Source organism: Trachypithecus francoisi, unplaced genomic scaffold, assembly GCF_009764315.1.
Source record: "Trachypithecus francoisi isolate TF-2019V2 unplaced genomic scaffold, Tfra_2.0 Lachesis_group0, whole genome shotgun sequence".
In the NCBI taxonomy this organism is placed as follows: Eukaryota; Metazoa; Chordata; class Mammalia; order Primates; family Cercopithecidae; genus Trachypithecus; species Trachypithecus francoisi.
Window position 1 is genome coordinate 6,028,156 of NW_022681453.1, and position 523,095 is coordinate 6,551,250.

The following is a 523,095-nucleotide window of genomic DNA, read 5'->3' on the forward strand; positions in this document are numbered from 1 at the left end:
TGCTTAAACTGTGACTCAGAGAGTTTGAGTCTTTCCCAAGCAGTCAAGAAGGGATCATAGTCTCTCAAGCAGTCATTCGTATCTCAATTCTAGAGCTGAAGCTCTCAATAGCGTTTAGGAAGAAGAGTCTTCAAAATTTTGGTAATCTCTCTGAGAAACTCCATGAAATATATGATATGTAATTTTATCACATGAGTGAGGAGTATAAAAATCACAAGCTAAGGCCGGGTGCATTGGCTCACGCCTGTAATCCCAGTACTTTGGGATGCTGAGGTGGGCGAATCACTTGAGGTCAGGAGTTCGAGACCAGCCTGGCCAACATGGTGAAACCCCATCTCTACTAAAAATACAAAAATTAGCCAGGTGTGGTGGCATGTGCCTGTAATCCTAGCTACTCAGGAGACTCAGGCAGGAAAATTGCTTGAACGTGGAAGGCGGAGTTTGCAGTGAGCTGAGATCACACCACTGCACTCCAGCCTGGACAACAGAGCAAGACTCCTTCTCAAAAAAAAAAAAAAAATCTCAAGCTGGAACATGAAAAAATCTGTGAGTTATACCTCACAGCTCCTTCTGAATCTTGCCAATAATAGTCATCTGCTCCTTGGTCACTCATTTTGCCCTCTGTTCATACTCACAGGCCAGTAAGTTGTAAGAAGCATCAAAGCATTAGGAAATGTGTGTGAGGAAAACTTAAAAATAAGACAGCTTTGTTAACTTAATTTTAACGCCTGTAATTTGGAAGACAACCATGCCTGTCCCATTTTGGCAGTCAGATAACGCTAGGTGTAGCTCTTAGTATTTTGAAGGAGGGGCGTTTGAGAGCTATTGGCCTGGAAACTCTACTTGAGCACTTTACGATGCAGAAAATCAGCCATGCAGCACTTTTGGTGCTGGAAACCTTCCCACCTAAACAGACCAACACAAAATCACATACTTTCTGTACATCTCCATCCCCTGAAAGTACCCACCACTGCCATCATATGCCATTAATGGCAACCAGGTGAGATGTCTCCTCTCTCAGCACCTATAGATGTTAAGCACCTACAAGCCAGCAATGAAATCTAAACCATGACACCTCTCCCTTGTCCATCTCCCACCTTTTTTCTTATTTCCATGCATTAAGTAAACCTCTATTCAATGAGGACTTATTTAATAAGATGACAATGTAATTTAATAATACGATTAGGCCAGGTGCAGTGGCTCACGCCTGTAATGCCAGCACTTTGGGAGGCCAAAGTGGGTGGATCAGTTGAGGCCAGGAGTTCGAGACCAGCCTGGCCAACATGGTGGAACTGTCTCTACTAAAATTAAAAAATTAGCCAGATGTGGTGGTGTACGCCTATAATCCCAGCTACTTGGGAGGCTGAGGCAGGCGAATGGCTGGTCACGGAAGGTGGAGGTTGCAGTGAGCCGAGATTGTGCCACTGAACTCCAGCCTGGGTGACAGAGTGAGACTCTGTCTCAAAATAATAATAATAATAATAAGATTAGCATTTATTGAGTGCCTGCAATGTGCACTGTGTACGATATTTTCAGATTTGTCTTCAGTTCTCACAGAGATAGGGGAAAAGCCAGGCTTGGATGGGGTTAAGTGACTTGCCCAAGACCATAGGGCCACAGAGGGGAGGGACTAGCAGTGGTATGCTCATATGAGGGCACACAACATTGCACGGGCTCTTTGGGCAAAATAGCCTTTCTTCCCACCTCACCAAGCACTATACAAAGGAGAAAGAGCTCCAGGAGTCCTACTGGCCTCAAGATAGTCTCATGTTTCTACGGCAGGGTTCTCAAAGTTTGGTCCACTTGGGCCGGCATTCTTACCCCGAGAAGCTGAATTTTCCACCACCCCATCTCTGCCCAGATCCCGCGCCGGTACTTTCAGACGCTCATGAGTGAGATTCAGAGTGGACTGGGGGTCATTCTGCACAAAGGTGGTCTTAGGTTCCCCATCAGAAAGAATATCGAGATTACCCATGCAAAATCCAGTGAGGCCCAGGGGCAGTTTACCAACCTCAAGGAAATGTACCGCCGTGTTCGGGCCCAACCTCAGGCAATGAGAGGAAACTGAAGGAGAAACCCACAGCACGCACTCAGGAGGCTGCCCTGCGTTGGCTAGCGGCAGGCGCCTCCGAGAGATCAGGGAAGAGAACTTGTTCAGCCTGAGCACGCGGGGCGGGGACGGGGACCCTCAGCCTTCCCTCCGCGACTGCCAGGGAAGGCACGCCCCACCCAGTCAGCTGCCAGGTTTGCGAGCACCACCTCCCAGGAAGCAGCCACTCCTGTGACATCCCCTTTCCAGGTTACGTTTAGATTGTCATCTCCCGGACGTCCCGGCTCCACTTCCAGACCCCTGGGACACGCCTGCCCCCGCCCCACCTCCCTCTTTTTTTTCCCCAGCCGACCGGGACGGGGGTGGAGAGACTTTGGCCAACAGCTGCCTCCGCCTGGAGCAGGATTTAAGGTCCTGTCCAGCCTTGTCCCTTCTTTGCAAAAACCCCAATTCACGCAGAAAACCCAACAAGCGCTCCACAGCCCCACATGCTGCACCCATCTGCGGGCCGCGCCCAAGGCCACAGCCCTCAAGTTCGTCGCTGGGCCACGCAGCCGCCGACTTCTTCGCCCTTACCGCGCGGCCCACGGATGCGGGGAAGAGGGCAAGCCAGGGCAGGGAATGGTGCGACAAAGGGACCGAACAGTGACCCCTGCAGGCGGCTGGACGATAACTTGGCCTAGGACCGGTTCCCTGCCACTGCAAGCTGTGTTCCATCTGTGATCACACCCTGCAGCAGTCAAAGCACTCCCACTCACACACGGGCTGCACAGACACAGTTGCAGTACACCGAACTCACACACACTACACGCAATAGTTGTATGCACAAGCTCACACAATCACATGCGCGCGTGCGCACATGCACACACGCATATACACACATGCACACACTTTGTATTGCATACAATAGAAAACTAGGCTTTCTGTTGTAGGCTGAATAATGCCCTGGCCCTCTATCCCCCATCCCAAGATAATCAGGTACTCTGACTGGAACCTGTGAAAAGTTACCTTATTTTCTAGGGAAGGAAAAAAGAAAAAGACTTTGCAGATGTGATTAAAGATTTGGGGATGGGAGACTCCTGTGTTAGCAGTAGGACCCAATGCAATCACAAGCATCCTTAGAAAGAAAGGCAGAGGGCCCTTCCATGCTTCCGCATATAAGAGGAGAAGGCAATGTGAGCAAGAAGCAGAGACTGAAGTGATGTGGCCACAAGCCAAGGGATGCCAGCAGCCACAAGAAGCTGGAAGAGGCTAGGAGGTAACAGCCCCGTCGGGAGGAGTGTGGCACTTCAATATCTTAATTTCAGTTCAGTAAAACTCGTTGGAGTCTTCCGGCCTGCAGGACTGTGGGAGAATGTTTTAAGCCACCAAGTAGTAATTTCTTTCAGCAGTCATAGGAAACTAATACTTTCCTATTCACACTTTCCACCCACAGCTCAGCATGCTGCAGTCTTTGGGATTGAAATTAGGATCATGCCATTTAACTTGAGCCAAGTTACTGAAACTTTAGCAGTCTCAGTTTCATCATCCTTATTAACCTAGATAGAAATGCCTACCAAATAGGCAGATTATTGTGAGAACTCACTCGTGCATGCCTTCATGCTTTCATTTCCAATTAATAAATCACCTCCCACCAAGTGCCAGACACAACACCAGAGGCGGGGTTAAATGAGACACCCTTTTTTAAGTACAGAACATAACAAAAGCTCTTGGAACCACACCTGTCTGGCACACAGTAAGCACTCCACAGATGTTGCAATGATCATCGATAGAGTCTTGACACTGAGCCTTATTTCAGTCACACTAGCACTTTATGGAGAGAGAACCCAAAAAAGAACAGGAATGAAAAAAACTGGAAGAGACTTCCTATTCTCAGAACACAATAGTGTTCTGTCCATCCTTCTTAAGCCCCAGTTGCCTTCTTTCTTTCCCTCCAGCAGTGCTACATGTGCTTCCATTCAAGACTGGAAACATCCAGGGGACAGGGTCTGAGCTTCAGTCTCTATGCCTCTCTCTGCTTAATGAGGCTCACTCTGATTCCTTACCATAACCCTGGCCTGTATCTACACAGAACTAAATCTTTTCCAAGTAGGCTTTCTCTTCCCTCTGAAGCTCCCTCATCTGCTTCAGTCATTCCATCTCTCAGTTGAACAGTTTTCATAATCTAACTTCCCCTAATCTAGCTTATAATTTTCAGGGTACAACCCCAGAGTCTACACTCCAACTAAATCACTCTATTAGTTTGTTCCCAGCAAACTTTTCTCCACACTGACATTTAGGGACATTTCAGAAAGGACAGCCTTAGTCTAGTGTCACAAGGGATATCACTGGCTTTTTGGATGGGACAATGCTTCACAGAATCACACTGTCTTAGGCATTATAGGGCATTTAGCAACCCTGACTTTGATCACTAAATTAGAGTAGTACCCCAGTGTGTGTGACAATTAAAACTAACCACACATTTCCAGGCAAAGATTGGGGAGGAGAGGCCACATGGATGGGACAGTCCTTATGAACTTCTGTTTTTCAGTTTATTTTGATCTCCACATTATCTTCCTGTTACATCTAGTAGTGCCTGATTTAGCAATAGGTATCCATAATTATCAACAAAGTAAACACCGAAGAAAATGCAGTGATTTTAAAGGCAGATAATGTTTCCAAGGAATACAACATCCTCCACCACTCTGCTTTTAGGCAAGTTGCTTGAATTCTCTATGCATCAATGTCTTCAACCTTGAAATGGAAGTGATATAAATACTCAAGGACAAATGATTTTTGTTCCCCATCCACAGTGTAGAACTATTCTGTGAAGTGGTTGCCCAACAAGGAACTACATTTCCTGCCTCCCTTGGCATGTATGTGGGGCTATGTGATTATTTCAATGAAATGTAAGCAGCAGTGATGTGTGTTGCTTTCTGTTAATGTGGTATGGAAGTCGGCACACCTCCTCCACCTGTTCTACCCTCATTTGCTAGCTTGATATCAGTGCCCAGAACATGCCAGGAAGCTACACATTAGAAATGAGGGCACAAAAAGATGTAGAAGGATCCTGGGCCCTCTGGATCTCCATTTGGGGAAAACCTGCCTGCCTGCAGGAATACTCATACTGAACATGGAGCAACAGAAAATAAATTGATTAATTTAAAACCTCCCATTGTGTTGAAGCCACTGGACATTGGACATTTTGTAATTTGTTAGAGCAGGAAGCATTGCCTTACCTCATTCAAATATTTACCTCTTGTGATGTATTAAAGAATGTAAACCACTAAGAAAAGCCCCTGGTATATAAAACACACTCATTAAATGCTAGCTATAGTAATTATTATTGCCTCTCTAAATTATTTAGTTTCTATAGCTCTTATGGTCAATATCACATTTTGATAGTTATTACATATGATATTATCATTTATGTTTTTAATTGTTTAATGTCTACGGCTCTATTCACTCAAAAATTATAACTGAGCACCCACTACATATTGGGTACTGGGGAAACAAAGATGAGAAAAGCACGGTCCTTGCTCCCAAGTTCTTTACAGCAGTAAAAAGTTTCATACCTTGGATGCCTCCTGTGTCTCCCATGTTGATCTACCTGGAGCCAAGCATAAGATGGATGCTCAAAAATGTACCTGCAATAGTATACCTGCAGATATATTTGGAAAACAGAGTCACCACCACACAAACCAAATTTTTATGTGTTTACCCAAGGTACCTCAATCCTCGCTCTTAAGTGCTGACATAATCCCAGGTAAAAAATCTCATCACTACAGTTGCACCAAGAATTTCAAATTGGTGGCTCCCCAGCAGGTAGAGGAACCTCCAGTCATTCTGGACATCAGGTGTAATCATGTGTTTTCTTCCTCAGAAGAATATGCCACCATTTGTCTCTTTTCTGCAAAGATACAGGGCATTAAATCATAAAGGAAAGAAAAGAAAAGAAGAAGAATGGATTTAAGAATCACTTAGTAGTTTCCTTAGGACTTAGCACATAGAAAACACAAGATTAAAGAAAGTGAAGACATAATCACTTTTAATAGTCCCTTGGAAAACCTCCATCCCCAAATGTCCTTCATCCTTGCTGCTATTTGTCGAAGGTCTGCAAAGCTGAGTAGGAGTGTTTTATGCTAATTGGCTTTATCTGACATCCCTTTATCATTTGAAATTAATAGACAGCCTCATAGATACAAGGTTAATGGAATGTCTTCTCCACCTCAGATTTGCAACTTGGCATTTTCCCCCAAACACCACTTTCATCTTTATATAAGTGATTGTGTCTATAAAGTCTTCTAAGAAAGGCATGCTGTCTAATCCCATCAGCCCATTTGTGAAACATTCCAGAGGGGAAATTGTTTACTGTCATTGTAGAAGCTATTCTGTTCTTGGCATGCTCTTCAACACCAACCATGTTTGACATCTTCTTAGCATGGTGGGGAGATGGCAGCCCGATGTGCCAAGCACCAAGCACCAGCTAGCCACATAACAAAACTCCGGCTTTGTCAGCCCTTTGGAATACTGCCTTATGAACAAAGGAAAGCTTAATGTGAAGTAGAACCACACTCCACCTCTAGGCACAGAGATGATAGAGGCCCTCTGCCTTCTCCTTCTACTACTTCCTTTCTAGAAACATGGACTGAGGTGACATTTGGAAAAGAAGTATGAATGTGTTATAAAACTGGAAAGACTTTTGGCTGAAGAAAGCCTTCTCTGCAACTTCTGAATATCTTTGAGGGGCAAGGGTAGGCTAGAGGAGAGGAAGTAAACAGAGTGACTGTTTTGTCTTTCAAGGAAGAGTCAAGTCTGGGCATAGTGGCTCACCCCTGTTATCCCAGCACTTTGGGGGGCTGAGGCAGGCAGATCACTTGAGACTAGTTCAAGACCAGCCTGGCCGACATGGCGAAACTCCCTCTCTACCAAAAATACAAATATTAGCTGGGTGCCTGTAATCCCAGCTACTCAGGTGGCTGAGGCACAAGAATCACTTGAACCCGGGATGTGGAGGTTGCAGTCAGCCGAGATTGCACCACTGAACCCAAGCCTGAGTGACACAGTGAGACTCTGTCTAAAACAGAAAAGAAAATTTAAAAAGCCAAGAGAATCAGCAGTTTATTCAGCTCAGATCACCAGAGGCCAAGGAATTTTGAGAAGGGCAGATAGAACGCAGAGTTCATAATGATAATTCCATATGCTTTATACTCCAAGAACTCCAGAGGCCTTTTCTGTTTAAACATCTTAAACAATATTGTACCAGTACTTAAGATACACAAAAAGGCATAAAGAATAAAACAAAACAAAATGCAGTAGAGGTTGTATATACATCTCCCATCTTCTCCCTCTGTATTCTAGCCCACAAGTAACCACCGTCCTAAATTTGTAGTTTGCCGTTGTGTGCTTTCCCATGCCTTTGCCGCATCCTGATTGCTTTACATGTTTTTAGATGTTATTTACATCTGTATTTTATGCACATCTGTATCAGATGTAAATAGAAACAAACAGATATAACAGAAAACAACAAAAGGACAGTAATCTAAGCAAAATTCAAGTTTATTCCTCTATCACATTAAAGAAATCTGGAGGTAGGCCAACCAGAGCTTTTATGGTGCCATTTAGGAATCCAGGTACCTATTTTCTATATCATCCTAGCTTATAGTTTCCATTTTTAAAGTAACCTTTTAGTGTAAAGTAGGCTGCTAGAATTTCCGTCATTATATCCATATTGTGAGCTAGAAGAAGGGAAAAATGTAGACGGGCAAAAGAAAGGGTCATTAGGAGCTGAGCAAAATCCCTTTATGAAGTTCATGAAAAATCATAATCGTCACTTCCACTTGCAGTGCATTTTCTAGAACAAACTCACATAACCACACCAAGCTGCAAGATCCCTTTCATTATGGGAAGCAATTTTCCAAGTAATATTGATATTTTATTACAAAGTGGAAAGTTGAGAATGTCTGTGAACAGCTATGGTCTGCAAATATTTGCACTCTTTATATGCTTGCTTTTGCTTAATCGCATTTGTGAGATTCATCCACATTGAAAGTTATAGCCCTGGTTCATTAACTTTCCCTGCTGTATACTATTCTATTGTGTGAATGTCTACGATTTGTTTACCTAGTCTCCTGTTTATGTTTTTTATTTTTGTTTTCTTTCTGGGATGGTTGAGAGGAAGTGTTTAAAGAAATGATGCTATGAACATTCTTATGCATTTTCTGGTTCATATATACATGTGTGTTTCTTCAGGGATCTTAATACAAAGTAGAAATACTGGGCCATGGGTATATATCACTTCAATTTTACTAATTTTTGCAAAGGTGATAAATTTTTTCTATCAAATTTTTCTAAAGGTGATAGCGCCATTGCACTCTACCAGCAGTCAGTGGTGTCCTTTGTACTCAAACTCCTAAACAATATTTGGTATTTGGATACTTTTTGGGTGTCCAAATGACAGAGCCTACTCAAATGAGAAGGAACCAGAAAACCAACTCTCGTAACATGACAAAACAAAGTTCTTTAACACCTCCAAAAAATCATTCTAGCTCACCAGTAAGGGATGCAAACCAAGAAGAAATCCCTGATTTACCTGAAAAAGAATTCAGGAGATTAGTTATTAAGCTAATCACGGAGGCACCAGAGAAAGGTAAAGTCCAAAGCAAGGAAATCCAAAAAATGATACAAGGAGTGAAGGGAGAAATAGTCAAGGAAATAGATAGCATAAATAAAAAACAATCAAAACAGGAAACAATGGACACACTTACACAAATGCAAAATGCTCTGGAAAGTCTCAGCAATAGAATTTAACAAGTAGAAGAAAGAAATTGACAGCTCGAAGACAAGGTCTTGGAATTAACCCAATCCAACAATGACAAAGAAAAAAGAATAAGAAAATATGAACAAAACTTCCAAGAAGTCTGGGATTATGTTAAACGACCAAACCTAACAATAATTCGTGTTCCTGAGGAAGAAGAGAAATCTAAAAGTTTGGAAAACCTTTTTGGGAGAATAATCAAGGAAAACTTCCCTGACCTTGCTAGAGACCTAGATATCCAATACAAGAAGCACAGAGAAAACCTGGGAAATTCACCGCAGAAAGATCATCGCCTAGACACATTGTCATCGGGTTATCTAAAGTTAAGACAAAGGAAACAATCTTAAGAGCTGGAGACAAAAGCACCAGGTAACCTGTAAAGGAAAATCAGATTAACAGCAGATTTCTCAGCAGAAGCCATACAAGCTAGAAGGGATTGGGGCCCCATCTTCAGTCGCCTCAAGCAAAATAACTATCAGCCAAGAATTTTGTAGCCAGCAAAACTAAGCTTCATATACGAAGGAAAGATACAGTCTTTTTCAGACAAACAAATGCTCAGAGAATTCGCCACTGACAAGCCACCACTGCAAGAACTGCTAACAGGAGCTCAAAATCTTGACCCAAATCCTGGAAACACATCAAACAGAACCTCTTTAAAGCATAAATCTCACAGGACGTATAAAACAAAAATACATTTTAAAAACCAAAAACAAAAAGCAAAAAAAACAAGATATACAGGCAACAAATAGCACAATGAATGGAATGGTACCTCACATCTCAAAACCAACACTGAATTTAAGTGGCCTAAATGCTCCACTTAAAAGATACAGAATTTCAGAATGGATAAGAATTCACCAATCAACTATCTGCTGCCTTCAAGAGACTCACCTAACATATGAGGACTTGCATAAACTTATAAAACGATTCAATGGAAGAATCCTTGAAAGTATTCTGCTCATAGAGAAGGCAGTATAATAAACTCATTTCTACAAAGGTTATAAACAATCGTATTCTTATATTTTGTTGTAAGGAGTTCAAAGAACTCAGCAACATGGCTATCATCATCTATGAAGAATCAACCATAATTGTGTGTCTATTGTGAAGGCTCAAAATGGAATAATTAAGTGAACTGTAGAGGATCAAGCACTCAGCAGGAGGGTAAAGAATAGAACTTGTCCCTCCTAATTTGTAATCTGGACTGTCTACCTAACTGCAGTTTTCTGACAATGCTGAACATGTTTTCATTCATTTATTATCATTAATTTTTAATTTACAAATATCTATTATACACCAACAATGTACCAGGCACAATACTAGTGTAAGGGAGAGATATTTTGAACCTTTAACTTATCATATATATATATATATATATATTCCCATCTCCTTTTTAAGTTCTTTCCCCCAATTCAACTAATTATGTTTTTTGGGTTCATAGATTTGGGGAAATGATGTGAAAACAGCAAGCAGAGGAAAAACCTTCTCTTTGCTTTTGTGTTTCAAAAAATTAGGCCCTTGGAGGAACACACAGACTTAACATAGAATAAACTGTTTTAGTAAGGAACCTTAAAGATAAGAGCAAGGCTCCTATCTGTCCCCTCCACTCTTCCTTCTAGGAAACGATTCACTAAACTGAACTGAAAAGATAGGAGAGTTGGAGGAGGGGTAAAGGAGTGCAAATGTTGATGGGTCTTGAAAAAGGGGCCTTTGTGCCTGTTCCAGGTAGGAAAGACTGCAGAGTCAGATTGAGACAGACCACACCTCTTCCAACAACACAGTCTATCCAGACCCCAGCATAGTGCAGGAGCTGCAAAATGATGTGGATTGCACCTGATAGAAACAGTGGTGAGATTCATTGGATGGAGGAGGCCTGTGACTGGGAAGAGAATGTCCCTCTGGTGGACTTTGTGAACACTTGATAGAGACCTAGAAGGACAATAGTTGTCATTGCAGGTGCTAGTGTGGGCAGAGAACATGGAGATCTTAATGGGGTGCCCATGTAATCCTCTTACAAATTGTGTACAACCCCATGGAAATGGATAGGGGGCCACTTCAATTTAGATTACATTTTTTACCTTGGCAGAACAAGGATTTATAAATAAAATTGGACTATTTAATTAGTCTGATTGCCATTTAATTTAATTGGACTATTTATATTTTTGTACATCTCTGTTATGAATAGTGATTTTATTGACTGAACCAGCTTTGGAATTACATAGTTTGGGTGGGAGATAATAAATGAATAAGCAACTAAATTAATAAAATAATTATTGGCTGTGAAAAGTGTCAGAAAGGAAAAAATTTGGATACTAGGAAATAACCAGGACTGACCTAGCTAGGGTGGTCAAGGAAGGCCTGAAGGAACAGCCAGCACAGAGGCTCTGAGGTACGAGGGAGCATGGCCTGCTCTGGGTCCCACAGAAGGCAGCTGAGCCAAGTGAGCAGTGGAATAAGGCTGGACAGGTGGTGGGGACCAGAGGGTACAGGACCTTGTGGGCCATAATAAGGAGATGAGGTTTTATTTCATGTGTCAAGAGAAGCTGTTTAAGGGTTTCAAGCGGGATAAATAACAGTCAAATCTGTATTTTAAGAAGACTAATCTGGCTTCTGTGTGGAGACTGGATTGTGGAAGAAAGAACATGAATGGAAACAGCGCTCCAGGGAGAGGCTTCTGCTGTGGTCCAGACCAGAGACTGTAGAAACTTGAACACAAAATGGGAAAAAAAAAGTGGAAAAATACAAGATCTATTTTAGATATAGAATCAAGAGGACTGGCTGATGCATTTGAGTTTGGGAAGAGGCACAGGTGGATGTCACAGTGTCTCCCAGGGGTCTGCTCTTAGTAACCAGGTAGACATCAGGGCCGTTTTCTGAAATTGGGAAAGGGGGATGTTGGGAGGATGGTGATGCTTTTTCAGGGACATGGCAGGAAATCAATTGCTTCAATTGGGACTTACTCAGTTTACTACGATGAGGAGTCCTCTACACGGAGTTTTCAGACAGGTAGTTGCTATGACTCAGGGGAAGTATGTCAGAGGAGAGGTCTGGGGAGATATTCAAAGTCCTGGAAGCAGATGCAATTGTTTAGGGGAAGAGTGAAGGAGAAAAGAAGAGAGCCTGAAACTAAGCTGGGAGGAATCCAGCATTTAGAAGTTTGGCAGGCAAAGAGGACAAGGTGAGCTTGTCTTTAATGTGAGAATTGTCTTCATATTTCTTTCATTCTTCATTTTCCTCCTGTGGTAGTTCTGCTTGGTGACCAGTGCAGTCTCAGGGAGCTGACAAGAACTGGCCCTATTCCCCATATATGACTCTTATAAGGCCTGAGTGAGTCTCCTCATGTCTTAGTTTCCTCAGCTACACAAAAAGGCCACTGTGGTAGCAGCCACTCCTTCCTTACAAGGGTTGGTGAGAAGTGTCAAGATGGAGTTAGGCTCCAGCACTAAGATTTACATTCAAATGCCAGCCATTTTCTCAGTCTTTATGAATAATCCAGACTTTGTATTTTGAACCCTTAGACATAATAATAATGCAATCGGACTCAAAATCATCATTCATATTATTAACAAACATTTCTGAGTAATGTTTTGAGTAAATGCCTAATAAAGTTTGAGAAATAAAAGTAACTCATGTTTATTAAAGAGGAATTACTAGGTTTCCATTCATAAGCTTCAATATCCTGCTTAATGGATTCCATACCTAACATAGAAATCCAGTGAATGAATTATTGTCAAACAGTCCACAAAAATTATATGGTTTCCTTTTTTACTGTTGTTTCCCCTATATGAAATAACAATGAGGAATGTCGCTTGAATAAAGGCATTTCTTGTAACAGAATGAAAGCATTAGGGTGATGCTGGTTGTATTTTAGCTGACTGGAGAGCCTCAAAGCTTTATGGTCAGAATGTGCCCCCTTGTGGAAGATGTGAGTAAAAAACCGTAGAGAGGAAACAGTATTGTGGCCGAGATCTTGGGAAAGAATTGAAGGTCGGTGAGAGGACTAAAGAGGCAGGAAACAATGAATTAAAAGCCTGTTGACTACATTTGGTAAAGAACCATATGAGGAAGAAGGCATTGTATCAAATAAGGAAATGAGTGTAGCCAGGTGGAAAGGAGAACCTGGGTTAGGTAAACTCGCAGTCTTAAGTTCCAGAAAATGTGAATCGTTAATAATGAATACAAATGAAATCGCCACTGAAATGAGGCATTTCAGAGTGCTGTTTCTGGGCTCAGCCTGGCTGGGTGCAAATCGTGGCTGTGTTAGTAGCTGTGTGACTTTAGGGCGTCGTTTTGCTGTTCTCTAAGTTTCAGTCATCCCATCTGAAAAACAGAATAGTAACAGTGCCTTTTTAGATGCTGCTGTTGTTGTAGGTAAAGGTTGCTCTGAGGAGTAAATGAGGTAAAGGATAGAAAGTGTTTTTAATGTGGTGTCTGCGGTACTGAAATAGCTATCACTATTACCTGCCAGTGTGTGCATTTAAAACAGTGAAAGACATTTCCTTTTCTATTTTTAAAAATGGCTTCCAGATACAGACGTTCACCAACTAAAGAGCAAAGCTCTGTGGCTCTGTAAAAGTTGTGAGGCTGAAGATTTTTAAACCTTTCTGTAAGTCTGCTCCAGAGACGGAAACCAGGTTCCCCTCGACTCATATTCTCTGTGTGTAGGGGGCAATCTGTCCAGACACATTTGGATCAATGTGACTAATTTGTTTTTACACAGGTGAGGTGAGGTCAGTGAGGGGCTGAGTACTTGACTAAACAAGGCTATTTGGGTGGGTGGTGTGGGGCAGGTGTCAACTTGCTGTGATAGGCAAGGCAGAAATGGGAAAGGAAACCACAGAAAGACCCCAGGTTTACTGGAACCCAGAAGAGCTCTACTCTAAGAGGACACCAGAGAACTTTATCGGGCCAGTAACCATTTCCACTCAAGCAGCTACATGGTGCCAATGGGCAAACAAAAAAATAACAGGATAATTATAGAAAGTTTTCTGAAACTTGCTTATATATTTTTTTAAAAAAGTGTTTGCCTTTTAATTTTCTCAAATATACTGCCAAAAATGCAGGTATTTGAAAATGTCAGGAAGCACTGGTATGACTAAGTGAAAGAGTGGCTATCAGGGAAGGAGGTCAGCAGTGTGCCTTGGGTGTGAGGGCCGCACACCCAGCCTGAAGCGCTCTCCTTTAAGAAGGAAGCTTCAAGAAGATGTGCTGACAGAGGGTTCTGCCCCTATTTCTCATTCAAAGGAGAGCTCCACAATCTGGGTTTGAAATGCTACTTTTGTGAAATAGTTATCAGTAAGGGAATTCCATTTCAATTAACTGACACTTGGAAGTTACCTCCCCTCTCTTTAGTCACTATAATGAGTAAGTTTCTTTTGCTTTCTCAAATCACAAAATGACAGCCCAATAAGCTTTGGAAATTAATTCATTCTAGTGAATGTTACGAAATGAAACAAAACCAGTTTAATGACTGTAATAACTGAGGCTGGGCATCTGTGACATTCCCTGTAGCCACCCTGTGCTTCTTGCCTCCCTTGGCAGACTCCTCGGCCTGGGTCGTTCTTTTATGGTCTCCACGGCCCTGTCTCCAGCACTCTACCACCCTTTCCTCAGAAGCTTTCTGCAACTCCCACCTAGCCAGTTCACACTTCGGGGTCACTCACATTTTCTGTTTTGTCTTTTCTGGATCTGGACTGAGAAGCGAGAGCATTGCTTGCAGGGAGAAATCCCCAAATGGTGCTGTGAGAGTTTACCATGTATTTATGCTCTCAAACTCTGACTTGAGACCTCAAGGCTTCATTCAAATCTTGCATTCATTTTTTTTTCTTATTATCTCATGACATTCTGCATTGTGTCTGACTCAGACCTATTCCTCCCCCTCCAGGTTTTTCAGCCCAATGATACCACTTCCCACTCTTAGGAAATCATATTCCATCCCTTACTTTAGAAGATCTAAGGTAGTTTTCTTGGCTCTCGTTTGTCCACAACAGACTGATTTTTGTTGTTACTCTAAGACATTTTCTTGCATGTCGCAGTGGGGTAGGCTTTCCTTTCTGCCAAGGCTGGCCCAAAACTCTACTCTGGATCCTGTTCCTTGGAGCCTTCTTGAGTGACCATCTCCATCAACCACCCCGCTTCTCTCTCCTTGTGAGTTGCTTCTTTTATGCTTCCTTCTCCTCTATTTGGTTCCAGTTTTACTTACCTATGACTCAACTTCTACTTTTCTTTCAAATTTTCTTGAAATTAATCCCTGTGTTTATTTCCAGTGACCACTGTCCTTACAGTCTATGCTGGGCCTTATCACTGTTTTACAAGCATTTTCTATGAGGCCACTGATGACCTCTCTTTAGGCCTTATTTTTCTTAACCCTTCTGAAAAGTTTCAAATGGCTGACGATCCTCCCATCTTCTTGATACTCTCTCCACCTCCTATCCATATGATTCTGCCCCCTCTGAGTGTTTTCTTGTTGTCACCCCCTCCCCCGCCACTTTTTTTAGCACTGTTTTTTTCTTGCCCCTTCCAATTCATTCTCCATGTGTGGCCAGAGCATTCTATCTAAAATAAAAATCTGATCATGTCACCCCTCTGCTTAAACCATTCAAGCTTCCAGTTTAGGATCCACCCCAAATCTATAACACGGCACATGAGGCTTTGTCCATCTCTTTAGCCTCCCTCCTCATCACTTCCCATTCACTCAACTCTTCTCGGTCTGTTTCCTCTGATTAAACACTCTTCCTCTACCTTCCAGCTATGCCCTCATCCCTCTTTGCCCCCTTTGACAGGCAAAGTCCTGCTGGTTTTGCATGTTCAGTTTAGCTATCCCTTCCTCCTGGAAACATCATCTCTTCGATTCATGGATTGGCTGTCTCTATTATGTGCATGTGCTCCTGAACCATCATTTCTCTTTCCTTCTATAGATATAATCTTATCATTTATGATATATATATATATATTTTCTCTCAATAGCTAGCTAGCTAGATAGATAGATATCTCTTTATTCATCTCCGACTCCCACCCCATTCTATGCGCTCCGTGACAAAAAGGCTTTGATTGGTTAGGTCAACACAGAACCCAGAAATGACACATGGTAGAGACTTAATTATCAGGACAATGAATTAATTTGGTTATACAATCCAAATAATAACTAATAGTAACAAAAATTAACTAACATTTCCATAGTGCTTGCTATGTGTGAGTCATTGTTCTAAGTACTTGAGTACTAAATATTGTAATAATTCATTTAATTGTTCTAACATTCTCAAATAGTAGATCCTATCAGGTTTTTATTTATTTATTTTTTTATTTTTATTATACTTTAAGTTCTAGGGTACATGTGCATAACGTGCAGGTTTGTTACATATGTATACTTGTGCCATGTTGGTGTGCTGCATCCATCAACTCGTCAGCACCCATCAATTCGTCATTTATATCAGGTATAACTCCCAATGCAATCCCTCCCCCTTCTCCCCTCCCCATGATAGGCCCCGATGTGTGATGTTCCCCTTCCCGAGTCCAAGTGATCTCATTGTTCAGTTCCCATCTATGAGTGAGAACATGCGGTGTTTGGTTTTCTGTTCTTGTGATAGTTTGCTAAGAATGATGGTTTCCAGCTGCATCCATGTCCCTACAAAGGATGCAAACTCATCCTTTTTTATGGCTGCATAATATTCCATGGTGTATATGTGCCACATTTTCTTAATCCAGTCTGTCACAGATGGACATTTGGGTTGATTCCAAGTCTTTGCTATTGTGAATAGTGCTGCAATAAACATACGTGTGCATGTGTCTTTCTAGCAGCATGATTTATAATCCTTTGGGTATATACCCAGTAGTGGGATGGCTGGGTCATATGGTACATCTAGTTCTAGATCCTTGAGGAATCGCTATACTGTTTTCCATAATGGTTGAACTAGTTTACAATCCCACCAACAGTGTAAAAGTGTTCCTATTTTTCCACATCCTCTCCAGCACCTGTTGTTTCCTGACTTTTTAATGATTGCCATTCTAACTGGTGTGAGATGGTATCTCATTGTGGTTTTGATTTGCATTTCTCTGATGGCCAGTGATGATGAGCATTTTTTCATGTGTCTGTTGGCTGTATGAATGACTTGAGAAATGTCTGTTCATATCCTTTGCCCACTTTTTGATGGGGTTGTTTGTTTTTTTCTCGTAAATTTGTTTGAGTTCTTTGTAGATTCTGGATATTAGCCCTTTGTCAGATGAGTAGATTGCAAAAATGTTCTCCCATTCTGTAGGTTGCCTGTTCACTCTGATGGTAGTTTCTTTTGCTGTGCAGAAGCTCTTTAGTTTAGTTAGATCCCATTTGTCAATTTTGGCTTTTGCTGCCGTTGCTTTTGGTGTTTTAGACATGAAGTCCTTGCCCATGCCTATGTTCTGAATGGTACTACCTAGGTTTTCTTCTAGGTTTTTATGGTATTAGGTCTAACATTTAAGTCTCTAATCCATCTTGAATTAATTTTCGTATAAGGAGTAAGGAAAGGATCCAGTTTCAGCTTTCTACTTATGGCTAGCCAATTTTCCCAGCACCATTTATTAAATAGGGAGTCCTTTCCCCATTTCTTGTTTCTCTCAGGTTTGTCAAAGATCAGATGGCTGTATATGTGTGGTATCATTTCTGAGGACTCTGTTCTGTTCCATTGGTCTAGATCTCTGTTTTGGTACCAGTACCATGCTGTTTTGGTTACTGTAGCCTTGTAGTATAGTTTGAAGTCAGGTAGCGTGATGCCTCCAGCTTTGTTCTTTTGACTTAGGATTGTCTTGGCAATGTGGGCTCTTTTTTGGTTCCATATGAACTTTAAAGCCGTTTTTTCCAGTTCTGTGAAGAAACTCATTGGTAGCTTGGTGGGGATGGCATTGAATCTATAAATAACCTTGGGCAGTATGGCCATTTTCATGATATTGATTCTTCCTATCCATGAGCATGGTATGTTCTTCCATTTGTTAGTGTCCTCTTTTATTTCACTGAGCAATGGTTTGTAGTTCTCCTTGAAGAGGTCCTTTAAATCCCTTGTAAGTTGGATTCCTAGGTATTTTATTCTCTTTGAAGCAATTGTGAATGGAAGTTCATTCATGATTTGGATCTCTGTTTGACTGTTACTGGTGTATAAGAATGCTTGTGATTTTTGCACATTGATTTTGTATCCTGAGACTTTGCTGAAGTTGCTTATCAGCTTAAGGAGATTTTGGGCTGAGACCATGGGGTTTTCTAAATATACAATCATGTCATCTGCAAACAGGGACCATTTGACTTCTTCTTTTCCTAACTGGATACCCTTGATTTCTTTCTCTTGCCTGATTGCCCTAGCCACAACTTCCAAGACTATGTTGAATAGGAGTGGTGAGAGAGGGCATCCCTGTCTTGTGCCAGTTTTCAAAGGGAATTTTTCCAGTTTTTGCACATTCAGTATGATATTGGCTGTGGGTTTGTCATAAATAGCTCTTATTATTTTGAGGTACGTTCCATCAATACCGAATTTATTGAGCGTTTTTAGCATGAAGGGCTGTTGAATTTTGTCAAAAGCCTTTTCTGCATCTATTGAGATAATCATGTGGTTCTTGTCTTTGGTTCTGTTTAGATGCTGGATTACGTTTATTGATTTGCGAATGTTGAACCAGCCTTGCATCCCAGGGATGAAGCCCACTTGATCATGGTGGATAAGCTTTTTGATGTGCTGCTGAATCTGGTTTGCCAGTATTTTATTGAGGATTTTTGCATCGATGTTCATCAGGGATATTGGTCTAAAATTTTCTTTTTGTTGTGTCTCTGCCAGGCTTTGGTATCAGGATGATGTTGGCCTCATAAAATGAGTTAGGGAGGATTCCCTCTTTTTCAGTTGATTGGAATAGTTTCAGAAGGAATGGTACCAGCTCCTCCCTGTACCTCTCATAGAATTCAGCTGTGAATCCATCTGGTCCTGGACTTTTTTTGGTTGGTAGGCTATTAATTGTTGCCTCGATTTCAGAGCCTGCTATTGGTCTATTCAGGGATTCAACTTCTTCCTGGTTTAGTCTTGGAAGAGTGTAAGTGTCCAGGAAATTATCCATTTCTTCTAGATTTTCTAGTTTATTTGCGTAGAGTGTTTATAGTATTCTCTGATGGTAGTTTGTATTTCTGTGGGGCGGTGGTGATATCCCCTTTATCATTTTTTATTGCGTCTATTTGATTCCTCTCTCTTTTCTTCTTTATTAGTCTTGCTAGCGGTCTGTCAATTTTGTTGATCTTTTCAAAAAACCAACTCTTGGATTCATTGATTTTTTGGAGGGTTTTTTGTGTCTCAATCTCCTTCAGTTCTGCTCTAATCTTAGTTATTTCTTGCCTTCTGCTAGCTTTTGAATGTGTTTGCTCTTGCTTCTCCAGTTCTTTTAATTGTGATGTTAGGGTGTCAATTTTAGATCTTTCCAGCTTTCTCTTGTGGGCATTTAGTGCTATAAATTTCCCTCTACACACTGCTTTAAATGTGTCCCAGAGATTCTCGTATGTTGTATCGTTGTTCTCATTGGTTTCAAAGAACATCTTTATTTCTGCCTTCATTTCATTATGTACCCAGTAGTCATTCAGGAGCAGGTTGTTCAGTTTCCATGTAGTTGAGCCGTTTTGATTGAGTTTCTTAGTCCTGAGTTCTAGTTTGATTGCACTGTGGTCTGAGAGACAGTTTGTTATAATTTCTGTTCTTTTACATTTGCTGAGGAGTGCTTTACTTCCAATTATGTGGTCAATTTTCGAATAGGTGCAATGTGGTGCTGAGAAGAATGTATATTCTGTTGATTTGAGGTGGAGAGTTCTGTAGATGTCTATGAGGTCCACTTGGTGCAGAGTTGAGTTCAATTCCTGGATATCCTTGTTAATTTTCTTGTCTCGTTGATCTGTCTAATGTTGACAGTGGAGTGTTGAGGTCTCCCATTATTATTGTATGGGGGTCTAAGTCTCTTTGTAAGTCTCTAAGGACTTGCTTTATGAATCTGGGTGCTCCTGTATTGGGTGCATATATATTAGGAGAGTTAGCTCTTCCTGTTGAATTGATCCCTTTACCATTATGTAATGGCCTTCTTTGTCTCTTTTGATCTTTGATGGTTAAAGTCTATTTTATCAGAGACTAGGATTGCAACCCCTGCTTTTTTTTTGTTCTCCATTTGCTTGGTAGATCTTCCTCCATCCCTTATTTTGAGCCTATGTATGTCTCTGCATGTGAGACGGGTCTCCTGAATACAGCAGACTGATGGGTCTTGACTCTTTATCCAGTTTGCCAGCCTGTGTCTTTTAATTGGAGCATTTAGTCCATAACATTTAAGGTTAATATTGTTATGTGTGAACTTGATCCTGCCATTATGATATTAACTGGTTATTTTGCTCGTTAGTTGATGCAGTTTCTTCCTAGCCTCGATGGTCTTTACATTTTGGCATGTTTTTGCAATGGCTGGTACCGGTGTTCCTTTCCTTGTTTAGTGCTTCCTTCAGGGTCTCTTGTAAGGCAGGCCTGGTGGTGACAAAATCTCTAAGCATTGCTTATCTGTAAAGGATTTTATTTCTCCTTCACTTATGAAACTTAGTTTGGCTGGATATGAATTCTGGGTTGAAAATTCTTTTCTTTAAGAATGTTGAATATTGGCCCCCACTCTCTTCTGGCTTATAGAGTTTCTGCCGAGATCTGCTGTTAGTCTGATGGGCTTCCCTTGTGGGTAACCCGACCTTTCTCTCTGGCTGCCCTTAACATTTTTTCCTTCATTTCAACTTTGGTGAATCTGGCAATTATGTGTCTTGGAGTTGCTCTTCTCAAGGAGTGTCTTTGTGGTGTTCTCTGTATTTCCTGAATTTGAATGTTGGCCTGCCCTACTAGGTTGGGGAAGTTCTCCTGGATGATATCCTGAAGAGTGTTTTCCAACTTGGTTCCATTTTCCCCCTCACTTTCAGGCACCCCAATCAGACGAAGATTTAGTCTTTTTACATAATCCCATACTTCTTGCAGGCTTTGTTCATTTCTTTTTCTTCTTTTTTCTTTTGGTTTCTCTTCTCGCTTCATTTCATTCATTTGATCCTCAATCGCTGATACTCTTTCTTCCAGTTGATCGAGTCGGTTACTGAAGCTTGTGCATTTGTCACGTATTTCTCGTGTCATGGTTTTCATCTCTGTCATTTCGTGTATGACCTTCTCTGCATTAATTGTTCTAGCTGTCAATTCTTCCACTCTTTTTTCAAGATTTTTAGTTTCTTTGCACTGGGTACGTAATTCCTCCTTTAGCTCTGAGAAGTTTGATGGACTGAAGCCTTCTTCTCTCATCTCGTCAAAGTCATTCTCTGACCAGCTTTGATCTGTTGCTGGCGATGAGCTGTGCTCCTTTGCAGGGGGAGATGCGCTCTTATTTTTTGAATTTCCAGCTTTTCTGCCCTGCTTTTTCCCCATCTTTGTGTTTTATCTGCCTCTGGTCTTTGATGATGGTGACGTACTGATGGGTTTTGGTATAGGTGTTCTTCCTGTTTGATAGTTTCCTCTAATAGTCAGGACCCTCAGCTGTAGGTCTGTTGGAGATTGCTTGAGGTCCACTCCAGACCCTGTTTGCCTGGGTATCAGCAGCAGAGGTTGCAGAAGATAGAATATTGCTGAACAGCAAGTGTACCTGTCTGATTCTTACTTTGGAAGCTTCCTTTCAGGGGTGTACTCCACCCTGTGAGGTGTGGGATGTCAGACTGCCCCTAGTGGGGGATGTCTCCGAGTTAGGCTACTCAGGGGTCAGGGACCCACTTGAGCAGGCAGTCTGTGCCTTCTCAGATCTCAACCTCCATGTTGGGAGATCCACTGCTCTCTTCAAAGCTGTCAGACAGAGTCGTTCGGGTCTGCACAGGCCTCTGCTGCTTCCCCTGTTGTTTTTTAGCTGTGCCCTGTCCCCAGAGGTGGAATCTACAGAGACAGGCAGGTTTCCTTGAGCTGCCGTGAGCTCCACCCAGTTTGAGCTTCCCAGAGGCTTTGTTTACCTACTTAAGCCTCAGCAATGGTGGGCGCCCCTCCCCCAGCCTCTCTGCTGCCTTGCGTTAGATCGCCGACTGCTGTGCTAGCAATGAGGGAGGCTCCGTGGCCGTGGGACCCTCCCGGCCAGGTGTGGGTATAATCTCCTGTTGTGCTCGTTTGCTTAAAGCGCGGTATTGGGGTGGGAATTACCCGATTTTCCAGGTGTTGTGTGTCTCAGTTCGCCTGGCTAGGAAAAGGGATTCCCTTCCCCCTTGCGCTTCCCAGGTGAGGCAATGCCTCGCCCTGCTTCAGCTTTCACTGGTCGGGCTGCAGCAGCTGAACAGCACCGATTGTCCGGCACTCCCCAGTGAGATGACCCCAGTACCTCAGTTGAAAATGCAGAAATCACCGGTCTTCTGTGTCGCTTGCGCCAGGAGTTGGAGACTGAAGCTGTTCCTATTCGGCCATCTTGCTCCGCCCTCAGGTTTTTATTTTTATAGAAGAGTAAACTGAAAAATAATAGGAGAATGTTGTAGACCAAGGGTAAACAAATCACTGCTCTTGGGCCAAATTCAGCCAGCTGCCTGATTTTATAAATAAAGTTTTATTGATACATAGCCATGCTCATTCGTTTATGGCATCTTCTGTGGCTGCTTTCCCACTATAATGGAAAAGTTGAATAGGCATGACAGAGACTATATGATTCACACAGACTAAAATATTTACTATCTGGCCCTTTATAGGTTCATACAGACTATCTGCCTCAAAAGTCTTCATTTGAAGCATGCTGAAAAATCATGTTTATTTATGTCATCTTTTTGTTTTTATTCTGAGAAGACAATCCCACTACTCCCAAACCCCCTTTTAATTTTGATTTTCCATTTTATTACTATTGTGTTTTGGTAGTATATTAAAGCAAAATCCATCTGTCTATAATGTAAAATAATTTTCCTTGGTAGAGATTTTTTTAAAAAAAACATGACCCGACTACTTATACCTTATAGAATTTAGAAGTTGAAGGTACCCATGGCCTTGCTCATCTTTTTAAAAAACAAACTTGGCAAATGAGATCTGGAGATCCTGATTTATTTGCTAGGAGTCATGCGATCAGTTATGTAGGGTCTGGACAACAGCCCAATTTCAATTCCCCTGACCTTCTGAAGGAGACCCGGGTGGCCCAGTCCCTCTGCCTCCTCATTGGCAGGGGTCCCTTAGCACCCTCTCTGGCTAAGGCAGATATTTTGGAATTAATGGCTTGTGGTTACAGACAGCAAGGTCAGATGATTTATTTTTCAAATACGTATAACCAATTCCTAAGCTCTCAACAACAGGACCCAGATAGTCTAGCTAAGTTATTGCTATTATCTTTCTGTTTGACCTTGTCTAGACTTCCACCCTGGCTTCTTTGTTTATCTCATGTATGCACAGTGTTTGTGTGTGTGTGTGTGTGTGTGTGTGCGCACGCGCGTGTGTGTGGAGTCCCCAGTTTTCATGACCAAACCTTAAGCAAATGAGAAAAATGCCTTAGGGTCTAACTAGAACGAATGCTACTCTAATAAATATTAGTTTTGATATCATCTGAGCCCTAGGACATGGAATATGAAATTTCCAAATGGTTATTATTCAAATCAATCAATAAAGAGTACATCAGCGCCTCAGCGGAGCTGCACAGCTCAATTAGCACAAATGGCATCTACTCAGCGTTTCCTGGATGCAGCTCACATCACCCAGGACCCTGTGTGAGCAACACTGTGGTTAAGGATATGTCACAGCGAATCAACAAAATATGCAGTTTGATCAGCACATTCTGAGAGCAGATCATTAAAATATGCAACCAGATTCCCCAAGTGCATGAAAAATTAACTAACAAGTTTTGTATCTTGATTAGTTTAATGAGTGAGAAGTCGCTGAACAAGAGTGTCAAATTGTACAGTCTGGCAAGGGGGCAGACAATTGTCAGAGAGCAGCTGGGAGGGCCAGAGCCAATACTTTTGATTTTCAAAATACCAAGCCTTAGAATTCAATGTCAGAAAAAGCTGATTAGTATTAAGATATTGTCCAGCCTGTGTCCAGCAGGATGTGATGTGATGTAGAGCCTTCTGATGTAAATGAAACATTGATTCTCTCTTTCAGGCTTCACTAAGTCTTAACAGACTCAGCTATGCGCCTGGAAGGCCCTGCCAATGGCATCATATACACATGTGTGGAACTAAGAGGCAGTGGCAGCCTTCTGGAAATATCTAAACCATCCGACCTTAAAGAGCAACTAAAAGGAAGAGAAAAAATTTCTTTAATCCAACTGTGTCAGAGATGCCTCATGCTATTAAGCAGGGCTTCATAAATTGAGAATGCCCAAGCTACAAAGTTGGTGGAGAATTTGAGTGAGTTAAGCCCAAGTGGTTGATGATCACTTGAGGAGATGTGTGAATTGGATTGTCACAGAAGACTATGGGGCCTGCTGTCACCCTGCTACTGGCAGGATGCTGATGGGGAGGTTGACAACCTACTCTTAACACAGTCACACATGCCCCTACTGACTTGGCCCATGTATAAACGGACTTGAGCACCAGTCTGTTAATTCTGCTCTGCTACTTTATCTTGGCCAACCGGCTGGCATTGCAGCTGCGGGAATGTTGGTTTCCCAGGGCATAAATTTGCCCCCTTTTATAGTGAGCTGGGCAACAGAAAGATGGCAAGCCCAAATAAAAGGCAGAAAGCAAATCCAAACGGGAAACATTCTGCAGATAAAGGGGAAGATTGACAACCTCACAAATGCTGAGACTGAAGCTGGCTGCTGGTTGCCCTTCCAGTGAGCATGTACTGTTGGAGCAGAGGAGATGGGAAGAGAGGCAGACGGTGTGTGTGTGTGTTTCTACTTTTAATTGGACTTTCCTGAAGTGTGGCACATGGACATAGAATGACCTTTGATAGATGTGGTATGTGGAAAACTTTAAAATATGTTAATAGTTATGATTCTATTTTCATGAATGTCAGATAAAATAGGAGTAGCACATCAAGCTCATGATTTCACTAATATTTCTTAAGGTGAGGTAAGTATAGCAAAAGTGAGCCAAATTAAGATAAACTTAATGAAAAATATTACATTTTGAAATAAAATATGAAATGAAAAATAAAGAAAAATACAATATATGTAACAGCACATGTGATAATGGATATCTCAAAAATTATAAAGAGATTTTCAAATGGCTTAAAGTTTAGGAAAATTTGAACTAGATTACTTTCTTTAAATAAGAGTTTCGTGCAATTCAGTCAATGTAACAGGGCATATGAAAAGATACAGCTTGGAGTGGATAATTTTAAACAGGAATGGAGTATTGGAAATAAAAAAAGGATCTCAAAGTTTGTCATTTATTCCACTTTCAATTGTCCAGGGGCCTAAGGAAAACTCTCCAGCCATAAGCCACTCTTGAGGCTGACATATTAATGAGCCATCATGAAACCATAAAAGTAATTTGGATTAACAAAAAAGTTCAATTATCAAAAGCTTTAATTAAATTGTATGAAGAATTTATTATAGATGATATCATACATCAAAAGTACATATACTATATATGTATGTCATACATATACACACACATTTGTATATTTTAAAAGAATAAAACAAACACATATGTTCCCTCTAGCCTACTTAAGAAATAGAAAATGCCTAATATTTCAAAGCTGACAATGTGCCCCTCCAATAACAACTCTGTTCCCTTCCATTTCCAGGTAACTCCTGTATTGAGTTCAATGTTAATCATTTACTTGCCTTTTTAATAATCTTACCACATATGCCTGTGCTGCTAACATTTTGCCTAATATACTTAAATATATTTTCTGTCCTTGCATTTTATATTAAAAGGATCTCTATATGGATTCTTCTGTGACTTGCTTTTTTCACTCAACATTATGATTTTAATGTTTATAGAAGTTAATATGCATAGATTTTGCTAATTTTATTCCTATGTGCTATTTCAGTGAATCTATCACAGTAATTTATCCACTATACTGCTTATGGACTTGTGGATTGTTTTTTGTTTTTGAATGTGAATAAAGCTGTTTTTATGGATCTCCTGATGTTCATGGGCAAGAGCTTCCCTTGGTAGACACCTGGGACTGGCATTGCCAGGGATAGGCACGCTCTTCTTCCACGTCATAAAGTACTGTTATATAGTTTTCCAGAACAGTCTTATCAATTTGCATTCCCACCATTGACAATAGTAACAAAAATAAAGTACCTAGCAAAGAAATGTTCAAAGACAAATATGAAATAAAATAATTTATTGAAAAACATCAAAAAGATCTAAATAATTTTGGAACTATGGCAACCTCATAAATGTGAAAATTTAATGTAACAATGTTAATTCTTCCCAGATTATCTGTAAATTTCATACTGTCTCTCTTCTTCTTTCTCTTTCTTTCTTTCTTTCCTTTCTTTTCTTTCTCTCTCTTTCCTTTTCTTTCTTCTTTCTTTCTCTTTCTTTCTTCCTTTCCTTCCTTCCTTCCTTTCTTCCTTCCTTGCTTTCTTTCTCTTTCTCCCTTTTCTTTCTTTCTTTCTTCCTTTCTTCCTTTGCTCCTTTCTTCCTTTCTTCCTCCCTTCCTCCCTTCCTCCCTTCCCTTCCTTTCCCTTCCTTTCCTTTCCTATCTCACTCTGTCACCTACGCTGGAGTGCAGTGACACGATCACAGCTTGCTGCAGCCCTGTCTCAACCCAGGGTCAGTCAGTCCTCCCACCTCAGCCTCTTGAGTGGCTGCCACTTACAGGTGCATACTCCCACATCTGGCTAATTTTTCTATTTTTCTGTAGAGAGGAAGTTTCACAATAATTCCCAGGCTGGTCTTGAAGTCCTGGGCTCAAGCCATCTGCTCACCTCAGCCTCCCAAAGTGCTGGGATTACAGGTGTGGTTGCCACACTTGACCCATACTATTTAATTTAAATTTAGATAGAGTTTTACATGGAAGTTGCAATCTGATTCTGAAGTTTACATGGAAATGCTAAGGGTCAAGAACCACTAGAATAATTTTGAGAAAGGAAAAAGAAGGCAATGTGCTCTACCAAATATGGTAATTGAAACAATGTGGTATTGGAAGAGGGACAGACAATATTCTAAAATAACAAAACATATTGTAGATTCCAGAAGCAGACTCTTCCCTAGAAGAAAATGGTATATGTGAAGATGGCAGTACAGATCACTGGAAAAGGGATTCACTCCTAAAACAAATGGAACGCTATTGATTGATTATACAAAAATAAAATTTAAAAAAGATCAGATCCTTATATCCCACCACAAACAACTGTCAATTCTTTGTGGATTAAGGACTCAAATGTGAAATGCAAAGCTTTAAAAACTTTTAGGAGACAGCAAAGGAGAATATATTTATAATCATGTAGAGAAGGATTTTTAAAATAAGACACAAAAAGCACAAAGCATAAAGAAAAATATTTATAATGCTGACTACATTAAAATAAATATAATAAAGGAGATTTTTAAATATCATAAGGAGATCAAACTTTAAGTCACAGACTGGGAGGACATACTTGAGATACATATATAGGAAAAAGAACACATAAAATACATACAAAGAGCACTTACGAATCAAGAAGAAAAAGATCAAGAACAAAATGGAAAAACAGGCAAAAGACACGAAAAAACACTTCACAGAAGAAAATATGAATGGCAAATAAATATTGAAAGATGTCCAAACTCATTGATGAGAAAAAAATTAAAAATCAAGCACTATTAACTGTTAATAATGATGTAAAGAACTCTCACCCACTGCAGATGAGAATGTAAATCTGGACAGCTATTTGGAAAATAAATAAGCATTTTCGATAAAATATCCTATGACCTAACAATGTCATTGCCAAGAGAAACACTTGCACGTTTGCGTTAGGAGACACCTATAAGGATGTCCAAAGCTGACTCTTGCAGTTGCCACAGCTGGGAACAAGTCATATGTCCATCAAAAAAGAAAGGATAAAATGAGAAAAAGATATACAGTGGAATACTATGCGCTGTAAAAAGTAAATCATCCACAGCATTATAGGATGAATCACAAGAATGGAATGTTGAATGAACAACATTAAGTCATAGAAGAATGTGTACTATATTACCACATTAATATTAATATCTCAAAACATGTAAAATATTTAGAGAAACAAATAGGTTATAAAACTATGAAGCAAAAAGTAAGGGAATGATGATATAAAATTCAAGCAGTGCATTATTTCTAAATGAGAAGAAGGAGGAAAAATTGGTGAGTGTACACATTCTAATTGCAGTTAGTGTCTATTCCTTAGCCTGAGTCGTGAGTATATGAGTGCTAATGTCATCATTCTTTAAATTATATATTACACATAATATAGATTATGTGTAATATGTAATGTCATCATTCTTTATATATAAATATACATTACATATACTCATTTGTATATGTTATAGAACTCACAATTTAAAAAAAGAAATTATACAAGTAACAAATATGGCAAAATTTGTGAAAGTGTCACTTGATTAACCAAAGAAAGTGTCATCGTTTTCCAGAACGAAAAGGAGCTGTGACAGCAGGATATGCGCTGCCAGAAGTTCCAGCAATTATTTGGGGACACCAGTGCATACATAAACATTTGGTAACTGGCACAAAATAGATATTTAATAAAGTTGGAAAAGGGCCGGGCATGGTGGCTCACACCTGTAATCCCAGCACCTTGGAAGGCCAAGGTGAGTGGATCACTTGAGGTCAGTTTGAGACCAGCCAGGCCAACATGGTGAAACTACAAATACAAAAGAACTAGCTGGGCATGGTGTCTCATGCCTGTCATCCCAGCTACTTGGGAGGCTGAGGCAAGAGAATTGCTTGAACCTCAGAGACAGATGTTGCAGTGAGCCAAGATCGCATCTCTGCCCTCCAGCCTGAGTGACAGAGTGAGGCTCTAAAAAAATTAAAAAAGAAGAAAGAAAGAAAGAAAGGAGGGAGGGAGGGAGGAAGAGAATAATAGTAATAACAACAATAAAGTTGGAAAAGGAAGGAAGGAAGTGAGGAACAGAGGGGAGAAAGGCAGAGAAAGGGGAAGAAAGAAGCTAACTGCCCTCAGTTTGTAAATAATTGATTCTACACAATAAATAGATTCCTTGTTTGGAAAGAGTTCAGTACTTGTTTTCACAGAGGGAGAGCTCTATTCTCTTGTAGAATTTAGCCCATTGTGTCTTCATGTTACTAATGGTTATACTGACAGCTATACTACACCACTGAGACTTGCTTGTCAAACATTAACTACTATGCCATGTTATTATAGATTTTTTTTTCTGATAGAGTAATCACTACTACTTATATGGAATGACAGAAGCTGCCTGATAGTATTTAATCTAATTCAAAAATACAAGGAATAGCCCAGCTATGTAAGACATAGAAAGACCCAAAGGGATTTTTTTTTTTTTTTTAAGTCAGGACAGGAAAGGAAGCATTAAACATACACCTAAACTCTGACAGACTGCAGAGTTTTGCTTTGGTTTCATGGGAATTGGGGTTGTAGGTAAATAATACAGTATGTTGATTACATGCTTGAATCTGCATTTTAAATTAAGTTTTAAAAGTTGAATAGATACAAAATAATATTCACTACATATTTCTGAAGTACAAAGAGGATAAAAAAAGAAAACTTACGTACATACCATGCAGCTTTTAGAAAATAGAACATTAATGCAATCTTAAAGCTCTTCATGTGTTCTAGCTCCTTGACATTCCATTACCCTATGAGAAATAATGACTCTCTTGAATTTTATTTATATCATTCCATGTTTTTATTTCTAGTGTTATATATTTATACATATTCTTAAATGTTAAAGTCTTTTCTTACACATTTTTGAATTTCATATAAATATAATCATAGTGCATTTTTCTACTATAACTTGTTTTTATTCATTCAGCACCCTGTTTTTGAGATTCATCTATGTTAATGTGTTTATAATCGTGTATGTGTCTATAATTCATTCATTTTCATTGCTCTGTATAATCTCACTATATGAATATCACAACTTATTTACCCATTTTCTTATTGATGGATATTTAAGTTGTTTTCAGTTTTTTGTTATGACACTGTGAAGCTTTTTGTATATGTGTCCTGGTTTACATGTACAGGTTTCTCTAGGACTATACCTAGGAGTGAAATTATTAGGTTATACATGTGCATCTGCAACTTCATTAGATAATCTAAATTGTTTTCTAAAGCAATTTACTAATTTGTACTCCAACTAGTATTGATTGAAAGTTCCTATAGTCCATATAGTCACTGGTCACTTTTTTTTTTTGAGACGGAGAATGCCCTGTCTCCCAGGCTGGAGTGCAGTGGCGCGAACTCGGTCCACTGCAACCGCTACCTCCCAGGTTCAAGCAATTCTCTGCCTCAGCCTCTCAAGTAGCTGGGATTACAGGCGCCTGCCGCCACACTGGCTATTTTTTCTTTTCTTTTTTTTTTTTTTTGTATTTTTAGTAGAGATGGGGTTTCATCATCTTGGCCAGGCTTGTCTTGAGCTCCTGACCTCGTGATCCACCCACCTCAGCCTCCCAAAGTGCTGGGGTTACAGAAGTGAGCCACCGCGCCCGGCCTGGTCACTTTTGACACTAATATGGGTTAGTATTCAAGTCCTCTGATTTGTCTGCTTAAATCAGCGTAGCTGTGATTTAGTCATTATACAGATCACACACTTACATCTACACCCATTACCTGAAGTCAGTGGTTCATATTGAATTTGGCTATGGTCTCCTCTGGATATTGATCAAAAAGCAGGACTTTAAAATGTGGATAATTCTGTTTTTCCAATAAAGTGCTGATTGACAAATATGAGAAAAAATCATGATGTTAGTAGTACACATAAAATGTTGTATTTGGCACTGCTGGAAAAATCACCCAAGTTCTGTGGGTTTCTGACTTTGTAACTACAAGATATTTGGATCAAAGTATACTTATTTTAGGTGACATAGGAATTCATAATCCAGGGGGAAAAGCCTCATAAAAATAACAACATTAAATATATCTTACAAAAGAACCATTTAACTTGGCAAAATATTAATGAAATAAAACACATGGGTTAGATTTCCCTTAAAATACACATAGGAATAAAATGTGCTCAACAAAATATGCTCTGGCTCTTGCCAAACTAGAAACATCTGAAAATAACCTAAGAGACTTTCTTAAACCACAGCATGTTTCTGGCTTTGTCCGCCACTTAATTAAGTGTTGCTTTAATAATGAAGCATATTAGGGATGGGGGTTACATCTAGCTCACAAACCATTCTTTATGGGGTAGTAAAGATAAAGACAATAGTACCCACATTTTAAAAAAATTAATTTCATGCTCTTGCCTTCTTAGCATATGTTTCATATCAGCCTTAGTAGTTGTTTTCTGAAATCTCCTTTAGTTAAGAAAGTTAGTCATTATTTGGTCCTTGAAATGTTGGTGAAAATCTTTTATGATGGCTCAAGGATGAAGGAACTAGTTAAGGTGTTTCCCTGGCAACTCTAATACCATTGCTTATAAAGAACCAGAGTTATGTATGCTGGTGAAGTATATTTGGAGTTTAGACATTTTTCAAGGCAATTTATTGCTTTATTTAGTGCCTTTACAATGTGAACTCTTGAGCTATTAAAAGTAAGGTTGTGGAAATGACACAAAAGCATTCATAAATGCCATTTCAAAGCAATCCCAGTGCATGTGTAGACAAATTTTCTAATCTTATGAAAAAATTCATTTTTAAAATAAAATATTAACTGCTTCAGAATTCTACTTTCAATAAAGATAGGCTATGTAAATCTGACTAATTGTTCTACTAAGGACAACAAAATCTGGAAAAGATAATTTTTAAATGTTTGAAAGAACAGTTTGTTCCAAGGTTCTGAAAATGCAAAAAGATATTAAAGTATCAGTGAGTCACGATATGGAGAGGGATCAAAGCCCAGAGAGGTAAACCTGTCTTTGGGGGCCATTTTTCTTTGGTTCCCTTTGCTGACCCAAAGGAAACCTGAAAGTCTAAGAGGCTGAGAAGTTGAGTATTACTTTTCACAGCTTCACAAAGGAAAGTAAATGGCCATTAGAGTTTAGGACCAAGAAGGAAAGGGGACTTGTAGAAACCCCTGTAGAAACTCTGAAGGCATCTATCCCAGAGACAGGATAAACTGGAAATAGAAGTGAATTCAGCTTAAACTTATCCCAGTACCTAAACTGAATTGAGTTGATACCATGCTAATGCCTCTAGGTAGCTGGCATAAGCAAATACAAATTCTCTTCCTAAGAACATATCATCCTTAGCATTAAATTATTTCTACAATGGACACTGCAAATACAATGTCCATTCACACACACACACACAACTTAGCATACAAGGAAAGAATACAATATAAATAAAAACTATAAAAAAATAGCCAACAGAAATGGACTCTCTGAATCCCCACGTACTGAAATTAAATTATTAGGCATAGAGTTTAATATAATTATGCTGGTTGGGTGCAGCGGCTCACTCCTGTAATCCCAACACTTTGGGAGGCCAAGGGGGGAGGATCACAAAGTCAGGAGTTTGAGACCAGCCTGACCAACATGGTGAAACCCCATCTCTACTAAACATACAAAAATTAGACAGGCATGGTGACTCGTGCCTGTAATCCCAGCTACTCAGGAGGCTGAGGCAGGAAAATTGCTTGAACCCAGGAGGTGGAGGCTGCAGTGAGCCAAGATTATACCACTGCACTCCAGCTTGGGTGACAGAACATGACTCTATCTCAAAATAATAATAATTATTATTATTATTATTATGCTTACCATGGTCAAAGAGGGGGAAAAGACATAATTAAAAGTTCAGCAGAGAATTGGAATTTATATATAAAAAAGAAGCAAGTGAAAATTCTATAAACAAAAATTACAATGGCTAAAATTAAAATTTTAGTGGATGGAAGTCTGTTAGTCATGGCTGAAGAGGGAATTTAAAAAGTGGAAGACAAATCAGAAAAAAATACCCAGACTGAGGCACAGAAAGTCAAAGGATGGAAACTACAAGTGGAATTAAGAGACATAAATAGTGCAATAAAGTAGTTTCTTACACATGTAACTGAAGACTTATAAGGAAAAGAAAGGGAATGGGGCAATAATAATAATTTGAAGAGGCAACAGCTATAAATACTCCAAAAATGACCTCAAACTACAGATTCAAGAAGCCCTATGAATCTTAAGCAGGATAAATTAAAAGAAATCCACACTTAGGGACATCATAATATCATTGCTGAAAAAATGTGTTGTGGTGATTCCTCCGTATGTACATATGTATATATACACACACATAAATACACACATGTTATATATGACATATAAAATTATATACATGTTTACTTGTTATATTCTTTAAGGAAGTACTAAAAGAATAGTAAATGAGTATATATTAATAATTTCTAAACTTATTGCGGAGAAAAGAGGAATAAAAATGCTCAGTGTAAACAAAAGCAAGACATCAGAGAAAAAGGAATCGTAAAACAAATAGAACAAGTGGAAAACAAATACCAAGATGGTAAACTTAAACCCAAATATATAAATAATGAAATTAAATGCAAATTGTCTAAATGTTCTATTTAAAAGACAAAGATGAACAGATTTAAAGAAAGATAAAAACCATATAATGTAAAAAAGAGACATCTAAAACATAAGGATAAAGAGAGGTTAAAAGTAAAAAGATGAAAAGAAACATAGCATGCAAATATTAACCAAAAGAATTATGTAGTTACATTATTATCAGAGAAGCTAACTTTGAATGAAAAAGCACTATTAGAGAATACGTCATAATAATAAAATTAATTTTTCTGGGTGTAGTGTCTCCTGACTGTAATCCCAGCACTTTCGGAGGTCAAGGTGGGTGGATCTCTTGAGGCCAAGAGTTCAAGACCAGCCTGGGCAACACAGCAAGACTGCATCTCCAAAATAATTTTTAAAAATTAGCAGAGCATGGTGGTGCACCTGTAATCCAAGCTACTCAGGAGGCTGAGGTGGGAAGATTGCTTGAACTCAGGAGTTCAAGGCTGCAGTGAGCTATGATCATGCCACTGCATTCCAGCCTGGGTGACAGAGTAAGACTCTGTCTCAAAAAAAAATAATAAAATAATAAAAGTTTTTATCTACAAGGAAGATTATAACAATTCAAATTTTCTCTCTAGGTATAACAGAGACTCAAAATAGAATTGCAAAACAGACATAAGGAAAAATGGACAATTCCAAAACACACCAAGAATTGTAACACACTTCTAAATATCTAATAGAACAAGGCATAAAAAATTAAGATTATAATAATAGAAAAAATAATTTTAAAACTTGATCTAATGTACATGAATAGAATACTGGATTCAGCATGCAAAACATTTTTTAAATGATCATATGCTGAGACATGAAGCAAGTTTCAAAATATTTTAAAGGATTGAACAGAGTAGGCTCTCTGCCCACTGTTGGAGAATAAGAAAGTAACTAGAAAAATCTCCAAATGTTTGGAAATCAAACAGTGGATTTGTAAATAACTGCTTGGGTCAAAAAGCCACAATAAAAATAGAAAATATTTTGAACTCAATAATAAAAATACAACATATCAATAGTTACAAATGGCAACTACAGTCATGAAACTTATGGTTTTAAAGGGAAATGTGAGGGAAAAAGAAAAGCTAAAAAATCAATGACCTCAACTTCAAGCTCAGGAAAGTGAAAACAAACAAACAAAAAATACAGCAAAATAAACCTAGAGAAAGTAGAAGGAAGTAATGAAGATAAGAATATAAAATCCATAAATACAACTTACAGCAAAGACTTCAGCAAACCAAAATGAAAGATGAAGAGCTAAATAGTAATTCCAAGAGGCCAGGGGAAAATGTAAACCCAATAAAAGTGTAGAAAAGAAACAAGGAGAAAAAAGTAGAAGGTAATGAAATAGAAACTATAAAAATAAAAATGAAAAAGGTGGGAGTGAGGCTGACCAACAAAACTGACGCTGGTTCTTTGAAATGACTAATGGCAAGATGGTTCAAAAAAAAATCAGAAGTGGGTACAAATGAATTTTAAAAGGAAGTAAGAGATAAATAAATTAGAAAAAAGTTTATATTTGCAGATGATAAGATTGCCAACAATACAAGAGAATCTACACATAAATATTTAAAACTAATAATGTGGTTCAGCAAGAGTGTGGATAAAAACCAATATACAAACCTTAAAGTTCCCTATACTAGGTATAATAAAATATAAATGTAATAGGAAAAAAAGAATCACATAAAAAAGAAGCAACAGCGATTGAACTATAAAGTATCTAGGAATAAACCCTACAAATATGTGCATGAACTTAATGAAAACAATATGTAATAGTTTATTGAGGAAAATAAAAGAGTACTTGAATAAGTGGAAATTTTACTTTGCGTGTAAATTAAATAACTCAACATGTGAAAGATATTGATATTCCCTAAATTCTATATTCATTATAATTCTCATCAAGTTTTCAAATTGATTTCTATGGACTCTGTTTGCAGGTAAAATGTATGTAGTCACAGAATTGCTAAGACATTTCAAGAAGAAAGAACAATGAAGGGGTACTTTTTCTACTCTGTATTAAGACATTAAAAAATGAACATAATAACATAATAATAAATGGTATAGAGGAAAACAAATGGACAAATGAACATAATAGAGACTCCTGAAATAGACCTGAACACATATGTAAACTTGGAGTATAACAGAGTTGGTATCATAAATTAATATATAGAGTATAACTACGTTTAAAAAGTTGTATTAGAAAAACATGCTCTCTATATACAGAAAATAAAAACAGACTTCTACCTCACATTAAAAACAACAAATGAATTTTGCATTAAAACATAAACAGGAAAAAACCTCCACATATTTTAGAAGAAAATAAAGGAGAATCTTTATGAACTTGGGGTAAGCAAAGATTTCTTAACTAGACAGAAAAAAATATAAACGATCAAAGAAAATGATTTTTTTAAATGAAAAGCATTCAATCTAATTTATTGCTCCATTTTTAGGAATACAAAATATTAAAATTACCCAAGTGCCAGTCATTAAACAAATGGTGGCACATCTGCACAGTGGACTAATAGCTTTCAAAAGGGTCAGTAAGCCCTCCACATGCTGAGTTGGAAAGAACACCAAGATATATTGTTAAGTAATTAAAGCAAATTGCAGAACTGAGTGTACAGAGAAAACAACTTTGTATGTAAAATCATGACAATAGATCAGGCTTGGTGGCTCATTCCTGTAATCCCAGAACTTTGGTCAGCTGAGGTGGGTGGATTGCTTGAGCCCAGAAGTTCAAGACCACCCTGGGTAACATGGCAAAACCCATCTACAAAAAACAAATAAACTAACATAAAACACACACACACAAAAACAAACAAACAAACAAACAAACAAAACACATACACAAAAATTAGCCTGGTGTAGTGGCGCAAACCTATGGTCTCAGCGACGAGTGAGGCTGAGGTGGGAGGATCTCTTGAGCTGGGAGGTTGAGACTGTAGCGAGCCGTGATCATACCACTGCAATCTAGCCTGGGTATCAGAAACCTTGCTGGAAAAAAAAAATAATTGTGGAAATAAAATACATACTGTGATTTGTTTGTATCTGAATTAAGAAACTTGGGAGGGATACATCTTGTTTCTTGTGGCAGAGGGTCAGGCAAGAACTAAGTAAATGGGAAACAAGGCTATGCGAATGGGTATCTTTTCACTCTATATCTTTTAATACATATATCTTAAATTTTTAACTATGCTAATGTATTACATTTTTAATTTTAAATTTTGAAAAACAAAACTTGCATATAGCAAAGATTTCCTGTCAACAAAGCTGAAAAACAAATTAAGTATAATTACAACAAATTAAGTATAATTACAACAAATGTAGCAAACAAAGCCTTAGTATCTGCAATATATAAAATATTCCTTCAAATCAGTAAGAAAAAGCTACTCCATATGAATCCATGAAAAGAATATTAATTTGAACAGGTATTTAACAGAAGAGGAATTATGAATATGTTCAGAGTGTAAATATATTTACTCTCATCACCTATCAGGACAAGGTAAATTAATACAAAAAAGATACCATTTTCATCCATCATGTCAAATTAAGGAGGCTTTGTTGAACAATGTCAGATAGGTGACAAAAAGTCACCCTTGCGGGAACATTAATTAGTACTGACATGTTGAAGTGTAACTTGGCAGCATTTAATAAAATTAAAAATCTACATACCCTACAACCCAGAAATTTCACTTCTGGATATGAATCCTAGACAAATTCCTGCAACTGTGCACAAGGAAGCACTTACAAGAATGTTCCTTTTGGCATGTATTTAACAAACACTCATGTAGTACTTACTACATTCCAGTCTTGATTCCAAGCACTTTACAAATATTGCCCCATACAATCCTCATAACAACTCTAGCGGGTAAGTACCATTAAGATATCCTAAAAAATTATAGATTTTTTTTTAAACTAACATAACAAAAATGTTGAGGACATTACCTAAGGTCATGTGGCTTGTCAATGGCAGGAATGGATTTGAACTTAGGCAGCCAGCCCAGCCCAAGTGTGCTCTTTCAACCCTAAATTCACATTATCGCTCAGTAAAATTCTGCAAGTCAGATAGAGCTTCATCAATAGAGAAATGGGTATAAAGGAATAGAGGAATGGATATAAAAAATGTGCTATATTCATAACATGAAATGCTATCAGCAACTAAAAGGATAGCGATCTATCTGTCTGTCTGTTTATCTATCATCTATCATCTATGCATCCATCCATAGGTAGCTATATTATTTATGTACATATGAATAGCTTTCAAAGCATAGTTGAAAATTTTTTCAATGTAAAAGATATATATGAATATAAATTACTTATGAATGAATGCCTCTCAAAACATGAAGATTTCATTTCTTTATGAAGCTCAAAAATTCTGATGCAATGATTTTGCTTTCTGAAATATCTCTTTAGATAAATCTGTTTCAATTTTAAAGCATTGATAGAAATCTAATTTTACGACATTTTCAAATCAGTTGATCTTTTTATCATGACTGCATTGAAAAAACAAAAATTCAAATCAGAATGTTTTTTTCTGTAGCTGAGTGAATCATAGTTATATATGGCTATATAATTTCATTTTAAATTTATTAATGTTAACATATTTTTTCCTATTCAAAAATAGCATGATCAGTGCAGAAAAATCAGTATGAGAAGTAAAATAAGAAAAAAAGGTATTCCTGTGGCCTCATCAGAGTAGATATCCACCTTTAACACCCTGGTGATTGGTTTCCTTTTCCTTCCTTCCTTCCTTCCTTCCTTCCTTCCTTCCTTCCTTCGTTCCCTCCCTCCCTCCTTCTGCCCGCCTGCCTGCCTGCCTCCTTCCTTCCTTCCTTCTTCCTTCCTTCCTTCCTCCTTCCTTCTTCTTTCCTTCTTTCCTCCCCTCTCTCTTTTTGTTTCTCATTTATTCACCTTTCTATCTGGATATTTATCCATGAAGAAATGGCCCATGTTTCTCTTGTATGAATAAAGCTAGTCATCTTACAGCAGATCTGCTTTTTTCAGGTAAGAGTCGATTGATTCTTGCTTTTAGTTATGTAATGAAGAATGAAGAGGTTCTCACTGTCTTTGGAAAATGTATTGTGGAAACTTTTCTGGTCTTACAAAAGCCACTGTTCACAATATTCCTTGAAATGCAGACTTCATCCTGATAAGAGATGGATCAATTTCTATTTAAAAAAAAAAAGAAACAAACAAAATATCCAAATGTTGGAGCATGGTTAAAATGAAAAAAATAACACAGTACGTTTATAGAATATAAGTGGAATATTATTTTATATTTAAATGATATAGATGAATATTATTGATCTGAAAAGATGTTTGCAACATATGTGAAAAAAGAGATTATATTATTCAATATAATCTCTATTTTTTTTAGTGGTATAAATATGTAACCCATAGGACCCACTTCACCGTGTTAGGGAACAAATGTGGCCACATTTAATGTTTTTATAAAAAGTCTCATTTTTATAATTAATGTTCACATTCTCACTTCTCTTAATTATCAGAAAATACAATGGTTTTCTTTTATGCCAAGCATGTCTCCATTGTCTCCAATTGGAGTTTTCTCATTTAGGCTAGTCTTGCTTCCAAATGCCAGCTGGAGAGAGAGATCAAGTCTGACAAGCTTACCATTATCAGTGTTGTAGATGCCATCCTGTGGGTCACTGAGGACCAGTCCATTGCCCAGGTTCTTATCCAAGACTGCTGTAGGGCTGCTGCTTTCAAAGTTTGGGTCCCTGCCTCAGTGGTCCCCAAGCTTGACCCCAAGGTCTCAGATCCTCAGATCTCTGTCACATGTTCAGCCTCAGGGGAGGGGCTTTCACTATTAGCCACAGCTGGGCCCAAATCCTCAGGACTTTGAGTCTGAGTCATCATGCGAGACTCCTCCACTGCTCTTGTGACTCCCACCTGAAGCCATTTCTGTGAGCGGAACATGAAGTTGTTATTTTCTGTATGAACTGTCACGTTCCTCTGACTTCAAGTCTTGGCGAGAATTTTGCCTTTCCATTTTTTGCTATTATAAGACATTCACAGCACCATGATGAATGTCTTTATAACCAAGTCCTAGAAGTTGAATATCGGGATCCAAAGGTACACGTTTATAGATTTTGACAAGCCAACTTGACCTTCAGAAAAGTCATAGTGATTTACATTTACACCAACAGTATAAGAATGTGTGTTTTATTCATCTTTGCCAGTACTGGGGATAATTTTTTAACAGCTTTGTTGAGGTATAATAGACATAATTGTACATATATAAAGTGTACTCTTTTATAGGTTTTGACATATGTATACTTGTGAAATTATCCCAATCAAGACAATGAACACACCCTCCCCTCCAAGAGTTTCATGACTCTTTATAACTTCTCCCTCACAGCTCTTGCTCCCCTCCCCAGCATATCCAAGCAACTACTGATCTTCTTTCTGTAACTATAGATTACTTTATATTTTTCACAAATTTATTTAAATAGGATCATACTGTAGTAGCCTTTTTTTTACTATTTCACACTGTGTAATGATTTTGAGATTCATCCATGTTGTTAGATCTAAATATTTCAGTCCTTTGTATTACTGAGTAGTATTCCATTGTATAGATATACCCTAATTTATTTATTCATTCATCTTCTCATAGACATTTGGTTTTTGTCTAGTTTTGGACATTACAAATAAAAGCTGCTATATGTATTCACATGCATTTTCATAGACATATGTTTTCATTTCTCTTGGATAAATACACTGATGTAGAAAGGCTGAATCCATATACAGGTTGAGAATCTCTTATCAGAAATGCTTGGGACCAGAAATGTTTTGGGGTTCAGATTTTTTAAAAAATTTTTGAATATTTGCATGAACTTACTGGTTGAGCATCCCTTATCCAAAAATCTAAAATCCAAAATGCTCCAGTGAGCATTTCCTTTGTGTGTTATGTCGGTGCTCAAAAAGTTTTGGATTTTGGATATTTCCAATGTCAGGTTTTGGATTAGGGATGCTCAACCTGTGTGCAACTTTTTAAGAAACTGCCAAACGTTTTTTCCAAAGTGGTTTACCACTTTACATTCCTATCATCAGTGTATAAGAAGTTCCAGTTGCCCCTCATCTTCATAAAGACTTGGTATGGTCAGGTTTTTATTATTATTATTATACTTTAAGTTCTGGGATACATGTGCAGAATGAGTAAGTTTGTTACATAGGTACACATGTGCCATGGTGGTTTGCTGCACCCATCAACCCATCATCTAGGTTTTAAGCCCCACATATATTAGGTATTTGCCCTAATGCTCTCCCTCCCCTCTCCCCACACCCCCCAACAGGCCCCAGTGTATGATGTTCCCCTCCCTGTGTCCATGTGTTCTCACTGTTCAACTTATGAGTGAGAACATGTGGTGTTTGCTTTTCTGTTCCTGTGTTAATTTGCTGAGAATGATGGTTTCCAGCTTCATCCATGTCCCTGCAAAGGACATGAACTCATTCTTTTTTATGACTGCACAGTGTTCAGTGGTGTATATGGCCACATTTTCTTTATCCAGTCTATCATTGATGGGCATTTGGGTTGGTTCCAAGTCTTTGCTATTGTAAATAGTGCTGCAGTAAACATACACGTGCATGTGTCTTCATAGTAGAATGATTTATAATCCTTTGGATATATACCCAGTAATGGGGTTGCTGGTATTTCTAGTTCTAGATCCTTGAGGAATCCTTGAGGATCCTTGAGGAATCGCTACACTGTCTTCCACGATGGTTGAACTCGTTTACACTCCCACCAACAGTGTAAAGGCATTCCTATTTCCCTACATCCTCTCCAACATCTGTTGTTTTCTTATTTTTTTAATGATTGCCATTCTAACTGGCATGAGATGGTCTCTCATTATGCTTTTGATTTGCATTTCTCTAATGACCAGTGATGATGAACTGTTTTTCATATGTTTGTGACCACATAAATGTCTTCTTTTGAGAAGTGTCTGTTCATATCCTTTGCCTATTTTTTGATGGGGTTGTTTTTTCTTGTAAATTTGTTTAAGCTCCTTGTAGATTCTGGATATTAGTCCTTTGTCAGAGGGTAGATTGCAAAAATTTTCTCCCACTCTATAGGTTGCCTGTTCACTCTGATGATAATTTCTTTGGCTGTGCAGAAGTTCTTTAGTTTAATTAGATCTCATATGTAAGTTTTGGCTTTTGTTGCAATTGCTTTTGGTGTTTTAGTCATGGAGTCTTTGCTCATGGCTATGTCCTGAATGATATTGCCTAAGTTTTCTTCTAGGATTTATGGTTTTAGGTTTTACATTTAAGTCTTTAATCCATCTTGAGTTAATTTTTGTTGTGTGTGCGTGTTTTTTTTAATTTTAGACATTCTAATAGGTTTATGTAGTAGTCGTTCATTGTGGTTTTGATTTTTCATTGTCCTAATGGCTAGTTATGTTGAGTATCTTTTCACAAGTTTATTTCTCATCCATAGATCTTTGGCGAAATGCCTACGCAAATCTCGTGACCATTTTTATTAGGTTTTTTTGTTTTATTATAAATGACTTTCTAGAGACCATCTATTCTGAATACAAGTCTTCTATCAGCAATATGTTTTTCAAATATATTTTCCAAGTGTATGTCTTATCTTTTCATTCTCTTAACAGTATTTTTTGAAGAACAAAAAATTTTAATTTTATAAAGTAATTTATCAACATTTTAAAAATAAATCATGGTTTTGGTGTCACATATAAGAAAGCTTTACTTAACTCAGGTTCATAAAAATTTTGTTTTATGTTTTAGTTTAGAAGATTTATAGTTTTAACTTTTATGTTTATGATCTATTTGAAGTTAATTTTTATATGTGGAATGAACTATGGAGCAGAGTGTTTTCTTAACATATAGATATACAATTGTTCCAGTACGGTTTTTTGAAAAAAAACTATTGTTTCCCCACTGAAATGGCTTTACACAAACATCAGTTGTTTATACATGTGTGGCTCTATTTCTGAGTTCTGTTTCGATTCATCTGTCTATCTTGATTTGATACCACACTGTCTGGTTTTGATATAAGAGTAAGGGTAGCTTCATGAAATGAGTTGTGAAATAAAGTTTCTGAAAGAATTTCTATATAATGGTTATTATTTCTTTCTTAATTGTTTTGTAGAATACCAGTGAAGCCATCTGTGTCTCAAGTTTTCTTTATGTGAATGTTTTTAAGTATACTTCCAATTTTTAAGTAAATAAATATAGGGCTATTCTGATTATCTAGTTTTCTAGAGTGAGCTTTGACAGTTTTTTTTCCTTCAAGGAATTGTCCACTTCATCTAAGTTGTCGAATTTATTGACATAAATTTCCATAAAATTGTCTTACTTTCCTTTTAATATCTACAGAATCTGTAGTGATGTTAATTCATTTATTCCTAATACTGGTAATTTGTGTCTTTTCTCTGTTTTTCCTATCAGGTTGGCTAGCATTTTTTTCAGTAAAAGGATAGGTCCCCTTTCTTTCTCTTTGCTAATACTGGAAAAATTAGAATTATTTTTTTACCAGTTTAGCAAGAAAAATTTGCTTATCAGTCAATAGGTTTCTTTGCTATCCCTCTCTTTCTGCATCAGAATTATTTTCAATTATAGAATTGTTATTTCATCGATGTTTTTATAAAGAAAGCCTCATTCATGGATTTTTTTATTGAATTATTTCCTTGTGCAAATAGTAGTAGAGCTGAGGTTCCTCAGATGAATTAAAACCTCATGCCTGTCCTTGAGAGCTTGTCAGCTAGTGGGAGAGAATGAGAATGATATGGTAGAGGTCTTTACGAGTTACCCTGTGGAGACAAAGGAAGATGTGATCAGCTGTACTAGGCATGCATATCTTTCCAGAGAGGAAGAGGTAAGAGTTATGGTTGGAAGATGAGTTGGCATTTTATAGACAGATCATGGTGTTTAAAATTGAGGGACTGGCAGGAGCAAGGCACAGAAGTAGAAGGGAGAGTGATGAGTATATATCATCAGTCAGGGTTTTTTAGTTGCAAGTGACAGAAGCAGTTCTTGGCTGACTAAACAGATATGGATTTTATTATGATAATGGAAGTTCACAAAATTGCTGGGAGAACTGGATAATCAAAACCACACTGGAGAACAGGCATTATGAGGAAGCCCCTGCTGCTCCTGTAGTAGGTTCTATGGGAAACCACCACTGCCCCCACAGGTGCCAATGCTGAGTCAGGAACTTGTCCTTGCTACCATGTCTGCCCATGAAGTACAGAACTTGCTGCTACCAAACTCAGTGGCACAGTGGTTTCTACAGTCATCCTTCACCAGATTGTTTACTTCCAAATCACAGGTTTGCATGGAGACTTTCACTGAGCTTAAATTACCTTCACCTATTTATTCAAAGTTTATTCAACAACTCGGGTTCATATTAAGTGCCAGATACCATGTCAAACTCTAGGGATCAGCCTAACAAATAAAGTATCTGCCCTCATAAAGTTTATATTCTAGAGACAGTGGCAAGAGAAGGATAATTTTTTAAAAGAAACAAATAAGTAAATTTATAGTATGTCAGTTAATACTAAGTGCTATGGACAAAAATTTGAAAATAAAGCAGGAAATGAAACATGCCCGGAAGGGAGGGTTGTTGCTCTTTCACAGAGAGTGATCAAGGGAAACATGTATGGGTGATGTATAGTAAAGATATGAAGGAAGTGAAGGAGCAAGCCATGTGGACTTCTGGAGTAAGAGCCTACTGGGCAGAGGGAATAGCAAATGCAGAGGTTCTCTGGTGGGACTTATCTACTGTGACCAAGGATTAGCAAGGAAACTCTGTGTAGCTCCAGTGTAACTGGAGCAGAGAGATCAAAACCAAGAGTGGTAAGACATAAAGCTGAAGATGTGGGGGAGATAGAGAAGCCGTATCATATAGCGCTTTGTTAATCATTGAAAGGGCTCTGGCTTTGACTCAGGATGAGATGTGGAGCCATTCCATTGCAGCGTATTGAACAGACGAGAGTCAGTTCTGACTTGTATTTCAGTAGGATCACCTGGATGCTCTGTTTAGACTATGTTTTAACATACCAAAGACAGAATCCAGGGAGCCATTGCAATAATCCAAGTTAGAGTTGAGATGATGGTGTTCTGATCACAGACAACAGTGGTAGTAAAGATGGTGAAAAGTGATAGGCTCTTGGATGTATTCTGAATGTAGTGACCCCACTACACAGGGTTGTGTGTGCATAAGCAGGGAAAGCAAAGATGAAGAGTCAGGTGCAGACTAGATTACAAAATCCCTTGTGTGCCAAGCAAAGGAATTTGATTTCATCCTCAGGTAATGGGTGCCACTTGCAAATTTTAAGTAGAGATTCATATCATATCATATTTTATTTTAGAAAGCTGATTTAGTGGCAGAAGTGAGAATGGAGTTAAAGAGGCCATGTTAGAGGCAGTGAGACCTTTGAGGAGACTAATGTCAATAGCCAGACAAGAAAGGATGGATGAAGAATTTACAGAGACAATAGCTATTTATCTGTGATAGTAGATAGGGGAAAATGGTTGTATATTCATTTTCTGTTACTCTGTAACAATTACCATGAACTTAGTTACTTAAACAACACACATTTATTATTTCATACTTTCTGTGGGCTAAGAGTTCAGTCTTGGCTTAGATGGTTCCCCTACCTAGAATCTCACAGGGCTGCAGTCAGAGCGTTGGCTGAGCTGTGTTCTTATGTGGAAGCTTGTCTGGGCATCTTCCAAGTTCACTAAGGTTGCTGGAAGAATTCATGTATTTGTATCTGAAGGACTGAGGACCCTGGTTTCTTGCTGGTTGTTGGCTGGAGGCCACCTTCAACTCCTAGACTCTACTCATAGTTCCTTGTCATGTGGACTTTCTCAACATGGCCCATTACTCCATCAAGCCAGCAAGGAGACTCTCTAGAGGAAGTTTGCCAGCAATATGGAGCCTTAGCAATGTAAGGTAATCACAGGAATAGCATTTTATCATCTTACTTCTTTCTATTCATTAGAAGCAAGTCCCAAGTCTCACCTACACTCAAGTGGGAAAAATTACACAAGGGGGAAATAAACACCAGAAAATGGATCATCAAGGGCTACCTTGGGATCTATCCAGAATGTTAAGGACACAGAATAGAGAAGACCCAGAGAGTCACTGGATGTGGGTGAGAAAAGGAGGGGGAGAAATACAGGATGACACTCAGCTTTCCTGTTTGTATACTTGGTAGATGATGAGGGCCCTCACCAAGATAAGCACAGAAGGAGGAGCTAGTTTGGGAGAATAATGAGTCTTCTCTAATTTGGGAGTATGTTTTATCAAAATATTCTTTATTATAATGAAACAAAATGAATAAAGCTTAGCCATAGGGCCCTATTTCTGTTCTTAAACTTGACTTTTGGCCGGATGTGGTGGCTCATGCCTGTAATCCCAGCACTTTGGGAGGCTGAGGCTGGTGGATCACTTGAGGTCATGAGTTCGAGATCAGCCTGGCCAACATCTCTACTAAACATCTCTACTAAAATACAAACTAAAAAAAAAAAATTAGCCAGGTGTGGTGGTGCGCACCTATAATTGCAGCTACTAGAGAGGCTGAGGTGGGAGAATTGCTTGAACCCAGGAGGTATAGGTTGCAGTGAGCCAAGATTGAGCCACTGTACTCCTGCCTGGGCAATAGGGCGAGACTCCTTCTCAAAAAGAAAGAAACTTGACTGTCATAGTTTATGCCACATGCTATTTTGCTGAGCTAAAAGGGAGTTCCTGACTGTGTCTGACTTTTTGTGCCTACAATGAACTCTTCAAAGCTGGAAGGCTGACCATAGAAATGGTGCGCTTGCAGGAGCTTTCGGGATTACAAGTAAGAAAAACTGTTTATAGAAAATAAGATCATTCAGAAGTTCTCAGTGTTTATATGTAACTCACTTATGTAAGTTGCCTTAGAATTTACCTCTTTTCTGTAAAGAAAACATCTTTGTCTGCTTTTATGGTTACAGACAACGTTTTACTTCAAGTTTCCCAAAAGAGGGGAAGGAGTGAGAGTCAGACAGGAACAGAGGGGAAAAATAAAGACAAAACAATACTCTGTAAAACTAATTACTCAAGCACATTTTTTGACAAACAGTTGTAAGATCTGGTTGCTGTTGCCATTCTGCCACCAAGAAACCTAATGACTTCATTTGGGCCTCCTAAACCAGCTGCCCCTAAAGCTAGCAAGATCTACCCTTCAGTGTCCACTGGTAAATTCCTTAATAGCTTAAGTGATTTTTAGGAAATTTTTGGAAATTGTGTATGAATGGATGGATTCCATGGCGAGATTATTGACATCAAATTGTGTGTGGCTAGGCATTGCCAGGCAAGTCTAAAAGATTAAATTCAATTATTTTGGGGGACTCAAGTATTGAGGAAATGATTATGTAGCTGGTTAGGAAAAAATAATTTAGAAAGTCCTGTTTTCAGGTACGCTGAATGACTGCATTCCTTTCCAGGCCTTTCTTGCATCTACTAGTTGTCAGAGGAAGCCTGTGGTTGTCACTGAAGGAGCCCATTTGTCCTAGATAGTTCCTGTTGAGTCTCTTAGTCCACTTACTTTTCAATGAGCTGCACCCAGGAGAGCCCTCTCACAAAACCAGGTTAGGCTGATTCTGTCAAGTGGACATTATTTAATGGTAAATGGCAGAAAACCCAATCTAAAATCACTTACGCTACTAAGCAATTTACTAGTGTACACTGAAGAGTAGATCTTGCTAGCATTAGGGGCAGGTGGTTTAAGGGGCCCAAATGAAGTCAACAGTTTTCTTGGTGGCAAGAGGGCAATAGCAGCCAGACCTTACACCTTCTTATCATCAAGCCCAACAGCTTAGACTTTTTTCTCCCAAAGCTGAGCATTCATCATTGTCCTCTCATTGGCCTAGAAGGAGTCACACACCTCCTCTGCATTAGTCACTGTGATCACAGGAATGCAATTACTCTAATTTGGGTAAGACCAATTAAGGCTCATCCTGTTTATGGGCATCAACTCTACCCAAAGGACATGGTTTCCCAAAGGAAATATGGGTGCAGTTTTGACTAGAAGTAGAGTAAGTGAATGTTGAGTGGCAAACACAAGAGAAAGTAATCTTCACCCCATGAAGAGTCCTTTTAATCGGGCCAGTAATTTTTTTACATGCAGCATGATTGCCACTGAATGGAAATCTTTGTATGTCCACTTGTACAGCTTACACCTGACTTTCCCCACTGCAACCCCCGCCCCCACCTTCCTTGTTACCCTCACATCGTTTAACTGAAAGCTCTGGTGGGGAGAGGCTCAGAAATATTTTATCACTTTGTGTGTAGGCAAAACCTCAGATCAATAAGGGAAGAAAGCCCATGCCATACACTTAAAGGGAGAGAAGAGCCTCCAGATATAATAATCCACTGGGCACCATCAATTAATTTATGCATTAGAGGTTTTAAAGTGCGTTCTCCTTACGAGAGAGAGATGAGGCGATATGGGAGTGCTTGTGAGGGATCCCCAGTGAATTAGGTCTGAAAAGAGGAGTTCTATATTTGGATGGTAAAAGAAAGGGAATTAGAAATTTGGGTGGATGCAAGAAGGAACCATGAGGGTTCAGAAAAACCTCTAGTGCTACCAGGGAAGTTTCATTCAGTTGTGTGTTTCATAAGCAATACCAATAGTATAAATAGACTTTTGCTCCTTCACACTAGCCCTTTTGCTTCTTTTGTGGTATTTTTCTTCTATCATATTTGGCTTAAATACCACCTCATTCCAGTGCTTCCCTTCCTCCATTCCCTCCCCAAGCCTTTTTCCTGATGTCTACTAAAAGGCCCCACATCTGATATTAACCTAAAACTTCCTTGATTTCTTAAAGTTAGTTATTCATTAACAGAACCTAAATTACTGGTTGTTAGGCAAATCCAATTCTTTCAAACTACAGATCTGCTCAGAGAAATCTGTAAATCTAATGTAGAAATAAGTGAAGTTTGTGCCAATTGTTAGGTCTAAGCAGAAGTTTGGGAGAGAGAAGAGAAGTTACTCATTTGCCCGATTCTGCACGGTGAGTCCATGGGGAGGGAATGAAGTGTACCACTGGCTTGACAAGCAGCTCAGGGAGACGCGGCTGCAGCCCACGGGACTGGGCAGCAGCTGCAAGACTGCCTCTGAGCATGGTCATGGGTCCCAGCTGCAGTGCTCTAAAGATCAAGGATTTTGCCTTCTGTTTTCTATGACCAGAGATTCCTGTGCAAAGAGGTATGGCTATCTTCTTTCATGTCCTTTTGTTCAGCAAAAACAAAAGCTAATTAAAGTAAATGTCAGAGCCTGCAGAGAGGCAAAGAGTGGGGGATAGGAGGAAGGAGCTGAGAAACTTCCAGGGGCTGGCTGATTATGCAGATAAAGCACATTTGGGAGCTGTGTGTCTAGCCATGTATGCAGGCATTTCAGTTATTAGGGTAAAAATGCCACTTCTCTGTGGGTTATTAAAACATGTCTCTAGGCCTCAGGAGCAGAAAGCTGTGCTTCTAGATTCATATTATGTGCATTTTTGTTTTACTCTGTAATAATCTAGTCTCATTTCTATTTTATACTTTTGTTTACCTCAATCAACATTTTGCAACCAGCAAAGAAACTGGCTCTGCCTGTGGATTTTCAAAGAAAATTAAATACTGTAGCATCATTACAGTCAGTGGGTTGAACAGGGTCACCATTACTGTTTGTTTTTGCTGCCGTTTTTTCCTTTGGTGTTTCAGATGTCTTACGAATCATAATTAAATCTAACCACTTTTTAATTCTTTCAGATACACACTTAAATTGCTGTAGTAATCAACGATTGGATTAAACGACATTTATATATTTTCGATTTAGAAAGCAGAAAAATACTTAGAGAAATATTTAAAATGGTCATATAGATATTTAGTGTATGAAACTTAAATGTAAATGAAGATACATTTAACATTGAGTTTTCCATGCAGTTTGAGAGTTTGGGTACATTATCTGGAAGAACAAACCCACAGAATTTGAATTAGGATTTTTCAGCAAGATTTGTATTATTCCAGGGCAAAAATGACCTGCAAAGTCAAAATTTACAGGTGAGAATGAATACACTATAAAACTATGACAAGTCACAAAAGCCTTGATTTTAGAAAGCTTATTAGACTTGAAGTATTTCTCATTCTTTTTGAAGGAAATGTTTCCTATTTGTGTTTTAATAAGTTGAAATATGTAATCAAAATTAAGTCGTTTTTTGGGCTCTTGACTAAGTAGGTCACCAAACCTATTTTTTTCATGTACTTATGAAATAAGCCTGCTACAAACTTTGATTGTATGCACTCTAGCAAAAAGACAGGGCTGAGTCCTTTAACATCGCTTGGAATAAGCCAGCCTCAGAGGCTTTCAGTAGAAGTGAAGTGTAGCAGCTTGCCACAGCCATGGAAGCCCAGAGACATCCAGGGAACAATAGACATCTTGTGGGAAGGGCTGAAATGTATGCAGCCAATTCCCATGGGAACTCCTGTAGTCCTTTCACGCTGTGTGAAAAAGATGCTCCTTCAAAAGAAACTTTAATCCTTTCTTTCAAGGGAAAAATCTGAGAACTTTATTGAAAGTTTCTAGAGCCCAACTAGGTCTCAGATTGTTAATAAGCATTTTTAATGCAGGTGAATAAAATGAAAATGTTTTGATGCAGAGTAATGTAGTCTAAAGCATAATGTAAACAAATATTGCTGTTCTAGAGTTTTCTGAAGTGAGGAAACCAGGGTATAGCCTAACCTAAGTTGCAAGCTAGAGACTGAATTCTTCAGAATAAGTTGGTTTCTTGAGTTAATTATGGTGATTGAAATCTCCCCCAAGAGTTTCAATTATTCTACAGGCAGTGTCCCAATAGTGTGGTGATTAAGTCCTCCGGTTCATGTATATTTTCATTTAGCAGAATCTACAGATGCATAATAGAGTAAGCCACTAATGTTTTATTAGTGGACATTGAGTGTAGGTCACCTTGAAAAGTAGTAAAGAAAGTAGCTGGAGCCCTGGACGGGCACTCCTTTCTCACTAACAAACATGAGAAGGAGTTCTACACTTCCATGGAAAACTCAGGTGTTTGGATTACCCAGCCACAAAAAGTTTGAGATACATTGTATCCTGGCCCATTTCTGCTCTGTAAAAACATTCACTGTTATTGTTCAACCTTGGTGGGGGTAGGATCACGGTAAAACTATCTCTCTAGGAAACAAGATAAGGTTACCAAAATCAACAGGGACACATTCAAGAGAGTGAAGTTTACAGATGAAAAGTGAACAACCCAGAGGTAAGGACAGGATGACTAAGATAGGGAAAGGACAACAAAGCTATAAATATGGCACAAATGGAAACAACCTAAACATGTTTAGCTCTGTGAACTCAATTTGGTGAACAGTACAGTTGCGTATTAATTTTTAAAAGGTATGGCATGGGGATGTGTTAACTGGTGGACTATCTATAGGAATAATAGTACTCTTAAGGACATGAATGCTGACACTTCTATGGTTGTCGTATGCCAGGCTCTGTGTTAAATGTTTTACATCATCTCCTTAAACCTCCCAACAACCCATATCACAATCGTCAGGATCAAAGGAGGAACTGCAGGCTCAGGGAGTCTACTTAACCTGCCCACATTTACACTGCAGATAATGGCATAGCTGAGCTTGGAACCCAGTTGAGTCTAGGTTCCCATACTCTTATCACTCTGCTCTTCTTACTGGAGTCCCATAGAGTGTCTAATTCAGGACTCTACACCCTTTAAAAAAAATAAAACAGTATAAAAATCTAGGGATTAAAAATCAGTAATAAGGAATAAAGGATTAAAAGGGAAAGCTAAAGCATTATCATCTATTCCATTAAAAGAGGAGCCTTCATTAGTATCTTTTAAATTAGAAAACTGCTAATGAAAAAATACAGCTACTCATGAATGACTGGATTCTTGATTTCTATAAAGGGACTCTTCAAGGGGATAATTCTCCAAATGTGGATGTCATAAAAATGTGATTGATCACCAACTGTCTAGGCAGATTTATGAGGTCGTTCTCCTGGAACACACGACCTGTTTTAACTGTGGCCACCCTGACCACACCCTTTGAGTAGACACATCACACCCTTTCAGTGAGCACAAAGATGAGATTATCTGCAGGATAGCTGCCTGTACGCATTGCCAGAAGAGAGATGATTTGATAGCTATAGATCTACCACAGGAACAGATGATTTAGGGGTCGAGAAGAATGCAGTTTTAAAAACCTTGCTTTTTAAAGTGCACTGTTAACTGTTTAAAGAATAAAGGAAAGTTCCAGTGCCTTTTTCTCCATCAGAGTGTCAGTAGATTAAGCAGGATAAACCTTTTTCCTGAGTGTTGCTACAATATTTAAAAGTATAAATCCAGTATATCTGGTCCACGTGGATTTTTATGAAAAGCTTTCCAGAAATAACGAAAAAAAGAGAGTATGTATGTTGTGAAGTTTTTTCTGTTTCTTAGCAACTTCCCGCATACTTAAACTTTCAGTAATATTACTCTAGAAGCAGAGCAAAGGGATACTTTCTTTAGGAGGTGACCCTTACTGGAGGAACACTCAGTTTCCAAAACGTGTGTGAAATCTCAGGGAGAGGGAAGTGTTAATGAAGCTGCAGTTCTCTTCTCCTCCCCTGGGGCTCGGAGAGGTGGCTCCCTACAGCCATTACGTTCACCTGCTTGAGTTCCTGTTGAAAATGGTTTCCTGCGTGGCTCGCCGCCGCCCCCCATTCTTCCCTAGGAAAGTATAGATTTTCACGAACACAGGGAGTTCTGTTTTCTCTGTTAAAAACAACTCTCCTTTACTGGAGCAGGCTTTGTGTTTCACCCCAGGAAACAGAGCATTGCACTGGGAGGTAACTCCGCTGGGTGAGGTGCAGCCTGTCACCTGACCGGTCTCTGGGGCTGCCGGTGGCATCAGGCTGCATTCCTTGAATTCTTCCACCCGGCACCAGCTCCGCAATGAACAACTTCAGGTTCACTGAGCTGAGTGGATTCCACTCGCTGTGCCCTCGGAGCCTGCCTGAATCTCCCGCCCAGTCTCAAACCTTGCAGCTGAGTAACTGCAAGGGCGCCTTTGAGGAGTAGCAGCACGCAGGTAAAGTCTACTTTGCGCGGGACAGCTGTGACTCCCTGAAATGTGCCGTGTTTGGCGCCGTCATTTCTGTTTTTGTCGTTTCTGTTTCTCCTTACAGAAAGCTGATTCGCCAGCAAATACCTGTTTAAAAACAACAACAACAACAACAACAACAACTATATAAGGAGAAGGTGGGCCTCAGATTAGAACCCCTTAAAGATTAGGGAAAGAAATTATGAAGGAAGCAAATTAAAGGCAGTAAGAATTGTATAAACCAGTTTTTAAAATCATATACAAAGTATGAAATTCTGGAGTCTGAATGTGAATATTGGCTCTGTGTGTAAACTTGGGCATAATACTTAACCTCACTGGTCCTGTTTCCTCTTAGGTGGTAATATCTACCTGCAGAGTTGATGGGAGAACTAAGAGAAGTGTCTAGTGTCTAGCAAAAAGTTGATGTGTAGAAAGTATTTGCGTATGTGCACATATGTGCATGTGTGTATATGGTGTGCTTGTGTGTATATGGTGCATGTATATGTGCACATGCACACAGGCCACAGGACTATAATATTCATAAGGGTAGGGAGTTTCTCAGAACATAAGGTAGAATTTGATCTGGCTCTGACCTTCCCTGCTATTGCAAAAAGACCAGCAGGAGAAGCCAGACACCTGAGCAAAATATTAATGAGAGCTGCTGAAAAATAAATAATGTGCCTTGCCAGTCCTTATCTAGGAAGGGATGTGCAGCATGTGGAAGTACTCACTGAATGAGAGCTGATGGGAAGAGGGCAGCTCAATAATAATTATCTCACACAGTCATGAATACAACTATCCTGGGAGACCAGCTGCCTTCAAGCTTAACTTGGCAACTTACTCTTCAAGTGCCTCTTGAAGGCTGGTGGTTACTTTCCTCTCTAAACATCAGTTTTTGATTGCATGGAATTGTCATAAGAATTAAGTGGCTCAGCATGTGGGAAGCACTGAGATAAGTACCTGACACATGGCGAACACCCATCAAATGTCAGTTGTGCCATTATTTTATAAAGGACTCCTTTACGCATTATCACCTGTGACCCTCAAAACACCCTGATGAAACAGACGAGGTGTGTATTAGCCCCATTTTGCAAATAAGAAAACCAAGGCTCAAGAAAGGAAAAAAACATGAACTAAAGGTCCCATAATCACTGAGTAGCTGAGCTGGGACTTGACCCTTGGTTCCTAGATGAGCAGATGACTTAGTATGGACTTAGCACAAGTGCATTGAATGAAATCTGTAAAAATCTTAGTTATCCTAAAGGTGCTTCTCAAATGCCATTTCCTCCATGAAGCTATTCATTATCATCTTCCCCTGGAAGTGACTTCTCTCTCCCTTGTACTTCCCCAAACTTCTTTTTGTGTTATCCAGGAGATTTTTCTCTTGGTCACTCCCATATTGTACAAGGTGTTTTGAAGATCACTGTTGAAAATGTGCAAAGGAGCCCTTTGTAAAATAATGTGCAAGTCCCACCTCTCCCCACTCCACCCCTAGGTTTGTGAAAACTTTCCTGTATGGCTGTGTGTTAAACAACTTGATGTTTCTGTTTAGGGCCCAAAGCAATGTTTTGCATGCGATGGGCCCTCCAGAGTAACAGCTGAAGTTGGAAGCACGAATGTGGGACTCCACACCAGGTGTCATGTAAATGTGAAGTGTGCAGAAAGAACCCAGGAAAAGCCTGGGGGTGCTCCTCTGTACCAGCACGTATTTCTGCTCTTTCTTGGAGCTCTTGAGCATCTATGACTGGGGCAGCTGAATGTACTTCATGGAGTGCCACATGTCCAACAAACTGACAGGTCAGGTGAAGTCATTTCCATCCAGTTTTCCTGAATATTATTTTATTGAGACTCTTGTCACTGTAAATATCTGAGCCTGGGAGGAAAATGTGTTAAGAGAAAAATGTAGGAAAACACTGTGCTGATTTTTCTTAGAGATATTGTGATTCACTCTTCCACATTTCCCAGGGTGCAAACTATTTTGCAGTACCTCACTCTGTGCTCCACCTGCCTCTGAAAGCTTACCACTCTCCTTTGCTCTTCCTCCAAGCATCTTCTCCTTGTGACTCTCTTGCTCTCTGGTTGCTCTAAATCCCAGGGCATAGAATGGGCAAGGATCCAGGAGCAGTGTGGAAGGGGACAGGAATTCATTTCGTTGCTTAATAACCCTGCTCACACCTTCATCACTAAATATTAATAATGCTCTTAGGACCTTTACTCCTTACAGTAGCCTCACATCTTACCTGGAGTCAATATTTCATAACGGTTATGAACTTGGAGTCTAGCACTACTGGGGTCTCTGGATTCAAATTCCCGTTCTCCAGCTTGGTAGCTGCATGACTTTAGTAGTTATTTAACTACCTCAGGTTGCTCACCTACAAAGTGGGGATGATATATCTTCATATAGTTTTGAGGATTAGATGAGTTAGTATTTACAAAGTGTTTATGCCTGGTACATAGATAAAGGCATGTAAGTATCAGGCTTCATTTTTCAAAAGCTGGTAGATAGTACAAAAATTGCATATAGGCAGTATTTTCCTTAAAATCCCTATGACTCATGAATTGTACCACTTAGAATACTACAGGTAGCTTATTTAGTTGAGTGTCTAATTAAAGATTTGGCTTGTATTTAGAGGCCATGTTGTGTGAAGAGTATGTGTCTTTAAACTTGCATTCAACACAAAGAGGTGCTCTCACAACAATAGCTCAGAGGAGAGGGCTGAGACTACCCAAGGGAACAACAGATTCTCCTCTCCCTTTTCACACTCTTTCTGACAAACACATTCAGAGTAAAATGCTAGGCAGAATTGCCTATTGCTTATATTAAATAACTCACTCTTGGCTCTCACTAAGCATGTGGCTGCATTTGTAAGTTACCCACATGTATGAGGTGATTCCCCTCTACTGTAAACTGTGAGGGAAGCGCACTGGACTGAAATCAGGAGACTATCCTTGCCACAGCTATTATGGGGCCTTGGGGAAGTCATTAAACCTCACTGGCCATTAAATGATTACTAAGGTCTCTACCAGTGCAAATGGTCTGTGATTTTATTAGGCCCAGAAGGGAGCTGATGAGAATAATCAGATGTCTAATTTGTGCCTTTGGTCTCCTCTCTGTAGACTGTTAATTGGGTGAAAAATATAGTGGAACTTTATTATTTCAACTGGAATAGAGGGAGGGTTGCCTGATCTCAAAGCCCTTTTTTTAGCCTTCATGGCAAGGCTATCATGTTCATTTAAGTGTTCAAGTTCATCTTCATGTTCAGTAGAGATTTAGCTATGCCATTCTCCTAAGCAGCATCCTTCATTTTATTACTACTTGATTATAGAGTACGTAGGAGTAGGGTAAGTACTGAGGACACCTTTTTGACTGACAGAGGGGGGAACTTCTACTGCTAGCATAGCAAGGCAGCCCAATCAAGAGGGTAAGCACTGGTTTCTGTGTCCAGGTTCTGGAAGAAAGGGTTCTAGGAAGTCGGTCTAGGAGATGTTTCCTATGCTCCCTCTTTTCCTTTTGTTCTCCCTTTCTGTTTGATTCCCATGAGAATCTGTTTGAGGAAAATCTGGCAAGTGTTAGGCATGATTATTGTTTGTCCTTGTGACATGGAGAGAAGAGAAGGATATAGAAAGGAGAAAAGTGTGGGGCTCATGTTGACTTTTAAAGTTCAAATTAAATTCTGGAGAAACCTAGAAATTTTTGACAAGACTTTTTGAGACAAAAACAAGGAAACAGCTCATTTAAAGATCATTAAGCCGGGATCTATTACTCCAGGCACATGTTTCCAAGTTTCTTTTTTCTCTCTCTCTCTGCTGGACACCAAGTTCACATTCTGAGCTTATGCCATTCTGCCAGGGGCTATATTGTGTCATTTGTTTCCCTTGCAGAGAGTGTCAATGAAGACCTCAAAGTCTGGAGAAAAATGACCTTTCATGGAATAAGAAGTGTACCTCCTGCTACATGTTTTTGTCTTACTGACCTCTGATAACTGAAACACATGGATCTGGGTCTGTAGAAAGTCAACTGATCAAACTCCTCCTCACCATGCATCAACTGTTCAGACTGGTTTTGGGACAAAAAGATCTTTCACGAGCTGGGGACCTCTTCTCCTTAGATGACTCTGAGATTGAAGACAGCCTGACAGAAGCTTTGGAGCAAATTACGATAATTAGCTCATCTTCAGTAAGTAAACTGGTTTACAGACTACATCTCTGAAATGGCCTATCCTAGAGCTAGAGATTTGTATATATCCTGGCAGAAGGATCTTTGCAGGGGAAAGAGGAAATACCACTAATACTGGTCTTTCTTAACTCTGCTCTGTGGTTTTGTTGGCATCTAAGAAATAACAGTAGGGAAGTCATGGCTTAGCGGGGGCAGTTAGATTGTTTTTTGCCCACTCACAAAGACCAGAATTCTGAAAATTGCAGACCAGGGTGGAATTCTCACAAAAATATTATTTAGGGGCTATTTTTATTTCCTTGAAATGACACTGACAGGAGAGGGAGCAAATCCAGGGAAAAGCAGACCTGCAGAGCAGCACAATAGCATCCGTAAACAAGAGCAGGGTGTGTGGGGGAGGCTGAATAATGAAAGAAGGCAGGATGACACCTCCTGCCACGCAGGTAATATGAGACCAGGACAACAATCACTCTGCTGCCAGAAGTGACAGTTGCCCAGGGCTTGATAACGCTGATTCTGTTTACTTCTGTATTGTCTCTATTTTTTATCTTTCCCTTGCTTCTTTTTCTACCCACCCACACCCCTGCTCCCTGGACCCGCCATTTAATTCCACCCACCCATTATTAGTCCCCAGTGTGATCAGACAGATGTAAAACCTCCCATCAATCCTTGCATTCCTTTGCTTCTCTTCAATGTCAAGATTATGTATTCTGAAAGCACTTCCCAAAGGGGATGGATGTGGAGTGCCCAGTGTGCTTTCATGTTGACTGTCTTGATTGTACTTGGACCCTCCATGAGACTGGTCCCACTTCAAAGGCCTAGGGCCACCAGGCATCCACCCACATCCTCCCAGCTCAGCAGTGTTTGCCAACACTTGGCACAGACACCCACTGGGAAGAGGAAAGTGGTGGGACTCAAGCCATACAATACTGAACTGGCAAATGTGTGCATATTTCAGAAACAACAGTGCTCTTCCATGTTACAAAGAAGATATATTTAAAAGGTATACTGGCAACCTATGCAGCCTCCTCTTCAAGCCTATTTTCTCTTGCTGGCTGCCATTAACATCCCAAACTCCCCCCAGTGACCAATGAAGTCACTGCTCAAAAAACTCTTCTTTTTCTCAGGTAATGTCTTTGATGGCAATTACTCATCCACATCTTTTCCAGAACATTAATCAACTTAGTTTGACTCAAAGCACAACATGTTGCTGGTACATTTTCATTTTCTGGGTAAGATTTTTGTCCTGTTTTCAGAAGCCCCTTCTTTCACAGTCCTCTGCAAATAAACTGGCTGAAAATTACACTGAGTTTTCATCTTCTTAATAGGAAAACTAAACAAAACAGAAATCAAAGATCACATAGGTTCCCTAAAGCCTACTTCCACTAGAGGTCACTAGTGGCCAGTTATTTCTTTTGTTGCCATCATTATTTCTTTTGTTTCCATAATTGCTTGTTTCACAGACATCAAATTCAGAATTTTAGGACTGGTGACTCAGTTCTATTATATAGCTCCACTGGTTAACTATTAAGGCTGGCAAGTCCCTTGTCATTAGGATCATCGTCCATTCCTTAAGCTGTCCAAATAGCATCTCACTCTACCAGGAGTTCTGGAGAGCCAGGAGTTGATGTGTCTTCATCTACTAACTTTTACCACATCTGACTTCTTCCATTTCTCTATCTGTAACCCCTTCATGGAGCAGAAGAAAAATGGTAGCTTCTAATTTATATATACCAAGTTTGAGGTTACCAATGCCAGCAGCTCCTTATCTTCCTTTTCTGATTAGCACATGGAACCACCATGCCTGCTCTATGGCTTGCTTCCCTGTTAGCTGTGTCCCATCCTTCTCTCAGATCCAGCCCCAGCTATTCCTCTCTAGGCCTTTCCTAATGACCTTGGATCTCAGTAATCAATTCCACTTCTCATTTCTCTTCAGAAATGTAGAACAGGAAGGGATCTTCTAAATCGCCTTTTCCAACTTCCAGCACAGAAGATTGCTGAAAAATAGGTGGCTTCTGCACTTGCAGTGATGAGAATATGCTGGGTTTCTAATATTGTTACCTGCTCCTCAATTTCCTTTGGTAAATTATCCCTTTCCGTTGCATGAAGCCTTGATGGCGTCTCCATCAAGGTTCCCTACCATGAGTGCCCACTACCCTTCCCTATCAGGGGTGGGGGAGAGAAGAGGTGAGACACACGGCCCAAGCTTGAAAATCAGAAGTTTTTCCCCAGTAATTTTAAGAAAGATATCAGCAGAGGGTGATTTATCATGAGGACGGTGCCCCAAAGAAACAATACTTTACTTCCTCCCCCTCCATCATTGTAGCTGCCTTGATCACTGCTCCTTTTAAGGCCTGGTCCTTCACTTTCTCCTTCAAACATGTGGGCCACCTCTTATCTTCTTATTATTGCTATTATTATTATTTTTTGCTGTACTTATTCAGAATTTTTCTGTTGCTTATGATCAAAGAACCCTGACAAAGAGATAGCTGTTTCATTGTTGGGAGTTCAAATGGTTAACATGTTCCTCTGCTTAGCCAGATGAACTCTTACTTTGTACTTTCTAACTGTTGTCTCTGTTCTGTTCTCTGCCCCCAACAATCAAAAGAGTCTACCTTCCATTTCTACAAGAACAACTTTAAACCTTTTGAAGATAAGCACCAGGCTTCACCTCTGGCTTGTCTCCTCCCAGCTAAACATCTTAGTGTCCTTGGGTTTTCCATGAAAAAGAAGGAGGCTGTGTCAGGGAAAGGTTACACCACCTCATGTTGTAGCCCTCAATTGTCAGATCTGGAAAACTCAATTTTGTTGGTACCTGAGAAATGCTATCCAAAACATGCTATCCAAACACAAGACTTGGAAATATAAATTAGAACACGATGTATTGATTTACAATGAAAATTATAACTCATACAGATCAGAATTCTTGTGTGTTTCATGCTGTTCTCCTCAAGTCTGTTTACTCAGTCTTTCTTTGGATAAGAAATACTTTTATTGATTAGGTTTCTTCCTCCTCCATTGCAATCACATTCCAGCCCTTCCTCCCTGAGATTACATCTAACTCACTTGCAAAGTCACCCATGAAAAGATAATGTCTTGGTTTAGGCCTGTACTGGCTAATCCCAGTCATACGAGTGGACTTTATTGGTTTAATCCTCAAAGGACAATCTTGTTTCTACCTTGTTAGAGAAGGCTTCATTGAAGCTCCCAAGTATTGCCTACACTCTTAACATTCTGGTTACCCTCCTTTGGAATAGTCCTAATTTATTATTGTAATTTATCGTTGCTCAGTGCTCAGACCAATTGCTTAGAACAACTATTAATACTAGTCAAATATTCCGTGTTTTTAAAAAATCAGTTGTCTACATTTATCTTGTGATGTGCTAAGGCATTCCGGTTGAATCAAGACTTATAATTAGGTAAGTTTAAATTTTTTAAAGTGTATTCTGCCACATTTTAAACATTGCAAAAAAATTTATTGTCTTTAAGCCCTCATTCCAGAATATGCCTTTTAAACATCATGATTCTGTCAAATATATTACTTATCACTTTCAGCTCTGTGGAATCCAAAAATGTGGCAAACAAGCCTCCAATCCTTCCCCCAGAGCCACTCACAAAATAATTAAACCTTAGTAGATTTCACTCTCCAGTCCATGTCCTCTTTTTCTACCAGTTACTACAAAATACTGCTATGAAATATTTTGCCCTTACGTTTCACTTTGAAAATGTGACTCCTCAACTCAATATCCTCTCCAAGTTCCCAAACATACCTTTAAGTTTTGTCTTTTCATTTCGAGTCCTTTCTAGACCACTTTTACCTAATAATCACTTGTACTAACTTGGCTTTCCTCCCAGGCTACTCCAAATGAGATTGTCTCATCCACTCATCCACTTCTCCCACCTTTCCCTTGGTGTTCACCTCGTGCCCAACTGATCCATCCACCTTCCAGTACTCTTTATTTTTCTTTTAATAATGAAACACACCAGGCACACAGAATCACCTACTTTAACATGTTAGGTACAATTGAAAATCCCTGCATGTCTGTTTTTAATCCAATTCTCCTCTGTCATGCTTCCCAAGGTAACCAATATCCTGCTTGTGGTATTTAGCTATGCATGGTTGCTTTTTGTTTTTGTTTTTGCTACATATCCATGGTTCCAAAGTGAATTACAGCATAATATTTCATATTTTTAAACTTTATATAAATGTTGTCATAGGGCTTAAATTACGTTTTTGAGATTTGTCTATATTGGTGCATGTAGTTTCAACTCATTTATTTTTGCTGAGGCAGAGTATTCCCTTATAAGAATGTGCTACAATGTATCCATTCTTTTTTAAGTCTACATTTATTATTTAAACAGTGCTACAGTAAACATCCTTGTAATTGGAAATTTTGGCCAATTATTTCTAAAGTTCTAAATACTTGTAATTGCCAAGTATTTCTGAAGTACACAATTCAAAGTGAAACAACAGGTTTTAGGGTTTTGTGTCTTTGCAACTTTATGATTATACCAACAAATTGCTTTCCAATGTGGACGTGCCAGTTTACACACCTAACATCAGTGTCTGAAAGTTCCAGTTGTTTTATATCCTCACCAGTGCTTGCTTTTTATCAGATTTTAAAAGTTTTTTTTTTATCTAAGTGAAGCAGCACGTAATTGTTTAAACATACACTCCCCTCATTATTGCCGAGGTTGACCACTTTTTCATATGCTTATTTGCTATTTGCCATTTGTTTTCCTCTGAAGGAAGTGCCTACCACTTTACTTCCAGTGAAGTATCTGTTTATGTTTTTTTTTTTCTTTTTTCTTTTGTAGTTTCAAAATCTTATTTTATTAACTTGGAGTATTTTGTATATTCTTGTATTAGTCCTTAGTCACCTACGCAGGTTGCATATCTCACTCTGATACACAACTTATCTCTTACCTTGTAATAAGTCTTGGTATCTGGTAGGACAGTATTCCCAAACTTCTTTAACATTGCTTTGTTGGTTTCTGTTCTTTAATAATTTTATATTAAGCTTCTCCTGTTTTCTGAATAATTCTATCAGTATCTTAATTGGGTGTAATTTTATCTATAGATTAATTTGAAGAAAATTAACATCATTATGTACTGTGTTTATATCTATAGACACTGCATTTCTATCCCTTTATTTATATGTTTTTAAATGTTGTTCAGAAAGGTTTTATGATATTTTTCCTACGAATGTTAAGAATATTATACACCTTTTGTTAAATGTACAAGTGTTTTATATTTTTTTCTGAGAATATGAATATTCTTTTTTAAAATTATATTTTCCAATTATATTTTCAGTTGATTATAACATAAGTGATTCTTGTATAGTGATCTTACGTTCACCAAACTCACTCAACTCTCCTATTAATCCTAATAATTTGTCTATATACATTTTCCAGTTTATTCAACAAATATTTATTAGTTGTCTACTACGTTTCAGACACTGTACTGGATGTTAGGATATAAGAGTCATCCAAAAAGACAAAAAAAGGCCCTCTGACATCATCCATTTAATCGGGTAAGACAGAAAATAAACAAATAAGGAAGATATGTAGTGTATTAGAAGATAAGTAAGTGCTATGTAGAAAATTAAAGCAGAGGGCAGTGATAGGGTATCGGAGGCTTGAAATTTTAAATAGGGTGGACAAGGTAGTCCATACTGAGACAAAAGCTGACATTGAAGCAAAACTTGAAGGAGATGAGAGAGCAATACTTGTGGGTATCTGGAGAAAATCATTTCAGGCAGAGGAACCATTAAGTACAAAAGTCCTAAGGTTGTAGACTGGAGTTTCTGAGGTCAGTGTGGCTGTAGTGAAGGGAACAATGGGGAAAGGGAGATGAGATTAGGAGAGAAGTGGAGGCTGGATTGTTGGAGTCTTGAGCAACCACTGGGGAGTTCTGAGCAGAAGTAACATGGTCTGATTTTTCTATTCCTGTTTTGGGAACAGTCTGTGGAAAGACAAGAGTGAAATCAGAAAGGCCAGTTAACTGGCTACTGAAATAATTCAGATAAGAAGCAGCAGAGATTCTGACCATCATGGAGCAGTGGTGGTGGTGAGAAGTGTTCAGATGATCCTAGATGTATTTTGAAGATAGGACCAACAGGATTTGCTGAAGTATGTGTGTGTGATGAAGAGAGAGAGGGGCGGGGGGAGAGAGAGAGAGAGAGAGAACAAACTGAAGATTTTTGGCTTGAAAAACTAGCATAATAAAATTATCAATAAGTAAGATGAAGACGACCAAGGAAGGAAGGAATTTGGAGAGGGAGGGTGAGGGGAAGGGAGTGTAGGAAGAATCACGAGTTTCACTTTACTTGCGTAAAGTCTGAGCTGTCAGAATTCTGAGTGGAGATGTGCAAGTATTGTATGTATGAGTCTGGAGCAGGAGAGAAGTCTGGGCTGGCAATTGTAATTTTGGAACTTGTCAGCCTTGAGACTGAGCGAGGTCACCAAGGGAGTGAGTGCAGACAAAGTAAAAAGTCCAGAGACTGAGTCCAGTACTCAGAAGTTAAGGAGATGATGAAGGACTAGGAAAATAAACTGAGAAGAAATATCCAGTAAAAAAAAAAAAAAAGAAAGTCAGAAGATAATGGTGTCCTGAATGCCAGGTGAATAAACTGTTCCAAGGACAGAGTGATGTCAAATGCCACTGATTGGTCAAGTGAGATTTGTCACTGATTGGTCAAGACTGAGAATTGCCTGAGGTTCAGACACATGAAGGTCATTATGACTCGACAAGAGCAGTTGTCACTGGATGGGTCAGACTGAAAGCCAGATTGGAGTTAGTTCAAGATGGTGGGAAGAGAAGAAATGAAGAAAATGAGCAGTGACAACCCTGGGCATTTTCCCATAAAGATCAGAGAAATGGGCTGGTATTTAGAAAGAATGGGATAGGGAGAGAGGAGAGAATCAAGAAAAAATATGTTTTAAATGGGAGAAGCACATTCCTTGATTTTTTTATGCATAAGTCATCACTTTAAAATAATTATGGTTTTGTTTCTTCCTTTCCAATCCTTATTCTGTTATTTGATTTCTTTGTCTCACATTCTGACTAGCTCTTCAGAACTAGATTGACTAGAATGAGTTATCCTTCTCTTTTTTATTTAAAGAGAGTTTTCTGACTTTTCAGTGTAAGCATAATGTTTGCTCCAGGCTTTTGGTTAATGCTCTTTATCAGATTAAGGAGGTTCTCATTTATTCCTGTTTTTCTAAGAATTGTTTAATTTTATCAACTGATTTTTCTATCCTCTTGAGATAATCCTATTTTCCCCTTTAATCTGTTAATGTGGTGAATTACAGTAATAGATTTTTGAAATATAGAACCATTATTGCATTCCTGGAGCAAAATAAAATCTGTTGTTTATTTTAATGCATTTTAAAATGTGGTTTGCTGTTTTTAAAGTAGTTTTAGAACTATGCTTATATATGAGATTGGACTTTAATTGCCCTTTTTCCACTGTCTTTACCTGGCTTTGATATCAAGTTATACACAGTAGTTTCATAAAATGAGTTGAGAAATGTTTCCACATTTTCTGTTATCTGCAAGAGTTTGTAATATTGTGACCTAACCCTCAAAGATTTCATAGAACACTGTAAACTCTCTGGTACTATAAATTTGTGTATTTTAATAGATTTTTAAGCTACTGATTCAACCTCTTTGAGGAAAATTAGGAATGTTGCTTCAGTCACTTTTGGTAAAGTATATTTTCTAAGCAATTTTATATTTTATCTGAGTTTTCAAATTTATTATCATCAAATTGTTTGAATTATTATTTTTTGGCAGCATCTGTATTCATTGATATCTTATCAATACTTTCAGAGCTTTGTCTTCTACTTTTCAAAGTTTTGATTTATTGATCATCTGTATAGGATCATTTCAAAATCTCATTAATTTCTTTTCAAGTCTTTACTACTTTACTTTTTGTACTTTCTATGGCTTTCTTCTTTTTTTTTAGTCTCCTCAATCGTATAATTAGGTTATTGATTATTTTAACTTTCTTATTTTCCAATATAAGCATGTAAGACCATAAATTTCTTGCTAAGTAACATTTAGCATCGTTCTACGAGTTTTGAGATACGTTTTTATTGTAAATTCTAAATATTTTCTTAGTTTTATTGTGACTTCCTCTGACTCACAAGTAATTTAGAAGTTAGTTTTAATTTCCCAAGAATTCTTATGATCTTTTTGTTGTTAAGTTAAATCTTAACTGCATGTAGTCAGAGAATGTGAACTGCATGATACTAGTTATTTCGAAGTAGTTGAGACTTGCTTTGTTACAGAGTTTATGGCTAATCTGCGTAAATAATAACAGCTAATACTTATGTGGCACTTACAGTGTGCCAGAAACTGTTCTAAGAGCTTTTCACATGTTAATATATTTATTTCTTTCAGTAGATTTTTGAGATAAGTATACCAATATTCCCATTTTATAGATGAGGAAACAGGCATAAAAATGTTAATAATGTAACTTGACCAAGGTTGTATAGCTAGTAACTAGTAGAAACAAAAATCAAGCCCAGAATGTGAGTTCAGAAACTATTCTTAGCCACCAAACTATGCTGCCTCTTTTTTTTTTTTTTTCTTGAGTCAGAGTCTTGCTCTGTCGGGTGCAGTGGTGCACTCAACCTCCGCCTCCTGGGTTCAAGCAATTCTCCTGCCTCAGCCTCCTTGGTAGCTGGGATTACAGGTGCCCACCACCACACCTGGCTAATTTTTGTATTTGCAGTAGAGATGGGGTTTCACCATGTTGGTCAGGCTTGTCTTGAACTCCTGACCTCACGATCCATCCTCCTTGGTCTCTCAAAGTGCTAGGATTATAGGCATAAGCCACTGCGCCTGGTCTATGCTGCCTCTTTAAATGTTTAATATGTGCTTGAAAGGAATGTGTATTCTCTAATTATTGGATATCTTAATATCTATATTATTATATATTAAATATGTTGATTAAAGAACTCTTGTTAATGATATTGTTCAAATTTTGTATATCCTCAGTAAGTTTGCATTTGTTTGGACTGTCAGTTACTAACAGATATGTTTTACATTTTCCATTATGATTTTGGGTTTGCCAATTTCTCCTTGTAATTTTGTTAAGCTTGCCTTTATTCATGTGGGGGCTTTTTTATTATGATGCAGAGGTTAGAGATTGTTATTTCTTTCTTGGAAAACTTTTCTTTTCATTAGTATATACTGAGCATTTTTATTCCTAATAAGTTTTGCCTGTTTTCTTTGGAGTAGAAGTTATCTATTTTTTTCTCTATCTTTTTACTTTTACCTGTCTATGTCATTATAACTTAAATGTAATTTGTAAATGTTATATAAGTAGATTTTTTCAATAATCCAAATAGAAAATATCTGTCTTTTAATTGGTAAATTTAGTCAACTCAAACTTACTATGATAAGCGATCTATTTGGATGTATTTCATTTTATTTGTGTTATATTTTCTGACTTTACCATGTTTATTTTTATCTTTTTTCTGAAAATTTTTAATTGATTGAGATTTTATCACTTTATTTTCTGCCACTCTTGTGGCTAGTGGATTGAAGATTATGTATTCTATTTCTATTATTTTAATATAGTTGTCTTTAACATTTTAGCAAATATACTGATGCTATTTCATCAATTCTAAGATAGACATTTTCCCATATTAAAATCTCTGAAATAAATGTGTGTTTTATAATTGATGACAATCTTCCAATTGCTGTTGGCCAGGCGGAAGTCATACATAGTTGTCATGGCCTCCATGTGCAGGAACTTGTCATATTGTTCTTCATATTGTTACCATTCTAACTGAATTGGATACCTTATTGTTCCTACCAATGTTGAGTTAAATATCCACTTAAAATGTTTTCAAAACTACTAGACTATAATGTGGCACTGAAACAGAAACTTATTGTATATGCAGAAAGGCGTGCAGAGATAGCATCATGGTATATAAGTTTTATATTAGTTAACCAATCATTGGGGGAATGACAGCAATTCCACATTTTCTTGCAAAATTATAACTGGGCACTATATGGAACCTAAAAAAGATTATAGTTTTTGTTACTGAGATATTGGTAAAAGATCACCTATTACACTATAATAAGTAATGCAATTGAGGGCAGGAGAAATGCACAGTTCTCTTAGAATAGATGAAAGAAATTTCAAGGAAATGAGAGTCTAGTATGCTCAATTAATATCCTGTATAGGACTCTCTTGGAGGCATGATGTCCCTCACAATTTAACTGGCAGTCTCTTCTCTTTCTTTATGACACACGAAATAATCATAGATCTTCTCATTGATGCCATCTTACATTTGATTAATTGCAGTAACTATGTCTAAAGTTATTCAGGAACTCTGTTCTCCTCCTATTCCTTGAAGTACGTTGGAATACTTTAATGCCCATCTTACATGTTATTAACCAGCACTTTTATTTACTTGTGTAACACCCTTGAAACTATTCTTTTTAAATGAGAGGCTTTTAAAAAATATATAGTCAATGCTTGCTTAAAATGCCTAATATTTCCCTGTTTCTTTTTTCACCTCTATTTTTTTATTGACTTTCTTTTTTGTTTGTTTTCCAGAACCCAAGTTCTTGTTTTCTGAAGTATACACTTTAAAAGTATCTTTAGCAAGTGCAGTGGCATGTCCCTGTAGTCCCAGTTACTCAGCATGCTGAAGTAAGAGGACCATTTGAAACAGGACTTTGAGGCTGCAGCATGCTATAATTGCATCTCTGAGTAGCCACTGTACTTCAGCCTGGGCAACATAGCAAGACCCCATCTTTGGGGAAAAGAAAGCCCTTCAGTGAAGGTGTGTTAATGATAAACTCTCTAAATATTTGTTTTTCTTAAAAAGTCCTTATTTTTGCCCTTAATTTTGAATAATTACCAGAATGTGCATTTCTAGATTGGCAGCCATTTCATTTCTCAGTAGTTTCTATTATTGCTGTCATGAAATGTGTTGTCAGTTTAATTGCCATTTCTTTATACTCAATCTACTTTTCTCTCTGTTTAATATTTTCCCTGTGCCTTTGGTGTTCTATGGTTTCACTATTACATGTCTAGATGTGGTTTTATTTGTATATTCCTACTCAATCCTTATTGTGTTTTGTGAGTTTGAGGGTTTTATGTCTTTTTTCAATTTTGTAAAGTTCTTAAACTTTTTCTCAAGTATTAACTTTTACATCTGATCTTTCCTTTTGTAAATCATATTTATTCACTCAGTTGTGCATCCAACAAATATGTATTGAGTGAATGCATACTCTCTTCTAGCAATATTCTAGGCATTGAGAACATAATAGTATTAAAAAAAGACAAAATCATCGCCCTCATATCTGTCATATTCTATCCTATTTTATCTTCCATATTTCTTGATCTATTATATTTTCCAACTTTATGTGATGTATTATTTTCTCAGCTCTGTCTTCCAATCCATTAAGTCTTTTTTTCAGCTCTATCCATCCACTGTTTCATCCATCTACTGAGGTTTTACTTTCTAGAGGGTTCTTTTTAAAAAACAAAATTTCTGGTTTTTAAAAAAGAAAAATAATTATTCTTTATACATTGACTGATTTTGAACATATAATTTAATAATTTGAGGTCAATAATTTCATTACCTGAAATTTTAAAATATCTAATTTGCTCTGTATTTAATCTGCTGACATGTGCTCATATTGGCTTATTTTCTTGGGTGTTTCGTAATATTAAATTTTTAAGTTCAGCATAAATAAGATTTTATTTGTGTAAGTACTGAGTGGTCTGGATTGAGTGTGGTACCTTCAAAGTAGTTTATATTTGCTTCTGCTAGGAATCCCAGCAATATTGTCAGTTCTGAGCTCACTTGTTGTTAGTGGTGGTGACATCTTGCCTTTGGAGATTCTTGAAGTGATAGAATAAATGACATAATATATCATTATATACACATAGTGTGTGTGTGTGTGTGTGTGTGTGTGTGTGTGTATGCTTTTAAAAGTGGAAAGAGGGATAAAAATATACAGGATTATTAGTATGGATGCCAATGTAGAATATGACTATAAGAGGGTAATAACTATGTGGTCCTTGTGCCGTACATTATTAAGTAGTTGTGGAATAAATGTATAAAAATATCAACCACACAAGAAAATATTTGTGAAGAAATTCAATTATCTCTCCTCCCTGACATCATAATTTATACCTATAAAACACTGCAGACACCACTAAAAGGGTCCTAGAACTGATAAACGACTTCAGTAAAGTTTTAGGATACAAAGCTCAATGTACAACAAGCATTAGCATTTCTACACACTAGTAACATTCAAGATGAGAGCCAAAACAAGAACACAATCCCATTTACAATAGCTGCAAGAAACTAAAATACCTAGGAATGCATCTAACAAAGAAGCCAAAAGATTTCTGCAGGGACAACTACAAAACTTTACTGAAAGAAATCACAGGTGACACAAACAAATGGAAAAATATTCCACGCTCATGAATTGAAAGAATCGGTATCATGAAAATAGCCATACTGCCCAAAGCAATCTATAGATTCAACACAATTCCTATCAAACGATCAACATCAGCTGGGCGCAAGTGACTCACACCTGTAATTCCAGCACTTTGGGGGGCCAAGGCAGGTGGATCACTTGAGGCCAGTTTGAGGCCAGCCTGGCCAACATGGTGAAACCCTGTCTCTACTAAAAATACAAAAAATTAACTGGGTGTGGTGGCACACGCCTGTGGTTCCAGCTACTCAGGAGACTGAGGCACAAGAATCACTTGAAACTGGGAGGCAGAGGTTACAGTGAGTTGAGATCACATCACTGCCCTCCAGCCTGGGTGATAGAGCAAGACTCTGTCTTAAAACAAACAAACAAACAAACAAACACAAAAAGCCTACCAACATCATTTTTCACAATATTAGAAAAAACTATTCTAAAATTCATATATAACCAAAAAAGAGTCCAAATACCCAAAGCAATCCTAAGCAAAAAGTATAAAGCTGGAGGCATCACATTACCAGACCTTAAACTATATTATAAGGCTACAGTAACTAAGACAGTATGGTACTGGTATAAAAACAGACACATAGACCAATGGAACAGAATAGAGAACCAAGAAATAAAGCCGCACACCTACAACTATCTGATCTTTGACAGAGTCAATAAAACTGAGCAATGAGGAAAGGACTCCCTATTCAATAAGTGACTAGCCATATGCAGAAGAATGAAACTGAATTCCTACCTATCACCATATACAAAGATTAACTCAAGGTGGATTAAAGATTTAAATGTAAGATCTCAAACTATAAGAATCCTCAAAGATAATCTAGGAAACACCATTCTGGACATTGGTCTTGGGAAAGAATTTATGACTAAGTCCTCAACCGCAATTGCAACAAAAACAAAAATGACAAGTGGGACCTAATTAAGCTAAAGAGCTTCTGTTTCTGTAGCAGTACCATGCTGTTTTAGTTACTATAGCCTTATAACATAGTTTGAAGTCAGGTAATGTGATGCCTCCAACTTTGTTCTTTTTGCTTAGGATTGATTTGGCTATTCGGCCTTTTTTTTGGTTCCATGTGAATTTTAGAATAGTTTTCTCTAATTCTGTGAAAAATGATGTTGATAATTTGATAGGAATTGTGTTGAATCTATAGACTGCTTTGGGCAGTATGGCCATTTTAACAATTCTGATTTTTCCAATCTATGAGCTTCTTTCTGCACAGAAAAAGAAACTATCAACAAAGTAAACAGATAACTAGAGAATGGGAGAAAATATTCGTGAACTATGCATCTGACAAAGTTCTGATATCCAGGATCAGTAAGAACTTAAACAATTTGACATGCAAAAAACAATTAGTCCCATTAAAAAGTGGGCAAAGGACATGAACAGACCCTTTTCAAAAGAAGACATACAAGCAGCCAACAAACATGAAAAAGTGCTCAACTTTACCAATTATCAGAGAAATGCAAATCAAAATCACAATGAAATACTATCCCATACTAGCTAGAATGGCTTTTGTTAAAAAGTCAAAAAATAGCAGATGTTGGTGAGGCTGCAGATGCAGAGAAAAGGGAAAGTTTATACCTAGTTGGTGGGAATGTAAATTAGTTCAGCCACTGTGGAAACCAGTGTGAAGATTTCTCAAAGAACTCAGAACTACCATTTGACCCAGCAATTCCATTACTGGGCATATACTCAAAGGAAAATAAATTATTCTACCAAAAAGACATATGCCCTTTTATGTTCATTGCAGCACTACTCACAATAGCAAAGACATGGAATCAACCTAGGTGGTCATTAACAGTGGATTGGATAAAGAAAATACGGTACATATGCACCATGGAATACTACACAGCCATAAAAAAGAACAAAGTCATGTCCTTTGCAGCAACATGGATGCAGCTAGAGGCCATTTATCATAAGTGAACTAAAGCAGAAACAGAAACTAAATACCACACTTTTTTTTTCACTTATAAGTGGGAGCCAAGCATTTGGTACACATAGACATAAAGATGGGAACAATAGACACTGGGGACTTGAAAAAGAAGAGGGAAGGAGGTAAGGAATGAAAAATTTCCTATTGTATACTATGCTCACTACCTGGGTGATGGGATCATTTATGCCCCCAAACCTCAGTGTCATAAATATACCCTTGTAACAAACCTGCTCATATATACTCTGAATCTAAAATAAAAGTTGAAATTATAAAAAAATTTTTAAAAGAAAGTGAGAGATAACTACGTTTCCAGACAAATAAAAACAAGGAATTCATTGACAACAGACCTACTCAACAAAAAATGAAAGAAATTCTTCAGAGATAAGGAATATAATATATTCAGACACTTTTATCCATCCAAAAAAAATGAAGAACACTGGAAGTGCAATAAAGATATCTATTAGAAAGAAAGAGAAAAAAGAAAAGAAAGAAGAAAGAAAGAAATAAATAAAGAAAGAAAGAAGAAAGAAGAAAGAAAGAAAGAAAGAAAGAAAGAAAGAAAGAAAGAAAGAAAGAAAAGAAAAGAAAAGAAAGAGAATTTGTAACTCACTGTAGGTTATAAACCCAAAGCTGGCTTTTAGGGTTATGGTATCCTTAAGGGAAATGAAAATAATAGCTAACATTTATCTGCACTTACTGTGCACTAGGCACTGTTGTAAATCCTTTCCATGTATTAACTCATTGAATACTTGCAACAATCCTAGGGGCCAGATATTAACAATATTCTAACTTTAAAAATTAGGAAAGAGAGGCACAGAGAGGTAAGTGATTGCCTGAGATTGTGGAGCTAGTAAAAGCAGAGTGGAGTCCTTAGCATGGGCATTCTGAGGCAGTCCATGTTCTTAACCACTATGCCATGCTGCCTCTAAAGGAAGGAAGGGAGAAATGATCATATCCTCTGCCTTAGGACATCTCCATTGTTCTCTTTAAAGTTTCCACTCCTATGCCAAATTCATTCTTCCCACCACCAAATGCTTTATTGACTGCTTTTAGCATAGGTAAGAGTGACTTAAAAGGTTAATGAATGATGAAGTGGAGGTGTAGTGTCTGTGGTTGAGTGAGAGTGAACCATCCTGATAAACAAGGCTGGAGCAGCACAATTTGTAGCTTTTTCATTGTCCTACTTCTCCAATTTGACACCCCACCACTTTAGGATAAATTACTTTAAAATTGACAATGACTAGGTCACTGTAAAAATGACTCTCTAAATCTGACTTGATGGGTTTGACATTAAGTAGATCTGGCCCTTAGAAGTTGCTCATTTTAATATGCACAGGTACTGACCCAATGTCCAGCCCAAACATAAACACATACACACATATATTTCAAAAGAACAGGGTATTTTCTGGAATGCAAGTCAGAAAAACCCTAATTGCACAGCTGATTCTTTGCCAAAAAGCTTTAAATGACTCGATTATACCACTAAAACAGGTTAAAATTTTTTTTTTTGTCTTTTTGAATATTTGTTAAAGGAAGCGGTTAACTGTTTATTCAGGTTTTCCCCTTTTTTGGCGGAAATCTCATTTTGGAGAATTTTTTCTTCATGCCATATACAGAATTTGAATATATAAAATTTTTGAAGTTGAAAAATCTCTTTGTAGTAAAGTGCTGTGTAATAAGAAATTCGTAGCTTTAAGAGGCTCACAGTTATATCAAAGTTCATAAATGATGTATCTATGCCTGATATATTACTATATTTGCTGAAATTATGAGCAATGTGAAGTAATTTATCTTTATGGACAACTGCTTAACTTTTCTAGTTAGAAATTATAGCATATTTGCCTTATGTTCAACAACGTCACTGACACGATCCTATACACAATGGCCTCACTCGAAAGGCCCCTTTCAAAATTCTCTGATAATTCATTACTCTCTTAGCATGGAAACTGAATCTTAGTGTTCATGACCAAGACACAGATGCCTGTCATGTGTTTTTCATTGAGTTGCACCTTCCACTTTTATTGAGGCTTGTTTCATTCAGACAAAAATCTCATTGCCATTTATTAATAAACTATTATTTGGACGTTGTTTGCTATGCTTCTCAGTGTCATCTATATAAACTCTGTTCCCAGGAAAACAGACTCTGAAATGGTGATTACCATTCAGAACATTTATAGGGGAGTGCTCTGAGAAACGATACCTGTTAGGGAGTGGATGAAGCAGGATTGGGCAGAGGAAAACTTTGCACTATAATGCAGCTGTGAATAAATAAAACAGCCTCAACTAATCTCACAGGGACCTCTGGAACTAGGATGACCCTTCAGAGTCATCCTACGACAAGGGACCAGGCCTTCATATTTCCATGAGGACTAGTCATTGGATGCAGGTTGTCCACTGGGAGGAGCAAAATGTGGAATGAGGCCATTCCCTTTGACCACAGAAAATTTCTGTAGGCAGGCTCGGCTCCAAACCAACAGCTGAGAGAATGAGTACCTAGGTCCTGGAGGGGGGATTTGGGCAATGTATCATCATTTCCACTATAGTCTACCCCAGCACTGTTCTAAGTGGTATGCATTGTATAATAAGTTTATCCTATGTGGAAACAGCTTCTCTGATAAGCTGATTGATCTCTTGTTCTGAGGTAATTTATAATAAGAAAGTTAGTAAGAGGATCTAACATGCCTGTGATTAACTGGTTTCCCTGAGGGATGGTTCCATTCTTCGGGCCCAGCATTAGCTTCTCTTGCTATCTTCTAATGATCATGGCAAATTACTCCTGCCAGGTTGGCAACTCCTTTCTTAATCTGCTGGTCCCTTGACACAAAGAACCTGAGGTGACTGGGCTGTTGGGCTCATGCTACCTGCAGGGAATACAGTACCATGCAGTGGTCACTGTTTTAGTGTGTGTACTGCCCCTGGAGGATGGTGTTTCATCCTCAACAGGATATAAGGTTGAGTTGCTTCTTTGCAAGCCTCCTCCATTGATTTATCAGTCTAGCAGTATTGGGGTAGGGGCAGAAGAGGTTATGGTATGTGATAGAACCAGTGAGTCCCACGATCATGTGCCTACTGCTGTACATCCTTTGCTATAAAATGGTTATTGAGTTTGATGCAGTGTTATATAGAATCCTATGTCAGCAGACCAAATACTCTATGATCTCTCAAATAGTGAATCAGGCTTAAGCCCTGTGGGTAGAAAAAAACAAACCCAACCTTGGATTACATGTAAATTTCACTCAATATGATTGATGTCCCTTCCAGGGTGGAAAAGGTCTAATGTAAATAACTTGCCACCAAGTGATTGATTTGTTTCCTTGAGGGATGGTGCCATTCTGAGGACTCAGCAGGGGCCTCTGTTGCTGGCAGATTTACATCAAGGCAGTGCTGGGTGATGCCTGGCCTCTATCCCTCACCATAGCTACTCCATTTATGTGCTGACTGGATCACACTGGAGTGACTGATGACAGAGGCTTGGTTGGTGTCATTTGGCTGAGTCATTCCCTCTGCTTTGTGTTTTAGTGCCTCTTGTGTAGTGAATATTCCCATGAGCATAAAAGATGGTTATACTTTATGTCCAATCCCATGTGTGGATTCGTGCTTCTTACCTAGAGCTCCTTATTTCCAGTTTCTCAATCTTTCTTGTTTCAGGCCCTTGGCCATTCAGCCAAGTCATTTCTCTTGCCGCACAAAATTGATGATCAGGTGCATGGCTGAAACTCTGACTGCTGGGAGAATGTTCCCTCACTTTTGTCTTTCAGGGTCACCCCTGAGTAGGTGTATACATAAGAGAAGTCAAATTTTGAATTGCACCCACGTTCCCAGCCAACCCATCAGTAAACCAAGTTGAGACATTTTCCTCCTCTGTCAGCTGGCCATGAGGGAACCCCTCATGTGGCCATAATTGTCACCTGAGTGTAAGATGTTATTTCTACAGTGGTTGATGACACAGGGGTCCGGGTCACCTGCTCACACAGCTTATTTGTGCACTCTGGCGTTGTTCATGTGTGATCCAAAATGTACCACTTCCTAGTAAAATACTTGAACTTCAAAAGTTAAGAAAAAACTCAAGCATGATATGAGCTAATATGACATATTTAAGGCCAAATGTATCCATCATATCACTTTATATAAATGGGTAAAACTCACCTATTTTTTAAAAAGACTTTTAGATTAGATCACCAGGCAAAATCCAGCAAAGAAGAGACATATATTTAATGACTTAGAAAATGATTTAGAAAATGTAAAAATAGGCTGGACATGGTGGCTCACACTTATAATCCTAGCACTTTGGGAAGCCAAGGTGGGGAGGATCACCTGAGCCTAGGAGTTCAAGACTAGCCAGGGAAAAATAACGAGACTCTATCTCTACAAAAAAAAAAAAAAACTTTTTAAAATTAGCTGGGAATGGTGGCATGCACCTGTAATCCCAGCTACTCAGGAGGCTGGGATAGGAGGAACCCTTGAGCCCAGGAAGGTGAGGCTGTAGTGAGCCATGGCACCACTGCATTCCAGAGAGAATGGTGGCAGAGAGAACCTGTCTGAAAAAAAAAAAAAACAAAAATTAAAAACTAGAAAATCTAAAATAAAAAGGTGCAAAATTAAACAATGATTTACTTGACTATAAAACACATGTGAATAATTCAAATTAAAGCAAATCATTTTGATGTTTACCACAAAACCATATCACATATTCAAACCTAATATATAGGCTATTTCTTTTTTTTTTTTTTAACATACCATGCCAAATTCACAGATAAAGCACAGGAAATGATCCTTTGACATAGAAAATCAATGCTCAGTCAAAACTAATCCTCTTTGCTTAAAATTGTGAGAAACAGTTTGCCCACTCATTTGCTAAGGCAGGGCCCTCTGTTCTCAAGTGAAGACCTATGAGGTTCACATGTAGCTCCACTATGCCTAAATTGTTGATTATGATAGAATCGTTTGGACCCAGACGATGATCAAGGACTTCTGTATACCCTATATACTAGGCATATTTTTTACTATTAAGAATCGTTGAATAATGCTACGAAATTGTTTCCTAGAAAGTTATATAAAGAGAGTTAACGACTCATTTGATACAATATAGGCTGTAAAAGAAATTTTAAAAATAAGAATAAAATAGGCAACTGATATGAGGAAAATGTAAACCAAAAGGAACAGGGATCATGTTCTTTAGTCAGATAAGAAAAAAAAATTCATGCCAGAAGCATTCCGTAAAATAAAGGCACTTTGTTTTTTTAATGGATTCAGTTCACAAGAGTTATAAAGATTAAGAATATCTTTATGTTAAATTACATAGCAATAACATTCACAAAAGAAAAACTCCAGGAGATACCAGTAAAAACAGATAGACACGTTAGTTGCAGGAAATGTTAATTCACTTCTGTTGGGCCACTGTAAGGTCAAATAATAAGTAAGATTATAGAGAGCTTAAATCTTCCAAAATCCTTTTATGGAATTAGCATAAAATTAATATGAAACCTGACCAAATATTGATGTGAAAAATTTTTAAATAAAATATTAAAAACAGGATTTAGTAGTACATTAAAAAATTATTTCCCAAGATCCAGTACAACACGTTCCAGGAATGCAAAGTTAACTAATATTGAGAAATTTGTTTCTGTAATTTATCATATTGATAGATCTAAGGACAAAAATATTTGATATATCTATAGATGCTAAAAAGGCATTTAATGAAATTCACAATTTATTCTTTACTTAAAAATGAACTCAATAAAATAGCAATAGATTGATACCTCTTTAATATTGTAAATTACAATGTTATAAAATCTTTCACCCAAAAAGCCAGCATAATGCTTACTAGGGAAATTAAATCAAATATATAAACTTTGAAAATAGAAAGTGATGCATTCTATATGATTTAAAGCGTTTACTGTTTTTTTTTTTGTTTTGACTATAAAATTTTATGCCAAAAATCAAGAACCAAAACTAGGAACTAAGCTAGCATTCTTGTTCTAATTACTTTTATGTGAACTAGCATAGAAGATTCTAGCCAACATAATAAGCCACGGGATATATAAAATATATAGATCTCAGAAAGGCTGCATAAAACACAAAAATCTTTTTAGAAAACCCAAGATGATGAATTGAAAATTTATCATAATTAAGTATAGTTAAGCTAAACAGCAAGTTACAAAATAAATACAAAAAGCAGGACATGGTGGCTCATGCCTGTAATCCCAGCACTTTGGGAGGCTGAGGTGGGCAGATCACGAGGTCATGGGATCGAGACCATCCTGACTAATGTGGTGAAACCTCGCCTCTACTGAAAATACAAAAAATTAGCCGGGTGCGGTGGCACACTCCTGTAGTCCCAGCTACTTGGTAGGCTGAGGCAGGAGAATTGCTTGAATCCCGGAGGCGGAGGTTGCAGTGAGCCGAGATTGCGCCACTGCACTCCTGCCTGGGTGACAGAGTGAGACTCCATCTAAAAAACGAAACAAAACAAAAAAAACCCAATAGGTTCATTTAATCAGCAAAAACTAATTAAAAGTTCTAATGAGAAAAAAAATATTTTGTTAACAACAACAACAAAAAGACAAAATACACTAGGAAACAGTTAAAAATTTGTGAAGCTCAATAGCAAAGACATGGAGTCAACCTAAATGCCCATCAATGGTACACTGGATAAAGAAAATGTGGTATATATACAGCATGGAATATTACACAACCATAAAAAAGAACAAGATCATGTTCTTTGTAGGAACATGGAGTCGGAGGCTATTATCCTTAGCAAATTAATGCAGGAACAGAAAAACAAATACTGCGTGTTGTCACTTTAAGTGGGAGCTAAATGATAAGAACACATGGACCCACAGAGGGGAGCAACACACACTGGGCCCTATCAGAGGATAGATGGCGGGAGGAAGGAGAGAATCAGAAAAAATAACTAATGGGTACTAGGCATAATACTTGGGTGACAAAATAACTTGTAAAACAAACTCCCATGACGTGAATTTACCGAAATAACAAACTTGCACATGTACCCTTGAACTTAAAATAAAAGTTTAAAAAAATTTCTGAAGCTTACATAGGGAAAGTTGCAAAATTAGTATTGTAAAATAATTGAGAAATGACAGACAGAAAAGACAGCCCTGAAATAGAATCTGATATATTTAAAACAATTACTAGGAAATGAATTATTCATTAAATGGTAGCAGGAAGATTAAGTTACCTATTTAGGAGAAAATGTACATTTCTATTTATTTCCATAAATACCAGATAGATTTAAGAGCTAAGAAATGGTTAAAAGATAAATTTCTAGAGTAATAAATGTTGAGTGTTTTGTGAAGTTCTTTTTAATCTGGAAAAAAGTAGAGATGATTTTTATTCAACTTTTGAATAAGGAAAACTTGAAGTTAAACAAAAATCTGTTACAGGAATCACACAGAAAGAAAGGAGAATGTGTGGATGATATCTGAATGTGCTTAGAATGCCTCTGTGTAAACATAAGGATTTGCTGAGCCTGGCTGCCACTGAGGAAGGGGACTGGGATGGATGAGGAACAGGACTGACAGGGAGATTAACTTTTCACTTTAAACCCTTTCTTTGCATCTTTTGAATTTTTGTACTATGTTTATGTATTACCTTTCAAAAAAAATGTAAACAACTTAAGTTTCCGATGTAGAAAAGGAAAAACAATGAGGCCCCCCAAATTGACAAATTTAATTACCTAAAATCTTAGGATGTCGTTGAATAGCAGCAAAAAAAAAAAAAACAAAAAATAATGAAACATAGAGATATATTTGCAGCCAAATGTCGTTTCACTTATAATCCTTAATAGAAAAATATATTGTACCAAAGAAGGTTAAAAAAAAAAAAAGATGAGGTCACCTAAAGAAAAATATACATAAGATACAGTGGGTAGTTCCCAAAGGAGAAAATACAAACAGCCCATAAACACAGAACCATTCAACCTCACTTTTGGGCAAAGAAGTTCCTAAGCAAAACAGCAATAAGATACTGTTTCTCACTAACAAATTAGAAATATTATAAATACTCTGTTCTTGTAAATGTACAATAAGATCATGCTATTACCCAGCTAGAGGGAGTTCAAATTTGTAAAACCTTTCTGGAACATAGTTCAGCATACCTAATTTGAGCCTTAAAAATGTTCCTGTCCTTTGTCTCAGAAATTTTCACGTCTGGAGGCTCTAGTATATAAATAATTTGCAATGTAGAGAGAGCTTAATGCACAAGATGTTTACTGCCCTATTAGTTATGGCAACAGCAACAGAAAATTGTTAAAACTGGAGTTTGGTGTAGTGCCCAAAAACCCCGTCATTTCCCATCTCTAATCTCACATGATGTTGTCAGGCTCTAAATACTTTCCTGCTCTATTATGTTTTCAGTTTTGTGAGTCCACCATGTGAAGTTCACAGTCAGACCAATTTTCCAAATTAATGCAATGGGCCTGTTTTAACATTTAGATGTTTTGGAGGTCCCATTATTTCTCAGTAAAGATGATCAGGTATTTGAGGGAGAATTAAAACAGGGGAATGGAGGAAAACCTGGTTGGGGAAAGCTAAAATGGGTTTTGTAGTTAAATCTGAGTTGAAAACGGAGAGATGGGCCGGGCGCGGTGGCTCAAGCCTGTAATCCCAGCACTTTGGGAGGTCGAGACGGGCGGATCTCGAGGTCAGGAGATCGAGACCATCCTGGCTAACATGGTGAAACCCCGTCTCTACTAAAAATACAAAAAACTAGCCGGGCGAGGTGGCGGGCGCCTGTAGTCCTAGCTACTCCGGAGGCTGAGGCAGGAGAATGGCGTAAACCCGGGAGGCGGAGCTTGCAGTGAGCTGAGATCCGGCCACTGCACTCCAGCCCTGGCAACAGAGCGAGACTCCGTCTCAAAAAAAAAAAAAAAAAAAAAAAAGAAAACGGAGAGATGAAATGATGTGTTCCATTATGTCCAGAAAGAGGGATAAAACTAATGAGGGGAAATTGAAGGGTAATTTGAAACATTTCACAAAAGTTGCTGAAATGTCAGAGTAAAAAGTAACCCCTGCCCTGTAATGGACTTAGAAACCGAAATAGTCTAAAGATTAAACCCACTTGCAAATGAATAGTTAAGCGCCTGTGGATTCTCAGGGATCCCTGTCTAAGGGTGATAGTAGAACCTGCTCCATTTTAGCATGTTTGACTATCTGCCTCTTCCACAAGATTAGGATCTCCAAGGAAGAAAGCCTTTACTGTATTAGGCTCTACACCCTCACCCCTTGGCACACAGCATGGTGCACCCATTGTCTAAATGACTGAGTTAGTATTTTGTCCTTTGAAGGATAACCTTCTAGAGTATTATTTAATATGAAGATTTTCTTTCCAAACAGGATTACCAAACCAATAACAATGACCAGGCAGTAGTTGAAATCTGTATCACAAGAATCACAACAGCCATCAGAGAGACTGAATCCATTGAAAAGCATGCAAAGGCCCTTGTGGGGCTCTGGGACTCCTGCTTGGAACATAACCTGAGACCCTTCGGGAAAGATGAAGACACTCCTCATGCAAAAATTGCATCTGATATCATGAGTTGCATTTTGCAGGTATGTCAGTGTTCAACATCAGGCTATTTGATACTGAGTTGGCAGCCTAGGTGAACCCGTGATATCTCTGAACCAAGAGCCAATGTTTCTGTAGCATTTAGATACTGTAAAAAGACACCACAAGCCATCAATAGCTCAGCTGGGAGGGCTGGTAATTAATAAACTGAGAAAGTTCTATAGAGCTCCTGCTACATGCAAGACACATTATAGGGAATTCAAGTGATACCACTGCAAGCCTCTAATCTGTTTGGAGAGTATACATATAAAAAATTAAGAATAAAGCAATATGTGCCAAGACCCACAGGAGTAGTACTAAAAAATTTAGAAGAGGAGATCTCTTTCATCCAGGGAGAACACAGTAGAAGCAGAAAATGAACTGAGGGGCAGTGAGCTCGGGATGTAGCAGGGAAAGTGACTAAGTCATTTCAGACATATTTCTATGTGTATTGAGAATTTTTCTTGTTGGTATTTGCCTGTTCTGACCACGGTTAATTCTTTCCTATGGTGTAAATGTGAATTTGGAATTTTGGCTCAGCCACTAATGAGTTGTATAACACTGCAATGTTGGGCAAGTCACTTAAATTCTTAAGCCACAGGGTCCTCCATGTGAAGTGCACGTTAAATGACATTGTCTATGACAAATTTACCAACCAGACATGATGATAGGTGTTTCTCAAGAAAGAATTTTATGATCAAATAAGCTGGGAAACAATTCGTTTTTTCCCTTTTGAGTGATCACAATGTTTCATGGCACATTAAAGTTTCTGTAAAGTACTAAAATAAAGAAAGCTGGTTAACCTTGTTTAGGCCAGCATTTTCCAGTCTGATTTCACCATGGAATCTTCTTTCTCCTCCCCACTCCCAACACAACACTATGAAAATCCCTCAGAACCTGTGTTCTACTGAGCACAGGTCAGGAAATTCTGGTTATGTTAAAATGCTTAGCAGTGCATGTGGCAGCTGATATGAGCGTCCTTTATTCTTCTTCCTTTTTTTCCCACAGTTGTTAATGATTAACTGGATCATATTATACCTCATCTGCTCAGTCTAGGAATTGATCAACTGAACGAAAGACCCACACTGTGTCTCCTTCATCCCCAGGGTTAAGGGTAGGTGGGGAGAAAATGAGGATTGCAGCAAGATTAACAAAAGATGCATAGTCCTTGATAGAACACCAAAGACCCAAATGCGTTTGCTCTTCATTGATTATCTCGGTATATTATTGATATATATCAGAAACATAGTTTATTTCACTCCAGTATGCACCTTAACAGACATCCAGACAATTTAACCACCCTATCCCTTTCCCCCTGCAGGTTCAAAACCATTGGTCTTTAGGGCAGCAGTATCCAATAGAAATCTAATACAAGCCAAACAGAAGCTAAAGATGTAATTTTAATGTTTTTGTCCCAGGGTAAGTGGGGGAACAGTGGTGAAGAGGGAGAAAAAGAATGCAAATATATTTATTACCACTGAACTGTACACGTAAAAATTTTAAAGATGGTAAATTATATATGTATATTTTGTCTCAATTAAAAAATTAAAAAGAAAAAAATTATAGTAGCCACTTAAGTAAAAATAAAGATGAAATTGATTTTGATAATATATTTCCTCAATCCATTGTATCCAAAATAGTGTCATTTCAACATGCGATCAATATAACAATTTTTAAAATTTATTTATTTATTTATTTATTTATTTATTTTATTATTATTATTATTATTTTGAGATGGAGTCTCACTGTGTCGCCCAGGCTGGAGTGCAGTGGCGTGATGATCTCAGCTCACTGCAACCTCCGCCTCCCGGGTTCAAGTGATTCTCCTGCCTCAGCCTCCCCAGTAGCTGGGACTACAGGTGCCTGCTACCATGCCTGGCTAATTTTTGTATATTTTTAGTAGAGAAGGGGTTTCACCATATTGGCCAGGCTGGCCTTGAACTCCTGACCTTGTGATTCATCATTTTTTTACACAATTCTTACATATCTGATGTGCATTTTAGTGCCTCACTAAATGGACTAGTCACACTTCAGATGCTCAAGAGCATCCCATGGTGAGTGGTTCCTGTGTTAACGCAGTTTTAGAATAATCAGAGAAAGTCTTCTGGGTGGAGATCGTGTTAGGAAGGCTTATGAGCAGTTAGCAGGAATTTCATTAAATGGGCTAATTAGAGTGAGAAGACAGTCTACATAGGAAAACAGCTTGTGCAAAAGTACAGATTTGTGAAATAAGACCAAGATCAGAGAATTGTAAGCATGCTACCCTTCCAAAATGCCCATAATTCTAACATTTATGTTAGATGGGATGTTTTATTCTGCGTAAAGTGTTATGTCTCCTACTTAAAGGGGATGGGATATGGTGTAGGGAATTAAAAGCTTTTGAGAAATTGAAATGCTCAACTCACTGATGAACAAGACTTAGTATAAATGAGTTTGTAAGATTGTTGAGAGCAGGGTTCTGAGGTCAAGAGCTGATATTTTGGGAAGCGAAAGAGAAAAGGACTGAAGACTAGTAGGCTCCTTGGTTAAGAGGGACAAGTCAGGCAGAGAAGTGGGTAAGTCTGGTATGTAGGGCCAGTGTAAGGGTGGGGTGTTCATGGTAGGCCCTCAGAAGGAGGCAGAAGCCACTAAAATGGAAAGCATGAAGGCCTAAAGGCAAACTTGCTTTCAGCAAAGTTCAGCATCTTGTCCTGCCCACCCCTAGGGGTCCCAGAAAGGCAGCCCCAGGAACCAAAGGCAAAGCTGTGGTCATAGCATTTATGTTTAGCTCTCATCAGATTTTAAAGGGAAGTTTTTGGCTTGCAGTAAACATTGAAAGGATGATTTTGGTATTACTCGTAATTTAGGTTCCTGTGGGGAATGTGTAGAAATCCAAATGACTCATTTTCTTCTATTTTTTTTCAGTAAAATGAAACAATAGACCAACTTTCAAAAGTTAGACACTCAGCATTTTTAGCTTTACACAAAATGGAAGGAAAACAAACAACAAAAATGAGTGATTCCCTCTTCATCCATCCCATCTCCCCAGATAAGCAACCCAGGGTCTTGGTCTTACTATCTGATCAGGCAGAGGCCCAGTCATTTCTTCTTCCCGAACCCTTGGCCATTTCATTTGATTTCTTTTTTCTGGCCACTTCACTGTCATTTTAAGCTAAATGTGTACACACACACACACACACTTGTCTTTTTGTCCCCCAGATTTCCTTGTCAGTCTACCCTCAAACCTACTTCAGGTGACCATTCTTTTTCCTCTTTTAGTTGGTAATTATACTTCTTTTCTTGGTCCCCAAATTTGTGAACTTGCCACATTTACCTTAAAATAACTTTTAAAATTCCAGAACTCACCTTCTACTCTTTCCTCAATACAAAATCACTACATATATGGGGTGTACCCTTGTGAATTTGTTTTTTGGCTTTGGGCCATATGTTTCTACACATCTTGTGTCCTTAGACAAGTCTCTCAACATATGTATAAAATAGAGAATTGAATCAGATCACCTTCCATGTCATCTCCCAGTCAGAAATTCTGACTCTCTCAGGAGACTCTAAGAATAGAATAGCAAAGAGCTTTAGAGCTTGAGGCTTCCATGTCATTTGGATCTTGGTCTTATTAAGAGGAGAGATTAGCAAAGTATTTTCTCTCTCTCAATTTCTGTTCTGCCATCTCTAAAGTTGGGATAACAATACCTCCTGCTCCGGACGGTTATGAAGGTTAAAAATGATATTGCATATACAGTGTTTACATAGTACAATTGCTACATAGTAAGTACTCAATAGAAATAGTGGTTTGTAGCTAGCAAATTAATCCAGGCTTGCACGGCAATGAAAATGAGCATCCAGCTGGTTCCATTCAAGACATCAAACTATTGGAGTTTAGTACTTCTCATTGGCGGTGGTAGGTACACGTGAAGAGGATCTTTTATTACAAAAGCAATCTCTATCTGTGCTCTAGCCACTATGTGGAAGTACCTAATTCAAAGCACAGCTTACCTAGAGTTAACAGTTTCCTGTAACCCTCTGACCAGATATCTACATGGAATTGGCCATCCCCACCCCCACTTTTTTTTGCTCCTAGAAAAATCCTGAAAAACAATATACCCATACAATGTGTATTACCTTCTAGGATAAAAACAAACTTGACAAACTTGATTAAAATTAAAATGTACCTCAAGGACATTATAATGATTGACATAGCTGCTGTTCTAGAATGAAATTCTAGAGAATTGACAGGTCAACCATCATGAAGCCTGGCAGCCAATGCCTGGCTTTATCCTCACTCTACTGCAGTCACAGCCTCTTCCCCAGCCAAATCACTTAGCAGAGCCATTGCCATGTATTTAATCAGCTCCACATTTCATCTTCCCTGCATCTCTGCTACCACTGTTGATGACTACATGAAGAGGGAAATAACCAAAGCAGGGTAAGAGGGATAATAGAAATAATCTCCAGATCTGCTGCTGGAAAATCAGAAAGTGTCTACTTTTCCCTCTTTATAGAAAGACCTGCTGTTCCTTCTCCTTGATGCCGCACAGTCTTCTCAGTTCTTCTTCCCCAGTCAATGCAATATGAAGGTTTAAACTCTGCCCTTGCTGGTGTTGCATGTGAAGTGCCTCAGACAGTGGAGAGCATTTCCTTCACAACTCTTACAGATGGGACTGGTTATGCCAATCTAGCAGTTTATTCAGGAGGCAATCCCAGCTCCGCTCTGTACCTGTAGTGTGGTCTTGGGAAAATTAATCTTTCTGGGCCTTAATTGCCTCATATGTAAAATGCAGATATTAAGAGAAGCTGCCTCATGAGTTTGCTGTGAAAAGTAAATTAATAGACTTTAAATAATAGACAAAATATTTAGAATATAGGGAGTTGGTATCATCATCATTATCACTATCTAGGAGACTAACACTATCATTATTTGGGTGACTAAAATAACACTCGATGCTTTCTAACAAGCTATTGATTTAATTATGTGTTATAGCCACTTTTAAAATATCCTGTCTCTCCTTTCCCCAAATTATAAGCTCCATTATTCACTAAAGTAATCCCAGCACATAGAATAGTGCCTGGCATATAGTAGGTGCTCAAATAATATTTGCTGAATGGTTGAGTGAAGGAGCTCAGGAGACATGGCTACCCTCTGGCTTTCATATCAGCTACATTTCTCTCCAGAGTAGGCTTCAGTACCTAATGCCCAGATAGTGGCATGAAATGGGAGGAGACTGGGATGTACACTCCCAGGTTCCTGAGATCTGCTCCCTGTTACCTGCCAGAAAATACGCTGGGAAAACTTAGGCTTGTGTGCCAATTAGATTTTACATATAGCTATGCTGGGAAGAAAGAACCATTTTATATGTAAATCCAAAATTGGTTTAGCTTTGATTGATAATGCTTGATGAATAATCAAGGAACCCTATTTTAATAAATGAGGTTTAATATTTCTTGAGCTTAATCGATTGTTATGGTTCTTACTTGAATTCAAGGCCTAAGAGCCAAAGAGCTTTTTAGCTGCTATTGCCTCAGATAGATATCTTTCCTACTTAGCTTTATTCTTCTCAATTTTAAAACACGGGGAAACATTCCCAAAGTGCATTTTCAAAGGGACAATTTCCACCAAAGTTCAAATTGGTGCTAATCTAGTTTAGAAATATAATTCTTGGCATCCACAGAACAAAGCTCTCTTGTTTAACCTCTACAGCTAGATATAATTGTCTCCACAAGAAAGTCTATTTCTATGCTGTACTTCACTGAATTTGTTCCCTCAGCACCAAACTGTAAGATGATATTCATCCAACATGCTCACATCTGCACTGAGAAGCAAGGTCTGTCATAGGCTCTGGCATTATCAGCTGCTGTTAAAGTCATTTGTTTGTAAAACTGTAATCATAGGGCTTTCTCTGCATGCATGCCATTAGCATTTCTGTGACCCAAATAATTCTAGAGATGAAATAATTTCATGGGCTTGTGATCTCCTGCATTACCAACTCCTTTTGCTGCCCTTGAAAGTGAAGCTCAGCCACTGGATCTTGTTTGGTACCTGTTAGGTCCATGGGACCCTTGTTTGTCCAGGCTCATCTTGGCCCCCCAGCCCTTTGCCCAGGGCTTTTTGATACACCAGAAACTGTCTAGACACTGTCTAGTGATTCAGAGCCTTTTGTAGCAGTTTCTTGGTGTTTGTATGAACTATATATTTGCTCTTTGCTTGTTTCACTTTTTTGTCATATGAAAGATTTCCAGGTGCCGTGCTATGAAAAAAAATTGAGTGTGTTAATTAAAAAAAATAAAGACATATTTTGGGGGGGATTTTATATACTTTACTTGGAACCACTTCAGAGACTTGAATGGCTGGCCACTAATTTTCTCTAGAACATCTAGAATTGTAAAAAAGAATATGATCAAATTGGTTGAGATCGCCTGTTTTTCATTATTACTGGTGAGTGCTAACTCATCCCAAGGTTTATATAACATCAGTTACTGGGAATACTGATATCCATTGATCTTTCACTGTTTCTGTCTGTGTTCATAGAAAGTAAGGAACACTTCCCAGTTAATGCACTCAAAAAAAAAAAAATTGACAATTTTGGTGTCTCAGCAAGTTACAAGTACACGTGCTTGAAGACGCATTCCTTTGATGGAAGATGTGTGTCTCTCTATCTACAAGTGTTTCTTGGTGAAAGACCCAGAGTAGATAGGTTGTGGAGTTCTTGGTTGGAAAGTTTTGAGAATAATTGTGTCATTGTGTTCAACCCTCAAAGCTGGGACAAGGATGATAGGGACAAGGATGTGTCATCTAAAAGTTGAACTAGCAAAAACCTACATGCAAGGAAGAGATTGGCTGCCTATAGGAGCAACCCAAGAAATTGCATAGGTGAGACTGAGATGTTTGAGGAATACCCAATGCTCTAATAAGTAACTTTTTTGGATGTAAGTCAAGGGAGCAGGGACAGAATATAATTGAGAAAAAATGACCAAATCAATTAGCTTTTCTAAACACCAGATGTTTGATCAGTATGTTAACAAAAAGAGGATGCTCAATGTTGTGTCATTATTTTGGCATGTTTGTCCAGCACCACTAGGAAAAATACTGAATCTGATGAAAGGAAACTTCCAATGACCAGAGAAAGAGATTCAGTTATGGGGCAGGAGTCTTCTTTTAATCAGGTTTCACCATGGTCTACATGAAATACCCCTCAGGATCTCTCTCTGCTCTGATCTCATTTTGTGCCCATGAGTGAACATTCTAGTTTCTAATCTGTCTCCTAGGAATCCTGCAAATGTGAAAGGGATACCCTAGGTCTGACCTATGAAAGCCTCTCACTGGGGTTGAGTACACTGGCATGCCTGGTTATGTACTAGCCTTTTGGAAATCCTTTGGCGTGAGTTAGCCTTAGTGGATCCAAACAATTTTTTGTGTTCCAACCAAGCACATGCCCTGACTTCTAAAGCTGAGGACTAACCCCTGGGGAAGGGAGCAGCCAGCCTCTCAGAGAGGTCTCAAAGCTCATCGTATCAGTAATGACCCAGTCAAATCAGGCCCAATTAAATTCACTGGGAGGGAAGACAATCTAGACAGAGGCATTCAGGAAAGTCATCAGAGGATACTGGCTATGGGCTATGGTTCTGATAACTTCCGTGATGTTAAGAACTCTAGGATGGGTAGGACAGAGGCCTACTGAGAGGAACTGCTATATAGACACATGATTTATCGCCAAAGAATAGCATCAGAGTTTTCAACACAACTGACTTAATAGTAGGGTATCAGGTTAGGTTATGGAATACCTGTTTTCTCTGCCCAGTGGTCAGATTGACCCCTGAGTCTGGAAAATAGATGGAACTGCAGGAATGGATTAAAGATTTATCAGTTCCATTTTTGTTTCTAGTGACTGGGGAGGCAGGAACGCTTAAGTGCAAGAGATTTAATTGGCTCATTTAGAAAACTTTAGGAATATAACTGGCCTCAGGCACAGCCTAAGGCATTGGGCTCAAATGCCTTATTACCAGGATCTGGTCTCTCAGATAGAACCATGTTTTCTTGAGTCTCATACAGTTTGTCTCCTACTGAGGTCACAAGATGATGGCAACTACTTTTGATCCTCCCTTCTCAATACTTTAAATACAGCGGGAGAGAGAATCTCTTTCACAGAGCCATTTCATGGCTCCTTAATTATAATTTGGTAACTTGTCCATCCTCGAACCAGGGAAATGTGATTCTCTCATTGGTCAGTGTCTGAGTCACTTGATCATCTTTAAGACCAAAGGTAGAGATACCTTCATTAGAAGCACCTGGACAGTTTCACAGAGCGGAATTAGGGTAGAGTCTCCAGAAGAAAGATAAATGTATATTGGGCAGGAGTGTAAAAGGCTGATGATATGGAGATCGGAGAAAAATCATAGAATGATATTTTCTGTGACTTCAGGAAAGATTTATGGACTGGATATCGAGATATGAATGTTATCACTCCCAAAACTCATTAGCTCTTTAAGGAACATACATTTGAGTGCCTCACGAATCCCATAATATTTATTTTACCTGATTCCCATACTCAGTGTGAATAGACAAGTCATCTTCCTGACACTGTCACCACCATTATTATACTCTTGGCTGCATTGACTCCACCACTGTGTGTCATTGTCCTTCGTAGAATCCTAAGACAAGGGTTGTTTATATAATGCATGTGTCCAATATGCAATCCTGTATTCATACTAACTTTTGAATCTATTTAAAAGAATAGCTAAAATCTGAAATTGCATAACTGTGCTTTTGTGATATGAAAATAGGTCATATCATATCTTGATGAATTCTCTCCAAATACAATCCTGTAATCAGAACCCAGACCAAAATTAAAAATTAATGAAATTGAGCATATTTTCATGTTTTGGGGCTTTATTTTGTAAAGTATCTGTTTAAGTCCTGCTTATTTTTCTATTTGATTGCCTGTCTTCTTTTTCTTGTGGATTGGAAGAGTGTGTGTATATATATATATTTTATATATATAAAAATAATACTTTTATATTTATAACATATTATATATAATATTACATATATATATACACACACACACACATTTATCCAAAGGTTTACTAGTACCCAGAACATATTATAGATATCTTCTTTCATTCTTTGGATTATCTTTTTACTTTTTACATTGTATCTGTTAATGACTAGAAGTTCTTGATTTTATCCACTTTATGACTTTTTTATTGTTAATTTTTGAGTTAGTTTGAGGAAGTATTTGTCTACTGTGAGACCAACAAGATGTTCTCCTGGGTTGTCTTCTCTGTCTTGTTTTATTTTTCACCTTTAGATCTGCGATCTATCTGAAATTGATTTTAGTTACGGCAGATATAGGGGTGGAGATATGTTTTTCCCCCATGCAAATATCTCATTGACCCAACTGCCCCATTTCTATTGCTCAGGAGGTGTATGTATCAATGACAATTTTTATCTCATGTCCTTTCTTTTGTCCTTATTGTAGGATTTGAATGTATAAAGGCAGAATTCTACATTTCATTCTAAGAATATAATTTTCTCTTTAAGTCATAGGGAAAGTTAAAGAATGAAAGTGGTACTGGCGTTGCATTGTATTAATCAGGATACAAGCTCAGTTACAAAACAAAGATCTAAATATAACAATGGGTTAAGCAACACAGAACGTTGTCTCTCATCAAATAATACAAGAGTAGGAGTCCAGGACTATTTCTCCCAAACACACTGCACCACACAGTTTTTTTTTTCTACAGTTAGTCTGAGAGGTGGGGTTGATGGCCAGGGGCAGTGAATATGTACCATTCATTTTTAAGAAAACAATTTGTTGACCAAAATGTTATGTGGTAGAAAAAAAAAAAGAAAACAATTTGTATTTTCTAAATATTATTCCTTAATTTGGTAACTAAATGCTAATAGGACTACTTTATATGTAAGGATATTTATATTCAGTCACAAAGTAAATCAAGAAGAGAATTATTTTAGGATCCAGAATACCTTTAGGTTTTAATCGTACATTCATTTATTTTTTTGCCTCTGAATCTAATTAACTGAAACTTTAATTTTTAAGACAGATATAGTCAAAAAGCAACTTGTTCAACATTCCTTAGGTTTTTTCTCAAGTGTAAATTTGACAAGTGATTCCTGTCCTCAGTGGCCCTCGATTACCCTAAAGATCAATTCCAAACTTCTCAGCCTGGTATGCCGGGCCTTTCATAATCATGTCCCTGTTTACCTGCCCCATCTCTCCCCTCACCTCCCACTCCAGTTTCCTCACACATACCACATTCCAGCCATCCTGAGCTATTTACAACTCCCCAGTGCCATCAGGTACTCCCTCACCTCGGTCTCTGCACACCTACTCCTCCTTCTTTCGGTCTACTACCTGCCTTGCCAGCACCCAGCCATCTTTTATTCATCCATGAGGTCCCAACTAAGACATTACCTCCTCCAGGAAGTCTTTCTTGACATTCCCCAAGGCTGAATTGAGTGCTCCTTCTCTGCTGTCTTAGCACCCTGCCTTTTGCCCATCTCGGCTGTCATCAGTTTGTGCTGTTAACTGCCTGTTTGTCTTTAGGTCTCTTAAACAAAACCAAGAGTTCCCAGAATTCCCAAATACAATATAAACAGGGCAAGACCTGTGTTTTCACAGCTGTACTCTGGGAGCTTCATCCAATAAATATTTTTTGAATGAGTGAATGAATGAATAAATGAATAATGAGTCACTTATTATTTGTGGCTTTCTTATATTTCCTCAGAATTACAACCGACCCCCAGTGATGGCATTAGCCATCCCCATTGCAGTGAAATTCCTCCACAGAGGCAACAAGGAACTGTGCAGGAATATGTCTAACTACCTGTCTCTGGCTGCAATTACCAAGGCAGATCTCCTGGCTGATCACACGGAAGTTATAGTAAAGAGCATACTCCAAGGTATGGTGCAAAAGTTGAGCTTGGGGACATGTTTTAGGAGACATTTAAAAGTATTTTCATGAAGCATTTGTGGTTTGTGGGAAGCGAGACCTAGAGTATTAGAAGCAAGTTAATTTCTCTGTTTTGCTGCTAGTTGACTTGTGAACATGCAAAAGGTTACTTAATCTGGCTGTCTGTGTCCCTTCCCAAGGCAGATGAATTACTTAGACTCAGTAAAAGAATTGTAAGCTTTCTTCCAAATCTGTGTTTCTCAGTTTGAAGAACTGCATTTTCCATGCTTCTGGTCACCTGTTCAACTACCAACTGTGAAGATCTTATCTCTGTGTACTGACTGGAACTTGTCACTTAGTGGGATATGAAAAACCTGTCTTCATTTGGTTCCAAAAGCAAGAAATGTCTTTTTTTAGATAAAATACGACAGAAAATGTGTAATGACTTCTTAAATGTGAACGTGATTTGGGAATGATAACAAGCATAAATGCTAGCATAAAAAGCCAAGTAGTCCACCTCTGTTAATTGTTATAACATTTGAATGAATGAGAAGCTCAAATTAGTTCACACAAAATATTCTCCTTGTCTTCTTTTATTTTCTTTGGTGTCAGATCAATCAAAAAACATGTTTTTGAATTTGGAGTCAGAGAACAGTATATGATATTAATTGATGTGCATCCAAATGTCCCCAGTTCTCATTAATAAAGATGCATGAGGTCCATGAGTATCTCAGCCCACAGTTTACCGCCATTAACCCACCACATGATAAGGTTGATCATCAACCCTCTGTAAAGTGCTCACAGTCCAAATAATTCTTAGGGTCCCCAAGGGTGTCCTATGTGTGCTGTCTTCCCAAGGTATCCAGACCAATCCCCAAGCCCATACTGCTATTCTGTCCATGCTTCCTGGCATAGCATGGTGCGGTGCTGTCCTCTTCCACCATGTGAGCCCAGCAGACCCTAAGGCCACTGCCGTGCAGGTCCCAGGAATGGACTCCACTCCTAGGAACTCCATGCTACCCTGCCAGTGATGGCAGCCTTTGTGCTGAACCACCTGAAGCTTCAGGAACTACCAAGTCCTGAGCCCAGTAATTCAATGTGGCAGCCAGTGGCAGGATGAGAAAGAACACTAACCAGCCTTTCTCCTTAGTGTTGCACCTTGGTAGAGAGGCTCCAGAGCAGTGCCAAAGTGAGTTGCCATGTTTGCAGTAAAATAGATGGTTTTTCAGTAGAATAGAATAGAGAACCCAGAAATAAAGCTGCACACCTAGAGCCATCTGATCTTTGACAAATTCAACAAAAATAATCAATGGGGGAAGGACTCCCTATTCAACAAATGGTGCTAGGATAACTGGCTATCTATATGCAGAGGAATAAAACTGGACAACTATCACCATATACAAAAATTAACTCAAAATGGATTAAAGACTTAAATGCAAGACCTCAAACTATAAAAAGACAGCAGAAGAAATTATCAACAGAGTAAACAGACAACCTACAGAATGGGAGAAAATTTTTGCAAACTATGCATCTGAGAAAGGTCTAATATCCAGAATCTATACGGAACTTAAGCAATTCAACAAGCAAGAAACAAGTAACCCCATTAAAAAGCGCAAATCAAAAAGTTAGAAAGATCTCAATTTAACAACCTAGCAGTGTAACTAAGAGAACCAAGAGAACTAAGAGGAAACCAACTCCAAAGCTAGCAGAAGGCAAGAAATAACCACAATCAGAGCTGAACTAGAGGAGATTAAGACACACAAAAAATGTAGAAGATCAATGAATCCAGGAGCTAGCTAGACTGCTAGCTAGACTAATAAAGAAGGTAATAGAGAAGCTCCAAATAAACATAACCAGAAACAACAAGGGGATATTACTATTGACCCCACAGAAATACAAACAACCATCAGAAGATATTATGAACACCTCTATACACATGAACTAGAAAATCTAGAGGAAATTAGTAAATTCCTGGGCACATACACCCTTAAGACATAACCAGTAAGAAATTGAGTCCCTGAACCGACCAATCATGAGCTCTGAAATTGAATCAGTAATAAATAGCCTACCAATCACAATAAGCCCAGGACCAGACAGATTCACAGTTGAATTCTACCAGATGTACAAAGAAGAGCTGGTACCAAAATTGAGGGAGAAAGAATCCTCCCTAACTCATTCTATAAGTCCAGCATCATCCTGATAGCAAAATCTGGTAGAGACACAACATAAAAAGAAAACTTGAAGCCAATATCCTTGAACACTGATGCAAAAATTCTCAGTAAAATACTGGCAAAACAAATCCAGCAGCACATCAAAAAGCTGATCGACCATGATCAAGTAGGCTTTATCCCTGGGATGCAAGGTTGGTTGAACATATGCAAATCAATAAATGTGATTCATCACATAAACAGAACTAAAGACAAAAACCAATAGATGCAGATAAGGCTTTCGATAAAATTCAACACCTCTCTATGTTAAGAACTCCCAGTAATCTAGGTATTGAAGAAGGATACCTCAAAATAGTAAGAGCCATCAATGGCAAACCCACAGGCAACATCATACTGAATGGGCAAAAGCTGGAAACATTACCACTGAAAACTGACACAAGACAAGGACGCCCTCTCTCACCACTCCTATTCACCATAGTAATGGAAAAGAGAAAGAAATATAGCACATCCAAATAGGAAGAGAGGAAGTGAAACTATCCCTATTTGCAGATGACATGATCCTATATCTAGAAAATGCCATAGTTTCAGCCCAAAAGCTCCTTAAGCTGATAAACAACTTCAGCAAAGTCTCAGGATACAAAAATCAATGTACAAAAGTCACTAGCACTCCCACACACCACCAGTAGCCAAGCTGAGAGCCAAATCAGTAATGCAATCCCATTTACAAGTGCCACACACATACACAGATAAAATACCTAGGAATCCAGCTAACCAGGGAGGTGAAAGATCTCTATAAGGAGAACTACAAAACTCTCCTCAAAGAAGTCAGAGATGACAGAAACAAATGGAAAAATATTCTATACTCATGGATAGGAAGAAACAATATCATTAGAATGGCCATGCTGCCCAAAGCAATTTATAGATTCAATACTATTCCTATTAAACTACTAATGACTTTCATCACAGAACTAGAAAAAATATTTAAAATTCATATGGAATCAAAAAAGAGACTGAATAGCCAAGGCAATCCTAAGCAAAAAGAACAAAGCTGGAGGCATCACACTATCTGACTTCAAACTGACTTCAAATAGGGATCCAGTAAGCAAAACAGCATGGTACGGGTACAAACACACACACAGAGACCAATAAAACAGAATAGAGAACCCAGAAGTAAGGCTACACACCTACAACTACCTAATCTCTGAAAAAGCTGACAAAGCAAGCAATGGGGAAAGGACTACCTATTCAATAAATGGTGCTAGGATAACTGCCTAGTCATATGCAGAAGATTAAAACTGGACCCCTTCCTTACACCACATACAAAAATTAACTTAAAATGGATTAAATACTTAAATTTAAAACCCAAAACTACAAAAACGCTGGAAGACAACCTAGGCAACACCATTCTGGACATAGGAATGCACAAAAATCTCATGAAGAAGATACCAAAAGCAATTGCAACAAAAGCAACTACAACAAAAGCAAAAATTGACAAATAGGATCTAATTAAACTAAAGAGCTTCTGCACAGCAAAAGAAACTATCAATAGAGTGAATAAATAATCTAGAGGATGAAAGGAAATATTTGCAAAGTATGCATCTGACAAAGGTCTAATGTCCAACATCTGTAAGAAACTTAAAGAAATTTACAAGAAAAAAAATTACAAAGTGGGCAAAGGACATGAAAGGACACATTTCGAAAGAAGACATACATGCAGTCAACAATCATGAAAAAAACTCAACATTACTGATTATTAGTGAATTGCAAATCAAAACCACAATAAGAGACCATCTCACACCAGAATATTATTTAAAAATAACAGATGTTGGCAAGGTTGTGGAGAAAAAGGAATGCTTATACACTGTTGGTGGTGATTGGTCCTCAAAAACCTAAAAACAGAACTACCATTCAATTCAGCAATCCCATTACTGGGTATATACCCAAAGAAATATAAATTGTTCCATCATAAAGACACATGCACACATATGTTCATTGCAGCACTATTCACGTTAGCAAAGACATAGAATCAACCTAAAATGACCATCAATCGTAGACTAGCTAAAGAAAATGTGATACCTATACACCATGGAAAACTATGCAGTCATAAAAAAGAACAAGATCATGTCCTTTGCAGGAATGTGGATGGAGCCAGAGGCCATTATCCTTAGCAAGCTAACACAGGAACATTAAACCAAATACCACATGTTGTCACTTACCAGTGGGAGCTAAATTATGACAATACCTGGAAACATAGAGAGGAACAAAAGATACTGGGGCCTATTGGAGGGTGAAGGGTGAGAGGGGGGAGAGGATCAAGAAAAGTAACTAATGGGGCCGGGCGCGGTGGCTCAAGCCTGTAATCCCAGCACTTTGGGAGGCCGAGACGGGCGGATCACGAGGTCAGGAGATCGAGACCATCCTGGCTAACACGGTGAAACCCCGTCTCTACTAAAAATACAAAAACTAGCCGGGCGAGGTGGCGGGCGCCTGTAGTCCCAGCTACTCGGGAGGCTGAGGCAGGAGAATGGCGTAAACCCGGGAGGCGGAGCTTGCAGTGAGCTGAGATCTGGCCACTGCACTCCAGTCCGGGCGACAGAGCGAGACTCCGCCTCAAAAAAAAAAAAAAAAAAAAAAAAAAAAAAAAAAAAAAAAAAAGAAAAGTAACTAATGGGTACTGGGCTTAATACCTGGGTAACAAAATAGTCTGTACAACAAACCCGCATAACACAAGTTTACCTATATAAAAACCTGCACACGTACCCCTGAACTTAAAGAAAAAAAAGGGGGCAAAGGACCCGAACAGACACTTCTCAAAAGAAGACATAAAAGCAGCCAACAAATATAGGAAAACATGCTCCACATCACTAATCATCAGAGAAATGCAAATCAAAATCACAGTGAGATACCATCTCATACCAGTCAGAACGGCTATTATTAAAAATTCAAAAAAAAATAGACGTTGGCAAGGCTGCGGAGAAAAGAGAATGCTTATGCACTGTTTGTGGGAGTGCCCATTAGTTCAGCCACTGTGAAAAGCAGTTTGGCGATTTCTCAAAGAAATTAAAATAGAACTATTATTTGACCCAGCAATTCCACTACTGGGTATATATACCCAAAGGAAAATAAATCCTTCTACCAAAAAGACACATGCACTCATATCTTCATTGCAACACTATTTACAATAGCAAAGACATGGAATTAACCTAGGTGCCCATCAACAGTGGATTGGATGAAGAAAATGTGGTACATATACACTAAGGAATACTATGCTACCATAAATAAGAACAAAATCATGTCATTTGCAGCAACATAGATGCAGCTAGAGGCCATTATCCTAAGCGAATCAATGCAGAAACCAGACACCACATGTTCTCACTTATAAGTGGGAACTAATCATTGGGTACACATGGACATAAAGAGAGGAATGATAGACACTGGGGTACTGAAAGTGGACTAGGAAGTGGGGAGCAAGGATAAAAAAACTACTTATTGGGTACTGTGCTCACTACCTGTGTGATGGGTTCAATTGTACCCCAAACCTCAGCATCATGCAATATAGCCTTTAAGAAACCTGCACATGTTTCCTTGACTCAAAAAGTTGAAAAACTAAAATAAAATAGATTATTGTTTTATCTAAAGCTGTCTTTCCTTCCCCTGGGCTCAACTATTCACCCAGGAATTGTGGTTACCAACAAATTAATACTTTAATTCTCAAAATGCCTATTTCCTTCCAAGAACTAAAGTTTTGTTCCTAACTTAAGTTCATCGTACCAGACATTCCTAAGGTGGGTTCTTAGTACCATTCCAAGACTGCTGACCAGCCACTCCAATGGTCTGCTAGGTATGTCTGAACTCCAGCATGACAGTGGAAGTTTATCACTCAACCTGTGCTTCCCTCTTATCATTAATAATACTAGTCAGTATTTTCATTTCCAATTTCTTTTGGCCACAGGATTAAATCACCAATTTCACTTTATATGTAATATTAAATTTGCTTAAAGCCCAGAAAAGCAATTATGTTTTTTTCAACACCTTGGCTACATTTTTGAAACAGATTTTATAGGAATTTAAAACATTTATGCACACCACACATTTTAAAACCATGATAGTCAGACTTGCAAGTAACAGATTTATGAAAAAAAAAATGAATTAGCCCTTTATTGGTGCCAAGAACTTAGCTCATCTACCGGTTTTTAAAAAATTCTTTTTCGATGACAACGAAATCTTTGAAACATGAAGTACACTTTCTAAATTCACTGCAAGCATTTGAAATAAACAATTTGGTTTATTTGATCTGGCACTATGAAAATTATCATAAAATGAATGGTAATTTGACCTATAAAAGGTTGGGGCTATATATTTCAGGGTTTGGAGTTTCAAGACTGATGTGACTGTAAAACTCCATTATCACTCACATAAGCCAGTCAAACTTTAAGTTGCAAAGCAGAAGGGATCTTGCTGTCTCTGATTAGTAAGTTTTCTGCTCTGCAATTCTTTGTCTTACATCTCCTACCAAACAGCCTGAGGAGTCATCATGGGATTTCTTTTTTCATTACTTATAGTTTTTCTCCTCTTTAGGTCTTCTTTGCCTTACAGTACACTAATGCTTATTTTCCCATATTTCTACGTCTATAAAATATATTGAATGGTCATCCATTCAATGATGAAGATAATAATTACAATAACATTAATAATAGCTACAATGGCTAAAATTTGCTGCCTGCATTTCTGATGTCAGATGTTGTATTAAGCCATTTATACCCATTATATCATTCAATACCCACAAGAACCTCATAAAAGAAGTCCTATTATTATGCCATTTTACCAGTTAGTAGTATTTTAGGTAAGAGAAATCTACAGATGTAAATGACTTGATGATGAGGAAGAGGAGAAGGAGAAGGAAGAGGAGGAGAAAGAGGAGCAACAACAACCTCTCCTTGGCACACATCCCTGCAAAGTCCATGAGTATACCAGACTTCTCAGATGGTTGATTGAGGGTTCAATGGTATCCCAAAGGTCAATTCTCAGCCCTGCTTCCTCGGGATGGGTTTTACTTTTGTGATTGGTGTAGGCCTCTGCATCTTCCAGCTCACATCATCATGAACACCGATTAAGAAAAAGAAAGTTCACATCCAGTCTCTTTTTTCTCTTTGATCTGACACAGGCCACATGAACATTTCTGAACCAATCCATCATTATTTCCAGGGGATACTGTACTTCTGCTGGTCAGGCTTAGGTCATGAGCCACCCTCAAAGCAGGGAATGGGAGTCGGCTGCAGCAAAGCCACCATAGATTGGGAGTAGAGGAGGAGTAGATCCCCAAAAGAAACCCAGGACTGTTGCCAACAGTAGGTGAATGAATAGTGGGGAATGAAAGGCTACAAATGTCCACATGCCATTTTGTAAGAGAGCAAGCTGAAGCTTAGAGAAGTTAAAAGCAATATTCAAACCCTGACCATTTCACTGTAAAGGCTACTTTCATGATGTAATCTTAGCACCACCAAATACTGGGTTGTATTTTTATTTTCTTACCCTCTGTTTCCTCGTATGTACATATAGATATTGAGACAATGACGTGAGATAATGTCAAAACATAGTCAGCTTTCAATAAATATCAGCTAAGGTTGTGATGATGATAATCATACTTGCCTTCCTATATTTGAATCCCTTTATTGCCAGGGAACTCACTCACTGTTTCCTGTGACAATCCACTTTATCTCTGGACAAAACTGAGTACTAGATATTTCTTCCTTTTGTTGAATTAGAAGTTCTCCCCTTGTGGCCTCCCACTTTTGACTAAGGCCCTTTTCTTGGGCCTAATAAAGCCTCGTTCCTCTTTCACATGACAAACTTTCAAAAACTAGCTCCAACTTTCATATCTCACCACTCCTTCCCTTTGCACTTCCCTCTTTTCCTTCTCAGGCATAACATTCACAGTTTCCCTCTCAGTTTGCTCACTCAGCAAATGATGATTTGTTTCTGCATCCATTTGCAAGGTGTACCCAGACCCCTGCTCTGCTTGGCTGCCCTCCTCAGCATGTGCTCTGGTTTGCTTGCCTATGAGGACTAAAATGGATTTATCCTCCCTATTGATACTATATTTTCCTTAAGGTGACCTAAAATCAAATTCACTTCTTTGTCAATCACACAATCACATCTTTGACTTCTCTTGACTTACATTTGAAATCTCGTAAATTTTATGAGCAGAGCCACTCTGGTCTTCATTTTAAAACACTGATTAATAAGTTGACCAGATGGGGCCAGGAGACTCTTGTGCTGTGGCAGGGTGTTTGCCTGTTAGACTTGCTTGCTATTATTTCCTTGATCATATTTTTTAACAATTGTGTTATATGTGTCCATTTGCGTCCTGTGCCTGATTTCAAACCAAATGCTCTTTTATGCTTATGAATGAATCATGAGAGACTTTGTCCAATGGGCTATGTGTTTATCCCTGAAGGCAAATATTTCAATAGTTCTAAGTCAATTGTTGCTACCTCTTATTATTAATGGTTATATGTAAGTAAAGTTTACTTTTACATTAAATTTAAGTACACATTTATTTTATTCAAATTGTTCAGAGTTATTTTGTCTGTTTTGTATTCTCTGAATTCTCCCAGTAAGTGGTAATTGTAAAAGGTCTTACTTCTTGGAGGAAGGATTAAAGGTATAATTGGAATGTTATCTTGATTCATACTTAAAAGTTAAGGGCATAGAAAACTTGAATATCTCTATACCAAATAAGACAATTGTGTCAGTATTTTAAAATCGACTCACATGCAAAGTGTTAAAAATAAAAAACATACCAATTTAGTTTTACAGGAAAATTATAACAAATATACAAAGAGCAGATCATTACAATCTCGTTTAAACTTTCCCAGATAACTGAAACAGAAAAACATTCTCCACCTTATTCTACAAGGCTAGTATAGCCACGATGTCAATCCCAATGCATAATGACCTAGTTGAGTTTCTCCCACGAATGCAGGATGGCTTAATATTCCATATAATTCCACATTACAAAAGACTAAAGAGGAAAAACATCATGTGATTAGTAAAAAGTTCATAAAAATTAGTACTTGTTTGTTCATGAAAACAAAATTCAAAAATAGTAATTTTAGAGAAATTTCTTAACATGATTATGAGGAGATATATGGATAGATAATGATAGAGCACTATATATAAATATATATATATGTTTCACTATGTATATAGTGAAACAGTAGAAGCATTCATTTAAAGTCAGGAATGAGATGAGGATACTAATCTATCTACTTCTATTTACTGTGGCACTAGAAGCCCTAGCCTAGACAAGAAAAATAAATGAAAGTTATAACAATCAGAAAGGAAGGGTCAAAACAATAATTATCTCTAGAAAAATGTGACAATTGTCTATAATAGAACATTTAAATATTATGGCTGGGTGTGGTGGCTTACACCTGCAATTCCAGAACTTTAGGAGGCCAAGGTGAGAGGATTGCTTGAGTTCAGGAGTTCAAGACCAGCCTGGGGAACATAGCAAGACCTCGTTCCTACTAAAAATCAAAGAATTTATTTGGGCTTGGTGGTGTGCACCTGTAGTCTCAACTACTCTGGAGGCTGGAGTGGGAAAATAGCTTGAGCCCAGGAGGTTGAGGCTACAGCGAGGTGTAATTGTGCCACTGTGCTCCAGCCTGGGTGACAGAACAAGCCCCTGTCTCAATAAAAAAAAAAAAAAAGTAAGTATTCTCCAATCAGTTTTAGGACAAAATAAGACAAGTTTCAGTAAAGTGCTGGAAGTGAGATCAATTTAGAGAAATTAGTTGTTTTCTTACATATTAGTCATAATAAATTGAAAATATAATATTAAAAATATTAAAGTAGAAAAATATACAATACTTACAGGAAAAAGTAGCTTTTGAGAATAAAATTATAAAAGTGTATTGAAAGCAATTAAATAAGAAAATGGAGAAATATACCATGTTCACAGATGAGAGAGTTTGATGTGGCAAAGATGTAAATTTTCAATACATTTAGTGAAATTTTGATAAAATACCAACAGAGGTTTCCATGAAAGATGGCAAGCAGATTTTTAAATTTACAAGATTAAGTGGAACAGATAGCCAAGACAGTTTCATAGAAGGAGAAGAAGATGAGAATTGTTGGGGGAGAGGAAGAGGCAGTAATTTCCCTACCAGATATCAATATATTATAAAATCGTAATAATCAAGACAGTGTAGCACTAGTATAAGATAGGTAAATAACCCATGGAATAGAACAGAGAGGCAAGAAACAAATCCATGCATATATGGAAACTGTATATGTGCTAGGGGATTATTGACAGTAGAGAAGGACAGACTATTCAATAAATAGTTTTGAGAAAATTGTCCACATCACAACATGCGTAAATTAATAGCAGATGGAATAAAGACCTAAATACATAAAACAAATCTAAGTCTCTTCTTTAGTAAAATTTTAAAAATCTCTCAGCAAACAAGAAATAAAAGGGAGCATCCTTATTCTGATAAAAGGTATCTATTAATACTAAACAACTAACTAAAATTACACTTATTAGGGAAATATTAATGTTTCCCCTTGAATTAAAAAATAAGATAAGGATGTCACTTGGTGTATTAGTCCATTTTCATGCTGCTGATAAAGATGTACCTGAGACTGGGCAATTTCCAAACGAAAGACGTTTGTTGGACTCACAGTTCCATGTGGCTAGGGAGGCCTCACAATCATGGCAGAAGGTGAAAGGCACTTCTTACATGGTGGCAGCAAGATAGTATGAGGAGGTAGTAAAAGCTGAAACCCCTTATAAAACCATCAAATCTCATGAGACTTATTTACTACCATGAGAATAGTATGGGGGGAACCACCCCCATGAGTCAAGTGTCTCCCACTGGGTCCCTCCCACTACATGTGGGAACAATTCAAGATGAGATTTGGGTGGGGACACAGCCAAACCATATCACTTGGGCAATGAATTTGTTTTCTGCTTAAATCGTTCCAGGGGTAAAATGTGATGTTTTGTAACATCAGAACCTTTTTAAAAAAGAAAGTTGTTTTCCAGTGCTCCCGAATAAGTCTCCAAACTTGTTCTTTGCCATATGAAAATGGTCTGTAATGTCTTTTCAGTACTGATAAATAAAAGCACAACCAATGCTTAGTGCAGTGCAAGTTAGCGTATCTTTCACTCAAAAAGCTGAAAATATTATTGAAGACCCTATAACTGCAGTGGATTATCTGAGAGTTTATAGGGAAGCCCTTTTAAAATTTTGATTTGAAACTCCATGATGCAATGAACACCATTGCTATTTAATCTAAAAGTAGTAATGTCACTTTTTCCGCATTTCTGAATCAGTGATCATAATAAAGAAATATGCCTCACCATCAATATGTCTTTTACGTGGTCCTCTGGCACAAGTCACAAAATGACTTCAAATGATTGGAAACTTAAGTAGAAAGTCTTTGGAAAGAAAACGTAACATTATCTCATCAAGAGTCCAAATTCCTTTTTTACTTGCTGGCAATAACCTGGAAAATACTGTCTAGTTAATTATGATAAATTCAGCTCATTTTTTCTCCGTGTGAGACAAATTTCAAACCACTGCTTGGTGAGCAGTCTCAGAAAAATGGAGATAGAAAATTGTCCCCCCATCTAATATGACAGTTATAATATATATGACATAGGATGTATGAGACTTAAATAGATAAAATATCTATGCTTTGTGCAATTCTGGGCCCATCGTTCATCAATGGTTACCTTGATTTCTATCATCATCATTATCATCATCATCATCATCATCGTCATCATTCTGGTTGTTTTTGTCATCACCAATTGAGTATTTGCTATGTACCAGGTCCACATTAAAAGACTGGAGGCAGGCTGGGCACTGTGGCTCATGCCTGTAATCCCAGCACTTTGGGAGGCCGAGGTGGGCAGATCACTTTTTGTCAGGAGTTTGAGCCCAGCCTGGCCAACATGGTGAAACACCATCTCTACTAAAAATGCAGAAATTATCCAGGCGGGGTGGCACATGCCTGTAGTCCCAGCTACTCGGGAGGCTGAGGCAGAAGAATCACTTGAACCTGGGAGGCAGAGGTTGCAGTGAGCCAAGATCATGCCACTCCACTCCAGCCTGGGAGACAGAGCGAGACTCCGTTTCAAAAAAAAAAAAAGACTGGAAGCAGAACCGTATCCCCTCATGGAGTTTTGTAATCTCTAGGGAGATGCTTAACCATTAAAAATTCATGATACAATTATTCTTAAAGGAAGTGGTTTTTAAGTTCACCATAAAACAAGTTGTTGAGAAAGAATTTATTAATCAAATATTCTAGGAAACAAGCTACCAAGCAATCTTATTAAGAATATTCAACCTGAATATTTATACCCATAGAAAACTATTAAATGTAGAGATATAAAAAGACAATGCACATATGGATCAAGGAACAGAGATGTCTTAAAACAGAAAAAGACTTCTAAATTGTTAACCAAATCTTGGATCTGATCTAAGTGAGAGTTTGCACCTTCTTGACTTCACCAGTAGATGCTGCTGTGAAGTAGAACAAGGCCTGCATAGATTTGGACATTTGTGTGCTGAACTCTGAAAATGACTTACCCACAATGGAAAGTAATCCTTACATTCATTTATTTGTTTGTATTTTTGTTTGCTTGCTTATTTATGTTTCAATCCACTGAAAACAACTTGGAAAAACATTTTTTAAGATAACTATCTTATTTTCAATATAACTTTATGGTTTAGAAAGCACTTTTTTGAAATTATCTGCTACTAACCTTTCAACAAGGTAGGCAAATCTTGTTATCCCTAATTTCCTGACTAATTTGAGACCCATTGAGATTACTTGACAGGCCTGATTTCTTATAGTTATTAAGTTAGTAGGTCATAGTGCCAGGATTTGAATACTGGATTTCTGACCCCAAGCCCAGCAAACTTGTCTTCTACACTCCAGATTTATAAAACTTGATGCAAGGATCAACGATACAAGTGTTCATGTTCACTGAATCCAAGAATACATCAATGAACATATACAATTACTTTAACCAAGACTTTAACCTTAGGAGTACATTTCTTAAGTGGCTGAAAGACAATTCTGGAAACATTTGGCCTTAGTAAAACACAGGGAAGAGATTTCTAATCTAAGATTTGATAAGAAATGAAATAAGAATCAATTATAATTTCTCATTTGTTTGCAAATCTAATTCTTCGTTAAAGTGAAGTCAATCAAGTAATTGTAAATAGAAAGCTCTACAATTCTACAATATATACTTGGTAGTAGAATGTTCTGAATATATTTTAAAGGTGTTAATACTTATAAGCCAATTTATATTGTAATAGACAAGGAAAATATATCAACTGTGTTTAGTTCATATATTATCTCTGCCAAAAAATTAGCTCTACCAGACATACTTACATACATACTCGAGTGAAAAACTGTTCCAGTTTGCCTGGGACTGAGGGTTTCCCAGGACATGGAACTTTCAGTGCTAAAGGTGGGACTGTCTTAGGGAAAACAGGACAGTTGCTCACTCTACACACACACATAATGTTATTTTATATATATATATATATATGTGTGTGTGTGTGTGTGTGTGTGTATAATATATATTTATTATACACACATCTTTCCTCCTAATAGTCTGATCATCTTGCACAATTATTTTACTATGCTGTAATATGGTGATGCCTCAGTATTTGGTGAATGAAAATGTGTGACAATGTGCTAACATAAGCCAGCATGCTGATACTTCTCTTTAGATATTTTATCTCAGTTTTACACGTTTCTTATTTCCTCCTTTTGCTAACACCTATATATTCTCAAACTCATTAAATGTTATTGCTTAGTTGTTGTTGTTGTTTTTTAAGTCAGATATCCAACTTCCCGAGAATTTGTAAAATGTATTTTCCAAGTTTAGGTTATGGGTGTTTTAGAGAGAATAAAGCGTGTAGTTGTTTTTTATTCTATTTTATTTTATTCTATTTTATTTTATTTTATTTTTTGAGATGCAGTCTAGCTCTGCTACCAGGCTGGAGTGCACTGGTGTGATCTCGGCTCACTGCAGTCTCCACCTCCCGGGTTCAAGAGTAGCTGGGATTACAGGCATGTGCCACCACACCAAGCTAATTTATTTATTTATTTATTTTGAGACAGAGTCTCATTCTGTTGCCAGGCTGGAGTGCAGTGGCGCAATCTGGCTCACTGCAACCTCCATCTTCCAGGTTCAAGTGATTCTCCTGCCTTGGCCTCCCGAGTAGCTGGGACTACAGGTGCATGCCACCATGCCCGGCTAATTTTTTGTATTTTTAGTAGAGACAGAGTTTCACCATGTGGGCCAGGATGGTCTCAATCTCCCGACCTCGTGATCCACCTGGCTCAGCCTCCCAAAGTGCTGGTATTACAGGTGTGAGCCACCTGCCTGGCTGTAGCTTTTTAAATTAAAATAAAAATTACTGGATCAAAATTAGATTGAATGATCAACCAACTAAAAGATTAAACACGACAAAAGTATATTTTTCTCTCACATAAAAGAAATCTTTCCTCCTAATAGTTTGAGTCACCTTGCACAATTATTTTACTATGCTGTAATACAGTGATGCCTCAGTATTTGGTGAATGAAATTCACCAAATTTCACCTTCAACCTGGAAGGTAGGGGTTGCAGTGAGCCCAGGCAGCCCAGGGCTGGCTAGATGGCTTCACAATGATCAGAAACCCATGCTTCTTCTGTATTGTTGCATGGAGTCTCATGGTCTAAGATGGTTGCTGAAATTCAGCCCATTACCATATTCCAATCAGACAGAAGGAGGAAAAGAATCACATGTCATGTTTCAGCATTGGTCAGAACATAGTTATATGGCTGCATCAAGCTGCAGGCAACGTTGAAAAATATAGAATTTACTCTGAGTGGTCACGTGTGCCACTAAAGCTAGGATTCTGTCATTTACAGAAAGAGAGAAAATGAATATTTGGGAACAATTAGAAGTCCCTAGAACTCCTAGGTAGACTTACTGCTCTAGCAGATGAAATTTCTATTTTTTTAACCCAAGAATTATTTTATTTTCTTCTATTTGTTTGTTCTTTGCCATAAACATGTAAATACTTTAAAAAACTAAAAGTTTTCTTACATTACATTCTGTCAGCATATGAGTTTGTTGTTTATCTTGGCCTGCAACATCTGGCATGACTTAAACATGTATAATTCGTGTTGCAGCGTGTAAAGGAATTTAAATCATGCCCAATTTTCTGCGTAAATTTTGGGTCTAGTTTTTCTTCTTCCAGCTGGGAGTTCAAGTCATATAGACAATGGCTAGATAGGGACTTTGCATGTGCCCAGTGTGCCTAGAGCCTTGACTTATGTGATCTCCAAGAGTCTGAGACTGGCCTATCAGCCCCTAACTACAAGTGATTTTCTTAGAGACTTAGCCTCTTTTGTGGGTTTCACAAATGGGATGAAGCTATACTTATATGACGAACATACTCAAAACTTATTAGATTCATGGAATTTTATTGCTGAAAGGCACTGAATCCAATCATCTCATTTTACTGAGAAGATCCAGAGGAGTTATGTAACTTGTCTGACACCTAGCTAGTTAGTTACAAAATTACTCCTGGTCCTATCTCCAAACCTCATGAAGAGGAAATGTCCTGTGACTGTCCATGCCCTATCTTTAGGAGGACATATCATCACTGTGGGTCCACCACACTTCAGAAGCAGCTTTGTGAGGCCCTTCTATCAGCCCTCACATAGACTCTACAGGAGAATACTAGCATGGTGGGGAAGTTACCTCCCAGTCCACAGTGTGAAAGGGCTTGACCTTTCCCTCCTGAGTAAGTAAGAGAATGGGGTGTGCTTTCAGGGTAGGAGTTCTTTTCAAGATTCTTAGGTCTGCCAAATAACATTCTTAAGCCACGTCTTGCAAGCATCATGTGTATCTGGGGAACTGTGATGATTCATGTTTGGTGTTTGTTTTTATGTTACACAGTATAGAAAGTTGTTGTATAAGCTCCTAGAATTGTCAAATGGGAAGAGTCCTAGAGATTCTTATTTCATCAATTCCTTGATTTCTCAGCTGAGAAAACTAAAACCCACAGAGATGAATTGACTTGGTAGAGATAATATTTCTTGCTTATGATTTATAGGAAGCCAAACTTAAGTCTGTAGTTGTTCATTCCTAACAATATTAACCATGCTGTTTACATAATAGTATCTGAAAACTAATTACCTACTTTAAATGAAAAGAGAAAAGTACAAGTTTGCTCCAAAACATCTCTTAAATTTATAATTAAATGACATGAGCTAGTTTTATAAAATATTTTATTTACAGCAGAGCTTTACAAAAATAGTCTTAATAAAATTAATACAAATCCCTTTTACAATATAACTTATATGACTATCTTCTCAAAAAAGTGACATTCGATTATAACACATAAACTACATTTATAGTTGTTAAGCCACCTTGTAGTATAAATATGTTTTCATCATCTTTTTTTGTAATAAGGTACACACCAATAACAATGAACAGTGGACAACAAATCTTATTTTGTTATTCTTCCAATGTAAAATTCATCTCTGGCCAAAACAAAATTAACCAAAGAAAAGTAAAACAATTGTCCTTCTGTTCAACAATACAGTCCTTTTTAATTATTTGAGAGTTTATCTGACAGAGACACAGCATTAAACTGAAAGCACCATGGCATAAAGTCTAGTAACATTATCCTCAAAAGCTTTTTCCAATGTCTTTCCTTCAACTGTTTATTCACTATTTTGCCAGTACAAATAAAGATTGATCTCAACTCTCTGCTTCATTAGTCTCAAGTGTTCCTATTATGCATTGAGTTTTCAGACCTTCCCAACTGGCATGTATTTTAAGTGTGAGTTTCTTTCTTTGGCTTCACGTGGAGTTTCACAACACTTATGAGACATACTGAGCTCCTCCATGTGGCTGGATCTCTGTGACTCCCCATCCAACAATATTCCCCCGGATGTGACAAGACTCTGCTCCTCCAGTCTCTCTTATCTTTTCATTGCTAAGAACACTATCCCAGATGTTGAAGCCTGTGAGTCTCCCAGAGAAGGCTAATGTTTCATCAAAGCCACCACCCACACAGCAGCCATTCTTTTCTTGGCCAATCTGCAGGATTCCTCCCTCAGGAACAATGTGACCTGTGGCCATCTCAACAGTGGTAGCCACCAGTTCACCATTTACCCACAAGGATGTGAGCCCTTTCTCTGAATTCCAGGTGCCGCACAGGTGGGTCCACCTTCCCAGGGAAACCATGGTTTCAGCAACCAGTTTGTTCTCCTCTCCACCCACCACAAACACTATGGACTGGTAGCTGAGATACAGCTGGATTTCATATGGATTCCTCTTTGTGCCATAGGAAAACAGGATGGTTTTGTTTAATACCTCTGTGGCTTTGACCCAAATGCAGGCACTGAAAGATTCAAGCCTCATTGGTCTCACTGGATGCACACTTCCAAAAATCTTCTTGGAACGCATTGGGAATAAAATAGCTGTTTCACAACCTAGAGTAGCAAGAAAATAAGAATATTAAAGAAAATATAAATTTATTCAGAATTATTCTGGCATTACTTATTTCAACATAAGCATTTTAATGACTACAATTGAAAGCTATATGAAACCCTACATTATGACTTAAGAAGCTTCAACTGTAATCTCTGCAGAGCAAAGAAAATGAGAAAAAGGGAAGCCAATTGTCTTATCCAATGAAGCATCGAAATGAAGAGAAAGCATGCAAATAGAAGAAAGAGCCAACTAGTCCAAACCCACAAAATAACAAAAGCCATAACTAGCTCCCCTTCCAATTTGCATATTTTGTTACTGCTTTTTTTTTAAAAAAAAAAGTTGAATCATTATCAGTTAACTTCAGACAATAATTCGATAATTTCCAGGAATTCAGAACCCAACCTGGTTCTCTCTTTTTGCCACCACCAGCTTCCTAAAATAATAAACCTATGAAATTCAGTAGACCTAGTTCGCTTCATTTAGCCTTTACCAACATGCATTTTTCAGCAAAATTCTAGGATACCGATGTTATTGTAGAATACTTTATTTTATTTATTTTGAAACAGAGTCTCACTCCGTCACCCAGGCTGGATTGCAGTAGTGCGATCTCGGCTCATTGCAACCTTCGCTTCCCAGGTTCAAGCGATTCTCCTGCCTCAGCCTCCCGAGTAGCTGGGACTACAGGTTCACACCACTGTGCCCAGCTAATTTTAGTAATTTTTTTTAGACATGGGGTTTCATCACATTGGCCAGGCTGGTCTTGAACTCCTGACCTTGTGATCCGCCTGCCTCCGCCTTCCAAAGTGCTGGGATTACAGGCATAAGCCACCGCACCCGGCCTGCAGAATACATTTTAATACACCAAATGTTCTCGGATATTTGTAAACTTTGTATAATAATGATGATTAAGCTTATTGGGCATTCACTATGTATCAGATACTGTTCTAATCAATTTTTATGTCATTTTCATCCTCATGTCAACCCTAAGAGATAGTCTTTTATATTCCTATTTTACAGATGAGAAAACTTAGGTAAAAGTAACTTATCTATGTTTACATAGCTGATAAGTAGTAAAACTAGAGTTTGAACTTTTGCAGTCTGGTCACAGAGGCCACTTATTGCCTCTTATTAATAGAACACTACATTGCCTTTTATTAATAGAACCCCTAGATTTCTCTAGGAGGGCTAGAATCCAGATGGTGTTACTACTAATGAGCTGTGCAACTTTGGATGAGCCCCATAATTTCTCTAGGCTTTAGTGTTATCTTAAAAAGGCCCTTCCATTCTGCTCCTAATATTCTGCAAGTCTGTAAGCAGCAAGTATGTAGCACTCAAGAGCTGAATAGACCAAAAATATGTTTAAAAATTCTACTTTGTCCATAGGCTTATAATTACTATTTAAGCAGTAATTGAAAATCTTTAAGAGAAGTACATTCTTTCAAGGGGCCTGGTTGGAGAACATGTTTCTGCTAAAGAGCACTTGGGAGGGGGACTTTCAAATCTGAGGTGGAAAGCTCAGTAAGTTTCCATCACTGTCCATCTCAAGGCAACTTAGCAATTTGGGAAGCTGGAGATGCTGAAACGAAAACGTTTTACGTGTCCCTGGGAAAGAACAGGTGAACTCTGCATCTATATACATATATGTGTGTGTGTATATATACATGTGTGTATATACTTATATAGATATGTATACATATATACATTTATATATACATATATACATATGTATACATACATACATATACGTATATGTATGTACACACGTGTATATGTATATGTATATATACACACATACACATAAATGTATATATACATACATATAGGTATATAAATATGTGTATATATATGTGCGTGTGTGTGTATGTAGGTATTTTTTTTTTAAACACCTAAATTAGGGCAGGTATAACAACCTAAAGAAGATTTGCCATAAGATAGCTTTGAAAAGCAAACTCCCAGAACGGTTCCAGAATAACTGGTGAAGAGAACTTCCAGAACCCAAACATCCATGTAAAAGTGTGGTAAACTACGTCAGGTTCCTACAAGTGGCTCAGGGCTAGGCTCTATCCTGAAAACATTAAACAAATATGGACCTTATCCTTTAGTATTAGGGATAGTCAAATAAAATATTGACATTCAGATAATCATATAAAAGTAACTACAATACTAAAACACAAAACTGGCCCTGTCATGCTTTGATTCTTTTTCACTAAATAATTTGAACTTCTGAAGATTTTTTAAAATTAATTTTTAATGAGGCAGTGATTCTTATTTCAAATGAAATTGCTAGGTACATCTTTTTTTATGTGTTAATTAAAATCAAATAAAAATCATTGAAAAAATCACCATATCCATGGGAATTTGATATAGTCTCTATAAAGTTTCAGTAAAGTAGTGTTCAAGAGGGTGCCTACTGCAATTTAATTAAGTGATTTCCTCTTTAAATAAGCCCAGGCAGTCAGGATTGCATTCCAAAGCAGTCCTGCATTGCATCTCAGAGACTCAGCTTCCCTCTAGGCTACACTGGCTGTATAAGTTCATGGACTGGAACTGCATGTTGGTTATTTTTGGTCATCTTCTTTTGGGGACCAGCAATACCCCAAAACGAGGCTCTTAATACCTCTTTAAAATGTCAGAAACTCTCTTATGAAATAGCTTTTAACTGATAGGTTTTTCTGATTATCAAAGACCAAACAAAATTAAAACCAGGTTCTTAGGAGGCTAACAACAGAATGATTAGGAGCCAAGCTGACTGGAGACCAAGAGAAGATAAATCAAAGCATATGGGTAAAAGTATTATTGGATGTAATAAGGATTAACATTTTAGAATTCAGAAATACATCCCTCTTCTGCTCTAACTAATATGCAAAGATGAAGATAAAAAATAGAGTAATTCTTCAGTTTTTTGGGTGCATTAAATGTACAATGACTTTACGTGGTTTGCAAAACACAAGACATTTCATCCATTAAAATGGCTGCAGAATTCTAATTTCTCTTCTGTCACATTGAGAATCTACTGTACATTTGAATTTATGCTTTTTCTCCTCTGAAGCCCTATTTGATATTTACTGATAAGCACCCCTCAAATATTTAGGAAATATGGTGTGGTTTCTGTAATTTTAAATGAAACATGCTTCTTCCCCCTCCCCATCCAGCAAAAGTTGTTTTCTTGGAAATATAAGGAAGGATTCTCAGGAGAAATGCAAGTTATATTTTCTTACCTAGGACACTGATTTTCTAATATAATCCAAAATGATTGTCACACCATCATTTCTTAGAAGTTTTGGCATACAAAGGAGTATTGCGTGGCTCCGAATCTTCTGTTTCTTTCTTTTAACCATCTTTAGAATGTATTATTTTGGGAACCCATGTCTGTTTGGAGATTCATGGAGTGTCACATGGGATTTTAAGAAGTTGCCTCTGGTTTGAACAGTCTCTCTCCTGTTTGGTCCCAGTTCTCTGAATCCCTGTGTTGGAGCTGGGATCGCCTACAGGGATTGGCTCCTACACCTGACTGTTCCACCCTGAATCCCAAACTGCACACCCTCCGACCTCCCCTGTCGCGCTAACTCCACAAACCCCGGGGACTGGGGGACCCCTGGAGAATTCCGCTGACCCTTCAGGAGATGAGATTCAGTCTCAAGTTTCTTGCTGAGAATGGGTGGAGAGGAAGGGCCCTCTGAGGGGTTGGAAAACATCCCTAAACGTTAGCCTGGGCCCTGAAATAGTGCGGGAAACCGGAGCTCCTCTAAAGACAGAGACAGGATAAAATTAGAAGACGTGGAAATCCCTAACGGAGGGAAGCTGGGCGGCAAGAGGGGTCACGGTTATAACGGGCCAGTGGACTCCTGGAGCGCCTAGTCGGATTGGGTGTCAGGGGTCCTAGACGTCTATTTCAAGACTGTAATGGTTACCTCCACAACTCTTTTTAGGGTTCCTTAGGACTGAGAAATACTTTTTTAAAGCCAATTTTCCCGCCTTGTATGGTGTGCCTGAGCTCTGTGACCGCGCATGCAGAAATAGAGGGGTGTGTGTGTGTGTGTGTGTATGTGTGTGTGTATGTGTGTGTGTGTGTGCTTCCCATGAAAGCTTCCCCTAGAAGGTGGCCTGGCCTGGCTTGGCTTGCCGTTAAGCGCGCTCCCGGAACAAAGCCGCAGTGGTAGGCCCGGGCCCCGCTTGCCTCCTTACCTGCCGGCAGCCAGGTCCGGGCCGCCCAGCCCTGCACCGCGTGCATGTCGGCTCGCGTCTGCCGCAGCTCCTTCAGCATCGCGGCCAGGGCGCGCCCCGCCTCCTCTGGGCGCTGCGTCTCCGCGCCCTCCAGGCGCTCCAGCCTGCGGCCCGCGTCGCGGTTCGCCTGCAGCAGCTCGTCCAGAGCACTAGCCAGCTTGGCCTCCGCGAGAGCCCCCTCCTCGCATGGCCTCGCCAGGCTTTCCGCGAGCCGGCCCAGCTCCTCCCGCAGCCTCTGCAGCTCTCCCCGCAGGACGTCGTCCGTGGCTTGCAGCAGCATGCCCTCTCTCATCTGCGAGTTCTCCAGCATGATGAAGAGCTTGTCCCATTCGGAGTGTTCCTGACGGCAGTCGCATGGCGTGGCTAGAGCACGGGATACACACACGTTACCAGCCCGCCCAGCCTGCCTTGGATGTGCTTTGTAAAAGCTGACCTCCCTCGGTGGTGCCAAGTTGCAGCCCGTCCCTGGCATCCCCCTTCCCTTTAAGGACACCTCCGAAAAACAGCATGTAAATGTCTCAAAAACGACAGAAATCATTCATTCAGATATAGATTAAGTTGTACCCTATGAAATCGCCGGTTATGTGGCTCAAAACAGTCAAATATCGGCGATTTTATATGATTCAACCCATTTTGTACGTTCCAGAAATAACTTTAAAACCTCCATCTTTCTTCAAGTGCTTCTCACTTTTGCAAAACAAACTGTAAATTTTTAACTCGTCTCACTGGCTACAAAGTATACGTGTGTTATTTAGACCAAGAGGTGGATATGTAGTTAGGGCTAGCAGAGAAACGGTTAAAGTGGACTTACGGTCCTCAGTGGGATGGAGTCCATTGTCTATTTCGTTGTCCAAATTCACATACATGAGATCATAATCATCCGAGTTCTCGGCCAACACTGCAGACCAGAGAGCACAAAACAGAATCGCAAGGAGATGCATTGCTGGAGAGACGCAAAGTTCTTTCCACAGCTGGCGGGAGGAGACTCTCAAGTGAGCTGAGTTTGAGCGGAGGAGAATGAGAGTGAGAGGCTGGAGCAGAGAGCCCTTAATAAATGCTGGGGAAAGCCTGAATGGGGATGAATGAGTAATGCTGGTGGCACTGCGGTAACGGGAGTTCCCCTGAATTTGGTGGGGGAGGGGGCTGGGTGGGAGGGCGAGGGAAATGTGGAAGTTGCACAATATTAACCCGCAAAGGTTTACACTGCAGTCAGATTAATTGGAGGAGGGTCAGAGGGCAAAGAGGAGAGAAACTAGGCTTTCACTGTTCTCCTGAGAATTAGCTGTTGTAACTTGAATTGATAGCAATGGGGATGAAGGAGGGATGGTAGGGGAGACTGAAGGTCTCAGAGGATACTGAAGCAAATCATAATTTCAGCATTTTCTGTGAGCTGTTATTATTTCACAACCCTTTATATATAGAAAACTTTCCATATTTTCTTCATACACTGTTTTACAGGTTGAAACTCAAAATGGTCTGATTCCAAGATAAACCAACATATTAAGAATTGTATGCCTCTGCAAGTCAAGTCCAGTCCGAGCTATCTTGTCTTTAATACTTCTGGAGTTGCACCTATACTTTTATAGACTTTTTTGTGTGTTTTTTTTGAGATTGAGTTTCACTCTCGTTGTCCAGGCTAGAGTGCAATGTTGTGATCTCAGCTCACTGCAACCTCCACCTCCTGGGTTCAAGCGATTCTCCTGCCTCAGCTTCATGAGTAGCTGGAATTACAGGCACCTGCCACCACACCCAGTTAATTTTTGTATTTTTAGTAGAGACGAGGTTTCACCATGTTGGCCAGGCTGATCTCGAACTCCTGACCTCAGGTGATCCACCTGCCTCGGCCTCCCAAAGTGTTAGGATTACAAGCGTGAGCCACCGTGCGCAGCCTGTGACAAACAACACAGTACAACTGGGTAAACCTAAAATGGGGGGAAAAACCTGGGGGAAAAATGAGTATACTTATTTAGTTATTTAGGTCTGTTTCTTTTCATAACTTGGTAATATGTGGACATTATATTATTCTACAAGGTTTCAAGGCAAAGATCATGTTTTAAAAATAAACTTAGAGATGTCTGCTTCTAACAATATATACAGGCCTATGTTCACATTATATTAATAAAAACTTAAAAGGTACAGATGAGCTCCCATTAAAGTAAGGGAAAAATCCAGGGGCCAAAGATAGAGGAAAGCAAAAATAGCAATCCCATGAGCTGATGCTAGGGTCGCTCTGGAATAGGAGTGAAGTGAGATGGGGTTAATAGTTCTATAAGCACCAAATGTCGGTGACCATGTGGAAGCAAAGCTTAGGCCAAAGGTAGAGAGTTAGAAGAGAGACCCTCATGAAATCCAGGACCCTCAGAGGGTTACATACTGTATTTCAGTAGGTACAATCCCACGTTGCCCTAGCACAAAAAGGTAGGAAGCAACCATGTCTCTCTTTGGACTCTACAAGATCCTTCTGAGTTTGTGAATTTGGGCCTGCTCTCAGACATGTTTGGAAATCAAATATATACTGTCTGCCACTGTGAAAAAAAAAAAAAAAAAGACAGAATTCACAGTGATATTTGAACATATGAGGAAGCAAACTACTATAAATGAGAATCAGCAGAAACCAAAAAGGATTAGACACCCCTCCCCAAGAACTTCATTTAGTTGAAATATCAGCCAAAAACTAGAAAATAAATATGTTTAAAACTATTGAAGCTCTAAAAGAAGGAACTGAAAATATGAGAAAACAATAAGACATTGTCAAAAAGAAAAAGGCCAGGTGATTTTTTTTAAAAGAACCAAATATAACTTCTAGAATTAAAAGTTAATTGAAATTTTTAACAGCTACAGGCATGGATTAAGTGGCAAATTAGGCAAAGCTGAAAAGAATATTAACGAACTGGAAGACAGATATAAGGAAATAATCTAAAATGTACTGCTTTTATGTTCAGTAATAGGATTCTCCAGTCCTTTAATTGCTCAGGAGGATGATAAAGAAATTAATTAATTTTGCTTTGCTCAAAAATGTTTGTTACAATTTTAAGGACACCTACCAAATGGACATAGGCATCCAAATAGAAGGAACAGGGGGAATTTTTAAAGAAAGACTTGATCTATTAAAAAAAAAATCAATGAAGAAGAAAAAAAAAGCACAAAGAAGGATAAGTTAAAAGTACAATATTATTTGCTAAAACTAAATCAAAATATATCAATAATTACCATAAATGTTAATGAAACACATTTTCCAGTTAAGATACAAATATTTCTGTTTGTCATATAGAAATATTTTAGGCTGGGTTCACTTTCAGGATCCCAGTACTTTGGGAGGCCAAAGTAGGAGGATCACTTGAGGCCAGGAGTTTGAGACCAGCCTGATCAACATAGCAAGACCCTCATCTGCACAAAAAATTTAAAAATTAGCCTGGTGTGGTGGTGTGCACCTGTAGTCTCAGCTACTCAGGAGGCTGAGGCAGGAGGCAGGAGATCACTTGAGCCTGGGAGGTTGAGGCTGCAGTGAGCTATGATCACACCACTGCATTCCAGCCTGGGCGACAGAATGAGACCCTGAAAAAAAGAAAAGGAGAGAGAGAGAGAGAGAGAAGGAAAAAGAAAAGAAATATTTTTAAAATCCAGCTATACATCACTTACAAAAGCTACACAGAAAACATAAAGTAGAAATGTTAAAAGTTAAAAACTTTACATTGGAGGGGAGAAAGAGAACATATCAAGCAAGTACTATTCAAAAAAGCTAGCATAGCAATAGTAACATCATTAAAAAATAGACTTAGGCAAAAGAGGATAGTTAAAATTATGATACAAAGAAATACAGGAACGATACAAAGAATAACAGGAAGATATCTCTGAATTATCTAGTAATATAGTTTCAAAAAATATAAACCAAAGATTGACAGAATTGCAGGGAGAAATGGGCAAATACCTAATCATGGAGGGAGATTTTAACATAACTGAGAAGTTCACCGATATCATAATTCATCATTCAAATGCCGAGAAAAGCCTGCCAAAGGATACAGAAACTTAAACTACATAATTTAAGGTTTGATATAATGAAATATATAGAGTACTGCCCAGATAGTTCGATGGGCAAGTTCTACCAAACATTCAAGGAACACATAATCCCCATCTTACACAAACTGCTTCTGAGAATCGAGTGTTCAGGAATGTGCTAAATTCGTTTTACATGTCTACTAAGTATGATACCAAAAAGAGACAAGGACAATACAAGAAGGGAAAACTGCAACCTGTCTCATTAAGAATGTAGATGCAGCCGGGCGCAGGGGCTCAGGCCTGTAATCCCAGCACTTTGGGAGGCCGAGGCGGGTGGATCACGTGGTCAGGAGATGGAGACCATCCTGGCTAACACTGTGAAACCCCGTCTCTACTAAAAGACACAAAAATTAGCCAGGCGTGGTGGCGGGTGCCTGCAGTCCCAGCTACTGGGGAGGCTGAGGCAAGAGAATGGCGTAAACCCAGGAGGCGGAGCTTGCAGTGAGCTGAGATCCGGCCACTGCACTCCAGCCTGGGCGACAGAGCGAGACTCCGTCTCAAAAAAAAAAAAATATATATATATATAGATAGATGCAATAGCTCTAAATAAAGTATTAGCCAAACAGACACAGCAATATGCATAAAAATACACATTATGCACAGCAGTATGCATAAAAATATATCATTAACAAGTTGAGTTTATTCTAAGACTGCAAGATTGGTTAAATGTTAGAATAGCTATTAATGTATTACATTAACAGTTTATAGGAGAAAAATAATCATATCAACAGATGAGAAAAATGTTTGATAAAATTCAACACTCAAAATAATCAAACTAGAAAGCAGACAGGAACTTACTTAAACTGAAAAAACATAAATACCAAAACCTATAGAAACAGATACATATGTAATTGTAAATCCGTGGTAACATACTTTTGAAAACAGGATTAACACAAGGATACCTGTGGACAGTGACTCTATTCATCGAAGCGTGTATTGGAAGTCCCTGCCCGTAAAGTAGGACATAAGGACATAAGGAGAAGAAACATAAGGATTAGGATGGAAAGAAATAAAGTTGTTATCATTTATCATGTGAGCAACTTTTGTTGGATATAAGATCAACATATAAAAATCTATTGCTTTATTAATACCAGCACATAAATAGAAAACGCCTTTGAAAATACAGTTTTCATTTACAGTAGCAACAACAGCTATGGGATACCTAAGCAACAATTTAACGTAAGACACAGCTAATTATAACACCTTATTTAACTGGTGTGAGATGGTATCTCATTGTGGTTTTGATTTGCATTTCTCTGATGGTGAGAGATGATGAGCATTTTTTCATGTGTCTATTGGCTGTATGAATGTCTTCTTTTGAGAAGTGTCTGTTCATATCCTTTGCCCACTTTTTAATGGGGTTGTTTGTTTGTTTCTTGTAAATTTGTTTGATTTCTTTGTAGGTTCTGGATATTAGCCCTTTGTCAGATGAGTAGATTGCAAAAATTTTATTTCTTTCCGTAGGTTGCATGTTCACTCTGATGGTAGTTTCTTTTGCTGTGCAGAAGCTCTTTAGTTTAATTAGATCCCATTTGTCAATTTTGGTGTTTGTTGCTGTTACTTTTGGTGTTTTAGACATGAAGTCCTTTCCCATGCCTATGTCCTGAATGGTATTCCCTATGTTTTCTTCTAGGGTTTTTATGGTTTTAGGTCTAACATTTAAGTCTCTAATCCATCTTGAATTAATTTTCATATAAGGAGTAAGGAAAGGATCCAGTTTCAGCTTTCTACTTATGGCTAGCCAATTTTCCCAGCACCATTTATTAAATAGGGAATCCTTTCCCCATTTCTTGCTTTTGTCAGGTTTGTCAAGGATCAGATAGCTGTAGATGTGTGGTATTATTTCTGAGGACTCTGTTCTGTTCCATTGGTCTATATCTCTGTTTTGGTACCAGTACCATGCTGTTTTGGTTACTGTAGCCTTGTAGTATAGTTTGAAGTCAGGTAGCGTGATGCCTCCAGCTTTGTTCACACAAGTTAGAATGGCAATCATTAAAAAAATCAGGTAATGACAGGTGCTGGAGAGGATGTGGAGAAATAGGAAAACTTTTACACTGTTGGTGGGACTGTAAACTAGTTCAACCATTGTAGAAGACAGTGTGGCGATTCCTCAAGGATCTAGAACTAGAAATATCATTTGACCCAGCCATCCCATTACTGGGTATATACCCAAAGGATTATAAATCATGCTGCTATAGAGACACATGAACACGTATGTTTATTGCAACACTATTCACAATAGCAAAGACTTGGAATCAACCCAAATGTCCATCAGTGACAGACTGGATTAAGCAAATATGGCACATATACACCATGGAATACTATGCAGCCATAAAAAAGGATGAGTTCGTGTCCTTTGTAGGGCATGACTCACAGTTGACTCACAGTTCCACGTGGCTTAGGAGGCCTCAGGAAACTTATGATCCTGTCGGAAAGCGAAGGGGAAACAAGGCACATCTTACATGACAGCAGGAAAGAGGGAGAGTACAGGGGAAACTGCCACTTTTAAACCATCAGATCTCATGAGAACTCCCTCACTATCAAGAAAACAGCATGGATAAAATCACCCTAATGATACAACCTCCTCCCACCAGGACCCTCCCTCAACATGTGAGGATTACAATTCAAGATGAGATTTAGGTGGGGACACGGAGCCAAAGTATATCACTGGTTAAGCCAAGGAAACAAATTCTCTCCTAGAGCCTCCAGGAAGGAACCCAACCCTGGGCACACATTTGATTTTATGTTAGTGAGACTTATGTCAGACTTCTGAACTACCAAAATATAAGATAATGAATTTGTGTTATTTTAGGCCACTAATTTTGAGATAATTTCTAATGACAACTATAGAAAATGAATACAACTGCTTCACAAAGAAATTTTGGAACATCTACAAAGTCAATTCCTAGGGACATACCCAGTGCTTTGCCACTTAACTATGTGGTCCAGGGACCATTAATGTCACCTGAGAGCTGGTTAGAAATTCAGACTCTCAAACCCTACCTCCAACCTGTTGAATCAACATCTGTATTTTAAAGATATGCCCAGTGACTTCTAAGCACATTAGACTCAGAAACACTACACTATGAAATATCTCTCATTTTTTGCACAGAGACAGTTATTTCAGCATTACTGATTAAAGCAACAAATAATAATAACGTAATGTCTTTCAATCACAGAATGTATATAAATAAGTTGTTGCATATTTATACACTGGAATAACATATGGCTGTGAGAATAAATGAAGGAGAGCTTCTTGGAGGTACAACTTCTACAAAATGTTGAATAGAAAAAAAGTTGCAAAGGGATATGTAGAGTATGATGATATTCATATAAAATTTTAAAACATCCAAAACCACACTATAAAATGTTTATTGATACATACGCATGTAATTAAAGTGTAAAAATACTTATGGAGATCATAAATACTACCTTTAGGATGATGGTTGCCTCTGGGGAGAAAACGAAACAAATGGGATGAAAAGCAATTATGATATAAGGTTAAGTTTTGACAAATCTGGTTGGTAGGCACACCAATGCTCCTTATATTATTGCCTACATTTGTTTGATGACTTGAACTATTTCATAATTTAAAAGAAGGTATTATTTACTAATGGAATTTATAAGATTTCTCCAAAAGTTCTGCATTTATTTTTGTATTATTTGATTGAAATTCAAGTCAGCTGAAAACGACTAATCTGGGGTTTTTCCCTTCAAGGCTGTCAGGGCCTGTAGTGAGTTTTGTAACAAAATGCCACACAACAGTTTCCTGTCTTAGACGGCAACTACAGTCCCTTTTAACGTGACCATTTTTAGCAGTTGATCAGTATGTCCTCATAACTAAGTTCTATGATCTAATGTGGGCTGTACAAATTGGGTATTGCATTAAAAAAATTCCTGATCTTTTAAGGAGACACTCATAGTAAAATAAACAGAAAACAAAGTAAATTGTTGAAAATTAAATTATTGAAAATAAATACTGGTGAACACAACATTTTAAAGAAAATTGTAAATACTTCCAACAACTTGTATTCTGGAGAACATGATAAAACCTGTTTTAGACTTATTCTATGAACTACATGTGGGAAAAAAAATTCTCATTTTTTATTTTCTCCCAAATTCATTCCATTTTATCCAGAATCACGCTTTCATTAAATTTAGATATTGATATTCTGAAAATTCTGTCCTTCTTTCTTTAATAATTGTCTTTTATATATAGGCATGTTCCTACCATTTAATGAAGGTCCATATATGTGTAATTCATGCTTATTTGATGCTTTCTGTGTATGGCTTCTATATACAAAGTCAAATTTAAAGTAAAAGTAAATAGAGTCAAGAAAATTATTGTTCAAGAAATCCCTAGAAACAATTCCCCTGAGACATTTAAGTACTTGTGAGGATTTTGAGGAAAAAAAAATCCATACCATAAAGTGATAAGCAGATGTTGCCCATATGTTGATTGCAGATAAGTTTCTATACCTTATGTAATATATTTCTTGAGGTTTTGCCATTATAAATCTAGTTGTCTATACATATCTTTGAGGAAATTATGTGTGACAAACCAGCTGAGGCTAAACTTCCCTTGAAATAGTGCAGAAATTGTGGATTTAAATTTGCATTGCTACTTCTTAAACTATTCATAAAATAAGCATAGTTTCTGTATATGAGTTGACTAAATTATGATTCTGTATCTTCCAGGAATGTGAATTCATTCCTCTGCACTTTTACTGTTGTTCAGTTTCATTTAGGTCCATGATCACAGCACTGCTTAGCTTTCATTTAAACGTCATCCAAATTTTGTTTATCTTCAGTAATTCTTTACTGGAACTGTTTCCTTCTCAAGGGTGTGGTCTGATTACTGTCAGAGTTCCTCTATCCCCATGGTGCATTACTCAGGAAAATTTTTCATTAGTTAATGGTGCTGATTATATCATAAAATATTTCCTTTTGTGGAATCAGTGTAAATCACATTTTAATCTCAGAATAAGGTACCACGTAATTTTTTTTTTTTTTTTTTTTTTGAGACGGAGTCTCGCTCTGTCGCCCGGGCTGGAGTGCAGTGGCCGGATCTCAGCTCACTGCAAGCTCCGCCTCCCGGGTTTATGCCATTCTCCTGCCTCAGCCTCCCAAGTAGCTGGGACTACAGGCGCCAGCCACCTCGCCCGGCTAGCTTTTTTTGTATTTTTTAATAGAGACAGGGTTTCACCGTGTTAGCCAGGATGGTCTCGAACTCCTGACCTCGTGATCCGCCCGTCTCGGCCTCCCAAAGTGCTGGGATTACAGGCTTGAGCCACCGCGCCCGGCCGGTACCACGTTATTTTTAGCAAAAGAATTGGCCATCAGTCTGTGCTATTTAATGTGTAAGTGCCAATATTATTACATTGGTAATAATTTTTTTTTTTTTTTTTTTTTTTGAGGCAGAGTCTCGCTCTGTCGCCCGGACTGGAGTGCAGTGGCCGGATCTCAGCTCACTGCAAGCTCCGCCTCCCGGGTTTATGCCATTCTCCTGCCTCAGCCTCCCGAGTAGCTGGGACTACAGGCGCCCGCCACCTCGCCCGGCTAGTTTTTGTATTTTTAGTAGAGACGGGGTTTCACCGTGTTAGCCAGGATGGTCTCGAACTCCTGACCTCGTGATCCACCCGTCTCGGCCTCCCAAAGTGCTGGGATTACAGGCTTGAGCCACCGCTACATTGGTAATAATGTTATTTCTGTTGCTCATGGCTTGATAAAGTCATCATTTCCTTTATTGTTCCCTTAACAGGTAACACCATGTTGTTGAGAGTGTTACCTGCTGTGTATGAAAAGCAGCCTCAGCCAATTAATAGACACCTGACAGAACTCCTGGCCTTGATGTCTCAGCTGGAACAGCCAGAACAGTACCATCTACTACGGCTTTTGCATGTAGCAGCAAAGAAAAAACAACTCGAGGTAAAAAGTACATTGTATATGTCATGGTCCACGCAACCAGGCATGTTTCTTTGTGTGTGAACAGCATATGTGCTTAGGATTTCCAGTCTCATACATTTATACATGTCCATTTTTAAGTGAAAGCACTCATCTACTTATTATATTTGTATAATGAGAAATTGGCTCATAAAATTACGGAGGCTAAGAAGTCCCATCTGTCATCTGCAAGCTAGATGCCAAGGAAAACCAGTGGCATAATTTCAATTCAAGTCTGAAAGCCTGAGAACTGGAGAGCCGATGGCATAACTTACAGTCTGAGGACAGGAGAAGACCAATGTTCCAGCTCACAAAATCAGGCAGAGAGAGTAAATTCTCTCTTCCTCCACCTTTTTGTTCTTTTCAGGTCCTCAGATAATTGGATGAGGCCCACCCATATTGCAGGGGCAATCTGCTTTATTCAGTCAACCCATTAAAATGCTAATCTCATCTGAAATCACCCTCACAGACACACCCAGAAATAATGTTTAATAAAATATTTGGGTGCCCCATGACCCAGTCATGTTGACACATAAAATTAACCATCACAGGCCAAGCATGGTGGCTCGTGCCTGTAATCTCAACATTTTGGGAGGCTGAGGTAGGTGAATCACTTGAGGCCAGTCCGGACAACATGGTGAAACTCTGTCTATACAAAAAATACAAAAATTAGCGGGGCATGGAGGAGGCATCTGTAGTCCTAGCTACTCAGGAGGCTGAGGTGGGAGAATCACCTGAGCCAGGGAAATTGAGGCTACAGTGAGCCAAAATCATGCTACTGCACTCCAGCCTGGGTGACAGAGTGAGACCCTGTCTTAAAAATAAAGACATAAATAAATAAAAATTAAAAATTAAAAAATTAACCATACAGATACAGTAATAAAAAGCAACAAATGGGTCAGGCAGAGTAATGGCTCATGCCTGTAATCCCAGCACTTTGGGAGGCAGATCACGAGGTCAGAAGTTCAACCAACATGACCAACATGGTGAAACCCTGTCTCTACTAAAAATACAAAAACTAGCTGGGCATGGTGGTGCGTGCCTGTTATTCCAGCTAGTCAGGAGGCTGAAGCAGGAGAATCACTTGAATTCAGGAGGCAGAAGTTGCACTGAGCCAAGATTGTGCCATTGCACTCCAGCCTGGGCAACAGAGCAAGACTCTGTCTCAAAAAAATAAAAAATATAAAGAAGAATTAGCCGGTCGTGGTGGCAGGAGCCTGTAATCCCAGCTACTCCGGAGGCTGAGGTAGGAGAATCGCTTGAACCCAGGTGGCAGAGGTTGCAGTGAGCTGAGATCGAGCCACTGAACTCCAGCCTGGGTGATACAGTGAGACTCTGTCTCAAAACAAACAAACAAACAAACAAAAAAGGCAAGAGATGTGCGAATCTGTAGCTATTGTAGAATGGCGTTAAAGAAAGTTTAATGTCATCATGCAGTTCTAGGAATCTGTAGTTTCTCAGGTAAGACCAAGAGAAAGACCTACACTCAACTTCATTTGTGAATTAATCAGCCTAGAGTGAGAGCAAAGGTTCATTTCTCAGATAGCAAATCAGTTGTTATTCTTTGGATTCAAGTAGAATATTATAACAATTAGGATGCTTATGATTACCAGTAGTAAAACACCCAAAACACAATAGTTTCATCAATGATAGGAATTTATAGCTAATGTGATGGGAAAAAAAATCCGATGAGGTTTGGTTCAAAAATAATGTGAACAAACAATTTCTCTATTTTGATTTCTCAGATTTGACTTCTAGGCTTCCATTTTCCACAGGCTTTCTCCTTGTCATTTCCAAATAGGTGCCAGGGGCTCTCTTGGCACTATGCTTCTCCTACATCTATCACTGCCACCAACACCTAACAGAAGTCTTGATATTCTGTCTGTTTAGGATACATGCTCTACCTCTAGAGCTTCTCTTGAACTGGAGGATACACAGAGAGAAACTAGAGGCTGCCAGGAAGAGGGAATTCGAAATGGATTCTGGAGGGTACCAATGTGTTATTCCATTTTCATGCTGCTGATAAAGACATACCCAAGACTGGGAAGAAAAGAGATTTAATTCAACTTACAGTTCCACATGGCTGGGGAGGCCTCAGAATCATGGCAGGAGGCAAAAAGCACTCCTTACATGGTGGCAGGAAGAGAAAATGAGAAACCCCATGCAAAAGCAGACACCCCTGATAAAACTTTCAGATTTCATGAGACTTATTCACCACCAGGAGAACAGTATGGGGGAAACCACCCCCATAATTCAAATTATCTTCCACTGCGTCCCTCCCACAACATTTGGGCATTATGGGAGTACAATTCAAGATGAGATTTTGGTGGGGACACTGAGCCAAACCATAACATTACATCCCTGGCCCATCTAAATCTCATTTCCTCACATTTCAAAACCAACCATACCTTCCCAGCAGTCCCCCAAAGTCTTAACTCATTTCAGCATTAACACAGAAGTCCACAGTCCAAAATCTCATCTAAGATAAGGCAAGTGCCTTCTTCCTATGAGCCTGTAAAATCAAAAGCAAGTTACATTGGATAAATACAACTGTTCCAAATGGGAGGAACTGGTCAAAGCCAGGGGCTACAGGTCCCATGCAAGTCTGAAATCCAGCAGGGCACTCAAATATTAAAGCTCCGAAGTGATCTCCATTGACTTCATGTCTCGCATCTGAGTCACACCAATGCAAGGGTTCCCATGGTCTTCAGCAGCTCCACGCCTGTGACTTTTCACAGTACAGCCTTCCTCCTGGCTGCTTTCACAAGCTGGTGCCCCAGTAGGGACACTGTGGGGAGGCTCTGACCCCACATTTCCCTTCTGCACTGCCTTAGGAAAGGTTCTCCATGAGAGCCCTGCCCCTGCAGCAAACTTTTGTCTGGACATCCAGGCATTTCCATACAGCCTCTGAAGTCTAGGCAGAGGTTCCCAAACCTCAATTCTTGACTTTTGTGCACCTGCAGGCTCAACACCTCATGGAAGTTGTCAAGGCTTGGGGTTTGCACCCTCTGAAGTCATGGCCCAAGCTGTACTTTGGCCCCTTTCAGTCACAGTGGGAGTGTCTAGGACACAGGGCACCAAGTCCCTAGACTGCTCACAGCATGGGGGCCCTGGGCCTTGCCCATGAAACCGTTTTTTCCTCCTAGGTCTCTGGGCCTGTGATGGGAGGGGCTGCCATGAAGACCTCTGACATGACTTGGACACGTTTTCCACATTGTCTTGGGGATTAACATTTGGCTCCTTGTTACTTATGCAAATTTCTGCAGCCAGCTTGAATTTCTCCTCAGAAAATGGGTTTTTCTTTTCTATCACATTGCCAGGCTGCAAATTTTCCAAACTTTTATGCTCCACTTCCCTTATAAAACTGAATGTCTTTAACAGCACCCAAGTCTCCTCTTGAATGCTTTGCTGCTTAGAAACTTATTTGCCAGATACCCTAAATCATCTCTCTCAAGTTCAAAGTTCCAGAAATCCCTAGGGCAGGGGCAAAATGCTACCAGTCTTTTTGCTAAAACGTAACAAGCATCACCTTTGCTATAGTTTCCAACAAGTTTCTCATCTCCATCTGAGACCACCTCAGCCTGGACCTTATTGTCTATATTCCTTTCAGTGTTTTGGTCAAAGCTGTTCAACAAGTCTCTAGGAAGTTCCAAATTTTCCCACATTTTTCTGTTTTCTTCTGAACCCTCCAAACTGTTCCAAACGTTGCCTGTTACCCAGTTTCAAAGTCAGGTCCACGTTTTCAGGTGTCTTTTCAGCAACGCCCCACTCCACTGGTACCAATTTACTGTATTAGTCCGTTTTCATGCTGCTGATAAAGACATACCCAAGACTGGGAAGAAAAAGAGGTTTAATTCAACTTACAGTTCCACATGGCTGGAGAGGCCTCAGAATCATGGTGGAAGGCAAAAGGCATTTCTTACATGGTGGCAGTAAGAGAAAATGAGGAATATATAAAAGCGGATACCCCTGATAAAACCATCAGATCTCATGAGACTTATTCTCTACCATGAAAAACGTTTGGGGGAAACCGCCCATTATTCAAATTATCTCCTATTAGGTCCCTCCCACAACATGTGGGAATTATGGGAGTACAATTCAATATGAGATTTGGGTGAGGACACAGAGCTAAACCATATCAACCAACATGTGTGCCCAGTGAATATGAATGGTTAACCCAAGGTTATTCAATTATGGTTGTCCCATTTCTTTATAATTTCACTATCCACCACTTGAAAAAAAATCAATGCTAAAGTGAAGACTGGAACATTTGTATTCAACATCCAAATTATTCAAAGAAAAGCAAGAAAGAATAGTTGTATGCATAATTAGCCACAATAGACTGCAAGCTCCTTTGACAAGAAATGATTTCTTCTTTCCTCTGTGTCTTAGACTTTTCCACAGTATCTGATAGTGCTCAATAAACATTCATAGAACCAAACTGAGAACAAATATAGAACCAAATTAAACAAGGTGATAAATGCTTTGCAAATGGCATAAACAGAGAGGGGGGTAATGAATTCTACTTTAGGGGGAAATAGATGCCATGAAGTCCCACAAAGGGGGTGACATCAGAGCCATACCCTGAAAAATGCATACTTTTATGCGGATGATTCAGAGCTGGGAATCTAGGATACTGGAGAGCAGAATTCATAGGAAGCTTCAGGAGATGAGACCAACAAGGATGACCAATGCCTGAGCCTCACTCCCAGGGATTTTGGTTCAGTAGGTTCAGTAGACACAACTGGGGACCCAACTGTGTCTTTTTTACAAGTACCCATATGGTGCTGCTGCTGTTGCTTCAAGGGACCACACTTTGAGTAGCAAGGCTAGAGCTCAGGCAGAGGACTGGGGAGTTCTATGTCACTGGTATGCACTGTCCCTTTTGCCCCTAGAGCAATATGTCATTATTTTTGCAAGACTGTTTCTTTTGGTGCACAACAAACTCCTTAAGGTACATAGAACTCTTATCTACATATTCATATGCACTCCCTAGTGTAGTGCTGGGTCACATAGTATGATTTGAATAAAAAGTTATTGAATTAAGAAATGAACAAATTAACAAGAGACAAAAAGAGTGAAGACATGAAGAACCAGGAAAACTCATGCTGTGAAAGGGGAAAAAGTGGCTCAACAGGGTCAAGGTCTAGAGAAGTAAAATAGACAAGAGGCAGGCATTGACCTTGGATTTGGCAATTGGGGCTCATCAATTGTATCTTTTTTACAAAAGGCAGCATTTGTGAGGTGGAGTGGGAGAAGTCAGTCATTTATTGTGGATTGCATGTGGAAGGGAAGGTTAGGAAAGGACCATGTGAGTATGGACTGCCAATTCAGGAAGTTTAGAAGAAACAAGGAGGGTTAAAGACACAATAAGAATAAGGGATTGAAGATGCGAGAGGAAATAGGAGACAGAACAAGGTGCTGGAGGAAGATGGGAAATGTATTCCAGAGCACAAGTGAGAAAACCAATTTTGGAAAGGACTCAGGACAGAAAGGATGAGCAAAACTGCCATAGAGTTTGGGTTGAGGAGTGGAGTTGAAGGATTATTGGATCACCTAGAACAGAGGTCCCCAACTGGGGAAATAACTGGGCAGCTTCCACTTCCACTGTAGAGAAGGCTAACAGAGGAGGAGTTTCCTCAGTGCTGGTCCCAGCAGGCAGGGGAGGGTGAACAATAGCACTAATAGTGACTGAGCTCATACCATGTACCAGGCACTATGTAGGTGTATCACAGACATCTCATTTATTTCCCACAACAAGCTTTTTATTTTATAAATAGAGAAGCCAAAGTTTGGAAGGTTATTAAGAACAGTGGTGGTACCAAAGGGTGACTTGGTGGCTGAGGTGGCTTTTCACATCCACTTCATCTTTATCACCCTTTCAACTTTCATGTCCCCCACTGACCATCAGAGTCATACTACCTTCCCTAAAACCATCCTAAAACCATCTGGGCCTCACACTAGCTAGGTCACTTTCCCAAAGCCAGATAGATCAGGCCAAGCTGCAACACAAACCCAGTCTGATTCCAACCAATGAAATCTTTTGACCTCAACACTAAAGAATCAAGGCTGTAAGGCTATGGCTTGTGAAGCAAATGAAAGTTCCAGAAGATACAGGAGAAGGTGAGAAAGAGAGGGCGGTTGGAGGGTGGCTAGACAAGAGAAGGAGAGTAAACAAAATGAGGAAAGGGTGAACTCATGTTCTGCTAGGTATTGTGGGTGCTGCGTGTGGATCCCAGAACAAAGAGGCCAGGGTTTAGGGAGCACCTAGAGTGATGTGGATGGACCCCACCCATGCCAGGATCCTACCTGGGGAGAAGAAGTTGTAATGGGGGGGATTGTGGAGTCCTGTTTCCTGTCAGCCCTACCTTCATGGTAAAGCAGCCTCTCCACTTGCCTCCCTCAGCTCTTCGTGCTCTGTTCCTGCTGCCAGCACCCCTAGAACTAGAGTGCACCCTTGATTTCAAAGGTGCCACAGGTGGTACAATACAGAAACCACCTGGTTCACCTTCTCTCTCATCCCTTCCTTAATTAGACAGTGAGCAAGGGAGATGGAAGGAAATGTGGAGAAGTGGTTTACTGAGAAGGGAAATAAGTGGCGACAACCAGAAATTTAGACTGAAGCTTTCAAGTTAAGCCTAATTCATTTCAGGCAAAAGAGGAAGCTAAATAAGGAGGCTTTGACTTTGTGAAGCTGGAATTCAAGTAAAGCTTCTGTTCCTGCATTAAAGCATCCCTGATGCTGTGTAACTTGGAGGTAAACTGAGTGGGCTCTCTAGGGAAGGCAATGTGCAGGGATGTTTCATGTGTCCCGAATGCCCTTCTCACTACTCACCCTCTGTGACCTGGGATAACATGGTTTTCCAGGGCCGGAGGATCAACAGTTGGCCCTTGAAAAAAAATTTCTCTACATAAAGCTGACTAGTCCCAGAGACTGTGAAGGTAGCCTCGCTTCAGCATCCACGTATCTGTGAGCTCCAGGATATGGCTAACTGAGCAGGTGGGTCCCCTTCCTCTATCATTGCCCTCTCGGCATCCTACTTTTCAGGACACTATCCTTGTCAGATGGGAGGAGGCAGTTCATGGCTAGTAATTTATAACTGGTACCTCCAGAGAATTCTCAGGATCCATTTATGGAAAAAGGCTGGGTGGTCAGTTTTCCGAGTGGCCTTTGTGAGAATCAAGTCTGTAATCTTGGCTGCTGTAAACCATGCTGTAGTCTAGCCAACGAAAGGAACAGAGTTTAGTAACACATATAAGCACATCTGTTGTTATCCCTGGGACATTAGCTTCTAGCCCCAAGCACACAGCAATGAGTGGCAGGAAGTGGCAAGGGTAGTCTTCCGGTGATGAATGTTCAGACACAGAGGAGCTGCTTTTGTGACCTGTTCCCTAGAGGAGAGAATTATTTTCTAGGATTTTCACACAACAATATAGAGCATTCTTATTCACACACCTAATCGAGGCCAACAATACTCAGGGTCCCTTTTGGTATTTATTTAAAATAAGAAGTCATTTACAGAACGTTAAGAAGATGGAATGCTGGAATATATAGACTGTTCTGAAATTTAGAGCAGAACTATAGTTTTTGGAATATATAATATTTTTCAGTATGGTGGGAATTAGTAAATAAAAAGAATGACAATCATTTTGTAAATTTCTAGAGATTAGTAGATTCTTAATGCTAGCCAAAGTAATTACAAGATAAAACTGGGCATGAAGACTAATTGAAGAGGAAGTGTGTGCCGACACATGTGTGTGTGTGTGTGCATAATTGCTTTTTTTTTCTCCTTCAACTTTTAAGTTCTGGGGTACATGGGCAGGATGTGCAGGTCTGTTACATAGGTAAATGTGTGCCATGGCGGTTTGCTGCACAGATCAACCCATCACTGGTTATTAAGCCAAGCATGCATTAGCTATTTTACCTGATTCTCTCCCTCCCCGCAGCCTCCCAGCAGGCCCCAGTGTGTGTTGTTCCACCCCTCCCACATCGTATGCTTGTATTCTCATCGTTCACCTCCCACTTATAAATGAGAACATGAGGTGTTTGGTTTTCTGTTTCTGCATTAGTTTGCTGAGTATAGTGGTTTCCAGCTCCATCCATGTCCCTGCAAAGGACATGATCTTGTTCCTTTTTATGACGGCATGGTAGTCCATGGTATATATGCGCCACATTTTCTTTATCCAGTCTATCATTGATGGGTACTTGGGTTGACCCCATGTCTTTGGTATTGCAAATGGTGCTGCAATGAACATATGCATGCATGTATCTTTATAATAGAATGATTTATATTCCTTTGGGTATATACCCACTAATGAGATTGCTGGGTCAAATGCTATTTCTGGTTCTGGATCTTTGAAGAATCACCACATTATCTTCCAAAATTGTTGAACTAATTTACATTCCCATCAATAGTGTAAAAATGTTCCATTTTCTCCACAACCTCGCCAGCACTTATTTCTTCTTGACTTTTTAGTAATTGCTATCCAGACTGCCGTGGGACAGTATCTCACTGTGGTTTTGATTTGAATTTCTCTAATGATCAGCAATGTTGAGCTTTTTTTCATGTTTGTTGACCACAAGAATGTCTTCTTTTGAGAAATGGCTGTTCACATTCTTTGCCCACTTTTTAATTGGGTTGTTTGTTTTTTTTCTTGCAAATTTGTTAAAGTTCCTTGTAGATTCTGGATATTAGACCTTTGTCAGATGGATAGATTGCAAAAATCTTCTCCCATTCTGTAGATTATCTGTTCACTCTGATGATAGTTTCTTTTGCTGTGCAGAAGCTCTTTAATTAGATCCCATTTGTCAATTTTTGCTTCTGTTGCAATTGCCTTTGATGTTTTCATCATGAATCTTTACCTGTGCCTGTGTCCTGAATAGTATTGCCTCGATTTTCTTCTAGGGTTTTGATCATTTGGGGTTTTACATTTAAGTCTTTAATCCATCTTGAGTTAATTTTTGTATAAGGCGTAAGGAAGGGGTCCTGTTTCAGTTTTCTGCATATGGCTGGCTACTTCTCCCAGCACCGTTTATTGAATAGAAAATCCTTTCCCCCTTGCTTGTTTTTGTCAGGTTTGTTGAAGATCAAATGATTGTAAATGTGCAGTCTTATTTCTGAGATCTCTGTTCTGTTCCATTGGTCTGTGTGTCTGTTTTTGTACCAGTACTCTGCTGTTTTGGTTACTGTAGGCTTGCAGTTTAGTATGAGGTTGGATAGTATAATGCCTCCAGTTTTATTCTTTTTGCTTAGGATTGTCTTGGCTATTTGGGCTCTTCTTTGGTTCCAAATGAATTTTAAAATAGTTTTTTCTAATTCTGTGAAGGTCAGTGGTAGTTTAATAAGAATAGCATTGAATCTGTAAATTGCTTTGGACAGTATGGCCATTTTCACAATATTGATTCTTCCTATCCATGACCATGGAATGTTTTTCCATTTGTTTGTGTCCTCTCTGATTTTCTTGAGCAGTGGTTTGTAGTTCTCCTTGAAGAGGTCCTTCACTTCTCTTGTTAGCTGTATTCCAAGGTATTTTATTCTCTTTGTAGCAATTGTGAATGGGAATTTATTCATGATTTGGCTCTTTGCTTGCCTGCTGTTGGTATATAGGAATGCTAGTGATTTTTGCATATTGATTTTGTATCCTGAGACTTTAATTGCTCAAAAAATTTATTCTTTACATAAGATTTGAAATGTTATTGCTATAAATTAAGTTATGGCACTGTCTTCAGGTGGCCATATCCTCAAGGTGCACATGGTCTGGGAGATGTATCCATAAAACTTCAATGACAAAATGCCAAACTCGTAAATAGACTGCTATGGGAGCACAGAAGAGGAAGTGACTAATTCTACCCAGGAAAAAACAGGGAATTCAGGGCTGAGGCCCTATGCTGGGCTACTTGGTTTAGAGCATTCTGTTTGGGCCCTTCTTTACTTGCACCCCCAGTTCCCATCCACTCTTTGGCCCACTAAACTCAATTCAGGTAACTGAGACCTTGGAATTCCTTTCCCAGGTATCTCAAATCTGCTTCCAGGACTTGTGAATACTTGGTCCTTGGGTCTGTTCTCCTGAGAACAAGCCATGCCAACAGTTGACCCCATATTCTTGAGAGGTAGCCTAGAAGAGCTTGCATGTGTGGACTGGGGTGTTCACATGCAGGGCAAAGCCAGGGTTGGAAATAGAAGAGAAGGTATGGGACAAGGAATGGGGACTGGGAGACATCTCTCCTTATTTTCTCTCCAGAGGTCAAACATTCTAAATTTAAATCAAGCATCACAGATTGTTAGAAAGGCACATTTGTCAGGGAGGAGGATAGAACATTTTATATAGCAGCTGAGTATTTGTGGTGTGAAGGACTCTGCTTGTACCTTACTGTCAGGTCCTGCATGTGTTAGGGTGGGTGGAGAGAAGATTTCCCAGAAGTAGAGATTTGAGATCGAATTTGAAAGTACAAGATTTCTCTCTGTGTTCAAGCCACTGTGGGTGATCAGTGCCATGTAACTGGGTCATGGGGGAAGAGTCTGCAGATAGGCCCATCAAAAAAGACACCGGAGTCTGGAATACTATGGCACTGGAATTTTGGCCATGGGCCATGAGAAATTTTTGCAAGTCTCTAAGAGAAACCTGAGGTCATCAGATCGGAGTTTGAGGGCTATGAGTCTGGTGGCAGTGAGGAGCCTGAACAGAAGGGAGAGATATTTGAGGCAACAAGGCCAGTTTGGTAGCTTTTTCAGCTGTCCATTGTTTACAGCCTGAACAAAGTCCATGTCAGCTTGCTCTCTGCAGCCAGAATCTTATTCTTAGTGGCTACTTGGCTCTCAGTGAAGCCCACCATTCCCTGAGTCAGGAAGGCAGCTCTCAATAAGGAAGCACTGAAGACACCAGCCTAAGGAAATGCCCTATGTTTGGAAAATAAAATTCCTTCTAATCCAAGAATAATCTATCTAAAACCCAAAGCAGACTTGTCTCTCATGTGTGGATAAACTTCAAGAAATATCTATCTTTTCTATCATTATCATAATGAACTTTAGGCTATTCGGAATTCAGAGTAAAAAATATCAACTTTTGTTGAATTTGTAAATTTGTTATTATTTAATATACATTGTTCAGGGCTTCTCTTCCCTTGCTCTTTCTGTGGATTCAACTATGCCCAGGTGTATGTATTTGCCTTGAGCATCTTTCTTTCTCTTTCTGTCTTCTTTCTTTCTTTCTTTCTTTCTTTCCTTCTTTTCTTTCTTTCTTTCTCTTTCTCCTTCCATCCTTCGTTTCCTTTCTTCCTTCCTGTCTTCCTTCTTTTCTTTCTTTCTTTCTTTCTTTCTTTCTTTCTTTCTTTCTTTCTTTCTTTCTTTCCTTTCTCTCTTTCTCTTCCTTCCTTCCTTCACTTCTTCTTTTTCTTTCCTTCTTAATTGTTCTTTATAGGACAACAGCTAAAACCCATGCTGTGTAGCTTGGGACATATTGCTGAAGTTTAAATTTTAGAGTAAAAGTGGCATGAGAGAAGCACATGTCACAAAGACCTTGGTGTTCAGGAAACAGGACCTGAAGAGTAAGGACTGGGAAATGAAACTTTATAGAATGGGGCAGGAAATGTGCAAGCATTTTTCATTGCTAAAAACATGAGGTTAAGTATGTTGCCCTGACCTGGAGCAGCTGGCTGACACTTCTGCCATATATGCCAGGGACCTCGCATGGCTTCTCCTGAAGAAGATACAATCGCTTCCTAATGCACAGGCAGCATTTCTAGAACTGTGCATTTGTATATGCTATTTACCAGAATCTAGCCCTATTCTTTCCTCCAAAAGTACTGGATATGAATCTGAAGTTTAAATCTCTATATAGGATAATTTTAGTTATCTAGAAACTTTCTTCTTTTATGTTCTTGTTAGTTGTTTTGTAGTAATACATGACAGTATATGTTTAAACATTGTGTACAACTCTTTACTATGGAGTGGGGGAGATGTTTTATTCAGATGTCACTCTATACAAATTAGATTTATCTTCCTTTGATTTGTTGCTCAAAAACTTATTAACTCACCTTCTGGATAAGCTCTGTGTAAGGCATTAGGTATCCAATGGTGTACAAGAATGGGATGATGCTTAACCTTGTGGAGCTCTCAATCCAGCCTGAAAGGCATCTAGAGCAGCAGTAAGAAGGAATTATGTGAAGGACCTGCTCAGGGCCATTTAGGGTACAGTGGGAGCTTTCACAAGGGCACTATAGCCTGAGAAGGAAGAGGAGAGGAGCTGAGGGAGGTTTCTTAAGGAAATAACAGTTCATCTGAGGCCTCAAGAATGATCAGGAGCTACTCAAGCAAAATAGGGGCAACATGAATTCCAGGCAGAACAGATCACATGAGTAAAATCCCAGATGCAAAAGAAAATTTCTCAAGTTAAAAATTTTTTTAAAAAATTCATCATAGGTGATGTGTGAGAGGTAGTGGAATCTGGACTGGGGGAAGGTGGACCAAGTGGACAAGGGACTGAATGTGGGAAGATGGATAGGAGTCAGGTATGAAAAAAAGGGCAAGTGACCGTAGGGTTTTAAGGCAGGAAAAAACACCACTGTGGCTAAATCTGAGAAGAGACTGGATGGGCAAGACTGAAGGCAGGGAGACCTGTTAGGAGGCTGTTGGAATAACCCATGTGTGGGATGCCTGGGTCAGGGATCTCAGCTCCATGTCCCCCTGAGAGAGACCTTTCCTGACCCTTTGCCTCAATTAGGGCCCTGGGACTGTCTCTCACAGAGCCCTACATTTTCCCTACATGGGATTTATTAAAATTATAATTGTTCATTTCTGATGTGATTATTTCTTTTACCGAATGTCTCCTTTACTAAACAGTGAATCTTGTCAGGCTTATTGCTATCCCCATCACCTACAGCTTGCAAATAGGAAAGACTCAGTCAGTATTTGTGAATGAGTGAATGAATGGATGAATATAAAGAGAAGGGAGTGGACAAATCTGTGGGATTCTTGGGTATTGGAGTCAACAGGACTTGGTGATTGCTCGGATAACAGCTGCTGGTAAGGGAGAAACAGTTTCTAGTTTGAGTAGCCAGGTGGATAATGGTGTAATTTATGGGAAAAGGAGGCACTTAGAGCCAGAAGAGGTGGTGGGAGAAGCAGGTTTTTGGCAGGGGGTGGATTATGAGTTCAACTTTGGGCAGATGGTGCTGTGTATCAGATCTGGTTTTAATAGTGGAAGCTACATTTAAAGTCTACCCTACTCAAAAAATGACAAATCAATAAAGTAAATCAAACACAAACAAAAGAAACAAATAAAGCAGAAATATGGATGGGCAAATCTGTTTCACTTTCGTTGTTCAGCTTCCCACAGGTTTCCCTTTCTAATTCTTCTATTTTAGCAAACAAAACAATTCCTTAAATTCTCAGTATGTGACATATTAACATAGTGTCTTTATTCCACCAAAGAGTTCCATTTTCTTGGATAAATTTCACCTTTACATTCATATAAGCATTAAGAATCAAGAAAAAAAAATTAAGATATGAGACTATGGTATAAATCATTTTGCTTTAATAGTTTTATCTTATTATTACATTTTTGTGATCACAATGGAAAATTGAAGAAAATGTGGGAGATCTTTTCTGCTTTCATATTTTTATTTATTAAACATTTCTAAACTGGATTTCTCCATTTTGAAGGCTTTGATTAAAGTCAACAAGGATCTCCTACCTACTTAAATTGTCCTTTAAATTGCAGCTTTTATGGTGGTTGGAGGAAATGTACTATTCCCAATCAGGAAATAACACATCGAAACTTGACTTATGAATAGCAACACTGAAGCATTATTTTAAACTTCACTCTTCAACAGTAAGGCACAGATTAAAAGAAAAAGGAACTAAAGGCTCTGAAGATTTTATTGTAAATTTTAAATTCTAAACTTGGGAGATTTGCCTGAGTACCAGTGATGGTAATAATCCCAGAATGTGTTGAGTTCAGGTTTAATACAAAAAAATTTTGCTTTCAAAATTAATTGCAATTTAATTAACTTTTCTTTTTCTTCCTTCTTTCTTCCTCCTCCTCTCCTCTCTCTTTATAGGCAGTTCAGAAGTGTATTCCTTTCCTAATTGGGCATTTGAAGGATTCAACCCATAATGACATCACCCTAAACATCCTAATAGAGATAGCAGGCTATGAGCCAGTGGCTTTGGATGGTTTTCTTCCAATGCTGAAAGAGGTTGGTGAGAGATTCCCCTACCTCATTGGACAGATGGCAAGGATTTATGGAGCTGTTGGGCATGTGGATGAAGTAAGTTTGGTTTTTTTCTCTCCATTCCCCTGAATTGCACTGGCGCTTAATCCAACCTATTTAATCTATTGGAGCTTTATGACATACAAATATTTCCTGGGATTTCTGGGAGTTCCAGTTTATCTTTCAATCCTTTTACATGGGCAATGGCCTCTGAGTCAAGTAGCAGGGTTATATGGAAGGTTTAGGAAGTAAATCTTTTATTACTGCTGTGTCACCTGAAGAAGGAGGGTTAAAATGGAGAGAGCACCAAAAGATTCAAGACCACTTTGCAGTAACAACAACCAATAAAAGAGCTGTATCTCATTTCAGGTTGCAATTTCTCTTAACCCAGGAGACCATCAGTAAGCACAGAATTAGATTTCATAGACTACTCTTTAATAAGAGCCTGTAGCTATCATGTCAATAAGTGCCTGGGTTCAGAATGTTTTCAGTCCTCTGACTGATGTTATTTGGGAGAGTGAGATAAATGTTTGTGGATGTTTAAAAGTACTAGGCTAAATATTTGTGTAATGGCATCTTTCAGTAGGGACAACAGGATGCCATCAGAGTTTATGGGGATTAAGCAATTAAGAAAGTTTTCAGAAATTCAAGTCTCAAAGACATGCATGTCTCTCTGATGATTTTATGTTGGGATTTAGGATTTTTATATTTTAAAATAAAAACAAATCTATAATTGACTGAGAGCTTTTCCTTGAACCTATTTATATATAATATAATTAGCTATTCAATAAATATAAAATTGTCCAATTTTTAAAAGGAATTTCATACATCATTAAGTTCAATCCCTTGATTCTGCATAGGATAAAATTTAAAAACAGAAATGTTATGTGACTTACCCAAACTCAGACTGAGTTAGTAACCCAGTTAGAATTAGATCTCTGGTATCTTTGGCATCCATTTTGGAATTTTGTCTTAAAATGCATCTTTGGTGCTGTTGGATTATATTTCTTCTCAGAGTTATGGTGAACCCCTTGAGTCCTGCCTGGCTTCCTCCTGGTCGAGGCTCTTTCTCCTCTAGCTTTCCAGAGGAGGGCAGGAGAACTGAGTTCCCAAGCCTGCACCTGTCAACGTGAGGATGGATCTTGAAAGGGGATTTCTCTGGTGTAGATGTATTCTTAGTATAATCCCTTTCTGTGCACTGCTGTTGGGAATGCCTCGCCACACTCTGCCTTCTGTTAATGCTTTCCCCTGCCTGTCACCTTTTCTGCCAAGAGAACCCACTGGTATGCCCGAGTGTTATTAGGCCAGCTTCACCTGACAGCTGTTTAACTGAATCTGCTGACCTTGCAGATCTTTGCAAGGACCAAAAAATTCAACCTCTGAGGTGTGAGGCCCTGGAATCTTTAAAAAGTAAAGTCTTTCTGCATTTTCATGGTAATTCTTTTTGTCAGAAATGATTCATTAATGTATAGTAATGCACATTGGTGTTGACTAAACTCCCATGGAAAATGTAATCTGTGAAAAACAAAAAGCAGTAGCCACATGCAGTCTAACCACATGCAATTATGTCACTGTCAGTTTGGATGAACTAAGGCTGTATCCATCTATTCTTGCACTGCTATAAAGAAATAGCTGGGACTGAGTAATTTCTAAAGAAAAGAGGCTTAATTGGCTTGCACTTCCAAAGGCTGCAACAGGAAGCATGATGCTGGCATCTGCTCAGCTTTTGGGGAGGCCTCAGGAAAACCTACAATTGTGGTGGAAGGCAGAGGGGAAGAAGGCACCTCATGGCCAGAGCAGGAGGAAGAGAGAGTGGGGAGGTGCTGCACCAGATCTCATGAGCACTCACTCACTCTCATTAGAGCAGCAGCGAGGGGAAAATCCACCCCTGTGATCCAGTCACCTCCCACCAGGCCTCACCTCCAACATTGAGGATTACAATTTGACATGAGATTTGGGTGCAACACAGATCCAAACCATATCAAAGGCTAACCTGAAAGAGAACAGTTCATTTGGTGACATTTGTGTGACTCTTGGTGGGTACTAGGAGAAGAAGAGGTGGGTCTAAATAACTTGAGGAATAAATTATTTCAGAATTCAAATTTGTTTGCTTTTTTCCCCAAAACAAACAAATCTTTCTGGTGGTTCTGATTCACCCCCCACCCCAGACCCACAGCAGAGAACAGTTGTAGATCAGATAGTTACCAAGTGTATCTGGATATCAGGGTTATGTGAGGAGCTTTAAAACAATGTCAGTCTTGGACCCCATAGAATGCCTACTAAGTCATAATCTCCTGAAAAGAGAACCAGAAGTCTAGATTTACAGGAACCTCTGTCAGGGTAATTCTGATGCAGCTATTTGTGGATCAGTATTTGGGAACTCCAGACAGAGAATATTTAAAGTGCTTTCTCTGTTAGATTTAGAATCAGGCCTTGCCCATCACCCATCATCCTGTCCTCCTCTAGCAAGCTATTGCTAATCAATTTAATAATTTTCTAGACTATTGATATAGCAGCTTAGAGTAAGCTTGGCTAAGAGTAACACAAAAATCCAAAACCACAGTAATTTAAACAAAGATAGATATCTGATTGTCTTACACATAAGGAAATCTAGAAGGCAATCTCTTTAGAGTGCCATGTTTCAGAGACTCAGGCTCCTTCTACCTTATTGCTCTACCATTCCTGAGTGCACCAGAAAGCAATAGCTTCTGTCTCATGGTCCAAAATGACACTGTCTCCACCCATCACATCAGTCTTTCAGCCAGCAGGAAGGGAGAAGGGAAGAAGGAATCTTTCAGGCCGTCAAACACAACCTTACCTTTTGTTTACAATCCATTAGCTAAATAGAATAAAGCTGAATATGACCATATGTAGCTGCAAGGGAGACTGGAGCATGTCGCCTGGATTTGGGTGGCCCCATGCCCAGTTAAACAGGGGAAAAAGGCAGAAAGAATGATGAAGAACAAACAACTGTTGCTGTTGCAGGTGGTCAGTTCATTTCACATCTGTGGATCTGTTTTCTCTCCTCAAAAATTAATGACTTTACACTGGATCATCTCCTTTATGGTCTGATATTATTTGATTCCATTATTCCATTTCATTTGGGACCATTTATAGGTAATTCTAATAAAATTACCTATAAATGTCAGACAGGCTCCTTTGCTCAGAAATAATGCTCTTTCTTGATTATGTGTAATGCCTGAAATATTACTGTAAGAAAGTTCTTTTAGCTGTAAGGAATGCTGAAGTTCAGATGTCCCGAGAATAAGTATAGTAATCTAAGCAGCTAGTAACAGTGTAATTTGAGTAAATTTGTCCAATTTTCTAAATAAAACCTTGTGGAGCAATATTTCTAAAGACCAAAAACAATAGGCAAGATAAGCATGTACGTATATCTCTACCCAGCCTCTTTCCAAAATGAAACAAGAAGTTCCTGAGGTACACTGAGAGGTGGGCATGAAGGCAGATGCCCAGTATGGAGTCTTGGGTACCAAAGTGAAAGGAAATGTCAATAAAGAAAGAAAGACAAAAACTGCCCTGGAAAAGCCCCATCACTTTCTATGTGGAAAGCTTGTTCTATGGGGAGACAATGAAACATGAGACCATATAAGGCATGGGGATTTTTGGGATGCTTATAAGAGAGCCACAGGACCCTTGTGACCTCTAGCCCTAGGGTCGTCTCCCTTATCGTATTCTGTTCTCATCTAAAAATTGATTCCGTTTGAAATTTTTCTCTTTGACACCAAAGTAGTCCTTTCAGTTGGGTTTTGGGGGTTCAAACTGTCAGATAATTTTATTTCCAGGATTTAAAAGATTTTGGAAATATGGAAAAGCCAATCCAACTTTGAGATCCTGCTCCAACTTTTATAATATACAATCTGTGACTGATCAGAGCATACTGACTGATCAGAGCATATAATATACAATCTATGACTGATCAGAGCATACCTTCTTTGTTTCCTGGTTTCCAGCAAACTCCATGGTTTGATCTTTAAGAAGAGCAGAGTCTCCTGAGGGTTTGCAATCCTCAGTCCAGAATTTGGCCATGGGGGCAGAGACAGCCTGGAATCACACAAGTTATTAATTGGCTTCACCTTCTGTGCTTGCATGAAGCCAGGTGTAAGAACTGCAGGGCTGGCTACTGGGAACTGACCGGGTGTGCCTGTCTTTCAAATGAGTGCCGATCTGGGTGAGCAGACTGTTTTCAACAGCTTGATAGCAGCATCACAATTTTTCCATCTGTATTACATTCGGCAGAGAAGAGTTGTATATATAAAACAAAAACCAAAATCTTACAGATTGTTATTTTCTCTGTCTCCCAGGTTAACTCAGGGATCTTTTTTTGCCCAGACTTAAATAAAGCCATGTTTGATAGTCATATAGTGCTTATGTCACTGTGGAGGCCATGAATGACTCACAGAACACTTCCAGGGCAGAGAAATTTGCCTCTGGGAGAACCGATCAATTGTTGCCCTTGAGGTACACCTTTCAGTAAAGATCTATCCAGTTCTTTAGAATGCCAGGATTTACTCCATTTCTCTGGTATGCTTAGTTGAAGTAAATTCATAAATAAGAAATAGTATTTGATTAAATATGTCCAAAACACAGCAAAAATACATGGGTCCTTTTGTCTTTCTCAAATGAGAAAGTTGCAATAGAAACCTTTCAGACAACAGCAGAAATGACTTCTTAGTAGCACCTAAGGGTTCATTCCCCAAACATACATCCAGCAATTTATATAAAACACTTAACACAGTGCCTGGCATATTAATAAATGCTTGATGGATTTCAACCAACAGCAATAAAGTAACAGCAGCAATATAATAAACAAAACCTGCCTAGCTGGAGAGGCCAACGAGAGAGGGAAAAATACAAGTGTGATCGTACTTCCTCACACAAAGTCTTCTGTGGTCTCTTCCACTGCCTGTGGGATATTATGCGAACTCCTTGGCATGGCCCCAGCTTCCTTCTATAGCTTCACCTCTTACCTGTCCAGTCCACTTCATTCCCCTACATTCTGACTATTCAGGATTTTACACCCTTCCCTGAACACCCTTTACTCTGACATACATTAAGATCTTCACAGCTTATTCTGCCTGGATAGTTTTTACTCCCTTCTCCTACTTGTCTTACATGACCCACCTCAAATGTTGCCTCCTCTGTGAGTTCTTCCCAGTCCCCTTAGACAAAGTTAGTCACTCCCAGTCTATACTTCCATAGTAATTTGGTTGTACCTCAAATGTGTCATGGTTGTATCTCAATTGTGTCATGCTGCAATTTGCAGGTTCATGTCTTTTTCTCCTCCCTATGTCTCTCAGCTTCCAGAGGAAATAAATATTATCAAATCCATCTGAATTCACCTGTGGCCATAAGACTGAATGAGTACTTGAGAGTACTGGTAATTAATAATTTGAGGATTTATTTCTCACTTGAACTTTGATTCCATCAAGTATCTGTCTACTTATTCTAGATGACATAATTATAACTTAAGAGAGAGGAGGAGGAAATATTAGTGTGGAGAGGGCTGTTTATTTCTGAGCTTATACAATCTATTTCTGATATCTAGCAGGTGAAAGATGAGAATAAAGTTGACAGGAGAATATGGAGTCATTATACAACAAATATGTGATGAGCCAAGGCCATCCATAATGGCTGCTAGGAGGTGACATAAGTGAAAGATGATTCTGAGTGGATTATAAAGAGATTTTCATATATGAGGCCTCAGGAGGCTGCAAACTGGTTGAAGTACAGCTCCAAGAAGGAGCACTCACCACTGTAGACAGAGCAGTGATCACCACCAAGGAACTGTGTGCAAGAATCCATTACATGAATTAATTTGCTTATGATGAGGGCAAAAGTAACATGGTGTCTAAGAGGGTGGGCTCAGAGTCAGCCTGCCTTGATTTCAGTCCTGACTCAGTCACTCACCAGTTATGGGCAACTTACATCACCTCTCTTGACTCAGCTTCCTCCTCTGTAAAATGGGAATATTATTCACCTCTTAGGTTTGTTGTGAGGATTTAATGAGGTAACGCATGTGGAACAGTATTTCACAAATAGTAAACATTTAATAAATGTCAGCACTTTATTACTTTACTCACCATTGTCCAAGGCTTTCTCATTGCATTTATTTGTATACAGGCTAAAACTTGACCCTAACAGACTGAAATTAGGTAGATGAAAACTAGGGAAATGGCTTACCTTGCCTCTGCTTCTCCAAGGAAAGCCTTGGAGGGACCCGTCAAAATCAGAAGACAGAATTGGAATGAGGCACCGTAGACAACTACATGTATCATTAAAGGGGGAAGGCATAGCTGGCTACACAATTTTTTCTTTTTTAGGAAATAACTGGTGTATGTAGATTTTTATTCCTCAGGGTGGAATGTATATCTGTTTTACATTTGTATCACAGACCACCATTCATGGGAGAAATAAGGATAACAAAAATAATAAAGCCTCATTTTGTAAAACTTCATAATTTAAAATAGGCCTTGTTTTCTCGGGCCACTGGAAGTACATCGCTTTCCATAAAGGGTACATGGTCCCCACCTCCCCAGCTATATAAACAGCTCAAATAAGTTTGCAGCAATTTTTAAAAAACTCTTAAACTAAATATGAAGTGGTTTAAGTTAAACCCAAACTAGGTTGATGTTTCTTGTCCGTGGAGGACTGAAATAGAATGTTTGTTTCCACTTTAGAGGGTTTTACTTTTTCATTATTTTCTTCCCTAATTAGACTCTCTTAGCCATGCAAGTGGTCTCAGCTCACCTGTTAGGTATTATCGTTATTATAACCCTCTTTCCTAACATGGGTCAACTTGGAAAAGAGAACACTTTAGGAATGGCATTGATTTTTTTTTTGAGAGGCCGACTTAAATTCATGTATCTTTTCATATATTTAAGCCTCAAATAAGTGAACTGATACAAATTTTAGTTTAATAGTCATCTTTACTTTACTTTAGGGTCTGGTCTCATTAGAAAGCACATATCAGTATGTAGCATGCACTGCATCACCATGCCCCTCCTCTGTGCCAGATCTACAAGGCAGTAGACCTAGTGGTGGAAACAGAGGCGAGATGCTTTAATTTTTTTTTTACAAATGATCTCATAGCACGTGGAAGGATGCTACGGCCACTTGTTTTTTCTTCACTACAGACCACTAGCCCACATCTGTGAAGAATCAAATGGCATGCCCCCGAGTGCAGCCGCTGCCATTGTGTGTGTTAAATCCTGTGCCCTCTGCCTTGTTTTTCTAACTAGCTGGAATATGCTGGCCAAGCACCAGGGCGTGTTCATTACATCCTCTCTGGGCTCAGAGTCATGGGCACTTTTCAAGTAAAGAAGTGACACACATCTTCCCCAGGTTGCATTTCTGTGACATCCGGCAGGCCTACAAAAACACTTTCAGGAGGAAAAGGAAAAGAATGACAAAGGCAGCTGAGAACCACATTACTGTCCTCATCCTGGCTGTTGAATAACATCCTGAGAAATGGGAGCTGGGTGGATGATTTACACCCTTAAATTATAATTCAAGACTAAAAAAAATCTGGGGACCATTCTACAAAAGCAAGGACCTGTGACTTAAAAGCACAATTTCCCCAGGGATGATAAACTTAGTTAAAACTTTGGTAGGTTCAATGACTTTGGGGATATATTTTCTTAAGCCTTGGTTGGTACCAGTGGCTGCTACCTAATATTACAAACTTGTCATGAATTGGGGAAGGATTTTTTCCAAGGTGAAGACAGTTTTTATTTTTGTTTGTATTGTTAAAAAGGATACATGTTAATTGTAAATAATATTAATAATAAGCCTCTTACAAAGTATAAGGAAAACAAAGGCAAACTTTGAGTACATACAAAATATACTTTCAAATGAGAGTATTGATATTGCATATCCTCTCTCCCTCAGTGATATAGGGTGGAGCTGCTGATTCTTTCCAACTGTAAGACCCAGTACTGGTGATGGGGACACAGAGGAGAGAAAGACACGGTCCCTGACCTAGAGGTCTCACAATTGGGGATGAGGAAGATGTAAAGAGACAATTGGAATTTAATTTGGTACTTGCTGTTACTGAATTTTGAACTGGACCAGGAAGGAAGGAACTAACCCCATGTGGGGGAGTTTTAGGAGAGCATTATAAGTTTGGCTCGTAAGACGATAGGGTTATGTCAGGGGAAGAGGAGGACGGTATCCATGGGGAAGTCATCGCATTCAATGGCAATCAGCCCGGAAAAGGCCTTGAGTCTTCTAGAAACCATGAAGGATTTCAAGTGCTTGGAGCCTAGGATGAGTAATGGAGGGGAGGGAGAGAGATGCGGCTGGACAGTGGGCTGGGGTCAGCTTATGAAAACTCCTCATTGATTAGCAGATAGTTCCTGTTTTCTACCTTCTCTCGGCTGATTCTAAGAACAGTACTTTATTTCCCTTCATAGTGAAGATAAGTAAATGTAATCCTATGTACCTTAGTGTTCCCAAGAAACTAAAGAGTTGGTGAAAGGACAGACAGTTCCCAAAATACTTGCAAATGCAGAGTAGTAAATAATGTTACAAAAGTTACATGTTGCAAAAATTTTCAACAATGTCTTGTAATTATCAACTGTAATTTGGGCCAACTGACCAAATCCACAAAAGACCTGCAGTTCCCTGTGAGCTGGGACAGTTTGGCAAGTCCCATGACATGGCTGCACATAGAAGGGGTGTCTGCGAGACCAGGATCAAACCCCAGAAATGGGCAGCCTGGTCCCTACAGACTTGATCTTCCTCTTTCCAGAGAAGGACGATCTGACTTTCCTACACTGGTGTCTGTGAGGGACGTAGGTGCCTGCCTCAAGAAAGGCAGGAAGCCACCACTTAGTAAGTGCCCTTTCTAGCCATGAGCCTTACAAGTGAACAAATCTGATTCACCAGAAAGGACAGCTGGGCACTGGCATCAGGTGAGTTGAAGAGGACGAAGCAGTTGCTAATTCCAGCTCAAATCCTGATACTCTTTTAAGATGATAGCAGGTCCTTGCCCTGCCTGTAACCCTCAGACTGAAATCACTTGACTTCTGACTATTTCCAACAGCCAATATTTGCATTTCTTTGCTTATGGCTTCCCCAACTTCACAAACCATTCTGCTAACACACATGGCATATGCATATGTGAGGAATGAATGCTGTCCCATGGCTCCTACAACCAGTGATGGGAGTTGGTGTTTTGTAAACCTTCAAAACTCCTTTACCCCTCAAATGAAATAAACTCTCCCTAGAATTTCCCTGGCTACTTTTTGAACTGTTTCCCTTCTCTTTCGCACTCTTCTATTCCAATATTGGTTTCCTGAAGTTTTCAAATAAATGATTTGCATTTAAATCATCTCAGGGTCTGTCTGTTTCTAGAAACCCCAATCCAAGACAAAGACATTTCTAGAACTTTCCCAAGCCATTTCAATCTGCCCTTCTCTGAACATTTGAGAACATACATCTACAACACAGAGTTTAGCATCTGATTGTTTTCTGGTTGCATTTGCTTTACACATATTTAGTGCATGAATACACACACTCCCAACCCGCCATAAGCATTCTGAAGGAAGGAACCATACCTCACACCTCCTTGTGGCCCTGGCACAACAGCCCTCCTCCCCCTCTGCCAAGTAATTAGCTCATAGCAGGTGGCTCACAGGTACTTGCCAACTAACTGTTCCATAGAGACTGGGACTTGACTGACCATCAGTGTCTTGTTCTAGTAGATGGCATCTGATGACATGGCAGGTTGTGTTTGAGGAGGCCAGGAAAACTATCGACATTGGGTTCCAGTCAACAGTTATGGATACTGTTTTTCAGGATCTGTCGGTCTCCATCCCATATGGTCCCCAAAGTGTCCAGACCAGCAGCATTGAGTCTCACTCAGAAACTTAAATCAGAATCCATAATTTAACAAGATGCCCAGGTGGTGTGTATGCACATGAAAGTGTAAGTAGTACTGCTCCTGAGGATCCAGGCCCTACAGGATTTATCTGCTATAGAACCTGAGGGAATCTAGATATGCCCACATATATACATACATGCTTGATGTATATATGTTTCCAGACACACACACTGCTATACCCAATTTTCTTTGCAAGACCCACTTGTTTTTATGTAAATAATCAGTAACCTTTAACAGTCATAATCTTTAACAATGTCAGTATATACATGAAGTCAGGAAATACCATGGATTACCTATAATACAGTTTATGAATATTTATCACACACCTGCTGTATGCAAGGCACTGTATGCAAGTGCAAAGTTAAATAAAATTCAATCCCTCTGCTATAAAAAGGGGCTTTTTTATTCACTTAGAAATGATCCGTTACTCACTTGAGCCCAGGAGTTCAAGGTAATGAGCTATGATTGTGCCACTACACTCCAGTGGCACAATAAAATAGAAGAAAAAGAATGATCCTTTACTAGGCAAAAATTGTGATGCATTGACACTTTTGTGTAATATTCTTAGAATTCCTCACTCCATCCCCCCTCCTGTATAAAGGGAGAGGGTGTTCCTAAATAATGGTTCACATGGAATATCACAGGAGGATATGTATAAGTCTTTTCTATTGCTTAAGTTCTTGTTTTTATTTTTAATGTTATTCAATGTTTTTGTAGCTCAAGCAGGATCTGAAAGTATTCCAAGGGCTCCCTGCAGGATTTGACACAAAGGTATTATCACTATGATGTAAAATTGTGTAACAATTGTACTCTCAAAATATATGAAGAGAGTACTTGAAAGTAGATGAATTTTGTTGCAAAGCCATGACCAACTATACTGTCTTGGAATTATATTTACATTTCAGCCTTCTTCATTGTTTATCAAAAACGTTAAGCCTGAATTTATTTTGTAGTGAGTAGGGCTTAGGAACTTGGTACTTGTTTACATGAACTGAGCTGAAGTCCTCTAAGAAAATATGCATCTAACAGTTGGCTTAGCAGCAATACACTATCACACTAAAATGTTCACAGGTATGGATCATAATATTAACCAGAATGGTTGCTGTTATCTACGTGTATTCATGTAGATAACATGTAAGAAATTACACTGAGAGGGTATTTTGACATCAGTTTATTTCTTGCTAAGTAATAAAGTAAATGAAGAAATATTTGTTGCTTTTTAAGATTAATAAATATGAGATAAATAGAAAATAAATGTTTCCAGAACTGTTGATGAGTAAATGAAAGTGGTCTGGGTAATATTTCCCAACCTTCAGTGCAGTATAGATCCTATAGAGGTCTAAACATTGAACAATTCACTCAGAAAATTAGAAAATAAACCTTTCTAACCATCTTGCTTCATTGAAATATTTATTTACTATGCGTGGTTGATTTTTTAAATCTCTGGATTAGACTAAACTCCTACTCCTGTCTACGTTTTCTCCAGCTCTTCCTTCTGCTGCCTTCTGCTTTAAGAGGGCAAACTTCCTTCAGCTGTAGGCAGCATTCTCCCACAATGAGGGTTCCTATTTCATTCAAATCTTCCTTTCTTCATCCAGAAGAGTTTCCAGAGCCCACCTTCTCCATGACAGCAACACATTTCTAAAGCACTGTTTGTCCACCAACTCCTTCTTGACTAGTAAATACAAAATAAAGGGGGGTAAGAGAGTGATAGAGGGGCAACAGCAAAAGTTACAAATTTTCCCTGAAGGAAACAATTCTACCTTCGCTCATCTTATGAAGTGAGAATAACCTCAAAGGCAAGTTGCATGGATTTTAGCATCCCATGCAATATACATAATAGGCACTAAAGATGCAGTGAGGAAACTCTTCTGTTCATCTATTGAAAAGTGGCAAGATTAAACCACGCTTAAGATCTCAACACAACACTATTTAAAGTCCTAAACTGTTTTATTCTATTTCCACTATACATAAAGGGGAGCTCACAAATGAGTGGAAACAAATTTGGAAACTGATGGTTTTTCTCCAGGCAAGCATATCTCAGACTTTTTCTTTTGCAGACATCTTAACCAGGGGTATCTTCACAACCCCATTTTATTAATTGAAATTTGCTTCCATTCATTTATTCACGCGTTCATTCTCTGCTTACTTCTAGAAAGCAATTAAGGCAGTTCACAAGGAAATCACAGTTGCTGCGAAACCAAAAAAAATAAAAGAAAAAAAAGAAAATTAACTCAAGGAAAAATCCTTGAACTAAAAAAGGGAGTGTTGGAAGGATTGGTGGGTAAGGTACCAGAGAAATTATTACTATATCAAACTTTCCTTAGCTAAGGAAATCACCAACCCAAGGCAAGGTTTACACTTTCGCAAAATGCATTTTTCCATTTCATTCTTCCCTATAAGTAATGAAATAGTGCCCAAATCTTTCTGTCTAACCTGTACTTTGGGTGTTACATCTCAACTACCATGAATAAAACATCCTGGCTATTTGTTTTGAAACTAAGTAGGTGCAAAGAAAAATAGGCACCTTGCATCTAATTATCTAATGAGTAAATTATGTCATGTAATGAGTAAATTATGGAAAGTTCAATTGTAACTGATGTATAGTTCAACTGAGTTAAATCTTACCATATTGTTCCTTTTTCTAATGAGCTGAAAGCGTATACTTTTTTCCTGGCAAAAAGTTCAAATACAATCAGCCTCTCCTTTTATTTCTGTTTTCTTTCTTTTTGGACCCATAATAGGCATCATTCTTCAAAATGATTTCCATGATTGGGCCAGAAGGCCTGTGGTTACTTTTCTCTTTCACTCAGAGATTGCACCTCATTTACTAAACAGATATTGTGTAATTAAAGATGGGCTACTTCTTTGAGTTCTCTAGAAATTTTTCAATTCTAAAGTCCCCAATGGTCTTTCAAAAAGTTTGTTTAATTGAAGCAAAAGAAATAGTGGAGCCATTGTTCAGGATAATCAATGAGAAGTCATTTACATGAAGGGACTATGGCATGGTGGGAGAGGAAAATGTGGCTCAGTATAATTCATTCTGGGTCCCTTGAGCCCACACAAAAGATTTACCTTTAAGAGGCTAAGTTCCCAAGCCCCTAGTTTTTAGAGAGTAAATCCAAACTATAGAACCTCTAAATCTTTTATCAATTCATAAAATAATACTATGTTTGAAGCTAAAATTAGACAGACTTCCATAAGCTTTAGGATTCTGTAATTGTTTGGGGGTCAATGCAACAACAACAAAAAATGCTGGAAAATAAACTCTTAGCACAAATAGAGGGGGATTTGGGTTTTTAAACACAGACATGGCCACATTGAGTGCTATTTGGGGAAAAATAATTTGAAATTGAAAAAAATGTATTGACAACAGACCATGTCAAGTTTTCTGCCCTTTAAAAAATTCAAACTAAAGACATAATTTATTGTCTCAAATAACGTAGCATAAAGTTAAGCCACCTCTCATATCCTCTGATTTCTATTTTAAATCCTAAGTCAATTTCATTCAAACATCTTTTTGAGAAAAATATACCATGTTCCACACTCTACCTTAGCCATAATTGTTTTATAATTAAAAAATTATACCTTGCTTTTTTTCTCAAGGGTGGGTTTACTTTAGCATTCTGTGCCAAATGCATAGACCTGAACTAAATCCAACTTATCCTTAATTTTTAACATGATACAAAATGTAACATTCATATAAAACAAAGAATACATCTGTTTTCATCAGCTGTTTCTTAACTTTTATTACTGAGATTTATTTTTTAAAATTGTTTTGCCCAGACAGCTTTGTTTTCCTAAGCGTGATTTATTACTCTCCCATGAGCACACAAAAACTATGTGTTCCTGAATCAAAAATAATGAAGAATGGAAACTTATACATTTTACAATTGACTAAATGATCATTTAAAATACGTAAATATGTTTAAATTCTAATAGGGGTTTTTTTAATCAATGGGTACAAAAATATATTCAATTACCCCAAGTTGATATACAGAAAAATTGAGACACAATCAAAAGATAAAAGACAGAATTGAAGAAAGTGACTTTTGTAAGGCTATTCTAAAAATCAGCTCAAAGTTGGAGAATTATCTACATAAGAGAGAGATTAACAAGGTTTTTATTTATTTATTTTCTCCTTTGTTCCACAAAAAAATATTTCAGGCAGCTTGCTTCTTGATGTTCTGTTAAAAGATTATACAAGCTTTTGAATATGATTAACATTTGATGTCTACTTTCTTGGCAAGCATTTTACATGTATTTTATGCTAATATTTTAAGGCTAAAAGAGCATTTTCTTGTCTGTGTGGCATAATTTTTAAAGTATGAAATTTATTAATTGTAAAAATATCTTGAAATTTAAAGATTACTAGATAGCTTGACCTTTACTGGCTTCCCTACTTCAATAACAGCAAGTTTTTGCAGAATTTAAGACTGTAACATTTTTACTTCAGAAATAGGAAAAGATTGAAAAAGATTGAGGAATAATTACAAAGAGAAAATGATATAAATATCTAGATTATTTAAAATAATGAGCTCAAGTTGGGTTCAGGTCACAAAGAAAATTTTAAGTTGTATAGTGTTTTGATGTAATCACATAACTGCTTTTAAAGGAGAAATTGGCTTTCTTGGTGAAATGTTGAACATATTTCAATTCTAGGTAAAGTCTTTTGCAGTTTACCAAAATACTAGCTCACATTTGTTTATATTGAGTTGGTTTTGGGGTGTTGGACATTTCTAGAACTTCCCAACCATTATCAATTCTCAAGATAAATTAACTGGGAAAAAATTAAAGGGCTATATAGCTTCTAAAATGGCTTATTTTCATTTTTGTGATAATTCAAATATTTCTGCCTTCATGTTTAAGATTTTTGATACTCAAGTAATAATAACTAATGTTGATTTAACATTTCTGTATGACAGGCAATTTTTAACTCACTCTTTTTCAACTCACTGAATTCTCACAACCTATGATGGTCAATATTAGGTGTCAACTGACTGGATTGAAGGATGCCTAGATGGCTGGTAAAGTATTGTTTTTGGGTGTGTTGCTCTGGCCCATCTGTTGAGTGACCTGAAAGGCAGATAGTTTTGAGTGGAGCCCAGACCAGAAGTCTCTGCAACAGGTCTAAGCTACTGTGCAAGCCATATGACCCAGCAGATCTAGTGGTGCATGAGGTATCAGTGGCAGATAGGGATGCTGTCGGGAGCCTTTGGCAGGTCCTCATAGGTGAATCATAGTGGAGCCCTTCAGGATTCTAGAGCAAGGCCCTACTATCTTCTGCAGATAACTCCTTTTTTTTTTTTTTTTTTTCTGAGTCTTGCTCTGTTGCCCAGCTAGAGTGCAGTGGCGCTATCTCGGCTCACTGCAACCTCCACCTCCTGGGTTCAAACAGTTCTCCTGCCTCAGCCTCCTGAGTAGCTGGGACTACCGGCATGCACCACCATGCCCAGCTACTTTTTGTATTTTTAGTAGAAACAGTGTTTCACCACGTTGGCCAGGATGGTCTCAATCTCCTGACCTCGTGATCCACCTGCTTCGGCCTCCCAAAGTGCTGGGATTACAGGCTTGAGCCACCACTCCTGGTTGATAACTCCTTTGGAGAGACAGCTTTGGCCTGCTACTGGAACTTGGTAGAAACTGAATATTTGACTACAGGTCACCAAGTTTCTATGTGACCTGACCTGCCTATCATGAACTGGGTGCTTTCTGACCCATCAAGACATAAAATTGGGCGTGCACTGCAGTATTCCATCATCAAATAGAAGTGGTGCATACGTGATCAGGGTTGAGCAGGTCCTGAGAACACAAGTAAGTTACATGAAGAAGTAGCTTAAATGTCCATGGTCTCCACTCCTGCTACTCTGCCTTCTGTCTCCCAGCCTCTACCTATGGCCTCATGGGGAGTTTCCTGTGATCAGTTAACAGAGGAAGAGGCTAGGGCATGGTTTACAGATGGCTCTGCACGATATGCAGCACCAACCAAAAGTAGACAGCTGCAGCACTACAGGACATCTCTGGGACATGCCTGAAGGACAGTGGTAAAGGAAAATCTTCCCAATGGGGAGAAATTCAAGCAATGCACGTGGCTGTGCACTTTGCTTAAAAGGAGATGTGGCCAGACATGCAGTTATATACATGGGTTGAGCCAATGGTTTGGCTGGATGGTCAGAGACTTGGAAGGAATATGATTAGAAAATTGGTGACACAGAACGATAGACAAGCAGAGTGCCAAATCATGAATGAAGTCCAATTCACAACTGCTAAAAAGAGAATAAAATACCTAGGAATACAGTTAACAAGGGAAGTGAAGGGCCTCTTCAAAGAGAACTACAAACCACTGTTCAAGGAAATCAGGGAGGACACAAACAAATGAAAAAGCATTCCATAGTCATTGACAGGAAGAATCAATATCATGAAAATGGCCATACTGCCTAAAGTAATTTATAGATTCAATGCTATTCACACAAAACTACCATTAACATTCTTCACAGAATTAGAAAAAACTACTTTAAAATTCATATGGAACCAAAAAAGAGCCCGTATAGCCAAGACAATCCTAAACAAAAAGAATATAGCTGGAGGAATCACGCTATCCAACTTCAAACTGTACTACAAGACTGTAGTAACCAAAACAGCAGAGTACTGGTACAAAAACAGACACATAGACCAATGGAACAGAATAGGGATCTCAAAAATAAGACTGCACATCTACAACCATCTGATCTTCAACAAACCTGACAAAAACAAGCAGTGGGGAAAAGATTCCCTATTTAATAAATGGTTCTGGGAGAAGCGGCCAGCCATATGCAGAAAATTGAAACTAGCCCCTTTCCTTATACAAAAATTAACTCAAGATGGATTAAAGACTTAAATGTAAAACCCAAAATGATCAAAATCCTAGAAGAAAATCTAGGCAATATCATTCAGGACATAGTCATGGGCAAATATTTCATGATGAAAATGTCAAAAGCAATTTCAACAAGAGCAAAAATTGACAAATGGGATCTAATCAAAGAGCTTCTGCACAGCAAAAGAAACTATCATCAGAGTGAACAGATAATCTACAGAATGGGAGAAGATTTTTGCAATCTATCCATCTGACAAAAGTCTAACATCTAGAATTTACGAGGAACTTAAACAAATTTACAAGAAAAAAAAAACAACCCCATTAAAAAGTGGGCAAAGAACATGAATAGCCACTTCTCAAAAGAAGACATACATCTGGTCAACAAACATATGAAAAAAAGCTCAACATCACTCATCATTAGGGAAATGCAAATCAAACCCACAATGAAATACCATCTCACACCAGTCAGAATGGCAATTATTAAAAAGTCAAGAAACAGCAGATGCTGGCAAGACTGTAGAGAAATAGGAACACTTTTATACTATTGGTGGGAATGTAAATTAGTTCATCCATTGTAGAAGACAGTGTGGTGATTCCTTAAAGACCTAGAGGCAGAAATACCATTTGACCCAGCAATCCCGTTACTGGGTATATAAAGAAAGGAATATAAATAATTCTGTTATAAAGATACATGCACGAGTATGTTCACTACAGCACTATCCACAATAGCAAAGACAAGGAATCTACCCAAATGCCAATAAATGATAGACTGGATAAAGAAAATGTGGTACATATACACCATGGAATACTATGCAGCCATAAAAAGGAATGAGATCATGTCCTTTGCAGGGACATGGATGGAGCTGGAAGCCGTTATCCTCAGCAAACTAAAACAGGAATAGAAAATCAAACACCACATGTTCTCACTTATAAGTGGGAGCTGAACAATGAGAACACATGGACACAGGGAGGGGAACAACACACACTGGGGCCTGCAGTGGGGGTGTGGCAAGGGAGAGCATGAGGAAGAATAGATAATGCATGCTGGGCTTAATACCTAGGTGATGGGTTGATAGGTGCAGCCAAACACTATGTCACACATTTACCTATGTAACAAACCTGCACATCCTGCACATGTATCCCGGAACTTAAAATTAAATTAAATTAAAAAGAAAAGAAAATTGGTGACACAGAGAAGGAAACAACAAACACTGGGGTCTACTTGAGGTGGGAGGGTGGGAACAGGGAGAGGAGCAGAAAAGACAACTATTGGGTACTGGGCTTAATACCTGGGTGATGAAATAATACGTACAACAAACCCCAATGATACGTGTTTACCTATGTAACAAACCTTCACTTGCACCCCCAAACCTAAAATAAAAGTTAACAAAACAAAAAGAAAATTAGTGACAAAGAAATTTTTGAGAAGAGGTATGTGGATGGACCTCTCTGAGTGACCAAAAACTGTGAAGATATTTGTGTCCTCTGTGTGCGCTCCGTAAAGGGTGACCTTGGCAAGGAGGATTTTAATTATCAAGTGGATATGATGACCCACTCTGTTGACACCACTGAGGCTCTTTCCCCAACCACTCCTGTCATCGCCCAATGGGCTTATGAACACAGTGGCCGTGGTGTCAGAGAAGGAGGTTATTCATGGGCTCAGCATCATGTACTTCCATTCACAAAGGCTGACCTAGCTACTGCCATCACTGACTGCCAATCTGCCAGCAGCAGAGACCAACAATGAGCCCTCTATATGGCACTATTCCTTGGGGTGTTCGGCCAGCTACCTGTGGCAGTTTGATTACATTGGACCACTTCCATTATGGAAGGGACAGGGTTTGTTCTTACTGGGATACTCTTACTCAGGATATGGATTTGCCTCTCCTACATGCAATGCTTCCGCCAAGACTACCATCCATGGACTTGCAGAACTGCCTTGTCGACTGCCGTGGTATTACACATAGCATTGCTTTTCACCAAGGAACTCACTCTACAGACAGAAATGTAGCAATGCATTCATGATCATGGCATTCACTGGTCTTACCATGCTTCCCTTGATCCTGAGGCAGCTGGCTTGAGAGAACAATAGAATGGCTTTTTGAAGTCGTAATTACAATGCCAACCAGGTGACAATACTTTGCAGAACTGGGGAAAAGTTCTCCAGAAGGCTGTATATGCTCTGAATCAGCATCTAGTATGTGGTACTGTTTCTCCCATAGGTAGGATTTACAGGTCCAGGAATCAAGGGGTGGAAGTAGAAGTGACACCACTCACAATTACCCCTAGTGACCCACTAGCACCATTTTTGTTTCATATTCCCACGACATTATGTTCTGCCGGCCTAGAGGCCTTAGTTTCAGAGTGAGGTATGCTGCTCTCAAGATAGTAAGTTCTCATGACAGCTGGTTAAGTGTGTGGCACCTTCCCACCCTTGCTCCACTTTCACCACATGATCTACCTATTCCTGCTTTGCCTTCTACCATGAGTAAAAGCTCCCTGAGGCTTCCCACAGAAGCAGCTTGCAGAACTATGCTTCCTGAACAGCCTGCAGAACCACGAACCAATTAAACCTCTTTTCTTATAAATTACCCAGTCTGAGGTATTCTTTATAGCAATGCAAGAATGGACTAACACTCTATGAGTGTTAGTCTCTATGAGTCAGATACTGTGATTAACTCCTTTTAATAAACTGAGCCATGCAAGATTAAATAACTTGCCCAAGGTCCATGTCTAGTTAGCTACAGTGCCGAATTCAAACTTAGGAAAAAGCTTCTGAACTCACTTTATAAACAACCATATTATTGCACTTGCCTGCTCAGACAAACAAGGCACAGCTAGAAAGGCTTTACATGGTACTACTACCTTTTCATTCCTCGAAGGTAAAATTTGCCATGTAAATGTTTATCCAAAGAAAATCTTTCACATATATAGACATTTTGAACAGTCAACACTTTCCTTGCCAGTCCCTTACTCATCAATTCTACTTTGCATGCAGTAAGAAAGCCTGTTGAAACCCAAATGCCTGATCACATCTCTGGGATGGAGAAACTGAACCCATCGCTCAGACAGACCAGCTGAATCCAACAGAAGGGTGGTACCAGCAGGGTTTTAGTAGCTTTGTTTCAGTTGTGGTTCTGGATTTTCTAAAGTGGCTCTAAACCACCAGCCAATGAGAGTATTTGAGATTTTATTTTAAGGCTTAATATCTCAAGCTCTGAACAAACAACAAAACAGGACATAACAAACGTCTTCCAATAGAATAGGACAATCATATACCAGCAGTAGATAGAAATGTACCTTCTCCAGAGTGATGACCACTGTTTAAAAATGGCTTTTAAAACCTGATATTGGTTTCTCTGCAAGGGAAGTATGTAGAAGAAGGAAGAGGGGTGAGGTAGGAAGGGGCTCACAGATGTTGCCAATGTTATTGATAATTTCCTGTTACATTACATATATTTATATACATTCTTTCATATGTAGTGTATATTCCATAATGTCAAAGAAAAATACAATCATCGAATATTTGCTATGTGCCAAATAGCATGCCAAATATGTATCTTTATAATAAAACATTCAGGCTGTACTAAGAAACTCATTTTTAAATTCACTGATATTTCTGGCATCATTAGATCATATTAAAAATAATGGTAATAATAACAATTCATTGATACCATTGTTTTATCACCTACTCTATGCTAGATACTTTACGATTATGTTTTCATTGTTCCTCACAACATCGTGAAGTAGTTGTGTCAGCTAAGATAAATTTGGTAATAGCATATCCAACTAAAGCTGATTCAGAAGAAAAATATTTATTATCTCCTATAACAAGAAGCCTGGAAAATATGGTGGGTCCCCGGTTTGTTCAGAAGTTCCACAACATCATCAAGAACCCTTGATAAGCTTCTTTCCATTCTCTTTCTACCATCATCAGTATATTTGAATTGGCCCCATAAACATACCCCTCACACTTGAAAAGATAGCTGCCCAGATCCAGGTAGTGCATATAGGTACTACAATGTCTGGTTAAGGAATAGGGATGTGTTCTTCCATCTCTTTTTATCTGGGAGGAAAACACTTTTCAGTAGTCTTCTACCCTAGAAAACTTCACATCAGGTCCAGTTGCCCAGATTAAATCACATACCCATGCCCTAGTTTAAAAGGAGCCTGAGAAATAGAATAGCTGTTTTCACTTTATAGCAGGCTGGGGGTTCTACTAATAAGAAAGAAGGGGATATGGTGAGATACGATTAGTGATAGGCAATCAAAAGTATCTGCCACTGAACTCTTAGCTCCAATCTACAGATGAAGCTTAGGCTCAAACTAGTTAAATAAGATGCTGTGCCTTTTAAATGGTGCATTTAGACAAGACTGTCCAGTCCACAGCCTGTAGGCCACATGAGGCCCAGGACAGCTTTGAATGCAGCCCAACACAAATCCATAAACTTTCTTAAAACATTATTAGATTTTTTTGTGATTTGTTTTTTCAGCTCATCAGCTGTTGTTAGTGCTAGTGTAGTTTGTGTGTGGCCCAAAACAATTCTTCTTCTTCTGATGTGGTCCAGGGAAGCCAAATGATTGTATACCCCTGATGTAGACCGTTGATATAGTTTGGCTGTGTCACCACTCAGCTCTTATATTGAATTCCCACATGTTGTGGGAGGGACCTGGTGGGAGGTAATTGAATCATGGGGGCTTATCTTTCCCATGCTGTTCTCATGATAGTGAATAAGTCTCATGAGATCTGATGGTTTTAAAAAGAGGAATTCCCCTACATACATGCTCTCTGTTTTCCTGCTGCCATCCATGTAAGACATGACTTGCTCCTTCTGCCATGATTGTGAAAATGGACTAATACAACCATTTACATTCAAGGTTGATATTGATATGTGAGGTTTTCATACTATCATGAAGTTGTTAGCTAGTTGCTTTGTAGTTTCTATTGTGTGGTTGCAGGCTATGTACTTAAGTGTGTTTCTGCTTTAGCAGGTATCATTCTTTTGTTTCATGTTTAGAACTCCCTTAAGGATCTCTTCTAAGGCTGATCTAGTGTTAACAAATTCTCTTACAGCTTCCTTGTCTGGACAATATTTTATTTCTTCTTCACTTATGAAACTTTAGTATGGTGGGGCATGAAATTCTCGGTTGAAATTTCTTTTCTTTAAGAGTGCTAAAATAGGTCCCCAATCTCTCCTTGCTTGTAAGATTTCTGTTAAGAAGTCTGTTAGCCTGATGGGATTCCCTTTGTATGTGATCTGCCCTTTTTCTCTAGCTGCCTTTTAGATATTTTTGTTTAGCGTTGACTTTGGACAATCTGGTGGTGACATTCCTTGATGATATTCATTTTGTATGGTATCTCACAGGTGTTCTCTGCATTTCTTATGTCTAGATGCCTACCTTTCTAGCAAGATTAGGAAAGTTTTTGTGAATTATTCCCTCAAATATATTTTCCAGATGTTTTACTTTTTCTCCTTCTTTATCAGGAATACCTGATTGGTATGTCACTTTACATAATCCCAAAGACTCTGGCCTGAGACTAAAATGTCTGTGCAGCCATGCCACTGGTTCACCAAAGAATGGCTGACTTTATATGTACCTGGATTAAAGATGGCATCCCGCTGTCAGTCCCAGGTCTGGGAAAGTACAGTTTTTCCCCTTGTCTTTCCTTCAGAATATCTCCAAGAGCCTCTCCCCAAGTTAACTCTAGGGCTTGAAAGAAACAAACTGCTTTCCCTCGGCCTGGGTGGCTTGGATCCCAGTAGAAAGGTGAGTCACAAAGGAGGCTGTCTGCCTCTCTCATGTACTGATGACACAGAATTCTTTTGGTGCTGCTTTGCCAGATGAAAACCTCTATGGCCAGTGGCACCTCTGCCCAAGTTTTGCTTGTGACCATTGGGCTGGCTCTGCCCACTCAGCCTGGCAAGCTGTACTTGGCTCACACTACTGGCCCAGACCCCATATCCACCACGGGTGAGCCAGGTGTGGAATGGCAAGGGATGTGTGAGAGAGATAACAAGATCTGGCCACAGCAAGCCAGGTCCACTGGCTGCTGTAGCAGGCAGCTCCAGGCATCAGCAGAGGTGCAAGCTCCATGCAAGCCTGTAGCTGGACCAGGCATGCCTCAAGCAGCTTCTGCTTTGGGCACTGGTGTCTGGACAAGAGGAATGTGGTGGTGCCCAAAAACTTGGAGATGCCAACAACCGTGGAGCCCCAAGGGGGTGTTACAGCATGTTACAGCTCTGACTCAGGGAGTCCTGAGGTCTGGGCCTCCAGAAGGGTCACAGCCCTTCTCCCCTAGTCTGGCAAATGGGAGCATGTCACCACCCACAGCTTGGTGGGCTGGCCAGAAACATGTTTCAGCTGGTTCATATTACAGCTCATTCAGTCCTTCTTCCCTGCTCCAGCCCACGGCTCCTGAACTGTCCAGTCCCCGCCATTGGTTTCTGTCACATGGGGTGGCCACCTGGCACTGGCAGAGGCCAGGAGGGTTGCAGTATTACAGCTCCTTTTGTACTTGCTGTTCAGTGGTCCTGGGTTTTTGTCCCACATCCAAGAAGAATGAGGTTAGGTGGACACCTCGAGAGTGAGCAGGGCAGAGGAGAGTTTTAATGAGTGACAGAACACTTCTTCACATGAGAGGGAAACCCAAAGTGGGTGGCCCCTACCCAAAGGTGGGTAGTCTCAATGTTTGGCTGAGTCTGGGGTTCTTATGGGCTCTGAATAAGGGAGTGCATGCTGATTGCTGCATGGGTGGGCCTGGAAAAATCACCATTTGATTTGCTAAAAGGTATCAAGAAAGTTCTCACTTTGGTTGTGGATTCCACCCAGAACTGGCAGCCCAGTTTTCAGGCTTCAAGCTGTCTTTGGCTTGGGTTTCACCAGGGACCTACCCCTTTCTGTCTAGGAATTTGTCTCCTGCTGCTATCAGTAGGGCTTCACTCACTTTTATCAGCCAAATGCTGTCATGGGGGCTATATTCCAGCATTTTCCTCTCCAGGATCTGGGGTGTCCTTCACGATTCTGGTGAAGTCCCATTTTCCTTCTTGAATTAAAGCTCACAGAGTTGATCTTTATATACTATCTTGCTATTTCCAACTGTCTGAGGCACTCTGAAAATCCTCTAATCTGCCATCTTAGAAAACAAAACAAAACAAAATGAGGTGTTTTTAAAAAAATGGTCACAAATAACCAATTCATGACCAACTCCAAAAATAAAACAAATTTCAATATCTCCAATTAACACTACTTCATAAATGTCTTACCAAGCACATCAGGATCCATTTGAAAAAGGATTAGGAGAAAAATTCCTCCTTTGACTTTCTTAAAATTATAATTCTCATTCTATGAGATTGGGATTGGATTCTCATTCTATGGCATTAGAAATTATAATTGTAACCCTAACTCATTGTCCCAAACTAAATGGATCTCTTCTTTTTAAAAATTACATTATTCAAACTTTTTTGTCTTTTATTGGGAGAACCAAGAAAGTAAAAGTATTTCAGCATATGCCGTGCTACCCACACTTTTCATATTCGTCTGTAAACAACGAGGTTACAAGTGAAAAGCAAATGACTGTCCCCAGTCTTCAATCCACACCTGAGTCAGGTCACATTTACAAAACAATATGTAACGGAGAGAAGAATTAATATGTGGATGGAAAACCATGCTCACATGGATTAGGATGATTAGTAATTTGCTAATGAAAGAAAGCCCAATTAGTGCAAAGGCAATAAGAAAATCTGCCCATGGTAGAAAGAAGGGAAGACAAACTGGAAAATATGCTGAAGACCTAAAATCAAATAAAATTTCGCCTGACCTCAGTAAAGCTGACCTTGCATCTCTCTGGGTAGGATTGCAATGGTTTCATAGAAATTCATCCCAAAGTTTTTTTCCTTTTACAGAAGATCCATAAGATCTGAAATTCATCAACGGATTGGTCTAGCTATATACCCATTTCTATCTATCTATCTATCTATCTATCTATCTATCCATCTACTTATCTATTCATCCATCCAGCTCTGTGATTTTACATTTTCAAATTTGCCTACTTGCTAAAAATGTCTTTGTAACCCCAAATCAATACTATAGTGCTTTCAAAGTCATTCATAGATGTGCACAGAGTAGCAAAAACTTCAGTTGTCCCCAACTGAAGTTGAACACCGTGATGCCCTGCTTTCTTTGTTCAGCTCTCATACTGTAAACAAGTATCTATTCTTTTCATGGCCTCTTTATTGCCACATTTTTCTTATCTTCATGCTTTTTTGTTTTTGCTTTTGGTGATTTCACTGTTTAAAGTGTCCCCCAAGTGTAGTGCTAAAGTAATCTGTAGTGATCCTAAGCACAAGAAGACTGTGATATGCCTTATAGAGAAAATACATGTGTTGGATAAGTTTTGTTCAGGCATAAATTACACTTCTGTTGGCCATGGGTTCAAATTTAATGAATCAACAGTATATATTAAATATCTTTAAACAGAAACACACATAAAACAATGTTATGTATGAATCAGTTGACAAAAATGTGACCAGAAGCTTGCAGGAAACTAACCCTGAATTTCCTAGAAACAATACTTCAGTATTGTCTAATTCAGGGTTGTAATTTTATGGAACATAGTTACTTGTTATTCCCAAATAACAAGAATCAACATACTATACATACAGTCATCCCTCAATATCTGAGGAGGATTGGTTCCAGAACCCCTGTGGATACCAAAATCCAAGGATACTCAAGTCACTTGTATAGAGTGGCATAGGACTTGCATACAACCTATGCACATCCTGCTGTGTACTTTAAATCATCTCTAGATTATTTATAATACCTAATAACATGCAAATGCTATGTAAATAGTTGTTATTCTATGTTTCTATCTGTATTATTTTTATTGCTGTATTGTTTTCTATTTTTTTCCAAATATTTTGACCTGCAATTGGTTGAATCTGTGGATGTAGAACTCTCCAATATGGAGGGCCAACTGTATCTATATAGGGAGGTATATAGAGTGATATATCATCATATTCACCTGCAATATGAGTCCATTGAACAGAGTCCTCTGAGCTGAATTTTCTACCTGCCTATATTCTCCTACATTCAGGTCAACTGTCCTGATTTTCCCATGATTAAGGAGTTTCCCAGGACAAGAGACAAGAGACTTGCAGCGCTAAAACTGGGAAAATCTTGGGGCAAACAAAGAATTGTTCCCCCAATACCAGAATTTCTCACAGCCAAAGAAGCACTGAGGTGGGAGGAGAGCCCAGTACAAACCCTTCAACTCTTGGTCTGGAGCTAGTAACCCCCTATTAAGAAAGAGACTCTCATGGAATAAATACACTCCCAGGCAGTTAAGCACCACTGGCCACACTTAGGCTTTTGAAGGCTCCTAAGAAAGGCCTGGGTCACTCTGGCAAAGTTCCATTGATAGAACATTAACAAAAAACTCATTTGCTTTACATTTCTAATGGTCCTTGCAAGTGTATCTTTGATGTGTGTAGAGATTTCAAAGCGTTGAACTATGAAGAAAGATTGTGTTTAAATCAAATAGTATAAATACAAATGCCCGGGAAATGCAATATTTTCATTCAGGCAACTAATATATCATTTTCTTTTACATTTGTAAAGTGATAAAAGACAGTGGAGAGAAAAATGTGGATTATAGGGCCAAATCCACATTTCCTACATCAGCAAATTCTCAAATTTTCAGAGATTTAGGATTCCACATAGACAAGTCATTCTCAACTTTGGCTGCACATTTGAATCATCCAAGGGGTTTAAAAATTCCTATGCCTGAGCTCCACCCATTTCAATAAAATTGAATAAGAATTGGGAAGCAGGAGAAATGTTCTTGGCATCAGAATAGTTTTAACAGCTTTCCAGGTGATTCTAACTTGCAGCCAGTGCTGAAAACCACTCACAAGGAGGACAGCATTGAGAAAGAATATCAGGAAACTTCTGTGTTCAGCAGGGAAGAATGAATGCTGTCATCAGCTGGTGATGCCTATCACAGGTGGAGTACAGAAAGGAGGGCTACAGTCTACAGAGCTGCCCTAAATGGTTTTTATCAACCCTAGTGATGTGGAAACATTCAAACTATGGAATCAGACGATCTTGATTTAATATTGGCTCTGCCACTTATGACTATATTATACTTGTACAAATTTAGTGAAGTTACTATCCCTCTTGACATCAGCATCCTCATCTAGATACTCATTTTGCAAGGTCATTGTGAAGATTAAGTGAAAATGCGTATGTCAAGTACCAGACACACAGTAGATGCTTAGTGAATGGAAACTATTGTTGTTATTATCAGACCCCCACATTTTCATGTTTGGCCATTTTCTGAGTTGTGTTCTGTTATTCTGCAAAGAATAACAGAGTAGCTTTATGAAATTGGACTAGTAGTATTATAAAAACAAAAGAATAAAAAGTGAAAAAAATGGCCAATGCAATTTTGCAAACATATAATCTAGTTCAGGGGTCAACAAATTACTGCCTGTGGGCCAAATCCAGCCACATCCACTCATTTATTTTTTGCTTTTAGCTCTTTTCTCACAACAAGAGATCATCTGGCCCACTAAACTGGAAATATTTACTGTCCATTCCTTTAGAGAAAATATTTATTTGACTTCTGATCCTAGTTCATCAATACTCAGTATGGTCCATGGACACCAAGACCCTTTCAGGGGATCTGTAAGGTCAAAGCTATTTTTACAATAATACTAAGACATCATTTACCATTTTCACTGTGTTGACATTTGCATTAATAGAACAAAGCAATGGTGAGTAAAACTGCAAGTGCCTAGGCACAAACCAAGACACAAGACAGTGGCACCAAAGTGTACTCGTAGTCATATTCTTTACCACCACACATTTTCAGGACAAGAAAAAAAGCCAGTTTCACCTTAGTCAGTGTTTCTCAGCCTTGGCAATATTGACATTTTGGACCAAACCACTCTTGGTTGTGTGGTTATCTTGTGCGTTGTGGGGTGTTTGGCCTCTACCCACCAGATACCACTAGCCCTCCCTTTCTTCTAGTCGTGACAAAAGTGTCTCCAGACCTTCTCCAAATGCCCTCTGGGGATGAAAAAAAATCACTCCTCTCCCTTTCTTTTCCCCACTCCCTCCCCCTGGGAACCATTAAATTAACCTGATGAAGTAGTAGAAATTATTAATTTTATTAAATCTCAATCCTGAATACACATCTTCTTAGGTTTCTCTCTGGCTAAATGGGAAGGATGCATTGGCTTGGCACTTATGCTGCTGATTGCAATACAGAAATTCAGTGGTTATCTTAAGAAAAAAAACCCTTGTGTTATTTGCCTATGTGCCAAACTAACCATTTTTTTTTTATGGAACAGTTTTTACTTGAAACAATAACTATTGAACAATCTATGATTTTGTTTGGGGCTATTTGGTAGACATTATACAGAAAATGAATGAAGTGAGCCTTTCATTTCAAGCAAAACTACGGATATTAGTATTTGTTGCCAATGATACAATTTGAGCTTGCAAATGAAAACTGAAGTTTTGGAAAATCTATATCGCCACTGTAAACTTGAAAGTTTCCCAATACTTAAAAGACTTTTCTGATGAGATCAGTGGTGAAAATAGTGAATGCAATGTTTTATATTATATAATGAAATGCATCAACCTTTGGAAGATATGCCAAACTCATTAAACCAGTATTTTTCCAAATGACTAATGCTTAATATTTCAAAGTCATGCATAGGCAAAAGATTTAATCAAAGTGCAGGACAGACCAGTGGATTTTAATGTAATAGGATACAAAGTTAATTAAAGTCACATATCACAACTAACCTTTGAGAAACTACTACTTGGTGAGTTTTGGTGTAGTATCCAAGAAGAATGTTCACAATTATCAAGGCAATTCTGAAAATAGTCCTCCCTTTTCTAACTTCATATCTTTACGAGGCCAGATTTAACAGATCAAATACAGAAACGTATGAGAATCTAGACATCATCTATTAAGCAGTTACTTTAAAAATTTGCAAAAATATACAGGAATGCAAGTCTTCTCACTAAATTTTTTTTGTTTTTGAAAATGTGATTTTTTATGAAAATATACATTTTAAAAATTGCCTATTTTAACTTCCAGTATGGCCAATATCAATAGATATAAACCAGATGACAAAAACACTGGGATCTTTGATAATTTTCAAGAGTAAAGGGGTCCTAAAACCAAAAGATTTGAGAATTGCTGATCTATTTTGTATTTGCAGAGTATTTATAATATTTATATAACTAAATTAAACATTATTAACAATAAAGACCACATAACTCTGATGATGAATGAGATATAGGAAAAAGGAGTGGAAAAATATGTACGTAGGTCGTTTAGTTTTTTCGGTTTTTTTTTTTTTTTTTTTTGATGGGAGGAGCTGGCAGTATAGCAAGTGAGGGTCTGGATGTAGAAACAGGGAGGGCATATGTGACCTTGAGCAATTTAGTCTCCTATCTGTGCTTCAGTTTCCTCATTGTTAAAGTGGCAATGATTCCAGTACTTACAGCATTATTTGGAGGATTACATGAGTAAATATCTAAAAAGAGTATAGAATAGGCTTGGTGCTTAGAGTAAGTGCCCTGTCTGGGTCAGCTATTTTTGTTTAATAATAAACAATGAATTTGTGTCAGCAGGGATAAGGTCAGACCCACAGTTAAGGCTTACAGGTGCTGACCCTGTCCCCTCAATGAGATGACTGAAAGCAGGAAAATCCAGTTACTAGCCCCCAGAGACAAAATATCATGAAGCTGAGAAAGAACTCAGAATCTCCTAACCCCCTTCCTGCCCTAATATCACACTTTCTAATCCAAAATCACATCTGTTACCCCTGTGAGGTACATGGATGCGCTCCAAGGTTTCAGAGCAAATGATGTGAGGTTGGCTTGGTTTCATACATTAGTTCCAGAGCAGTTATAATTTTTCTTGTTCCTGCACTGTGATCAATTTTTCCTTCAGCTCAGTTTGGCTGCCAGCGATCATTTGGAATTACGTTGATTTCAGCAAAGACCCACACAACGACCTTCACCTTTCAAAAGACACATGCTTTAAAGAAGGGGCTTGCAAATTTTTATAGTGAGAAGGACTCTTAATGAAACCACGGGAACATCTATTGCATAAGCAAATGAAATGTTTGTGAAATGATTTTTAAAAATTCTAATGAAAAATCTACTTCTGAAAGTAAGGAAGTTACCTCAAATTTTAAATTATATCTTAGTAGGACAAGCAGTATATAAAATTCAGTTCCTGTATCTTCCTACCACCCTATATCAAGCAGGATAAATTTATGGTAATTGTTTTCTAAGGTTGCTGAGAATGTTGAGTTGAGAGTCTGAAACCTTGCCAAATTCGAATGTCACCTTCTCTCTGAGATGTGTCCTAAATACACCATTTACCATTGGCTCCCCATTCTTCATTTTCCTTAGAGGCACATTTCTCCATCTAACACACTATATATTTTACATAGGTATTTTGTTTATTGTCTTTCTGCCTCAATATTGTGGCAGGAATTTTTGTACTTTTTCTTCAGTGATATGTTCCTGACTTCTAGAACGGGGTCTGGCCTATGGTAGGGACCCCCCACATCCAGCTTTTACCTTTAAATCAGGAATAAAAAATGTCCCTTGATGCATTACATATTATGAATTCATACATGGAGCCTTTGAAGTAATAAATGAGTCTATGTTGCAAAAAAAAAACCTGTTGGATCCAAGAGCGTTTAAGTATTGTTCTGCAACCTGGCAATTGTATGAGCCAAAATATGAAACAGGGCCTCCAGGAACATATTCCAGGGGTCTTTCATTTTCATTCATCTAACATTATTCTTTGATGAATAGATGTCTTTAGCTTCAACTAGCTGTCCAGCTCATGAAAGCACAAACGTCTGTCTCACACACCCATACAGGACACTGTGCCTTAGTGGGGTTTAAAAAATAAATAAGGGATTGATGGCAGAAGTACCCCATTTTCCCCAAGAGATGTGTTCCAGTGCAATTGTACATGGAATATTTGAAAATCAAGTACCAAAAATGAGGGAAGTTCACTACTTAAATTTGTTCTGTACTAAATATTTATTGTAAAGCACAGAATTCCTTTGTAACAACATGCTTTATAAGGTCATATTTTGATATATAAGGTTTTCTTAAATCAGTAAATTGAGACACACACACACTGGGTGTAGAATCCACAAGCTCAATTTTGTGCCAGGATGATGACTGATGAATGAGAAGTAGCTCCTTTAGAAGACTTGACTGGCACATGTAACCATTAGGAAATTATAAATAAAAGGTTGGGGGTGGCGGATTGTGTGTTCTTTAAAAGCAAGGGCATCCTTTCATTCACCTTTGTTATCTGGAGTCTCGTAAAAGCATATTATAGGCATGCCATACCTATTTGGTGATTAAATAAAATCATGAGTAAGCAAATGATCAAAAGCAATTAAGTACTAAAAAGATTTTTGGCTAGACACGGTGGTTCACGCCTATAATCCTAGCATTTTGGGAGGCCGAGGCAGGAGGATTACTTGAGCCCAGGAGTTCGATACCAGCCTGGGCAACATAGTGAGACCCTGAAATAAAAAGTAGCCGAGTGTGGTGGCACACGCCTGTGGTGCACCTACATAGGAGACTGAGACAGCAGTATAGCTTGAGCCCAGGAGGTCAAGGCTGCAGTGAGCCATGATCACACCTCTGCACTGCAGCCTGGTCAAAAAGATACTAAAATAAAAGACAATTTTAAGATTTTTAAAGAGTCTATAATGCAGTAAAAATTTACACAGAAGGAGTCACTGGAGACAGCCGCATGGAAGAGTTGCACCTTGTAGGAAATTAAGTCTTCAAATGCTAGAACAAAGGGTAAATAAGGATTCCTAACAAGGAGAGTAATCTGTGAGCAGCAACCTCCAATATATACTTACTTTTATTTATACGTATGTTCCACTGCACTGACAAGAAAAATTTTAGACATACACGAAAATAAGATTTTAAAAGAAAAGTTAAAGATGAAATAAGTAATATTTTAAATTGTTATTTATTAATGGTATATCATTATTTCTATTGGGCGTAAATCTACATTTCAAATAACCTTTTCAATAATTTTGAATATTGAATTTTATGGCTAACTTCCAGTCATATCGATTGGATCACATTGCCTCAAAATATGGCTAATGAAGAATTTTAATAGGTATAAGAGATGTGTCAGCTAAGCCATTTTCTTTTTTTTTAATTTTTTTTTAAATTTTTTTTATTATACTTTAAGTTCTAGGGTACATATGCATAACATGTAGGTTTGTTACATATGTATACTTGTGCCACATTTTCTTAATCCAGTCTGCCACAGATGGACATTTGGGTTGATTCCAAGTCTTTGCTATTGTGAATAGTGCTGCAATAAACATACGTGTGCATGTGTCTTTATAGCAGCATGATTTATAATCCTTTGGGTATATACCCAGTAGTGGGATGGCTGGGTCATATGGTACATCTAGTTCTAGATCCTTGAGGAATTGCCATACTGTTTTCCATAATGGTTGAACTAGTTTACAATCCCACCAACAGTGTAAAAGTGTTCCTATTTCTCCACATCCTCTCCAACACCTGTTGTTTCCTGACTTCTTAATGATTGCCATTCTAAATGGTGTGAGGTGGTATCTCATTGTGGTTTTGATTTGCATTTCTCTGATGGCGAGTGATGATGAGCATTTTTACATGTGTCTGTTGGCTGTATGAATGTCTTCTTTCGAGAAATGTCTGTTCATATCCTTTCCCCACTTTTTGATGGGGTTGTTTGTTTTTTTCTTGTATATTTGTTTGAGTTCTTTGTAGATTCTGGATATTAGCCCTTTGTCAGATGAGTAGATTGCAAAAATGTTCTCCCATTCTGTAGGTTGCCTGTTCACTGTGATGGTAGTTTCTTTTGCTGTGCAGAAGCTCTTTAGTTTGATTAGATCCCATTTGTCAATTTTTGCTTTTGCTGCCATTGCTTTTGATTCCCTATTTAATAAATGGTGCTGGGAAAATTGGCTAGCCATAAGTAGAAAGCTGAAACTGGATCCTTTCCTTACTCCTTATACAAAGATTAATTCAAGATGGATTAGAGACTTAAATGTTAGACCTAATACCATAAAAACTCTAGAAGAAAACCTAGGTAGTACCATTCAGGACATAGGCATGAGCTAAGCCATTTTCTATTTGCTCATGCCTACATTATTCATATTGTCCTTAATCCTCTGTTCTTTGAAGGAACTTAAATGACTTGTGAAAGTTAGCTTGGTTAAAGCTAGACAATAGAATCTACTCAATCGGCCAAGCACATAAAAACTGTAATACACTGAAAGATGCTTAAAGTTAACAAGTCAACGAGAAAACCTGTGGCAAGGAAATCAACCTAGCACACTAGTGGAATATGCAGCCATCACCTGACAGATGGGTTGAGTGTGCCAGGGTCAAGGCTCACTTTGAGACCATGGACCACACCTGCCCCATGCAGGTGGAGTTAGCAGTTCACATAGTTGTGAAAGGTGCATGTGTGGGGTCCGATCATTTATGATGGTTGAGAGATTTTGAGCTGGAAAGATAGGTTAATGAGAATATTTGCATATTAGTCTGTCCTGGAAATCAGGAACAAATTAAAAACCTCAAAGAAGCAGATTCAGAGGAACTATGAATGAAACCTATTATTCAACTTGAGCTAGCTCCCTGAGTGTCAGCTCCCTATAGAATTATCATCTGCTGCTCATGGGACTCTGAATTTTTTTTTTTTTTTTCTGAGACTGAGTCTCCCTCTGTCTCCCAGGCTGGAGTGCAGTGGCACTATCTTGGCTCACTGCACCCTATGCCTCCTGGGTTCAAGCAATTCTCATGCCTCAGCCTCCTGAGTAGCTGGGATTATAGGCATGTGCCACCACGCCCAGCTAATTTTTTGTATTTTTAGTTGAGACGGGGTTTTGCCATGTTGACCAGGCTGGTTGCAAACTCCTGTTCTTGATCAGGAGTTCCAAGCCATCCACCCACCTCAGCCTTCCAAAGTGCTGGGATTACAGGTGTGAGCTACTGTACCTGGATGATTTTCTTTTAAAAGATAAACCTATTTTCTTCATTGTTTTTGGCAGGAGAGAGCCAGGAGCTGCCTGACATACCTGGTGAGCCAACTGGCCAACATGGAGCATTCGTTTCACCATATTCTCCTGCTGGAGATTAAAGGCATCACCGACACCTTCTCCTCAATCTTGGGCCCTCAGAGCAGAGACATCTTCCGCATGAGCAACAGCTTCACCGCCATTGCTAAACTCCTTACCCGACAACTGGAAAATGCGAAGGCTGGAAGTGGCAGGTGAGCAAGAGCTTCTGTGTACCTCAGGGAGCTGCTGTGCACCTGTGGAGGTAGAATGCAGACAGCTAAGCCTTTCTAACTGCCAAAAGAAGCTAAAACCTGTATCTCAACAGAGAATAATATCTGTATAAATTATGGCACTTGCCAGAATCTTTCTTCTAAATATGTGAAAACAAGAATGTAACAAAACAATAAAAAGGTTCACAAAATATGGTAAAGGAATAAGAATGTAGTACAAGGAATATTTTATAGCACCCGTTTATTTACTCAACAAGCATTTAACAATTTAAGTTGTCATACTGAATAATTTAACATAGCTTACTGCATACTAGGAAGCTAGACACATATAGAGAGATAATAACATGTCCCTTGTATTCAAGAAGCTCACTGACTAGTATAAGATAAATATTTAAGTGCATAATGGGAGAATGGCAGAATGGTGGAAAGCTTATGCTTATCAAGATGGGTTCAAGAGGCATGGAAAATACAGAGATGGAGTATCTACTTCTGTATCAAAGGGAGAGGGGTGGAAATCTGATATCAGAAGAGGTTCCCCTGAAGAGGTGATATTTTGAACCAAGTAGTGAAAGATGACCAGATTTCACCAGGCTGTCTTTCGGGCAGCATTTGAAAAAGCACTTTCTGGAAACAGAAGTCATTTTGTATGACTAGGGTTATGTTACAAGGAAAATAACATTAGGAGTGCTAATGAAGTGGTAGGCAGGGACCAGAGGATGACAGGCTCACCAGAGTGGACTAAGGAGTTCAACTTTACCCTCTAAGCAGTGAGGAGTGACTGTGGAGCTTCGTACATGGCAGGGTACAATCAGTCCAGATTTCAGGAAGCTCATCCTGGCCCCAGTGCAGAGGATGTCTCAGGAAGAGGCAGATGAGCCAGATCAAATGAGGGAAGAGCAGAAAAGTGTGCATAGGTATTGGCCATGAGGAAATTATTGACGATTGACGTGAGGAAGCTGCCATTGGTGTGGCTAGCAGAAAACAGGGTGATGGGGTTTGCAGAGAGAGAGGACACAATGCACAAACTGGCCTTTTAAAGAAGCTTGTCTTTGGAAAAAATATGCAAGGCCATGCAAGATTGAGGGAGGGGTTTTATTTGTTTTGCTATGTTTTGAATAGAGAGAAACTTAAAAACCTTTATGACCTTTACAAGTTACAAAAGCCCTTTAAGTATGTAATCTCATTTGATCTTTATGACCATTCTACAAGGCAAGAAGGACAGATGTCACTTACTCCTACTTTATAGAAGAAGAAACAGAGGCTCAGATACTGGTTCAATATATTTCCAATGTTACACAATGACTAAGTGACAGAGGATGGACTCGACCCCATCCCCATAATTCAGATCACAGGCAATGGAAGGTGCACAGTTATGGAGGAGGGTGGGGCCCATTTGCGACTAATGTCAAATTCTGTGGGGGTTTTTTGGAATAACAAATGATGCATGCCATTTCCAGTGTGAAACAAGAATTCCATGAGAGGTCATCTTGATAGAGTAGTGAGCGTTTAGTCATTTGGGTCCACTTTATGTTCATCATGGTGTAGAGCCTGGAGGTCCTAAGAGACATAAGGTACTATCCTTACCATCAAGAGTCACAGTCAGAGGATGTGATGTGCATGGAGAAAAAGGAATGCACTCTCCAGCAGCCAGGGAGTCGAATATTTCACAGAGAAGGTAAAATTTAAGTTCATTTCCTATTTATTATCTTCCATGTGCCAAGCATTTCTCTAAACACTAGGTCAAGTTGCACAGAATAAATGAAAATTCCTCAGATAGGGTAGAAAGGACACCACAAACAAACAAAAAAAATAGCACATGCCAAGATTCAAGGGCTTAATAGTATGTGCTCAGACTAAGGAAAGATAATTTGTTCAGTAGGGCAAGAAAGTAAGTTGAAAAGTTAGGTCAGAGGCAGATTATCAGAGGCCTTACATGCTGTGTTAGAAGCAAGGGTTTGTTCTGTAAGCAACATGTAAACTTGGAAAGATTTTACTCCAGAGAATGATCACAACCCTTAGCACAGGAATTAGCAGATAGTAAGCACTCAAATATTTTCACCAAATGAATAGGTAAATCAGGTGTAACTAACATCATAAAGCATTGAATTAATTTGACTGGAGCACCCAGCTGGTAAGAGACAAACTGAGAGGTCTAGACAAAATGATGAGAGCCTAAGAAGTCAGGGCAGATCATTATAGTAGAGAACACAAAATTACGAGGAACTGATCACCTATTGGAGGTGGAGTAAGAAGAGGGTAGTGGATGAACACCCAGAGATATGTAGCTTGAGTGATTGCATAGAAATGGAGATGATGCTGATAACCAAGAAAGGAGGTTGCAGGAGGGAAGCCAACCTGGGATGGCCTCTTAGCGTCTACACAGAGAACATAATCTGACCAATAGTGTCATCAAAGTCAGTAACTATTCACAGAGGTAGGTCCTTTTCTTTCAACACAATGGGTTTGATTGAGCATATAAAAATGTGTTGTCACCTCGTTTGATATACAGATGCCTATTAGAAGAATTTTTTAACCTTGGTATTGTTGATATTTGGGCTAGATAACTCTCAGTTGTAAGGCTGCCATATGCAGTATAGAATATTCACCAGTAGTGCTGGTCGCTACCCACTAGATGATAGAAGAAGCACCCCCTTTCAATTGTGACAACCAAAAATGTCTCCAGGTTTTGCTAAATGTCCCTGAGGAAACAAAACCTCCCCCACTTGAGAATCACTATTATATACATATACCATTCAAAAATAGCATTTTCATAGACCCATAAGTTAACTGGCAATAACCTAAACACGTGGCAGCATCCAGGAGAGTCAAGACCAGCATCATTAAAAAGATTTGCCATTTATATGCACCCACGAAGTCGCTGTTGGCCAATTTTAATGATGTGGTTTTAGAAATTTGGTTTACTGTCTCTGCAGCTGGTGTCTGAGGGAGTCATTCTGTGCTGTGTGCACAGCTGAACTGTGTGTGTCTTCTCCAAGCCATGGCTGAGATGTGCCATGAGTGAAAGTTTGAGCCCATGTCCTGGCCAGTGCTCTCCTATTCTCTATTGTCCCTATGGACACAAGGTTTCAAGAGGCCAGTTGACATTTCTGAGATTATATATGTGAAAATCTTTACATAAAGAGAAAAAAATGTTATATAAGGGTGTCACTTAGGCATCTTAACAGGAAAATCCATTTTTAATAAGTAGGCCTGTATTAGTCCATTTTCATACTGTTGTAAAGAACTGGCTGAGACTGGGTAATTTATAAAGTCAAGAGTTTGGCATGGCTAGGAAACCTTAGGAAACTTACAATCATGGAAGAAGGCAAAGGGGAAACAAGACACCATCTTCACAAGGCAGCAAGAGGTGCCAAGCAAAGCGGGAAGAGCCCCTTATAAAACCATCAGCTCTCATGAGAACTCACTCACTATCACGAGAACAGCATGGGGGAAACTTCCCCCATGATTCAACTACCTCCACCTGGTCTCTCCCTTGACACATGGGGATTATGGGGATTACAATTCCAGATGAGATTTGGGTGGGGACACAAAGCCTAACCATGTCAAGGCCCAACTCAATTAGCAATGAACAATTTCCTCAAGAAAAGAATTTAGGAGATATGTAGATAGGAAGGAAAAATAAGGTACTACTTGAAAATATGAGTCTGCATATATGAGAATGCATTTAAAATATTTTTAAACTATTTTTCTGAGGTTAGAGGGCAGGAGAGTAGGAAGCAAAGAGCAAAATGAAATGTAAAGAGATGAAAAGGTCACCACTCACCTCATACCACTACTGCCTTCATCCCCCACCTCAACCTCTCTCAACTGAAAATAATTCTCTCAGTTCAACCCTCACTGTCAATCTTCTTCTAATTGACTGTAATTATTCAGTGGGAATCTCTAAACCCTCGTGTGGACAGCCAGTCTTTTGTCTGAATGGCTCATCCTCTCTGGGATGGTTGCTAAGGCTTCTCTCCCAACATCTTTTCCTTGAATACCCTTCATTGTGACCATTTAACTTCAGTCATTTTAATCTCTGCCCTCAAAGCAGAAAGGTCTATACTTCTGTCGAAAGCATGCAGCAAAATCTGATCCTTACAATTAAAGGGGAAATGAATAAGTGAAGAGAGCTTGAAAGAAAATTAAAGATGATAAAATTCAAAACAGATGTCATCTAATTTACAAAGCTGACACACAGCCCAGCAGGCCAGATTTTAGACTTCAGGCCAAAACTACAAGATTATCAAAAGAAAAGCAATTAGCATCCTAGAGAGAATGAAAAACTGAAGCAGACAGGAGCCTTTCTTGTGCCAAATGACTGAATAAATTGAGTGAGTTTTGTTAGAAGCACCAGGTGAGCCCACTTGCACTTTTTCTGCTCCTGTTTTAGAAAGAATGTTTATATGTAAATAATAAACCAACAGAGGCTAAATAACAGGACAGCCAAGCAGAGCATTTATATTTTTTAAATTAATTCTGCAGAAGCAAAAGTGTACAAGAGCTATTATGCATTGAAAAGGAGAAGGTGTCAGGTTGCAGAAGAGATCTACACCTTTCAATACCGTGCAAGTCCTAGCTACCCCTAAACATCAAGCTGTTTGTCTGCCAGGGCCCAGCTGAAGCTGGGGAGGGAGAGGGTGAGCTCTGGGCACCTCTGTAACTGACTGAGCCGAGCGGTGGAGTGATCATTGCCTAGAAGATGCCTTTGCCAAATGAATGTGGTGCCAGGGAGGCTGCTATAATCAGGCACCATCAGAATGGGGGCAATTTGTCACAGGTGGTCTTAGTAGGCGGTTACGCTCAGGCCCCAGTTGGGGATGGAAACTTTGAGGGATGGAAATTGTGGAAAGAAAGCAGCAGTGGGAGATAAATTTGAGGAATGAAAAAAGATACGGAGAGAGGATGATGATGGCAAAAAGCAGAAGGGGAGACCTGAGGAAAAAGGAGAAAGGTTCCTGACACAGGCCTGGGGCAGAGGAGGGTGAAGGAAGGTTACAGTTCTCTCAGATCCAGCCTGCAAACTTCAGTCAAAGCCATGAAAGTCATGGGGGAAAAAAGAAGTTTTTTTTTGTAAGAAAAGTTTAAGACAAAGTGTGTGATTAAAGCTTCTCCAATCGTTTGGCTTAATTACATGAATGTTGCATTTTTTTGTTGTTGTTGTTTTGGTGGTGATGGTAGTAGTGATTATGAGATTTTGTTTGCTCTTCGCTTTAAGAATCAGTCCTGAAAACAGAAAGGGATAATGAAAGCTAAATTATAGTCAAAACTGACTGAATAGGTGTAAATCTGACTTTGGTATAAGTGAAAAGAGATGACACAAAGGAGGGGAGGAAATAAAACAATAGCACATGCGGGAGAATGAAGGAAAAATACAGTAAGTCGACTATGTTCACAGAAAAATGACTCCAGGAAATCTGTCTTCCTTGGAGTGGCTCCAGAATTCCATTTATCCCACATTCCATGCAATGAACATCAAAGAAATGGAGCACAGCAAACAGACACATTTGATGTATTGTGTGGCCCTAATGTATACTCAAGTAACACAGCCTGTAAAGAACTCTTTCAACTACGAGGCCCTTTGCAACCTGTCATTCCAGAGTTCGCATCTTGACATCCTAGGAGTCACATCAGAAACTAACTCTGCTGAAATAACAATAATACACATGCTTAGACATCATTTCCCCAAGACATTGTCCGAGACCTGGAAAGTAATGGCTCTTCACTGAGTCCACAACACAAATTGCAGACAACAGGGGGCCAAGTTCTTCTCTGCAACTCCGCAAAAAATTCTGCATATGTAGGCCTGATCAAGCTTTAAACCAGCTCTTACCACATGGTAGATCCTGTGCTAGGGGCTTTCACCTCTGATATATTGTTTAATCCTCACAACAAAAAATCTTTTCATATGCATCAGGATAATAGAAACTTCATATTAGAGGATAATAGGGTAAACCTTTCAGACAAACAAGAACAAAGTAAAATTCTTGCTGAGTCCATGGTAATTCCTAGAGGGCCAATAATACAAATGCCCAGACATCAGTTCATTAAGTTTCTTTTAATTTCTTCTTTTAATCTGGTCCAATGAATCTCAAATTTCAGTGTGGATGAGAGTTACAGTGTTCATAGTATTTCATGGATAATTCAAAAGAATTTTAAAGGAATGTCAAGGGTAACTTTTGCCTATTCCTCCCCAAACTGGTACCCCACTAACTTTTACCATCACCTTCTAGAATGCCCTCTTTGTGCCTCTCTTCCCATTGAAGGCTGGCATTCAGAACCAAGACTCCAGTTTGGTACTACTTCTCCATGAGGCCTTTTCCACCCACCATCACACATAGTGATCTGTACTTTCCTCTGAGCTCCCACAGCTCATACAACCTCTCTACTTCCCAGTACATGCCATCCTGCCCTGGAGTATTAGGTGTCCTTCTGTGTCCCTATACTCTTCCACAAACTTGAAGAGCAAATATTCACACCCTAAGCTCTATGGAAGGAAAAATAAGATCTTATAAGTGTTTACAAGAGCTTCCGCATTTTTAGGTAAGGCATGTTTATACAAAGAGAAACTGATTCTTTGAAAGCAGCTGTTGGTTCAGGGAAGGTACACGAGTCAGTTCAGAACCACAATTAAAAACATGTGACATTCTGGTCAGCGTTGCCCCTGCTTAGGAAAAGCTGACTGTAATTTTGCACCACCAAGGTAAATTTTAAGAATGAAACAAGAGTTTTGATAAGAAACGAGTAAATCTTTTCAATCTAGAGAGGTCTACGGTGGTCACTTATATAAAAAGAAAACCATAACAGCCATTTGTGGCAATAACAATAGCTGTGGCTGTTACTTCTCTGTGCATGGAAAAGGAAGGAAGGGCTTCGGTTTTGGGCCCCTCTTCTTACTGAAGAGGTTAAGTCTGACATGTGGTACCATTTATGTTCCATCTGTTGTTCATTTACTCCACCAGTTGTCCTCCCTTAACGCAGCATTTAGGGTGACGTGAAGGTCTTTAAAGGTATTTCAGGAATTCGTCTATCAGCAAGACATGTAGCTAGGAGACACTGTTATCAGCTTTGGAGACAATGAAGCAGGCCCAGGGAGTGTGAGACCTCAGGCAGGCTGGCTCTGCCATGGAAGGACACAGTAGGGTAGAGACTCGGGCAGCCCCAGTACGGAGTGCGGGCAATGTAATATCAGCTTCATAGGGAAGCAGGTCCATTTTCGGTAACATAGCAATGTTCAAAACACAAGGCACACAAGAAAAGAAAACTTTTCATCAGGCACCCATGCCCTGGCTTCCCATTTCAAGCAAGACAGAGAACACCAAAGTTCTAGCCTAGGGAAAGAGGAAAAAGGGTGTTTGTGGGAGAAGAGGTAAGAGAACCTTGACCCTCTACAACCCACGTGAGAGGAGTGACAGGGTGCCAGCTGGTGCTCAGACGCTTCTTCCTGGACCCTGATGACCTAGCTATTTGCTATTTTGGTTCCACAAATGCTCCCTGTTCCTTTTTAGTATCTGTCATAATTGAACTTTAAAGTTGCCATTTGCATGACATTTTCTGAATTTTGAACACCTTTTTAGTTTGTGTTAAAAGAGGGTGCCACAAGCGGACCTAATAGACATCTATAGAACTCTCCACCCCAAATCAACAGAATATACATTCTTCTCAGCACCACATCGCACTTATTCCAAAATTGACCACATAATTGGAAGTAAAGCACTCCTCAGCAAATGTACAAGAACTGAAATTATAACAAACTGTCTCTCAGACCACAGTGCAATCAAACTAGAACTCAGGACTAAGAAACTCAATCCAAACCGCTCAACTACATGGAAACTGAACAACCTGCTCCTGAATGACTACTGGGTACATAACGAAATGAAAGCAGAAATAAAGATGTTCTTTGAAACCAATGAGAACAAAGATACAACATACCAGAATCTCTGGGACACATTTAAAGCAGTGTGTAGAGGGAAATTTATAGCACTAAATGCCCACAAGAGAAAGCAGGAGAGATCTAAAATTGACACTCTAACATCACAATTAAAAGAACTAGAGAGGCAAGAGCAAACACATTCAAAAGCTAGCAGAAGGCAAGAAATAACTAAGATCAGAGCAGAACTGAAGGAGATAGAGACACAAAAAACCCTCCAAAAAATCAATGAATCCAGGAGTTGGTTTTTTGAAAAGATCAACAAAATTGACAGACCGCTAGCTAGACTAATAAAGAAGAAAAGAGAGAGGAATCAAATAGACGCAATAAAAAATGATAAAGGGGATATCACCACCGACCCCACAGAAATACAAACTACCATCAGAGAATACTATAAACACCTCTACGCAAATAAACTAGAAAATCTAGAAGAAATGGATAATTTCCTGGACACTTACACTCTCCCAAGACTAAACCAGGAAGAAGTTGAATCCCTGAATAGACCAATAGCAGGCTCTGAAATTGAGGCAACAATTAATAGCCTACCCACCAAAAAAAGTCCAGGACCAGATGGATTCACAGCTGAATTCTACCAGAGGTACAAGGTGGAGCTGGTACCATTCCTTCTGAAACTATTTCAATCAATAGAAAAAGAGGGAATCCTCCCTAACTCTTTTTATGAGGCCAACATCATCCTGATACCAAAGCCTGGCAGAGACACAACAAAAAGAGAGAATTTTAGACCAATATCCCTGATGAACATCGATGCAAAAATCCTCAATAAAATACTGGCAAACCGGATTCAGCAGCACATCAAAAAGCTTATCCACCATGATCAAGTGGGCTTCATCCCTGGGATGCAAGTCTGGTTCAACATTCGCAAATCAATAAACGTAATCCAGCATATAAACAGAACCAAAGACAAGAACCACATGATTATCTCAATAGATGCAGAAAAGGCTTTTGACAAAATTCAACAGCCCTTTATGCTAAAAACGCTCAATAAATTTGGTATTGATGGAACGTACCTCAAAATAATAAGAGCTATTTATGACAAACCCACAGCTAATATCATACTGAATGGGCAAAAACTGGAAAAATTCCCTTTGAAAACTGGCACAAGACAGGGATGCCCTCTCTCACCACTCCTATTCAACATAGTGTTGGAAGTTCTGGCTAGGGCAATCAGGCAAGAGAAAGAAATCAAGGGTATCCAGTTAGGAAAAGAAGAAGTCAAATTGTCCCTGTTTGCAGATGACATGATTGTATATTTAGAAAACCCCATTGTCTCAGCCCAAAATCTGCTTAAGCTGATAAGCAACTTCAGCAAAGTCTCAGGATACAAAATTAATGTGCAAAAATCACAAGCATTCTTATACACCAGTAACAGACAAGCAGAGAGCCAAATCAGGAATGAACTTCCATTCACAATTGCTTCAAAGAGAATCAAATACCTAGGAATCCAGCTTACAAGGGATGTAAAGGACCTCTTCAAGGAGAACTACAAACCACTGCTCAGTGAAATCAAAGAGGACACAAACAAATGGAAGAACATACCATGCTCATGGATAGGAAGAATCAATATCGTGAAAATGGCCATACTGCCCAAGGTGATTTATAGATTCAATGCCATCCCCATCAAGCTACCAATGACTTTCTTCACAGAATTGGAAAAAACGGCTTTAAAGTTCATATGGAACCAAAAAAGAGCCCGCATTGCCAAGACAATCCTAAGTCAAAAGGACAAAGCTGGAGGCGTCACGCTACCTGACTTCAAACTATACTACAAGGCTACAGTAACCAAAACAGCATGGTACTGGTACCACAACAGAGATATAGACCAATGGAACAGAACAGAGTCCTCAGAAATAATACCACACATCTACAGCCATCTGATCTTTGACAAACCTGAGAGAAACAAGAAATGGGGAAAGGATTCCCTATTTAATAAATGGTGCTGGGAAAATTGGCTAGCCATAAGTAGAAAGCTGAAACTGGATCCTTTCCTTACCCCTTATACGAAAATTAATTCAAGATGGATTAGAGACTTAAATGTTAGACCTAATACCATAAAAACCCTAGAAGAAAATCTAGGTAGTACCATTCAGGACATAGGCATGGGCAAGGACTTCATGTCTAAAACACCAAAAGCAACGGCAGCAAAAGCAAAAATTGACACATGGGATCTAATTAAACTAAAGAGCTTTTGCACAGCCAAAGAAACTACCATCAGAGTGAACAGGCAACCTACAGAATGGGAAAAAATTTTTGCAACCTACTCATCTGACAAAGGGCTAATATCCAGAATCTACCAAGAACTCAAACAAATATACAAGAAAAAAGCAAACAACCCCATCAAAAAGTGGGGAAAGGATATGAACAGACATTTCTCAAAAGAAGACATCCATACAGCCAACAGACACATGAAAAAATGCTCATCATCACTGGCCATCAGAGAAATGCAAATCAAAACCACAATGAGATACCATCTCACACCAGTTAGAATGGCAATCATTAAGAAGTCAGGAAACAACAGGTGTTGGAGAGGATGTGGAGAAATAGGAACACTTTTACACTGTTGGTGGGATTGTAAACTAGTTCAACCATTATGGAAAACAGTATGGCGATTCCTCAAGGATCTAGAACTAGATGTACCATATGACCCAGCCATCCCACTACTGGGTATATACCCAAAGGATTATAAATTACTCTACTACAAAGACACATGCACACGTTGTTTATTGCGGCACTATTCACAATAGCAAAGACTTGGAATCAACCCAAATGTCCATCTGTGACAGACTGGATTAAGAAAATGTGGCACATATACACCATGGAATACTATGCAGCCATCAAAAAGGATGAGTTTGCGTCCTTTGTAGGGACATGGATGCAGCTGGAAACCATCATTCTTAGCAAACTATCACAAGAAGAGAAAACCAAACACCGCATGTTCTCACTCATAGGTGGGAACTGAACAATGAGATCACTTGGACTCGGGAAGGGGAACATCACACACTGGGGCCTATCATGGGGAGGGGGGAGGAGGGAGGGATTGCATTGGGGAGTTATACATGATATAAACGTCATGCACATGTACCCTAGAACTTAAAGTATAATAAAAAATAAATAAATAAAAAATAAAAAAAATAAAAAAATAAAAAAAAATAAAAAAAAAAAGAGGGTGCCAAAATTCATTTTTCCAATTGATACGAAGGGTTGTTCCAGTGACTATATATCAATTCTATTCTGGTGTCTGCTTCCCACAGAATGTTATTCAGAGATATCGGAGTGTAATAACTCTTCTTGGTTACCGTGCTAGATCACGAATGCCCTAATATGTATTACTTATTCCTGGGGTAGATTCAGATGTAACCTGAACCACACCTATTTAGAGGAAATGTGGACAGTAGAGTGTTAAGTGTGGGCTCTGGAGGCAAACAGTTGGGTTTAAAGTTGGTGTAACTAAGTGACCTTCAGTATGCCTCAGTTTCCTCATCTGTAAATGGAGTTACTAATAGGGCCAGCCTCACTTGATTGTGTAAGAAGCAATTCATGTACCAGATTTAGAACAGTGAAGACTATACATAGAAAGCCCTCTGTAAATGTTAATGAGTAGCATTAGCACATTTTTACAGGTGTGCATTATAATAGGTGATGGCATATCCACTAGACCAGTGTCCATCTGCAAACTGTTTCTTATCAGACTACAATGAAGCAATTGCAGATATTAAAGATAAGAAAATAAGAAGTTGGAACTTTTATAGCATTTAACATTGCTGTAATATCCAAATACCTGATCAGTAGACATTGTATGTCTTGTTTTATTCATTGCATTTGTCTAGTAATTTATTTTTGCTATTTTTACAAAAATACTGATCTGTGAAATGAAAATTTAAAATAAATAATTCTTTACTACAGTGAGTTACTGTATTAAATGTTGGATGCAGCTGGACCCAGACTAAGCCTGGGAACTCTCTTTAATACCTAATATTTTGTTCCCTAAACTTTCTTCGGGGACAGAAAGGAAAGAGATTTAATAAATGAAAGGTGATGAACACACACCATTGTGACCATGGTTGAGATACAGCAACTCTACGATGGGTTACAGCTGAGGAAAAATGGTTCTTAATATTATTCATATTCATCATAAAGCGAAAGGTAGGCTTTTCATTAGTTGGCAACCTGAAGATTGTTAGCTAAACTTTGCTGTAGGTAAGGGCTGAATTCTAGGTAGACTAGGAATTGAATCACAGAATTTTATGTAGGAGTTCTAGCCCCAGCTCAGTTATTGATGTGTTTTTGATTAATTATTTCCCTCCATTTCTGGGTAGCTATGCTTCTATCAATTAAAATTGGGTTATAGTATCATATTTGAGATGAAGACTATGAGAAGATGTATCAAATAGGAAAATTTTAACCATTTTTACTGCTCTTCCAGTGTCAAATGCCAGGAGTGACAATGTCTTAGCTATTTAATCCTCATGGCCAGACCCTGTTGCTTACTCCTGCGCCCAGACGATAAAGTCAGCCTAGACAAAGAAGAGCACATTGCCTTGCAGGTCTCCCTCTTGATTCACAGTGCTTTGATGATATTCCTACTCTACATTTTTTACAGTCCTTTATAATTTACAAAGTGATTTTGTAGCTCGTGTTATATCTGGGTGGCAGTTCATTAGGATGGGACAGCCTTCTTCTGTTAAGGCTACTGCTCACCCGATATGCCCAGTCGTCTCAGGAATCTAAAGATTTGGGGTCCATCTGAACCAGTATCTGTTAGCAGCAAAACCCGAAAAGGTACCTTTACCTCGGATTGTATCCCCAAAAGGATAAAAGGCAAAGCCCACCAACTCCAAATAATCCACAGATTAAGTCTTACCTTACTACAGAATTAGTGAAACCCTCAGCAGCCTTGCTTGAGGAAAAAGGCCTCTGCCCTGGTCCGCTTCAGATTCTCTTATTTCTTGTCTGGGCCATTGCTTCTTAAAATTCGAGTGTGTCACTGGATACCTGGGGACTGTATTAAAGTGCACATTCTGATTTGGTAGATCTAGGATCAGAGCCTGAGATTCTATATTTCTGACAGCTCCAAGGTGATGCTGATGCCGCTGGTCCAGGGATCTCACTTTCAGTAGCAAAAGCAGGGGCTTTGCACTTTTTGCTGATCCCTTTTCTGTGTCTCATTCTCTCCCATTTTGGTTAAATAACTGAAAAGTGAGCAAATGACTGCCATCTGAACTAATTTCATTCTAATTTCAGGAAATTCTCTTTGTCTGCAGTTGCTCAGAATTCATATTTGAAGTACAGGGAATTTTTTTAATTGGCTATTTCTATATCCCAGTTCTTGTATGCTCATGGAGTAGGAGAGTCCCTCTCTTTTAGTACACACTGTTTAAGATACTGCAGTAAGAGGAGAGATTTTACAGTCCTCCCTGGCTTTGAGCAGGAAAAGCATATCTTCCAGGATTGGTACCACTTGCGCAAGGCTCCTTTTTTCAGTGTCAAATGTCCACATTAAGCAGCAGCCACTCAGGGTTTTACCATGCCTTGAATTTTTCATGCCCATTCTATATGAGCAACACTGTTAAATCCATTATCTTACATAATGCTTTCAGCAATCTGATGATGTAATATCAATCCCATCTTTATATAGCAAAAATAAAACTTAGAGTCCTTAAGAGTTTTATAGCATCACTAATAAACATGAAATTGGAGTCATGAACCTAAGCTTTTCCCCATAAGATCATGTTCAGTCAATTTCAATCCACAACTGTCTCCTTTTGAAAACTCTTAAAATTTTGTGTGAATGAAGTAAACCGTGGAGTTATTTCATTTTAGCAGAGTTCTACCATTGGCATGATCACATTCTGATCCCCACATAACTAGGTACCTGCCCATCTCTGCTTTTGCCCACTGAGCAGGTCAGAGGCAGAATAAATACCAAGAACTGAGTCTTATTGTTGGTCCTTTCCCTTAACATTCCAGCTTAGGTGTTCCAGCAGCATTATTTATTGCAGTCCCAAAACAGATGCTAGCGCTGTGAAGCTGGGGGATCTTCTCTATGATGATTCATGACCCAAGAGATCACTGAAGAGTAAGGAACATAGCATTCTAAGAATTTAGGACTCCAATGTGGATTTAGTCCATTGCGTTCTCCTACTTCTCCTTTAACAAGCTTAACACTGCAGGAGTACATATCCTGGACATGGAATTGTAAGCCAAGATCATCAAACATTAACTAATATTATTTTTCTTTGATTTGAGGAGCCAGGAAGAGAGGCTGCCAATCTTTCCACCCCTGCCAGCTTTATAGTCTCATCTCCCGGCTTAGTGAGAGCAGCCAGCAGCCCAAGGGCCAATTTGTTTCCAAGGGGAGTCCCCGTTCACACAAGAGGGAGGTAATTAGTCCTCCCCCTGGGAATCCCTAGAGGTACTTTTAAAAACTTTACTTTGGCAACAGAGACCAGAAACTGTTCAGACTGGAAATTATCTGAGCCTCTTGTAACGTGGCGTGTTGAGTTAAGGCCAAGTTAATATTTAGGGGATTATAGAACTCTGGCAAAGATTTCTGTAAAATTACCTCTGGGGTCAAAAGTGACAAATGGAAAAGAAATAACAACCCCCTGCATGAGCCCAACCCACTGGCCCCCGCTCCCACCACTCTGCAAGTAAACACATACAGGACCCATGGTTCTGCCAGCACTTTCACATTTGTGATGTGTTTCCTTGCTCTAGAAGGGAAGCAGAAGTTTATCTCAGGAAAATATCTTTGTTTTTGAACTTTTTGTTCAAAAATTTTGTTTCGATCAAAATACTTCTCTTCTATCTTTTTATGTTAAATTTTAAAAGCAACAGGAAAATAAGTAAAGGAGAAGGAATGTTTATGATAAACCCAAACCCTCTATCTACCATTTCCTGACCTTCCAATTTATTGGAATTGAAGTTTGTCCTACCTCCCTGCCAGCAAAGTTCTGTGGCATGCCCAGGTGGATTGATGGCCAGAAACACAAAGTTCCCTTTGATCCATCTGGAGACCTTGGCTGCCTCAATGACTTCATTACCACCCCAGTCCACTGACTTCTGTGCTCTACAAATCTAAATCAGAAGAGAAAGCATTCTGTGCAGAAGAGAAAGTCTTTGTGGTGAGAATTCTCATCAGCCTTAGATCTAGAAAGGATTTCTTTATCCCAGACATTCTATTGTTGCTTCTTCATTCTTCATATTTGTTCCCTTGCAAATTACTCTTTTTGCCTCTACTCCTGCTCCCTGCTTCTCTCCACATTTCATGTTTACCAAATAGCACTGTGCCACCCCCAAACCCTGAAGTGCCAGGAGGAGTGGCCAGTCTCTCATGGGTATTTGGTAGACCTCAAGAGGTTTTTGTTTGTTGTTGTTGTTGCTATTTGTTTGTTTTGTTTTTTTGTGTTTTGTAGTGGTTGTTGTCGTTGTTTGGAGGTGGGTGGCAGGCTGACTTCAGACAACAATGTGGTCTCCGTTCACTTATTCTACAGAAATTCCAGGTCCTTTGTGTGCCAAGCACTGTGCCAGACCAGATGAGTTGTACAGGCCGCTGCCCACAGGGCAGCAGGGATTTAGCCCAGAGTTGCCTTGCCAAATCTAACAAAAATACAGGATACCCAGTTGAATTTCAGTTAAAGAACAAATAATTCCTTAGTAGTTTTTAGTATAATAACTGTAGTAAAGTATAATATATCTTTAGTACATTTCACCAGGGACATACCTACACTTAAAAATACTTATTGTTGGCCGGACCCGGTGGCTCATGCCTGTAATCCCAGCACTTTGGGAGGCCGAGGCGGACGGATCACGAGGTCAGGAGATTGAGACCTGCCTGGCTAACATGGTGAAACCCTGTCTATATGAAAAATACAAAAACAAAATTAGCCAGACGTGGTGACAGACACCTGTAGTCCCAGCTACTCAGGAGGCTGAGGCAGGAGAACCAGGGAGGCGGAGCTTGCAGTGAGCTGAGATTGCGCCACTGCACACTCCAGCCTGGGCGACAGAGCATGACTCGGTCTCAAAAAAAAAAAAAAAAAAAAAAAAACATATTGTTTATCTAAAATTCAGATTTGACTGGGTGTCCTGTTTTTTCACTGAGAACCCTACCCTTGAGACACCCAACCTGCTCTCTTGAGGTCAGTGAGTGTCATGCCCAGCATCTCATCAGGGTAATGCTATAAAGCAACTTGAATGTGAAGGAAGGCTGCTTCCAACTACTAAAGCTCTGCTGCATCCAGGCTGTGGGGCTTACTAACCAACATCTGGTCACTGGAGACACAGGCAGGGAAAGGGGCCTAAGTGGCCATCCCCTCCTACGGCCTGACAGTAATAAAATCTAATGTGTGATGACTGCTTGTTATGTGCTAGGAACACTGCTTCCTGTTGGTTCTGTCATGTAATCATTCTACCAACCCCGTGAGTTAAGTACAGTTATTATCCCCATTTTATAGATGGTGAAATTGATACATTGAGTACAACAAATAAAAGAAGGATCTCCATAAATTTGAAACTTTTTTAAGAATAAAAAACTGATCCAATAAAATTATCTTAGAACATTTTCTATAATCTACGAAATTTGAAGTTTTTTTGAAGAAAATGTGATTATTGTAGCTGATATAACCCAGAGCTTTAGACAGAAAGAAAAAAAATTATAAATTAATGAGAAATTTTCCTCTAATAATTCATATGTTTTGAGGTTTTAAAATGTGTATAGTCAGGTACAGTGGCACACACCTGTAGTCCCCATTACTCAGGAGGCTGAGATAGGAGAACTGCTAGGGCCCAGATGTTTGAGGCCAGCCTGGGCAACATAGTAAGACCCCCATCTCTAAAAACTTAAAAATTAAAACAGTAAAACATTTGTATATTGCTCGATATCTAATACTTACATTTTGGATTACAAGTTATGCTTTACAAATTTTTAAGTTTTAATGACCCCAGCTATAGAAATATTTGAAATAAAGTTATCTTTTAATTTTGAAATGTGACTAGGTTCTATGAAACTGGAGAAATATTTTAGTTTCATGACTATACATGAACTAATGTGGATAGAAAATAAATACTCCCCAAAATTTCTTGTGTGGAGTGAGTCCATTAGATTTTTTTAAATTAACCTTGGCAATCATCATGGTTTGTAAAATATCATCTAGAGATAGCATTATCTGATTTGCTTTAATGCGACCCCCAGAGCAAATGCCAGAGAAAAGGCAAGTAGGCAAGGCAAAAAAAAACTTTATTTACAAACCAATGTGAGGGAGGGGCGAGGTTCACCGGCCTCTGGCGGTGGAGGCCGAGGAAGTCGCTCCAGCCTTCTCGGGCGAGGTTCCCAGGTCCCACGCACGAGGAGGGGCCGAGGAAGTTCGCTCCGACGTTCTCGGACGAGGTTCCTGGGTCCCGTGCAGGAGGAGGGGCCGAGGAAGTTCGCTCCAGCGTTCTTGGGCGAGGTTCCTCGGTCCCGCCAACGAGGAGGGGCCGAGGAAGTTCACTCAGTGCACCCGCCAGGAGCGGCTTTTATGTCCTGGGCCCAGGAGTGGGCGGGCAGTGGGCGGGACATAGGCGGGTCGGGGGCAGGTCAGTAGGCATGGCGAGGCAGGTTCTGGTTCTTCCCCGTTGGAGGTCGGGTTGCGCCTTCGCAGTGGACCCGTGTCTTTCCCCAGCGCGGGAAAGTTGACGGTGAAGAACTCCGAACTGCACCATCTTGCCTCCGTTTGTCCAAACATTATCTTGGTTTCATTTGTAATGGGAGTAAACATTTAGGATCTTCCGGCTAAAAGATGTCAAAGCCTCCCATCTACTTGACTGTAGCCAATATCATATATATGTCAGAAAGAAAAACATTTTCAAGCTTAGCCTCTATTCCCACATACTGATTCTTGCAATCTACCAATGTATATATTATTTATGCACGGTATGGGTAGATAAAAATTATGTAAAGTCATAGAAAACTTATAAAATTATGTAAGAAAAATGGTTTTAAATTGTATCAGCAACCTCTTATTAAAAAACAATGAACAATTCCTTGATTACCTAAAAGATGCTGGTTCCCGCTTTGAACCATCAGCAGCTGTCCCTGGGCTGGACCTACAGGTGAATTCTGACCACTGAGGGCCCATAATCATGAACCCTCCCTCAACGCCAGGACTTCTCTCCTCTCTGGGCCAGCCAGAAAAACTTCACCATCCAACCCTGCTAACGCACCTTCACCAGTGCCCACCGCAGATATAGGTGCCAGAATGGGTAGACTGTAACTGAAAAAATTTGTTACCAGCCCTTCTGCATTGCTTTTTCCTAAAAAGCAGTTTTTAGTTTTTTGTTGTTGTTGTTGTTGTTGTTCTTGTGCTTGTTTGTTTGTTTGTTTGTTGATGTTGTTTTTGAGACAGAGTTTCACTCTTGTCACCCAGGCTGGAGTGCAATGGTGTGATCTCGGCTCACTACAACCTCCGCCCCCAGGTTCAATTGATTCTCCTCCCTCAGCCTCCCAAGTAGCTGGGATTACAGGTGCCTGCCACCACACCCAGCTGAATTTTGTATTTTTAATAAAGACAGGGTTTCACCATGTTGAGCAGGCTGGTCTCAAACTCCTGACCTCAAGTGATCCATCCACCTCAGCCTCCCAAAGTGTTGGGATTATAGGCGTGAGCCACCATGCCCGGCAGTGCTTTCTTTCTTTTTTTTTTCTAAGTATGTTTTTCCTCTCACTCTCATTCAGGTATTATGCCAGGTTCACTTTGGCCCTTAGGGAAAAATGTTTGAAAAAGCTAAGATTTTTGTGTAAGTCTGGGCCCTTTCCTCAATGTCTTGGAAAAATACTAAAGATGGCCAAGTAAATACACACAGACAAATCAACAAAATCATTACCATCTTGGTGAAGATATTTCTAGGGATTATTATGTACTGTAATAAAAAATAAATATTTTGCCTCCATGCCGAGTTCATGGCATACAGCTCCTAAACCCTCAGAATCTCAGACTTATGGATGTCTTTTATATGCTAATGAGATGACTGGTGGCAGGGACCCCTAGATTTCTTGAGGATTGGGGCTGGTCACAGGAAAGACCAAGGCATGATTACACTGTTGGAACTTTCAGCCCTATTCTCTATCTTACCCTATAACTCACCCACCCCCAGTCTCTGGGGAGGGGAGAGGGACTGAAGATCGAGTTAACCACCAATGGTAATCATTTAATCAATCACGCCTGAATAATGAAACCATCCTAATAACCCCTAAAATTCCAAGAACTTCCAGATTGGTGAACACATTGAGGTGCTGAGAGTACAGCATCCCTAGAAAGAGCACAGAAGCTCTGAGCCCTTTCTCTCATACCTTGCTCTGTGCATCTCTTCTACTGGGGTGTTTCTGAGTTGTGTCCTTTCTAATAAATCCAATAATAATAAGTTAAAGTGTTTTCCTGAGTCCTATGAGTCATTCCAATGAATTATTGAACCATGGGGGTGGGGTAGTGCCGGAACCTTTGTAGCCAAGCTGAACAGAAGTGTGAGTAAGCTGGAGACCCCATACTTCTCACTGGCATCTGAACTGGGGGCAGTCTGTGGAGTCTGGGCCTTATTCCAGGTCGTCAGTGTTAGGATTGAATTGAACTGTAGGACACCCAGTTGGTGGCTAGAGGGTTGGAGAATTAGTTGGTATGGCAAAAAACCCCACACACTGGATGTCAAAAGTGTGGTAAGTAAATAATTCCTTTTATCCTTGCTTTTTTAAGAAAAGAATTAATACTAACACCGTGTGTTATAAAAATGGATAGTGGTTGCTGAATAAAAATTAAAATAGCTGTAGGCCAGCTCAATATTAGAAGATAAATAAGGGAAGATAAATGCATGCTACTTTCATATAATTACTCAGCACCTCAGTGAACATCAGAAAGCTATTTCTGCAGTTTATTTGTAGGTGCTTATCCTAGCTAACGCACTGTTAGCCCTCAGAGGAAATCCAAAATTATACCACACATGGCCCCTGCTTTAAAGGAAGTAATTTTAATGACCCACAAAGTGGTTTATAAACCCTGCTATAAAAGATACTTGGGTCTATATTAATATCATTTCATAGAAAACCTCTTTCTTCCAACATCTTAAAATTCAGAAAGATATTTCTTGCTATACTGATTTTTTAAAAATTAACAAAACCATGAGTTTATGCAGTCCATGTGAAATGTTCCTATTCTGCAATTTCAGTAGAAACATATCAGCACATGTAAATTTTTTAGAAAATATCTGGCACACATTTCATGTGAAAGCCATACACTGGAAGAATTTCTAGAAAAGAATATGGTACATGAGCATAAAAACTGCTTTTTATTCTTTGAACCCTTAAAAAAGCATTTTTAATACAATGTTCACATAAACACTGCTGTTTCTAAACTTCTGGCAGAACAATCTGTAGAAGGAATTTCAAAGACCTATGCCTGTAGTAGATATTCAGTAAATACTTGTTAAATGACCAATGAAAAAAATTATTAGGCAAAGTTTTCGCTTCTGAGTGAGAGGCAGTTAAATAGAGAATAACACTGTTCTGAAGAGTATATATGACCAGCATCTAATGCAATGATTTCTATTCCTTTAGGAGAAAAATCAGCACTGAAATTGAATTCCCTGAGAAACTGGAAGAAACCAAGCTCATAGTAGCTGAAAATGAAGACCATGAAAAACTCCAAGTTAAAATCCAGGCTTTTGAAGACAAGATAAATGCAGAGAGCAATACCCCTGGCTCTATCAGAAGATATAGTCTGGGCCAAGTTTCTAAAAAAGAAGGAAAAAACATTAGATTTAACAGGTATAACTCTTGTTTGGTTTGTTTTTTAAATGATACACTTAATGTTAGCTATTAGCTTTGTTATCACTCTGTTACGGGGTGTTTTTTATATATCTTCTACCTATAGCCACCTGAAGTGCTGTCCTTACTTGAATGAAATGTTATCCACAATGCTCTTATTATCCAAAGAAGTTCACTATTTTAAATGGGTACTATGAATGGAAAAAAAACCTATTGCTTAATTTTTAAAGCAATTCTTAAATATAAGTATGCCATATGGAAAATACTGTCTCTTGATTTCTAATGAAAAATCAAAAGCAAAGGTAGACAACGACGAAAAATATGCAAGTCTATCATTTTGCAGCCAGTTTTGCCATGAAATTGATTTTTAAACCTTTGTGTTTGGAGGTGACTTAGATTTTCAAAGGTTTGGTTTATTACATCATTTGTTGGTGATGTACATTTATCAGGCCCGTTACTAGTTTCACACTCCAGAGGAAGTAACTTTTTGTCCCAATATTATTATTATTTCTTTTCCTTGGCAGTGAATGGTAACACAACTTCTCTAACTTTCCCTTTGTTTGAACTCTAGGTCAAAAAGTTTGGCTTTGCACACCGTGCTCACAAAGGGTGTGGGTTCAGATGATGGTGAAGATGAAAACAGGGGAGATATACCAGCCAGCATCTCTCTTTCAGAAATAAGCCCACTTAGCCAAGGAAATGACAAGCTGCCCTTTAAGACAGACACTGAGAGATCACAGCTGGGAGAGTCTTCAGTTTCATACCCAAATATTATACATAAAGACTCAGAGAATTTGCCAGAAACTGTTAAAGAAAACTTCCAGGAAGAAACTCCAGAGACAACTGCAAGTCCTATAGAATACCAAGATAAGCTCTACTTGCACTTAAAACAAAACCTCAGCAAAGTGAAAGCATATGCCATGGAAATTGGAAAGAAGATTCCAGTCCCTGATCAGTGTACCATTGAAGGTAAGTGTTGTGTACTTCCCAAACCGGAGAAACTTCAGGAGTCACTGCAAATAAACAAACAAAAAGCTCAAATCATGTAAATTAGCATACTCTTTTCTGGATCTTTTGCAAAATAAAACTTTTTTAAAAAACACCTTACATTATGTTAGTTTCCCCACCCCACTCCACCCTACCCCCCGCCAAAAAAGGTTCATCATCTCCTTGATTCCCATTTAAATCTACTTGGGTGCACATAAGTCCACTGACTCTGATTTTTGCAAATCTCAAGATATATTATTTCTGGTTCCCTGTCCCCAGAATTCAGGAAAATCCTGGAAAGAGGTCTGTGACCCTGTAGCAAGCTCTGTGGTAGGGGTTCTGCCAGAGACATTTCCCAACCACATAATCATGCAAGAAACATTGAATCATGCAAGCACAACATTGAATATCAGCTTCCATTCAGCTACTGTGTTCCAGGCACTGTGTTAAAAGTACTCACGATTCAGCTATTAATCAAACAGATACAATTCCTGACCTCTTAGAGTTTAGAGTGTAGATGGTGACACACAACTTAGGATGAGACCATGTCCCCAAAAACCCATTATAAGTTGAAAATGCATCTAGTTTACCGAACATTACAGCTTAGCCTAGCTTACGTTAAAAACATGCCCAGAACACTTATACTAGCCTACATTAGGCAAAATTATCTAACACAAAGTGTATTTTATAATAAGCTGTTGAATATCTCATGTAATTTATTGAACGCTGTACTGAAAGTGAAAAATAGAACAGTCACATAGGCACTCGAGGTATGGTTTCTACTGAATGAGTATCACTTTCACACCATTGTAAAGTGGAAAAATGGTAAGTTCAACCATCTTATGTCAGGACCATCCGTACACAAAGAAAAGGGCACAACCATAGTCAGGAGGTGACTTAAGAGAGGGAATCCAGTGAGAGGTTGAGCTAGTCAGAAAACAAAGGGTAAAGCAAAAATTTTAAGTAGGATGTCAGGGGCCAGGACTTCCCTCTGGCACACAAATTAGGGTGGCACCAATAAAACTCAGTAAAGGCCGGGCGTGGTGGCTCACGCCTGTAATCCAAGCACTTTGGGAAGCTGAGGCAGGTGGATCGCCTGAGGTCAGGAGTTCAAGACCAGCCTGGCCAACATGATGAAACCCCATCTCTACTAAAAATACAACAATTAGCAGGCCATGGTGGCTGACGCCTATAATCCTAGCTACTCAGGAGGCTGAGGCAGGAGAATGGCTTGAGCCCGAGAGGTGGAGGTTGCAGTGAGCCGATATCGTGCCACTGCATTCCAGCCTGGGTGACTGAGCGGGACTCTGTCCCAAAAATAAAATAAAATAAATAAATAAATAAATAAAAGTAAAATTTTAAGCTATGACAAAATCAGTAACAGTGTCTTACTGAGCCATAGTGGAACCTAAGGCAAAAGGAATAATTAGTAATATCAATGCTATCCCTAATTACAATTTTGATATTTTGTTCATCGTACATTATTTGCGTTAATTTTAATTCTAAAAAATATTACGTATCTTGATTACTATATATTTCCAGCACTCCTTTACATTTTGTGCCCTAGTTCTTCCTGGCCCTGGGAAAGGAAATGTGTTTGAGACACAGGTCCTAAAATGCTACGGTGCTAGGGCAGACTCACTTTTCTGGTAGTGGGTTGAACAAGTTTGGATAGCTTTAAGGCAGTGTCAGGCTCATAATCTTTACAACAACAATTCTTAGGCAGCAACCATGTTCTTCTCTTGAGATATATGTGATGGTTCTAGCACTCTGGCAGGATCTGCCATCTTATAGGCTACAGCCCTCTTAGAAAGAGCCAGACAGCTAAGCCTCCAGAAAGAAACATAGCTGAAGAATAGCAAATCCAATTCATATTCACTTGCCCACTGGCTATCAGGTTTAGGTACTAGAAGAGCCCTTTTTCCCATATTCTACTTTCTAGCTCTTTTCCCACTTCAAATCAGAGGAAAGAGTGTGTTCTCATGTTAACAAAGGGAAAGGGGGATTCAAGTGTTTGCTGATAACATTATAATACTATTTTGCATGTCTGTATATAATCTGACACTTTCAAAAGTGTTTGCACTAATTTTATGAGCCTTCTTAAAACTCTTTTAAAGCCATTTTAATGGTGACAATAAAATATTGCTTATATTCAAATGTAAGTATTAGATAAGTATACCAGGGCTTGGAAATAGCTAAAATCAATAAAGTTCCATCAAAATAAACACTATACAATTGCCTACTTTGCTAATAATTTATGTATCTATTGCACAAGTTGGAGAATTTATTATAAGAGAGGTTAAGTGAATTCCCCAGTTTGACAGCGGGAGTCAATTGCAAAGATAAAAGTAAAATAGTGGGATTTTTCAAAGTTGATCTAAAGCATTAAAGGTTTACTATGCAATGAGTTTTAGTCTTGTGGAAATGTGTAAGAAAATCCTGCAGATTTACTTCAAATATCTGCTTGTCAAAAACAAATGATATTTCTTATTGCCTTGAGTTACTTTGGGAGTTAAAATTACAGATGGTCCTTGATTTATGGTGGTTTGGCTTAGGATTTTTTGACTATACAATGGTGCAAAAGCCATATACATTCAGTAGAAATCATACTTTGAATTTTGATTCAAAATTCTTCATAACAACTAACTTTATTATATAGGCTTTGTGTTAGATTGTTTTGCCCAACTGTAGGTTAATGTATGTATTCTGAGCACATTTGGGGTAGGCCAGGCTAAGCTATGATGTTCGGTAGGTTAAGTGTATTAAATGCATTTTTGACATAAGATTTTCAACTTACAATGGGGTTATGGGGACATAACCCCATCGTAAGTCAAAAAGCATCTGTAGTTTGACAATTAACTAGTTAACTTTGCTTTCTTTTTTCAAAAATATTGAATAAATTCATCATCTTTACTTGAAAAAAAAATTATACTTTCTTTTGATACTGATGTTTCCTACCAGGGATGACCTAGATGACCTAGAACTGAGTATGTATTTTTTTAGCTGACATTTTGGAATTCATTCATACTCTTGGAATTTCCTGGGCAATTCCTTGCACAGAGATATGTGTGAAGGATCGAAAATTTATATGACTCACTGGTAATACATCCGCTGAGAAAGAGTCCAGGCTGATTGTAGGGGACACATTGTTATTATTTCAGAAGTAGTGTAAATTATTCAGTGACACACCAGCAGTCATCTAGCTGACACAATTTTGCTTGTTATCATAAGATTGCTCAACAATATTACCTTTCTTTCCTTGAAAACTTATTCAAAAAGATTTAGGCTTAATTGTGTTATGTTTAATGTGTTGCTGGTATAAACGCAACATATTTGATCTTTCTTGATGAATTATGCATACTAGTCAAGAAGCAAAGAGAAGAAGCATAAAAACCACTTCTGAAACATTTAAAGTTAAAGGAACATATAGCCAGCAGGAAATAACAACAACGTGTTAAGAAAAACTTTGGACTGCTGTTACAAAGTACATATGCTAGGAACACGACAAAACAACCTTTGAAAGAAATTCTTCTGATGTTAGGTTGGTCCATATGAAAAAACTGACATTAGACTGCTTTGACGTACAAAAACATCACTTTCATATGGTTCCGCATAATACTTCAGTATAAACTATGTTAAATGAATAGAAACCTCACTGGTCACTGTATAGCAGAATTAGGTATGAGTTGAGTCAGGGTCACAAATAGCATTCATAACTCCAGTCAGTCATCTATTATTGCATTATATTGATCACACTGGGGACAGGCAATAGAGTATAAACAGATCAGTGAGAATCTATCATTGTGTCTGGAAAAAACGTCAAACCCCAAGTCTTATTAAGGTTGGGTCGGCAGTGTCATTTTGGGTATGAAACAGCCTGTTATTCCTAGGTCAGTAATTCACTTCTGAGCCCTGTAGGTCTCTAGTATTTGTGCAGGTTTACCAGCCACTTAAAGTTATATATTCATCAACAGAGCAATGGTCTAATATCACTGCCTGATTGTATTTATTTACAAGACTGGAAGAACTGAATTCATCTGCCAAAGGGCATTTTAAAAATCTGAATCATTGGTATTCATTCATGTGAACAAAACTGATTAGAGGTCAAAAAAACACACATATGATATTGTAAAAAAAATCCTTGGCAATTTGGCCCATAACTGAAGTTCTATAAAGAATGACATAAAAGCTTACAAGAACCCATCAATGTTACTTTGAAGTATTTCCTGATTGGGTGAAAATACATCCCATCTGTAGAGTGTATCAGCAAGGCTGACTTACAGAAAGCTAATTTTTAAGCTAGTAATGTAGTCCTTTCTTTACCCACACAAGTTGATTTTTCTCTGTCTCTTTTTGTTTTTCTTCTTTCTTTTTTTGAGACAAAGTCTCACTCTGTCACCAGGCTGGAGTGCTGTGGCACAATCTCGGCTCACTGCAACCTCCGACTCCTTGGTTCAAGCGATTCTCCTGCCTCAGCCTCCCGAGTAGCTAGGACTACAGGCACATGCCACTATGCCCAGCTAATTTTTGTATTTTTAGTAGAGAGGAAGTTTCACCATGTTGACCAGTATGGTCTCGATCTCCTGACCTCGTGATCCACCCATCTCAGCCTCCCAAAGAGATAAGTTGATTTTTCTTAAAATGAGATTAATTATTAATATCAATTAGTGGGTATTGTTTTCATGGTGAATGACAAATAAAGCTTCCTTACTGAAAATCTGCATGTAGTCAGGTCCACCTCGGTGTTAGGTGTGACTGTGGGGTGCTCACATCCTCCTGGCCCACTTGGTCCCATCTGGGGGATGTTGATTACGCTCATCCACTTAATGCTCCTGGGGAAGGTTTCTTTTTTATTTTTTAATGGATTAGTTTAATCATGGGATTAGGATAATTCCTCCATGAATTGAAGTTGTGAAATTTGAAGCCAGAGAAGAATGCTAAATCTTTTTCACACAATTTGAGAAAGAAAAACAGCAAATAGGAAAATGTTGCCAAATTCCCTGGAACCTCATTTCATTGAGGTGGTCTCTTGGGCCCCTGTTAGAAGGGCACTTATTAGGGAATACTTTTCTAGCTAACTTTTCTTGGTGCTTTGGGACTTTTCTTGGATTACCTTACTTACCTGCTCCCACCTCTCCAAAGAGTGAATTTTAGTTGACAAAGGCAGATGTAACAGCAACTGATTTCTATCTTTACTTCCTCCTGCCACACATATCCCAATCCCAGTCATCTGCAACAGCCTGTGAAACACATCCAAATAACAAGAAGAAATGAAGATTTACAAATCCTTTTGAAAAGACTCTCTGCAAACTACTCTAATGAGTTAACATCAGATCACTGCCCTTGCACATCCTCAGCCAAGAGTAGGTGCCAGAGTCAGGCGTGTAACCACAAATCACTGGGAAGGATGTTACCTACTTGCATCCATGACTTAACATGTTGCAAACTTCCAAAAGGAGACATAAGATAACTTTATTTCTCATTAATTATATTTTTAAAAGCTCTTCTTTAAAATAAAAAAAGTTTGGTTTCCCTTGCACCTTTAAATAAATAATTAAAGAAAAATGCTCTGACTGGATGCAGTGGCTCACGCCTATTATGTAATCCCAATACTTTGGGAGGCCAAGGCAGGTGGATCACCTGAGGCCAGGAGTTCAAGACCAGCCTGGCCAACATGGCAAAACCCTGTCTCTACTAAAAATACAAAAATTAGTCGGACATGGTAGCACACGCCTGTAGTCCCAGCTACTTGGGAGGCTGAGGCAGGAGAATCACTTGAACCTGGAAGGCGTAGGTTGCAGTGAGCCGAGATCATACCACTGCACTCCAGCCTGGGTGACACAGCAAGACTCCATTTCCAAAAAAAAAAAAAAAAAAGTTTCTTACAATGCAGTTGGACAAAGGAGTATGTTGTTTGTGCGCATCTCTGGTTAACCTGATATTTATCTACAGATGAGATGAATATTCATCTGACTAGAAAACAGTACAAAATAAAATTGGTTGAGCACATGCATACTCTTAGGACATTTTGTATGGAGATCCAGGAGCAGTTATCTGACTGAAAATGAAATCCGTCAGCTCAAACCTTGAAATGCCTAATTCCCTTAATATAGTATCCACCTTGGGTGTGTCTCTAATAGATTTAAAGGGACCTTGCTAACAAATAAACAGAGGTAAAAGTAAATACATAAATGGAGCAAAAATGCACAGAGCACATTTCAATATATTTCACCCTAAAAGTCAACACATTAAAAAAAAAAATGAAGAGGTGCAGGTGGTGTAAAAGCAGTTGTTTGCTGTGGCATATTTCATAGTCTTAAATATTTTTTGAAATGTATTATCATTAAGACAGAAGGGTATATAGCAATATACTTCTATATCCACAGTTAGTACTTTTATCTTTTTTTAAGGAAGTTTATACTCATAGATTATTATCAGTCATCCATTATTGTTGTTTGGGGGCTGTCTTTACTCCAAGGGATGGTGCAGCACAAAATGGTCCTGAGGCCCTGACAGTCCCCAGCAGAAGAGTACATTCCAATCCAGTTTGCCACAAACCAAATTTCAGTAAAGTGAATGTTATTTTTCCATTTACTTTCATTATGAAACTGGCAGTATATGCCCTGTAGGGAAACAGAGTGGTCCCTGGATGTCATCAAATCTCATTTAAAAACAGAGTAAACAGAGTAAATCCATATATTTTGAGCTCTGTTGGTGATGAAGAGTTGGTAGCCAGGAAACTGAAAAGAGATTATATCACTGGGTAAAGGTTTTTGATAAGACAGAGGAAAAGGTGGGGATGGAGGAGGGTAGATTATTTCCTCCTATTTGCTGCACAACCACCATCAAATTTCAGGTGATGGAGGATTTTTAAATGTTTTACCAGAATCATAGGCAATTACATAGTTAGCAATCAAGAGTCCAGGTGTTTGATAATTTGGTAGGAACTGATCTGTGTTACAGTTCATTTTCCGAGAGCTGCATATTTACCGCAGATGAGTCCAAAGCTGACAGAGCCTACTTGGAGTGAGGCAAAAAGAGCTGAGTAAAAGACAGCTAATTCCTGTGTCTACATTTTCGCCCTGTTCACATTAGGGACTGGTGAAAAATTATAAAACACAAGGGGCTTTTGTTGTTGTTTGTTTGTTTTGTTTTTCTTATAAAAAGATTCAGTTGGCCTGGTGTGGTGGCTCACGCCCATAATTCCAACACTAGGAGGCTGAGGTGGGTGAGTTGCTTGAGCCCAGGAGTTCACGACCAGCTTGGGCAGTATGGTGAAACCCCGTCTCTACAAAAAAATACAAAAGTAAGCCAGCCATGATGTGCACTTGTAGTCCCAGCTGCTTGGGAGGCTGAGGTAAGAGAATTGCTTGAGTCCAAGAGGTGGAGGCTGCAGTGAGCCGTGACTGTACCACTGCACTTCAGCCTGGGTGACAGAGAGACCCAGTCTCAAAAAAGAAAAAAAAAAGAGTCAGCAAACTTTTAAAGATAATCTGTTTTACAGAAAATAATCATTTTTCAGACGAAACTATCCACATCAATTATCCCACAGCCATTAAAATGTTACACTCGCATTAAAATAAGTCGCAAATGCAGGAAATGTAAAGCTGTCGAAGAAACTCTGAGAGTGTGATTCTGTTTCTCATGTAAAACTCTCTAGTTTATACATGTAAGTAAAAACTACTTTTTACAAATGATCACTTAAGTTTAGATGTTTGAAGAAATATTAATCTGGGAAGTAATGCCTTACTTACATAGCTAGGGATAATGACAGGTGACTGTGTCTCCCCAGTGCGATTTCTAAGCTTCAACACATGAGCATGTTGTCATCTGCTTAGCTAGTATTTGTGCTCAAAGCATCTGGTGTTGGGCCAGGGAGGGAGAAACTTAGCCAGCCACCCCTAGAGTTCCCTAGTCTCTCAAACTTGAGGCATTTGTTAGTGATGCCTGAAAGGTTCATTCTCTGGATATGCTTTGGAGACTTGTCTTGCAACAGTGGAGATTGCCATGCTCATTTATGCCTTCCTTCATTCATCAACCAACTCTTCTTGAGAACCTGCCAGTACCAGGCACACTGCTGTGGGCAGGGGATACAACTGTGTGCAGAATAGACATGGACTCTGCTTTCATGGAACTTACATAATATGTAGTTACAAAGTGAGATTAATTATCTGTGGAAAAGGAACCCGGTTCTGTCAGAACCTATCACATGGAATCTGCTCTAATCTAGGAGTCAAAGTAGCTTCCCTGGAGAAGGAACTCTTGAGAAATGTGAAGAGTAAGCAGAGGTGTGGGAGGTGAACATAACCATCTGTTCTGTGGAGAGAAAGAGCACTGCCTACTCCAGGGACTGGAAGTTGGCTCCCTGGGGAGCACTGAAGTGAAGTGAGGAGGAGGAGGATAGTTCAATGTAGGCAGGGATGTGGGGTCTATCCTAAGAGAAAAGTCAGATTGAAAACATTATCTCCCTGCCTGCAATGTGGAGATTAGTCTGTAGAGAGAGCTAGAGACTCCTTAGGAAGCAACTACCGTTCTACAGGTGAGAGATTAATTAATTCATTCATTCATTCACTCAACAAAAATTTGAGTCCCTACAGTGTGCTAGGCACTGAAGATATAGCAGCAAACAAAGCAAATCTCTCCCTTCTTGGAACTTATTTCATGGGATGATATGGACCAAGAACAAAAAGTATGTAGAAAGAATAATGCCAAGTAGTGATAGTTGTTATGAAACTTGTGGGAGATAAAGAATGGGATTACTATTTAGGTAGGGTAACTGGGGAAGGTCTCGCTACTGAAGTGATTTTGCAATGGAGACATGAATGAGAAGCAGCAAGGACAGCACAGTAAATACAAAGCCATGAGGCAGAAGGACACTTTATGTGTGGGACCCTAGATCAGGGTGGTTGGACTACAGGTGGTGAGAAGTGTTCACTCCAGATATATTTCAAAGGAAGGTTGTCAGCAGTGCTGGTGGGTTGGGCCTAATCACCCAATGGGTGGATGAGACAGATAAGACTAGAGAAAGAATGTGTGGGGAGATACAGATCAAGAGCTTGGTTTTAGATACATGAATTTTGAGACGACAGCTCTTTTTTTTTTTTTAATTAGTAAACTTTACTTTTTAGAGAAGTTTTAGATTCACAGCAAAATTGAATGGAAAGTATAGAGAATTCCCATTTACCCCCTGTGCCCCCACTACACACACAACTTCCCCCACCGTCAGCATCCCTCACCACAGCAATACATTCGTGCAATCGATGAACCCATAATGACACATTACCATCTAGAGTCCATAGTTTACACTGAGGTTCACTTTGGTATTGTACCTTTTATGGGTTTTGACAAATGTTTAATGGCATGTGTCCATTATTGTAGTTTCAAACAGAGCAATTTCACTGCCCTAAAAATCTTCCCTGTTCTGCTTCTTCATCTTATTCATTCATTCCACAAAATTTCTCAGTGCTTGCTACATACCAGCACCACTCCTGGGACTTGGAAAACATCAGTGATCAAAATAGGCAAATATTCTTGCCTTCATGGAGGCTATTCTAGTGGGAAAAGACATATGATAAATAATGGAAATGATAAATAAGTAAATATGTAGGATGTTACAAAGCCTTAAGTGCTATGATAAAAGAAAAAAAATAGAACCAGACAAGAAAAACCAGGAAAAAAAGGATTTACATATATGTGTATGTATGTACAAATTTGGAGGTAGGAGGGAAACTTCTAGAAGGATACATATCAAGCAACTATCACTGTTTTTCCCTGAAGAATTACATTGGGGCTGGGTGCAGTGGCTCATACCTGTAATCCCAACACTTTGGAGGACAAGGTGGGCAGATCGCCTGAGCTCAGGAGTTCGAGAAGAGCCTGGGCAAAATGGCAAAACTCCATCTCTACTAAAATATCCAGAAATTAGCCGGGAATGGTGGCATGCCTCTGGTCCCAGCTTCTCAGGAGACTGAGATAGGAGAATCACTTGAGCCCAGGAGGTGGAGGTTGAGCCAAGATCGTGCCACTGCCCTTCGGCCTGGGCAACAGAGCCAGATCCTGTCTCAAAACAATAAAAAGAAAAATAATCAGATTGGGGGTGCAGGTGGAGAAAAAAGAGAGAGGGAGGAGGAAATTTGAACATTTTAATGTAAATATTTCTGCAAGGTTTGGAAATTTTTAATAAGAATAATTGGCTTCAGTAATAGAGATGTGGGTAACTTGGAACTAGGTTATAACTCCAGATGCCCAGCATCCTGTCTAAATTGGGTTCCAGTCCCACCTCTGCTCTAGGGCAATTCTGATTCTTTGAACAGGTTACTTCATCTCCTTGGTCACCACTTCCTCACACTTATCCCAAGAGCATATTACAGGGCCATGAGTATGCAAGCTCTGCTCCCTACAGAGGCTCCAGAGACCCTTTTTTCTGCCCTTTACTTGCCCTGCAAACAGAACAACCCTGATGTAGTTGGTTTCGCACACTAGCCTTCCTGGTGGATGTTTAAACCAAGAATTCCACAGCTTAAAGAAACTTGAAAAGCACTGGGCTGGATAACTTTTAAGGTCCTTTATGCTCTAAATGCAATTAATCCCAAGTGTCTTATGGCAGAGCTGGCAAAGTGTAAAATGTTAGTTATTCAGCTTTGTTATCAGCCTCAAACAACTTTATTACTAATTTTGTATCTCCAATATAAAGTAAAACACAAAACTTTTCTTTCATATTAATTTCGTGTCCTTTCTCTAGACATCTGCATTCATCAGTTTACTACAGTTGAGAGAAAATAAGCCAGATTGTTCAATAGTTGTGAGGCTTGCCTCACTATTTGATTGGATTTATTCGTTAGTATGTATCAAGCAGCAGATAACCAACTATGATCAGCAAATTAATGCATTGCGTCTGTCCTGGCTGTTTCTATTCTAACAGTTTTGTTTACCTTACTCAATAGAAAGTAACCTATTTCAAACAGTACATGAGGCAGCCTATAAAAAAATATATAATAAAGCAAAAAGAATTTTTACTCAATGTAGGGGGGAAAGTAAACATAAAGAAAATGAATCCAGTAGTTGAGTTATTTTTCAGAAACTTATCCCTGGAAATATTCACGATTGCTAAATGTGGTTTGAAATTTACTTCTGAGCACCCTTGTGGTCATAGTAAGGAGGGCAACAATATTGGTTTAAAAATCTACAGTGTCCACAAACAAAAGTGTAGTAAGTGCTGCTGGGAGGAGGGGAAGAAAGCTGTTTATCTGGCTGGCGAATGCTGTTCTCACTAAAGCCGGTTCATCAAAAGAAGTGTTTATATTATGCAACAAACACACAACCATTAAACATAACAATAGAGCAATTATTCTAAAACAGAGGTAATTTTGTTTCCCCCATTTGATAACATCTAGGGACATTTTTCATTGCCACAGGTTGGGAGAGGGTGCTGCTGACTTCTAGTGGATAGAGCCCAGGAATGCTGCTAAATATACTCAATGCACAGGACAGCCCCCCCAATCCCAAAACAAAGAATTCAAAAATATCAGCAGTGGTTGAGAAAAACTGCAACAGATCCTTGCTTCTTGAAATATGGTCCATGGACCAACAACATCAACATCACCTGGGTGCTTGTTAGAAATTCAGATTCTCTGGCTTACTCTAGACCTATTGAATCAGCATCTACAGTTTAACAAAACTGCCACCTCCAACCAGGTGTTTCATAAGCACATTAAAGTGTAAGAAGCACTACTACTGCAGAAATGAGAATTTCCAGTATACACTATTAGTAAAGAAAAGACAATGAATTTGTGGTTGAATTAATGAACTCTTCATTTAATAATCACCTATTAATTGAGGAGATGGGCCAAGCGTGGTGGTTCACGCCTGTAATCCCAGCACTTTGGGAGGCCAAGGCGGGTGGATTGCTTGAGGCCAGGAGTTTGAGACCAGCCTGTCCAACATGGATGTTCAAGTGATGTTCATGAATGCTCAAGCGATTCTCCTGCCTCAACTTCCCAAGTAGCTGGGACTACAGGCGTGCGCCACCACTTCAGGCTAATTTTTGTATTTTTATTAGAGACGGGGTTTCACCATGTTGGCCAGGCTGGTCTTGAGCTCCCAACCTCAGATGATCTGCCCACCTTGGCCTCCCAAAGTGCTGGGATTACAGGCATGAGCCACTGCACCCAGCCGTATATATCACCTTTTCTTTATCCATCTGTTTTGGGAGACCTGGGTTGATTCCATATCTTAACTATTGTGAATAGTGCTGCAATAAGCATGGGGGTGCAGATGTCTCTTCAATATAATCATTTCCTTTCCTTAGGACAAATGCCTAGTAGTGGGATTGCTGGATCGTATGGTAGTTCTATTAGTAGTTACTGAGGGACCGCCATACTATTCTCTATAGTGGTTGTACTAGTTTATATTCCCAACAGCTTGTAAGAGTACTCTTTTCTCTGCATCCTTACCAGCATTTGTTATTTTTTTTCTTTTTAATAATAGCCACTGTAACTGGGGTGAGGCAATACCTCATTGTGGTTTTGGTTTGCATTTCTTTGATGATTAGTGATGTTGAACATTTTGTCATGTTGTCTTTTCATTCTGTTGATTAATTTCCTTTGCTGTGCAGAAGCTTTTTAGTTCGAAATAATCCCATTTGTTTATTTTTGCTTTTGTTACCTGTGCTTTAGAAGTCTTATTCATAACATCTTTCCCCAGACCAATGTTTTGAAGCATTTTCCTTATGTTTTCTTCTAGTAGTTGTATAGTTTCAGGTTTTACACTTAGATCTTTGATCCATTGTGAGTTTATTTTTGTGTAGGATAAGAGGTAGGAGTCCAGTTTCATTCTTCTGCATATGGATATCCAGTTTTGGCAGCATCATTTATTGAAGAGACTATCCTTTTCCCAAAGAATTTTCTTAGCATTTTGTCAAAAATCAGTTGTCCACAGATATGTGGATTAATTTCTGGGTTCTCTATTCTGTTCCATTGGTCTATGTGTCTGTCTCTATGACAGTACCATGTTGTTTTGGTTACTACAGCTTTGTATTATTTTTTGAAGTCTGGTAATGTGATGCTCCAGCTTTGTTATTTTTGCCCAGAATTGCTACGGCTATTTGAGGTCTTTTCTGTTCCCATGCAAAGTCTAGGATTTTTTTTCTATTTATGTGAAGAATGTCATAGGTATTTTGATGGTGACTCCATTGAATCTGTAGATTGCCTTGGCTAGTATGGTCATTTTAATAATATTAATTCTCCTGATGAGCATGGGATGTCTTTCCATTTGTTTGTATTCTCCTAAATTTCTTTCATCAGTGTTTTGTAGTTTTCCTTGTAGAAGTCTTCCATGTCTTTGGTTAAATTGATTCCTAGGTGGTGGTGGTTTGTATTAATAGCTATTGTAAATTGCATTGCCTTCTTGATTTTTTTTTCAGGTAATTCATTGTTTGTATGTAGAAACACTACTTCTTTTTTTGTATTCTGCAACTTTACTGAATTCGTTCATTAATTCTTAGAGATTTTTGGTAGCATCTTTAGGTTTTTCTATATATATGATCATGTCATCTGCACAGAGGACTATTTGACTTCCTCATTTCCAATGTGGATACACTTTATTTCTTTCTCTTACCCATTTGCTCTAAGACTTCCAGTACTAGGTTGAATAAGATTGGTGAGAGTAGGCATCCTAATCTTGTTCCAGTTCTTAAAGAAAATGCTTTCAGTTTTTCTCCATTCATTAAGACATTAACTGTGGGTTCATCATATATGGCTTTTATTATTTTGAAGTATGTTCCATTGATGCATAGTTTGTTGAGAGTTTTTATCATGAAGGGACATTGAATTTTATCAAATGTTTTTCCTGCATCTACAGAGATAATCATCTGGTTTTTGTTCTTAATTCTATTGATATAATTTATGACATTTATTGATTTGCATATATTGAACCACTTTTGCATTCCTGCAATGAATCTCACTTAATCATGGTGTATTATCATTTTGAGGTGTTGTTAGATTTGGTTTGTTAATATTTTATTGAAGATTTTTCCATCTATGTTAATCAGGGATATTGGCCTGTAGTTCTATGTTCATCTGGGATAATGGCCTGTAGTTTTATTTTTTTCATGAGTCCTTGTCTGGTTTTGGTATCAAGGATATGCTGGCCTCATAGAATGAGTTCGGAATAATTTCCTCTGCTTTTTAAAAAAATATTTTGAGAAAAATTGGTATTAATTCTTCTTTAAAGGTTCAGTAGAATTCAGTGTTAAAGTCTGCAAGGGGGTGCTGCCGCGCCATTTTTCAGACCTTGAGTGTGGGTGCCTATGTGGCCAACCCGCTGGCCCAGGGGGTGTAAGCTGCTCAGCAGCTTAAGGACCTCTCCTGCTTGGCGGCAGGCACACAGTGGTTTAGCCAGCTCAAGGCGGGGTTTTCCATGAACAGCACTGCCAGACTGTTCCTTTGGCTGGAAGTGCAGTAGCAGGAGGTGGTTTCCCTGCTATGCAGGACCAGAATCACAGCAGGTCCCGGGCCCAGGCTCCACACAGCTGGGGCTAGGTAGAATGAAGATGGACCCCCACTGTGGGACAGGTGCAGTGGCCACTGACTCCCAGAGGAGGGCGCACTCCAGAGGTGTCTGGTCTCAAGGTGGCGCCCAGCGGCAGCAGCTTGGCTCACAGAGGGTGGGTAGCGGGTGGAGAGTACACTCTTTGTGTTCCTAATCCGGGCAATGCAGCTATGTGAATACATGGCAGTTCCACAAACTGGGCTTAGGGCTTGAGAGGACTGTAGGATTCTCCAGTAGTGAGGACTGTAGGTGTAGGTGTTTGTGGGGGCAATAGGGGGTGATGAGGATCTTCTGCTTACCTTTTCCTGGAAATGGGAACTTCCTTCTGATTCTAGGCCGATCCAATCCAAAAATGGAAGAGGGGGCTACAGAGGCCTGGTGCCTCCACACTGCCCTCCTGGGCTTCCAATCACCACATGTGCATCCCTACTCCCCTGCTGCACTTCCGTGCTCTCCCTTCCACACTCCAGTCAAATCTTAGCTGTTTATCCATTGCTGTGGTCCCCCCCGTTGGGGGAAAGCGAGCCAGGCATTTCTCCTCAGCCCCCTTGCTCCACCTCAGCTGTGCAATGGCCCGTGTTTCATGTAGCAGGCGCTGGTAGCACTGGACTTTGGATCATCTTCTCTCTACATCTCTGAATCTACATGCTTTTTTTTCTATTTATTTGAAAAATAATCTTGAATATACTTAAATAAACATGATTTTTTTCCCCAGTAAATGTAGACAGTTAAGACTATTCCTATGTCTCGATCATGACTTTCTACTGAATTTTTATTTTACGGTCACATTAGTTCATATTTACAGGTACACCATGGGTTTTTTTTGTTTGTTTGTTTTTAACAAAGTTTTTAAACTGTTATAAACAGATGAGCAAACTGTAAAAGAAACAAGACAAATATAGATATCCTTTGTATTCCTACAGTATTTCTATTGTAGTTTCTTAGTAATTCAAGCATCAAATGTACATTGAATACTTAAGATGCTATTGTTTCTAGAAATTTTATGTTTAACTTTGCATTCCCTGGACTATTGTGTATTTTGAATTTATTTGTAACAGCAAATAATAAAGCAATTCAATAGCTATATAAATAAAAGGATTTAATTCAAAATTTAGGCTAGGCACGGTGGTTCACACCTGTAAGCCCAGCATTTTGGGAGGCTGAGGCAATAGGATTGCTTGAGCCCAGGAGCTCTAGAACAGCTTGGGCAACATAAAATCCAGCTGGGCGTGGTGGCACGTGCCTATGGTCCCAGCTACTTGGGAGACGGAGGTGGGAAGATTGCTTGAGCCAAGAGGTTGAGGCTGCAGTGAAGTATGATCGTGCCACTGCACTCCAGCCTGGGCAATGAAGTAAGATCTTGTCTCAAAAGAAAAAAAAAAAGTATCTAAAGCACTAAAATATGAGGAAATTTCCCAAACAAGAAATAAAATACTGACATATTACCATCCCTGGTCAGTAAAAGTATTATCTAGGTATATGTTTAATGTAAATTAAAGTTCCTTAGTGGATAAGAGAAGCCATCCAATTTCAACTTAGAAACTGGTCTTTCAAACACTTGGGGCTTACGAAATTCCCAAATGCTTTTAGTTAAACATTATTATTGCTAACTTTTGAACTCAAGCACATTTTTAAGGAAATGTAATCCACGTATTTCAAATTCATTTTTACTTTATCCGTCAAGATATACTTTGTCAGCTCTTCTGACTCCTATGAGATATTTTGCTGATAATAGAAATCTTATCAAGAAATGCCCTTTGCAGATGTTAAGAAGAGGCCTATACCCAGACTGCTGTGATGATGAACTTACTGACTTTTGAAGGAAAAAGAATCTTTTTCTGATTTTAGTCATACTCCTTTCCTTCCATCTCAGTTGTAATAACAAATTAAATACAAATAAAAATAACTTGACATGGAATCAGCTGGTTGTGGGCAAGGTTTGTGCAGGAAGATGTGAGCAGGACACTCTACTCTTTCACTTTAGGTACGGCTGGCTTGGAATATCACAACCATAAAACAGTGAAGGGGTTTAGGCACAATAAATCAGTCAAGGGGTCTAAGAAGAATTCCTCTTCTCTTTTCCAATCCAGTTTCTACAACCTTGCCAGACGACCTTCTTAAGCAGAAGCCTGAAATAATTTATATTAGCAGTGCGTTCCTTTGTGTTCCCACCCTCTATCACTTTCCTCCAGACACAAAGGGCTGATGTTCTCCAGACAGATGAGGATTTAGAGACACGGGAGAGTACAAAGGGAAGTGTGAGGTTGAGGTGTCCCCAGTGAATGGGTCAATATCTTAAGAGCAATGGAGCCCTCAGCTAGCTTTGCCCTGCTTGTCCAGTGCAGGACCCAGTTCTTGGCGACAACAGCACGGGATGAGGAAGAGGATTGCCACCTTTGGTGGATGGCTGACCAGGGCACAGAAATCCAAGCAGCAACAAATCTGGCCAGGGCCAACCCCTGCAGCCAACAGAGGCCTTCCCATGTCATAAGTCACTGCTTTCATAGATAAATGACCTTTGCAGAATATTTCCTTGTCCCCTAAAATGCTAGACAAGCAGAAGCCCAGGGCACTAGAATAATCTTCTTAGCCCTGGGGGCCTTGACCAAGCCCCATTTGGACAGAAACAGCCCTTGGAGCCTGAATTCGAGATGCCTTGTTTGGTTTTCCAATAGCCTCCACTTTTAGGAGTCTGGCTTAAATAACCCAGTTATCTCACATACCTCATGGGATACTACTAAGAGTGTGTAGGGGGTGAGTTGGAGTCTCAGGGCCGGAACTAGAGTGGAGCACCCTAACCACAATAACTGAGAATAGAAGCAGTCAGCACCAAAGTTCTGAGTCAATATCCTTGCAATATCACTGTAGGCACTGAACCTTCTTTATCCCTAGTGTCTAGCACAGTACTAGGCACAGAGCAAGTACTCGACACAGTGCAGTGCAGTTCAGTGAATTCACAAGGGAATCAACAAATGAGGAGCAAAGAACAGGTCTGCCCAGCACCTGACTTAATAGAGATGTCCATACCATCAATGTGCAGTCTTGAGCTTGTGACTAAATCACAATTCTTTCTGTGGACTTTCATATTGCATTGACTCTTCATTCATAGTTAGGGTGACAGTCTTCATTAGGAAAAGTTAATTGTCTTATGATGCAATATAAAAGTTTGAAAACCCGCAGAGACTGCCACAAATAAATGATATCTGAATCTCAGCACTGAAAAAGAAACAGAATAGTTAAAATGTTAACCATTTGCTGGGGGTACATTCATGGTATTTTCAAACATTTGATACATTGAAGAAAACACAGAATTAGTAGAAATCGATTTCCAAGATGCTTCACTTTGTAATCATGATGGTGAAAATTTAGGTTTCAAAAATGTGGAATAGTTTAGAAGTACAGTTTAAAATTCTAAGCTAGCAATGTTCAATATTTTAAGTAAATTAGCTTCGTTACAGTTATTCATAAAGTTAGAGAAGTGCAGGAGTCAGTCCATCAGGAGGAGTGGTTTGGAACATGGATGCCAGTAGACAAGGCCTTGGTTTACAGACTTAACCTTTGAATCTATAATAATGGCTAATTTGTTGCATATTTGAGGATTAAATGAGGGAAGCATCCAAAAAAATATGACTTTCTTCTGAAAGCTCTTAGTACATTTACTCCTAAATTCAGTTGGTATTCACATTATAGAATCTATTTATCATAGACATTAATTACACATGCATTTTTATCTGTAGGAAAATATCAGGAGGAAGGATGATGCATAACTTGTCCCCACTGCTTCCACCCCCAGCCCACCCATATCTAGGAAAATCCTTGTTGAGATATGGACCTGGTAAAGACCTCTCTAGAACACTTATTATGTTCTGGGGAGGTGCTATGTCATCTTATTCTTCAAACCAGAGTGGGAGCTGAAGAAAAAAAAAATTAACTGCCAATTTATCTATATCCCAGACAGAATTCTTATTTTCTGAGTATTTTACATCTCTGAGGCTATCACCTAAAATCTTTTTATATATAAAATAAACTTTGTTGATAATTTTATCCCTCAGAAGGCTGGCCCACTACAATAATAACTTTGTGACAGTTGAAAGGTTAATTGAATCTATTATAACAGCACAGTTCAATTCTAATCCATTTCCCGGTGGAAAAAAATTCTAATGCATGTATTTTTCCCCAATTATAAAAGTATAATATTCACTGTAAACTATTGGAAAATAGAAAAAGCTAAAGAAAGTCATCCTTAATCTTATCATTTTACCGCTTTTAGAAATGACATGTATTTCGTTCCAGAATTTTTTCTATGTTGGAAAATATTTTGACCTTATGGAGCAGGATTATTTTTTCCAAGATGCTTCACTTTTTAATCATGATGGTGAAAATTTAGGTTTGAAAAATGTGGAATAGTTTAGAAGTACAATTTAAAGATCTAAGCTAGTAATGTTCAATTATAGCTGCCTTTGCTACAAAATTTTAGCTGGATAACTTTTTAAATTAAACATTTTTGTTGAAACACTGGAAACAACAGACATGTTAACTAACATTTTCTTAACTGAATATGTAAAGAAATGCCAGATTTCTCTTTATGAGTAACATTTATCTCACTGCTATATTTGATACAAGATGTTATATCTAGATTAATATCTTTATTTAAAAGGATATTCTTTTGCCATTCCTTGGTAAAATATATTTCTATATATAAAAATATATGTTATATAATTTTAAACTGTATATAATATATAAATATATAAATTTATATTTGTATTTATATATTTATATATAAAATGTATTTTATATATATATGTATATATTTATATTTATCTATAAATATATAAAATGCCTATGGCATTTCCTTTGACACTAAATGTAATAATTCCAAAAATTTTATCATGAAATACAGAAAAATGTTTATATTATGTCTTACAATATTATTCACTGTTAATCAAATTGCATTCTAGACCAGAGGTTGGCAAATTTCCCATATAAAAGTCCAAGCAGTAAATATTTTTGGACAGGTTGTGTGGTCTCTGTTGAAACTACTCAATTCTGCCATTGTAGTATGAAAGCAACTATAGATAATTCATAAATGGATGGCCATGACTGTGTTCCAATAAAACTTTGTTTAAACAGACAAGCAGTGAGTCAGACTTTGCCCGTAGACAGTAGTTTATCAACCCTTGCTCTAGATTATATTTTTTTCTGGCTACCATATTCACCTGGAGTTTTGTGTTAGATGGAGTGTAAGGGTTTCTGATCCTCCATGCAAGACTTCTGGTAAACATAGCTGATTGAACATGTTTATCTCTACTAGCAATAAAACCCCACTTAAATGATAATAAAGGAAATAAAAGGTATACACCTAGGGGAATGGAGAAGAAGACAGCAGACAGAGATGAGTCAACACAAGGTTGGGCAGAGTGAAGCAGATGCAAGAGTGTTGACTGACCTGGCAGTAAACAGTGCCCAGGTAATACCACTGTGGTCCAAGAGAGGTGCCATATAGGAAGGATTTTATCAAGCTCTGCTGATGTCTTCTAACCATCATTGGAAGAGCAGCAAATGGTTGCTCAGTAAAGCTGGGTTCTAATCTGATGCAGTCACTCTCTGAGCTAGCACATTTAGCTCAACTGTAAAACTCAAAGTAATTGGTTTTGTGGGGAAAGGGCCCTAATTCTAACTGCAAATATATTGGTATTCAGAGCGCTTAGATAAGAATAGTGCCAACAATAACTAGCAGTTTAACATTCACTGCTTTTACTGCTATTAAGCTGTTCTGAAACTCTTTCCCTCTAGCCTGCTTTCTAAGACCCAAAGGAATTATTCACCAATATTTGCAGTCACTCCTAGTACTCATTGGTGAAGAGCTATCATACAAGGAAGGAGAAAAAATGAGAAGACAAGAAATGCCGGAAGTAGGATTCTATGATGCTGATTTGCATGTCAGGGTCTTGGTCCAAGAACGAAGCAGCAGGCAGAGGGAGGCTGGTAGCCATGGTGCCTAGTGGGCTATGTAGTGACTGACTCTACCGCTCTGCTTGAGTCCAGCAAACAAAGGCAGTGTGTTAGGAAATGTGTGCTTGATTGTGACAGATGCAAACTTCAAGGGTCACTGGAGTCACATATAAGAGGCTTCACTAACTCGGAGCCAATAACTCCCATCTTTTTCCCAGAAGAATATTTGGAGAATTGATGAGAAAAAAAAAAAATGTATGCATAGTTGACTGATTTTTTTGTAGAGATGGACACTTTTTGTACTCTGTTCCCTCTTCTGTCCCACACTAGACACTATTTATATTCAGATCCTATACGCTCTATTCAAAGAGGAAAACATTTGGACTTCTTTGGTTTTTACTACCACTATTCCATGATTGTCTTTCCTTTGATTTGACTTCCTTTCTTCATAATAAATCTTCCTATCTTCTCCCTCTCTTTGTTGTTCTCCTTTCCTGTCTCAGTCCATTGTATTTGCATTTCCTTATCCCATGCACATTCCTTTCCTTCTTGTGGGGAGTTGTGTTTTGTTCTTCGTTTTTGAGATAGGGCCTCCCTCTTGCCCAGGTTGGAGTGCAGTGATGCAAACAGGGCTCACTGAAGCCTCAACCCTCAGGCTCAAGCCATTCTCCCACCTCAGCCCCCAAAGTAGCTGGAACTACAGGCACAGACCACTAAACCCAGCATTTTTTTTTTTCATAGAGATATTGTCTTACTATGTTGCCAAGTGGTTTACTCTATTTGAGAATGTCAAAGGAAAAAAACACCTCCCAATTTCCCAGTGCCAACAGACTTTGGGCTTTTTGACAGCAGTCTTTTGGAGATAATTTCATTGCTGTTGAGCATTATAATATTGATGAAAGTGATAGATAATTTTAAAAAGTAAACAAATTGTTTTATTTAATCCTAGTGAAAAGTCTGTAGTGTACTTAGCACTGTCCTCATTTTATGAATGAGAAAATAGAAAGGCAAATAACCTGTCCAAGATAATATAGCCAGTAGAAGGCAGAATCAGGACTTGGCCCTGGGTCTATGATCTTGCCACTGCTTCTCTATCCCACACTGCCTTCTCGGACATGCCATTCTCATCCCCACCTCCATGCCTTTACCCAAACTGTTGCTCCTCTAGTTGCCCTCTATTTTATTTATCTAGGCCTAGCATTCATCAAGGCTAGCCTATGTTTTACTTCCTATACCCCTGTGATTCCCAGTACTTCTCATTTGACACTTGATCAGGAATTGCTCTTTTTGAATATTCATATACTTCTGACATCTCTGTTTTAAGTTGTAAAACTCTGAATCTTTTTATAGTTTTAGCACTCAGCCCAATGTCTCATCCTTGGTAAGTCCTCAGAGTATTTGTTAATGATAGTGATGCTGGTAGACATTTCCCCAGTGGAAGATAACAAATGAAATCAACCTTCCTCAAGCTTAATGGCTGTTCATGTTGTTACAGCAGCTGCATCAATGACAAGTAATCTTCAGAACTTATACTCTAAGAGTACCATTAGCCACATGAAAATACCTTCCTCAGAGGCTTCTAGTCTTACCTGTAACCTGAAGAACTGAATTTCCTTAAGACTAGAATTATTTTCTAAAACTGGCTTTCAAATTTATGGTATATCCTGAGAATTGGCTGCACAAAATTAGCTGCTTTATATTCAATAACACCTCATTTAGCAGCAGTGACTGAAATAAGATGCCCCCTAACTTTCTCATGTCAGCCGCATGATCATGAAATCAACAGGGAATAGATGGTTGGCATCTTAAGAAAGTCAGGCTTAGTTAGTAGTTGCTAAAGGCCACTTCTAACAGGAGTGTGAATGAGTTTGATACACGCTGTACGGAGTTGATATACACTATGTGGAGGTCCTGTATACCCTGCACCAACATAGCTGACATAATAAACCTCCTGGTAAATACGTATCACTCTCCCACGAGTATTCTTTTGAGGCCTGATGGCAGCCAGCCCAGAAGGTCTTAGTTCAGAACTGCCAACCGGAGAGAGCAATGCAATGGATGACTCACATATACATGACCTTAGGCTCGTCCTTCCTTCCTCTGGGGGGGAAAAAAATGTAAACGGACCCATTTTAGTGGAGTTTATTAATAGAATTTCCTAAAATTTTCTGTGCCCTATATCTGGTTACTGCTATGCATTTTGCAGAGTTGCAAAGTAATTGGTAGCACATGGAGTGGTACCTGCAGGGGATCATGGTTTGCCTGCCTTATTTGCCTCTGTACAACTTTTGATAAATCTGTGCTTGGTAGAGCCAAGTGTTTATTTCTACCATATGGGCTTCCATTGACTCAGTGTGACCACAAAGTGGCTCTGTATTGTTGCCAGAAATCAACTACATTAGTGTCATGCAAATATATAGAGAGATATGTGTGTAGTTGATTAAAAATTCATGTAAATTCCTAAATTACTTTCATGTCTAGAAACTGTACTAACTCCTCTGAAAATACTCTGATTCATTTCTGATCACGTTGACATTGACTACTTTGTATTCTTAATAATGTTTGGACATCTAACTTGTATTTGGTGACCATCAAGAAGAGTACCTGGTAGGAAAAAGTTGAGTTCTTCCAAGTGAACTTCCCCTGGAGGATTTTGTGATCAGATAAGTGCTGCAAACCATTCCTCATCCCAGAACTGAGTGACACTCATCACTTGTTGGAAGGTGCATTCTTCCTAGAGGATACCAAAAATTCACTGGAGAACTGAAAGTATCAATATAGTCATTTAAAGATAAGCGCAATTTTCAGTTAGTTTCATAATTTATACTTTTCATTATTCCTACTTTGGGAAGTATTATAGGTTAAATTCCTGGAAATATCAGAAACAACATTGAAATCAATCCAAAAATATGAACAGCATTGCCACAATAACACTTTTCTGTAATTGTAAGCAGTCAGCCACCCAATCAGAAATGATCCTGGTTTGAGTACGGTTTGTAAGCGCTGCTCCTCATCTGTGTGACTAGGAAAGTGATGGCAGTTGTCACTCTTCAGATTCGCCTCCTTCACAATTAATATGACAGTTTTATTTTTAAGTTTGGACATGGTAAGAATAAGGAAATAATTATTTTAAAATATATGACGATTCCTCACAAGTTAAACACAGAATTACCATGCCACCCAACAATTCCACTCTTAGGAATATATTCCAAAGAATTGAAAACAAGTGTTCAAACCAAAACGTGTACTTGAATGTTCATAGCTGCACTATTCACAATGACCAAAAGGTGGAAACAACTCAATTGTCCATGAATGAATGAGTGAGCAAATAAAATGTAGTATATTCATATGATGGAATGTTATTTAGCCACGCCAAAAAAAAAAAAAAAAATGAAATACTGATGCCTGCTACAACATGGATGAACCTTGAATACATCATACTAAGCGAAAGAAGCCAGACACAGAAGGCCACTCATTATATGAGTCCATCTATATAAAAAAAAATCCAGAATAGGCAAATCTATAGAGACAAAATGCAGATTTTTGGTTGCCACGAGCTAGGAGGAGGGGAAATGAAGAAGAATTGCTTAACTGATATGGGGGTTCCATTTAGGGTGATGGAAAAGTTCTAGAACTAGATAGTGGTGATAGATGTACAACACCATGAATGCACTTATTGCCACTGAACTGTACACTTTAAAATGATCAAAGTGGTAAAGTTTATGTTACATGTATTTTACCACAATAAGAATTTGTTTTAAATATATGACCACATATTCTGTGATAAACTCCATACTTAATATGCAGTATATCCTCCACAAATAAACACACACAATTAGCATAATTATGGAATGGTCTGGGTTAACCCTCCTATGCCATTAGTAGCAGCAAGCACCATGTACTGGGCAGTATTTTAAATGTTTTATTTGACCCTGTAAGGTACATATTACTATTCCCAAATTGCAAAAGTGGAAATTGAAATATAGCAAACAAAATTTGCCTAAGATCACATAACTGGCACACCTGAGATAGACCTGAGATTTGAGCCCAGGTTGTGTAGCAGCATGGTGTGTCCTATTAGCCCCTGTACTGTGGCTGAGCTGACCTTGTCCTGCGATAATAAAGCTCATGTACAATGGAAAGAGTGCTCTCAGCTCTCAGAACAATATTGATAAAGTTTCAGTCCTTAAAGAATAGACCATTTTTATTGAAATCTGCAAGTACAACCATATTTCTATTTATCTTATTACTTATTTGCCTGATTATCATTGAACATACACATACCACGAAAGAGCTGCTAGAAGTGTAATTCTCTGTCAGTACAAATTTACTGTGCTATGCAAGGCTCTTGCCCTGGCCAGAGATGTCCTGCGGCCCTCTGTAGTCATTTTCTGTTGGAACAAGAGTTACATCCAGTTTCTCAAATATATCCGCCCCCGCCCCCGCCCGCCCACCCACGTCTTTCATTAATGGGGCTAGATTTAGTAAGTGAAGTGAGGTTTGGTTGGATCGTAAAGCAGAGTCTTGGCCATGCATGGGGCTGAAAGAAGTAAAGAATATCATAGGCGTACACAATGGGGGTAAGAAGTGATGGATGAGAGGAGACTAACTAGAATAGAATGTCAGCCTCCCCCAAGGTACCACCTCAAATCACACTGCCCTAGGAGTGTGACTCACTTGCATTGGATAAACAGAGCTTCTGTATTGCCCAACTCCAGACGGTACCACTTACACTGTGGCCTGTGGGATTGGTGTCCCTCCTGGACTCATGTGGTGGAAAACCTGTGTGGCTGTTAGCCATGGCCCTGCAGATGAGCCCCAGCATCCTATCTGAAGGGATGGAATTTTTCAGGGCAGCAAGAGCTCCAGGACAGATGCAGTTCTTGGCTGCAAGTCATGTTTCATCCATCCAGCAAGATCCATCCAGGTGAACACAGGATATCCATGCACAGGGCCAATCTCCAGATAGGAGGGCACTAGCAGAAGCTAGGTAGGATTCAGAGGTGGCTTCTATTCCAACAAAGAGATGGGGTAGATCCCATCAGGGTAGAAGAATGAGGAAGAAGAATAGCTTACTGTTTATGTATCTCCATCTTTGTTTATCCCCAACCCAGACTATTTCCAGCCTGTTAACATAGTGACCTTGGAACCTCAGTTAACCACCAGGCCTGCCTCCCTTTGTTCTGGATGTGGCTGGGGCAAACCTGCCATGGGAGGGAGATTGCTGCTCTTGATACGTGGTGAGGGCTGGCATAAGCAAGACCAACCTCCATGATCCCTACAGTTGGAGCACATTGCCTTTTCAGTCTCCTTATGGAAACTTAGTGCTTGAGCTACCACTTGCCTTTTTGCCATCTAAATCCTGAGAAAGACCCTTCATTGTTTATCCCATTTGCTGCCACTTCTATCAACCCAGAAGTCCAGTCCAGGACTCAATAATAATGAAGTGTTTTATGATAGAGTTTTTTCATACAGAACAATCCCAGTTACTATGTGGCTGCTCAGATGGTTGCGTGTTCATGAATGTGGAAGGCCCTCTCCTGGGGGCAACAGCTCAACAGCTTTCTGCTAAGAGATTTCCTTTGAGCAATAAGCTATCATACAGTGCAGATGGGTTTTAAATATTTCAACTATTTTCAAGCAGGCCCTGGGTCATAAATGCCTTCATCTTGACTTTCTAATTTCCAGATTCCCTTCACAAGAGAGGGCTCTCAGTGAAGCAAAAAATTGACAATAGAGGTCTTGCTAATCTCGAAACATTTTATTTAATTTCAAAGTGAAGTCGTTATGATCTAAAGAATAGGGAAAATTGAACTGTGAGCTTCTTCATGCATTTAAGTGTTTTGGATCTAAAGACTTGAAAGAAGAGAAGAGCTTTCTGAGTTGATTCCATTGCAATCCTATCTATTAGAAGAGAGACCACCACTCAAAGTTCCTTCCAGCTCTGGGACATAAGATTTTTGAACTGACCTCTAACATCAGAATTCCTCCACAATGCAAATTTCTGAGATTCTAGACTTTCTAGGGATAGTAAGACACTCCTATAGCCTCTGTTGAATTAATGTTGCCTGCTCATCCCAAAATTCATGCTACCCTATGGACCACTGGCAAATAGTCAGTTGAGGCAGAGGTAATTCAACTCTATTAAACTTTTGCTTTAGTTCTTCAATAGATCTTTCTATTTCCTTCAATATGACAAAATATATAACCAGCTGTTTCAAATTTACTACTAGAAGGTTGAGTTTCTGGAAGCTGAATAACATTGCTACCCTATTTTATGACTTTTCATCTGAGCAGCAGTAAAAAAATGAAAGTAAAAATAATTAATCAGAAATAGTAAAAAAAGAAAAAGGCAACTCTGTTTAATATTAATTATGATGATTTATGTCATCATCATTGGATTTTAGGTCACATAAAAATGAAATAAGTTATACATGAAGACAACTTGAAAGAAGCAATAAATGAAACTAAGATTTCAAAGATATCTTGACCTCTGTTGTGTAAAACATTAATTTATAGAAAAATAATTTTATGATTATGACATTTGCCTTTACTATAGATGTTCTGGTTTCCATGGCTAACCTGACAGAAGCAATTTATTTCCTTGACTTGTTCTTCGATTCCTGTTGCCTTCAGTTCAGGTGGTTCCCACTGGAAGACAGTAATATCTTGAGCTGGGATTTGATGGGTCAATCACTTGGGCTTCTCTCAAGAGAGGTTTGGGCATAGATGGGAATGTGCCATATAACTCATTCAATTATACTATAAAGATAAAAACTGCAGTAAATACCAAAAGCAAATTATCAACAAGTCTCTAAATACAGAATAAATGAAGGTGATATATAATTTATAAGATTCAAATCATTAAAAATAAATGGGTATAAATTAAATCCTTCTTCCACTTAAAAAGAGGGACTAATAATTGCAGCTTCATCTATGCATAACCTGTGTAAGCTGCAGAGTATAATGGGCACTAGAGTCAAACAGTCTAGGTTTGTCTGGACTGCCAGTTGCTAGCCTTGTGACCTTAGATAAATTAATTGACATCTTTGAGCCTCAGATTCTTCCACAAAACTGTAAGTATTTACTTCATTGGCATGAGTATTAAATGACAATACACATATAAAATTCTTAGAACATTGCCCATACTTAAAAACTAATCAATTAATGTTAACTTTTTTTTAATCTTCCTGTCACAAAGTTTTGAATAGAGCAAAGTATCAAGCCTTTCCTGAGCTTCCTGGTGGCATTCCTGCAACATTTCTGTGCTTCTGAGCCTCAAAACAACATATACATCAAAAGCCTCACTTGTACATACCTTACAGTCCTAGGACTTTGGAGATGCTCAGAGAGCGCAAGTGATGGCTTTATGCACTGTTATGAGGTCTTCTTTCTTGCTGGACCTTCTACTTGTGCCCTGTCCCCAGAGAAATTTATTTCCATTGTATAGAATAGGATTTTGGCTTACACATACATCATTATTAGCTGTGTAGTAAGTTCATTTTAAATTAAACAATTAGGTGAACATTTCAGGACACTGAGCAACCTAGATGCCGAGGGTCATTATGCAGTCTCTTTCCTCTAATTAAAACAGCATTATAGCAACATTCAAACACTTCCACCTGGTCTAGGGATCTTTTTTTTCTCTTTTTCCATATACAATAGTAGCAGTAACAGTGATCATGATAATGAACATTATTAAACACATGCTCTGTGAAAACACATGTCTGTCTGAGAGCCTCACATGAATTAACTTATTTTATGTTCACATAACTCATTCCAGTTTGTCCAGCACTTTCCTAGTGATAGCACTGCAAGACTTGCATCTCAGGAGCCACCCTAATCCCAGGCAAATCGGGATGGCTGGTCACCCCAAACAACACTTAGAAATAGGAGTTCTTGGCCGGGCGCGGTGGCTCAAGCCTGTAATCCCAACACTTTGGGAGGCCGAGACGGGTGGATCACGAGGTCAGGAGATCGAGACCATCCTGGCTAACACAGTGAAACCCCGTCTCTACTAAAAATACAAAAACTAGCCGGGCGAGGTGGCGGGCGCCTGTAGTCCCAGCTACTCGGGAGGCTGAGGCAGGAGAATGGCTTAAACCCGGGAGGCGGAGCTTGCAGTGAGCTGAGATCTGGCCACTGCACTCCAGTCCGGGCGACAGAGCGAGACTCCGCCTCAAAAAAAAAAAAAAAAAAGAAATAGGAGTTCTTATTAGTTTTCCCGGTGGAGCCACAGAGAGGTTATATAACTTGCCCAAAGACACACAGCTGGTAAATAGGAAAGTCTCGTTCCAGAATCTGTGCTCACCACCTTGGAGAATAATTGAACTTTGGATAAGGGATCAGAGAAGTTGGCTTTAGAGTGCCTTCTGAGAGGAAGGGTTCTTTGTTCCCTCTCTCAGGGCAGAAACATTGCTTGTGAGAGTAGCCAAGGCTGTTCAACACCTGATTTGAATAGGTTAATGGGCAAGTCGTACTCTGTTCTTTAATAGTAACATAAAGCGGCCGGGCGCGGTGGCTCAAGCCTGTAATCCCAGCACTTTGGGAGGCCGAGACGGGCGGATCACGAGGTCAGGAGATCGAGACCATCCTGGCTAACACGGTGAAACCCCGTCTCTACTAAAAATACAAAAACTAGCCGGGCGAGGTGGCGGGCGCCTGTAGTCCCAGCTACTCAGGAGGCTGAGGCAGGAGAATGGCGTAAACCTGGGAGACGGAGCTTGCAGTGAGCTGAGATCCGGCCATTGCACTCCAGTCCGGGCGACAGAGCGAGACTCCGCCTCAAAAAAAAAAAAAAAAAAAAAAAATAGTAACATAAAGCAACAAGCAGGCACAAGTTTTTAACAGTTTTCATATAAGAAATTTGTAAATGTATATGCACCAAGGGACACTGCATACCACTATGTGTTATTCGATTTCAGCCCTCACATGCAAACCCTCAGTGTCCTCCTACAGCTCACTCCCCATCCTCTACCCTTTGCTGTATGACTTTTTTAAGTGTTCCTAATGCTCCCTGATTCTTTAGGACAAGATTTCTTTCTCCACATGAGTCTTCTTCTTCACTGTACTATAGTTTTGTTCTCCATGATTACCTTTTCACTTATTGTAATATTATAAAATTTATTTTACATTACAACTTAGAATTGCAGAGAAAAATGTGCCATCATTATGTCTAGGGCTGATCAAGAGCAGCCAACTACTGGTTAGTGAGGAAGAAAATTAACTAAGAGTCCCTGCCTAAAGTTAATCCCATCTGCTCATGTGAATGGTACTTTAGGAGACAACTTTCATTTGGATTTAAAAAATGTTCTTTCTCTCATCTCTCCTATGCTTATCTCCCTAAGGTGGCATCTGGGGACATAAGGAAGTGGCTCCTGCTCCCTTGTGGTGGTGGAAAGCATTAATGTTCCTAGATAGGGGTGTAGTGTGTCTTCTTGCCTGAAGGATAATGGGTTTTTTTCATTCTTCACATGGACCGGTCCAGGGGTCTCCCTTGCCAATCTGACCTAATCTCAGTGCCCACTGGTGTGAAATGCCCCCCTAAGTCCTGGCTTGGACAATTCTCTCTGCAGTCTACTGTGCAGAGCCACACCATACCCCTTGCCTCACTATGGTGAATTCTCTGAAATGCTGACTAGCAAGAGCCTCAGCTACTTCTGGCTCCACTCTGCTCCAAAACAGAGGAAAGAGTAACCATGAAAGCTGAACCTCAGAGACTCCTTTCTGCCTGGCTTCATGAGCTGTGCTTTTAACTAAGTTGGCTACCCTGTGTTGGTGCTGAGGGCCACCTGGGAGTGAATCTCTTTCCTAACGGTGACCATTGCCTTTGGTGTTACCATAATGTATCTAATATACTTCTTCTCCAGGCCAAAGCCCACATGTTAAAGGAAGTCAGGGCCCACTTCTGATGGCTTTATACTTCTCTGTGTCTCTCCTTCTTTCCATAATTTCCCCTGCCAGAACTAAAACATGTTCTCTTTTACTTGTTCCATGCTATATTCTCCTACCTAACAACCATAGAACTGACCAAGCTGTCACCCTTTTCATACTACAGGTCCTACAATGTATATCCCCCATGCTCAGGAATGATAAGCTAAAGGGAGGTAAGGAAATTTAGAAAATCCTTTCTTGATACAAAAGCCTCACTTGCAAGGCTATTATCTTGCTGCATAACCCAATTTGGGTAGTTAAAAAAATTAATTGCATTGTACTTTTTTGGTACTCCTATAACTGCTGAATATCTCCTCCATCACCATTCCCACCACTACTCGACAGCCAGATAGGTGGAGGCTCTACTGTATTCAGGCAAAGGCTGTGTACTCAGAAGGCAAAAAAGAAAACCATATTTAAAACTATAAATATTAGCCCTGTTACATGGTAATTAGTGAGACATCATTTAAACTGCTTGCTTAAATCCCAGGATACAAAATCAGTGCGCAAAAATCACTTGCATTCCTATAAACTAACAACAGGCAAGCCAAGAGCCAAATCGTGAATGAACTCCCGTTCACAATTGCCACAAAAAGAATAAAATACCTAGGAATACAGCTAGCAAGGGAAGTGAAGGACTTCTTAAAGGAGAACTACAAACCGCTGCTCAAAGAAATCAGAGATGACACAAACAAATGGAAAAACATTCCATGCTCATGAATAGGAAAAATCAATATCATGAAAATGGCCATACTGTCCAAAATAATTTATAGATTCAATGCTATTCCCATGAAACTACCATTGACATTCTTCACAGAATTAGAAAAAAAAAAAAAACTATTTCAAAATTCACCTGGAACCAAAGAAGAGCCTGAATAGCCAAGACAATTCTAAGTAAAAAGAATAAAGCTGGAGGTACCCAATTTCAAACCATACTGCAAAGCTACAATAACCCAAACAGCATGGTATTCATACAAGAACAGACATACAGACCAACAGAACAGAATAAAGAACCCAGAAATAAGACCGCACACCTATAGCCATCTAGTCTTTGACAAACCAGACAAAAATAAGCAATGGGGAAAGGATTCCCTATTCAATAAATGGTGTTGGGAGAACTGACTGGCCATATGCAGAAAATTGAAACTGGACCCCTTCCTTACACCTTATACAAAAATCAACTCAAAATGGATTAAAGACTTAAATGTAAAACCCAAAACTATCAAAACCCTAGAAGAAAATCTAGGCAGGATCATTCAGGACATAGACACAAGCAAAGATTTCATGGCAAAGATGCAAAAAGCAATTTCAACAAAAGCAAAAATTGATAAATGAGATCTAATTAAACTAAAGAGCTTCTTCACAGCCAAAGAAACGATCATGAGAGTGAACAGATAATCTACAGAATGGGAGAAAAATTTTGCAATCTATCCATCTGACAAAGACCTAATATTCAGCATCTATAAAAAACTTAAACAAATTTACAAGAATAAAACAACCCCATTAAAAAGTGGGCAAAGGACATGAACAGCCACTTCTCAAAAGAAGACATACATGTCTTCTTTTGTCTTGCACAAACATATGAAAAAAAGCTCAGCATCACTGATCATTAGTGAAATGTACATCAAAACCACAATTAGATACCATCTCACATGAGACACAATGGCTATTATTAGAAAGTCAATAAAACAACAGATGCTGGTGAGGTTGTGGAGAAAAAGGAATGCTTTTACACTGTTGGCAGGAGTGTAAATTAATTCACCCATTGTGGAAGATAGTGTGTCGATTCCTCAAACACCTAGAGGCAGAAATACCATATGACACAGCAATCCCATTACTGGGTATATGCCCAAAGGAATATAAATAATTCTATTATAAAGATACATGCACGTGTATGTTTACTGCAGCACTATTCACAATAGCAAAGACAGAATCAACCTAAATGCCGATCAATGACAGACTACACAAAGAAAATTTGGTACATAAACACCATGGAACACTATGTGGCCATAAAAATAAAATAAAATAAAAACAACGAGATCCTGCCCTTAGCAGGGACATGGATGGAGCTGAAGGCCATTATCCTCAGCAAACTAATGCAGGAACAGGACACCAAATACCACATATTCTCACGTAGAAAAAGGAGCTGAATTATGAGAACACATAGAGGGGAGCAACACACACTGAGGCCTGTTGGAGGGTGGGGAGAGCATCAAGAAGAATAGCTAGTGGATGCTGGGCTTAATACTTAGGTGATGGGATGATCTCTGCAGCAAACCACCATGCCACATGTTTACCTGTGTAACAAATCTGCACATCCTGCACATGTATCCCTGAATTTAAAAATATTACATGGTGGCTCATGCTTGTAATCCCAGCACTTCGGGAGGCTGAGGCGGGCGGGTCACCTGAGGTCAGGAGTTCAAGACCAGCCTGGCCAACGTAGTGAAACCCTGTCTCTCCTAAAAAAAAAAAAAAAAAAAAAAGCCAGGCATGGTGGCACATGCCTGTAATCCCAGCTACTCAGGGGGTGCTGAGACAGGAGAATCCTTGAACCCAGGAAGCGGAGGTTGTGGTGAGTCCAGATTGCACCACTGTACTCCAGCCCAGGCGACAGAGTGAGATTCCATCTTGAAAAATACAAATAAATAAATTGCCTGCTTTAACAAATGGCACTTTTTCATTGTATATTTTTAAATTATATAAGTAATACATAAATAAAAACTGATAAGGAGAGAATTAAAATAATACAGGAGTATATGAATTAAAAAGTGCATGCTCCTCACCCCACTCCCACTTCTCAATGTGAAAATAATCACTGTTGATGGTTGATCTATAACTGTACAGACTTTTTCTTATGCTTTTATTTAAGTATATGTTTTCACATAACAATAGAAAATTTTTATTTTTTTCCTCAAGATCAGGGTCAAAGTATAGGTCTTTGTACACCCATAGTTTGTATATTTCTGAATATATAATTACCAAATTTGTGTTATTAAAGCAATCACTTGCAAAAGAACTTATTTTATTCTCTGGGTAAGTCAAAACAAAAGCATCCAACATGCCCGTTTGACAACTGGCTGGATTTTTGCCACAAAGAGGAAATGAGCATAGTATTTTTGCTCTGGGTAGGGATGTCCCACACATATGCATGTGATATTGCCAGGGGCCCACCAGCTGCTGTAAAGGGAACACATATTTCTCACCTAATACTGTTGTAAATAGAACTTAGTAAACACTAGACAAGTCCTCCTTTCCATTACCTTCGTGCGCTAGATTCTCAACAAATGAGAGATTTGGCAGTTTTTCCTTTAGTACAGGTCAGTTCAACCACTTACACTTCTGAACACCTTCTACAGAATTGAGCTCTGAAGACATCAAATGATTAAAGCAGTGTCTATTCCTGAATAATTATTTGATGTAATTTCAGTTATTTCAAATTCATTATTATTTTTAAGAATCTAATTTTATTTTTACCTTAAAATATCTTTTATTCTATTTACTCCATCAAAGTTATGAAATAATTGCTATTCTATTCAAAACTTCTAAACTTTAACTTGGAGGTAAGGAGGAATAGAGTTTTAGTCTAAAATACTAATATATTTTACAAATCACATGGAATCAAAGTTTTACAAGTGGTCCACGCTGGCTTGTGATGCCTTCTTCCACTTTTTCAGTCAAAAGCAATGGTATTTTAAAGTAATGAGTTTGTTCTATACTTTTTCCCCAAATTGGAATTTATGGTTCACTTCAAAAACATGCTTTATTTTACCTACTTTTGGAAAGCTCTCGTCAGACAAATTACCAATTTCCTTCTCTTCTACTTTTTTTCTGTCCAATTTAGGACATTCATACAATTAAACGACAGTATTATTTATTTATTGCATCAATGCTTTGAATTTTTTGTCTTTGAAATACATTAAAGAAGAATTAAATGGAAGATGAAGGAAACTGCTTCAAGGGGTCCTGTCACACTAGTGTCAAGTAGAGAGAGGAAGACTCCTCCTGTTGTCATCCAGCCTGTCCTGAGTGCCAGAGCAAGCCCTCGTAGCCCTGAGCAAATGTCCAGCCCTGCTCTGGACAGCCATCACAGACACATTTTTTCACAGGCCTCTGTAGGCCATTAGTAAATTGTAAAATTTCAGATATAAAAATTTCATTTCTAATACGAGAGTTCCTCAAAAAAACTCAACATAGAATTACCATATGATCCAATAATGCCACTTCTTTGTATATACCAAAAAGAACTTAAATCAGAGCCTCAAAGAGATATTTCCATACTCACGTTCATAGTAGCATTATTCACGGTAGCCAAGAGGTATGAACAACTCAAATGTCCATCAACAGATAAATGAACAAGAAAATCATGGCATAATTCAGCTTTAATAAAGAAACGAAATTCTGACACATGCCACCATGTGTATGAACATTGAAGATATTATGCTAAGTGAAATAAGCCAGAACAAAAGAACAATATGATCCACTTGTATCCAACAATATGATTCCACTCTAGGTACCTAGAGTAGCCAAATTCATAAAGACAGAAAATATAATGGTTGGTTGCCAGGGGCTCAGGGGAGAGGAAGATGGGGAGTTATGGTTTAATGGGTATAGCGTTTCAACTGGGAAGGATGGAAGAGTTCTGGAGATGGATGGTGGTGATGATTGCACAACAACGTGAATGTATTTAATGCCAATGAACTGTGCACCTAAAAATGATTTAAAATTTAAACCATATTATCTATAAATTATATGTTTCATATAATTTACCACAATAAAAAATTGTTACCCTCATGGATTTCACAATCTAGGAGAGAAAGATAATAAGCAAATTAAAATGTAAAAATTGTTTAAGTAGATGAGCTTTTTTTTTTATTCTGGATCAGCTTTTGGTTTGATCCAGAATAAAGATAAGAAACCACTTTAAAGATAAGAAACTCAAGGACAGAGAGGAAAAGAAACACAATCTCCATAAAACTCAGTCCGAATCCTGAGCCAATGCTCTTTCTATTGAAGTATACTTCTTTTTGAGTTATTTCTATTGCCTCTGTTTTATCTGAGCCATTCATTCATGTACTAGAGAGAGAACAGACTGTGGCATCTGGGTTCAAATTCCAGTTCAGCTCTTTCCTAGAAGTTTGATCTTGAGATTTCCTCTTCAGTAAGATGGAGATAACAAAGCCTACTTCATAAAGATGAAATGTAATTGGTTACACTTACATCTGTGTACAAAGTAAGGCGTCAATGAGAATTAGTTCCTTTCCTAAATCTCTCAAAATGGCTTCTCTGAGTTTGTTGTTTATTTATGAGCTATGTTCAATGTGTAAATACTTACAGTCTAGCAGTTTCAGCAAACATATTCATGTGTGTGAGCTTTTATAAATCATTGTAGAAATACAGTTTCTACAATGCTCAGTTGAACACCCTGGGAAATGAGCCAGATACATTTGTCTGATGCTTTTTTCACTGGGAGGGAACTTTCAAGGGTAAGCTTTGTAAAGAATTCAAAATGAGACCTAATTTATTCTTTTTTTCCAAAACATAAAGCCAATTCTTTGATATTTCTACTAGCTATTAAAAAATCAAAGCCATATTCCATTTTTAATCTTAAGACACTTATCTCTAAACAAACAAAACAAAATCTATATAATGGCACAGGTTATGAGTGGCCACCTGAGAAATGGGTTAAAAGTGTCTAGTCTCCCAAGAAGAACGACGTGTTTCTCAGATGCGGTCTAGTGAATGTGTTGCAGGAATAAACGCACATAAATGGCATTGTGGAGGAAGAGTGGCAGAAGAAACAAAGAATTCCAAAATGATTCTGAAAGATTTTGACTCAAAAAGAAGACCAAATATTCTTGTATTTTTGTATCATGTCTTTAAATTTATTTATCTGTGTAATATATTTGGGTATTTTAACATATAACACATTATATTGTATAATTACTTATGTTCATGTTAACTTTAGTCTTTATAAAGACCAAACCAAATCCTTTGATTATTAGAAAAAGAAGCCACATTCCAATAAAAATAAAGAAACTACTCTCAGATTTAGTTGAATATGGAAAGCATTCTATATTTAAGACACCATGATTTCTCTCTTCAACATTTAATCTAGAAAAATGAATAATCCTTTTGGCATCAATTATCCAATTATGTAAGTAATATTTCAATGACTGAGATATAATAAACATACTATCTGGAATTATCTTAAATATTTATGTTGATGTGATTGCTTTCAGGGTTCTCTACACTTAAAGTGCTTGTTTCTCTCATGCTTTAAGTTCAAAATCTTGATCATTTTTCAAAGTATACCTCAAATATCCCCTTCTCCTCCTGGTCTTGTCCACTGAGGCTTCAAGAACTCTTTACATCTCATGATTCATTCGCCCACAGAATACAGACATGATTTCTGATTTTATGCAAGAACACTGTATGTTCAACTTAAATCTTTTTAAGTTCATGGAGAAGGGGATATTTGAAGTATACTTTGAAAAATGATCCCCAGTTCTCCAGTCAGAATGAGTTGCTTATTTCTCTGAGTAGTCATCATCATGTGTCCCTCCATTATCTCATAAACTTAAAACAACGTATAACCATTGTTTTACGTTCAGATGTTTCTCCCATTTAGCTGCAAGCTTCTTAAGAGCAGGACCATCATCAGGCCCCTATTCCTCTCAACACATATCTGACACTCATCCATTCATTCATTCAACAACAATTTATTGCATTCCTACTGTTTGATACTGTGGAATAAACAGGAGGGAAATACAGGAAAAATTAACAACTAAGTCTTAATGTCATGGGGAGAATTTTCCAAGCCAAGAAAACTCTGAAAAAAATGAGAATAAAAATATTGGTACAGACCAGATTTATTGAAAGCATTGACAGAAGCCTTGTATCACAGAACTGATGTATTTTTATAGCCAGTGTATATGCTTCTTTTTTTTTTTTTTTTTTTGAAACGGAGTCTCGCTCTGTCGCCCAGGCTGGAGTGCAGTGGCCGGATCTCAGCTCACTGCAAGCTCCGCCTCCCGGGTTCCCGCCATTCTCCTGCCTCAGCCTACAAGTAGCTGGTACTACAGGCGCCCGCCACCTCGCCCGGCTAGTTTTTTGTATTTTTTTAGTAGAGACAGTGTTTCACCGTGTTAGCCAGGATGGTCTCGATCTCCTGACCTCGTGATCCGCCCGTCTCGGCCTCCCAAAGTGTTGGGATTACAGGCTTGAGCCACCGCGCCCGGCCCAGTGTATATGCTTCTAAGTTAAGGATCTCTCTCTTGTACTACTTTGACCATTTTATGTGATCTGAGACTTCTGTGGTTTGTGTATAAAAAGCTGCTAGGCTCAGAGTGAGTGAAATAAATCTAATAATGTTTATTTTCAAAAGAAAACATGAATTGGCAGTAAAAATTTAGAGGAAGGAAAAAGGCAGAAACTTTTTTTTCATGGTAAAGGCCTAAAGTCCAACTTGCAACTCTCAGGCTAACTACATGCATTCTTGGAAAAGAACTTGTTTCCTTTTGAAACTTTCCATTAAAACAAAACATATTGCTATCTCTCTATATATGTTACACTTAGATTTATTTCAAATACCATTTTTTGTATGCGCTCTTGAGATACTAAGTTTCCTATTTCTTTAGCATAAATTAAATTCAATTTTTCAGAGCATATGTGCCAACTTAAAAAAATTATCATTGTCAAACAATTTCTGATTGGGCAATTTTAAGTCGATATTATGCTCCATTCTATTCTCCCAGGTCTTTCTCAGTGCCAGACCTCCTGGTCTTGTCCATTGAGGCTTCAAGAACTCTTTACATCTCATGATTCATTCGCCCACAGAATACAGACATGATTTCTGATTTTATGCAAGAACACTGCATGTTCAACTTAAATCTTTTTAATTTCCTGAAACAATTACCTTCACAAAAGCTAGTCCTCTTCTTTACCAATGTTTCAGAATCACAGAAAGCTATTAATGATTAACATTTCTGTATCTATATCTAACTTGCCCTGTCACATTATTGTTTGGTTTCCAAGAACGTCTCCTCTAATCTCTCATTGGCCACTCTCTCTAAGATTTTCCAAACTTTTCCTGAAAAGCCTGTCACTTATTTCATACCTGACCTCTGATGGAGCACAAATAAGTCTTCCTCCCCCATTCACTAGAGAATTCAACAACACTCTGTCTTAGGTGGGGACTTACTCTGTCGCCCTTACTAGGATCCTTATCAGCTTTTATTATTTTGTTTGTTTGCTTTTAGAGATGTGGTCTCACTATATTACCCAAGCTGGCCTTGAACTCCTGGGCTCAGGGATTCTCCCATTTCTGCCTCCCAAGTAGCTAGTACTACAGGTGTGTGCCACTGTGCCCGGCTTTCTCATCAACTTTCAAAAAACTCTAGTCCATTTCCATTTTTAAGAGTAGGGCATACTGGATCACTGAATCTATTAATTTTTTCTTTCTTTCTTTCTTTCTTCTTTCTTTCTTTCTTTCTTTCTTTCTTTCTTCCTTCCTTCCTTCCTTCCTTTTCTTTCTTTCTTTCTTTCTTTCTTTCTTTCTTTCTTTCTTTCTTTCTTTCCTTCTCTTTCGTTCTTTCTTTCTTTCTTTCTTTCTTTCTTTTTCTCTCTGCCTTTGTTTTTGTTTTTGTTTTGTTTTGTTTGAGACAGAGTATTTCTCTGTTGCCCAGGCTAGGGTGCAGTGGCATGATCTCACCTCACTGCAGACTCCACCTCCTGGGCTCAAGCCCACCTCTTGCTCAGCCCCCCAAGTTGCTGGGACTACAGGCAGATGCCACCGTGCCCAGCTAATTTCTGTATTATTTGTAGAGAAAGGGTTTCACCATGTTGTCCGGGCTGGTCTCAAACCCTTGAGATGAGGCAATCCGCCCACCTTGGCTTCCCAAAGTGCTGGAATTCCACGCATGAGCCACCATGCCTGGCCTCTATTAATTTTCAAAACATTTCATTTAAAATGTAAGATTAATTCTGAAACAAAAAATACCCCATGAGCTATCAGTACGACTCTACAGATTAAAAAAATCCCCAGTATAGTAGAGCCTAAAACATTCCAACATGGTGTCAGCCCCGCTGAGTTCCAGTCCTGGCTCTGCCACAGATTGAGCAGGCTTGAGCCATTTTTTTCTGGATCTCTGAGCATCATTCATCATTCATCTCTCCAGACATTAGTTATCTATTCATATTTATCGGTCATGTGCCAAGGTTATAAGAGTGAAAAACGCAGGCACAGTGGTTTACTAAACTGGCTTTCTAATGAGCTGTTACCTCATCTTTATAACAGAAATAATACCCATCTTGTAGGGAAAAATTAAATGAAGTCGAACATGTAACACATGTGGAAGTCAATTAATGATAATGTTGATTATCCAGTATTTGACACAGTGCCTAGCACGTAGAACTCAACCCATATTTGCTTCATTCATTTATGTATTCATTATTCCTGTCTCTACCCATGGTTCCTCACCACCTCTACACCACCCACCCACTACTTCCTTGTCCCTGAAGGTATCCTTCTCATTAAGTCTCCCAGCTGAAATCCTTCAGGGTGAGATAACCTTTTCAAACCTGACCAGTACAGTTCACAGGAAGCTACACCTCAGCCAGAGTTATTTTGGAAGCTATCTCTGAGGCCCCTGCACAGCCAAGAGAAAAGCATCCACAGTTCATGGCAAGTCATTTACTACCCAGAAAATGCCTGGGTTTTCTTAATCCATTTGTTTATTTTTCCCAGGTAATCACTTCAAGATGAAAATGATACAATATCTCCCATTTTATTGATGAGAGGGTTTTTCCCCCCATTGGAGTTGCTCAAAGAGTCTTCATTTATTGTTAATTAAAACAATAATAATAATTTAAAACAGCTTTATTCAAATCTACTTTCCATGAAATGGATCCACTCTCAAATATACAGTTGTTTGTAGTTATTACCTCACAGTCTGAAAACTGAAGGATATTTTATAAAGGCATTTGTGTGTTGAAGTATCAATATAAAGTGTAACTCTGGAAAGACCATAACGTTTAACGCTGTATGTATTTGTTTCTAGACACTGTGAGAAGTTGTGTAGCAAAGTTGTTCTTCACCTGCTCCCTGAAGGGTCATTACTGCCTATACAGTAAGTCCAGTTTTATTCTCATCAGTCAAGAACCTCAGCCATGGATCCAGATCATGTTTCTATTTCAGCAGGTTTGTATAATTTGTGTTCATCAGGCTCTTTAATGAGCCTGTGGGATATGGGCTTATAATCACTTTTATTGAATTATTATTTGGCCAGAGTTGATATGTAGATAACAGCAATACATACATATTTCATTAATAATTTTAACCTCTTTTTTATATTTTAGGATAGTTTCCTTATAAAAGAAGGAATTATTAATCAGTTAGCCAAACCTATTAATATCTTAAATATCCTTAGCTTTAAAAAAGAAGAATGAAAGGGAAAATATCTTTGGTTAAACAACAGCAAAAGCAGCGTATTTGGGAGAACAGCTTCCCTTACGTAGTGCTAGCCTTGATTTGTCTAGAGTCTTCCAATCTCCAATTAATGTTAGTGTCAGTATATTCTTTTTGACATTGTTAAGATAATGGAATGTCTCTTTTTTTCTATAGAATATATGTACATAGGTGAAATTATGTAAAGAGCAACTTACAACTTGAGAATGAAGAATCTGATGCAGAGATGTTAGCATCAAAAGAGGCTCTTATTTGAAAATAGTTATCTTGGATGCACTAAACTTTCATGTAAAATTTGAACATAGATTATAAAATGTTAGTAGTAGAAGGAATCTTAGGAATCATTTTTACAGATAAGAAAACTGAAGGGCAGAACTCAGATTATCTGACCCCTGACCCAGTGATCTTTTTGTTGTCATATGTATGTTGAAAAATAATGTATTTTTATTTTTAAAATGCATTATTTTATGCAGCTAGAAGCAGGGAGGGCAAAGGCAGAAAAAAACAAAATGCAAATGTTATAACATGGCTGAAAAGTGAAATGATATGACACTTTATTTACTTCTGTTAATAAAATATTTTCATAATAGCTCCTGTAAAAATCACCAAGAAGACAGTCGTATTTCTTTATAAAATAAAGTCAGGCTTATTGGAAAATAATGCATTTTAATGCTGAATACATTATAATAATAAAGTAGAACTATGGTAATTAAGAAAAGAGACAGATTGGACATGCCTTAGGAATACTGTTTTTTTCTAAAGCGAGTCTTATGAACATTTAATAACATCTCATAGAGAACAACTCACATTTTGGTGTGAACCAAATTGTACATGAATACAAAAAACAGCATTGACTGTCCTTCCTTTTCTTGAAATAACGGCCTTATTTTTCTTCTATTTTGCTTATATTTTTCACTTAGTTTTCATCAGTGATTTTATATTTGGTTTCATCTTTGGCTTTGTTCTAAATAGTTGTCAGTTTTCTGAAAACAAAACAAGAAATCTTGATGGATTTTTTTGCCCCTCAGTATTATTTTATTGACTTTGTCTGATTCTTTGTCTTTCTCTTTAAACAAAATCACCAAAAAGCATCTGTGTATGCTGTGTTTCTTCTGTATTCATTTTACTGTAATGGTTTCTTTCTTTTTCCACACTTTTGATATCGTGTCATCTTCTGCCTGAATTCTGGCTTTGGGGTAAATAAAAATCAAACTTTGACTTGATATTAATAATTACAACCTGGCACTACTCTTGTGCATTGGGCCAAACTCTTTGCCTTTTCTGTCAACTGCACACATTCATGCAGTTCTCAAATTCACAGACTCCAGTCTAAATGCTTCTGTTTAGATTGATGATTCATTAAATCAGATCCTGTTCTTAAAATGAAAACTTGGGTGCTGCATCAGTTTTTGATAATAATCAATAATTTCTCAGATGTATCCACATTATGGGTTATGTAATTTATCTATTGCTGGCTCTTAAACTTTTTGAATCTGTGGATCACTAACTTGAGCATTAAGATCCTCCATCTTTTCCCATTCAGTACTAGAAACAGTTCATTTTGATGATAATGATAAAATTTTTCTGGAATAGTATTTATTAATCTTCATTCACTAAATAGAAGGTTTGTACATACAAACCACTTAGTCTCATACATCAGTGCTTAGACAGTCATTGACGTAAAAAGAAAATATGATTTCATAAGCCAATCTCATTATTTTATTATGCATTATACATAAAGGATCCTATGTATCACATTGTATGTATGTAAATGGTATTTTATACCTTTATAGATGTTCTATACATTTTTTTAAAAATTGTTTCTTTGCATTGAAAAGCTTCTTACATTTATAGGTATAACACTATCACATGTGAATGATTATAAGACACATCATTGATTAGTAAATATACAAACACAAGTCAAAATCTTCCTTTGAAAAGTTTATTTTCATTGGCTTGAATGAAATATATGTAAATGTGATTTTCTTTATGTTCACATTCTTATAGCTCAACACTTAGAGAATTTATCTTAAAGTTTTGAGAATATTCACCCATTATACATTTTAGAATTAAAATTATTTTTCTGTCCCCCATATACCCACTCCTACTGTTCATATTTGATTAATGTAATAATGAACTTAGTTGTTTAATTTCTATTCTTCATGATCTACTCTGTATAAATATACTTGATTTTTGTGCTCTACTTTGATTTTATTCCTTAATTCCCAGATCTTTGAGAAAATAAATATGAATATTTATATTAACCGTATTCCAATTAAGGAACATCCTTGGGAAATTACTGAGATAAACACTATATTACAAAGGTTAGGCATACTTATGGACATCGTTATCAACTGCCTTGAAAATACTACGAAATAATTTTAAATTTCTGTTAAAAAATGAAATCCTGAAATATATCATATGTTTGATCTTTTTTCATTTAATTTTTTTTTTTTTTAGACAGAGTCTCACTCTGTCTCCCAGGCTGGAGTGCAGTGGTAGGATCTCGGCTCACTGCAACTTCTGCCTCCCGGGTTTAAGCAATTCTCCTGCCTCAGCCTCCCAAGTAACTGGGACTATAGGCGCATGCCACCACGCCTGGCTAATTTTTTGTATTTTCAGTAGAGATGGGGCTTCACCATGTTAGCCAGAATGGCCACGATCTCCTGACTTTGTGATCCACCCGCCTCGGCCTCCCAAAGTGCTAGGATTACAGGCATGAGCCACTACACCCAGCCTCATTTAATTTTTTTTAAGAGAGGTAGGGGTCTTGCTGTATTGGCCAGGCTGGTCTCAAACTCCTGGTCTCAAGCAATCCTCCTGCCTCAGTATCCCACCCAAAGTGCTGGGAATACAGGTTCATTCCCACGCCCAACCCCCATGTTTGATCTTTAAGACAGATCTTTTTCTTGTTTCATTTAAATTTGAATCATGTTAAAGTTCAAACCAAGCCTAAACAGTGCCTTGAAATCAATCAAACAATACTACTGAGACAAGACATAGTATATTCTGTTTCTGTCTTTAATGCCCTTTCAGAGCCTGTTTCCTGAACCCCTGTCCATTCAGAGTCATTCTGTGCAATTTCTCAGAGCCCTGTGGGAGAAGACCCAGGCAGGGGGTGCTCACAGCTTTGAAACAGCCATAATGGAGTCCACGTTTCCACAGCAAAAGGTAAATGTTCCTTTCCTTGGCCATGTTACAAGCCAAGATTTAAGATTGTCTTGAAACGGTTTTCCTTTTTTTTTTTTTTTATTTTTTAGCAATTTAATTTCTTCCTTCTTTCCTTTACCTTTTTTAAAATTATTATCAGAAAACACTTGTAAGTAATTATTTTCACGTTGTACCATAGTGCATTCAGAATAGAGTGGTACCAGTAAACAAGGACATTGCCCTTTGAGGTCTATATAGTGACACAATATAGTTCCTTAGAACCACACAATAACTGCATGCATAGTATGAAATAGAAAAGATTTTACAGCTGGGTGTGGTGACTTGTATCTGTAATCCTAGCTACTCAGGAGGTTGAGGCAGCAGGCTGATATGAGGCCAGTAGTTCAAGATTAGCCTGAACAACTTAGCAAGACTCCATCTTTAAAAAATAATTTTTTTTTAATTAGCCAGGCATGGTAGCACATGCTTGTAGTTCCACTACTCCTTGATCTTGGTCTTCCCAGCTCCAGAACTATAAAAAATAAGTTTCCGTTATTTATAAATTACCCAGTCTTAGGTATTTTTTTATAGGAGCACAGTGACTAAGAAAGAAGGACTGAACTAAAGTTAGAAGTCATAAGAAGATGGGAGAGCTATTAAGAAAGTCAAATTAACAGGACTTACAGCCCATAAGAAAAACAGAAGAATCCAGGATGACTCCAGGTGCATTGTTTGGCTAACTGGATGATAATATCACCCTGAAAATGAGAAATCACAAAGTAATCTGATGGAACAGAAGAAGATAAAGCATTCTGGTTTACATATTTTGAATCCAAGCTGTTTATATGACTAACCAGGTGGTGGTGGTGGTTAAATGCCAATGTGGGCTTCAGGAAGAAAGCCTTGACTGGAGATATGGATTTGGGAGTCAAAAGCTAGCACTTAGTGTCATGGCAGAAGACTGGATTGCTCAAAGGAAATATGTATATTGAGAGAAAAGAATGGTTATTAGTCTCTTCTAGTAAATATTATCAGCTTCTCTCTTTTAGCCCTTCCCAAACTCAAATATTCTGATTATTCTTATTTTGCCTTTTAGATAACCCAGGAATAAATATTGGATGCTTACTGAGCAAACCAGATGTTCTGCAAGTATATAATCATGGTGTCTGTCCTTGTTTTACTGTTGAAAAGGGAGACAAGCATGCCAATATTAAACAAATTCATAGTACAAACGAGTAGCAAATTAAGTACTCCAGAACTGGTCTCTTGTGAAACTAACAAAATATATTTTAACTGATGAAGAATTCTAATAATATGAAAAATGAGCATGATTAATCAGAAGTTGATTTGTAATGGTCTGTAAGACACTAAAAACCCATCAAACTATTGCATCACTGCTTTTTGGATTGGGTTTAGGAATTCAACGTGCAGTATTAAAAATAAAGGAAATGCCACAATTGCTTCAGTGTGGAGTAAAATGGAATTCTTTGTACATTTCATTCAAATTTTCAACTGTTGCATCATGTTTGAAGACAATGCCTCAAGTTCTCATAAATTTTTCATTGCTAACTGTATTTTAACTAGAGGCAACCAGTAAATTAAAACTTGGCAGGCTGTTTCAAATCCTAAGAGATTAAAAAAAAATACTTGGAAAACTACTTTTGTACATACTCACATGTATACTTATTCACATTTCTTGTATTCCATGCTAATAAACATTTCTCTAAGGGAAAATTAACTGTAAACCAAATTTAAAATTTTTTAAAGTTTTATAATTTGGTTTGTTCATGAGTAATAGAAAAAACTTTGATATCTGCAATGTACATTGTGTGGCAAATTTATCTGCCCAAGTATTTCTCAAGTATATTTTTTCCTATTTTTTATGAAGTATTCTCCGTACTAAATTCAAAATAGCTAAGAGAATGGTGCAAAGTCTGCTTTATTTTCACAATAGGTGCCATATAGACATACATTAGTGATTTGAAAGAGATGGCCATGTGCGTATCAGTTGCAGTGATGGAGTTTCACTGCAGCGAAATGGATTCAGGTACACAAGAAAGAAAGAAGAAACTCCTAATGCATGAGTATCTAGAATATAACATTCTGGACAATATAAAGAGAAGTTTCTTATTGTGATTGCTTTTTAACAGAATCTTGGAATTTTGGAACTAAAAATTATCAGTGAGATATCTATTAAATTGCAAACTGCTTGAGGGCAAGGATTTTGCCATATTTACCGTTGTATTGCCAGAGCTACACAGCGCTTGGCATACACTGGGCTCTCATTAAATAATACATATTAATTGAAAAAATTTAAAAATTCTGTCATTTTCTGGATGTTAAAATCGGAAGCAAAGGGACCTGTTGAAGGTCAGTGGCAGAGCTAGAACTGATACACATACACTTGCGATTTCAGGGTTGTCACTAATGAATCTAGTACTTCCCTCCTCTGGGCCCAGGAGAGGATCACATTTCCCTGTCTACTGAAGCAAGGCTGGTCATGTGACTTGATTCAGCCAATGAAATATGGGAGGGAATATGTATCACTCCAAAAGGAATCTTTTAAAAGCCAGCGTACTATTCTCTGCAATTCCTCTTTTCTTCTACCATGATAATGATGATTGTAGGAGCAAATGTTGAAATTGAGTTGCCAGAAGATGAAAACAGCCTAGAATTCTGAGCCACCACACGGAGGGCTTCTGCTCTAGAGATCCACCCAGTGCCACCACACATTTTGTATGAGAAAGAAACATCTGTTGTTTTGTTAGAAACTGAATTTTTGGTATTAGTTATAGCAGCATAACCTGCCTTTCTTGATTCATACACCTACCAGAGTAGTTAAGCATGTTAGCTCTGAATCACCTTGCTTTAAAATCTGGCTCTGCTCCTTACCAGCTCTGTGTCCTTTGTCTCTGTGCCCAGTTTCTTTACTTGTACAATGGAACTAATATTAGTACCTACCTCATAGCACTGTTTTGAGACTTGAGTGAGTTAATACATACAGAGCTCTCAGAACAATGGCCACACATTGTGATCTCTCAATAAATGTTAGCCAATATTCTAATCCCTAGCCAGCACCCCACCTCAAATAACACAAATTCAAACCCATCTTGCATGAATTAAGGGAGGTTCAGAGTGGAGGTAGGAAGATGAACCTGACTGATAATCTCTCAAGTTATTGTACTCTGCTACTTTGGTCAGACCAACATCACCAGAAATGTTTTCCAAATTTCAATCATGAATTTTCAGTATAAAATTCAATCAAATTCGGCCAGGTGTGATGACTCATGCCTGTAATCCCAGCATTTTGGGGAGCCAAAGCGGGTGGATCACCTGAGGTCAGGAGTTCAAGAGCAGCCTAGTCAACATGGGGAAACCCCATCTCTACTAAAAATACAAATATTAGCCAGGCATGGTGGTGCATGCCTGTAATCCCAATTACTTGGGAGGCTCAGGCAGAAGAATTGCTGGAACCCAGGAGGTGGAGATTGCAGTGAGCCGAGATCCTGCCACTGCACTCCAGCCTGGGAGAGAGAGCAAGACTCTGTCTCAAAAATAAATAAATAAAATAAAATAATAAATAAATAAGTTCAATCAAATTATCTTTTGCAAACTATATATCAATCTCACACAGGCATCAAAATGTGGAAATGCTTATGTAATATAAGGCTAAAATATTTTTAATATATAAAAACAAAAGTTTAATATTAGTGAACTTAGTAAAATGCATGAATTCAGTAGTTCAAATTTTTAAAACTTATCACTTAAATGACATTGGATAAAATCCAACAATCACTTTACTAACACACATTTTATATAAAAATTGTATTAATGTCTGTGTCACTAATTAGACTGGATTTCCATGAGAACATATGCTTGTCATTGTACACCCAGCACCTAGAGCATCTCCTGGCATACCGTTGACACTCAGTGATATGTGTTGACTGAATAAAGTGAGTGAGCACTTTTACTAACTAGCAATGGAAAGATGTGTTTTTAGCATGATAAATATTTGTCTGATAACAAGAGAAAAACTATGCCTAGTGGTGAACAACTGAAGATGTTTTTATTAAACACTGAAATAAAACCAGAATATCCAGTATAATCTTTATAATTTAGTATTGCTCGAAAGCGTGAGCCAACTTGAGAATATAAGCTCCATGAGAGCAGGGATCTTGTCTGCTTGTTCGTTACAGAATCCAGGATATCTAAAGAGTGTGCCTGGCTCATACTAGGCATTAAAAATAATAATAATAACAAATAGAAAACAACACAGAAATAAGGAGTATACTATTTGAAATAAGAAGATAAATTCAACATTACTTTTAGTTAATATTAAAATAAAAAGAGCACTCTTAGAATTAATAATAATAATTAACTTTACCGGGCATTTAGAATGTGCCAATAATTGTCCTGTTCATTTAATATCAATTATTTCACTTAATCCCAAAGATAAAACTATGAGATAGACAGTATTATCATTATCATCTTACAAATGAGTAAACTAAGTAGAAGAAAGATTAATTTTCTCAAAGTCACAGAGCAATGGAGAGAAATAGACTTGAATGAACAGTGATATTACCACGTTCCTGATTGGAAATAGTAAATATTACAAAAATGTTAATACTTCCTTAGTTAATTAGCACTTTAACTGAGTTCCAATTTAAATTCTAAGAGAATTATTTTTTATCTCTTAAGAAGTGATGGTAAAATACAGCCAGAAGGATACATAGGTGAGACTAGTTTGAAAATTTTTGAGAGGGGCTAAAAAGAGGACATTTTAAACATTAAAGCATACCATAAAACCGACAATTATTAAATTACTCCACTTTTTTTTTTATTATTATACTTTAAGTTCTAGGGTACATGTGCATAACGTTTATATCATGTATAACTCCCCAATGCAATCCCTCCCTCCTCCCCCCTCCCCATGATAGGCCCCAGTGTGTGATGTTCCCCTTCCCGAGTCCAAGTGATCTCATTGTTCAGTTCCCACCTATGAGTGAGAACATGCGGTGTTTGGTTTTCTGTTCTTGTGATAGTTTGCTAAGAATGATGGTTTCCAGCTGCATCCATGTCCCTACAAAGGATGCAAACTCATCCTTTTTTATGGCTGCATAGTATTCCATGGTGTATATGTGCCACATTTTCTTAATCCAGTCTGTCACAGATGAACATTTGGGTTGATTCCAAGTCTTTGCGATTGTGAATAGTGCCGCAATAAACATACGTGTGCATGTGTCTTTGTAGTAGAGTAATTTATAATCCTTTGGGTATATACCAAGTCGTGGGATGGCTGGGTCATATGGTACATCTAGTTCTAGATCCTTGAGGAATCGCCATACTGTTTTCCATAATGGTTGAACTAGTTTACAATCCCACCAACAGTGTAAAAGTGTTCCTATTTCTCCACATCCTCTCCAACATCTATTGTTTCCTGACTTCTTAATGATTGCCATTCTAACTGGTGTGAGATGGTATCTCATTGTGGTTTTGATTTGCATTTCTCTGATGACGAGTGATGATGAGCATTTTTTCATGTGTCTGTTGGCTGTATGGATGTCTTCTTTTGAGAAATGTCTGTTCCTATCCTTTCCCCACTTTTTGATGGGGTTGTTTGTTTTTTTCTTGTATATTTGTTTGAGTTCTTGTAGACTCTGGATATTAGCCCTTTGTCAGATGAGTAGGTTGCAAAAATTTTCTCCCATTCTGTAGGTTGCCTGTTCACTCTGATGGTAGTTTCTTTTGCTGTGCAAAAGCTCTTTAGTTTAATGAGATCCCATTTGTCAATTTTGGCTTTTGCTGCCGTTGCTTTTGGTGTTTTAGACATGAAGTCCTTGCCCATGCCTATGTCCTGAATGGTACTACCTGATTTTCTTCTAGGGTTTTTATGGTATTAGGTCTAACATTTAAGTCTCTAATCCATCTTGAATTAATTTTCGTATAAGGGGTAAGGAAAGGATCCAGTTTCAGCTTTCTACTTATGGCTAGCCAATTTTCCCAGCACCATTTATTAAATAGGGAATCCTTTCCCCATTTCTTGTTTCTCTCAGGTTTGTCAAAGATCAGATGGCTGTAGATGTGTGGTATTATTTCTGAGGACTCTGTTCTGTTCCATTGGTCTATTTCTCTGTTTTGGTACCAGTACCATGCTGTTTTGGTTACTGTAGCCTTGTAGTATAGTTTGAAGTCAGGTAGTGTGACGCCTCCAGCTTTGTCCTTTTGACTTAGGATTGTCTTGGCAATGCGGGCTCTTTTTTGGTTCCATATGAACTTTAAAGCAGTTTTTTCCAATTCTGTGAAGAAAGTCATTGATAGCTTGATGGGGATGGCATTGAATCTATAAATCACCTTGGGCAGTATGGCCATTTTCACGATATTGATTCTTCCTATCCATGAGCATGGTATGTTCTTCCATTTGTTTGTGTCCTCTTTTATTTCACTGAGCAGTGGTTTGTAGTTCTCCTTGAAGAGGTCCTTGACATCCCTTGTAAGCTGGATTCCTAGGTATTTGATTCTCTTTGAAGCAATTGTGAATGGAAGTTGATTCCTGATTTGGCTCTCTGCTTGTCTGTTACTGGTGTATAAGAATGCTTGTGATTTTTGCACATTGATTTTGTATCCTGAGACTTTGCTGAAGTTGCTTATCAGCTTAAGGAGATTTTGGGCTGAGACGATGGGGTTTTCTAAATATACAATCATGTCATCTGCAAACAGGGACAATTTGACCTCTTCTTTTCCTAACTGGATACCCTTGATTTCTTTCTCTTGCCTGATTGCCCTAGCCACAACTTCCAACACTATGTTGAATAGGAGTGGTGAGAGAGGGCATCCCTCTCTTGTGCCAGTTTTCAAAGGGAATTTTTCCAGTTTTTGCCCATTCAGTATGATATTACCTGTGGGTTTGTCATAAATAGCTCTTATTATTTTGAGGTACGTTCCATCAATACCAAATTTATTGAGCGTTTTTAGCATAAAGGGCTGTTGAATTTTGTCAAAAGCCTTTTCTGCATCTATTGAGATAATCATGTGGTTCTTGTCTTTGGTTCTGTTTAGATGCTGGATTACGTTTACTGATTTGCAAATGTTGAACCAGCCTTGCATCCCAGGGATGAAGCCCACTTGATCATGTTGGATAAGCTTTTTGATGTGCTGTTGAATCTGGTTTGCCAGTATTTTACTGAGGATTTTTGCATCGATGTTCATCAGGGATATTGGTCTAAAATTCTCTTTTTTTGTTGTGTCTCTGCCAGGCTTTGGTATCAGGATGATGTTGGCCTCATAAAATGAGTTAGGGAGGATTCCCTCTTTTTCTATTGATTGGAATAGTTTCAGAAGGAATGGTACCAGCTCCTCCTTGTACCTCTGGTAGAATTCAGCTGTGAATCCATCTGGTCCTGGACTTTTTTTCGTGGGTAGGCTATTAATTGTTGCCTCAATTTCAGAGCCTGCTATTGGTCTATTCAGGGATTCAACTTCTTCCTGGTTTAGTCTTGGGAGAGTGTAAGTGTCCAGGAAATTATCCATTTCTTCTAGATTTTCTAGTTGATTTGCGTAGAGGTGTTTATAGTATTCTCTGATGGTTGTTTGTATTTCTGTGGGGTCAGTGGTGATATCTCCTTTATCATTTTTTATTGCGTCTATTTGATTCCTCTCTCTTTTCTTCTTTATTAGTCTTGCTAGCGGTCTGTCAATTTTGTTGATCTTTTCAAAAAACCAACTCCTGGATTCATTGATTTTTTGAAGGGTTTTTTGTGTCTCTATCTCCTTCAGTTCTGCTCTGATCTTAGTTATTTCTTGCCTTCTGCTAGCTTTTGAATGTGTTTGCTCTTGCCTCTCTAGTTCTTTTAATTGTGATGTTAGAGTGTCAATTTTTGATCTTTCCAGCTTTCTCTTGTGGGCATTTAGTGCTATAAATTTCCCTCTACACACTGCTTTAAATGTGTCCCAGAGATTCTGGTATGTTGTATCTTTGTTCTCATTGGTTTCAAAGAACATCTTTATTTCTGCTTTCATTTCGTTATGTACCCAGTAGTCATTCAGGAGCAGGTTGTTCAGTTTCCATGTAGTTGAGCGGTTTGGATTGAGTTTCTTAGTCCTGAGTTCTAGTTTGATTGCACTGTGGTCTGAGAGACAGTTTGTTATAATTTCTGTTCTTGTACATTTGCTGAGGAGTGCTTTACTTCCAATTATGTGGTCAATTTTGGAATAAGTGCGATGTGGTGCTGAGAAGAATGTATATTCTGTTGATTTGGGGTGGAGAGTTCTATAGATGTCTATTAGGTCCGCTTGGTGCAGAGATGAGTTCAATTCCTGGATATCCTTGTTAACTTTCTGTCTTGTTGATCTGTCTAATGTTGACAGTGGAGTGTTGAAGTCTCCCATTATTATTGTATGGGAGTCTAAGTCTCTTTGTAGGTCTCTAAGGACTTGCTTTATGAATCTGGGTGCTCCTGTATTGGGTGCATATATATTAGGAGAGTTAGCTCTTCCTGTTGAATTGATCCCTTTACCATTATGTAATGGCCTTCTTTGTCTCTTTTGATCTTTGATGGTTTAAAGTCTGTTTTATCAGAGACTAGGATTGCAACCCCTGCTTTTTTTTGTTCTCCATTTGCTTGGTAGATCTTCCTCCATCCCTTTATTTTGAGCCTATGTATGTCTCTGCATGTGAGATGGGTCTCCTGAATACAGCAGACTGATGGGTCTTGACTCTTTATCCAGTTTGCCAGCGTGTGTCTTTTAATTGGAGCATTTAGTCCATTAACATTTAAGGTTAATATTGTTATGTGTGAACTTGATCCTGCCATTATGATATTAACTGGTTATTTTGCTCGTTAGTTGATGCAGTTTCTTCCTAGCCTCGATGGTCTTTACATTTTGGCATGTTTTTGCAATGGCTGGTACCGGTTGTTCCTTTCCATGTTTAGGGCTTCCTTCAGGGTCTCTTGTAAGGCAGGCCTGGTGGTGACAAAATCTCTAAGCATTTGCTTATCTGTAAAGGATTTTATTTCTCCTTCACTGATGAAACTTAGTGTGGCTGGATATGAAATTCTGGGTTTAAAATTCTTTTCTTTAAGAACATTGAATATGGGCCCCCACTCTCTTCTGGCTTATAGAGTTTCTGCCGAGAGATCTGCTGTTAGTCTGATGGGCTTCCCTTTGTGGGTAACCCGACCTTTCTCTCTGGCTGCCCTTAAGATTTTTTCTTCATTTCAACTTTGGTGAATCTGGCAATTATGTGTCTTGGAGTTGCTCTTCTCAAGGAGTGTCTTTGTGGTGTTCTCTGTATTTCCTGAATTTGAATGTTGGCCTGCCCTACTAGGTTGGGGAAGTTCTCCTGGATGATATCCTGAAGAGTGTTTTCCAACTTGGTTCCATTTTCCCCTCACTTTCAGGCACCCCAATCAGACGTAGATTTGGTCTTTTTACATAATCCCATACTTCTTGCAGGCTTTGTTCATTTCTTTTTCTTCTTTTTTCTTTTGGTTTCTCTTCTCGCTTCATTTCATTCATTTGATCCTCAATCGCTGATACTCTTTCTTCCAGTTGTTCGAGTCGGTTACTGAAGCTTGTGCATTTGTCACGTATTTCTCGTGTCATGGTTTTCATCTCTGTCATTTCGTTTATGATCTTCTCTGCATTAATTAGTCTAGCTGTCAATTCTTCCACTCTTTTTTCAAGATTTTTAGTTTCTTTGCGCTGGGTACGTAATTCCTCCTTTAGCTCTGAGAAGTTTGATGGACTGAAGCCTTCTTCTCTCATCTCGTCAAAGTCATTCTCTGACCAGCTTTGATCCGTTGCTGGCGATGGGCTGCGCTCCTTTGCAGGGGGAGATGCGCTCTTATTTTTTGAATTTCCAGCTTTTCTGCCCTGCTTCTTCCCCATCTTTGTGGTTTTATCTGTCTCTGGTCTTTGATGATGGTGACGTACTGATGGGGTTTTGGTATAGGTGTCCTTCCTGTTTGATAGTTTTCCGTCTGACAGTCAGAAGGACTGTCTGTTGGTCTGTTGGAGATTGCTTGAGGTCCACACCAGACCCTGTTTGCCTGGGTATCAGCAGCAGAGGTTGCCGAAGATAGAATATTGCTGAACAGCGAGTGTACCTGTCTGATTCTTCCTTTGGAAGCTTCCTCTCAGGGGTGACTCCACCCTGTGAGGTGTGGGGTGTCAGACTGCCCCTAGTGGGGGATGTCTCCCAGCTAGGCTACTCAGGGGTCAGGGACCCACCTGAGCGGGCAGTCTGTCCGTTCTCAGATCTCAACCTCTGCGTTGGGAGATCCACGGCTCTCCCCAAAGCTGTCAGACAGAGTCGTTCGCGTCTGCATTGGCCCCCGCTGCTTCCCCTATTGGACCTCAGCTGTGGGCTGTCCCCAGAGGTGGAGTCTACAGAGACAGGCAGGCTTCCTTGAGCTGCTGTGAGCTCCACCCAGTTCGAGCTTCCCAGCGGCTTTGTTTACCTACTTAAGCTTCAGCAATGGCGGGCGCCCCTCCCCCAGCCTCGCTGCTGCCTTGCGGATAGATTGCTGCAGACTGCTGTCTTAGCAGTGAGGGAGGCTCCCGTGGGCGTGGGGCCCTCCCGGCCACGTGTGGGATATATTCTCCTGGTGTGCCTGTTTCCTTACAGCGCAGTATTGGGGTGGGAGTTACCCGATTTTCCAGGTGTTGTGTGTCTCAGTTCCCCTGGCTAGGAAAACGGATTTCCTTCCCCCTTGCGCTTCCAGGTGAGGCGATGCCTCGCCCTGCTTCAGCTCACGCTGGTCAGGCTGCAGCAGCTGACCAGCACCGATTGTCCGGCACTCCCTAGAGAGATGACCCCAGTACCTCAGTTGAAAATGCAGAAATCACCGGTCTTCTGTGTCACTCGCGCTGGGAGTTGGAGACTGGAGCTGTTCCTATTCGGCCATCTTGCTCCGCCCTCTACTCCACTTTTATGGAAAGAATTAATGCAGACAAATGGAACAGACTAGTCCAGAAACCAACACAGTTTTATACATATAATCAGTTAATGTATATATACAATTGTTTAACTACATATGAAACAAACCCTTTTGAAAAAGCCTACATAAAAGAGCATGATGTCAAAATCCCAGAGCTAAATTTATACATATAGAAAAAAAATGTAAAGGTATTTGCTATAATTAGAACTTAAACAAGGATACCTGTCATCACCTTCAAAATTTAGCATTTTACAGTGATCCTACCCAATGCAGGGAGACAAAAGCAGATAAGTATAAGGATTAAAGCAGAATAAACCAGAAAGAGAAAGAGATAGAGCTGAGAGGGAGAATGAGAGAAAGATAAATTATTTATAGACAATAAGATTATTTGTGTAGAAAGTTCAAAAGAATCTAACCTTTAGAACTTATACAAAAGATCTATAAAGTTATTTGATATAAGATCAACATATAAAATCAATAACAAATCTATATATGAGTAATAACTAAATAGAAAATGTAGAAAAGCATGCCATCTATAATAGCAGTAAAGACTCTAAAGGACCTAGGAATAAATATAAGAAAAACTGTGAAACTCTTTAATGATAAAAAATTTTTAATATTAATGAAAAAAATGTAAGGACATGAATTAATGAAAAGATATGACCTTTTCATGGTCAAAAACAACCATTATCATATAAATGAAAATTTTCTCCCAAATTAAAATATAAGTACAATTTCATAACCAATCCTAATGGCAACAGATTTTCTCATGGAGTTTGACAAACTGCTCTTAAATTTAGAATAAACAAAATCTTAAGAAAGACTGTGGGGGAGGAAATTTTTATGCTAGAGAAAAAGAAAACTCATGTGATTATTGCCACAGGGATAAATTAATGGTAAATAATAAAGAGCCCTGAAACAGTCCCAATCATATATGAAAGCCTGGTAGGTGATAGAAGGGGATTACACATCAGTGAAGAGAAAGTAAAATATGTTTTAAATAATGTAAGGACATGTAACTTTTCCAAGCTGAAAAGATAAAAGTAGATCCTTCACAGACACCATATAGATCAATTAACTCAACATAAATTAAAGACTTAAATGTAATCAATGAAATCTTATAACAATTAGAATAAAATATCAAAAGTTACCTTTATAACTCCAGGATAAGAAAAACTGTGACAATACAAGTCTTGGCAAAGATGTGAAAAAGTGGGAATGTTCACACACTCTTGATGGAAGTAAAATAGGTATACCTGTTTAGAAAAAAGAACACTTAAGAACACACACATATATACATATGTATGTATTAGTCATTAATTAGACTCAAAAATGAAAGCTAGATTACTATTAAGATGGGTGAGTAACTTTCTTTCTGAAGTCTTAATTCCCTTTAAAGCTGATCATAAAAATGTTTAAATACAAGATTTTTATATTACAGTATATAAAATGTGCTAATATTACTTAGCTATTAAAAAGACAAAACAATGTCTTTTGCAGCAACTTGGATGGAGCAGGAGGCCATTATTCAAAGTGAAGTAAGTCAGAAATAAAAAAACCAAATAGTATATATTCTCACTTGTAAGTGGGAGCTAAGCTATGCGTATATAAAGGCATACAGAGTGGTGTGATGGAATTGGAGACTTGGAAGCTAAAAAACTAAGTATCGGGTACAGTGTACATTACTTAGATGAAGGGTGCACTAAAATCTCAGACTTTATTCATCCATATAACCAAAACCCACAAATTTTCATTTACAGCCCTCTTAAAGAGCAATTTGCTCTTTATAATATAATTAATGGTTATATTATAATTTCATGTGCCCTGTTTTTCTGCAGTTCTATCTCTAGATGAACTCTTACATAAGTGCATCAGAAAACATGTACAGAAATACTAACTGAAGCATTTTTTGCAGCAAAAATTCAGGAGCAACCCAAATGTCCCTTGATAGAGGAATGTGGAAAAACAATGTTGTGGTATAGTCATATTACACAGGCAGGTAAAATGAATTAATTACACCTATATGTAATAGCATGGGATAAATCTTGAAAATATGATATTGAGTTTTAATAAGCAAGTTGCAAAACTATGATATGAATACTATGATAGCATAAATTTTATTGTATAAATTTTTAAAACACACCAAGCAGTGTTATGCATTGTTTATAATACATACTACACTTATGATAAAAATACACTACATTTAGAATTATACCAAATTTATGATGAGGTTGCCTTTGGGTAAGGAGAAAGTGAGCAAAGGAAGGAAGAAAATGTTACTGGGGAAGGGAATTAAGGCGATCTCAATTTCATCTGTAATTTTATTTTTAAATAACCAGAAGCATTTATTAACTTAACAAATATTAGCATTTGTTCAGTCTGGCTGGCAGGTACATGGGTATTTGTTAAAGTATCTTTTGTAGATGCTTTTCTGTCTTTGTTTTTTAAATTTAATTTAACCTATAACTAATGTCAAAGAGTAAAGAATTGATAGGTTTGACTACATAAAATATAAAGTCTGTAAAGAGCAAAACCTTTTATGCACAAAAATTTTAAATGAAAATATTTGTAACAAGCATGAAAAACAAAGTTTAACATCCTTAAGCTACTACTATAAGTTCATGGAAATCAATAATCAATGAGCGAAGAACATGAGCAAATACTTAGGAGAGTCAGTCCATAAAAGATATTCAACCTCATTAGTAGGCAAAGTAGTCAAAGTTAAAATAAGTTACCCTTTTTAACACATTTTTTAAAATACAATAATCAGTGCTGGCTTGAGCAAGAGAGTTAAGGCACTCACATGTTTCTAAGTTGAAGTGTAAGTTATTTCAACATTTCTAAAAAGCAGTTTAGCAATGCAGTTCAAGAGTCTTAAAAATATTCTTGTCCTTTCACACGGTGATTCCACTTCTAGGAATCTGTTCTAAAGAAGTAATCTGAAACGTGTACAAAACTTAAGATAAACAAAACAAAAAGTATTGCAGAGGGATTTGTAAATAGCCTAAATGTCTAAAGATAGGAGAATGAAATTATTATACATCCATATAAAAGAATATTTTTGTAGGTCTAGTCCTGAATCCAGGTAAAAGAATATTTTTAAGACAGATAGATAGATGAAATAGAGAAATAGGAAGATAGATAGATAGATAGATAGATAGATAGATAGATAGATAGATAGATAGATAGATAGATAGCGATACAGAGAAAGAGAGAGAATTATTTCCTGGCTGTCTCTGCTGAGAGAACAAAAAATACTAACAAATCCTGAAAAGTAATGTTTATGAGACATGTTTAATGATATGAAACACACTTATGGTAAATACCATATTTCAGGGTACAAAATTATTTTTATAAAGAATATTATTTGGAGAATTGCCCATTAAAACAACCAAAAGGAAATATAATAAAATGTTAATGATGTAGCTCTGGTTGGTGGGATTAGCATTTTCTTATTTTTCTCTATATATTTCTTTTATAATCAAGGAAAAAATATTACTTTAAGTTATATTGCCTTATGTAAATGAGCAGTTTACTTGAAGAAAAATAGATTCTAAGACAATTAATCTCCATTATAAAATAAGGATTTTAGAAAGATGGTGGAAAAGTAGTTGATTTATTGAAGAAATGAGAAAGACCCCCATGGAGTAAGTAGAAATTACTATAAATAATTTCATTTCAGTGCGTGTGCTGCCCAACACTTCAGAGGGAATGGCACTCTGATTATCAGAGGACCAGAGTTGACAAAGTTGATTGGAGGATTGCTAAAGGGCCAGAATTTCAGGAAGAAAAAGCCTTTATTAACACATATGTTCCAGTTACCAAAGCATAGGGAAATGTCATATGCTGTAGAAATGGGATCTCAAAACTATGTCCCTTACAGAAAAAATAAAATAAACTACATTTACTGCTGAAATTAAATGTGCCCCATCTGGCTAACATTTGGTGATTTGTTTTCAGTCCACATTGCTACAAACACACTTGATAGTTCCCAGGATAATTGACAGGAGTGTCAAGGCATAAATAAACTAAAACACTAATTCTGGGTGGAACCCAGGGAGACTTTCTGATGCTCCCACAGGCTTAGATCTAGTGTTTTGGGTTAAAGTGTTAATGTGCTTGAATACATAAATGCATAAGTAAGTAAATAAAAGGTGGGCTTATTATATATAAGATGTAACAGTTCAAAATCTTATGAGAAATTTAAGTCTACATGTGTGATGGAAATGACAAGTGCTGTGGAAGGTCAGTCTCCAGGAGAGCCATATGAATATATGTTCGAGAGAACCTTCCTTTCAGGGCAAGCTAGAAGGGTATGGAGTTTGGGATTTCAGAACCCCAGATCGGGGTGGAGGATTCTAGGCTTTTAGGCTATGAACTCAGAACCAGAAAAATCTGATAGGCAGTTTCTAGGTGCCAAAGGTGAGGTAAGAAGATAAACAGAAAATGTGAATAAGAGTCTACCCTAGGAAGCCAGGTCCAGGGGTTAATCCAGTGATTGAGGGGAAAACTCAGTGAAGACTGCAAATCATGGAAGGACCTGGAGGGCAGATTGAAGGTGGAATGTGGATGCAGAGGCAAATGTCTGGGACACTCTTTGCTCAGGGAAGGAGCTGGTTGGAAAGTGGTAGAAATTGAAATGCAGAGTTCAGAGGCTTTTTTTTTTATCTTTAAAGAGAAAAATAGTTCCATATAGAAAGAATGACATGAGAAATAACATGGAGGAGACAATATAATCACAGCAAAATCATGGTAAATATGACTCTTAAGTTCATGTATTCAGTCAAAAATATTTTCTGCAAAATGCCTGCTGTATACCAACCACTGTGCAGACACTAAACATAAACTACCATGATCCCTGCCCTGATGGAAACAAGCAATACACTAAGAAACAAATACACAATTCCACACTGATAGAGACTATAAAAGATAATGCCTAAAGAAAATGAGCATTTGTTGGATGTTAAAGGAAGGCTTCTCTGAGCAGATATCAGACAAGTTTTCCTGGCAATGAGAACAATTTGCACAAAGGCCTTGAAACCAAAAAACAAAAACAAAAAAGGAAGAATAAGAGAGAAAGGAAAAGCTTTGGTGTATTAGAGCATTCTCTTCAAATGTAAGTCACACATCCCATCAAAAAAAATTTCTGAGCAAGTACCTTCAATATGTGCATATTTATTTACCTTTAAACTATATACATACATTATTTTACATACTTGTTATTTCACTATAAAACATTGAAAAATAGAAATTTTAAAGGACGAGATGAAAAATAAATAGAAATGAAAGTTCTAATATTTTCTTCCTCCTATATCACAGTGGATAGTGACACCTACGCAAAAGTGAGCACATTCCCCTTTCACAGCATTGGTGGAGTCAGTGAACAAAGGGGAGAGTGGAGACTATAGAGTTAGTCTGGGAAATTCTGTCCTGGCCTTTCAGACCATGGCAAGGAGCTTAGATTGTATTGCAGTCTATGGAAAGCCACGGAAGAGTTTTGAGCAGCCGTCCTTAGTTCAGTTTCTTTGTCCATTTGGGCTGCTATAACAAAATACTATTAACTGGGTGCTTATAAACAACGAAAATGTTGCTTACAGTTCTGGAGGCTGGGAAGCCCGAGATCAGGCAGATTCAGTGTCTAGTGTGAGCCCATTCTGGCTTATGGATGTTGCCCAAATGCTGTGTCCTCACGTGGTTGAAAGGACAAGTGGTCTCTCTTGGGCCTCTTTAATAAGGCACTAATCCCATTTACAAGGACTCCATCCCCAAGACTTAATACCTCCCAAAGGCCTCCCCTCCCAATGGTATCACCTTGGGGGATAGGATTTCAATGTATGAATTTGGTGGTGGTAAGGAAACATGAGCCTTCAGTCCATTGCAACCACCTTGTTTTTTAAAAGATCGCTCAGTCTGCTGTGTGGGGAATAGATTGGAAAGGGACAAAAGTAAAATTAAGGAGATCACAAAAGAGACTATTGCTAATCCAGGTGAGAGGGGAGTAGCTTAAACTTGTATGATCCTGGTAGGGATGGAAGTTAATGACGCATTCAATATAACTTTTGGAGGTAAAAGTGACATAACAAGCTAATGAATGGCATGTAAGTGTGAGGGGAAGTGAGGAATCAAAGCTGATGTCAAGTTTCTGGCATGGCAGTATCATTTATTAAGGTGGATAAAACTGGGAGAAAATGAGCTCTGGGGAGGGGCAAGTGAATGAAGGTGGGAGCTGGGACACAAGGCTTTCAGACATCTGAATCTGAATTTTCAACCACCTGCAAGATGTCCCAGTGGAACTGTCTTTTAGACAGTTGGATATCCAACTGTGAAAGGACTTAGGCCAGGAATATAGATTGGGACATCATCAGCATACAGATGATGAAAACCATGAGAAGACTGAAGCAATCTAGGAAGAGAGTTTAGAGAGGAAATGGTCCAAGTTCCGGATTGCATCCAGAGAGCAGCCAAGAAACAAAAGAACCTCGGAAAGTGTAGAAGGCATCACAGATATCAAGAGAGTGTCCAAGAAGGAGAGAGAAAGGAATTGTATGTGATTTGGTAGCCAAATCAAGATAAGTGTCCATTCAACAGGGCAACATGGAAAGAGCAGTTTTAATAGAGTTTTAAGGGCAAGGTACGAACAGAAGTAGGTGGAGGAACAAGAAGGAAAGAGTAAAGAAGGAAACATAGCACGTGTAGAGAGCTGTTTTAAGCAGTTCGGTGCTGAACGGATTGGTAAGTGGAGGGATTGTAGAGATGAGTAAAAATGGAAGCCTTCAGAGCCTGTTTGTAAATTGCTAGGATGCTGCAATAGAGAGGTTGAGACTGATGAAACAGACGAGAGAAGAGGTAGTTACATACAGAACCAGATCAATTAGTAGATTTGATGGTGAAAAGAAGAATGCATCCTTTTTAATAGCTTTTAAATTTTTTTCAGTAAAATAAGAGGTGAGGCCATCAGCTGAAAGTGAGGTAGGGAGAGGGAGGAGTGGGAGGTAGGTATTTGAGAAAGAGAAGGTTTGAAATGAAAGGCTCAGAGAAGGGAGCATGAGCTTCCTAGAGAAATACGACAGGATGGTCAGGCAATGAGGAGCATCCATATGGGACCTAAGGTTATGGATCTGAAGTAAAGCAGAGATCTGATTTTCTCCAGCTTCAATCTATGATGCTATGATGGAATTCATCCAGGCTTGGGTTTTTGTCTCTTGGTTGAGTGGTAGTAAAATACTGAAATGTTTCAAGATCTGGATTTGAGAAGATGGAGGGTAAAGATGTACATCAAAAGAATAAAATTTTAAATGCCGAAAGGGAAGCATCCACTCATGAGAAAACCAATTTGGGAAACAGAAAGATGGTCTTTAGAGACCAGAAAAAAAAAATGGTTATTTCCCGAGTGAAGAAAATGATGGATTTGTGCTGAGTTTCTCTTTATAGGAACTCTCTGCTTCTCATAGCCCCAATACACACTCTACTCTTCGCCTTGAAAAAACAGAACAAGTACACCCACCAAGCAACTGGCCAAAGTTAGGACAACAGCCACTCGGGCAAGATGAAGTTAACTGACCACGGCTATGTTTACAGTATGCTCCATGGATAAGGCTTGCAATGCTAGGTAACACCAGGAGAATTTTCAGCTTAAGCACAAGATGGATTTTTATCACAGTTTATGTAGTATCAGTAGACTCACACTCCTCCACCAGAGCCACGATAGTTCATCTGGGATTAATATGACTAACATAAGAGGAGAGGTTCACACATGAAGAGTTCTTGAGAGAAATGGCATGGCTTTTTACAAGCATGACTTTTATTGATGCCTTAGGACCACTGAGTTTGGAAGTTCAGCCAAATTCTAAACTTTGCCTCCCTAAATACTATTTCTACCTTCATTTGGATTCATTTCTTTCCCTTAACAGATATACATCAGGGCCCCTCATTTAAACAATTCTGTACACACAACCCACTATATTAAGTGATTGCATATGATTTTGTAAATTCATTGAACTTAAGTGACAGTTCTATTTACTATTAAGAAACAGATTTCTTTTCATTGTTATACACTGGTCTGTTGTTTTATAGTCTTTCTTTTTAATCCTCTTATCTCCTTTAGAAAACTATTACCTTTACTCTTGGCTAATTAACATACACTATTCATACCTCCCTAACCACTTTCCATAGACACTGTACTTATACTGTACATATGCTTTTTTAACAAATTTAAATTGGCATAGAAATGTTTTGTCAGTTTAGTTGAAATCCTGGTTTATCACATGTATTGTATTTCTTTCATATTTCACAAGCCAGACTGTCCTATAATGAAGCATGTCAATTTTACTGCTGTCGTGAACATTCCTTCACAGTTAGCCAGATGTTCTGCATCAGTCAAGGAAATTAAAAAAAAAGAAAAAGAAAAACCTTTAGAAAATAGTTAACGAAATAACTCTATTCCTGGGGGAACAGAGGTATGCAATCCCTCTGCAATGTCTGTTCTAAGCTAATAGTGGTTGGGTTCTTTTCTTAAATAATCAGTGCATGAGTAAAATCCTTTTCTTTTTCTTTTGCTGCTATCATGGATATTGTGTGAATGCCCACAAACACTGGGCACTATACTATTAGAATAAATAACACCTCTTTTTGTACAAGAAGAAAATGTGGTAACCAGAAACTCACAATTGGGGTTTGAATCCTGCCTCCACCACCTACTTACCAGCGCTTTTATCTGACTCCTCTGTGCCTCACCTTCTTTACCTGCAAAGTGCAGAAAATGGCAGTAAACACTTCACAGGGATGTTATGAGATTCAAAAGATATAACACATGTAAAGTCCGTGGAGCAGTGATTGCCATATAGTCAGAGCTCAATAAACAGTAGCTGGTACTATTTTATTGCACCTCCTCTGCAAGACCCCTCCAAACAAAATGAATGATTCCCTCAGCCATATTCCCATAACTTTTCGCAGATGTAAATAAAGATGTCAACAACAACAAAACCATTTGATTTTAATGTTTTTCAGCCTCTCATAGGCTGGGGGATCAGGCTCTTCCCATTAATGTCTGCATGTCCCAGCACCTATCATGGCATCATGGCCTGAGGCAGAGCAGCTACTCAGTGAATGTTTTGAGACTTTATATTCTCAGTCATGATTAAAGTTTCTTTCTTTTTTTTTTCTTGAGACAGGGCCTCACTCTGTTGCCCAGGCTGGAGTGCAGTGGCACAATGACGTCTCACTGCAGCCTCAACGTCCCAGGCTCAATCAATCCTCTTACCTCAGCCTCTCTAGTAGCTGGCACTATAGGTGCCCAACACCACACCTAGCTAATTTTTGTATTTTTTTGTAGAGACAGGGTTTCGTCATGTTGCCCAGGCTGGTCTCAAACTCCTGGACTCAAGTGATCCACCCACCTCAGCTGCCCAAAGTCTGGGATTATATGTGTGAGCCACGGCGTTTGGCCCGGTTTCATTTTTTGAGAATGACTTTTATGTTCACAAATAGCCCAACGTTTGTCTGAGCCCATGTGTACTATAAAAAGAGACTGCTCAAACTGAATAAAAAATTTCCAAGTTAAAAGCTAGGTTTCACTAAAATAATGAACATTATTTTCTTGTGTGACTCACAAATATACACTGCAAACAATTCCAAAAGACGTATCTAAAAAGGTTTTGAGTGGAAGCTGTGTCACTAAAATGCAAGTAGTCATGCACGCTTAACACTCATTTCAAAATATAAATTCTGGTTTTGTCCTTAAAAAATCATAGCAATTTAGATATCTCAATACCAGACATACCAAGAAAAAGAACAATCGGTGACATTATCAGCTTTTAATTTTATAATCCTGAAAGTTGCATGTGGATTGGCAAAAATTTTGGTTGTAGGGACATATTACCCTTTCCCCCTTAGGGATTCCATGAATATGGAGTAATTTCTATGTTTTTCTGTTTTTAATTCAGTAAAAAAAAACTATTTCCTAAAATCTAATTATGTTCCATATTTTTTATATTTTTATCCTACATTCAATGCAATTTTGGGTTTGATGCCTCATTTCTGGATCTGGTAATTTCTTCTGCCAATGGACAGTCTACTTTGTAACCAACCCGAAGTCCTCATGCTGCATGCAATCCCCTTTCTTTATAGTCTTTTGCTAGAACTGAGAGTAGCCTTAGACCACCACACACTCTAGTGCTGGTTTTGTGCAGTAGTTCTCAGACCTAGTTTATGCAAGAGTCCCTGGGGTGCTTGTTAAAAATGCAAATTCCTAGGGCCTCTGCAGATTTTGCAAATGATATTCGCTGGGATAGTCCTGTCAGTCTACATATTTGACAAGTTATCCTGGTAGTTCTGGGGCAGAAGGTCCCACAGCCTCCTCTGATAAAACATCAAAAGAGAGGCAAAGACTTAGTTTGAGTCACATCTCTACCACAGACATGATCTGGGAACTGGGCAAGTCATTAACCTCACTACAGCTTGATTTCTTCATCTATAACTGGGAAAGAATCCACCTCCCTCATAGGGTTGTTAAGAAGGTAAAATGAGATGATTCATTTAGTTCAACACCTAGCAGAGCACCTGGAACAGAGTAAGCGCAGATATAAAACTATTATTTCATAAACTACAAGGCTGGGGCCAAATCACCCGTTTAGTCTTCTCTTTTCTAGGTGTCGATATCTCTGTGGCTCTACCCTGAATTTTTTTCAATTTTTCGCCTCCTCAGTAAGAACTGAGTGCTATGGTCTATGTCTGATTAGGGCCCGGGTACCTCATTATCATCCTATGTGTGTGTCTAATTATTCCCTGAATGGGCACACATCATTGAGCCTTTTCATTTCATCCTCATTAGAGTGCTCCATTGGCCCACCTTGTTATTTCCTGTCTCTTCACTTATGTCCCTTTTTTCTGCTCCTCCTTTCAGTCTTCACATCTTCTTATGCCTATTTCTTTCTTCATCATATTAAATCCTTCCTTTTATGCTTGTTCCTTTCTACACAACTCATTACATCCCTCCATCTGTGAACTTCATTATGCCATCCCATTTCTATCTCATCTCATCCTCATCATGCACATGTTATTAGCTTCTCCATTCATGCTTAGTACTGCATTCTTTCTCTCTGCTTCTTATCTACCACAACCTGCCCTTTCCACCCTCCCATTTAATGCTCCCATTTTTAAATCACATTACACACCCCATGCCTTTATCATTACACTCATCTATTTATGCATCTCATTGCACCATTACTCATGCACATTTTTCTGTGTATTTCTGTTTGTACATCTCATTATGGCCTCATCAAGCATGTGCATGTCATTATTCCCCTTTGAAATGTTTATGTCCACGTTGCATTACATCTCTTTATGTTTGCATCTCACTAAATCCAGTGCTCCTAGGTTTGACAACAAACTAACAAAAACAGACAGGTAAATATGTTACCTGATTTTAGAAAACTAAATATGTTTCTCAGGCACGTAGCATTAGTGTTAAAGAAGTCATTCATTTCAGAAAGATTTATATATTTATCTAGCTGAGAGACAAAAAACACTATATTTTACATGCATAAAAAGGAGCTTCTTATTTTGCTTGATTTGAATTATCATCATTATCACTACTTTTTTTTTTTAGATGGGGTCTCACTATGTTGCCCAGGCTGGTCTGAAAATTCCTGAACCCAAGCAATCTGCCCACCTCAGCCTCCCAATATGCTGGGATTACAGGTGTGAGCCACTGTGCTTGACTATTATCACTACTTTTTATTATTTCTCCAGTTTACAAAGTAGGGCAATTATCCATTAATTGATTGTGGCAAAAAGTCACTGAAAGAGACAGGTTAGGAATCAAAGTCATTTTACACTTTGAGGAGTGCATTAAAAGCAAAGAGAAATTAAAATATTTTCCCAAGAACTGCCAGTGAATGGCAGTGGCAGGGCTCAAACTCTGATCTTCTGACTCTAAAACCCATATTCTTCATTCTGTACCACTCAGCAGAAAAACTCTTATTTCAAAGAATCCTCTCTGTCACTTAGCCCATGCTGTAATAATTCCCTAAGATACAACTTGCTGTCAGCGTGCTTTGTTTTGTTTGGTTTTCTAAAACAAAATATAACATATTTCAAACACTTAGTATTTTAGACCTGTTTCTTTATCTGCAAGTTTGAAGAGCTAAAAGTTAAAAGAAACTGTAACATGGAGCCTTCTAACAAGAGAAAGGAGAAAGACTTCACCACCAAGGCCAGCCTCACACAGGCAAAAGAAGGAGACTCCTCTACAGGGAGTTTGAGGGGTACCAAGAAAGTCCACACACACACACACACACACACGCACACGCAGAACCTTTCTTCCTCACAGATTCTGACCCTTGCTAATCTCTTTGCTTCACTCAACTGTGTTCTCTGCCTCATTTTTACTTTTCATCAAATTATGAAATACTCATAAATTCAGAAAAGTACAGAAATATGATATCCATTCCTGCCACAGGTAGATTTTTATATTTCTTCCATATTTGAATCAAATATCTCCCTTTACAAAAAGAAACTGTTGAAAATATTCTCCTGAGGTTGGTGTGTATTATTTCCATGAATGTTTTTGTACTGTTGTTTTAAACTTTTACCTAAATGTTATCAGATGGCACATATCTTTTGCAATGTGATTTCTGCACTTAATGTTATGTTTTTTAAATATATCTATTCATACATGTAGAGTTAGCTCGTTCATTTCGGCGTCTATGAAATTTTCCACATGTAAATAGACCATAATTTACTTTTCTTTTTTGAGACGGAGTCTCACTCTGTTGCCCAGACTAGAGTGTGGTGACCTGATTCTCGGCTCACTGCAACCTCTGCCTCCCAGGTTCAAGCGATTCTCCAGCCTCAGCCTCCTGGGTAGCTGGGATGACAGGCACGTGCCACCACATCCAGCTAATTTTTAAATTTTTAGTAAAGACGGGGTTTCACCATTTTGGCCAGGCTGGTCTCCAACTCCGGAGCTCAAGTGATCTGCCTGCCTCAGCCTCCCAACATGCTAGGATTACAGGCATGAGCCACTGTGCCTGGCCAAGCATAATTTACTTTATCCAGTTCTCTACTGAGGGGTAGTTCAACTGTCTTACAACTGCCTCCATCACTATTACTTCACCAGTGCTTAGCTCTCTGCCGTGTGAAGTGACTAAATGGAGACATTTAAAATTCCAGCATCATGGGAAGAAATACCTTCTCTCTAAGTTCATAGTAGAGTCAGTTTTATTTCCTCTGTAACTATTCAAAGTAGTAAACATTCAACAAAATGAAACTTTTTTTTTTCTTTTTTCAAGATGGGGTCTTGCTCTGTTGCCCAGACTGGAGTGCAGTGGCACCATCATAGCTCACTGCCACCACAAAGTCCTGGGTTTAAGTGATCCTTCTACCTCAGCCTCCTGAGTAGCTTGAAAAGCAAGTTTTCAGAACCTAGTGAAATTTAGGATACGAATAATGTTAAATTTTTAATGTATCATGCAAACAAGGTTTCTGGGGCACAGCAGATTATTATTATTTACTTAGCAACAAATAACCTCCTAAGTTTCCTTTTGCCTCAGTTATTAACCCTGGGGCAACTTGATGAGAACCAGATGTCATCTTACACATCCTAAGGTCTGTACTGTAGGCAAGGAATCTTGACAATATGAATTTGAGTGTTTATGCAGGGAGTGGAACAGCTGTCCCTGCCAGGAGGGAACAAAAATCTTTGCTCCTTGGGACGGGGTCTGGGTTCTTACTTTTACCCTTTAGAATGTAAATAAATCCCTCCAGGACAAAGAGAAGACTAATGTCTTCAACCTGACAACCCAAGCCCCAGTATCCTGGTCTCATCCCCACCTTAAAATGTAAACATACCTCTGGGAAAATAAATCTCTCTAGATGGTCTTTCACTTTCTAATTAGTCATAAATTTACTTCTAAAGCTTGTTTTTTTAGCCCAGGTATCAAGTTTCAGTAAAATTTGTTCAAAAAGCCCTAACTGTGCAGAAACACAAAAATATTTTCACAGCCCTACACTAATACACTATGACACAGCAATTCCACTCCTGAGTGATTATCACAGAAAAATTTTTGCTCGCATCCACCAGGGAACATGTATAAGACTATTCCATAGTTACATTGTTGTATAAATGCAGAGGTGGGGGCACCCTTGGTGCCCACACTAGGGAAATGGTTAGGTAAAATGTGGTGGGTGGTGGATGCACACCATTAAATCACTGTGCAGTTGTGGAAGCAACAGTTGGCTAAATACGCATACAATATCATGTAGAGATATTGAGTGAAACAAACAAGAAACCAAATAGGGTCACAGCATACCATTATTTGCAAAAATGAAAAATAAACATTGCTACATATTTTTCAAGAATACATATCTGTTCCAAGACATGTATCAAACCCAAAAGGTGAGTACTTATATAAAGGGGAGGTTGGAGAAACAGTCTGAGAATCAAAGTGGTATCAGGGATAAAGGAAAAAAACAAAATTATAAGAATAAGAGAAATACCTCGCCTCCAGCAAAATAACCTACGTGGCTAGGAGCATGGTTTTCTTGCTATCTGATTTCAAAAGAAAGAAAAAAAAGCCTCTCCAAATTAGTTATTTAACATCAGCATCCTCTGTAGTATAGTGCCACATAATAGACTTAACAAATAGTACTAAATATTTGTTTAATGTAGGTGGCCGTAATCAATTAGAAAAAAAAAAAAATCACTGCAATTCTTTGCTTTGCACCATGAAAGGAAAATATGTAAGTGCTGACACTAATTGTTGAAAGTTCTGTAATTACATTTTACTGCTGAACCATTGTAAAAATGTTAAAGTTTTCTTGACCTTTTGAACATTGGTAGTGTTTTGGCCTTGCTCTCCCTTTAATAATTTGCTGGTTTTAATGATCTGAAGTGTCAAAGAAATTGGATTTGTAAAAAAGATAATCGTGGTTTTATCGAGCATTTATAAAACTTGTTATATAGCTTCATGCAATTTGCCACCTTTATTTTCTACTCAACTCATATACTTCCATTAGATTTTTCATAAACCGCTTTACTTAAATTCTTGTCATGTTAACTGCCAATATCCTGTAGTCAGATTATTTTTTCATGATTTTTAGATGAGTGTGATTTTGGTGAATTTGACTCTTTTTATTTTATCATATTTGTTAGTTCTTAAATGATTCTTCAGAGCTTCTCTCTGAAATGAATCAAACATAGTGTTTTCTTCTAGCCACTTGGAGCCAGACCCATAGAATTGCCATGATTTTCCAGGAAGAAATTCAGTTCTTCCCAACACATAGGGACTCAAAGAATAGAAATATAAGTTTATTTAGTGATCTGTAGTGAGGAGTTTGCCACATTGGCCTCATATAGTCATGTATACCTTGAGTTCCCTTACTAGTTAGGCATAGAAATATGAGAGCCAATGGGACATAGCACATGCGTGGCATTCATGCAGAATACTGAAATGCACTATGAGTCTTTCCACATCAGTACCCCACTGCCTCTGCTTACAGTCTGCTTCCCCATGGCCCACCTCCCTCTCCACCCACCTCAGCCTTCTGCCAAGTTTCAAATTGGGCCCAGTGAGTTCAATTTTCACCCCTCATCGCTTCTTGCCATATTGTACAATTGGAATAATAATGTCTCTGATGTTTAAAAATGAAAACTTTGCTCCTTAAGACCAGACTACCTGTTTTGTCATATGAAAAGAAACTTTTTTCTTTTCTTTGTTTCTTTGTTTTCTTTGTTTCTTTCTTTATTTTTTTGAAATGGAGTTTTGCTCTCATTGCCCAGGCTGGAGTGTAATGGCATGATCTTGGCTCACCGCAACCTCCGCCTTTTGGGTTCAAGCGATTCTCCTACCTCAGCATCCCGAGTAGCTGACATTATAGGCACTTGCCACCATGCCTGGCTAATTTTTGTAGTTTGTTTTTTTTTTAGTAGAGACAGGGTTTCATCATCTTGGCCAGGCTAATCTTGAACTCCTGACCTTGTGATCCACCCACCTCCGCCTCCCAAAGTGCTGGGATTACAGGCATGAGCCACCACACCTGGCCTCTTTTCTTCTTTTTTAGGTCTCACCCTGTTGCCCAGGCTGCAGTGCAGTGGTGGGATCTCGGCTCACTGCAACCTCTGCCTCCCACATTCAAGCAATTCTCATGCCTCAGCCTCCCAAGTAGCTAGGATGACAGGTGCCTGCCACCACGTCCAGCTAATTTCTGTATTTTTAGTAGAAACAAGGTTTCACCGTGCTGACCAGGCTGATCTCCAACCCTTGACTTCAAGTGATCTACCCACCTTGGCCTCCCAAAGTGCTGGAATTACAGGTTTGAACCACCATGCTTGACCCCTTGAAACCAAACTATTGTGGAAAAGAATGAGCATATGCACGTGGAGATTGACAAATTCCTCAAATACCAATCAGTGGACACAGATCAGCCATCCCCACAAGTGCTTTGAAGGATACAGGATTAATTTTACAGTCAGTGCACACCAGAGCAACTTGGGGAGCTTGTGTAAAAATGCAGATGGGGTGCAGTGGCTCAGGACTTTTAATCGCAGCACTCTGGGAGGCTGAGGTGGAAAGACTGTTTGAGCCAAAGCATCCAAGACTAGCCTGGGCAACATAGCGAGAACTCTGAACAGACAATCTGAAAAAGCTGGTGGTCTTGAGAACAAGTAGTCAACATACTATACTGATGAATTAAGACAAACATCATTCTTCAATTATGAACACTTTATTCTAAAAACTTGTTAAATAAAATGAATTCCTGTAATACCCATAGATATGCAGATATACAGATATAGATATAGATATAGATATAGATACAGAGAGAGATATATGTATTTTTTTAACAAATGTAGTCTGGAAAGTCTTAATGGTCATAGTTGAATAGACATGAACATTGAAAACCTAAATGTTACTGTTGATATAAATTAGAGATAAGATCTATGTGCTTCAGTTAGTAAAAATGTATAATGACTCGAACATTTACTATGAGCAAAGTGCCATACTAAGTATTTTAAAAAGCTGCAAAATAATATGGAAGTCAATCTTCACGGTAAGAGCTTTAATCCAGTTGAGAGCCAAAAACATCACACCGGAAGAAGCTTAGTAACAATCACACCTCACACAAATGAAGCCGTATTCAATTTCCTCTGTAAAGAATATTGCAGACACAATGAGTTACCTTCTCACCTCCTTGGACTGATGACTGTGTCTCTTTCATCTTTTTATCCATGGTTCCTGATACCAGGTGCTATGAATACTGTGTTATATAAATTGAATCCAATAGTAATATTTTTCACAAGTTGAAAAACGTTTTTAAAAATGTGGCTGGATATTCTTTAAAGTCTCTTTTGGTAGTTTATTCATTCAACAAACAGCATTTCCTACTAGACACTATGCCTATAATAATTTAAGACAATATAAAGATCAATCATTAACTATATTCCCTAAGTAAGCTTATTTCACACCCTGGAATCCATATCATTAGAGTATGTGCACAGGAAATAACTATAAAAACATAAACTTACTATTATTATGTGAAAATATTTGGGAATTTTTAAAAATTCTTGTTTACATTTCTTAAAACATACTTGAAATATGTGCCTAGAGTGATCCTATTAACCACAGACACACAGAGCACATGAGGCAATCCTATGTTTTGTATCTGTGCACAAATAGCTTTAGGACAGAATTTAAATGTGCCAAAACCCAAAGTTCTTCCAGATGTATGCTTTCACTGATTTCTGGAAAATTGCTTCACAGTACCCTCTCAAAGTACATAGACCACATTATAAAATCCAGAGGCCACTATGCACTTTTACAAAATCCATTGCGTTGACTCATGCTGTCATTTGTCAGTGAAATGATGTTGTAAATATTCTCGCATCTTTCTATGCTGCCTGGCTTAGACTTATTATAGAGTTTTCCAAATTCCTACCCTCATTAATGACTCTTTTTCTAAAACTGGAGAAATGCTCACTTAACCAAACGTTTAAAAATATTATTTTTTCCTCCAGTGAGTTTTAATCTTTTTGAATTAAATGATGTTTATCAGGAAAACCCTTCTTAGTGCATGCCTACTATGAATATTTATCCTTTTTTTTTTTTTTACATCAATGAAAATAGTTTGAACTTCAGCATTCTTTTGTGTTTTACTTTGTGTGTGTGTGTTTTGCTGAAGCCTGATTTGGAGTGTACTTGGGAGAATGTGACTCCTCTAAGTAGAATCATCACTTTCGTGGAGAATTGGGCAAAAGCATGTCACTTTTTCTTCCTCTTCAAGGCAGAATCTCAGTATTAGTTTTCAATAATGCATAACAAATTAGTACAAACCTAGCAACTTAAAACAACACATACTTCTTATCTCACAGTATCAGAGGGTCAGGATTTCAGTTGTAACTTAGCTGGGTCCTCCACTCAGGGGACCCGGGGCTACAATCAAGGTATTGGCTGGGCTCTGTTTTCATTTGGAGGTTCAAATGGGTAATGTCTGCTTTCAGACTCATTCTGTTTGTTGGCAGGAATCATTTTTTGGCAGTTGTAGGACTGATGACTTTGAACTCTTACTGGCTACTAGCTGAAGGCCTCCTTTAAGATCTAAAGGCCACCCATAGTCCCTGCAGTTCATAATGTGGCAATTTGCTTCTTTCAAGCACAGCAGGAGGGTCTCCCTATGCATCTGCTAGCAAGACAGGGGTGTGTGTGTGTGTGTGTGTGTGTGTGTGTGTGTGTAATAACAGTGGGATTGATATCCTATCCCCTTTGACATATTCTTGGTCAGATTGCTGGGAGGTCACCTTAGGGTCTGTCTGCCACAATCCCATTAGAACTGAAAAATACTTAGACAGTGACTTAGAGTTAGATAAAGTTATTTTTATCACTTTTCTGGAGTCTAGTTACCTTAAAGAAAGTTTGTGATTCTCTAAACAAATCTATTTTTGTTCTCCTCTTAAAAAAAATAGGAGCCATATAGCAATTCTTAAGCAAGGCCTGGGGAAGCTGCAAGACCCAGAAGGGTAATGAAGGTTAAGTAGGAGAGAGAACTACTGACCCAAGCACATTGAAGAGGTCAAAATTCCAAAAATCTAGGTATCACTGGTTGTTGGTTTGTGTTTACCTGTTTTGTGATTTATTTTGCTTTGATTTTTCACAAATATTGGAAACTATATGTGTTTCATCTGTCTTTCCACTCAAAGTGTGCTATTATCACCAACTTCAAAGTTCATACAACTACCATGGATATCCTTTAGCACAACACCTAAATCCTCTGAAGAGGTACGCCTGCTTTTGGCTTCAGAAATTGAACACAGGAATGTAGTTTACCATATGTCTGAAACTTTTAAAGTAACTTTTTTCCAAGAAAAATGTGGATTATATGCAACAAACAGAATTTTCTGGTCTCAGAACAGGAAAAATAAAGAACCTTAAGTATTATTTTAAGTACTTTGTTTGCTAGTAGTGTTTGTGGTGAATGAAAAATTGATCCTTAATTGTGTGGGAAACAGAGAAGTGATCTGCATGGCAATGGCCAAGTACAGACTTCAGAGACTTCGCAGTTTTGAAACTGATATTTATGAACATCTGCTTTTTCCCCGTAAATTTTAATATGGATTGTATCCTTTGAAACTCACAAAACTCCCAGGTGCTTCTTCAGTCTTTATCTTGGAAAACACACTTTTAAAAGAAAGTCTTCTTTTTTCCATTGAACATATTCAAAATCATTTTTGTCAAAACAATATTCCTAGATATACAGCACCTATTGGAATGCCTGCGATATGGTATTAAAGGTTAGCAACCCAAAATGTTGCAATCACCATGTCAAACCTCCAAAATGTCCACCCCCAGAACGCAAGCCATAATAGTCTTAATAGAGGATGCTGGAAAGTATCCATTTCTAGGCCCAGGGCATGCCTTTTGTTATTACACCAATATTTGTTTAGTGCTTGCTATGTAATAGGCACTTTTAGGTGACAAGTTTATAGCAGCCAACACAACAGACAAAATATCTGTCCTCATTGTGTTTATGTTCCAGGGAGTGTAAATGTTCTCTTTAAAAATTCCCTTTAACTTTTTGTAATATGCTTTATATAGTTCGTTAGTAAAAAAGCTTTGTGCTGGGTCTACAAACCAATGCTACTCCATTAATGAAGCTGAACTGGATTCTGGGGGTATTGTGAAAAAAAAATAGACATGTTTCTGTTCTCAGTGAACTAATAGTTGGACATACTTCTCACCTCTGTCAAAAAATTTAGAACTGAGAATTAGGAGCTTTGGGATGCAATCCGGGTAGCCATTTGCTCATTCTCTATTTAGATCCCTTATAAGCAGTGCAAACAGTGCCTACGCTCCTCAGCCTTGAAAATTCTAAGAACTGTTCCTATACAGAGAGAAAATAAGAGTGCGTAGGCTAAAGGAAAGGAAACAAAATCACAGCTCAACAGAGCACAAACATGTTAATTGACTGGGTACATGCAAGGCCAACAAGAACATTAAGTCCCTCTTAGGAGGAGGAGCCTTTTAAGAATGCAGTTTCTGGTCATCCTATACCAAAGGATACAAGTCATTTACATAATAGGAAAGCCTCAGGAGGACAGTAGAGCTATTTAATTTGGTTAGGCTAATAGTTTTCCATCCATTTGCAGTCTTACCGAACCTCTCTCCCCTGCCTCTTAAAGAGGAACGCATTGGCATGGTGCCATGGGGCACATAAAACACGTGCAGTCTTCTTGGAGTGCCAATTCTACTCAACCATTTGGAGGAAAAGAGTTAATTAATTTACTGATAAATAATGTAATGCATTATCTTCCATTAAAACCAATGCAGGCCAGGCATGGTGGCTCATGCCTGCAATCCCAGCCCTTTGGGAGGCCAAGGAAGGTGGATCACTTGAGTTCAGGAGTTGGAGACCAGCCTGGCTAACATGGCAGCACCCCGTCTCTACTAAATATACAAAAATTAGCCAGATATGGTGGCAGGCACCAGTAAATCCAGCTGCTCAGGAGGCTGACACACGAGAATCACTTGAACCCAGGAGGTGAAGGTTGCAGTGAGCCAAGATCGCACCACTGCACTCCAACCTGGGCAACAGAGTGAGACTTTATATCAAAAAAAAAGATAAAAGTAAAAATAAAAAAAAATTCATGCAGCTTATATTATGTAATAGAATTCAAAATTTGCATACACTTTTAGGATAAGCATAAGAACTAAACAGTGCTGGAGCCAAGGGCTGAGGGATTAAGCCCCACCCCCATATTTTCCATCAGCCCCCTGTAAAGTTAACATAATAAATATAATATGTATATATGTGTGTGTGTATATATATATATATATATATATTTTTTTTTTTTTTTTTTTTTTTTGAGACAGGGTTTCACTCTGTCACCCAGGCTGGAGTACAGTGGTGCAATCTTGCCTCACTGCAACTCCCACCTCACAGGCTCAAGTGATCCTGTCACCTCAACCACCTGAGTAGCTGGGACCACAGACATGTACCACCATGCCTGGCCAATGTTTTTGTATTTTTGCTAGAGACAAGGTTTTGCCATGTTGCCCAGGCTAGTCTTGAACTCTTGAGTTCAGGCAATCTGCCTTCCTCTGCCTCCCAGAGTGCTGGGATTATAGGAATGAGCCACCACGCCTGGCCAATGATATTTTTTGATATGGATAATTTGTTCTCAATTTTGTATAAAATGTAAATCCCAGCAGCATGTCTTCCAACCACATTGCCACTTGGATATCCCTTCTTTTTAGAAAATCTGGAGCCACTGCTAGATGCAAGAAAATTCTGGGCCATTTCAGGCTCTGACACCTCAAACCCTGACGCTCAGCCCTGGGGCCTGTGCTCACTCTCGCTGCATTTATGAATACTCTCATGGAAAAGTTTAGCTGAATGCTTTTTTTAAGGTCAGCCAAGAGAAATTTTTTTCAATGCTCCCTCTTAGTCCTTAGTACTGAGATTGAACATTGATCATCCTGATCCACATCCCCTTCTCCCAGTCTCAGAATGTTAGGTAGCAGGCAGAGCAGCTTATGTTTTTTGTGCTTTGTGTTCCTGACACAGGATCTGGACCAGGTACAGCTCCATCTGGAAGAAGTGAGGTTCTTTGACGTGTTTGGCTTCAGTGAAACAGCACAAGCATGGCAATGCTTCATGTGCAACAACCCTGAAAAAGCAACTGGTGAGAGACCCCTACCTGCTGCTAAGAACCATCTGTGCCCCGATTTACAGGGATCTGTCAGCTCCATTGTTCTAGGTGGCCTTCCTCTTGCATAAACATCCCCAGTTGTAATAATGCGCAGAGTCATGTCCCTGCTTTATGCTGAGAAAGGCATCTCACCAAAGTGGTCATAGGATAAAAGGAAAACTTTGGGAGGCAGAGAAGCAATCCCTCACCTATCTGTGGTTATGAAGGAAGCAGTATCAGCCGTTTTGCTCTAAAAGTATTCATTTCATCCAGATGACCCTGAGGGTTAGAGAGAAAAAAGTGTTCTGTCAAGGTGTGTTCCTTGAGGAAATGAGACCACACTAAATGAGTGAATCAGCACACAGACCACGTTTTCTCATTTAATCCCTAATACTGTTGCTTGATGATTAAACTGTGTAAAAAGTGAAGCATTGAAATAGTAAGAAACTGTCTGAGAAATAACCTCATAGCTGGTTATTCATTTTCCACTTCCTTTCTGCTGCTCAAGGTATTTGGTCTACTGACCTTGCCTAAAAATAATTGTTAGCAAATACAAGTCATACCCTATGCTAAACATATCAGATACCTTATCTCATTTAATCAGTCCTTGCAATACTCTTATGAGGAAAATACTGATATTATCTCTGCTTTACTGATGAGGAAACTGAGGCACAGAGAGGTGTGGTAACTGCCCAAGGTCATAAAGATTAATTAACAGCAGCAGAATTTGAACGCAGCCTGACTCTGGAACCCATGCTCTTAACCATTTCACCATTCTGCCTCCCGGTTACACTTGGCTCAATCCAACCAGTGGAAACAGGTTGCTAATAAGCCTATGTCCAAAAAGTTATGCTGTCATTGGAAGTGAAATATTTCATCACTAGTGTGCCCTTTGAGAGGAGAGAGCTCTCAGTGCTGACACAGCTCAGAAACTGCATTTTGGACGACAAGAGCAGTGTTAAAAAGACTGTTGAACACAAAGCCACTTTGTAGATGAGCCATCCTCTAGACAGCCATTGATTATACCACCTGTACCTGGTCCTTTAATTTTAGGATTTTATGCATCTTCAAGATTACCCATTGTGGCAAGTCTGTCCTCTTGTTAACTGCCAGGATGTTGAGGCTGAATCAAAAAAGTATGTTTATTTAGCCAGATGGAGATGTGTAGGGCTCTCAGAGAAGTACCAATTAAAATGTATTACCCCAAGGAAAAGATGCGGATGGCAGAAGCTGGCAGTTAGGACGCCAGGCTTTGTGAAGCACAGATTGTTGGCTGATTACAAAGTCTGGATTGAGCCAACGCCAGAGTGAACACCCCAATTTTTTAAAAGTTAATTCAAACAAATAAGGAATTGGGGAATTGACTGTCTCCATTATAAAACTTTCTAATTAGACCTTATTTTATATATGAAAAAGATAGAGCATAAAAGAAACCTTATTTGAGAGCTAGTAAAATAAGGTACTTACCTTAGGTAGCTCTGAGAGGCCCTGAAGAGTTTTCACTCCGAGTAAGCTGAGTCCTTAGTTCAATAAATATTTAATCATATCTGGCCAAGGGAGGCCTCAGAAAAGGGGCTGAAAGTTAAAAAACACAAAGTGTTCCTTTAATATGTGTTTTCTCAAATTCACTGCCATGCTCTTGAAATGAATGTTCTGCACATTCACTCTTTCTTATTTGTGTTCCTCACAGTTAAATATGGACTGAGAACATATAGCAATAAAAATTCAAACAAGGCCAAATGTTTTATAGCACAACATATTGAATCAAAATGTTTGGCCCTGAAAACTTCAGTGGGTTTGGATTTCTTTGCTCATTTCCTTTTGCTACATGAAAGAGGATTTGAGTTTGAGAAAAGTCCTATTTTAAACTGTTTTCCTTTTTCCACCAAAACCCTTGACTCCCTGGGTAGTTTATATAGGTTGTTGATTTCATCTTCTTTTTTATATAAGCACTTAAATTATATATTTAATCTAAGTGAAAGGTCTAACATAATACTGTTGCCAAATATATTTCTCATGGAGACGGTATTTGCATTCAAGTTCTGCTTAAATTCAAAGTTTAAAGACGAAACATAGCCACAAATACTTTATTGGTCATGCACAGCTAGTGTATTACTTGCATCCAATTTTTCATTTATGCAATGCATGTTTGTTGCATTAGTTGAGTGTCTTCTACAGGCTGACCCTTGGGATAGAAATATGAATAAGGTACAATGTCTCTGCTCTAAAAGAAATTCATAATCCAGTTAGGGCCAAAAGGTATATTCAAAAAAAATCTAGCATTCTTCTTTTATGTTTTTAGCACGCTATATTTGTTGAGTGAGTGAATGAATGAATGAATAATATTTTTAAAAGGCAATGTCAAATATTCCTTGAATGTTAAAATGTAATGTTTTAAGATTGTGATTATAAGCTAATGATATCAAATTCACCACTATACCATACCCAATGCATTCTGAACCTGGTAAATGGAGATTGGGGCTGTTTCTCCCTAAGAGAAGTCGCCACTTGTAAAGCCTTGATCCACTTACCTTCCTGTCTTAGTGCCTAGAATGTACTATGCCCTACTGAGTACTATGTACTGGTCTGAGTTTCATCAGTACCCACACAGGGGCCAGATGCCCTATCAGCCTCAGGGAGAAGGGGTCCAAAGAAGTAGAATTGAAGTCCAGAACAAAAGGCCAAAGAAACTGGGTTTTTGATATTTTTTAAAAGAATTGACAGATGATACAATAATTGTTTTCAAGTATTCACGTTTCAATATTTTTAATGCTGTCCAGCATCTCCATGAGGAACAAAACATGAGACAATTAGAGAATTTCAGTTAGACATTAGGAAAGACATCAAGAAATATATAATACTTCTTAGTAGTGTGTAGACTCAGCCAGAGAAATCCTTCAGAAATTGACAGTATCTCAGCTTACTGACATGGTCAACTCACATACATTCCCGTCTTCAAGTAAAAGTCTCATCACCATCCTCCCACCAACTTCACCATCAACACACAGAAATTCACAGGAGTTTAATATCTCGTGATCAATAAAATATTTTTATTCAACAAAGTACAGATAGTCAGAGGAAAGTAAATGCTAAACTAATGTAGAGGCCCTGACATGATGATAATTGTTAGCATTCATCATTCTAATGATATGCTGTTTGCATGCATTTTTATCATTTTCTTACCATCACTGACTTCATTTTACAGATCAGAAAACTGAAACGCAGAGAGATTAAGTAATTTTCCCCAGGTCACACAGCTTCTCAGTGATGGAACCAGTATTTTAATCCAGACAGGACAATTCCAGAACCTGACTTTTCAACCTATAGGGAAAATTCAAGTTAAGGACACAAAATATTGGAAATTCCAAGAGCAATCATTCAGTAATGTTGTAATATATTATACAGACCCAGAGACAAGTTTAATTTTTTAGAAGTGATCTACTTCCTTGATGACTTTCTCTACTTAAAGAAGAACAGAGACTTTGGTATGATAATGTGTGAGAAATTATTACTTGCAGGAAATGATTACAATAGAATCTATTTCTTATTCTTCCAACTGCTGAATCAGTTTTTGATAATCATTTTATAAAAGTTCAGAGTGGAAGATTAGAAAATCTCTGAAATAACTCAGTAATCCTGAGAGACTTGCCTGGTGGTGTTTATTGCAGATCTCGTTATTCCACATGAATGAGAGAATGGAGATTGAGCAAGTAGATTGAACAGAACAGAACTTATTTCTGGAAAACCAAGCTAATCTTCTTTATCAGTTGCCCTTGTGTCTTGGAATTGCACAGTGTATGTTGACAGTAAGAGTTAGTCAGCTGGTCTGTCCTGGAACATATCTGGCTTTCTCTTCAGTCACATTTTTTTAAAGTAGGAGGAAGAACTGGGTCATGACTTTCACTCATTTCGCGAGACACATGGGATGCCTTTGTTCTTACATCCTACAAAAAACAACTTAGAGTTTTGGTACTCCTGTCCTCCTTGATAAATCTAAGCAGCCCCATGTGATTAGTCTCTTAGTCACTAGACATTTAGAGTTTGAATGTGATCGTCAGTAGAAGGTCTTCTTGGGTTCTAAAAGAAAATGGAACAATTTTTTCAAACAACTTTCTATCATGATTCATCTTTAGAACTTGATTTCAAAAAGTTGTGTTATAAGAACATACTATCAGGCTGAGTGCAGGGGCACGTGCCTGTCACATCCCAGCTACTCAGGAGAGAGTGGTGGGAGGATTGCCTAAGGTCAGGAGTTTGAAGCTATAGTGCACCATGATCAAGCCTGCGAATAGCCAATGCACTCCAGCCTGGACAACATAGCGTAGACCCTGTCTCTAAATCTAAACTAACTAACTAAATAAATATAAATTTTAAAAAAGAATGTGCTATTTATTGTATTATATTATATTATTAATACATGGGCAAATAGAGATGGTTTCAAAATGCCTCCTCTGTCAGGAGAGTTTTTTCAGACAGCCAAAGGAACTGGTTACAGCAGTTGTGGGTCTGCTTTGAGGGGCACCCTTCATGTGAGCTACATGTTTTTTTCCACTCTAGATGCCAATGTGAAAATGAACTAAATGACATCTGAGAGGACCTAGCCCATAAGGCTACCAATAGCCTTGTGAGTCTATGAATATGAAGCTTTTCCATTAAATTTCAATGTCAACTTTCATAGAACTTTAAAAGTAATAAAAGAAAACTCAATTTTGGCCAGGCGCAGTGGCTCATGCCTGTAATCCCAGCACTTTGGGAGGCTGAAGTGGGCAGATCACAAGGTCAGGAAATCGAGACCATCCTGGCCAACATGGTGAAACCTTGTCTGTACTAAAAATACAAAAATTAGCTGGACGTGGTGGCATGTGCCTGTAATCCCAGCTATTCTGGAGGCTGAGTCAGCAGAATCACTTGAATCCAGGAGTTAGAAGTTGCAGTGAGCCAAGATCGCGCCACTGCACTCCAGCCTGGTGGCAGAGCGAGACTCCATCTCAAAAAAAAAAAAGAAAGAATGAAAGAAAACCCAATTTTGATGTATGTGGTGGCTAGCATTGTAGTATGATGTCTTTTCTCCTACCACATGTGTTAGAGCACTATCCTATGTGCTAAGTGTTGGTAGAGCACCCAAAGCAACAGAATGCTTTTTATACAATAACTTCACATTTTCACATTTGTATACTGGGACTACTGAGTATATATTGATTATGTAAAATTGAACCTGAGCTTTTTGTTCAGAGCTACTTTGCAATACTCAATGACAAAATAAAAACACAGTTACAAACTCAGATAATTTTTATCCTGAAATCTTCCTTTTCTCCCTTTCCCCATCTTCCATCTTCCTATTTTATGCCTCTGTGGCATGAACATTCTTCTCTCCCTCTTAAACCTCTCCACACACTCTCATTTCTCTCTCCCTCTTTCTCTTTCTGTCTCTCTCGCTCACACACACACACAGACACACACACACACACACACACACATATGCACACGCACCTACATACCAACCCTAAGCAGAAATAATTTCTCTCCCTCTGTCCTTTCCATCCTCTGCCCACACTTCTGTATTGAACTTGGCATGTGGCCATCAGTCTTTCCCTCTGGACAGTGAACTACAAGAAAAGCCATGGATTATGCCTCATCTTTGTACATCTTAACCAGTGCCTGGTACATTATATTGTTTAATAAGCATTTGGCAAATAGATGAGTGATTGAGCAATTCGTTAATCACTTAAGTGATAGAATACCCATGGGAAAAAACTGAATTTGTTTTGAAATGCAACTTGAAAATCTAACTTTTAAAAATCTAACTCTTTCTCAAAATTAAAAACAACTAACGGAACTGAAACCTGTAAATAGCATCTCTTGGAAAATTAGCTTTTCATGAGAAGAAAACATTGCTGTATACAAGGTTTCAACATGTTGTGGAAACTGAATTTTAGTATTATGCTAAAATGTTACAATATACACATAGGCAAAGAGCTCATAGTAAACATGCTAATAAATTGTGAATCTTGAAGAGAAACAAGCTAAGATCAGTAACCTAACACTGCTCTGGGATTAACTTCTATTTTTCATCCAGCATCACTTTCCTACTCCTCTGCCTTTCCATATTGGGTCAACAATCTTGTCTTGATATAGAGGAAAAGTGTCAGATAGGCCTTATACTTGCAACAAAGCATCAGTCATTCTGTGATTATCACTAGCAAATCACTATGCATAGTAATGTGTCCTTTTCCACATAGAGGGCAAGCTGGGTCAAGCCAATATATAGATGAGGAGAAGCTTTGGAGAGGCAGACTAATGTGGGTACATTAGTTTCATCATCATACAAGCATAAGATGACATTGATTTCAAGAGTTTTGTGTAGTTTTTAAAATAAAATACTTGGTATATTTTAAAAGAGCTCTAGCCATCATATTGCATAGTAATCCTTTTTTAATTGACCTATATAAGTACACTAAGAACGAAATTTGTTTATCAGCCATAAACACACCTATTTAATAGAAATATCGGTACTATGCTGGTCTTTTTTTAATTTTTTTGAAACAGAGTCTTGCTCTGTCACCAGGCTGGAGTACCGTGGCACAGTCTCTGCTCACTGCTACCTCTGCCTCCCGGGTTCAAGCGATTCTCCTGCCTCAGCCTCCAGAGTAGCTGGGACTATGCACATGCACCACCATATCCAGCTAATTTTCATATTTTTAGTAGAGACAAGGTTTCACCATGTTGGTCAGGATGGTCTCAATCTCTTGACCTCGTGATCCACCCACCTCGGCCTCCCACAGTGCTGGAATTACAGTTGTGAGCCACCGCGCCTGGCTGACATACTGATACTTTTTAATAGCCACAGAGAATAAAGTCATCAAAGGATGGTCATATTTTGCCTTGGATTTCTCCCTACAATTGGTTTTGCAGTTTTACTCTTTCGTATATCAAATAACCTATTATGTCATCTACCATAAAGATACTGATTATTTCCTATAAGTTTTTGAGCAACATAAGAATCACCTGTGGACCTTGTTTAACCTATAAGGCTTCTCACCCTATCCCAAAATTTTGATTCAGTGGGTTTAGGGTGGTTCCTGGAAATGTGCATTTTAACAAGTTGGCAGATAATTCTGATATAGGTGGTTCTCACAACACAGTTCAGGAAGCATAGCCGTAAACGCTTACAACACCGTGTTTCTGAAGCTTTTTTGCATCAGTACATCAGTAATTGGTCAAAGAAGCATATGTTTTGATGGGTATGAAATTACTTAGAAAGGAAACCATTCAGTCACATGTGGCAGTGCCCTCAAAGGGCTGCTGTCAAACTTAGTTTGTCCAATTTTGGTCCCCACAGTATTGTGTAAGATGTTCCAAAATCAGTGAGGATCATGCCTCCTGGTTTATTCACTGCCAGTAGAGAAATATTGCACTCTCAAATGCTGCCTGGAGATTCATAAGAAACATGCCATTTGTTATGATGCTTAGCAATTTCAAAAACCACAGACACTCAGTCTACTAAATGTGGCTCCTACGACCCCTTCATTTAATGCTTCTAGCCCTCTTTATGCATATCCTCCGGAATTATAGTTTGCTTTTTTAGAACTGACATACATACCAAAGAAAAAAAATCAGTAAAACCATAGGAGAAGATTGAAGTAAATTTGAAACTTTAAATACATACAAAGAAATTCCTCGTAGACTATATGGGAGTCATAATTCCCAGAAGCAGTGTTTTCAAGGAGGATAAAATGACATACTATATTTTTTCTCAGTTCTTACTTAAAAACTAAGAATTTGGGGTTGATTTATATATCAATATCTATATATCTATATATTGATGTTTATCTATATGTCAATCATTTTATATATATATATATATATATGGTTTTTTTTGTTTTTTTTTTTGAAACGGAGTCTCGCTATGTTGCCAGGCTGGTGTGCAGTGGCACGATTTTGGCTCACTGCAAGGTTCAAGCAATTTTCCTGCCTCAGCCGCCACGCCCGGCTAATTTTTTGTATTTTAGCAGAGACAGAATTTCACTGTGTTGCCCAGGCTGGTCTTGAACTCCTGAGCTCAGGCAATGCACCTGCCTCAGCCTCCCAAAGTGCTGCGATTATAGGCATGAACCACCGTGCCCGGCCTGGAGTTTATTATTTTTTTCTTCCAGAATATGTTTTCTTTTGAAGGCATTTATCTTTAACAATCAGAAAAGAGTATCTAGAAATTCAAATATCACAAATTAAACTCATGACAGTCTCAAATATGAGTTATGTATGCACAATGCAATACTTTCAAGACCAAACTGGCATAAGCCAAAAAGCACACAGTATGAGTAATTTCTGAGTCTGGATGAAAGTCAGTGTGCCATATGAACAGTAGTTATGTGGAGGTTATTGTCTATCGTCATTCCTTCAAGACTGTCACAAGAACAAGCAGAAACAAGCAGAAAGTCTAGGAAGAGAAGGAAGCAACCACAGATAACAGGAAATTCACCCAATGTACCTCAGTCTATTATTGGTTTGGCTTGTAAATGGCAGTTTCAATGAATACATAGATGAGTTACTCAAAAACAGAAGAGGGCCAGGTGCAGTGGCTAATGCTTATAATCCCAACACTTTGGGAGGCAGAAATGGGAGGATCACTTGAGGTCAAAAGTTCAAGACCAGCCTGGGCAGCATAGTAAGACCCCATCTCTACAAAAAAATTTAAAAATTATCCAGGTATGATGGTGTGCACCTGTAGTCCTAGCCACTTGGGAGGCTGAGACAGAAGAATAGCTTGATCCCAGGAGTTCAAGGTTCCAGTAAACTATGATCAAGCCACTGTATTCCAGCCTGAGCAACAAAGGAGACCCTGTCTTTAAAACACACACACATGCAAAGAGAGAGAGAGACAGAGAGAGTTCACCTTCCATTTGAGACACTTTGAATTGCCTTTCATACTTCCATTTTTATTAAAGGTCCAAGTTCAAAGACTGCAGGAGTCCCTCTCTTACTCTGAATTCTCTTACTATTCCTCACACTTTCATATAGGCCATTAGGACATGGTATTTCTTTTTTTCTTTTTTTTCCTGAGACGGAGTCTCGCTCTGTCGCCCAGGCTGGAGTGCAGTGGCCAGATCTCAGCTCACTGCAAGCTCCGCCTCCCGGGTTTACACCATTCTCCTGCCTCAGCCTCCTGAGAAGCTGGGGCTACAAGCGCCTGCCACCTCGCCTAGCTAGTTTATTTTTTTTTTTTTTGTATTTTTTTAGTAGAGATGGGGTTTCACCATGTTAGCCAGGATGGTCTCGATCTCCTGACCTCGTGATCCTCCTGTCTCGGCCTCCCAAAGTGTTGGGATTACAGGCTTGAGCCACCGCGCCCGGCCAGGACATGGTATTTCTAAAACCACCTGTTCATCACAATAAAAGGATTATTATGATTTACATTGATCCATGATGTCAGTCGTGATGACAGTAGCTACTATTTGTTGATCCGTTATTGTGACCAGGTCTCAGCTAAGCAAGACCACTGTCAACTGTTGTGGCACTTTTATGTGGCTTCATTTATGGTGCATGTAATACTCTCGGGGATGCATGGCTTGACTAGAAAACCCCCACAGCCATTTGTGTTGTGTTAAGTATAACTCTAGGGAGTAGGAAAGGGAAGCTCAGTGACATCAAATAGCTTGTCCTGGATCAGTCAGCTGGTAAGTGGCAGATTCTGGACTTCAACTGAGGTCTGCCTCCAAAGACAATGCTCTTACTGTATAAACCATAGGCCTACACTAGACAAAGTCATTGGTACAGTCTCATGTGATCTATTATAATAAAGAGTAAACATGGCATTCAGCACACTGGTTAAATAAATTATAATTGGTTAAAGACATTCAGAATTGCAATAAATCTTAAAACAAGATAGAGAGTGAATTATTGAACTCTTGTGCTCTTGAAATAAAAGAGGTCTATGACTACACAAGGTTTTTTTCATTATGTCACATTACAAAGCATTACATTCTACTCTGCATGGTGCCCAAGGCTCTTTAGGATTGGTCTCTCTGATTCTCACACTTCATCTCTTGCCTCTTCTCTCCCACCCTGCTCCCTCCCAGAATGAGTTACAGTTCCCAGAATACATTTTATGCCTCCCTTCCTCAGCTTTGGTCCTTTGCTATAAACTTTTTTTCTTTTTTATTTCTTTTTTTGACTCAATGACCTTCCTCCCTTTGTCTTCATAGCTGCAACTTGTCCCTGAGAATTCAGCCCATACAGCATCTACTCTAGGAAACTTTTCTGCTTTGTATGCCCCAGTTTAGAATAAGTGTCTCTCGGTGTGGTCCAGTTAGACCCTGTGCACGGATCTAGCCTAGTACTTATCCCACTCTGTACTCACTTGCTTACTGCATTTCTCTGCATCTCAATGATTTGAGACTGTCATATTTGTGTTTATATCCCCTTTACCTGGCACGTGCCTAGTGCGTGGTAACCATAAAGGCATTTTGAATAGAAGAATGGGAGAATCAATGAATGGCAAAGGGTGTTAATAAAAAGTGGAACTCAGTCTTCCATGACAAGAATAACATGAATGCTAAATTCTCTTATTAACTGAGAAGAAACCACTGGATGCATCTCATTCATTTCTAGTCAATTCCACCACCAGGACATAAAAGGATTTTTCTCTATTCTTTGGACCCTTTAGGAGTTTTCCCCCTTTAACGCCTTTCTACCCTTCCTCCATAATAAGGCAATTACCACCATGTCTGTAGTACAAACTACCTGCACATTGGCAAGTTGTAGGCATAAATACTTTGGTCTAGTCAAAACAAAAGCAGATCTGTCAAGAAGAAAGGTCATGGCAAGTGTTTTGGGATGCTTGAGGCATTTTGCTTGTTGTCTTTCTAAAGGGCAAAAGAATGACAACATCTGCTTATTATGAGAGTGTTTTGAGAAAGCTAGAAAAAGTTTTAGCAGAAAAACACCCAGGGCTGGGCACAGGGGCTCATGCCTGTAATCCTAGTACTTTGGGAACTTGAGATGGGCAGACTGCTTGAGCCCAGGAGTTTGAGGACCATGGGCGACATGGCCAAACCCCATTTCTACAAAAATAAAAATTTTAAAAACCAGCCAGGCCGGGCACAGTGGCTCAAGCCTGTAATCCCAGCACTTTGGGAGGCCAAGACGGGCAGATCACGAGGTCAGGAGATCGAGACCATCCTGGCTAACACGGTGAAACCCCGTCTCTATCAAAAAATACAAAAAACTAGCCAGGCAAGGTGGCGGGAGCCTGTAGTCCCAGCTACTCAGGAGGCTGAGGCAGGAGAATGGTGTAAACCTGGGAGGCGGAGCTTGCAGTGAGCTGAGATCTGGCCACTGCACTCCAGCCTGGGCAGCAGAGCGAGACTCCGTCTCAAAAAAATAAAAATAAATAAATAAAATAAAAAATAAAAACAGCCAGATGTGGTGACACATGCTTCTGGTCCCAGCTACTAGGGAGTCCAAGGTGGGAAAATCGCTTGAGCCCAGGACGTGGAGGCTGCAGTGAGCCATGATTGTGTCACTGCACTCCAGCTTGGGTGACAGACTGAGACCCTGAGATAAAAAGAAGGGGAGAAAGAAAGAGAGAGAGAGAGAAGGAAAGAAAAAGAAAGAAAGAAGGAAGGAAGGAAGGAAGGAGGGAAGGAAGGAAGGAGGGAAGGAAGGAAGGAAGGAAGGAGAGGAAAGAAAGAAAGAAAGAAAGAAAGAAAGAAAGAAGAAAGAAAGAAAGAGAGAGAGAGAAAGAAAGAGGAAGAAAGAGAGAGAGAAAGAAAGAAAGAAAGAAAGAAAGAAAGAGGAGAAGGAAAGGAAGGAAGGAAAGAAGGAAGGAAGGAAAGGAAGGAAGGAAAGAAGGAAGGAAGGAAGAGAGGGAGGGAGGGAGGGGAAAGAAAAGAGACAAACACACAGGAAAGCTTTACTAGAGAGTCCTTGTCCACTACGACAATGCTCCTGCTTGTTCTTCTCATCAAACAAGGGCGATTTTGTGAGAGTTTTCATGGAAAATTATTAGGCATCCACCCTACAGTCCTGATTTGGCTCCTTCTGACTTTTTCTTTCCTAATCTTAAAAAATCTTCAAAGAGCACTTATTTTGCTTCAGTTAATAATGTTAAAAAGACTGCATCGACATGGTTAAATTTCCAGGACCTTAGCTCTTTAATGATGGACTAAATGTCTGATATTACCACTTACCAAAGTGTCTTGAACTTGATGGAGCTTATGTTGAGAAATAGTTTCCACTTTTTATTTTTATCTTCTAATTCCATTTTTAATGAACTTTTGAAGTTCCCTCATATATCTGAACTTTGTTGAATTTGATATTATAATCTGTGCCTGATTGCTTCTGTTCTCCATCTCTCCTGCCCAGCTGCATGTTCCACAGGCTGCCATGTAGTGATTGTTTCAATAGGCTCCTTTAGCTCTGGTGTTCAGGTACCCTCCATGACTGGGGACCCCTGTAAGCAGAGGGAGGGAGGAGAGTGAGGTTGAGTTATTGATTTGCTGGCTGCCTCCCTGCTGGGACACTGAGGGTCAACAGTGTCCTCTATTCCAGGCCACAGCTGTCATCAAACGGTGCTCTCCATACCGGTCTCCCACTGAGTCCTAACTGTTCTCTACCCTTTCCTCTTCAGGCGGAGGGGTGTTAGCCTGCATGGTTACTGGCCCCAGAATACCATGGCGCTTTTCCTACACCTTGCCCACTTCTAAGTAAATAATCTATTAACTCTATTAACTCTCCTCAATTGCTCAACTTGAGATGCCATCTGTTTCCTGCCAAGACCCTGCATGACACATCACTGATCCCATCTGGGGCCCATGAGGCTTCATGCCTGGGCTGGCTGGACCCTCACAGGCTCTAGGCCCCTTCTTAGTCCTTTCTAATGGGGCTTCAGAAAAACTTTCCTGTAAAGTCCACTATATGACCTCTCTGTGACTGTTACACAATCTCTTTCCTGGATCTTACACCTAGAAAGCCTTGAATTGACTTCTCCCTTCACCCCTCAGCCCATGACTGTTCAAGAGCACCTGCTTTACACACTTGTTTCTGAGTTTGTTGATTCTTCCAGCTTCTTCAGGTTCTTTTGTGTGTTTTTCCTCACACACGTACCTTGCTACCACTCTATCTGGAAAATTCTATCTGATCCTTTTCCACACTCTATCTGGAGAATTCTCTCTTCTTCATGAGGGTCCCAGCTCTCATGTCACCTTGTCTCAACTAGAAGTGGAATTTCTGCTCTTCAAATGCTGTAACACGTGGCTTATGCTTCTCGGTGGCACTTGCCAAACCCTACACTGAGCAGTAGAATTTGTAAAATGCTATACCTTCCCTAGAGAATAAATTAAAGTTCCCTGTGAGGGTGATTTTATAACCCCTCAGATCCAAATATAGTGCCTTACAGCTTATCTGTGCTTGAAAAAATACATATAGGGTGGATGGATGATTGATAAATGAGCAGATGAATATTCTTTATTTTTCATTCTTCCTGCTGTGGATCTTCTCAGCTCTGGGAGACCTGTTATTATTATACTTATTCATCAACTCCATGTTAAATAAGATCAACCCCTTCAAAATTCATTCTTTTTAGCAACAAATATTTTTAACTTGGTGCAGAAAAGGGATACAATTAACATATAAACATTTGTATTAGCATTCTGAAAAACTTTTAAGTTGACAAAGACAGTAATACTTTGCGTTCCAATTGCACTACAAAATTCAATTTAATACCCCATAGCTTTTATAGCCAGTCAATATTTAAAAAAATAAACAGATCCATGTTAGTAGAGAATGTCCTAACGAAATTGTGGTGCTTTGTTTTTGGTGTTTTGTTTCGCTTTGTTTTTTTAAGAGATGGCATTTCACTCTGTCTCCCAGGCTGGAGTGCAGTGGCATGATCATAGCTCACTGCACCCTTTGACCTCTGAGGCTCAAGCGATCCCCCCACCTCTGCACCCCTCCACCCCTCTGAGTACCTGGGACTACAGGTGCATGCCACCATGCCCAGCTAATTATTTTATTTTATATTTTTGTAGAGACAGGGTCTCACTATGTTGCTCATCCTGTTCACAAACTCCTGGTCTCAACTCCTGGCCTCAAATGAACCCTCTGTCTCAACCTCCCAAAGCACTGGGATTACAGGGATGAGCCACCACACTTGGCCAAATTGTAATGCTTTAAATGAAATAATGTGTTAATTGGAAAGTGAGGACATATTTGAATATCCTCTATGTTCTACATGCAAACAAGATTATTTGAGATGATACATGATCATACCCTGATAGTATCTCTCCACATGATAGTTTTTAAATGAAATATGATAATCTTAGAAAAAAATGGTTTCTTGATGTAGCTGTGAAGAGGCTGTGATATCATATCTGAATCACTTGCTTCAAAGGACCTACTATGGGCAATAGACCTTTAAAATGACGCATCCCCAGTCATGCATATGTTAGATATAATAGCAAAAAAAAAAAAAAAGTTTTTTAAGATATGGGATATTAGAAAAAATTTGTTTTGTTTCTTGAAATTCTTTTTAAATTAATTTCACAAATCCAAATTGCCTCGCTTTTACTGACTTCTCTGAAACTGACTAACACCTAAATTTGGGGCCTCACGTTCAGCTACTTTAAAGTTCTGCTAACATTTCCTTCCTAAAACCTTTTCCATTGACTTTTCCCCCTAGGGCTGATTTTCACTGGGCTACGGTGAAAAGTATTTGCTTCCCGGCTTGCCTCTGAAGTCCTTCATCCTTTGTTGTTAGTAAGCCTATCATTTTGTCTTGACTGTCTCATCATAGTCATTATATCCCATTCACCCATATCTTTAAGGACTCCAACAATTTTGCCAAGTGTTCCTTGTAAACTTTGGTCATACATAACTCTTCAAGTGAAACATTTGGATCTGCCTTGAGAAAAAATAAAGTAGATAACCCTCTATGTCAAATCCAAAAGGATCCATATACTTACATTTTACCTAAGTCAATCATTATTTCAAATCATCTCAGATATCATAATTATTTCAAATGTTTCTTTGAGTAAATACGAAAGACTGAGACATGAAAAATGTATCATTATTAAATAGCATTACATTAAATCATCTTGTCATTAAAACCATGGTACCAGCTTGAGCAACATAATGAAAACCTGTCTATACAAAAAGTACAAAAAAATTAGCCAGGTGTAGTGGTGCGCACCTGTGTCCCAGCTACTCAGGAGGCTGAGGTGGGAGGATCACCTGAGCCTGGGAAGCAGAGGTTGCAGTAACCCAAAATCTCACCACTGCACTCCAGCCTAAGTGACAAAGTGACACCCTGTCTTAGGGAAAAAAAAAAAAAAAAATGGCAAGAAAGCAGTGATCACAAACTGTAAAGTAAAGTCTTTCCTAGAAGTGGGACTGGGATGAGGGAGAAGCAGTGCCTTGTGCTTTGCTATTTACCTCGTGTCCTCACATAAATTTCTTTCTTTTGATTTTTGACCCCCCAGAATCCCTTTTTAAAGGGGAGGGGGGCAGTATTATTATTTTTTTTTTTTTGCTGATTAGAAAATTATAGTTTAGAAGATTCAAATCTAAATCTTCTGAGTTAATATTAAAAATCCTCCAACATTACAATTAGATTACCATGTTCTCTCACTTGAAAATATGAAAAATGGGTGTTTTAAAATTTTTTAAATTAATTTCGGCTTTGGTATTTTGTTTTTGTTATTTGTTTTTACTTATTTTTCCCCTTTTTTCCCCTCTTGGATCACCTCTTGAAACCTTCTTTCCTCATCCCAGCTAGGCTGCTGCACCCTTTATGACTCAACGGTGCACTGTTAATAGACACTTACTGAGCCTCTAGCCCAGCAGGCACTGTGTTAAGGCTGTTCCTGCTCTCAAGGAACAGGTAACCCTGGGGGAGACACAGTACCCTAAGTGCTTTAACTGAAGTCTCTGTAGATGTGGTTGCACAAAGGAAACCACTATGTTTATGGAAAATTTAAATTTCTAAAGAGCATTACTAGCTTCAAGAATGCTCCATGTCAGACAATTTCTATCAAAGCAAAGCAGAACTCTGAATTTTTTTTCTTGATATTAATTGTAAGTTTATACTTCATGAGTTCCTGCTTTCCTTTGCCTCTGGTATGCTCATTAGTAGCCTCCACTAGAGCTTCTCAAAAGATTGGAGGTCTCATCACTGAGGTCTCAGATCAAATGTCACCTTGAACATCTAAGCTCTTTCCTGACCACTGAAATGCATGCATGCACAGCAAGTCCCCAAGTCACTTAATCCCTATTCTATTTTCATCATAGCCCTTATCACTATCTTACAATAGATTTGATATGTATTTTCAGTGTTTGTTTGTTTGTTTGTTTTTTGAGACGGAGTCTCACTCTGTTGCCCAGTCTGGAGTGCAGTGACATGATCTCAGCTCACTGCAACCTCCACCTCCCGGGCTCAAGTGACTCTCCTGCCTAACCTCCCAAATAGCTGGGATTACACCCAGCTAATTTTTATATTTTTGGTAGAGATGGAGTTTCACCAAGTTGGCCAGGCTTGTCTCAAACTCCTGACCTAGGTGATCCACCCACCTCAGCCTCCCAAAGTGCTAGGATTATAGGAATGAGCCACCACACCTGGCCAGTTTTTAGCCTTAATTTGGAGTTGATAATGGAACAGCCAATTGAATAGTTATCAAAAAAAAAATAGCCTTAATAGTACTTTGCTTATGAAAACTCTACATTTCGGCTGGGCATGGTGGCTCACACCTATAATCCCAGCACTTTGGGAGGCCGGGGCAGATGGATTACCTGAGGCCAGGAGTTTGAGATCAGCCTGGCCAACATGGTGAAACCCCATCTCTACTAAAAATACAAAAATTTAGCCGAGCATGGTGGCGATTGCCTGCAATCTCAGCTACTCAGGAGACTGAGGCAGGGGAATCACTTGAGCCTGAGAGGTGGAGGTTGCAGTGAGCTGAGATCTTGCCACTGCACTCCAGCCTGGGTGACAGAGTAGACTCTCTAAAAAAAGAAAAGAAAAGAAAACTATACATTTTATTATTTTTATCCTGAAAATGCTCTGTAAAGGTGAACAGTCCTGTGTGGCAATTATGAGACCTATATTAGAAAAAAGAAATTGTAGTGTACAAAGGGAAGGTTGTGTTCATATGGTCAAACAGGCACTGTCCAGAATTTTTCCGAAGTGATGGAACAAATTTTATTGCTTTCAAGGTGCTATGAAAATTGAAGATAAATACATACAAATAAATATTGTCCTACTACAGATTGAGCTTTCCATTGTCCCCTTCTTGCCAAAATCAGATGCTTTCATCTGAATTTGAAGAGTGAATCTTATGTTGTTGGTAAAAGGAACAAAATTCTTCAGTTCAGCATCTAAACTCTGACATTGCAATGGATCTTCTAATTCTATGATCATTTGTAATCACACACACTGCTTCAATGTAAAATTAGTCCATTGAGTCAACAAATATTTATAGACTTCCTACTATTTGCCAGGCACAATGTTAGATGCTTGGTGATTCAACAGTGAACAAAGCCAAGACCCTGCCCTTGTGGAGCTTCCAACTGAATGAGACAGAAAGATATTAATCAGATAAGCACTAATATCTATCTACAAATGATAATCCCTGATATATAAGGAACTTGCTATGTGCCATGAGAACTTATGGGGGAAAGCCACCCTCATCTGGATTTGGAGAGGGCTTTCCAAATGAAGCAACATTTAAGTTGAAATGTGAAGTGATCAGTTGTTGACTAGGTGAAGATGGGAGTACAGAGAGGGGAAAGAGAGTATGTGTGTTCCAGAGAGTGAGAACAGCATGTACAAGAGCTGGGTAAGTTTGTCTTTGCAGTTTAGTGTTATGGCTTTAGGAAACATGTCTTTTGGAGTGCTGCATTGACTTTTACTGCCAAATAGCTAAATATACTTGGGTTTATGATTATTTATAAAGCTATATTTCCAGCAGTTCATGTGTCATAAAGCATGGAAATTTGTTTTTTATTACCTAGTTGCTGGCAAAATCAAAATGAAGCTTATGGCATACTAGATACTTTGTGCCAAAATTTCAAACTATTCCAAATTAATTTGGTCATTCCGACATTAGAAATGGAACACCATGAAACAAAGAAACTAAGCACAGAAAGCTAAATATCCAGACAAACTTTAAATACTGTTAACCAGATGCTCTTTGTGTGAGCCAGTTCCTTTTGAAAATGTCAATGAAGGCTTTCAACACTTTTCCATTGTCATATCTGAATTGTGCATTCTTTTAGGGACAAAGGAGGAAAGGTTAGCCAAATTCATAATTTATTAGCCTACTTTCCAGATATGCTAACTGGGTTCTGGTACACTGTACAGTTCTGACTTTTGATCACTTACCCAGTAAATAATGGAAAATACATGGCATGATTATTCTGCTACCTTCAACAGTTGTAAATCAAGATGGCCAGCCTCTCATTGAAGGAAAACTTAAAGAGAAGCAAATCAGATGGAAGTTCATCAAAAGGTGGAAAACACGCTATTTTACACTGGCTGGAAATCAACTTCTGTTTCAAAAAGGAAAGTCTGTAAGTTCCTCCATCATCTTTTACACTTGCATTTTTAAGGTCTTGATCTCCACCAATAGCTAGACATTTTGTCTTAAGTTTAAACTCTGATACTTTTTCCATCTCCATTTCACCATCTTACAGCATTGTTTTCTCATATATGTCTGTGTCTAGTCTGTTTATTCCTATGTTAGTTGGTTCACTGTCCCCTTCCAGTTTATTATGGAAGCTTGTTTTAGTTGACTTTAGTTGTTTTAGTTGAACTGCAGAGGGACTACTCGGTCTTGACTCAGACACCGTGCCCTTTGTTTCCTTGTGGACCATGTACACAAATTCATGACTTATGATATTGGCTCTAATTTTTTATAAATATAGTTTATAATTGGAAGTGGGGGTCCAAAAAAGGAGGACATAGGCAAGGAGGAAAGAATGGAGGCTGATTTACTTTAGATACTTTTTATAGTTAACAAACTTTAATTCTGATTAAAATATTACTGTCTTTCATCTATTTAATATTCAGTTAATGAATATAGTAGAATTGTGATCAAACTAATAAATATTTAATATAATTTTCTATTTGAATAAGATGCTCAGTAATTATTTGTATTGTGAATTTTCAGTGGGAAATCTCTGAAGTAGCATTCTATTCCAATCAATAATGCAAAGTTATCCTCTTTTCAAATTGGTTCTATGTATCATTAAACTCTACTGATTCAGGATCAAGAGGAATCAAATCTTGACCCACTTCTTGAGTGTTTTAGAAAATAATCACAATGACTGGCATTTTTTCAGTGCTTACTATGCAACACCTTGGATTGCCTCAAACAATCCTCAAAATAATCCTATTAGGCCACCACTGCTATTATTGCCATTTTACAGATGAGGAAACTGAGTCAAAGAACCTGATTGGATTGTCCAAGGACAAAGCTAATAAAGTGAGAAAGGGTATAACTGAGATCAAGATCAGGCAGTGTTACACCAAAGCATGTTCTTAAATGTGTTTACTGCTTCCCATGTATACTTAAAATACAGAGCCAGTGGCAAACTGTACTCACCAGGGATCTCCATAGAAACAGAACCAATAGGATATATAAAGACATATAAGAGATTTACTGTGGGAATTGGCTCATGAAATTATGGGGGGTAAGAAGTTCCATGATATGCTGTGTGCAAGCTGGAGAACCAGGAAAACTGGTGGTGTAATTCAGTCTGTGTCCTAAGGCCAGAAAATTAAGGGAGTCAATGATATAACTCCCAGTCCAAGGCCAAAGGCCTGAAAACCTAGATACGGGGGTGAGCTGCAGGGAGGGATGTAAGTCCCAGAATCTGAAGGCCCCAAAACCAGGAGCTCTGATGTCCACAGGCAAGAGAGAATGCATGTCTCAGCTCAAGAAGAAAGAGCAAATTTATCTTTCCTCCAACTTTTTATTCTATCCAGATCCCCAATAGATTGGATGATGCCCACCCACAATGGTGAGTGTGGATCTTCTTCACTCAGTCCACTAATTCAAATGCCAGCCTCTTCCAGAAACACCTCACAAACACATACAGAAATAATGCTTTCCCAGCTGTCTGGGTACCCATTAGCCCAGTCAAGTTGACACATAAATTTAACCATCACATAAACCAAACTGTCTGAATTAATTAATGAAAAGTGGTAAATTAGTTAAAAATTATAATTCATTCTGGGCCATATGCACTATATCTTTAGAGACCTCATTATAAAACTTACTTGAACATTTTAATCAACAGGAATCGAATATCATGTATTTGAATTATGGCAAATTCTGACCAGTGTTCTTTTAATTAATAAGACTTCTGTTAACTTTTTGAATTAAATATATTTTTTTGTGATACCTACTGTGTACTCATGTTACTTTCCTCATCTGTGTGTATTATAACATATACAGATGGACTTTTCTGAGGCTGAACATCTTTTTGAAAGGGCAGTTCAATTTAGACAGCTATTGGAAATGTAAAGAAACTCTTTTTTAGCATAGGTTCACACTAAAGCATGTTTAAAGTGTTTAAAATGACTATCTGAATTTTCTGTTTTCATTCAAGAAATCAAGAATAGAAATGAAGACGTAGTAATTTTCCAGATCCCTTAAGACAAAGCAATCAGAGGGATCTGGAAAATTACTACTGGAAAAAGACAAAGTAGAGTCAATCTATAAGAATGTTTTTCTGAACTCAAATAATGACCTTTATACTTTCTGATTCATGGCTTTTTAGTAAGATTTAAAGAAAACACAATTTTATAATTAGGTAACTCGTTTGACATGTTTATCAGGAAATAATGGTCCATTCCATAACTCTGACAAAACTTGCAGCTCAAATAGTGGGAAATAATTTAATATAGCATGAAGGCCACAGCAAAATACTTCTAATCTCCAGGGAAGCAATAACCTACCAGTGGTCAACAGTCCTGCTGAAGCTTCAGGTCCTTGTAAAAGGGCCCCTTTTAAATGAAAGAAATGTGCGTTTTAAAATGAGAGCTGAGGTTGAAAGACTCTAATCTTTCACTTTTGCATTTTTAAGACCTTGATCTCTACCAACCAGCTAGGCAATAGTGTCCTTTGACTTTCTGTCTATTACTGTCTCAGTTGATTCACTGTCCATCTTTAAATTACTATGGTAACTTTTTATTTTCTTATCAATCTCTGTACTATAGACTGCTTCAAAGAAAGGCAATTTTATTACTGTCAGATACTTACGGTAAACCAAATTAGGCTAGCAAAGTATTATCTACTGTGTATGTCTTCAAACTTTATCCTGTGTACCCTAAAAGAATTTTGAACAATCTATGTAATAACTTGCAACATTTTAAGTTGCAGCAACACTTTTAACATAAGTTTAACATTTGCCCAGACTGTAATTTCTATTGAATTGTAAATATTGACATTTTAAAACAAAAGGATTACATCTCTCCATTAAATGTAACCATTGGATTAAAATACCATAGCAGTTTAACACCTAACACTATTTTTTAATACATAAATTAACTCTTTTTATATAGAAATGTCCACATTGTTTCTCTTTTTCTTTTTTTTTGAAATCATGTTTCTGTTCTACCTCTATCACAGCATTTTATCCTGAATGGCATTTCATTTTTCACTGAGTAAAACTGTATGTATAAATTGAAATTTGATTGTTTGAATTTCTTGTGACCATGCGTCTCCAAGTGTAATTTTTTCTGATTCAGTTATCTTTTCAAAAAGTCACATCCTTCATGAAAATCCGTAAGTATAATGCCAAGCTTAATAATTATTAAACATTAAAAATTGAAATATTATTGAAAATGCACCTCATAATGAAATAGATAAAGAGTGATTACATTGCATTGGCTGATGGATACTTCCCTGATGTCAATAGTTAGAATTGCTTTTTTGTTTGGTGCTTCTGAGATTTTTTTTACATTGGACAAAACATCACAGAAAGTATGGGATGAGTGAAGAGGATGCTTTTTCATTGCAAAGTGAAAGGAGGGTGATTGCAACAGGAGAGGTGGGCAAGGAGAATTGGCAAACTTCTCAACCACAGGTACTTTCTTTAGTAGACAAAATGTATTCATATTAAAGACCTGAAATTGCTTCAAAGAAATATCTGACCCCTTAAAATTATTCGTCTTAGCCCAGGTGATGACCTTGGTATTGCAGAGATCCTTAAATTTTTGCTTTAATAAAAGGTGAATCTAACATCATTAAATATTCCTTCCCTTACTGTTTGTAGACAAAGCATGCTTCCAAAGCTGCAGAGAGTTTCAAAAACAGTTTGGTCTATGGGAACACTGGAAACCTCTCTATTCAATTAAGGTTTGGCAAAATCTTTCTCAGAGGTAGCACAAAGGAAAATTCAATTTCATGCCTCCCAAACTACCCGAAATTGTAAGTTAATAGCACTCCAAATTGTACCATTGCACCTTGCTCTATTAATATAATGTTAATAGAAAATGAAAGAACTCTGAATTTTTCCCAAATCCCGCTTCATAATAATATTCTGTAAATTAGTTATCTTGTGTCAACTTACGATACTCTAACAAAGGCCCGATTGTTCATTCCTTCAGTTGTTCTAATGATTCTGAGGCCTTAGCACCCAAAATAACAAAGGTCTTGAGCTATAAAAAGTGAGAGGATTCTGGCCCTCTTAGAAAACTCTCCAGTAGCCAGAGATCCTTGCCTACAGTAACAGCCAGCCCATATTCTTTTCTTCCCATGCCTTTCAGAAAGATGACCCTGATGACTGCCCAATAGAACTCAGCAAAGTACAGAGTGTGAAAGCTGTGGCCAAGAAACGCAGGGACCGCTCTCTCCCCCGGGCTTTCGAAATCTTCACAGACAATAAAACCTATGTCTTTAAGGCCAAGGATGAGAAGAATGCAGAAGAATGGCTCCAGTGCATCAATGTGGCAGTTGCCCAAGCCAAAGAGAGGGAAAGTAGAGAAGTAACCACATATCTGTAGGGATTTACAAGTCAGCCACGACAACTACACACCACAGGCATTGTATTATCATTGCCAATGTCAAGAAAAAAAGCTAAATTTACCAAGCCATGTCGTTTTTTACTAAATACCAATGGAATTCTTGTCCTTTAAGAAGAAGGGCCTAAAATGGCAGGATTCTTAGTAAATGTCATACTCTAACAGCTTTAGTATTGACTTCAGAATATATCTGATGCCTACAGAAATAAAATAAAATAAAATAAAATAAAAGGAGCTAGAGAGTATGCCCTCAGACAGTGTGGGGCCAGGAAGGGAAAAGTCACTGATAAAAGAACCTCTGTAGATATGTCATTCAAAACTATGAGAAAACAGCATGAAAAGATGCCTGAACTATTTGTCCTGAGGAAAGATTAGCACTTCTGATGAAAATCACAGTCTGTCAAAGGTATTAAAAGAAAAATTTAAAATAAAAACTGTTAGAAACATTGAACTAATGTACACTGAGGAAAACTATATAACTTACTTATAGACATATAATTACATGATCCTCTGTTACTACAAATGAGGCTAACTTGTGGTAAAATGGTTCTCAAATCAAGCCAGTTATGTCATTAAATACTTGTCTTTCAGAATTACTTAATTATTCCCTTTAAGTTCATTTTATATAATCTACAGTTTAGATGCTTGGACATATATCCTGCCCAAGGCACTAAGTGTAATATAGAAAAAGGATAGAAAGCCATTTTCTCTATCTTCAAAATAATGTGCCATCTCCATTAAAATTAAGACTTTAAAGTTCTATAATTTTTTCTTTGTATTCAACCTTTTAATACCTCCAAATTACAAACATCTATTTTTTCACTACATAGATACATAATTACACTGTGATAGAATGCTAGAGTGATTCTCAATGATCCATGCCTTGGTATAATCCTCTCCCCCATTGAGTGTTGGTGGGACATGTAACCTGCTTCTAACCAACAGAATATGGCAAAAGTGATGAGGTCATCTCTCCCATAATTATGTTACATTATATAGCAAAAGTGAAGAGAGGTTGCAGATATACATAAGGTTTCTAATCAGTTGACTTTGAGTTAATCAAAGAGACCCCCCGGGTGGGCCTGACCTCATCAGACTAGTCCTTTAAAAGAGGGTAAACAAGTCAGAGACTCTCTCTCCTATTAGCCTTGAATAAGCCAGCTGCCATGAGCTCTACAGCTGCAAGGAAATGAGTTTTGTCGACAACCATGTGATCTTGGAAGAAGCATCTGAACCTCAGACAAAAGCCCAGCTCCAGCCAACACCTTGGTTGCAGCTTTGTAAAACTCCGAGCAGAGGACCCAACTAGACCACGCTTGGACTCCTGACCCACAGAAACTTTCAGATAATAAATGTATGCTGTTTTAAATCTAAATTGTGGTGATTTGTTATGCAGTGATAACTAATACAAAAGCTAAGTTGGGCTACATACAAGGGATCACTTTTTTCTTGAAATTTATTCATTATGTTGTCTAGTATAGAAACCTGGAGAAATACTATGAATGGTCAACACCTTGACCCTCCTGCTAACTTACTAGCATAGGAAATATAAAAGAGACCATGTTTGTGAAAGGTAACAATTCCATTTTAACAAGCAAAGTTTGAGGGTGTTGTGAGTCACAGAATTTATTACACATTGGAAATAGAGTTCTGGAGGTCAAAATTCAGGATCACTGGATATATAGGTAGTCGCCAAAGATGCAAAATTAGATGAAATTACCAAGAGAGAATAACAACACAAAAGAATTAATAAGGGTTCCTTGAGACACCAGCATTTAAGTAAAGGCAGCTGGTGTAGCTAATTAGTGTTCAGAGATGATGTAGACCAGGAGAAATGATGTCACAAAAGCCAAATTAATAAGGATTTTTCAGGAAAAACAGACAGGGCAACAATTTGAAATCCTGAAGAGCAATCACTTAAGATAAAGCCTGACTTTCACAATCAGGAAGCAATTGGTGTCATTGGTAAGAACAATTCCATTGGAGTGAGGGAGTAAACATCACATTTTGTAGGCTGAAGAGTCAATGGGAGGTTAGGAGTTTAAAGCAATAAGTGGACTATTTTTTCAACAAAATGGGGCTACGATGAAAGGGTTAAGATGGAGCAAGTATTTTCTTGCTCTCTTTAAGATGAGTAAGAAGGGAAAGATGAAGGAATTAAAAATACAGAAAGAAAGAGGAAAAAAGTGACTTTGCTTGAGTAAAGTTTCTAGAAGTGATAGGAAAGGATTAAAACTCCTTTATTTTGCAGCAATTAACTGAGCACCTACTAAGCAACAGTTGTCATGCTTGGCCTGTAGATACAAAGATAAAAGACACAGTTTTTCTCTTCAAGGGGTTTAAAGTTTAGTGGAAGAGACATATACATATAACAGAAATGTAAGGACTACGTGGCAAGTGCCTTGATGAAGGTATGCACAGGGTCCTGGGGAAACACAAGAGAAGGTGCCATTGTAAGTGACTTTAAACTCAGAATGGACTCCCTCACTTCTTCCCAGAGGTGATAGAAAATGAGCTAGTCTTAAAGAACTAGTAGGATTGCTGTGGGCAAACAAGGAGCAAATGTTGAGTAGAGTGAACCACGCTGCAAACGCAAAAGAGGGAGAAGGAACATGGTCCATTTGCAAAATGTAAGTTTTTCCCTAGGGTTGAAACATAAGGGGTGTATGGAAAATGGTTCAGAGTGATGCTGAAAAGGCCTCCAGGACCACAGGATGTAGGACTTGGTTCCAAGCCAAGGGTCTAAACTTTTTCCTTAACATGATGAGACATTAATTTGTGTGGCAGCAATAAAGATAAAAAAGAAAAAAAATTGTTTTAATTAGATGATGAAGCACGATTAAAAAGTTTTGAGCAGATTTGCATTTAGAAAGATTATCTTAATAGTGGTAAAGAATGGATTATAAGAATATCAAAAATTGTAGCAGGGAGACCATTTGGGAGGCTCTTCTAAGGTAGTGAGGACCTCATGTAGTAACAAAGGAAATACAGATAAATGAACAGGCAGGAAAAATACTGGTTTAGGAAAATGGACAGAACACTAGTGGATTGGATGGAGTTGGAGTATGGTAATGGAAAGGAAAGAGTTTTACTGATCCCTAGGTGCTTGCTTGGGAAACTTGGTAGATGATGATGGTGATATTCACTGAAATAGAAAAATCAGAAACAGCAGTTTGAGAGGTAAGGCAGATGGTAAACTTAATTCTGATGTAGACATTCACGGTATAGATAGGGGACTCACCTTGGATTAGATGGACAACTCCTATGAAGTTGGGCAGGGAAAGGACGAGAAGGAGTACAGTTGTAAATGATTCTCTAAATATTCTTTTAAAACCTACCACCCCATTCTTAAGAGTCAGTGAATAACTCTAGCTGTTTTAGTCAATTAGGAACAATTGGTAACAGACAAACACTAACTCTAGCTGTTTTAGTCAATTACTAACAATTGGTAACAGACAAACACTAGGTGACGTTGCATTAGCTATTAACAATTTGAATGCCAACAGTGTGCTTAAACCTTACATAGCAGAGAGCTTGTGGTAAAACAGTGGCTATGTTGAATGCTTGGCCTAAAAAAGAAGAGAATGGCCCCCTCAGCTCAATTTGTGGGGAAAGAATTATTTTTACTACTTGCTACAAAGTCCTTGTGATTTAATTAACTGGATGCCTCTAATCTAGAACATAACTCTCAGTGCCTTTGAGCCAGATCTTTAAAAAAAGTGAATGTGTAAACTATAAATAATGAACTTCCTGATTTCATTCCATGATGCAGTAATTCCAAACATAAGTAAATTCTCCTGGGTTCAGAATCACACTAGGAATTTCAGAATCATCAGCTTCCCGTGAATATTTCTGGCACTTCCACCCTGGTTGCTGGTGAGTTTACCACAGACCAGTCTTTCCCAAGAGGGCTGCCATTTCTGATCCTGATCTAAGAAGAAAACCACTTTCCTAAACATGCGTAAACCTTTAAATATGTTGGTATGAATAAAACTATAATCATGGATAGGAATTGAAGTGGTTTTCATTTTAATTTTTATTCTTTTTCCCTCTCAGATAGCATTGGAAATATAAATGTTTATGTATGAGAAGCTCATTGAGCTATTTCTCGAGAACCTGGAGTTTGGTAAAAACAAATATTCAATAGTTTTCTAACACTGAGCTTTCTAGAAAATCCTTAGCTGGTGATGTCAAGGGGCATTTACTGGGTCATCTTCAACTCACCTACTTTCCATAGGCACCCACAAACCTGTCTGTGGTGATGACTTATTCTCAGACATAAATAAAGATTACATGTTTAAGGAAGCATTACCCACTTTAGGAAACAATTGTGAGATAAGGTGAGAGAATATGTGAGCTGAATTCAAAGTGCATTGCAGACAAATAAAGACCATGGTTTAAATGCCCTAATAAGGATTTCCAGTTCCCGAAACCTAAATTTTTAGAAGAGAAACCAAGAAAAGAAACCAAACTGTCATCTTGTTTCAGAATAGCACCAGAGTATAGATCCCTTGGAACAAATCCTTCCCAAGGATGCTCCTGAAAGACAAAGAGGTTGGAAAATTCAGAAGAGGTCTACCAAGGTTGGGAAAGGGGCACAGGCTCTAGGCACGTGAAGAGTCAAGCCCTCTCTCTTTCAAAACTGGATTACCAACCTGAGCCAGTTATTCATCTTTCATCCCTGGATTGGAGATAATACTATCCACAGAGTGGAACTGATGTGAGGCACACATGTCTTACAAAAGCATAAAACCTATAAATTTAACCAGCACAGAACCTTTAACATAATAGATGCTTGAAAAAGACACTCCAGTTTCTATGTACCATTAAGTAACTATGATGCCATGTCTTGATGATAATTACATGTTGATGTCTTCCTTTTTAAGCAAAACATTCAGCGGTTGCTTTGCAAGACCATATGGAACTGTGGTCACTTCAATGTTGGCTCTTTTGTTCACTAATACCACATTTCATCCCACTCCTCTGCTTCTGTGCTTTTCTGTGTACTTGATAACTTTTTGTTTCAAAGTCAAACCAAATTGTAACCTGTTTAAGACATAGTAAACAGCAATTAGTCCATGTGCTGTCAACCATCCACATATCTGAATGGATGTGACAACACAAAGAGCTAAGATAGCATTTGCACATCGATAGGCAATGACAGAAACCCCATCACAGCCATTCCCAGTGCATAACGATTGTAAAACATGTACTAATTTCAGAGATATTTAAGTGTGGGGGAAGAAAATGTAAAGCAGTTGTAAAAGGAAGTATTAAGAGTTCCATACAGGTTTGTTTCACATTAATCAAAACTGTGTGTTAATATTTTTGTGAACAGTAGAGCATATTGCAAATGTAAGAAATTTTAAAACATAATGGTTAAAATGCCCCCAATGCACCCATCCTCAAAGGTATGAGGTCAGCTCTGCCTGTAGCTGCTTACCCTCTCTTTTGACAGGACTACGGATGGCTGATGTCCACAAACAAGCCATGTTTCTGGTGTCTCTATATCCCCCTGCCAGTGCTCCCCTTTGTCCAAGTCCCCTTTCCTGAAAGGGAAGCTGGGTAAAGAATGGGCCAAGATGGCAGAGATGGAGGCAGAGTTGCACGTGGTGTGTCTTTTTATTTTTTCACTTTTATTTTAAGTCCAGGGGTACAAGTATAGGTTCATTACATAGGTGAACTTGTGTCATGGGGGATTTGTGGTACAGATTATTTCATCATCCAGGTATTAAGCCTAGTACCCACTGGCTATTTTTCCTAATCTTCTCCCTCCTTCCACCCTCGACTCCCCAGAAGGCCCCACTGTGTGTTGTTCCTCTCTATGTGTCCATGTATTCTTATCATTTAGCTCCCACTTATAAAAGAGAACATGCAGTATTTGGTTTTCTGTTCCTGCAAAGTACATGATCTTGCTCCTTTTTGTGGCTGCATGGTATTCCATGAACCACATTTTCTTTATCCAGTCTATCATTGATGGGCATTTAGATTGATTCCATGACTTTGCTGTTGTAAATAGTTCTGCAATGAACATACGTGTGCATGTATCTTTATAATAGAATGATTTATATTCCTTTGAGTATATACCCAGTAATGGGATTGCTAGGTCAAATGGTATATTCTACCTCTAGGTCTTTGAGGAATCATTGCACTGTCTCCCACAATGGTTGAACTAATTTACATTCCCACCAACAGTAAAAGTGTGCCTTTTTCTCCACAACCTCACCAGCATCTGTTGTTTTTTGACTTTTTAATAATAGCCACTCTGACTGGTGTGAGATGGTATCTCATTGTGCTTTTGTTTTGCATTTCTCTAATGATCAATGATGAGCTTTTTTTCATGAGTGTTGGCCACATGTATGTCTTCTTTTGAGAAGTGTCTGTTTATGTCCTTTACCCACTTTTTTATGAGGCTGTTTGTTTTTTGCTTGTAAATTTGATTAAGTTTCTTATAGATGCTGGATATTAGACCTTTGTTGGGTACACAGTTTGCAAAATTTTTCTCCTATTCAGTAGGTTGTCTGTTTACTCTGTTGATAGTTTCTTCTTCCGTGCAGAAGCTCTTTAGTATAATTAGATCCCATTTGTCAATTTTTGCTTTTGTTGCAATTGCTTTTGGCATCTTCATCATGAAATCTTTACCTGTGCCTATGTCCTAAATGATAGTGCCTAGAAAAGCCCACAGTCTCAGCCCAAAAGATTCTTAAGCTGATAAACAGCTTCAGCAAAGTATCAGGATACAAAATCAATGTGCAAAAATTACCAGCATTCAACAGTCAAGCCAAGAACCAAATCAGGAACAAAATCCCGTTCACAAATGCCGCAAAAAGAATAAAATACCTAGGAATACAGCTAGCTAGGGAGGTGAAAGATCTCTATAAGGAGAACTACAAACCAGTGTTCAAAGAAATCAGAAATGACACAAACAAATGGAAAAACATTCCATGCTCATGGATACAAAGAATCAATATCATGAAAATGGCCATACTGCCCAAAGAAATTTATAGATTCAATGCTATTCCTATTAAACTACCACTGACATTCTTCTTGAAACTAAAGAAAACTATTTTGAAATTCATATGTAACCAAAAAAGATGTTAAATAGCCAAGGCAATCCTAAGCAAAAAGAACAAAGCTGACAGCATCACGCTACCTGACTTCAAACTACACCACAGGGATGCAGTAACCCAAAACAGCATGGTAGTTGTACAAAAACAGACACATAGACCAACAGAGCAGAATAGAGAACCCAGAAATAAGACTACACACCTACAACTATCTGATCTTCAACTAACCTGACAAAAACAAGCAATGAACAAAGGATTCCCTATTCAATAAATGGTGCTGGGATAACTGGCTGGCCATATGCAGAAAATTGAAACTGGACCCCTTCCTTACACCATATACAACAATTAACCCAAGATGGATTAAAGAAGTAAATATAAAACCCAAAACCATAAAAATATATGTATTTTACCTACTATCACAGACTGGGGACACTAGAGGTGAAATTAGAATGGTGCCTGAGGCGGAATTCCAGATCAAGCAGGAGGAGCATTTCCAGAAGAGATCTTCAAAGTCAACCATACCAAAGACAGGAATAGAAAGGCAAGGCCTAGAGTCAAGTTGGAAGTTGGAGAAGCAGGGAAGAGCAGAGGGAGGCACAGAACAGAGTGAGTGGAGTGGGCAGGGGACTGCATGAACTTCAGAAGAGTAAGACAACCCTTATGGCTTGATTTGTACAGGTACTTGCCTAAGTGAAGTGCAGGGGGTTTTTGTTAAATGTGTTTTGATGAAACGGGTTAACCTCCTCATAGATGTCCTTCTATTCCCTGGTTATGCAAGGCCCTATAGCCATGTGCTCAGCACAAGAGGCAACCAGCTCTGACGATAACCTTAGCTCCTGGGTCCCGCCATGAGAACCCCAGCCTTGTCAGAGCACATTCCATAAGAACATTCTTCTCAAGTCCCTTGCCCCCGCACCCCAGTACTACTGAATTTGTCTACTTCAAAGAAAATCTTTCTGAGAGCATGGGGGCTGGAGATCTTGGAACTTTCTATAAAATGATAATCAGATGCATTGTGTTTACATAGCTTATTTGTGACTTTATGGACAAATCTTTGAAAATCTTACATCAAATTTAAAAATGCATTTTCTCTGTCTTTCAAGCAATAAAAGGATTAGAATTCATTTTGGTACTGAGAATCTAGAAAAGTTATACAATTTTCAAATAATGTACAAACGTAAAGTACTCAAACACATGGTAGACTCATTCGTGCCTAGGAATACCAGCGCTCCATGAGACCAAACTGGAAATTAAGGGGGAGTGGGTGCTAATAATAGTAAATTCTACTTTTTCCTTTTGTGAATTATTCTATAATTATTTTTTGCCTTGTTTTATTTTTTAACCACCATTTCACTAACATTAGTAGAATATCCATAACACACACATATATATACACATTTACTATTACACAAGTATTGTGACAACAGAACTATTGTTTTCACATGTGCTTTGTAGGAATCAATCCTATTACTTCATTATCTCATATTCTATTTATATCTTCTCTCTCTCTCTCTCTCTCTCTCTCTCTCTCTCTCTCTCTCTGCCAGCATTTCATGTAATCAGAAGAAACTTTTATGCGTGTTCTATTATTCTTAATGGAGTTCCACTTCTATGCACCAGATTTCCTTTGGGAGTGTTCTGTTCCCTCTTAATTCAGAGCTATTGCTATATGAGAAAATAGTCTAAATGTCATTTCTCTTAAGAGAGAGAAACAATGATTGTTTGCCAGACTAGCTCATAAACACAAAAATCAGAAGAAGGTCCATTTTTAAAATTTAGCCAAAACCACAGTTTGGAAATGTCTGTTTTGGAAAATGAACCATAATACTAACAGTATGTGTTGATTTGAGAACATTTTCACTAGGACTCTCCCAAACTCTTCATGGAGGGATACTGTATAATTTTCCACATAAACAACTCTCATCTATATATTCATGTTTTTGGTATCACTATAATACTGTCATCTCCTGAAATCCTGAGGTTGTACCATCCTCAGGTAAATACAAATCAAATTCCATGGCAGCCAACAGTGTCACAGTAAGGTTTCAATGTAACGAAGCCACTAGCAGAATGTGTGGCAGCTAAATAAACTAGGCCAAGTCCTTGTAAGCAAGGAGATTTGGCATTTATCATTCAGTTAACAGTATCACAGGCTATTGGAGTTGGAAGAATCTTAGCACTTGCCAGGCCCAACCTCCCTGCCCCATGGAGAAGTCCCTTGTTTGTAATCATTGGCAGGTGGCATTCCCAGCTGTTCAAACACTTCTAGGGACAGAGAACTCATTACTTTATCATCAGTTCTCATCTTTGTAAAATAATTTTTTTCTGTTTATGAAAACATTTATTGCAAAAAATACCAAAAACTACTAAAATTATAAAAATTATTCATAATCATCTGATCATTCAGAACTCCAAAAAATAGAAATGTTCAAATATAATAATTCCCATTAGGTTATTCATACCATATAATTATTTTCTGAAAAATTCTGCCTTTCTATCATTTCTAACCTGCAGTCCAGGTTCTCTCTCCTGCAGCCAGACATAATGTCTGCTTCCTCTTCCCCAAGACAACCTTTTACATAGTTTGATTCAAACATTCATTCAACAAATACTTATTAGCCAGGCATGGTGGCACATGCCTGTAGTCCTAGCTATTCAAGAGGCTGAGGTAGGAAGATCACTTCAGCCCAGGAGTTCAAGGATATAGTGCAATATGATTGTGCCTGTGAATAACCACTGCACTCCAGCCTGGGCAACATAGCAAGAGAAAGAAGGAAAGAAGGAAAGAAGGAAAGAGAGAGAGAGAGAGAGAGAAGAAAGAAAGAAAGAAAGAAAGAAAGAAAGAAAGAAAGAAAGAAAGAAAGAAAGAAAGAGAAAGAAAGAGAAGGAAAGGAAAGGAAGAAAGAAAGAAGGAAGGAAAGAAAGAAAGAAAGAAAGAAAGAAAGAAAGAAAGAAAGAAAGAAAGAAAGAAAGAAAGAGAAAGAAGGAATTAAGGAAGGAAAGAGAGAAAGAGGAAGGAAGGAAGGAGAGAAAGAGCAAGGAAGGAAAGAAGGAAGGGAGGGAGGGAGGGAGGAAGGAAGGAGAGACCATTTATTGAGTATCCAACATATACTAGGGCATGGGGACTCAAAAATGATAAATAAATTGTCCATGTCTTTAACAAACTCAGTAAGTAAATGTTACAATCTGAATGTTTGTGCCCCCACTTCCCAAATGCATATGTTAAAACCATTAGGTAGTAGTATATGTTAATACCAACCTGGTGGTATTAAGAAGTGGGGCCTCTAGGAGGTGATTAGATAATGAGGGCTCTGCCCTCATGAATGGGATTAGTGCCTTTATAAAAGAGGCCAAGAGGAGCTTGTTTGCCCTTCCCAATGTGAAGACACAGCTAGAAGGCACCAGCTCTGAGGAACAAGCCCTCACCAGACAGCAAATCTACCAGCACCCTGATGTTGGACTTCTCAGCCTCCAGAACTGTGAGAAATAAATTTCTGTTGTTTATAAGTTACCCAGTCTAAGACAGTTTGTTATTGCAGCCCAAATGGACTAACACAGTAAGTGTATTTTATTTAATAAGTAAATCCATAAATAAAGCATCTCCTACGTGCAAGACCTGTGCTGGGCATTAGAAATGCTGAGGTGACCAAGATGTCTCAAACTTTGCGGGGTACGTATCCTAGTAGAAGAGAAAAATGTTAAAGTATTACCTTAATTATGAAATTGCCATGAGACCTATACTGCAAAGAAGCACAACTGATATGAGATTGTGGAAGGAGAGGTCTAGATCTGGTCAGGAAGTTAGGGACAGCTTCCTGGACAAAGAGACATATGCCTGAGATCTGAAAGATGAACAGGAAGTTACTAGTTGAAGGGAGAGGTAGAAGAAAAGCAGACCAGAAAGAACTGAATGTGAGAAGACCTTGGAGAGAAAAGACATGCAGCGCATTAGAGGAACCAAAACAGGCTAGTGTGGTGGATGAGGGTGGTGAGGCTGGGAGACGGGGAAGTCATGCAGGCTTGTGGGAGAGCTATTGTTGGGTTTAAAACAGGGATGGTATGATTAGAGCTGCAATTCCATAAGATGTTCCTGGCTGCTGTGTAGAAAATGGTTTGCTGAGAAAGCAATAATAGAAACTGAGAGAAAAATAGAAGGCTATCACAATAGTCCAGGCGAGAGGTATAACGAAAGCTTGAAAGAAAGTAGTAGTACTGGAAATGGAGAGAAATAGAGGGTTAGAGAGAGATTTTAGAAATGCAAATTGCAGGACTTAGTGATTGATGGGAACTGTCTCCAGAATTCCAGCACCCATGGATTAACCGTGGTGCCATTCATGATAAAGGGAGCATTCAAAGGGAGTCAGGTTTGAGGGAAGTCTTGTCCATAAAAGAAGCAGATGTGTAGAGATCACAACACTGTGATGTTGGGGCATGATGGAGACAGAGGAGGGGGCTGCTGGCTCTGCCTGGGGAGTCAACTAAACCTCCATTGAAGAGTTGATAATATGCTGGATGTTGAAGGAGGAATATAATTTTCTTATATTTTAGACCTCGCCTTTCACACTCTCACAGTCAAAAAGAGAAATGATGTATGCCAAGACTCAGGATCACACTTAACATGAGACAACATAAATGGGCAAGGATGAGAACAAGAGTCACTTAACTTAATTACTTACTTTATCAGTGTTTTCGTTCCAAATTCTTTTAGAAATATATACTAGATTTTTAAAAGTAAATATGGTGGGCACTGATGCATCACCAACATCCCTCAGAGAAGGATCCCGTGCCCCAGCTGCTGGGACTGCTGTTGGCAGACAGCCTTCAGCTGTCATTCCCCTCAAGGACTGCCTCCTGGCCAAGGTCATGCCTGGAGCAGCTGACATCTAGTGAATGGTTGATGGGAGAGTGTAAAGACCTGGCCATTCAGGCCCAAGTTGAGAGAACCCTGAGGGACCATTCTACCTGCAGAGCTCTCCACATGGTCAGTTGAGACTATTGTTGGGGCCACATTGAAGCTCAGTTTCTCCATCTGCCCCTTACTGATTCCTCTCCACTCCCTTCTGCAGGTGTTGGTCCCAGAGGTGCTACTTAATAAGCTTTAAACACTGCCTCAGAGTATGCTTCCCAGGAAGTCCAACCAGATTGAGAGTAAGTAAAGATATAAAGGCAAAAGGAAACCAAAGTGGGAAGAAGAATAGTCACTGGGATAAGGTAAGTAGATAAAACTCATCCCCAGCAAAAGACAGCATTCAGAGTTGATGCCACGCTTTCATGCAGCCAGTGAAGAGAGGTATTCAATCAGATTCATGAGTCAGAGTTTCCCCAGGCTAAAAATAAACCAGTTGCCCAGAGGAAGAAAAGCTCTCCCAACACTGAGACCCAAGAATTTTTTTCCTATAGGGCCTTACAAAGAGAGCATGGTAATATAGCAACAATAGCTTCAATATCTCTCCATAAGAGCAACAGCATGTTTCAGAAGGATATGTAACGGTGCAAACCCTAGTTACAAACTCATACATACAAATAATATAATTTTCTTTATTTCCTTATGTTTGAATTAATTTGTTGCTTGAGTGCTGGATCCCATTTCACTTGGGAGCAAAAAAAGCAATGTTCATTGATTCAGGATAAACCCAGTCAAACTCAGAATATTCTCCATTTATTCTGTTTTCTCTACTTTCTCTCCTCAACAAGCGTTCTTCCAAATGTATTATTTATGTCACAAAATTCATATTCTAGTTCTTCAGTTATGAATTTTGTATTTTTTATTTTTTATCTTTTTTTTTTAGAGGCAATGTTGCTCTGTTGCCCAGGCTGGAGTGAGGTGGCACAATTATAACTAACTACAGCATCAAACTTCTGGCCTCAAGCAACACTCCCACCTTGGCCTCCCAAAGTGCTGGGATTACAAATGTAAGCCACCATGCCCATCCAGAGTTATGAATTTTTAATCTCGAAATTTTGACTTCTATTAGCCAGATACAATGGCACTCGCCTATAGTTCCAGCTACTCAGGAGGCTGAGGCAGGAGGATCACTTGAGCCCAGGAGTTTGAGGCTGCAGTAAGCAATGAACTGTACCACTGCACCCTAGCCTGGGTGACAGAACAGAACCCCCTCTCTAAAAATAAAAGTTAAAAACTTTTAATCCTGACCTTTGAGACTTAATCCTACTTTTCTCAAAGTAGTTCAGAATAGATTTTTGAAACTTACAGTTTACTGTTATTTCTAATTTCTTTTCAACATCCTTTTTCTGAGGCAATGGATGCCTTCTGCCTAGTTTGAAGGAGTAAGGAGGGCCAGGGAATGGGCCAAAGGGCACTACAGAAGATTAAACTAATCTCAAGGAATTAAAAAAAAAAATGGGTTAACAGACTGATTGTTATAAACAAACTGATTGTTACAATGTTTCAAAATAACATTCCTCAGTGAAAATCACTAGCACAATCCTAGTATATAGAAAAAAATAAAAGTAATTGGGGTGGGTGCTCAAAACCACGTGACCCAAACAGACAGCATGTGGTGAGTCACAATGGAATCAGGAATATATTTTAATGTGGAGGAATGGACAGACTGTTCAACTTTTAAACAAGGCTTATCCAAGTAGAATCAGGATTCTCTATAATTTATTTATATATTTCTATATGCAGGATATCAGTTTCAAAAAAGCAGGAAGTTAGGGAGGTTGTGACATTTTTGTCTCTCTTGTTTAACTAAAAGCCCCTGTGAAAAATGTGATGTCCCACAAAATGAAAAAATCACTGTGAAAATTATGTCTATTTTGTCCTCTGCCACCATTAACTAAGCTGAAGTCCAGCCAGTTTGTTTTGAATTTCAAACCACTGGAAAGGACAGGCTCAGGAGGAATATGTGGAAGCTCAGAGGTTTCTGGGTTCTAGTGACAGGAGCAGAACAAAGTATGGCCACTTCAGATACAAAGTTTAAGACGGTAAAGAGCCTCCTGAAGATGAAACTAAATAGCATGGCCAGTCACCGTGGCTCACGCTTGTAATCCCAGATCTTTGGGAGGCCAAAGCGGGTGAATCACCTGAGGTCAGGAGTTTGAGAGCAGCCTGGCTAACACGGTGAAACCCCGTCTCTACTAAAAATACAAAAAAATTAGCTGGGCGTGGTGGCAGGCGCCTGTAATCCCAGCTACTCAGGAGGCTGAGGCCGGAGAATGGTGTGAACTCGGGAGGCGGAGCTTGCAGTGAGCAGAGATGGCGCCACTGCACTCCAGCCTGGGTGACAGAGCTAGACTCCGTCTCTTAAAAAAAAAAAAAGGAAAAATTAGCCAGGTGTGGTGGTGGGTGCCTGTAATCCCACTACTCGGGAGGCTGAGGCAGGGGAATTGCTTGAACCCAGGAGGTAAAGGTTGCAGTGAGCCAAGATCATGCCACTTCACTCCAGCTCTGGGCAACAGAGCAAGACTTTGTCTCAAAAATAATAAATAAATAAAATAGCAGATGCACACAAAGCTCTGTCGGCAGAGAATGCTGAAAATATCCAGAGGCTAAATTGATGATCTGGAACACTGTGGAGGCAGGACACAACAGTCTCAGACCTACCACTGAGAGGGGATATTAAGAGATGCTTTCTGTAATTGAGAATGGATGCCTTGGGAACATCATTTCACTTAAACAGTGAGTTTTAGTAGGCATTGCACGTAATGAAAATGAAGAGACCTTTATTGCAGAATTTGTGTGTGTGTGTGTGTGCGCGCGCGCGCGCGTGTGTGTTATTAAGGAGAATTACATCATTACTGTGAAGTTAGTCACTGAATTTATGTCTACATGCCAAAGTTTCAATACTAATAGTTTATCTATATGACTGTTTAAATTCACAAGCAAGTATTTGAAAGAATATGATTATAGACAGGTCGCTCTTTATTATGAAATTCTTCAGAATAGAAAGAGTTGTAGAAAATAATACAATAAACCTCTTACAACCACCCCTCAGCTTATGAAATAAAGCAGTACATGTGCATCTGAAGCCCTCTATGTATCTCCTCCACATATGTAATTCCTTCCCTATCTCACACAGGTAACTACCATCCTGAATTTGTTAATTATTATTCCAATATATTTCTATAACACCACCTATTTTTATGCCTTAAAAATACATAGTATGGGCCGGGCGCGGTGGCTCAAGCCTGTAATCCCAGCACTTTGGGAGGCCGAGACGGGCGGATCACGAGGTCAGGAGATTGAGACCATCCTGGCTAATACGCTGAAACCCCGTCTCTACTAAAAATACAAAAAAAACTAGCCGGGCGAGGTGGCTGGCGCCTGTAGTCCCAGCTACTCGGGAGGCTGAGGCAGGAGAATGGCGTAAACCCAGGAGGCAGAGCTTGCAGTGAGCTGAGATCTGGCCACTGCACTCCAGTCCGGGCGACAGAGCAAGACTCCGTCTCAAAAAAAAAAAAAAAAATACATAGTATGTTTTGCTTATATTTAAACTTCATGTAGTGTCATACAGCATGAATCGTTCTCTGTTTTCACATCTCATGTTTGCATCTATGTCTAATTGACTTCCAGTGCTGTATATAATTCCTTTGTATCATTCCATTGTTTTTAGGCTTTTGGATTCAGGTTCAAATATTCAATTTTTTATCCACTTTCTACGGGATGATTTTTTCTAATCTTTGCAATGGTAAAAAAAAAAAAAATGTTGCTATGGAAATACTGATCCTTTGTGTGCAAAGTCAAAAGGTTCTTTGGCCAAAAATTCTCAAAGTGTGGTCCACAGACCCCTGATGGGCCCAAGACTCTTTCAAGCAATTCATGAGGTCAAAACCATTTTCGTAAGAAGAAGAAAATGATACCATTTATCTTTTTCACTGTGTTAACATTTGCACTGATGGTGCAAAAGGAATATTAGGTAAACTGCTGGCATCTTAGCAGGAATCAAGGCAGCAGCATCCAGCAATACTAGTAATTATTGTATTCTTCACCACCATGCACTGGTGGTTTTAAAAAATCACTGAAGAATATTAATTTTACTAAATTGCAACTGTTACATAGTCATCTATTTAATATTTTGTATATTAGAGTAAGAAGTAAGCACAAAGTACTCTGTTACATGCCAAAGTACAATGGTCTTCTCAAGAAAAAGCATTTGTGTGATTGTTTGAGTTGTAAGATGAACTACTACTTTTTTCGCTAAACATTATTTTTAAGAGGATGGCTGAGACTGTGATTATTAAACTCTTGGGGTTTGGCAGACATTTTCTCAAAAGTGAATGATATGAGCCTGCTACTCCAAAGAAAGCTGACTGTATTGTTGTTGATGATAAAATTTGAGCTTTCAAAAAAAATTAGAAATTTTGAAAACTTGAATCCAACCCTGGATTTTCATACTTTACAGCTTCTCAATATTTCATGATTTATCTGATGATATGGGTCGTGATTTTTGACACTGTATAATGTAACTATATCAACATTTTGAAAATCTATGTAATTCAGTAAACCAATAATTTCCAAATGACCAATGCAAAATGTTACAAAATTATGCATGGGTAAAAAATCCACTCACAGTATAATACAAACTACACATTTTAATTTAACAGAGTATGAAAAACTCATTGATATGGGTTCAAATAAGCTTTTAAGAAACTACCACTTGTTAGTTTTGGGTAAAGTATCAAAGAAGAATTGCCACAACTATCTGAAAAGGCCATTAAAATTCTCTTCCCTTTTCCAAATCTATATTTGTGCGTATCTTTATTTTCTTTATGGACTTCAATCAAAACAGTATACCACAATAGACTGAATGTGGAAACAGAATCCAGCTATCTTGTATTAAGCCAAGCATAATTACAGAAATGTAATATAATGGCACTATTCTCACTAAAATTTTTGTTTTGGAAAATATAATTAGTTCATAAAAATATGTCATCATGTTAATATGTAATCAGTTTCTTACTGCCTTTTAAATGACTTAATGAATGTATTTTTAATTTCTCAATTTTATTTTCTAATATGGTAAATATCAATAGAAACAACTCACATAGCCAAAAGCTCTTTGTTATCCTCAAAAATGTTTTAAAGTTTAAAAGGCTCCTGGGACCAAAGAGTTTAAGAACTGCTGACTTAGGGTATACTCGAGAGTAGAATTGCTAGATCATAATTTATCTTTACCAAATATTTCCCAGGTTATTCCCTAAAATGATTGTATCAATTTAAACTCTCACTTGCAGTGTATCAAAAAATGCCCATTGCTTACATCGTTGTCAGCATTTTGGACTTGGTTCAGACTTAAATTTTTATATCTGATAGGTGCCAAAGTGGTGGTGTTTTAATCTGTATTCCTCTGATTACTGCTACTTTCCCCTTTCCATGTATTTATTGGCTCTACAAATTTTCTTTCCTTTGAAATTCTTGTGTATATATGCAGAGAGAGAGAGCACATTCTTCTTTTGTTTCTTTTTTCACATCAATTTTTACGGGGCCCTTTACATTTTCCAGGCATATCTCCCTTAGTTGGTTTCTCTTGCTTTTTTTCTTTCTCTCTCTCTCTCTCTTTTTTTTTTTTTTTTTTTTTTTTTTGAGGCAGGGTCACACTCTGTCACCCAGGCTGGAGTGCAGTGGCACGATCACGACTCCCTGCAACCTCAGCCTCCCAAGGCTCGGGTGATTCTCCTGCCTCAGCCACTGAGTGGCTGGAAATACAGGCATACATGCCACCACACATGACTAATTTTTCTTTCTTTTTTTTTTTTTTTGAGACAGAGTCTTGCTCTGTCGCCCAGGCTGGAGTGCAGTGGCGAGATCTTGGCTCACTGCAAGCTCCGCCTCCCGGGTTCATGCCATTCTCCTGCCTCAGCCTCCCGAGTAGCTGGGACTACAGTCACCTGCCACCAAGCCCGGCTAATTTTTTGCATTTTTAGTAGAGACGGGGTTTCACCGTGTTAGCCAGGATGGTCCCCGTCTCCTGACCTCGTGATCCACCCGCCTCGGCCTCCCAAAGTGCTGGGATTACAGGCGTGAGCCACCGTGCCGGCCCACATGACTAATTTTTGTATTTTTAGTAGAGATGGGTTTTCTCCATGTTGCCCAGGCTAGTCTCAAACTCCTAGGCTCAAACGATCCACCCACCTTGGCCTCCCAAAGTGCTGGGATTACAGGTGTGAGCCACTGAGCCTGCCAAGTTTCTATTCTTTGTTTTACTTTTTACTTTTTAATTTTTGTGGAAGGTATAATTTACATACAATGTAATTTTCATATTGCATACAATATAATTTTTGTATTACATATGTTCAGTTTATGAGTTTTGAAAACTGTATAAGCCAAAGATATCAATACCCAAAACAAAATATAGAATATTATGCTCGTCCCAGAAAGTTCCTCATGCCCCTCCCAAGAGGCAATCAACATAGATTAGACTGACCTATTCTGTAAGTTCATATAAATGAAGCTGGGCACGGTGGCTCATGTCTGTAATCCCAGCACTTTAGAGGCTGAGGCAGGTGGATCACCTGAGGTCAGGAATTTGAGACCAGCCTGGCCAAAGCGAAACTCCATCTCAAAATTAAAAAAATAAAAATACTTCACATAAATGGGATTATATAGTATGTATTTTTTGTGTGTTTGGCTTCTTTCTCTTAACTTAACATTTTTGAGATTCATCCATATGGTTATGTATTTCAGTAATTTATTCTTTTTTACTGCTGAGTACAATTCCATTGTATGAATATACCAAAATTTATTTATCCATTCTCCAGCAGATAGACATTTTAATTGTTTCTGGTATTTGGCTATTGCTAGTAAGATGACTATAAACATTATTGTACAAATTCCTTTGTGACATATTTGCAGTTCTTTTCAGTAAAATACCTAGGAATTGAATGATATACCTTCTACACATCTTACCTTCCATATGTTTTATCCTGCCTTTCATATTTTCACCTTTTCATCTCTTTGTACTACATTCTACAGAATCTCCTTAGATTTGTCACCCAATTCACTCATTCCTTCTCCAGCTGTGCCCTGCTGTTTGTCCCATACACAGAGGTTTCATTTCAATGGTTATATTTCCATTTCCAGAATTTTTACTTGATTCCTTTTTATAATATTCTGGGTACTTTTAATAGTATCTTATTCTTTTCTCTTATTGTTTAATCCTATTTTACTGTTTTAATTACTTAAGATATCTTGCATTTAATATGTTCATTTTCTGAACTTTTGGGGAGCACTAATCACATTGCTTCTTTTTTTTTTTTTTTTTTTTTGAGATGGAATCTCTCTCCGTCACGCAGGCTGGAATGCAATGGTGTGTCCTTGGCTCACTACAACTTCTATCTCCTAGGTTCAAGTGATTCTCTTGCCTCAGCCTCCCAAGTAGCTGGGGCTACAGGCGTGCACCACCATGTCCGGCTAATTTTTCCTTTTTTAGTAGAGATGGGGTTTCATCACATTGGCCAGGCTGGTCTTGAACTCCTGACCTCAAGTGACCCACCCACCTCAGCCTCCCAAAGTGCTAGGATCACAGGCATCAGCCACTGCGCCCAGCCACATTTGCTTCTTATTTGTTTTATTTTCTTACTCTTAGTAGCTTCTTTTTTCATGTGTTCATAATTTTGGTTTGTAAGCTCATGTTGGTGAGGTTTATCTATAAGATTTATGCTATGAGAGCTATTTTGATAATATATATTACATGTAATTATATTATGTAATTTTTTGGTAAATTAACTGCCCTCCACCCCATTCTAAATCTGGGGGTGAAGAGTGAGGCTTGGAGCCTTGCAGCAGGAAGAACTTAATCTGAACAAGAGGCAGAATTTCCCAGTGGTCCCCTCATTCTGGAAGCCTTGTCCCTAGTGGCAGGGGAAGAAGGACAGTGGGGAGATCAAACTGTCACTTTTACAGTGCTAGGGCCCAGGTTAGTTACTGACTCCCACTCTGAGCCCTAGGGCTCTGCCCTAACCTGGATCCCCTGGGGATCCCAAGGGAGTTCTTTGTGAAGAGGATGAGGCCAGGGATCTGGCCCTTTTAGAGGAAGAGGGGGCACTCGCTATGCTTGAACTATGGCTTAAGAAGCCCTCATGCACCCCATCACTCACTTTTTCCCCATCGACAACATGGGATCACCAAATCCCAGCCTTCACTCGGCTGCTTCAGGGCAAGAAGCAACCAACTAATTTTATGGAGAATCTTGGGAGAGGGCATGGCAGGGAGCCCTTGGTGAGCTCGCATGGCTGCCAGGAAAGGATTTTTTTTTCATTGTTCTGCCAGATGGCGGACGTGCTATCAAAGTGGAACAATTTCATGTTAATATCTTGACTTGGAGTTGCTGACAACTCAGATTGTATAAATTAAACCTCAAAGCCATGTATGAGCAGAATCTGAATTCTTTTCTACCCAGAGGCTAGGGGAAGCAGACAACTTTGCTTGTCATTCCCCTTTGCCTGAGCATCTTTTTTCTGGTGGCATAGCCTTTTGAGGGCCCTAGCCATTTATGCAGAGCCTTGATTCTACCACCCCACCTTGCATAGGCCAGGGCCTTGCCTATTGTACCAGCACGTCAGAAACCCAAACCTCTTGATTGCCAAGATCCCCAAATACCCTCAAACAGGATTGGGGACTAGTGTAAGCATCACCTCACCACTTCCGGTATATGAGAGTGTCTTCTGTTTCCTTTGAGCTCAATATTTTAGAGACTATGTATTATATTTGACTCATCATTTCTAGGTGTTTTGTATTGAGAGGTTTTTCAGGGTATCCAGTTTGTTATGATGACAAAACTAACAGTCCACAAACTGTTACTTTCCTCCCACCAAAATCATCAGTGAGTAATGGCCACTCTTCAGTCTTTCTCCAAGTTGGAGACCAACTTCTTCATAGTTAGGACAGGGATACTATCCAATTAATAGACAAACATACCCTGCAGATAAATCTTCCTCATTTCTGAAACGTTCCTGCCGAATTCCTTTACTTTATCAGGTTCTAAGAGTTCCCGGATTACTCAAAAAGTTTATCAATGTGAGTTTCTTGTGAGAACATTCTAGGAAGTTTAATTGGGAACAGAAAAAATATAGAGCCATTTGAAATGATCCAAGTGGGACTCAGGTGGGTTCCATAGTCTTTGCATGTTACAACACACTTGCTTAAAGCTTCTACTCCATGTTTGTTTTGTCTTGTTTTCAATTAATGAAGCAGATGAATCAAAAAAAAATTAAAACCTAGACTTGCTCAAAAACACAAAACTTTCTTGGTGACTCTCACTTTTAGGTAAGATTCTGAAAAGAAAATAATGTTGGTTTGGAGAAATTGCAACTAGTTGGTCTTGCTGGTTTAGCAACATATTGTTGAACTAAGGAAGAAGATGGTGCAATTTCCCTGTAATCTTCAGTCCCCACATGAAGTGTGTTCTTTCCTAATTATGGTTTGAAAATCAAAACGCCTGTGTTAAAGGCCATTTACTTACTGAATGGCAAATAGGAGAACAAGCATAAACAACTGGTCAGAGAAAATGGCTTTTAAAATCCCCAGCCATTTACACAGGGCCAGAGAAAAAGATCAAGCTTCTCATGGCACAAAAAAACCACGACCGTAGTTACTTCCTGATATTAAGATCCCTATAATGACTAAATATTCAGAGTTAGGCATGAAGAATATTTCAGAGTAGGAGATTAAATGGGAAGGAAAAGGATAATGTCCTAAAAATGAGCCACTAACTACAGAAATACTTCACTATGGTCTGAACATTTCTTCTAAAATTCATATGTTGAAACTTAATTGCCAACGTAATAGTATCATGAGGTGGGGCATTTTGAAGATGTTTAAATCATAAGGGGAAAGCTCTCATGGATAGGATTAAGGCCCTTATAAGAGGGCTTGAGAGAGTGGGTTCTCTCTCTTCTGTTGTTCTGCCATGTTGTTTGTTCCCTCTGGAGGAAGCAGGATTCAGTGTGCCACCTTGGAAGCAGAAATATCTTCCCCAGACACCGAACCTGTCAGCGTCTTGATCTTGGACTTCCCAGCCTCCAGAACTGTGAGAAACATACTTCTGTTCTTTATAAATTACCCAGCCTGAGGTGTTTTGTTATAGCAGCATAAACAAACTAAGACATACATCAAAACAATAATCCATAAAGAATCAAAGACTAGACCTTTTAAGCTAATCTGGGCTCAACTGGACATTATGATGCTTTATTCTTGGTAATCCACCTTTTGACCATGAGGACTTTCTCACAGTAACTCTCTTTGGTGCCCTCCTCACATAATACCTGCATCTTACACCCCTTCCTCCCACACTGGAACACTGTCTGCCCTCCCACTGGGCAGAGTGGCTGGGTGATGTGGTGTGGTGATCTGGAAAGATCCAGCAACCGCAACAGGAGACATATAGAGAACTCTATCAGGAGGCTCCCAGAAGAGAGAGTAGGCAAAAGTTTGGAAAGTAGACAGCTTTGCAATCAAAATGATGACCCATCCAAAGAGGGTAGATTCTAGGACTGTGATCCTTGGGGGGATTTGTGGTGAGGGAACTTAGGCAGAACCCCATTTCAAAAGGCAGTAAGGGACATTGTTCAAGTACTTCCTTCTTCGGTAGTAAGCCTGTCCAGAGATTCAGGGCTCCTTGATAGGCAAGGTTCCCACACTGGTTACTGCTATAGCCATTGCAGCACTAGAGGGAGCCCTAAGGCAGGCTGATGCAGTGCTGGGTTGCACCCAAAGCAGGTGCCCCAGAGACCAGCGCAGCACTGGGGTGCTGCTAAAAAATGCTCTGCATTACTAATCACCAGGCAAATATAAATCTAATCACCAGGGGAGTGTAAATCGAAACTACAATGAGATATCACCTCACCTAGTTAGAATGGCCATTAATAAAAAGACAAAAAAATAGCAAGTGCTGGTGAGGATGTGGAGGAAAGGGAACCCTTATACACTGTTGGTGAAAATGTAAATTAGTACAGCAGTTGTGGAAAACAATATGTAGGTTCCTCAAAAAAATTAAAAATATAACAATCATATGATCCAGCAATTCCACTACTGAGTACATATGTAAAGAAATTGTAATCAGCAGGTCATCTGTTTACATAACCAATGAAAAAAAAAATCAGTTAAGTCAAAGAGTTATCTGCATTCTCACATTTTTCACAGCACTATTCACAATAGCCAAGATATGGAAACAATGTAAGTACCCATGACAAATGAAGGGATAAGGAAAATGTGGTGTATATATACACAATGGAATACTATTCATCCATACAAGAGAATGGAATCCTGCCATTTGCACAACATGGATGAACCTGGAGGACGTTATATTAAGTGAAATAAGCCAGGCACAGAAAGACAAATACTGCATGATCTCACTCATACATGGAATTTTAAAAAGTTGCTCTTATAGAAGTAGAGAGTAGTAAAGTAGTTACCAGCTTTGGTGGTTGGGGAAAGCGGAATGTGGGGAGATGTCAGTCAAAGGATACATAATTACCGTTAGATAGGAGGAAGAAACTTCAAGAGGTCTATTGTACAGCATGGTGACTATAGTTAATGACAATATATTGCATTCTTGAAAAATATAGAGAGAGTAGATGTTATGTGCTCTTACCACAAAAATAATTACCACGTGAGGTAATGCATTTGTTAATTAGCTAGATTTAACTATTCCACAATACAATATTATCTGTCAATTTTAAAACAAATAATAAACCACATACAATATAATTCAGAAAAAAAAGCAGAGACTAAACAAGGGCAGAGGAAAGGAACTAAGAGGACCAGCAGCTAGTTGAAACGGATCCCAAAACCAAGGGAGTGATCACAAGGATGGAGACAGGGGTCTAGGAGCCAGATCAAGGACTCACTCAGTGTTGCAGACAATCATTTGAGATAACACGGGCTCCTCCAAGGCATCCTTCCCCCAGGGCTTCTTTGTGCTCATTACTCCTCTTGATGCAGCAAGAAGAAAGAATCAAATTATTGGCCATGACTACCAAAATAGGCTCTCAAAATTCGTAACAGAAATGATCACATTAAAAGCTAAAATGTTTAGAGACAAACGATTGTTTTGGTTCCAAAAGCTCTGCTCAATTTCTAAAGGTCTGAACAAAAAGTTTATACTGTAAACACTGGAGTTGGAAAGATCACAGGGTAATGTAAAAGCCATTTCTTTCCTCTCAGCACAGCCACTGCTGCCTACCTAGAACAGAGGCAAATCTCACAGCTGTGAGGAAGAAGATAATGGGGAAAAGAGAGCAAGAAAACAAGTAATTGATATGAATTCCTGAGAAAAGGGCCTCCATGGAGCTGGGGTGAAGCCTCTAGAAGAAATCTAAGGTAGTTTTGGGGAGGACCGGAGAGCATAGTAAACTTCTGCTTCCCTTCCCAGGATGTAGCCCAGAGATACCTAAAGCCTCTTGGAGAAGCCTATATTCAACATTAGGCTACAGCTGAAAACTCGCAAAGTCTGAGAGATGTCCTGGTAGATTGGCCTGAGCACAGCTTCACCGAGACTCAGCACCTCCAGTGGTATAGGAAAGCAGACAGGAGTTCCCAGGACCCCCTTGAAAAGGGTTCAGGAAAGCAAAAGAGGTCCTGGGATAGAGATGGAGGGCACAGGTGCCTGGAACTAGCATATGAAGACCCATGGCCAGGACATAACCGGATGCCGGTGCACAATGAGAAGGATCAGATAGATGGAGTTATATCTTATAGATGCCAGAAGACAGAGATGTCTATCAACCAGATTCACCCTCTTTACCAAATCCTAGATGAGAGAAAAGTTACCTCATCCCCAACCCCCAGGTCTTATAGCACCCATGGGACACAGAGATACCTTGAATTGGCTGTATTAAGAGTTCTACCACAAAATGGCCATAGGGGCTCAAGAGCTAAACTAAGTTGGGTTGTAGGGAAATAAAGTTACATCTTTGCTCACCTGAATTTTGTGACTGTGAAATTTATATCTGCTAACAGATCTGGATCCAGAGTAACTGATTTAACGCTGAAATCTCCTAAACTACTGGCTTGGGACATCATAAGTTTTCACTAATTGAATTGTACAGAGTTCAGAAATACATAACTATGAAATAAAATTTTATATAAAGCTACATTTCAAGCTACTGAAGAAAAACATATTCAATAAGTCGATTTGGTATAACTAGTAACAACTTGGGGAAAAAATTAAGACAAATCTCATCTCACTCTTTATACCAAAGTAAATTTCATAAAGATCAAAGATTTAAACCCTGAAAAAGAAACTATAAAAACGCCTAAAGAAAAGGGTGTATTTATTCATAATCTTAGAATGAAGAAGACTTTTTAAAGAATGACACAAAACATAGAAGCATGATGAATATTAATAAATTTAGCTGCAAAGAGTTTTGAATTTCTATGCAATAAAAAATAATAATGAACAAAATCAAAGACAATTGGTAAACTGGCAATATTGTTTACAACCCGTATTGTAGATAAAGGGCCAGCTTCCTAAATTTAAAAGGAATGTGTATATACCAGGTGCAGTGGCTTACGCCTGTAATCCCAACACTCTGGGAGGCCAAGGCCAGCAGATTACTTGAGGCTGGGAGATTGAGACCAGTCTGGCCAACATGAAAACCTTGTGTCTACTAAAAATACAAAAAATTAGCTGGATGTGATGATGCATGCCTATAATCCTAGCCACTCAGAAGGCTGAGGCAGGAGAATCGCTTGAACCCAGGAGGCAGAGATGGCAGTAAGCCAAGATCACGCCACTGCATTCCAGCCTGGATGACAGAATGAGACTCTGTCTCAAAAACAAACAAACAAAAAAGAATGTACACTCCAGATATACTTGCAAAAGTATTCCATACAATATGTTCATTATAGTATCATTTTTAGTCAAAATATATATGTTATTATATATTATATATTATAATATATAATTATATAATATTATAGTATTTTATAATAAATATATATATTTTTTTTTTACTAAAATTCTCTTTAAGAAGAGAACTAAGGGAGGATTGCCTGAGGCAGACCATACAAATGGCAGGTAGGGATCTTGGACAGTATAGACTTGACACAGTTATATTTCTCAGCTAACAAAATAATCCCTCATCCTTTATTCGTACCATGAGGCTTTTGTATTTTCTTTTTAATTAACTTACCAAAAAATATTGATTAGAGTCCTACTATATTCTAAAGATAGTCTATTACATCTTTTCAATAAAGTTGGACCTTGAGGGATTGGTGTAATTTCACCAAGTAGAAAAGACAGGTAGGGCATTACAGAAGGACAAACAAACGTGGGGCCATGAAAGTTTATGGTGTCCTTGACGTGCAGGATGGAGCACACATGTATTACATGGGGGGTGGAAAGGGGTGCAGAAGCCAGACTCTGCTGCAGAAGCCATTGGTTTTTCAGCAAAAGATTATTATTGTTAAATTTGTATTTTAGAAAACAACTCTGGTAGCTATGTGCAGGATGGAATGAACAGAGAAGGAGGCAAGAAGGCCAGATAGCTGGCTGATGCAACAGGTGATGAGGTCAGAACAACGGCAGAAGATAGAATGGACAAGAGAGAGACACTGGGAACATTTTAGAGATAGTTTAAACAGAATGTGGCTACTTATAAGATGTGGGAAATGAAGGAGATTAAATCATTTGATATAGTATTAACAACACATAGTTGATCAGATGTGAGAGGCAAAGAAAATGAACACATTTCTAGTTTTGTTGACTATGAGAAGGCGAAGCTTTTAATCAACACAAAGAGTCCAGAAAGGGAAGCATTTTGGGAGATGACTGGAAGACATGCTAAATTTTGGAGGCACTGGGTTTAAAGTACCTATGGGGCACATAGGCACGGATGTCTGACTGGTATGTGGAAATGTGGCAGGAACGTTGGGCGTGAAAAAGACTGCACTAGCATATGGATAATGCTAGAAGAGAAGGGTGTGGAGATAGACCTTCAGAGAATCTTTGCATTTCAGGTCTGGGTCAAGGAAGAGGAGTCAGCCAAGAAGCTGGAGAAGGAAGAGAGAGTGTGAAGAAAAAGTAGTGACCCAAAGTCACAAGTGGAGTGAGCGGGGAAGCCAGCCCTGAATGGTAGAACTACCGAGTGAGACCAATAGAGTCCCACGGAAGGTGGGCAGCATAATCTGTCTCCTTAGCCCCACTCAATTTTCCCCTGCTGCTCTATAATTTGAAGAATTGTTCAGCTTTTCATATAAAAATTCACAAATACCTTCAAAAAAGTAAGTGGTATATTCCTTTTTATCCTAGGGATTCATAAATATGAAAGATGAAGCAACTTTCCCTATACCACTTGGCAAGTCAAGGACAATGAAGCTTAGAGTTTCCCAGGCCTTAGTCCAAGGCCCAGCAACCAAAACTTTCAAGCACATAAATAAATAAAACCAGCAAAATAAACCAGAGTTAACAAAAAAAAATGCAAATGAAATTATATATTTTTTCCATTTTCATGAGAAAACTTGCTTCTGACAAAAATACTAAATTCCTTTCTTATGTTGTATATGGTGTGTTCTTGTTCCTTTTTAAGTCTCATTAAAAAATTTCCCCATAATCTTCATGTTCCTTGAATCCTGCCAAAGCTATGGACATTCCTGAAGAGTAGATTTATTTAGAATACTGAATCAACAATTTCTACGCATTTCATTTCACTAAGTTTTTGGGAGTCACTAAATGTTTAATCATGTAATTAATCCTAAAGCCCTTCTAATTGTGTTTGCTCAGAAAAAAACAAACTGATTCAGATTGCAATAACAGACTATTAGACATGACTTGGAATTTATATAAGAAACCAATAAGTTAGCATAAAAATAATTGAGATGTATATATTATGACTTAAAGCTGCCAGACCCAGGTATGGTAGCTCACGCCTGTAATCCCAGCATTTCGGAAGGCCGAGGCAGGTGGATCACCTGAGATCAGGAGCTCAAGGCCAACCTAGCCCACATGGTGAAACCCCATCTCTACTAAAAAAAAAAAAAACATAAAAATTAGCTGGGCATGGTGGCATGCGTCTGTAGTGCCAGCTACTCAGGAGGCTGAGGCAGAAGAATTGCATGAACCCGGGAGGTGGATGTAGATGGTGCAGTGAGCCAGGATCACACCACTGCACTCCAGCCTGGGCAACAGAGCAAGACTCTGTCTCAAAACAAAACAAAACAAAAAAAGGCTTAAATCTTTCAAAGCAAATAAACAAGATACAAAGATGTTTTTCATAAAGAATGTTTTTAAAAATATGCATAAGATGTATCCAAAATAAGAGCATTTTATTAAATAGCATTTTTAGGGTCAGAACTCAAACCAGACACTGGAAATGAGCTCAGCAGGTGAACAGCTAGTTGTTTTCTAAAACAAAGTACTAAGGACTCAGTGATGTAACTTGGAAGAATTATAATAATTTTTTCTTATAAAATCAATTTTTATCTGTAAGTTTAAAAAACAATCTCACATTTTCACGTAGCTATTTTAATAATTGGAAAATTTAATTCTGAGCTAATCTAAGTAAAATTGACTTTCACTGGTATCAATGTGGTGAAGGGAACTTCCACAGATCCAGTAAATTCAAGAGATGCCGGAGTATCTCTAGTTTAAGATATAGCTGGTCTTCCCCTCTGGTCTTGAAGCAAGCAGTTGCTCTTCTCCCTCCAGAGCTGATCCCTTCCCCTGCACTTTAGATCCCAGTCTTTCTATCCTCCTCAAAAAATTACCAAATCCACTGGTACCATCTTCGTGGTATCTCCTTTCTGTGGCTCCACTGGATCCATTTATCTTATGTGTAAATTGTGTCTCTGTCTTGGAAATAAATACACCTGTGAAAGTAACCCTGAGATACCCCAAGGATGTATCCCTTCCTTTTGTTCCTTTCGCCTGGCATTTCTTGACTGGTTGTCTCCACCGACTCCTTCCTTCAGCACTACCCACTCATGGCTTTACCTCATTTCCTGTAGTGAGGATCCTGCTCACTACTTTTACTTCCACTCAAAACCATAAACTGCGGTTCATCAAATCAATGGCCTGTTCTCAAACATCATTTCTCTTGAATTTATAGCATATGACCCTCTTGGCCAGCCCCTCCTCAATAACAAGCTGGTTCATGTAAAACTTAGATCATTTGAATTTTCACAATGGTTAAGAACATAGATTTTGTTGTCAAGCAGACCTGGCATCATCGTTTAGTAGCTATTTGACCTCAGTGAAAATTCTTAAACTCCTATCAGTCTCAGTTTGTTCATCCAAAAAACTGAATAACTCTTCCTCCTAGAGGCGGCTGTGAGAATTAGGTAATAAAATGCATGTAAAATTCTTAGTATAGTAAATGCTCAGTAAAAATTACCTGTCCTACTGATTACTCCCCTGTATTCTTTGCTAACTCCTCTCCATTCTTGTGTCCCTAAATGAGGATTTCTCTCAAAGCCCTACACTTTTCTTTCTACTGGCTCCCCTTTAGACACTTCATCTACTCTTACTGTTTCCAGTATGATCACTACACTATAATCTTCTAGTTTTGGCTTTGACTTCTCTGCCAAGCGCCAAACAATCCTACTTCACAAACTACCCTTGAGGATATTTCTGCATGAATGAGCTGTCATTCCTCAAATTCAACACACAACAAAAAGATCTCATCATCTTCTATCTCCTCCCAACCTCCCTCGGTGGCATCACAGACATGGAATCTAAGAGTCATTCATTAATCATTCTTCCTTCTCACCTCCCTACCCCTCACATATCCAATACCCTGTTTTTACTTTCTAATTTCTCTCATTTCTGATTATGCCTTTTCATTTCAATCACCAACACTCCAGCCTGAACCCTTATCTTCTAGCACCTAGATTATTGAAATAGCCTCTCAACTTGTATGCTTGTATCTCATTCACCATCAGCAGATTAGTTTTCCTAAAATGTCAATTTAATAGTACTTCTCCCTTACTCAAAATCCATTTACACCTACTTTTCCCTCCCATTGTCTACAAGATGAATTAAAATGGCTGTCTTTAATTCAAGATCCTCCACACCCAGACAGTAATCAACCTTTCCAATTTTATCTTCCAACCAAAATCTTCCAGGTTAAAAACTAATTTATGTTTGTATTCTCAATATCTACCACAATATAAGTCAATAAATAAAACTGAACTGAGCTATTCTAGCTAATATACTTCCATAATTTAGAGTCATTTGTTAAGTGACTGTTAAATTTATTCTTAATTCAATCCATTTGTCTAATGAATATTTATTGCCAAAGAGCCTGAAACTGTATAAGCAGTATAATTAAACAATATTTACAAATGACTGAATTAGTCAAGATAGGCCAATTTATGCTGCGGTAACAAATAATCCCAAAATCTTAGTGGTGCTACACACAGCTTACTTGTCACTCATACAAAGCTGAGGCAGGGGAGGTTCCATGAAGCTGCCCTTCATGTGGAGTCTTGGTATCCCTGCATGCTTCAATCGCATGGACGTCTGTATCAAAATATCATTCCACAATCACCATGTCCAGAGAAAAGAGCATGGAAAATCATATGTCATTCTTAAACCCTTTTACCTGGAAGGAATACAAAACATCTTCACTTACACATTATTTATCAAAGCAGGCTTGCTTTGTGGCCCCAGGATAACTGAGAGGAAAGTGTTTGGTCACTCTTACCAGTGACCAAACACTTAACCACTTAACAAGCATCCAAATCTCCAGATACTGCTTGCCACAGACTCCAGGATGACTGAAAGCACGTTACATTGAAAGGAAGTCGGCAGAACGATGGCGGAGTGGGAAGTAACAGCAGTTAAGGAGCTGCTTGGGGAGGATAATGCACATATCAGCATCTCAGAAGGCAGAGAGAATCATTGTTCTGGCCAGATCTATTAATGCCATCTGTAAAGCATTTGCTGTGATCACTAAAAATCTGGGAGAGGACATCAGCCACTCTGCAACCAGTGGGACCATTGATCCTCAGGCAGCCTGTGGCCCAACTGGGTACTGGTGCATTGGCATTCCTATGAACTCACTTTTTACAAAATATTTATCCTTTATAACCAGTGTGGCTCTTTCTTTGGGAAAGGCAGGTACAAGAGCAAGGAAATAGGAGACAGCACAAAGCTCAGGACCAGGTGGCAGGGCAGGCTGGAAGAAACGCAGGCAGGCCATCACTATTACATCACCTATCATTGATAATGTGGACCAGACTTCATGGCCATGTTGGAAACTCTCTTTGGTCCCTGTGGCAGGCATGATTATCCAGGATCAACCCAAGTTTTTCAGCTCTCTGGTCAACTTTGCTGGTGTCAGGATGGACACAGCTCAGGCAACAAGGCATGCTTTTCCCACACCATCCAGGAGACACCAACCATGTGTCTCAACTCTGACCTGGAGAGATCACCTCTGGGGTTTAGCAAGCGGCACCAGATGGAAATGCAAAAGTCTTATTTCTCTGTATTGTGTAATGATACCAGATTCCATGACACTTAATTCAGCTCTCCAGACATGAAAATCTCTTGGGCCTAGTTGAGCACCTTTGCATTCAAGTTCCCTTGAACTCACTTTTTCTAAAATATCTAGTTGGGTGCATGACCAGAACTCAAGTCATCAAAATTCAATGAGATCTGTCAAATATCTGACATACAACTTAAAATCAGATCTGCTGGCAACATTAGCTTTGCCTGTAGAGGGTACCCAGAACCCTTCTGCTACTTACCACTCACGATCCATCTGTGGATTTTCTGAACAATTGGCAATTCCACGTTTTTAGTAGTCTATAATTTTGTTTCTACATTACTTTATCATTAACTTGCAATTTTTGTTCATGTTGTAATGGTTTTCTGTGTTAAGCTGTTAACACTGAGTGTCCTACTTCATTTTATAAGCTTTTTGTTTGTTGTTTGTTTTCTTTCTTACTCATAAGTATACATTTTTCTGTTTGTCAAGAAAAAGTAATAAGAGACTATTAATAAATTTGGGTTTGGTTATGTAATGTCAGACATTTTTGAAAAAAACATAAAAGATGTCTTGAAAAATAAATTGAGGGGAACGTCATATATAAATGATATTTTTTCTAATCTTAAAAATAATACTTGTTCTCAATGCCAACACATAATGTCGTATAGTTGTGTTTTCAAAATGGTGACCAGTGAGAAATAAAAGCCATTTTCCTAGTGCCAGGAGGTCTGCATCTCCACTATGGTTAGGGGAAGAGTTTTTCTAATGCTTCCAAAAACTTCGTAGAGGCTTCTGGTGGTTTTATTTCTCCTACAAATTCAAATTGTGCAGACAAGCACAAAGCAGAAAACTGAATCCACTGAATCCTACCATCCACTCTCAGGAAAGTAACCCCTGTTAATATTTTGGGGGTAAATGCTTCTTTTGTACTACTCAAATATTATATCTGAATAGGTAGATTGTTTAAAAAGATATAACCATGCCATAACATTCTCCAACTCACTTTTTCATTTCCCCTTAATGTAATGACACCAGATTCCACGACACTTCAGAACCATCTTTCACAGAAACATATTTACATGAAACTCTATAACAGGTGTTCTTCTAGGGGCCAGGGATAAAGATGTGGAAATAAAAATAAAAGCCCCTAGAAAGCTTACCTTTTGAGGAGGAGGAGAGGGAGGACAAAAAATCAAAAGGCAAAGACAAAACAACAGATCATACATTTTAGTTAATAGTATATACTAAGAAAAAAATAGTTAAAGGGATAAGGAGGAATGAAGAGGAATGATATTTTAGATAAAATAGTGTGTCGGTCACGGTCCCAGCAGAAAAAGAGCTTCACCCTCAGATGAATCAGAAGAAGAGATTTCATTTGAAGTTCACAGAGGCATAAATGGGATGCAAAGCAAAAGGGAAAAGGCAGTACTATTCCAAGGGCTGAAGGAGCAAAGACAGAATAGAACAGGAGAGCCCAGTGCCAGCTGGAGCCATGGAGAAGGGTCATCTGGAGTTGCAGGAATGCAGCAACTTCTCGAGATGCAGGCCTGAATCAAAGAGGAAGTGGGGGAGAAATACCTGGCCTTTCTCCGTTCCCATCTGTGCTGGTGCCAATCATGACAGAATCCAAAAGGAAGCCAAAAGGGCACAGGAGGTGGTGGGGTGAAAAGAGTGAGAAGTCATCAGATTTCAAATAGTTTGAAGATAGAGCCAGTGAGTTTTGCTGATTGATATGGGGAGAGAAGGAAAGAACAGTATCAGGATGACACCTAGGTTTTGGCCTAGGTGCTGATCAATAGAGTTACAATTATTGAGATTGGAAACAGTGAGGAAGAAGCAGGTATGGAAGGTAAGAGTTTGGTTTTGGACATGTCTGGTTTGAGATGCTTATTAGACATACAAGTGGAAAGGTGAGTTTGGAGCTTAGAGGAGATATAAATTTGGGATTTGTCTGAAAATAGATACCCTTGGGGCTGGTTAAGATCACCTAGAAAGGGGTATGACAGACAACCAAAGAGAGTCAAGGACACTGTCCCTATAGCACTCCAACATTTAAAGGCTCAGGAGATCAGATACAGCCAGCAGAGGAAAAGCAGAAGATACGTCCAGTAAAACTGGGAGAGGACGATGAATGGGAAACTAAGTGGAGAGAGTATTTCAAAGATAAAGGAGTATTGCCCAAGGGATTTGGCAGCATAAAGGTTCCTAGTGACCCTGATGAGAATCATTTCCTTGAAGCCGTGAGGGTGACATCCTGATTGGAATGAGAGAGAAAACGGAAGGCGAGGACATGGAACCAGCAAATACAGGCTGTCTGTTTTACTGGTTTGGTGATGAAGAACAGCAATAACTTGGGGAGGACTTGGGAGAGACACATTGTATGCTGATGGGAGTGATCCCTCAAAGAGGTGAAAATTGATGCTGCAGAAAGGAGAGGGCATGATTGCAGAAGCAAAGCCCAGGATGGGCTTCAAAGATTCAGTGCTGAGATAGGCTGTCCCATATAGGCCCAGGGACTGAGACCATTTGAAAGATAACAACAGAGGAGACCATCTAGACACATAGCCAGATGGAGTTGGAGGTAGAAGATAAGGAAAACCTCTCCTGATGGCCTCTATTTTCTCATCAGCTAAGAGTGAGGTCAGAGGAGAAGGTGTTGGAGGTCTGAGGGTAGAGGAGAATACATGAAATGGTCCCTCTTGATGAAAGGAAAAGATAACTGATACAGTTTGGATGTGTGTTCCCGTCCAAATCTCATATTGAAAAGTAATCCCCAGTGTTGGAGATGGGGCCTGGTGGCGGGTGATTGGAGCATGGGGGCAGATTTCTCATGAATGATTTAGCACCATCCCTCTTGTTACTGTTGTCCCTGCCACAGTGAGTGAGTTCTCGTGAGATCTGGTTATTTAAAAGTGTGCGGCACTCCCCGCTCACTCTCTTGCTCCTGCTTTCACCTTGTGAGGTGCTTACTCCCACTTTGCCTCCCACCATAATTAGTAAAAGCTCCCTGAGGCCTCCCCAGAAGCAGATGCCACTATGCTTCTTGTACAGCCTGCAGAACTATAAGCCAATTAAACTTCTTTTCATATAAATTACTTAGTCTCCAGTATTTCTTTTAACAATGCAAAAACAGCCCAACACAGTAACCTACCATAAAAGTGGGGTAGGAATGTCTGCCTCTGTTGCAATAAATCTTAAGTAGACCAGCCAGTAGAGTGGATTTTCTCTACCTGTTTTCTCCCTCCACATTCAGCTGCTCAGGTGCAGGTATAGAGAAGCCAAAGAATTGGGTTGTTCCAAGGTTCTGGGTTTTTCTTTATAATGGCTGTACGGTAGACTATTTTTTCATGCAAAATGATTTGCTATTCTTAATTTGATAGTCCAGTAATGGCTCATATATCCATCATAGTGAAGAAAATAGGTGAGATCTTTTAAGTGATATTAAACATAACTGAATCTAGGACTTACATTTTTTATTTGAAAGCTCTGGGCAGTTTATTCTGAAAGAGCATTTGGAGTATGTCAGGATGATGATGCCATTTGTAATGTCATTTGATCTTTAGGATTTATACTAAGTAGTAAATTTTGAAATCAAGCCTGTGAAGCAGCATATTAGTGACTTACACAACAAACATTTATGTATTCCCACATAGGTCTGCAAGCCATCTGGACTCAGGAGGCCCAGGCTGAACTTGAGACTTTCAGCTGGATTCAGGTGTGCTCCTTGGGTCTCCTTTCTAGACACAGGCTGAAGTGGCTGTACCTTCCTATAGCATGTTTTTCTCATGGTGATGAAGGAGAGGTGGGTGCAGGACTTGCAATGCCCCTGAAGACCTTGGCTCGGAATAAACACACTGTCACCTCCACCCACATCCCATTGGCCAAAGGAGGTAACACGGCCAGGCCCACATTAGTAGGATGCAAAATACAATCTTCCCACAGTAGGAAGCACTTCAAATTCCCATGGCCAAGGACAAGATCATATCATTTTATTATAGGATAAAGTGAAAAACTAGGGACAATAATCTTGGTTACTGCAGGGAAAATAAGACTTCTTAACATTATTCAGAACCATAGACTTTATAGTCAGATGGTTTGGGTTTCCTGTGTATGAGAATTTGATATTATACATGATGCAATCTAACACCTCAGAAACTCTCTAGACTTCTGGGTTCAGAATGATTAGTCAATGATCTGAATCTCTATCCATTCCTTTTTTAATCTCCTAAACTGCTGTTGAATTGTTTTCAAATGGGCCCAAAAGTTTTATATTTCTGAATCTGAATTTAACACAAGCTAGCCCTCTGGAAGGCAGTCGTTTCTTCCCTCCTAACCAAGTTCAGTGCTTGGAAAAATTACCTATTTAAGATCCTTAAGCTCCATAATATTTTTTTGTTTTGTTTTCTTGATAATTATTTATTTATTAATTTATTTTATTTTTTAATTATACTTTAAGTTCTAGGGTACATGTGCATAACGTGCAGGTTTGTTACATATGTATACTTGTGCCATTTGTGTGCTGCACCCATCAACTTGTCAGCACCCATCAATTCGTCATTTATATCAGGTATAACTCCCAATGCAATCCCTCCCCACTCCCCCCTCCCCATGATAGGCCCCAATGTGTGATGTTCCCCTTCCCGAGTCCAAGTGATCTCATTGTTCAGTTCCCACCTATGAGTGAGAACATGCGGTGTTTGGTTTCTGTTCTTGTGATAGTTTGCTAAGAATGATGGTTTCCAGCTGCATCCATGTCCCTACAAAGGACGCAAACTCATCCTTTTTGATGGCTGCATAGTATTCCATGGTGTATATGTGCCACATTTTCTTAATCCAGTCTGTCACAGATGGACATTTGGGTTGATTCCAAGTCTTTGCTATTGTGAATAGTGCCGCAATAAACATACGTGTGCATGTATCTTTATAGCAGCATGATTTATAATCCTTTGGGTATATACCCAGTAGTGGGATGGCTGGGTCATATGGTACATCTAGTTCCATCCTTGAGGAATGCCATACTGTTTTCCATAATGGTTGAACTAGTTTACAATCCCACCAACAGTGTAAAAGTGTTCCTATTTCTCCACATCCTCTCCAGCACCTGTTGTTTCCTGACTTTTTAATGATTGCCATTCTAACTGGTGTGAGATGGTATCTCATTGTGTTTTGATTTGCATTTCTCTGATGGCCAGTGATGATGAGCATTTTTTCATGTGTCTGTTGGCTGTATGAATGTCTTCTTTTGAGAAATGTCTGTTCATATCCTTTTCCCACTTTTTCATGGGGTTGTTTGTTTTTTTCTCGTAAATTTGTTTGAGTTCTTTGTAGATTCTGGATATTAGCCCTTTGTCAGATGAGTAGATTGCAAAAATTTTCTCCCATTCTGTAGGTTGCCTGTTCACTCTGGTGGTAGTTTCTTTTGCTGTGCAGAAGCTCTTTAGTTTAATCATATCCCATTTGTCAATTTTGGCTTTTGCTGCCGTTGCTTTTGGTGTTTTAGACATGAAGTCCTTGCCCATGCCTATGTCCTGAATGGTACTACCTAGGTTTTCTTCTAGGGTTTTTATGGTATTAGGTCTAACATTTAAGTCTCTAATCCATCTTGAATTAATTTTCATATAAGGAGTAAGAGAAGGATCCAGTTTCTGCTTTCTACTTATGGCTAGCCAATTTTCCCAGCACCATTTATTAAATAGGGAGTCCTTTCCCCATTTCTTGTTTCTCTCAGGTTTGTCAAAGATCAGATGGCTGTAGATGTGTGGTATTATTTCTGAGGACTCTGTTCTGTTCCATTGGTCTATATCTCTGTTTTGGTACCAGTACCATGCTGTTTTGGTTACTGTAGCCTTGTAGTATAGTTTGAAGTCAGGTAGTGTGATGCCTCCAGCTTTGTTCTTTTGACTTAGGATTGTCTTGGCAATGCGGGCTCTTTTTTGGTTCCATATGAACTTTAAAGCCGTTTTTTCCAATTCTGTGAAGAACTCATCGGTAGCTTGATGGGGATGGCATTGAATCTATAATTACCTTGGGCAGTATGGCCATTTTCACAATATTGATTCTTCCTATCCATGAGCATGGTATGTTCTTCCATTTGTTAGTGTCCTCTTTGATTTCACTGAGCAGTGGTTTGTAGTTCTCCTTGAAGAGGTCCTTTACATCCCTTGTAAGTTGGATTCCTAGGTATTTTATTCTCTTTGAAGCAATTGTGAATGGAAGTTCATTCATGATTTGGCTCTCTGTTTGTCTGTTACTGGTGTATAAGAATGCTTGTGATTTTTGCACATTGACTTTGTATCCTGAGACTTTGCTGAAGTTGCTTATCAGCTTAAGGAGATTTTGGGCTGAGACAATGGGGTTTTCTAAATATACAATCATGTCATCTGCAAACAGGGACAATTTGACTTCTTCTTTTCCTAACTGGATACCCTTGATTTTTTTCTCCTGCCTGATTGCCCTAGCCAGAACTTCCAACACTATGTTGAATAGGAGTGGTGAGGGAGGGCATCCCTGTCTTGTGCCAGTTTTCAAAGGTAATTTTTCCAGTTTTTGCCCATTCAGTATGATATTGGCTGTGGGTTTGTCATAAATAGCTCTTATTATTTTGAGGTACGTTCCATCAATACCGAATTTATTGAGCATTTTTAGCATGAAGGGCTGTTGAATTTTGTCAAAAGCCTTTTCTGCATCTATTGAGATAATCATGTGGTTCTTGTCTTTGGTTCTGTTTATATGCTGGATTACGTTTATTGATTTGCGAATGTTGAACCAGCCTTGCATCCCAGGGATGAAGCCCACTTGATCATGGTGGATAAGCTTTTTGATGTGCTGCTGAATCCGGTTTGCCAGTATTTTATTGAGGATTTTTGCGTCGATGTTCATCAGGATATTGGTCTAAAATTCTCTTTTTTTGTTGTGTCTCTGCCAGGCTTTGGTATCAGGATGATGTTGGCCTCATAAAATGAGTTAGGGAGGATTCCCTCTTTTCTATTGATTGGAATAGTTTCAGAAGGAATGGTACCAGCTCCTCTTTGTACCTCTGGTAGAATTCGGCTGTGAATCCATCTGGTTCTGGACTTTTTTGGTTGGTAGGCTATTATATTGCCTCAATTTCAGAGCCTGCTATTGGTCTATTCGGGGATTCAACTTCTTCCTGGTTTAGTCTTGGAAGAGTGTTAAGTGTCCAGGAAATTATCCATTTCTTCTAGGTTTTCTAGTTGATTTGCGTAGAGGTGTTTATAGTATTCTCTGATGGTAGTTTGTATTTCTGTGGGGTCCGTGGTGATATCCCCTTTATCATTTTTTTGTGTCTATTTGATTCTTCTCTCTTTTCTTCTTTATTAGTCTTGCTAGCGGTCTGTCAATTTTGTTGATTTTTTCAAAAAACCAACTCCTGGATTCATTGATTTTTTGGAGGGTTTTTTGTGTCTCTATCTCCTTCAGTTCTGCTCTGATCTTAGTTATCTCTTGCCTTCTGCTAGCTTTTGAATGTGTTTGCTCTTGCTTCTCCAGTTCTTTTAATTGTGATGTTAGAGTGTCAATTTTAGATCTTTCCAGCTTTCTCTTGTGGGCATTTAGTGCTATAAATTTCCCTCTACACACTGCTTTAAATGGTCCCAGAGATTCTGGTATGTTGTATCTTTGTTCTCATTGGTTTCCAAGAACATCTTTATTTCTGCCTTCATTTCATTATGTACCCAGTAGTCATTCAGGACCAGGTTGTTCAGTTTCCATGTAGTTGAGCGGTTTTGATTGAGTTTCTTAGTCCTGAGTTCTAGTTTGATTGCCCTGTGGTCTGAGAGACAGTTTGTTATAATTGCTGTTCTTTGACATTTGCTGAGGAGTGCTTTACTTCCAATTATGTGGTCAATTTTGGAATAAGTGCGACGTGGTGCTGAGAAGAATGTATATTCTGCTGATTTGGGGTGGAGAGTTCTATAGATGTCTATTAGGTCCGCTTGGTGCAGAGATGAGTTCATTCCTGGATATCCTTGTTAACTTTCTGTCTCGTTGATCTGTCTAATGTTGACAGTGGAGTGTTGAAGTCTCCCATTATTATTGTATGGGAGTCTAAGTCTCTTTGTAAGTCTCTAAGGACTTGCTTTATGAATCTGGGTGCTCCTGTACTGGGTGCATATATATTTAGGAGAGTTAGCTCTTCCTGTTGAATTGATCCCTTTACCATTACGTAATGGCCTTCTTTGCCTCTTTTGATCTTTGATGGTTTAAAGTCTGTTTTATCAGAGACTAGGATTGCAACCCCTGCTTTTTTTTTGTTCTCCATTTGCTTGGTAGATCTTCCTCCATCCCTTTATTTTGAGCCTATGTATGTCTCTGCATGTGAGATGGGTCTCCTGAATACAGCAGACTGATGGGTCTTGACTCTTATCCAGTTTGCCAGCCTGTGTCTTTTAATTGGAGCATTTAGTCCATTAACATTTAAGGTTAATATTGTTATGTGTGACTTGATCCTGCCATTATGATATTAACTGGTTATTTTGCTCGTTAGTTGATGCAGTTTCTTCCTAGCCTCGATGGTCTTTACATTTTCGCATGTTTTTGCAATGGCTGGTACCGGTTGTTCCTTTCTATGTTTAGGGCTTCCTTCAGGGTCTCTTGTAAGGCAGGTCTGGTGGTGACAAAATCTCTAAGCATTTGCTTATCTGTAAAGGATTTTATTTCTCCTTCACTGATGAAACTTAGTTTGGCTGGATATGAAATTCTGGGTTGAAAATTCTTTTCTTTAAGAACGTTGAATATTGGCCCCCACTCTCTTCTGGCTTGGAGAGTTTCTGCCGAGAGGTCTGCTGTTAGTCTGATGGCTTCCCTTTGTGGGTAACCCGACCTTTCTCTCTGGCTGCCCTTAAGATTTTTTCCTTCATTTCAACTTTGTGAATCTGGCAATTATGTGTCTTGGAGTTGCTCTTCTCGAGGAGTATCTTTGTGGCGTTCTCTGTATTTCCTGAATTTGAATGTTGGCCTGCCCTACTAGGTTGGGGAAGTTCTCCTGGATGATATCCTGAAGAGTGTTTTCCAACTTGGTCCCTTTTCCCCCTCACTTTCAGGCACCCCAATCAGATGTAGATTTGGTCTTTTTACATAATCCCATACTTCTTGCAGGCTTTGCTCATTTCTTTTTCTCTTTATTCTTTTGGTTCTCTTCTCGCTTCATTTCATTCATTTGATCCTCAATCGCTGATACTCTTTCTTCCAGTTGATCGAGTCAGTTACTGAAGCTTGTGGATTTGTCACGTATTTCTCGTGTCATGGTTTTCATCTCTGTCATTTCGTTTATGACCTTCTCTGCATTAATTATTCTAGCTATCAATTCTTCCACTCTTTTTTCAAGATTTTTAGTTTCTTTGCGCTGGGTACGTAATTCCTCCTTTAGCTCTGAGAAGTTTGATGGACTGAAGCCTTCTTCTCTCATCTCATCAAAGTCATTCTCTGACCTGCTTTGATCCGTTGCTGGCGATGAGCTGTGCTCCTTTGCAGGGGGAGATGCGCTCTTATTTTTTGAATTTCCAGCTTTTCTGCCCTGCTCTTCCCCATCTTTGTGGTTTTATCTGCCTCTGGTCTTTGATGATGGTGATGTACTGATGGGGTTTTGGTATAGGTGTTCTTCCTGTTTGATAGTTTTCCTTCTAATAGTCAGGACCCTCAGCTGTAGGTCTGTTGGAGATTGCTTGAGGTCCACTCCAGACCCTGTTTGCCTGGGTATCAGCAGCAGAGGTTGCAGAAGATAGAATATTGCTGAACAGCGAGTGTACCTGTCTGATTCTTACTTTGGAAGCTTCCTCTCAGGGGTGTACTCCACCCTGTGAGGTATGGGGTGTCAGACTGCCCCTAGTGGGGGATGTCTCCCAGTTAGGCTACTCAGGGGTCAGAGACCCACTTGAGCAGGCAGTCTGTCCCTTCTCAGATCTCAACCTCCGTGTTGGGAGATCCACTGCTCTCTTCAAAGCTGTCAGACAGAGTCGTTCGTGTCTGCACAGTCCTCGGCTGCTTCCCCTGTTGTTTTTTAGCTTTGCCCTGTCCCCAGAGGTGGAGTCTACAGAGACAGGCAGGTTTCCTTGAGCTACTGTGAGCTCCACCCAGTTCGAGCTTCCCAGCGGCTTTGTTTACCTACTTAAGCCTCAGCAATGGCGGGCGCCCCTCCCCCAGCCTCACCTCTGCTGTTTCAGTTAGATCTCAGACTGCTGTGCTAGCAATAAGGGAGGCTCCGTGGCCGTGGGACCCTCCCGGCCAGGTGTGGGTATAATCTCCTGGTGTGTTCGTTTGCTTAAAGCGCAGTATTGGGGTGGGAATTACCCGATTTTCCAGGTGTTGTGTGTCTCAGTTCGCCTGGCTAGGAAAAGGGATTCCCTTCCCCCTTGCACTTCCCAGGTGAGGCAATGCCTCGCCCTCCTTCAGCTCTCGCTGGTCAGGCTGCAGCAGCTGACCAGCACCGATTGTCCGGCACTCCCTAGTGAGATGACCCCAGTACCTCAGTTGAAACTGCAGAAATCACTGGACTTCTGTGTCGCTCGCGCCGGGAGTTGGAGACTGGAGCTGTTCCTATTCAGCCATCTTGCTCCACTCCTGATAATTATTTCAGCTCCATAAATTTAAAAGAACCCTGTTTCCTCAAGCAAGCTTTTCTAGTTCAAATAATTTCAGAATGGAGTCTGTTAGGAAATGGCCCAGAGGTTGGGTGGGGGATGGAAGGAAGACAGGGGCTTACAAGGGATATTGCAAATGACTGCCTTAAAATACCAACATAAAGCAATGGATTCCCAAAGTCCTTCACACTGTTATCAGACACAAAGATTTGAACAAAAATAAATGAAACATAGAAATCAAAAGGTTTTCTTTGAAGTCTCAGGGTTATTTCCTTCTGAAAGCAAACGTGTTGTTCTTGCCTCTTAGCAAAACACTTTTCGTATTGATTCATCACTTTATTGCTTTTCTGTCTTCTCAGAACTTGAATGGGGATCCCATCCAGTGGTCAGTAATCTTTGTTCTTGACTGTTTCCAGAGACCTTGCCCTTTCCATCTTTGCTCACAGTTTCTTCAGTTTGTTTCTTTTGACTCTGTTATTTGATGCGCTTTACTATTATTGAATCCTTGAAGCTGTATGCAGACTTTATTTAATGTTTTTAACAAATACACATATTCATTTAGAGAAAAAGTGAAATGCATTTTTAAGGTCATGCTGAGTCAGTAAATGTATTGTTGGGTATTGTGGTCATCTCTTCTTTCAGTGGGAAATTTTAGCTTCCTGGATTCTGTGAATTTTGCAGAAGTACTTGATTGTGATAACTTCTTCAAACCCTTTCTTTACGTTACTAAGTCTGAGTTTGAAGGCCTGAGAATCTAGTCGGCTGCTAATGCAAATCAGAGTTCAAAGGCTGGGAAGCCTGGAGTTCTGCTGTTCAAGGGCAGGAGAAGAAGGGTGTCCCAGCTCCAGTAGAGAGGCTGAATTCACCTTTCCTCTGCCTTTTGTTCTATCTGAGCCCCCAGACGATTGTCTCATGCCCACCCACATTGATGGCAAATCTTTCCCACTCAGTCTACCACTCACACATTGCTAAGTGCAAAACATCCCACTTCTTTTTTTGCTTTTGTCTATAAATTTGTGAGGCAATTCCAGAATCACGGCTTATTAAGGCCCTGCAATGCTTCCACATTATGGTTAGTAAGAATTCTAAGCTGAAATCATGGAACAAGGCAAAGTCAAGCCAGTCAGACACAGAAAAACTATCTATTATTCTATATTATTATTTAAGAAAATTACTTGGCACCTTACATTTTAAAAGAAAAAGAAAGGGATGGGATTGCGGATATTTTTAAGTTTTTAACTTTAGGTTATTTACCTTGATTTAACCTTACTCCTTACTACATGTTACATAAGAAAGTAAATAATCAACTAGATAGACTGATTATTTTAAATCCAGCTTACTATTCAGATATTAAAAAGCTCAGACAAGTCACTGGATTGTCTAACCTTATTGATTAATTTGACATGCTTGCCATATTAAGAATTTGCATGAACGAAATTGTCATTTAGCTCCCATGAGCCACCCAGCTTCCAAATGTTAGGAAAACATTTAATTCAATGAGCATTTATTGTCTTTCACCTTCCTGGAAAAGATTGTTCCTTCTCTATTATCTCCTTCAGGGCATAACTTCTTGAAGGTAGATATGTTATATTGAATTAATTTCCAGTATAATATCCTAGGATGGTTTTATTAACTCAGTGTTTATTCAATTAATAATAATTAAATGCATTTTTTCAGACTCAATCACTGATCACTTGGTAGTAATTACCTCAATAGAACCACAAAATGGAGTCAGAAGTAACAGTGTGACTTCATCTGGATTAAATTAATAGAGTTTACAGTGCATTTCAATGGATAATGACAAGGATAATGACAAATGCCTTTGGGGCAAAATTGCATGACATGATTAAAGGGAGCAATGCTGACTTTTATTTTAAAATACAATAACTTTACAATCTAGTCTCTTCACCAATAATTGTTAATTCCCAATATTTTCTAATCCTTCCGGGCATATTAAAAAGGGGGAGACTGTATATTAAAATATAATTCCCTTCTGGCCCCAAATAAGAATATAAATAAGGAATCTGAGTCTAATTATCTAGCATTACATTAGTCCCCTAAGAAAAAAATAAATGTAAAGTTTAAAAATGTGCATAACATTTTAGTCTTTTAAGAGAACTAGAGGCCTCATTTATCATTAGTATAGAAAACACATACAAAATATACATTGCTATTTCTTCCAACTTTCATAGTTTAAAATAGATCTTATCTTCTATTCCTCTTCTTCCTTCCCCTTTTCTCTTTCCTTCCCTTCCAAATAATGCAGTCCTAAAACCATGAATTGGGGCAGAGTAAGGGAAGCATTTGTCCCCAAAGGAGAGAGCCACCATGGCCCAGAGCAGGGTGTCATAGAGCAGACACTCTCTAAGATGGCTGCCCCACAGAGGTTTTAAAGCCTGAGCTGAGTAAGAAGAGTGTCCACCAAAAGGGGCAATCTGCTGTGGGCTGCCAGAACTCAAAGAGGGTGAGGAAAACATCTAGGCATGGGAGCTTCCCAGAGTGTTGAAGCTGATGGTGTAATTCTCAGTCTGAGTCTGAAGGCCTGAGAACCCAGTCGACCGCCACTGCAAATCAGAGTTCAAAGGCTGGGAAGCCTGGACTTCTGCCATTTAAGGGCAGAAGAAGGGTGTCCCAGCTCCAGTAGAGAGGCTGAATTCACCTTTCCTCTGCCTTTTGTTCAATCTTAGCCACCAGATGTTTGTCTGGTGCCCACCCACATTGATGGCAAATCTTTCCCACTCAGTCTACCACTCACACAAACACACCCAGAAATGATGCTTTACCAGCTATCTAGGTATCCCTTAATCTAGTCAAGTTCACATCCAACATTAACCATCACACCTACCAAAGATGCATCACCTGAGTGTAATTATGAAGAAACATCAGACAACCCCAATTTGAATGACATTTTACAAAATAGCCTTTGAAAAGTGTCAAGGTTGTGAAAGTCAAAGAAAAACTGAGGACTTCTTCCAGACCAAAGGAAACTAAAATGACAACTGAATGTGATGTGTGATTTTGACCTGGAACCTTTTGTTATAAAGCATATAATTGGGATGGTCAGCAAAACTTAAATGGGGTCCGAGGATTAAAGTTAGCAATGGGCCAGGTGCAGTGGCTCACAGCTATAGTCCCAGTGCTTTGGAAGGTTATGGTGGGAGGATTGCTTAAAGCCAAGACAAGCCTAGGCAACATAGCCAGATCCTATATCTCAAAAAAAAAAAAAAAAATTTAGGTGGGTGTGGTGGTGTGAACCTATAGTCCCAGCTACTCAGGAGGCTGAGGCAGGAGGACTGCTTGAGCCCAGGAGTTTGAGGCTGTAGCAAACTATGATCATGGTATTGCACTTCAGCCCAGTTGACAGAGACCCCATCTCTTTAAAAAAAACAAAAAACAAAAAACAATGTATCGGTGTTAATTTTCTGATTTTGATGGTTATATTGTGATTATGTAGGAGGATATGCTTGTAGGGAAATACATACTAAAATATTTATAGGTATTAAGACATGAGGTCAACAATTTACTCTAAAATTGTCAGAAGAACAAAAAACTTTTTGTTCTGCTCTGTACTTGCAACTTTTCTAAAAGTTTGGTACTGTTACAAATTTTAAAATGTATTAAAAATAAAATAAGTCTCAACATTCAATTTGGATTTTTTCCATTTTTTATTTTTGTACTCTCAGTATTATGCAAAATGTACCAGCAACTCCTCAAGAGTAAAGGCTGCATCTCAACCACCTTTGCATCCCCCAAGTTCCTGGAACACACAGGCACTCAATAGCAGCCTTGCACTGAGAATGAACATATCCCTATCAGTCACCTTATTTATATTTCCAATTGTGGTTACTTTTTCCTGTCAATTTAAATGATGCTTCTGGGAAATAAATTAAAACGACAATGCCTCTGAGCGATATTTCTCACTCTTCTCTATTGCCTAAACTCATGTCTCTGGGCCCATCCCATTCCCTACATAAAATTAAATGATAGAAACACATATCCTAAACAATAAAAGTCTTTATTTTGCATACAACTTAGTCATTATGTAGTGGTTGTTTTGCTGTTACTTATAGACCTTTTTTTTTTCTACCCTCTCCATCTTCCTATGCACATGGTTCTTTATTTTTCTAAATTCAACTTCCATATAATCTTTTTTATGTATGTTATACATTAGAGCCCTTAACCTAACTGTTGTAGGCCACATCCTTAAATTTTTCCCAGACGAACATTTTGAGCCATGATGTAGAAAGCTTCCTGGGGCCAATCAGCCACCCACTATGGCCAGCACAGCTGTCCCTAGTGTTGTGGAAAGAGTTTAGAGTTTGACTGCTTTATTATATTTTGCCATTAAAGTTTTATAAAAAGTAATAGAAAATGAGAAAATGGAATCGTTGATACTAGCAAAAAATATATGTTTCATAAAACTAACATTACTGAGAGAAAAATGGAAATCAGTGGGCATGCCAAACGCTGTAGATCTTCATCCTTACTCAGAAACTCATTGGACTTAAGCCAGGTGGCAGCATGTTCTATTGCAGGGGGAAAATAATCAAAGTTAAAGAACATATATGACACATTAGAAATACACCCTCAAATAACACGTTTGATATTCAATTTTCATACATGCTTTCAGGAAGACCACACACACACACACACACACTCACACACACACACTCACACACACAAGTAGCATACTGTCTACAGGGTTCATAAGAGAAAAAGTCCCCTCCTCTCCTAAAAATCCAGGGTTGTCATTTTCAGCAGCCATGGCCCAGGGTGGTTGTACTGCTGAGAGCAACCACAGAAGTGGCCAAGACAAGCACCCTCACCTCAGCAGTGGTGCTGGAATCACAGACCTCTCCACCACTCCCATAAATCTCATATATGAATGTCCAGGAGAAAGGACCATCTCTTTTTTTTTTTTTTTTTTTTGGCTATGGTCATGGTTCAAACCAAGATTGTCATAGATTTGCATGCAAATTTTTCACTTGGGTTCCAAATTCAAACTCAAATCTAAAGACTGTGTCTTACCTTGTTCTATTTTAGCTAGTTATTTTAACACAAAATATCTAGAAAGCAGGTCAATATATCTAGAAAGCAGGTCAATTTAACATGGAAGAGAAGATAGAGGAGGAGGAAAAAGAGGAGAAAGATGAGGAAGAGGAATAAGACAACAACGAGGAAAAGAAAAAAATGAAGAAAGAGAAGAGGAAAGTGGAAATGGAATGGAACCAGCATGAAATGCTGATAAGAAAGATAACAAAGAAGAGAAGGCTACCACTTGCTTGGAGGAGCCCAGATTTGACTTTGTGACCTCTGCATCTGGTCTCCACTTTGGAGTGTTCTTTCTAATTTCCCTCTCTTTTTCCCCTTTCCTTCTATATTAAAAGGTCAAGAGCACATGGTCAGAGCCCTGGTCACTGGGCTCTTGTTCAGTTTCCAAGTCACTAGTGTTAGTTAACAAGGACAATACCATTCACATTTGTATAGTGCATCCCACTTTCTGAAGCACCATCACTTGGGGAACATTATTTCGTTGTGGAAACTGAGATCTAATATTGTTTAATAGAAACCAAAGAAAATGAAAACAAAACAAAAAACATGGTGGTGGGAGTGTATGTGTGAATGTCAGACTTTCTGTCAAGTATCTTAGGATAGTTCTGTGTGTTCAAGCAGATAGGAAATCAATAGTTTTACTTAATCATAAGTAGAGAAACTATAAAGCTAGTTTCTATGGCTGTGGAACTATGTAGTAATTCTCATAAAATTAAGAAATTAAGCCACTGCACACACCATACACATAAGACACATACTATATAACATGCCAAAGTTATTTCTAACTGATGAGATTTTAGGTCATTTGTGTGTTCTTGTGTTTTCCGAATCTCCTAAAATGAACATGTATAACTTTTATAAATAAATGCTTTTTGTTAAAAAGCCTAAGGCAAACATGTAAAATTCTTACAGGAAACAAGTAAGAATTTTTTTTAAAACACTCTCAAATTCTGCCCTCTTTTCTTCATACACATAGCGGAAATTACAGGAGTGATATTCAAATAAACAACATCAAATGACAGGCAGCAAAATTAATAATAATAACTCATTGAAATTAAGAAAAGTTTTGTTTACTTCCAGGATAAAAATACATATATATACACAATTATTCTGATTATACATTAGCTATTGATTAGCTGCCAAAGTATTGTTACCTAATTTAATCTAGAAAAACAATAATATTTTGCTATCTTCCCTCCTCAAAGATTCCTGGGCCTTGGTAAACAATAAGCAGCTCCACAAATGAAAGACAGCTATTTCTGAGAGAGTCAATATCAGCCAGCCTCAGGATCATAGAGCAAACCAATAAAATTCATTCCCGTATTTACTCAGGGGATATTGCTGAGGGTCTAGTTATTTTGCAGCACCCTGTTTATGAAAAATTCATCACTGGTCTTCTTAGCGTTAGGAATAATTTTGCTCCATCTTAGTTTGGGGCCATATCGCTTTCTATATCAGCTACTGGAAAGTTTAGGGCAGACTTTGTAGACAACATGAGCAAATAGACTCATTCTTACAGCACACATTTAATGTATAATGTAACTCCTAGCTTCATCTGCATCTTCCTATCCTCATTTAGGGTTCTGGTACTCTCACCCACTTGTTTTCCATTTTACTTATCGCTTTGTACCATGTGTATTTTGGTAAATAATCTTCAATCCTTTCTGGGATAAGGAAGAGCCACATATAAATAAATGCATATTTATACACACACACACATACATATTCTAATTGCAAATATGTGGATTATTGATCTTTGGTTGTGTCAGTTACTATGTTTTTCACACTGTTTACCTACCACAAGTAACACTCAACATATAATCTTAATATACTACCCCAAATGCATGTCCTTTATCATCTTTCTAGCTCTTAGCACTTAATATGCCATAAACAATTAGTGGCCAAGTCATTTATATCCAAAGTAACTGCTTCAGGATTTGAATTCAACCATATGATCCCTTTGGCCTCACTGTACTGATTCACACCTCTTAGTATGTTAGCAGAATTTGCCAGATTGCCCTCAAGAGGAAATAGTAATATTTCCTCCCTCAAGGTACTCTCTAACTATAAAAGCACTAATGGTTTGTTTGCAGAGTTGAAGGTGGGGAAAGAGAAAGAAGGAAGAGGAGGCAAGCAGGGAGAGAGAATAACTGTGATATAATCCTAACTATCTGACCCTACAAAGACATGTAACTACTTCCAGTTTCTGAAAAAGAAAATCAGATGCAACTAAGGTAATGATAAAAGTTACACAGCATGTTTGCCATATTAGTGAGGCAATGAATGCTGACATGGAACTGACAGCAGGCAGACCACATTTTCTCAAAATATTCCAAATAGAAACAAACAAAGTATGCATGTGCCTTTGATCCCAGTACTTTGGGAGGCCAAGGCAAAAGGATCACTTGAACCCAGGAGTTTGAAGCTAGCCAGGGCAGCACAGCAAGACCCTGTCACTACAAAATACAAAAATTAGCTGAGTACGGTGCATGCCTATAGTTTCAGCTAATCAAGAGGCTGAGGTGGGAAGATTGCTTGAGTCTGGAAGGTAGAGGCTGCAGTGAGCCATGATCACGCCACTGCACTCTAGCCTGGGATACAGAGTGAGACCCTCCCTGTCTCAAAGCAAAGCAAAACAAAACAAAACAAAAGTATGCATGTGTGTATGTGTGTATATGAAATAAAGTAGAGTTAGGGGAAACAAGGACCACAAAGAGAGTCCAAATTTGGTGTAATGCAAAGCCTTCCTCTTAATTATCAACAAAATAAGGAAGATTCATAGCTTGATATTCATTAAAAAATGTTTTCTAAGGAAAATATGGTTTTGATTTTTTAAACTGTGGTGGATTCTTCCTACATGGAGCTGACACTCAGTAGATTTACTTTTGACCAGTCATCACTTGCAACAAGTATGTTTCAAAATGATTCAGCTCACAGGGAATATAAAATTTTGATCCAAATTAGCTCCTTGAGATGTGGCTTAGGAAAGATTCCAAGGAAAACTGCTGATACTGCAGGTAATGGCATCTGGTTATACTTTCAAAGCCTCGAAAGCTGTTTTTTGGTGGAGTTTGTTCCTAAAATCAGAACTCTAGGACAGGTAGTACAGAATAAAATCTCAGAACATGGCAGAAAGATTCCTGAGCTTTTACAAACTTTGAACTAAGCTGTATTTCCTAGAATCATAAACAACAAGGGACAGAAAGAAATTGGAATCCTAGAATTCCCATTCAGACATTCAAAGGAATTGTTAAAATATTCCAGGAAACTGTCTAAAGATATTTTATACAAAAATTTCACAACATGTTCCACTAAGCACAGAATGAAATAAGTGTACAATTCCTCTACCAATTAGAACCCACTGGCTATGTTCATAAAGAAGGTGATGGGGTCATTAAGTCACATGGCCCAGGCAGACAGTTCAAATGACCTCCACCCTCTCCATGTGGAAGAGGTTAGAGGTTTAGCCAACATTGACTGCCCTGTTATTTGTGTGCCTGGCCCCATTCTAGGTTCAAGGGATGCAAGATCAGTAAAGCTCTGTCCAGAAGGCCCTTATAGTCCAGACAAAAATAGAGAAGTTAACCAACAATTAAAATACAGCAAGAGGCAATATAGTGGCTAAGAGTATCGACTTAGAAGTCAGTTACCTGAGTTCAAAAACTATCTCTGGTTTATGGCTTATATTGGCTATGTGACGCTGAGAAAGTTATTCAGCTTCTGTACCTCAGTGGTTCATAAACACACACACAAATGCATACATATATATGCACACATATATACATACATATATACATACATATATGTATACAGGAATACATACACACAGATATATTTACACACACCAACACGCATATATATGCATACATACACACAAATGAGTACCTCCCTCATATAGTTGTTGTGAGAATTAAAATATGTTAATCAGTTAGAAGATTGCCTTGCTTTTAGCAAGCATTTTATGTTTGCTAAATAACAAAATAATAAATAAAATATATACAAAATCCGTAAGAGAGAGCCATGCACGGCTGTGAGCATTACAAAGAGGCATCTCTACCAGTCAGAAGACATCAGGAGTGACCTATCAGAGGATGTATTGCTAGAATAGAATCTGTTTTAGACTTGGTAAGAACAAGCTTAAATTAAGTCAATTTAACTGAGTAAGTGAGAGAAATGTGCTCCTTAAACTCTTCCCACAGTGTTTTCAAAATGGCAAATGAAACCAAACTAAAAATGGGTCAAGAGTTCCACCCAATTTATAGAAAAAGAAATTCTTGTAGTTCTTGATTCAAAATTCAAGAGGATTCTACATTCTATTTCCTAATATATTTATTTTTGTTTCAAAATAAAAATAATGGCTTTTATTTCTCCCTAGTGAGAGAATTGATACCGAGGCAGATGTGCCCTGCCTCTTCCGGGGGTAGGCATGTTCTGATTTAGGCAGCAAAGGGGCAGAGGGATTAGAAAATGCAAAGGTGGCCGGGTGCAGTAGCTCATGCTTATAATCCCAGCACTTTGGGAGGCCAAGGTGGGCAGATCACAAGTTCAGGAGTTTGAGACCAGCCTAACCAATATGGTGAAACCCCGTCTCTACTAAAAATAGAAAAATCAGTTGGGCAAGGTGGCACACGCCTGTAATCCCAGCTACTCAGAAGGCTGAGGGAGGAGAATTACTTGAACCTCGCAGGCAGAGGTTGTAGTGAGCTGAGATTGCACCACTGCACTCCAGGCTGGGTGACAGAACGAGAGTCCATCTCAGAAAATAAAAAAAAAAAAAAAAGGAAGAAAGAAAAAAGAAAAAGAAAATGGTATGGGATTATCAGAAAGGGTGATACATTCAGTCTCAAGATTGGGTGTTAAGCCACCTGAAGTGCAGGTGGCAAGGCAATGAGTGTCAGGACCACCAGGCAAATGCCACTCCAGGCTACACCAGGAGGTGACTCCATGGCAGGCATCCCACAGAAAGCTCAGGAGATGAGCTTTAGAATAGAACAAAGGGCCTACTAGAGATAACTCAGAATGACCCCAAAAATGTGTACTGATAAATAGATACTCCAATCCCCAAGTCTTAACATTAAGAGCTCAGCTAAAATCAGAAGAAAAATGTCATTTTGACCATGGGATTTCACCTGAGAGCTGACTGAAATGCCCCCAAGATGTGATTCCATAGGATGGTGTTTCTAGGTCATTGTTCTTGCAGACCCAGAAATACGGTTTTATCAATACTCTGAGTATGGAACAACCTCTCTGATTTTGGCTTGCACTAACCAAACTCACAGACATATATCAACATATAGTAGAATGCTAATTCATCAACTCTTTTGTAAGAGAAAAACTTTTATTGAACTGGAATACTAAGCAATTTAATAATTATTGATTGAATTATCTACCACACACTGAACTAAATATTTTACAAATGCTGTCATATTTCATTCTCAAAATAATTCTACAAGACCGACATAAAAGAAACTGTCAATGCTCATCAATATTTCTGTGCACCTCTACCTTTTCCTGCCTCCTTCTTGGCCACCAGAACATGGATGAGGTGATGTGGGTCACTTCTGAGCAGAGGTGGTCAAGTGTATGGTAGGCCTTCCCTATGTTCTCTCTTTCCCAAACATGCAGGTGAAAAATAAAGAAGTCAGAAATGAAGGGTGGTCAAGCATGGTGGCTCACACCTGTAATCCCAGCACTTTGGGAAGCCAAGGTGGGAGGATCACTTGAGCACAGAAATTTGAGACCAGCTTGGGCAACATAGAGACCCTCTCTCTATAAAAAGAAAATAAATAATAATAAATAAAATTTAATTAGCTGGGCATGGTGGCATGAACCTCTAGTCTCAGCTACTCAGGAGCCTGAGGTGGGAGGATCACATGAGCCTAGGCGGATGAGGGTGCAGTGAGCTATGATTGTGCCACTGCACTCTAGCCTGGGCAACAGAGCAAGACTCTCATTCAAAAAACAAGAAAGAAATTAAAAGCCAACAGACTGTAAGAGCAGGGAAGTGACAGAGGGAAGGACACCACAATGAGATTAAAGCTGCTCACTTATCTAAATATATATTCTTGAGGACCAGGTCTAGCCCAGACACAGTTCCAGCTAAAGCCCCTAAGTGAGCAGTGGGAGACAACAGGCTGGAGTGGGCTGCCACAGGGTCCACAGAGGAATGCCAAGGCAGAATGAAAAGAAACCATTTTGAAGGACTTGATAAAATCAGGAGGTAGAAGGTTGTGACCAAAGGGAAAAAAATCAAAGGTGAATATTTCCAGGGCCAGCAGAAATAGAGAAGTAAAGTCTTTGAAAGAGTCAGGGAATGACATTTTTTGAAAGGATCTGGATAGGTCATTAAAATATTAGACTCCTGAAACCAAGTGAAAGCCTTACACTTATGAAACACAAATTCATGTTTTAATACATAACATACACAAATAGGTACATCTGATTTACTTGGAATCCTGCCTTATTCTTACTAGTGATTTTCTGCATCCTACTGTGAGTCACCCAGACTGGTTTATTTTAAACCCTCTAGGATATAGATTTGATACAAAACTTTAATTCAATACCTTTCTCCTTGTTAATAAGAGTAAATCACATAAAAACTGCCAAATCCTTGTAACAAACTTAATGAGTTTACTTTTTTATTGTGAGATATGCAATCATAAAAACATGAACCTGCTATTGCCTTCAACCAAGCATTTCTTTATTTTATCAAAGAAAATATAGGTGATGTTTCACAGACTTAATAGAGTCATTCTTTTAAAACCAGAATATTTAATATGTTCTATTTTTCAAATTTGCTACTTTTTTCTTTCATTAAACGTCTCTCCCAATACTCCTGAGGTGGAGGTGGTAGAAAGGAACTGTGTTACTAACTCAGTTAACACACATGCTATTAAGCTAGGCACAGTGGCACATGCATGTAGTCCCAGCTGCTCGGGAGGCTGAGATGGGAAGATCACTTCGAGCCCAGGATTCAAGTTCAGCAAGAGCAACATGTTGAGACCCTGTCTTAAAAAAAAAAAAAAAGAAATGGCCGGGTGGGTTGGCTCATGCCTGTAATCCCAGCACTTTGGGAGGCCAAGGTGGGAGGATCACTTGAGGTCAGGAGTTCGAGACCAGTCTGGCCAACATGGTGAAACCCCATCTCTACTAAAAATACAAAAATCGGCTGGGTGTGGTGGTGCACACCTATAGTCCCAGTTACTTAGGAGGCTGAGACAGGAGAATCACTGGAACTGGGGAGGCAGAGGCTGCAATGAGCCAAGATCGCACCACTGCACTCCAGCCTGTGCAACAGAGCAAGACTCCATCTCAAAAATCAAAAAAAAAAAAAAAAAAAAAGTGGTGCAGTGAAAACTTCTTGGCTTATGTCAGGATATACCCAGAAGACTGTTTTCATAGCATGACCACCTGAAAGTTAACTGATAAATTTCCACTAAATCAAGTGGGACTTTCTCTGAACTTTTGTACTTAACTTATTTAAAAATCTAAAATAAAGACAAAAGACATTCATACTTAGAGATGAAGCAAAGAAGACTGTACTAGAAAGGACCCTCTACCTCCAAATAAATAAAAAGGCTCTTGCTCAGCCTCTTTTGACTTTGAAATTCCATTTACTGAGGATAAAGCTTATCTTTCTTTCTTTTTCATATAAAAAAAACTGCTTAAACTATAAATATCTCTGGAAAAGGCAGTAGCCTGTTTGAAATTCACAAATTTGGTTCTACAACATTCATAAGATCAGGTTTAAAGAGATGTAAGAATTTGGGGTTGTTAGGAAGGGAAATGTGACCCACAAATGAAATAAAGTGAAGACTTGATAAAATCACATTTCCAGACTTATTTTGGCTAATGTCATTAGAAACATCTCTCCTTGATTTTTATAATTCTTACCAACTACCAGCCTCATCTAGCACTAAACAATGCTAGCTGCATTGCCCCGTGGCTTTTATCTCATGGAAATCCACTATTTCCACTTACATGAAAACAAAATTATAATAGCAGTGCTATTTCTTTAAAAATGCCCAAGATGGCTGGGCACGATTGCTAATGCCTGTAATCCCAGCACTTTGGGAGGCTGAGCAGGGTGGATCACCTGAGGTCAGGAGTTTGAGACCAGCCTGACCAACATGGTGAAACCCTGCCTCTACTAAAAATACAAAAAGCAGCTGGGCATGGTGGCAGGCACCTGTAATCCCAGCTACTTGGGAGGCTGAGTCAGAAGAATCGCCAGAACCCAGGAGGTGGAGGTAGCAGTGAGGCAAGATCATGCCATTGCACTCCAGCCTGTGTGATGGAGAAGACTCCATCTCGAGAAAAAAAAAAAAAAAATGCCCAAGATACTTACGCCAAAATTGTTTGGAAAATGTGAAATATTGTCATGGTAGGTGTGCCATGATGTGATTTATTGGAAGGTCGAGGTCCCCAAGATAGGTGCACTGTTTGATACTCCTTTCTTCTGTACTTACAAGATTGCTCTCCTTCGACCTCAGGCCCAGCTCTTGAGAACCAATATGTCTTACCTCCAAGGTGATTAATCATATTGATTGCACCTCAAATGTGATGTCACTTCTGGTCTGCCTACAGTGATGGAAAGACACAACTATATATCAGAAGAGAGAAGAGGACTAAACTGTACCTGTATCATATTGTTCAGAATGATAATTTATCCTTTTTGATTTGATTTTTAATGATTTTGTGGTGTTGGGTGTTGACTAATGTATGCCAGTAGATGTGTGTGATCTGAGTATTGGCATGTTAACTTTACTTTCTGAGTCTGATATAACCACAGTGGCACTGGAGACTGAATCCACCCCATCTTCCTTCTGTGTCCTCCTCTTTTCATTTTCTTTCACAATGCATATCTCTAGTCCTCGCTTACCAAGGATTACATTATGATTAATGAGATCACTGACAGTCAGAAAATAAGTGAACAAACTTGAGAACTAAAGCTTATTCTAGAGCATTCTGTTTCCATTTTAAACAAGAGAATTAACGAAAACAAAAGAATTAATGAAAGAAAATAAGGCAAAAGTCAAAAATATTACAATAAACAAAGCGGGAATGAACACATTTTCTAATGGCTAGGTACCCTTCAACTAAGCATCAAATAAATAATTTGCTACTAAAACGATGCACACTGCTGGGCGCGGTGGCTTCACGCCTGTAATCCCAGCACTTTGGGAGGCCAAGGCAGGCAGATCACCTGAGGTCGGTAGCTCAAGATGAGCCATATCAACAAAGAGAAACCCCGTATCTACTAAAAATACAAAATTAGCTGGGTGTGGTGGCATATGCCTGTAATCCCAGCTGCTCAGGAGGCTTAGGCAGGAGAATCTCTTGAACCCAGAGGGTGGAGGTTGTGGTTAGCAGAGTTTGCAACCATTGCACTCCAGCTGGGCAACAAGAGCGAAACGTGGTCTCAAAAAATGTAAGATTAAAAATAAAAATAAAAATAAATAAAATGATGCACACAAACCAAAAAAAAAAAAAAACACATTATTTCTAATCTTATCACTTCCTAGTTGTTTTGTTGTTGTTGTTGTTGTTGTTGTTGTTGTTGTTGTTTTTGAGACAGAGTCTTGCTCTATCACCCAGGCTGGAGTGCAGTGGCACGATCTCAGCTCACTGCAACCTCCACTCCCAGGTTCAAGTGATTCTTCTGCCTTAGCCTCCCAAGTAGCTGGGACTACAGGCACACACATCACCACACCTGGCTAATTTTTGTATTTTTAGTAGAGACGGAGTTTCACCGTATTGGCCCAGCTGGTTTCGAACTCCTGATCTCGTGATCTGCCCACCTTGGTCTCCCAAAGTGCTGGGATTACAGGCATGAGCCACCACGCCCGACTACTTACCACTTCCTGGTTTTGAAGCTAATTCTCCATTAAGAGAACAAAGTCAATTCAATAATTGATTCAACACAAATTTACTTTACCTCTAATGAATAATTCAAACTTTTATATTTGAATTATCTAAATAATTAGCCCAAATGTTTGTAATATTTTGTACTTCTAACACACTCTTAGGTGTGGCTTTGCTTTTCTATGCTTTTAGTAAAAATAAAATAATGTACTTGATGTGTCAAAATATCTTTTACTTTGTCCAAAAGAAATCAATATAGCACCAAGAAATTCCTTTAACTACATCTACAAGTTGTGCCTGAGATTATGAGTATTGAAGTGTTTTATACTATTCTCAAATATCATTGAGCTTATCTCCAGGTAGCCTTCGACTATGAAAGACGCCCTTGGTATAAATAATCCAGTCAGTTTTTGTAAATACTGTTTTCAAGCCTTAAAGTGGACCGTAAAATTCAAGGCATACTAGCAATATATTTTAGAAATTCTGAAACTGTTTCCCTACTTTTCTACGCAGAATTAAAAAAAAAAATCCTTTTTCCTTTTTTTCCAGAAAATTATAAACTTTTTTACTTCCTTTCATCTCCTCTTAGTTATATAGAATTTTCCCATTATCTTATACTGAAATTTAATCCTTCAGAATTCCCAGTTTTCCCACATGGTTAAATGGAATGTTCATTTCCCACATGGTTGAATGGAATGTTAAATGGAATTTTTGTGTATTATGCCTCACTAGACACATAATCAACCGAACTAGACACTTATCATGACTTAAAGTTCTCTCATTTTAAGTAAACAAACACTAAACTTTTTAATAATCTAAACTTCTAATTATTCACTAAGAGTTTTACCTTGAAAATAGACCATCAAAAAAAAAAAATCATAAGGGCCAGACACTGTGGCTCAAGTTTATCATCCCAGTACTTTGGGAGGCCGAGGTGGGAGCATCTATTGAACCCAGGAGTTCGAGACTGCACCACTGCACTCCATCCTGGGCAACAGAGTGAGATCCTGTCTCAAGAAAATATATATATATATATGATACCAATGTCCTCTACGTCATACAAAAGCCAATGTTGTTACAAAAGGCAGTGAAATCCAAGTCTGAAGAAGCCCAAGTAACTTAGCATACAGGTGAAATCATTGAGCCCATTATAACTAAAATTTGACATTTTATTTAATTAAACAAATAGTTTGAAGAAATAAATGTAAAGTAGTTAAAAGAGATACAGCATGACTCATAAATACATGAGCCAAGTACTGTTTGGGGTGTTTGCTAATCCTACTCTAGGCTAATTAACTGAAAACATACCTGGCAAATCCCAGGAGGCTTAAAGATGATTAAAGAACTCAAAGAAGGAAAGCCTCCAGCAACTCGTGCAAAAGAATAAAGAAACTGGAGCTATTCCACCTGAGAAAGCTGGAAGCCAATTTCATAGTAAACTTCCGTTTAAAATGGCTGTTATGCAGGTCAGGAACAGACAGCTCTCCAATGGGACAAAACAGGACAAAACGCCATATATTTCGACATAAGAGCATAGACACAAGACAGACTCTACAATAAGGGGAATCTGTTCAGCTCTCACCTGGGTGACCGCTGTATGAGAAGTGTGTAACCCCAAGGTGCCCGGGCCCCAAAGCCAGTCCTAGCACACTGAAGCCTCAGAATGGAAACAGGAGAGCAGATTCCAGGGAGTGGAACAGAACACATTTCTTCACAGAAGGCATCTCGATGAGATCAGGAATGGATCACAGCACACATCACAGAGCAATCCTCTCGAATTCCTCTCCTTTCCCCAAAAGCTCAGTCCTCCCGGCAAACTCCTTTACTCCAGTGGGCTCGGAGTCCCTCCATGTGTTTCCTCCTCTCGCTCTCCTCTCCAAGTCACTCCCTCTCTCCCTCTTCATCTCCCTCAAATCCTCTTTTTCTCTCTCGTAGCCTCCTCCCCACAACCCAAGTCTCACTCTACCCACACAGGCACTGTGGGGAGAAGCACAGCTGAAAATACTTGTAGCAGAATTTGTTTAATGACATACTACAGTTTATATGCACCAAAAAGATGGCAGCATTATGCCTTTATTTTTTTTTTGAGACAGAGTCTTGCTCTTTTGCCCAAGCTGGAGGGCAATGGGGCGATCTTTGTTCACTACAACCTCTGCCTCCTGGGTTCAAGCAATTCTCCTGCCTCAGCCTCCCAAGTAGCTGGGATTACAGGTGTGTGCCGCCACGCCCAGCTAATTTTTGTATTTTCGGTAGAGACACAGTTTCATCATGTTGGTGAGGCTGGTCTCAAACTCCTGACCTCATGATACGCCTGCCCTGGCCTCCCAAAGTGCTGAGATTACAGGTATGCGCCACCACACCTAGCCAGCATTGCGCCTTTCTATAAATGATATAAACTTCCTCAGAAGCCCCCATTCCCACTTTTGGAGGTAGCAGGATGGGGTGGAATAGGAAAGGTACAAATTTGCTGGTTAAGAGTCAATGGCCAGCCAGGCACAGTGGCTCATGCCTGTAATCCCAGCACTTTGGGAGACCAAGGAGGGTGGATCACCTGAGGTCAGGAGTTCAAGACCACTCCTGTAATCCCAGCTACTTGGAAGGCTGAGGCGGGAGAATCACTTCAACCCAGGAGGCAGAGGTTGCAGTGAGCCAAAATCACGCCACCACACTCCAGTCTGGGTGACAAAGTGAGACTCCATCTCAAAAAAAAAACAACAACAAAGAAAGAGTCAATGGCCAAGTGCAGTGGGTCAAGCCTCTAATCCTAGCACATTGGGAGGCTAAGGTGAGAGGATCACTTGAAGCCAGGAGTTCGAGACCACCCAGGACAAGGCGAAACATGTCTCTACAAAAAATTAGCCAGGCGTGGTAGTGCACGCCTGTAATCACACCTACTTGGGAGGCTAAGGCAGGAGAATCACTTGAACCTGAGAGGTGGAGGCTGCAGTGAACTGAGATCATGCCACTTTACTCCAGCCTAGGTGACACAGCGAGACTCCCTCTCAAAAAAAAAAAAAAAAGGAGTCGATCAGTTACCTTGCTTTAAACAGTCTTTTCCAGGTCAATATGCAGTCAGTTCAAAGTTCAAACACCCTCTGAGGTTTGTTTCTCCCACTCCTCCCTGCTATTTCACAAAATAGGGACCTGAGGGTAGAATAGAGATTGCATGTCTCTGGGGGCAGCTGAGGGAGACAGTTGACCCCAGGGTTGGCCTCCTCAGACATATTCCCTGCACTACCTGGTAACAACCTGCCAGTGACATCTGTGGTCAGCTTTTTTAGTAAAGCAAGGGTGTCAGGGGTCTTTGCCCCTGTTAACTGACCCCGCTTTCATTCAGCCTGGCGCGGCAAATCCTCTGGCTCTACTTCCACCTCTTCCTCCAATGGCTCCTGGCAGGCTTGCACCGGGGAGCTTGCGGGAGCTTGTGGGGCAAAGGGTGTCTTACCCACATGTTGCTCCCAGAGCCCTGGTTGGAGGCCTCTGGTTTCAATCCCGCAGCAGAATGTAAGAATTTCTGGATCCTTCCACATCACAAAAGCCAAGGCATATTTGGGTTTTTTGTTTGTTTTTATTTTGTCAGGGTTATAGAGATATAATATACATTCAGTAAAATTCCTTTTCACGCATGTTTTAATGAGTCTTGACAAATGTATGTAGTTGTGTAACCGTTACCACAATGAAAATACAGAACATTTCTGCATCTCCCACCCCTCAAATTCCCTGTACCCTTTTGCAGTCAGCACCTGCCACCACTCCCCAGGCAACCACTGATCTGATTTCTGTAGTGTTGTGTTTAATGTTGGCTTTTCCAGAATAATATATAAGTAGAATCACATCATTTGTAGCCTTTTGTGTCTTGCTCTTTTTTCATTTAGGATTTTGAGATGCAGTCATCTTATTGTATGTATCAGAAGTTTATTCCTTTCAGGGGATAAAACCCCTAGATTTATGAGTTATAATTGACATACCATAAACTGCATATATTTCAGGTGTACTATTTGAAAAGTTCTGACATATGTATATACCCATGAAATCATAACCATAGTAAAGATCGAGAATATAGCCAAGACTTCCAAAAGTTTCTCTTTTCAAAAAAAAGTTATTTTAGATGCGGGGGGGTGGGGTACATGTGCAGGTTTGTTACATGGGAATATTGCATGATGCTAAGGTTTGGACTTCTCATGGTCCTGTCACTGACGTAGTGAACATAGTACCTGATAGGGAGCTTTTCAACCTTTGTCTCACTTCTTTCCTCCCCCATTTTGGGATCCCCACTGTTTACTGTTCCCATCTTTGTGTCCTTGTGTACCCAGTGTTTAGCTTCCACTTACAAGTGAGAATATTTGGTTTTCTGTTCCTGTGTTAATTCTCTTAGAATAATTGCCTCCAGCTACATCCATGTTGCTGCAAAGGACATGATTCCATTCTTTTCATGGCTGCACAGTATTCCATGGTGTATGTGTACCACATTTTTAATTTTTATTTTTGTCTTTTTTTTTCACAGCCTAGACACACAGCACACATTTTTAAATTTAATCTGCCACTGATGAGCACCTGGATTGATTCCATGTCTTTGCTATTGTAAATAGTGCTATGATAAACATATGAATGAAGGTGTCGTTTTGGTAGGACCATTTATTTTTCTGTAGGTATATACCCAGCAACAGCATAGCTGGGTCAAATGGTAGTTCTGTTTTCAGTTCTTTGAGAAATCTCCAAACTGCTTTCCACAGGGTGTGAACTAATTTATACTCCCACCAACAGTGTGTAAGTGTTCCCTTTTCTCTGCAACCTTGCCAACATCGGTTATTTTTGGACTTTCAAGTTATAGCTATTCTGACTCATGTGAGAAGATATCTCGTCATGGTTTTGTCTTGCATTTATCTGATGACTTGTGATATTGGGGCTCTATATTTGACCCTCTCTCTGCTTAGATGTCACCTGCAGCCATGTGTAATTCACTGCCTGTGGGGTTCCATATTAGATATTTTCATTCTCCTGGAAGGCCTGAAATTTTCCTAGGCTGTATCTAGGGAAACTAGAAGCAAACCTCCTTGCTCTGGGAATATAGACCCCCTCAAAAGACCTTTTTTTAAAACTCCATCTCTCCTTTGGCCATGTAGGTATGAGGAGAAAATCAGGGTCCACTTATATGACCACATGTTCCCGGTTTCTCCCCCTACACTCTCCTTCCTCTCCCTGTCCTGGGTATAGAGTTGTGGAGTGTGAGAGTATGTGTGTGTTTGTGTAATGTCCGTCCTTCCCACCCACCTGCACCACACACACAAACACACACACACACACACACACACACACACACCCCTTCCTAAAAACTAAAACGGTTATCTATTTTCTCTTTCTGTTGGTTAGGAAACACTGATCATCTTTATTTCCTTCAGAGCTTCTTTGATACTGTCCTTTCTTTCTCTGTTAAATAAGCCTTAATGATGAAGGGTGGAGGAGGAACAGGAATTAGGAAAAATAAAATTATATTCGTGTTTAAATAGCATTACTATTATATACTTATATAGCCAATTTAGCTCTACTTACTGGAGCATAAATATGAAATCTTTCAACTTTTTCCTAACCCTTTATCCAAATTCCATATTTCCCTTTCCCATCTCTCCATGGCATCCTGGACAGATTGCATCACTTTTTTTTTTTTTTTTTTTTTTTTTTTGAGACACGGTCTCCTTGCTCTGTCACCCACCCAGGCTGAAGCGCAGTGGCATGAACACAGCTCCCTGCACTGTCAGCCTCTGGGGTTCAAGTGATTCTCTCACCTCAGCCTCCCAAGTAGCTGGGAACTCAGGTGTGCACCACCACATCTGGCTAATTTTTGTATTTTTTGTAGAGACGGGATTTTGCCATGTTGTCCAGCCTAGTCTTGGACTCCTGAACTCAAGCAACACCCTTGCCTTGGCATCCCAGAATGCTGGGATTACAGACATGAGCCACTGCCCCCGACCAAAATTGCATCACTTTCTATTCGTTTTTGGTCATTAAAAAAACCAACTAAAACTTCAATTTCAAACTCCACTTAAATTCCATCTCCTCCCACTCCAGAGAAGGCTTGAGTCGGGACCCCGGCTGCTTGAAGTGAGATGGGTGAGGGGGAGTGAGGGCTCTGAGATACCCCTCCTCCCTCTCCTATGCCCTACTCCTTGTGTATTTTAGTCAGGAAGAGTGGGAAGGAAAGGGACAGCGTCTCTCCACCCAACAGGCTCAGCTGTGGCCCTCACTCTGCCCACTGCTCTGCTTCTCCAGAGAACCCTGAGTGTGAGTGCCAGCCTCTCAAATCTACCTCTTGGGAGCACATGTGAGAGCCAGTCAGAGGGCCCTGGGGGCATCTTCCCACTGCACACCCCCATATGGAAGACTGAGCTACCGCTGGGTCTCTCCCATCCCCAGTAATACACCCCAAGTCATGGTGTGTAGTCCTGGGATGGGAGAGCGTTGTTACAGCAAGTTGGCTGGAAGGCATCTGCCTTCCGTCTGTCCTCTTGCTCTAAGGAATTTCTCACACCTTGGCCATGCCACATAATGGGCAGGCAAGCTGACCATTACACTGCAGCCTCTTCTCTCTGACCATCCATCTCACCTAGCTTGCATCTTCTCTGTTCTAGTAGAATGAATAGCCTAGCAAATCTTATGCCTAAGCAGAGGTCACAATGGAGACAGTCTCTTTCTTCACTTGGAAATGGGAGTGGGAAGCAGCCCCTTAGTGATGCTGGGGGGAAATCACTCCACCCTACTTACTCCCCGAGGACAGAGTGTTAAGGGACAGAGGAGGTGGGTGGGGACTGGGGTCTAGTTCTTTAGCCCCTTAGGAATACTCTGGAAAAAGCATCAGACCCCAGTTATTGTTTTCAGCTCTGGGCTCTGTGTCAAACACAGGGCAATAGAAAAAGCCCCCTCTGCCATCCTGTTATTCTCATAATTTAATTTCCCCTATCATGGTGGAATTCCCTTCTTCCTAATCTTCTGAAAGCAGATAGACTCTCATTTTCCGTGATAGATGAAATGAGTTCTGACCGGCAATCACTGAAATATGCCACAGGAAATTTCAAGGTTCCTTCTAAAGATCCTAGGATTCAATAAAAACATCAAAAGAAACAACAAGTCCCTTTTATGAATTTAGGTAGATGATTAAAGCTAATTCATTATCCTTGTTTCTGACTGAATCAAATTTTTTCCACAAGTTGATCTCTTATTAACCAAATACTTACTTTCTACAAGTTAGCAACAATTGAATCATTCATTTTCCCTTCTTTCTACTCCATCTTCTGTTCAACTCTAAATTATTTTGATCAATATCTTTATTGCAAAAGTGGTTTCTGCCAATGAATTTCGCTACTATCTATGCTATTTGTAATTTTATTTGCATTTAATCTGAGTGGAATTTGGATTTCACAATTGTGGCAATATGCAAAGCTCTAGTGATAGTCAGGAATCTTTGCCCTGAGAGGATTTGGGATGTGTGTATTTAGATAGTTTACATCTTTAAAAAACAAAACAAAACAATTTAGATACTTTGCAGAAGCATCAATTTAATAGTGAAATGCTGCCTCCTTCTGGATAAATTGTATGAAGCATGATAAGCCTGTAAAACTGCTGTAAATGTATATCATCTTATGAAAAGAAATCCTTAAACAATTTCTTAAATTAAAAACTAGTAGAACTAGAAGGCTAGAGTAAGCCTTGAAAGATTACCTAGATTTTGTCTTTTAGTCAGTAAAACATTTAAATTATTTATATTATATAGATGATTTGATTATCTGTCCTATTGAAGATCTTTTAACAGTAACTGAGAAAGTACAGAATAGGGGACAAAATTAAAATTAGAGGCCCATCTCTACAAAAAATTTTAAAAATTAGTAGGGCATGGTGGCACACACCTGTAGTCCCAGCTACTCAGGAGGCTATATGGAGGCTGAGGTGGGAGGATCATTTGAGCCCAGAAGTTGAAGGTTACAACTCTATGATCACACCACTGCATTCCAGCCTGGGCAACTGAGTGAAATGCAGTCTCTATTTTTTTTTTAAGTGGAATTAGCATAATTTTCATTTTCACATCTTAAAATGTTTAAATACTCAATTGTCACTGTCATTTACACATATGCACACATTAATACTAGAAAAATGAGTGTGTGTGTGTGTGTGTGTGTTTTAATATATTCAGTGAAATTCCTAGGTTCTAGTCTTACTTCTATAGCCATATATCACGTGAATTTGGGCAAACCACTTAATCTTGCTGATCCTAGTTTTCTTATCTGTAAATTGGGGATAATAAACCCATTGTTATTGACCTTGAAAACTGTATGTGAGGCTCACTAAAATTAATAAAGCAGGCCAGGCGCAGTGGCTGATGCCTGTAATCCCAGCACTTTGGGAGGGCAAGGTGGGAGGATCACTTGAGCCCAGGAGTTCGAGACTAGCCTAGGCAACATGGCAGGACTCCTCTACAAAATTTTTTTTAAAAAACTAGCCAGGTGTGGTGGCACACACCTGTAGTCCCAGCTACTTGGGAGGCTGAGGCGGGAGGATCGTGTGAGTCTGGGAGGTCAAGGCTGCAGTGAGCCATGATTGCCTCACTGCACTCCAGCCTGGGCAACAGAGTGAAACTCTGTCTCAAAATAAGTAAATAAATACAATACAATAATACAACACAGTACAATACAACGCAAAGCAATCAACAAATCCCTATGTGAGGTAGTAACCTAATTTCTTATCCTTAAGGCTTTAAATGATCACATGTCCAAAGCGAAAGAATAGAACCATATCTGTGACCAGCAAGAAGAAAAATGCTTAATGGTGTCTTATTTATTGAATGACCACAGTTAGTTTGGTTACACTCAAATCAATCAACTCTACGATCTAAAGAGAGAGAGAAGGAGGTTACAAATAACCCCAGACCACAATTATACAAAAGCAAAATCCTTCTCAATTCTCCAGAGATGATTTACCCCCACAGAGTCAAAAGAGCAGGTAGGTCTAACCAAAGCTGTTCTGGTCAGGGACCCACAGACAGCCTTGTCTGCACAGCCTCATCCTTGAGCCAACATTCCCAGACTCTTCCTAGAGCATTGTCTAGATCTAGACTCTGCCTAGATCCTAGGATGATCAAGTGTTGACTGCGTCCTGATTATATTAAAGGGTCTTTCATGATTCTCTGCAGATCCTTCCACCAAAGCACTACCCAAAATCCAAACCAGCTAAAAGACCAAAGGATACTCCAAATGCTCCAATTCCTATCTGGCCTCTCTCTAGTGGGCATGAAATTTAACCACTCCGTGCCCCAATTTATCTATAAAATGGATGCAACAACAATACCTACCTCATTAGGTTATTGTGAAGATCAAATGAGTTAATATAAGCAGAACATGCAGAACAGTGCCTGGCATATAAGCATTTAATCTATGTTGGCTGCTGCTCTCAAGGCCACTATTAGTATAATTATACTAATGTGTTTGTCCATGGCACTTACTTATGGACAAATGATATGTCTCTCTCACAGCTCTTTCATTTCCTAAGACTGAAGCCTGATCCTTTAAATCCTCTGTTTATCAGTGATTAAAATGGGCTCCTATACTAGCTTCCTAACATTACATACATACTTTTAATTTTTCAATGACAAAATAGTAAATTATAACTATGGGAGCTATCTGGGTTTTTTGGGTTTTGTTTGTTTGGTTTTGAGACAAGGTCTTGCTCTGTCGTTCAGGTTGGAGTGCAGTGGTGCAATGTCGGCTCACTGCAAACTCTGCCTCCTGGCTTTAAGCAATTCTCCCACCTCAGCCTCCCCAAGTAGCTGGGACTACAGGCATGTGCCACCATGCCTGGCAAATTTTTTGTAGTTTTAATAGATACGGGATTTCACCATGTTGGCTAAGCTGGTCTTGAGCTCCTGGCTTCAAGTGATCCACCTGCCTTGGCCTCCCAAAGTGCTGGGATTACAGGTGTGAAGCACTGTGCCCAGCCTACAGCTACTATTTGATCACATATTAGTCAAACCAAGCAACAACTCTGTTTTATAGCGATATAAGCAGAATGACCCTGGAATAAAAGCTGGGACTCATGCACATTTCAAGCTGTTAAACATTTTTTATTGTATTTCAATTTTGTTTCACTCTGAAAGCAGAAGTAGCTATCATATGCTTGACTCAAAACTATTTGGTATATCACCCTAAGAAAAATGCTAGAAGGCACCAAAACTGTTTTGAATGAGGACTAAAGATGACATTTGGCCACTAGATGGCATTTAAATTATGTAGCAGGCTTTAGCTCAAACTTCAGCCATTTAAAACCTTAATTGGTTTGCATTTAGCCCAAGCACTGGTGATTCATATATTTTCATGCTGTGGGAATTCTCGGTAGTTGGCTGAATTGAGGCTTAGGAATATCCACAGCAGGTTTTATAGTGACAGACATAAAATCTTTTTGGAGTTATGAAATGAGATTAGTAATTTTAAATTCTTGACTGAAATCTTCAGATCCGTTTTTTCTTTTTTCTTTTTTTTTAAGTAAATTATTGAGGGTACTATTGAAAGACTGGATAACTTACATCTTTTCAGTCCATTTCTGTGCAACATGAAGTCTTAATAAGCACAGAGCAGCATAATTCACTGGCAGCTTGTCTCAGTTGGCCATGGGTACCTCTTAGCCTCTACCTTTTTACTGAGTCTAGCAATCTAATCTATCTACCATTTCCTTTTCAATTAATTCCTAGGAAAGACCAGCCATGGACTAGTAAAACATCCCAGAGGAGAACAGAATCAAATCTAATCCCCATTTAATAATAATTTTTTTAAAAATCTGCTACAAAGAAAGGAGAACAGTCCAGTCACCTATTGTTTTTCATTTCCCACAAGGATATGAATGGTAAAACATCTTAAATTTCAACAGTAAGATTTAAGATAGCCATGAAGATGAAATGAAATAGATACTAAAATAAACCACAAAATAAATGTGCATGTGTGTTCTTTCCATATAGTAAAAGAGATACTCTTCTATTTGGGAGATTTTGCAGACACCAAAAATATAGTAAGTGGTGCTTTCTAGCTCTTTTTGTAGGTTTCAGGAGGATTTCTTTTGGTCAAAGCCTATGGTGCTGAATTCAACTTGTCCACTAAGTGACGCTAATACATGCTAAGTATCCTTTAACTAGTCAAGCACTTATTCCCATGATAAAATAAAGTACGGTGTATTTAATTATACATGTGATTGAAAAAGTCTTCTTCTAAAGGAAAACCATGAAGTCATTGTCTGAAAAGCATAATAACAAATTGATTACCTAATAAGATGGAAAACTGAATATGAGCTTTTGTCTCCACTCCATTCCAATGCTCTCAAAACACAGAAGAGGAAAATAAAAGTTATAAATCCACACAGAAATAAAGAGTGGAAGAAGAAAACAACAGCAGACCAAATCACAGTTTCAGGAGGTTGGCAGCCATTGGCTGAGCGCGACTGACTAGAAAAACACTGAAACCCACACACCAACAGAGGGGAGACCAGCAAGAAGCCAGTCTACCCTACCCCAGAACCCTGGGAGTCAGAGATCAAAAGTTCTTCCAGGGGCCTGGAAAAGCAGGAGCCAGGGTGAACTGAAAAGAGAATAAAATTGGGGAAATCTGCATACTGGCCTGCAAGACCTCCCAGTCTTTTTCCCCTTCATTACCCAGAAATCTGCTCCCTACAAAACTAGCGATGAATAGATCCTACTATGACACTAACATTTGGCAAGCCTGCCAGAAATTGGCTCGCTCCTTGCTTGTTAATCCTCCAGGGAAGCTTACTATTCACCAGGCTTCCCCACTTCCCACCACAATCAGCTTTCCATCCTCATTTTAAATATAAACAGACAACCAAAGATCAACAGACATTATAGGAAAGCCTCCAACATAAGAAGCATACCCCAAGGCAAAGAGTGGGGGTGGGGGGAACTTAGAGGAAACAGAGACAAAAGAAGAAAGTTTCAAAGAAACTTCAATTAGTAGCTTCTGAAAAAGAAGAAAAGCTGTTGGACCAATGATACATTAAATAGGTGCTATCACAAAGGGTTTGTTGTTGTTGTTGTTTTACAGACAGGGTCTCGCTCTGTTGCCCAGCCTGGTCTTGAAATCCTAGGCTCAAGAGATCTTTCTGTCTGAGCCTCCTGAGTAGCTTGGACTATAGGCATGTGCCACTGTGCCCAGGTTGATTTTTGTTGTTGTTTTGTTGTTGTTGTTGTTTTTGAGATGGAGTCTCACTCTGTCACCCAGGCTGGAGCTCAGTGGTGCAATCTTGGCTCACTGCAACCTCCACCTTCCAGGTTCAAGCGATTCTTTTGCCTTAGTCTCCCGAGTAGCTGGGACTACAGGCATGCACCACCATGCTTGGCTAATTTTTGTATTTTTAGTAGAGATGGGGTTTCACCATATTGGCCTGGCTGGTCTGGAACTCCTGACTTTGTGATCTGCTCGCCTCGGCCTCCCAAAGTGCTGGGATTACAGGTATGAGCCATCACACCCAGCCTTTTTTTTTTTTTTTAACGAAAGAAACAATCAGAGAATGAGAAGGAACTCTTGGAAATTAAAAATACAAGAAGAATGAAAACTTCAGGAGAAAGATTAGAAGACGGCAGGTTATGGTGGCTTATACCTATAATCCCAGGAGTTTGGGAGGCCAAAGCAAGTAGATTGCTCGAGCCCAGGAGTTTGAGACCAGTCTGGGCAGCACGGCAAAATGCAGTCTCTACAAAAAAGAAAAAAATTAGCCAGATGTGGTGGCACATGCCTGTGGTCCCAACTACTTGGGAGGCTGAGGTGGGAGGCTGAGGTAGGAGGATCACCTGAGCCCAGGAGGTAGAGGTTGCAGTGAGCCAAGACTGCACCGCACTCCAGTCAGGGCCAGCCACAGAGTGAGACAGTGTGTGGGGGGAAAAAAAAAAGGTTACAAGGAAAGCTTAAGAACGTCTCAAAAAAAGCAGAGAGAGAAAATAGAAAAATGATAGAAATATTTAGGAGATAAATCCAGGATCTTCAACATTAGACTAAAGAGGATCTGGAAAAACAAATGAGAATAAATCATTATTGAAGAAATAATACAAGAACATTATTTATTTAATAATACAAAAAGATTTTCCCCAAATTGAAAGAAATAAGTTTCCAAATTGAAAGCATCAGCCTAGTACCCAGCTTCCTGAATTGAAAAAAAAAAAAAAATGACCTAAGTCATACCACTGCACAATTTTAGAATGTGAGGGATGCATAATCCCAAAAACCTTCAGAAAGGAGAGGAAAATTTTACAGACATGAAACAAGTAATAAGAATGTACTGGGGCCAGGCATGCTGTCTCATGCCTGTAATCCCAGCACTTTGGGAGGTGGAGGCAGGCAGATCACTTGAGGTCAGGAGTCTCAGACCAGCCTGGCCAACATGGTGAAACCTTGTCTCTACTAAAACTATAAAAATTAGCTGGGTGTGGTGGCACATGCCTGCAATCCCAGCTACTTGGGAGGCTGAGGCAGGAGAATCCCTTGAACCTGGGAGGCGGAGGTTGCAGTGAGCCGAGATCGTGCCATTGCCCTCCAGCATGGGCAACAGAGTGAGACTTCGTCTCAAAAAAAAAAAAAAGAAAAAAAAAGAATATATTGGACGTCTAATCCACACTGGACTAGAAGTCAACAAAACAAACAAAACAATACCTGCAAAATGTTAAGAGTAAGTTACATTTACACCTAGAATTCTATAACCAAATAAGCTCCCAATTGAATGTGAGGGTAGAATAGAGGTATTTTGAGGCATGTATGTTCTCAAAAATTTACCTCCAATGCACCCTCCTGCAAGAAGCTACTGAAGGATGTTTTTTACCAAAACAAAAGAATAACAAATCAAGACAGAGAAAGACCGGGATCCAGGACACATGGACTCTAATCTAGGAGGGAGATGAAGTGTGAAGCCAAGTGTCAGGAGGAAACTGTGCAGTGGGCATATAATACAAAGAAGACTTTTGGGAGGGACGTCTCCAAGAAAAACAAATAGAACTGATAGATTTTCTCATTTATTTGACCTTGCTAAGAAAGGAGTTTACTCTTCCCTTGGAAATGACAGTGAATTAGTGATAAGATCACAAGGCATATGGCAAAGCAAAGAGAACAAACTAGAAGCATCACATTACCTGTCTTCAAGACAAAGGGCAAAATTAGAATTACGGATAAGTGTCTATGTTCAACTGTGCACATATTGTCTTGATAAACATCTTAAACGACAAAAAACAGGGCTCAAGAGCAGAGAACCCATCTGACCTCAAATTCACCAGGGTGGGTTTTTTTTTCCCACCCTAATAAGCCTGAGCGTACGGCAGGAGACCAGGGCGTATTTCAGTCCTTATCTCAACAGCATAAGACAGACACTCCCAGAGCAGCCATTTATAGACCTCCCCCCAGGAATGCATTCCTTCCCCAGGGTATTAATTATTAATATTCCTTGCTGGGAAAAGAATTCAGTGATCTCTCTCCTATTTGCATGTCCGTTTATAGGCTCTCTGCAAAAAGAAAAATATAGCTGTATTGAATTAGTGATAGACACATAAAAAACAAAGCAAATTTCAAAAATAAAATAATATATAATCCTTGATTAAATCTTGGATTAAAAATTTTTATGGCAGGTGTGGTGGCTCACATCCATAATCCCAGCACTTTGGGAGGCTAAGGCAAGCAGATGACTTGAGTTCAGGAGTTCAAGATCAGGCTGGCCAACACAGTGAAACCCCATCTCTACTAAAAATACAAAAAAATTAACTGGGCGTGGTGGCGGGTGCCTGTAATCCCAGCTATTTGGGAGGCTGGAGCAGGAGAATCACTTTATCTAGGGAAGTGGAGGTTGCAGTGAGCTGAGATCCCATCACTGCACTCTGACCTGGGCAACAGAGCGAGATTCCATCTCAAAAAAAAAAAAAAAAAAAAAAAATTAACTACAAAGGCATTGCTGTGACAGTTGAGGAAATTTGAATAAGGAATATTCATCAGAAAATATTTTACGTTAATTTTTTTTTTTTTTTTTTTTGAGACAGAGTCTCACTCTGTCACCCAGGCTGGAGTGCAGTGGCCGGATCTCAGTTCACTGCAAGCTCTGCCTCCCAGGTTTACGCCATTCTCCTGCCTTAGCCTCCTGAGTAGCTGGGACTACAGGTACCTGCCACCTTGCCCGGCTAGTTTTTTGTATTTTTTTAGTAGAGACGGGGTTTCACCGTGTTAGCCAGGATGGTCTCAATCTCCCGACCTCGTGATCCACCCGTCTCAGCCTCCCAAAGTGCTGGGATTACAGGCTTGAGATGTTAATTTTTTTTTAACTTTTATTTTAGGTTGAGTGGTACATGTGCAGGTTTGTTATATAAGTAAATTACATGTACACAGTAGGTAGCTTTTTGATCCTCACTCTCCTCCCACCCTCCCGTCAAGTAGGCCCCAGTGTCTCTTGTTCCCTTTGTGTCCATATGTATTCAATGTTTAATTCCCACTTATAAGTGTGAACATATAGTATTTGATTTTCTGTTCTGTTGCGGGAAGTCAGGGACCCCGAATGGAGGGACCGACTGGAGCCACAGCAGAATAACTTAAATTGTGAAGATTTCATGGACATATATCAGTTCCCAAAATTAATACTTTTATAATTTCTTATACCTGTCTTTACAGCAATCTCTGAACATAAATTGTGAAGATTTCATGGACATGTATCAGTTCCCAAATAATACTCTTATAATTTCTCATGCCTGTCTTTACTTTAATCTCTTAATCCTGTTACCTTTGTAAGCTGAGAATGTATGTCACCTCAGGACCATGTGGGTTTGAACAATATGAAATCAGTGAACCTTGAAAAAGAACAGAGTAACAGCAATTTTCAGGGAACATGGGAAGACAACCATAAAGTCTGACTGCCTGCAGGGTCAGGCAGAATAGAGCTATACTTTTCTTTTTGCAGGGAGCCTATAAACGGATGTGCAAATAGGAGAGAGATCACTGAATTCTTTTCCCAGCAAGGAATATTAATAATACATACCCTGGGGAAGGAATGCATTCCTGGGGGGAGGTCTATAAATGGCTGCTCTGGGAGTGTCTGTCTTATGCTGTTGAGATAAGGACCAAAATACTCCCTGGTCTCCTGCCATACACTCAGGCTTATTAGGGTGGGAAAAAAAAACCCACCCTGGTGAATTTGAGGTCAGACCGGTTCTCTGTTCTTGAACCCTGTTTTCTGCTGTTTAAGATGTTTATCAAGACAATACGTGCACAGCTGAACACAGACACTCATTGGTAATTCTAATTTTGCCCTTTGTCTTGTAGTACAGTTTGAAGACAGGTAATGTGATGCTTCCAGCTTTGTTCTCTTTGCTTTGCCCTTTGCCTTGTGATCTTTATTGGCCTCAGAAGCATGTGATCTTTGTGACCTACTCCCTGTTCATACAACCCCTCCCCTTTTAAAGTCCTTAATAAAAACCTGCTGGTTTTGCGGCTCAGGTGGACATCACGGACCTACTGATACGTGATGTCACCCCTGGTGGCCCAGCTTTAAAATTCCTCTCTTTGTTCTCTTTCTATTTATTTCTCAGACCAGCCGACACTTAAGGAAAATAGAAAGAACCTACATTGAAATATTGGGGGCTGGTTCCCCTGATACTGTTCCTTAGACTAATGGCCTCTAGCTCCATCCATGTTGCTGCAAAGGACATGATCTCATTCTTTTTCATGGCTGTGTATTATCCCATGGTGTACACGTACGTTTTCTTTATTCAGTCTATTATTGATGAGCACAGAGGTTGCTTCCATGTCTTTGCTATTGTGAATAGTGCTGTGATGAACACACATGTGCATGTGTCTTTATAGTACAGTAATTTATATTACTTTGGGCATATATACCCAATAATGGGATTGCTGGGTCAAATAGTAATTGTTTTGAGTACTTTGAGAAATCACCACACTGCTTTCCACAATGGCTGAACTAATTTACATTCCCACCAGCAAGCAGTGTATACATGTCCCCTTTTCTCTGCAACCATGCCAGCATCTGTTATTTTTTGACTTTTTTTTTTAACTTTTGTTTTGGAATTTTCTTTTTTAAATTTTATAGTAATTTCTGGGGTACATGTACAGGGTGTGCAGGTTTGTTACACAGGTAAACATGTGCCATGGTGGTTTGCTACACCTATCAACCCATCACCTAAGTATTAAGCCCCACATGCATTAGCTATTTTTCCTGATGCTCTCCTTGTCCCCATCCCCGCTCCGACAGGTCCCAGTGTGTGTTGTTCCCTTCCCTGTGTCCATGTGTTCTCACTGTTCAGCTCTCACTTATGAGTGAGAACATGTGGTGTTTGGTTTTCTGTTCCTGTATTGGTTTGCTGAGGATAATGGCTTCCAGCTCCATCCATTTCCCTGCAAAGGACTTGATCTCATTGCTTTTTATGGCTGCATCATATTCCATGGTGTATTCTAACTGGGGTGAGATGGTATTTCATTGTGGTTTTGATTTGCATTTTTCTAATCACTAGTAATATTGAGCAGTTTTCCATATGCTTGTTGGCCATGTGTATGTCTTTTTTTGAAAAGTGTCTGTTCATGTTCTTTGCCCCCTTTTTGATCAGGTTGTTTGGTTTTTGCTTGCTAATTTGTTTAAGTCCTTATAGATTCTGGATATTAGACCTTTGTTAAATACATAGTTTGCAAATATTTTCTCTCATTCTGAAGTTTATCTGCTTAGTCTGTTGATAATTTATTTTGCTCTGCAGAAGCTCTTTAACTTAACCAGGTTCATTTGTCAATTTTTGTTTTTATTACAATTGCCTTTGATGTCTTTGTTGTGAAATCTTTGCCAGGTCCTATGTCCAGGATGGTATTTCCCAGGTTATCTTCCAGGGTTTTTGTATTTTTAGGTTTTACATTTAAGTCTTTAATCTATCTTGAGTTTATTTTTGTATACGATGTAAGAAAGGGGTCCAGTTTCAGTGTTCTGCATATGGTTAACCAGTTATCCCAGCACCATTTATTGAATAGGAAGTCTTTTCTCCATTGCTTGTTTTTGTCTGTTTTATCAAAGATCAGGTGGTTTTAGATGTGCGGCCTTATTTCTGGGATCTCTATTCTGTTCCACTGGTCTGTGTGTCTGTTTTTGTACCAGTATCATGCTATTTTATTTACTGTAGCCTTGTAGTACACTTTGAAGACAGGTAATGTGATGCTTCCAGCTTTGTTCTTTTTGCTTAGGCTTGCTTGGGCTATGCAGGCTCTTTTTGGGTTCCAAATGAATTTTAAAATAGTTTTTTCTAATTCTGTGAAGAATATTATTGGTAATTTTATAGGAATAGCACTGAATCTGCAAACTGCTTTGGGCAGTATGGCAATTTAACAATATCAATTCTTCCTATCTATGAGCATGGAATGTTTTTCTACTTGTTTGCATCATCTCTGATTTTGTTGAGCAGTGTTTTATAATTCTCACTGTAGATATCTTTCATCTCTCTGCTTAGCTGTATTCCTAGGTATTTCATGCTTTTTGCAGCATTTGTGAATGGAGTTGTGTTCTTGATTTGGCTCTCAATTTGGATGTTGTTTGTGTACTGGAATGCTACTGATTTTTGTGTGTTAATTTTGTATCCAGAAACTTTGCTGAAGTTGTTTATCAGATCTAGGAGCTTTTGGGCAGAGACTATGGGGTTTCCTAGGTATAGAATCATATCATCTTCAAAGAGAGATAGCTTGACTTCCTCTCTGATTGCCTTTTATTTCTCTCTCTTGCCTGATTGCTCTGCTAGGACTTTCAAAACTATATGGAATAGGAATGGTGAGAGAGGACATCCTTGTCTTGTTCTGTTTTTCAAGGGGAATGCTTCCAGCTTTTGTCCATTCAGTACAATCTTAGCTTTGGGTTTGTTAAAGATGGCTCTTATTATTTTGACATATGTTTCTTCCATGCCTAGCTTTTTTAGGGTTTTTAACATGAAGACATGTTGAATTTTATTGAAAGATTTCTTCATCTATTGAGATGATTATGTGGTTTTTGTTTTCAATTCTGCTTCTGCTCTAAATCAAAAAGTATCTGAGACAAGTCTAAATCAATTTAGAAAGTTTATCTTGCCAAGGTAAAGGACATGCCCCTGACACAGCCTCCAGAGGTCCTGACCACATGTGCCCAACGTGGTCAGGGCACAACTGGGTTTTATACATTTTAGGGAGATATGAGACATCAATCAATATATGTAAAATGTATATTGGTTCAGGCCAGAAAGGCAAGACAACTCGAAGTGAGGAGAGGATTTCTAGGTCATACATATATAAGAGACAACTGGTTGTATTCTTTTGAGTTTCTTTCTTTTTTTTTTTAATATACTTTATGTTCTAGGCTACATGTGCACAACGTGCAGGTTTGCTATATATGTATACACGTGCCATGTTGGTGTGCTGCACCCATTAATTCATCATTTACATTAGGTATAGCTCCTAATGCTATCCCTCCCTCTCCCCCCACCCCACAACAGGCCCCAGTGTGTGATGTTCCCCTTCCTGTATCCAAGTGTTCTCATTGTTCAATTCCCACCTATGAGTGAGAACATGTGGTGTTTGGTTTTCTGTCCTTGCAATAGTTGCTGAGAATGATGGTTTCCAGCTGCATTCATGTCCCTACAAAGGACATGAACTCATCCTTTCTTATGGCTGCATAGTATTCCATGGTGTATATGTGCCACATTTTCTTAATCCAGTCTGTCACTGATGGACATTTGAGTTGGTTCCAAGTCTTTGTTATTGTGAATAGTGCCGCAGTAAACATACGTATGCATGTGTCTTTATAGCAGAATGATTTATAATCCTTTGGGTATATACCCAGTAATGAGATGGCTGGGTCAAATGGTACATCTAGTTCTAGATCCTTGAGGAATCACCACACTGTCTTTCACAATGGTTGAACTACTTCACAGTCCCACCAACAGTGTAAAAGTTTTCCTATTTCTCCACATCCTCTCCAGCACCTATTGCTTCTTGACATTTTAATGATTGCCATTCTAACTGGTGTGAGATGGTATCTCATTGTGGTTTTGATTTGCATTTCTCTGATGGCGAGTGATGATGAGCATTTTTTCATGTGTCTGTTGGCTGCATAAATGTCTTCTTTTGAGAAGTGTCTGTTCATATCCCTTGTCCACTTTTTGATGCGGTTGTTTGCTTTTGTCTTGTAAATTTGTTTGCATTCTTTGTAGGTTCTGGATATTAGCCTTTTGTCAGATGAGTACATTGCAAAAATTTTCTCCCATTCTGTAGGTTGTCTGTTCATTCTGATGGTAGTTTCTTTCGCTGTGCAGAAGCTATTTAGTTTAATTAGATCCCATTTGTCAATTTTGACTTTTGTTGCCATTGCTTTTGGTGTTTTAGACATGAAGTCCTTGCCCATGCCTATGTCCTGAATGGTATTGCCTAGGTTTTCTTCTAGGGTTTTTATGGTTTTAGGTCTAACATTTAAGGCTCTAATCCATCTTGAATTAATTTTTGTATAAGGTGTAAGGGATCCATTTTCAGCTTTCTACTTATGGCTACCCAGTTTTCCCAGCACCATTTATTAAATAGGGAATCCTTTCCCCATTTCTTGTTTCTGTCAGGTTTGTCAAAGATCAGATGGTTGTAGACGTGTGGTATTATTTCTGAGGGCTCGGTTCTGTTCCATTGGTCTGTATCTCTGTTTTTGTATCAGTACCATGCTGTTTTGGTTACTGTAGCCTTGTAGTATGGTTTGAAGTCAGGTAGAATGATTCCTCCAGCTTTGTTCTTTTGGCTTAGGATTTTCTTGGCAATGCAGGCTCTTTTTTGGTTCCATATGAACTTTAAAGTAGTTTTTTCCAATTCTGTGAAGAAAGTCATTGGTAGCTTGATGGGGATGGCATTGAATCTATAAATTACCTTGGGCAGTAAGGCCATTTTCATCAAATTGATTATTCTATCCATGAGCATGGAATGTTCTTGCATTTGTTTGTGTCCTCTTTTATTTCATTGAGCAGTGGTTTGTAGTTCTCCTTGAAGAGGTCCTTTACATCCCTTGTAAGTTGGATTCTTAGGTATTTTATTTTCTTTGAAGCAATTGTGAATGGGAGTTCATTCATGATTTGGCTCTCTGTTTGTCTGTTATTGGTGTATAAGAATGCTTGTGATTTTTGCACATTGATTTTGTATCCTGAGACTTTGCTGACGTTGCTTATCAGCTTAAGGAGATTTGGGGCTGAGACAATGGGGTTTTCTAAATATACAATCATGTCATCTGCAAACAGGGATAATTTGACTTTCTCTTTTCCTAATTTAATATTCTTTATATCTTTCTCTTGCCTGATTGCCCTGGCCAGAACTTCCAACACTATGTTGAATAGGAGTGGTGAGAGATGGCATCCCTGTCTTGTGCCAGTTTTCAAGGGGAATGCTTCCAGTTTTTGCCCATGCAGTATGATATTGGCTGTGGGTTTGTCATAAATAGCTCTTATTATTTTGAGATATGTTCCATCAATACCCAATTTCTTGAGAGTTTTTAGCATGAAGGGCTATTGAATTTTGTCAAAAGCCTTTTCTGCATCTATTGAGATAATTGTGTAGTTTTTGTCTTTGGTTCTGTTTATATGCTGGATTATGTTTATTGGTTTGCATATGTTGAACCAGCCTTGCATTCCAGGGATGAAACCCACTTGATCATGGTGGATAAGCTTTTTGATGTGCTGCTGGATTTGGTTTGCCAGTATTTTATTGAGGATTTTTGCATCAATGTTCATCAGGGATATTGGTCTAAAATTCTTTTTTTTTGTTGTGTCTCTGCCAGGCTTTGGTATCAGGATGATGATGGCCTCATAAAATGAGTTAGGGAGGATTCCCTCTTTTTCTATTGATTGGAATAGTTTCAGAAGGAATGGTAGCTTGATGGGGTACAGCTCTTCCTTGTACCTCTTGTAGAATTCGGCTGTGAATCCATCTGGTCCTGGACTTTTTTGGTTGGTAGGATATTAATTATTGCCTCAACTTCAGAGCCTATTATTGGTCTATTCAGGGATTCAAATTCTTCCTGGTTTAGTCTTGGGAGAGTGTATGTGTCCAGGAATTTATCCATTTCTTCTAGGTTTTCTAGTTTATTTGCGTAGAGGTGTTTATAGTATTCTCTGATGGTAGTCTGTATTTCTGTGGGGTCAGTAGTGATATCCCCTTTATCATTTTTTATTGCGTCTATTTGATTCTTCTCTCTTTTCTTCTTTTTTAGTCTTGCTAGTGGTCTATCAATTTTGTTGATCTTTTCAAAAAACCAGCTCCTGGATTCATTGATTTTTGAAGGGTTTTTTGTGTCTCTATCTCCTTCAGTTCTGCTCTGATCTTATTTCTTGCCTTCTGCTAGGTCCCCACTCTCTTCTGGCTTGTAGAGTTTTTGCCGAGAGATCTGCTGTTAGTCTGATGGGCTTCCCTTTGTGGATAACCTGACCTTTCTCTCTGGCTGCCCTTAACATTTTTTCCTTCATTTCAACTTTGGTGAATCTGACAATTATGTGTCTTGGAGTTGCTCTTCTCGAGGAGTATCTTTGTGGTGTTCTCTATATTTCCTGAGTTTGAATATTGGCCTGCCTTGCTAGGTTAGGGAAGTTCTCCTGGATAACATCCTGCAGAGTGTTTTCCAGCTTGGTTCCATTCTCCCTGTCACTTTCAAGTACACCAATCTGATGCAGATTTGGTCTTTTCACATAGTCCCATATTTCTTGGAGGCTTTGTTCATTTCTTTTTACTCTTTTTTCTCTAAACTTCTCCTCTCACTTCATTTCATTCATTTGATCTTCAATTACTGATTCCCTTTCTTCCAGTTGATTGAGGCAGTTACTGAAGCTTGTGCATTTGTCATGTAGTTCTCGTGTCATGGTTTACATCTCTACCAGGTCGTTTAAGGACTTCTCTACATTCGTTATTCTAGTTTGCCATTCATCAAATCTTTTTTCAAGGTTTTTAGTTTATTTATGCTGGGTTCATAGTTCCTCCTTTAGGTCAGAGAAGTTTGATCATCTGAAGCCTTCTTCTATCAACTCGTCAAAGTCATTCTCTGTCCAGCTTTGTTCTGCTGCTGGCAAGGAGCTGCCTTCCTTTGGAGGGGGAGAGGCACTCTGATTTTTAGAATTTTCAGCTTTTCTGCACTGCTTTTTCCCCATCTTTGTGGTTTTATCTACCTTTGGTCTTTGATGATGGTGATGTACAGATGGGGTTTTGGTGTGGATGTCTTTTCTGTTTGTCAGTTTTCCTTCTAACAGTCAGGACCTCAGCTGCAGGTCTGTTGGAGTTTGCTCGAGGTCCACTCCAGACCTGTTTGCCTTGGTATCAGCAGCAGAGGCTGCAGAAGAGTGAATATTGCTGAACAGCAAATGTTGCTGTTTGATCATTCCTCTGGAAGCTTCCTCTCAGAGGTGTACCTGGCCATGTGAGGTGTAAGGTGTCAGTCTGCCCCTAGTGGGGGATGTCTCCCAGTTAGGTTACTCTGGAGTCAGGGACCCACTTGAGCAGACAGTCTGTCCATTCTCAGATTTCAAACTTGGTGGTGGGAGAATCAGTACTCTCTTCAAAGCTGTCAGACAGGGACATTTACATCTGCAAAGGTTTCTGCTGCCTCTTGTTTGGCTATGCCCTGTCCCCAAGAAGTGGAGTCTACAGAGGCAGGCAGACCTCCTTGAGCTGCAGTACGAGCTTCCTGGCCGCTTTGTTTACCTACTTAAGCCTCAGCAATGGCGGGTGCCCCTCCCGCAGCCTCGCTGCTGCCTTGCAATTAGATATCAGGCTGCTGTGCTAGCAATGAGGGAGGCTGCGTGGGCATGGGACCCTCTGAGCCAGGCGCGGGATATAATCTCCTGGTGTGCCATTTGCTAAGACCCTTGGTAAAGCACAGTCTTAGGGTGGGAGTGACCCGATTTTCCAGGTGTTGTGTGTCACAGTTTCCCTTGGCTAGGAAAGGGAATTCCCTTCCCCCTTATGCTTCCTGGGTGAGGTGATGCCTCGCCCTGCTTCAGCTCTTGCTCGTTGGGCTGCACCCACTGTCCTGCATCCACTGTCCGACATGCCCCAGTGACATGAAACTGGTACCTCAGTTGGAAATGCAGAAATCACCCGCCTTCTGTGTCACTCACACTGGGACCTGGAGGCTTTAGCTGTTCCTATTTGGCCATCTTGGCACCCTCCCTCTTTCAAGTTTCTGATTAGCCTTTCACTGAATGCACAATTTACAGGAATAGTCATTTATTCCTTAGTCTGGCTTAGTGAAATAACAGGGCAAATGGAGCAATCAGATATGCGTTTATGTCACAAGAGCAGAAGGATTACTTTTGAGTTCTGCCTGTCCTTTGTCTACAAGGAATTTCCCTGTGGGTAAATTGTGAGGGAGGTATGCAGCCTTTTCATATTTGTAGCTATCTTATTTAGGAACAGAATGGGAGGCAGGTTTTCCCTAAGCAGCTGCCAGCTTGACTTTTCCCTTTGGCTTAATGATTTTGGGGTCCTGAGATTTATTTTCCTTTCACAATGTGATGAATCATGCTTATTGATTTGCATACGCTGAGCCAACTTTGCAACTTCACAGATTTTTGATGTGCTGCTAGATTCAGTCTGCTTATTTTGTTTAGGATTTTTGCATCTGTGCTTATCAAGGATGTTGGCCTGAAGTTTTCTTTTCTTCTTGTGTCTTTGCTTTGTTTTGGTATCAGGACAATGCTGGCCTTATAGAGTGTGTTACAGACCATTCAAATTTTTGGAATGATTTCAACAGGAATGATATCGCTTTTCTTTATACATCTGGTAGAATTCAGCTGTGAACCTATATCTAGTCCTGGACTTTTCTGTTTGGTAGGCTTTTTATTACTGATTCAATTTCAGAATTCATTATTGGTCTGTTCAGGGATTCAATTTCTTTAATTTTGGGAGGTTGTGTTTTTCCATCAATTTATCCATTTCTTCTAAGTTTTCTGCCTTGTGTGCACAGAGGTGTTTGAAGTAGTCCCTGAGGGGTTTTGTATTTCTGTGGGGTTGGTGGTAACATCCCCTTTGTCATTTCTGATTGTGTTATTTGGATCTTCTCCCTTTTTTTCTTTATTAGTCTAGATAGCAGTCTATCTTATTTATTATTTCAAAAATCCAACTCCTGGACTCATTGTTTGTTTTTACTTTTTTTGTTTTTTTGCATTTTGATTTCCTTCATTTCAGCTTTGATTTTGGTTATTTCTTGCCTTCTGCTAGCTTTAGGTTTGGTTTGCTCTTCTTTCTCTAGTTCCTCAAGGCATGATGGTAGGTTATTAATTTGAGATCTCTCTAACTTTGATGTGGGCATTTAGCATTATAAACTTTCCGCTTAACACTGCTTTAGCTGCATCCCTGAGATTCTGGTATGTTGTATCTTTGTTCTCATTAGTTTCAAAGAATTTCTTGATTTCTGCCTTAATTTCATTGTTCACCCAAAAGTCATTCAGGAGCACATTGTTTAATTTCCATGTAATCACATGGTTTTGTTTTGAGTGATTCTCTTTCTTTCTTTCTTTCTCTTTTTCTTTTTTTTTAGAGATGAAGTCTCAGTATGCTGTCCAAGTTAGTTGTAAATCCCTGGGTTCAAGTGATCCTCCTGCCTCAGCCTCCCAAAGTGCTGAGGTTATAGGTATGAGCTAGTGCACCTGCCTGTGATTTTCTTAGTATTGATTTCTGCTTTTCTTGCACTGTGATCCAAGAGTGCTGTGATCCAAATTTTGGATTTTGTGAATTTGCTGAAGATTGTTTCATGGCCAATTGTGTGGTCAATGTTAGAGTATGTGCCATATGCAGATGAGAGGAATGTATACTCTGTTGGTTTGAGGTGGAGAGTTCTGTAGATATCTATTAGGTCCATTTGGTCAAGTGTAAAGTTCAGGTCCTCAATATCTTTGTTAGTTTTCTTCCCCACTGATCTATCTAATACTGTCAGTCGGGTGTTGGAGTTTCTAACTATTATTTTGTGGTTATCTAAGTCTCTTCATAGATCTTTAAGAGCTTGCTTTATGAATCTGGGTGCTCCCGTGTTGGGTGCATATATATTTAGGATAGTTAGGTCTTCCTGTTGAATTGACCCTTTTATTATTATGTAATGCCCTTTTAAAAAAATTTCTTCATTGATTTAAAGTCCGTTTTGTCTGAAATTAGAATAGCAACCCTTGCTTTTTTCTGTTTTCCATTTGTTTGGTAAATTTTTCTCCATCCCTTTACTTTGAGCCTATAAGTGTCATTGCATGTGACATGAGTCTCTTAAAGACAGTATACCATTGGGTCTTGCTTCTTTATCCAACTTGGCACTCTGTGCCTTTTAGTTGAGGCATTGAGCCCATTTACATTCAAGGTTAATATTCATATGTGCAGATTTGATCCTGTCATCATGTTGTTAGCTGGTTATTTTGCAGACTTGTTTATGTGATTGCGTTACAGTGTCAACGATCTGTGTACTTAAGTGTCTTTTTCTAGTGGCCAGTAATGGTCTTTTCTTTCCATATGTAGCACTCCCTTAAGGACCTTTGTAAGGCAAGTCTGGTGGTAACAAATGTCCTTAATGTTTGCTTGTCTGAAAAGGATCTTATTTCTCTCTAGCTTATCATAGTTATCTTAATCTTAGTTTGGCTGATATAAAGTTTTCAGTTGGAATTTTTCTTTTAGAATGCTGAATATAGGCCCCCAATCTCTTCTGGCTTGTAGCATTTCTGCTGAAAGGTCTGCTGTTAGCCTGATGGGGTTCCCTTTGTAGGTGACCTGCCCCTCCTCTCCAGCTGTCTTTAACATTTTTTCTTTCATTTTGACCTTGGAGAACCTGAGGACTATGTGTCTTGGGGATGGTTGTCTTGTGTAGTATCTCACAGGGGTTCTCTTCACTTCCTGAATTTGAATTTTGGCTCCTCCAGCAGGGTTGGGAAAAGTTCCATGGATATATCCTGGAAGATGTTTTCCAACTTGCTTCCCTTCACTCTCTCTTTCAGAGATACCAATGAGTCACAGGTTTCTTCTCTTTACATGATCCCATATTTCTCAGAAGTTTTGTTCATTATTCTTTAATCTTTTTTTCTTCATTTTTATCTGAGTTATTTTGAAGAACCAGTCTTAAACTCTGAGATTCTTTCCTCAAGTTTGTCAATTCTCTGTTAATATTGCAATTATATTCTGCAATTCTTTAAGTGACTTTTTCAGCTCCATCAGATCAGTATGGTTCTTTCTTAAAATAGCTGTTTTGTATTTTATCACCTGCATCATTTTATTGTATGCCGTAGAATCCTTGGATTGAGTTTCAAGTTTCTCCTGAATCTCAATTATCTTTATTTCTATCCATATTCTGAATTCTAATTCTGTCACTTCAGCTGTTTCAGCCTGCTTAAGAACCACTGCTGGGGAACTAGTGTGGTCATTTGGAGGTAAGAAGACATTATGGCTTTCTGAGTTGCCAGAATTCCTGTGCTGGTTCTTTCTCATTTGCATGGGCTGACATTCCTACAATGTTTGAAGTTGCTGTCCTTTGGATGAGTTTTAAATTTTTTTGCTTTTATATTCTTTGATGCCCTTGGGAGTTTGATTGTTATATAAGGTGGGTTAAGTTGACTGTCTTCATTTCTGGAATTTTAGGAGACCAAGGATCAGCTCAGCACTTCTGGGATGCATGCTATAACTCTGGGGGGCTGGTACCGGGTCCCTGGCTTTGTCCTCTGGCTGCTGGAGGTTAGGACCACTGGCAACAATACTCCAGTGGGTGATGCCAGCCAAAGTGCTTCTTTGGGGCAGTGGTAGCAGGATCTATGCTTGTTCACAAATGCCAACAACAGTGGGAGCAAGGCGGGGACCATGCTCGGCAACTTAGGTGGGGTGCTGGTGGGCTTGGGGGCACTCGCCGTTTTGTACACATTCACACTGGTGCTGGTGTGTGCACAGGGAGAAGGCACTGGGTGGGGACAGTGCTATTGGCTCCATGTGTGTTTTTTTACTGGCAGCAGCAGCAATGGTAGTACAGGGTGGGGGACTGGGCCACTGGCCTCCATGCACTTACATCGGCAACAGTGGCATGGTGGGGTGCATGTGCACACCCATGCCAGAGAAGGAGGGCAGGCACCATGCTGGCTAAGCAGTGTGGAGTGGACTTGGGCAAATGAGTGCAGGCAAAGTGACATGAAGGAGGCTGCAGTCAGGGGAGGATGTGGGTGGGTTGGTGCACATTGGCACAGGCTGCTTTTTTGGAGCTCTCTAACAGTATGACAACAAAGGATCTATGATATGGATCCACAAAATGCACCCTAGTTGGGCATCTGAGGCTGCACTGCAAGCAGACTTGGACAGGCCAAGAAGAGTCTAGCAGATAGTGGGGCACTCAGATAAGACTGATCACATCTCATAGGCAAGACGGTCCTGTTCTGTTCAGGTTCAATAGCTCCTGTAAGGCTAAACTCCCCTAGGGGAGCGTGGTGAGCCTTGAGAGATGGGCATCACTGGCCATGCTCCACTTCAGACATTCCTGCACCAAACCCTCTGGGCTCCCTGCAGGCTGGAGTCCTGCCTCTACTACCTCTCTAAGCAGCTATCCTTGACAGCTTAAGTGTCCATGGGGGTCATGGGGTCTTCGGCTGCCAGGATTCCAGAGGTCCATGGTGAGGGTGGGTCAGTCCTTGCCCATTCAACTCATCCTTTCCCCAAGAGTCATTGGGGGCCAGGAATAAATCCTAGTATGCAGTAGCCCCATGCAGTGTTCCCAGCTTCCTCTCCCTTCAGCTGAGTATCTGGGTCCTCCCTCTGTCCACTCTTAATGCCTTTCCTCCAAAGATCTGCTAAATGCGCACAAGTCTTCCTGATGTCCTGGTCCCTCAGTGACAGATGTTCCTCCTGGCTGCCTCTAGTTGGCCATCTTGAATCTTAAATTTCTTAGGGATAATAAAGGTAATTGTGGCTAAGTGTATTTAAATCACCATCATGGGTAACAGAAAAGGAAGACGAAAAACAAAAAGACTTTTCACCAAAAAGGTAAGTCTGAAGGAACGAATACTTTCCAGGTGGGAGAAAGGGCATTCCAGGCCAAGGTTACACAAGCAGGAAGGTACAGGATGAGGACAAAACATGAGGTCTTTCAGTCATTGGACAAACATTGTATGAGGACTACTATAGGCATAATTCTTAGCACTGAGATTATGTGAGAGCAGTGAACAAGCACCAAGAGCAGTGAACAAGGGCGGTTTTGCATTCTAGTGGTGGGGGTGGAAGGAGGGAGGGCTGGAGAGGACAGATAATAATGATGAGTGGAGAGCCTTCCAGGCAGAAGGAACTCCCTACTGACATATCCTAAGGAAAAGTGTGTCCAGGTGTGTTGGAACAACAGCTGGGAAGTCAATGTGCTTAGAAGGGATAAATCTATGAGAGAACAGAAGGAGAGAATTTTCCAGAATTACTGAGAGAGTTTTAGGACATTATTTAAATGTTGGCTTTTATTAATAGAATGAACTTATTAAGGAGAGGAATGGGATGAGCTGACCCAGTGATAAGCTGTTAAAAGAATCACTTTGGCTTCTGTGTTGAGAACAGACTTCAAGGAATATGAGTAAAGGCAGAAAAGCCAAACAAGAGGCCACTGTGTCACAACTGCTGATAGGCTGGGAAAGGTAAAGTGTGAGAATTAACCAATGGTAGAGCAGTCACAGTGACCTTGATAGGAGCAGGTCTACTGAGGTGGCAAGGGTGAAATCTGGTTTGAGTGGGTCCAACAAAGAATGGAAAGAGAGGAATTAGGAAAATGTTGAGATGTGTCTATTTCCATTTAGTGCTGCAATAAAGAAATCTGAGATCGGATAACTTATAAAGAAACTAAATCTGGCTGGGTGGTGGCTCAGGCCTATAATCCAAGCACTTTGGGAAGCCAAGGCAGGGGAATTACTTGAGTCCAGGAGTTTTGAGACCAGCCTAGATAACATAGCAAAACCCTTTCTCTACAAAAAAAATTTAAAAATTAGCCAAGTATGGTGGCACACACCTGTAATCCCAGCTACTAGAGAGGCTGAGGTGGGAGAATCACTTGAGCCTGGGAGGTCAAGGCTGCAGTGAGCTGAGATGGTGCCACTGCACTCCAGCCTGGGTGACAGAGCAAGAACCTGTCTCAAAAAAAAAAACAAAAGAAAAGAAAAAAGAAAAATATTTTATTTGGCTCACAATTCTCGTGATTGGAAAATTCAAGACTGGACATCTGCATCTCAAGCTGCTTCCACTCAGAGCAGAAGGCAGAAGGTGAGCCAGTGTGTACAGAGATCACTCGGCCAGAGAGGAAGTAAGGTAGTGGATGGGGGGCAGGGGGTAGAAAAGTGCCAGCCTCTTGTGAACAACCAGCTCTCCCAGAAACTAGTAGAGTGAGAACTCACCATTAAGGAAGGGCACTAAGCTATTCATGAGGAATCTATCTTCAAGATCCAAGCATCTCCCATTAGGCCATATCTCCAACACTGGGGGTCAAATATCAACATGAAGTCTGGAGGGGACAAATAAACCACATTCAAACCATAGCAAGGTGTTTGGCTGTGTAAAAAAAATAAACCAGAAAAATGGGGCAGTAGCTAGAGCAGATGAGAGATCAAAAGAAAGGCTTAATTTTTAATTAGACAAAGTACAGATTGTGTACTGATGAACAATCCATTGATAATGATATTAACTGATTGATATGGATTAATATATAATTAATAGCAATTGAGTGAGTTGGGAGTCTGTGGCAGGTGGATCACTTGAGGCCAGGAGTTTGAGACCAGCCTGGGTGACGGAGCAAGACCCTATCTCAAAGTCAACTGATAATACAGAAGGAGGGAACAATTGCTGCTGTAATTACCTTGAATAAATGAAAGAAGAAGAGCTGTTGGGCACACATGAAGGGGCTGCTCTTAGCTAGGATCATGGACAGTCCACCCACAGAAACATCAGGGAAGGGAGACTATGTAGACCCAGGTGCAGAAGGTGAGAGGACAGGTGGTGAGCGCCAAGGAGGTCTATTCAGATCACTTCTGTTTTCTTAAGGAAACTGACAGAGCGATGATGGGAGAGGTATGAGAGGTCAGAAGAAAGAAGAGAAGGTGTGAAAACTAGGTATCCAGGAGAGTGTGTTTATTATCAGAAGAGTTATCTAGGAGAAGGTGAATGTTCCAGGGAAATGTGTGATCGCCACACAGAATTAAGGGCCCACTCAAGGTTGGGGTCATTCAGAGTGAGCCCGGGAAGCATGGTTGTGTGTCTTTCTGCAATTATATTACACTGGGTGGGTTTAGTTGGGTGCTGAGAGTTATGCAAGGGAGTTATTATAATGACTCATCGTGGGATTTAAACCAGGTAAAGAGAATAGTGAGAATATAATGTGGGGTGAGAAGAACTAGGAAGAGTGAGCTGCAAAGATTAGAGGTGGTAAAGTAAGACTGAGATGATGGCTTGAATGTGAGATGACACAGTTTAAAGTAGGTCCATGGGAGTAGAGTGGCTGCTACAGACAGAGAACAAAACTGTTGTAAAAGGGGAAGTCAAGGAACCATGAAATCTAGCTACTGGAAGATCATCTACTTGGATGCTGAAATCAGGTGTCACTTCAGAGAATAGCAGTGAACCTGAAGGTAAAAATCTTCAAAACAAACAGGGAGAAGAACTCAGGAAGGTCATAAATGTTTGTACTGTGGAATAACAGAGTATGTCAATCTGCTAATGTGAGACTAAAAACTGGGGTAGGGATAGGGTGGAGGGGGGAATATGGTCCAGAAGTGACCAGAAGGAGAAGGGAGGACTTCCACTCTGCTTCAGAGTCAGGGGTAGGAGGCCTGTGAACTGCCACACTAGAGAGGGCCACAAGGGAGCAGCATCCTCAGGACGAACAGAGTTTCTATTATAGCAAAAAGGAGACTAGAAGGAATTTGCTTCGGGTGACCAGGTTTAGCAATATTAAAGCATCAAAACATAACATCCAGTATGAGGGTGGTAGTGTATGCCCATAATCCCGTTCTGAGACTAAGGGCAGAATCATGTAAGCCCAGGCTCATGCTCGCTCTCTCTCACTCTCTTTTTATGTGTGTGTGTGTGTGTGTGTGTGTGTGTGTGTGTAAATATATAGGGTTTAAGTATATATAAAATACATAGTTTAGAGTATATGTCTATTATACATATATAACCATATATAATGTCAAAGTCATCCTGAAAAAATTATGTATAATTCACCGTATTTTCTGAGGCAAAATATATTTAGTATCCAAACCTGTAACACAGTCACAACTCTTATTTTCCAAGCAGATCATGATAAACATTATATTCTATAGGAACATCTCCATACCCAAGATGATACCTGCTGATAAAAGGTTGAGAATCATGGCAGAGGAAGGTGATGCAGAATTGTCTCTGAGGTGGAACCAGATAAGATGCTGGGAAAGAGGGAGAGACCAGAGTAGAGAGACTCTCAAGGGTTTGTTTTAGGGGACAGGGAGGATGAATATGCCAAATATGCCAATGAAGGAGATGGGGAAGAGGACAAGGAGACATAAATGCTTCATTGAAATATGTTATATTTGAGATGCCTTTAGGCTAACAAGTTGGGATGTCCAGGAGCCGCCAGAAAAAGGAATCTAGAATTCATAGAGTAATAAGGCTGGAGAGACAGATTTAGGAGTAATGATACAGGTATGTGGCAACTGAAATAGATGAGTGGGTGAAACTTCTCAGTCTTGGGCTCCAGAGGTGACAGAACAGCAGCTCACTTGGCAGTAGACAGCCCATGCTAACCACTAAAAAAAATCTCGTAATGTGTTGTCTATTTTGAGTCAAAACACATTTATTTTATTTTATTATTATTATTTTTCTTGAGACGAAGTTTTGCTCTTGCTGCCCAGGCTGCAGTGCAATGGTGTGATCTTGGTTAACGGCAACCTCCGCCTCCTGGGTTCAAGCGATTCTCCTGCCTCAGCCCCCCAAGTAGCTGGGATTACAGGCATGCACCACCATGCCCGGCTAATTTTGTTGTAATTTTAGTAGAGACAGGGTTTCTTCATGTTGGTCAGGCTGGTCTTGAACTCTTGACCTCGGTGATCCACCTGCCTCAGCCTCCCAAAGAGCTGGAACTACAGGCGTGAGCCACCGTGCCCAGTCCAAAACATATTTAATATCTACTCCTGTAATAGGTGTGAGCAAGTTTTTGGACGTTAAGGCAGATTGGGGGTTACCATGCTCAGCCACATTGGATCTTATGGCAAAAAAAAAAAAAAAAAAATCAGTAACACTGATCCTGTCTGTATTGTTCAACAGTGTCTCCAAAAAATTCATGTCTACCCAGAGCCTCAGAATGTGATCTTATTTGGAAACGGTCTTTGCAAATATAATTATTTAAAATGAGGTCATATGGGATTACGATGGGCCCTAAGTCCAGTGACTGGTGTCCTCAAAAGAAAAGGAGAGGACACAGAGACACACAGGGAAGAACTCGTGATGATGGAGGTGCAGATGAGTGGAGACAAGCCAACAAACACCAAGGATTGCCGGCAATGACCGGAAGCTAGCAGAAAGGCATGAGGTTTCCTCCTGAGAGCCCCGGCCTCCAGAACTGACAGAAAAGAAACGTATGCTCTTTTAAGCCACCCAGTTTTGGGTACCTTGTTACAGCAGCCCTAGGAAAATAATATACTGTCTTTATCTAAAACTTTGATATTTGATTATAGATTGCTTGGCATTAGATTTAATTATCTTTAATACTTCACGAAAATATTTATTTGGATTACTGAGCTTTTAAGGCATAGCCTTAAATTTTACAGCTGAAGCAAGTGCCTCACTCACCTCATCCTAGTCCCAGCCCTGGGAATGTTTTAATTACTTTTATTAAGATATCAACAGGCAAGTTTCCCCTCAGTCTATTTCCAGACATACATATATATCCAAATAATAAAGAGTAAAAGCAAGAATGATTTCTAAATAAAAGGGCTTTCAACAGGGCATGATTACATGTTCTCCCTCACTGAAGAAACACAAGTCGTCTCAGAAGGGATACAGATACTGGCATACCTTGTTTAAAAACAGCAGCCACAGTCTGTTAATTCCATCTGCTTCCCATGAGAAAGAAAAATCATCCCATGGCAGTTTAACTGACCTTCACCCACATGTAGGGGGTTTATGAATATGTAGTCCCTTTGGGAAAATATCTGAAGAAAAATTCTTCAGAGTTGAATATGAGTATGAGAGGGCTGAATAAAGTAAGTGGCAGTTTTTAAACAGGGTCCTAAGTGTTTTTATACTCTTCATGGAGAGGTAGAGGGGGTAGCATCTATGGCCACACCTCTTGACTATGGGCAGGCTTGTGACTGCTTCAACCAACAGACTACTGTGGACATGATACTGAAGCTTGGTATTATATTAGGCAATACAGCCTTGTGCACTAGAACACTCACACTTGGAACCCTGAACTGCCTGGTAAAAAGTCTGACTACCCTGAGATCACTAGCTGTAAGGAAACCAAATCATATAAGGCAGCCAGGTATGAGTGTTCCCATCAGCGATTCTAGTCTTTGAGCCAGCCCAGCTTAAGAGATGAGACCTGACCCCACAAGAAGGGGAGATTATTCCTGTCGTGTCTGATGTGAATTGCCCCAAAATCCATGAACATAAGAAATGGTTGTTTCAAGATGCTTAATAAGGGCCAATTGCTATGTAGTGATAATAGCTGCAACAGAGTATGACAGTCAAAGATATTTGTATCAATATGAATTAACAGATTAATTATCCAAAATATTTCAATCATCTACAGAATAGATGTTTGCAAGTTCACAATACTTTGGAATAAAATATTTTCTAAGTAATCTGAAGTAAAATATTATTTGCAAACATGCAAATACATGTTGACCCACAAGGTTTTCCATTATAGCTTCACAGTAATTAAATATACAAAGACCAATCCCTTGCTAATCTTTCTGTTCAAATTGTTTAATTGTGAGAGCTTCTGTCTTCTTTGTAAGACAAAAGGATAAGGTTAATAAACCTTGTCCTTTGAACTCTTGTTTCAAATTTTATCCCCTGAGTGTAGATGTTGTCAAAATGTACTCTCAAGCTTCCCAATAATGGAGTTGGATAGCACTTTTCTGGTGAGGATATTATTTCATGTCTGTATGTTCTAAAAGTTCTAGCAGTGTAACACTATTGCTGATTTTAAAGACTGATACAGTCATTTGTTTGTTTTTTAAAACACAAAAATTAAATTAACCCCCAACAATGCTCCTACTTCCCCCTCCCCATTAAAATGCTGTATACAGTAAGGATAATAAAGTCCTATACATATATAAAACTGTCCTTGCAATAAACAAGCTTCATATTTCTACCATCCTGGGATCCAGGTTTCCAACTACTTTATGGTTCACTTGTAAACTTAAAGAACCACCACCTTGGAAGGTAGAATTTTTTGAAAAAGAGAACAAGATCGAATAATGGTGCTGCTGTGATTTGTAGAGGTCAGGGCAGAAATATAGCATTATACAGATATGGGAATAATTTGTCCTAACATAAATGTTTAGATTGAAGATCATAGAGTACTATCATTTGTCTCCACTATCCAACTACCAAATGTCACCAAAATGAACAATTATCTTTAAATTATGGAATACACAGCAGTTTATTTTCTTTCAATATAGGTTCCTGAAACATAAATCAAACTTCAGGAATATCTTCAAATAGTTTATCAAAATATATGTGCCAATTAATTTCTGCAAGTTACTGTTGACCAAGCAGAATTACAAACACCAAAGAAACAAACTGGGGGGCGGGGCACAGTGGCTCACAACTGTAATCCCAACACTTTGGGAGGTCGAGGCGGGCAAATGACTTGAGACAAGGAACTTGGGACCAGCCTGGCCAATATGGTGAGACTCTATCTCTACTAAAAATGCAAAAATTAGAGAGGTGTAGTGGCACCTGCCTGTAGTCCCAGCTACTGGGGAGTCTGACGCACTGAGAACTGCTTAAACCTGGGAGGCGGAGGCTGCAGTCAGCGGAGACCTGACCACTGCACCCCAGCTTGGGCAACAGAGCAAGACTGTCACAAATGAAAGAAAGAGATAGAGAAATTGGGAATAAAACAGCACACTTTCGTTGGTTGTTATGTTTTAGTAAATTCTATTATTCATTGTAAATTGGAAATTAGTTCTTTAATTACATGTTCAGAGACTAGAAAATTGGAAATAGCAGCCACAGTTCTGCCTTCTTGGAGGCGTATAGTCTTAGACAAGTAACCTTCTGGGTTTTAGCTTCCCAACTGTAGATCAAAGATAACAACATCCACTGGCAGAACTGGGCACAGGTGCCATCACACTGAAAAGGCTACTGAAAAGGGCATGTAGTCTGAAAACACTGATATTTTATTATTTCATAGAAGAGTTCACAATACTTTGTCATTGAATAGAAAGTGAACGCCTGTGATTACTTCGGGGATAGCTAAAGCTACAGATTTATTCCTAAAAGACCCAAATCATCTAAGGAAATGCATTATAGATGAATATACAAAGATTGATTGGAAATATGCGCTTCCTAGATTTTGTAGAATCCACAGATATGTTATTTGGAATTGAGTTTTGCAACATTTTAAGTACCTCTCTGCTTATATGGATGGTTTTTCTCCTGTTTCTGCTTTTTTGTTTTTGTTTTGAGACTGGGTTTCACTCTGTTGCTCAGGCTAGAGTGCAGTGGTGCAAAGGCTCCTCCGCCTCAGCCTCCCACAGTGCTGGGATTACAGGCATGAGCCACAGACCCAGGCCCTCTGGTTCTAATTAACTCCTTACACACACTGCGCTCCCTCTTCTACTGACCCCATGTCTCCCTTTGCTTCACCATTCACACACACTCCTACTTTCACGGGATAGCTGTGGAAGAAAATAGAGGGCAGCTTTTACCAGAGAAAGTTTTATGTCTACCTGTATATGAACTTTTTCACCCCCCCCTAAAAAAAAAACAGGCTTAGGACAAGAAAACAAGCCTTATGAAAAGACGTTTTAAAAATAATTATATTTCCTTTTATGGCCTTTTAAGGGAAAGGAAAGTTGGCTCCACCATCAAGGAAACAAGTTAAAGACACAGAGGAAGCAAACGGGAAGGGGAGTGGAGACAAGGGAGACTCAGGAAAGGAACCAAAAACATGGAAAGGGGAGAACAGACAAGTGAGAGTGGAAGATAAGAAAAGAGGCCCTGCTTTGGGAGGCCGAGATGGGCGGATCACGAGGTCAGGAGAAAAAGAAAAAAAAAGAAGAAAAAAGAAAAGAAAAAAGAAAAGAGGCCCTGGACGGCCAGGTGCGGCGGGTCCTAAGGGCGGCAGTACTCAAGCGGGCCCTAGTGGTGTCCCTGTGAAAACAGTGGCCCCAACTCCACCTCTCTCGGGCAAGTCACAGAAATCTTTGAGACTAATTAGCTGTAAATTGCAGACAAAACCTTCGGCCCTTATAAGTTTATTTCTTTTCTAATGCACTTGGATTTTCATTTGGTCTTTAGTTTACAAAAAGATTAACCGTTTCTCGAAGCTCTTTAACTGCTTTTTATGCCCCTCCTTTCAAGATGCTATTCCTGGGTAATTCACACGAAAATTAAACTTAATTAAAATTACATTAATTTCATCAAGCTAGAATGGACATCATACCTCCCGGCCCCCATATACAAAGTTGTCATTTTATATGGCTGGCGCTCCACTTTCCCCCAGTTCACATGCCGAGAGAACGCATGAACACAACCCAAAGCTTCCAAAGAAACCTAACAAAGAACACATTTTGCAGTTACTTCCTTTTAACAGAACTCCCAGGTTAAAAGGCGATGAACTAGCTCGAGGGGTGCCCGCGTTTTCGCCCTTTTAGGAAATGAACAGCTCAAAGGTTTAACTCGAAGTTTCAGGAAATGACAAAATTACTTTTACTTTTGCGCAGACGCAGGGAGGGTCAGGCGAGGGGTAACAGAGACGGACTAAGCCAGAGGATTCTGAGGCTTACGTCACAAGAGGCGGCGCCGCGTGGGGGGTCCCAAAGGAAAGAACAGTCTGTGTCACGGCCGCGCATGGCTAGAACCCTGGCAGGGAAGTTAGATCCGGCCGCCGGATGCCGTGGCTGGCGCAAGGATCTTCTCTACGGCAACCACGCGAAGCCGACTGCGCCGCGCATGAGCCGAGAGACCTAGTAGTTTCCGGCTTTCCGGTTGTGAGCCGCTCTTGCGGCGAGTTCCCTGGGATTCCAAGAAATGACGAAGTGGCCGGGTTCCCCCTTCTCAACCGTTGTGAAGTCAATTCACCTCCCCCGGAACCTGCTGCCGGATCTTGCACATGTTCCGTGGCAGAGCTGACCGCGATCGTTCCTGGCTTGAACGCCTTGAGGCTTGGCGGGGGCGGCCGGACCAGCAGGGTTTGCGGGGGACTCAGGCCACTTGTCTGATGGGGTGTAGGCAGCCGACTACCACTGAGCTCTGGGAAACGGGAAAGGGGAAACTGATCAGCCCCTTCCAGTCACTTACTCCACAGTGAAGCCCTCCAGGAAACCCACCTCCCTGCTTGACCTTTGATGGCCCTTTCAGGACTTGTGACGATTATGATATCGCGAAAGTTCTTCCGTGAAAATTGGAAATGCCATAGTAATACTTGAATTCACTTATCCCAAACCTGTTACGAGGTTTCTTATCCAGAAAATGAAAGGCAGAGCAAAAAGCAAATGATAATCGTGGCGTTCACGTTTAAAAACAGTTCTTAGCCGGCGCCGGGTCCGGGTCCTGTAGTCCTAGCTACACGGGAGGGTGAGGCGGGGTGATTGCTGAAGCCCGGGAGTTCGAGGACAGCCTGGGCAACATAATGAGACCTTGTCTCTAAAAAGAAATAAGAAATGTTCCTGAAAGTTTTCATGACAGGGTAGAGTCGAAGCTTTTCCAGTATATGACTTATCTACTGCCACCTTTCTCCTTGAACTCCGACAGCACAGGGAAGAGTTCGGGTTGGGATTTATGTTTACAGATCCAAAACTAAGCACAAGAGATCTTAAATCCCATGACGAAACACTGCCTGAAAGAGCTGACCACCAGATTCAGCTTCTGAGTTTGAAGCTGAGATCGTCCTGCTCGGAGTAGGATTGATTGAATGAATATAAATAAATTATAGGTATAAAAACATATAGTCCACAGCCACACTACCCTGAACTTGCCCTGTCTCCTCTGATCTTGGAAGCTAAGCAGGGTCCAACCTGCTTAGCTAGTCCTTGAATGGGAGACCACCTGGAAACACTGGGTGCCACAGGCTTTTGAAAAAGAAGATATATATACGTTTGATCGTTCCCTAGTTTTTAATTCTGAAAATTAGGTATACACTAGATATTTTTATATCTAAAGGCAAGACAGTAATCCAGCCAACATTTTACACTGATCCCTCTTTCCAACCTTAAGAAATAATTCAGGTGGGTTTTTGTTTTTTGTTTTGAGACAGCGTGTTGCTCTTGTCGCCCAAGCTGGAGTGCAATGGCGCTATCTGGCTCACTACAACCTCTGTCCCCTGGGTTCAAGCGAGTCTCCTGCCTCAGCCTCCCAAAGTAGCTGGGATTACAGGCATGCATCACCACACTCGGCTAACACCACAGACGGGGCTTCACCATGTTGGTCAGGCTGGTCTCGAACTCCTGACCTCAGGTGATCCACCCACCTCGGCCTCCCAAAGTGCTGGGATTACAGGCGTGAGCCACCCGTGTCTGGCCAATTCAGGTGTTTTTTAAGAGATGAGGTCTCCTTGTGTTGCCCAGGCTGGACTTGAACTCCTGGGACCAAGTGATCCTCTCACCTTAGTCTCCTGAGTAGCTGGTACTACAGGTGTGCCCAACCACACCTGCCTTAACTGGGTTGTTTTCAAGAGTCCAGTGATAGTATATGAAAATACTATGTAAACTATAAAAATTCTGTATCAAATGTAAGTCATTACTCTTAAGACTAGGATGTAGATACCGCTGAACTGTTTCCTGATTGCTGAAAAGAAAAATCTTGTTCTGTGGTATTTTTAAGATGGGGCTGATAAGCAATATCCAGTTATGTGCTGTCTGCATGTGCCTGCGTGTGTATGTGCCTATGTGTGTGTGTGACAGTGACTCTATAAAGAAACAGTTCCCTGAGGCAAAACTACACTAGGTCTCCAGTGACTTTAATGTTACAATGTACATAATTTAAATCGAAATTCCCTCTAAAGCACCTTGTGGTGGATCTGGAGAAAGCTTGTTCTTTTAGTACTAAGGTATCATTGTTTTCACTGTGGTAACAAATGCTATACTTGTTCCGGAGAACCAACATTACAGTAGAGCCATTGTTTGTGGTCATGGAGAGAACACTGGACTGGGCATCAGAAAAACCACAGTTCTAATTTCACTTCTGCTACTGCATCTAAAATCTTGGTCAAGTCCTTTCACATCTCTGAACTTCCATTTCTTCACATGTAATGGTCTTTGCTCCTCTCCTGTATGCTCCTGTAGTATTCTGCCCTTTCATGCAGCATTCTGTGTACTCTACTTGTTCACCACTTTGGTCTTAGTACCTAGCATAACCTAGTTTAGTGAATACTCACTAGAGGTTTGTTAAAGTCATTCTAACTGTACAAAATTTCATTATGGGCCATTTTTCTTTGATACTGATATTTGTTATAGAGAATGCTATTTATTGTGGAAGAATAACTCCATGGATTACTTATTAATTACAAGGGTGTTAAGGTACTTTTACAATGGAGAAATGTGATGGACACCACCTTAACAAATGATAAAAATTAGCCAATAATTGAACAAAAAATTGGGCAACGTGTGCCCCTAGATGGGAAGCATGGAGTAGATACAACATTACCTATGGAGTATTCCTTGAAAAATATTTAACCTGAATCTAATCATGAAGAAATAATCAGATACATCCAAATTTAGGAACATGCTTCAAAACAGCTGGCCTGGAACGGTGAAAAATATCACAAGACACACACACACACAAACTGCTAGAGAATTTAAACAGACATGACAGCTATAGGCAGGGAACTTGATGTGGTACCGGTTTACTTTTGTTTTATAGTGTTCAAAATAGTTAATGAATGTGTTCCTGGGAGAACACGAATTAAAATGTGTAGGGAGCTTCGGAATAGCTGATTCTCATTATTTGTAAAAGTTTCCTCATGAAATTCTATTTCTGTTGAATGTTTATTATGAAATAGAAAACATTACTAAAAGGGGTCAGCCACTTCGTTACTCAAAATAAAATTACAACTTAATTCTTAAAAGGAAAATGGAATCATTTTAAAAATGTCATTTCCATGGACTTGCTAGGTCCTTTCTGTTTTTAATTGTACAGGCCTATCTCCAGTCCCTGAAGTCACTGCTCCAGCCCCAGCTACTTCTGTAGCTCTCCTTCTCCTGTTTTCAAGTTTTGTAATTATTAGAGGGAAACAATAACAAGAAATGAACTACTAGAAAAGGTTGAGAAACTTAATGTTCTTAATATTACAGTTTCTGATTTATACCTCTTGATTCTCTTGTTGAGGTAAACACTGCTTTAAACTCTCCGGAGTTTCTGAGAGTCCCCTAAAATGAGGGCCTCTTCCTCAGCCCTTCACACGCCTGCCCTCGCCCACCTCTTCAGCCACATTAGTCCCTAGTATACGCACGTACGCACCACATTCTAGCGCACCATAGTATTCCTTGTGTCAGTCTTTCCTTTAAGATGGGTTTTAGATCAAATAAGTAAAAGGGAGTTATGTATTCATGTAACTGAAAATCCCAGTGGTAGAATACCGGGCATGGCTGCAGGGGCATAAACTAAGTGATTGGATTCTGTTTCTAGCTCTGGTCTCTGCCCTTTTCTCTGCTGGTTCCATTCTCCAGCTGGTTCTCTTTTGTGTCAAGATGCCACTCAGTAGCTCTGTGCTTAAATCTTCCTCTCAGCAATCCCAGCAAGAACAAGCACTTCTCTCTCCTCCCCTTGCAAGCGTTCCAGCAAGAGACCTGGACCTGACAGACATTCAGAACCAATCACTGTGTGGGAGGGAAGGGGGATGGGAAACTCAGATTAAAAGAGGTTAGTCCCACCCAAACCACATTTGTTGAGAATGGAGAAGTTGCAGGTCCTCAAGGGAAAACTGAGGGAGACTGGGCACTGGGGAGGCTGAAACACAGATGTTCACTGTATTTCTCAACACACCCAGCGATCTCATACCTCCCCATCTTGGCACCTGTTTTGCCTCTGCCTAAAATGCTCTTCTACACTTATCTTTCTGACCAATGTTTACGTATGTAGTCTTTAAAACCTAGACCACATATTACCTCCTCTGTTACCTTCGTCAAAAAAAAATTCCTCCATCCTTTGAACAATTTCTGTGCATTATATCTGTATCTATTATTACCACACTGAGTCGAAATTCTTTTTCAAGTTGTTGCAATTCTATAAGTCATACATGTTCAGTGTAATACGTGTGTGTATGACTCCACATTCTAGCGTACCACAATATTCCTTGTATCAGTCTTTCCGTTAAGATGGATTTAAGATTAAATAAATAAAAAGCAGTTATGTATTCATGTAACTGAAAATCCTAGGGGTAGAATATAGGGCATGGCTACAGGGACAAAAATTAATATATTTTTATACATATATATTAATTTACATATATTAATTTATATATATTTAATGCCATTCAAAAAGTGGCCTGTGGCCCATGGACTGGCACCTAACTCTGAACTTATTACCCATCTTCAACGAGGTAAGTGAAGAATTGAGAGTAAATGTTTAGAAACTTATGGCATGTTGATAGAATAATCTGACATCATTGAATCCAATGATAAACAATGCAGGCTTGTATTTTCAATGTCTTTAAAAATTTCAGCTGGATGAGGTGGCTCAGGCCTGTAATCTCATCACTTTGGGAGGCTCAGGAGTTTCAGACTAGTCTGGGTGACACAGTGAGACCCCATCTCTACAAAATAAATTAAAAATTACCCAGGCATAGTGATGCAAACCCTGTAGTCCCGGCTACTCGGGAGGCTAAGGTGGGAGGATCACTTGAGCCTGGGAGGTCAAGGCTGCAGTGAGCCATGATCATGCCGTGGCACTCCAGCCTGGGTGACAAAGCAAGACCCTATTTCAAAAAAAGAAAAAATTAAAAATCATTTTACTAGTAACTTATCTTTATTGGATTTTTACAGAAGTATCATTCTACACTAGTTTCCAAGATGTGTTTCTTCACTATAGCTTGAGAAGCATTGCAATAGAGAACTTCAGAAAGTAAAACATGAAAGCCTCCATCCCACCTACCTGTATTCCCCAATCTTTCACCAAATGATCTTGACCTTCCCCAAAGGCAGCAGCACCATATCTGGCCTTCCAAATGTATACATATTGCATCCTTTTTTTCTTTTAATTTCTTTTTAAAATTTTGAAATGGGGTCTCAAAATATTGTCCAGGCTGGCCTCAAACCCGTGACCTCAAAAGATCCTTCAGCCTCAGCCTCCCAAGTAGTTGAGATTACAGGCACATACCACCATGCCTGGCCAGATATATACATATCTCTATATGATATATACATATTGTTAATGTTATACAAAAGATATCACACTATATATGTTGTGTTGGAATTTCCTTTGGTTCACTTAATATATCTCAGAGATCCAACCTTTTTTTCTTTTTTTAGCAACTTTTAAAGAAACATTCCCAATGCCTAGAATACAACCTGGTACTTACTTGTCAATTAATAAGTAAGAATTTAAAGATGAATGAATGAAGACAAACTGTTCACAGCTGGCAGATCAAAAATCCCTGGCCAGAAAAACAGGCATTAACTATTGACCAACACCACATAGGGAATCTGCATTTCCAAGGACTGGAAAATACATGAATTAATCTATAATCATTTTGCCTCCTAACAATCTTTTGTGGTAGGTGTTATCATTTTATTGGTGAGTAAACTGAGCTTAAATAATTGCCTAAATAAGCAAATTAATTTACCTCAAGTCACATAGCTTTTGACAGTATTTTTTTCCCAGTGGAGGGATAAATATGCATTTCTTCTCTTCACCTGCAATTTTCACTGGTTGTCCCACTCAGAATCAGAGTCAGGAAAACTGTAGGTAGTGAAGCTTTTATCATTTTATATGTTCCTGTCTTACAAAGCTCCCCCTGGCTTAAGGCTGGTGGCCCACATCTAATAACATGAAAAAACATAATTAATATGGCTTATCTGATTTTCCAGTGCTATTGAGATAAAGATATCACTGAAGTTTACCTTACTTGAAGAATCCCTAAGGTCACTGTATATTTTCTGGGACTGCTGTAACAAATTACAAGAAGCTTGATGGCTTAAAACAACACACATTTATTTTCTTATAGTTCTGGAGGTCAGATGGTCCTAAGTCAGGTTCATTGGTCTGAAATCAAGGTGTCAGCAAAGCCAGATTCCCTTGATGGGTCCTATTTAGTTGTCATGCTGACAAGTATGATTTACTCTTGAACTGCTGACTAAAATCAAGACTAGTTGGTTCTGACATTAAATACCATAAAGAATGAATCTGTCTAAAGACTAACTTGATTAGATTATTTGCAATCAGCTAATATTTATTTTCTACTATTTGCAAGTACTTCTTTGGACCTTAGTTTTTTTGTGTGTAAAAAAAAAAAAAAAAAAAAAAAAGAGAGAGAGATTGAACTGGGTAATATTAACTTTAGCTCTAAAAGCAAATTTGTGGGTTTGTTGACTTTATAGTTCAGTTTATGAAATTGCCATTGGCCATACATCTCAGTCACATATGCCCAATTTCTAGACCTATCTCCAAAACTGTCCCAGAGCCTACGTGTATACCAGACACCAAAACACTTCACCGTACTGCTTTCTGTGAGTTTCCACCCCCTCCCCAGCCCCCACAATATATACAATCTCTTTGATTATGGCAATTCCAACAGGGCTCTTGTTCTGCAGACCGTGCCTGTATGAAGCAGAAGTCCTGGACTATTTAACTAGCCCACTGGAAGAAAACAAAGAATAGAGCAGAAGTGGAAACACGGCTGATCTGCTACCAAGTGCTACCAAGAGAACATGACAAATGGGGGCCCTGGAGCCTCCACAGGGAGAGAGGGCTGTATTGGTAGGACAGAGATGTGAGGATGGAATTAGCTCCTGAATGGAAAGGAAAAGGCAAAACCAGGATGCCTATGAAAGGCACTAGGAAACAAGTGGGCAAATTCAGTCCATGCATGCTGATTATGTGCCTAACATACGCACAGTGTCTACCAGGTGCCGTAGAGGATGCAAAATAAATGGGAAATGGTCTTATTTCTGTCCAAACATACACCCATGATAAGATCAGTAATAGTGCATAATAGTATGGAATCGTGTCAAAATACATACTAGAGGTCATAAATGCTAGGAGGGGCTCTGAGAAAGGGGAAAATTCGTGTAAGTTAGATTAGGTGGTGGAAGGCTTTCAGCAAAACATAGAACATCCCAAGTCTCAAAAAACTTGCTAGGATTTGATTAGCAAGGAGGAGTAGTAAGAATGTTGCAGGCTTGAGAAACAGAATGAGGGAAAGTAAATGATATGTTTGTTAGTGAGCAGACAGGTCCAGTTGGTCTTGGTTCAGGCAGAGACACAGTGGGGAATAAGGTGAGGTGGTAATGTGACAAGGAAACAGAAGACAAGGTAAATATAGATTGTGGAAAGCCTCAACTGCCAAAAGGTGTTTGATCTCTATCTTTTACACTTGATCTTAGTCAAAAGGCTGAGAAGTCACGATCTCTATTTTTTATTCCAAAGTGTTTGTTCAAGAAAGTGAGGTAGGGAAATTGGTATTTCAAAAAGAGTGAGAGAATTCCCAGGATGAATAAGGAATGGGAGAAAATAGAGACAAGGAGACCATTTGGGAGGCTACTATAATGGTCCAAACATGATGTAACAGCAGATGTGTAGCTGTGAGAATAGACAGAACAGAGAGATTCAAAAACAATTTCCTTCCTAGAAGGACCAACAGAACTTGGTGATTAACACAGAAAGAAGAAATAAGAACCAAAAATGAATCTGAAATTCAAGATATGTTTATGATCAGAGTCAAATAATTTTAGACCTGCAAGGGTCAGGCTCCCTCACTTTAAAGATGAGAAAACTATGTCTGCCCAAAGTCTCAGGACTAATTCTCAGCAGAGCCAGCAGCAGAATCTCCAGGCCAGGGATATTAGGAGATGTACCAGGCAACATATGCCTAAGTGTTCATTACAAATCATTTATAGAGTGACTCTATTTCTAATGAAGTGAACAACCAGTTCAGAAGGTGTGTAGTCATATAACAGAGAGGACTAAATGAAAAACAGTCATTCATTTAACTACATGAACAGCTCATGCATAAAGTCAGATGCTCCACTGTCTCTGCCATCAACAGAAATTTGATTAGCAACTTAAGGTTATACCTTCTCCATAATGGCATCTAGCATGATGATTTATCCCTTCTCTGCCTGCTTTTTATACTTGCTGGTCACCTTAACATTTGTCTTTCTGTGTACTGAGTGTAGCTCCTTCTAGCTGGGGACTTCTAGCTGCCTAGGTTTTGGTGACAAGGTGTTAAATTCCTGCGGTCTACTGGTGATTGCTGAAGAAATTAATGGAATGATGCCAATTGTGATTTTAAGATTAAAGAACCTGAAATGTAAATAATGAAAACCATGCTCCCCAGAGAGGGAACAGTCTAGTAGAATGAGAACTAATTTAAACATCAGGTATATCATTCTTCAGTAGCCCCAGGTAGGCAACTGATAATTCCACTTGTCTCTTCAGTTGTCATTGGAAGCCTGCCTGTGTTGAAACAGTAATGATATGTTTACTTATCATTGGATTTCCTTTTAGACATGGGTGAACTCAGGGTTTAGTAGCCAGACCTCTGCTGTGTGTGTACAATTACAGACTATCACATTTTTTCTTAGAGTGACAAGGAATTCAGTCATTTACTTTCCAGTAGTCTCATATTACTTACCTGGATTCATTTCTACTAATGCGTTTATATTAGGTTGGTGCAAAAGTAATTGTGGTTTTTGCTATTAAAATGGCAAAACCGTAATTACTATTGCACCAACATATACAATTAAAACATGGGCTTGGTTGCCGCGTACAGTGGCTGACACCTGTAATCCCAGCACTTTGGGAGGCTGAGGTGGGCGGATCACGAGGTCAGGAGTTCGAGACCAGCCTGGTCAGCATGGTGAAACTCTGTCTCTACTAAAAATACAAAAATTAGCCAGACATGGTGGCATGTGCCTGTAGTCCCAGCTACTGGGGAGGGTGAGGCAGGAGAATTGCTTGAACCCGGGAGTCAGAGGTTGCAGTGAGCTGAGATTGTGCCACTGCACTCCAGCCTGGACGACAGAGCAAGACTCCATCTCAAAAAAAAAAAAAAAAAAAAAAAAGTGGACTTGGTCAGGTGCAGCGTCTCACAGTTGTAATCCCAGCACTTTGGGACGTTGAGGCAGCAGGATCATTTGAGCCCAGGAGTTCAAGACCAGCCTGGGCAATGTGGTGAAATTCTGTCTGTACAAAACATAAGTTTTTTAAAATTAGCTAGTTTTGGTGGTGTGTGCCTGTAGTCCCAGCTATTGGGGAGGCTGAAGTGGGAGAGTCACTTGAGCCTGGGTGGTTGAAGCTACAGTGAGCTTTGATCGTGTCACTGCACTTCAGCCTGGGCAACAGAGTGAGGTCCTGTCTCAGTAAATAAATAAATAAAATAAAAACAAAAAAACACAAGCTTCACTCTTCCTAACTTTGAATCCTTTATAATTGTGACTAGGTCTTACCCTTTCCACTTTTGTTTTCTTTTTCTTTCCTTTTCTTTCTTTCTTTTTTTTTTTTTAAAAAGGGGAGATGGTCTCACTTTGCTGCCCAGACTGTTCTCAAACTTCTGGGCTCAAGCGATCCTTCCACCTTGTCCTCCTTAAGTGCTGGGATTATAGGTGTGAGCCATTGCGCCCAGTGGACTTTCCCACATCTGCATTTTAATGTCGATGTTTTATAAGTAGGTACATTTGGAAAAGCAACCTTCCGCAAAGTAACAGAAACAAGGTAACACAGTCGAGCCCTGTGGCACACTCCTGTAATCCCAACACTTTGGGAGACCAAGGTGGACGGATCTCTTGAGCCCAGAAGTTCCAGAGCAACTAGGGCTACACAGTGAGACCCCCGTCTCTACAAAACAATACAAAAATTAGTGGTGGTGCACATCTGTAGTGCCAGCTACTTGGGAGGCTGAGGTGGGAGGATCACTTGAGCCCAGAGAGGTCGAGACAACAGTGAGCTGTGATCATGCCACTGCATTCCAGCCTGAGTGACAGAGTGAAACCCTGTTTCAAAAAAAGGTGTGTGTGTGGGGGAGGGAGGGGCCTGGGGGGAGGGGGGAGGAAGAGAGAAAGAAAAAGAAACACTATACCATCCTGGCTAACACAGTGAAACCCCTTCTCTACAAAAAATTAGCTGGGCGAGGTGGCAGGTGCCTGTAGTCCCAGCTACTCAGGAGGCTGAGGCAGGAGAATGGCGTGAACCCGGGAGGTGGAGCTTGCAGTGAGCCGAGACCCAGTCACTGCACTTCAGTCTGGGTGACAGAGCAAGACTCTGTCTCAAAAAAAAAAAAAAAAAAAAAAGAGACACTATAACAGGTTTTCCAAAGTATGATTTTTCTGGAATTTGACTCTGAAAGGATAGGACAGAGTTACCATTTTAAAAAATTATTTTTTCCTCCCATCCACAGAAATAGACTCATTTTTTTTAAAACTTCCATCCTTACAAAACCTTGTGGAGTAGAGCCACTAGCCCCATGCCCTCCATCCTCTGGGTTATCCATGATTAGTTTTTTTGTTTGCCACCTCCAATTACAGTGTCATAGATTTTTAAAAAATGAAAGTAAAGTTTAAAATAACATGACAGTTTGATGAGTTAATGCTAAGTAAATACCTATATAAAATATTGACCCACCCCCTCCTCCTTTGTTGAAGCTGGGAAGGAGGAACAGTAAAAACAATCATGTGTTTTCAATAAAATGAAGGGTTCTGTCAGAAATGAGTGGGAAATGGGCACAAAATTATGGAACTGCCCTGGGTGGCTCTGCTCTCCTGGAAATGACTGCCAGATACAGGAAGTAGAGAGCAGAGGTCCACTGGGAACAGATCTCAGAAGTAGAGAGGGGCACTACTGGAGAGCAAGGGACCCTCCTCCCACCCGCATCCCCCAGACTTCTCCCTCCTATGCTTGTGAACCTTTACTGGATTAACCATGAACCTAGTGGGTACAAATATGAAGTATATCAAGACGTCACCAAGCCAGCTTATTGGAGAGGTATAGTGGAAGACTCTAAAGAGGAGAAAATCTTCCATTAAGATATGTCTTAAAAATAAGTTAAATTGGTCGGCAAAGCCTGAGTCCTATCCTCTTACCCTCCTCCCTGGACAGCATGAGCTTCGCCACTCACTCTGCCTTCTCCACCAACTACCGGTGCCTGGGCTCTGTCCAGGCGCCCAGCTACAACTCCCAGCTGGTCAGCAGCATGGCCAGCGTCTGTGCAGGCACCAGGGGCTCTGGTTCCCGGATCTCCATGTCTCACTCCACCAGCTTCTGGGGCAGCATGGGGTCCCAGGTCCTGGCCGCAGGGATGGCTGGGGGTCTGGCAGGAATGAGTGGCATCCAGAACAAGGAGACCATGCAAAGCCTGACAACCGCCTGGTCTCCTACCTGGACAGAGTGAGGAGCCTGGAGACCAAGAACCAGAGGCTGGAAAGCAAAATCCAGGAGCACCTGGAGAAGAAGCAACCCCAGGTCAGAGACTGGAGCCATTACTTCAAGACCATCGAGGACCTGAGGGCTCAGATCTTCACAAATACTGTGGACAATGCACATCATTCTGCAGATTGACAATGCCTGTCTTGCTGCTGATGACTTTAGAGTCAAGTATGAGACAGAGCTGGCCACACGCCAGTCTGTGAAGAACAACATCCATGGAAACGGAATCCATGACACCAATGCCACTCAGCTGCAGCTGGAGACAGATTGAGGCTCTCAAGGAGGAGCTGTGCTTTATGAAGAAGAACCACGAAGAGGAAGTAAAAGGCCTACAAGCCCAGACTACCAGCTCTGGATTGAATGTGGAGGTAGATGTCCCCAAATCTCAGGATCTCACCAAGATCATGGCAGACATCCAGGCCCAATATGGCAAGCTGGCTCTGAAGAACCAATAGGAGCTGGACAAGTACTGGTCTTAGCAGATTGAGAAGAACACCACAGGGGTCATCACACCATCTGCCCAGGTTGGAGCTGCTATGATGCTAATGGAGCTGAGACATACAGTCCAGTCCTTGGAGATCAACCTGGACTCCATGAGAAACCTGAAGGCCAGCCTGGAAAACAGCCTGAGGGAGGTGGAGGCCCATTATGCCCTGCAGATGGAGCAGCTTAACAGGATCCTGCTTCACCTGGAGTCAGAGCTGGCACAGGCCCGGGCAAAGGGACAGTGCCAGACCCAGGAGTACGAGGCCCTGCTGAACATCAGGGTCAAGCTGGAGGCTGAGATTGCCACCTACCGCCACCTGCTGGAAGACGGCAAGGACTTCAATCTTGGTGATGCCCTGGACAGCAGCAACTCCATGCAAACCATCCAAAAGACCACCATCCGCTGGATAATGGATGGCAAAGAGGTATCTGAGACCAAAGACACCAAAGTTCTGAGACATTAAATCAGCAGAAGCAGGGTACCCTTTGGGGCAGGAGGCCAATAAAAAGTTCAGAGATCAAAAAAATAAATTATATTACTCTCAAGTCATTACAAATATAGGTAATGATTTCATTGAAGTCTAATGTTTCAATGAAGTACATCATCAATTAGGGTTATTTGGAAATAAGACATGGAAGTTGCAAAAATAGACTTCTCCTATATATTCCTCCAACTTTGCCCAATGATAAATATCTCACACAACCATAGGTTATCAAAACCAGAAAACTGACCAGGCACAGTGGTGTGCCACGTATAGTCCCAGCTACTCAGGTGGCTGAGGTGGGAAGATCCCTTGAGTTCAGGAGTTCAAAGCCAGCCTGGGCAACACAGTGAGACAGTGGCTCTAAAAACAAAAATGGAAGAAAACCAGAAAACTGGTGTCATCAGTTGTGTTTAAGGAAACTGAGTCTCCTTTAAAAGTTTGTTATAAAATTATAGATCTCTCATAAATATTGAGGTGGAAAGATTCCCTGGAAGCAGCCTAGTCAGAAAGTGAAGACAGTGACATACAGATAGGTTAATACTTCTGCCAGCACCATAATTACACGCTCTTGGCTGTACATTCCAATCACTGGAAGACAGGCAAAATTGAACCACTGGCTGGGCCCACCTTAGCTGGGCCCACCTTAAATCAATGACATCAACCTCTGCAGACAAGGCTCAAGTATCAGTACGTTTTAAAACAACTTTGCCGCTGAAGGTTCGCTTAAATAATCAACTAGTAAGGCCAGGTGCGGTGGCTCCTGCCTGTAATCCCAGCATTTTGGGAGGCCACGGCGGGCGGATCACCTGAGGTCAGGAGTTCAAGACCAGCCTAGCCAACATGGTGAAACCCCATCTCTACAAAAATACAAAAATTAGCTGGGCATGTGGTGTGTGCCTGTAATCCTAGCTACTGGGGAGGCTGAGGTGGGAGAATCGCTTGAACCCGGGAGGCGGAAGTTGCAGTGAGCCGAGATTGCGCCACTGCACTCCAGTTTGGGCCACCGAGCGAGACTCCACTTTAAAAAAAGAAAAAAAAAAAAGAAATCAACTGATAACAGGCGATTAACAGGAGACAAGGCATACATAACACCGGAGTAATAGCAGGAGAATCATTACCCAGTAGCTTAATGGAGTACAGAAGATTTTATATCCTTTTTACATAAGGGAAAGGGGAGATGGGAAATGTAGACATTTATTTTGAGAAGCAGCAAATGATTATTGGGAAGAATGAATGGACAGAAATTTATTAGCAAATAATTTTCTTTTGAGTTATCTTGTGAAAAAGTCCCTCCAGGCATGGCTGCATTTCTGTTTTTCTGAAATAGGATACCAGATTTCAGTGAGGGGAAGAATGCGATTGTTTCTTCTACAAAGAGGCTTCTCTAGTCTGGGAAGGAAATTTCAGAGAGTACCTCCCTGCACTTGGGGAAAGGGCGGGCAACAAGTCAAGGTTAGGGGGACCTGCATTATGAGGCAGCTTCTAAAGCCTCTCAGTCTTTAGGATATCGCTTTCTGAGCGTCAAAAGTAAAACGTGATGCATTACTTTCCTTCCAACCTAGATTCTAGTAGTTTAGATCAGTATCATCGTTTTTACTTTAAGGTTCAGGAAACGCTGGAAATTGCTAGCTAGTATCACAGAAAAAAAAACCCACGAGGTTGACTTCACCTATTCTGCCTACCCTCGGCAGGTAACCATGTATGAACTGACACTCCCAGGCATAATCAAATTACCTCTGTCAAGTCCTCGCCCTAAGACTATTTTTGGAAACTAGGGATTTTCCAGATTACTGAAAGCCTTGTCGGTGTCAAAGGCCCGGCAGGAGTTTCGCAAGCGGAACTAGGAAAGCAGCCGCCCTCGCGGTCATTCCTATGCTTCCGCCCTACTTCCCCACACTGGCAAAAACACGCTCCCCGGGGAGCTTTCATCTGGGAACCGATACAGTCTACTGCCCTGCGTTCTTCAAATACTGTAAAGCAGCCCTCTCCAGGCTCCTTGAGGGTCACTTTATATTACACATTCGTCCACACACGACATCAGTCACCACTTCCACCCGCCAAAACGCGCTCAGGTCGACCGCCACTTCCCTTGGTACATGCGGAACACTGGCGGCGCCGAGGTTAAAGGAAGAGGCCGGAACGCAGGGTGAAGGGGCGCAGAGATGATAGCCAATGCCGCCATCTCTATTTTGGGCATAAGGGATCTCGTAAAGCTCCATTATTCGTGTGGCTAAGTATCACAAACAAGGTGGTTTCAACAGGCCTTGGCTAGACAAGGCCCCCTTAGCCACTGATGACCCCAAGGTCTGTCGCAGCACCCAACACTCTCCTCGCAGGCCGATGCCGAGGGCGGAGGCGCGGCCTGAAGGGACTAGTTGGCGCGCGGCGAGCCGGTGTGGTGACGTCAGGGCGGAAGCGCACGCGGCGTGAAGCGGCCCAGAACCCGGCGGTCACGGGAATATCCGTCGCGCCGAGAACGCTGGTTAGTCTTGTTTCGGGTTCCGGCTGCGTTGAGCTTGCGTGCAGCTCGCTAAGACTATGGCGTCCGGGCCTCACTCGACAGCTACTGCTGCCGCCGCCGCCTCGTCGGCCGTCCCAAGCGCGGGCGGCTCCAGCTCGGGGACGACGACCACGACGACGCCCACGACGGGAGGGATCCTGATCGGCGATCGCCTGTACTCGGAAGTTTCACTCACCATCGACCACTCTCTGATTCCGGAGGAGAGGCTCTCGCCCACCCCATCCATGCAGGACGGGCTCGACCTGCCCAGCGAGACAGACTTACGCATCCTGGGCTGCGAGCTCATCCAGGCCGCCGGCATTCTCCTCCGGCTGCCACAGGTCAGTGCTCTGGCCCTGGGTCGGCCGGGCGCTCCTCTCCTCCCCTCCGACCCCTACGCCGCATCCCAGTATCACCGTGCCCCAGGAAGGGTGGGGACGGCTCCCTCAGGCTCTCCCGTTCGGGGCCCAGCCGGGGCCGGGGTGTGCTGGAGCGGGGGGCTGCGGAGGCGGAGGGAGGACCTGGCAGCGGGCTGTTCTCGGCGGCGGCGGGAGGGGAAAGGGAAGCGATCGGCGGCACAAAATGGCGGCGGCGCCTGGAGCGGGCCCGCCTGACCCCTGCGCTTCCGTTCTCCTCTCTTGTCTGCAGGTGGCGATGGCAACGGGGCAGGTGTTGTTTCATCGTTTTTTCTACTCCAAATCTTTCGTCAAACACAGTTTCGAGGTAAGCACAGCGGAGGCGGGTAAAAGGGATTTCTTCATCCGGAAATGGGCAGAAGTAGGGGTAGTGTTAGCAGCCAGCTCTTCCAGAAAGGGAGTGGTTTAGTTTAGGCCTTTGTACCTACTTCTCCCTCCCCAGGAAGTGGAAACCTTTAGAATGTGGTTCACAATCCAGAAAATGGATCCCGAACCTAAGTGTCCTCTTAACGAGAAGTAGTTTTCAACCAAATACAGAAGTGCTGTGAGATTGAGCTTGACTCTGGAACCAAAATTAAGATGAGTGGAACAACAAAGAGTGTAGTACTAGCATAGCTGGCAGGCTTATGGCATAGAAATGTCCGCTCTAATTTTACTAAAGATTGTCCCACTTGTGTTCTAAAGTTTATTCTTCAAAGTGAGTTTAACTGGCTTTTGTGGCTCATGGATTCTTTCAGATTGTTGCTATGGCTTGTATTAATCTTGCATCAAAAATCGAAGAAGCACCTAGAAGAATAAGAGATGTGATTAATGTATTCCACCACCTACGCCAGTTAAGAGGAAAAAGGTAAGATTGGCATTATTGAACATAGCATCTCTTGCTACTGCTGTACTGTGCACCCGTCATCAAATCAAAACATCTTTCCTCTCAAGTCAATATGGATGCAAAAGAAAACGGACTTTAATTTAGGTGTTAACGTTCATATAGGAACACTGATATTTAAAATAATTTGAAAAAAGAAACATAATTAACCGGTTATCTAAAGTTTGTAGAGGCAGTTGCATTTATGGACAATCCTAACAGTGCTGTGAAGCCAGGCCTGTGGCTTAAGATTAAACAAGAAAGGGAGTACGTTTGGCTCAAGTGTGAGTGTATTCTGTAAGTTATTTTTCCTCTCCCCTCTCTGGAAGACTGAAGGCTGTGGAAGTTTAAACACTGTAGTTTAAGTTAATATTTTGGCAAAGTTCTGTGTAGATTATGTTTTTCTACTCGAAGTCCCAGTTAATTCTTTATCAATTGAGGTTGGCTTTTGTTAGAGTACTTCTCAACATTGAACTACGATATATCGAATAATACCGGATCTGAAAGGACTGCAGGATGATAAAGTTTGAAGTTTGAAGTCAAAGGGATTAAACAGGTATTTTGTTTTGGTCAGATACAGTCTCAGTGAGTGGGTTAGAAAATTAACAAGGTTGATTGGGTTGCATTTAGATAAGGCTCATTTATTTGATGTTGTAAGAAAATACAGAGACTGAAATAGTATCTCCTAGGTGTTGTGGTAACATAATTTTATGTGGACCTATGTGTTCCTGTGAGGCAGTACCAAAAAGTTTGTTGCAGGACTTCCTGCATCTACAGGTGACTTTCAGTACATGCTGCAGAAGGATATATTTGGTGTAGGTTAGTTTTTGTATTCACTCTTTAAGGAATTGTAGTGACGGTAGTCAGTGTACTGAGTTTGAAAGGAAGTTATTAAAAGGATTATAAGTTGTTCTGGGGGTTGGGTATGTTGGTTAGTGCTGTTAGTATCCTATATGAGTAGTCCTTATTGGCTGAATCTGTAAGTTGGCAGTAATGGAACTATTCAGACAAGCAAATATTAAAGCAGCTTTAAGATGACTAGTCTATTCTGTGAGTCTACAGACAGTTCTTTTTAAAAAAAAAAATATCCTAGTCAAAAAGTCTGAAACAGTTTTCCTACATACTTTTTCTCCCCCATCTTTTCTCATTCACCTTAACTGTGTCCAGGGATAGAGTAATTTTTAAATTCTAAAACATCTTTTAGTTTGTTGATGAGTCCCTGGGAATTGGGAAGATTTCAAATTGGTCTTTGGTATGGTCTGAGCTTTAATCTGTATTTAGATACCTGGCTGATTCTTCAGGATGTTTAAAGTTATGACACTAATACAAGGCTCTATCTTTAGTCAAAGGTTTCTCTTTGCTTAAAGGAAATGGTTTTCTAGTATTATTCTTTGAACCATTGAGCTAGCTATTATGTAATCACATGATTACTTTTTGTGAAATTTTCCTATGAGACCAAGTTTTCTTCGTTGATATCAGAATAGGTCTTAACTGTGAAAACCATGGAATTTAAAATAATATAATCTCACCTGATCGTTGTGTCTGATGTAACTTTGTTTTTTGGGTCATTATTACAGAGAAACTGATTTTGTTTCAATCTTAGAAGTCTGATTATAGCAAAATTTAAAAGGAGTTGTTAATTGCATGGAAGCCTTTTTTTAAAGCAGGATGTAAAAGTGTTTCTATGCATATTACAAGTTTACTCAAGCACGTAACTTGTATATGTTATTAACTTCAACTCTTTTTTCCCTTGCAACCGACTATACAGCGACCAGCTACATTTACCAAAGCCTGGGTGATGTGGAGTGGTACATAGAGATGAAGCTGTCGTCATGGCAACAGTGAGTGAAGTATCGAAAATCCCCAAGGAGAAGCCAGTGCTCTGAGAATAGGTCACTGGAATCGGGGACTAACAGGTTGGCCACTGGTGAACCATTTAGAAAAACTCCTGTTTCTTGTTACAAGCTTTTGTCTTTGCTGTCCAAGTTATTAGAACTATAGCTTTGTATTTATTTTTGCACAGGTTAATGTCATTAGAAAGTACTGTTGGTATTATACATTAGTTAGGTAAAGCATACTTGTCTTGATGATGCTATTTGTTTTCATCTAGTTTATTCGTAACTTTAAATTGTAGTGTGACTGTGACAGTTACAGTGGAGATACATTATTCATGTCGCCTGTAGGTCATTGGTCTCTTCAGCCTGGCTACACATTGAGAATTAGCAGAGGAGCTTTTTAAAAAGTACCAGTGTTTAGTTCCCAACCTGGATTGTTTGGCCTATTCCTCCTTCAATTTTTTGTGGTTCGATAATTATCTTTTAAGTTCACAATAAATGGTTAAATTTGGAGGGACGATTGCTTTTTTATTGTAGTAGTTTCCAAATACTTTTGAGATGCAGTGTATTAAGATTTTCAAAGACTGGTTTAACCATTCTCATTAGTAAATGTAATGTACTTTCAGTGTATCCATAGATGATAAAAGTTGGATAGGTAAGAATTGGAAAGATATTAAGTGATGTTATTTAATCTACCAGCTTTCTACGGTATAATTCTGTGGCTCTACAAGGTGGCCTTCAGTTTGTTTAAATACCTATAAAGAATGTTTCTACTTTTAAATAGGCATTACAGATTTTTTGTATATTGCTTGGCAGTATGCCTCTTTGTAAACTACCTATGTCTTACTTACAGTCTCTTGAGAACCTGGTTCCAAAATTTCTCAATCTTTGTAACACATAAATGAGACTAACCATGTTTGGACTTTGTAATTTTTGTTGTTGTTGAGTTATATGTCAATTACATAATCATGCTAAAGGAAAATAGCTTCTCTAACTAACCATATAATAAACTTTTAATGACCAAAGACCAGGATTTTCTAAAACTGAAAATAATTCTTTTATAAATCAGAAAAATCGGACAATAGAAACCTAAAGCAGAAATTGAGTTTGTGTGTTGATAATGAAAATTATTTCTGAGTTTTCTTTGAATAGATGAAGACTTCTTTTTTAAAGAGATTTTAAAATGCCACCTCCCCAGACTTTATTGGCAAGGAAAGTTTACCTGATTAGGGAGGAAAAAATTCTAGCAGACCTTAATTTAATGTGCTTGTTGCAACAGAAAGTACTAATTTGTAATTTGAAACTTTGTTTACTGCTGGTTTATGGAGATACATTTTTTAAAATTTATGATACAAAGTAACCTCTACCCGGTAGTTGTAAATTACAGGTGCACCCTTGATTTGTGAGGTAGAACCAATTCTGAACAAAATAAAAGTGTCTGGTTTTAGGTTATATACCCACAAAGTTAACTTTGAAAATTGCAGGTAATAGCAGGATTAAGCAAGAAGTGTATATTGAATTATAGTAAATAATGGGTTTAGTTTTCTTAAATCTGTTTTGATGTCATTGGGAATTTGACACAAAAACAGAATATGGCATGTAAGTCTGATTTGGGACTAAATAGTAGCTATAATTCAAACAAATATTTAGCTTCTTTAGTGTAATTGCAAGAACAAATGAATTATATCACCATTTGAAGGCAGCTCTTAAAGCAGGTTATGTTAAGAGGTATCAATCATTTTTATTAACAAATAGAGAAAAATGAGACAACTATATTTTCATAAAATTACATTTTATTAGGGATTTTGATGATACCGTCTTCTGTCTGGATTGCAAGGGGTTAAGAGTTAAAATAGTGTGCAGCTGTAACACTGGAGCTATTTTATCTCTTAATGCCAGTTAAGGAGAGCCATTAGATAACACCACCATAAGTTAAAAAGAGTCTGAGGTTGGTTTAATCTTTTTCCAAATTTCCTATGATGATAAAACCTGATCATAAACCTTAAGATCTTTGGAATATGTTTATATGTACGTATGTATATGTATATGTGTGTATATATATATAGAGAGAGAGAGAGAGAGGTTGCTTTCATGAGAATTAAGTTTGACTTATTTTCCAAAGAGCAATTTGTAGCCTACTGTCCTGATAAAATGGATTCATCATTACACGTTAATATTAGAAAGCAGCTCAATGAGGCCAGCTGGTGGCCTCATTCCTCATAGGTGTGAGGAATGGGTCTGAGTGAAGGCCATTTTAAGTAACAGATGTCTTTTATCTTGTCAGCTCTGCCAATTTTTGTTTAGTAAGCATTCCAGTTTCTGTAATAATTTTAAATGGAGGAAAGTAAGGAAAATGTGTGATAACTGACTTTTTACTCTGATGTTACCATGGGGTAATGAAGTTCATTGCAGATTGTTTTCTAACCTTCGGTGCATGTATCAAAGTAGATTTTTGTTTTAAAAATATGAGATACATTTTTCTGGATCCCCTAGAGCAAAGACTCAAGTCTTTTGGCTGAAAATGAAATGAGTATGGACAAAAATGTTGAAGTATTCTACTTTTACCATATAATCAGTGTCTTGATACAATTGTAGTTTTTGTTGGTTGGATCTAAGAATGTGTTGGACTTGGGTAAATTTCAGACATGACCAACAACAGAAAACAAAAACCCAATTCCTTAACCTTTCCTGACTAAAATTTCTCGGGAAGAAACCGGTTCCGAATTGTAAGACATAAATAAGATCGTCTTTTATTGTAAGTTTTTAAACTATGTAATAGGTTTTTAAACTATATAATAAAACATATGGGGATAACATCAGTTGAATGTACTACTTTTAAAGCATTAAACCACTGACATAAGCCTTCTGTATTATAGAAACTTCTGAGTTACCAAAATTTAGTCTGGTACAGAGCCCTTGAATATGTTCTGGTTCCCTCACTATAGCCGTTCATTCTCTTCTGTATTAATACTAAAGCATATTGCCTAATAACTACAACCCTGACCAAATTTTGGCCTGGATTTCATGGGTCATGTGGAGTTTTAAATATGATATTTAATTTATTTGGGTAATTGACCTGAATCTATAGTTTTCAGATTACTTTTTTAAACAGGTAGGCTCTTAACAACAAATTGTTAAAAACATACCACCCCATTGGAGGGGAATCTGGATTAACTACCCACTGTTCCCCCCCAACTTTTGAAAAATTTTGGTCATAAACCAGCCAAGAGTTATTATTTTATAGAATGACTGAAAAATCAGTATGATCTTTGAGGACTTTATAGTACTGTAAATCAGGAGCACGTTAGTTTTTTTTTTTTTTTAAGCCAATCAAATAGCAGTGGGGGGATTGTATACCAACTTTAGTGACACTGATGTTAATAAGTTCTGATAACCCACTACCATCGGACCAGCCTGGAGCACATTACTTTGGCCAGTGGAAAGTCTCTTGGAGAGACTTTGAGGTTTGTGATAAGAAATCATGCTATCACTAAAGTTAAATACATATATATATGTACTCCTAGAATGTAAGCAGAATGGAAAAGTTGGCAAGGATGAATTTGAGCATTAGAGTGAATTTTTTTCATTACAGAATTGTTAGTTCCTTTAGGAACTTAGTCTTGTAGATGTATATATTTAATTAGCATAACTTGGACAGCACAAGATTAATGCTTTAACTTGTTTGCAGGAGTTTAAAAAGCTGGTTTCTGTTGCCAATAGTTGGTTGGAAGGGAAAATGGAGATGCCACAAATAAAATTTTTTGGATGTGCAAAACAGTTTTGATTTTATTTCTTACAAACTATAGGACTCCAAGCCCCCTGATCCTTGATCAGAACTACATTAACACCAAAAATCAAGTTATCAAAGCAGAGAGGAGGGTGCTAAAGGAGTTGGGATTTTGTGTTCATGTCAAGCATCCTCATAAGGTGAGTTGTAGAGTACAGAAATTGGGTTCGTAAGTATTAGGACTTTTCTAAAAATTATATTTTATATGAATTTATGTTTCTATCTGAGCATTAACCTTGGTTTTAAAAAGCATTCCTTTAAAGGTTCAGGCTTCATCGAAAAACATTCTTTTGGATGTTGAGATTTATCAGTAAAGTGACAGTCAAAAATGTAGGTTCAAATCTTAAATCTTAATTGTGTGTTCATAGAGAAGTTACTTTTGTTTCCGTGGTTAAAGTCCCAGTTTTTCCACCTAGAAAACAGAGATGTAAAGTTCTCATTCCAAGGAATAAATGTGTAGCTACAAAAGTGTCTGGCACACTTACTGTCATAGTAGAATGTTCTAAGTGTGTTGGCTTCTCACTGTTAGCATTATCGGAAATTTGTTTCTCCCAACATCTCTTAGCTTTCGTTATCAATATAAACGGTAGAGTGAGTTACCCGGGTCAGGACTACCTGGGCTAGAAATGTACCTTGGGAAATTAGGTGAAATAATCTAGCACAGTGCCCAATCACATAGTAAAGTGCCAATGAAAAATACTCTTTTAATTGCCTTTTTTTCTGTATAATTCTGAAATGTACTTCTAAACAGAATTTATGTAAAATCTAGGCATATAACGGTTCACATTAGAATCTTATGTACATTTAAATTGGTCTGTATTATCGATGCAGAATTTAACTTGAATCTAACATTTTCAATTACTTTTTTCATTGAACTCTACTCGGAAAGAACTACTAGTATACTAAATTGAGTTTTTTTCCCTTGTCCTTCAGATCATTGTTATGTATTTACAAGTCTTAGAATGTGAACGTAATCAAACCCTGGTTCAAACTGCCTGGTAAGTCACTTTTTAAGATTTCTTTCCTAGCCAGGAAAACAGAAGCAGAAATAAAGTAAGTTTCATTTTCCCTTTCCAAAATAATGAGATAAGTTTGTTTGGGGCTTTTTGTTGTTTTTGTTTTTGTTTTTTTAACCAAAAGGTAAATAATGCTTATTTCTGCTTCCTGTTTTCTTGGCTTGACTAATTACTTTTAATGGAGAACTCAATTTAACTTTGTTCTTTTTTCTACTCTTTAATTAAAGGGTAGTCCATGATGGTAAGTCATAGAACTCTGCCCTCTGCACTTCAGCCCATGACCTCAGGATGGCCTGATTGGCTACCCTGCTCTCCAGCCAATCCAGTGCAAGCTCTCATCCGAGATTCACTGAAGTGGTCCATATCCATCTGGCAGCATCTTCTAGTTCTGTCGGGGTGTCAAAAGGATTTGTATATTTGCTTCTAGAAGTAACTACTTGACATGCCTATGTATTTAATGTATACTTGTAACTATCAAAATGAATAGTTCATTTTTGATAGATTTGTTGTCCAGCCATTATGAATTAAATGGTTTCTTATTAGGAATTTGACTAAATTTTTATTTTTAGTGTGTATAGCATGAATTCTACCAAAGGAGACTACAAACTTGCAGCTTAAAATGGGCACCAGTTCCCATACTGGCTTAATTTATATAACTGCTTGGCTGTATTGCAGTAATAATATTAGAAGCAAGAAGCACTTCATTTTTAAAAGAGATGTTACTATTATATTGCTTAAATGCTTTAGCACTTGGACTTTTTGAGATGCAGATGTGTGATTTGGAGTACTGGCTTATTTAAAGGTCAAGCCAAGGAGTTTGTGGATCAGCCACACTACTGTTTCCTAAGACTATTGATGTGAAGGACTTAGTGAAGTAATTTTTATATTTTGGACTTCCCAGCAAGATGTCCTTTTAATGACTGCCATGCTTCTTTCGGACTCAGTAAATATTTGTAATGTTAGAAAAGTCTCATTACTTTTATAAAATGCATGACATTTTAAGTATGTGTTGCATAAAATGGATTATAGCAGTTCTCATGGTTTAGGATTTTTAAGAAATAGTCCATTTAATTTCAGCTTAACTTTTTAAATGACCTGTAAAATTTCTTTAATAGTTTAGGAATGTTGTGGGGAGGGTTCATTAATAAAAGTTCAGCAATTTTTTAACTGAAGTAGTTTATCTCTTTTACCTAGTCACAAAAAAGGTATGTAAACAAGGCCATTGTATGTGTTTATTGCTTTTTACTTCCCTATCTAGATTTTCTAAATATCTTAATTTTCTTAACATAAGTTTAACTTGTTACCTACTGAAAATGCCTTTTTACCCCTGTTAACGGTATTTTGAGCTTTTGAAAAGAACTTGGTTGGCACTGCTTTTATTGTGGATAAAGGAGAGATGGTCAGTAATTAATGGCTTGAAGTATTATTGGAGTGGTTTATCATTTCTGAAACTAATCATGTCAGAATTGACTTTGAAAGCATTGCTTTTTACAGAAATATATTAACTTTAGGAGTAATTTCTAGTTGGATTGTAATACGAAATAATTTAAAAGAGCTTCGCTCATATATAGGAAAATTGCAAATGGTCCTACTATTAAATTCTTACTGCTTACTGATTTTTTTGAGTTAAGAGTTGTTATATGCTAGAATATGAGGATGTGAATATAAATAAGAGAAGAAAAAAGAATAAAGTAGATTGAGTCTCCAATTTTATGTAAGCTTCAGAAGAACTGGTTTGTTTATATACAAGCTTATAGTTGAAATATTTTTCAGGAATTACATGAATGACAGTCTTCGAACCAATGTTTTTGTTCGATTTCAACCAGAGACTATAGCATGTGCTTGCATCTACCTTGCAGCTAGAGCACTTCAGGTAGGTGTATATTTCCCATTTTGTTCTGTAGGATAAATCACACAAATTTTCAGTGATTACAATACAGATTTAGCAAAAATTTAATCTAAACCATTCTGTTCTTATGGTTTAGATTCCATTGCCAACTCGTCCCCATTGGTTTCTTCTTTTTGGTACTACGGAAGAGGAAATCCAGGAAATCTGCATAGAAACGCTTAGGCTTTATACCAGAAAAAAGGTATTCTCTACTCATTTGTGCCAAGATGCTAAGAGTCTAAGCTACTGTAAGGGAGAAATACTAACTTTCTTTTTTCCCCAACAGCCAAACTATGAATTACTGGAAAAAGAAGTAGAAAAAAGAAAAGTAGCCTTACAAGAAGCCAAATTAAAAGCAAAGGGATTGAATCCTGATGGAACTCCAGCCCTTTCAACCCTCGGTGGATTTTCTCCAGCCTCCAAACCATGTAAGATGTATTTAGAATTAAAACGACTTGGGGACACTGAAAGTGTGTCTCTATTAGAGAGCTTTTACATTTGAAAGTTGCGTAGAGAAAAATGATGTTAAGAAACTGCTACTATGTTCTCTTATGGCAGTCAACTAAAGACTGATACTTGGAAGCGGAAGCATGGTACTTTGAGTTACATTTAGAAACAACTTTTTGGCCCTCTGTTAAATCCAGTAGTTAACATGCTGTTATGTCTTTTAAAAGCATCGCCAAGAGAAGTAAAAGCTGAAGAGAAATCACCAATCTCCATTAATGTGAAGACAGTAAAAAAAGAACCTGAGGATAGACAACAGGCTTCCAAAAGCCCTTACAATGGGTGAGTATACTTGGGCTGGAAAACTGGCTTGAGGAATCTTTTATGTGTTTACTTTTTAACACACTAAGTTTGTAACTAATATGTCATGATTTTTTGAAGTGTAAGAAAAGACAGCAAGAGAAGTAGAAATAGCAGAAGTGCAAGTCGATCAAGGTCAAGAACACGATCACGTTCTAGATCACATACTCCAAGAAGACAGTAAGTAAATGTTTTCTTAGGGAAGCAGTCTTATTTGGAGTTTTTAAAGGTTAATGCTTTTTCTTTAAAAATTGAACATAGATTATTTTCAAAGTTAGGTTAGAATTGGGCCTTTAATATGAGGTAAATTATGAGAAGTGAGTTTGGAGATGTTTTGGACATACAGTATCTTAATGGCATTCTGTTATATTTTTTCCCATGTTTTTTGGAGAAGTGTAGGAGCTACCCACAAAGTGCTTGAGGGCCATAGTATTGTTTTTAATGTGAAAACTCCTTTTTAAAAAAATTTCAGTTAGAAAATGTATTTCATTAACCCCTTATTAATAACCAATAATCAAATTAACCAGTCAATGAATCTTTCCTAGTTAGGCTTGTAGGTAGATTGTTAGCTCCTCGTGGCTCTTCAATGTCTTTTGAACATGTGGGAGATATTTAATAAAAAGTGTAGCTCTAGGACACTAAAAATTGCTAATTACTCCCCTTGGAATATAGACATAAGAACATTTGCTTAAGATTTAATATGTTATGTATAGGCTTGGGCATACAGCAGTGATGGGTGGGGGAGATTTTGAAAAGTTCTGGTTTGTCATTTATGTAGCTGGTAGTTTTGTTTTGAACCTGTTAATGAGCAACCACCAGAGTAATCTGTTCGCCATAGAAACTGAACCTAAACTTCCAAATTTTTATTATCTAAGCTATAATAATAGGCGGAGTCGATCTGGAACATACAGCTCGAGATCAAGAAGCAGGTCCCGCAGTCACAGTGAAAGCCCTCGAAGACATCATAATCATGGTTCTCCTCACCTTAAGGCCAAGCATACCAGAGATGATTTAAAAAGTTCAAACAGACATGGTCATAAAAGGAAAAAATCTCGTTCTCGATCTCAGAGCAAGTCTCGGGATCACTCAGATGCAGCCAAGAAACACAGGCATGAAAGGGGACATCATAGAGACAGGCGTGAACGATCTCGCTCCTTTGAGAGGTCCCATAAAAGCAAGCACCATGGTGGCAGTCGCTCAGGACATGGCAGGCACAGGCGCTGATTTTCTCTTCCTTTGAGCCTGCATCAGTTCTTGGTTTTGCCTATCTGCAGTGTGATGTATGGACTCAATCAAAACATTAAACGCAAACTGATTAGGATTTGATTTCTTGAAACCCTCTAGGTCTCTAGAACACTGAGGACATTTTCTTTTGAAAAGAACTATGTTAATTTTTTTGCACATTAAAATGCCCTAGCAGTATCTAATTAAAAACCATGGTCAGGTTCAATTGTACTTTATTATAGTTGTGTATTGTTTATTGCTATAAGAACTGGAGCGTGAATTCTGTAAAAATGTATCTTATTTTTATACAGATAAAATTGCAGACACTGTTCTATTTAAGTGGTTATTTGTTTAAATGATGGTGAATACTTTCTTAACACTGGTTTGTCTGCATGTGTAAAGATTTTTACAAGGAAATAAAATACAAATCTTGTTTTTTCTAAACTGCTTCAAATATCTTATTTAAATAAATTATTAAAAAGCAAAATTTTAATAGCAAAATGACTGTACTGGTTTTCTGACGAACTTACTCTTCCATTAGATGGTAGTATGAGATTATTAAAATGCAATTCTTAACTGCATTGTGAGCTATTGTAAGTCTTCACTGTATATATAGAAAAAGTGGGAGTCACCCAACAATGTAACATTAAATATTATATTGTAGCACTAAACCAAAAAACCTGATTTGCATAAGGTAATTTAAGTCAGATTTAAGTACTATTTCTGAAATGAGGTGCTGTATTGAATGAACCAAAACTTACTAACTACTGAGCTTTAACAGTTCTGTATAATTTAGGCATTTAATGTTAATGACTCTTACGTAGGCTAGGAGAAAAGGCGAGGCCCCTGAACTTGAGTCATTGGTAGAATACAAGCTGATCACAAAGAAGTGAAGTTTTGATGAAGAAGCCGGAATTTCTATCCAAATGAATGTTTTCAAGTTACTCACATTTGGTATTTTTTTCAAGATTTTGGAAATCAGTTTACAGATCTTAAAAGTCAAACATGTTGCATTACTTTATAATTACACTAAGGGTCTCCATTACATTTATTTTACCTACTTTAATTGTCCACTAGACTTGGCTCCAAGTGATTTGTTGCTGTTTCAAGAAATAAAATACACCCACAAAGAGGAAGATGTATTACTGCTAAGGATATTTTTAAAAGTAAAGTTACAGCTTCTGAAGAGGATTCCAAAGTCTTAAAATGTGTTCACCAATGGCAGGTGGTGGAGGCTGGAAAAAATAGCTTCTCAAGGCAACTCCTTTGAAGGAGATGAGATTCATTAGGATATAAAAGTGTTGGGAGTGCTACTTAAATCAGTTATAGTTCTAACTATAAAGACTAACCGGAAACTAACAAGACCCAGTGTAAATTAGCCACTTCATGCTTGAAAGAGGGTAGATAGTTCATTAAGACTTCTTTCTGCATGATTTGTAATACACATTGCTGAATTATAAATTGATATTTCTGAAAAGCTATCTGCTTCTAAATGCTAAACAGTTTGTTTCCTTTACAAGACATTGAAAAAAGGCAGAGACAAATGTCAGCAGAGGCCCTATTAGCAAATTAATCTTGAATTTTTTTTAACTTTTTTTTTTTTTTAGAGACGAGGTCTTGCTACGTTGCCCGGGTCGGTCACGAACTCCTGGCCTCAAGTGATCCTCCCACCTCAGCCTCCCAAGTATTAAATTCTTAATAGTGTTGAAATTACTTATGTGCTTTATCTTTGCTGGGAAATAGGAGTGCTGTGGGTGAGGATTGTTTGTGAAGATGGGGAGTTGTGGAGGATACACCTGCATGTGGAATGAGGTTTGTATGTTAATGGTGTTTTTAGAGGTGGCTTTGTGAGCTAGGCGAAGATTTTTTTCAGGGTCTTGATTTTTGTCTTATTGTCTGTTACTGAATCTGTTTTCTAAGTTGTCAAAGGATGTTAACTTCATGCTGCTCTATGGCTATTTTAGAGCTTTCTCTAAAAGTAATACTCATTTTCAAACTTATTTTGAGAAACAAAATTGTGGAATACCCATAATACCCGTTTATCAGTTCCAAAAATAATGATTAGCAAAACTTACTTAATCTGTATCCCACCAATTCACCACTCCACCCTTGCTATTGGGAAGAACATCCCATACAAGAAAAGTTTGTTCCCAAGTGTTTCAATCCACAAGATTGAGGATTTTTAAAACATCACCATATAGCTTTATTGTAAGAGTTAAAAGTAATGCCATACTACCCCTGTCAGTATCCAGAAAGCCCTCATCTCTGATTTATTTTAACTGGTTTGTTGAAAGTCCAAATATGTTGCATTGGCTTTAACCACAGGCTTCTCAGTATTTCTTACTTGAAATGGGGTCATGTCCTGAAGAATTTTTCACCTTCTGGGTTTGTTCATTGTAACTCTGTGCTGTCACTGAACACATTTTTCTGTCCACTGTGTGGTAAACTGATAGATCTTGAGGCTTGAACAGATTCAGGTTTCATTTTTTTTATTTGTCTGGAATTCAGAAGCCTAGACACCCAGATTGTTATTTTAGAACTGAAAACTAGGTTGCTGCCTCATCCACCAGGTATTTTACTGGTTTCTCAGTTGTTATCCATTGGTGCTTGTACTTCACTGGCTTTTGTATGTTTTCCCTCTGTCCTCTGTCTCATGTTTTGGTTGGCCTATTACAGCAATGAAAATGTTATTTGTCCTAATGATCCTGATACTTTTTTTCCTTAAATGACCCATGAATTAAATCCTTTTTTTTTTTTTCTTTTTGAGATGGAGTCTCACTCTGTCGCCCAGGCTGGAGTGCAGTGGCATGATCTCGGCTCACTGCAAGCTCCACCTCCTGGGTTCACGCCATTCTCCTGCCTCAGCCTCTCGAGTAGCTGGGACTACAGGCTCCCTGCACCACACCTGGCTACTTTTTTTGTATTTTTAGTAGAGACGGGGTTTCACTGTGTTTAGCCAGGATGGTCTCGATCTCCTGACCTTGTGATCCACCTGTCTCCACCTCCCAAAGTGCTGAGATTACAGGCACGAGCCACCGCGCCCAGCAAAATCCTGATTCTTAATACAAGTCCTTTCATGTTATGGAACATTACATTTGTCCTTTGCAGTTGGTATCTTTAAAGACTGGTGAAATTCTTAACCATGTTCACATTTTAAAACAAAGTGAACATAAAAATGACTAATTCTTTCTTAGAACTGAAGTTCTAAGTTTTGCTTTAATTGCTTTTAAGTATTGCCTCTTAGAACCCTGTTATTAACACCACAGTCTGCATCAAAAGCTTACTTAAAACATTCAGTTTTCATGAAAGTTTTCAAAAAATAATTTTTTAACAATCATAAGTTTGAAAATTTACATACCAGATTTTTAAAAATGAAGTTAAAAGCATGAACATACTGAGGGTCTTATGCATGGGCATATTGAAGGGGTCGGAGAGACAGAATGTGCATGAGGTTTAATAAGGGGAACATCACTTCCCTATGTGAAAACTGGAAGGGAGCAGCGTTCATTGTGTGGGCCTTGAGCCCCTCATCCCTTTCACTCTAAGGCTGGAAGCCACAGCCTGGTGTTCTAACCATTTGAACACTTCATTTGTTCAAAGGTTGGCTTTGTAATCATTTGAACATTTCCGTCTATTATGTGGAAGGAACATGGACTTCCTTGTCAGCTCTGCATTTAAAATCATTCCTCCACGGTGACTTGACAAGTTATTTTACTTCTTGTCTACTGGCCCTTACAACATTTTGTGTGGTATATGTGTTGGGCAAATAGGATTTATTTTTACCACTGCAACCCAAACTTCATATTGGAAAGCACTCAAATATTCAGAAAAGTTTGAATTCTACCACTCATAAACACAGTTCAAAAGACAGCTGTTTGAAAATGCTCCTTCACTAATACTAATACAGTATCTTCAATAATGTATCTTATAGAAAATCTTGAACAGTACAAGATTTTATAATTAAGGCATGAAAAACTGCTTGGGCTCTTTGATTCCAGGTGTCCTCTTCTCACTTCTGCTTTTGCCATCTATGTTCAATATAATTCTAACCCAGTTCTAAGTACAGAGAAAATTCCTACCCTGCCTGCTTTTATAGCTCATCAAATTTCCGTTTCAGCTATCACTTTTCTGGTATGTGTAGTCTGATTTCTGTCTGTTATGCCCTTGCCACAGTCCTTTCTTTGAACAGTAGATAAAATGATCCATTTAAAGTGTTAATCACATTGCTCTAATATATAAAGCTTCCAGTGGTTTCCCATACCACTGTAAAATACCCCTTGCCGGCCTCTCCCATCAACCTCACTTTTTCTGTTCCTTGTATATGCACATCTCTTCCTGCGCCTTTATTGCCATCCTCATGTGGGGATGTTTTTGTCTCAGAGATAGTGTTTATTTAGGTCCCACTCTGCAGTCCTCTCCAGAGGGGCTGCTTTCACCACCCCTTCTAAAATAAGCCTCTCTAAACACCCGTGTCACGTTCTATCCCTTAACCAGCACTAATTTTTTTACAATGCTTACCACTAACTGAAATTACTTTATCATTTAATGTCTTCCTCATTAGAATGTAAGCTTGTAAGAGAGTGGCAGGGATGTAGTTTATTCATTATTGTATGTCCCTCACCTAATCCTATGAGAGTGGCCCATATTAGGGCATGTAATAAATATTACTTGAGGAATGGGTGAATTTAACATACTACCAGTCCTCTGAGTGACTCTTTTTTTTATTATACTAGTTCTAGGGTACATGTGCATGACGTTTATATCATGTATAACTCCCCAATGCAATCCCTCCCTCCTCCCCCCTCCCCATGATAGGCCCCAGTGTGTGATGTTCCCCTTCCCGAGTCCAAGTGATCTCATTGTTCAGTTCCCACCTATGAGTGAGAACATGCGGTGTTTGGTTTTCTCTTCTTGTGATAGTTTGCTAAGAATGATGGTTTCCAGCTGCATCCATGTCCCTACAAAGGACGCAAACTCATCCTTTTTGATGGCTGCATAGTATTCCATGGTGTATATGTGCCACATTTTCTTAATCCAGTCTGTCACAGATGGACATTTGGGTTGATTCCAAGTCTTTGCTATTGTGAATAGTGCCGCAATAAACATACGTGTGCATGTGTCTTTGTAGTAGAGTAATTTATAATCCTTTGGGTATATACCCAGTAGTGGGATGGCTGGGTCATATGGTACATCTAGTTCTAGATCCTTGAGGAATCGCTATACTGTTTTCCATAATGGTTGAACTAGTTTACAATCCCACCAACAGTGTAAAAGTGTTCCTATTTCTCCACATCCTCTCCAACACCTGTTGTTTCCTGACTTCTTAATGATTGCCATTCTAACTGGTGTGAGATGGTATCTCATTGTGGTTTTGATTTGCATTTCTCTGATGGCGAGTGATGATGAGCATTTTTTCATGTGTCTGTTGGCTGTATGGATGTCTTCTTTTGAGAAATGTCTGTTCATATCCTTTCCCCACTTTTTGATGGGGTTGTTTGTTTTTTTCTTGTATATTTGTTTGAGTTCTTGGTAGATTCTGGATATTAGCCCTTTGTCAGATGAGTAGGTTGCAAAAATTTTTTCCCATTCTGTAGGTTGCCTGTTCACTCTGATGGTAGTTTCTTTAGCTGTGCAAAAGCTCTTTAGTTTAATTAGATCCCATGTGTCAATTTTTGCTTTTGCTGCCGTTGCTTTTGGTGTTTTAGACATGAAGTCCTTGCCCATGCCTATGTCCTGAATGGTACTACCTAGATTTTCTTCTAGGGTTTTTATGGTATTAGGTCTAACATTTAAGTCTCTAATCCATCTTGAATTAAACTTTGTATAAGGGGTAAGGAAAGGATCCAGTTTCAGCTTTCTACTTATGGCTAGCCAATTTTCCCAGCACCATTTATTAAATAGGGAATCCTTTCCCCATTTCTTGTTTCTCTCAGGTTTGTCAAAGATCAGATGGCTGTAGATGTGTGGTATTATTTCTGAGGACTCTGTTCTGTTCCATTGGTCTATATCTCTGTTGTGGTACCAGTACCATGCTGTTTTGGTTACTGTAGCCTTGTAGTATAGTTTGAAGTCAGGTAGCGTGACGCCTCCAGCTTTGTCCTTTTGACTTAGGAGTGTCTTGGCAATGCGGGCTCTTTTTTGGTTCCATATGAACTTTAAAGCCGTTTTTTCCAATTCTGTGAAGAAAGTCATTGGTAGCTTGATGGGGATGGCATTGAACCTATAAATCACCTTGGGCAGTATGGCCATTTTCACGATATTGATTCTTCCTATCCATGAGCATGGTATGTTCTTCCATTTGTTTGTGTCCTCTTTGATTTCACTGAGCAGTGGTTTGTAGTTCTCCTTGAAGAGGTCCTTGACATCCCTTGTAAGCTGGATTCCTAGGTATTTGATTCTCTTTGAAGCAATTGTGAATGGAAGTTGATTCCTCATTTGGCTCTCTGCTTGTCTGTTACTGGTGTATAAGAATGCTTGTGATTTTTGCACATTAATTTTGTATCCTGAGACTTTGCTGAAGTTGCTTATCAGCTTAAGCAGATTTTGGGCTGAGACAATGGGGTTTTCTAAATATACAATCATGTCATCTGCAAACAGGGACAATTTGACTTCTTCTTTTCCTAACTGGATACCCTTGATTTCTTTCTCTTGCCTGATTGCCCTAGCCAGAACTTCCAACACTATGTTGAATAGGAGTGGTGAGAGAGGGCATCCCTGTCTTGTGCCAGTTTTCAAAGGGAATTTTTCCAGTTTTTGCCCATTCAGTATGATATTAGCTGTGGGTTTGTCATAAATAGCTCTTATTATTTTGAGGTACGTTCCATCAATACCAAATTTATTGAGCGTTTTTAGCATAAAGGGCTGTTGAATTTTGTCAAAAGCCTTTTCTGCATCTATTGAGATAATCATGTGGTTCTTGTCTTTGGTTCTGTTTAGATGCTGGATTACGTTTATTGATTTGCGAATGTTGAACCAGCCTTGCATCCCAGGGATGAAGCCCACTTGATCATGGTGGATAAGCTTTTTGATGTGCTGCTGAATCCGGTTTGCCAGTATTTTATTGAGGATTTTTGCATCGATGTTCATCAGGGATATTGGTCTAAAATTCTCTCTTTTTGTTGTGTCTCTGCCAGGCTTTGGTATCAGGATGATGTTGGCCTCATAAAAAGAGTTAGGGAGGATTCCCTCTTTTTCTATTGATTGAAATAGTTTCAGAAGGAATGGTACCAGCTCCTCCTTGTACCTCTGGTAGAATTCAGCTGTGAATCCATCTGGTCCTGGACTTTTTTTGGTGGGTAGGCTATTAATTGTTGCCTCAATTTCAGAGCCTGCTATTGGTCTATTCAGGGATTCAACTTCTTCCTGGTTTAGTCTTGGGAGAGTGTAAGTGTCCAGGAAATTATCCATTTCTTCTAGATTTTCTAGTTGATTTGCGTAGAGGCATTATAGTATTCTCTGATGGTTGTTTGTATTTCTGTGGGGTCGGTGGTGATATCCCCTTTATCATTTTTTATTGCGTCTATTTGATTCCTCTCTCTTTTCTTCTTTATTAGTCTAGCTAGCGGTCTGTCAATTTTGTTGATCTTTTCAAAAAACCAACTCCTGGATTCATTGATTTTTTGGAGGGTTTTTTGTGTCTCTATCTCCTTCAGTTCTGCTCTGATCTTAGTTATTTCTTGCCTTCTGCTAGCTTTTGAATGTGTTTGCTCTTGCCTCTCTAGTTCTTTTAATTGTGATGTTAGAGTGTCAATTTTAGATCTCTCCTGCTTTCTCTTGTGGGCATTTAGTGCTATAAATTTCCCTCTACACACTGCTTTAAATGTGTCCCAGAGATTCTGGTATGTTGTATCTTTGTTCTCATTGGTTTCAAAGAACATCTTTATTTCTGCTTTCATTTCGTTATGTACCCAGTAGTCATTCAGGAGCAGGTTGTTCAGTTTCCATGTAGTTGAGCGGTTTTGATTGAGTTTCTTAGTCCTGAGTTCTAGTTTGATTGCACTGTGGTCTGAGAGACAGTTTGTTATAATTTCTGTTCTTGTACATTTGCTGAGGAGTGCTTTACTTCCAATTATGTGGTCAATTTTGGAATAAGTGCGATGTGGTGCTGAGAAGAATGTATATTCTGTTGATTTGGGGTGGAGAGTTCTATAGATGTCTATTAGGTCCGCTTGGTGCAGAGATGAGTTCAATTCCTGGATATCCTTGTTAACTTTCTGTCTCGTTGATCTGTCTAATGTTGACAGTGGAGTGTTGAAGTCTCCCATTATTATTGTATGGGAGTCTAAGTCTCTTTGTAGGTCTCTAAGGACTTGCTTTATGAATCTGGGTGCTCCTGTATTGGGTGCATATATATTAGGAGAGTTAGCTCTTCCTGTTGAATTGATCCCTTTACCATGATGTAATGGCCTTCTTTGTCTCTTTTGATCTTTGATGGTTTAAAGTCTGTTTTATCAGAGACTAGGATTGCAACCCCTGCTTTTTTTTGTTCTCCATTTGCTTGGTAGATCTTCCTCCATCCCTTTATTTTGAGCCTATGTATGTCTCTGCATGTGAGATGGGTCTCCTGAATACAGCAGACTGATGGGTCTTGACTCTTTATCCAGTTTGCCAGTCTGTGTCTTTTAATTGGAGCATTTAGTCCATTGACATTTAAGGTTAATATTGTTATGTGTGAACTTGATCCTGTCATTATGATATTAACTGGTTATTTTGCTCATTAGTTGATGCAGTTTCTTCCTAGCCTCGATGGTCTTTACATTTTGGCATGTTTTTGCAATGGCTGGTACCGCTTGTTCCTTTCCATGTTTAGGGCTTCCTTCAAGGTCTCTTGTAAGGCAGGCCTGGTGGTGACAAAATCTCTAAGCATTTGCTTATCTGTAAAGGATTTTATTTCTCCTTCACTGATGAAGCTTAGTTTGGCTGGATATGAAATTCTGGGTTGAAAATTCTTTTCTTTAAGAACGTTGAATATTGGCCCCCACTCTCTTCTGGCTTGTAGAGTTTCTGCCGAGAGGTCTGCTGTTATTCTGATGGGCTTCCTTTGTGGGTAACCTGACCTTTCTCTCTGGCTGCCCTTAAGATTTTTTCCTTCATTTCAACTTTGGTGAATCTGGCAATTATGTGTCTTGGAGTTGCTCTTCTGGAGGAGTATCTTTGTGGGGTTCTCTGTATTTCCTGAATTTGAATGTTGGCCTGCCCTACTAGGTTGGGGAAGTTCTCCTGGATGATATCCTGAAGAGTGTTTTCCAACTTGGTTCTATTTTCCCCCTCACTTTCAGGCACCCCAATCAGACGTAGATTTGGTCTTTTTACATAATCCCATACTTCTTGCAGGCTTTGTTCATTTCTTTTTCTTCTTTTTTCTTTTGGTTTCTCTTCTCGCTTCATTTCATTCATTTGATCCTCAATCGCTGATACTCTTTCTTCCAGTTGATCGAGTCGGTTACTGAAGCTTGTGCATTTGTCACGTATTTCTCGTGTCATGGTTTTCATCTCTGTCATTTCGTTTATGATCTTCTCTGCATTAATTAATCTAGCTGTCAATTCTTCCACTTTTTTTTCAAGATTTTTAGTTTCTTTGCGCTGGGTACGTAATTCCTCCTTTAGCTCTGAGAGGTTTGATGGACTGAAGCCTTCTTCTCTCATCTCGTCAAAGTCATTCTCTGACCAGCTTTGATCCGTTGCTGGCGATGGGCTGCGCTCCTTTGCAGAGGGAGATGCGCTCTTATTTTTGAATTTCCAGCTTTTCTGCCCTGCTTCTTCCCCATCTTTGTGGTTTTATCTGTCTCTGGACTTTGATGATGGTGACGTACGGATGGGGTTTTGGTATAGGTGTCCTTCCTGTTTGATAGTTTTCCGTCTGACAGTCAGAAGGACTGTCTGTTGGTCTGTTGGAGATTGCTTGAGGTCCACTCCAGACCCTGTTTGCCTGGGTATCAGCAGCAGAGGTTGCCGAAGATAGAATATTGCTGAACAGCGAGTGTACCTGTCTGATTCTTTCTTTGGAAGTTTCCTCTCAGGGATGACGCCACCCTGTGAGGTGTGGGGTGTCAGACTGCCCCTAGTGGGGGATGTCTCCCAGCTGGGCTACTCAGGGGTCAGGGACCCACCTGAGCAGGCAGTCTGTCCGTTCTCGGATCTCAACCTCCGCGTTAGGAGATCCACAGCTCTCCCCAAAGCTGTCAGACAGAGTCGTTCGCGTCTGCACCGCCCCCGCTCTTTCCCCTAATGGACTGCAGCTGTGCGCTGTCCGCAGAGGTAGAGTCTACAGAGACAGGCAGGCTTCCTTGAGCTGCTGTGAGCTCCACCCAGTTCGAGCTTCCCAGCGGTTTTGTTTACCTACTTAAGCCTCAGCAATGGCGGGCGCCCCTCCCCCAGCCTCGCTGCTGCCTTGTGGATAGATCGCTGCAGACGGCTGTGTTAGCAGTGAGGGAGGCTCCTTGGGCGTGGGACCCTCCCGGCCAGGTGTGGGATATATTCTCCTGGTGTGCCTGTTTCCTTAAAGCGCAGTATTGGGGTGGGAGTTACCCGAATTTTCCAGGTGTTGTGTGTCTCAGTTCCCCTTGCTAGTAAAAAGGGATTCCTTTCCCCCTTGCGCTTCCAGGTGAGGCGATGCCTCGCCCTGCTTCAGCTCACGCTGGTCAGGCTGCAGCAGCTGACCAGCACCGATTGTCCGGCACTCCCTAGCGAGATGACCCCAGTACCTCAGTTGAAAACGCAGAAATCACCGGTCTTCTGTGTCGCTCGCGCTGGGAGTTGGAGACTGGAGCTGCTCCTATTCGGCCATCTTGCTCCTCCATCTGAGTGACTCTTTTTAAAGCCATCATCATCATTCACACTTTCTTATCTTTCATTTGGGCGTGTCCAATCACCCTTCCATGAACATCTGTACCTTTTACAAAGAGAGGACTAGGTTCCAGGAGTTCATAGATGTAAACAACAGCCTAGGGGTAGCAAACTGGTGGGCCCTGAGCCAAATCCTGGCCTGCACATGTATTTTGTTTGGGTTGTACAGTGTTTGTTATAAATGAGCTGGCTGCTAATATTTTTTAATTGGAAATATTTACATTAAAAACCTAGACCTGCAGCTGCTCTTAAAAAATAAAAATACAGCCAGGCACGGTGGCTTATGCCTGTAATCCTAGCACTTTGGGAGACTGAGGTGGGCAGATCGTTTGAGGTCAGGAGTTCGAAACTAGCCTGGCCAACGTGGTGAAATATCATCTCTACTAAAAGTACCAAAAAATTAGCTGGGCATGGTGGTGGGTGTCTGTAATCCCAGCTACTTGGAAGGCTGAGGCAGGAGAATTGCTTGAACCCAGAAGGCGGAGGTTGTAGTGAGCCAAGATCATGCCACTGCACTCCAGTCTGGGTGACAGAGCAAGACTCTGTCAGGAAAAAAAAAAAAAAAAAAAAAAGCCAGGCGTGGTGGCACATGCCTGTAATCCCAGGAGGCAGAGGTTGCATAGAGCCGAGATCGTGCCATTGCACTCCAGCTTGGGCTACAGAGCGAGACTATCTCAAAAAAAAAAAAAAAAAGAAAACAACCACAAAAAACATGAGTTCCACAATACTCCAGGCATAGTTAACTAGCATCCAGTAGCCCTCCGGGTGAGGCTGCATGAGGCAGTGCATGATGATTCCCTCCACCCCTGTTAATTGTGTAACACTGAAGCCAGGTGTCAGTTGGCAGGTATCAGTGTGCTGATGGTATTTTCTTGAATTCTGCCCTTTTGCTCACTGATGTTACCTACCTGGCTCTTGACACCTGATATCTCACGGAATATTCCAAGACAATGTGAATCACCAAATCTGTGAATGTGGCATTGTTTGACTAGGCTCTTGGGTCAGTTAAATCAGATTGTTTTCCGTGCCCCAAATCACTAGTGAACCACCATATAGGTAAACCTTTTCAAATGAATTTCTCACTTAAGCGACTTTTACTCTGCTGGAGCACTTAACAGAGCACATGACGCATCATATCTTTGTACAGAGGGCATGGCACATTGTAAATCTCACTGTGAGGCTCAGTTTTCCACCCTCAATTACAAAACTTAATTTCTTGCCCAAAATGATTTCCTGCCCCAGGTGCGTTATTTTCATGGACCTTTCCAAACCAAATTTTATTCATTTAACAAGAATTAATACAATATAGACCAACAATGCACAAATAAAGCCACATTTAAATTGATTAGCCAGGCTCTCAGCCCCTAGCTGACTTCTTTTACACACGCAATTGAAATCAAGAGTCTCAGATAAAGTTCCAACTTATTTGAGAACAGTCAAATTGCAAATGTCAAGTGTCTACTTGCATATAATCTGATGAGGGCTATAATGATAGGTTTCTACCTAGAGAAATAAGGGTAGGTAAAGTCTCAATGTTTAGATACATGGCACATACCTGCATGTAATTAATATTCAATTGGAGACAAGACAATGTTTTAAAAAGCCAAATGACATCCAAAATTATCCTCAGTATATTTTAGAGCCAAGCAACAGTACAATGAGTGCCAAGTTTAAAGACGAAAGGGCCGGGCGCGGTGGCTCAAGCCTGTAATCCCAGCACTTTGGGAGGCCGAGATGGGTGGATCACGAGGTCAGGAGATCAAGACCATCCTGGCTAACATGGTGAAACCCCGTCTCTACTAAAAATACAAAAACTAGCCGGGCGAGGTGGCGGGCGCCTGTAGTCCCAGCTACTCGGGAGGCTGAGGCAGGAGAATGGCGTAAACCCGGGAGGCGGAGTTTGCAGTGAGCTGAGATCTGGCCACTGCACTCCAGTCCGGGCGACAGAGCGAGACTCCGCCTCAAAAAAAAAAAAAAAAAAAAAAAAGAAAGATGAACCAGTGTGGCCTAGAAGGCCCCGGAAAATTTTTAGAGGACATGGAATGTGGGCTGCACTTCGAAGGGGAAGGTTTTAAAGGACAAAGAAGCCTGGCATAGTGGTGCACCTATAGACCCAACTACTTGGGAGGCTGATGCAGGAGGATCACTTGAGCCCAGGAATTCGAGACTGTAGTATGCTATGATTGCACCACTGCATTCCAACTTGGGCAACAGCAGCAAGAACCTGTTTCAGGGTTTAAAAAAAAAAGAGAGAGAGACAAAGGGGAAGAGGCCCAAGAGATGGTGTTCAATGCTGACATCCTCTATTAGCTGTGTAATCTTATACATGTTACTTAACCACTCTAAACTTCCATGTTCCCATCTGTAATGAGTTAGTAATTAAGCCTAGGTTAAAGGAAATAATGTATATAATGCACTTAACACAGTGTTAGGTGTGTAAATGTTCAATAAATGTTATCATTATTAGCATCTTTACAGTTGAGGATGCCAGACTAAAGTGTCTTTTAGACCAGAGCGCCATTGTTTTAAAAGCAGGTGATTGTAATTCCTAGGGTTTCCTAAGGGCTCCTGTCACAAATTACCACAAACTCTGTGGCTTAAAACAACAAATAATTACTCCTTCACATTTCTGGAGTCTAGAAATCTGAAATCCAGATGACAGCAGGGCCATGTTCCCTCTAAGTCCACCCTTGCTTCTTTGTAGTTTCTGGTGGTTCCCAGCAATCCTTGGTGTTCTTTGGCCTGTAGCTGCATCACTCCAGTCTCTGCCTCCATCATCACGTGGCCTTTTTCTCTGTATGTGTATGTTCTCTTCTAAGGATACCAGGGCCTACCCTAACCCAATATGTCCTCATCTTAACAAAGTACATCTGCAAAGACCCTATTTCCAAATAAGATTACATTCTGAGGTTCTAGGTGGACGTGAGTTTTGGGGAGACACTAGTCAACCTTTTTCAGTAACATAAGAAAAATAATAAAGAACCTGAAGTGGACTTTTTAAGAAACTTTCATTCTGAAATAATTTCAGATTTACAAAAAAGTTGCAAAAATAGTGTGAAGAATTTTTATATATCCTTCCCCAGATTCACCATTTTCACATTTCACCATGCTTGCTTTTTCACGCTCTGTGATGTCTTTTCTGCTCTGCTTGAGAGTAATTTGCAGTCATTGTTTCTTTACCTATAAGTACTTCAATATATATTCCTTAAAAACAAGGACATTATCTTACATATCCACAATATAATTACCAAAGTCAGAGAATTTAACATATTGACCAATACTGTAATCTATCGACCAGACATTGCCACTGTTGCAAATATTGATCTATTGATCAAATATTGCCAATTTACCTACTAGTGCCCTGTTTTCTGGTCCAGAATCCAACCTAGAATCATATACTGTCTTTAGTCGTAATCATTTTAGTCTCTTTTCATTGTAATTGTTCCTCAATCTGTCTTTGCTTTCATAACCTTGACATGTTTAAAGAGTGTAAACCAAACTTCCAATCCACAGCCCATGGGTCGCATGCAGCCCAGGATGGCTTTGAATGTGACCCAACACAAATTCATAAACTTTCTTAAAACATGATAATTTTTTGAGTTTTTTTTTCTTTTCTTTTCTTTTTTTTGCTCATCAGCTATTATTAGTGTTAGTGGATTTTATATGTGGCCCAAGACAATCCTTCCAGTATGGCCCAGGGAAGCCAGAAGATTGGACATCCCTGTTATAAACTGATGGTTTTGTTGAGTATCTTTTAATTTGAGTTTGCCCTATTTTTTTTTGTGATTAGATTTGGGTTTTGTGTTTTTGGCAGGAGAAATACAATAGAAGCCTGGTTGTGTCCTCAGTGCCTCATTAGGAGGCACAGTGTTAATTTGTCCCAGTAACCAATGGTGTTAACTATGATCATTGGTTAAGGTGCTGTCTGCCAGTGTTCTCTATTAAAATGTTACTATTTTACACTTTGTAATTAACAAGTATCTTTTGGGGGAGGTACTTTAGATCATATAAAAATTGTTTCTTTTATACTTTGTAATTAACAAGTATCTTTTGGGAGATACTTTAGATCATATAAATATTGTTTCTTTTGTTTTTTATATTTTTTGAGACAAAGTCTTGCTCCATCTCCCAGGCTGGAGTATGGCGGTGCGATCCGGGCTCACTGCAACCTTCATCTCCTGGGTTCGAGAGATTCTCCTGCCTCAGCCTCCCAAGTAGCTGGGATTACACATACCTGCCACCACACCCAGCTAATTTTTTCGTATTTTTAGTAGAGACAGGGTTTCGCCATGTTGTCCGGTCTGGCCTCAAACTCCTGACCTCAGGTGATCCACCTGCCTTGGCCTCCCAGAGTGCTGGGATTACAGGCGTGAGCCACCACACACAGCCTAGATAATATCAATAGTGCTTCTGGATTAACTCCTGCCTACTAATTCTAGCATCCTTTCATGATTTTTACCTGAAATAATTATTGAAAATGATTTTTAAATTTCAGCATTCACTCTACATTTATTAGTTGGAATGCCACTGTAAGAAAGAGCTTTCTTTTCTTCTTCATTTATTCATTTGTTTATATGTTTCAGTAGGGACTCATTCTATGAAGTTATAATCCATTACTGTCATTATTTTGTTACTCAAATTCCTATATGGCCAATGGAAACCCCTTTAAGATAGTTCCTGTGTCCTTTATTATTTATTTATTTATTTAGATGGAGTCTTGCCCTGTCGCCAGGCTGGAGTGTAGTGGCACAATCTTGGCTCGCTGCAACCTCCTCCTCCTGGGTTCAAGTGATTCTCCTGCCTCAGCCTCCCGAGTTGTTGGGACTACAGGGTGTGCACCACAACGCCCAGCTAATTTTTGTATTTTTAGTAGAGACGGGGTTTCACCATGTTGGCCAGGATGGTCTTGATCTCTTGACCTCGTGATTTGTCCGTCTCGGCCTCCCAAAGTGTTGGGATTACAGGCGTGAGCCACCGCACTCGGCCTCCTGTGAACTTTAAGATGAATATTTTAAAGACTTTTTCCCATATGTGTACCTTTCCAGAAGGTTCACACCATCTGTGCTTTCTCTAGACATGTATAACCAGAAGCTCTTGAGAACATGAGCTCTTGAGAACATCAGCACTGGTATTAGAGGGGATGAAGTAACTTTCAAAGATCAGGATAACTACCTTGCCAATGTATAGGGCTTTTCGTGGCTACAGTTTCCAGAACAACTTTCCTTTTGGTCCAGAGAATCTTCCCCATGGTTTGGATAAGGTTCGTTTGGCCCTGCCAAGTCTCATGTTAACATTTGATCCCCAAAATGTTGGTGGCAGGGCCTGGTGGAAGGTGTTTGGGCCATGGGGTGGATCCCTCATGGCTTGGTGCCATGCTTGAGGTAGTAAGTGAGTTCTTGCTCTATTAGTTCCTGTGAGAGCTGCTTGTTTAAAAGAACCTGGCACCTCCCCCTCTCTTCTTGCTTTCTCTCTTGCCATGTGATCTCTGTACACACTGACTCCCCTTTGCCTTCTGCCGTGAGTGGAAGATTCCTGAGACCCTCATCAGAAGCAGATGATGGGTACCATGCTTCTTGTACAGCCTGAAGAACCGTGAGCCAAATACACCTATTTTTTCTTTATAAATTACCCAGCTTCAGGTGTTCCTTTATAGTTACACAAACAAAGACACTCATGCACGATCAGTTTCCCTAGTCCTACCATCTCTCCTTTCCTTGAACGCCTTTCAGTTTGCATAGTCAGTAATAAGTGCCTTTGCCACTAGAGGTCACTCTTTGGCTGTATGTGATACAAGATCTTGCTCTAAGTTTCACTTCAGCTGACTGGCAAGCCTTATTCTGAACAATAAAGACTTGTCTGTTTACAAAGGAACACTCATGTCTTTAGATACGTCCATTTAAGCCTCATTTAGGTCTTTAATCCAGACTTGAACCTTTGATAATAACTCTAGGTACATACCTTTGCTAGACTTTGCTGGCAGAAGAATAGATAGCAACCTTTATTTATATAAGCACTATGTGCCAGATGCCATTCTCCTTCACATATATTAACTCATTTGACCTCTTTCAAAAACCCTGTGATGGGAGAGAAACCCATGAGGTGGTGATTTCACTCAGCTAGTAAGTGGTTGAGCCAGGATTTAGTTTGTTGCAGAGTCTGTATACTTAACCACTCTACTATGTATCAACATGCATGGCCTTGCTAGAGTCCCATTTTAATCTCATCTTTCCATATGCAAGCCTGAGCTCACTGGTCTCCTTATAAAGCATCCACATAATGAGGTTTGAAATCATCAAAAGTCTTTTAGAGCTCGGCAGCAGTTGCTGCTTGCCAGGTGTGTGCTACTGGGAAATTGTCCAGCAGAGTCATGCACATACCCACACCTGCACCCAGCCTGTTCCTTGTGGTTGCAAGCTGTCCAGGTCCAGAGATCAACTCCAGTAACCCTGTGACTCCACCTGCCACCCCATTCAGTGTGGTGCTGAGAGAACCTGAGGGTGTCAGCTTTTCCCTGCTTGACTATTGTTTCCTAGAAGCAGTGTCAGCTTGCTTCTAGGAAGCAAGTTCAAATTAAGTGGAAGCTGCTTCAAATGAAGCCCCAAGGTCCCTGATAAAGTTTGAGGTCTTTCCTCCTTGGCCGGGGGTGGTGAGAGAGGCATGGGTTCTGGAGTTCCACTGGCCTGCATTAGAAGTCCAGTCCTCCTACTCAGTGGCCATGTGGCCTTGGACAGAATTGCTTAACCTCTCTGAGCCTGAGTTTCTTCATCTGTGGGTTGACAATGATAAACATTTCTCTTGTGTGATTGTTGTGAGAGTTGGTAATGTATGTAAAGAGGCATTAGCACAGGGTAGGAGGTACTTGATACATCTTGCTATTATCTCTTCCTTAAAGGCATAGCCCAATTCCTAGCAATCAGAAAGGCTGACCCTGGTAACTTGCCCTAGGTGGATCTCTCCTTTTTCCTAAACAATAGTGCCCCTTATGGCCTGTGTTATTCCTTGAGCAATTAAAACACATCACTCTATGCTGGCAAGCGTCATTTATTGTGCTTGGCCTGATTCTCCAACTAGACTCCAATTAGAGCCAGAACTGTTCGTTATACTTCCTTGTATCCTTAGTCTTAACCAGGGACCCAAAACGGTAGGTGCTCAGTCAATGACTGCCGATGACAATTATTAACTGAAGTCAGTTAACAGGTATTTATGGAGTATTTACTATGTGTCAGGCACTGCGCCAGATTCCAAGAATACTGAGGTAAAAGAAACCCAGCCCCTCACTCAGGGAGCTCCTGCTGTGGCTAAAAGTTTTTGCCAAGACATGAAAAGTTAATGTACTTTTCTGAGTATCTAATTCCCAGGGAATGACTTTGTTGAAGTAATCTGGCTCACTGTGTCTCAAACAGAAGGCAAAAGCCAAGTATGCAGCCAGGAACCTTTTAACACTGGCTGTACATAACTGGGGAGTAGGTAACTGTATGTACTGGTGAATATGCAACATAGCATTTAGTACCCAAGGACACTGGGACTATTCAGGACCCCACAGGCTGTTCTTACCTCCTGCTCCTGAAGACCAGCCCAACAGCTCTCATTCCCATCAGGATAACAGCATGCAAGTGTGGGAGACAGCCTGCTGCTCTCCTCACCATGAGAGGTCAGTGCAAGACCCTGGACAAACCCGGTCAGTGATGGATTCCCCTTGTGAGTCATTCTAGCAATACATTATCGGAATGATTTGTTCTGGGATGGAGTGGATGAAAGGGAGAGAATGGGTTGGAAAAAATGAAACCATCTTTTGAATTCATGAGTGCCACAAGTCATGAGTTCAACCAATGTTTGACAAGTATTTTTATCACAAAGAAAGAAGGTAATTTGAGGGTTTCAGAAAACAAATGCTGTCTGGAAACCCAAATAATAATTGAGAAAATACCATGCAATAGCAAAAAGCTTTACTCTCTCATTTGCAAAAGCAAAATGACATTTTTTTCCCCAGAAAAAAGGAAGGCTTTCAGAAGTTAAAAGAAATGCCATTTACTGACTAAATGCCCCTCTGCAACGGAATAAAGAACCTTCCCTCTTATCTGGGTTCGGTACTGGCAAGCAAGCTCCATGTGGGCACTTCATAAATATTCATTGATGATGAAAATGTCGACGGTGCAAAGGAACCATTTTGTCATTTCAAGAACCCTTTTGAAATGCCAGTGATTGAAGTGGAATCTTGACTATCCTTTGCAAATCTCAAACAAGAAAGGCCCAGTTCAGCTGGTCACATGGAATGAAACAGAACAAGGACGCCAGATTAATCTCTCCTGGAGTCTTGGGTTGTGACTGTACTTACAAAGAGCAGAGCAAACTGAAGCAGTGGGTAGGATTTTTAAATAACCACTCCCTAGACATACAAGCAACTGACATTCAGCAACTCCACTTTGTGGGCAAAAACCACCTTGTTTCACTTTGCGTCAGATATGAAGGCTGTACATACAAACAGAAATAGTTAAAGCATGAGCAGGGTGTGGCAGTCCGTGTTAGTCACTATAGACCATCCCTATCATGCTGTATCAGTTGAGCTGAGGGACATTCAGAGAGAACATGGTGAAACCAATGCACTGCTTTGTTGCCCGGTCAAGGTCTGCTTGTTTTGGCCCGGGTACACCTGGCCTTGGCCCATGGAATCTTGATAAACAGAAACAAATGCACCTCAGTAATCATTGCCCGTACAGCCTGTGTTGGTGAAGCCAGATTATGATTGAATTGGGCCAGTATGGCTTGGAGACCTTCCATCAGAGGCCTGGGCTCTATCTGGCCCTACAGAAACCTCTTTCTGGATTCTAAGAGACATTTTCCATTTGCCAGTGGTTGACGCAGGCCAGGGTAGGGGTGGGACAGCCACTACTTGGTTGTGGCTCTGGGCTATCTTAGGCCTGGAACAGAACAGCCCTGTTTCCCCACACTAGGCCCCTGCATCCCACCCTCCACCCCTACACCACTGCCACCACCAAGGAGTAGCCTCAAACCTTTCTCTGCTCTAGAGGGGGCTGTCAGGGTAATGCCTCTCTCACCTCTGTGCTGTTTCTCATGACACACACACACACACACACACACACACACACACGCCATGAACCACTCTGCCGAGTCTAGCGCTGGACTTCATGTGGGACTCCAGGCCTTTGGGTGAGCTCTGACATTTACACCATGTTCTAAGGGGCAGGAAGGCACCAAAGCCTGTATCATGGACTGAAAGCCCCCCAGGGCTCCCAGGCAGCATAGTGGCACCTCAGCATCCAGGAAAACCACCGCACTTAGCCACAGCCCTCCGACAGCCTCCTATCAACACCTCTTATCCTCATGCTCCCCTCACCTCCTGCCACTCACCTTATCAAACTCTGCCCTTTCATTCATTCTTCAGACATTGAGTGAGCATTTATATGTGCAAGGCAGACCTTTGCTGAGAGAGGTGGGCTGGAGCTGTCTCCTCACAAATGAAAAAGGCCAGGGAAGGCAAGGAGCATTAATTGAGTCCTTGCTTTGTGCCAGAAGCTTTAGATGCATGTCTCACTTAATCCTGCCTTCATACTTAAGAGGAGGGCCTCATTATTCTCCTGAGTACCAGAACTGTGTGGAGGTGACACACAGGGACACTGCTGCCTGACTGCCTCGCTTCAAGGTCCAGCTGTGTGACCCTGGGCAGAAGATTGGACCTATGTGCCCAATGCACCGGCAAAATGGGAATTGGGCTGTTGTGAACATATAAGGAGTTAACTTATGTATAAAAAGCATTTAGAATAGCTGGGGGAAATGTTAGCCATTCTTATTATAGTATTAGCTGTTATATGTCAGAGATAAGAAGACAGAGGCTTATTGCTCGTGTGTACAGATTGGATTCCACCGTGCTCCACAGCAAGTGCTCCCCTGAGCTCCATGCTGCTTCTCTCACACTGTAAACTTTCCAGGGATGTTTACATTTAGCTTAAAAGAGCCTGAAAAGAGTTTTAGACCAGTGTGTGAGAAAGAATTTGGGAGACCACCCGAGTCTTCTTTGACCCCCTGAAATTGTGTCCCCTGAACAGAGGGTTGCCAGTGACCAGCAGTGGGCCCCGACTGTTCTGGAGAGGGCTGGTGGCATAGGGCAGTGGCCCTGGTGCCTGCCCCTCCTCTTCTCAGAACTAGGATGAGGTCCCATGATTCTGACCCTTACTTCCTCTCCACCTTTCCTTGTTCCCATCCCCATCCTAGAATCTGGGTAGTTTTTCCTGAAAATATGGCAGAGATAGAATTTAAATCCAAGCCTGCCTGGCTCCAAAGCCCACGTTCTCTCTGTTCTTGGTCAGTTGCCCCACAGCTGCTCAGACATCTGTGGCAGACAGACGAATGAGGCCACAGGGACTGACACAATCATGACTTGGCCTTTGTGTGTGGTGGATGAAGGGGGCAGGAAACCGGCACAATGGCCAATTCTGGTGCAGGCATATCCATGTGTAACCAAGTTACCTGATCACTCAATGTATAATTGCAATCAATGGAAAGATCATATGCACTCATCTAATGTGACGCAAGAGACTCCCATCCTAAAGCAGAAAAGTGGCCAGAGGTGTCCTTGGTCAGGCAAACCATAGTTTCAAGAGTGTAACATTTTCTGGAGTTCACATCATGCCCTGAATCTCCTAATTAGCTTTGTGATCTTGAGCAAGTCTGTTAACCTCTCTGAACCTCAGTTTACTAATGTGCAAAACAGGGCAAATAATCCTTACCTCAGAGGGTTTTCCTGATGTTTATGAGAGGATGTATAAAAAAATGCCAGGGACTGGGACACAAGAGATGTTTATGAACTATGAGCTTTCCTAGACAGTGTAAGAACCCAAATATGATCTCACTTAATGTACCCCAGTCATGGAAGATCTGGAATAAGGCTTTCTGCACACTGGCTCAGGTCCTCATTGCTAAGAAAGTGAGCCTGTGTGTCACTTCATTGCACTGTGAGTGTTGGAAACCCTTCTCTGGATGCCTGGTACTGCAACCAGCAGCATTTTAGAGGGGGTGTCCAACTGCCTTCCGGGGTGCTCTAGGTTTCTGTGCCTGTCCACCTGCACCTTCCTCCACTGTCAGACCCTCACAAGCTCTTCAGTGTTATGCTCATTGGTTTCATCAAAGCAGGACAATACTTGGCACTAAGTCGACAAAATTCTCACTTCTGCAGTAGGCCTCTAGATGTCCATGATCCTGCCTTCTCAGAAAGTGAGGGAGGACATGCGGCTAGAGGGACACAGAGGGCAAGACTGCATCCCAGTTACAACACTAGGAAGCCACGTCTGAAAGGAAACTCCTCAGAAACCTGGGCATAGGCTGTCAGGAAAGTAAAGAAGACATCTGGAGAGGTGAGTATTCTGAAGGAATCTCTGCCAGAGGAGAAGGGAAAAGGAAAGCACTTATCCAGGTCAAAGCCATGAGTTTCCAGATTATTCATCATGACTAGAGGATGACTGTTGACTAGATTTATTCCACAGGTGTGGAAGGAAAAGTCTTGGTACATTTTTTGCAGCATTTCCTCCTCTCCATATAGACTATTCTCATTTTGCAGGGCTGGTATTCACCCAGTATTAACTCCAAGCCCTTGACATAGTAAAAGGAGTGAGGGGAGCCAGGTATGGTGGCTCATGCCTGTAATCCCAGCACTTTGGGAGGCCAAAGCAGGCAGATTGATTGAGCTCAGGAATTCGACCCCAACCTGGGCAACATGGTGGAACCCCGTCTGTACTAAAAATACCAAAATTAGCTGGGTGTGGTGGTGCATGCCTGTGGTCCCAGCTTCTCTGGAGGCTGAGGTGGTAGGATTGCTTGAGCCCAGAAGTGTGAGGCTGCAGTGACCTGTGCTCACACCACTGTATTCCAGCCTGGGTGACAGAGTGAGAGACCCTGTCCCCCCAAATCCTCCCCAAAAAAAGAAAAGAAAAAAGGGGTTTGAAATCAGAATCCCTGGGTTCGAGCTGTTGCTCCATCTGACCAGCATATGATCTCTCAGACCCCAAGATCCTCGTAGTTCCTCGTCTGAAAATGAGGACAGTTCTGCTTCAGGGCTCTGGTGAGTGGTCAGTGAGGTTGTGTCTGAGGAAGGAGATTGTAACGAGGAAACACGGCAGTTATTGGTCACTTATTTTTCAATATGCAGGCGCTCTAATTTCCCTCCAGACAACTGGTTCTATCTCAGTAAACAAAAAGATCGCTACTAAAGTGTTTTGTAATCCTGAAGGACCTGAAAAGATCTTAAAGAGCTGAGGAAGAGCGGCCAAGTCCTTTCTCACCTGTCCCTCATCCTGGCCCCCTCATCTTGGGGACATATAGGCCCTTTCAGGGGCGCCTCGGCAAGTGGCCACTGTCTGGCCTCGGGCAGGCCTCCCTGGCACCGCTAGCAGCTGAGTGGCAGCGAGGAAGGGCGCCCTCAGCCCCACGCTCACCTTGGGTCTGGGCCCACATTAAGCACTTTTTTCTTCATGCGCCATTTCCTCCACCAAAAGGTATTAAAATTTTTATTTTATGGCTTTATTGATGAAAAGTAAAGCATTCTGGCCTGGATTAATTACTATATATTCATTATTATTAAATTACTTTCATTATTTATTTTTTCTTACGATTTTAATAGCAATGTAATTTCACAGCAATGAATGATGAGTCGCATTTTGGCCACAAGGGGGTAGCATGAGGTCACTAGATGTTCACGGGAAATTGGGTTGGGGGCGGCTGGTTAACAGTGGGAAAGACAGCAAGAGCCACCACCTCTGACTCACAAAGGGCTCTTGCTTCTCTCGGCGTTTCCTCAGAGACTGTCGTGTTTGCTCCTCACCACATGAGACCCAGAAAGCCAGCGGGTGGGGCAGGAGTTATTGCCCCACTCAAGGGCCAGGAAAGGGAGGCTCCCCCTGGGAGGGTCAGTGTCATGCGGGGTCACACGGTGGCAGAGGCAGGCGAACTCCTGGCTCCTGCTGTAGTACTCCTCCCTCGAAGCCCCAGACAACCCGATACTCTAAGCAGATGGGACAGGGACCAAGAGGCAAAACCTCTCCTCATATTGTTGCCCAGCTCAGCCCTGCCATAAGCACCCCAAGTCATCGCTGGAGAGCCCCGCAGACCCCAAAGCACTGCTCGACTTTCCGCCTAGGGGCAGAAGAGACCCTACATTCCACGCCTGGGCCCGACCCCAGCCTCCCTCGGGGCCAAGCACGCCTTTGTTCGCTCTCTTTCTGACCACACGCAGCACGAGCCTCTAGGTAGGAGAGACGAGACACTCATTCCCCTCCCTTGGAAGCTGAGCAATCACATCAAAGGCATACAAAAAGCAATTCACTGTGCAAAGGGAACAGAAAGAAATAAGTGCTGTATGGGCTCTGAGCGCCCGGGAAGGAGGTACAGCAAAGAAGGAAAGGCCGGAAACAAAACCAAACAAAACACAAGGTATAAAATGATCCGATCTTGGGGAGGTGGTTTTCTACCTCCTGGGAGGAACACCCAGCATGTTGCCTGGCAGAGCGTACTGGGCACATCAAGAACAATAGGCCTTTCTCTCCAGCAACCGAGCACATGCCCAGGAGAAAAGGAGCCCCGTCTTAGAAAGGCTAAGTCCACTCAAGGGCAGAGCCAGTGTAGGAAGCTAGTTTATAACACAGATACTTGCATTGAGCCTCCTTCTGAAAAGATGAGGGGGGGTGCATAAACCCATGTGAAAAAATAAAAAGAAGACTTTTCTTACTGGATGAGAGAAAAAAGATTGTTCAGCTTTTTAGGGGGAACATAAGATGCCAACTGACCCTGAAATAGATGTGTCAAAAGGCAACCTGGGGCGGTTTGTTCTCTTACAGGGAGCACCTTTGTGGCCCAGAAGGTGCCAAAAACATCCTGAGATAAGCAGTCCTTGGCAAACGGGGGCCACGCCTGAGGTGGGAGAGGTGGCCTTACACGGAGGCCCTGGAGAAGTGAAACAGGTAGGTGGGGGCCCCTGGGTGCTTCGGGTGCTCCAGGGACAAAGGTGACATCCACCCACTGAGCAGGGTCACTGGATAGGCAGGAATCCCTTCCCACTCACACGCAGAGTGACCTGAGTGCTGGTCTGGTTAGACAGGTCCGACTGGAGGAGGAATGACAGGCCTGCCACATGGATGAGGAGTAGAGTCGCAGTTCAATTTCTGACTCTCCTCTGTCCCACCCCTGATCCCTCCACGGGATTGGTGAGTGGAGGTGACAGTCTAGTCTAGATTGGGAAGAGAGAGACTGAGAAACCAGACCGAGAAAAGGAAGGGCGCCCTTGGTAGAATGCCTGGCATTCCTGAGGCTGTGGATTCTGTACCTTCCTGGGAGGAGGAGAGGCACGGCAGTCACAAGCCACAGCTCTCCCCGGCAGAGCCAGCCTGGCTGTGTTCAGGAACTCTGATAGAGGATGACTGATTTCAGAATTGAAGGGGACTTTTAGGATTACCTGATCCTCTCCTGTTGGTACTAGAAGGGACTCTGGGGAAAACACAGTCAAACCCTGATGAGTCCCAAAGAGAGGATGTGACTTGGTGAATGCTCCATTTCTGTCTGGTCAGAGGACAGAAGCAGGAAGCCCTGGTTTCCTGATTTATGGCTCAGAGCTCTTGCTGGTAGATGACACTACCTCAAAAATGGAAGATAAAGGTAGCCTGGAGGAGTCCTGAGAGCTGGACCCATGGGGTTGAGGGGCAAAGTGAACCTTAATTTTAAGGTCAGACCAGAGACAGAGCTCAGCCATCCAAACAATGTGATTTATCAGAGTAGCTGGAAAACAAAAACACAACCAGCCCAAGAAGTCACATGATAGGGAGGTTGGTGGGCAGGGTTTATGACATGGTGTCTCAGGTTCCTTTCCTCTCCAGTGTTCTGAGACCTGCTCTTCTGAGAGTCTGAGGCTCCAGAGAGATCACAGGGAGTCAATGCTGACTTGAGAAGAGCAGGGCTGTGAGGGCCTGGCCATGACTCATTCCACTGGGGCTTCCCTGGACCACTCTGTTATCTTTGAGTCAGCAGCCACTTCTGTGATCCTGGCTGGCACAGTTGCCCAAGGCCTTCAGTGGTGACTCAGTAGAAAGGGACAGGATAACTCATTGCCCTGGTGGAGAGACCTCTCACCCCAAGCCTCCCACCAATGCCTTCCTTGTCCCTCTTTGTCCCTTGCAGAAAGCAAAGGGCTGCTTGCTTCACCCAGAGACTTCCACAATTCAGCTGTCAAAGCCCTCTTGGCCCCGGGGTGGTGGAGGCCTGGCAGTGTGCATTAGAAGATCGGTTGGGGTTCTTGAGATAGCCAGATTTCTTCAAATGCTTATTTTGCCAAAAGATACAAGGAGCATAGGGCTTAGATTTGGAAGGGACTTTAGGGACAGCTAAGGCTATAATTTCACAAATGAAGAAACTGAAGTACTGGCAGATTGTGTACTTTCCCCAAGATTACGCAGAGCCTCTTTCCTCTCTGTCACCATTATTCCTGGCTGACCCACAGACAAGGGGGAGGGTGTTCTCTGAGAGGTGAATCACAGGTCCAGCTCATGCACCTGGGCTTCTCCTGTAATAGGCAGAGGACTGGTCCTCCGAGAATGTCCATTCCCCAATCTCTCAAACTTGTGAATATACAGTGTTACTCTGTACAGCAAAAAGGACTTTGCAAATGTTATTAAGTATCTTGAGATGAAAAGATTATTCTGGATTATCTGGATTACTGGGGGAGTCCAATGTCATCACAAGGGTCCTTCTATGTGAAAGGAGGAGGCAGGAGAGCCAGGGTCAGAGAGGAATTTGAAGATGCTACCCTGCTGCTGGCAGGGAAGGGACCATGAGCTGAGAAATGCAGGCAGCCTTTGGAAGCTAGAAAGTAAGGAAACAGATTCTGCCCTAGAGCCTCCAGAAGGAATGCAACCCTGCCTACACCTTGATGTTAGCCCACTGAAACCCATCCTGACCTGCCAAGCTTTGTTATATGATTTGTTTTAGCACCAATGGGAACCCATACATATCCTTGCACCTCCCAACCCCACTGCTCTCTAGTTTGTGGTTTTCAAGAATACGCTTGAAAACGATGTCACCCCAATCCCCTGATTTTTACTGAATGAGATACAAGAATAAATAATTTGAAAAATTACAGAAAAGACACTGAGTCCCTTTCATTCAATAATGAAACCTGTAGAAGATCGATCAAGTTGAACTCAGTTGGATACGAAAAGTAAGCCGCTGAATTCTCTCTCATTGCCATCTTTTAAAGCTCACTCTGTTGAATTATTCTTCCACTTTCCTGAATGAAATGCCAGGCATATTCCAAAGCTTTTCTGGTCACTTTCAGGTTTTACTAAACATCTACGTTTTTGGTCTGGAAAGTTCAGTCCAGTCTCCCATCAAAGCTTCAATGTAAATCCAATATAAAGCTTTTTTTCTGTCCTAATTTGGGCCCGATAAGGCCCCAAAGCCGATAGAAATGAAGAGCAGGTGCTGGGGAGCAAGATGGTCAGCTTCCTGACTAGTTTCCCTCCTTATTCTTCCACTGCTCTGCCCCTCACTCTGTTGCCTCTGGCTGCTTCGAGGGTGGCAGAGGGTAAATGGGAAGGAGGAGAGGTAAGGGGCAGCTAAGACTTCATTGACTCAGTGTATGGCTCTTCACTCCGGGAGCCTTTAGGAGACATCCAACCACAAAGTTCTCTGGCAAGGCAAGCTAATCACTGGCGGTCCCCTAACAACTCTCCCCTCAGTTCCTACATCAGTAGTCCCTCTGCAAGAACCAGCTTTCTGTTGGTGCCATCTCACTCCTGCAGCTAGTCTTCTTGGGTGGCGTCTCCTTTGAGATGACTGCCCCAAAGCTGTGTTCCTCTCTCTGCTGTGCACAGCTCTAGGGGTGCTCACCACACGCAATCAGCCCTGCTCTTCACTCCTCCATCCCAGGTAGCTCCAGCCATCACTCACCTTCGATTTTTTTTCAGGAGAGCTTCAATGTGATGAACTATCCTAAGCCGTTTTGGCCAGCAGTGACCATTGGATTTTTTGTGGTAGATAATAGCAGCCGCTACTATGTAGAGGGAAGATGAGGGTTGGTTATTCCTCCATAATTCTGCTATTGGGTTATCAGGAAAGATCCTTTCCTTTGCATGAAAGGTTAATTGAGGGTGAATATGATGATATTATAGAGGCAAGATTCAAATAAACTGGAGGGTTAGCATCAGACAGCCAGATTCCTTTGAACCAGTTGCTGGTTGTTATAGAACCACTTAAGGACCGAGCCTTAGGTGGCTTTAAGGGCTTATGCTACAGTCTCCCCTAAATCTCTGCCCAATTCATGCAAGTGCGAGGAGACTTTCAAATATTTTGAACTGCTAATTTCACAACATGAAACCCATTTTAAGTATTCATTATGCTAATTAGCAAAGCTTCCGGTGTTGCTCAAAGGTAAAGATAACTTTATATATCCTCGTGGTAGCTGCCTCTGGAGTGTGGGTAAGAGTATACAGCTTAGTAAACACACACAGTATCACCCTGCCTATGTTGAAGATATCAGATTACATCACAGGCATCATAAAACTCAGCCTCCAGTCTTTGTTTTCCTAAACTCTTGGGACACAGGGAGTTTAGGACAGAGAGTTCTTAGTTCTCCTAAAAACCCTCTGCCTACATTCTTTTTTTTTTTTTTCCAACTTTTATTTTAGAATCAGGGGTACATGTGCAGACTTTTTTTTTCTTTTTTTGAGACAGAGTCTCACTCTGTCATCCAACTTGGAGTGCAGTGGCGCGATCTGGGCTCACTGCAACCTCTGCTTCCCAGGTTCAAGTGATTCTCCTGCCTCAGCCTCCTGAGTAGCTGGGATTACGCCACCACGCCCGGCTAATTTTTGTATTTTTGGTAGAGACGGGGTTTCACCACGTTGCTCAGGCTGGTCTTGAACTCCTGAGCTGGTGATCCGCCTGCCTTGGCCTCCTAAAGTGCTGGGATTACAGGCGTGAGCCACCACACCCGGCCTTGTTACAAAGGTATACTGTGTGATACATTCCTGAGGTTTGAAGTAGGAATGAATCTGTCACCCAGGCAAGGAACATAGTACCCAATAGGTTGTTTTTCAGCCCTTACTCTCCTCACATTCTGTCTCAGTCCTGTGATGGCTTAAGGCTGAATCGTTTCTAGGGCTCTGAAAAATCCAGCTAGGAAGCAAGCTGTCAGTCTCTCCTCCTGGGAGACATCCTACCTTCTCTGAGTGGCTTTCTTCACTTGAAGTGGATGATTCATGTTCTCAGCATACTGACAACTCTCTTGAAATAAGTTCCCCCTCTCTAGTCCTCCTCATTCACCTCCTCCCCTCTGCTGCACACACCTGAGGTAGGTGATGGGCTCAGGGTCACTGCTTAGCAAGGTCAGTGTGGATGATCTAGCACCCCTGCATAAAATGTGTAGTGGGCACATAACACCCCTTGTTTTTGGTTTTGAGGAATCAACTGAAACTCTGCAGCAATAGGAAAAGCCTCCCTTAACAGCCTGCTATAGAGCAATGGAATTTGTTGTGTTTCCTTTTTTGCCTTGATCACCAAGCCTGAGTGTAACACTTGCCTGCATAGCTTCTCTTAGCCTAGATTTCAGAACCTAACTTCCCTCCTTGCTGACTCACTCACATCATCTCTCTTCTGCTTCCTCTCCCACTTTCATGCTCTGCTGTTGTTCTTTTGCCCTTGTTTTGATAATTCTGTTGCTTGTTCAGTTGCTGAAAGCTGATGCAAAGTTATTTATAAGTACATTATAAAAAGAATTCGTAAAGTTTTAGTTTAGATTTCCTAGAAAGTAGTTACATGTGGCCCAGTGAGGAAAACATTAGTGTTTTTTCTGTAAGAAGTTAAAATGCAAAGACACAGAGATGGCATTTGTTCCACTAGAAGCTACAATAGTGTTTCTCTTTAATCAGATGAAAGATAGATTGTGTGAGCTTAGGGAAGCATCTTCTGATCAAAAGTTCCACATAATTTGGATAAACGTGGAAGGCAAATGTTTAATGCAAAATTTCTTTATTTTCAAAAGAGAATAACGATGGATAAGGAAGCAGGAACAAGACTCAGGTGCTGAAGCATGTGACACTATGGAGAAAGAGGGGAAAAGAGATACCCCTGCCACTGAGAGTGCCAGAGCCTCATATCAGGGATCAGAGCAGTTACACAAAGTCACCTAGAAGATGCAGAGTGTCTCTATAGCCTGGAAAAATCAACTAAAACCTCCTTAAGTATATTAATACCAGAGAAATATTGTGTTGATTATGGGAAAATAGGCAGAATAGTGGGAGCAGAGAAAAAGGAGCATAACCAAGGCAAAGGACAGCTGATATCTTTTAACATTTAATAAAGAAACTTCTGATGAGCACCCGGCTTTCCTTGGGGCTAGGAGAGGATGGACTGAAAAAGTCATGGCATATTATGGCCCTAGGGGAGACCAGTACACTAGAGCTACACTGCCCTATGTAAATGAACAGATAAGCCCTGTAGGTTGGCATCAGTCTTTCGGCCTTGTGTTTAGGATGAGGCAGTCTTGGAGGTCACTGCCTTCCCTTAGAGCAATGATTTGCAGACTTTCATGGACATCAAATGATGCAGAGGGCTTATTTTGCTGGGCTGCATTCCCAAAGTATCTGATTCACTAGGTCTGGGGTGGGGTCTGGGAATTTGTGTTTCCAGCAAACAAGCTCCTAGGTGATACTAAGACTGCTGGTCCAGGGGCATACTTTGGGAACCACTAAGGCCATTTAATAGCATTTAAAATGTTCCTTCTTCTACATGCCTAGGAGACCAACTGAATCAGAATCTCTAGGAGTAGGACACAAGCATCAATATTTTAAAAAACTGTTCAGGTGATTCCAAAGATGAGCCCACTACCAGGTCTACCATTCCACATGAATGATTTCCAAGTGATAGGCAACATAAAAACACCACTATTTGGGCAAGAAAACAGCATTTGTTTTTTACCTTGCAAACCCAGTGGGATATAAATGGATAATGATAGCCAACAGTTGTTGAATACTTATATTGTGCCAGGATTAACTACTTTGCTCCAAACAACTATTCCTATCTTAAAGGTGATGAAACAGGCACCCCATGAAATTAAGTAACTTGTCCAAGGTCATGAACAAGTAACAGAGCTGGAATTTGAACCCAGGCCCTGCAGCCTCAGAGTCCCTGCTCATGGCCTGAACTATAGGGTGCTCTGTGTAACCAGTCTGAAGGAGCATATTAACAACCTCACTCTCTCTGGGCAGTTTCTGTAGTGAATGTGGAATGGGCCCCATCATCCATCCAACTGGGCTAGAATCCAGGATTCACCACATAATAAGTTGCTATGGTTTAAACATTTTTGTCCCCTCCAAAACTCATGTTGAAACTTAATTCCCAAGGCAACAGGGTTGGGAGGTGGGGCCTCTCGGTGTTCATGTCATGAGAGCTCTTCCCTCATGCTTCTGCTGTGTGAAGAACAGTGTTTCTCCCCTACAGAGGATGCAGTGTTAAGGGCATCATCTGTGAATGGAGATAGCCTTTATCAGACACCAAACCTACCAGCATCATGATGTTGAACTTTCCAGCCTCCTGAACTGCGAGAAATAAATTTCTGTTGTTTATAAAGTGCCTAGTCTTTGGAATTCAGTTATAGCAGGACAAAATGGACTAAGACAACAGTGATGCAATTTGAGCAAGCTCTTTAGCCCTTCTGAGCCTGTTTTCTCATAGGGAAAATGCGTATAAATGTGTCTAAATCAGAGACCTGCTGATAAGGCTAAAAGAAATTTGCCAAGGAGTAGGTACAGTGCCTAGCCCAGAGCCGGGGTTCAAGAGGCATTCACTCCCTTCCTCTTTTCCATCAGCTTTTCCTCTAAGGGTCCTCAGAACCCCAAAGAGTTGTTCCCAGTTGCTTATAGGGCATCTTTGTAAATACAGCTCTCTTGAGAACTGGCAGACACCTTTGACTGAAGAAATAAGTTCTGGGGAAATAAAATTTTCCCACTGGAAGGAAGGAAGCACAGATGTTAGGCTTCGTTGAAAAATGAGTTCAGCTCATGACAGTTGAAAGTAAGGAAATCAGTGCTGCTACTTGAAGGAAAATAAGAACTGATTCCTGAGCTGTGGTGTCCCAGCATATCTCAGAGCAGCTGCATTGCACCAGGGGTCCAGGTGGGGCTTCTGCAGCTGCAAGGTGTGCTGTGAGTCAGTTGTTACTAATGAAAAAAAAGTACTGAAGCTTGTGAGTGACTCACAAAATAGTAATACATTAGATGAGATATGCATTGCTGTTTGAGAGTACTCTTGAGAGGGGCAGAGCCTCGTTTGCTGGGATTGTACACAATTCTGGGTAGGACTTTGGTAAGGTAACTTGCAAGTGAATGTCACGTGAACCAAATGCCAAAACCGAGAATGATTGTATATGCCGTTTAAAAGTAGATTGAAAGAACATTTTGAGGAAGTCTACAATAACTAATTTTTATATCCTCCCACTTCTGGGATTTTTTAAAGGGAATCATAAAAGAACATATATGTACCTTAAAACAACGATGGGATGAATAACTTACAGAACGAAATATCTGATGGTGGTTGGGGGAAAGGGAGATGTAGGATAAGAACTATGTCAGTAAATGTAGGCTAAGGAGGATCCTCAAAATTAAGTTCTGAGATTCCTAGGCAAAAAGGTCCCATGCATTCCACAGCTTTTGTTAACTGACAAAAGAAAGCAGGCAAACTTCATTCTAGTACTAAAGTCCAAGTGGAAATTAGTTGAAAGGTATTTTTACGTTAAGCAACATAATGAATGTCTATGGCAATTTTACAGATAGTTTAAAGCTGTTCTTCACCCGATCATTTATTAGAATGACACTGGGTAAAGCTAAGGGGCATACTGCTAAATGATGTAAGCAAACACTGTATTGAGTACCTGAGTGACTTAATCCAGGAAGGGACTTCTGTGACTCCAGGGAGGAAAAAGTTTAGAGAACAGCAAAGTACCCCACATGCTATCCTTGCTGTTTTGGCAACTATATCCCTTTTAAAATGCAAAGATAAACTTTTAAGAGCACCATTTAATAGTGCTTTAATAAAACGATGCTTAACCTGAACAAGTTGTTGTGTATGCAAGATACTGGAAATGCCTTCTGTGGAAGGAAAGGCAAGTACAACTTTGTGCTTCTATTTGGATAAAAGGTTTTGAAGGGAAAGGCATTTGTGCAAATTACAAGCAGATTTTCATGTCCAGAAAAACAAAAATCTCAAGTGTGGATTAAGTTCTGTCTTTTAACAAAAGTGAAATAGTTTGCTTTAATTTCAGAAGTTAAAAAATCCTTTCAAACAACAGCAAAAAGGGGACCTATTTTGAATTTAAAAGAAGTAGAGTGAGACAAGTTAGGAAAAAAAGGATTACCATCGTCTTTCTAAATTTATTATTATCATAATTGTCATTAAGTGTATTCCTCCTTCTTAAGGGTAAAGAGAGCTTTCCGATGGCCAAAATGTACTAGTCACTGAATTGTGTCCCAGGACACCCTTCAATAAAACTTGGCCTAAAGAAGCTTCAAGTTCCCTTCAAGTTCGAGGGCAGAGTCTGGGGTTTAGCTCAAGTCACTGACATCCCTGAGGGGGCTGCAGGGCTCCTGACTCCAGGACCTCCTGGCATCCCGAATGCATGACCTCTCATGCCTGCCGCAGCACCTGCAATCTTCCCGGTGCCTCTCGGATTGCTGAGCAAACACTTGTTATTTGCGAAAGTACAAGGTTCAGTCTGTCAAACAGGGAAAACCAAACACCGAAGCACAAGAGACGATAAGGGGGCCATGGTTGTGAGACCCACGCGGGCGCAGAGCGCGGCAGCCGGGCCCGAGCCTACCCGGCGCATGGGAGCTAAGGTGCAGTTAGGCAGGCCACGCGACGCGGGTGGACGGCCTGGCCCGCGGAAACAGGCGCGTAGCACGGTTCCCACCTTACAGATTCTTGCAAGTTGGGGGTCCTACCTTGCTTCCCACGGGCTGATAACCCTGCACGTTCCCAGCGGGTAGAGGGCTTGCCACCTGCTGCAGAGCTGCGCTGCAGGCCTCCCCGGCCTCCTGCCTTAGGTCCAAGCCCAGAGAGCAGAGAGCCTTGGGCCTTGGCGCGCTGCTGCCGCCAGGACACAGAGCGAGTCACTCCACCTGACACTCATTTTTCTCTTCTGCAAAATGGGACTGACACCAACAATCACCTTCCTACCACCTCAGGGGGTTTTGAGGATCCCGTGAAATAACAGTGTGAAGATACTTTTAAAGTGGAAATCTTGGTTGTTACTAACTCATTTGTGAACCCCATTTTCTTCTCGATTCCTTCCTGAAGTAGAATTGATCATCGTCATTGGGTTGTCTTAGCTACCCCTCCCTCGATTCTAATTTTAAAATCTGTGCATCCCATTCCAAAAACAAACAAAAAAATCACTTGACCTGTGGTTTTATGTGTGAACAAAAGTTCTCTGAAAAGGAATTTAGAGGAAACAGACTTTATTCCAATGAAGAGTTTACAGACAAGGGAACATAGTCCTAAGTGTAAAATGAAGAGAACAAAGAGACAGTTTGGCGTTTACAGAGAAAAGTCCTACTTGGGTTCCCAATCAGGTCCATTTATGCAAATGAACAATTCAAACTGGCTTGGTTCTGGTTGATCAATGCAGCTGAGTCCTGATTAGTTGATGGGGAGCACAGCCTATTCGTTGCTTCAGGCCACATGAGGGGGAACAGTCAGTTATGAAAGCCCCAGTGTTAAGCCGACTGTGGGTTTTCCAGGAACTCAGAGTAGTGTGTAATCTCTAGTCAGTAAATGGCCGTTTGGTTCTATATTAAATTTATGCCCAATTAGCCACTCAGGATTCATCTTGAGGGACTGGCTCTGTCAGATTCACATGTTTCAACTCTGCTGTTTATAAGTCCTCTATCTGTGTATCCAGGCCTAGAGGTCCCAGGGCCAGATATAAAATTTCTCTGGACAGGGCCTGCTCCATAACCACCTTCACAAAACATATAGAATTGGGTTGATAGTGAAAACAATTTCAGGTACTTTAACCCAATTTTAAATATTCTAAATTTTAGATATTTTAACCTTGGAATAATATAATTTTTTCTTCCTTTTTCTGTGTATAAAAAGACATACGTAGTTGATATGACACTATGTAATGTAAATCACAGATTCACCACGTAATTTTGTACCCTGCATTAATTCAGCATTTTAACATGTATTAATATTTTTCCATATCATTTAACTCTCTATGTAAAAACCATTTGCAATAAGCATTTTTCCATTTAGTAGGCTACCTCATATTTTATTAAATTGTTTTCCTACTGTTACACATAGGAGTTTTCTCCAGTTTTCCACTATAATAAATAATACTGCAGTGAACATCTTTCTTCTGAAAGCTTTTTTTTTTTCCTTGCTTTTGGTTTACCTCCTTAAAAGAATTCTGGGTCAAAGGTTATGAACATTTTTCAAAAGACCTTTGTTATCATGATGGCAGAGAGGCAGCACTAAAATAGTTTGGAGCAATAGGGATTTCACCCAAATAGCTATGATTGATATCTGGAAAGAAAGAAATAGAAAATTATGGCATGGGAATCTTTCTAGAGCTTTAGGGCCTTGTTCTGATATATATATATCTGTGGGATATCAGATATACATATATATATCTGTGGGTTTTCCAGGAACTCAGAGTAGTGTGTAATCTCTAGTCAGTAAATGGCCGTTTGGTTCTATATTAAATTTATGCCCAATTAGCCACTCAGGATTCATCTTGAGGGACTGGCTCTGTCAGATTCACATGTTTCAACTCTGCTGTTTATAAGTCCTCTATCTGTGTATCCAGGCCTAGAGGTCCCAGGGCCAGATATAAAATTTCTCTGGACAGGGCCTGTTCCATAACCACCTTCACAAAACATATAGAATTGGGCTGATAGTGAAAACAATTATATATATATACATCTGATATATATATATATGGAATATAAATCTTCAGGTCCCCAAATCACTAAGGGGATAATCAAGCTGGGAACTACTTAGGGCAAACCTGCTTCCCATTCTATTCAAAGTCACCCCTCTGCTCACTGAGATAAATGCATATCTGATTGCCTCCTTTGGAAAGACTAATCAGAAACTCACAAGAATGAACCGTTTGTCTCTCAAGTACCTGTGACCTGGAAGCTCCCTCCCAGCTTCCAGTTGCCTCGCCTTTCCAGACAGAACCAATGTACAGCTTACATATATTGATTGATGTCTCATGTCTTCCTAAAATGTTTAAAACCAAGCTATGCTCTGATCAATTTGGACACATGTCATCAGGACCTCCTGAGGCTGTGTCATGGGCATGCATCCTCAACCTTGGCAAAATAAACTTTCTAAATTAACTGAGCTCTGTCTCAGATATTTGGGGTTCACATATATATGAATATATGAAATAATTGTATATTTTAGAGTCCCATTCCTGGAAGTTTAAACAGCTGTACTCATAGCCCACACTCAAGTAGAAAGTTGGGAGAATATCTGACAGTTTGGGTGACAACTGCTTACTCTAGGTGCAAATTGGGGCTTCTTAGGCAGCTATTGGCCCCAGGGTAATTAGCATTCTGGTGACTACAGAAGTAGAAAGTAGAAATCTCCATCTACTTTACAGCTGAAGCCCCTGAGTCTTGGCACACCTAGTTCAGTGATTGTTAACTCTGATTGCACAGTATAATCCCTTAAGGTGATGAAAAGACATCCAGGAAAAAATATCCGGGATAGATCCTCAGATATTCTGATGTAATTGGTCTGAGGTGAGACCCAGGTGTTATTATGATATGAAAGCTCCCTGGGTGATACTAACATGAATTAGGATTGAGAAGCTCTGCTATAGCAGGAAAAATATGGGCTTTGGAGTCACTGATATCTGATACAGATCCCAGCTTTGCCATTTATTGACCATGTCATTTTGAGTAAATTAATCACTACTCTCCTACTCAGGGTCCTTGTTTTAAATCATAAAGTTGTCACAAGGGTTAAATGTAATAGCATGTAAAGTGTTTTTCAAGGTTTCTGGAACATGGTTGGTTTTAAAAAATGTTGGGTCCTTTAGTATGTACCTAAGGTCCTATAGCTAGTTGGTGGTAAACTGGAAAGCCATCCAGAACCGTGCTGTGTGCTCAGTGAATGCTTGTGGATGTTCCTTGGTGACATCATCTTTGAACATGAATATGCGTGTTACTGAGACATTTCGAACACCACATTCAGTTTGTGTTCATCAGAACAATGAAGCCATACCTCATAGAGATTCATCTCATTTGCTGAATATTAATTTGCCTCCTATTTTTAGTTCTTCAGCTAAAATGAAACCTATTTTTATTCTGCTAAACCAATTGATTATGATGGAACTCTTGCTAGAAAAAAGTTACACTTTTACAATTACATAAATGTATGGAAATCTTTGTGTAACTTATGTAATAAGCTAAGGATATAACAGTTAAATTGTCCTTTAAAATTTGGTCATGGAAATTGTAAGACCCACCCCCGCACCCCTAGCAATGAATGATTTCAAAAAAATTTTCACCGGTTTTAACCTAAATGTCTTTAGCCTATTTTCTTTCTCCATTCTATGATAGACAGAAGAATTAGTGAGAACTGGATGTGATTTCAGAAGACGTGGAATTGAGCCTTGGCTCTGTCATTCACTGGGTTTAAACCTTGGGAGATCATTCTTCTTTGCCCCTGTGCCTTCTCATGAATGCAATGAGGGCCTGAATAGCATGACTTGACTTTAGCATGAAGTGAGTTTAAAACTGTGATACTGACCAAGCAGGACATGGTTATTTAACACTTATTAAGCACCTCCTGTATGTCCAGCCCTCAGTAGGAAACCTTGTGGGAATTATAAAGCCCTGAGACTTTTGTAGAGTAGTTTGGAGTCTAGCTAGAAAAGATAAATCTCATGCATGAAGAACAACTAGGACCAGTCATCACCTGAGAGCTGTAATAAGTCCAGCCCACGTGACTCACACAGGAAATAAATGGGAACGTTTAAGAAATTACAATAATGGAGAAATGAAGGGGGTTCGAAATTGAACCCTTCCTGTCCTTCAGGCTGTATTTCTCTTCAGTCTCTCACACAAAGTCTTAGATAGTAATAACATGACACAAAACTCCTTCAAGTTAGATAGAGCCAGGCATTTTTCTAACAGCACATTCCAGACCTTTGTCTGTCCATGTCCTAAATCCTTATTATTTTGCCCAGTTTTCAGCAGTCTTTTGCAAGCTCCAGACTTTCCTGCATTCCTATTTAGACTTCATGTGCCTCTGATAGCTCTGGACAGAGCCCATACTGTGTGGCAGATGCACAAAGGGGACACAGTATGCAAATGGCGGTGTAAGAAGCATTGAGGCAGGAATGTTTGAGCTGTGCCATGTCGCAGATCGTCTCTGAAACAGCAGTCCTGAGCTGTGAGTCACAACCTTTAGTAGGGGTGAACAGTTGATAAGGCTGGTGTCAATTTTTGTCTGACCCCATCCTGAGAGCAACACCCCAAGTACTTCAATCACCCATTTGTAACATTCTCACAGCAGCGCAGAAAGGAAAGGAACAACGGTGGCAGCCCACACAGTGAACCTCCAAAGTAAAGCTGTCTGGAGTATGAAGATAAAAGAGGAAGTTTGGGAGACTCACAATGAAAGGGTTTAACAAGAGCTGCCTGTGAATGTGTTGACTCGGAAACTACTGGAGCATTGGAAATGATTTCCTTAACAACGGAAGGAAAATTGACCAGGGGCATGAGTGTTTCATTCATTTTTCGGATGAGTATAGCAGAATTGCCAAGAGAAAGAGAACGTCTGCTCTACTGCAGCGTTTCAGCCCTCAGCCCAGCCACTGACTCCATTGGTGTTCTTTTGCAAATCATCCACCTCCCTGGGTCTCAGTTTATTCATCTGTAAAATGAGGAGTTGGTCCAGGTAAATTGTAAGGTCCTTCCTGGCTGGAACATCCTGATTTGATGCAAGCCATAGTGAGGGTTGTTAAATTATGCCTTGCTCCATGCAGAGAGGTCTAACTTAACTTTGTGCACAAAGCGTACTCATTGACTTTCTGACTAAGTGTGGCTCAGGCACTTCCCTGCACTGTGGTGTGCTGGGAGTCTCTGCCCAAGGGAAGAGAGCTATTTTGAGGCAGGGTTGATTAGAGATAAGGTGTCTCATTCCTTTACCGGTCATTGGCCCTGACTCACCCGAAGTTCTTGGGTTTAAAGCTTAACCCTTGATGGATGAATGTAAGCTAACCCCTCTGCTTGCCTAAGAAAATGGCGCCCAGGACACTGCTTCTCAAGCCCCAGCTTTATCAGTGTCAATTAAGAAAGTTCTTTGACCTCTTTTTCCCTAGCCAGCTTCTCTGAAGTGCAGTCCTTGCTCCTAACCTCTCTCCTTGACATCTCTTGTTTGCTCTTTCTTGTTATTTACAGAGTCTTCTGAGTTACATAAAAGGGAATGTCTCAGTAATCCTCTTAACAGCAAAGAAATCCGGCCACCCCGTTAGGTAGGGGGGTGGAAATGTCACAAGATGCTTGAAAAAGGCACTGGACAAAGCCGCAACATACTTTTGCGTGGAAAAGCCCAGAACATGAATGGCACAAAAGACCACTATAGTTATGCTGCTTCGAGAGACAACAAAATTAAATTATAAGGCACAGTTATCCTAACATTTTCATTTAGCAACATTTTTTTAAATGAATTTGTTTTTTAAAAAAGATACCATGTTACGAAATGGCTGACTTTTTTTGTTTGTTTGTTTTTGGAGTTTTTCATTTATTTCCAGTCTTGGTGTGTGATCTTTGATTGGTTTATTTTTTGGCTTGGGAATATTGAAAGCACCCTTGTGACACTTGACAGGACAAGACATGGCTTGGGCTGTGTCTGATTTTATACAGTTGCTTTGTTCCTAGCAAGCTAGATGCAGATGGAAGTTTAAAATATTTAAAATATCTGCCCATATTTCAAAGACATTTGAAAGAATTCACCTCTTGAATAAAAACATTCATCAAAGTCCTTTCTAATGAGAATAATCACCTCTCTGTTCTTAAAATTAAAGTTTCTGAATTCTAAATTTTCTTAAAGTAAAGGACATAACCCAAGGTGGCAAACACTGTTTTCGATAGAGCTATGGAGTCACGATGACCCAAGACCTTGGGAAAATTATATTCACCTCTTTGAAGTTCTTTTTCTTCACCTGTGAAAATAGGGTTTAGGGTGTGTTAAATTAATAGCCATGGAGCTGGATGATATAATAAAAACAGGCCCGATGGGGCTCAACAAGGCTGAGCTCTAGCTTTGGCTCTGTCCCTACCAGCTATGTGATCTTGAAAAGGTCACTTAGTTCTCTGGACCTTGGTTTCCTCATCTATAACATAAGCAGGTTATACAAAGTGACCTTTCAGTCCCTCTCAATTCTGATATTTTAGGATTTAAGCAACTTATTGTTTGGAAGCAACTACAAAAGAGAAAAGAAGTTGGTGGTGTTGATTTCGATTTAAGTGATGTAGCAGTTTTGGGCACCTTGCCACCTTGGTGCTGTGTGAGACCTTGTCATAGGATATGATATAACAGTCAAGCATTCATTTGCTCAGCAAGCACTTCTGAGCACCTCCTGTGTGCGAAGAATGGTACTACAGAATCATCAGGGATACAGATATGAATAAAACCCAGCACCTGCAGGGAGCTCTCAGTGACACAGAGGAGATAGGCACATAAAAACCCACTTAAAAAGATAGATTATTTATATATTTAATCCATTAGACTCAAAAATTCTTAATTACCAAGTAATATCCTAAAGGGATATTTTTATTTCACCTCTTAGCTTTTACCTCATGCCTCAGAGCCACTCTGGTTGAGTTAAAGCCAAGTTTAACTTGAGTTTAACACTGGTTGAGTTAAAGCCAAGGCTCCTAATGATTGTTTTAATAATCTTATCAGAGAAATTTTAAATATGTGAGACAGAGAGCAAGACAGAGAATACATAGAAGGCCTATGGAAACCTTACCAGCTTCAATAGTTATCAATTTGTGAGCAATGTTTTTTAGTCTGTGCCTTCCCTCGACTCCAGGTTATTTTGAAGTGAACCCAAGACATCACATTTCCTCTGTAAATCCTTAAGAACAAAGCTTATTTTTTAACAAACATGAATATCCTGCTTGCAATGATCTCTTTTTTTGACTTGCAGGCTGGCAATACAGGTGTTTTCTCTTTCAAAAATCTCTTCAGCTGTACACATACAATTTGTTCACTTTTCAATATATACATTATACTTTAATAAAAGGATGAAGCAAAACTTAATAATACCTGTAGCACACCTAGAAATTTAATAGTAATTATTTAATACTAAGTCTTTGAATAGTGATGAACAATTTTAAACAATGCAGAGATTCAGCAATAAAGACAGGCATAGGGCATGATGTAGGAGTCACCTACCCTAGCCCAGAGTTGGGGTGGGGGACACTCCCGAGTTCCTAGAAAGTGCCACAGTCACTTCCCCTGCAGAGGTGTTCACCTTGTAGCCACCACAGGGAGCATCCACAGGTGCGCGCACTGGCATTCACAGGAACTCACCTAAAACCTGAGCTTTCCAGAGAGACTGAACATGGCTTCAGAGGGCACAGCCCAAGCCATGTCTGGGAAAACTCTTAGCAGACATTTGGAACAGGGAGAGGGTTCTAAGGGTTAGCTAGGGAGGCCAGGGACTCAGGAGATATGGTGAAGGATTTCCTCCTTGGCCACAGAAGAGCATTCTCAGAGCTGTTCCATGACCAGCCTTTCAGCACCAGGCCCAGGCCATGTAGGTGGCTGAAGGTCCAGGATCACACATGTGGCCATTCTGAGCGATAAGAAGCGAGAAAATGTACCTACTGAGAAAATTTCCTACTGAGTCATTTTCCTTCAAATGTGCTCACATGCCCCATAGTGTTTGTCTGGAATCCTTGGAAAGGCTCCCTTCTTGTTTCCAACCCTTGTAAGCTCTGTGTGTGTTTCTGAGACAATCAAGTATTTTGCACCTCCCCCTAAATACCATCCCAACCCTTGGATTTTCAGCTACTAGTCCTGCCCACACTGGCAGGCAGCTCCCTACTTTCCTTTCTTCCCTGCTCTCTTTTCTGCTTCAGGCTGGTCTGTGGCCCCACTCTGCGGCTGTCACTCAAGAAGGCTGCTGTTAAGGCCACAAGAGTCCCGACCACCTTGGAGGGGATGATGCAGGCAATGCACTTACCATGTAAGTCTTAGTAAGTGTAAGTTTTTGCTATTAGTTATTTCTTTTGTATTATCTAAAAAAATTCCTGCTACAAGAAATTTGAACATCTACAAAGTAGATTATTACAAGCCTTCCTGTGTTCATCACCCAGCTTCAGCAGTTCCTAACTCACTGCCAATCTCATTTTGCCTATGTCTCAACTGTCCCCTCTCCCTAACGCATCTCCTTCAACAGCGGAAGTATTTTGAAGCTAATCTCAGGAAATCTATTTTACATTTTAAACTTTTAGTTATTTTTGATTAGGTAATATTGACATGACTCAAATGCAAAAATTCAAAAGGTTAAAAAGAGAAGTCTCTCCCTCCCTCATCGTCCTCGCGTTACCGTGAGGTAGATTTAAACAAGTGACCATAATATTTGGTGGCTCCTCCCATTGAGAAATGGAGTCTATTTCTCTGCCTTGAATTTGAGCTTGGTCATGTGAATTGCTTTGGCCAAAAGGATTTTAGCAAACATGCAAATAAGAGTCTGAAAGTGTGCACTGGGCTTGCTCTCTGGCTCCTGGGAACTCTGACGCTGCCCTGTGAAGAAGGCAGGACCAGCCTCCTGGTCCTCATGTGCAGAGAGGCCCCAGTCACCATAGCCAAACCACAGAGAGTGAGCTGGATGAATGGGGGATGAATGCTTTCAACTACTAAGTTTGGGCTAGGCTGGGATACAGCCCCGTCCCATCTCTCCCACCCAATCCCAGCACCCTTCTTCCAGGAGGAATAAAATATTACCATATTACCAGTCTGTGAATCCTTCCAAAGATAGCTTATGCACAAACAAGTACATAGATATATATTCTCTTCCCTTCCCACTCTACCTGCCCCCTTGTAAAAAAAACAACAAATGATAATATGCAGTTCTGAACCTAGTTGTATTCGTTTGATGTAGCAATGTATTTCGGAGGTCATCCCCCATCAGAGGGCGAGGCGCTTCGTTTGAAGTATGCCATTGAATGCACAGACTGTAAATTATTTAATCAGACTTTGATTGATGAGATTTAGATTGATCCTAGTTGTCTGCTATTTCAAGCAAGGGTACAATGAACAAAGTTGCACCCAGTCATTCTGCACAGATGTGAGTATTTCTGAAGGCTTGATTCGTGGCTGTGGCTCACAAGTCTGAGTACAGTGGGGCTGCACGTGGACTGTAACCTGCAGGGAAGGAGATGCTTTCTGTCCCTCTGGCTTTCCATTTCTCTGGACCACAGCTGTCCACCTGCATATTCCCACAGTGTCCCTACTTGTTTCTTGCTGACAGGGTGCCAGTCCTAGGCTTGCCCCCTTGGGGGTCTGCATCTCCTTTGGTTCTCTGTCACCCCAGGATGAGGCTTGGCTCCTTGGGTGCCTGCCAGCTCTCTGGCTTGCTGTCTCCATGGTCTGGAGGAGTGGCCTGATCCCTGCCTCCCTTCTAAGCCCTAGAATGTGAAACACCAATGTGAGAAACTTCTGCACCCTGCACCACTGTGATTCTGGAGACAGTTCAAATGAGTTATCATTTACTGACAGACACTAACAAGTCCAATAAAAGCAGCAGTCCCTGTGCAGAGCAACAAGTGGTTGGAGCGGACTCTAACGGGACAAAGAGGCTCCTGTGGAATGAATTCTAATTAAATACTCACCCACTCCCATCCCACCCCGGGCCATTAACCCCAAGGTGCACTTAAGCCAGCCGACAAATTTAAAGAAACCAGAGGTGCCTTAGAAATGAAATGTCTTGGCTGGGCACAGTGGCTCACGCCTGTAATCCCAGCACTTTGGGAGGACGAGGTCGGTGGATCACCTGAGGTCAGGAGTTCAAGACCAGCCTGGCCAACATGGTAAAACCACGTCTCTACTAAAAATACAAAAAATTAGCTGGGTGTGGTGGCAGGTGCCTGCAATCCCAGCTACTTTGGGAGGCTGAGGCAAGAGAATTGCTTGAACCCAGTAGGCGGAGGTTGCAGTGAGCCGTGATCGCACCATTGCACGATTGCCATTGCCTGGGCAACAAGAGCAAAGCTCTGTCTAAAAAAAAAAAAAAAAAAAAAAAAGTAAGAAAAGAAATGAAGTGTCCTTTCTGATTATGGAATATGAGTTTACACAGAGCAGCTGGTATCTCTGCCCAGGTACCCAATAGCAAAGAGTCTGTGTCTACCTCTCTGGTTCCCAGTGAGCTCACTTGCTTCCTATTCAGTCACCCTAAGACTCATTTCTTAAGACTGAGCTTAGCTGGGTCTTCATGCTCCCTGTGAGGAAAAAAGTTCCCAGAGGACACTAAATTTCCATCATGACCTGTTGTGCCTTTGCTAGTGTCCCTATGAAGACACCTAGGAGGGTTGCTGTTTCTCCCCAGTATCCTCCTCCCTCTTTCCTGCTTGGCGGAGTATGTCATCTGCTCTGTTCTTTGTCAACACTTATGTAAATCCCACCCTTCCTCCCTGTTTCTGGGCCTCATGGCTTCGCTTGCAGACCCCTGTGGTCATTCTGATTTGGCAGGTGACCACTGTGTTTAGTCCCAGAGGTGTCTGGCCCTCCTCCACCATACCGGATGAGGCCTGGGTGTGGGGAGAATCCTGGGCTTGCAGCTCCAGGAGCTGGGGAGACGATTCTGTCCACACCTGATAAGACTGACGCCAGGGGTGAGGTCAGAACCCAGCAAGGAGCCGGCTAGGCCTGGGGACAGATAACCTGAGGATGCTCTGAGTCCCCCAGTGGCTCTCAGAAAGGAAAATACCTGCATAAGCCAAAAAGCGAACTCTGGAGAAGGGGGGAAAAGAACACTGCGTGGATACTAGGCCTGTGAGGGGTACCTGTGATGTAGCACAGGGGGCCTAGACAGGGGGTCCCCTGGGGCCTCCATCTGCCCACACTCACTGCCCTTATCTCCAAAGTTGCAGACACCTAGGAGAATTTTATCTCTTGCTTCTTGTATCTTAGATGCTTGAGTTGTTGGTGACTTGTTCATTGCCATGGGTTTTATTTACTCCCTGTCTGGGTCCCTAACTGCTGGAGGGAATGGGCAAGGTTTTTCTCACAACCATTATCAATCCTACTTAAAAATAGATCCTCAATAAATGCATATTAGTTTATGGCTTAATAATCATGACTCCACTTCTTGGGTGAAATTTAGTTTGGACAATAATAATGGCTACTATTGATTGGGGAGCTAGTGCCTGCCAGACATCGTGCATATGTTACCCAATTGAACCTCTCTGCAGGGTAGGTATTGCCTCCATTAAATGTCTCTGCAGGGTGGGTATTGCCTTCATTTAGTGGGGAGAAAATGAAGTCTCAGAGAGGCTAAGAGTTGTGCCCAAGCTCATACAACTTCCAAGAGGTTGAGCTGAGATTAAAACCCTGGCCTGCAAGACTCCAGCATTCAGGGTCCTTTTCTTTAGCACCCAAACGCTGCTTCCAGGTCAAGAAGGAAAAACAGAGTGGTCAGAAGCAAAGCACTACTGGGAAACTAAAACTTGCACTCCTTCTGCTCATCTATGCTGGCTGTGGGCCTGTGATTGACCCCTGTGCCAGGGCTGTGTGGAGGGCAGTTATCAACAGACCCCTGTGCATAAGAACAGAGCAGGGGCCATGGACACTTGGTTTTGCACACACTAGCTGCTCCTGGGAGGTTCACTGGTGGAAGAGTAAATGAGTACAAACCACTTTCCTACTCCCCAACATGAACTGTGGCCTGTTGTGTGTTAGTGTAAAGGAGGCTCATGCAAATGCTGGTTGAGTTTTTCTAAGGCTACATGAATGGCACTACAATGCTGATAAAAATAATAACAAACTGTCAGATTATTTGCCTTTATTCTAATCCCAAGCCTCTTACAAACTGTGTGACTATGGGCAAGCTTGGTAAGTTGCTTAACCTCCCTGAACCTCATCTTTTCACTTTTAAAAGGGAAAATAACTGGAATGTGCTATAAAATCCAGTGCCTAGCACAATGTTTGGCACATAGAACGGCCTCAGTAAATGTTTGATGCTCAAATGAATGAAACATAGAGATTGTGCTACTTATTTTGCATCTCCTGTAGCACCTAACATGTTTTGGATTGGTATGTGATTAACAAATATTTGTGATTTGGGATTGTCTTTGTAATTAAGAATATGGACCTGCCCCATAAAACAAAACAAAACAAAACAAAACAAACACTAGCCCTCTTAAACACGGAGAAACTCCTGTCAAGAGAGCCTGTGATTTTACTGCACAGATCCATGGGGAGTTGTGGTATTGGAATTAATAACAAAGATCTGTTAATTCTCTGCCTTTGCCCAGGCTGCCTTCCAAGGCGTGATGTGGAATCCTGCTGTTTCTGCTCCAGATGAATCAATGATAATCTTCAACCCAGTGAGGGGCAAGTCATGGGGGTTGCTGTTGCAACTCCTGTGTCAACAGCACTGCTAAAAATCAGATTTCTTGGAACCCATTCATCAGAAGCTTTGAATACGCCAGATTGCTTGCTGGGCCTAAAATACTGCATGCATGTGGCAACCTTGACTTGGTTGTTTCCATGAATCCTCTTTTCCCTTAAGCCATGGGCAACATTTCCAAGTCACATGGCAGGGATAGGGCTTCCCTCCTTAACAGTATTTTCACTAATGTTTATGGCCTAAGCCTAGCCTGTTCACTATGTACCACTCACTTCCTGGCACGGATTCTGTCCCAACAGGAGCAGAGAAGGCTGGGAAGGAATGGGGAGGGTGGGGTGCCTGTGCCCTCTGGGGACTGGTACCTTTCTTTTGCCTTCCTGATACCTTCTCTGGTGCAACTTTTGGGTAGGAGAACTTTTTCTCCGACTTTCTATTTACTCATCTGTTTGTGTATTCCTTTATTCACTGTTTATTTAACATGTTCAAAGGAAGCCCACGCTGAATGGGAAGCACTGTGGTGATTCTGGGGGAGCACAGAGAGGTGAGATGTTGAAGGGCTGAATGTAGGCAGAGAAAAAAAAGACATCAATCTAACAGCTGCTAACACCCCCAAATGCTAAGTGATTATCTCCAGATGGCAGAGTTATGAGTGGTTTTTATTTTATTCTCTTTCTTTATTTATGTTTCCAATGTTTTTCTTCAGTGACACACATTAGTATTTGTATAATAAAAGTTATTCAAATGGTAAGTACGTGGTCAACAGGTGTTCAGTGCACGGGGAGGTACAGGTGAAGACACTGGGAGGGTGGAGAGGAGAAGAAGGCTATTTCCCGTCCTGGTGGAGCTGAAAAGGATTCTGGAGAACCTTTGTTGAATAGGGCCTTAAAGTTGGAGGGAGGCCTTGCTGTGGATGTCTATGGGATTGTCTGCCTGCCACTCTCCTCTCACATGAAAGTATCCTCTCCCAACAGCCCACAGGAACTGCGTGCTATGAGCTTGCCCTCGCCCTGCTTTGCCTGACAGTCCAGTGGTGGGCGCCTAACCAAGGACAGCCACTCATTAGTCTTACCTGGGATTTTCAGATTTAAAACTGGCAATATCTTTAGTGAAAGCCTAAAGAGGTTAAATTCAGGAACTTCATGTATGTGGGTGTGGCAGGGAGGGATCTGGGCAGCCATGTTTCCTGCAATGTGGATGAAATCACTACATCATGAGAGAGAATGAAATAGGCACCTGGAGAGAAATGGAGAGACGACGTGAGAGTGGGAGAGTCGTCGTGAACTCTGAGCCCCTGACTCCAGGTATTCCCAAATATCAGCTGTGCCCTCCTTTTCCCTAGCTCATATGAGTTGGGTTCTGAACTTGCAACCGATGTATCCTGTCTAAGACAGATGTTGCTAAGTGGAGAGAAGTGGTAAAGGACAGTGGTAGAAAAGCAAAGGACATGTAGGGAGCAGCTAGCTGTTGCGTTTGCCTGGAAAGTGGGTGGTAAGTTTGTGAGTCTGTTGAGAGGGACTGAGTTAGTATGTGTGGTCACCTGTAAGGGTGGCAGGGTTCATATTTCAGGGTTTGAGTTTCTAGCCCTCTGCAGCATCTCATGCTTCTCTCAGACCTCAAAAGGCTACAGTTCTATGACCAGCTACCAGGACTGATCTGCCTCCTCCAACATGCACCCCAAAGAAACTGGGGATGTAGTCACAGTGAGATCCTAAGCCAGGGAGTCCCTAAGTGAAGTCTAGCCTTAATGTGGACATGCTTTGCTTCTTCCAGGGGCCACTTAAAGTTGGGAATGCAGGAATCGTACCCGCTTCTCCTTTTCTGCAGCTTAGACTGAATTTCAGTCCCTCTCCATGATCTGACCATCTTGTGAGCTGTCACTGCAGCCAAACTGGCTCATTTATATATGTTCTCTCCTCTCTCCTTTGGGACCAACTCTGGTGGGCCTGCTAAGTGAAGGGTTAAGAAAAAGAGGTAAGGAAGACCCTGGATAACACACTAATTAGCTAACCCTTCCCAGGAACAAGAGAACATCAGCCACACGGTACCACATAGCTCTTTAAGAAAAGCCCTTGTCTGAAAGTTGGAGGGTCTCATCTTGGGGTACAGCAGGAAAGCTAGACACAGAATTCAGAGTTGAGGCATACTTTCAGCCCTCTTATTCTACATATGCCCTGAATAAACGAAGGATATGTCAAGAACCCAGGCCTTGGACAACTTTAGCCATGTCACACTGACAACTGGTATACTAAAGCAATTTTGGTTCCTCATCATCTGTCTCCATCTTTAGCATCTTGACTAAAACCATGCCCAGGAAGAGTGTTCAGAGAATACAGGCTGCCACACAGATCAGGCGTTTCTCTCCAGGCTCCAACACACATACTCAGCCTGGATCAACAAGCCTGACTGTGTCTCTCTGGCCGGGATGGGAAACTGTCTGGACACACAGAGGGAGGCAGCAAGACCCCATGGGCTGTGTCTGTTTTATGCTTACCCAGTTACCTTAGCAACAGCATCTGCACCAGGACACAAGAGGAAGCAAAGCACCACCTACCAATGCCCCCACTGAGAGGCGTGGGGAGTAAAGTAAAAACCGGCCTGGAATCAGGAGGCTTCGGTTCCCGGCCTCTCTGCTGGCCACTGGCTGACTGCTCTTATCAAATCTCCTCACCTTCTGGGCCTGTTGTGGGCAGAACTGGGGCTGAGGGCTCTCTAGCAGGTTCAAGGATGCTGTTGAGGAGCATAGTCTCGGTGAGAAGACCTTACTGTTTGTGCTTCGAGTAGCTTCAAGCACAGGAACTGTGTCAGCAAACAACTGTTTTTTAGCTAGTCTTCCACAACTTTTCAGTCTCCACCTGTGATGCAGAAAATATTTGCTGACCAAGCAGATGATTGAGCTGCAAGAAATCCTCACCAGGATGGACATTTCTTCAGTTGAGGTAGGAGGTAAACCTGGCTTTGGTCCTTGAAGGCTCATGGAGAAGAAAAGAGATTGAGGTGGTCAAAAGTATTATGATCACTTCAACTCTACAATTACATGTGGTAATAATAATGATAATAAAAGTAGGACCTCCAGTGTGATCTCTTCATGTCTGTTCTTTTCACATTCTCATAACCAGCTGTGAGGGAGGCAGAACAGAAATTATGACCTTCTTGCTGCAATGGAGGACATCGAGGCACAGGGAGGCCGAAGACCCTGGGGCCGCCTGGGTGATGATGGATGAGCTGGATCTGGACTGTGTGTCCTTTTCCTCCTTATCCCAGGACCTTTTTACTGGACATGACTCATGACAGCTATTATGCAGCAGAAACATCTTCCAACTTTGTTTGTGCAACCACGTTTAAACTTAATGCATGTCAGAGCACTTCTTTGAAGAAGGAAGAAAACTAAGAGGGATTCATTCAACAAATAATTGTGCTGAGCACTCACTTTGTGCCAAGCACCTGGAATTCAAAAATGAACAAATGTGATCTCTACTTCCCAGCAGTTCAATTGATTAGATAGGTCTTTTTGCTTATTTAAATTTCTCATTTTGTATTGCATAGAGTCACCGACCAAAAAGTGACACCCCCATCCTGCAACTATTTTTGTATCCCCACGGAATTCCACGGGGCTGCATCCACTGATAGGAGAAGGCACACTTCTAAAATTAGGAGAGGGTATCCAGGAACAAGGAACAAACATGAAAAACGGTAAGCAAATGCTAAAACCACCCCTGGCTCTGGGAGGGGCTTGGACTACGGGGAGATGAGAGAGGCCCCTTGGCTTGGTGCAAAAGTGCTTCCAGGAAAGAAGCTGGGAGCTGCTTCCCAGACAAAGGCTGAGGGACTGACAGGGAGTCAGAGAGGCAGCCCCAAGAGCTACTGCACACCACGATCAGATGCTGGAAGGAAATCCAAAGCCCATTCTTTGAACACATACCATCATTGAAGTCCTGTTTCCACAGATGAGAGTTTGGGACCACACTCCATCCACAGCAAATCCTTTTCTGAATTGATGTGTAGAATCTTAAGGGCAGAGGCTTAAAGCTCCAAGCTAGCTTGACAATGGGCTAAATCCTGTCACTAAATCTCAAAAAAACCTTTTTATCATTTTACCTCTTTCCCTAGACTGGACCCAATCATGCCTTGTCCTATGAACAGAAAACATATTCAAGCCGCTCTCTTAAAGCAGCTTTTATCTCCTCAGTGAAGTGGCGTTTTGGGGACAAATGTCCACATGAAGAACCCAAATGTTCCAAGCCTAAATAGAGTTCTAGCAACACACTCTTAACTCACAGAAAACAACCTCTAACTTAGATTTCTACTTTCCTTTGCAGAATCCGTAGCCTGGTCACACTGGTTTTAACTCCACAGGCCTGAAGACACAAGCAGAAGAGACTCAGGAAAGCCAAGGACTGAGCGAATTCACAAAGCAAGCAGGAACATCAGAAGGCAAATTAGGGCCCACATGGTTTCGGTTTTAATGTTCTTTGTTTTGTTTTGCATTTTTCTTTAGAGATGGCATCCTGCTCTGTTGCCCAGGTTAGAGTGCAGTGGCTCAGTCATAGCTCACTGCAGCCTTGAGCTCCTGGGCTCAAGCAGTCCTCTTGCCTCAGCCTCCTGAATAGCTGGGGCTACAGGTATGTGTCACTGAGCCTGGCTTGTTGTTTTGCTTTCTAAGACCACATTTACATTAGCCCGTCTATTGTTCAGAGTCTTGCTATGTTGCCCAAGCTGGTCTCAAACTTCTGGGATCAAGCGATCCTTCCGCCTCAGCCTCCCAAGTAGCTGGGATTACAGGTGTGTGCCACTGCGTCCAGCTTAGCCCATCTTTTTTGTTGTTGTTGTTTTTTAATTTTACTTTAAGTTCTGGGATACATGTGCAGAATGTGCAGGTTTGTTACAAAGGTATACATGTGCCATGGTGGTTTGCTGTACCTATCAACTCATCATCTAGATTTTAAGTCCTGCATGTATTAGGTACTGGTCCTAATGCTCTCCCTCCCCTTGTCCCCTACCCCCTCACAGGCCCCGGTATGTGATGTTCCCCGCCCTGTGTCCATGTGTTCTCATGTTTCAACTCCCACTTATGAGTGACAACATGCAGTGTTTGGTTTTCTGTTCCTGTGTTAGTTTGCTGAGAATGATGGTTTTCAGCTTCATCCATGTCCCTGCAAAGGACATGAACTCATTCTTTTTTATGGCTGCATAATATTCCATGGTGTATATGGGCCACATTTTCTTTATCTACTCTATCATTAATGGACATTTGGGTTGGTTCCCATCTTTAAAACAATGAAGAAATGCTATAAGAGCCAGGCCATTGGGCTACAAGTGGAGTTGAATTATCTCCATGTTATAAACATAAAAAATTAGACCCAGAACTTGAAAGAGGTCTTAGAAATAATCTAATTTATTGACGTTATTTTTCAATGAACAGTCTGAGGCCTCAGTCATACTGATAGTATGACCAGCTACCACTTGAAGATCTCCCACTCAGAATCCGGCACTGGGTAAGGATCATGTAATGGTTTGCCAGGGCTGCTGTAACAGAGCACCACAAACTGTGTGGCTTAAACAACAGAAATGGATTGTTTCATATGTTCAAGATCAAGGTGTCAGCAGGGTTGGCTTCTTCTGAGGACTGGCAGGGAAGGATCTGTTCCATGCCCCTCCCTCCCAGCTTCTAGCAGTTTGCTAACAACCTTTGGCATTGCTAAACTTGTGGAAGTGTCACCCTGAGCTCCACCTTCATCTTCACGTGGTGCTCTCCCTGTGTGCATGCCTGCCTCTGGGTCCAAATTTCTCCTTATCATAAGGACACCAGTCACTTGGGAGTAGGGTCCACCCTAATGACTTCATCTTAACTAATTATATCTGCAATAACTCTATTTCCATATAAGGTTCTATTCTGAGGTACTCAGGTTAAGACCTCAACATATGAATTCTGGAGGACACAATTCATCCCAGAAGTCTACCTTGTATCGGGTCCTCACGGCAAGGCTGCAAACCTGGGGGGTTGGTAGCCCAGTCCCACCTCCCATGAGCTAATGAATGTGGGAAAGTTGTTTAACTTCCTTGTGCCTCAATTTCTTCATCTGTAAGATGAGGATAACACAGGCCCACAATTTTGAAATGTTAAAAGCTCCAAAATATGAAAAAATGTATTTATAACTCATTTGGCAGCAAAACCTGACCTGAAACAAGCACATTGACTGAAAGTATCCTTGTGTCTTGAGTTGACACAAGGATACTTACAGTCTTTACTTATGCAACATATATATGTGTCACTACAGAAACTAGAAACATCAGTATGTTTCATAACAGGATGCTGTTGCAGATGCCATGAGGTGTTATGAAGCCTATGGTATATATACTGTATATCTTTCTCAAATCCCCAAGTTCTGACATGCCAAGCACTGCTGGTCCCAAGCAAGGGTTTGAATAAGGGACTGTAACTCTTCAGTGTATCTATCACAGGGTTATAACGAGGATTAAACAACTTAATATTTGTACAGTGCATAGACTATTACCTGGCACATAGTAAGCACTATATACATATTTTTTAAATAAAATAACAATAGCTGTCTTGTCTAAGGTAACTCAGGTGGAAGGCCAGAGAGGAAGGTTCTTTGAGACTTTGAGTGCAGGAATGCCCGACAAGAAGCCGTGCTATCTGTGTGTGTCATGCTGCCTCTGCGATTCCAGGTCTGGGGCTCATGTCCTTTGGTTCACAAACCAGCCTTGTTTATACAATAGTTTGAAGCAATCTTTGCCTTCTGAGATGATTAAGTGAAATCAGCCTTCTGTTTGTATTCGTCAGCTTTGCTGCCATAACAAAATACCACAGACTGGGTCACCTAAACAACAGAAATTGATTTTCTCACAATTCTGAAGGCCAGAAGCCTGAGATCAGATTGTCTGCAGGGTTGGTTTCTTTGAGGGGCTCTCTCTGCGGCTTGCAGGTGGTTGTCTTCTCCCTCTGTGTTCACATGGTCTTCCCTCTGTGTGCATCTGTGTCCTAATCTCTTCTTATAAGGACACCAGTTATACTGCATTAGAGCCCACCTTAATGACCTCGTTTTAACTTAATTACTTCTTTATAGGCCCCATTTCCAAATACAGTCACATTCTGAGGTACTAGGGGTTAGGGCGTCAATATACACATGGCGTGGGGGATGGATGGGGAAACAGTCCAGCCTATAACACTATTTTTAGAAACTAGATAAATTATCACTCACAGCAGACGAATCCCATATGTTTGCTGGCTTGTTTCTGCCACAGCATGTTTCAAAGTGTTGTCCAGGACCACCTGCAATCGAATCCCTTGGACTTTTAATAAAAATCAGTCTGCTCCAAGTCCTTGAGTCAGAATCTAGGGCAGAGGAGCACAGGGCCCTGGGATAAAGCCTACTTGTGTTTTACATTCATATGAAGATTTGGTTTAATTAAAGGGACTTGGGAAAAGCAAGGTAGTGAGGTATGCCACTCCCCCAACCCCCATTGCGCCCCCACAGCCACTGCAGTCCCCCAGGTAAGGGCAGCCGAAAGAAGAGCACGAGGGAGGGAATCAGGCAAGTGTGAGTCTGAGCAGGGAGCGCTGTGCATCTGGGGCCTCCTCTAGTGTGGCTCACCGGAGGGCCATGAGATAAGCTCCTTTTCACTCTAAGTTGGCCTCCCAGTACCAATGAATGCCCCCACCCTCACCCCTTTCAGTAGATACTGAAATAGGGGACTTTGCAGTGTAGATGCCAGGAGAGGCTACAGGAGAGGCTGCCTACCCAGAAATGCCAGGCTGTGTTCCACAGCCTGATAAAGATTCTAGTCATTTCTCTTGGGGAGCATTCCCCTACCCCTAACCCCCAGATCCTGGCTGAACTCAAAGTTGCCCCTGCCCCTCAGAATGGTAGAAGACCTGAGCCTTGAAATAATGTTTAACAGACAGGCAATAGTGGCATTTTTCCCAAGCCAATGCTGAACCAGGGAGCAGAGGTTGAGGCAGGTTCACATAGTCACTGACTCTGCTACAAAGCTTCCTGCAATGTGGGTAAGCTGGTGGGTCATTTGGCTTCCTGCAAGCTGATGTATGGGAAACAGGATTATCATACACATGGGTACAGCCTTTGAATCACGTCCCAGACAACCGACGTGAGCCCTCTAGAGTGGGTGTCTGCTGCAGGTGTATGTGTGTGCGCACACCCATGTCCCATGCCTGTGTTAGGGTGGCCAACAGCCTCTCATGTCAAAAATCCCAGCAAAACAGCTGTTGAGTGGGACCCTAAATGATAGTGATTTTCCTAGCACCATGACAACAAGACACCATCAAAGCTAATGGCGCTAATCCATCCCTCATCTTTCTCTGCTGGTTCTGGCTTAGATTTTGTTTCTTAAAATACTTGCCTGGCTGGCAAGGCAGTGACTCACCTGCACCAGGACTGAACAGAACAGGCAGGAGGTACTTTCTTCTGAAGAGCTGTCAAGAGCCAATACAGCACCTGACGTCTTTCATTTCACACGTTGTTCCTGTCAAGGGGGAGACATTCTTACTCTCTTGTCAAAGTTGGGATTGCCAAAGAAAGCAAAGTGGTTAGAATGTGTCAAACTTTGGCACTTGTATTAAACAGAGTTTGAGGAAATCATGCAGGTTTGGCTGAGAATCTCTTCCTCGTCTTCCATCCAGTGCAAGATAAGCCACATTTTTACAGAGAACTGTCAAAAAGGAAAGTTCACATTAGAGTCACTCAGCTCCATGTGAGTCCTCTGGTGGCATCTCTCTCAGTGTCAAATCCTGTTAGGACTCCACGAATTCCGAGTATTTCAGTGATTTAAGTACTCTTCCGAAGCTGGTAATTTGGAAATTGCATTGTTGGTAAATTGGAATTAATAAAAAAGCAAAGTCAAGAATTTTATTGGCAATGAAAGTAGTTTACTGGTTATCTCTTAATTCCATTTGAATTCCACAGGCCATAAACTGTGGTATATTGTGAAACACCCTGAAGTCAGATGTGGATTCACATCCTAGATTTGCTGCTTATTAACTGTGTGACTTTAGCCAAGTTACTTAGCCTCTCTGAGTGTCCATTTCCTCCGCTGTCAAAGTGGGAGTGCTACTATTTCCCAAATTATATTGCAGTGAATATAACAAGACATCGTGAGTGTGAGAGATGCTAGGACAGAGGCTGGCCCATAAATGCTCATGTCTTTTCCTGTCTCTTGTTTTTTTCTGTAACTTAAATGAGCATCATTTCTAGCTAACTAATGTTTTAATGTTGACACATTTCAGTAGATGGTTTTCCATACTTTTAGAATGTCATAAATAATTCTCCAAGAAGTAGAAATGACTGGGATACAAACCCTGAGACCAGCAGTTGCCAAAGTCACAAGAGGTGATTTGCAGGGTTCAGACAGTGATGCAGGAGCAAAGCCTCCGTTTTGACTTTCAGAGATTTGGGAACAGTGAGTTGTAGTGCCCTTTGGAAAGGTCAGTAGAAATGCTCTGTGAAATGTGAAAAGCTGGGTGCCAGCTCCAGGGGTACCAGGTGAGGTCCCACTGGAAGCCTGCCTCTTCCACCCATGCCTCCCTGTCTTCAGCAGCACCCTTTCATTTTCTAGTTAGATTGGCTCAGGTCCCAGCTGACTCCTTCTGGATGTCCAGCTATAGATATCTGTCTTTGTCTCCAGCACTTTGAGTCAGGTTTTCATAGTTGTTGGTTTTTTTTTTTTTTTTTTTTCTGTCATTATTGTATTTGTTGTGGTCTTAGTTTTCCACCAGACTTTAATGGAAGGAGACCAGGTTTGAGTCCAGCTGCACTCCTTATTAGCTGGGTCATTAAGGACAAGTCCCTTCACCTCTTTGAAATGCAATCTTCTGATTTATATATGGGGATCCTACATTATTAGGTTGTTGTGAGAGCTAATGTGACTAAAATTCACATCGAAGTCTTTTGTAAACTGTAAAGTGCTGAGAAGAAAAGATAATTTCAAACCCCTCTTAGCATGTATACTTTACTGGAACATATACATGCTCAAAGATATGTGTTAAGTTACTTTATGATTAAAGATATTTGCCACAAGAATGTTGTCCAATCCCCAAACACATGAGGGGACGTTCTGAGCATTCTGCAGTGGTTCCAGTGGGTTCCCGGGTGGTTTGTGAGGGAATTTGCCATTTACCTTGTATTTGCCATGTCCAGGCTCATGCTTGGGAACATCCTGTTTGATTCCTATGAGGTGGGTATTAGCCAAGTTTCCCCCACCAGGTGTGATGGTTAATTTTGTGTCAACCACACTGGGTTAAGGGGCATCCAGATAGATGATAAAACATTATTTCTGGGTTGTCTGTGAGGGTGTGTCTGGAAGAGAGTTGCATTTGAATCAGTGGACTAAGTATAGGAGATCACCCTCACCAATGCAGGTGGGCAGCATCCAACAGGCTGAGGGCCAGAATAGAACAAAAAGGTGGAGGAAAGGTGAATTTGCTCTCCCTTCTGGAGCCAGGACATTACCTTCTTCCACCTCCAACATCAGAATTCCAGATTCTTGGGCCTTCCAACTCTGGGACTTATATAAGCTGCGTTCTCTACATAAGCTGTCACCTGCGTTCTCAGACCGTGGGCCTCTGACTGGGAGTTACAGCACCAGCTCCCCTGGTTCTGAGGCTTTCAGTATCAGACTGAATTATACTCCCAGCTGTCCTGGCTCTCCAGCTTGCAGACTGCATATCATGGAATTTCTTGGGCCAATTTCATGAGCCAATTCCCACAATAGATCCCCTTCTCATATATGTATATGTCCTATTTGTTCTGTTTTTCTAGAGAACCCTGTGTGATACACTATGCATGCACAAATAAAGTCACATCAAGACTAATAATCCAAATGTTAGTTTGTTACCACCATTTCTCACTTTGAACCTAGCTCCCAGCAAAGCACCTTCTACCCTGCACTTTTGGGGAGTTCCTGGGCTAGGAGATCTTCCATGTGCTCATCAGCAAATCAATGCCTGGCACTGCCCCTTTCTCTGCTCTGCCATCTCACTCTGGTAAAGTTGCTCTGTGGATTGTCAAGTGGAAAAGATGCCTTTTTCTCTTATGCTCATTTATAGGGGGTCTCATCTCAGTGGCCCTGTACTCCAGTGTCTTATGAAGCACTAACAAATAGTCCCTTTAGTTTTTAGTGACAGCTCTGCCCAGGAATCAGTCATGGGTCTGATATGGAGTAGGGTGAAGGATGGGGTTCTGCCCCTGTTACCACAGTGTACTCAAAACTACTCCCTCCTCCAGCACGGTGCTTCACCTTTTGGTGAGCCCACCACGCGCAGCTCCCTGCATTTCCTCAAGAAAGGGAGTTTTCCCAGACGGAATCCTAGCAGAGACTCCAGATTGCACATTCCCACTATACGGATGAGGAAAGGAAGGCTCAGAGGGTTAAGAAACTTACCCAAGGTCACACGCTGAACAGGTGACAGTCAAGAGCCAAACTCAGAGCAAAGTCCAAATCCCACGTTCTCTCTGACCAAAATCCTGTGATCAAAGTGGCAACATGACACGTTGTTCTGACCCTGGTATTCACACAGGAGGGCAAACTGTGCTGGTCACTGTTTACTATACATACTTTTCTCCTTCCCAGGGGTTTATTTAAGTCTCTTTCTGCTTGATTTCCATTGAGAATTATACTCTGGGCATGAAAAACTGGGATTCCTTGCCATTTCACCTTCCTTCCCATTCCTAGCGGCACTCCCAGTGAACTTACAGTTTATTTCATTCTTACTTGGCTTATGGTTAAAAGAACTGTGGTGGGGCCAGGGTTGGTGGCTCATGCCTGTAATCCCAGAACTTCGGGAGGCTGAGGAGGGCGGATCACAGGGTCAGGAGATCGAGACTAGCCTGGCCAATATGGTGAAACCCTGTCTCTACAGAAAATACAAAAATTATCCAGGTGTGGTGGTGTGCACCTGTAGTGCCAGCTACTAGGGAGGCTGAGCCAGAAGAATCGCTTGAACCCAGGAGTTGGAGGTTGCAGTGAGCGGAGATCATGCCACTGCATTTCAGCCTGGGCGACAGAGCAAGACTCAATCTCAAAAAACAAGCAAACAAACAAACAAAAAACAAGAACTGTGGTGCTTACACAGATGACAGAACAAGCAAGTCCTGAGCCAGTGTTAGTAGATCTGAGAAAAACATATATTCCTTGACTTGATTCCAAAGCCCCTGCAACCTGGTCACCCTATACCAACCCTCTGTTCCAGCCTAAAGGTCTACACGTGACCCTAAGTTCTCTTTGCTCTCCTCCCAGCTGTAGCCTGATGCCCATGAAAGATGGGACCTGTACCCCACGTGCTCACTCCTCCTAGCCCATTCCAGCAATGTGGCATCTACGCTGCACTCTGATTCTCTTGGTCAGGGCCTTGACCTTCTATCTTGGCCTTGCCAAATCTTTCCTTTAGGGAGCTGGACGCTATTCTTCCCCAGAAGACGTTGCCTGGGGACCTGCCTACATCTAAATATACCTTCTCATCATTCCCAGAACAAAGGACTGTTTCCTCCCCAGGCATGCCCTCTCGACTGCTTCAGACTCTGGCTGTACCAGCTCCACTCACCACATAATAAAACTCTTGGGGTATGGAGGAGGATGCACACCACCCTGTCTTGGCTCCAACTGGCCACTTCCCGGAAACTCTGGCATCAGGTGGCTGGCCACTTTCTTTGCAGGACTCCTAATGCATCACGAGCCACAGTTGTTGATGCTCAGGTTACTGAGGGAGTTGTCTTCAGTTTAGACTTCTTAAGGACCCCATTTCATATTACATAATCCTCAACCTACAACCCCTGCCTTCCCATTCCCTGTTTCCTTTCTCTCCATAGCATTAATCAGTATTTTGATATACAATATATATCAAAATATATAGCTTACTTCAGGAGTAAGCTCCTTGAGGTTTTAGTCTGCTTTGCTCAAGCAGTGTCTGGCAGGTGCTAAATGACTGCCTGCTGAATGCATGACTGGAATGACCACGATCTTGAACATCAGCACCAGAGTACACATACTGAGGCGCTGGTAGGACCAGGAATTCTTGTTCTATTCTGTCACAGAGCTCAACTGTTAAAGATTTCCAAACCTCCTCCATCTTAGCCACAGGAATAAATGGTCTACAGTTCATTCTCGGCACTGCACTGGGCACCATGGGAATTGCAAACCCTTCAGGCAGCTTAGTATCCCCACTCGTCTCTGAGCCATCATCCCCTGGAAAATGAACTGTTCCTCTTGCAAGCCCTCATCACACCCTCATACCCCAGCATAGAGATCTGTGTTCTCCGTCAGTCTCCATTCTTCCCAGACACAAGTCTGTCTTACTCATCTTCACATCCCTGGTGCCCAGCATAGTGCTGAGAAGCTATGAAGGGTATGATAAATATTTGATGCATAAATGAATACCTGGGATCCCACATGCAGAGAAAGCCAGCCCCTTCTGAATTAATTATGTGACTCAGACACTAGGGGATGATGAGTTTATTTCCCTTTATTATGATTAATAATTTTTTTCCCAAAGAGTTTTTCAATTCTGAGAGTTAAGTTTTACATATTGTAAATATCAAGGTATCCTTTGTGAAATAATACTCTTTCCAAAAGACAACATAAATTTTGGAGTAAGACTGATGACTATGTTTCCTTTTTCTAGATTTTAAATATCCCCTTTTACATAGGGCTGATTTTAAAATCCTGCGGATTTAAAATTTTATGTGGAAGTGTTTGAAGAAAAGCTAATGCTGCCTTTACTATCTCTTTGTATCTGGAATAATTAAACTTTTTGTTTATTATAAAAACCTTTTTTAAAAATAGGCAATAAATTAATTGTGCAGTTTATCTTGGATTTAGAAGAAGTTGATTCTATGTTTTTTTTTCTTTTTGTAGAGATAGAATCTTGCTCTGTCACTGGACTGCAGTGGTGCAATCATAGCTCACTGCAGTCCCTAACTCCTGGGCTCAAGCAATCCTCCTGCCTCCGCCTCTCAAGTAGCTGGGATTACAGGTGTGAGCCACCATGCCTGACAAGAGGGTGATTCTTAAAAAAGAGAAAATAACACACAGAGAAAACGTAAAACAGTTGTTGTCTTCACATCAGTAAAGAGGGAGACTGAGCACTTCCTAAATGGAACTATTTACAGGTTGGACCAAGCTTTAAACTATACTAGATATTTAGTTGATTATATTTCCTAACTCTAATTATTAAAAGTAATTTAATCAGTGTGGGAAGAAAATTTAAGAGGGAAACTAAATCTGCTTTATGATTTTCAAAGTTAGTTTTCTACACTGATTAATGTATGAATAAGTGCTCAGGTGCCAATTCATTTCCCGCCATGGAGTTACTGTGCTTTTTGAGTTTTAGAGAGTTAAACTCCGAAGGCAATAGTGGTTCTATCTGTTGTGCCTGCCTACCCAGCATTCATTACCCCATTTTTCTGCTCACAGCCTTTTGATTTTCTTTAGGGGAGCCACCCCTCACTCCACTTTCAGTTCATGAGGCTAGGAATAGTCATGTGACCTGGGCTTGGCCAATCAGGGCTTGGTTCAGAGATGGGTACATTACCAAAGCTAAGCCAATGCGAGCCTGACTGGGATTTTGCGGGCACTATTAAGAAAGAGATCCTTTGCCCTTTGCTATGCTGATGCTTGGAGCTTCTGCCTGAGAGTGAAACTAACACAAAGAAAGCAGACAGATAGTAAATTCAACTCATATTGCAACTTGAATGTGCCAATAAAATATAATTTCTCTAGTTTGCCCATAACCAATCTGGTCCTTCACTAGTTAGGGTTTAAATCTTGATTCAATCAAATAATTCAATATCCTCACTGAGAACATGCTCGCTTTCTCAGATGGCTTCCTCTTTCTCCTTCTCCTCCCATAAAGATGCCATCAGGATGTATGGCCAATATTCAACAGGTACATGGCATTATGGCTGCCCTCGTTGACAAAATACTAAAATATGCATGGAGCAATTGGTAAACAGTTTCTGCCCTGAGATCCCTGTTCCTCATAATCCATCAACTAAAGGGTTAACTCTGGGCATAGTAGGACACCTTCATTTAGACTCCTTAGCGCCTCAGCCTGTAAGGATTTTAAAATGTTTTGATCATCATCCCTGCAGGATGTGTTGGGGTGGAGGTAGTATGGTGGTATGTGTCTTTTCCATGTCCTCATGGTGTTGAGAGGAAGGGAACTCTTGTCCTTGTACTGGTCCTTGAGCATAGCTGCCTTGTATGTGATTATTTTGGGACAACATCCACTTTTGTCTGTCCTGGGTGCACTGAAAGCCTCTGATGTGGGGGTCTGTGGATGGGGAGCTTGTGATCCATCTGGAGCAATCTGAGGCAGTCCTCCCAAAGGTGTTCCCTGACTGGTCTAGCTCCTTCTCTGCTCTTCCTGCTGCTACAGACTCTGACTTCTGTCCGTGACTTCGTATCAACCCTGGTCCTGGGGTTCTTCTCAGCAGCCCACACCACTGAGTCACCTCAATACAATGATTACCTCTGGCACACTGGCTACAGGCTTGCTTCTATGTCTGGGTAGAGTCTAGGCTTCATAGGGACCTGACACAGCTTGAAAAGTCCATAGCAGGGCCTGCTGCTACCTGACCAACACTGGGCTCTTCCTCTCATAATTCTGGAGGGGATGTGGGGGAAAGATCTCCCTCTGCCTTTGTGGTTAAGCTTTACTTTTCCAATACAATCTCTCCGCTCAGGCTTCTTGTCTTATTCTGTTGTTTCTGTTCTCTGATAATCTCCCACTTTCTCCTGGTCTAGACCTTTTGAATATAAAACCCTAAGGTTTAGTTTACCAAGCTCAGTTCTTGACCCTCTGAAAAGGAAGGTAATGGAATGTACAGGATATTTTTTCAAAGTAAGGGCTTGAATTACATGGCTATTGCTTTGCTACAAAATTTGTTTTTGAATGCCAGAAGCTGAGTGTTATGCTTTCTTTCTCTTTGCATACTTTCTGGAAAGAACTTTCATCTCTTCCTAGGCAGATAAATGCCTTGAGTAGACTAAGTTCATATGCTTTGAAAGGCAAAAGAGAAAAGTACATTGATAATTTCAAAACATTATGCCTATTATACATGACAACACCTTTAAAGCACCTGAAATCTAACTGGGCCTAAAGCCAGTCTACCCAGTTTAGCAAACCCATGGATTCCATGGTTAGAACTTGGTTTCAGTCACTTGCTACCCATAATCCTGAGTGACATGGTAATAACAGTATCCATTTCACATTATTTGAATAGCACTGGGCACAGATCCACATGCAAATGGGGCTGATTAAATGCATTTGATGGTAAGATTACTGCCAGGGTTAGATCCTGACACAGATAAAGCTTACTTAAAGAGCTCCCCAAGTCCATTTCTAAACCTCCCATGTACATTTCTTCCCTTCCAGTGGTAGAAAAAAAGAACCAAGGAAGAAGATCCCTTCCTTTGGGTTATCTGGGGCCAGAATCCCCTATTCTGTCACTTACCCTGTGGTGGTGCTGGGGGTTGTACTGAGACTCCAACTTATTTCTCCTTGCTGACCCCTCCTGCTTTCCCTTTCCTATAAGCTTGTTCCAGTTTCCCATCGTTGCGAAAACAAAACAAAACAAAACAAATAAAACAAAACAACAATGAATATAGGAAACTCTCCCTGCCTCCTCTTTTACCTGTAACTTCCTTCTCCCTGCCCAACCAACTCTCTGGAAGCAGTGGTTTATACTTACTAGCCCTGCCTCTCCTCCTCTCCTTCGACTCCATTTTGCTTCCAACCTAGTGTGATTTGGTTTCTGCCCTCACATCCCCACTAAAACCAATGTCTCACAAGTAATCAATGACTTCCTCATTGTCAAATACAACAGACACATTCCAGTGCTCATTTGCTTGACATCTCTGTGGCATTTCCCTCTCCTGACCACTTCTTCAACCTGGAGAGTCTTGATGTGAACTGCTTGATGTCACTTTTTTCTGGTTTTCTTTCCATTTCTCCATCTGTTCCTCAGGATCTCTTATTTGATCCTTAGGAGTTGGTATCTGTCAGGTTTGGGTTTCATGCTTTCATAATCTTCTCATTCTGCCTGCTCTTCTGGGCCATCCCAGCCCTGCCCTGGCTTCAGTGACAATCTTTAAGTTGGCTGTTCCCCAGTGAGCACCTCCAGGCCTCTCTCCTGTGCTTGGAACTCATGTTCCTAACTCTTCCTGGAGGTTTTCACCTGGATGTCCTACAGCCACATCAAACCCATGTTCAAAATATGCCATCTTCCTCTCAGGTCAGTTTCTATTCCTCTACTTGCAATCACAGTAAATGGTATCAACATCCATGAAGCTGCACAAAGAACCCGAGAATCCTCCTGGATTTCTATTTCCTTTCCCCTTTCCCTGCCTACTGAGGCAGAACCTTGTACCTGGCAGTATATTGGATATCCACCCAGAGTAGTGTGTGTGAGTGGATGAATGAACTGTGGTGCTACAGAACACCATGGCTCCAACCTGAGTCTGAAACTTGATGTCATTTTGCCTTTCACAGTTTTTCACTGCTTCTTCATTAATATGAGGGAATCCACCCAGAAGATCTTCATCTCTGAGATCTATCATCCACACTACTCCAATTTGACACCTTAGTCACATATCCACTTAACTCCATTCCTTTTTCCTGTGCCTATCACACCTAGGTAAAGAGGAGGGGAGCCCCTATGATAAAGTGGGACTTAAAACATAAATTATGCCACCTTGCAGAACATATTTTCCCTGATAAGAGGGCCCAGTGTCTCTCTGCAGCCACCTACCTTGAGTCACAGTGAGAAGTGGAAAGGGAAACAGGGTGCATAGGAAGGGCGGGAGAAGCTGAAGGAAAGATTAACAGAAGCCATTTCCTCCTTTCCCTGTCATGCCAGATCCTGTAACTGTCTGTGTGAGTCTCCCCCAAGCGCTGCTCACGGGAAAGCACCTTCCCTCCTGTTCCTCATGACTTCTGTCTGGAAACGAGTACCGTGACTGTCTCCTGAACGCCTACGTGCCTAGCACTTTCTACTTCTCAAAACATTGCACGAATATTTATTTGAGTGCCTTCCATGTGCAGGCGCTGTGCTAAGCAATGTGCACCTCATCTCATTTAAATCCCACGACCCTAGCCTATTTTTATCTCCGTTTTGCAGACCAGAAAACTAGGGCATGGAGCGGTTAACTACTTCACTAAGGCCATGCAACTAGTAGTGTGGTCCTGGGAATTATCATATCAAACCCAGGTCTGTCTGATTCTATGCCCAAATCCAGGGCAGCCGTAGCTACGCTGCTTCTGACGTATTCGTGGTTATCTTTCTCTGCCACTCAGACACTGAGTACATAGTATCTAGGCGTTTGATAAGTGCTCATTGAAGAAGTGCTTAAACCATGTCAATACAAGCTGGATCTGGTCCCAGCTGCCAGAATCCAGAAAGGCAGCTTTGGGCCTTTCCCATCACCCCTTTGGGCCTCAATTTCCTCATCTGTAAACGGAAGGCATTATGCAGATGCCCTCGAAGGAGGCTGTGCCTTTAACATTCTGTGGCTGTCTTCTAATGGCGCAGTGTCCCCAACGTGCGGCCAAGAAACTGCACTGACGGCAGGACCCAGCAGCTCAGTTCTCCTACGCGGCCCCAGCAGCACGGCTGACGCATGCGCCCTCGCCCTCCATCCTCCGCCCTCGCGCCCGAGCCTGGCGCGGAGGCAGCTCTTTTCTGCGCACGCGCAGGCCCTTGCCGCCTCCTGACCGCTGGATTGCCTCGTTCCAGGAGGGCGCGGCTGCCTTCCCCGGACGCTGGGGAAATCAGTGCTCTCGACAGGGATGGGGGTCGGCCTGCCAGGAGCCATTCGGGGCCCACGGGGGAGCCGCCTGGCCCTCGTTAGGCAAGGGCCTTGGGAAAGCTGCCCCCCACAGGAGAGTGTGTTCCCGCCCGCGCGCTGGACGTGCCGGGGAGCACAGAGAGGCTCTTTCCGCTCCTAGCACAGATGGAAACGCTCTCGCTCTGCGGCCTGGGCTGGGAGGCAGGAGGGCCCCAGAGCCCTGCCAGCCCGCAAAGCCGGGAGGATTTTCCTCTCAAAAACGATACCGCTGATTAAACTGAAAACTTCTAAGGTCACGGAGGACGTTTATCCGGGCTGGGGCGGGGAATGGAAGGGCTGGAGGCGTCACCTGATGTTATAAGCTACTAAAAGGCAGCGGACTCTGCCGGGAGGCAGGCGCCTCATTGCAGCTTAGGGATGAATACATAAACCTGGGCAGCTATTTTTACACTGGCTGAAACAGGGAGTGTGTGTGTGGCAGGGGAGAGGACGCAAGCAGCCCTCCCCCATCCATCCCCTGATCTTCCTCTTCCATATAGAGAGTTACTCCTCAGAACCGAAGCATTTTTATTTTCTGAAATCAGGAAAGGGAAAAGGATGCGGATCAAAACGTTTCCTAAATGGTTAAAATAAATGAGATAGCAGCATTCTGAATTTTCACGCGTTGGTACTCTCAGTCCTTCCCTTGTGTGCCGTCTTTTGAAGTCCAGAGTTGTCGGTCTGAGTTTGTCTTTTCCTGCTTAGGGAACATGGAATGGCTTCTGCAAGATTTGGGCCTGCAGAGAGCTGGAGGAGACAGAGAAAAGAGGACCCTTTCTGCCAAAAATGCATTCTTGAGCCCGACTTGTGCGTGTGCACTGTTGAGTGTGACTTTGCTCTGTTAGGACTTAAAAGAAAGCTCTACTTCTTTAAATAGGAATTTTCAGACCGTGATAAGCGCTGGGAAAGCAGAAGGTTGTCCAGGAAGGATGGTTGCTTTGGATTTTCACTTGGTTTAGACCAACTGGAGCCATTGCCTCTGCTTTCTTGTCAGAATAAATTTGGAGCTGAACTCACCATACCCAAGAGGGAGATGTGCTGGAGGGAGGGCTGTGAGCTGTATGGGGAATTCTTGCTGACATCAAATCATTTCAGATCACTAAATTTACTTTGATTTCATTCAACGTCATTTCATTTTCTTTCCAAGTCCTAAAAAGTCTGGAAGAGGAGACGCTGAAAATAACTGCAAAACTTAAGGCATGAAATGAAATATCTCCTAAAATTAAAGTGAGGTTGTAGAGATTCACCATCTTAAGGATTTGCTTAGATGACCTTTTAGCAATTCTTCATTTGAGAATTATGGAGCTACAAACACACACGCACACACGCCAGAACCCCGCAAAAAGAAAACTTCACCAAGAAGGAAAGGTTACGTGGAAAGCTCTTCATTCAATGTGTCATTTCTAAGATTCACTAGATTGGAATGAGGATATAGAGTGGGGATGTTGGGGTGGGCAAGAAGCGGCGCATAGGGGGAGTTTTAAATGCGTTTCATCCATGACTAATGTCTCCAGCAATGGGGAATAAAACAAATTTTGCCTTTTGTAAAGGGAAATTGAAATTCAAAGTTGTGGGGAAACATTACCACCCTGGGAGCCATGATAGCCTCCTAGGGTCCAGGCACAGCTGGGCTCTTAGAAATTCACCTACTTCCAAAGGCAGGTCAAAAGAAGGTGTTGCTTTATTGAGATAGTACAAATCAGGGGCTCCTTCATAGGAGAAAACCCCCAAACACCTCTACTATTTGTGTGCCAGTAACTTCCAGCCAAGTTTGAGGAAAGACCCAAATCATCATTATTACTGTTTGTTTTCATATATGTTTGTTTATTCTGTTTTCCTTTTTAAAACATAGCAGACCTTGTACGTCCAAATGTATGCACACCCTGAGAAAACTTTCAAACCACTATTTAAAAAGTGGGAGCAGGACTATTCCCTTACATCCCAGAAGACAATTCTAGGCTAACCCCCTTTTCTATCCCTAACAAGTTTAAAGACAGTATATCTCACCTGTGGGCAGGCCACTCCCTATCCCCAGTTTCCTTCACTGGCCTGTCACTCTATTATATCCATAGCAACTTAACTCAGGTCTGAAAATCAGGAAACCTGGATCGTGTAGAGGTTAGGCCTCATGAGAGATTAAAATCAATAATCTATCTTTTTAGATATTCTGTCTGTCAGAGATCACATTTATTTTTAAGAAGCAACATCTAAGCTGTCCGAGTTCAAAAATCAGTTTCCTTTTTGTAATATAGCACAAGAGAAAGAGTTCCGGAAGTGGCAACTTAATTTGTATCTAATTTCAGCAAAATAATTGCAGAGTGCTTCCAACTTGAATGAGCAGTGAGGTATAGCTCCAAGTAGTTACTTATTTTAGTAGCACTCCCTCAGGATGAATGCTAGCTATTTTCAGTTGCATGTGGGAAAACCAAAGGCGCTGCCAAGCTGTGGCAAGTTGGCATCATGTGTGAGCTGTCAGCCAGGATACTTACTTCCACTCAGATTCATTTTCTAACTTGCAGTTGGCGTGTGACCTTTTTCTTTATTCAATTTGGGGTCCTGATCACTTCCTTCCTCTGCCGCCCTACCTTCCCACCGATCTCTACCCCCACAGGCAGCTTTCGGCTGAATCCATTTAATAATAACAGTATGAGTGCCAAGTGGGTTGTATAAAATCCTTAGGGAGAGCTGTGAAATGAAGCACATTGTTCTTCAGGGCTCCTAGAGACCAGAATGCACCCATCAACAAAAACTAATATGCAATAAAATTATATGTCTTTCTCTATAATTTATGCAGAGTGGGATCATGCTGCAATGAGGCCATAAATAGCTCTTGGTATATGTGGTAGGCAGCCTCTAAAAGGGCCCCTGATAATCATCACTTCCTGGTATTCTCTCTCTCATGTAACCTCTTCTTCAGCCTGGGCTGGATGGACCTGGTGCTTGGCTTTAAACAAACTGAATACAGCAAAAGTGATGGGATGTCACTTCCAAGATTGGATTACAAAAAGTCTCTCTCTAAGCCAACTGCCATGGTGGGACGTGCCCCATGGAGAGGCCTATGTGGTAAGGAAATGATGTCTCTAGCCAGCAGCCACAGCAGTGAACCTGGAAGGTCACCCTCCCTTGGTAGAACCTTGAGTTGACTTTGGTCCTGGCTGACACCTTGATTACAGCCTGTGAGACCCTGAGCCAGAGGACTGCTAATTTACAACTGTGCTCCCGACCCATGAAAACTATACGATAACACACGTTAACTGTTTTAAGCTTCTCAGTTTTGGGGTAATTTGCTATGCAACAATAGAAAACTAACACAGTATATTCCTTAAAGCAGATAGACCCTCCTGCTCCAGTAACCCCACCAGAGTTCTGTCTCCAGACTTACCTCCTGCTACAGCTTCTCTATCACCCCTGGGGACACTTTTGGGGCACATCTTACTCTTAGGTGTCTTTTTAGGAGCTATTTCTTTTGCTGAAACAACCAGCCTCCTCTTCTTCACAAGATAAATTCCTGCTCATCCCTTGACACCTGGATCAGATGTGACCTCTGGAGAACCTTCCTAACTCAGCCAGGCAGAGCTGCTACATCCCGCCTTGGGGTTTCCACAGCACTTTGCTTCTGCCTGTGCTGCAGCATATCCCATGGCACTGTCCTTATTGGTAGGCCTGCTAGGCTGCAGCTCCAGGAGCACAGGAAATGTTTCTTCATCTTCCAGTCCCTGGTGCCTAGCACAGCACCATGGTAAAACATCATTCTTGGAACAGATTACCAACTGTCTTACAGGAGCAGGGATCCCAGGCAGAAGAGAACATCTGGTAACTAGTTCCACTCTCACCTAATGCAGGGATCTTACTACAGCATCCTCAAAGCGTTCGGAAGAAGACCACTTTGGTTAATTGGAACACACACACACACACACACACATTCCAATATTATATTATATTGAACACTCCATCAGCAGATTAAATGCTCTAGCAGCCAGCAGTGGTTTGAAGCTCTCTTGATCTGATCCCAGCCCCTTGATCGATCATTTAAGGTCATGGGGACTTGAAAGTTGACAGTCCTATAATTTGAGTTATCATCGTTTCCGTCCATGACCTTGAAGTTGATATGTCCCAGGCATCATGGACAGGCTTTACTTCATTTTTAGAGCAAGCTAGAAAGAAATCATGAAGGCATCCCAAGGGACAAGTTACAGGGACATCCTTAGAGACAAACCTGAAAGAAGGGAAGGTTGTGCTTTTCTCTCAGATGGTGATCTAGCCCATGAAGGGAGGGGCTCATTGCAGGGTAAGGCTGTTGGAAGATCTTTCAGGAATGGAATATGTTGTAAGCCTGTCTACCCCATCATCATTTTCCCCTCCGTTGTCCCTCTCCTAGACCTCAACACACCTGTAGCAAATAGCTTCTTAACTGGTCTAACGACATTTAGTTATGACATTTTCCAAGTTGTTCTCCACAGGGAGATCAAACTCTTTCTGAAATGCACATTGGATCACATCACCTGTCCACTTCAACACTTCAGTGGCTGCCCGTGCATGGCCTTCCCCAGCCTGGTTGAGAATCTCACCTCTTTGCTGTCTGCACTCAGGTCACACTTGCCATCTTTCATGGCCTTAAATACTCATGTGCAGCCCCACTCTAGGGGATGCCCAGGTCCCATTGGGCTTAGTTAATCCTATTGTTCCTTCAGATTTTATTTCACTCATCATTTCCTCAGAGATTTCCCTGATGTCCCTTAATAACCAAATCCCCTCATTATATACCCAGGACCCCACACATTGCAATGATGTTAATTTGTGTGGGTATTTGATCAAGGTCCTCTCCTTTTGAAGGCAGGGACCATGCCTGTCTTTGCTGACCCTGTATTCTTGGTACCTAGTATAACCTGGTAAAGAGCAGGGATTCAATCAGTATTTGTTGAATAAGTGAATGAATGAATGAATGAATGAATGAATGATGGGTGCTCTTTGAGGGTACCTGGAGGAAAAACAGAAATGTGGGAAGAATGAGAATTTAATGGAACCCAAAGCTACAGCATAGAAAAGTAATTTGAAGTACACCACCATCCTAAAATGACTGTTGGACTTTCTTTAGACTGAGTGTGAACGTTTACAGTTAGATGTAACTCCATTCCCCCAGGCTACAGCAGCCTCCGGGGAAACCTAGGATTTCAAGATGATTTCCAGAGCCTTTGGCTGTGCCTCCTACCCCTGCCACCCCATCAAGCCACACTAGCCCTCCCTTCCTCAGGAGCTGATGCTGGCTCTCCTCTGGGGAGGGGAGAAAGGGTGGAGTTGGGCGCGGATGATACCTCAGGTCCCCTTACTGAGAGTCTCCCTGTGTTACTGCCACTCCTAGCACAGCCGCCACAGTCTTTATCCCAGGCACGATCTGCTTGCTGCCCGCGGCTCCACTCTGCTGCACAGGGTGCCTGATGGCCACCATTGCTGTGACTGTCCTTGCTGGGGCCTCTACTCTTGGTGGTGGGGGATTTGTTTTCCTACAAGTATGGAAAGCTTTTTAGCAAGCCACTAGTGGAGCAACAATTGATTCCCTTCTTCTTTCCCTTAGATGATTCCCACCCTTCCTTGATTGTCATCTCTCTTAGCAGTTTTGTAGCAGGCAAATAATTTTCCCTTACTTGTTCACAAATCTTAAATCTAGGAGTATAGGACCTGCTCATTGTTTTTATTTCCTAATTTCTGTTTCTTTCAGGGCTCAGGGAGGACTGACAGGACTAGCTAGAGTTGACAACCATTCATCTAACAAACATTTACTGCACAAGGAAGAGAGGTGATCAAGGCACTGCCCTTGTCCCCAGGAAGCTCGCCAGCGCATGGGACTCTGTGCAGGTGCCTTCACCTCTGAATTAGGTATTTGACTGTCAGGCCATGGCTGAGCATCCATCCTCTCTATGCTAATTTTTTCCAAAAGTCAGGAGTTTAGAAGAACACTAATGTGTTTTTCTTCCAGCCTTTTCTGCACAAATGACAACATCATTACCCTCAGCTTTTAAAATGCAAGTCTGTACAGAGATCCCAGAGTCAAGGAGGGCGCCTGAGTCATTTGAGATAATTACCTTTGTTTTCTGCCTGAGTCTTGCATATCTGTGAGTCAGCAATGGGGAAACTGGCATCAAAAAAAATTAAGGGAGGCTTAAAGTGAGCAAAGCAGAGCAGAACATTGGCAAGAGCTGAGTGCTGCCACAGCAGGAACATCATGCCGATCGTCATCTGAGGGAGCTCATGGTGCTGTCTGCCTCCTCTTAGCAACATCCACACAGGCTGGTACAGTCAGATCATTGTGACTTGGACAGGGATGAAAATACTCTGCTGACACCAATAGCTCCCAGCACAGCCAGGGTATTCTAGAGGTGTGTGGTGTCAGGACAGCCTGTGCGGCCTGATTTATTTACCTGAGTCATCTGAATGAAGCAGTGACTGGCTTTGCCTCACTCTGGCAAGAACTCGCAACAAACCCAAAGCCTCTTCCTCCACGGCCTTTGCTCCTGCAGCACAGCACTGACATCTTTTTAGCATCATAGACACTGTCACGTGGCAATCAATGACAGATGAACTGTCCCTTCCCTGGGCCACGAGCTCTTCAAGGCGGGAGCCTCAGCCCGATTTCTTCCATGTCTCCAGGGCCCAGCATGGGGCCTGGCTTCTAGTTGCTTTCTGATGAATAAACGAATGGCTATAGACATGTACTCTTGGAAACACAAGGGGCTTCTGTAGTGGCAACATGTTGAATAGCACAGTACTGTATTGGTTCTTTACAGCCTGCAGGACCCAAAGAAGGAATGATATTTGTTTCCTGGAAAAGGTGTACCTCATGAGGGCACTGCTCAAGGGAAGGGGCCCACAAGTTGGGGATCAAGGGAGCCACAGGTTGATCAAGGCCCCAGGAATTAAAATGGAGGTGTTTATCCTAAAGAGGCTCTGAACATCTGAGGCAGAGCCTCGATTCTCCAGGAAATTGACTTTGCTGGAGAATAAGGCTGGGGGAGGCAGGCTGTCTTAGGGGAGGAGTCGTATTTCAGCCCCACTGAGACCCCAAAGGCGCACTCCCTTGCTTTACCCGGACTGTCCACCAGGGGGCAGGCAGAGGTAGGAGAAGAGGAAAGCGGGCGGCTGGTCAGGCCCAGCACACCCAGCCTGGCATCCCACAGGCTGGGCTGCCCGACTCAGAAAAGGCCAGGCTGCTCCTCCTGCCTGTTGTGGCCTCTGTGATTTTATATGGTTTGGCCTGTGACATCAGACACCACGCGACCATGGTAACCAAAGTATACAGCCTGGAGTGAATGTTAATAAACAGGAAAGAAACGATCCCTGGTGTCTTACTTTACTCACTATTTGTGGTCTTGTTATCCATGCCTAATGTCTTCTTTATTACCCTGAGCAATCGAGATGTACCTGAATTCAGCAACTTTTTAAAATGAAATGCTAAATTGGGGAAATGTGAGTTGGCTTCTGCGTTTAACTAACTTTGAAATAGTGCCGTGAGTGACCTCTGCCTCTTGATATCCTGCTCAACACTCCTCTTATGTACAAACATGTAATTTAAAAGGAAAATTATTTTCTTGATAATCCCCACATGCCTTCAAAAGTCATTTTCCCCGAAGAAACGTCAGGTGATGGGATCCCGTTATTGGTTAAAGTTTTTCCTAATATCCTCAAGGATTGAAGAAAAACAGCATACCTGTCCTCCTATACAAATTATTATCCTATAGAAATTAATGGGCCCAGAGGCCCGGATCTAAAACAAACTAGGACTGAGTATAAAGGAATAAATGTTTTACCAGGCCAGATCACAGAAGTGAAAATCTTTGTCGAGATGAGAGCTGCTTCATACAACATCAGAGAGTTTGAAGGTTATAGTTCTCCTGCCTACCAAGAATATCTGATTAGAAGCTTTTAAAACTTTGCCTAATGAAGTTAAAGACTCTTTAATAAACTGCATCTTTAACTAGAATAAGAACAAACCGATCATATTACATGAACCAATAGAGAATGATAAAACAGTCCTAAAAGAAATGGTTTTCTAATGGAATCAGAATTCATATGCAAACCTTTCCATGCTGCAGACTTTTTTGAATGCTACCCCTGATTTCATTCCAATAGTATTCACAGCTGAGAAGTATCTTTTAAAGATATAGCATGATATCAAGTTACTTTAATAGTTTGCAAAATACTCTCAAGAATTACCTAAAAGTATGCAGTTTCTATGATACCATAGATTAGTTCATCTAAAATTGTTTGATCTTCAATTAAAAACATAAACAGGTTTGGATATATTTGGTCACAGATGTTGCCTGAGTTTCCAGATTGCATTGTTCAAAGGTATTTCTTACATATGAAAAAATGTGTTGAGAAGGCGTCCATCTGATTGGGTATTCAGGCTTACAAAGAAAGTAATTACAGGGGCAGAGACTGGGAGTCAACCCTCATTCATCTCAATTCTCTTTCACATATCAGCATAGCTTGACCTTGATTTTTTAGATGCAAGTAAAGGACATTGATGTAATTCAAGTAAATTGGTTTTTTTCAAATATCCTGAGGAGTCTGGAATCAGACATGACAGACTCGATGGACAAAAGCCTGAAGGAGAACCAACTCTGAAGTCATCATAGTGGTTCTAAAAACAGTGTCTTTCCTTCTTATTGACCTAAATTTTCATCTTCTTTCTAGGGAACATTTGCTTGCCAGGTCCTTGGAAAAGGTCCACCTGTCGGCTTCTCCTCTCCCTTCCTTCTCGTCTGCGTTTGTGTCTTCCGTTGAGATTCCCACCAGGGAATGTCGCTGCCGCCATGGCAGCCTCTGGTCAGCTGAAGTGACCTTCAACCTTCCTTGCCTTTCTCTGAGGGCAGGGGCCTTGCTTCTCCCATTAACAAAGCACTTTCGGTCAACTTTTAGGTTCTTCACGGTTGATTAAACTGTGTTTATTTAGGATCCTCTCCTCTTTCTGTGTCTGGCTGCTGACCTTTCTGCGGGTTCATTGTTGGAGGAGAACGCTCACAGGGTAGTCTGACTGCTTGTTAGCAGCTTTGGTAAAGATTTTGTTCTGGAAAATGTTTAGCCTGTTGAAATACTAGTGCATCTTCAAAGCATATGACGTTTTGCTTGGATAGTGTTCAGAATTGCTGTTACTGGGTAAGGCCAGAAGCATGTGAAAGAGAAAAACCCGAGCTAGCCTGTGAGTTATAACTGCTAGCATCTCCCTTGAACCTGGTGTATGTTGATTATCTTGCATGAAACTCCATAAGCTTCACTTGGTATGCCGTGGTTCTTTTTTTTTTTTTTTGAGATGGAGTCTCACTCTGTTGCCCAGGCTGGAGTGCAGTGGCGCAATCATGTTCACTGCAGACTTGAACCCCTGGGCTCCTGAGCAGCTAGGATTATGGGTGCATGCCGCCACACCCACTAATTTTTATTTTTATTTGTTTAGAAACGAGGGTTTCCTTATGTTGCCCAGGCTAGTCTTGAACTCTTGGCCTCAAGCAATCTTCCAGCCTCAACCTCCCAAAGTGCTGCGATTACAGGCATGAGCCACCACTCTTGGAGGTTCTTAATAAGAGTAGATAGACCTGGTTTTGTTGCTTGGAAATGGGAAGAAGAGAGAAAATGAGGCACAGAAAGTTTTGTTGAGTGGCCAAAAGATAAGCCAGGACAAACACCTTAAGCCAGAACTCCATTTTTGGAGATTCTTGTCTGTAGGACAGCGAACACCCCTGCTGTCACCCTGCCCTAGGTTCTCAGGCAGGCTTAGCTCCCCAGTAGCTCCCACACTCCGAGGCCCAGCCAAATGCCAGTTCCACCACATGCAGGCATCAGTTCTTTCTCTAAGCACTGTGACACGTACTTGCTATACCTCTCAGAATGGTATTTTTGTGTTTTGCTTATTTGTGTATGAATCTTATCACACTGCCTTGATTGTGAGTGCTTGGAGTGTGAGAAATGTACCTCTGCATGCCCAGAAGTATGTGATACATATTTTAGTGAAAGCAAATGGATAAATGGAGGTGCAGATGGTATGCTGTCCCCAGTTCTTCTCTTTAATGTCACCTACTCACCTGGATAACTTGTCCTCCCCATTCCTCACACTATGCTCAGCTCCCAGCTTCTGCAATTGGTTTGGCTTTACTCTGTAGTTTGGTTATTTGTTCATCTCACCTTTATATCTCTGCCTAGTCATTGTCACCCATCTTAGATGATAAACTGTTAGGGGACTGAGGCTCCACTTAAATCCCTTTACCTACCACTTGACAAAAACACAGGGCATGACTAAACACTTAATGGACTTCAGAAGATGATACTTATAATCAGAGAAGTGAATCACTAAAGCTGATCGCCTATCCTCTCAGAATGAAGGTTGAATGGTTCAGGACTTTGTGAAGTTCTTAGTCACCATTGCCCCCTTCCTCCTAGTGAATCCTACCCTATACATTTTGTTTAGCTGCAGGGTAAACTAAGAATAATATTTTCTTATTCCTAGAACATGAGATTAGAAGACTGCTTCTAAAGGCCAGGTTTCTCAACAGCAGCATGTTGACATCTTGGGTTGGATAATTCTGTCGTGAGGGCTGTCGTCAGCGTTGCTGGACATCTTGCAGCATTTCTTGTCTCTACCCATAGACGCCAGTAGCATGCCCCACTGTTTTTAGGAATTGCCAGAAGTCCCTAGAGTGGGGTGGGGGAGCAAAGCCCATGGTTGAGAGCCACTGCTTTAAGGGATGAAGGTGGAAGAGGGAAGCCATGGAGGAAAGGAAATGATGGTCATAATTAGGTATTCTTCTTCTCTTTGGAGATTTTTGTTTTGTTTTTTAAGAAATGAAACCAGCATGGTGTTCTGCTCTGACAGTTGGGAGAGGAGAGTCTTCCAAATGCATTCAAATTATACAGCATTTCATCACTTTGCCCTTTTACACCCCTTAAGGGCTATTTTTTTCACCATTACCACTAGGTTGGACCTGCTTTCTGTGGCTCAATCCCATCTTGTTTTAGGAATAGCTTTCTGGAAGCTCTGACGGGCACACGATGACTTGCTGGGAGAGGCACCAGTGGGGCTGCTTTGCTGTCCCGGGCCCGGACACTGCCCTCATGAGGATACTGTGTTTAGGACTCTGCTTCTCCACTTTGCTGATCTGGGATCTAGATTTTTTTTTCTTTTCCCTGTGAATTAGTAAGCCACTGGGAGCAATAATTCACCAAAACTGGACTCACTAGACACTGGGCTGCACACCAGACGATTACAGTATTGCTTTAAAATGCATATCCCCAGAGCCCTCACCCGGAGTTGGAACGTGGGCAAGCAGCGTGAAATGTGGCCCAGAGGGCACGTAGGGCCCCAGGCCAGCGGGGCCCCAGCCCTGGCCCAGATGTTTGGCCCTTTCTGTCTCAGCTGCCAAGGGGATGACCTTTGTGGCCAGTAGAGGGCGGGGCGGAGAAAAAGCTGGGATTTAAGAGAAGAGTGAGAGCTTAAAGATGTGCACGATCTTTAGAAATAATTTGCGGTGTCTGCTTCAGTGAATGTTGGTGTCCCGAGGCAGAGTGCAAGTCGTCCCCAGTGGACACTTTTCCAGAGTGGCCTTCGGTTATCAGGATGACCGAGGAACTGCAGGAGCTGTGGCAGAGGTGGAGTCAGGACAGAGGGTGCTGGGTGATCTCAGGAGCTATTCTCCCAGGCTGTGGGGAAGCCTGATGAAAGTACTCTGCTTCTGTGCGGAGCTCATCTCCCTAGCGATGGGCACAGGCACTTCTGCCCTGAGGGAGAGCTGCTGTCTGGCTGAAAGTGGCTGTGCCTCCCTGGCACAGGCCCTGGTTCTGCAGATCCCCTGGCCCTTCCTCCCTTGTGGACCACCCTTCTCTGTCATCACGCTCTGTCATCACATGCCTTATTTATTTATTATTTTGGACGGAGTCTCACTCTGTCACCCAGGCTGGAGTACAGTGGCTTACTGCAACCTCTGCCTCCTGGATTCAAGAAATTCTCCTGCCTCAGCCTCCCGAGTAGCTGGGATTAGAGGCACATGCCACCATGCCTGGCTATTTTTTTCTATTTTTCTTTTCTTTTGTATTTTCAGTAGAGATGGGGGTTCACCATGTTGGCCAAGCTGGTCTCGAACTCCTGACCTCAAGTGATCTGACCACCTCAGCCTCCCAAAGTGCTGGAACTACAGGCGTGAGCCACCACGCTTGACCCACGTGCCGTTTTTTTTCTTTTTTAATTTCAAAGGTCTGGTCACCTGCATTTGCTAATTCGGTGAATGACCTCCTGCATTCTGGGCTTGTTTAGCAAAGCTCCTAGAACCTGGAGATCAGCAGGGCTTTCTTCTGAACAGAGCTGCAGCCTCTTTGCTGCCCCTGAGCTAAAGCAACGGGTCACGAGTGTTCTCTAGGTTTGTCCCTTGCTTTACCCTGTGGGATATTCCTTCTCTGGAGATGTTTTCTCTTTGATTGTAGCTAAAGCTGACAGATGTTTCTGCTAAATGGATGGTGAATGCCTTTGGAAAGTTCGTATTTCTCCCAATAGAGAGGCAGGGAAAAGAAAGGAACATTGTAGTCTCCGTGTTTTCAGCCAAGGAAAGTGAAAAGCCATCTCGTTTTCTATGCTGTCAGGATGCCTGATGCTGTCTTTTGAGCCCTGCTCAAAAGCATCTTTTGGTCCTGGCCAGAGCACATCTCTGCTGGGCTGGGAGCAGATCCTCAGGATGTGGAAATGCATTGGCTGGACCTGGTTTTGCGTCAACGAACCAAGTGGGGCAGTAAGCTAACCACACGGAGAGGCCCTTTTCTCTACTTGAGTCATTCTCACATCCATTGCTGGGCCTTTGTCAGAGAGTCCTTTGTCACTTTTGAAAATGTGATTTCTTAGGAAATAAAAGAACAGTATGGCCATGGTTAGTTTTGCTGGTAAATTCTATTACTTGACACACAGTTACTGTAATAGAAAAATATGAATCTGATCAGTGTGTTAGGAGGTCTGTTACTACCACAGCAATCATCTTTGTCCCCAAACACCACCATCCTGTACTTCAAAAGCATGTTCTTCAAAAGCCATTGTTGTTGACGAAACAGGACAAACTGTGCTTGTCTAATGCTGATTTCCTCTAAAGACGAAAGAGAGGAGAATGAAATGAAGCCATGGGGTTCCAGCAGAGCTCTCTGCAAGCATTGTTTCCGCACTGATGTGTTTTTTTCACTGATTTTGGTCAGGGATGTTCAGATTTTCTGTTTGCATTTAATTTGCGTTGCTTTTGTTCAGCCCTGTCTAGATCGACATTCTTCGCCCTCATTTAAGTTAAATGTGCCTCCTTAAAGATGTCTCCAATTCTGAGTGCTTTCACACTTGGTAGGAGCATCTTCTGAGGACATGAGAAGATGCAGGTCAGGGATTTGACAATGGGGTTTTGAACCCCAAGGAGCAACATGGAGCAGCTTTCTGGATCAGTAATTCTGCTCGTCAACTTTTGGGAAGTGTTTTTGTATTAAGTGGTGGTGTGATAATGGAGTTGAGTGCTCAATTTACATGAATTTTAAAGATAATGTTCAAAGCATCAAAAATATTTAATGCTTATACCTGGTGCCATAAGTGATCCCCTCAGACTCCTGAAGTGGGTAGAATTATGAGTCGAATTGTGTCCCCCCAGAATGTGTTGAAGTACTAATCCTATCCCTCAGTACTTCAGAATGTGAACTTATTTGGGAATAGGGTGATTGCAGTTGAAGTTAGTTAAGTTCAGAAGAGGTCACACCGGAGTAGGGTGGGCTCTAGTCCAATATGACTGGTGCCCTTATGGAAAGGGGAAATTTGGACACAGCCATGCACACAGGGAGAACACTATGGGAAGATGGAGGCAGAGATCAGGGTGATGCTTCTGCCCGACAAGGAATGCAGCAGATCGCCACAAAACAACCAGCTAGGTAAGAGGCCTGGAACAGATCCTTCTCTCACAGCCCTGAATGTTAGACTTTTTGGCCTCCAGAACTGTGAGACAATAAATTTATCTTGTTTTAAGGTACCCAGTTTGTGGTACTTTGTGACAACAGTTCTGGCAAACTAATACATGTGGCCATTCTCTTCTCTTGCTGAGGGTGCTTTATTGACAGAGCTTGAGGAACACTGAATTGGGTCATGGAAAGAGCATAATTTTGGAGTCCAGAGAACCAGCTTTGGATTCTGGCCACGTACAAGTTGTGTTTCCTTGGGCATGAATCCAAATGTCCTGTTGTGAGCATAAGCAGGAGGGTGCACATAGTAACACCAAGAATGGAATGTGGCAACCTGTTGGGTTCTCAACGGATGCTATTCTCACCTTGCCTTTCCTTTCTGAGCATTTGTCTGAGAGATGAAAAACTCAGAGCCTGGAAAAGTGAAATGCCTTGTCACACTGTGAGGCGCTGCAAGGCTGGATATCAAGTCCAGGACATCTGATGCCACACCTGCTCTGTGGTTACCCTTGATGTAGTCTTTGGTGAGCCTCACGTCCCATTATAAAAATTCCCCACATATTGTGTCCCATAAAGAATTATAAAGAAGAATCTCTAGGCCCCAGATGCTGTTTCTACCATTAAGTGAAAAGCGCTTGCTCCTGAAAGGTTCTTGCACTACCCAAAAAGCCTTTGTAACAAAATAAATGCCCCGATGTCATTCTCATTTTTTACATATTCTTGACATGTAATTGTTAGCATGCGTTAATTATTGGCTCATGAAAACTTATACTTTATTAAAAGGCATTTTGCAAGGTTCCTTATAGGAAGGTTTGCGTCTTTTAAGAAGGAACCAATCAGAGTCAGAGGGTTGATGGAGGTTGTGAAAACTGCAGAGGCCTGTCCTGCAGGAACACGATCTGGGTGCATGGTAATGAGGCATGATAAGGGATTCAAGCAAAGCCACTGATGGTGACTAATTCCAGATTCCAGGTGGCAGGCATGCATTACATCTTTTTAACAGAATAAAGCCATGGAGGAGAAATCAATTTGCAGACTCAGGAATGTTGCCTAAGTTATGTTCCAGTATCGATAAAGATCAAGGGCTGGGCCAGCCGCGGTGGCTCACACCTGTAATCCCAGCACTTTGGGAGGCCGAGGCAGGTGGATCACGAGGTCAGGAGTTCAAGACCAGCCTGGCCAAGATGGTGAAACCCCGTCTCTACTAAAAATACAATAAAATTAGCTGGGCGTGGTAGCATGTGCCTGTAATCCCAGCTACTCCAGAGGCTGAGGCAGAGAATTGCTTAAACCTGGAGGGGCGGAGGTTGCAGCAAGCCGAGATCTCACCACTGCACTCCGGCCTGGGCAACAGAGTACGACTCCGTCTCAAAGTAAAGAAAAGAAAGAAAGAAAGAAAGGAAGAAAGGAAGGAGGGAGGGAGGGAGGGAGGGAGGAAGGAAGGAAGGAAGGAAGGAAGGAAGGAAAGAAAGAAAGAAAGAAAGAAAGGAAAGGAAAGGAAAGGAAAGGAAAGGAAAGAGAAAAGAAAAGAAAAGAAAAAAGAAAGAAAAAGAAAGAAAGGAAGGAAGGAAGGAAGGAAGATAGATCAAGGGCTGGAGTCCAGCCTGCATGGATCCTGCCTATCCTGAGGAAGTCAGAGACACTCTGGAAAGTGCTATAGGTCCCCTTCTCCAAAACATACCCCAATATCCCTCTCTATAAAATGTTTCAAACGATTACCAGGGGTTCAGCCCCTCTCCCAGGCTCCCTTCAGCTTACTCTAAGGTCCCTGAACTCCAGGTTAAAAACCATCCGCATTTCCCTTACTGGCCTCCCTCAAAAAACAAAAACAAAACAAAACAAAAAGAAAAAAAATTAAGTTCTAGCTTAAAGGACATTTTATGGCTTCTTTTTTATTTTTTGTTTTTGTTTTGTTTTGTTTTGAGACGGAGTCTCGCTCTGTCGCCCAGGCTGGAGTGCAGTGCCGCGATCTCAGCTCACTGCAACCTCTGCCCCTCCAGGTTTAAGCAATTCTCTGCCTCAGCCTCCGGAGTAGCTGGGATTACAGACGCCCGCCACCACACCCGGCTAATTTTTTTTTTTTTTTTTTTTTTTTTTTTTTTTTTTTTTTTTTTTTTTTAGAGACGGAGTCTGGCTCTGTAGCCCAGGCTGAAGTGCAGTGGCGCCATCTCAGTTCACTGCAAGCTGCGCCTCCGGGTTCACGTCATTCTCCTGCCTCAACCTCCTGAGTAGCTGGGACTACAGGCGCCTGCCACCACGCCCGGCTAATTTTTTTGTATTTTTAATAGAGACGGGGTTTCACCGTGTTAGCCAGGATGGTCTCGATCTCCTGACCTCGTGATCCGCCCGCCTTGGCCTCCCAAAGTGCTGGGATTACAGACGTGAGCCACCGCGCCCGGCCCATGACTTCTCTTTTACTTAATCACCAGAGGCAACTCAGAAAAAAAAATCATGTGTCCCGGATTAAAGAATAATCATCCATACAGTAGTGTTAGTGGGAGAAACTAGAAACCACGGTTTACTGAATGAAAAGGTCTATCAGAGTCTGGAGGCCTGACTGGGTTATAGGCTCTTTCAAACCTGTAGTCATGTGAACGTGAGTGAACTTCTCTCAGCCTCAGTTTCTCTATGAACACCTGCAGAAGTCACAGCACCCACCTCACAGCTGCCTTGTGAGCAATAAATAACACCGCAGATCTCAAATCACCATGTGAATTGTCAAGGAATAGAAAGCGGTATTATTCATATGAAAAATAAACTTAGTGACAAAAACACTTAAGCATTTATATTTTTTAGAACTTTGTTCTAAAGTTTGAGAATTTTAATGCATTATAATAAAAAATATACTTCATGAAAAAATAAGAGAATGAAAGATTTGATCCTATTCTATCCATGTTTGAATTTTTATGTCTAGAGGGAAAGCCTAATCTAGAAATTGCAAACCAGTCCACAAGTGTGTTGTTTCATCTTCAGTGTTAAGCAAGCTTTGTTTTGTTTGTTTTTTACATAAATTGCCAACATTTAAAGCTGTAAGATTTTCTCATTAAACAAACCCTGAGACAGGTGTGGTGGTGCACACCTGTAGTCCCAGCCACTTGGGAGCCTGAGGTGGGAGGATCGTTTGAGTCCTTTGGTTCAAGGCTGCAGTGAGCCATGATTGCACCACTGCACTACAGCCTGGGTGAGAGAGTGAGACCCTGTCTCAAAAACAAAAACAAACAAACAAAAAACAGCCCTAAACCAAAACAAAAACCCAGGATTTTCAGTTTCTTTCAGAAAAATTAAAGCGGAATTCATAGCACAACTGATTGGTGTTTTCTACAGCCCACTGTGCCCACTCCTGGGCTGTTTGCTACCCTGGGTCAGCCACAGCCAAGGTACCACCTGGTGTCACTTTCCTACCAGGAGGCCTAGACTTTCAAGTAGCTCCCTCTTTCCTCCCTCCCTCCCTCCCTCCCTCCCTCCCTCCCTCCCTTCCTTCCTTCCTTCCTTCCTTCCTTCCTTTTCTTTTTCTTTCTTTCTTTCTCTCTCCCTTCCTTTTCTTTTTCTTTTCTTTTCCTTTCCTTTCCTTTTCTCTTTTTCTTTCTCTTTCTTTCTTTCTTTTCTTTCTTCTTTCTTTCTTTCTTTCTTTCTTTCTTTCTTTCTTTCTTTCTTTCTTTCTCTTTCTTCCTTTCTTTTTCTTCCTTTGCCTTCCTCCCTCCTTTCTTTTCTTTGTTTCTTTCTCTTTTCTTTGTTTCTCTCTCTCTCTCTCTCCTCTCTCTCTCTCTTTCTCACACACACACACACACACACACACACACACACACACACCCCATCACCCAGGCTGCAGTGCAGTGGTGTGATCTCAGCTCACTGCAACCTCCACCTCCTGGATTCAAGTGATTCTTACGCTTCAGCTGCCCAGGTAGCTGGGATACAGGTGTGCACCACCACACCCGGCTAATTTTTGTATTTTTAGTAGTGATGAGGTTTTGCCATGTTGGCCAGGCTGGTCTCTAACTCTTGGCCTCAACTGATTTGCCCGCCTTGGTCTTCCAAAGTGCTGGGATTACAGGCATGAGCTACTGTGCCTGGCCTCAAGTAGCATCTTTCTAAAAAAAATTAAACTTGTAAGGAGACAGCCAGTGCTTGAGACCAAACATGGGGTGTGTGGTCGCTTGCCCCTCAGCTTTGTTTTACCCTTGGCCCAGATGTGGGTCAACACTGCCTGGGTGGAAGGAGCCTCTTTCTTGTAAAATGAGCACAGAATCCTTGCGAGGATTAAGTCAGATGACATATGTAAACACCCTGCAAGAGTCAACATTCAGGAAATGGTAGTTCTGAGCAAGGGCGTCCCAGACCACTCAGGGCCTCACAAGATTCTGACAAGTAATCTGCACCTCCAACTCCAAGGAGCAATGGTCACAGTTGGCACCACATCTGTTTGCCAGGTTCAGCTTTAGGAAGAAGGCACCCCGTGAGACCACAGTTTCTGAGGAAAAGGACACAGGTCAGGGGAATGGAACCCAAAGTAGAAACAGACCGTAAGTGCTAACGCAGATGCCTTTTGCCTTTGGTTACTCACTCCTATGTAGCGACGAGTATTAGAATGTCCAGGGAAATGCACTGAGCAGAAATGTCTGTTTTAACAAGGCCACATGTAGCAGAGTCGTGTACCTGAATTTGTTCCAAAGAAGACATTACCAGGGATAGTCTGGTGCGTTGGTCCCAAGGGCTCACTTCCAGAACAAATACACAGCCAACTTCCTACAGAGAGCCCATGGCCAGGGGCCTGTAAACCTAAGGAGCCTGGGCTCCTTTGGTGTGGGAGGGAAGCAGCTGCCAGGCGCTGCTGTGGGCCTGACTGGCATTATCGTCAAGGAAATCAGCAGTCCCCAGAAGCCATGCCCAGAAGTGATCTCACTGTTTTCTTCTCCCTGCCAAGGATTCCACCCAAGCCTGTTTTATAGGAAGTCGTCTTTCTTTTAAGCAGAAGGGGACCTCCCCTGTGTTGAGCAAAATGTGAGTAAATGATTACTGGCAGCCATAAAAGGATCTCATTTCTGTGATCCCCCCAAAAGGACCCGATTTTTATACGTTTGCCTTTTTAGTTCATTTTGCAAGTACAAGGCTGTTAAATTCACTTAATGAGGCCAGGGGTAAGGTCCACTTTAGGAAATGGGGTAGCCAAGGATTTGGGATTTCCCCACATTGTTTCCTTTTCCATCTCATGAGCTAACAAAAGCAACTCTCTGAGTGCCATACCAAGGAACTTGTACTGAGAAAAATAATCCATATGTATTTGCTATTATAAACTAGGGTGCTCTTCAGAAAGAAAACCAGGGCTTTTTCCAGGGTGGGCTCTGCCCTGGAGTGGGGTAAATGATGTGGCAATGAGCCCCATATTGGGGATGTTGCGAGGAAAAGGGTACATTTTTGATGGGAAACATGAGGTCATCTAAGTTCAAGCTGTAACCGAGGGAGAGATTCTGGGCCAGCGGGGGACAGTCCATAGGTGGCCCAGAGTCAGGGAAGTCTGGGCTGGAGTACATCTTGGTGGTCCCTGATGGTCAGGATCCCCAAGGATACCCCTTGCCTGCCCCCACCCAAGGGAAGCTCTTTCTCTGTTGAAATCCTGAATTTCCTACAATGTCTCCAGTCTCCAGATATTCCCTGGACAGATGCTCTCTCCAGATGAACTTTGTCCTCTGACTTTTAACAGTTATAACTGTTCCCCACATCTGCTTCCAGGAGATCTCACTGGCTGGGGTCACTCAATCAGTATAGAGATGAGAATCTGTCCCCAAATAAATCTTGAGCTTGGATGGCTTCCTACTGCCCTTTAGGCCTATATCCCTCTACCCCCCAAGACTACCCCCTTGATCTCTGGGCAAGTGAGTCTGGACAATAGATACTCTCTCACCTCCACATCTCAAGTACTGCACCACTTAGCAAACGCATCAGGTTTAAAAATCCTGCCACTTAACGTAGGCTTATTCTCTGTCTAAAGCGTGCAGATGTTTAATAGTCTTATCTGTGGAATGGTGATGACAATAGCTTATCTGGTTGGACCAGACAAAACTGAACCTGAACATTTCTCAAGATCTCTTCCGTCTCTAGAATCCATGATTCTGAGATGTTTTCAAATGTGTGCACTAAAAGTGAGTTTTTCTAAAACCGAATTGTGATTCATACGAATTACTAATGACTGAACCAAGTACAGCAGCTTATTTAGTTCTGGCCTCAGGAGAAATCTTTTTTTTGAAACAGGGTCTTGCTCTGTCACCCAGACTGGAGTGCAGTGGCACAATCATGGCTCACTGCACCCTCGACCTCCTGGGCTCAGGCAATGCTCCCACCTCAGGCGATTCTCCCACCTCAGCCTCTGGAGTAGCTCGGGACAGCAGGCACGCACCACCACACCAGGCTAATTGTTTTACTTTTTGTGGAGACAGGGTCTCACTATGTTGCCCAGTGGTCCCAAATCTCTGGTCTCAAGCAGTCCTCTCACCTCAGCCTCCCAAAGTGTTGGGATTACAGGCATGAGCTACCACTCTCTGCAGGAGAAACTTTATAATTTACTTTTAGGTGAGAAATCTCTTCCCCATTAAATACTGCATAAAAATGGCAAGATTCTCTACTGAATATTAATGTGACCATAGCAAACAAAGGAAGAGTCTATAAAAGTCTGACATGGAAATATGTGGTCCACTATTCCAAAATAGTAAATGCAACAAAAAGGAGAAAATCAGTCTCCTCCACCCTAGTGCACCAGACGGCCTAGGGCAAGCCACAGAGGTCAGCCCCTTAGTTCCTCTCCCACCAGGCAGCGCCCCTGCCTTTGCTCACATTTTTCCCCACGTCTTCAGAGCTCCCTGTCCTGCTTCACCGGTGTGAGGTTTCCTCGTCCCTGAAGCCTCCACACTTCACATCCTATTTTTTTCTGAACACTTTGTGCAGCCCGCCTGCCCTCTGGGCCTGCTGGAGGTCATCTCTACTTCTCAGGTTCCCAGCCCCTTGTATGCTGTGACAGCGCTTGCCACCTGCTCCTGATATTGCACTGCATGATTGGTGCACACTTGTCTGTCTCTGTCGCTGTACTTAAGTTTCTGGAAGGCAGAGATGCTGTCTGTATCATTTCCATGGCCCTTACACAGGTTAGACATCCCATACATTTTGATGAAATTTAAATGAATTGAAGAAGGATGACAATTTTCCTATACAGATGCGTATCTCTACCACAGATCATTGGAACAGACTGTAGTGTGAAAGTGGCAGTGACTTAGTCAATGTAGTCTGTGATTCTGAACCTTGGCGCCATTGACATTTGAACTGGATAACTCTTGGTTGTGGGGGGCTGTCCTGTGCTCTGCTGGATGTCAAGCAGCATCCTTGGCCTCTCCCCAGTGAGTGTCAGTAGCATTCCTCCTCCTCTTCCTCCCAAGTTATGATACCAAAAACACTGGCAGTATCTCCAGTCATTAACAATGTCTCCTGAACTAGCCCTGGTTGAGAACCACTGATGCAGGTGATTCCCAAAGGAGGCTGAGAGGAAGTACCAGACATGATGCTCAGTGACGTCCTACACAGTGTCCTGACTCCTAGAGTCACCGTTGTTTTAATACAATAGTGAACAGTAGCCACTTACACCTCTGGCCAAATATTTCTCCCTGACAGGCTATCATAGTGCCTGCTAGTCAAACATTGGAATTTTCTCTTTTGAGATGGAGTCTCACTCTGTTGCCCAGGCTGGAGGGCATGGCAAGATATTGGCTCACTACAACCTCTGCCTCCTGGGTTCAAGCAATTCTCCTGCCTCAGCCTCTTGAGTAGCTAGGACAATGGACATGTACCACCACGCCTGGTTAATTTTTGTATCTTTACTAGAGATGGGGTTTCATTATGTTGGCCAGGCTGGTCTCAAACTCCTGTCCTCAAGAGATCCACCCATCTTGGCATCCCAAAGTGCTGGGACTATAGGAGTGAACTACCAGGCCCAGCACAAATGCTAGAATTTTCTTAAAGGAGGTGGGGAAGGAAGGAACTGAATAAGGCCTCATCCCCTTTGAAATATAAATACCTTTGTTTAGGAGGTTGTGGTCTTGTAGCACAACAGCTACTAACAAGTGCCTGCGGTCATGCCTGGAAACCACAAAGGCAAAAATAACGACAACAGCTGATTTAAGAGACATATTTTTCCTTAGAAGGTATGGAGGACTATCACTGCTTGAAATATTCACACATGCAAACTCAAGGAAGGTGCACACCTATTTGGCACAAGCCCTATGGCTGTGGCTAGAGATGATTTGAATATTTTGAGTGTGCAGGAAGGTGATCTCCACATATCCTTACCTTGGCTTCCTTAGGCTGGGGCTATCTGTCAGCTACAGAGCAGCCCACAGGCAGGCGGAGCTGTGATGAAGCACATTTGTTCAAACACAGCAAATGGTGTTTGAGAAAACCACTACCCTTGCTTTTTTATGAAGCTATTACACTCTGTCATGTCAGGAAGCTGAGCCCAAGTGATGCCCAAGTGGCCACGATAGACTCACACTACAGGGCCTGGGAGAGCAGTGGGATGTGGTTTTTTTCCTCGTTGAGGCAGTTAAAGATTGATTTTTGAGGCAGTGACTGAGGCATTATGCATTAATGGCTACGCAGGGATTTTCATTCACATATCACGTACTGACAGTGGAAACCGAAGCTGCTGTGGAAGGTGCTGGCTCAGTGCTCTTCCATGACTCCTTCCTCATCACGTCATTTGCCTGCTGAGATGCCAGGGCCTTCCGAATCATCGGTAAAGGGCCCATGGTTTGGTGCAGAGCATCTCGAGCCAACACACGAGAATAACTGACGCAGCTGCTGAGATGAGAAGGTCTGCTGCAATGCTAATAACTCCACCTGGCTGCTTTCACATTTGACTTCTTGTGTTCAGATTTGGAGAGACAGCTGGAAGCCTCTGATGAAAAAATAAAAAATGTACAACAACAAGCAAGCTGTCCTCTGACACCAGAGGAGGAACTCACTTCAGCCCTGGCAAGAATTGCAGCTGGACTTTGTGAGGCACTGTTGCATCAGACACCAAACGTCTGCAAGGGCAAGAATGACAAGAATTACAGTTTCTGCCCTGATGCACAGGTACTGATGGAAGAGATATTTCTGTGTTGATTTTGCACTTCTCAGGGCAAATCTGCAAAACAGATATCAAAGGAGATGTGGGCACTGGGCAAGGAGCCACACCAATCAACCATATAGAGCAGTCTGGAGGAGTCTCTCCCGATCTCCAACCCTCAGTTTTTCCCACCTGTTAAACACAGGCCACAGTGTCTGTGGCAGCCACCTCACAGTGCAGTTAAAAGGACCAGTTTAAACAGTGTTTCTTAGCTGAGAGTCAATGACTAAACTCTAAGGTTGCAGAGGGGCTGTGAAATCCTGAAATTTGCATGAAGCAATTTTTCTATATATGTCTATGTGCATCTTTCTGCGGAGGGGTTTGTAGCTTTCACTATATTCTTAAGAATAGAGTTACTCTTAAGAGGTTAAGGGCCACTGTTCTAGGTAATGTGTGAAAGTGATGTGTCCTGTAATTGAGCTGTTATCAGCAAACGTTTTGAGAAGAAAGGGACACAGAGGAGCACCTCTTATGTGTTAGGGACTGTGCAGAACACACAGAGAATAGAAAAAAAATGACCCTGGCCTTCTGGAGCATATGACAGATTTTAGATATGAGGCCAAAACAGATTAAAAGTTAAAAGGAAAAGCTAAGTATAGGCAACACAGGTGAAAGGTCAGAAGAATGTCAGTGCCCTGTAGAAGGAGAGAAATGGACTTCCAGCTGCAGTGGGTTTAGAGATTGACACAGAGCGAGGGTGAGATCGAGCACAGGTAGAGGCAGGCAAGAGCATCTGTGGAAGAGGGATGGCTGGTGCAGCAGAGTTTGCATGCTGAGTTGACATGCTCCATGCCAGAGACCCTTAGATTCGGGCTGTCACTGAAGAGGAGGCTGTGTTCAACAGACGGTTCTCGGGTTGACAGTCCATCCCAGGTGCCCTCAGACCCACATGACCTGCTCTTGGTCCTTCAGCCTTTGCTCTGCAGATGGGGCTGAGGGGCCCACCCAGAGAAGCCCTGTGGAGGAGAACAGAACCTGCCCAGGACAGATATTCTCCTCCTTAGGAGCAAGTCCTCGTGACCTCCGTGTTCCAAGCAGGAAGCTTTTCACATGTAGACTTTCTTCCTGCTGTGATGCACACAAGCAGCCTCTTCCCAGTTAACAAAGTCTGGTGGGGCCTCCTGGGGCCATGCCTAGCACATCGCTACCCGAAGCAGACTAGGCAAACAAAGCCCTAGCAAATGCGAAAAAAATGGAAATGATTTGGTATTTTAGAAAAAAAAATGTTGAAGTATTTATAGTGGGGAAAACTGGAACCCTGTCAATATTTTTACAACGTATTGTATGGCATGGCAGTTTCTAAATTCTGGATGTGCTGGGGCCCCTGTAACTGTTTTTGGGCAGAGGACTCTGTGTTGATTCCACTCAGACCTTGGCTCCACAGACTAGGCCGCCCCTTCCCAAATCAGCAACTGTCCTTGACCAAATGGTCAAGGACAAATCAGAAGTGTCCTTCTCCACTCCTCTGGGACTGTGGAAGAGCATTCTCCAGAGCTCTTGGGATCTTGCCTTGGCTCTGTGGATATAAAGATCCCAAATTCTTTCTAGAATGTACTCTTGAGACTGAGTTAACTCTGGAGATCAGTGTAGGATCACTGTCCCCACTTTGCAGCCCCAATCCCACTTCCCAAGGGAGTAATTCATTACCTACAGTCCTGATTACTCAAAGGGAATGTCTACAGACTGCTCTGCAGCACCTGAAGGTCTGAGACCAGGACTCCTGGCTGATTTTCAGAAAGAGTGGAGTCTGCCATTTCCTGACCACCACCCTGTACTCAAGGGCAGCTCATCTCCCATGTTACATTCCTGCATGAACCCCCGCCCTGATCCTGTGACTTGTCATGTGCCACAGTGCCATGAGCCTTGTGTTACTTTGCTTCTGTCCCCGAACGTTATCAGTTCCCCTTTTCATCCTATCACTGCCTGGCTGAATGATGAGGGTCCCTGAGGGGAACTGGGTCTCTTCTTTCTGTTCCCGGGTACCAGAAGAAGCACACGCAGGGTCAATGGCTTCAGTTATAGCCACTGGGATGAGACGTGATTCCTGCAAGCCAGGAGAGAAAGACAAGCCTGGGAGATACTGTCTCAAGGGAGAGACCTCTTGGGGAGAGCCAGCTTCCCAAAATTGCCCCCTGTACTGATCTGGTTTTAGTATTCCTCTCAAACAAAGCCAGGCAATATCTTTTGGGCTCATCAGGTGGAGGAGGGGACTCTGGCCCAGGAGAAGGCAGCAGGAATCTGACTTTGGCTCTCAGTCAAGACTCCTTCCAGTTCACTTGCTCCCTTGCTGCTTTTAATCAGTCAAAGCCCAGAGCTCCAGATGAAAAAGAAGTGGCGAGGGAGAAAGGCTAACCCTCAGTTCAAGTTAAAGCAGGATTATTTATTTTAATTATTTATTCATACCAACTTCCAGCACGGCGCCACATACACGATGGCCGATATTTAGAATTTCTCAGTCGTGTCTGATCAAAGCTTATAGTTCTTGCGTCTCTTCACTTCCACAGAATTCTACTTTGGTGGGGTGTGGTGGGGCGGGGAGGCAGGAGTTCGATGTGGGAAATTAATTTGGGCTCAGGGATTGACAACGGTTAAATCTTAGTGTACCTCGCCTGCCAGGTAACATGGTATGGTAAACAGTTTTGGTTTTGGCTGCCTTTGCCCTGATCTACCTCTAAGAATTATTTATTCTACATATGGAAAGTTGTTAGTCAAGGTGTCTGCCTTTCTCTGGCCTGAGGTAATGCATGTGAACCACATGAGGTCAGTCAGATCTTCCTTCCTTGGAATCTGACATTTGAACAAAGTCATCGAAAGACAGAAACGAACGGGAGCTCCTTTGTGATTCACAGTGGTGTAACCAGGCAACCCCAATGAAGGAGGTCCTCGGTCTTGATTCTGTGCTGCTGCTTGCCTATGGTGTAACCCCGGTTCCTGTTTGTTCTTTCTTGGTTTCTGGACCTGATTTCCAGTTGAGCTATTGAAAGATCAGCTGTTTTTCCAGTAAATTCCCTTTTGATTTAGATTAGCCAAGGTCAGTTTCTGTTGCTTGCTACTCAAGGAGCTCTAACTACACCCACAATGAGCCTTTGTTTCTCAGAATCCCTTTAGTCCACACAGGTTTCAGAATGGTGCCCTAAAATTGTGCTAGAAGCAAATAAAATCTTTGCGTTGACTTGGACTCTGTTGTAATCATTTCCTACAATTTATTTCCTTAATTGCCAAGTTCATACTGGCTATTCATTGATTGCAGTTTGTAGCCTGTCTTTTGTTTCTTTCAGCATTTTTTAGTTCATGTCACACTTGGCCAAAACTCCCCACCGCATTCCTGAGACCAGGCTTGCTTTCCTCATGGTCTGCCGCTTGACACTCTCCAGGCAGAAGACACTCAGATACCTGCTAGGGAAACACAAACCTGGACAGCATTTCTATAAGCCACATTAGAAAAACTGTCAGCAAGAGCTTCTAAAATGTTCTTTCTTTTTGAATTAGTTATTTAACTAGTTTGGGAACTTACCCTAAGAAAATTGTGAGAGAAGCATAAAGATTAAGTATATTTGTTACAGTGTTATTTTGTAGTAGCAAAAGCTAGAAAACATTTCCCAGCAACAGAGAATTGCTCAAGTAAACAATGATATATTCATATGACAATGTGTGATGTATCAATTCAAAATCATGATTTTGTAGATTATTTAATGCTGTGAGGAAAATTCTCACAATGTCTGTGTACCAGGAGAGAAAAAACAAACCAAGACACAAAACTTTATGCACAGGGTAATCTCAACTTTTTTTTTTATTTCAAATTGGGAAGGACCACATCAACATACTAGCAGTGGTTAACTCTTGGTGGTGTGATCATGAGTGGGTTAGCAGACTGTAAACTCTTTGAAGGCAGGAACTCTGTCTTGCTGAAGGTTATAGCTCTAATTCTTAGCTCAGGTCCAGGCACATAGCTTGCCTTGAGATAATGAATGAGCTTCTTTATATTTTTCCATAGTTGTATTGCTAGAGACCAATAGATACCAAAACAGTCCTACTCAAACTTCTCCCTCCGTGGGAAACTTTCACTGATCCTCCCTGCCCTTCCCAGAATCCCAAACCCAAAATTCAAATTAGTCACTCTTAGCTCCAAAAGTTTCTCTTTACACCTTTATCAGAGTACTGGCTCATCTTGTCTTTCTCCAGGAGATAATGAGTCCCTTAAGGGAAACAACTCTAAATCATTTTGTATTCTCAGAGCACTTAGCAGTGTCCAGCACACTGATTCTTTCTAAAAAAGTTCTATTTTATTTTAGATTCAGGGGATACATATACATGTTTGTTACATGGGTACATTGCATAAGGGTGGGGGTTGGTCTAGTGTGTTAGCCAAATAGTGAACATTGTACTCAATAGATAGTTTTTCAAATCCCCAATCCCCTCCCACCCTCTTTGGAGGGTGTCCATTATTTTCATCTTTATGTCCATGTGTACCCATTGTTTAGCTCCCACTTACGAGAACATGTGATATTTGATTTTCTGTTTCTGAGTTAGTTCACTTAGAATAATTAACTATAGCTCCATCCATGTTGATGCAAAGGACATGATTTCATTTTTTTTATGGCTGTGTAGTACTCCATGGTTTGTGTGTGTGTGTATATATCTCCCATGTGCAGGTGTCTTTTTTATATAATGATTTCTTTTCCTTTGGGTTAATACCCAGTAATGGGATTAATGGGTTGAATGGTAGTTCTATTTTTACTTCTTTGAGAGATCTCCAAACCGTTTTTCATAGAGGTTTAAGTAATTTACATTCCCACCAGCAGTGTATAGACATTCCCCTTTCTCTGCATCCATAACAACATCTGTTGCTTTTTGTTTTTAATAATAGCCCTTCTGAATGGTGTAAGATGATATCCCAATGTGTTTTAAATTTGCATTTCTCTGCAAATTAAAACTTTTTTTTCACATTTTTTTGGCCACTTGTGTTTCTTCTTTTGAAAAATGTCTCACATGCACTGCCCAGTTTTTCATGGGGTTTCAGCACATTGAATCTAATTGGTGGTCCCTCTGTTCCTGTTACTATAGTATAGTCACATGGGAGAAAAAAAGTTGATAGAGAAGCCAAATCTAGTGTGTACGTTGGGCTCTCATGGGATTCTGGCTATCTTCAGGATTCTGGGCTGCAACTTGATATCACAATGGGATGGCATTACACCTATAAACCATCCCAAAGGTCTTAGTTTGCTAGGGCTGGCATACCAAATACCAAAGACTGAGTGGATTAAACAACAGACATTTCTTTTCTCACAGTTCTGGAGGCTGGAAGTCCAGGCTCAGGGGGTCAGCAGGTTTCATTTCTCCTGAGACCTCTGCTTGGCTTGTACACGGCTACTTTCTCATTGTGTCCTTACATGGTCTTCTCTCTGTGTGCAGGCATCTGGCAACCCTTCTTCTTCTAAGGACATCAGTAGTATTGCATTAGGGTCCTACCCTTATGACCTCCTTTAACTTTAGTTACCTCTTTGAAAACCTTATCTCTAAATATAGTCATATCGGGGTAGGCCTTCAACATATGAATTTGGGGGGACACAATTCAGTCCATAACATGAAGGGACACAGTCAATTCTTATTGTTTGCATTACTGTACTTGTGGATATCAATGAAAAGAAACAATGAACACAGTGATGAGAATTTTATCCATAAACACTCTCCTGGTCATAAGTTCCAGGCTTATACTGTTGTTGCTCTCATATCCCTTTAAAATAATGACCTACCTAGGTAATAGAAGTCTGTGACAACTTGCCCTTCTCCACAGCCAATAACAAGATCTGATTGCATGTAGGTTTTGTTTGTTTGATTGTTTGATGCCCAAGGAAACCTCAAACAAGTCTTTAGTATCACCGTCAACCCACAAAACAGTATTGATTGCAAAGTAATGCACAATATGTCACTTGTGTACAAGAGAGTGTTCTTTAATTGCAACACCATCCTTTACTGAGGCTAAAGAACAATGAAGGGGTTTGGGAAAGAAGTTGCTACAAGCAATCAGAGGATGTTTTAAGGACATGCAGTAATGCTAGAGTGATGGAAACTGTTCTTCAACATTCTCCTTCTCAAATTAATTCCTAGTAATTTCCTTTTTAATCAGTTTGTTCTTATTGTTTTATGTTATATTATAAAAATAGGGGGAGGGAGAGATAGAAGATAATCTTATCTTGGTTTAGGGCCATTTTATGCCTATATCTGTGGTTGCTGGAAGAGGCATAGAGCAAATATTCAAGGTCACATATTTGCCCCTTGCAATTCAAATTAAAATGCACATATCTTGCAATTTTTGCTTCTTGTTTTCAGCTGGTCTTTGTCACACTATCTCACTATCAAACCAGCCCTCTCCCCACTTCTCCTTCCACCTTAGTTTCAATACTTAAGGAATGAGAGAACATTTCTCGTTCTGATTCATGGTATCACTAGTGCATGCTCTACATGAATCTATCAGCTCTCATTTTCACATAATGTGGCATGTTTACACAATCACCACCCTGCCTATATGGAGTCTTCTAGTTTAAAACTTTTTCATGTGAAAATCATTTCTGAAATGCATTTTATTTACCATTTCAAACAGATTAAAAATTTTGTTCCAGTCTGTAAGAAAGATTTATCTGTGTGCAACTCTATAAAACCCTCAAGATTTTTACCTTTCTTGAATTGTCTAAAGATAAGAGGAGATTCAATTTGCTAAGGGTCCATGCTTTTGACACAAAGACAAATATCTATGCCTGTGCTATCCTGCCTCATTAAAAAAAAAAATCTCTAGAGATCACGGATTCTCCAGATACAGAGAATGAACCACCCAAGCCTTGCTTTCTTCATTAATTTTAGTATGTTCTTTCTCTGATGCTTCACTTCAGAAAAGAGGTATAATTACTATCTTTATGAGTCAGACTCATAGCCCAGCACCTGCTAGAAAATTAAAAAATATCTTCCCCATGTCACATTGCAAAGTGAGGCTCTTTGTTTTCACACAGTTGCTGGTGTTCACTCATTTGCCAAAATGACTATATTGGAGACTTTAAAAGCCATAGCGATAATGAAAAACAATGACTAGAGACCTTTCCAAATGTCAATACATAAAGATAGTAACATGAACTTGATAAACTCGGGTTTTCATTCTCTTAAAATTGTTCATAGATTAATATGGGAGAGTCTGTTTCTCTCAGGCATGACAAAGCAGCAGATGCAGGTAGTTCAGAGTTGTTTTCTTTCTTTCTTTCTTTTCTTTTTTTTTTTGAGACGGAGTCTCGCTCTGTCGCCCAGGCTGGAGTGCTGTGGCCGGATCTCAGCTCACTGCAAGCTCCGCCTCCCAGGTTTACGCCATTCTTCTGCCTCAGCCTCCCGAGTAGCTGGGACTACAGGCGCCCGCCACCTCGCCCGGCTAGTTTTTTGTATTTTTAGTAGAGACGGGGTTTCACCGTATTAGCCAGGATGGTCTCGATCTCCTGACCTCGTGATCCGCCCGTCTCGGCCTCCCAAAGTGCTGGGATTATAGGCTTGAGCCACCGCGCCTGGCCCAGAGTTGTTTTCTTAAAACATACTCCAGGTAGTTACTTAGGCATTAGGTAGGGAACTTAGTAAATGCTAATTACTTCAGGAGATTCAACATGTCTGAATATATTATTGACACAAAGATTAAAGAACAATTGTAAAACTGATGTCATAACATAATAACTGTCCAGCTCAGCAGAATATAATAAAAAAATCTTTACACAGTCCATTTTTTGCCTAAATGCTATATAGAGAGATAAAAGTCAAAATACTATTGTTCTACAGATGACAATTACAGTGTTTGATCCCAGTACCAAACAGAAGACAATAAAGATGTCAACTTTCTTGGCTCTGCCATATTTTTCCAATGACTTCAAAGGGTGTTTCTGTACAAAACTAATTTGAAGTGTACTTTGAATGAAGAATATATGCTGCACAGTCACAGACTGAGATACAGCAGCGAGAGTTCCACTACCACTCACACCCAGCCCAACTTATAACATTTCTAGGCCTTTGCCATGTGCACTGAAGGGGAAGAGCAGAGTAGAGAGGCACTGCATGCCCTTGGCCAGTGGCAACGGTAAACACAAGCTCATTTGAAATTTATACAGTTGTCCCTTGGTATCCTTGAGAGATTGATTCCAAGACTCTCACAGATACCATGTTCAAGTTCCTTATATACAATGGCATAGAATCTGCATATAATATACATGTTACTGTCATATACTTTAAATAATCTCCAGATTTACTTATGATACCTAATTCAATATAAATTCTATGTGAATACTTGTTATAATGCATTTAAAAACTTTGTATTTTAAAAATTATTGCATTGTTATTTTTTATTGTTTATTTCTTTTAATCACTGATTGGTTGAATCCATAATATGGAACCCACAGACGGCTGACTGCAGTAGGAAATCTCACTTCAGAATCTGTAACTATGACCTGACCCTCACCTGGCTTTTTGTATGAATTTATATCCCTCACATATGAAAAATCAAAAAAGAATTTTAATTGAAGTGGTCTCAGAATGTTTGTATAATCAACTGGGAGGGACAAATGCAAATCTTCTCTGGAAAAATGCAATCTCAGTGGGTCTCAAAGAATTCTTATAGATAAAGTTCCAAGGGACATAACTTCACATTTGAAATACACATACTAATAGTCGCCTTTCCTTGACAAAGATCTAGCCCGCCTTGAGGATGAGCATGAGAAAACAAAACACCATGAATGAGAACCATCAAAAACAATAAGCAGTAAAATCAGATCCATAAAGATTATTAGACTCAGAATATAAAATAGCAAGTTTGATGTGCTTAAAGAAATGAAAAGTTTACAAGCAAGGAATAATAGTTTTTTAAAAATCTAGCACATTGAAGAAAATCGAATAAAGCTTTTGGAAAGAAATAATTGCTTTAGGCAGTAAGATTATGAGGCCAGATGCAGGAAGGTCTGGGATGTGAGAAAAAAATTGTGAACAAAAAAATCAATAAATATGTTGAGTAAATCTAAACAAACATTGGCTACATGTAAAAACAACAATAATATCTAATTTGTGAGATTAAAAAATATAGAATTCAAATACTAGCCAAAGTATAATATAAAATGCAAGGGGATGAAAAATTATAAAGTATTCTATGGTTCCTGCATTGTTTGGGTAGAGCATCAAGAAATTAACTTTAAGCAAGCACGTTAACATGTCTATGGTAACTCTTAAAATTAAAATAGAGATAATTGCTTCCAAAGAAGCAGAAGGTAGAGGGGGTGGGGAGAGGAATAAGCAAAAGAAGAAAACAAAAAAGATGGCAAGAGACAGGGCAGAAAGCTAGAAAAATAGAAAGCACATAAGAAGGTAGAAATACATCAAGGGAAGAAGAACAAAGATAGAATTTTAAGATCCTCTGCATAATAACAAAACAATGGGAGTTTATACACACTCTAAAATCATGAGTGTTAATTTCATACTGCTGCTAACAGCAAATAAGTAGCGTAAATGTCCTTTGGGAATAAAAGACTTTATTCCATAAAAGAAGCTTTAAACTTTTGAAGGCCTGTCTCTCAAAAATGGACGTTTATAGACAGTTTTCAAGAGCACTCTTATGGTTACTACATTTAGAACATGTTTTTATTCTTGTAAAATTTGGCCTTTGATTTTATCTGGAGAATTTTGTCTTGTGAACTGCTGTGTTGTTTGTTAGTTCTCCTCCTTTCACTCCTATATTAATACTTTTTCTCCTTTGTATTTAGAGGACCTGGTATTTTTAAGGCTAGAGGTGGGATACCTTTTTTTTTTTTTTCAAAAAATGAATCAGAAAGTTCAAGACCTCAAGACTTAATATAGAAAGCGATATTTTAAAAAAGGAATGAGGTCTATAATATCGTGCTTCTACAGGATGCTAAATAGCTTCCTAAAAGGTCCTTATAAGATTCCAGAGTGGATCCTTTCCATGTGTATGTTTTTTGTTTTTTTTTTCCCCTTGGTCCTACATGCTGCTGCTTTATTTTGTTCTGTAATGCTTTTTACCATAGTTTCTGAGCTCTTCATTTGTTTATTTGTTTGGTCAACAAACAGAACACAGAGATGCCTTCAAATTTGCTCAGGGTTCAGCAGCATATTCCTTCTCAGAGGCACAACTGGAGGGCAAGATGATGGGCATAGCCTCTAGTCCAATTCCCAATTTATTTGTGCCTATTTGCCTAATCCAGGCTTTGCCACTTCTTATCTGTGTCACTTTGAGTGAGTTGCTAACCTTTCTATAGCTCTGTTTTCTTATCTGTAATAGGAATCCAGTAAACATACCAACACCACATGGCTCTCTTGAGGTTTAAAAGTGTTTAAAGCCCTGAGCACCATACATTGCCCATCATACATAATACCTGTCAGCTCCTATAATGTTATTGTTACTATATAGCTGCTGCTGCCACTACTGTGGTGTACCCGGAATCTTCTGACATAGCCAACCTCTTTATATATGCTTCTTGGTCTTCTGACACCATCGCTGCACAGAGATAATTCCACATCCCAGGATCTAACACACCACGGCTCATCTCTCTCTCCCCACCACCACTCACACAAACTTTTTTTTTCAGATTTGCCATCTTAGAATGTTCCCAGCAAAATGGCCTTTGGTGCCTTGAGGAGCAGCACCCACTTGGCACAGCAATGAGGGTCCAGGTTCTTCTTCTTATTTGTTTTGTTTTTTTGAGATGGAGTATCACTCTGCGCCCAGGCTGGAGTGCAGTGGCACGACCTCGGCTCACTGCAACCTCTGCCTCCCGGATTCAAGCGATTCTCCTGCTTCAGTCTCTGAGTACCTGGGACTACAGGTGTGTGCCACCATGCTCGGTTCATTTTTGTATTAGAGACGGGGTTTCACCATGTTGGTCAGGCTGGTCTCGAAGTCTTGACATCAAGTGATCCACCCATCTTGGCCTCCCAAAGTGCTGGGATTACAGGCGTGAGCCACCATACCCAGCTGAGGCTCTTGCTGATATTCTGTTGCCTTTGTGCTTTGAGTCTTTGACTTTTTTTGATCTTTTTTCATCAAAGGGCCTTTTTTTTTTTTTAAAAAAAAGTAGAGATGGGGGGTCTCTCTATATTGCCTCAGCCTCAAGTGATCCTCCAGCCTCAGCCTCCCAAAGTGCTGAGATTACAGGCATGAGCCATCACACCAGACCCATCACAGGGCTTTTAATGGCATATTGGAAGGGGCTGCCTCAAGGCTTGTTAGCCAGATGTCATGCCATCTTATACTGGAAGTCTATTTACTACTTTCAAAGTGGGAGCACAAACTGTGGGAGAAGGCCTGATGCCTGTGAAGACAGACCTTTCAACAAGCAGGGAGGAAGTCTTTTTGATAATGAAGGAAAGCCTCTCAGTGACCTGCAGTGAGACCTTGACCCTAATATGACTTGGCTAAGGGAGGATAATTGCCCCATTTTTACAGGTATTTAGATAAGTTAGATTTGGGGCTACATTATCCTCTCAGGAGGGCTAAGACAACATCTAAATACTGCTGAGACAATATCCTTACCATTTGTCCAGGAAAATTCAGAACATTTGTGAGAAGATCTGTATGCTGAAACCCATCGTATTAGGTTTAGAAAAAAGGTTTATGTTAAATGTTTAATGGCTGAATTTCAATAGTATATGAATACACAGTTCTTGTCATTGAAAGTTTAGCTGCTTTTATATTAATGAGGCCAGAAGAGGCATAAATAATAAAGCAATGAACAGTTCATAAAGATTTTGTGATTGAAAAGCAGTCAGGACCATACACTCAATCAGGGCATGTGCCCTTAGACCTAGTTGGACACTCTTCTCTGTGCCCTTTCAGTAGCTGTTCTAGTTCCTGGGAGGGGTGGGGATGACTCTAGGAGCCCTGGGTATATGGGGACCACAGACAATTAAGAGTGTGCCTATGAAGTTAGCCTAAGAAACATTTAGGACATCAGTAACTAAATTAAGAACAGCAACATAGACTCTATACATATACGCATGACCAGTTTAAAGCATCAAAGCACAAATTATAGATGAAGGCATTTTCAAAGGCCTTCGCTACATGATCAAAACAAACTCTAACATTAAGTTGTATAACTATATCTGAATCATCAGTAACAACATTAAAACATGGAAAAAAGTTTTCTTTTCATCAAATAGAGCCATCTCTTCCTACCAATGTACTACATCTAGGACACAAATGGTAATAACAAGTATAATCTCTTTTTCTGCAAGTCAGTGAGTTGTATAGATATTGACAATTTGATGACATTAACAATGACTGGCTCAGGTGACCATGTTAGTTACAAAGAACCTAAGCTTTCCCTGACCCCAGACTCAATTTTTATGTCTCACATTTCTCTTTCACTACTCTTCTCACTGCTGCCAAGGGCCGGAAATTGAAGAACTTTCTTCCTGGTGATTGTAGGTCTGTCTTAGACTCCATAAGGTGGATGGGCTTGGTCAGTTGTGGGGTCCCTCTGGTTAAGAGTATAAGGAGTTCCAGGGGGATATGGTCACAGAGAACCACAAGGATACCACCAACGCTGACTCAGAGACTTTCCTCTTATGTGATGTGGGGCTTGAGGCCAGATGAGGCATGCAGTAGCTCTCAGGGTCCCCTCAAAGACACAGTGAACTCCTAGGTGGCGCAGGTTGAGGGAAGGGAGCATAGCTCTGCCTTGGATCTAAGGTCTAGGGCCCAACTACTGGACCTGAGGTACTCTACTGGATTTTGCCAGAAGGTCTAATGCTCTGATGCAAACAGGATTTTGGTTGACCTGACTTGAGAACTTTGAAGAGTGGTCTTTATTTAACATGGAGTCTGTGTACCCTAGGAGTACTTGAAGGAGTTGATGATTGTTAGTTCATAGGGCTTCTGGTATTTTCCTGACATAGATATTCTTGTTTAAGTGTAGTGCTGAAAACATGATATTTTAGTCTACACTGAACTTTTTTCAGTTCAGATACAAGGTAGAGTGGCGTGATGGGAACAGACAATTTTGGACTAATAATTCTCCTTTCTATGCCCTGTCTTTGTTAAAGTATGCATCTGAGGGACAGTGTCATGAAAGCAAGCCAAAAACAACATTAGTAAGAAATGTTTATTGTTGCAAATAATGACAATGCATTTAAACATAAGCAGCTCCTTTTACTTCTTGATATTAATCCCTAGGACACAGCATTAGCTGGAAAAAAAAAAGAATCTTAAATAGCCAAAGCAGTATAGGTTAGTGTCGCTAATTCTTTTAAATGTAATTAACAATGTTTTCTTAAACTCAACATTTATAAATAATTTACAAATAAATTTTATTTGATTAAAATACGAAGATGTATTTCTATCTAGTCTATGAAGGTATACTGGATAAAATTTCTTTGAGGTCTTTCCCCTTGGCACTTATTATTTAATGAAGTAGTTAATATAATTTTATTAGACACTGTTTGAAATGTTTAAAACAGTAAAATCCTCATCTAAAGATGTTTACTTTTTTCCTATTAATAAAAAGTAGATAAGGTTCTATGTACAGACCAATTATTTTTGTCTGCATCTACCATTCTTTTCCATTCAATATAAACAAAATGTTGGATACTGATTCATCTCATCAAGAAATTCATTGTTAATACAGTTTAATCTTTGCCTAATATTTATCAACATTTGTAACATTTGTGTTACAATCTAGAATAACTATAAAGTTATGCATGTTTTCATAGTAATTTAAGAGATCAATGAAAGTTTTGCAACTGTGAAAATATCTTAATATAATAAATTTATTTTGTAAATGCCAATATTTATAACATGCTGGTTATCTTTACAGTATTCTTTGTAGCTATTTAAACTTAGGATGAACAATTTCAGATATCAACCTGAAAATGTGCAAAAGATACACAGTTTAAAAAATTTTGCAGGGTATATTAGAAAAATATTGATTTATAATTGTGGAGCATAGAACGTGTAGAGTAAGTCCTTGTGTAATCCCGTCAATCACTGCTATTAAATAAGGTAGTAGATTCTTTTCTTCCTAACCTCACCAAAAATGCATTTCTCAGTTACTATAGTGAACACTGTGTACTACTTGGAAAAATAAAAGATTCCAGTCTTGAGATACTATTTTACAGTTTACAAGCTTAAACCTCAACTCTGCCATTAAAAAAGTCTGGTAATAGTGAATGAAAACTTGGCTGTGCTGGGTTTTAAAAAATCCTGCTTTAAATCAGTTGAAAAATAGCAGTCACTTGAATCTTGGCGGAAACCTTAATTCCCCAGAAATTTAAGGTTCTGGATAGAAAATGACAACTGTAGAACACACTCACTTTTAAGAAGACAGAAGATATCTCTTTAGATTAATGTGTTAGGCCATATCAAGCTCTCTTGGGACAAAAGTAGATAAATCTGGCAATGGGTCACGATGCAAAGCCAGATGTTCACGTTTTGTAGCAAATATATTTCCAGTGGTAAGTCTTTTTACAAAAATGTCCTGTGAAAGGCTCTGCTTAAAAATACTTCAATATTCTAAATTATATATCTATCTATTTCTTGGTTTGAATTATTAACTATGAGAATTATTAATGGTAATAACAAATAACCATACAAACTAAATATTAGGACTAAATATGCTAATAATAGGTATTCAAAAATCTTTTAATGGCAAACAAAATAAATCCTTTTCATTATTTCTAAATTCAAAAAAATTAAAGAGGATGGCCACCCTGTGGTGTCATGAGATGAACTGACTTAATCCTCACAGACAAGTGAGCATAATGCCTCATTGTGTTAAATATAGATTTTGAAATTGAGAATCTAAATAGATTCTCATTCAGACATTGTTAGTTCTACCTCTGAAATAAATCCATCTATGTGTAATACTGCAAGTTACAGTGTTATATTTAAGTCATTTAGAACTACTGTCAGGGAAAATAATGGTACTGTCATATTTTCTTCATAATTTTAGTAAGTTATCTAAGCATTCTATGTTTTGCAAGCCTCAAAAGACAACCAGCATTACCAATTTTCTTTTGGGAATCAGATCTCCAAATACATGCTGTTAGGAGATTAAATTTTAGGATTATTCAGCTGCTTATGATCAAAACCAAAATGTTTCTATTGGATTATTGTTTGAAATTTAACCTATTAATTTTATTTTGCAAAATGTATTCATCCATTGATCCATTAAATGATTGCTAAGTATCAACTAGTTTTCTAGAGCATCCAGTAAAAAACAGAGGAACGAAGCAGAAAGGTATTGTTTTCTTGGTACATAGGTTAGCATTATTTTTTAATAACTTTTTTTTTTTTAAAACAGTAAGTTCTTTTCAGACTCAGGGCTTTGGGTGTTGGTATAAAATATTTAACATTTTTATGAAGGAATATTGATTTTCTTTAATTCACAAATTTTCCCTGGAGAGTTATAGATTCACAATCAATGGGTAAAGAAGTAGAGTTTGCACGTGCTAGGAGTCAGAGTGTTAAATAGTTCATTCTATGGGGGTGGGTCTCAGTGTACCACAGGTTTCAGTTAAATATAAGGGAACTGAGTACAGCAAGGCTATTTCTGTTCAATGCTAATACACAGCTCTTAAAAGTGGAATATGCCAGGGCCAGTGGTAACATCATAGGCAGTGCTTTTTAAACTTCAATGAGTATATGAATCACCTAAGGATCTATTAAAAATCAGATTCTAGTCACTAAGTGACTAGATAGGGCTATCTGAGGACCCTATTGTCTACAGTAAAATTACAGGTTTGGACCAGGTGATGTATCAGGCCCTTCAGAACTATAAAATTATAGATTTTTAAGATAACTCTCATTTTTATGTTAGCTGCTGTCTTCTTTATTTTCCCTCATAAATGGTTATTGAAAATAAAAAGTTTTATTGTGCTGTGTTACTCCCAAAGCTTCCCAGTTAGTTGTACTTTGCATTCTTTGATCCAAGATAGTTATTTCTCTTTAAGGTCAATTTCCAGTCTTTCTGCATAATTCTTAGGACATTTATTCAGATTAGTATTTTCTTTTAACTTTAAGGAGATTTTTTAAATGAATACGGAGTCTGTGGGGTTATTTGCTGCCTAAATAAAAATGTAGTTTCTATTATTTCACATTTTTCAGAGAAGCTATAGTATTCTTAAATAGGGGCTGATCCTTTAATTGGAGCCAATCTCATAAAACGCACCCCTGCTACGGCAGCAATGGCTGGTAGTGGTTTTAAATAGCATTTAACAGGAAACAAATCCTTTCCCTTCTCTGAATAGAATTTGAATCAGTTGCCTCTTGTTTATCCCCAATATCAATATCTTTATTCAGAATTTCATTAACTCTTGCCTGAACTACTATATTAGTCCACCAACTAGTGTCCCATCTCCAGCCTTTCCATCTCAATACACGCCTGCTAGAGAATTTCGACAATGCACAACATGTCACTTCTAGTTGAAAGCCTGCAGTGGGTCCTTATTCAACACCTTAACCAATGAGGTCCACCTACTTTTGTCAGGTTCCCACTACTTCCCTTCACCAAATGTTTTCTACATTTCCCATAAACAGAATTTGTGACTCTTTTTACATGTTTTTTCTACCTCGTATACCTTCTTCCATAAATCCCATCTATTCTTCAAGATCCGTTGTAAATGCCAATTCTTGCTTAAAGTATTCCCTGATTCTTCCAGCAAAAAGGTGAATTCACATAACACCTTGTTGCCAACTCTCTTTTTATCCAATATCCTCTGCTGTATATTCTTATTTCTATATGTGCTTTCTCCCTGTCCTCTACTGTATAATTCTTGGGACTCTGTATGATGCTTTAATTTTCTTTGTAGCTCTCACAGTACTTTTTCAGTTCCTCTTATCTATTGAATAAATGAGTGAATAAATAATGTAGATTCAGTATTAATCTATGGATTAAGATGTTCAGAAACTGCAGAAGTTTAAAATTGTTTATTAAACTATTATTATTTTGGACAAATTACTTAATCACTGTGACTCAGTATTCTCACATAGTTTTTTATGGAGTAAGGGATGTTCAGCAATTTTTTTTACTTAATGAATATAAAGCACTGTGCTACATAAATGTTGGAACAGAGGGATATCTTTTGACTTACTAGATCATGGTAAATATTGTCATAGAAAAGTATATCCCAGATTCATCTATTATGTTCTTAAGAAAATTCTATATGTAAAATTCAGAATATAGAAAGATGATATAATTTATATTTAATAGTCTAAAAATGCAATACAATAGTATTGGCTTTACAACGTGTTATTACACAGGGTTAATATTTTCAAGCAGAAAAGTCAATTCTTCCTGAGAATACCATTGATACAACCTTAGCAATGATACCATAATTGTCTATCATGATTTGGGGACCATTAAAGGTGTCCTTTGTAAGAGATGGTCTAAATTATTTTCCTAAAACATGAAAATGAAAAAGTTTAATAATCTATAGTCACAACAGCATTTTTGAATTTTGAGCACATGCCAAACTGACTTCCTGAGCTCCATAAGCTACAACGCAATGGTTAAATATTTTCAGCTGTAGTGTGTTAGCTCTTTTAGGGTACTAGGTTGATCTATTAGTGCAATAGTGTGACAGTCATAAGAATTTAAAAAGATGAAACTTGAGAAAGCTAGCTCCATAGTCAAATAAATTAGCAATAATTGATCTTAAATATTACAAAAGCTTTCAGAGTAACAGAACATTAAAAGATCTTAGTCTTACATAATTTTGTGTTGGCGTCTCTTCCGGTCAATTCCCTTACCAGAAAATGTGACTTTTAAGTAGTTCTGACCAACTACAAATATAGTAATTTAATTCAATAAGACTTTAAAAAACTGTTTGAGGAATCTATGTTAACTTAGAAGAATTCTCCTATCTTTGTCCATGAATACCAGTTTAAGAAGAAAACCAGAGGGTTATAATTCTCTAAGAATATTTTCTTTGACATCTTTTCTCTTAACACCTATAAATCCTTTCATGGCAAGTCATGGCAAACATCAATCCATGGAGAAATTAAAAGTATTAGACTAAATATCCATTATATGCATTTGGAGCCTTATTTTTTCATCCTACTCACTACTTTCCTAAGATTCCTTATAACTGTCTGCATGCCAAGAACTTATTTATCAGTGAGAAAATCAAGAAAAGTTTGAATGTGTTCCTAACCTGTAGGTTACATACTATAATGCTGGTTTTTGTTTTTTGTTTTTTGTTTTTTTTTTGTTGTTGTTAAAGATGTCCTTCTTTAAAGGCAACATAGCTTAGTCTGCACCATTCAAATGGTCTAGGTTGAAATAAATGTTAATATGACCTTTCTGTTTATTCATGGAATTACTTCTCTGATATATTTGTGGAGTATAATACAACCTCATTGCAGATCACGATTCTATTCTGAGAGTGATTATTTATAGAAGTACTCATAAGGCAAAAATGTAATAGCAAACTGAGAAATCAAGTTTTGCAATAATACTCTACATCACCATTAGAAAAGCTTATGTGTGACTTTACAAACCTAAATATGTTCATAATTTAGAAAAAACAAAGAAACCTACTTTATCCCCATGGTTCCTGAAGATACAGACCCACTGTATCTCCATGAGCTGAAATTGCAAGACTGTAAAAAGCATATATAACTCTATAACAAAGACTGTTGCACACAATAATCTCTTGTGCTTTCACTAGATTTTGCCATTTTCCTTATGGCATGAGTACTTGTAATTAAACATGCAAACAACAGATCAGAGACCCCTAAGGTCCAGTGCAGTGGTCACCTGTTGGCATTATACAAGATGATTTTAGAGGGTGCACTGACTAACACTTGTTGTTGTTTTGAGAC

The 523,095-nt window shown here is 40.0% G+C and overlaps 3 protein-coding genes, 4 long non-coding RNA genes and 1 pseudogene across 12 annotated transcripts; 3 read left to right on the plus strand and 5 right to left on the minus strand.

Annotated features, from left to right (window-relative positions):
- Positions 1-48,338: 48,338 nt before the first annotated feature.
- VEPH1 (ventricular zone expressed PH domain containing 1) lies at positions 48,339-295,105 on the plus strand. Of its 3 annotated transcripts, none has more exons than XM_033203227.1 (14): positions 48,339-48,426; positions 56,393-56,687; positions 80,453-80,668; positions 91,401-91,575; positions 123,303-123,469; positions 137,544-137,753; positions 171,577-171,797; positions 192,347-192,556; positions 193,128-193,525; positions 234,037-234,176; positions 237,480-237,614; positions 270,587-270,704; positions 289,135-289,271; positions 293,476-295,105. In XM_033203227.1, the coding sequence occupies exons 2-14, from the start codon at positions 56,550-56,552 to the stop codon at positions 293,710-293,712; spliced, it is 2,502 nt and encodes an 833-aa protein (XP_033059118.1). In that variant the 5' UTR covers positions 48,339-48,426; positions 56,393-56,549; the 3' UTR covers positions 293,713-295,105. The 3 variants fall into 3 exon arrangements, with proteins under 3 accessions (XP_033059118.1, XP_033059115.1, XP_033059109.1); XM_033203224.1 differs by lacking the exon at positions 48,339-48,426 and adding an exon at positions 48,451-48,620; XM_033203218.1 differs by lacking the exon at positions 48,339-48,426 and adding an exon at positions 52,063-52,498.
- Positions 108,032-114,565, minus strand: PTX3 (pentraxin 3). The gene is made up of 3 exons (XM_033203232.1): positions 114,297-114,565; positions 113,447-113,848; positions 108,032-109,260 (listed from the first exon to the last, which is right to left on the minus strand). Exons 1-3 carry the CDS (start codon positions 114,424-114,426, stop codon positions 108,647-108,649), a joined length of 1,146 nt encoding a protein of 381 aa, XP_033059123.1. The 5' UTR covers positions 114,427-114,565; the 3' UTR covers positions 108,032-108,646.
- Positions 171,746-272,273, minus strand: LOC117079435. The gene is made up of 3 exons (XR_004435444.1): positions 272,178-272,273; positions 257,235-257,275; positions 171,746-171,839 (listed from the first exon to the last, which is right to left on the minus strand). It is a non-coding gene; the product is annotated as an uncharacterized LOC117079435 (long non-coding RNA).
- Positions 273,760-388,734, minus strand: LOC117079429. Of its 2 annotated transcripts, none has more exons than XR_004435436.1 (3): positions 388,707-388,734; positions 282,899-283,161; positions 273,760-274,787 (listed from the first exon to the last, which is right to left on the minus strand). It is a non-coding gene; the product is annotated as an uncharacterized LOC117079429 (long non-coding RNA). The 2 variants fall into 2 exon arrangements; XR_004435435.1 differs by lacking the exon at positions 388,707-388,734 and adding an exon at positions 346,343-346,458.
- Positions 388,735-400,790: 12,056 nt separating this feature from the next.
- On the plus strand, positions 400,791-401,525 carry LOC117084541 (annotated as a pseudogene).
- Positions 401,526-402,599: 1,074 nt separating this feature from the next.
- Positions 402,600-416,298, plus strand: CCNL1 (cyclin L1). Of its 3 annotated transcripts, XM_033203266.1 has the most exons (11): positions 402,600-404,306; positions 404,614-404,688; positions 405,119-405,228; positions 410,885-411,005; positions 411,799-411,863; positions 413,655-413,754; positions 413,867-413,971; positions 414,056-414,197; positions 414,444-414,555; positions 414,655-414,753; positions 415,449-416,298. In XM_033203266.1, exons 1-11 carry the CDS (start codon positions 404,004-404,006, stop codon positions 415,795-415,797), a joined length of 1,581 nt encoding a protein of 526 aa, XP_033059157.1. In that variant the 5' UTR covers positions 402,600-404,003; the 3' UTR covers positions 415,798-416,298. The 3 variants fall into 3 exon arrangements, 2 of the variants coding, with proteins under 2 accessions (XP_033059157.1, XP_033059149.1); XM_033203258.1 differs by having other exon boundaries at positions 413,867-414,197; XR_004435447.1 differs by lacking the exons at positions 414,056-414,197; positions 414,444-414,555; positions 414,655-414,753; positions 415,449-416,298 and adding an exon at positions 412,109-412,122.
- A 52,834-nt stretch (positions 416,299-469,132) lies between these two features.
- On the minus strand, positions 469,133-480,318 carry LOC117076311. Its single transcript, XR_004434317.1, has 3 exons — positions 480,076-480,318; positions 470,699-470,797; positions 469,133-469,586 (listed from the first exon to the last, which is right to left on the minus strand). It is a non-coding gene; the product is annotated as an uncharacterized LOC117076311 (long non-coding RNA).
- Positions 480,319-481,649: 1,331 nt separating this feature from the next.
- On the minus strand, positions 481,650-488,305 carry LOC117076314. Its single transcript, XR_004434324.1, has 3 exons — positions 487,231-488,305; positions 482,168-482,323; positions 481,650-481,897 (listed from the first exon to the last, which is right to left on the minus strand). It is a non-coding gene; the product is annotated as an uncharacterized LOC117076314 (long non-coding RNA).
- Positions 488,306-523,095: the final 34,790 nt, after the last annotated feature.

What these genes read in the sequence shown, in the direction of transcription:
- PTX3 (XM_033203232.1), bottom strand. Translation starts at nt 114,426, where the DNA reads ATGCATCTCCTTGCGATTCTGTTTTGTGCTCTCTGGTCTGCAGTGTTG. An exon ending in ACTCCATCCCACTGAGGACC is followed by an intron (nt 113,849 to 114,296) that starts GTAAGTCCACTT and finishes CCCGTGCTCTAG; the next exon opens with CCACGCCATGCGACTGCCGT. An exon ending in CCGGACCTGGCTGCCGGCAG is followed by an intron (nt 109,261 to 113,446) that starts GTAAGGAGGCAA and finishes TTGCTACTCTAG; the next exon opens with GTTGTGAAACAGCTATTTTA.
- CCNL1 (XM_033203258.1), top strand. Translation starts at nt 404,004, where the DNA reads ATGGCGTCCGGGCCTCACTCGACAGCTACTGCTGCCGCCGCCGCCTCG. An exon ending in TTGCAGCTAGAGCACTTCAG is followed by an intron (nt 413,755 to 413,866) that starts GTAGGTGTATAT and finishes CTTATGGTTTAG; the next exon opens with ATTCCATTGCCAACTCGTCC. An exon ending in TCCAAAAGCCCTTACAATGG is followed by an intron (nt 414,556 to 414,654) that starts GTGAGTATACTT and finishes GATTTTTTGAAG; the next exon opens with TGTAAGAAAAGACAGCAAGA.
- VEPH1 (XM_033203227.1), top strand. Translation starts at nt 56,550, where the DNA reads ATGCATCAACTGTTCAGACTGGTTTTGGGACAAAAAGATCTTTCACGA. An exon ending in AGTAAAGAGCATACTCCAAG is followed by an intron (nt 91,576 to 123,302) that starts GTATGGTGCAAA and finishes TTCCCTTAACAG; the next exon opens with GTAACACCATGTTGTTGAGA. An exon ending in TGATCAGTGTACCATTGAAG is followed by an intron (nt 193,526 to 234,036) that starts GTAAGTGTTGTG and finishes ATTTGTTTCTAG; the next exon opens with ACACTGTGAGAAGTTGTGTA.